At 37.0% G+C, this 576,124-nt stretch overlaps 2 protein-coding genes and 2 long non-coding RNA genes across 9 annotated transcripts; 3 read left to right on the top strand and 1 right to left on the bottom strand.

The window, feature by feature from the left end:
- The first annotated feature begins 109,010 nt into the window (after nucleotides 1-109,010).
- Nucleotides 109,011-171,157, top strand: LOC133089803 (uncharacterized). 2 transcript variants are annotated; one of them, XR_009700745.1, is made up of 3 exons: nucleotides 109,011-109,114; nucleotides 152,241-152,400; nucleotides 171,086-171,157. It is a non-coding gene; the product is annotated as an uncharacterized LOC133089803 (long non-coding RNA). The 2 variants fall into 2 exon arrangements; XR_009700744.1 differs by lacking the exon at nucleotides 171,086-171,157 and adding an exon at nucleotides 153,142-153,274.
- A 10,550-nt stretch (nucleotides 171,158-181,707) lies between these two features.
- Nucleotides 181,708-186,926, bottom strand: LOC133089802 (uncharacterized). The gene is made up of 4 exons (XR_009700743.1): nucleotides 186,837-186,926; nucleotides 185,509-185,634; nucleotides 184,970-185,052; nucleotides 181,708-181,851 (listed from the first exon to the last, which is right to left on the bottom strand). It is a non-coding gene; the product is annotated as an uncharacterized LOC133089802 (long non-coding RNA).
- An 829-nt stretch (nucleotides 186,927-187,755) lies between these two features.
- Nucleotides 187,756-483,834, top strand: SSBP2 (single stranded DNA binding protein 2). 5 transcript variants are annotated; one of them, XM_061187964.1, is made up of 17 exons: nucleotides 187,756-187,897; nucleotides 259,719-259,791; nucleotides 270,074-270,135; nucleotides 281,616-281,700; nucleotides 393,663-393,752; nucleotides 414,589-414,648; nucleotides 435,806-435,872; nucleotides 436,600-436,670; nucleotides 443,652-443,719; nucleotides 448,651-448,699; nucleotides 459,533-459,568; nucleotides 461,359-461,413; nucleotides 465,034-465,104; nucleotides 467,939-468,017; nucleotides 470,349-470,377; nucleotides 475,971-476,069; nucleotides 483,235-483,834. In XM_061187964.1, the coding sequence occupies exons 1-17, from the start codon at nucleotides 187,836-187,838 to the stop codon at nucleotides 483,262-483,264; spliced, it is 1,086 nt and encodes a 361-aa protein (XP_061043947.1). In that variant the 5' UTR covers nucleotides 187,756-187,835; the 3' UTR covers nucleotides 483,265-483,834. The 5 variants fall into 5 exon arrangements, with proteins under 5 accessions (XP_061043947.1, XP_061043946.1, XP_061043950.1 ...); XM_061187963.1 differs by having other exon boundaries at nucleotides 443,628-443,719; XM_061187967.1 differs by lacking the exon at nucleotides 393,663-393,752.
- Nucleotides 483,835-520,034: 36,200 nt separating this feature from the next.
- ACOT12 (acyl-CoA thioesterase 12) lies at nucleotides 520,035-575,787 on the top strand. Its single transcript, XM_061187962.1, has 15 exons — nucleotides 520,035-520,167; nucleotides 525,391-525,460; nucleotides 530,384-530,444; nucleotides 541,036-541,137; nucleotides 545,342-545,477; nucleotides 549,730-549,886; nucleotides 551,413-551,532; nucleotides 552,382-552,532; nucleotides 553,062-553,117; nucleotides 553,403-553,466; nucleotides 554,142-554,225; nucleotides 571,859-571,992; nucleotides 573,748-573,876; nucleotides 575,243-575,369; nucleotides 575,638-575,787. Exons 1-15 carry the CDS (start codon nucleotides 520,035-520,037, stop codon nucleotides 575,785-575,787), a joined length of 1,674 nt encoding a protein of 557 aa, XP_061043945.1.
- Nucleotides 575,788-576,124: the final 337 nt, after the last annotated feature.

Below are 576,124 nucleotides of genomic sequence, written 5' to 3'. Positions count from 1 at the left end.
TGCGTGGGGCGGGGGCCGGAGGGCGTGACCTCCCTGCAGTTTGCTACGGCAGCCGCCGAGGCCCCGCCCCGCACCTCAGCAGCCTAAAGAACCGAACAGCGGCTGTTCCCTCAGCGCATCACAAAGGCGGCGCATTGAGGGAGAGGAGGGGTTGCCAGCGGTTTCGAGAGTCACTGCATACTCTCCTCTAACAAACAGCCAAGTATCTGGAAAATAAAAGGATGACCAATGGTGAAAGGTAGGCCAAGAACGGAGTTGAACCGTTTAGTGCCCCTAGAACGTCTCTCGGGGGTTGGAGAACCGTGCCGGCTCTCATAACGCAAGCTGCAAAATTACTGTGAACACAACAATTAAGCACAAGCACCATCCCCTTTGAAACTTAAGGACCGAGGTAAAAGTTAGGGATTCGGGAATTGGCAATAGTACCATCTGTGTCACAAAGCTCAGGAAAAAAAAAAATCTAGCAGGAGAATTAAATTGGGAAAAGGTGGGATAATGAAAAGACTAGAAAAAGATGTAGGAGTAACAGGGGTGATCCAGCTGAAATACTGAAAATGCAACGGCAGACATCTAAGAGAAAACTAGCATCTGCTTCTTTTAACACGACAGAATTAAATTTGTGTCAGAAGAAAAGAGTAAACACAGGCAAAGAAGTGAAAGGAAAATCTGCCTTCAAACATGCAGGGCATGGTTTTGATCTTGTACGACAGTTATGTAAGATGTCACCACTGGAGAAAGCTAGGTGTTGGGTACTCAGGACTCTATGTACTATTTTTGCAATTTCCTGTGAGCCTATAATTATTTAAAAGTAAAAGGGTCTGAAAAAGGGACAACACTAATCAGTAGTGACCAAGGGAAGGGAATGACTAAAAAGGGGCTTGAGGAAATTTTGAGGGGTAATGGAACTGTTCTATGTTCTATATCTTTGTTTGCCAAAACTCATAAAAGGGATAGATTTTACTGCATGTAAAATAGTTTAAAACTCAATTTTAAAAAAGATTCTGCTAGTAAAGATGAACTGTCCTAACATGTTTGAGCAACTATAGATATAAATTAATCAGATAGCTGCCAATTAAAATTATCCACTTGCTTTTTTAAAAATCACAGGGCAATGAGAATTTCAGTGGGTTTGTGTCTCCAACTTTAAGCAGTTATCTTTAAAACATACAGCTTTATGGGAATTCCCTGGCGGTCCAGTGGTTAGGACTCCGTGCTTTCACTGCCCTGACCCAGGTTCAGGGAAATAAGATCCCGCAAGCTGTGCGGCAGGGCCAAAAAATAAAAATAAGTAAAAACATAAAGCTTTAATACAAAGATAAGAATGTGTTGCTTTACATTGTATTCAGTAATTTACAAACACTTTTCATGCATTAACAACAACACACCATGTTAACAAAATTTTTTTTTGCATTTGAGATGTTTTTAATTTTCATAATTCACCTGCCAAAACCAAAGAAACTAAAAGTAAATCAGGTAACTTCCAGGCAAGGGATAGTACTGGCATTCCGTACACTACAGAGTACTTTAGTGCAGAGTCTGTCATCAGTGCCTACCCAGCCTCAAGCAGGGCTCCTCATTAGTAATGAGTATTAGAATAAAACAATGAGTTAATCACAAAAAGAGAGAAAGGAAGGTATAAAATTTACTGAGCACCTACCACAAACCAGAAGCTTATGTTTAGTTTAATCTTATAATAACCACATGAGATACCCATTTTATCGATATGAAACTGAGACTAAGGGTAATGATCTATGAATCATTAATCATTTTCATTCCTTATTTTATTGGATTTCTCTGTTTCATTTGGACATGTTGATCACTTCTAAAAAAAGTCTTGCTTCCCTTAGCTTCCATAAAACCATAATCCCTTGATTCTCCTTCCAGCTCCCTGACCATTCTTTTTTTCACCCTCACAGGTTTCTGTTTGTCCATTCCACTTTAAATGTCCATGTTTCCCACAGGGCCTCATAGAAGTTGAGACTTCTGGCTTTTCGTTTATTTTATTTTGCTGAGACACTGTAAAGTGGGAGGAAAAAAAAAAGAATCCAAAATAAACTTATACAAACTGTATTATATTTAGTGTTTTCCTTTAATCAATGAATACTTTTATACATATTCTTTCTGCTCATATCCTCTGGGCCATACCAAGATACAAGGAAAGTAGGAAATGCAGTCTCTAGCTAGGTAGCCAAGGGCTCAGTCAAACCTTGACAAAGTGGGATTGTTTTATTAAAATGAAGAAGGGGAAAGTAGGTACAGGGGGAGAATAGCTATCTCTGCTGCAGCCTGTAGTAGGCAGATGTCCTCTTCCACCTTACAGGAGGTCCTCAGGAAAAGGTAAATTACATAAAAGAAAGAGAGGAGCTAATCTGATTGGACGACAGAGATAAGAAATTTATCTTGAAGCTCTGTGTACATAGCACTTACCTTAAAGAATGAGAGGAAAAAAACTGTAGTTGGCAAAACTATAGAGACAGTAAAAAAATTGGTGGTTGCCACAGTTTATCCATTCATCTGGGAAGTCCATTTAGGTTATTTTCAGCTTTTGGCTATTATAAATAAAGCTGGTATGAATAATTATGGAATATTTTAGTGAATTTTGATATTTACTCCATTTTCTAATATTCTTGGTTGGACATTTTTATCTTTTAAACATTTGAGGACATTTGGGAATTATAACGTGTTTTAAATTTGTCAGGGAAATTCAGTGTTCTAAGGGGATCACTCTGGCAGTGATCTGATATTTTCCAGGTTACTTGTCTTATTCCACTGGAATTGGTTGGGATGGCCCTATGGTCTTTCATTTTTGAAGGGGGGTGGTATTAAAAAAACTGTGCACGTCTATAACATATTCTTCTGGGTTATTAGATTCTAGCCTTATTCATTGTCTTTGAGCTATTTTGCTGTTCTTTGTAAGTCATGGGTAATTGATAAGTATGTAACTCCTGTCCTTCCGGTAGTGATTTTATTTGTCCCATCCTACCCATGGAAAAATCAGTGCTATCCCATTTTGCCTGGTTCTCTCATATTATATGAGTAAAATAAATTCTTATACCTGTGCCCTTTTTTATTTTTATTTTATTTTATTTTTTAATCCGTCATCAGTTTTATACACATCAGTGTATACATGTCAATCCCAATCGCCCAATTCAGCACACCACCATCCCCACCCCACTGCGGTTTTCCCCCCTTGGTGTCCATACGTTTGTTCTCTACATCTGTGTCTCAACTTCTGCCCTGCAAACTGGTTCATCTGTACCATTTTTCTAGGTTCTACATACATGCGTTAATATACGATATTTGTTTTTCTCTTTCTGACTTCACTCTGTATGACAGTCTCTAGATCCATCCACGTCTCAACAAATGACTCAGTTTCGTTCCTTTTTATGGCTGAGTAATATTCCATTGTATATATGTACCACATCTTCTTTATCCATTCGTCTGTCGATGGGCATTTAGGTTGCTTCCATGACCTGGCTATTGTAAATAGTGCTGCAATGAACATTGGGGTGCATGTGTCTTTTTGAATTACGGTTTTCTCTGGGTATTTGCCCGGTAGTGGGATTGCTGGATCATATGGTAATTCTATTTTTAGTTTTTTAAGGAACCTCCATATTATTCTCCATAGTGGCTGTATCAATTTACATTCCCACCAACAGTGCAAGAGGGTTCCCTTTCCTCCACACCGTCTCCAGCATTTGTTGTTTGTAAATTTTCTGATGATGCCCAGTCTAACTAGTGTGAGGTGATACCTCATTGTAGTTTTGATTTGCATTTCTCTAATAATTAGTGATGTCGAGCATCTTTTCATGTGCTTCTTGGCCATCTGTATGTCTTCTTTGGAGAAATGTCTATTTAGGTCTTCTGCCCATTTTTGGATTGGGTTGTTTGTTTCTTTAATATTGAGGTGAATGAGCTGTTTATATATTTTGGAGATTAATCCTTTGTCCGTTGATTCATTTGCAAATATTTTCTCCCATTCTGAGGGTTGTCTTTTCGTCTTGTTTATGGTTTCCTTTGCTGTGCAAAAGCTTTGAAGTTTCATTAGGTCCCATTTGTTTATTTTTGTTTTTATTTCCATTACTCTAGGAGGAGGATCAAAAAAGATCTTGCTGTGATTTATGTCAAAGAGTGTTCTTCCTGTTTTCCTCTAAGAGTTTTATAGTCTTACATTTAGGTCTCGAATCCATTTTGAGTTTATTTTTGTGTATGGTGTTAGGGAGTATTCTAATTTCATTCTTTTACATGTAGCTGTCCAGTTTTCCCAGCACCATTTATTGAAGAGACTATCTTTTCTCTATTGTATATCTTTGCCTCCTTTATCGTAGATTAGTTGACCATAGGTGCATGGGTTTATCTCTGGGCTTTCTATCTTGTTCCATTGATCTATGTTTCTGTTTTTGTGCCAGTACCATATTGTCTTGATTACTGTAGCTTTGTAGTATAGTCTGAAGTCAGGGAGTCTGATTCCTCCAGCTCCGTTTTTTTCCCTCAAGACTGCTTTGGCTATTCGGGGTCCTCTGTGTCTCCATACAAATTTTAAGATGATTTGTTCTAGTTCCGTAAAAAATGCCATTGGTAATTTGATAGGGATTGCATTGAATCTGTAGATTGCTTTGGGTAGTATAGTCATTTTCACAATATTGATTCTTCCAATCCAAGAACATGGTATAGCTCTCCATCTGTTGATATCATCTTTAATTTCTTTCATCAGTGTCTTATAGTTTTCTGCATACAGGTCTTTTGTCTCCCTAGGTAGGTTTATTCCTAGGTATTTTATTCTTTTTGTTGCAATGGTAAATGGGAGTGTTTCCATAATTTCTCTTTCAGATTTTTCATCATTAGTGTATAGGAATGCAAGAGATTTCTATGCATTAATTTTGTATCCTGCAACTTTACCAAATTCATTGATTAGCTCTAGTAGTTTTCTGGTGGCATTTTTAGGATTCTCTATGTATAGTATCATGTCATCTGCAAACAGTGACAGTTTTACTTCTTCTTTTCCAATTTGTATTCCTTTTATTTCTTTTTCTTCTCTGATTGCCGTGACTAGGACTTCCAAAGCTATGTTGAATAATAGTGGTGAGAGTGGACATCCTTGTCTCGTTCCTGATCTTAGAGGAAATGCTTTCAGTTTTTCACCGTTGAGAATGATGTTTGCTGTGGGTTTGTCGTATATGGCCTTTATTATGTTGAGGTAGGTTCCCTCTATGCCCACTTTCTGGAGAGTTTTTATCATAAATGGGTGTTGAATTCTGTCAAAAGCTTTTTCTGCATCTATTGAGATGATCATATGGTTTTTATTCTTCAATTTGTTAATATGGTGTATCACATTGATTGATTTGTGTATATTGAAGAATCCTTGCATCCCTGGGATAAATCCCACTTGATCGTGGTGTATGATCCTTTTAATGTGTTGTTGGATTCTGTTTGCTAGTATTTTGTTGAGGATTTTTGCATCTATATTCATCAGTGATATTGGTCTGTAATTTTCTTTTTTTGTAGTATCTTTGTCTGGTTTTGCTATCAGGGTCATGGTGGCCTCATAGAATGAGTTTGGGAGTGTTCCTTCGTCTGCAATTTTTTGGAAGAGTTTGAGAAAGATGGGTGTTATCTCTTCTGTAAATGTTTGATAGAATTCACCTGTGAAGCCATCTGGTCCTGGACTTTTGTTTGTTGGAAGATTTTTAATCACAGTTTCAATTTCATTACTTGTGATTGGTCTTTTCATATTTTCTGTTTCTTCCTGGTTCAGTCTTGGAAGGTTATACCTTTCTAAGAATTTGTCCATTTCTTCCAGGTTGTCCATTTTATTGGCATAGAGTTGCTTGTAGTAGTCTCTTAGGATGCTTTGTATTTCTGCTGTGTCTGTTGTAACTTCTTTTTCATTTCTGATTTTATTGATTTGAGTCCTCTCCCTCTTTTTCTTGATGAGTCTGGCTAATGGCTTATCAATTTTGTTTATCTTCTCAAAGAACCAGCTTTTAGTTTTATTGATCTTTGCTATTGTTTTCTTTGTTTCTATTTCATTTATTTCCGCTCTGATCTTTATGGTTTCTTTCCTTCTGCTAACTTTGGGTTTTGTTTGTTCTTCTTTCTCTAGTTCCTGCTGGTGTAAGGTTAGATTGTTTACTTGAGATTTTTCTTGTTTCTTTAGGTAGGCTTGTATAGCTATAAACTTCCCTCTTAGAACTGCTTTTGCTGCATCCCATAGGTTTTGGATCGTCGTATTTTCATTGTCATTTGTCTCTGGGTATTTTTTGATTTCCTATTTGATTTCTTCAGTGATCTCTTGGTTATTTAGTAATGTATTGTTTAGCCTCCATGTGTTTGTGCTTTTCACGTTTTTTTCCCTGTAGTTCATTTCTAATCTCATAGCGTTGTGGTCAGAAAAGATGCTTGATATGATTTCAATTTTCTTAAATTTACTGAGGCTTGATTTGTGACCCAAGATGTGATCTATCCTGGAGAGTGTTCCGTGTGCACTTGAGAAGAAAGTGTAATCTGCTGTTTTTGGATGGAATGTCCTATAAATATCAATTAAATCTATCTGGTCTATTGTGTCATTTAAAGCTTCTGTTTCCTTATTTATTTTCATTTTGGATGATCTGTCCGTTGGTGTAAGTGAGGTGTTAAAGTCCCCCACTATTATTGTGTTACTGTCAATTTCCTCTTTTATAGATGTTAGCAGTTGCCTTATGTATTGAGGTGCTCCTATGTTGGGTGCATATATATTTATAATTGTTATATCTTCTTCTTGGATTGATCCCTTGAGCATTATGTAGTGTCCTTCCTTGTCCCTTGTAACATTATTTATTTTAAAATCTATTTTATCTGATATGAGTATTGCTACTCCAGCTTTCTTTTGATTCCCATTTGCATGGAATATCTTTTTCCATCCCCTCACTTTTAGTCTGTTTGTGTCCCTAGGTCTGAAATGGGTCTCTTGTAGACAGCATAAATGTGGGTCTCGTTTTTGTATCCATTCAGCAAGCCTGTGTCTTTTGGTTGGAGCATTTAATCCATTCATGTTTAAGGTAATTATCAATATGTATGTTCCTCTGACCATTTTCTTAATTGTTTTGGGTTTGTTTTTGTAGGTCCTTTTCTTCTCTTGTGTTTCCCACTTAGAGAAGACCCTTTAGCATTTGTTGTAGAACTGGTTTGGTGGTGCTGAATTCTCTTAGCTTTTGCTTGTCTGTCAAGCTTTTGCTTTCTCCATCAAATCTAAATGAGATCCTTGCCGGGTAGAGTAATCTTGGCTGTACCTTCTTCCCTTTCATCACTTTAAGTATATCATGCCACTCCCTTCTGGCTTGTAGAGTTTCTGCTGAGAAATCAGCTGTTAACATTATGGGAGTTCCCTTGTATGTTATTTGTCATTTTTCCCTTGCTGCTTTCAATAATTTTTCTTTGTCTTTAATTTTTGCCAATTTGATTACTATGTGTCTCGGCGTGTTTCTCCTTGGGTTTATCCTGTATGGGACTCTCTGCGCTTCCTGGACTTGGGTGGCTATTTCCTTTCCCATGTTAGGGAAGTTTTCGACTATAATCTCTTCAAATATTTTCTTGGGTCCTTTCTCTCTCTCTTCTCCTTCTGGGACGCCTATAATTCGAATGTTGTTGAGTTTAATGTTGTCCCAGAGGTCTCTTAGGCTGTCTTCATTTCTTTTCATTCTTTTTTCTTTATTCTGTTCCGCAGCAGTGAATTCCACCATTCTGTCTTCCAGGTCACTTATCCGTTCTTCTGCCTCAGTTATTCTGCTATTGATTCCTTCTAGTGTAGTTTTCATTTCAGTTATTGTATTGTTCATCTCTGTTTGTTTGTTCTTTAATTCTTCTAGGTCTTTGTTAAACATTTCTTGCATCTTCTCGATCTTTGCCTCCATTTTTATTCCGAGGTCCTGGATCATCTTCACTATCATTATTCTGAATTCTTTTTCTGGAAGGTTGCCTATCTCTACTTCATTTAGTTGTTTTTCTGGGGTTTTATCTTGTTCCTTCATCTGGTATATAGCCCTCTGCCTTTTCATCTTGTCTATCTTTCTGTGAATGTGGTTTTTGTTCCACAGGCTGCAGGACTGTAATTTTTCTAGTTTCTGCTGTCTGCCCTCTGGTGGTTGAGGCTATCTAAGAGGCTTGATAGGAGGCTCTGGTGGTGGGTAGACCCTTTTTTATATCTGTATGAAAGTCATGATTTTATCTTTTTCTGAAAATTATATTTTAATAGGGCCAGGCAATTTGTACCCAAAAACCTCATAGGAATAAGTTCTCACTGTGGAGTTTTAGTCCCAAGTCTCAATGAAGTGTCCAGGACCCTGAAGGGAAAGTCAATCCAGGGTCTTTGGAGGCATAAGAGGACAGCTGCCCCAGGGAAACCAAAATCTTGACCAACACGTAGTGTGAATGCCAAGAAGACATAAATGAGAAAGTAGATCAATAGCAAATTATCTGTGATAAAAGAATGCACAACACCTTTGGACTATGTGGGGAAAAAAGAGTTCAACAGGATATTTGCAGTACTCTGTCTCCAGAATCCATTGATTTGGCAAGCAATGAATAGAGAATAGAGAAGAAGTAACTATAGAAACTCATAAACTCTTCAAAATTTTTGGTTCAACCTCCTTTGCCTTCTAGGCCCCAGGTTAGATTCCTTAGACCTATGTAGCAAGATGCCCTCCCCTGCTAGACATTCTACTTGTCATTTGGTGAAGAAAATAAGGGGGGAAAAGGGTAATGAGACAAGATCAATGTACATACCTAGGGTCTGCTGTTAAGCTTGCAGATTTGAATGTCCTTGTTCAATAATAACCTGTTTTCTTTAATGTTGTATGGCTATGTTCACTGATCAGGAATTAATTCTTATTGTAGGATTCAATTGCATATTGATACTGTTGTGTTATAATGATGCTTTGCATGAAGAAGAATTCAATCTGCAGCCCTAGAAGCCTTTGTGCAGTTTTAATTCGGGAAGCTGCCCTAGATTCAGACCAAATCAGAGGTTGTTCCTGAGGCAATGACTCCCTTTAGGCTGTCTCTTTAAATAAATAACAGTAGGGTGTACTTTTCCAGCCTCTTCATCTGCATTATCTCATTAGAGAGACAGGAGACACACTGTGTGGAAAGGGCACCAATTTGGAGTCAAGAAGTCCTAGAGCAACCTTTATTTCTGCCACTTACTTGGTATGTAAATTTTCAGCAGTCACTTACCCACTCTGAACCTCAGGATCTGTATTTCCATATAAGGGAATTAGTAATAATCCCAGCTTTGCAGGGCTGTGGAGAACAAAAAGATATACATTTTCAAATTTATGAGATTGATACATAGAAGCAATGGAATAATACAATCATTAATATAATCATGTAATCTGTGTTTTCTAAAATGGAAAAATGACCAGGTACAAATCAGTGTGTTAAAGTATGACTTCATTTATGGTCCTAATGAAAAATGGTAAATTATAACCAAAAATTAATAACGGATATCCCTAGGTAAGTGTATTATGGATGACTTTTATTCTTCATACTTTTTTGTTATTTCAGATTTAAGAAAAAATAATGTATTATCGATGTGTTACTTTTTATAATAAAAATAAAGAATGCTATCTCCAATATAAAAAATTAAAATTGATGTCTGTGATTTTAGATGGGAGCAAATTATTTATAATCTTTACTGAATATTTATTTGACACAAAGAAAGGAATGTTATCTGGATATAGATTATATCCTGTTGTTCTTAAAGAGAATAACAGTGGAGGTAAAGAGGTCAACTTCAAAGGGAGGAAAGCTAAAATGTGATGGCCAGCAGAGGATAATAATGGGACATTCCAAATGTGCAATTCCCTACCTTCTGCAACCCAGAGTTGACTGTGTTGAATGTCCCTGCATGGTTCAGTCTTCCTCAAATTAAGGTACTGATAATATAAAGAAGTAGGCATAGATAGTAGAAGGATGTAAGGAGATATCCTTATTCTATATATACTCAAGGCATGCTAATAAAAAGCATATAATGGAACATGAATGATGACAGGAAGAAGGAGGACACCATGAAAGCTGTCCAGTCCCATTGAAGTGATGTGCTGTTAGAATGCTAAATATGGATTGAAACAGGCCAAAGTCGTTGCTACATTTTTTATGTAATATCTGACTGCTTTGTATTATGATGCTTTTAATTCTTTATATTGTTTGATGTGTATGATGAAGGGGAGGTGAAGCTTTTTTTTCTTCAAAACAACTTTTTATTGACGTATAGCTGATTTACAGTGTCGTGTTGGTTTCTGGTGTTCAGCAAAGTGATGCAGTTATATATTCTTTTTCAGATTCTTTTCCATTATAGGTTATTACAAGATATTGAATATAGTTCCCTGTTCCATATAGTAGATCCTTGTTGTTTATCTATTTTAAATATAGTAGTGTGTATCTGTTCATCCCAAACCCCTAATTTATCCCTTTTCCCCTCCTTTCCCCTTTGGTAACCATAAGTTTGTTTTCTATGTCTATGAGTCTATTTCTGTTTTGTTAAGTAAGTTCATTTGTATCATTTTTTTAGATTCCACATATGATTTTATATGTTATTTGTCTTTCTCTGTCTGACTTACGTCACTTAGTATGATAGTCTCTAGGTCCATCCATGTTGCTGCAAATGGCAATATTTCGTTCTTTTTTTTATGGCTGAGGAATATTCCAGTGTATATATACACCACATCTTTATCCATTCATCTGTCGATGGACATTTAGTTTGCTACCATGTCTTGGCTATTGTAAACAGTGCTGCTATGAACATTGGGGTGCATGTATCTTTTCGAATTAGAGTTTTCTCTGGTTATATGCCCAGGAGTGGGATTGCTGGATCATACGGTAACTCTATTTTTAGTTTTCTTTTTTTTTTTTAATATTTTTTTTAAATTTAATTTATTTTATTTTTTTTATTTTTGGCTGTGTTGGGTCTTCGTTTCTGTGCGAGGGCTTTCTCTAGTTGCGGCAAGCGGGGGCCACTCTTCATCGCGGTGCGCAGGCCTCTCACTATCGCGGCCTCTCTTGTTGCCGAGCACAAGCTCCAGACGCGGAGGCTCAGTAGTTGTGGCTCACGGGCCTAGTTGCTCCGCGGCATGTGGGATCTTCCCAGACCAGGGCTCGAACCCGTGTCCCCTGCATTGGCAGGCAGATTCTCAACCGCTTCACCACCAGGGAAGCCCTATTTTTAGTTTTCTAAGGAACCTCCATACTGTTCTCCATAGTGGCTGCACTAATTTACATTCCCACAACAGTGTAGGAGGGTTTCCTTTTCAAGGAGGTGATGCTTATTCCCCTATATGTAGACTTGTCTCTAAAATTGGCTCTTAATACATACAGCTTGTAATAAATGTTCAGTCCAGTCAATGGGGAAATACTGGAATTTCGCTTGGCTGATGGGTCATGATGGCTTCATGAGGATGGTCTTTAAGGTGATATAACAGCCAGTGGGTGAAGCACAGCACTTGAAAGGGCCAGTAAAGAATTGAAATGCCTTCCTTGATGCTTATGAATTCCACTAGTCTTAATAAAGCTGTTCAGCCAGAGGTTACTGGCTTGTGTGATGCTTGGCCTAGAGATTCCACCAATCTGAAGCTGCCTATGGCTCCAGCCAGGCAGACTGGCTTGTGGCAGCTGTGTAGTGCTAAAGGACACCTGCCTGGAATAAGAACATCAACCCAGAAGATAGGAAAGCACTCCACATATGAGTTAAACCCTTGTCACATCACTGTTATCATTTTAATAAATGCCTTTGCTAAGTTGAATGTGAGTTATCTCACTTCTTCAGCTTTTAGAACTCTAACTAAAACAATCTGGATTGGCATATCCAAAAGGTGATATTCAGTAGGTAGTTTGGTGTATAAGTACAGGGCTCATGAAAGAAGTCAGGCTGAAAATATATACAGTGGAGTTATCTCCTACACTTACTTAACATATTAGCTCTACTATACGTGCTTGGCAAAAAGACAAAAACATATTTTTCTTATAACATGGCCCCTTAAATGCAAGCCAACAACTTCATCTGGTGTTCAACTAAAGAAACAACCTTCTGTTCCAATAGCAGAGGAAAACTGGCTGTGTAGGATTTCTTGGTGGGTAGTATATATATTTAAAATCATGTATACAGTATTTTAGGAGATTTTTCAAAGGTAATTTTAACTCTACTCTATTTTTGTCTTTCATGCTGACTTTAAATCCTAATTCCCACTGGAAAAAAATCACTCCCCTGTACTTGGATGTCACTGATATACAGGTGATAGTTGCAGCTATGGTAACAAAAGGCACTATTCAAGGGAGAGTATATACAGTGAGAAGAGATCTGAGGGTGAAATCTTAGAGAACATCAATATTTTAAAAATAGGTAGAAAGGTCCACAAGGATTCTAAAAGAATTAGGAGGGGGACAGGAAAAACCAAGAAGAGAGGTTCCAGAGAGTGGTTAACTGTATCAAAAATAAAGCAAAGAAATCAAGGAAGATAAATACTGAAAAGTGACCGCTGGATTTGGAAATTAAGAAGACACTGATCACTTAGCAAAGCATTTTGGTTGTTATGGTGGTGGTCTAAGTCAGTTTCTGATGAATTACAAAGTAGATGGGTCTTTTAAAACAACAACAGCAAAAGGAAGCAGCAAGGAAGTGGAGACGTCAAGGTTTTCTATGAAGAGCAGGCAAAGATAGGGTGGCAGGCAGCAGAGAATCAGAGCCAAGGGAAGGTACTTTGGTATTTCACTTTTTAAGTGGGTATGACTTGATCCAGTCTATAGGCCAAGAACTAAAAGGAAAAGAGAGAACTGAGGCAACACAGCCCCTGAGGAGAAAGGAAGGGGGTTGAGTCCCAAATAATAATATGCATTAACTAGAAGGAGGGCAAAGGAGAAAGATGTAGTGCTAGGAGTGGAAACAGATGCTTTTGTATCTGGGAGGAAAGAAGTGCTGTGGAGGCCAACTTGAGGAAAGTATTTCTTTTTTTCTTGTTTTTAAAATTAATTAATTTATTATTTATTTTTGGCTGCATTGGGTCTTTGTTGCGATGCACGGGCTTCTCATTACGATGGCTTCTCTTGTTGTGGAGCACGGGCTCTAGGCGCGCAGGCTTCAGTAGTTGTGGCTTGTGGGCTTAGTTGCTCTGCGGCATGTGGGATCTTCCCGGACCAGGGCTCGAATCTGTGTCCCCTGCATTGGCAGGCGGGTTCTTAACCACTGCGCCACCAGAGAAGCCCCGAGGAAAGTATTTCTGATAGCTTCTACTTTCTCTGTGAAATGGGAAGTTAGCAGAGCCAGTTTTCGAAAGTGAGGGAAAGGGCTTAAAAAACAAGTAAAAGTTTGTAATAGTCTTTAAAGGAAAAAAGAGAATCTGAGAAAGGATGTATAGGATTTGAGAGTATAGCTCAGACTAGATTCCTATATTTGTGGAGATACTAGTTCCTACACTACATTTTGTGATTTTTTTTTTTCTCAGTACCACCCATCCTGCTTGGGTGAAGAAGTATAAAACACAGATGAGTGAATGAGTCCAGAATTGCAGGCTTGCCAGGTGCTGAAGAGAATTGAAAGAGCAGAGTTAATTAAAGTTGCTAGTAGGAGAGTGATAAAAGTGAGATTCCCTGGGGTCTGAACTGGGTGGTAAGGAAGTGATGCTGAGAGGGGACCAACAGAGTTGGAAAAGAAGAGGAATCAAGGAACTAAAGATCATCATGGTGTCAATAAGAGAGTAGGTTTACAGAAACAGGAGAGGACTGGCAGAATAGGAGGGTATGTTTGGAGAGGAAGAGATTGGGGTGTGAGAATCCAGGTGTATCAGTTAGTTCCAGGTGAAGACAAGACCAAAAGGTCATTGCAACGTAGGTTGCTGAAGTAGACTGAAGTGAAGCCATTAGCATTGAATACACCACAGAACTATGAGAGTGTAGTAGTTGATGGGTCATTCATGAAGGCCTTGAAATTTTTGCAGTAGTTGGGTTGGAGAGAAAGACAGCCTGGTACCAAAAACCTAGATGAATATGGAGGATTAAGAAAAAAATGATGATGAAGAGGATGGGAAATGGTACAAATGGGGTGGTATAGAACCAACTCGAGAGAAATTTTGCTTGATAGGAAAGTAAAATGATCTGGAATTGGCATTCTGTAGCTAGGAGAATGCAAGCAGTACTTCTAGGCTGTGAGTAAAGGAGCCAGGCTAAAATAAAGTGGGGACCTCAAAGAGACCTGTGTTTCAAACAAGTGGGTATATCAGTCATAGTTCTCCAGAGAAACAACCAATAGAATATATATAGATATGTAGAAAACACATTTATTATGAGGGATTTGTTAGGGGAACCACTGACCGAAACTGCCCACTATGGCCAGGCACGATAGTAACCACTTGCATGAGTTATCATACAACAGGAGGTCCTGGTAAGGAATGCGGAACTAACAAGCTACCACCACCCAGAAGAATTTGGGAAAGGTCAAAAGGAGAGAGGAGACGCCAGTCCATATGTCCTAACAACCTCCCAGAATCCTTCTTGCTGGAATCCATCTTGGCTGAGTGATGCGCGCGCCACTAGGAAGCACCCTGAGTCAGAATGATTGGTCAGAGACAACCCAGAAACTAACCCCATTACCATAAAACCTGAGACTGTGAGCCACGTGGCAGAGCAGTTCTCCTGGGTTCCCTCACCCTGCTGCTCTCCACCTGGGCGCCCCTTCCCAATAAAGTCTCTTGCTTTGTCAGCACGTGTGTCTCCTCGGGCAATTCATTTCCGTGTGTTAGACAAGAGCTCACTCTTGGGCCCTGGAAAGGGTCCCCGTTCCTGCAACAGATTGGCTCACGTGATTTTGGAGGCTGAGAAGTCCCACGATATACTGTCTGCAAGCTGGAGGCTCAGGAAACCTGTGGTGTAGTTCTAGTCCAAATCCGAAGCCTGGGAACCAGGGGAGCCAATGGTGTAAGTCCCAGTAGGAGTCTAAAGGCTGATGCCAAGAAGATGAATGTCCCAGCTCAAGCAAGGAAAACAAATTCAACTTTCCTCCACCTTTTTGTTCTATGCAGGGGCCCTCAAAGGATTGAATGATGCCCACCCACATTGGTGAGGGTGATCTTTACACAGTCTATAGATTTAAATGCTAATCTCTTCCAGAAACACCCTCACAGACACACCCAGAAATAATGCTTTATCAGCAATCTAAGCACCTCTTAATCCAATCAAGTTCACATAAAATTAACCTTCACAAGTAGGTCTACCTCATACTGGCTCTTTCTATGAAAAATGGAAACTGTTAAGCCTATTAACATTCATCCATTCTTTTCACAAATTTATCAAGAATCTATTATATGCCAGGTACTGTGGTAGGTGCTGGAAATACAGTGAAGACAAAGCACTGCCCCTGCCTTAATAGAGTTGAGTCTTTAGTCAGCAAGAGCCTAGACAGATAAGCAGAAAAAAACTTTTCAGCCTAAGCATGTTGTGAGGCTGTGTAGATCTGTTGTTGGAGGAATGTTAAAGGCTAAATCAACCAAGCTTTCGCATGAAAAAAGATATGTACACAGTCTGGCAGGCATTGATATTGATAATGTTGATAAGCCTTCCTGTGTATTTGAGAAAGTCACTGATAGAGCTGTTTACTAAAGAGCAAACACTAGTTTACTGTATCTTTAGGGCTTATTTACATCCCAACAAGGCGTAGAATCAATTGATATGGAAATCAGTTAAGAACGCTCTAGTAGCAAAACAACTGCAGAGCTGTATAATGTTATTCTAAAACATAATACCTAAAATCCACATGAAAGTTAAATTTAAATGTTATATGCATGCAAGATGGAAAATTTCCTAGATGTTTTTAGAAACATTATTGTGGATTGTTACTCTGAGTACCAAATGATAAGAGCAGTGAAAAGGACTACAAATGAATTATAAGTAGATAATATGTGACATGTAAATGACATGTAAGATCATTATTCCCTTGACACTTGGCAAGCTTTACCCAATAATAGTTTTTTCAATTATAATCAGTAAATTTCAGAGATAAACATTCAACCATCTCATTATTTTTTAACATTCAATTTTTTTAGATCCATTTTGAAAAAGTTTTCTTACATCACCAAATCTATAAATACAATCAATATATTAATAATTTTCTATAAAAATAGTATCGGGAAGATAAAATATAAACTAAACATGTCAAGTTATCAGAGGTAAAATTTTCCATTAATAAATGTAATGAAATGATAATATATAATATTAGAAACAAAAAAACCCATCAAAACCTTTAAAAATCAATTGTAACTTGCGCTGTGGGAGAGGAGAGAGACTAAAAAGGAAGAAGAATATTAAGCAACAAAACCTTTCACGATACACCCATATTCCTAGAGTACAAAACTGTTCAAGCCTCAAATCCTGAAGCCAACCATTCCCTTTAGCCTTCTCAGCACATCCTCCCAACCTGAGGCTTGAGCATAAGCTTTTAGGGCTGAGTAAAGCCTGTGGGAGGCTTGCTACCTTGGGTTTCACTGTGGATAAGGCTCAGTGAACAAATACCAGGCTGAAACACAAGCTGACCTTCCCTTAGGAGGAAGGATTTGGCTTAGAATGGGTTCAGGGATTTCAGTCCTGTGTTTGCCTCCCCAACTTCCACAGGATTGTGCCAGAGGCCCCCTACCTTCCTGCTGCACTGCAAATTTGTCATTGGTATCACTTGTCTTATAGAACTTACGTGTTCCAGAAAATGTGTATTAATATTTCATAAAATAAAAGTTCTTCTGTCTTATGTTAGAATCAGAAATATGATCCCACAGAAAACGTACTTGGTCAAGGAGTAAAAAATGACAGCCACTTGGTCATTCAACAACTACTTATTCAGTAAACACAAAGCACTTTGAGGAAAGCAGTATAAAGATGAAGTTCTTGGTCACAAGCAATAGAAACTGACTGGCTAATTTTAGCAGGAAGGGAATTTGTTGGCAGAATACCAAATAGCTCATAGAATCAACAAGAAGACTGAAGAACCAGGTTGAAAAAACAGGCAGGAACCAAGGGCAATCAGACAGTAGGAACCACAACAGGGTTATAGTCAAGTCTGGTTAGGATACTTCTGCTGACCCTGCCAAAGTAAAGATACTGCTAGACACCATGCTGGAACCACTGGCTCCCGGGAACATAACCATCCTTACCCTTCAAATGATTCACTTCAGATTCCAATGCCCAAGTCTGATTGGCCAAAACCAGGTTTCATGCCCTGGTTTTGCTCATGCCCTCACTGTTGGGGTTGGGAAGAGGGGATATCTAGCTAACTGGGCTTTTGGAGAGGGAGTTGGAGCCATAACGCTCACCAAGACTCACACAATGGGGAATTTCTCTCAAATAGGGGGAGCATTTGGGTGCTCAATGGCCAAAGAAATTATAAATGGTGACTTCAGTCTATAACTCCGACCATCCAACATATACTCTTTTCCTCATACTTCCCCAAAGAGATTCTGTGGCCATCACTGTTGCATCTTTTCAGTATGCCATATTTATTAAGGAGGGGTGGGGATGATGTACCACATAATATTCTCATTATTCACTCCCTCTACCCTTATTACCTCAAAACATCAGTTTTGGGGTAATATTAACGTATGCCTTCTATACAACCATCAGTATTGGGAGGAAGGGATTATAATGAGCTCATATTCCTAGCAACGAAAATATCAATTTTTTAAAAATGCATTCTTTTTCCAAGATGATAAAGAATATAACAGCGATCTATAGTGGAAGGCAAGCCTAAATCACGCAATAAAAAGAGTACAAAAGGATACGGGTGCGAGCACTGTGTTAGAATTGTGAAGACAAATAAGATAGAGCCCTTGCCCTCCAAGGGTTTAGAGTATAATAGAGTGACTCATTTGAATAGCCTGTTGGAATATATTGTAAGAAGTACTGTAAGAAATATATACAGAGTTTGGTGGAAGCATGCAGGAATGACCCTGATCTCAAATGTGGGGGGCAGGGTGGAGAATGTGAGGATATGACAATCTGAGCTGTCTTCTAAAGGATGAGTAGGAGTTAGCTTCTGTCTTGTGAGCATATTCTATAATCAAGAGCAATAAATCACTCAGTAGTTATGTTGCATTTTTATTGAGAACAGTTCCAATAGCACCCTGTGCTTCACCTATCATAACACTTATCATGCTGTATTGTAATCACCTGTGCTGTTGTCTATCTTTCCACCAACCTTTAAGCTCTGTGGTGATAGGGACCATGTGAGTCCTGGTCATGGTTGTATTCTCAGCATCTAGCACAGTACCTAGCACAGGGTGACAAATAAATGTTTGCTAAAGGAAAGAACAACGTCAAAACATTTTAAACATGGACATAGAAATAATTGCTGGAGAACCCATCTTTTTTTTTTTTTTTTTGGCCACATGGCATGTAGGATCCCTGACCAGGGATCAAACCTGCGCCCCCTGCAGGGGGAGTGCAGTCTTAACCACTGGACCACCAGGGAAGTCCCTGGAGAACCAATCTTGACAATTAGTTAAGATGCTGTTAAACTTCAGAGGCAGCTTTACTATAGCTTACTTTTAGTCAGTACTTAGGATAGTCAAGTCAGAAAACTAGGGTTATATCTTTGATCTGTTGTAAGAGACCCAAAGACTCACCTACTGCTTACTAAATAGCAACGCAAAAGAGTAGTGGTGTTCATATCTTTTTTTACATTTAAAAAAAAGGATTAACTTCCAAACCTTTTACTTTTCCATTTAATGACAAGACTTCTTTAAAAAAACAAAACAAAACACATGTTTAAAGGGAAGTAGTACTACAATGCTGCAATATAATAGGAAGGAGAAGTTGAAAAGGAATCTAATATCCCTATTTTAGCTGGAGAGGCAGTAAACTTCAGCTTGAGGGTTAATACTTTATGATGCACAGAAACTTGCATGATCGCGTGGAAAACAACATTCGACTATTAAAAAAAAATTGGTGTTTGCAGTAAATTAAATCCTAAATAAGTGATACCAATGGTTCTCAAACATTAGGGTGCATCAGAATTACCCAGATTGTTTAAACACAGATTTCTGGCCTCTACCCCTTCCCCCAAAGTTTCTGATTTAGTAAAATTGGGGTGAGGCCAAGAATCTGTAGCTCTAACAAGTTCCCAAGTTGTGCTGATGCTGCCTTTGGGGGGCTGCACATTGAAAAGAACTGGACTACAGCAATCATTCACCTTTTACCATAGCTTTAGTGATTTCACTTACTATTATATATCCCTCAACTCTTCATTCAGATGTAAACATCTCTCCTCATCTTAAAAAATTCAAGATTTTCTTTTACAAACTGCTCTATTTTGGAATCCCTTAGAAATGCTGAAATACAAATAGCATGGACCATTGCAATAAACATACATTTTTATTGAAATTTCTTAATAAATGGGAAGCTGAAAGGTCAGAAAAATTAGAGTACGATTGTTGGGACTTCCCTGGTGGCGAATTGGTTAAGAATCTGCCTGCCAATGCAGGGGACACAGATTCGATCCCTGGTCTGGGAGGATCCCACATGCCATGGAGAAACTAAGCCCGTGCGCCACAACTACTGAGCCTGTGCTCTAGAGCCCACGAGCCACAACAACTGAAGCCCATGCTCCGCAACAAGAGAAGCCACCGCAATGAGAAGCCCATGCACCGCAACAAAGACCCAATGTAGCCATAAATAAATAAATAAATAAATTTATTTTTAAAAAAATAAAATAAAATAGAGTATGATTGTATTGGTCAGGGTTCTTCACAGAAACAGAACCAATAGGAGATATATATGAGGAGATTTATTGTGATGAGCTGGCTCACAGATTATGGGGGCTGAGAAGTCCCATGATCTGCCATCTACAAGGAAAGTCAGTTGTATAATTCCAGTCTGAGTTTAAAGGCCTAAGAATCAGGGGAGCTGATGGTGTAAATTCTAGTCCAAAGATAAGAGAAGACCAATGTCTCAGCTCAGGAAGCAGGCAGAAAGCAAAAGGGGTAAATTCCTCCCTCCTCCACTTTTTTGTTCTATTCAGGCCTTCAGCAGACTGGATGATGATGTTCACCCACAGTGGGGAGGACAATCTACTGAGTCCACTGGTTCAAATGCTAATCTCACCCAGAAGTATCCTCACAGACAGAAATAAGGTTTAATCTAAGCACCCTGTGGCCCAATCAAGTTGACACATAAAATTAACCAGCACAACGATGAAATGTTAAAATCAAGATTTGGGATTTCCTTTCCTGGAAATATGACAGTTGAAATAAACTGAAAACTCTGCTGCTACTATATAAGAAATACTGGAAAAAATATTACTTTAAATCCATAATTGAGAGGTAGTGTTTTTAATGATTAAAATACAGAACTTGGAGTCACGATGTATGGATTTGAATCCTAGGTCTGCCACTTAATAGCTGTGTGACCTTAAGCAAGTTAATTAACTTATCTGTGGCTCAGTATCCTCATCTGGAAGGTTGGAAAGATATTATTACATATTATATGAAGGGTTATATGAGGACCAAATGTAGAATGCTTAGAAAATATCTGGCCCATTATATATGCTCTATAGAAGTGTTAGCTTTTATTATTGTTGTTATTATTGTTATGTTGTTATCTGCCAAGAAAATATGGGAAATATACAGGTGTTCAAACTAAAGTAGAATAGAAAACCAGCCCAGGCACTGTGCTTTGCTGGTCTTAGCAATCTAAGGACTTGGGTTTTTATGCCTATGAAGAAAGATCTACCTAAAACATTATCCCCTGTAAAAGAGTCAACAGAATTTCCACTTACTGGATAAGAAAGTTTGTTTACTTTGGGCTGAGTTCTGGGTAGAAAAGTCTCCCTCAAAAATTTATAACCATAGGTCTTTGACTCCCACGATTATAGAGTTCAAATTTATACTATTGCCTGCTCCTGGAGCCCTTCAAATTAAGAAATTATAATAAAATTAATCCTAGGCTATTGATATACCTAGGGTACCTCAAAGAGGAAAATACAAAACTTCTCTGAAGAAATACACTTTAACTAGACTGTCCAGGATTATACAGAATAAACCTCTCTGAAAATGAGCTTAAAAATGTAAAATTACAAAACATGGATGAAAATAATCCACCATGAATTAGAGTCAGCAGACACACTAAATAATAAGATATTGTCCTAAGAATTTTATATAACAACATTCTAATAGAGACTATCATATAAAATTATAATCATACTAAAGATATTTTAAAATCCAAATTCTGTTTTAGAAATTGAGAAACTCTAAAAAGAAGAAAAAGTTATTTGAAAAATAAAATTTCAAGAAGTGAAAAATATACTCAATAAAATTTTTAACAATCATGGCTAAAGAGAGTTTATGAACTGGAAGATAGCTCTGAAACAATTACAGAGAATACAATTACAATTACAGATCCTGTTTTGCCTAGGACTTTCTTGGTTTTAGTACTGAAAATCCCACATCCTGGGGAAAGCTTCAGTCCTGAACAAACTGGTTGATTGGTCACCCTAGTTAATAGATATGAAGACTAGAAGAAGAGGGCCAATATAGGAATTCCAAGATAAAAGAATATTACGAACGGGAGAGAAGAAATACTTGAAAAGATACCAATGTGAATTTTCCACAACTGATGGATATGCGTTCTAAGAATAGCAGAATAAGAATTTTAAGATTCAGGAATCATAGATAGTAAGAAAAATAAATAAAAATAAATATACCCAGACACATCATAATGAAACTACAGAGCATCGAAAACAAAGGGTAACTACTCAGAGTTACCATAGAGAACAAACAGATGACTTCAAAGGAATAAAATGTAGACTGGCAGGAGATAGTACAAATATTAGGCAAAAGGCAATATAATAATAATTATAAAGGCCTGAGATGAAATAACTTGCCACCAAGAATTCTGTACTTAGATAAAAATAATTCTCAAGTTAAAGCAACACCCCCACCCCCGCCCTATGAAAGGCTATTTTCACACTAACTGGTATAAAGGAAGGCCACATCCCTGCCTGTGGCCCAGCCTCATGGTGCATCCTGCCACACCCCAGACCAAGTTTGCCTTGTCACCAGATAGCGAGAGACAGGGGACCTATGTACTTGTGATTGCCTTTGTCAGGTACTGTGGCTGGTGTTCACCTTGAGCCTCTTTGTATAACAAAGGGAAATCCACCATAACCAAAGTGGAAAAGAGAGCTGAAACCAGAGTGGTAAGGAAATACCACAGGCTACTCTGAGGGATTTGCCAATAAAAGGAACCTAGAGCCTCATGACTGAAAGCAATGTAGGAGACTGGAGAAGAAACCTTGACCAGGAAGTGGAGAGTTAGAATTGAGGCCTTTACAAACATCAGCCAAGATGCTTAGAAGGGCTACAGTGAGAGGATGAGAGAGAAAAAGCTCTGCTGAGAAAAAGAACCATAAAGAAAAGCTGTCTCTCACAGGTCTTATTATGGGCTGAGGGAGAAAAAAATTTTTACATGATTAATTCAAAAGCACAAACCTGCCCACACTGGGTTTGGTATCTACATTAATTTGTGTGGTCTAGGAAAGTTTGTGCCAAATGCTTCTAGCTCAATAATGCCCCAGGGCATCTGGCAGAAGCAAGGCAAATCCTCACTAGAAAAATGTACCTTCAATTCAGGTTAGCCATGCTCAGTTCTACTATTAAAAACATACATATAAATGTGTGTGTGTATGTGTGAGTGTGTTTTATTGATGTAAGTTAATAGCTCTTCTGATGACTATTACGGAACTTCGTTATCCAAGCAGCTCAATATATCATTAGTGCTAAAATTGAATTCCTTTTAGAATTCAATAGTTGCCAGCCTACTTGCTCAGTGACACCTTCTATCCTCTCTACACGGGATCCAGGCTCTTTAGATGTAGAAATGGGGAGAATGACCTTTCCACAGACATTAGTCTAGGCCCCTGAGTACTGAGTAGGCCTAGATGATCAGATGTCTCCTTGTCCCCTCCATCTCATTGTTGCTTTGGTCCCTGGCCCGAAACATAGAAAGGACTTCTTTACTCCCCACTCATATCACTTGGTAAAGTGATGCATGCATTCCAGTTTAGGCTCAACTGGAATATCTAGCTATAAAACATTTCCTTATTTATTCAAAAAACATCTATGGAGCATCTATTACATGCAGGGTGCTATGTTAGAAGCTGTGACAAATACAATGGAGAGTTAGAGGCAGCTACTCGGGTATGAGATTGACATGTTTCCACCTGAAACCAATGGCCAAGGAGTTCAGTTGTGGTGTATTTATTTATTTATTTATTTATTTTTGGCTGCGTTGGGTTTTCGTTGCTGCACATCGGCTTTCTCTGGTTGCAGCGAGCAGGGGCTACTCTTCGTTGTGGTGCGCAGGCTTCTCATTGCGGTGGCTTCTCTTGTTGTGGAGCACGGGCTCTAGGCATGTGGGCTGCAGTAGTTGTGGCACGCGCTCAGTAGTTGTGGCTCACGGGCTCTAGAGTGCAGGCTCAGTAGTTGTGGCACACAGGCTTAGTTGCCACAGAGCTGTGGCATGTGGGATCTTCCCGGACCAGGGATCGAACCCGTGTCCCTTGCATTGGCAGGCGGACTCTTAACCACTGCACCACCAGGGAAGTGTCAGTATCTTCTTTTAAAGAATCTCACCAATCCTAATATCAACCCCATTACATTTTGAAATTTGACCTTTAAAAATCTGACTTAGGACAATGGGAGGCTAAGCCAAATAAAGAAAAGCCTACATTGCTTCCAAAGGTTAATGAATGATGGTGAGGTTTATTATTCAGAAAGATGAATAAAAATTCAAAGCAGTTTAAATCAAATACATGTCTGTACATGAGGATCCATAATCTCCTGGTGCCTAAGCTACTACCAAGTCAATAGAAACTTTTGGAAGCTGTGTTAATTCTTTCAATAAGTTCCTGCCTCGAGCACTAAATGGCTAGGACTGAAAGAACATGGCTCCCCTAATGAGCATACCTTATCACCTTGTCCTGTGATGGCAGGTGACAAGATAGATGTCCTGTGATGGAAGATGACAAGAGGTCTGCATCACTGTAGACAAACAAATGATTCATATCAGAATGGACACCTGACCAACTGATTGTCAAGAGGAACTTAAGTCATAATGCTGACACCTAAAAGAGAGACACTTACTACCACAGGGAGAAAAAACATGATAGAAGTTTCCTACTGTGTGGAAATGTATACCAGATGGATACATTTAACATGACAAAAAAATGAAATCTTCTACATCCTGGATTTCTCTTCCAGCTCTGAAACTGTGGGATTTATATCCAGATTTGGATACTTTAGACCTGTGCTGTCCAACACAGTAGCCACTAGCCACATGTGGCCACTGAGCACTGGAAATGTGGCTAGTCTGAATTGAGATGTGCTGTAAGTGTAAAATGTGCATCATGTTTCAAAAGCTTATTAGAAATAAACAATGTAAAAGATCTCATCAATATTTTAAAATATTAATCACATGTTGAAATCGAATGTTTTTGATATTCTGGGTTAAATAAAATATGTTTTAAAAAATAAATTTACCTGTTTCTTTTTCATTTTTAAATGTGGCTATTAGAAAATTTTAAATTACATTTACAGCTTGCATTATAATTCTGTTGGATAGCACTGTTTTAGATATAACTGTATTTATTGTATTTAGAGCTAACAACCTGGAGCTGGCCCTTTTTTGTTTAGATAAGATGTCCACTAATACCACCTCCAACAGGGTTATTCTCATAAGCAAATGTCACTGGGCTTAGTGTTCTATGAGGCAAATATGTAGTAACTTGCACCATAGATAAGGCCAACATTTTATCATTGCACTGACTTCAAAACAAGGCTCACCATGAAGAAGCCTACAGTGCAAGGCCACTGAAAAACAGTTTTACAGCCCACTAACAACAGACCTTATCATACAGTGGCTTCAGCTATGAGAGCTAGCATAAACAGCTGAATTAGGTAAAGGCTAGAGCTGATCCCAACAAGATCCTATGGTCACTGAGAACTGATATTTGAAAGAAAAGTCCTGTGGAAATGAATAGAATATATTTGTGAATGCCTAGAGTTGGAAGACTGAATAACAAGGTCAATGGCACTGAAAGCACCTTTGTTATAGACTGAATTATGTCCCCCGCAAATTCATATGTTGAGCCTTCACTCCTAGTGTGACTGTATATGAAGATAGGATCTTTAAGGAGGTAATTAAAGTTAAACGAGGTCAGAAGAAGGGGCCCTAATTGGATAGGACTGGTGTCCTTATAAGAAGAGGATGAGACATCAGACCAGACCTCTCTCTCCACCATGACCCCTCAGTGAGCACAAGGAAAGGCCATGTGAAGATGCAGGAAGAAGGTGGCAATCTTCAAGCCAGGAAGAGAGTCCTCACCAGGAACCGAATTTGCCAGCACCTTGCTCATGGATGAGCTTCCAAAACTGTGATAAAACAAAATGTCTGTTGTTTAAACCTGCTGCTTAATAATACCACAGACTGTATTTTATTGTGGCAGTCCAGGCAGACTAGTCCAACCCTTAAAAGGGATTCTGGAGAAAGAGTTTATAAAACCACTTTAGTGGGTCTTTAACTGCCTTCTGCTGCTGCTGTTGTGACATCACATAATGGAGACTGTATCCTGATGTCTTAGCAGTGACACAGAACTACTAAAGAAGTCAACAACACAGTCAAAGACTCAAGAATTGTAAATCTCTCATTCCTGAGAATATTTTGAAATTTTCAAATTCTGCAAAAAGACTGTTGCAGAATTTCTATCTATACTGTTGTATCTATTCGTTCCATGGGACCTTTCTAAAATTTTTCTTGCTGAGAAAGTACCTCAGAAATTTCAAGAGAAGCAGAAAGTTTTAGCTGTAGATATCATTCTAATGAATACCAAAGAGATTTTTTAATCTTGTTCTTTTATCTTGTATTCAAACTAGCCCTTACTGTAATACATCTTCACCTAAGTAGTTTTCATTAATAAGAATATGCTCCAGGGGCTTCCCTGGTGATGCAGTGGTTAAGAATCCGCCTGCCAATGCAGGGGACACGGATTGGAGCCCTGGTCCGGGAAGATCCCACATGCCGCGGAGCTACTAAGCCCGTGCGCCACAACTACTGAAGCCCGCGCGCCTAGAGCCTGTGCTCCGCAACGAGAAGCCACCGCAATGAGAAACCCGCGCACCATAACAAAGAGTAGCCCCCGCTCGCCACAACTAGAGAAAGCTCGTGTGCAGCAACGAAGACCCAACACAGCCAAAAATAATAAATAAATGAAATAAATAAATTTATTTTTTAAAAAAATAAATTAAAAAAAAAAGAATATGCTCTAAAACAAAGCCATTATCTTACTAAATAAATGCAATGGAGCATTTATTTTAATTCTAGACAGGTTGGTATCAAACTGGTCTGGCATTAAGAATCATGTATGGAGCTTGTTACAAATACAGATTCTAGGTTCCCATACCCTGGGAATTTTGACCTGGGAGGTATCTGGAGTGGGGCTACCCCTTTTATATTTAAAATATACCCCAGGGGATCGTGACTAGGCAGTCCCTAGACCACACTTGGAGGAACATTATTCTAGATTTCAAGCAGATATGAAGAACAATTGATCCTAAATTTAAATGGAAACATACTTAAGGTTGTTCACATGTTACCATGAGTATAATTATACTTTGAGATGAATGTGGGCCCTCCTTTTTTCACTCTCGGTTATATCCTCAACAATGGCATTTTTTTTTTTAAAACATCTTTATTGAAGTATAATTGCTTTACAATGGTGTGTTAGTTTCTGCTTTATAACAAAGTGAATCAGTTATACATATACATATGTTCCCATATCTCTTCCCTCTTGCAGCTCCCTCCCTCCCACCCTCCCTATCCCACCCCTCTAGGTGGTCACAAAGCACCGAGCTGATCTCCCTGTGCTATGCGGCTGCTTCCCACTAGCTATCTATTTTACATTTGGTAGTGTGTATATGTCCATGACACTCTCTCACCCTGTCACATCTCACCCCTCCCGCTCCCCATATCCTCAAGTCCATTCTCTAGTAGGTCTGTGTCTTTATTCCCGTCTTGCCACTAGGTTCTTCATGACCTTTTTTTTTTTTTTTTTCCTTAGATTCCATATATATGTGTTAGCATACTGTATTTGTTTTTCTCTTTCTGACTTACTTCACTCTGTATGACAGACTCTAACTCCATCTACCTCACTACAAATACCTCCATTTCATTTCTTTTTATGGCTGAGTAATATTCCATTGTATATATGTGCCACATCTTCTTTATCCATTCATCCGATGATGGACACTTAGGTTGCTTCCATGTCCTGGCTAAACAATGGCAATTTTAATGAAAAGTTTATATGTGTTAACTTCATTTACTGTTTCACACACAAACTATGTGCTAAAAATCATGTCAACACTCCATCTGAAGGGGCATTTTTTAAAAGGTGTAAAGAACATTTGCATTCCACAATAACTTTTGATCTAAAATGAACAATGAAAGGAAAATAGAAATGCATTCATTCATACAACAAGTCTTTATTAGTGATGACTTTAGTGAAATGTATTCATTTAAGCAACAAACATATGTGCGAGACACTGTGCTGGCACAGCGGGAGAGACAAAGATGCGTTAGGGAGAGAAGTGTCCTCAAGAGGTTTACAATCCAGTAGGAGAGATAAGGCATGGGCACAGACACTAACGCAGAAAATAAGATGTGCTATACCATAGGAAGCACAAATTGAACATGGTAAGAATTGAGGAGAGAGAATATTCAGTATGAGTGTGGCAAAAGCTGAATGGGGGAAACGGCAGAAGATGAATCAACAGAGGTAGGAAAGGGCCAGATCATGAAGAGTCTTGTGTGCTAAACTAGGGTTTGATATTTATCCTGAGAGCTATGGGGAACGTTGGTAGATTTTAAGGCAAGGAGTGGAATGCATTCACTCTCTCCCTAATTACTAAACACTTGCTGTGTATCCAGCACTGAGTAAAACTGCTGACCAGAGTCACCTGCAGAACTTTTAAACCGTCTCTGAGTCCAGGCCCCACCTAGCCCTACCCAATTAGAACCTGTAGAGCTGGTGAACGGTACTGTGTCATTTCAGATCTCTCCCAGCAATTCCGAAGCATAGCCAAGTTAGGCAACCGCCATTGAAGGGTGTACTTAAATGCATATATATGAAAAACTCTTTGCCCTAAGGTGTCTTCAAAGGGAGAGCATTTGAGCAAAGGAACTGAGCTAGTGATAAAATCACTTACATGGTAAATGGTGCTGAAATCAATAGGAAAGAAATAGCAACAGAAAAGCTGGACAGGTGAGGTGGGGGTCAACTGATTGGGTCACTTAATTCTTAAACAAGGAAAAGATACTCTGAAAAATTTATTTTAGGAAATTGTTTTGTCTGTGATGTCCAGAATAGATTAGAAGAAGAAACTGGAGACAGAGACACCAAAAAGAGCTGAACATAGTAATCCAAGCATAGGATTATGGCAGATGGCTGAGGTGACGACTGGAGGGATGGAGAAAAGTGGGTGAAACTGAGTGACAGTGTTGGGAAACTGCCACATGGCTTGTAACATGTGTCACTAGTGAGAAAGGAGAAAAACACAAAGAGTAGAAGGCAACAAGGCAGGAGAGAGAAAGTGGATGAGATAATGATGAAACTTGCATTGTAAGAAGAGATAGTTGTATCTAGAGATGTGAACTGCTGGTTGTTTGTGTGGAGCCTAGAATATAAGGTATTTGAAATCATACTGAAAGTTGCTATTTTGTAGATGGAAATCTTAAATGTAAAATGACAAAATATTCTGAAATGTCAAGTAAAAGTGGCAACTTGTTTTGTGACTCAGACTTGAAGTTCTTTATTGGAATTATTTTTTAAAATACGTAATGTGGGCTTCCCTGGTGGTGCAGTGGTTAAGAATCCGCCTGCCAATGCAGGGGACATGGGTTCGATCCCTGGTCCGGGAGATCCCACATGCTGTGGAGCAACTAAGCCTGTGCACCACAACTACTGAGCCTGCACGCCTAGAGCCCGTGCTCCGCAACAAGAGAAGCCACCGCAATGAGAAGCCCGCGCACCGCAACAAAGAGTAGCCCCCGCTCGCCGCAACTAGAGAAAGCCTGCGCGCAGCAAGGAAGACCCAACGCAGCCATGAATAAATAAATTTATAAAATACATAACGTAACAAATCTGCAGTCTTGTTACTATTTTATTTTTAAATTATCAGTATAAATTTTACTATTTATAGCATTTTTTTTTCCATTAAAAAACTACCTCTCTCATACTAAAACTACCTCTCTGTTCACCTACCCTTTGCTTTGTTGAGGTGTCTCTCCTCATGTCCGTGCTTTGGCTGGAAGTCAATTATGATAACAAGGGTGAAAAGGCAATAAGAAGCTTCTTGCCAGGGCCTCCTGCCAGGGACAGATGCACTTGCTCTCTCGTGCTTCCTGTGCACAAAGGACGTTTAGGCTTTAAACTGAAGGCTTGAAAGAAAACAAGGCTGCATACGTGTGTGCAGGTTGTGTACTGCACAGCGCTGGAGTGCTGTTTACCTCTGTAGTTTGTATATTTAATTTCTGGCAGATGGAAATCAAGTGTTTGATTCAATCACTAAGGCACTGTATAGGCTAGAAACAATGCTGAAGGAAATCCTCTTCCTTCATTGTGTCTCAAATCATGGTCTTGGGACTAACTACTTTTTCACAGTTCCTTTCTGAATTGACTTAAAAATATAGATTTTTGGATCTCACTTCAGACTACTGAGGCAGGCCTTGGAATCTGCATTTTTAAACAAACTCCCACCAGGCAATTCCCACGTTCTAAACACAACTTTTCAATTACTTGGCAGATGACCTCATTTTCCCCCAACCCATCATAATGGCATAAAGAAGTATATATATTTTAAACTATTTTACTATAAAAAAAGAGACAGCACACCAGTTTTATCAATAGAGTAAAAATATGGGAATAAAAATACAGATATAGATGAGGATAAGTGAGGTGACTCAAAATAGTGTAGGAAATGCCGTACTAGGTCATATGTTTGATCTGCCCAAGCCAAAATGTCAGATTTATCCCTCTCTACAACCTCAAAAGTCTACAACAGGAGTATTTTTCACACATCCCTAGTTCGCGCATTATGAATCATTGATCAATGCTTATAAACTCTCATCAAGCATACATATTTATATTATCAGTCTGCACAACCCATGAAATAACACAGTTCTTATTACCTAATGTGTAAATTTTCACCTACCTTTCTGTGTCCTGAAAGGAGCTTTGCTGAGCTTTAAGTGGCCCTCTCAGCGGCTGCATCATGGGATCTGATGGACAAAGTGGTGTTTTCACTAGCCTTCCCATTGCTTCTTGATTTACAGGCTGCAGTCTATGCCCCTTGCAGGATGAAGAGCCTTAATCTTTTCAGTCTGTTCTCATAACAAGAACTGCCATCACCTTTTAGTCTTTTTAGTTGTGCTTGTAAGGATCTTTTTTGTTTTTAATCCATGTTGTCTTTTTTAAGGTTTGGTGACCTGAAATATACACAGTTGTCTGTATATATACATATATACCAGCTTTCTCACAAACATAAGACCTTGTATGTGATGCTTCTAATATCATTTCTCATCATGGTATCACATTCCTGACCTTTTGAGCTATCATTTGAGACCTCAAAAACAATCCCAGATCCTGAAATATCAGATATTGAGATTTGATAAAAGTGGAAAATTACTGAGGTAGAAGAGCCAAGATAAATTGAACACCATTAGCCAGCTGTTTTCCCCTGAGCAGCATCACCTTCCCTCTTACCTAGACTCACCCTCAGCTGCTTGGCTTCCATCCAAGTCCACGGTTTAGCCAGGAATGTCTAAGGCATTAAACTGCACTGCAGGGACCTGGTGAAAGGGAAGCATTTAACAAAGCATCATCTGGACGGTGATGATGCTGCTTCTCCCATATGCCTCATGATTCCTTAAAAGATTCAGATCCTGACCTCCACGAGCATTCATCCTATGGCATGTGGATATTGATAAGTCCTGTTTTTTTGGGGGGGGGGTGGCCTAAAGAACAGCACAAAAAGCCCAATGCCAGGTGTTTGTGACCCTTGCTTTACAAGGAGATGCAGACTTAGGTGTTATTCACATTGAAGGTCACTTTGTGTCTTGTAGTGACTGTACAAGGCAGCTGAGACAGCAGCAGTGGCCTGAAATCCCTCACTAAGGGTGCATGACCCTCCTCCCTCCCACTTTTGCTCACACACTGATCTCATCTGGGACATAGTTTCTTCTGACTGGCTTCTCTTTGGATAAACCCTCTGGTTCTCTACTTGGTTTCCCCTGTTGGTGGACCCCCATCTAGAATGAGTTGGTAGGCCTTCTTATGTGAGCACTGACCCAGGACCCCACTGCCTGTCCAGGCTGCTGCTGCCCAAATCTCAAACAAATCCTCAAGTAGACAAACACACCACCCTTATCTACTTAGCAGGCCCCATTCCTTCTGGGTTTATTTGCTCCAGGATATGACGTTTGGATGCTGTCTCTGAACCAGGAAGTAGTCTCCACCAGAAACCAAATCTGCAGGCATCTTGATCTAGGACTTACCAGCCTCCAGAACTGTGAGAAATAAATGTCTGTTGTTTATAAGCCACCCAGGCTATGGTGCTGTTGTTATAGCAGTCCAAACAGACTAAGACAGGTGCTCAAAGCAAGGAATAGAGAAAATTAACCTAATGTGGGAGAAGGGGTAGAGGAGATCCAATAGGATGTGAAAGCCCTGAGGCAGTGAATTAAGATAGTGGCAGTGGGAACGGCTAGCCACTTTTAAAAGGATGAGTCCCCATGCCACGTAAGAAGTACCTTTCAGGGTTAGACCCCAACTCCCTCACAGCCTGAGTTTTCACTTAGTCTTACATTCTGTGTTCTCATCACTTGTTCCTGATGTCTTCAACACCAATCCCTTGCCTTTGTACACCTATCCCTCTCACTTTGGATTTGACCCCCTGACACTACTGCTCTCATTCTGACCTCTGACTCTCTCCATCACTACCATTCACACCAGTCCCCTTGCCTCACACCCAGTGGAGCATCTTCTCTAGGACCAGCTGAGGCTACTGCAACCAGAATTCTCTCTAGGTCTGTAGTGGTTTCAAAAACAGAACTCAGTTGCCTGACAGTTTGGTGGGGATGAAAGATAAGACATTAGGAGGGAGGATATGATCCTGGGGTTTAGGACCTGGGGTTGAGGATTGGTTGAATGGAGTTTCACTGTATGGAGATAGAAAGGTGGAAAAGCAACTAGTCTGGAAGGTAAGGTGAGGCAATCACTTTTCACACACAAATTAGAGGTGACAATGGGACATCTGAGTGGAAATGTCTGATGTGCAGTCTAACATGTTGGGTAGCAACTAAGGAGAGAGGTCAAGGCCAGAGTCACAGCATATAGACACACAGGCCGTGTACTACATAATTGCAGGGGGTGGCATTCACATGGACTAGGAGGTACTTGACGACCCTGGAGTTGTATAAAGCTGCAATCTTGGTCAGGGCAGGGAATTAGCACATGGAGGAAATAGACGAAGTCAGAACACAGTAAGACTAAAGGGAGAGAGCAAACCAGGGGAACATAGGGCTAGGATTGCACTTAGGGAGAAATGTAAGGGCAGAAGAGAAACTCTACCTCTGTCATTTCAATATATACAAAGTAAGAAATTGATAGTGACCCTCCAGGATGTGTTTTGAATAGAAGTGAGAAAGACAAAAACACGATTATAATGCAAGAAAGAAGTGTGATGGTAAAAAAGAAAAAAGATTGTGAGCATTAAAAGCAAAAGGGTCAAGTAACGATTGTTTCAAATAAAGATAAGACCTGTGTATAGTGTTGCTTGAGGGGAAGGAGCCAATGAAGAAGAAGAGATTGAAAATGCTGGAGACTGAGTGAAGCTGACAGAGCAGGATTCCAGAGAAGAGAAGTTAGCCTTGAAAAGGGAGAGACACCCAAGAGGGTGCAGAGAGACCGACATTTAGAGGCAAGGAGTAGGAAAAATGGAAAAATTCGTGTATGAGCTCCTGGCCATTAGGAAATACAAATTAAAAGAGCAATCACCTCAAAGTAGACACAGGCCCCACTGGAAATATTTATATTTTTGTTATATTACAAAATGTACTCACAATAGAAAATCTGGAAAAATTTTGGAAAAGTAGAAAAAAAAGCACCTAAGTCCTAGGAAACAAAGATAACCACTAGAGTGTATTCCTTTCAGACAATTGGGTGGTTTTTTCCCTCCACATGTTAACATTAGCATTTCTAGTTATTATTTAGCTTTCATAAACCTCACATTTAAATTTCATTTAACATTCTACCAAGTGGATGTGCTATAATATCCTTAACCATTTCCTGCATTTGAGTTGCTCCCAATTTTTTGCTATCTCATAAATAAAGCTGAACTGAGCATCTTCACACATAAAATGTATGCTACATTCAGAATCACTTTCAAAAGATAGAACACTGAAAAGATAACCATTAATTCGATGACAGTATAATTGTGAACATCTTTAAGGCTTTTGACACTTACACCATTTTACCGGTAATGGATAAGGATACAATTTTCCTAAACTCTTGCCAGAATGAATCATTTACAAAAAAAAAAAACCCACAAAACTTTGTTAATTTGACAGATCAAAAAGTAGTAACTTATTATATGACATTTCTTCTACTACTAGTGAGGCCTGAATAATTTTTCATATATTTGTTAATTGTTTTCTTCTACTTTGTAAAGTGTTTATTTTCGTCCTTTATACATTTACTTTTTGGGTACATAGTGTTTTATAGTTTTAGGAGTTATTTATATAATAAAGATATTAATATGTTCCCATTTTAAACTTCTTTACTACATTTTAACTTATTAGTTTTATAAAATGTATTAATCAAAATAACTTTTCTTATTATTATAAAAAGTACTACGTATTCTTAGGCTGGTTCTTTAATCTCCTTTTAATCAAATAAACTCCCCCATCCACTTCCACTCAGTTCCCTTTTGGCTTAAGTTGGTCAGAGTTGCTGTCTGTGGGCTACAACAAAGAACTCTAATAAAACCCGGCAATAGTCAATTAAGGAGTGCAATAAAAAGAAGCTGATATATGTTAGCAACCAGAACCATAAACTATCTAGGAATAAACTTACGAGCAAGCAAGCTAGACCTCCAGGAAGAAAACTATAAATCGTTGCTGAGGATATAGGAAAAAACCTGAATGGAAGAATTTTTCCTGGTGAGAAGAACTGACTGTTATGAAGACATCAATATTCCTCCACATGGTTGTATAAATTCAAAGCCATTCCAATGGGATTATTTGGAGTATGACAATTTGGTGCAAATGCAGAAAAAATAATATGTGAGAGCAGCTGGAATCTTTTTGAAAATTACAGCCTAAGGTAAGGTAGTGATTGATTCAGCACCTTGTTTGTGCTTAGGGCAGAATAGACAAGTAGAGTGGAAGAGTCTGGAGATAAACCTGGGTAAACATGGGGGAAAATTGGATAAAAGTGGCATTTCAGATCAATGAGGAAAGGCATGGGTTGTTCAATAAATCGTATTTTGGAATAGTTGCCTCATGACTTCCAAGACACCTCATCACTCTACTAGATTTCCCCCTACATTGCTGGCTGCTCCTTTTCTGTTTCATTTCTTGGCTTCTATTTCTACATCTAAGTGCACCAAAACTTGAACATGGACTTATTATTTTCTTTTTTAGATCTACATTATCTAGGAATCTGGCTTTAAATACCAGCTCTGTACCAATGAGTCCTAAATTACTCTCTCTAGCCCTTACCTAGCTCCTAAACCCTAGCATCTTACATTAAACTGCGTACTTGATATAAAACTTAAGGAACCCTCTTGCACTGTTGGTGGGAATGTAAATTGATACAGCCACTATGGAGAACAGTATGGAGGTTCCTTAAAAAACTAAAAATAGAACTACCATACGACCCAGCAATCCTACTACTGGGCATATACCCTGAGAAAACCATAATTCAAAAAGAGTCATGTACCATAATGTTCATTGCAGCTCTATTTACAACAGCCAGGACACGGAAGCAAGCTAAGTGTCCATCAACAGATGAATGGATAAAGAAAATGTGGCACATACATACAATGGAATATTACTCAGCCATAAAAAGAAACGAAATTGAGTTATTTGTAGTGAGGTGGAGGGACCTAGAGTCTGTCATACAGAGTGAAGTAAGTCAGAAAGAGAAAAACAAATATCGTATGCTAACGCATATTTATGGAATCTAAAAAAAAATTGTTCTGAAGAACATAGGGACAGGACAGGGATAAAGATGCAGATATAGAGAATGGACTTGAGGACACGGGGAGGGGGAAGGGTAAGCTGGGACAAAGTGAGAGAGTGGCATGGACATATATACACTACCAAATGTAGAATAGATAGCTAGTGGGAAGCAGCCACATAGCACAGGGAGATCAGCTCGGTGCTCTGTGTCCACCTAGAGGGGTGGGATAGGGAGGGTGGGAGGGAGACGCAAGAGGGAGGAGATATGGGGATATATGTATATGTATATGTATAGCTGATTCACTTTGTTATAAAGCAGAAACTAACACACCATTGTAGAGCAATTATACTCCAGTAAAGATGTTTTAAAAACCCACAATATTTCTAAATCAGAACAGGTATTTCTTCTGCTACCACCCTCCCACCACCACCACCAAACATATATACCCATCCCTAGATTATAGCTTCCCTCATATTTCCTATCTTAGTATAAATAACACCACTCTCCACCAAGTGCATAATCCAAAAACCTAAGTCATATCTGATTTCTGCTTTTCCTTCAACCTCCAACATTCACTCTACCAGCACATCCATGGGCTCTGCTCAAGAGAAATTAAAAATGGGTGCTTAAGAGCATAAGCCCTGGAAACAAGCTATCTGGGTTCAGATCCCGGTTCTATCATTGACCAATTATATCACCTTGGGTAACCTACCTAAATTCGATCAAGTTGTCATATGTAAAACAAGGATAATGACATTATCTGATTCATAGGGTAATGGTAGGGATTAATAAATTGTTAAGAAATTAGAACAATAGCTGATGCCCATTATGTGCTCAATAAACATCAGTTATTATTATTGTCTTCGAAATATATCTCAAATCTTCTAACTCTCTCCGTATACATGTGTACCTCCTGACTTCAAGCTGCCATCATCCCTTCTAACTGATCCCCCCACTTTATTGTCCCACTACAATTAGTTCTCCACACAGTAGTAAAGGGACCCTTTAAAAATATAAGAATCAGATGTTCTCCTGTTTAATAATTCTCACTGCCTTCTTGAACGTGGTCTGAAATCCCCTGCATGAATTAGCCCCAACCCAACTCTCTGCCTCATCTGGTAATATTCCTTTTTTTATTGTTTTTTTTTAATTTTTTAATTTAATTTTATTTTTTATACAGCAAATTATCTATTTTATACATATTAGTGTATATACGTCAATCCCAATCTCCCAATTCATACCACCACCACCACACCCCACTTTCCCCCCTTGGTGTCCCTAAGTTTGTTCTCTACATCTGTGTCTCTGTTTCTGCCCTGCAAACTGGTTCATCTGTACCATTTTTCTAGGTTCCACATATATGCATTCATATACGATATTTGTTTTTCTCTTTCTGACTTACTTCACTCTGTATGACAGTCTCTAGATCCATCCATGTCTCTACAAATGACCCAATTTTTTTCCCTTTTATGGCTGAGTAATATTCCATTGTATATATGTACCACATCTTCTTTATCCATTCATCTGTTGATGGGCATTTAGGTTGCTCCCATGACTTGGCTATTGTAAATAGTGCTGCAATGAACATTGGGGTGCATGTGTCTTTTTGAATTATGGTTTTCTCTGGGTATATGCCCTGTAGTGGGATTGCTGGGCCATATGGTAATTCTATTTTTAGTTTTTTTAAGGAACCTCCATACTGTTCTCCATAGTGGCTGTATCAATTTACATTCCCACAAACAGTGCAAGAGGGTTCCCTTTTCTCCACACCCTCTCCAGCATTTGTTGTTTGTAGATTTTCTGATGATGCCCATTCTAACTGGTGTGAGGTGATACCTCATTGTAGTTTTGATTTGCACTTCTCTAATGATTAGTGATGTTGAGCAGCTTTTCATGTGCTTCTTGGCCATCTGTATGTCTTCTTTGGAGAAATGTCTATTTAGGTCTTCTGCCCATTTTTTGATTGGGGTTTTTGTTTTTTTAATATTGAGCTGCATGGGCTGTTTATATGTTTTGGAGATTAATCCTTTGTCCGTTGATTCATTGCCAAATATTTTCTCCCATTCTGAGGGTTGTCTTTTCATGTTGTTTGTAGTTTCCTTCGCTTTGCAAAAGCTTTGAAGTTTCATTAGGTCCCATTTGTTTAGTTTTATTTCCATTACTCAAGGAGATGGATCAAAAAAGATCTTGCTGTGATTTATGTCAAAGAGTGTTCTTCCTATGTTTTCCCCTAAGAGTTTTATAGTGTCTGGTCTTACGTTTAGGTCTCTAATCCATTTTGAGTTTATTTTTGTGTATGGTGTTAGGGAGTGTTCTAGTTTCATTCTTTTACATGTAGCTGTCTAGTTTTCCCAGCACCACTTATTGAAGAGACTATCTTTTCTCCATTGTATATCCTTGCCTCCTTTGTCATAGATTAGTTGACCATAGGTGCGTGGGTTTATCTCTGGGCTTTCTAGCCTGTTCCATTGATCTATATTTCTGTTTTTGTGCCAGTACCATATTATCTTGATTACTATAGCTTTGTAGTATAGTCTGAAGTCAGGGAGTCTGATTCCTCCAGCTCCGTTTTTTTCCCTCAAGACTGCTTTGGCTATTTGCGGTCTTTTGTGTCTCCATACAAATTTTAAGATTTTTTGTTCTAGTTCTATAAAAAATGCCACTGGTAATTTGATAGGGATTGCATTGAATCTGTAGATTGCTTTGGATAGTATAGTCATTTTCACAATATTGATTCATCCAATCAAAGAACATGGTATATCTCTCCATTATCTTTGATTTCTTGTGTCATCTTTGATTTCTTTCAAAAGTGTCTTATAGTTTTCTGAGTACAGGTCTTTTGCCTCCTTAGGTAGGTTTATTCCTAGGTATTTTATTCTTTTTGTTGCAGGGGTGAATGGGATTGTTTCCTTAATTTCTCTTTCTGATCTTTCGTTCTTAGTGTATAGAAATGCAAGAAATTTCTCTGCATTAATTTTGTAACCTGCAACTTTACCAGATTCATTGATTAGCGCTAATAGTTTTCTGGTGGCATCTTTAGGATTCTCTATGTATAGTATGTCATCTGCAAACAGTGAAAGTTTTACTTCTTCTTTTCCAATTTGTATTCCTTTTATTTCTTTTTCTTCTCTGAATGCTGTGGCTAGGACTTCCAAACCTATGTTGAATAATAATGGCAAGAGTGGACATCCTTGTCTTTTTCCTGATCTTACAGGAAATGCTTTCGGTTTTTCACCATTGAGAATCATTTGGTAATATTCTTCATCTCACTCCCTTCAGTCCATCCACAGGGGTTTCATTCTGTTGATTGAATACACGTAGTTTGCTTTGGCCCCAGAGCCTTTGCCTGTGCTTTCCCCACTGACTAGAACATTCTTTTCTTGGCTCTTCCAATGACTAGATCTTCATCATTAAAGTGGTAAATGTACCATCTTAGAGGTGCTTTCCCTGACCATAGTATCTAACAAAGCTCTATTATTCTCCATCATATCATCCTGTTTTATTTCCTTCATAACACTTCTGGCTATCTGAAATTACCTTGTTTACCTGTTTAATTTTTTGTTGAATCTCTTTTCCATGTAAGCTGTATGAGAACACAGACCTTGTTTTTTTTTGTTTGTTTGTTTTTTGTTTTCACAGTTGCTCTTACAATGCTTAGAATGGTAAACACTTCTCAGGTGTTTAATAATTTTATTGAATAAATTTTAATAAATTGGTGAATTACTGAATGAATTTAAAAAAACAGGCCATTGGGACCAGTCCCTCCTATCAGGAAACTTGCACAAGCCTCTTAGATAGCCTCATCCACCAGAGGGCAGACAGCAGAAACAAGAACGACAATCCTGCAGCCTGTGGAACAAAAACCAACTTCACAGAAAGATAGACAAGATGAAAAGGCAGAGGGCTATGTACCAGATGAAGGAACAAGATAAAACCCCAGAAAAACAACTAAATGAAGTGGAGATAGGCAAACTTCCAGAAAAAGAATTCAAAATAATGATAGTGAAGATGATCCAGGACCTTGGAAAAAGAATGGAGGCAAAGATCAAGAAGATGCAAGAAATGTTTAACAAAGACCTAGAAGAATTAAAGAACAAACAAACAGAGATGAACAATACAATAACTGAAATGAAAACTACACTAGAAGGAATCAATAGCAGAATAACTGAGGCAGAAGAACGGATAAGTGACCTGGAAGACAGAATGGTGGAATTCACTGCTATGGAACAGACTAAAGAAAAAAGAATGAAAATAAATGAAGACAGCCTAAGAGACCTCTGGGACAACATTAAACGCAACAACATTCACATTATAGGGGTCCCAGAAGGAGAAGAGAGAGAGAAAGGACCAGAGAAAATATTTGAAGAGATTATAGTGGAAAACTTCCCTAACATGGGAAAGGAAATAGCCACCCAAGTCCACGAAGCACAGCGAGTCCCATACAGGATAAACCCAAGGAGAAACATACCGAGACACATAGTAATCAAATTGGCAAAAATTAAAGACAAAGAAAAATTATTGAAAGCAGCAAGGGAAAAACGACAAATAACATACAAGGGAACGCCCATAAGGTTAACAGCTGATTTCTCAGCAGAAACTCTACAAGCCAGAAGGGAGTGGCATGATATACTTAAAGTGATAAAGGGAAGAACGTACAGCCAAGATTACTCTACCCGGCAAGGACCTCATTCAGATTCGATGGAGAAATCAAAAGCTTTACAGACAAGCAAAAGCTAAGAGAATTCAGCACCACCAAACCAGTTCTACAACAAATGCTAAAGGAACTTCTCTAAGTGGGAAACACAAGAGAAGAAAAGGACCTACAAAAACAAACCCAAAACAATTAAGAAAATGGTCAGAGGAACATACATATCGATAATTACCTTAAACATGAATGGATTAAATGATCCAACCAAAACACACAGGCTTGCTGAATGGATACAAAAACAAGACCCACATTTATGCTGTCTACAAGAGACCCACTTCAGACCTAGGGACACATACAAACTGAAAGTGAGGGGATGGAAAAAGATATTCCATGCAAATGGAAATCAAAAGAAAGCTAGAGTAGCAATACTCATATCAGATAAAATAGACTTTAAAATGAAGAATGTTACAAGGACAAGGAAGGACACTACATAATGATAAAGGGAGCAATCCAAGAAGAAGATATAACAATTATAAATATATATGCACCCAACATAGGAGCACCTCAATACATAAGGCAACTGCTAACAGCTATAAAATAGGAAATCGACAGTAACACAATAATAGTGGGGGACTTTAACACCTCCCTTACACCAATGGACAGATCATCCAAAATGAAAATAAATAAGGAAACACAAGTTTAAATGACAGAATAGACCAGATAGATTTAATTGATATTTATAGGATATTCCATCCAAAAACAGCAGATTACACTTTCTTCTCAAGCGTGCACGGAACATTCTCCAGGATAGATCACATCTTGGGTCACAAATCAAGCCTCAGTAAATTTAAGAAAATTGAAATCATATCAAGCATCTTTTCTGACCACAACGCTATGAGATTAGAAATGAATTACAGGGGAAAAAATGTAAAAAACACAAACACATGGAGGCTAAACAATACATTACTAAATAACCAAGAGATCACTGAAGAAATCAAATAGGAAATCAAAAAATACCCAGAGACAAATGACAATGAAAACACGATGATCCAAAACCTATGCGATGCAGCAAAAGCAGTTCTAAGAGGGAAGTTTATAGCTGTACAAGCCTACCTCCAGAAACAAGAAAAAGCTCAAGTAAACAATCTAACCTTACACCAGCAGGAACTAGAGAAAGAAGAACAACCAAAACCCAAAGTGAGCAGTAAGAAAGAAATCATAAAGATCAGAGCAGAAATAAATGAAATAGAAACAAAGGAAACAATAGCAAAGATCAATAAAACTAAAACCTGGTTCTTTGAGAAGATAAAAAAAATTGATAAACCATTAGCCAGACTCATCAAGAAAAAGAGGGAGAGGACTCAAATCAATAAAATTAGAAATGAAAAAGGAGAAGTTACAACAGACACCGCAGAAATACAAAGCATCCTAAGAGACTACTACAAACAACTCTGTGCCAGTAAAGTGAACAACCTGTAAGAAATGGACAAATTCTTAGAAAGGTATAACCTTCCAAGACTGAACCAGGAAGAAATAGAAAATATGAACAGACCAATCACAAGTAATGAAATTGAAACTGTGATTAAAAATCTTCCAACAAACAAAAGTCCAGAACCAGATGGCTTCACAGGTGAATTCTATCAAACATTTAGAGAAGAGCTAACACCCATCCTTCTCAAACTCTTCCAAAAAATTGCAGAGGAAGAACACTCCTTAACTCATTCTATGAGGCCACCATCACCCTGATACCAAAACCAGAGAGAGATACTACAAAAAAAGAATATTACAGACCAATATCACTGATGAATATAGATGCAAAAATCCTCAACAAAATACTAGCAAACAGAATCCAACAACACATTAAAAGGATCATGCACCATGATCAAGTGGGATTTATCCCAGGGATGCAAGGATTCTTCAATATATGAAATCAATCAATGTGATACACCATATTAACAAATTGAAGAATAAAAACCATAGTATCATCTCAATAGATACAGAAAAAGCTTTTGACAAAATTCAACACCCATTTATGATAAAAACTCTCCAGAAAGTGGGCATTGAGGGAACCTACCTCAACATAATAAAGGTCATATATGACAAACCCAAAGCAAACATCATTCTCAATGGAGAAAAACTGAAAGCATTTCCTCTAAGATCAGGAACAAGACAAGGATGTCCACTCTCACCACTATTATTCAACATAGTTTTGGAAGTCCTAGCTACGGCAATCAGAAAAGAAAAAGAAATAAAAGGAATACAAATTGGAAAAGAAGAAGTAAAAGGGTCACTGTTTGCAGATGACATGATACTATACATAGAGAATCCTAAAGATGCCACCAGAAAACTACTAGAGCTCATCAATGAATTTGGTAAAGTTGCAGGATACAAAATTAATGCACAGAAATCTCTTGCATTCCTATACACTAATGATGAAAAATCTGAAAGAGAAATTAAGGAAACACTTCCATTTACCACTGCAACAAAAAGAATAAAATAACTAAGAATAAACCTACCTAGGGAGACAAAAGACCTGTATGCAGAAAACTATAAGACACTGATGAAAGAAATTAAAGATGATACCAACAGTTGGAGAGCTATACCATGTTCTTGGATTGGAAGAATCAATATTGTGAAAATGACTATACTACCCAAAGCAATCTACAGATTCAATGCAATCCCTATCAAATTACCAATGGCAATTTTACGGAAGTAGAACAAAAAATCTTAAAATTCGTATGGAGACACAAAAGACCCTGAATAGCCAAAGCAGTCTTGAGGGTGAAAAACGGAGCTGGAGGAATCAGACTCCCTGACTTCAGACTATACTACAAAGCTACAGTAATCAAGACAGTATGGTACTGGCACAAAAACAGAAACATAGATCAATGGAACAGGATAGAAAGCCCAGAGATAAACCCACACACCTATGGTCAACTAATCTATGACAAAGGAGGCAAGGATATACAATGGAGAAAAGACAGTCTCTTCAATAAGTGGTGCTGGGAAAACTAGACAGCTACATGTAAAAGAATGAAATTAGAACACTTTCTAACACCATACACAAAAATAAACTCAAAATGGATTAGAGACCTAAATGTAAGACCGGACACCTTAAAACTCTTAGGGGACAACATAGGAAGAACACTCTTTGACATAAATCACAGCAAGATCTTTTTTGATCCACCTCCTTGAGTAATGGAAATAAAACTAAACAAATGGGACCTAATGAAACTTCAAAGCTTTTGCAAAGCGAAGGAAACTACAAACAACATGAAAAGACAACCCTCAGAATGGGAGAAAATATTTGGCAATGAATCAACGGACAAAGGATTAATCTCCAAAACATATAAACAGCCCATGCAGCTCAATATTAAAAAAACAAACAACCCAATCAAAAAATGGGCAGAAGACCTAAATAGACATTTCTCCAAAGAAGACATACAGATGGCCAAGAAGCACATGAAAAGCTGCTCAACATCACTAATCATTAGAGAAGTGCAAATCAAAACTACCATGAGGTATCACCTCACACCAATTAGAATGGGCATCATCAGAAAATCTACAAACAACAAATGCTGGAGAGGGTGTGGAGAAAAGGGAACCCTCTTGCACTGTTTGTGGGAATGTAAATTGATACAGCCACTATGGAGAACAGTATGGAGGTTCCTTAAAAAACTAAAAATAGAATTACCATATGATCCAGCAATCCCACTACAGGGCATATACCCAGAGAAAACCATAATTCAAAAAGACACATGCACCCCAATGTTCATTGCAGCACTATTTACAATAGCCAAGTCATGGGAGCAACCTAAATGCCCATCAACAGATGAATGGATAAAGAAGATGTGGTACATATATACAATGGAATATTACTCAGCCATAAAAGGGAAAAAAATTGGGTCATTTGTAGAGACATGGATGGATCTAGAGACTGTCATACAGAGTGAAGTAAGTCAGAAAGAGAAAAACAAATATCGTATATGAATGCATATATGTAGAACCTAGAAAAATGGTACAGATGAACCGGTTTGCAGGGCAGAAATAGAGACACAGATGTAGAGAACAAACGTATGGACACCAAGGGGGGAAAGTCACAGTGGGGTGGGGATGGTGGTGTGATGAATTGGGCGATTGAGATTGACATGTATACACTGATGTGTATAAAATTGATGACTAATAAGAACCAGCTGTATAAAAAAATAAATAAAATTAAATTAAAAAATTTAAAAAAAAGAATGATTAAAAAAAAAAAACAGGCCATTGGGTCCTCAACTTAAAGCTTATATAAATGTAAACTCCCAATGATTAACACTCTAAACATTAAAAGAAATAAAATAATGACCATATTAAAGAAAAACACAGATAAATAGTTTTATGGTCTTGTAATAGGAATAATCTTTCTCAGCAAGAAAATATACTGTGAAGCCATAGAGGAAAAAATTGACTAGTTTGGTTGCATAAAAGCTGGAAAATTTTGCACAGCTAAAGACACAATGGTCAGTTAAGTGGACAAACAGGCTAAGAGAAAGTATCTAAAATTTAAAAGGCCTTATAAATGTAGATGCAAAAATCTTCAACAAAATATAGCAAACCAAATCCAGCAATATATAAGAAGGATTATACACCATAACCAAATGGAATTTACCCTAGGAATACAAGATTGGTTTAATATGTGAACATCATTCAATGTAACACACTATATTAATAGAATAAATGACAAAAACCATATATTCAACGCAATAGACATAGAAAAGTGTTTGACAAAATCCTACATACATTCATGATTTTTTTTTAAAACCTGTTAACAAACTAGGGATGGAAGAAAATTTCCTCAACCAGACAAAAGAATATCTACAAAAAATTCACAGCAAAATAATTCTTTATGGTGAAAGACTGAACACTTTCCCCCCGTGGTCAGGAACAAGGCAAGGATGCCTGCTTTTACCTCTTCTATTTAACATAGTTCTGGAAGTTCTAGCCAGTGAAGTCAGGCAAGCAAAAGAAATACAAGGCATCCAGACTGAAAAGGAGGAAGTGAAACTATCTTTATTGCAGATGAAATGTTCTTGTATTCAAGAAAATCCTAAGAAATCCACTAAAAGACTAACAAACAAACAAAAAAAGTGCAGCAAAGTTGCAGGATACAAGATCAATATACAAAAATCAATTTTTTGTTTATACATTAGCAATGAACTGTCCAAAACTAAAATTGCCTAGGCAACTACTAATCTACTTTATGTCTCTATGGATTTGCCTACTCTGGACATTTCATATAAATGGACTTATATTGTGTGTGGTTTTTTGTGACTGACTTCTGTGACTTGGCATAATGTTTTCAAGATTCTTCCATCTTGTAGCATGAATCATTTCTTCATTCCTTTTTATTGCTGAATAATACTCCATTGTATGGATATGCCATATTTTGTCTATCAAGTGATAGTTATTTGGGTTCTTTCCCACTTTTGGGCTATTACTAATAATGCTGTTATGAACACTCAGGTACAAGTTTTTGTGTGGACATGTTTTCAACTCTCTTGTATTTATACCTGGAAGTGGAATTTCTGGATCTATGGTAACTTTATATGTAACTTTGTGAAGAACTGTCAACCTGTTTTCCAAAGTGGCTGCACCATTTTACATTTCCACTAGCAGTGTATGAGGGTTAGAATTTTTCTATATCCTCACAACACTTGTTATTATCTCTTTTTTGTTTTTGTTTTTGTTTTTAATGGCCATCCCAGTGAGTGTGAAGTGGTATCTCATTGTGGTTTTGATTCCATTTCCTGATGGTTAATGATGTTGAGCAGCTTTTCATGTGCTTATTGGTCATTTGAATGTCTTCTTTTGAGAAATATCTATTCAGATCCTTTGTCCATTTTTAGGTTGTCTCTTTTTTTTATTGTGAGTTCTTCATATATTCTTATCAGATTTATGACCTGTTAACATTTTCTCCCATTCTGTGGATTGCTTTTTCACTTCCTTGACGGTGTCCTTTGAAGCACAACACTTTTGAAGTTTGATTAAGTCCATTTGATCTATGTTTTCTTTGGTAGATTGTGCTTTTGGTGTCATATCTAAGAAACCATTACCTAATCCAAGGCCTCAAAATTTGCTCCTATGTTTTTTCTAAAACCTGTATAGTTTTTGCTCTTCCATGTAGGTCTATAACCCATTTGGAGTTAATTTTTGTACACAGTGTGAGGTAGGGGTCATTTTTTTTGCATGTGGATATCCAGTTGTCTAAGCACCTTTTGCTGAAAAGACTTTTCTTTCCTCATTGAAGTATCTTGGAACTCCTGTTGAAAAAAACTCTAAAAATATGATATTTTGTTCGAATAAAAAGTGGCAGGATGACATCTTTGGCCTCCTGGTAATTTTTTGACATGCTGTTGAACAGTTGTCACAGGTGTCATCAATATGTGTAGATGGTTTTCATGTAGATAAAATGCTAATCCTGTAACTCATCTAAATGAAATGGGATTTCACATGGGACTCTGTCTCAGTTTCAACCAGGGCTCCAAGGCAATAGGTGCCTTTGTGCAAATTAGCAGAAAAGCAATCCCACTGGGTAGGTGAATTGCAATAAAGTGCCCCTCTGGCACCCTGTGCTGCTAGAAGAGGAATGGCTTTAATTCAGCACTCACTCATCCCTGTAGCATGATATCTTTGTGTGGGGTACACACTGCATAGTCATTTGCGGTAGTTTTGGATTCCTTCTACAGCAACATTCCAAAGTGAGTTTTGAGGCCACCTAAGAAGAACTTCCAAAAGAGTTGGTAAAAACTACCAACTCTACCCTGAAAAAAGAGATTAGAGACGTCAAGAGAGAGGATGTGTTTGGAGAGAGTTGTGCTGAGAATCTAACAGTCTAAAAACTAGGTAGGATGGGAGATACTTCTTCACCTCAAATGTGAGAGGACCTCTTTTGGGACCACCCAGAAAGTATCTTATGTGTTTCCTAGTATTGGGACTGCATGTCTGATACAGCCCTGAAAAAATATAAACTGGCTCAAGCTTTAAGCTACCTTTAGCCACAATGCAGAGGGGAATAACTATAGTATAACTGACATCAGATCAGTGTTTTGTGGACCAGACTAAGCTATGAATGAGCAAAACAGGCCAGAGTTGTCTAAGGTTCTGCCCAGAAGGATCACCTGGAGGGTGAGGAGACCTCAGCATAAAGAGGTACAAGTTTTCTGCTAGATACTCAAGAGCTAATGGAGGCATCAGAAAAAGACCACTTTGAGGAGATACATTTCTACTTTTCAAAGAACATTCCAGGTAAGAGATACCCAATGATGTGGGAGTCTCAAAACAGAAAAAAAATTATAGATGAGCTTATGAGGGAAAAAGTCAGGTGTAAACATTCACCAAGTCTGAAGAGTGTCAACACATCAAGAGTGTACCAGTCAAGGGACTTCCCTGGTGGTGCAGTGGTTAAGAATCTGCCTGCCAGTGCAGGGGACGTAGGTTCGATCCCTGGTCTGGGAAGATCCCACATGCCGCGGAGCAACTAAGCCCGTGCACCACAACTACTGAGCCTGCGCTCTAGAGCCCACATGCCACAACTACTGAGCCCATGAGCCACAACTACTGAAGCCCGCGCGCCTAGAGCCCGTGCTCCGCAACAGGAGAAGCCACTGCAATAAGAAGCCCGCGCACCACACGAAGAGTAGCCCCCACTTGCTGCAACTAGGGAAAGCCTGCGCGCAGCAACGAAGACTCAACACAGCCAAAAATAAATAAATGAATAAATGAATAAATAAGTAACTAAATAAATAAAAAGAGTGTACCAGTCAAGTAAATCTTTGCCTGTTTCCTTACGTCTTTCCCTCACTCACATCCCAACTCTTGTGGGGTCAGAAATCACAGTTAGTGAGTGGCAAGGAAGAGAAGGCAGAGTCAAAAGAGAAGAAGCTAACTTCTCCCTGTTTTCCGCTAAAGGCCCGAAGTAAGAAAAGGTGCTTAACTTCAAATTAATGTCTTAAGCTTTAAGAGTTACACAGAACTAGGCATTAATTAGTAACATTAGTCTCTTTAGATTAAAAGTGTCCAAAGACATTTTGTTAGCTAAGTATGTATATACATCTATCTATCTATCTATCTATCTATCTATCTATCTATCTATCTATCTATTATCTATCTATCTATCTATCTATCCTAATACTGTAGTGCCTTCTACAAGGCAGGGGAAAAACTTGTTGCACAGAGTGGGTTTGAATAGGCAGTATGGGGGGAGGGGAGAGAGTAAAATTGTATTGGTGTGCACTCTAACAGTGCCACTTTTCAATGTATTCATTCCTAAACTATCAAAATCAATAAACTACAATATGAAGAGTAGCCATGTCTTTTTAAATCACAAAGTGTCATTTCAAGAATCTCTGTAAAAATAACTTTGATTCAATTCAAACAGTACTTTAAGTAGATCCCTAAAGAAATAACTGTACTGTAATTTGGGCATTGATAGCTATAACACAATTTAAACACGACTTCACTTTTTTGTCTTAATACAATTCCACCCACTGCATCCTTCTGTGTGTTGTTTTGATGACCCTGTCACTTAGGGTTCTTTGAGCTCAGTTTAAAGGTGTCAATAATGAATGAAATGAACTCAGCATTGGGATACATTTTCAAGAATTCTGGTAGTTTGAAACCATCCTATATAATTCCATCATACTTGATTATAACATGAAATAGAAACAAAAAAGCTAATCATGACATAGAAGCAACTTCATGTCAAATGATGTCCATGAAAGAGCCAATTTAGTAAACTCTGAATTTACTTAGCCTGTTTGAACATCCGTAAAGGGGACTTAGCAAAACAGTCTTTCCATATGCCAGGTGAAACCCTCAGAGGGAATAGACCTCAGTTTAATAATGAAAGAGAAGGGAAGGGGCTGATAATTATTCTGTCTAAACAGTGTTTTTGTGGCCCAACATTGATTGTGTCTTGAAATCTCCTTTGGGAATGGAGCAGGCAGCTTTTCCTTTGCTTTCAGAAACATCATGCAAATTATTTAAACATTTTTGCAATTATTTTCCTGAAACTGAGTTTTGGCACAATGCCTAGAAACACTGAAAAGTGACATCACACCGCACCCAGAGATGCAGTTTCCAAAAAATTCTCTGGGGAGCCTTACAACTGTCTTGTAGGCCGATTTCCATATCGCCATGTAAACATGGGAGTCTATTGGTACTTCTGCCTTTAGAGAGGCTCCAGATAAGGACACTACCAGTAAGCAAAAGTTTAGGCAATTTAATTCTAGTTATCTTCCTGTAACTTGACTGTATGTGCAGTTTCTTTTAAAGTCCTTTCTAACTATCTGTGTGAAAAATATTTCTGTTGGCACTTTCTTAAACCCTTGATGTGTCTATGACCACCCCTTTTTAATGTTAACCACAGAAAGAAGTCTGATCCCCTTTTCTCTATCCCAGACCTTATATCTGGTTATTTGTAAGGATAATTTTATAATTCATGCAGATGACTGGCCTAAAAATGATGACCCTCTTTTGTACTATTACTTCATGCTGAGGACAAAGAGGATACAGGAAAATTACTCCTTGGCCCAGGAAGTTTATTAAAATGCTAAATGAAGGTCTGGCGGCAGCTCAAAGAACTTTAAATAACCTTGTGGTGGAAAACCTCCAAAACCTCTTTTTACCGTCAGCTTAAACTAGGCTGGTTGTGACAAAGAGTAAGAAAATAAGTAGTTTCAAGAGTGCAAAAACACATCTATTTTTAAAAGGTAGGTCCGTCCAATGGTTGCAGGCAAATGTGACACAGCCTTCTGAGGCATGATGACAATAATTTATCATACAGCGGTTTTGCAGGGTTCACAGCCAGTCCTGGGCAGATTCCACATGTCAGGCATGGATGAAGTTGTGCAGAAGGAAGTGTAATTGCATCGTGGTCGATGCAGTGTTCCCTTTTGTTCGTCAGTGCAAAACATGCCACAGACACATCCTGTGAATAACGTTCTTGTGGCTAAAATTCCATGGACTAAAAACACAAAATTATGTGAAATAGAATGGCAATTGCTACTCCAATTAATTCCACTCTAGTGCCATATGGGGCTCTAACTCCATATGTGGTTTTGACTCTGTGTTGCTCTGCTGGATCCTTCAACATTCAACAAGTAGCAGACTCTCTAAGAGGTAGGAGTCTCCAGGGCAAAGTCATTGAGTCATGGTATCTATAAATTATCACTGGGGCATCTGAAACCTGTATTCGAATTTTCAGGAAATCCATAGGAATGGGAACACCACATACAAATTGAACACAAGAAACATTTTAATAGGGTCCCAGGGACAACAAAAGAGGTAGATCTCCACAGCCTCAGAAGAGCCAACAGCAATGGAAAGAAGGCACGTTTTTCCCAGAGCCCTCATCTGGAGTACCTGTGCCCTTTCCTTCCAGCCTGACTTCCTGACACACAGATGCACAACCTCAGTGAATACAGCCTGTCCCCATGGCCTTTTTCCCAGTCCCTGAAGTTGTCCTCCTAGGGGGTCCCTGGGCTCCAAATGCAGCTATTCTGACAATCCCTTCCCTACAACCGAGCTCCCCAGGCCCAACATTATTCAGGAATGACTTAAGGAAATTGAGACACTGGAATTCAGTGTCTGCTTTAGGTCTGACACCTAGGCTTGGAAGACCTGTTCCCACCGTATTCATTGGTCTTGTAACTGCTGCCCTTTTGTGTTTCTTCTCCTTGGTAATTTAACTATTATGGGTTCTTCTAGAACTAAAGCTCACCTTGATCCTATTTTTCAGTCCGCAGGCTGCTCCTGAACCTCAGGCAAAGGGCTGGAACTCTCAATCTCCGACAGCTTCTGGATTCTTCCTTCGGCATCAAGCCCCAAGCTGACAGCCTTCTGGCTAGACAACAACCAGGTCAGATGCAGACTTCCTTTGCTCTTGGGCTGGACTCACTTCCAGCGCCTGCAGCTGGGCCTGTGCCCCCAATGCCTGCCTCACCCTTGTAGGAGAGGCAACTCCTTAACCTGCCTTTTCTAGTCCATCCTGCCTCACTCAGGTTATCTAGGTCACCCCAGACAGTGCCCCAAGATACAAAGGCTGGAGCTCAAGAGGCTGACTTCTTCCTGAAGAGTGCTAACTGAAGCTAGAAAAATAATTCAGATAGCTCTGGATCAAGATGCTTCTTCCTGGGCAAGTCATATGTACCTTGGTAGGAGGAAATGCCAATATATTTTGTTAAAAAAAAAAATCCCTGAGACCAGTCTTCCCTCTCAATCCTGATCTACACATATTTTTTATTTGTTTTAGAACTAGATAGTCCTTTGAAGGGTGGCCTGAGAAAATGGGACTATGTATGTTTAGGGAAATTTAACATCCAAAGCAATGTGGAAATTCTTCTTAGCGCTGATCTTTATGAATGTGTATAAGCGCAGGAATGCTGCTCTTATGATGCTTTGTGGGTTTCTCTTCAGTAGATATCCCAACAGTTTATTACTATGAGTAATAGTCTAAAATACTAGGTTATTGAACCTTTCAGTAATTCATGCACTTGGTTGAGTGGCTATCAGCAAATGTGTGAGTACCACAGAGGAAAATGTATAATAGTGTCCTTCCTTAGAACAAAATCCCAGCTACCAAGAGAAAACAACGAGCAACATTGATAGGAAGCAGTGATAGTCTTGCTTCTTTGTGTAAGAGCGCACGGAGCTTTTCAGTGTCTCAGCCGCACACTAGGAGACTGCCTGCTTTTGACCGTGGGTGAGAGATCAAAGTTACATGGGATAAGAGCCTCCCACCCCTCTATCAACACCACCGAGAAAGCAGTCAAGGGAACTCTGAATCTGAACCAACTGTGATCACTGAGTTGCTGCAACCCTCAGAGTGTGGGGACCCCATTGATCTTGCCAACTGAAGCAGCAAAGTACAGTGAAATGGAAGGAGCATGGCATCTAGTCCAACAGACTTGGTGTTAGAGCCCAGGACAAGCATCCATCAGCCAATTGCATGAGTTACTTGACCTCTCCGGGCCTCAGTTTCACCACAGAATGCAGATAAATAAACGCCTCATGGTGTTAAAGGAAAAAACACATGTAAAACTCCAAGCACAGTTTCTGGCTTATAATGGGTACTCAGTAAATGGAAGTTCTCTTCCATCCATGACCCCTGCCCCCCTTATTTCTCTGGAAAATTCTTTATCTTTATCTTTTAGAAAGACTGACTTCAAATGCAATTTTTGCAAAGATAGTTACTTTCTTCAAATCTCTCAAATCTGGTAAAAGGCTAGAGTCACCTTCTAATTATTTTTTGGAAAGAGATGTCGTGCCCCTGAACCATGAAAAACTGTTGATAAAGGGAAACATTCTCAATTAGCTGAGCGAATGATCTATGTCAATATTGCATGTGAGAAATGGATCATCATTTAACATGTAGGAATCAACATTAAAATTTAGGAAAAAGGTATTAAAGCCCATGAGACTGAATGGTGTAAAAAAGGATTGATATTGCTTGGCGAGTATGCCAAGCTTCAATAGATGATCAACACTTTCTTCTGTTTATTGAATAAGGGAAATACTCCATATTGAGCAAAATGCCTTTGTAAACTGCTTAGGTGTGGCTGATTAGCTTGGACGTTAAGATGCAGCTTCCCATATCCTTCCAAACAGCATTTTTCTTGCCAGTGTGTAAATGGGACTCCAGTCTCTCAGAAGGGGATTCAAGAATAGAAGTGCAGAAAGGAAGGAAACTCAAACTGGAAAAGAAGCTCTGTCAAAAAAAAAAAAAAAAAAAATCAATAGTTTTGCTACTGAGAAATTGCTACCATCCTTATCCAGGAAGAGGTGGAAAGGTCAGAATAACTTGTGTGATAAATGAATTTATAAAGTAGTCGGTATCAGGAGACTAATTTAATTGGCTGTTTTAAGTATGATAATATACCACACTTCCTACACATTTTTTCCTTTATTAAAATCTTCAAATTAAGCTGAGTATAAGGCTCACCATGTCCACCTTAATGGGACAAGCAGCACCAATTGCTTCTGGGGCATAAAAGCACTCGTTATTAATTATTATTACCAATACCTATCCCAAAATATAGTTTTTAAATGGGGTATTTTTTTCTTCATGACATTTTAGACAATTTCAAGTCATAAAAGACAAAGGAAATATTTTTGTCCTACCATCTTCCTCTCCCCCAACCCCTGCCCTGGATACTTGGAACCTCACTAAATACCCAGTGTTGTTGCTTCCAAATTACAAATTAAATAGAGATTTAAATTAAGGACATTTGACTGTATAAATTTATAAACACCTTAGATGTGCATTCTCAAGTTTAAAACTCAGTTTCTTTCATCGCTACTAGTTGTATGTTATCAATGTAGTTCATATTCCACTGGCTGTCACTTTCTCCATTAAGAGAAAAATAAGATATTTGGAAGACAATGTCAATTTTAAACATAATTTTATACAAGTTCCCTACTGCTTTTGTAAGAATAACTGGTAGAAGAAACAGCAGTGGATTAGCAAGACAGTTGAAAATACTATAGAACAATGTAATCCAGACACCATGTGCCTCCTAGAATATATATATTTTTTATTTTATTTAGTTTTGGCTGCGTTGGGTCTTTGTTGCTGCACACGGGCTTTCTCTAGTTGTGGTGAGCGGGGTCCACTCTTCGTTGCGGTGCGCGGGTTTCTCATTCGTGGTGGCTTCTCTTGTTGCGGAGTGCGGGCTCTAGGCACATGGGCTTCAGTAGTTGTGGCACGTGGCCTTCAGTAGTTGTGGCACGTGGGCTTCAGTAGTTGTGGCTTGTGGGCTCTAGAGCACAGGCTCAGTAGTTGTGGTGCACAGGCTTAGTTGCTCCGAGGCATGTGGCATCTTCCTAGACCAGGGCTCGAACCCATGCCCCTGCATTGGCAGGCGGGTTCTTAACCACTGTGTCACCAGAGAAGTCCCTGCCTCCTAGAATATTAAGAGAAGGAATAAAGCCAGTGCAAGAACTGTGTTGGTGCACTCAGTAAATGGTCCTGAGTTTAGAACCTGCAAATCTAACTCTATACATAAGGGAAACAGTGAGAAACGAGAGGAAAAGATACAGTGCAGTATTAGATCTTGTTTTCTGGTGATCATTGATAGAGCTGATAGTAGATGTTATACAAAACAACCACCAAAAAAATTAAAAGTTCAACTAAGGTTAGGAAACTCTGTATTAAACAGGGTGAAACAGGTTTTTTTTTTCCCTTTCCTCCCTCTCTTTGTTTTCTAACTTGAATAATTCCCCATGCCTCTAATAAGCTAAGGTACACCGAAATCTTCAAAAGGGTAACAATAATAATAGATTTCTTCTTGTACAAGAAAAAGCTAAGTTTACATATTAAAACAGGTAGCCTGCTGAATACTTTCCTGAATTTTCCAAGTTCTCTATAGTGAACATGTATTAAATTTTTCATCAGGGAAAAACGAAAAGCTCTCTCCTTTCCTAACCCTTATATTCAGTCCAACTGTAAGTCCTGTCAGTTCTGCTTCCGAAGTATATCCTGAATCCAACTTCTTACCATCTCCTAAGACCACAACCATAGTCGAAGCCCCCATCTTCCTTTTCCTGGATTAATGCAACACCCCCAGTAAGTGGTCACTGCCACCACTCTTGCCAACCTTCAGTCCTTCTGAGTCCTCCACAGAGCAGCCAGCTAGAGGAATCTTCCTGAAGCATAAAACTGGATTATAGAGTTCCCCTGCTTGAAACCCTCCAAAGGCTTCTCCGTGAACCAGAGTAAAATTCAAATTGCTGCCCTTGGTCCTCAAAGCCCTTCCTGACCTGGCACCTGTCTGTCCTCTTGCTCTCACAGGCCACCCCGCTCCCTGACTCCTGTGCTCTGGTCACTGTCTCCACAAAAGCCAAGCTCATTTCACTCTCGGGACCTTTGTTCTTGCCGCGCCTTTTGCTAAGAATGTGCTTGTCTGGGATCCTCACCTGACTTCCTCGTTTTCATCTTTCAGATCTCAATTCACACATCACCTTCCCGGAGAGCTTTTCCCTGACCCCCCCCCCATTTAGCTAGAGCAGCCCCCCACCCATTTAACCCTCATTAACACTTATTGCAGCCTGAAGTGATTATATTTATCTCTCTGCATACTTATCATGCCCTTCTTTACTAGAATATAATCTCCTTGAGAACAAGGACCTTTACCCAGCTACACGTCCACAATGGTTAGAATGAGGCATAGCACATAGTACGTGCTCAATACATCTTTGAAAGAGAAAATTCAGAGAAAAGCACATTTATTGTACCTCATATGACACAGTGCTAAATATCTGATTCTCTGCATAGACTTGTCAGCTGTATGTTATCCTCATTTTTACAGAAAGAGAAACTAAGATTTAGAGAAGTTAAGCAACTTGTCCAATGTCTCACAGCGAGCTCCTGTATGTGACCAATAATAACTGGGGAGAAGATACCTAATTCAAAAATTTTATTTCATAACCCCCAAACCCTCAGCAGTGTAAACTCCCCAACCCCTAATAACTACTACCATAACAAAACCTACAGTTTCTCTCTTTCTTGTTATTGCAAAATATATTGACATTTCATTTATCAGGCACTTGACTGTTCTAAATAAGTGAATTTTTCAGATAATGTAAGCTTACCTGTTACATGTCAAAACTTCATTTATTTACATTATGTTTGGTAAGATATTTCTGTATATTTCTCAGTCTTCTAAAACAGAGTATATTCAGCAAAAATTTTTTTTTCTGAATAACACATGGTAATTTTTAGAAACATCAGTTACTGTTCTGAGCAAAACGAATTTTCTATTCATTATAACAGGAGTGGCTACATAATCTGTAGGGCCCAGTGCAAAATAAAAATACAGAGCCTCTTGTTCAAGACTTGATAAGAATTTTAAGATGATGACAGCAGAACATTAAACCAGGCACAGGGCCCTGTATGACTGCACAGACCGCACGCTCTGAAGCTGACCCTGCATCATATAGCGTCTTATACATAATAGGAATTCATAAGCATTTACTGAATAATGAATAATATCTTTAAGCCTCAGTGAGCAGGGCTCATTTCTCTAAATGAATTCAGATGTGATGAAAATAATAATAATAATAACATTAATTGAGTTATGTATTAAGCACTGTTTTAATTGTTCTACATGCATTATCCTATCTGATTCTCAAAAACCCTTATGAGATTCATTTAGGATTTTATGGCTGCATGTAACAAACTCAGCTGAAGTGGCTTAACCAAACATGGATTCTATTTTCATGTATTTGATAAGGGTCTAGTATCCAGAATATATAAATATATAAAGAACTTTAGCAATTTTTATCCGTCAGAGTTCTTCAGAGAAACAGAAGCAATAGGATGTATATGTATACTGTGTGAGCGTGTTTGCATATTATATATGTGTATACACATATATATACATATATAAATATATAATATTTATTTATAAATATATAATATATATAAGCATATATACATATATATTATATATATTGTATATGTAGTTATACACAAACACACACACAGACACACACATGCATATGAAGAGATTTATTTTAAGGAATTGGCTCGCAATATTATGGGATCTGGCCTAAAGGCTGGACACTCAGGCAGGATTTCTAGTCTTGAGGCAGAATACTTTCTTCTTCAGGAAACCTCAGATTTTGCCCTTAAGGCTGATGGAATTAAGGCCCACCCACATTATCAAGGGTAATCTCTTTTACTTAAAGTCAACTATAAATGGTAATCACATGTACAAAATACTTTCATATCAACACATAGACTAGTGTTTGACTAAACAATTGGGTACCATAGCCTAGCCAAGTTGACACATAAAATTCACCATCACACAACTCAAGAACAAAACAACAGACTACGCAATTTTTAAAAGGACAAATTTCTTGAATACACATTTCTTCAAAGAAGGTATACAAATGTCCAATAAGAACATGAAAAGATGCCCAATATTGTTAGTCATCAAGGAATGCAAATAAAAACACCAATAAGGTGACTGACCTTATGACATTTCGTATCTACGAGGATGGCCATAATAATAATAATTTTTTGAAATAGAAAACAGCAAGTATTGGACAGGATGTGGATAAACTGAAACTCTCATACAATGCTGTTGGGAATGCAAAATGGTGCAGCTGCTATGAAATACAGTTTGGCAATTTCTCAGTAAGTTATACATAAAATCACCATATAACCTAGCAATTCTGCTTCTAGGCACATACCTAAAAGAATTGAAAACAGGTGTTCAAATAAAAATCTGTACACAAATGTTCATAGCAGCTCAATTCACAATAGCAGATAGGTGGAAAAGACCCAAACGTCCATCAAAAGATCTATATATATATATATATATATATATATACACACTACCAAATGTAAAATAGCTAGCTAGTGGGAAGCAGCCACATGGCACAGGGAGATCAGCTTGGTGCTTTGTGTCCACCTAGAGGGGTGGGATAGGGAGGGTGGGAGGGAGACGCAAGAGGGAGGAGATATGGGGATATATGTATATGTATAGCTGATTCACTTTGTTATAAAGCAGAAACTAACACACCATTGTAAAGCAATTATACTCCAATAAAGATGCTAAAAAAAAACAAAAAAAAGATGAATGTATAAACAAATGTGATATATCCATACAATGGAATGTTATTCAGCTATAAAAAAAGATATACTAATACATGGTACAACATGGGTAAACCTTGAAAACATTATGCTATGTGAAATAAACCAGATACAAAAAAGGTCACATATTGTATGATTCCATTTATATGAAATATCCAGAATAAGCAGATTCATAGAGACAAAAAGTAGTAGTTGTCTAGAGCTGAAAGGATGCTGGTATGAGGAGTGACTCTAGTGAGTTTGGGGTTTCTTTTTGGGGTGATGAAAATGCTGTGAAATTACATAGTGGTGATGGTTGCACAACAGTATATATATATACACTAAAACCCACTGAATTGTACATCTAAAAGATTGAATTTCATGACATGTGAATTACTTTTCAGAAAAGCTGTTATAAAAAAGAATCAAGGGCCTAAACATCGTGCATGTCCTTTTAACAAGTTTGGGAGTTTAGGGGCTGGGGCCTTTTTTCTGCTCAATTTCTGGGCATTACACATAGGTCAGTTGATTGATGTAACTGCATAATGGGGCTCCAGGTAAAGGAGCTATTTCAGAATAAAATTGGGAAATTCAGACAGAAGGCACAGAGGAAGAGAACAGTTCCTTTTGCTGGAGTCCTTGTCTCTGCTCCTCTGATTCCTGTAATGCTCTCAGAACTGCCTCTTGACCTTTCCAGGTCCTAGAATTCAGTTTGAGAAGCTCTGGTCAAAGCCATTTGGTAAAGCCAAGATAATGTGTATCAGTGCCTCATATTTAACCTGAAGGACTCTAACAGGTCATCTGAAAGTATTATTAAGGGGCTAGAGTTGACATTCTGGTCAGAGACCTAGCGATGGAGAAAGACATGTTAAAGGAATCAAATTGCCTAGATATGTTAAACTTATTTGTAGGTAAATATCTCGGTCCTATACTTTAAAATAAAACAATCTGCAAAGTCATTCACAAGCTTCAGAGAAGAACTTAAATGAGCTGAAGCCCACTGATATTGCTAGAGACTCATAGCATCTGAGGAAAGAGAAGAGCTTAAAAAAGTGACTTATTCCAGGGAAAAGCTCAGAGAAGATCAACGCTTGTAATGAGCATAAGCTTCTATGCCAAAACAAAGCTCAAGGGGAGAGACCTGCGTCATCAAGAAGAGAGGTGTTGCCTGGAACCACCTTCTTTAGGAGGTTTACTTCTACTGTCCCAGAAAAAGAGAGTTGCTTCTGATACAGGACAATTTGAAATGATGTAGTATAAAATAGTAACATCTTTGTGCACAAAATGGAAAGAATGCAAATTCTGAAACTGCTTCTAAATTTATCAAGAATCTCAATTTCAAAGCTGGTATGTTAGGGATTTTTATAAATTGGGTTTTGCTATTGCTATTGTCACCAGCAAAGCCCACTAGGGTCCTGGGAAAAATAAGATGGAATCTAGATGATAAGATATAAGGTCTAACCACTTCTTTTGTGCTTAGTCTAGTTTCACTTGCCTGTAGGGGGGCCCTGCAGAGGCCTTGCACCTAAGACATGGGATTGGAGTTCCCAGTGCAGAGATGCTGGCACTGAGATATGGTGTGCCTTGCGCAACACACCTGCCCCAACGGGCAAGGACTCTGCCCCTCCCTCCGCAGATGAACCCTATAAACTGGTCCCGCCAACCGCCCGTCTCAGAGAGCGTGTACTCCAGAGCGGGAGCTCCCACCTCTCCATTCTTTGATCAAAGAATAAAACTTTCTTTCGCTTCTGAACCAAAGTCGGTCTCCTTCTATCAGCGTGAACAACACCAGGCAGAAGGACTCTTGTTGGGGACCCACTCTGGAAGGTCAGTAACACTATCATGGTGCCACTTTTAGCTGATAACTAGGAATACCTGTCCTTTTTGGGTCATGATTAGGTTGGAATTAAAGCTTTGAAATACACAAGATCTTTAGAACTTCCTCCTTTATGAAATGCTACTGCCCTGTACCTTGAAGAAGAGACTGATCATGGGAATTCCTCATTCCTTGGATCTCAACAGAATAATGAATGAGGAAGTTCCACAGAGACCCTTTAATCAAATGCAGTCAGGACAGGGAGTTGGTTGGTTAATGGAAGATGTTAAAGAGATGAATCATAAAAATATCATGGATATACACATCAAATTTGTATTTTAAATTAAAATAACTGCATTCTTTTGCCAAGCTTTTGATATAAAGGCTTTTTCATTGAATGTTGGTCAGTTGGTTGGAGTTCTACCTTATCTTTCATGCATAAACTGCACCCGTAGTATATCCAGTACTATTTCCAGTTATAATTTCTTTAAAAGGAAGCAAAAACTTAAAGACACCTGTTGGACAAACTGAATGCAGAGTCCATCTAGATTTTTATAATTGCTTTTCCACTTTAACCAGTGCCCAGCAACTTACTTTTATTGAATCTTTTCAAAATATTCAACCAAGTTTTCATAGAAACAACTTTTCTTTTTGCATTCATATTTCATATATTTATATATTTTATTTATTATTAATAACGACATGTTTAACTGGCATGAAGCAGGCTGAGGAACAAATAACCTGAGTCTTAGTAAGTATAGAATTCAGCTGATGGTAGCAGAGTGCATGGGGGTGCTAGAGAGTGGCCTTCTGGCTGTGAGTGCTCAGGTGCTGAGGGTATGAGTCAGGATATTTCCCTGCAATATCGGTCACACTCTCAGCAACGTGTCTCAGAGCCGATTGGAGCTGCTCTACACCACCAACTCTGCATTGCCCAGCGCCTCCCTTTTCTTTACTGCTGCAAGTTCCTTTGCAAGCCCAGGCCCCGCCTTCCTCAAACAGCTTAGCTATTAGTGGTGGCCAGTCCAGACCTGCTATGCTCAGTGCCTCCTTGGGTCCAAGGCCCACTGGATGTATGAAAGCATGTGCCCACAGACTGGTTGTCATCACAGTGTTGTGGTGTGACTGTTCATGTACATGCCCAGAGGTTATTTTATAATCTGTGGCTGGCTTGGCAACATAGTTCTATAACCTAGAGGAAACTGTTTCTGACATCTGAATTTTAGGTCCAGATGATGCGGCTAGCCCAGAGCAGCTTTTGCCACCACGTAAAGTAATTTGGTTGGAGTCTTAGGATGAAATGGTAGGGGGCACAAAATGCAGTGAAAGCCCCTTTTTGGTGCTCCCTCAGCCTAGCTGACTTTACATCCTGGACAGCTGACCATCACCAGCCTAATGCATTTCCCTTGGTGGAACGAGGGAAGATAGATGCACATTCATTGAATCATGACAAACTTGATACCATCTCATATCTTCGTTGACACCTGTATCGTTTAAATATGAAAGGGCAAAGTCAATTTGCAGAGTGTTATGTGACACAGTGTATGGTCCCAACCATCCGTTAACCCATGCTTGGAGCCACCAATTCCACAGAATACTAGCTTCCCTTCCCTTCCTTTTCTAATCACCTTGCTGGTCAGCTATCCTGGATTTTTTTTTTTCTTTTCTTTTTTTTTTTGCATGTCGGGAAAGGGGGCAGGGGAGTGGGCAGATACAGTTATGAAAGGTTTAATGTGAACATTAAGGGAAAGGGAATTCAAGAGGACCAGAAAATTCTTGAGAACCACCAATATTAAGAATGGAATCAGGTTTCAAAATGTTGTGTATATAATAGAGAAAAAGTTAGAAATAAATAGCAATTACACATTTCAGAATTTCAGAAGAGGAATAACAGACTCAGAGAATGTATAGGAAATATAGTTAAACCAATAAGCCAAGGGCTGCTAGGTTGGAGGTAACCAGGTCAGTGGGTCCTGAGGGCCCCAGGCTATGCTTGCAACAGAAAGAGAACAGCTTCCAGGTCACAGGTCAGTGTTCCAGGTCCTCTTTCCATGTTTTCTCTTTGCTATCTTTATCAAACCCTTTTCCGATTACAGCATGATTTCATTTACATTGATTTTGTACTCATACACGCCTCTCATGTTACCAGAGAATGTTCCTCCCAATTGTTTAAGTATTTGTCCATCTTAACGGCAAAGTTTCTTCCTCTGGATTTTTGTAATACTAACAAACTCCCTAGCCCCAGTGCTCCTGGCAGTAACCCAGTGAAGGTTCTACCTTTGTCACTGTGTGAAATCCCTCCAAGAATGTCTCCTTACATGATGCTTCTCTCCTAGCCCACCTCTAGCTGGACTAGATTACTCGGGCCTCATCACCCCGGAGACCTCTGTTACGTGTTCAAACAAAGTCATCTCCATTCTCTATTCTGGTCTTACGCATCTGCAAATTCTCCATTAATTGTATAACCCACATAGCAGCTGTCAGCTCCTCCCTCACTAGCTTCCAGGAGTCTGGTCTGCACACCTTGTGATATGTGTGGTTTTGTTGGTAACTTATGGAGAAGGGTCACCTCACCCAATGACAGCATCTCAACAGAGACACCCCTTTTAGACACTTCTTCCCAAGCCTCAAGCAGCTCCTCCTGCTGGCAGCTGCCACAAATCCCCTCCTCAGACTCTACCCCTTCCCTCAAGGCCATTTCCAGCTCTATCTCCTGTTTATGCAGAGCGGCTTTCTTCTCCAGGCTCTGAGGCTTCTTTCCACTCTGCAGAGGGATCATCAAAGCACCTTCTCAACAAAGCCTGGTCTCTTCCAACATGGAAATTAAACTGAAAACTTTCTTCATTCAGTTCTTCAGATCAGCTCATATCTCAGATTCCCACTGGTTGGCCAACTTCTGTTTTGCCCACAGTGTCCAGCTCTTTAACTGGTTCCTTCACGTGAGCTTCTGTTGCTCCCTCTGCTGCAGCAACTCCTTTCTGGACTTTGGATTTGGGTCAGCTTTCTGTCTCTACTTTTATAGGTCTACCTCAACCTCAATCTGAACTGTCACATACTTAATACATTTTGTGATAAGATTTGTCAGCAGTAAGAACTGTCACTAAAACAAGACAGCAAAGCCACTCTCTAGGGTGTCGTTTTTGGTAACAAAAGAAACTAGGGATTTCATTTAGTTTGCAATAACTAGCCTTTCCCCTCTACCATCACCCAGGTTATCGCTAATGCTCTACACAAGCTGTCTCCTGGGGTGGTCTGATGGTACAGTTCTGGATGGCATCCTGGTTATCTTGCTAAATTCTTTACTTACCTCAGAGTCAGTACCAAATCCTTGACCATTATACATCCTCTCGGGGAACCCATGATATGATAGTTCTTAACTTTAGGCTGATGAAAATCTCTCAGAGAGTCTGCTTGTAAGGCAGGTTTCCAGGCTTCCATAAACCAGGAATCTGCCTCTTTGTCATGTACACCTAAGTGATTCTGAAGCCAGTATTGGGGGAGCATAGTCTTTCCCAAAGTGGCCATTCATATTGTGGTGGCCCAAGACATTGTAAGAGTTACATGTTTATTTACATTTAAAAAACCCATATAATAGCAAAAATATTATTTCATATATATTACTTAGGATGCTAAATTAAAATAGTGATTTAATTGAAAGGATTATTAAGTAAATCAGAGTGGAGGTAGAACTCGTATGGCAAAAATTGTGAAAGTGGCAGGTACATGGTGAAGTTCGAGAAACAGTGAGTCGATGACTAGGTCTGCTTCTATGAATATCTGACATGATTATTTTTAAGTTCCAGAATATTTTTTTTATGTGTAGCTTTTTAAAAAAATTATAAAATGATACATTTTCACCATAGAAAATTTTTAAATTTCATAAAAATAATAAGAAGAAGATAAAATTTACTGAGAAACCATCATTGAGAGATTAGCACTGACGTCTTGCATACTGCCTTCCTACCTTCTCTCTCGGTGTTCCTCATGCTTGCTTTTTCTCCCTCAGTCTCTCTCTCTCCTTTAATCATCATATTTTTAAAACTGGGAGCATACTGCGTATACATATTTGCCACCATTTTTAATTTTTTAAAACACTTTACCATGCCATTAAGGGGTCTACAAAAAGATTATTGTAATGGTTTAATAACATTTCAGCAAAGAACAGTAGTTAAGAGCACGTGGGCCAGTTTGCCTGGTTTCAAACCCTGGCTCTGCCTTGCATAGTTTAATTGCCCTGTGCTTTCATTTTCCCATAAGTAATATGGGAATAGTGGCACCTAACTCAGAGAATTGGAGTAAATGAGATAGAATACTTAGAATTCTGCCTGCCTGGTCCATAGCAAGAACTTGAAAAGTTCAGACATTATTATCCCATGTGTATTATCATATTTAAAGCCCCTTTTATTTTCTGATGTTTTATGTTCTTTAGAATGTTTGTGATTCCTATAGCACCTGATCCTAGGGTCAGAAAATCCATGTAGGTGAAGCAACAGTTTGTATGTTCCCTAATTCCCATGGCCTGTCTGCTTTAGCTCTTTGGTTTTCACATTTCTCCTAATACTTTTGTTGTTGTTGTTGTTCAAAATGTCTTCCCATTCTAGGCTACTAACATCTGGCTCAAACAAATATGACCTTTTCTACTAGCACCAAAGGAAGTTCTTAGTTTGAAGAAGAGAATTATTAGACACAAACTTGGCCAGTCTTTAAAACAGTCACTCTCACTTATTCTGCTGAAGAGTTGAATGTCTTAATCAACCCTATCGGTGGAAAGTCACCCTTAACCTCTCTGTTACACCTTCCTGCCTGTGTATATATTCTCATCTTGTTGTTTGGATTGTACCTCAGAGTTTCCCTTTCTTATACTTGGATCTTGCTGACAGGACTGTTTTGTGACATGTGCGTAGAAAATGCCCACACCTTTCTTAAAGAGACCAAAGTTTCCACAGTGCTGTTATCTTGCTCCAGTCACAGAGTTACACCTTGTGATTCTGTTGTGCTTGAATTGCAGGGACGACCCTATCGCTTTTGCTCACTGCAATCTCGCTCGGGAACCTTCAGTGGAGCAAGCTCTTCCTCCACTTGGGCCTCCATTTGGACCTGCTTGGTCAGAAAACTTCTGCTGAACTTTTGAGTTTTAACTGGCTTAGGAGAGACTTGTGTCATATGATTGCCATCTACCTTATTTTCTCTGGTAATTCTCATGTCAGCTTTTTGGCCTGTTTATTTTTCCTAACAGTCTCAGTTATGTGTACGTCAAATTAAAGTATTGCATAGGGCATCTTGGTGACTAGGTTAATATTCTATGCAGTTAGTGGGAATTCTAGCAAGCACCCCTGAGGCCCTGTCAGAAGGTTTGCTCTTTGCTATGTCTTCTTCCACTATCAAGTTTCACTAAGATCTGCATATTATCTACTTCAAGATATTGGAGATGCTTTTGCTTTACTGTGCAAGAGGAAATCCTTGGTTCTGTATGCTCTGCTATAAGTGGTGGCTATGGGAGAGAATGCATGTCACAGAGCAAACCTATAAATGGGTGACAGACAGAGGACAATTGTACAATTCGCACTGGATGATCCAACATTGCACTAATCTGTGTAATAGCAAATTAGGAAGAGCAGTACCTAGAGCTGTAGAGATATATTTATTTTTCTCAGCTTTTGTTTTGAAAAATTACAAGCCTACAGAAAGTTTCCAAGTATAATGAACATGCATATAACCTTTATGGAGATTCCCCAATTATTTCGTCACATTTGCTTTCTGTCTCTCTCATATATATGCTTTTATACATCACACATAAACACAACAATTATTATTATTATTGTTTTTCTGACACTTTACCCCTAAGAATAAAGACATTCTCTTACATAACCATAAGACTGGAAAGTTAACATTGATTTGATAACATTATGTATTATACAGGCCATATTCAAATTTCCCCAATTGTCCCTTTAGTCTCTTTTAACCTAAATCATTTCCCAGCCTTTCTCTCTTTCGCCACATCGATTTACATATTTTGTTGTTGATGATACTGTTTTGTTTTACAGAATGTTTCTCAATTTGGATTGGTCTGATTGCCTTCTCATAATTAGATTCAGGCTAAACTGGGACTTGGGGAGTCGGAGCAGGAATACTACACAGATGACTTTGTGTGCAACAAATTAGGGACCTCATGATGCCAGCTTGTACCTCATTGGTGATGCTATGTGTAGTCTCTTGGTGAAGGTAGTATTCACCAGATTTTTCCATTGTTAAAGCTGTATTTTCCCTTTGTAGTAAATGAGAATCTATGAGGCAAGATTGTTTGAACATCCCATTCCCCAATGTTCTTTCACCCAATTGTTTTAGCATCCACTGACAATTTTTGACTAAATAATTGTAATTACTGTGGTGATTGTAAAATGGTAATTTATTATTTCTATTATTTCTTCTACATTTACTAATTGGCTTTTTTTTTTTCTAGAGAAGAGCTTTCCCTTCTTCCCCTCTCTTTTAAATTTATTTCCTAGGCGTATGAATTCATAGATATGTTTAAAATTTAATGTGTTTAATTAATTCCTGTCATTGTTCATTCTGATGCTTGGATTATTCCAAATTTGGCCAGTGGGAACCCCTTCAAGTTGGTCAATATGCTTTTGAAGAAGACTCTACTCAAAGTCCGGATTTTGGACAATTGCATTCAAACTGGAAGAAGATGGCGGGGGAGGGTAAAGCTCATCAGCTCAGTGATGAACACTCTACATGCATTGTTTCACTAATTCTTAGAAAAGCCTACAAAATAATCACTATCTATATTTTAAGGAGTTTAAAAATTCTGTAATTAATATAAAAGCCCTGATATATAGAAATTACAGCACAGATGAACATTCAGGGTAGAACACTTAAGAATACCAACAACATATAAACGGAAGCTCACAATAGGGCCAGAACCAACATTTCCTTTCCCCACACCTAAGAAAAATACCTTTGCTTTAGGTATGTGTATGTCTGTGTGTGTTTAACCATTTCTTTAGTAATGTTTATCTAGAATCACATAGCTAGTCTGGGTAGTTAACAAAAACTAACTGCTTAACTAACTGTATACAGTAGAAACTCTCAACCACTTCCACTTAACTAACTTGCCAGATTCACAGATGTTCTCCATTCCCTCTGTGGACTGAATTTTCTGATATGCACAACAGGCTGAGCACATGAGGGCAGTAACTACTCTCCAATATATCCAAGGATTTCTGCTCCCACTTCTGCTGTGGTTTACTAACCAAGAGTTCATTGTATTTGTTCCCAAGCCTGTTTGGGTTAATTAGAATTGTGATTGTAGTATTTTATTTAATTAAATTAAGCATATTTTAATTAAATATTATGAAAATCGACAAACTAGGATAGCAAAAAAGAGAGTAGTTGTTTTTCTGAAAATTAAGTTGACTGCATTAGAAAGTCTTAATAACCCCAAACCACTAAAAAAATTATTGTTACAATAGAGGTGAGCAAAAAAATGTTTAAAAGACTGTAATAGGAATCATAAAAGTCCCATCAGGTTCTAGATTCAGACTGCCTCGGAAATGTCTGCTTTACTTTAAATAAACTGAAACTAGAAATAGATGCATTGTGGATGTGATTTATGTAAGAAAGTCTTTAAAACACAGATCTGCACTCAGGGGGAAAAAAGACCTTGACTGTACATCAAAATATTGCCAAAGCATGTTTTGTTATTTTTTAAGAGTTGGGACTTTAACCAAATTTTTGGATTAATTGACACAATACTGCTTTTGGTCTTATCAAATAAGAGTTTGTACTGTAAAGTTCTCATCCTACAAGGGTTTCAGCCATTCTTAATTAAGGTTTCTGTGTCTTTTAAAAATCTCGATTAAAGAACCATTTTTAGGTACTGTTAAAAGTCTGTATGTGGAATACAAACCCAACTAACCACTGCAGCCTATCTTCTGGTGCCCAGAGTGGACAAACAGGGCAAACAGCCCCCTGGCAAGATGATGTTTAAACAGGGTTTATAGGTGTTGAACATAACCCAGAGGAAAACACTCTGGAACTTTATATGCTACTACATATCATGTTATATGGTGCACATTATTTTTTTTTTAAGTGAGTTTTTTTTTTTAATTTATTTATTTTTGGCTGCGTTGGGTCTTCTTTGCTGCACATGGGCTTTCTCTAGTTGCGGTGAGTGGGGCTACTCTTCGTTGTGGTGCGCAGGCTTCTCGTTGTGGTGGCTTCTCTTGTTGCAGAGCACAGGCTCTAGGCCCGTGGGCTTCAGTAGTTGTGGCACGCGGGCTCAGTAGTTGTGGCGCACAGGCTTAGTTACTCCACGGCATGTGGGATCTTCCCGGACCAGGGCTCGAACCCGTGTCCCCTGCATTGGCAGGCGGATTCTTAACCACTGCACCACCAGGGGAGCCCTATATGATGCACATTATTAATAGGTTAAAGTTTCTTTTGAATTTCTGTATTTCTGGAATGACTATCACTTCTTTTGTATCTTGCTAAATACCTAACATTATCTTTGCTTCTCCTAAATTAGAATGTAAAAAAATTATCTGAGAAATTATTATGTAATAGTACAGTATTGCAAAGGCAAGGATTCCATAGCCTATCTACTGGGTGCACCAACCTTAGCCTTAGCCCTTTCCTATTCTGAGTTCAAGCTTTTATTTTGCTTCTGGCTAAGACTGCTATTTTACCACCAATCTAGAACGGGCAAAACTGCTGCTGTTCATCTAGTAGGTGAATTTAAAATATATCTTTAAAAATATTTTAATTTTTATTTAATTAATTTATTTTATATTAATTTATTTTAAATTTACACTTAAAAAATATTTGTGGATGATGCTGGTTTTTTCCCTCACTTCTGAAAATGTTCAGGAGCTCAAACGACACTTAAATAGCCAGGTCACAGTCCGCATTCAGCAGCTAGATTATCCCTGGGGGAGTGGGAGGAACTTACCCAAATACCCCCTGCCATGCTCTGCCCTCCAAGTAAATCTGTAGTACAGAACCAATCTGTCCCCCAGGGCTGGAGAACCAGCCTCACCCTTTCAGCAGGCGAATGTGACTGAGTACAGAAGCATGGGCATCAGAGCATAAACAGGGTAGTGTCATGTCACATCATGTCACATCCATCGACTTCGATGGAGCCCCACTGCTGACTGAATCGAGTCCAGACTGCAGGCTGACATCCAAGTCCAGAGACCCCATGACTGCCGCCCACCTTCCAGCTTTAGTCTGGCTACTCCCACATACGTACATCATGCTCCAGCAAAACAGGAAACTCTCCTCTCAAATAAGTTCTGTCTTTCCCTGAATTGTTTTCCCCACTCTGCTCAAACCAACCTCATCTCTGCCTATTGAAATCCTATCCATCCATTAAGGTTCTAGGTCAAATGTTGCTTTTCCTTGTAGACTTCCTTGATTTCTCTAACCCATGGTCTTCTCTCTCTCCTTTGAACCCTTAGGGCACTGAACATATTGTGTCATCTACTATCATTTTTTACTTTACTTCCTATGGTTTTTGGGAGGAAGCACTAGATTTTACTCAGTTTGCATTTCCTGCAGTACGTTGCCCACTCGGCACCTTGAACACAGAAGGTGTTTAACCTCTAAATAAATGTTTGATAGCTTTTAGTTGAATTGTGTAAGTTCTTGACTCCATAACCAAGTAGTGCAATGCTGGTAGAGTTTAGGAAATATTTTTAGGAGGTAAAGGTACATAGATTTGGAATGAAAATATTCTATAAACCATGAAATTCTCTGAGCTGAAAAATGATAACACTTAAAATTCAGATAGAAGAGTTGACTTCCAGAGATGTTCTTTACGTACACTATAAATAGATACAACGTTTATTCCAATTTTTTATTTATTGAACACTAGGAAATATGTTACTTCTCTTTTTTTCTTGACACTTCTCAATTCTTGTCTTCAATATTTTTGACTCGTACTATTAATTTATTATTAAAATATCAATAGTCTTAAAAAAAAGACTTGACTCTTTCTTTTTTTTTTTTTTTTTGGCATTGAGTGGTCAAATACACAATCCTAAAGATTGATACTTCAAATAAATATAGGGAACTACTCCTTATATATAAGACATTTCTATAATTTATTATTGATGCATTCTATAATGATATATCTATTTCCTCCTTGCTTTTCTGCCACAGAGTTGGGTGGCAGGCAGCTGAACAAGCACTAAAGAACTTTCCCTATTAACTTTATTCTGCTGTTCAGGATGAATTGTGACATTGACAGCATTATGGATCACTCAGCATCCTCCCCCCAGCCCCTTGATTTTTTCTAGTGCTTCATTCTCTAGGGGCTGAGGGGCATTTCAAGGTGGGTTCAGTGCATTAAATATGTGTGTGGTCTGACTACAGTTCCAGGATGGTATACACTAATGATATCACTCCAGATTCTGGCTTCATTTTTAACTCCGTGTGTGCAGTGCACTCAGCTAGACCATGATCAGCCAGACACGTTCCCAATTTTACTCATCTTGTTTATTTACTGAAGGGTTTCTACATGTGCCATCCAATCAGTGTCTCTCTTAGGTTTGGGGGAGAGTTCCCTTAAATGTGGTCATCAAGTACAGATTTTGAGCATCTGAAAATGAAATGAAGAGCTTAAAACTACAAAGGAAACAAAGAACTATTCTCTTGGCTTTGGCATGATAACTGGGCTTCACCGCTTAAACGCAAAATTGCTGGTCTTGAGTGATAGCAGGAAACAGTTTAGTTACTTCTGTCTAAAATTCAGGCCCCATAATGATCTATAAAAGAAGATCCTGTCAAACTCAAATACTTTTAGACAAATGAGTAGAAGTTATGAATGATATGTAAGAGGTGATCAGTATTTCTTTGGCTCAGTGCCTCCTTCATACAAATATGGGAATGTAAATCTTAAATCCCTCTCTTTTGTCATCTTAGGGTTTTCAGAGCTCTCATGTAATACAGAGGGCTTTGCGCTATTCCTTCTGCCTAAAATTCTCTTCCTACAGATAGCCACATGGCTTGCTCTCTCTTCCTTCAGGTCTTTGTTCAAATGTTCCCTTCCTTCTCAGTGGGATTTACAATATATAGGGTGATGTGTTCACCCAATTGCAAAGAATGTATCTATCTTCCTTTCCTGCTTTATTTTCTCCACAGCGCTTTTTACCATGTCAGTGATTATATGCATATATTTGTTTATAGACTGCTTCCCTCCTTAAAGCTGCATGGGGGCAAGAATTTTTTATTATTTAGCTCAATGCTATATCTTCAGCCCCTAGAAGATGCTTGGAAGATGGTAAGTACTCAATAAATATATGCTAGGTGAAAACGAGTGTATTTAGTCTTTTCCTCCTTTGCTTATTTTTCCACTCATCTTTCCAAAACATAAATCTGATCATGTTACTCCCATGCTTATAAACTTTCAGTAGCTCCCCATTACCTACAGAATACAATTCAAATGCCTTAGCTTGGCAAACAGAATCCCAACCCACCTCTCCAATCTCTCCGCTTAGCATTCAACCACTCAACAGTGTCCAAACCTGCCCTACTCCTCACATCTCTATGCTTTTGTGCACATTGTTCTTTTCACTTACAGTGTCCTTCCCATCTTTCTACCTGGGCAACTCCTGATCATTTATCAGGACCCATATGAAATTGGGGCTCCTCTGGGAAGCCTTCTTTGTCCATCCTAGGCAGAATCAGCCTGTCCCTTATCTGGGCTCCTACTCTTATTACAGTACCAATGACAGGTGGTTATATTTATTTATGCATTTACATTCTTCTACCAAATTGTGATATAGGCTTTGTCTTTCTTAGTCCTGATGATTAATTAGATGATGTATGTAAAACTTGGCACAGTAGTTAGAACACAGTTGGTACATAATCTCCTTTCCTTCCTTTCTTCCTGACAAACTTCCTTTCTTTTCTCAAAACTGGGTCTGCTCAAGTTATGACATATAAACTCTTCAAAGACTGGAAACATTTTATAACAATCTTTGAATCTTAGTAAGTTCTATAGAGACTCACACTTTGCAAGATTTTTTTAATGGAATGATGGATGGATGGGTAGATGGGTAGATGGATGGACCACCAGAGGATAAAGTTTCAGGTCCTTTCCCAACACCCCCCCTTTTTTTGTTGCAATACTACTTTTGTGCATAACTGCTTAATTACCATTCTTTCTTGTATGTACAATTATCCCCCCCATGTGCCCAGTTAAATGGTTCCATATATTTGGGGGACACAAATGATTAATCACAGACGCAAGTGATTAACATTGGACACCCAAAGTTCGTGTGTAAAAAAGAAAAAAATAAAAGGTTCATCTGAGGCTAGGCTGAAAATCTGGACAAAAAAGTTAAAGACACTGTGTACAAAGCAGCAGCTTACAATTCTTCATCCTCTAAATGTATTATTCAGTCTCCAGGGAATAAACAATGAGCAAAAAAAGTTAGAGTTGAATCCATTGGAAATTGTTTCTTACTTGATTCAGAAAAAGAATTAAAAAGACTTGACTTAGAATAGAGTGATTTTATCAAGGCAGAGGACACTGTGAAAGAAAGGTCATAGAATGTAGCTGAATACACAGGGACAGCAATAAATCATGTTAGCAATCAACACACCCAGTGTTCTATGCCCACCAACAGTGGCCTGGGTTTGAAAGAAAGGTGTAAATCCCTCATTCAGCATAAGTTTTTGCAATCCTATGCTGTAAAAATCATTTCTTTCCAAGCCCTTCCAGGGATCAGAATATGACCTGATAAATAGCCCCATTCTATTTTCGTTATTAAATACATGGGGTGGGAAAAGCAACAGCATTCACAGCAGAGGATCAGGTGACAATAGCCTTCTGTACAGTGGCTTCCACATGTGAGACTTGTAGCCCCAACGTCCCTGCACTTCCTTTACTCTGGGAATCTCATCTATCGCTACTTGACTCACCCAAGCCAGCTCCTGATGACTCCTACTCCAATACCTTGAACACTGAACTCACTCTCTCTAACCACAGAGTTCTCTCCTCTTCTCCCATTCCTTCCCTCCTGCTGAATCCAACTACTTCAGAACCTCTAAGACTTCACCTTGGAGAGACAATAAGATGTTTGTGGCAAAGAATGCCAGTTTTCCTCCAGTATTCCTCCTTTGTCCTCAGAATAATAGAAGCCCATGTTTTATCAGGGTATATAGCTGCTCACATTAAAGGCTACATTTCTTTGCTTTCCTTGCAACAGTCTGTGGGCTTATGACTAAGTTCTGGTTTGTTGGATGGGACATGGAAGTGACACGTGCAATCTCTAGGTTGTTTCCTTAAAAAGAAAGAGTGTGCCATTTTGCTAACTAGGATGTGGACATAGTGCTGAGTTGTTCTGAACCATGTGATTGAGGGCAAAGCAACAAAATAAAGAGACCTTGGGCCTCTAATAACTTCTCAAAGCAGAGATGCCCACTAGCTCAGTCTGTAATATAATAGAGATTATAACTTTTGTTGTGTTTAAGCCACTGTTATTTTGGATTTCTATCACAGCAGCCAAACCTATAGCATAACTTATATAGTCTTTCACAAAGTGACTTGCCCGCCAAACATGTTTTTCCATCATTGTTTTACAACTTCTTCCATAACCATCAATGGTTCTCAACTTTGGTTGGGTATTATAACACCTGGGACTTCTTAAAAAATCTTGATGCCCAGGGCTTACTGAAGACCAATGATATAATAATTTCTGGGAGAGACTCAAGTATTAAAATTTTTTGAGGCTTCCCAGGTGATTCTAAATGTATAATCAAGGTTTAGAAGATGGTTTAGGTGATCTGCTGGTGTCTTGAGAAGTGATAGAGTTCATTCCTAGCTTGAAGTTGGAAGAAGGAAAAGAAATATTAGAAAGTAGATAAAAAAGAATGGTAACTCCTTATATCTCTTGCTTCAGAACCTGATACAACTATCCATTTTCTTGCTTGAATTGAAAACTCTCAGTTTACCGCAGTGGCCATATTTGAATATAACTAGGAAGTACATTCCAAACAATGTTTTGATGACTTTTTTTTTTTCAAATCTTGATTATTTTCATGACTCTGACTTCTTTCATGACAATATAAGGTTGAACCACACAATTAACATCTTGCAGAAAACCACACAGATCAAAAACAGGGGCCACCAGGGAGGACCAGTAACCAAGCATCCCATTGTCAAGGGAAAGTTCATCCTAAGGAGTGACTTTAGGCACTTGGGAGAATTCAATGTTTAAAACACACAGACCACCTCCCAATAAGACAATAGGTTCCCAGGCCTGAGAGATTTGTAAACTGGGAAAGAAAGAGAGAAAGAGACTGAAAGAAAGAAAACGGGGGAGGAGGCAATATTGAGAAAGATGGGGAGGGGAGGGGAGGGAAGGAGAGAGACAGACAGACAGACTGGCAGAGAGGTAGATGGTTATAGCTCTTGAGTGGCCATTAAGTTTCAATTCCCTTGCCACATACCTCTCCCTCCATCACTCAGCTCCTGTAAATGACTTTTCTGATTTATAGGGCAGGGGAGGGGCTGTTCATTTCCTGTGTATTATTCCATTACTTACTAATATCTGAAACCAGAATGAAAGATGGAGTAAGCTGAATGGGAGGAGGGCGGAGAGAAGTTGTAATTGTACGAATTTATTATTTCAGATTTTTTTTTTTTGCCAATGGTTTCATTTCATCTGATATCTGGTATGACAAAAATGCTATTATAATTTATTAAGATTGTAAGGGAGGAAAAAGCAAGCTTTTTTAAGTGCCAAAAGAAATAAACCCTAAGACTGATCACTTTTTAAAATTTAGTAGGGATCCAAAGTCTGAACTAATACACATTGTCATCACCTTTCTAGGCTGTCCTCAGATAGTGTTCCTTCTGAAACTAATGTTCCTTCTCAGAGGATATTCAGTGGAATCATAAGGTGGTGTATCTCTGGCTAGATACAGTGGGAGTTGAAGAGATAGCATTTATAAAAAAGTAATTTGTCACAACTTAGATCTAGCTTTAACAAAACAGGGAATGATGTAAAGTCAGCTATCAGTGAGACATAACATGAAAAGAGGGCAAATTGCACAGCCCTCATTTGAGTTAGCAGGTGGGAGTTGGTTCTTAACTGTTTCTGTTTGTATTATCAAAGCCCAGCCTAGGAAACAAAATTTTAAACAAATTAACAGAAAAGCCTGATGGGTTGAAGAGAGCTCTACACCTTGTAATTAATCACAGAACTCATACTTAGATGGGTAAGAACTTGTTGGCTAAAACACTAAAATAACCATTTCAGAAGATCAGTACTTCACAAGAGAGAAAGCAACCACTGAGTCACAGACTCGACATGCTTCAGGGGGGATAGAGGCAAATGGCTTTTAGCCTGACTTTCTTTGCTATGATATATAATATTTTATTTGCTGCTTTACTGGACTTTCTTTACCAGAACCTTACAACTCAGGCTATGGTTTTTAGAATCTCTCTTAAAAGGCAAGGACAATATTTCTTTTGTATAGGGTCTAGCTCATTAACTAGTTGTAGACACACATTTAAAATATCTCAGATGGATACAATCAGGGAGTTTTCCAACAGTCTTTCTCCACTCTCCTTTACCCTACTTATTAAAACCCTGATTTTGTTTGGTCACAATGTGCCTAGCCCCAAGAAATGAATCATGGTTGGTCTAAGGCCCTTATGGTATGGCCATAAGGTCTTTTGCTGGATATTTGTTTTCTCAGCTTCCCCTACAGTTAGTGGTGGTCACATGAGCCAGTTCTGGCCAATCAGATGTAAGAGTGAATCTCCAGGGGCTTTCTGGGTAATATTTTGATTTCCTTGGAGTGTTCCTATTCTTCCTGTCTGAGATATTGTTGTAAAGGACTGATGCTTGGAAGGGAAACATACATCTTGTGACTGCACATAAGGCAGCAACATGATAGAAGATGAAGATAATGTCAAAGATGCTGACCCAGAGCCCTAACATTGTTGAGCCCTGGGATTGCGTATAACTAGACTCTTGTTAAATAAACAATAAATATCCTTTTGACTTAAACTAGTGTTTGTTAGATCTTCTGTTATTTGCAACCAAAAACATCCCAACCAATACAATTCCTTTCCTTTTAGGACATAAGTTCTTATCGCTTTGTCATGTGATTATGGAAATGATTCTCATTCAATTTGCCCTTTTGAGTTATTAGTCCAGTTTTATATAAAGTTTAAATAATTTGTAACCTTCTCAAGAAAAGAAATAGGATCTTTCTTTCCATGAAATCAAATAGCTATTACTTAAAAATGTTAACCAGCCATATGGTAATATTAACCATGATCAGGGTTTCTGACAGACGTAACAAGCATTCTTCATCTTAAAGGTTGGTACTATGACTACAGCAATATTGTTTCCATGTTGATTAATGGGCATTGTTGTGAATTTGCTATAAAAAAGCAACTTTTTACTGGACTTCAAATTTTACAGACTGCTTTCACATATATTAGTTCAATTCACTGTCACAATAATCTCGCAAGGCAGAAATTATTTTTAGCTCTGTTCTACACATAAGGACACCAAGACTGAGGAAAACTAAGTGACTTGCTCCTGCTAATTCAATTAATAACTTGAAGAACTTGGATTTAGATCAAAGCTTATGTTCTTTCCACAATACAATGCCATGGAGAATAGTCACTAGGACAGCTCTTGAGGCTCTTGCTATCAGCCATCAGCCCAAATATTCCCAGATCTCACGATGTATTATTAGTATATTTTATTGAGTTTTATAGAACTTAAAAATAGGTAATATATATGCCACACCCATAAATAACTGCTAGCCTAATGTAAGTTTTGGTAGAACTGGCTTATAACAAATTTTGCAAGGCCGTAAAAGGGCACCAGGGTGATATTTGAGGCATTCCTTATCCTGGGACTACCATAGTAATTTTTCCGACTGACTATTACTACTTACGTCACATTAGAATTAATATGTAAGCCCATCCAGGGCAAAGACTCTATATTTTTTGTTTTTGTCCAGCTCAGTGCCTGCCACATAGTAGGCACTCCATAATACTTATCAAATCAACAGTGAGTTATTGATCTACTCATTCATAGACACAGAAACACTTTCATCTTTTCTCTCTTAAGCACATTAGTCTATTGTCTCAAAAACTTGCTTTGGAGACCCAAAGCTCTGTGCAGTTTCAGGAAAGAAACATTATAAGTAGCAGCAAGGTGAAGTTTCTTCACACTTTGTCCTTCCTGAACTGGTGGAAATATCCAAAAACGGGAGGAAAGCAATTAGTTTTTTCAGTAGTAATGGTAGTTTCTAGAAATAGCTTATCCATCTTCCATTGGGAACTGTCACCTTTCTAATCACTTTTCTCCTCATGCTGGATTAGTTTAGAAATATTATTGCCGGAGTGTAGTGCATGCCTTTGGTTTTTAATATTGTAACCACATCACCACAGGTAGTGAAGGAAAACAGTTGTATTGAGGAAAGCCATACACCTATCAGAGTGTCAAAAAAAGTGAAATTATAGCTCAGAAAACCTTAATTTTCTGTGAAAGTTAAAAAAATTTTAAGGGAAATCTGTGCTCCTGATATTTTTGAAACGTGCTTCCATTTTCATGGATCTGAATTGCTCTAATAAAGGAAAGAAGCTCATAACTGGAATTCAAAATGCTTGTGAATTATCACTGTGCAAGCTGAGTTTGTTCTAATGGGGAAAACGACCACTTCAAGAAATATTCATGCTTGGATTTTATGTTTTTAATAGTCTATTCAAATTTAATTCCATAATCAAATACATTTTAGGATTAAGGAAGGATGAAATGATCACTGAAAAATTTCAGGCACTAAAATATCAGTTAACTAGAAATCCAGAAAGCCCAGGGAAACTAAAATATAGGCCATTCCATGACCCCAGAAAAACATGGCTACAGTCACCATAATGTTAGAAAGGGAACTCTTACTATTAATCATAACGTGCAAAAAACTTAGGAAAATGTGTGCTGTTATTAATCTGATATCAATCAACGTTTGTATTCCTAGGGAAGAAATTCTTGAGAAGGAATAGAGCTGTGAAAATAAATTTCTTATTACATAGTAGTATGAATCTGATAGGTTTCTAGCCATTTATACATAACATGTCAGACTCCCACCAGGTGAGTGTTGGGTAGTTTGTAGAAACCTAAACTTGCTTTTTTTTTTTTTATTTCACCTTATGGTATCTATTTTATTTCTCTTCATTTTGGAAGAGCTAGGTAGTATACTGGCAAAATCAAGGAGAAGGCTGCTGAATGTGAAGAGAGCAAAAAAGAAGATTTTATCCAGTTTGATCTGCATCTTTATCTGTAGAAACATGTTTGATGCATTTACTTAAAGAACCAATTTAAATTAAAATATATGAAATGCATATAATCTAGAACTTCATACTAATATTGACTATTAGTATTCAATTATCTACAGGGAAAATTTCAATCACCATTTGGAAGAATAAGGTCTGGTTACCAATTTTTTAAAATACATATGTTTTAACACTAGAATCCTTCTCTCTAGTTCAAATTTTTAAGTAGAACCACAGTATGTAAAATCCTCAAAAGTAGTGAGTTCTAGCTGAAGAAGGTGAGAAACAATCAACTCTCTCTTCCAAGGGAGAGACTCCTCAAGCCCCCAGACAGACAGGCTTGAAAATCACTGGGAAAGTAGCTTGACCTCAAAACCAGGCTCTAGATCTGGCTGGATCACCAGAGCTGTACAACTTTGGAAAAGTGATTTTGCCCCTTTGGGCCTCAATTCCCTCACTAACAGACTGAATGATCTCTAAGAGTCCTTCTTGTGCCAATATTTCATCCTGATTTCTAATATAACTATTCACATAACGACTTTGTAAAGAAATCTATTGGGAGTAAAATATGAAGAAAGGCACCCATGGGTTACGTTAGCATTAAAAGCATGTAGTTTTGAAATATGATGTACTTATTTACTCTTGAAAAATATAATAAAAACCCATTCAAACCCTCAGGGTCACATTTCTTCATCTGCGATCATTGTATTCCATCTCCAACTTAAACCATAGCACATCATTACACATCAGAGGGAATATTTATTACCTCACATGTCTGCAGCCCTCAATATTTTAAGACCCTTAAGATTACATATGTAGAACTTCCCTGGTGGCGCAGTGGTTGAGAATCTGCCTGCCAATGTAGGGAACATGGGTTTGAGCCCTGGTCTGGGAAGATCCCAAATGCCACAGGGAAACTAAGCCCGTGCGCCACAACTACTGACCCCATGTGCCACATCTACTGAAGTTCACGCACCTAGAGCCTGTGCTCCACAACAAGAGAAGCCAACGCAGTGAGAAGCCCGCGCACTGCAACGAAGAGTAGCCCCCACTCCCGCAACTAGAGAAAGCCCGCCTGCAGCAACGAAGACCCAATGCAGCCAAAAATTAATTAATTAATTAATTATTTTAAAAAGATTACATATGTAATATTTTCAGTTTCATTGGCAGGTGTCTCATTTTCACCTGGAAAAGTTGCCATTATTACTCTATGTGAATAATTTATGATTTGGTCAGTGGTATTTGCTTGGTTAGGTTACAATATAGTTAAATACATATCTTTATTCTAGAAAGTGTACACTCAAACCTACAGCATTCTTCACAAGCTGGTTTTTTGTTTCCCTGCACAGCTGTTCTATATTATGCAAGTGTGTTGTGCAGTATTTGGCATACAAATAAATATTCAAGTACACCTGGTATAATTAGAATTGCTGTGGGTATTGAGGAAGTTGTAAGTGCAATGCTGAAGTGATTGCCCAGGCTGGGCGGAAGATAAATAGAGTTTTAGGGAACTGGTGGACTAGATGGGGAGGAAGGAAAGTGTTCAGGGATTTTACATCCAGGTGTTGTTCAAGAGCAATGAGAAGGGGGAAAGGGATGGTCAAAGGGGAGAAAACCAGAAGTCTGGATCTCAGAGGCAGAGAAGAGCTGGGCTATGAGTTCCAGGTACAGACACACAGGTGCATTGTTGAAGGAGAGTGAAGGAAATGATGTCTGAAGTCCAGAGAAGGTGAATGCTTACAAGCTGAATATCTGTGTCTCGCCCTCCAATTCATATGTTGACAGTAGAATGTACAACACCAAGAGTGAAACTAATGTAAACTATGGACTTTGGGTGATTATTATGTGTTAGTACAGGTTCATTGATTGTAACAAGTATACCACTCTGTTGGGGGATGTTGATAATGGGGCGGTTATGCATGTGAGGGGGCAGGAGCTATATGGGAACTCTGTACTTTCTGTCTACTTTTGCTGCGAACCTAAAACTTCTGTAAAAAATTGAAGTCTATATTTTAAAGTGAAAAAAAAATGTACATGTTGAAATCCTAATGCCCTATGTGATAGTATTAGGAGGTGCTTAGGTCATGAGGGCAGTGCCTTAGGTATTGAATGAGATTAGTGTCCTCATAAAAGAGACCTGAGAGAGATCCCTTCCCTTCCCCCGTGTGAGAATACAGTGAAGGCTCCAGCTAAGAGCCAGAAAGAGAGCTCTCATCAGGCAATGCCCAAGTTGGCATCTGATCTTGGACTTCCCAGCCTCCAGAACTGTGAGAAATAAATTTCTGTTGTTTATACGCCACCCAGTCTGTGGTATTTTGTTAGAGCAGCCCAAACAGACTAAGATAGTGAAGACATCGTCAATCATCAGGTAGAATATAAAATGGCTGAGGCAGAACTTGAGTCCGCATAGGAAACGTTGCTTCTCGTGATCACTCCCACATCACCTAAAGTGTTCAAGTGCTGTCCGGATGGCCCAATAGGATGGGATTTCCCACATCGTGTGGGAGGTTGATGGGATAATTTCCATAACTCCTTTTTATTCCTAAAATTCTGTTATTTCCACCACGAAAAAATATTACAGTTAATTTGATCTTGCCCAAGTCATAAGCATTTATAATTAGGAGTCACAATGATTCACAGTATATTTGGTAGTGAACTACAGATATGAATGAGCTTTTAAAATGGTAGAATTTTAAAGATCTTAAAGTCCTATTTCTTCAGTACACAAAGGAGACAATTGAGGCCCAGGAAGAGCATGTGATTTGCTTAAGGGTATGAGACAAGTTTGACTACTCTGGACTCTAGATGAATCTCTTTTTTCCACTATATGGGGCTGCTTTTAAGCCATTTGAATTTTGTGCTGATCTGCAAATTGGAGATAATAGATGCCATTAGCTGGCCAGATCTGTGTGAACAAAGAGAATTGCAGATTTGAAACAACTGTGCAGATAATTCTGTTTCCTAAGATGCTAAAAATGTTTCAGTGAAAATATCCAGATAATTGAAACCTGACCATTTTACCTTTAAAGTATTTTTTGAAATAATTACCTTATTCACCATTTCACTTTACTAAATGCTCAATAAATGGATATATTGGTCTCATCTCTATGAGGTTCCCATAATAAATGATTCACTTGAGAAGTGTACAAAAAAAAAAAAGAGAAAAGTGATCAAACTGCACATCACCAAAAATGAAACTACTTTCTCATGCTCTGCACTGAGAAGGAAACATCTCTTATGTAGTATTCTTCTCCCAAATGCTTAACCTGAATCCAACCATAAGGTAACAATCAGATGTACTGTGGGACATTTTACAAAATGATGGGTCTAGATTCTTTAGAAATACCAATGTAACTGAAAGATTTTTAAGAAGTTGAGGGACTGTTTTAGATAAAAGAATACTAAAGAGACATAACAACCAAATGTAATGCATGATTCTTGATAAGATCCAGGTGAGAAAAAAAGCTAAATCAGATTTGGGACAATTAGGGAAATTTGAATATAGACTACGTATTGGATAATTTCATTGTATTAATGCTAAATTTCTTGAGTGTGACAATGATATTGTGGCTGTGTAAGAGAATGTCCTTTTCTTAGGAGATGCATGCTGAAGGATGAAGGGGTAACGTGGTGATGTCTGCAACTTATTTTCAGACTGTTCAGTCGTAAAAAAGTGTGGTGTGTTCGTGTTGGGGAGAGGTAGAAGGGAAGAACGGAGGGAGCATATATGGCAAGATGTTAATGATTGGTGATTCTAGGTGAAAGGTATAATGAGCTTTTCATTGTACTTAAAAATTTTCAAAATAAAAAGCGGGAAAAGTTGAAAGTTCTGTGAGTTGTTTCCCTTCATACAAAATATACAGTTGGAAATGAATAAAACAGGAACTTTTATACCTTGTCCAGTAAATTATTACTTGTCCTGGGCAAGCATCTATTAACAAGGTTATTATGAAGCACTTTATAACACTTGGAAAAAATGCTCAATAAATGACAGATCTAGTTTTATGTGTTTCCTAAGGGAATCTCTCTCCAGTTATTTAGGAGTTTAGTAACCACACATTTCAGAAATGATGTACATCAGATAATCCACGTTCTAGAATTGCAGAACACCAAGCGTCCTTAGTCACAGCTAATCAGAAGCAATGAATGTGGGTTTTTCTTTCCTTTTTCAAAATCCCACCTTACCCAAGTAGATCTATATTTATTGTACAGCACATATTTTCCCCCTAAACTGTAGAGTTCCCCCCATCTAACTAGAGAAAGAGTGATCTAGCAGCTAGCATGCAATGCCGTGTGTGTGTGTGTGTCTGTCCTAAACAAAGGAAGGGTTTCTAGTATACTTGGTGTGTAGCAGGGGTTAGGAGTTGACTAGAGAGGTTTTCCAGAGAACGTGATACCTGCTGAGCTAGTGGAAGGTGGAGAGGGTAAAAGGATTTTGCAAAAAGTGGCAGCAGAATGAACAAAAGCAGCTGCTGGCTAATCAGTTTATCCAACATATAAAACAAGATTTAATGTGCCCAGAATGTCTGGTTTTTTTCCTCCTCTCCTCCCATAATTCCTGTTGTTTTGCCTTTGTTCATTGACAACAATCTAATGACTGTTTGTCTCATATATGAGTCAAATATTTCTGTGCAGATAACTAACTAAATATTTCTGAGTTATTCTTTGACAAGAATTATCATGATTGGCTTAGAATAGACAAATCAAGACTCATCCTTTGGAGCTGGGACAGAGACTGATGCCAGTTTTCCCTCAAGCACATATCTTTACAGAATCACGTGGATACCTGAGCAAAACTGGAATTCTGTTAGCAGGGAAGGAGGCAGGGAGAATGTTTGTTGGGCAGGTGGCCATCAGCATCTGCTGCAAGTGGGGAATCTACTCAGTAAATATTTTAGAAGACCAACAATGTGTTGGGTCAGGTCAGGTGAGTTGAAGGTCAGAAGACAAAAATGGGCTTGCACCTCTGGGAGACTGTGGTATTATAAACGGAGACAGAGAATATAGCAGGGAAAGCAGATTTGGAAGTAAGCTAATAAGTTCTGTTTTTAGTAAGTTGAATTTGAGATGCCCTTGGAACATCAAGGTGTAAATATACAGCAAACATTTGAAGTTCCAGGTAGGACACTGAATTGGGTATATATAGATTTGAGTGTCAACAGCATAGAGTAAGAATGAAAACTGTGGAGTAGTTAGATCACCCAAGGAGAATGTAGCATGAGAAAACCAGTGAACAGAAGAGGAAACTATAAGGGAAATAGAGAAGAGTGGTTTTAGGGGGACCGAGAGAGAGCTGTCTCATCTTGGGACCTAGATAGAGAGATTGAGAAGTGAAGTGATAGACATTGTCAAAAGTAAAAGAGAAGTCTATTTACCTATGGTCTAAAGATGTGTTTTATGGTCATGCTTCTAAGGTCTTAGGAAAGTTTTTGTTTGGCTCACATTGGATCAAATGCCTACTCCTGAATGGATCACTACGGCCAAGAGGATATGGTCATCCACCCAAACCACAGACATGAGAATGGGGAATGAGGATGGTGGTGGTAATCGCCAGAATAAAAGGGGAATGGATGCTGAGCAGGCAACAAAGATGTCCACTGCCAAGGTCATTTGCTGAAGGCAACTCTATTGGGAGTTTTGTAGAAGACTTGTGAAGAATAGAGATTTGGAATATTACTTAAAAATATATGGGAGCTTAAACTTTGCCAAGTAAGAAGATTGACAGAAACATTAAGGATCCACCTGAAGTTGTCTAAATCATCACAGACAAGACTTTATCGAACAGTGCTTGACTACTCAGGAATAAATAAAAACAATAATACTAAGTACCTGTGAGGAATTGTTTTAAAGAGTGCATGTACTGACTCATTTAATCTTCATAACAACTCCATGTGAGTGATGTAGGAATCAAATTGTGTATGAGTAGAGGAGGTTAATCATGGCATTGAGATTTCACTGATGGATGTAATAAAAGTAGAGGGCTATGAGGGGATCAAGCCTCTGTGAAAGCTAAGGATGGAAGTGGGGCTGAAGGGAGGCCAGTGAATAGGCAGAGTAAGAAGTTGAGGTTCTGAGGGTCTCTGTGAGGTTGATTGGGAATGAGACGTGGAAAGACATTGTACTCAGAGAGCAGGATATTGGAGTTTGAGATTTTAGGGGGATTTCAGATTCATTTCTGCTTGACTTTCATTCCTATCTCTAGTATCTAAAAATGCAGTCTTAAAAGTCATCTAGACCAGAGTCTCTGGATGAGTTTGAGCTTTAGATGAGTAATCTCGAGCAAGAAATTTAATTTTTCTGATGCTCCTATTTCTTCAGCTGTAAACTAGAGATGATAAATGCCTACCTCATACATTGTGTAAAAATCAGGTGAATTGATGAACATAAGGCACCTACCTTGTAGTATATCTGGTATACAGTAGATGCTCAATCTACTATACATATTCACTATCACTTTTACATTATTATCATCATTGTCATCATCACTATAATTAGCTTATACATAGTTAAGAGAAGCTCTAAAGAAACCATGAGGGCAATGCTCAGTGTCCCATTCATCATGTATCCTTAAGACTTAGCACAGCATCTGGCACACTGGAGGGACTCAGTGAATGGATGTGGAACCCAAGTTATCTTCTGCCTTCCATTTCAGGGGTCACCTATGTCTAATGTCTTTGGGAAAAAATAGTTTTTTCCCATATCATTGAACAAGTATCTACTGAGACCCACTTTGCAACTGGCACTATTCTAGGAACTAGGGATATAATGGTGCAAAAACATCTCTCATGGAGCTTCTATCCACAGGGGAAGCAGACATGAATGAAATAATCTTACAAATAAATGTAAAATTGTAACTATGATACATGCTACTAAGGAGAGGCAATCAGGAGGAGGCTGACCTAGTCGGGGAAAGTTTCCTTGTGTAAATGATGATGGAGTTGAGGATGAGAAATAGTTAATTTGATAAAAAGGGAATGGAAGAGCTCCCTAATTAAAGGGAACAGCATATGCAGTCTCTGTAAGGAGCACATCAAGAACAAGACCTGTATGGTTGGAGCAGAGAGATACAGAGTGTCTTGTGCTGGATACTGCTGGATAAGAAGGTCATGGAAAGAGGAGCAGGGCCCAGAATCTCCACTTACTCTATCATTCAGGACACCATTTTCTTGACAAGGTGCTGGTCTTAGCCAAAGAGAAATGAAGAAAAGCCTTTACTTCACTTTACTTTATCCCTTAATTCTTCATTCGCCACTAGTCCCAGACTGCTGTGAAGAGTAGAATTTTTATAGGAAGTTTGGGAGTAAGAGAGGGTGAAATGTGGCACAGTTCAGAATAAAGGGACAACTGAAAATTGAATAACAGATGCTATTGGTCTTAAAATGTTTCAAGGTCATCTTTCACTCCAAACTCACCTAGGATGCTAAACTAAGGCCATCTACTTTGTGTTTCTACCCCTAGCAATGCAACTGCACCCATGATTCCTGCTGGTGTTTGTTCTCTTTAACCTGTCCAAGGTCAGGTTCTTTTTTTTTTTTTTAATTTATTTATTTATTTATTTTTGGCTGCATTGGGTCTTCATTGCTGCTTGCGGGCTTTCTCTAGTTGCGGTGAGTGGGGGCTACTCTTCGTTGTGGTGTGCGGGCTTCTCACTGCGGTGGCTTCTCTTGTTGCAGAACATGGGCTCTAGGCATGCGGGCTCGTAGTTGCAGCACGTGGGCTCAGTAGTTGTGGCTCACAGGCTCAGTAGTTGTGGCTTGCGGGCTCTAGAGCACAGGCTCAGTAGTTGTGGTGCATGGGCTTAGTTGCTCCGCGGCATGTGGGATCTTCCCGGACCAGGGCTTGAACCCGTGTCCCCTGCATTGGCAGGCGGATTCTTAACCACTGCACCACCAAGGAAGTCCCCAAGGTCAGGTTCTTAAGCATGACTTCCACCACTACAGATGAGAGCAGAGAGTATGTACATGTATGAAAGCAGGCTCATTTCTTCAAGTTCATTTCCTCCATCACAATGAATGACCAAGAACTCCTAGGTCAGCCCACTGAAAACCATTCAGGTGACTTTGTACAATCAAATGCCCTTTAATTAAAAAAAAAAAGCCTGTACCACTTAAAACTTTTCATTCATTTAACAAGCATTTACATAGCACTTAAAATGTGCCATCAACTGTGATGATGTGCCGACATACACAGAGATGCATAAATCATGGTCCTCGGCCTGGAAGTGTTCACAAGACAAATCATTTCAATGTAATATATTGTGACGGTGCTATAACTGAGGTGTAACTGTGTTTTGTGGAAGCACAGAGGAGAGTAATTCTCTCTGGGGAAGTGGGATGGAGGGACTTCACACAGAAAGTAACATTTGAGATGTGACCATGAAGAACGAATTGGAGCATTCCAGGAAGAGAGAAAAAAAAGGTATATTCCAGCACAGAGAACAACACGTGGGAAGGCATGTTGGAAAGTGTTAGCAAGTCTGTCTGGGGAGATGAACCAGGCAAGGTAGACAGACTTTATGGCCTTAACAAAGCAATGATGTAACCAAATCAATTTCTGAAAGGGTTTTCAAAGCTCTGGAGATGCCATTGTGGCAACATAGCTGCTTTAAGAAATTTTCCTTAGATGTTGTATACATTAGTCAAGAAAAATTCAGTCATCTTGAGTGTTTAGAAATGATTTTTAAATTTCATTAGATTGTCATTAGATAAACCAGCAATATATTTCTAGCCTTGTGGTTTGTTCACCTCCCATTTATTGTGGTCCCCAATTAGAGCACTGGGTGGAGACCAGGAAATGACTTTCTTATACAAGATAAGGATGAAGTAGGTGTGCAGGCCTAATAAAATGTAACCATGAAGCTGATTGAGAAGACCCAGTCAATTACTGGTTATCTCTATGTGGATTATCCACTGTTTGGTTTACTCCATTACTTGGTAATAATAAGAGCAACCATTTATTGAGTGACTATTATGTGTCAGGAGCTTTACTTATGTTAATATCTAACCCTCACACCTTCTTAAAGTAGGTTTTGTCCCTATGGTAGCCACAAGAAAACTACATTTTATAGAGGTTAAGTAGTTGCCCAGGACAGAGTGATTAGGAGCAGGGACTATAATGCCACAAGCTTATGTTTGAAACCTGGCTCTGCCACCCATCTTGACCTTGGGAAAGTTGTCTGACCTCTCGATGGTCAAGTTTCCCCATCTGTAAAGTGGGGCTACTGTATCTAGGCACTTCAGAAAAGTGGGTAGCATAATTTTTTGCTGTTCTGATTATTAATGGCCAGATTAGAACCTCTCAGTAACCCTCTGCTGCCAAGTATTAACCAATAAAAAATTTGTCCTAGATGAAGGCAACTGGGAAGGAAAAATGTGCTGCAAAATGATTACAATGCTTTCAAACACAACAGAGAAGTAAGTGACTTCAGATGATGTCTTTATTTACCTTCATGATTTGGGATCATAGAAGGATGGCAGTATTCTTAAGCTGTATGGCTATAGCTCTCAAAATTCAGCATGTATAAGAATCACTTGTGAAAGTTTTGTTGAAACTTCAGATTCCGGAACACACCCCTCCCCTCCTATGTAGGATGCTGGTTCAGGAGGTCTGGGGTGACTGCTGGGTGTTAGCGTTGCGTATTACTTAGAAAAAAAAATGTCTTTCTGCTTTTGTTTTTTTATTTCTGCTAATTATATGAGCCACCAGCTGCAGCCCCCTGCTATTAACCTGAAGTCCATCTGGATTTCTGCAGACCCAAAGCTTCATTCCCTTTCTTGTTCTCTTGGCTCCAACATAATGCCTGGATTCTCCAGGGTCCAAAATTCTTTAATAAAACCCAGAACTGTTTTGCCTTCTTCCAAGTGTAGGGAAGTGGGACTGACTTACCAGCTTTTAGCCCTTAAGAGATAGCTGCAGTTGTTTAACATAACAAAAATAGGAGTCTACGATAGCAACAGGAGGAGGATTGATCATATTCTTCAATTTTCCTTTTTCTTATATACAGGGTAAGCACTAAATAAGAGAAATGAAAAAGGCTAAGAAAATTTCGCTCTTTTCCTTACCCTTTCAAAAAATCTTCTTGAGATAAATCTGGAGCAAGGAAGTTCTGACATTTTACAGAAGTTTTAAAGCATCAGAACTCACTCTCAGAGGACACTCCAGAGCCCAGACAAAGCTGGACTGGGAATCCTAAGTTGATGAAGGGTTTCTCCCCAGGTGGATATGTGCCTCTGTGCCTTCCCGTGCTGGGTTCAGCACACTGCACCCACCCTGGATCCAATCCCACCTCTACCAGCCCCCTAGGCAGGAGGAAACCCAAAATCTGCTCTACCCTAGGTTGCCGCTGACAACTGGAAACTCTAGGCCAGGAGACAGCCTCCTGGGCAGCCTGGTTTTGCTCTTTCCCAATCTGTTCAACTCAGTTTCCTGCCGGCAGGAGTGTTCTTTTTGTGCCAGCTTTAAACCACTGAGTGCCCTGGGCATGGGCCCGGGCTCTGGAGCTGTGCCCAGTGCTTGGCCCAGTGCTTGGCTCACTGCCCAGGAGTTGTCAAGTGTCTGCACCGGGTATCTGTCCCTTCAGCCGCCTGTCCTCCAATCTTCTCCTTGGAACAGTGGGATGAGAAACATCCATCCCTGTCATTTTTCCAAGCCTACCCAAGCTTTCCAAACTTCTTCATGCTCTTGTTGAGGCAATGGGCCCAGTGTGGTTGCAAGCCCTGGCCAGATGAGGGAGGGCACTGGGACTTTTAAAGGCATTAAGGGATTCCTTCAGAGCCCTCTAGTGATCACAAAACATTTTAAAGGGCCTGTGGGCCATGGGCTATGGATTCTTCAGGAACCAGAGCCTGAATGCAACCTCAGCTTACAGGCCTCTTCTAGAACTTCTCCATCCTTAAGATCCTTTGGTTAAATATAGCCTTTTGGAAGAAGGCAGGAAAACATGGCTAATTTTAGCCTTAAAGAGCTTGTATGTGAGGTTAAATCTGTCAAACTGTACCCCTAGGTTGTTATACAGTCTTTAAGCAGCTGCCTTCTGGGCACTCCAGCCAGACCCAGTGGGGCACACTACAGGGGGATGGCTCAGAGCGAGAGAAGAGTCAAGTGTGTGGGATGGAGACAGAGCCACCGACTTGGAGAAAAGACTGACACAAACCAGAGTCAAGGCTGGAGGATCCTGCTACATCAGAATTCCCATACCAGGTTCTTGAGCACAGAGATTTATGCCATATTTAAATCTCCAAAGTTGAATGGGTTCAGAAAATTGTAGGAAAGTAAACATACTATTTAGCCACTAGGTGGGTGGTCATCACATATGTTACATATCTAAAAATTTAAGTCAGAACAGCTTGAACCTTTCCATATCTAATTCCCAGTAGTAGTTCTGAGCTGGGTTTGTACTGTTTATTAACAAAACCAAGGCTTCTTCTTTCCCCCCAAAAGAAGACAGTTAGCCCTTCAATATAAATCTATATTTTAAAAATTCTTGTTTCCAAAATCATAAGCAAGAGAGCCAGATTTTTTTCTAATTCAGGATTCTTTGTTTCCGTATGTAAACAGAAAGAGATGCCCAGTCTGGTTTTTAGAAAGCAAGTTTAGTTTGCAGAATAGGCAGTTAGAAAAATCTCATTTGTACCTGAATATACAGCAAATTTGGGGAAAAAAGCACTGGTGGACCAAAAAACATATTGCCAACTACATGGCAAATGTAATTGCCATGTTGACTCTGACTATAGCCGCAGTCAAAAAATATTCTAAACTTTAAACCCACAGTTTAGTTGATAGCTTCTTTTTCATGCCTACTCATTACACAACGTCACAGAGTAAATGGTCATTTAGAGCATTATTTATCAAATTCCCACGTTCACAATGAGCTGGAGCTACTTTCCACATTCCACTTTTAAAAATCACTAAAAATTCTTTAGGTCACAGGAGTAAAATTAAATACCCAGCCATGGATAATGGTAAGTGAAATTGCAATCTGTGGTCCTGGCTGTAAAGATTAGCTTCACTCCAAACCATTTCCAAATCAAGTAACTTCAAATGATAAACTTCTAAAAAATATTCCTTATGGACAAAGAAATTCCATAACAACTTCAGGAAAAAAATGCACTTTTATGCAGTATTAAAATGTTAGAAATATTTTTTATCCATAAAACTACAATTATTATCAAGGGCTTACTAACCCATTTAGGATTTTAGAATCTTTACAGTCTAATCTTAGCATACTGTACTAATACTTTTTGGCTAAACACATAAACTCATTACAATATGAACACAGAATTTTTTATAGCAGCAGCAGCACCACTTCTAAACATGTAAAAACATGTCACAGATTATAAAACAGCAACTGATTTCAAGTGCAAAGTAATCTCAGATTAAAACTGGCATCAAGTTCTAATAAGCATTCACCTACCAGCACTAGAGATTGGACTGGTTATTAAAAACAAAGGAAAACAAGGAGGACACCAGAGTATACTCTCGTGTGTGTGTATCTTTAAACACACACATACAGAAAAAAAAAAAAAAAAAAAAAAAAAAAATATATATATATATATATATATATATATATACATTTTTTTAAATAGAAAATCCCAACCAGCCCTATGGGAAGTAGGAACATCTCTCTTTCTCTCTCAGAACTGCTTTCATTTTGACCCAAATTTGCTGGCTTATTCAAAATGATTTTACCTTTCTCATTATAAATTCATTTGAAGTAGAACTGTAGAATCTTGAAATTTAGAGCATCAGAAAGTATTTATCTTAAGGGAATGGATTCTGCCATTAATTAATTTTATATACTGTTTCTCTTCTTTTGTCATTCATTTGGTGTTAAATTTTGCAAATTTTGTCTAATGCTAATCAGTGATCTGGGAAACCTACCTTAGCAGGCAGATGTCCAGATCAAAAAATAGCCTATTTTTATGGAAGAACTATACACAAACATTTACACACCATACAAAATAAGGTTGAAATGGGTGGGGTCACTTGATTGACATCCATTTGTCACTTTCGTTAGAAAATTTCATGGGTAGCTTCCAATATGCTTAGACAAATGTAGATGAATGGAGGCACTGACTAATGATGCCATTATCTATGTACCAAATATAAGTGAAGGCCTAAAAATCCTGAGTCATTCATGTGAGCTACTATAATGACAGAGGAGTGGAACTTAGAAAAGTGAAAACAAAATGTCTTGAGGCGGCAAATTAATAAAAAGAAATAACATTCAGATATGTAAAAAGATAAAATATGCTTAGTTTTGAGGAAGAGATCCAGTAAAGTCCAGTAAACAGGGCCAAGTCTTATGAACTGCAAAAACTGCGTTATGTACAGTCTTTTTAGCAATAGAATTATTTTAACCATCAATAACTAAGGGTTGTAATTTTAGGAGACTGAAGTCAATACATTTGTTTTCCTGAGGCAGGCAGGGGCAGTATTGTGCTATTCATGAACTTCATTAATATTCATTAATTTTTAAAGCAGTTTGGTTAGCTTTGGCCATTATCTATCAGATATTTTTGCCTTTAAATAAAAATAATTACAAGAACTTCATTATTTAAAAATGTAATTAGCATGAAATTTAAAACCTATGTTTTCACTAGCAGACATTATTCATTGGAGGATGTATATTTTTCAGAAGGGTCTGTTTTAATTGAATTCCTAGGGTAAAATTCTAAAAATCATAGTAACTAACATAATCTAAGTGTAACCAAAAGCAAACTGAAAATACTTTTTTTAAATGTTCGAATTACTTTCCACTTTAAAGAGTACCATAGTTGACCCAATTAGCTCTGTAAACGAATTCTGTTGTTTGACATTCTTTAGCATTTCACAGTAGACTATTTTCACCCGTCCACCACCTTAGATCCCCAAAGATCTCAGTGCACATTTAGTGATATTTACCTTATGAAGTAACTAAATCCAGATGAGCATAGAGCTCACATCACTGTAAAAAGAAATTGTTTCCTCATGCTTGCTGCTCCCATTCAGGGACTAGAAACTGAAAACTCTGAAAATTATCCTTGTGCAACTAGGAAATTGTGGACAGAAATGCAAAATAGTTTTATTTGTATATAAGCCCAGCCATAGAAACCATACAAAATCTTGCTCTGCAAAAGCCCTCCAGCCTTTGTAAATCAGGCTTTTTACACCATGACAGATTAACAACCAAGGCAAAAAATTCATGCACGTGGAGTTGGAAATGGAATCCTCCACATGTCCTTCTTGATTCATGTCCACACTGAGCTACAACAATGTTGAGTAGTACTTTGTGGATTATAAGAAAATAAATAAATAGAAATTAAAGTACCATCCAAAGAAAAGAAGTCTGAATAATTCAGGGACATTTTTTGAGGCATGGCCAAAGGGAAAATTCACTGTAGTGAATAGCTAAACTTTCAAGAAAACACACTTCTTTGTGTGTGGCTTTTATTTTTTTTAGGACTGCCTGCTCTGTAACTGTATTTGAATCAGTTTGATTTGTGTTTGTCAAAAGTAACTTCCAGTGCCAGATAAACACCTCAGTGTGTTTTCTTTGGATTTTATTTTTAGCTTTTTGTTTTTGTTTTGTGTTTAAGGTAAGCTAGCCCCTTGGGACTAGAACAATTTTCCTGTTCTAGGAAATTTAGGGTAGTTTGAAAAATAGGAGAAAGCGTCTTGCTTCTTGTTATCAAAGATACATGACTATAGATATAATTTTTCTAAAAACATGATTAATATCAGCCTACCAACAAGAGTAAATGCAGTACCTGGCACCCTAAATGGATTAAATCAGCCTCCCCACAATATCATAGTGGGATAATGGGTAATATTCTCTTCAGAGATATTTATTCACTCTGGCTTATTTTTGAAGAATATAGAAAAATTTTGCTGCATCCACAAGTGGACACATTTCCAATTCAAGGGAGCAGATTTTGGGCTGTCGCTTGAGGGATACTGAACCCTCTCAGCCGCCCATACCTGACTTGACATTACACGGGGGATACCGCAACCCTCTCTCGGATTTCCCGGGTCTGAAGGCAGTATGTGGCCTCCCAAACTAGATATAAAGTTAATATCAGTGTCTGAGGTTTCCAGCTCCTCCACAAAAACCTGTGGCCCCCAAGTGGCACTAATTCATGAGTGCCTAGGGTCACAACTCAGCGAGTCAGGCCTTGTCCTCTGCAGTCTGAGCAGGATTGAACGTACCCGGATAAAAGTACGGAACGGAAAGGGTTAATCAGAATCCTCCTCTTCCTCCTCTCCCCCCTACCCCCGTCACCCCACTCCACCCCCATATGCGCCTGAAGTATCTCAGCAGACGAGCAACTGGAAACCACAGACACCCAAACTGGGGAGCAGCAACTCAAACTAAACCTGGAGACCTGGCTTAGGGAAAGGAGTTTAAGTTTAGACCAAATCGCTTAATGAAGGTATCAGAAGAGAAAAGGTGGTACATCTGTGCCCTCAAATAGCAAGGATTTCTTTTAGGTTGCAGTTGAAGCCTCAAAATACATTTCATGACCCTAATGCCCTTTATTCCGAAAGATCCCGAGAGGTGTTTGCAGAAACGTCCTGCAGGAGCGCAGAACGCAGTGGGAGCGTAGAACTCTCCCACCCCTCGCCGTATACGCCTGGCCACCGCGTCCAGGTCACCTTTGCTGCGGGGTCGGGGCCGCAAAAGCAACAACCTTCTCCCACGTCCGTGCGTCCTCCAAGCCAACCGCAGCCCAGGGGCTGCAGGACCCATTTGCCAACCCCGGTCCCAGCCCCCCGCCCCGCGCCCAGGCCCCAACCTCCCGCACGCCCTGCGCGGTCCCCTCCCTACTCCCCACCCGGGGGCAGTCCCTTATCTCCTCCCGAAACCTACCGGCGCTCGGAGCGCCCACCAGCAAATTCCTAACAGCCCCAGCCTTCCAGAGAAGCAAAAGAAGAAAAAAAAGACCATGACATCACGGGCAGGTTTATTTGGGTTTGTTTGTTTGCTTGTTGGCTCGATTAAATACTCGTGGAAGGTGAACGTACCCCACACAGGAGAAGTTTGATGTTGACAAACTTCTGGTGGCAGCGAGACTGTGTCAGCACAACTTCCGGGATAATGAGAGCTGCTTTGCAGCGAGCGCGGCAGCGGCGGCGGGAGGCGGCCGCAGGACGGAACAGCAAATGCTATTCAGCCCGAGCAGTTTCAAGCCGCCCGAGCTGGGGAATTACTGTAGTCGAGCTACGGCTCTTACCGCCGGCGCTGGATCTGGGCGCGCGTTAGGGGGGGAAGCTGCAGGCACAGGGCGCCGAGAGGGGAGCTTTCAAGTTACTTTGCTCCATCCCTACACCCGGCAGAGGCTGGCAGGCCGCGTCGTAACTGCCAACATCTTGGTCCCTGCTCCTTTGGGCGGCCGCCCTGGAACCAACCAACTTTTCTCTCCCCCAAAACTCCCTCTTTGTTTCAAATAGGACTCTCCAAAATTTATTCTTGGGAAGACTGACAGCCGGGGTCAAGAAACAGCTGTTGAAGTTAATGTTTCTTCCTCCCACTTCGTCTGATGGTTGTGCCCTGCCAAGACAAAGTGAGAGGCACTGCCTGGTGGCTTCTTTAAACAGACAAGCATTTAGCCAAAAAAAAAAAAAGGTTTGGGGGAGGGCGGCTATTTTCCTGCTTAACATACAATCTGATCAGAAATGCAACAGCATGTGCCTTTCAACTTGTGCTGATTACTTGCTGAAAAGATGCTGCAGCTTTTAGTTTTGAACACTTTGAGCATTGAGGGCAGGGATGGCAGGAGAGGTGGTTGACACTTTCCATGTTTTGGTAAAGGGGCAAAAATGTTAAACCTTCCTCTTTCAGACCCACCTCTCCCCCCTCTAAGAATGGTAGAATGGCCTGGGGGAGGGAGAAAAGAGTTGCATTCCTTTGCAAGGTTTAATTCACATTTCAAAATTCATATCATTATTCAGAACAAGGACTTGCCTAGAGCTAGGCAAATTGTTTTCATTTGGAGACCTAGGCCAACCTGGACCTTTCTGCCAGCTCTTTGCAGCTCTTGGTGGCTTTCTCCAGATTAGGCCTGTCCCCTCTCCTCTTACCCAACCCAACACCTTGGCCCAGAGGGCCTACTCTAGGGGAAGCTACCTTGTTTTTTCTGCTTTTTTCGGGGTGAAGGTTGGTTTTAGCACAGCCCTTCCTCTGCTCACTGTGCTGTTCAGTGTGCCCTGTTGTCTGCCTGAGTCTCCATCCCCTGACAGCCCTCCACAGGTGGCCAGTCTCTGCAGTGGGAGTGGGTGATTAGGAACTCTTCCTTCCACATCAGAAAGCTTAACCACTCTTCCACCTGACCCATTCTCCTTTGGGAACACGCTGCTCTCGTGGGCCTCTGTCAGACACAGTCATATGAAGACATAAAAGGCCTTCCTACTCCACCACCAGGTTATCCTGTCACTGCATCGCAATGCAGTGCCATCACAAAGTGATATTGCATCAGACCCAAGGATATTTTAGGAAGCTCTCAAGCTGGGTCCAACCAGCCTTCCGTGCAGGAATCACAGCCATACTGCCAAAATGAGGGCTGCAGAGATGCTGGACAGGTGGCAGTGATGCCCTCTCTATTCTCAGCTCCCTAACCCCTTGCACCCCCCTCTCCACCCCCCACCCCAGCCAGTCAGGTACACTCAGTGGCTTCCCCACCTCTCTCTGCCTAGCTCCTAGATGCCACCACCTTTGTTTTTCCTTGTGTCTCTTTGCAAAGTGTTTCAGTTCACCTTGTGATGTATTTCCTGTTTTTCTGTCTATCGTGGTCACTCACTGAGACCTTAATTAGCATTTGTTCTTATTAACTGAATCGCCTGAATTACACTTGGAGTTGCCCTGGCTGCCGCACACACTGAGCCTCCAACTTGCGTGTCTGTAGTCCTCCTTGGTTTGCTTGACTTGGGTAAACTTTTCTCCTCTCAAACTCTGGATCGCCCAGCTGGACTGGCATGATAACAGCGGCCAAGAATCAGTGGCCCACCCTCTGCAAGTGCCCCCTTTTCTGAGTCCTGCTCATGCAATCCAGCAGCCAATTGACTTAAATTCCTTCCGCTTTATTGTTCTCCATCCTTAGAGAGGCCAGTGCTTAGCATCTAGCAGGGCTGTAAGGCAGACCTCCGCTGATCCTGGAGTTGTAATTCCCTACTGCTGGCTCCTGCAGTTTTATTACGGCCTCCTTTTTTTGTCTGAGATTGACAGACATAAACCTCCAGTGTGGAGGCCTGCAACAGCACCCTTAAAGGCTTCTTTGTGTGGAAATGTAACCTTAGGGCAAAGTCGGGCCAGCTCCAGGAAAGGCACACTATCCTGCCACAGGGAAGTACTGTGCTGGGACAGACCTCAGGATTCCTCCTTCTGGCTGGCTACCTGGCATCCTCCCAGGGACAATGCTTTCTTCCTCTAAGTAGAATTTTTTGTGGGGAGACTTTGGTGGATTGGGAATAGTACTGTAAGAGGATACCTGTAGTGGCTGTCCAGTGAACTCTACATGCAATCAGAGGAATCAGATGTCCTTCAGTGGGTGGGTCTCTAAATGCAACCATTCCTGAAGCCCTAAAGCACCGGCCAGGTCAGGGTGCCCCCTGGTAAGGGAGCTCCTCTTAAAGCTAATGCTACCCTTCCCAGTGCCTTTGTATCACTTAGAGGATCTGATCTACTCATACAGGTGTTGGGTTAGACAAATTACTCCAAAAAGCAAAGGTGAAAAGATACAGAATCTTAATTTATCATGCAGGATTAAAGTCAGATTTAAATCAGGTAGAATTATTAAGGGATTTAGAGCTAGTGTCTCTTTCCAAAGAGAAAAAGGACCTAGGGACTTCCCTGGTGGCACAGTGGTTGGGAATCCGCCTGCCAATGCAGGGGACACAGTGCCGAGCCCTGGTCTGGGAAGATCCCACATGCCGAGGAGTAACTAAGTCCGTGTACCACAACTACTGAGCCTGTGCTCTAGAGCCTGCGAGCCGCAACTAGTGAAGCCCACGCACCTAGAGCCCATGGTCCACAACAAGAAAAGCCACTGCAATGAGGCCCGCGCAGCGCAACGAAGAGTGACCCCCGCTCGCCGCAACTAGAGAAAGCCCGCGCACAGCAATGAAGACCCAATGCAGCCAAAAATAAATAAATAAATAATTTTTTTAAAAAAGGACCTAAAGAATCCTCTTTGTTGAAGGGTAGTGAGGTCGGGAATGTAGCATCTTATGTTTGAAGGGTTTTTTTCTCTCTCTCCCTTTTAAATGTTCACTTATATTTCAATCAGTCAAATAAAACAGTAATAGGAAATTCAGATGTATGTAATTAGGCCTTAACTGTTCCATATAGACAGGTGCAAAAAAGAAGAGATGAAGGTGTGCACTTGTCATGACAGAGGACCCCCTGTAGGAACTGGGACTGTGCCTGGATTAAGAGTCAGGTGAGGGCTTCCCTGGTGGCGCAGTGGTTGAGAATCTGCCTGCCAATGCAGGAGACACGGGTTCGAACCCTGGTCTGGGAAGATCCCACATGCCGCGGAGCGACTAGGCCCGTGAGCCACAACTACTGAGCCTGTGCGTCTGGAGCCTGTGCTCCGCAACAAGAGAGGCCGCGATAGTAAGAGGCCCGCGCACGGCGATGAAGAGTGGCCCCCGCTTGCCACAACTAGAGAAAGCCCTCGCACAGAAACGAAGACCCAACACAGCCATAAAAAAAAAAAAAAAAAAAAAGTCAGGTGAGTTATAGCTGGTTAGAGAAGATGAATTTGAAATCAGGGAGAGGTAAGTAAGACACAAATACAGTTCACATGGAATCTTGTTGAGATGTGGGCATTCAGTCCTATAGACCCAGGAGCTGGAGTTATTAGTACAGAGAGGTTAACACATGCTTTTAGTCAATGTTTCTGAAAATGTATTCTCACAGAGTCAAGAACATGAACAGTGAAGGAAATGGAAACAAGATGTCTTTGCATAGTGTTTGAGATTACAGAATATGGACAGAAATAAAAATACACATGCAATTATTTTCCCCCCTTCCCTTTTCATTCTAAATCTAGGCAAGAGTTTAATTTAGGATTAAAAGTGTCTGTGTTGTCTCTCCTCTAGCTTCTCCTCCAGTTATCCCATCCACACTCCAGTTCTGGTTTTGGGCAGAACTGCAATTGTCCTTTGTAGGGAATTGCAAGAACTCCTGTGCTGGTTTTCTAATGTGGGAAAATGTCAACTGGGGAGGCAAAGACCACCAAACTAGTTTCATTATGACCCAAGTTACACTAAATCCAGCCCTTCAGTGGTGGGCAACTGACCCAGCACACTCTTCCTCTGCAGCACTCATTAAAATGTTATTTATATCTTACAGCATGATCCAAATCCAAAAGTTGGAATTTTATCTTGGCAAATAGAAAAAGAATACTCTTGTGATATATGGGCCTGCAAAGTTTTAACTTCCACTGTGGACCTGCTAGTGATTTGCAAAATAAGTTTGTATCACTTGAGAGTGAGCTCTTCCCATTTCAGTTCAGAGAAGCTGGCAGGGAAGTAAAGAACAGATGAAAAAACCCATGGTCACAAAATCAAACTTATCAGCCAGATAGATTTTAACTTTTACCTTCCTTTTAAAAGTGAATTTATTGTTTGCCAAAAGTACAAAGTCAACAACTCTGAAGAAAGTGTGCTTCATACTTTGGTCCCAAACCCTGCAGCAAAGGTGATGATTCTTCATAACTATGCCCGATCTCCTTCCCTTAGAACTCTCATTCATGTGACCAGAATTATTCCAGATCAAAAACAATATCATAAATCCCAGTCACTTTTAGGTGAACCAAACTGTCTGGATTCTTACCTTAACCAACCAAATTAAATTAACATTTTAATGGTGTGTTTCTGGCATTGTTCATGCTCCATAAAGAGTAACTCACTTTATTTTATTTTTTTTTTTGGCTGCGTTGGGTCTTCGTTGTTGCGCGTGCGCTTTCTCTAGTTGCGGTGAGCTGGGGCTACTCTTCGTTGCGGTGCGCGGGCTTCTCATTGCGGTGGCTTCTCTTGCTGCGGAGCATGGGCTCTAGGCACACGGGCTTCAGTAATTGTGGCACGTGGGCTCTAGAGCACAGGCTCAGTAGTTGTGGCGCACAGGCTTAGTTGCTCCGCAGCATGTGGGATCTTCCCAGACCAGGGCTCAAACCTGTGTCCCCTGCATTGGCAGGCAGATTCTTAACCACTGTGCCACCAGGGAAGTCCAAGTACCTCACTTTATTTGACTCAAGGCAACAAGGCTAAACAAGTGATTCTAAAAAATGGATCACTTCCAGGTCTGAAAATTAAGTTTCCTTAAGTTCTTCTGAGGCAGCAAATATTCTTCAGACTCTGTAGGCCCAACTATATGATGCTACCACCTTCCCAAGATAAACATTAAGAATTGCACCTAGAACCAGTTATGAGAATAATTTTTTGCAAAAGCGGAGGCTATCTCTCAAATGGCAATAGGCCAAACATCTAAGACCTCTGGAGATGCTTGACATCTTGCCATGTGTCATCACAATCAGATCCTGGATAGGGTATTCTCGTCTGAGTTTCTCTGACTACCAGTAAGGGGCATGTGCAGAATAATAAGTGATTCAAGTTTTAGTGTCCCAGTTACAACCTAACATGCCTAATAACATTCCCTGGAAGAGGGTATGGGGACTGTGTATCAAAGATGGCATCTGCTCTTCACCTGTCAACAGCCTGATGATACCTGGCTGGGAGCCACCTTAATTCTGTGGTTTGTAAAATTCTGGGATTATTGTGATTACTATATGGGACTCTCAGCTGAAAACAGTGAACCCTTTCTCAGCTGCAGATGATGAACAACAAGGTCAACCAGAGGATTTTTTTAAAAAAAAAAAAAGCAAAATTTAGGGACTTCCCCACCAGTCCAGTGGTTAAGACTCTGCACTTCCAATGCAGGGGGCGTGGGTTCAATCCCTGGTCGGGGAACTATGATCCCACATGACACATGGTGTGGCCAAAAGAAAAAAATTAAAAAAAACATTAAAATAAAAAAGCAAAATTTAGGGGAAAGCAACCACTTCACTGACCCAAGAGAGCTTTTGTCGCCAAATAGCCATCTCAGACCCCAGCAATTACACAGTACCTATGTTTTCCAAAAGTGTTTGCCCCCAAAAGATCATAGCAATATAATATTACTATGAAGGTGTCTTCCCATTTCTGTTCAAAGAAGTCACATGCCAGTCTGCGGAGAAATACACAGGGAGTCTTCAAATTTAAAAGTACATCAAGAGGCCTTCAATGCCATGCATCTAATTATAATCTAAATATAAATATAATCGTGGAATTATCTAAATATAATCATGCCAGTTAACAAATGCCATCATTTTTCAGCATTGCACTAGCATTTGACTTTCTTTTCAGGAAAAATTTTCACAAAGGAACAAAATTATTGTCTCTTGGCAGGATTTATTGCAGATGTGACAATTAGAGAGAACCATAAGAACTTGCTTAAGATGTGACTACCAGGTGGATGGCTGGGCCCGCTCACTAGTACAGTGCTTTGTTCTGAGACAGTCGTGTTTGGGATTCTGATGCTTCTCTCAGCAAAACTGCAAATTATTTTTTTTCATAGAGCTTTGAGGTTGTCCATAAGTCATTGCCATGTTCAATGCCAAATCCTCACATTTTCAGAGATAAAGAAGGCAAAGAAGGAGAGAAAGAATGTGTAGCTCATTATCCACAAGTTATTTTCCTGTAGTTCAGGATGTCGAGAATACTTTTCAGAAATTTTTCAAGGCGATGACTCCCAGCCATTTTCCATAAAAGGGGTATTTTTGCATTTCATGTACTATCCCAAGAGTGGATGTAAGAAGCAGTTTGTTTTCACTCTGCAACAAGGGAATTGATCTAAACAATTTGTCTTGCATTTCATAATGACCACAGTAGTGAACTGAAACCTTTTTTTCCTATATTTGGTTCTTCTATGATACAATTTTGCAAGTTAATACATATAAACTTTGCCTAAAAGGTCAAATGATTTTTTTCTTTTAACAATGTACACTCTTTAAACTTTTTAGGGTGCTTCCCTGGTGGCGCAGTGGTTGAGAATCTGCCTGCCAATGCAGGGGACACGAGTTCGAGCCCTGGTCTGGGAAGATCCCACATGCCGCAGAGCAGCTAAGCCCGTGAGCCACAACTACTGAGCCTGCGCGTCTGGAGCCTGTGCTCCACAACAAGAGAGGCCGTGATAGTGAGAGGCCCGCGCACCGCGATGAAGAGTGGCCCCCGCTTGCCGCAACTAGAGAAAGCCCTCGCACAGAAACGAAGACCCAACACAGCCAAAAATAAATTAAGTAAATAAATAAATTTAAAGTTTTTAACTCTTTTGAAATGGGTCATAAATCCAAGCTAAACTCTAATTGATAGTTAAGTACTTTCCTTGTATTTCAAAGAGTTCTAAAGAACAAGTTGGTGTAATTAAGTGGTAAATATTATGGCACACTACATTATCACTCTAGGTTATGTTATATAGCACATATAAGGCATTGTCATCCTAGATATTGTAGATGCCATACAAAGTGAGTCTGTAATTCAGATGTCTCAACAACTGTTTAAAAAGTGATTTTTGTTGCAGCTGAATTCAGAACCCAAAGCACTTCTGATTATCCACTGCTTAGGCAGAATACAGGCAGAAGAGAAAGTGTTACTGTATTTATGTGCTTCAACTCTGCCCTAAAGGGATTATTTCCAGGAGTGGGTAGGAAGACCAAGTCTACAGAAATCTTGGCAAACTCTTATTCAGGAAGACTATAGAGATTTCATGGATCTTGCTGTTGTTTGCCAGGAGGTATTACCTTTCTCCAAATTCCATTCATGCAGCTGGTTTCCTCTTTTCCCCTGGGGTAAACTTCACAGTAAATATACACATCAGTTAGTGCCATGCGGAACATTTCTTCCTTCCAGGTGACGATTAGCCTATAATCTGCAATGAGGAAGGAGTCGGTCATAAAAATTGAATGCAGGCTCAACCGTCACAGTGCTGGGTTCAAATCCTGATTCTGTCTTAGCAGCAGTGTAAACTTGAGTCAGTCTTAAGTTCCTCATTCATAAAATAATTGTGCAGAAGATAAAAAAAAATACATACCCATTGTTCACCATCTCGCTTCATTAGTATCCCCATCAAATGCACCCCGAAGCTCTCATAAGATCTGGATGGAGCTCTAACTGGCCTTTGGAACAGTCTGTGAATTTCCTTTCCCATGGCAGCTAAAGGATTGCATTTCTCTCTAAAAGTTAATACCTTACACTCAGTGTAATATCTTATACTCTCATCTAATGTTTGACCCATCAAAACCTAAGCAGAGGCAGACTCAGAAGTCAGACAGCCAGTTTCTCAGCCTTCCCATCACACAGCTGTATGCAGTTGCTTAGACAGTGGTCAGTGATGACCAGGTGTTGTTGCCAACCCCATTCACCGAGCAGCTTCTCATCTTCTCAACTAGACTGTGAGCTTTCTGACTACAGGCTCTAGCAGTCTCATAGGTCCTTGTATCCCTCTGGGCACTAAGTGCAACACAGTACCTTGAAAATAACAGATTCTCCGCAAATGTTTTGTGGTTTGGTTGTTTTGAGAAAGAGTTCTGGTGTGTTTATAACAAAACAGGTTCATATTGAAGAAACAGGTTCAAAACAGGCCTATAAAGGCTCTTTCTAGGAGAATTCTGTTTGGTCACTAATGTAGTAACAGCTCATTTTTCTTTTCCTTTTTTTTTTTTTCACTCTGGCCGTGTCTCAACTATACTAGTTTAAAATACCTTTAATTGGTTTTTATCATATTTGAAAGTGCAATAAATTCTCATTAAAAATAAGGTGAGGTACACCTGAAACTAACACAACATTGTAAATCAACTATACTTCAATAAAAATTTTTTTAAAAAGTTGACATAGATGGGCTTTCCCCATTTTCCACGTACCTATTAGAAAATGATTGCTAATACTTTGGAACAACCTCTTCCAAGTTGTTTTATTTATTTATGTTTTTGATGCACATATTAACATTATTATTTCATAGGAACATGGTTACACTGTTCGTTGTCTTTTGGAACTTGCTTTTTTTCATTTAACAATGCATTGTGAATGTTCCTCCATGTCAACACACATGTCATTCTTTTTTAGAGCTGCATAGTACAAGTTTCTTGTGATCCGACTATTCATTATCATTATCTGAAGCCCTGTAGTTGCTAAGTTGTATAGGGAAGCAGAAATAGGTCATAACAGGAAAATATCCACTAATGAACTGGTCACTTTCTAAATTAGTCCCTACTCAAACAGCCCTCCCGATTTAATACCAGCATTTATCCCCACTCAGCCAATTTTGCTGATTGTAGATGTTATAAACATCCAACAATACAATGTAAATAAAATGCATTTCGGTTGCCATGTAAAATTGCTAATCTTGCAAAAGATGCAGGATTTTATGAAGTCATTGAAAGTGATTCTGGAGAACTGTTCCATAACAAAATGAGTATCCGGCAGTGTTAGACCAGTTAACAATTAAAGATGAGAAAAACAACAAGGATGATAAGAGGATAAGTTCTTCAAAAGGAAAATTATTTGAATATCAAAGGATTAAGAGAGGCTCTCAGGAAAATTGATGAAGCCCTCACATCTTTCTTCAAAATGACCTTTGTATGATTCTGCTATAAAAGTCAGTGTGAAGTAAAGGGTGTCAAAATTTGCTATCAAGTAATTTTGCTAGAAAAATTATCCCCCTCACCAAATCAACACTTGATTTATCCTTTGTTTATTCTAAAAATTAGAGCATAGTTGCAATTAGAGTTGTTATATGTATATCTTCAAAGATAAATCATATTTAAAGATAAGATAATCTTTAATTTTTTCAAAACAAAGTCTCAATCAAACCTTTTTTTTCATTCTTCATTTTACAATACTAAACTCTATTTATTACTTTTGCAGCTTTCATCAGCCATATAATGGCAAACAGAAGAAACAGATGCTGAAAATAAGGCTCCTAATAGACTAATCAGATTCCCTAGTTCTCTCTCCATGAGGCATTTAGAGGCAGGACAGGCCACTTTGCAAGAAGTAAAGCCCCAGGGTGGTTGGATAATTCACGGGAGGGAATAGGCCTTAAGAAAGGAGACAGGCAGTGGACTTCCTCTGGCACTAATCCGGCACATTGATGTTTGGGCCTAATGTAATTTGAAAAAAATAAAAAAGATGTAACCTTATTTGTGTCCAAGCTGGTAAAGCAAGTTATACCAGTTAAATGTGGGTATATCAGGATTTATTTTTAGCAGTTACCTACTGACTGATATTTGGGTTGTTTCCAATTTTTTGCTACTAGAACCCATGTGGCAATGAGCAACTTGGTGCACTTGTATAAGCATCTCTGTAAGAAAAATTCCTAGAAGTGAAATTCCAGGGCTTGGCAAAAGATTTAGCATTAAAAATGTTAATAGGCATTAGCAAATTGTCCTGCCATTTAATGCCACCTACAGTATCGGAGAATGCCTGTTTCTCCACACCCTTCACAAAGGGACTACTATCGCTTTTTTGCCAATCTGATTGCAAAAACATGCTATGTCCATTGTTGTTTTCATTTTCAATAATATAAATTCTTGATCTGCAAGATAAACATTGCTTACTGCCTGCTTAGAATCTTTAGAAAGAGCCTCATTATAGACTCTGGAAAATCTGCATGAGAGATGCAGGGAGAGATCATCTCAGCCCTGGTAATGAATGGGCAGGAGCTAAAAAAATGAGCTTACCATGCATTCATCTGTTTAAAAAATCTCTTTTTGAAACTATTATAGTCATTGCTCACACAAGGTAAAGTGTTTATAGTCAGTAATAGAAGATGGAGATAACTTTTTTTTGCAAATTCCTGATTGCAGGACTGTGAGTTCCTTTACAGATTTTAAGATATGTGAACAGGTAAGGTCAGTAGATCCTGAAACTAGATGCTTGATGTTATCCAAACCCATACTCTTTCCATTAGGATTTTGGCCAAAGAAAGTGGCTGCTTTCTAAGTGAAAATTTCTTAGGTATATGGAGGACCTAAAAAAGAAACAAAAAATATCCACTAGAGTGTGCATTTGTCACAACCCATCAAATGGTAAATTAAGATGTGTGCATTTCACTGTGTGCAAATTTTACATAGGAAAGAAACCATAGAGTCCTCAAAAAATTAAGCATAGAGTTACCTTATGATCCAGCAATTCTACTTCTGGAAATATACCTTAAAAAAATGAAAGCAGGGACTTGAACAGATAACTGTACACTCAGGTTCATAGCAGCATTATTCACAATAGGCAAAAGGTGGAAGCAACCAGGTGTCCACTGATGCATGAAATGATAAACAAAATGTGCTATGTACATACAACAGAATATTATTCACCCTGAAGATGGAAGTTCTGACACATGCTACAATGTGGATGAAACTTGAAGACACTATGCTAAGTGAAATAAGCCAGTCACAAAAAGACAAATATTATATGATTCCATTTATATGGGTACCTTAAATAGTCAAATTCATAGAGACAGAAAGTAGGATGGTGGTTGCCAAGGGCTAGTGGGAAGGGAGAGTGGGGATTTATTGTCTAATGGTGTAGAGTTTCAGTTGGGGAAAATGAAAAGTTCTGGAGATGGATGTGGTGATGATTGCACAACAAGGTGAACGTACTTCATGCTACCAAGCTGTATACTCACATATGGTTCAAATGGTAAATTTTATGTTATGGATATGTTACCACACTAAAAAAATGTTTTTAAAATCCAAAAACAAATATTGAACTCTAATGATATGCACGCTGAAGTGTTTGGGGGTGAAATGTACTGATGTCTGTAACTTATTTTGAAAGGTATCAAGAAATGAAGATGAATTGATAGATTGATAGAGGAATGAATGAATATGTGATACAGTAAATGTAGCAAATGTAAACTGTAAATGTAAATGTATGGGTGTTCACTGTGCCATTCTTCCAAATTTTCTGTATGAAAGTTTTCTTAATAAAATGTTTGGGGGAAATGATTTAGGCTAAAAAAATAACTAGCAAATGAAAGACTCTTTTCGCCACAAATTCACATTTTGCTTTTGTTAATTATGGGGAATAATTTTGCCACGGAGAGAGCTTCAAGCAGATTTAAAGAAATAGTACTGATTTTTTTGTTTGTTTTTAATAACGGTCAGACAGAAACATTTATTAAACAAGTATGGGACAGGTATTGATTCACAAGTGACTCCATGATATTAAAAAAAGAACTCAATATCACCAAAGTTGATAAGCATCTCTGCATATCAAAGGCAAGAGTCATGGTTCAGCTTCTTCTTCCGTTTGTAGGATTTGAGCATGTGCAGAGGGAAAGAATCCCAGCCTACTCAGTCAAATGGAAAAGATGACATAAATAGATTGGCTATGATGACATGCAACTCTACAGTGTTTGAGAGACTGGAGGTCCTCCTGATAAATACTAGCTCATTGCAGAAGTATAGCAGATTATAAATAGCAGCTCTTCATCTCCTCATAGAAACATTTTAGAGAGCTCTACATTCCTTTTCTTCAGTTCATTAAAAAGTAAACAGAGAGAGATGGCCTTCATTTCTGGGATCTCTACATTGCAGCAGAGGCAGTTTTTATGATTAGAGAAGCATGTGATCATCCTATCCAATAACATTCTTATTGCAGTGAAGTAAACATCCAAAGTTTCAGAGGGGCAAACTCAGTGCCTACAGGGGCAGGGAAGTAACACCAATGAGTAACACAGGCCAGTCCAAGGAAGAATTGTTACCTCCTAGAGAACGCTTATCCTGACTAAAAAAGGAGTCCATGACTCAGTGCTAGCCAACTGGCCCAAGATAGCCAGATATATCAGTTTTTTACGAGCAGTCTGAAATCCATATTTTTATGTGAAATCTTCCAAAATTAAATGCAGGCAACAAATTCAAATGTTTTCAACAATACTGTGTGGGTCAAACAAAATGCTTTTTTGACTTCTGTGGTCTATAGGTTGGCTCCCCACATGTGACCTCTAATGTATGTGTACAGGATGGGATAGTCCAATACTCTTTGGTGCTAAAATTCAGTAGAATTCAGATCTAGCAATGTTTCAACTCTTTGGGATTATATGCTCACACCCACTGTCCTCAGTTTCTCCCTTGTAAATGTGGAATATGAGTAGTTCAGGTCTTTACCACTTTACATAGAAAACAAACATTTGACCACTGCAATGTTTGCAAAACTCACACAGTAAAAGTGTCTGGAAAGCGTGCTTTGTGTCATGAACATCTTGTGTCCCACCAAAGAGGTGAATTGACAAAAATATATAATTCATGGAGTCCTCAACTTATTTACATGTAATAATCCCCATTACGTGTTTGAAACTAGAAGAATATTTTCCCATAGGATGATAGCTACCATTGAATGAGTGCTGTCTCTGGATCATTTACTGTCTGAGGCCCCTTATATATTTAGCTTTTTAAATTTTCACATTATTCTCCCAACTTTACAGATGAGGAAAGAATGGGCCCAGAATAGTTGCATGACTTGCCAAGCTGGTAAGTGTCAGAGCCAGGAATCGAAAACACGTGAGCATCACGCTCCAAGCCCTGCTGTTCTTAATTCTTCATCACCATAGTGCCTATGATTGGTGTTCTACCTGGTGCTAAGGCAGTCTGAACAGGCTGCAAAGTACTACTGTATCCATAATGTACTTGTAGAACTATATTCTTAATACTCGACTTCCAGCAGAACCCATCCTCAGGTATGATTATGCTTCTTTTTTATTTACTTCCCTTGCTTTTATGTAGGAAAAATATGTTTAATTACCCAGGTGATGCATAGATACATTCTCAGTGTGAAATATCCAAACAACACAGCAGCCTACAAGGCAGGAAGGAAAATTCCCCTTGGCTTTCTCCTCTAACACTGATCCCTCTCCCTCTCCGATCTCTGGCTCTAACACTGTTAATAGTATGGCTTCTTTCTTCCAGACTTTTCCTATGCATTTACATACATACATGTACATATATAAATATGCATGGAGCTATGTTTCTATGGTAAAGACATTCAGAATTCCACCTTGGGATGTCAGCACACTTTTCTCTTGCAGCCCTGGCAACTTCCCCAGCTCCAAGTCAAGGTTGGGAGGGTCTGGCGTGAGGTGGGGAGGGAGATGCCTGAATTAGTTATCTCCTGCTACATTAACAAACCACCCCACAGTTTATCAGCACAAAACAACGAACGTTTATTATCTCACAGTTTCTGAGGGTCAGGAATCCGGGAGCAGTCTAGCAGGATGGTTCCAGCTCAGGGTCTCTCATGAGGCGGCATTCAAGATGTCAGTTGGGGCTGCAGTCATTTTGAGGGTTCATTGGGGTTGGAAGATTCACTCCCGATTTGGCTCATTCAATGGTTGTTTGCTGGAAGGCCTCAGTTTTTCGTTGGCTGTTGATAGGAATCCACAGTTCCTTGCCATGAGGTCTGCTCCGTAGAGCTGTTTGGGCGTTCTTATGGCATAGCAGCTAGTTTTCCCCAGAGTGAGCAATCTACACTTCACGAGAGACAACAAGGAGGAAGTTGCAATGTCTTTTATGACCTGGTCTTGGAAGTCACAGACCATTGCTTCCACCAAATCCCATTCGTTAGAAGCCAGTCTTTACATCCAGCTGGCGCTCAAGGGTATGGGGGTCAGGCTCCATCTTTTGAAGAAAGGAATGTCAAAGAACTTGTGGACATATTTTCCAACCACCTCAAGGGCCATTTTGTGTGGGCAAAAAAAAAGGACCAAGGCAGAGTCTAAGATCAGGGTAGAATCTTCTGAGTAACAGGGAGGAGGGGAGAGGTGCAGAGATAATGAGGTAGCAGGGTGGTGAGAGGTGGAATAGCATGGCTGGCAATCCTGGCTGCACATTAGAATCACCTGGGGAAATTTCAGAAGTCCTCCTGCGCTGGTCCCCACTACAGATCAATTAAATCCGTATTTCTGAGATTGAGGCCCAGGTATAAATAATGTTTAACAGCTCTTCAAGTGCAGCCTGAGTTGTAAACCATGTAAAGGCAGAGGTGCTGGAGTCCAGCTGAGTCTGGGCTCCAGTCCAAACTATGCCAATTAAGTATCGTGGGATCTTAGGCAAGTTAATTAGCTTTTCTGTGCCTCATCCATAAAATGGGGATATTAATAGTACTTCCTCATGGGGTGGTTGTGAGGATCACCTGGGTTAATAACCCATGTAAATTCCTTGAACAGTTCCCTGCACAGTAAGTGCTGGGTAAATGTTACTATTGTGATTATTAGTAGCATTCGCTGGATTTTTCCTTCCTCCCCCTTTCCAAGTGCCTAAACCCAGAGAGGCGTGTGGCTTCCTGTGCCCCACCCTCCTTTTCCCTTGAGAAGAAGGTACATAGACTCTTCAGCATCCTGCTCAGTCTCTACAAGCCCTGCTGGCCCTCAGGTAAGCTGGGGAGCTGAGCTGTTGCCCCGAAATGGTGGACGTAGACATAGAAGAACCTCCTGCCTGTCGGGAGGTGGCCAGAGAAAGGAGCCCTCAGGGTGGGAGAGGAAGGGAAATTCCCCTCTGCCTCACAGGGAATTGAGAGACAGCATATTATATGTCACATGCCTTGCAGTTCCTTCAAGAAGCCTTTCCTGATCTCTATTTCTCTGAACGCCTATAATATCAACATGGTCCCTAAATTACCTGCTGCCATTTATTTACTTACTGTCTGTGTTTTCTTTCCTTCACACAGTAAGTTCTTTTAGAGACGATAACTATGTCTTCTGGGAGAAGTATCAGTAAATGGAGGGAGGGGAAGATGAGGAAGGAAAAAGGGATGTCTTGTTGGCATTATAGATACCTCTGTAAGCTTTAGAAACTTACATGTGTGTATTTGGAAATGTACTCTGGTTCTTTAACTCTCTCTTCTTTTCCCCTCACACCCCTACAACACCCCTTCCTCTAACCACCATTTTCACGGAAAAATAGCATGAGTCTTCTTTCTTCTGCTTTTACAGCAGAGGTTAATAAATTGTCACGATTACAGGGCATTCCCAGCTGATATTGATGAGGCAGGTACAGAAATCAGCTAATGGGTTATTTCCTATAAAGAAATGTGTTTTCCAAGCATAAAAGCAGTACTCCGTGGTAAAGTAGATTAAGTTTTTTCAAGCCTGCTGAGATAGAAGTTGGGGGGTGGGGGAGGATAAAGAATAAAATAATTAAACTATAAAACTAAACTATAAACAACTATAGGATTGTTGACGGAAGTCCTACACAAATTTTTTCCCTGTTCTCCAACATTAAAATAGTAATAATTTGAATAGAATGTATCTTCATTCACTGCTTTTAAAAACAAAATCCCTCTATTCTGCAAGTTTATAATTTGAATCCTAAAAGTTAAAAATCTTTTAAATGAAATATATTAAGCAAAAACATAGTTAAAGCCCCTGCTGTTTGTTAAGTGTGCTTTTATAGTAAATGTGGATGACAAAGGAGAACATGGTATTAATAGTTAAAACTGTGACAGTAAAGGGCCTAATTTCAGTAGCACTTGGGCTTAGTTTTCTAATATAGACACGAACATGATGGCTAAAAATTCTGGAAGGTGAGACCTGATCTCGTGTACACCCGTGGTATCAATACATGCTATCTTGTTAGCAAGCATCTAGATGCTAGAAAGAGGTCACTCTAGATTCCGATTTCTCCTCAGTTCATTCATTTCTGCCAATGCAGGGAATCCTGGAATTTAAGCCTTATAAGCTAGAAATATAATCAGCCCTAAACCTAAAAATTATTCTACAGAAATATGGCCTGGATGGTTAAGGTTATAATAACTGTTACTTACATAAATAGCTGATTTTATTGGTCTGGTTAAATGATTCCCATGTGTCCTTCTGAAACTTTCTGCAGTCATTCTTCATTGACTGCCATCTCAGCTATTTGAGAAGAAAAAAGTGATGTACTCAAGCCTTCTTCATCAATGAGCTCAGCCAATAACCCAATAGAGGGTTCAGTGGGCACCACTGACCTTCCCAGGAAAGCTACCAGCCTGAAAACGGAGAAAACATGGCACAGAGACACTGCAGTAAAATTCAAGAGACTAAAATAAACTCAGTGAGCCTGCCTGGTCGCTAAACACTGAATACATTTAAGTGCTATTTCGACAAGAGAGCATGGCGGCTTTTTAAGAATTTCATTTTTAAAACTCTAGTACGATTTTGTTCTTCTAACAGCATCATCCTGTGTCTGTGTTTGTTCCCAGTGAGGTCATTATTAAGTGAATTGAATTATTGTTCTGTTCAAATGACCTGTGAATTCAACAACGTGAGCCGAGCCCCAGCAAGAAATGTTTTATGTATTATTGGGAGATGGCCATCTGTGGCACAAACCGGGCCTCCCGACATGCAGAAATGTTGGGAGATAGTTTATGTTCAGTTTTATCTATGATCAGAATTCCATTTATAAGCTTTTTTTCATCCACTTGTCAACACTGTTCACTATAGCAACACTGAAAACGGCCAGAAATGAACAGATTTATCAGAGCAATGTGAGGTCAGACTGTATGTTTCAATTACTGTATATTGGATTTTTATCATACATTTTAAATTTTGTCCATAAAAATAAGAACAATATAGTAATAAAAATGGAAGTAGTTTTCTCTGATCAACTTCCAGTTATTATATGTTACAAAGTGAACAAGCTAGATTGCATGACTTTTATTAGATAATGTCTCACATTATACATGTATATTTTAAACATAACATTGGTTGTCCATGCCAAGAAACATGGATTAATTTTTTCAAGTCTGAAGAACACTGCTCTTCCCTTTCCTGCATGTATAATGAAACAGCATGGCAATATGTAAAGTTAAATTTTAAAATTGCAGATTATATTTAAACCACACCCTCCCAACCTTTTCATATCCTTTTCAAGTAAACTGTTGGTAATACTAGGGGAATGTCAGACCAAATGAATGATTTTACATCACCTAAATATACCCAGATATTCTGTATTACAGAATGAAATGATTTTAGGTATCTCTTCTGGCTGTATTTTGGTAGTTGTTGTTGTACTGATACCTCAGTTAACAATAGGCATCTCTTATAGTGAAGTATACAATATCACAAGTGAAAGAGGACTTTGACAAGCAATTTTCTTCTCTCCTTCTTTCCTTCCTGTCTTTCCTCCCTGCTTGCTTGTTTCCTTCCTCTCTTTCTTTTTTTAAAATAAAGACCTTCTAAATAGTATAAAGTAGTGTTCACTTTACACAAATAGCCGTGCAATTAAAATATATTCTGATTTTAATTTTATTTGTAAGTTGGGAGTGTTTGTTAGAGAAATGACTTGTATCTGCAAACAGGTAAAGAGATAAGCTTTGTTCACAAATGTATCCCGGGAGTCATACTACACTCACTCACCTTCAAAGTGTCATAATGAAAATGAGGATAATGATGATGATGATGATGATGGCGCAATAACTGGCGATCAACGAACATTTTGTGCCTGGAGCTAGGCTAAGTGTTTCACAGGCATTGTCTTATTTGCTCTTCACAATAACCCTATGAAAGCAGGTAATGTCATCTTTAGATGAGGAAACGGAGGCTTCAGAAGTGAAGAAACTTGCCCAAGGTCACTTACTAGGACCCCATCCTAGGTGTGTGTGAGCTCTCAGGGTGTGACCTCTCTTTGAGATATGATGGAAAGTGTAGACAATGTGGGACTATCTCCAATTTCCCCCAGTCAGTAGTGGAAGTCAAGCCAAGCAGAGGCCCGTGACTCTGCTGGGGCTGTGAGAGGCCTCAAACTTCTGATCTGGAAAGTGTCCACCCTGGGCTCGCTGCTTTTTCGGGGGCCTAAGGCCCTTGGCTCTAGTCCAGATCACTTCATCAAATCCTTGCTCTGTGCCTTCTCCATATCCACCTCTCTGGTACACTTTTGATTTTCTGGTGCAAAATATTTTGATTTAGTATTTGCTCGATGTTTCATACTGTGACTCTTCATTCTTGGTGTTCTGGAACACACATCTCCTACAATGGGCATGATGGAGTGTCCACTTCGTCCTAAATTCCCCAGCTTTTGTTATTGTTGTTCAGAGGATACCCTGATGGTACCAGAGATGGTGCCTCACCCACCAGTGGCCGAGAAAAAAGAGCTCTGCACAGTGGAAACAGCAGTGTCACTAGCTGACCTCCTGGGATTTGAACTGACAAGTGGGAGGGTGTTGATCAGAGAGGAGCAAATGGAGAATGGAACAGACACTCTGAGAAGAAGAGTTGACATGGAGAAGAGGCCAGGAGAGAGAGAGAGACCTACAGAGTAGCTGTCCCTGACCTGTCTCCTTTTTTGGTGGCTTTCCAGTTTGTCTCCACATATGTATCCTTGTGAGACCTGAGTGAGGCTCTGTTTCTTGCAGCTACAAGAGCCTGACAGCACATGTGAGCATCCCACCACCAAAACCCTTCCAAGCCTTCTTTCTTCCACCTCTGTCCTTGATGGTTTGATTATAAGAGGGTTACTAGTCACGATTCTTTCCTTTGCAAAAGCGACAGAAACCCAACTAAAATTACTTTAAGCAAGCAAGCCATCAAACAGCAAACAAACAGGGGTGGGATGGAGAAATGGGAGAAGTATGGAAGTTAGAAAGATACTGATAGAGACCACAGGACTGAAGAAATTGTTGCAGAACCCAAATAGCTCTGAGCCCTTAGTGACTAGAGGCAGAGACTTGTTGCTACCATGGTTCTCTTCCGCTCCTTCTTTTTGGCTTTCGTCTTCTTCATTCTCTTGCCTGTTCTACACTGTGGAGGGTATGGCTGATAGCAGCTCTTGGACACATTCTTACAGCTCTGTGACCAGAAATGAATGAGAACTTTCCCCACCAGTAAAATTACAAATTCCCACGGAAGAACTCTGATTGGCTGGGCTCTGGTCATGTGCCAAACGAATATTTGCCAAGGGAAGGGCACACATCCCTGTGGTCGTGGAGCATAATGCTCTGATTCTAAGCCCACCAGAAATATATGCTTGGAAAGGGGGAAGAGCAGTTCTCCAAGGGAACAGGAATGCCTCTCCGTGCAGACAGAACAAGTGCATCTGTGACAAGAGGTGTAGCTGTACAACTTGGCTGTATCATCTTCTGCTACAAAGGAGCAGAAGAGCAAATGGGCTCTTTGTCTAATTTCCCAAGGTCCTCATACAGACCTCTTCCACACTCCCTGCTCCCACCTCAGATCTTTGGCTCATCGCGGGGATGAGAATCATTACCTAGAACATTGACTCACCTCCACTTGGTAGTCATCCTCACCACCAGGCTCAGCAGCTTGAATGAATTTGAAGACCTCAGAAGAGGACAGTGGAGACTCTTTTCTTTATACTATGGGCTCTTAGAGTGGGATCCCTGGACCAGCAACATCAGCATCACCTGGATATCTGTTAGAAATGCATGTTTTCAGGCTTTACCCCAGACATGCTGGATCAGAGACTCTAGGTGTGGGGCCCAGGAATCTGTTTTAACAAACCCTTTAGGTGATTCTGAAGCAGGTTAAAGTTTGAGAATTTCTCCTTTAAGCCATCCTTTCAGTAGCCCCTTGTTTAGGTGATCTCTCCAAAACATTACTGAGGGAAGACTGTTGAGTCCAAGGATGTTGGCCTATCATCCCAACGTGTCTCTCTGTGTCCAATATGTGTGGCCACCATGCACTATGCCACTATGCATCCATCCATGGCCACCCGCATCCCCCAGATAGATCCCAGAGAGAGTCTAAAGGATAAGGGGAGGGCAGATGAAGCCGTTCTTTCATATGGCTTGTTCATGGCAAGGCATTCCTGCACTGAGAATGTGCACTTTCCTATACAGGCACACACACACACACATCTAAAGTGTACTGGGGGCACGGTGTCAGCCACACAGGCTCCTTGTGGCCCCGGAGACTTTAGGGTGGTTCTTGGATGAACCTCATCTTTCCCACATACCCAGTGGGACTTGCTTAAGAAACCTCATGGATTTAAAGAGGAAAACTGAGCCCCAAGTGTTTCCCTGCCCTGTTTTCCTTTTTATATTGTTAGAAATCTGAGATCATGTTTTTCCCCTGCACTGTGCTCGTCGTCATTATAGTATCTCGTAAGGGCTGTGCATACAGTAGGTGTGGAGATGACAAACTCTCATGGCTCCCATAGTTCTTGCTTCAAACCATCAGTTATGGTTTCTGGCCCATTTACTCAGAAATAGATATTTTCTTTGCATATCCCAAAGCTCCTAACATTAAAATATCCCACTTTACTACTAAACAAAATATAGCATTCTGAAGATTTCAAGAAGCTTTATATTTAGAATAAGTCATCGATATGTACAATATAGATCCATGTTTTGGACAAGTTAAATGATTCAAAACTAAAGATCATAAATCTTAAAAACAAACAACTTTTAGTTTTTGTCCTTAGAATCTTCTGGGTGCAAGAACCCTTGTACAATCATCTAATCCACAACTTCACCTTTAAGCTGAAACTGCTTCTGCCAGGAAGGAGTTCTCATCTCAGAGTAAAAGGATTTGCAAGCAAGGATTCATAACAGAAGTGCCATCTCAGCCTTATTGGTGGGATTGCAAAGTGATAATTTAATTTAATTACATGATAATTTAATATCCCTTGTGTTTCTCTGCAAGTACTTTGAGGACAGTGTTTGGAGTGGCAGCTAGGTCTTTGACAGCATAGTTATACTAGTGGAAGGTGAAGTTGTGCCCACAAATACTAGGTAGATTTTTTTTTTAACCTCAATCTCTGAAAACATTTAGCTCATGTGAAAAAACATTTGTTTACATGAAATAACATTCTTTGTCAAGGTCATTCATTTGCATTCTTATAGACAGAGTAGGACTTCCAGAGAATAGTGGAGAATTTATTTGCCCGACCAATGACTCAAGCTTTCTTCTCTGAAGTAGGAAGAAGAGACAGCCACTTCCTCGTTCCTTAGTTATACCACCAGTCCCCAACCCTAGCCCTAGAAACTGCCTAGAAATCTGTTGTCTTGGCTTCTTCAGTAATTCAGGGAGTAAAAGACAGATAGGACCTATGCCAGATTTCACTTTGTAGTGAATTATTTAAAATTGTTTAAAAGGATAAATATGCTGGAAATTAAATGTGACAGACTGTTAAAAATCACCCAAGGCAATTTTTAGAAATCTTCAGATTTCTTTTCTGCTACCTTGGGTAAGGAAAAATGGTGATGCTGATAACAAAGAGAGGAAAGTAAGAAGGAAAATTTAACTTGTTAATAGGAGGCTGAGTTTAGTTCCCACATGGTGACTTTGTAGTGTTACCCAGTATAGTGGGCACTATGGTGTGCCACCCAAATTCCATGGACAGGACCAAGGCACTTACTTCCCCAGCTATCAGGGTGTTACGTGTTTACCACTCACAGCTGAGTCCCTCCCCAGCAATTGCCCATAGCCAAAAGGCACTGTCTTGCCCTAAGTTATGTTTCTTTCACAGGGGTAGCCCACATCCAGTGACTGGTTAATGAGGTGGTACCAAGTCCTGGCTCCCTTGCCTCAGTTTGGTGGCCTGAGGGACCATCCACTTTCAGACTCGCGGTGGGATTGGCTGAAGCCTTGTTCCAGCCGCACCAATAGCTCAACTTGCCCTTCTGCCCATTCTGCTTTCCCTCATAAAATTACACACATATCTTCATCTCTGTCTGTTTCCTGAGGAATCAAAGCTAAGACACTATACAAAGGAACTAAACAAAGATGTTAATATAGAGTAGGGAGGGTAGGAAAGAGATGTAGAAGGAGTTCCTTCTTCACTACAAGTGAATTCACTACAAGTGAATTTATCTTAATAAATTTCCTTTAGGTTTTGTGGTTTGAATCTGTAGTATCCCTCAAGGCTGATTTTATGTATTAATGTAAATAACACCAGTATGAATCAATGAGTCAAGTATTTACTAAGCACCCATAAGATAACTAGTTTCTGACTCAAAATCTCCATTAATACTGCAGTTTGTTTATAACATAACCTATTGGTATTATTCAGATGATTTTGAGTTTTGATGATAACAAGCCCAGTTTTTAAAACTGCATAGAAAATAAGACCATGTAAATTCAAGGACTTAAAAGTGAGTTATTGACCCAGGGTGGACCTCATGTGGCAGTTTCCCATAAGCAACCAGAGTCACATACAACCAGCTCCTCATGAAATCTATTAAAAATGTACTTTTTGTTTTTTAATCACCTAATGAGACAAAGTTCCAGGTCAAAGTCCTCCGTGAAATGACTATATTCTGTGTGATCCAGACAGATAGCTCAGTTTTATAGATAATATCGTGAGAACCACGCAGGCAAGAGCCTGAGTGTAGCATCTCTCATCAAGAGCTGCCCTAATATTCTGCCGTTACCTCCCCTGGTGAGAGCCCGGTACACTGGCCTGGCTGGATGAGGGGGGACCACGGCATCGATGCCCGAAGCACACAACCTGCAGAATGGGTTCCGTGAATCATCTCATTTCTGCAAGCCCAGCTGTTCAGGCTCTGCTCACTTTCCAGTATGTCCTGCAGGCTTGGGTTTGGGAACTCAGAAAAATAGCTAATTATCCCAGTGTTTATTTATTTGGGGGGGGTATTTATTTATTTATCGGAGTATAGTTGATTTACAAATGTTGTGTTAGTTTCAGGTGTACAGCAAAGTGATTCAGTTATACATATACATATATTCATTCTTTTTCAGATTCTTTTCCCATATAGGTTATTACAGAATATTAGGTAGAGCTCCCTGTGCTATACAGTAGGTCCTTGTTGGTTACCTATTTTATATATAGTAGTGTGTATATGTTAATCCCAAGCTCCTAATATCCCAGTGTTTTAAAATGATGAAGAATCACACATTCCCTAAACCTCCTCATTATTTCAACTCTGGGGCCTCCAGAATCCATGGTGTTTGCTGTATGATGCAGCACATCTCAGCCATGACAGACCACGTGTACTAGAATTTTGCAGAGGAAGACAGTGTACAGAAGATGAATTTTAGTAGTTTCTCTCTCTCTTTTTCTGTAATTTGATATTAAAATAGTGATTTAACATTTTAATGTGGCATAGTTGACAATGCAGTTTTGTGCAATGAAAACATAATTGCTATAACATTTTAAAATATTTCATTACGGCATTTTTAATAATAAAAACAGTAAAATGCTTTTGCATTTTAGACTCAGCCTAAACTTTGATAATCATTCTTATTCAAATGACAGGATGCGGAACACTTGAATGTTGTACATATATATCCATGAATGATTTAGGGGAACTATGAAATTATATTAAATTTGAAGAATACAGTTTAGTGTATGAGAGAAAAAACCCTAATGACTTCACAGGAGAAATATTTATTGGAATATCGTGTTACCTTTGTTTGTAGCATAATGGTCTCAGAGGGACCAAGTGAGATTGTTTTGATGGTAAATTTATTACATAGTTTTTAGGGGGCTGGGCCTGAGGGATCTTCTTGGAAAGGGTTTTGTGATCCCAGAAGCTATAAGGAACTTTGGCCTCTCACAGAGAGAGGCTCCACAGAGTGAATCCATGTCCTTGGAGAACCAAAACAGATGCTGCTGGGGGGAGCAAATGTTTCAAGTTGGTGTCAGCTCACCAAGAAAGGGAGCAAATAGCACATATTTCACTTCTGTCAAAAATGCAGTATTTCCTTTCGGATAGCAACTCCAAAGCATTCTTTGTTTCTTCTCATTAAAAGCTCAGACTCGAGCACTGAACTGCTTCAGCTGGATTTCTGGTTCTGCCATTTGCTGGCTGTTTGACCGTAGCAAGTTACTTGACCCTCCTGAGCCCATTTCCCCATCTGCAAAACAATAATAGGACTTACCTCATAGCGGTATAATGGGGACTAAATGAGGTGTGGATATGTGGCCCTCAGGTACAAGTACCGTGCCTTGGCACATGCTAAACTCTCCAGCAATGGTAGCCATTGTTATTACATTTGAGCCTTGAACCACACAAGGGCTGGAACTTAAAGTCGGCCCTCTGAGTACATAGTTTCTCCTGATCAACAATGATTTAATCAACTGCAGATCGTGCAGTAAAGTAGTATTTACTGTTGAAAAAAATCTGCCTATAAGTAGACTGTGCAGTTCAAACCCATGTTGTTCAAGGGTCAACTGTATTATAAGTAACCCTTTTTTTTTTAATTGAAGTATAGTTGATTTACAATGTTGCATTAATTTCTGCTATACAGCAAAGTGATTCAGTTATACATATATATACACATTCTTTTTTTAATATTCTTTTCCCTTATGGTTTCTCATAGGATACTGAATATAGTTCTCTGTGCTATACAGCAGGACCTTATTGTTTATGCATTCTATATATAATTGCTTACATATGCTAACCCCTACCTCCCACCCCATCCCTCCCCCTCCCCCCTCCCCCAGGAACTCTTTTTTAAGGCACTGTTTTGTTGACATATGTGTGGGGAAGGATCCACAAGGGCATGATTTGTGAAACAGAGTCTGTACTTTAATGCCTCCAACTCCAGGTTCACTCCTACAGATAGGGCCAGCGTGAGGCCAGAGGTGCATGATCTCTCTCGTGGTCACTGCACACCCTGGAGGTTTAGGGGAGCCAGTCTATGGCAGAGTCCCCGAGATAGCAGAGGACCTTCCAGGCTCTTCTGTCTCACTACTCACATCTCCAGCACAGGCCCCAGAGAGCCCCGATATGCCTATGCCGGATGGGCTGGGGCACAGTGACCGTGTGGCAGAGGCCACCTAAGGAGAAAATGCCCCTCTCCCAACTGCCCTTGCAAGAATTTGCTGGGCTCCTTTCCTCTGCAGCTCTTTTCCACCTCTTGACCCTCCTCTGTCAGCTTAGCCTCATCCCAGGCCTGTGACCAATCTTGTTCTTATTCAGAGGAAACTGAAGAATAAGAACAACTTTGGTGATTCCACATCAGGACCACCCTGTTCTTTCTTTGGCTTTATTTGTGCCAGTTCTAGTAAGGATAATATGAACAATAATAACTAATATTTTTAACGCCTACTCTGTGCTAGCCCTATTCTAAGCACTTTATGTTTTCCATTTGCTTCTCACAAAAGCCCTATGAGGTAGGCATTGTTATTTTTCTCATATTGCAGATGAGGAGACTGTAGCACAGAGAGGCTAGGTAACTTGACCAAAGTCACACAGGTAGTGAGTGACAGAATGGAGATTTGAGCCCAGGCTGGCTGGCTGTACAGGCCACGTACTTAACTACTTGCCCCCTAATAAGCTTCTCCTTTATTCCTCTGTCTCAGACTGCAGCTTGTTCTCCCATTCTAAATATCATGACTCCAACTTGTTCTGTCTGCCTGAATTCTACGGTGAAGAGCTGCCTGGGGTCTTAGGTCCTCACCATAGTGTCCCCAGGAGCTGGAGTGCTGACCCTGAGTCCTAGGGCAGTAGCCCTGCTCCTTCCACCCAATTTTAGGCCTCTCTGCCCTGGATCCCTACTCAGGATGCTGCCTAATGCCTGTCTCAGAACATTCCAGATACTGCCTTTCTGGCTGGGTTCCCTCCTTCACCCATGGGGACTTTGGTCTCCAAGCCCCTCGCTCACCTACACTGGACATTCCACATCTGGGCTCCAGCAACTCCAGGAATAGTTCCAACTACAATGGCCCAAGCTCCATTCCTGAAGGTGATCTGCTGGGGCTTCTCTCTGCAAGGAGTGCCCTGGCCGTGGAAGAGAGTGACAGAGAAAGTGACCACATCATTTTTACACCCACTAATTCTTTCCCCTCCTTCCACAGCTGAGTCTGGAAGGGGCCTTTATAGGGAGCCAGCATCTGAGCTTTCTCAAGGTACACTGCCTGAGCAGAGACTCCCCCAGAAGTTCCTCTGGACTAGCACGTGTTAGGGTTGCTGGTCTGTTCCACATGTGTAGACAGGCTTCTAACGGTATAGACAAGAAGAGAGAAGATGACTAAGCCCTTCAAAGACCAGTTAAAAGTATTCAGTGTGTCCTTAGACTGCACCATTTTCCTTGGAGTAGGAAAGAGGAACTTAGGCTTACTGTATGAAAATGATCAGCTGGACGCTTTTCTATTTAATGTCCGAGATATCGAAATGTCAAGTGTCCCATGACGTTTTGTTAGGCCAGTGGAAACTAACTGAGTAATAAAATAAGGGACTCCTTAGCCATGAAGGCACATATTTGACGAACAGGTCAGAAAAATTCCCCTGTCTGAAAGGCAGAATGTTAAACATTTTGAGAGGTGGTAGATTCCCAACGTAGAAGGTGACAGGGCCACCACTTAAGATAATTAGCCTCCAGAGCAGGAACACACATGTCCCAGAGTCAAGGATGTCCCTGACATGAGAGGAAGACCTGGGACATCAGAGCTGCCTACAGACTCAAAGTATAGTCTGCAAAGCCCTGGAGACAGGCACAGGAAGTCCTTAAAAGGAAAAACGCAGCCCTGGTTGGTTCAACTGGGGGAGTGTGTAGAAAGTTGGAGAGAGTGAAGGTCAGAGCAGAGTTGTTAAGATCAGCAATCATAAAGGAAGATATTTTCAGATTATATTCACCAAAAAATTAAATTCTCTGTAAAGCTAAGGGCACAATAAACAAAATTAAAAGTTAAACAACAAGCTGGTTATAGGGGTCTCTTTCTTTCTATCTCTGTCTCTCCCTATCTCTTTGCCTAGCCTCTGACTTCCTATTTTTGTTTGCAGAATTCTCCACTGTATGACTCTAGGTGAAACACAGGGTCTACTTTCCAACTCAGGAGATGAAAACTCCCCATATTCACTCTCTCAGCCCCCTGGCAACTAGGATGCAGGCTATGACAGGGGCTCCCCAGTAAGACACTCTGAATCCGGGACAGAGAACAGACCACTCCAGGGCCAGTGCGGGCAAATGTGCCGGAGTGGCTTTCAGCATCTAGTGTCAGTATTGGCAGGGTCCTCACCAGTCATTCCTAAGTTTGGTTTGGGCTGCCCTCTGCCCGGCCTCCCTTAGTGCTGCTCTATTTTCAGAGTCCAGTTTCCTAGCTTTTCAAATGATTCTGTGATCTAGCAAATATCCTTTCAAAACATTCATTTTCTGCTGGAATGAGCAACTTTCTGTTGCATGCACCCAAGAACCCCTGACAATACACTGGGAAACCTACTTACAGCATTTTACAGGCAGAAGCAAAATATCCTGAAAATACAAATGGTTCTAACAAATTCAATAAGGAAAGATGCATATTCCAATAGAAAACAGGGCAAAGGGCATGAACAGACAATTCACCAACAAGGAAATAAACTTAGAAAAAGATATTTTGGTCAATAAACATAGAGAAAGACTTTGCCCTCACATTTCCAAGATGCAAAATTCTCATACATTGTTGAGAAATCATTCTTCCCATATCATACTGACAAAGATTAAGAATGCTGATACTCAGTGTGGTGAGCTTGTGGGGAACTAGTTGTTATTGGGCATCTAAAATGACATACCCTTTCTAGTGGGGGGATCTGATATTGTGTATCAAAATTTAAAGTGTTCCTGTTGGCCCAGAAATTTTGCTTATAGGAGTTTATTTATCCTGAAAAAAGGCTATGACCCATGAATGATGTCATAGAATATAGAGTTCATGCAATGAAAAGTAAATTCACAGTTCAAAGCTGTTTCAAAATAACTCACACCCTTTACTTGTTTGTGTCAAAGATCGTGGAAAGGATGAGCTCCCAGAATTATATATTAGATCCCTTTTCACCCTCTCCCCTAATTCATTGCCCCTGTACTTTGAAGCTGTGATCCTCAAATATTCTGCCCAAAGTACTCCTTCTGCCCAGCCTCAAGCGATTCTCCTCTCTCCTTTTGGACAAGGAAGACCAAGAATGTATGTTCCCTAAGGGCAGAGGGCCCAGGGAGACTGAAATTATAAGGGAGGTAAGGAATGGGAACATTCATAAATTAATAATCCTTCTTTTAATCTTATCTAAAAATAAATAGAGAAGGGTTCTAAGAGATACATCTTAGCCCCTGTTAACCTCCCCCTCACTCCGCTCTAGCCACCCTGATTTCTTGCTGTTCCCCAGGCTTTTGCCCTTGCTGTTGCTCTGGTCATGCTGCAATTCAAAATAAATAAATAGGGCTTTATCTCCCATCCCATTCAAGTCTTTGCTGAGATGTCACCCTCTCAGTGAGATCTTCCCTGGGCATCCTATTTAAAATTGCAACATGCAGCTCCTTAATACCTCCTATCCTCTTCCCGGCTTTATTTTTCTCCATGGCACTTATCATCAATTAACATTCTACACTTATTCCTCATTCGTTCATTGCCCGTGTTCCTCCTCGCCCACTAGATTACAAGCTTCATGCGGGAGGGACTTTTGCCTGTTTTGTTCACTGCTTTATCCCCAGTACTTAGAAGAGCAGCTGACACACAGATGCTCAAAAAATATTTGTTAATGCAAAAATACCTTTGTTATCTTTATAGTAAAGGAAAACAAAGCACCCTGAGTATTCTGTAAATTGTAGATTTGTTAAATTACACCACATTCACATGATGGATTGCTTAGCATACTGTGGTAGGCACAATAATATTTTATTCTGATAATAATACATTCTGATAATACAAAATCAGGTCCTAAATCCCAGACCTGTAAATGGAAACTTATATGGAAAAAGGATCTTACAGGTACAGTTAAATTAAGGAATGTGAGGAGAGATTATCCAAGATTAGTAGGTAGGCCCTAAATGCTATCACACAAAATATCTTTTTTTTTTGCAGTTTATTTTATTTTATTTTTTACTGAAGTATAGGTAATTTACAATGTTGTATTAGCTTCTGGTATACAGCAAAGTGATTCAGGTATAATATATATATATATTCTTTTCATATTCTTTTCCATTATAGTTTATTAAAGATATTGAATATAGTTCCTTGTGCTATACAGTAGGACTTTATTGTTTATCTATTTTATATATAGTAGTTTGTATCTGCTTATCCCAAACTCCTAATTTATCCCTCCTCCCCCTTTTCCCTTAGGTAATCATGTTTGTTTTCTATGTCTGTGAGTCTGTTTCTGTTTTGTAAATAAGTTCATTTGTATCATATTTTAGATTCCACATATAAGTGGTATCATATATTTGTCTTTCTATGTCTGACTTACTTCACTTAGTACGATAACCTCTAAGTTCATCCATGTTACTGCCAATGGCATTATTTCATTCTTTTTTATGGCTGGGTAGTATTCCATTGTATATACGTACCACATCTTCTTTATCCATTCATCTGTCGATGAACATTTAGGTTGTTTCCATGTCTTGGCTATTGTAAATAGTGCTGCTATGAACATTGGGGTGCATGTATCTTTTCGAATTAGAGTTTTCTTTGGATATATGGCTAGGAGTGGGATTGCAGGATCATATGGTAACTCTATCTTACAGTTTTTTAAGGAACCTCCATACTGTTTTCCATAGTGGCTGCACCAATTTGCATTCCCATCAGCAGTGTAGGAGGGTTCCCTTTTCTCCACACCCTCTCCAGCACTTATTATTTGTAGATTTTTTATGATGGCCATTCTGACTGGTGTCAGGTGATACCTCATTGTAGTTTTGATTTGCATTTCTCTGATAATTAGCGATGTTGAGCATCTTTACATGTGCTTGTATTGGCCACCTGTATGTCTTCTTTGGAGAAATGCCTATTTAGGTCTTCTGCACATTTTTTGATTAGGTTGTTTTGTTGTTGTTGTTGTTGAGTTGTATGAGCTGTTTGTATATTTTGGAAATTAAGCCCTTGTCTGTCACATTTGCAAATATTTTCTCCCAGTCCATAGGTTGTCTTTTCATTTTGTTTATAATTCCCTTTGCTGTGCAAAAGCTTATAAGCGTGGTTAGGCCACATTTGTTTATTCTTGTTTTTATTTCTGTTGCCTTGGGAGATTGACCTAAGAAAATATTAGTAAGATTCATGTCAGAGAATGTTTTTCCTATGTTCTCTTCTAGGAGTTTTATGGTATCATGTCTTATATTTAAATCTTTAAGACATTTTGAGTTTATTTTTGTGTGTGGTGTAAGGGAGTGTTCTAACTTCATTGATTTACATGCAGCTGTCCAACTTTCCCAACACCACTTGCCTAAGAGACTGTCTTTTCTCCAATGTATATTCTTGCCTCCTTTGTGGAAGATTAATTGACTATAGGTATGTGGGTCACTCAAAGTATCTTTATAAGAGAGAGGCAGAGTGAGAATTAACATACACGTGGAGGAGAAGATAACATGAAGATGAAGCAGAAAGAGATTTGAAGATTAGAATGATGTGGCCACAAGCCAAGGAGTGCCAGCAGCCACTAGAAGCTGCCGACCCAGTGATAACTGATTTCAAACCTGGCATCCAGAACTGTGAGAGAATAAATTTCTGTTGCTTTGAGTTCCCAAGTTTGTGGTGACTTGTTAGAGCAGCCACAGGAAACATCCACATTCCTTTTAGATTACAATTTTGGATTACCCTATAAATGAAATTTTCTTTCCCAATAGAGATACCTCAAGTGTCAAAAATGACTCGATTCCTTTAATTTTTTTAATTAAACTTTTTGAGAAACGTGTAGCTTCACATGCAGCAGTGAGAAATAATACAGAAATCCCATGTATCTCTTACCCAGGATACAGGGGAACATCCGCCCTGATGAAAGTCCTGGCTCCGTATTTGCCTTCTCTGATCCCACCTGGCAAGAGTTTTGCTTATCACAGCCTCCTGAGGGTGGAAATCTAGGGTTCCGCTTGGCTTTTGCCTGTGTGAGTGTCCCTGGGGCCACAGTTCTTCTCTGGTGTTTCACTGGAGTAGAGCAGTTGCTGTCCACAAGTTTTCTTTCTTTCCTGGCTGCCCCTCTCCTTGCCCTTTTGCTAGAGAGAGCAGACTTTTTTGGAGCTTTCTTCACCTGTGCCCATTGGCGTTTCTGGGTTGCTGGCTTCTTCAGTTCTAAGTGTGGGATAAATGAACCAAAAGGAAACCCAGGGCACTCACCATCGCAACGTTCCTCGGATCCTGTGGTCCCTATTAAGTTCGCCTATTCTCTCAGCCTTTCAGAGTCTTCTTATGTTTGTTTTACATATAATGTCCAGGGTTTTTAATTGTATTTAGTGGGAGGAATAGGGAAAAGTATGTCTGCTCCATCTTCCCAGAGGTGGAAATTTCTCAGTATCTTTAAGTGTGAACAAATTCTGTTTTATTTGGGGTTTTCTACCTATAGGAAGAATGAAGGAATAGACTATTTGGAAAGCTCTAAAAAGCAGAGGAAGCTACTTTTCTTGAAGGTTTCCAGTTCTAAAGTCATGCTGACCCTCTCTTAATCCTTAGATGCCTAGTTTCCTTGTATACATTATACTTTGCACATATTTTTAGCTCTTTCTTTTAAGCTCAGTTCCACTGTGAAGTCTTCGGTAAAGACCACATCTTATACTTTTTTTTCAAACTGGTTAACCACAGAGGAGGTGTCTAATAATTGTTGATTGAATACATAGAAAGAATATCTACCACAGACCAAGCTATATGGGAATCTTAAGAGAAGTGTGCAGGAAAAAAAAATCACGATGTTCTTAGCAGCCTTAAAGTCTAGCATAGAATGAATTACCCTGGCATACCTTTTACGTCAAGTTCACCAACTTGATTTTGTATGACAGAAATGAAAATGTTGCTCACTCTATGGGATACAGAACCTAACTCCTCATTTTAGCATGTGGTATTCTGGACTGTTTCGTAAGTCGGCTGGTGCTGGAAAGCAAGGAAAGCTGGCTGATCCTATAGTTTCATTTGCTCATACATTTCTTTTTAGATTTTTTTTCTAGAAAAGTCTCAAATAGTCTATGATATCTGGAATAGACGACTCTTAAAAGTAAGCTCTTCACCACACAGTAAGGCATGTAGGCTCACCCATATCTTAGTCCCATAGAGTACTTCTGAATAGGCCTGGGGAAGACCAGGCCAGATGAACCTATGTGCAAACCTTGCACCTGTCCCTATCTTATCTTGCAGACTGAATTCTTTCAAGCAGTGACTGACAGCTTCAACAAGCTGTCAGCAGTGGACAGAGATGGTCAATGGCTGTGAAACCACCATTACTCCTGAAATAACATAGCAGCTTCTTTCTGAATACCAATACCCCATGGACGATAATAACTTTCTTTCTCTGATTCATTAAAGCTGAATTGTTTCATCTGCTTAGGCTTTAATGTGAAGGGACAGAGGGACAAAATTATCTTTTCATCTGGAATACAGACAGTGCCAGGACTGGGGCCATTTTGTTCTAATTTGGACTCTCCCTTGACTTTTCTATAAAATGTTTAACCTCTTTGTATCTTCTCATCGGGATGTCATAAAAATTACCTCTTCACTTGAATGTTGTAAATGAGACATATATATCAGTTGAGATTTTTCTGATGTGAGGTACACTCATAAGCAAAAATACTGTCCTTGGGTTTCTAAACTATAAAGTTTAATCTTCACTCCCCAGTGTCAGAACCCTTGGTTGATTAATTCATATAAAATCTTCACACTTTCAACAGTTTTCTCCTTTTCATTCCCAATCCAAATCTCAAGGACAATATACAGAAATTAATTTTTGATTTACAATGGGAAAAGTTGTGTTAAATTCCTTCAGAGAATTCATGTGGAGTTAAATGTAATATTTGTCAGCTCTACAATGCTTTTACTAGTCTTTGTCCTTGTCATTTTTATTTTAATCCTTTATGTCTGCTTTTACAGTAACTATTTTAATTTAGATTTTCAAGTATTTTTCAATAATGTTTAGTAGAGGGGGGAAATGGCCAGTGTACAGAGACAGTTTTCCTAGTTTGGATGAACATTGTTGAGTGGGTTGGATTTTCACCATCACTGTCTGGAATGTGGAGCTTCTACCTGACTGATATTAAGGGACACTTCTTGTGATACTAATACTAAGGGACTGATATTAAGGGACACTTTTCGTGACACTAATTCATAGTCCTAGGAAAAAAATATAGTTAACTCTTCTTTTTAAGAGCAAAATCATCTTTATTTCCTCAGACACTGAAGAGCACATTTAAAGTTGTGATGAATCTGAAAGACAGGTATCCCCCATTTTTCTTTTAAAAGTTCGATTTACGCCACTTCTCTTTTAGGAAAGACCTATTTTAGTACCTGTTTTCACGAACCGAGAGAGGATTTCCACTTTTATTAAAAAAGGTAATTGATTGCTTCTTCGCTTCGTATTGTTCCAGCTTACAAAAGATTTCATAGGAACGCTCTTCTTTCACATAGAAGGGAAACCTGTAGTTAGAAACTTGATATTTTACATCCTCTCTCCCCCAGTTCTGATATTGAGAGCTTTTTGGATGAATTCTGACTTTTTACCACCTCTATTTACCCCCAGGGCATTATGGAGAGAAAAAAGTGAAAGGATGAATGTGAAAGTAATTTGGAAGCTGTAAGGGTAGTTTAATGTTATACTCTTATAATCTCTGAAATCATTGTCATCGCCATCACCACGCCACCTTCCCCAGTGTCATGGTACCTCGACTACTGCAAACTCATTTTCCTTTCTCTCTTTGATCCAGTCAGTTCAAAATCCTCTCTGAGTAATCTTTCTCTCCCATCACTCCCATCTTATTCTTCTCCTTCAAAACTCTCCTCTGTCTTCCAGATTAAGCAACCTCACATCTTCCAAAAGATTCATTTTCTCCTCTAAGGCTTTTTCCTTAACCATCAGCAATCTCAGAAATGTCCAGTGTCAGCGATGACTGATGACAGAAACTAATCTCTCTCCCTGCTGTCTGTTGGCTTCTGCCTTTCATATATTCCATTCTTCTCAGCGTAAATGCCCTCTCTCTGAATCGAGAGTTCCTAAAGACTAGCCTCCCTCATCTAACTGATATCAGTACCATCATTGCAATTTATGGGTGCTAGAGGCACAGTAGACATTAATGCCATGTTCTTGCTCTAGAAAGATGGCATTGGAGACCAACCCTCCTAGGCTGCCCACAGGAGTTGTTTTCTGAGTTAAAGGAGAGTGGTGATGAGCCATCACCCATGATCTCCTACATCCTCTTGTTCATAGGCATACAATTGAGAAACAGGTCTTGTACGTTTCTTCCATCACCCCAGAATAGTGGTTTCCTTTGGCTTCTTTCTACAGCCCTTTCTGTACCTCTCAGCTCCTGGTATGCCTATTACTAAGTACCCCATTTTCAGAAAGTGGCTGGTTCCAACTTTTGATGCCTGAATGACAGTCTAAATGGTAGGTGCTTAAATTAAAAGTTATTTATGGAGTTGAAGCTTGTTTAAATATATCAGTTCAGAGAGTTTCCCCGCAAGTCTTTTTGGTTATCCTTTCTTGTTGTCCAAATTATAACTACTATTCATTTGCATAGTCCCTATGTTCCAGGCTCTATGCAAGTGCTTTATATATAGATATATATACATATATGTCTTTACAATAATCCTGCAATTTATATAATCCCTATTTTATGGTAGAGGAAATTTGGCATCTGAGAGGTTATGAAATTTGCCCTAGGAAGTAATACCAGCAAATGACAAAGCCCAGATTCATATCAAGGCTGCCTTTTCTACCAAACCACTCTGGGGGCCCTTCCCCCCACCCAAATTTAGTGCGCCATACTACAAAAAAACTTTTTTCCTCCTCTCTAATTAATTTTCCTATTCTTTGAGTTTTTGTTGTAAAGAAAAAAGCAAGACAATTGTTTAACTAAATTAATTTATGCTATGATATTGATGACTCTTACCCTTAGAAGAAGAATTTGTCAGGTCAAGATAATCATTAATTTGTGGAACATGTGAGAAAACAATCTTGGCAGGGTGCCTTTCTCTTCTTCCTTAGCTCAAGTCACCAAAAGCACTCCCACCAACACATGCTAATATTCATGCATACAACACACACACACACACACACACACACACACCCTGGAGAATAAGAGGTTAACAATTTGAAGCTTGCTTTGTGCTGACCCCAGATTTAGCCAATTGAGCTAAGTGGTTCAGTAAGTATTGACAAACTGAGACCTGAGCCCTGGCTTATATATGGGATTCAAGGTTCATTTTAATATTAGTCTACACAAAAAGCTACTGGGCTTTCCAATTAGCCAGAGAATATAAGACATTTTATGTTCAATACTTCAAGTTTAGCCACTGGAGAGAAATTATTCGAAAAGAGAATTGCTAAGGGACCTGACAGAGGAGGCACTACATCAATATATATACTCTCTCTCTCAATGTCTTTTTCTTTCTCTGATTCTTACCAGTCCCCTCTGAAGTCACCTATTGAAAATTTTGAATCATTTTTGTTAAGGCTGTATAATTAAATATCTAATCATATCCCTAAGTCTCTTTGAAAAATGTTTTATTTTAGATTATACAAGGAACACATAATTATAGGCTCACTGTAAAAAAAAAAAAAACAAAAAACAAAAAAAACCTAAAACCTACAGAAATATAGAGAGTAAAAAATTAAAAATTCTTTATCATCTTCATTCCTGTTTCATTTCTTTCCCCCAAATAAATCAGTATGTATAGTTTGGTGTATAGCTGCCTGGAATTTTTCTATCATTTACAACCAGGTAATTTATACACAGACGTATTTTAAAAAATTTTTTATGTGACTGAGTTCATACTAAATATAATCTGAAATTTACTTTTTTTTTTGTACCAGGGATGCTTGCAGGTTCTCAGTCAAGTCCTTTAATCACTTAAGCCTCAGTTTCTCATTTCTGCTGTAAGAAACAGAGGTTCTTATTGGACTGGCTCTTGAAAGCCAGTGGTGTACCTGTCTTTCTAACTCTTTGTTCAAATGTCAGGTTGGTAGCTTAAATTGGCCATGGTGTATGTATTTATACCATGGAAATTGGCAAATACTGCAAATCAAGGCTCCCCTAGGCCAGCATGCTAACCCTAACCCCTTGGCCGTCATGGTGTGGCTAACCCTAGCCCCTCCCCTTCCCTTCTGGCACACCCTACATCATTATTCAAATTTAATTTTGGTTCTTCTCTTCCACTGCATCTCTTCCCCCCCTACCCCACCATCCTTCGTGGGAAAGAAGTAATCAGAGTGGGCATTGGTCCACACAGGCAGTAGATTAAACTGGTAAATGGGGCTCAATGTCCCATTCGACAACGTAAGTCACATCCATGGGAACATTTTGAACTAATTCCTCCCCCAGAGTTAAGCATTCACCACCACACAACTGCTTACATTGTAGGTTGTTATGAAGATTTAGTTAAATGAAAGGTGCCTGGCACATAGTAGGTGTTCAACAATATGTTAATTCCTTTCCTTATTTACGTAAGGAAGCTTCAGTTCAGAACTTGCTTAAGGATGAACAGCTGGTTACTGGCAGAGCAGGAGCTGGGACCACAGTCAGAACTCACAGTAAGTCTAGTTCTGTAAAACCAACTGTTCTCAACATGTGGTCCAAGGAGTCCTGGGCAAGTCTTCCCTTTTTCAGCTACATATTTGTATGAGGCTAGGTTTTCTTCATACATTTTAACCAAAACAACATAGCACAACAGGTTAAATGCAGATGCAGATGTGAGAATCCTACCATATTCTATTAAGCCAGGCATTAAGGAGATGTACAAAAATGTAAATGAGTGACACACTTTTCACCAATTATTTTTATTTTGGAAAACAGCTATTTTTTATAAAAATATGTTAGGGTAACATATTTTTTGTTAGCTTATTTTGAATGAAATTCATAAATATATATTTAAATGTCTCACTTTTTATTTCTAATATATATATTTCTCTAAAGCATAGTATCTAGAGATATGACCCACGAAAACAAGACCTCTTTTACATTCTTAATTTTTAAGAGTGTAAAAGCGTTCTGAAACCAAAAAATTTGAGAACAACTGTATGTATATATGAAAACATCCTGCCCTCCAATACTTTACAATGCTTCTGTACATCAAATATGAAGAAGGAATTACAACCATGAACAATCTTTAGACTCTTTAATAACTTAAAATATGCTAGAATAGAGCATTTTGAATCTGGGAATTTTGAAAGTGTGCCTGAGTTGAAAAACAGTTGGATTAAAGTTGGTGTGTTGGGCAAGGCCCACTCTGGCTTTAGCAGTTGTGATGGTTAATTTTATCAACTTGGCTGGGCCATCAGGTGCCCAGATAATTGGTCAAACATTATCCTGGATATTTTTGGGAGGGTGTAAATTTCTGGGTGAAATTTACATTTAAATTGCTGGACTTTGAGTAAAGCAGATTGCCCTCCATAATGTGGGTGGGCCTCATCCAATCAGTTGAAGGACTAAATGGAACAAAAGCCTGACCTCCCCTGAACAAGAAGGAATTCTGCCAGCAGACAGCCTTCATTTGTAACATCAGCTGTCTTCTGGGTCTCCAGCTTGCTGGCCCACTGTACAGATTTTGGACTTGCCAGCTTTCATAAGCGTGTGAGCCAATTGTTTAAAATAAATCTCAATTCAATCTCTCTCTCTCTCTCTCTCTGTGTCTCTCCCTCCTTCTTTGGTTCTGTTTGTTTCTATTTTTCCTCTGGAGAACCCTGACCAACACAGCAGTAAAGTTGGGGACAGACCTGGCGGGGGGCCGGGGTGTGTGGTGGTTGAGGCCTTTTAGTTCTATTAGGTGGGCAAGACTTCAGTCTTTGGAGGGTGGAGGCATCTGACTCTGTCTCAATTGCTTCAGGGCCAGGTCAGAGGGTCTTTAGCTGGGGAGAGCATGCTCTATGGGCAGTCCAGACTGTGGGCTCTGTTCCATTTCCACGCCACTCCTCACCTGCTGTGCCACACTAAGGGGCTAAATTAAGGTTCCTTAGGTCCCTTGATTCTGTTGGAAATTTCCTTAGGGAAAAAAAATGTGTGTGTATATATATATATATATACAATTCCATAGGAACACTTCAGTGAGACTGGGGTTTGTTAGAGTGTCAGTTATTTTACATGCTATCAGAATCTTCTCAGGGTGGTTGAGGGTTGGGTTGTGAAAGGAGCATAAGGACAGCCACATGCTCAGTGAGAAGACTGTCCCTAGGCTCTGAACGAGGGGGCGGGGCAGGCAGGCAGGGGGCTCAGGACCACATATTTCACCACTCTCATTTTTGGTTAGGATTGGTTAGCTCTGCCTGTGTCCATGCAGTTGTGATTCAGTATTTGTCTTTAAATCTAAATATGTTTGAACTAGTTTTCTGGGGGATTCATCAGTTGAGGCATCTTAGACCCTTGGCCATGGGCCATAAAATGCACTTGACCTGAGTATGATATAAACACCTTCCACTCCATTAATGTATTGCTTTGTTTTCATTTTGCTGTCTCTATGTAACATACACATCCATATCCCAGCCTAAGTTCCTGGAGAAACTTAGAGAAATTCTCTGAGCAAGTAAGTGTCCAAAGAGGGAACAACTTCATGTTTATCCAGAACCTAAAATGTGACAGGCAGTTAAATATTAAACTTATCTGATCTTCACCACACTTAACAGATAAAGGAACTGAGTCTTGGATAGGTTCTATATGTAGTGTGGAATGTTATTTTAAACGCATTTTCTGGGCTTCCCTGGTGGCGCAGTGGTTGAGAATCTGCCTGCTAATGCAGGGGACAGGGGTTCGAGCCCTGGTCTGGGAGGATCCCACATGCCGCGGAGCAACTAGGCCCGTGAGCCACAACTACTGAGCCTGCGCGTCTGGAGCCTGTGCTCCGCAACAAGAGAGGCCACGATAGTGAGAGGCCCGCGCACCGTGATGAAGAGTGACCCCCGCTTGCCGCAACTAGAGAAAGCCCTCACAGAAACGAAGACCCAACACAGCCATAAATAAATAAATAAATAAATAAATAAATTTTAAAAATATGGAACTCACCATCTTAAAAAAAAAAAAAAAAAAGCATTTTCTGCTGTCTTTCCCCCTCTTGGTAAGTTAGAGGTTTATTGTTGGTCAGTTTGTCTCCCTGAAGCTCTAATTCCATTGAAGCCAAGATGGAGACTGACCAGCCTAAGGAAGCGGGGAGGGACACAAGTGAGAGAAGAAGGAAGTAAAAGGGGAGGGGAGAATGGACATAAAAACTCCCCAAATAGACGATTGGAAGCTGAAAGATGCTGAGTAGTGTTGAATGTAGAATTTTAACCTTTTTTCCTATTTCTGAGTAGGAATGGGAGATAGAAACTAAGTTATCAGTATTCTTCAAACTTCTTTGATCACTACCCTCAATAAGGAATACATCTGACGTTGCAACCAGTAAACACATGAGTGTGTGTATACACCCCTCCACACACACACATAGACATACACCCCCCCACACACACACACATCACAAACATCTGAAACAAGCTTCATGGAAAATACTTAACCCTTACCATTTGCAAAGAATGCTATTATTTTCTATTCTGTTCTATTTCTTTTTAAAAAATGTTTGTCAAGCCTATAAATTGATTTCATGACCCATTAATGATCACCAATCTTGGAAAAACACAGACCTATAGAAAAGTTATTTTTTGACCCACCTAAGTAATTTGCTCAAGGTCATGTAGTGTAAGTGGTGGATCTGGGTTTTACCCCACACTTATTATGCTGAGCATGAAGGAGCCCCGGGAAGGAGAAGCCCCATCCATCAGTCAGAGTTACCCAAGATACAACCAGTCTTCATCTCACAAACTTTCCCAGTTCATATGGGATATACACTTTCTCCCCCTACTACTGGGATCCCATCTGCTTTCAGCCACAAAATGTTTCTTCCTAGACAAGTTATGGAACTATGGGGCTGCAGGCAAAATCTGAAGAACTTTAATCAGCAATTACCAGACAGAATAAAAGAAAAGGCCATTCTCCCCACTGTAAGGGGAACTTCCTATGCAGGTGTACCTTGTTCAGGAGAAAAATACAACATACACCAAGTTCAGGGAGAAAAGGAGGTAAAAAATTCTCTTCCCTAGGGCCACCTAATCCTACACCCAGCCAGGCCAGACTCCATCAGGATGAGGATGATGGGGAGCACTGAGTCAGGGGCGCAAAGGGCAACTCTCCCTTTGCTGACTTGCTTCTGTACCGCCCCTCGCTCTGCACCTCCTTGGAAGTTTTTTCTCCTCCTTGTTTCTTTCTTTCACATTTTTCCTCTTGTCAGTTTTACTTTGGGGTTATTTAAAAGATCGAAGGAAAAACAAAAAACAAAAAAGCCCTCTCTTTCCACGAGGCAGGTGAGTGATACTTTTCCTTTGGAGAAAGACAGGTGCCCAGGAATCGGACTTCCCAAGCATCTCCTTTGACCGAGCTGAAGTCTTTATCTTTAATACATGCACTCCTTTCCTTTCAGAGTGTTTCTAAAATGTGGTGATTTCTTTGGGGAAGGCCTAGAATAGAAGCGGTCTGAAATTCCCCTCAAGCTTCCACTTGCTTGTCTGCTCTGCTACCTCTCTTAGATTCCTTTCATTCCTCCTGCTGAACCAGGGAAGGGGGTTGGCAGGACAGAGCTGTCAGCTCGTGATCTCCCAGCCCTGAAGGATCTGGTCCCTGCCCCCGTCATTTCCCCATTCAGGCTCTCAGCTCCAGTCACTCTGGTCTTCTTGCTGTTTTGGGAACAAAACGAGTTCTTTCCTGCCTCTGAGCCATTATGTAAACCATTCCTCTTCCTGTACAGCCCTTCCCTTGATTCTTCCCGTAGAAGAAGAATTAAGGGGCTCAGCTTAGAGACCACATTCTTAGGGAGATTTTCTTCAATCATATCCTCTAAAGTAGGTCTCCTTTGTTCTTCTCTGTCTTGGCCCTTGGTTTCTCTCATGATACCAACCACAACTTGTTAATAGTTTACTTAATTGTCTTTGTTTCTGCTTCCTCTACCATAATGAAAGCATCCAAAAGGCAAAATCAATCCTACAAAGTAGACAGTGTACCACCCACCCCCCGCCGCCTTGTACATTAAGAAATCTCATTTGTCTTATGATTAAGATATTGTTGGCAACCTTCAGCAAAGTAAGTTCTTTGCCAGGCTCTTCTTTCTCCCCCACTAAAATTATTCATTCATTCATTCACTCATCCAGTCAACAGATATATATTGAGTGTCCACAGAGTTATCCTGCACCAGACACCGTGCTCCGGTGATGAACAAGGCAGTTCTTGCTCACTTCACTCCGTGTTGCAGCTGGCCAGAAGGATCATTCTCAAGTGCATTTCTCTGCTAAAAATCTTCATCAGTTTCCAGTGCCTTGTGGATGAAATCTGAGCTCTTCAGTATGGAGAGCAGTGCATGCCCCCCCGTGACCTGGCTCCTCCTTGCTCTGCAGCCACATCTTTCGGTGCTTGTCTCCTGCCTTAGGCTCTGCTGGCTAACTAACTACAGACGGTCCCCTGGAGGGCAGGCAGGTAGCAACAACAAAGGTCCCTTGGGTTTGCTTTTTCTGTTCTCTCTCTCTCTCTGTCTCACACACACACACACACACACACACACACAGCCTGGGTCAATCACTTACAACAATGGCTTCTGGGTTCTCATAGACAATCTCAGCAGGTGTATTTCTCTGCTGGTTGGTCAGACAGGTTTTGCCCCTACCTGCTGGGCTGTGGGTTTTTTCTAATTGAGATCTCAGTCCCAGTGCAGCAGGCCAGGGGTTGAGCTGGCCCTATGACTCGAGGGAAAACCTCCATAGAGGAACCCCACTTTGCCAGGTCATATTGTGGCTGGTGGTGTCAACAACGGCATGAACTGTGCTCGCTCAAGGATGCTAAATGTCTGCCAAGTGCTAAAAAAGAGGGTGTCAGGAGCTACAAAGCTAAGAGCTTTTTATCAAGAAGCTTTTCCTTGGTACAAAGGCAGTACCTTGGGTTCATATCTTATTAGAAGGGCCAGAGAAAAAGGAATTTAAGTCTTTGCAATTTGTAAATATTTACTTCTTACTTTCAGGTCCACCTCTCTTCTGGATTGCTGCTATAGACCCCTATAAAATTTTCCCTTTTTCAATTTTTGTGCTACTTGGGGCTTGCTTTTCATTTTTTTTCCTTGGGGGAATACCATGAAGAAAAGGAATTTTTTCAGCTTTTCTGGAAACTTGCAGTGGCTTGTCTTCTAAATGCTTTATGCTTCAGTTTCTTCATCTATAAAATGGAGAATTAGCAAAATTAACGAAGCTTTGTCTTTTATAAAGTGTCTTATAGGCTAGGTGCCATGTGAGTAATATGCTATGGAATGATAGTGTTTTGTTAGTGTTTATAAACATAATATGAATTCTCCATTAACTGGAATTAATCCTGTTTATAAGGAATGATCTTTCCAATTTAATCACTGGTGTGAGACTTTCCGGTGGCTGAAGCCTTCATTTTGCTTTACTTCTAATAAAATGGGCTCCTACTCTACTTTTGGTAAATTCTTAATTTACCAAATTAAGCAGCTTCCTTTGGCCTGTTTCAATGAAGAAGTTTCACCTTGTATGTAGTCTCTCTAAACATTATTATTTGTATTAGAAAATTTTCTTTGATATTATGCCTCTTCTGATGATTGAAAATCACTTTACAGCTGAAGGGTAATAACAGTGTTTATTCAAGGTAAGGCTACTATGTGCTTTAAGATGTTAAAATAAAAACAAACAACCTTTCATTAAACCATTATTTTAGTAGATCATATTTTATTTTTACCCTGGATGCATAATGTTCCTTCTCTTTAAGAATTAAAATTATTTTGAACACTACTCGCCCCAAATGGTAATGAACAACAAAACCATTTGTACTTTTAGGTTTCTCGTCAGTAAATGTCCAACTGGTTGTAACATTGACCTATGTTTTAATGCTATTTCCCCACTTATAAGTCTTTTAACCCTTGTATAATCTTTTTTTTTCTTGAAAAGTAAAAGATTTTTTCAACATTCCTAGATATGCCTTGAATCTAAATCTCAGTTGCTTTCTAAACAGCATTTGTCACTGAAGTCATATATGTGATATTCTATAAATTGGAGTATCAATTTGTCCCTAAGTAGTACCAATACAATTAGCGCCACAGAGGGCAGAGTATGTCCTGACCTCCTGTGACCTGTTTACTAACTTGGTGATTTGGGGATGTTTTGAATTTGAACCCATTTGGTGTTGGTTCTAGACAATTTATTGCAGTTGGAAACACCCAAGTTGATTTCTTCTGACTCAAGAAGACAAAAAAAATTCTAGATTATCCTTCCCCCATCCTAAAACAAGGGGTTCCAAATAATTCAGGGAGAAGTGCTATTCTGTGAAACTCTTCCTGTTCCCCAGATACCATGCTAAATAGATTAAAATCCTGGGGGTGGGTTTCAAGATGATTCTTAAGGTACTTAGTCTATAACTGTCAATTAGGAAGTTCTTAATAAGAAAACCCCTGTTCCTTGAATTTCTGGGACTGGTGCAAACTTGAACTGGGTCCTCCAGGATATCTCTAAATCAATATGGTTGTTTAAACACCCTAAACAAAATCAGTCTTCATGCCTCAAATAATCTGCCTACAAATCTTTATGTCTGGAATGCTGTAGAATCAGGCAATACTCTGAATGGCCCATAATCAGGTAAAGTTCCTTAGCACCATGTCTCCTTGGTGGATACCTTTGGAAATACGTGGCGCTGAGGTTAACTCATATGAAGTGTTTAGCCTGATAGCTGGCTTGTAAATGTTTAACATATTAGTGTCTACTTTCTTCCTTCTCGAGGGCATTTGGAGTATGAGAAAGCTCATGGCCAATAGACTCCAAGTCAGGCCATAGTATTCAGCATCATTTTCCCCTTCGAGAGCAGACGAGTCCTAGCCCCTACATCTCTTGTGCCTAAATGGACTCCAGTATCAAAGCTCTGCTAGCTGCCACCCAGCCATGCTGTATTAGATATGGGAGGAAGAGCAGTACTGATTCTGAAACTGCCCCAGTGCAAAGTCTGGTGATGATGATCAGAGCTCTTCCTAAAAAAAGTCTTAAAAATAAGTTGAAAAGTGGGGAATTTTGAGCACTAAGCCATCTGAGAACTGAAAGAAATTATGTAAATTGTTTCAATTGCCCCCTCACAAAGCTTTCTGTATAGTCCTGACAGTCACCCTGAAGTCACTTATGGTATGAGCTATAATCCATTCAAACCAAAAACATTAGCCAGTCTTGTAAAATTTACTAAAGATTTTGGAAGGGAGATCAAGGAATGTTTTACACCGCACCCTGCATATGATACACTCTCGTAAACCCTCTTTCTACTCAGCAGTGCCTCTCTGCCCACGTCTCTCTGGCATGCCACTTAGACCCACACCACAGCAGACCTTCATTTCTTTTCTGCCCCTCCCCCACAATAATGTATTACTCTAATGTAATACTCAGCCTTCCAAACTCCACCATTTCTCCCCCAATCTCTTAAAACTGCTTTATGCATCACCATTTCTCCAAACTTCTCCACTTTCTCCAAACTTGCCTAGTCACATGCAGGAAAATAACTCTTTCAAAGTAACCCTGAGTTATGTACGCTTGTATGATAGGCTGGGATTGGTTTATCTCCTCAAGATGTGACCGACCAATTGAGCCAGCTGATCCTTGCTGAATCCTGTCTCCCAAGGAAGGAAGATAGATCTACAGACAATATGGGCTACTGGTACCTTCACGTAATAGGCTCTTAGGAGTCTAATTTGTTTAGAAGTCCAAAGAAAGATACAGGAAGATGTATACTTTAAAAAGATATGTAGCCAGCAGATCTTCAGAAGGTGGAAACTCTTAGCGGAGGTGTGGTGCCCCACCATCCTCTCAGGCCCCGCTTCCTCCCTCCGACTCCCCACATTCTCCGCCGCTCCCACCACCCTCCCCTAGAGACTTAGGGCCAAGCAGACCCCCCACCGACACCTGGAGTGGAGCCCAGGTCCCCACGGAGCCCAAACTCCTGGCTTGGTGTCTCTTCTCGCCACCACTGCTGAGCTGCCCTGGAGCCTGAGGGGAGGGCGGTGTGACCCTCAACCTCACCCACAGTCGCACTGCTGCCACACTCGGGCTGGACCCCACCAGCCGAAGCCCAGTTCGCCCTTGGAGCCCCATGCCAGGGCACCTACCAGGCACCGGTGGGGGACCATAGACACCTAGGGGGATGGGAGGAACCCCCAGCGACCAGCTTGCGGGATCTTGGTTCCCAGGCTGGAGGTCAGGCCCAAGCTCCTTTGGTGGGCGCTCCGAGTCCAAATGGCTGGACTAAAGAGAACCTCAGACCCCAGGGACTATCAGTCAGAGTGAGGCCTCCCAGTGGTCCTCATCTCAGCACAAAGACCCAGCTCTATCCAACTTCCTGCAAATTCCAGTGCTGGACATCTCAGGCCAAACAACCAGTAAGACAGGAATACAGCACTACCCATCAAAAAAAAAAAAAAAATGAAACAACAAAAAAATTTGTTAAGGACGAAGGAGCAAGGTAAAAACCTACAACACCAAATAAATGAAGATGAAATGGGCAAGCTACCTGAAAAAGAATTCAGAGTAATGATAGTAAAGATGATCCAAAATCTCAGAAACAGAATGTAGAAAATACAAGAAACTTTTAAGAAGGATCATGAAGAACTAAAGAGCAAACAAACAGTGATGAACAACACAACTACTGAAATTAAAAATACTCTAGAAGGAATCAATAACAGAATAACTGAGCCAGAAGAACGGATAAGTGACCTGGAAGATAAAATGGTGGAAATAACTGCCAGGGAGCAGAATAAAGCAAAAAGAATGAAAAGAATTGAGGACAGTCTCAGAGACCTCTGGAACAACATTAAATGCACTGACATTCGAATTATAGGGGTCCCAGAAGAAGAAGAGAAAAAGAAAAGGTCTGAGAAAATATTTGAAGAGTTTATAGTCAAAAACTTCCCTAACATGGGAAAGGAAATAGTCAATCAAGTCCAGGAAGCACAGAGAGTACCTTACAGGATAAACCCAAAGAGAAACAGGCCAAGACACATATTAATCAAACTATCAAAAATTAAATACAAAGAAAAAATATTAAAAGCAGCAAGGGAAAAGCAACAAATAACATACAAGGGAATCCTCATAAGGTTAACAGCTGATTTTTCAGCAGAAAATCTGCAAGCCAGAAGGGAGTGTCAGGACATATTTAAAGTGATAAAAGGGAAAAACCTACAACCAAGATTACTCTACCCAGCAAGGATCTCATTCAGATTCCATGGAGAAATTAAAACCTTTACAGATAAGCAAAAGTTAAGAGAATTCAGCACCACCAAACCAGCTCAACAACAAATGCTAAAGGAACTTCTCTAGGCAGGAAACACAAGAGAAGGAAAAGACCTACAATAACAAACCCAAAACAATTAAGAAAATGGTAATAGGAACATACATATCAATAACTACCTTAAATGTAAATGGATTAAATGCTCCAACCAAAAGACATAGACTGGCTGAATGGAAACAAAAACAAGACCCATATACACATGCCCTTGTCTCTCTGCAAGAGACCCACTTCAGACCTAGAGACGCATACAGACTGAAAGTGAAGGGATGGAAAAAGATATTCCATGAAAATGGAAATCAAAAGAAAGCTGCAGTAGCAATTCTCATATCAGACAAAATAGACTTTAAAATAAAGACTATTACAAGAGACAAAGAAGGACACTACATAATGATCAAGGGATCAATCCAAGAAGAAGATATAACAATTGTAAATATTTATGCACCCAACATAGGAGCACCTCAGTACATAAGGTAAATGCTAACAGCCATAAAAGGGAAATCAACAGTAACACAATCATAGTAGGGAACTTTAACACCCCACTTTCATCAATGGACAGATCATCCAAAATGAAAATAAATAAGGAAACACAAGCTTTAAATGACACATTAAACAAGATGGACTTAATTGATATTTATAGGACATTCCACCCAAAAACAACAGAATACACTTTCTTCTCGAGTGCTCATGGAACATGCTCCAGGATAGACCATATTTCGGGTCACAAATCAAGGGTTGGTAAATTTAAGAAAATTGAAATTTATCAAGTATCTTTTCCGACCACAATGCTATGAGACTAGATATCAATTACAGGAAAAAAACTGTAAAAAATACAAACACATGGAGGCTAAACAATACACTACTAAATAACCAAGAGATCACTGAAGAAATCAAAGAGGAAATCAAAAAATACCTAGAAACAAATGACAATGACCCAAAACTGATGGGATGCAGCAAAAGCAGTTCTAAGAGGGAAGTTTATAGAAATACAATCCTACCTCAAGAAACAAGAAACATCTCAAATAAACAACCTAGCCTTACACCTAAAGCAATTAGAGAAAGAAGACCAAAAAAACCCCAAAGTTAGTAGAAGGAAAGAAATCATAAAGATCAGATCAGAAATAAATGAAAAAGAAATGAAAGAAACAAAAGCAAAGATCAATAAAACTAAAAGCTTTGAGAAGATAAACAAAATTGATAAACAATTAGCCAGACTCATCAAGAAAAAAGGGGAAAGACTCAAATCAACAGAATTAGAAATGAAAAAGGAGAAGTAACAATTGACACTACAGAAATACAAAGGATCATGAGAGATGACTACAAGCAACTATATGTCAATAAAATGGACAACCTGGAAGAAATGGACAAATTTTTAGAAAAGCACAACCTTCCAACACTGAACCAGGAACAAATAGAAAATATAAACAGACCAATCACCAGCACTGAAATTGAAACTGTGATTAAAAATCTTCCAACACACAAAAGCCCAGGACCAGATGGCTTCACAGCTGAATTCTATCAAACATTTAGAGAAGAGCTAACACCTGTCCTTCTCAAACTCTTCCAAAGTATAGCAGAGGGAGGAACGTTCCCAAACTCATTCTACGAGGCCATTATCACCCTGATACCAAAACCAGACAAAGATGTCACAAAAAAAGAAAACTACAGGCCAATATCACTGATGATGATAGATGCAAAAATACTCAACAAAATACTAGCAAACATAATCCAACAGCACATTAAAAGGATCATACACCCTGATTAAGTGGGTTTATCCCAGGAATGCAAGGATTATTCAATATACACAAATCAATCAATGTGATACACCATATTAACAAACTGAAGGATAAAAACCACATGAAAATCTCAATAGATGCAGAAAAAGATTTTGACAAAATTCAACACCTATTTATGATAAAAACTCTCCAGAAAGTGGGCATAGAGGGAACCTACCTTAACATAATAAAGGCCATATATGACAAACCCACAGCCAACATCGTTCTCAATGGTGGCAAACTGAAACCATTTCCTCTAAGATCAGGAACAAGACAAGGTTACCCACTCCCATCATTGTTATTCAACATAGTTTTGGAAGCTTTAGCCACAGCAATCAGAGAAGAAAAAGGAATCCAAATCGGAAAAGAAGAAGTAAAACCGTCACTGTTTGCAGATGACATGATATTATACACAGAGAATCCTAAAGATGCTACCAGAAAACTACTAGAGCTAATCAATGAATTTGGTAGAGTAGCAGGATACAAAATCAATGCACAGAAATCTCTTGCATTCCTATACACTAATGATGAAAAATCTGAAAGAGAAATTAAGGAAATACTCCCATTTACCATTGCAACAAAAAGAATAAAATGCCTAGGAATAAACCTGCCTAAGGAGACCAAAGACCTGTATGCAGAAAACTATAAGACACTGATGAAAGAAATTAAAGATGATACAAACAGATGGAGAGATATACCATGTTCTTGAATTGGAAGAATACATTGTGAAAATGCCTATACTACCCAAAGCAATCTACAGATTCAATGCAATCCCTATCAAACTAGAAATGGCATTTTTCACAGAACTAGAACAAAAAATTTCACAATTTGTATGAAAACACAAAAGACTCCAAATAGCCAAAGCAATATTGAGAAAGAAAAACGGAGCTGGAGGAATCAGGCTTCCTGACTTCAGACTATACTACAAAGCTACAGTCAAGACAGTATGGTACTGGCACAAAAACAGAAATATAGATCAATGGGACAGGATAGAAAGCCCAGAGATAAGGTGACCATATGTGTGTGGGCTTATCTTTGATAAAGGAGGCAAGAGTATACAATGGAGAAAAGACAGCCTCTTCAATAAGTGGTGCTGGGAAAACTGGACAGCTCCATGTAAAAGAATGAAATTAGAACACTTCCTAACACCATACACAAAAATAAACTCAAAATGGATAAAAGACCTAAATATAAGGCCAGACACTATAAAACTCTTAGAGGAAAACATAGACAGAACACTCTATGAAATAAATCACAGCAAGATCCTTTTTGACCAACCTCCTAGAGAAATGGAAATAAAAACAAAAATAAACTAATGGGATCTAATGAAACTTAAAAGCTTTTGCACAGCGAAGGAAACCATAAACAAGACGAAAAGACAACCCTCAGAATGGGAGAAAATATTTACAAACGAAGCAACTGACAAAGGATTAATCTCCAAAATATAAAAGCAGCTCATGCAGCTCAATATCAAAAAAACAAACCCAATCCAAAAGTGGGCAGAAGACCTAAATAGAGATTTCTCCAAAGATGATATACAGATTGCCAACAAACACATGAAAAGATGCTCAACATCACTAATGATTAGAGAAATGCAAATCAAAACTACAATGAGGTATCACCTCACACCAGTCAGAAAGGCCATCATCAAAAAATCTACAAACAATAAATGCTGGAGGGGGTGTGGAGAAAAGGGAACCCTTTTGCACTGTTGTTGGGAATGTAAATTGATACAGCCACTATGGAGAACAGTATGGAGGTTCCTTAAAAAACTAAAAATAGGGCTTCCCTGGTGGTACAGTGGTTAAGAATCCACCTCCCAATGCAGGGGACATGGGTGTGAGCCCTGGTCCAGGAAGATCCCACATGCCACAGAGCAACTAAGCCCGTGCACCACAACTACTGAGCCTGTGCTCTAGAGCCCGTGTGCCACAACTACTGAGCTCATGAGCTGCAACTACTGAAGCCCATGCACCTAGAGCCTGTGCTCCGTAACAAGAGAAGCCACTGCAATGAGGAGCCCGCGCCCCGCAACAAAGATCCAACGCAGCCATAAATAAATAAATAAATAAATAAATAAAATTATAAAAAACAAAAACAAAAAAAATTGAAACAAAAAAATTTAAAAAAAAACAAACTAAAAATAGAAATACCATACGACCTAGCAATCCCACTACTGGGCATATACCCTGAGAAAACCAGAATTCAAAAAGAGTCATGTACCATAATGCTCATTGCAGCTCTATTTACAATAGCCAGGACATGGAAGCAACCTAAGTGTCCATTGACAGATGAATGGATAAAGAAGATGTGGCACATATATACAATGGAATATTACTCAGCCATAAAAAGAAACGAAATTGAGTCATTTGTAGTGAGGTGGATGGACCTAGAGTCTGTCATACAGAGTGAAGTAAGTCAGAAAGAGAAAAACAAATACCGTATGCTAACACATATATATGGAATCTAAAAGAAAAAAAATGGTTCTGATGAATCTAGGGAGAGGACAGGAATAAAGAAACACATGTAGAGAATGGACTTGAGGACACAGGGAGGGGGAAGGGTAAGCTGGGACAAAGTGAGAGAGTGGCATGTACTTATATATACTATCAAATGTAAAATAGATAGCTAGTGGGAAGCAGCCCCATAGCACAGGGAGATCAGCTCGGTGCTTTGCGACTAGAGGAGTGGGATAGGGAGGGTGGGAGGGAGATGAAAGAGGGAGGGGATATGAGGATATACATATGCATATAGCTGATTCACTTTGTTATACAGCAGAAACTAACACAACACTGTAAAGCGATTATACTCCAATAAAGATGTTAAAAAAAAAAAGATATGTAATAACATGTAGTAACATGTTCTCCTTGTCCTCCTTGAGCTTCCCAAATCACAAGACTTTTTACACAAAAGCATTATCAAAGTAGACTTAATAAATATTTAGTAGGAGGAAAGAGGAAAGAGTTTTAATTGCATACCACACAGGCAACAATTTATAAAGCCCCCATTGTGCATTCTCCCTCAAGTCCCTTTATAGGTGGGCAAACATTTGGAATCTTCTTTTCTTTGACCCCTTCCTCCAAGAAGCCCTTGGCCTTGCACCTGCCTGCTCTCCTTCCTTTATTAGGCAGAGTCTTCTTCATCTGCACAAAGCCTGGACCCCAGCCGAAGCCTTGCTCCTACGCCATACCAGACTTACCAGAGTGTTTATAGCAAAGCAAGCCTCTTCCTACAAAGAAATTCTCACACCAGCAGGCAAGAAGGTAGTGTTTTCTCCATGTGTTAGCTATCCTTTATTATTTGAAAGGTAATACTGTGTTTATTGAATTTCAGCACATAGGTTCAGATTCATCTCTTCAGTAGATAATTACTAAAGGTTTTTTATCTGCCAGGCAATGGGTGAGAAGCTGGGGCTACAGCAGTGAGCAAGACCCAGTACCTGCCCTCAATGAGCTTACAGTCTAGCGGGGAAGAAGGACAAGAAAACACACCTTTTAACTCAGAATCATATTGGAGGATATATTGGTTGTTAGGGGAACACTTTCAAGAGCCACCCCACCCCATCCTGAGGAAGGAAAGTCTAGGAAGGCTTTGCAGAGAAAGTGTTGAGAGGAGGAGGAGGAGGGTGGAGACAGCATTCCAGTTAAGAAACAACTGGTCCAAGACCCCGAGGGGAGAAGGAACACAGCCTGCCCCAGGCTGGGACAGTGCACTGTGGCTGCAGTGTACAAAGGGTGAGGAGGGGAAGTGAGGAAAAGATGAAGCTGGAGAAGGAAGCATGGCTGATCATACATGGCCTGTAATGCCACACTGAGGAGTTTGGGTTTGTTCATTTGTTTGTTTGCCTGAAGTTAGTGGGAGAGATTTTGAGCAGGCAGTCTGCGTATTTAGATTTCAATTCTTCAGGAAAAAAAATCTCATTGGATGAAATATAAGCTAAACCAAACCAAAACAAGACAAAACAAAGTATATGTGTGATCATTGCTGTTTGAATTGTGTACAAAGTGCTTTGAAAGTGCTGTGAGGGGCTGGGTAACTCCCGTGGCTGAGGTGGGCTCAGGAAGTCCTTCTAGAACAGGTGGTCTGGGGAGTGAGGAGACACTTCAGCAGTGCAAATACCCTGCCTCCTAAATGTATTGGTTTTATTCCAATGCACATCCTTTAATTCTTGAGAACTTTGAAGACAGTATTACTCAAATATCTTCTAAGGTCCCAGTCCCATTTATTATTTATCTGAAACTCCTGGTGGCTTTCTTTCTTGTCAGGGATATGAATCTGAAGGAATATTAGAGCCCAGAAGATAACTTCCTTGAATAAATTATTATAACATTTTCAACTTCGAGGAAAATCACCAACTACAATAATAATGTTAGGAGTCTTAATCTAATTTTAGTGTTATTTCCTGACTGATCTACAAAATCCTCAAATCCTACAAAAAGGTTGAAGAATGAGTTTGCGTGATCATTAATTTCTTTTTTCAAAAGAAAATAGCTTCTCTTCTCTAATGAGAGCAATATAATAAAAAACGTGAATCTAGTAAGAGAGATTTGAGCATGTAGAAAAGGAAAATAATTTGATAGAAATAGATGTCAGATTTTAGTTTGTCAACAAAAGAACTGTGAAAAATAATAGGTAAATAATGTTGAACACTTGCTATGTGCCAAATGCAATTTTTGCATTTTGTGATTTAATACTCAAAATAGTCCTATGAACTATATACTAGTAGTACCATCATCCCCATTTCACTAACAAGGAAGCAGAAGTTCAGAAAGACTATGCAACTTGCCTAAAGCCATATAGTTATTAAGCAGGAGAGCTGGGATTTGACCTAAGTCTCTCTCCAGAGGTTATGTTTTATTTCTTGTTACCACAGTCCCTCTTCTTAGAGATCTTGGAGACCTTAGCTCCTCCCTTTGGGCTAGATATTGGATACCCAGCTTGGCAAAAGGCTAGAGAATAAGCATATGTGTAGAAGAAGACTAGTACAGAAGTGATAACTTGTATTTAATAAGCCTATAATTCCATCAGCGATCCAATAATTTAATTTTAATGTTAACTTCCAGAGCCTTCTATTCTCTCAAGATCACCATCATCTTTATCGAAACCTGTGGGGTATGGCCCAAAATTATTTATTTTTCCTAGATTTATGATTCTATCCTATTGAGTTATTTTCCATTCTCATCAACCTGTGGGCCATTATTAATTAAGCAGGACTGAATACTTCTCCCAACATGAATTGCTTTCATTTGTTGGGAAGATAGTTTTCTATAGTGCAAGGAGTATAGGATATGGTGAAAAGCGGCTCTGACTTTGAATTCTAGCTCTATCATTTACTAGCTGTATATGCCTAGATAAATTAAACTTCCCAGAGCTCCAGTTGCTTCATCTGTAAAATGGGGACCATAAGACCTACCTTGCAATGTTCTTAAGGATTTGATTACTTAACATCTGCAGGCACCTGTCAAGAATTTGCCAAGAACAGCTTTACTTATAGTGAAATCTGCTTTCTCTAATGCTACCACAGGTTAAACTATTGCAATAGGTTTCTCGGCTCTGGCAGAGTTTATTCACAAATATTTCTTCTTTCTTACGTAGTATTATATATGAAACCTTTCTGAAAAGGTTTGATTAAAAGAATGACAAGTGATTCTGGTGGTGAGGATTAGAGGGTAGGGTTTACTGGCTCCAACTGCCACCTATAAAATGTGTCTATCAGAATCAGATGCCCACTTGGCTCTGTTTCATGTTCAGAACTAGGTGGTTTTTTAGTAGGATGTCATTTGCTAGAATCCTGGAGGCCTCAGTCAGTTCACTGTTGCTTGAACCTGGGTCACAGACTTAACAGTGATATCTGCCTTTACAGATCAGGAAACTGGTTGGTTTTTAGGCACAATGCCAAGGATCTGAATATAACACACATTTGAACACAGACAAATGACAAGTTTATCCCCTTGTTTGTTGGTTTATGATTTTTACAACACAAGGCTTCTCTCAGGATCAGCCAGACCTCCCTCCCTGGCAATCTGTGGAACTGGTGATTACTCCTGCCCAGGCACAGTGGGACCCAGATGACCTAAAAGACTTGGTGATTCCCTCTTTTTCAGATATAGTTCACATTCCATAAAATTAATCATTTCAAGGGTACAATTTCATGGTTATTAATATATTCTCAAGGTTGTACAACCATCACCACTAGACCTAGTGATTCCAACTTGTCCAAATGCATATACCTGAGGGAAAAACAAAACTTTTCCTTAATATCTATTTACCTTTAAATAAGTTGTTGGTGCAAAAAAATCCAGAATTCTGTGTGCAGTGCTCTACTCTTCAGGTTACTTTAGTTTGCATATTAACGTGAGTTCATTAATATGAATTATAAGCATATTCCTTTCTATTTAGATGTCTTCTCTACTTCCAATGATGAAAGAAATGATTGTGAAATACATAGAGCCTACACATGTTTAATTCTTTCCTTCATGAGTATGTACAGTGTATACCCAGAAAAATATCCTTCCAGAAGGTAACACTCAAGCCCCCCACAATTCCATTACCTTCTAACATTGTCTTTTCTTGTCAGGCAGAGGTAGAAGTGTAGGTACTCATGTTGCTTCCTTGTTTTAGTGATCCCACTCACATTTGGTAAAATCTAATTATTTTTTGCTTCTCTTATTAATCTTTTCACATTTAAAGTGTTTTATTTTCAGTGTAGGCACTATGGCACTATCTTTTTAAAATGTAGATTTTTGAAAAAATAGACAAAATGTGCTATGGTTTTTATATAAAAATAATACTATTGGCCAACCATATCCATGTAGAATTGTTTTCCACTAGTAATGAAGGATGTATATCAATGGTACAATTACAGGTTTAGGGAAACATAAATATCCCAGGCCAGATGAGTACCAGCCAGTTAATGCCATTGCAGACAGCATTATGGTAGCACAAATAGCTCTTCTGTTATTGGATGATAATAAGCTGGTTACTTTTTGAAGGAAGCATCAGGGACGAACAAAAGAGTCTAGAAGGTTTCATATGACAGGCTGCAGTTTCACACTTAATTCCTTCAAATAGTGATAAAAATGGTAATGAAGAATGAAGGCCATGCTAATTGCAGTTCAACAATTCTAGTAGTGCCATTGCTGTATACCAAGGAAACTAGTTTCCATTTCATAACCAATAATGGCTTTCACATTCTGTTTTAAATTGTTCACTCGTTCTAGTGTTTCTTAAGCATCTACTATGTATGAAACTTTGTGTTAGGGTATATTTTGTTCTACTGGATCTTGTGATCAAGTAGAATAGCCCTCGCACTTTCATATGACAAAGTTATAGTTACAAGGTCAAATTCCATTATAACAGAATTGAAGTGACATCCAAATTATTTTATTTCACTAGAATTTTATGGTATTGAATATGCTTGAATAAGTAAGTTGCTGGCTAAGGCTGAGAATTTTTTTTATAATAGTGAAGTTTTCATTATGATGGTATTTATTGTAAGGGGATCTGAACTGTAATATAATACAATTACAATCATAAATATAACTATGAGTGTGTAAGTGCTGAGGGAATACAGTAGAGGAGATTAATTAGAGACAGGTGGTTCTAGGACTCCTCCAAGGGCTTCTGATTGATTTCAGGGGGAGCTCCTGGTGCTCTCTAGACCGCTCTTTGCCCCCAGAGGACTCTCCTACACAGAGGGCTTATGATGGGGAAGGTGAGGCTCTTTGCATCTGCACCCAAATCAGAAGGATCTTTTGGCTCCAGCTCTTAAGAGTCTCACCTTATTACTTTAAAATAACTAACACTACTAGAAAATACTCTATCATCCATTAAATAACTTACGTTGAGACCTCTGATGATGGAAGTTTTCCCCAATTTTGAAAAATAGCTTTTTAAAATGAAGTGACATGTAGATGACCAGGGTCAAACCCCCAAACTCTGCTGAGGAGAGGCATGCTTAATGATGGATATCATAAGTTATGAAACATTAATGGGTCCTGATTTAGCCCTCACTGGGGCACCATGGTCACTCTGGTGGTCATGCATGAGATCTTACTTCCATTAGAGCAGGAGTGTAACCAATCCACATCTCTTTGTCCTCCCATACACCTACACCTTTCACAGTCTTACATATTTGATAAGAGACTTTCCTAACATTGATCAATGGGTACTGCTGGGTATAAGATTTGTTTTGCAGTAAGTTATTTGGATGGATATAAACACTTTTTTTTTTTTTTAATACATTTATTTATTTATTTATTTATGGCTGCATTGGGTCTTCATTGCTGTGCACGGGCTCTCTCTAGTTGCAGTGAGCAGGCGCTATTCTCCATTGTGGTGTGTGGGCTTCTCATTGTGGTGGCTTCTCTTGTTGCGGAGCAGGGGCTCTAGGCGCGAGAGCTTCAGTAGTTGTGGCACGCAGGCTCAGTAGTTGTGGTTCACGGGCTCTAGAGCGCAGGCTCAGTAGTTGTGGCGCACGGGCTTGGTTGCTCCGCGGCATGTGGGATCTTCCCGGATCAGGGCTCAAACCCGTATCCCCTGCATTTGCAGGAGGATTCTTAACCACTGCGCCACCAGGAAAGTCCCGGATATAAACATTTTGACCATCACTGACACTAAAGATAATTAAACAATTAACTCAGGGAAATAAAAATAGCACTAGGTTTTGCTGGCTACTCTTAGGTACTCTAAGCTTCAGGGAACAGCAGTTAGAAGTTCCTGCCTGACCTTATCTAGACTGTCCTTGGTCTTGGGGTTATTTTAATGTATCAACACATGTTTAATTTCCATGAATAAGGAACTGAAACAAAACTAGTCAAAGCCCAAGTTAAACCAGAAAGGAGAATTTTATGGAGCTTTAACTCCCAAAGTACTATAATCAAATATATTGTGTTGACCATCAACTGTCAGGAACTCTGAGTCCCAACTTCAGCTTAGTGATGACTCACTCTGCAATCCCCTGAGTCCCTTAAACCCTCTACTCTTCAGTTTCCCCGCTCGTCTCCCTTTAACATGTATGTAAAGACCATGCAGAAGAAGACTTTTTAAAAATCACCCGTTTTCAAGCATCTGAGTGGGAAATCATTTTATAGGCTCAAAGAAAAGAAATTTTTTTGAAAAGCAAACTTCTAGCCTGGGTTGACTTTACATCAGTACCAAATTACAGTCTGTTGCCATACAGGGTTAGAAAACAGCAGTCAAGCGAAAGTTAAGTTCCAAGAATCTGCATTGTTAAAGTGCCAGCAAGCAAAAGGTAGCTTGTCATGTTTCTAAACCACTGGTAAGATGGGAGCGGGCTGAAGCAGGCAGCTAGGAAAACCATAGGCAGGATGTAACAGAGCCCCAGGGTTAAAAAGAAGAGGTAAGGGGGAAGTGGGATCTATGGCTCAACAAAGTGGTTAACTGCCATCACATGATTAAAATATGTTTATTTCTTAAACCTTCACCCTAGACTGAGGTGGGCAAGGGGCCTCCTTTTTTAGCTATAGATGACTATTAACAACAAATAAGGGGAAAGAAAGAAAAAGAAAAAACTGAATGAAAGAAAAGTATTGTATTTGTATTATCAAGAGTGATCAACAATTGATTCCTTAAAGACTGCCAGAACAACATTTCACCATTATTTTCCAGCTCCAGCTACCAGCAGAAACTCCCTGTCCAAGGAGGCTCATAGCAGCTAACCAGACAACAGAGAAGGAAGCTGCTTGCAGACAACAGAGAAAGAAGCTGCTTGCTGTAGCCAGCACCTTCAGGATGGCAGACAGCCGACAGGGCATCTCACCCTGAAGGTGTATGTGTGATTACACAAAACCTTCACTTGGTCATTTTTTAGGTGTTTTAATAATGCTGATGCAAAATAAGAGTAAAATTACAGGTGCCAGTTCCCAGTGTAGAATGCTGATAAACAACTTACCATTTTGCAGTGGCTGGTCACATCTGGAGCCTTTTGGGATGCAAAAGTACTGGAAGGATTATTGCAAAACTTAAAGACACTTTTGCTGCCATTACTTTGTTTTTAACCTAAATTAGTGAGGGGTTTTAGGGGGGGTTGGAGGAGGAGTGCTCTTTTAGAGAGTAATAATGCTTATATCATAAACTTATTTAAACACTGATCAGATAGCAAAATGGAAAAGGGAGTTAGGTTTAGAGTAGTTGCTTGAAAACTTTTCTAAATTGACTTTAAATAGACAGAGGCTGTTATAAAACTATGGACTAGTGGATAATAATTTATTAATTTTGGTATGCTATCAAATTTCCCAATTTAAATAACCTGTTTAGACTTGATTTGTCATTGGTGATACCTCTCCTTTGGGTGTTGAATTAGCATGTAACGTACACAGTGTAAGAATAATAATATAAATAGAAGTGCTTTGTTCTTATTCTTTATGAAATTATGGTTTCCACAACCACAAAAGAACATTAACATAAGAATAATTAGAGTATTAGAATATAGTTGATATTGTAACTCATTTTTAATAAAGCTCTTCTTTTAGAATATAAATATTTTTCTATATTTTCTATCCACTTTCAGGTTATTTGGGCCTGGCACCAAGACTAGACATAGATGGATGGAGAGAGGCTGGAGAGAGTACCTGTAGAAAAGTATTTGTGATTCTTCCGTGTTTTCTGTCAGGTTGCTTAAGGAATAATTATTCATGTATAAAGCTAGTAGTGTATGGTCCTCCTGCTCTCTTTTTTGTGCACCTCCTTTGAAAACATGCAATTTAAACCTTAGGCTGCAAACTGATCAGAGTCACTGAGGTTTGGTTTCTAGGAGATTATTTCCTGTATCTATCACATAGGGAAATCAGACATTTTAATGAATGCACCTGGTTTTCTATAGCGTTACATGGACTGACAGGCCTGGAGTAATCTAAAAAGATTTGGTTAGACTCATCGCCGTCCTCCAGAAATCATTTCCTGTGATATCACGTACTACATTTCTCATAGAACTTCCTTGTCAAGAATATTCCTCTTTTAAGCTAAATAATAACTTATGGGCTTAATAGATTTTATTACTGAATATTGAAGCAGTGTGCCCGGTATGTGAAGCTTTCTAGCTTTCTTCATGCAAATGAGCAGATATGCTTAACAAATCAAGCTTGAGTTTATGGGATAAACAAAGCCACTCTGTTGGCTGGGCCCTGCTAGTACATGTAGACACACGCACGCACTGGCTTGGACATGTATTGGCATCACATGTTACTGCACCGAAAGAGTAATTTGCTGACCAAAATATGCATATCTGAATTAAATAAAGTCCCTTCTGCCTAAAGTCTGATTTTAAGCCCTATGTATTTCCTCTTTTTGGCAGTAATGTAAGAAACTTTCTGACTGACTAGGCCAAGAAATCAAAAAGAGCTTGTTTTCCTTCTAGTTTCCACACCCTGCTTATTAATTTGGAGTTATATTATGTGGTTTGTTGTAAAAAAAAAAAAAAAGGACTTACATGGTGAGTGAGGGGAAGGAGGAGATGATGAACATTTGCTAAGTATCTGACATGTGCTAAGCTCTTCCCATAAATTATCTCATTTATTCCTTACAACAAACTGAAAGGGAACTGTTGTTACTCTTAATGTATAGATGAGGAAACTGAGGCTGAGAGGTTAAATAACTTGACCAAATTTACAGAGCTCATATTTAGAGGAGCCAGAACTTCCATCTGAGTCTAACTCTAAAATTTATGTTGTTTTTATTATACTGGGGTACCTTCTATGGATTGTGAAGCTTCATAAAGGGAGGACCAGAGGATAGAATTCATTTGGAGGGTAACACCTCATATTGTTTGAATTACATTTTCAAATCTAGTTAGTAAATCTATGTGCTGCAAATTGAACTTGTTCTTGAATCTTCTATGTTGCAGTCTGCATTTTACAGTTGGAAAAACATATCTAGAAAGAGTTCATCTTGGTAGCTACAAAGGACGGTTGGAAATTTTTGCTTTTGGTACAATAAAATCTATGGTGTTCTTGGTAATGACCTTTCAATTGAGGTATTAATGTTTTAGCCAAAGTTCTACTTATTGCCAGGAAGAGAAAGCCACTCAAGGGGAGTCTATTGTGAGGTAAAAACGGGCCATCTTCTGGTCATTCTAGGGGAAAAAAAATCAGTGTTCAGCCCATACACTGGATTAAGAATGAGACCTAGAACCAAGGTACTTCCTCTGTCTCCCCTGTGACCACATGATGTACTATTTTTGCTTCTCTCTACTCCATTCTCCAGCATTCCCTGCCTACTCATCAGTGTGCTCATGGTTGAAAATGGCCACCATAGATCCCAATTTCTCACGATCCCCAGATTGCTCTCTAAGGGCACTCTTGATTCTCTTTAATTTTGAGAGATCTGATTCCTCACTGCCATTTGTGTCCTTGATCACGTGTCCACCAGAGTCACCAGGGAGGGAGGCACAAATGTGATTGTTATGCCTACCTCCTTAGGAAAGGTTAGGAGCATGGACAATTCCTAGAAATAGAGCTCTCAGTGAAGCAGGCATTCCAAATATACCTCCAACCATAAATAAAAAGTATGTGAATATGACTTTATAGTTTGGGGAATATTTTCGTACAGTCTCCTTTGATCTGGAATTATCTATCCCCACCTTACACTTAAGGAAACTATGGCCAACTGGCTGAATGATTTGGGAAGGTCATCTGGCAAAGTAAATGGAGGACCCAAAACTAGATACCAAAGCCCCAATTCTTTCCACCATATTAGTATTTCCACCATACTAGATACCAAAGCCCCAATTCTTTCCACCATATTGTCATCTGGCAAAGTAAATGGAGGACCCAAGACTAGATACCAAAGCCCCAGTTCTTTCCACCATATTAGGCTGCCTCTTTGTCCATGGAAATGGACACAGCTTATGGAAGAAGGTTGCTGTTGTGGCGGTTTTACATCTACAGTTTAATTCACAATTAGCACTCATGAATAAATTTGCTAATTTGAAACCACAGTGGGTTTTAGCTTCCTTTCACAATACCACATTTTTGTGTTGTACCTAATGGTTAGTACTGCACTCCGCTGGAAGCTTGTGAATACATTTTCTTATATTGGTATGGTACAAACTTATAGGAATTATGGATACCATGAAAAGAATAAGTTGGATTGTTTTGGGTTATTGAGTAATTGTAGTTCAATTTTGTACAAGTAATAGAATATGCCTTTGAAATGTCACGTGACAGTTTTGTGGCGCTAGAATTTTGGTTAAGGGAGGCATAGGCTCCCTAAAGGTGGGGATGTCCTTAAAATGCATGGAGAAATGAACCCTTAGTCACGTCTATACCCAGACACATTTGTGCCAGTTTTTTTTAATGACTCCTGAACCTCAAACCAAAAATCAAGAAAAAAAATTGAATAAAAATGCTTGGAGTTATCCTCTTTGCCCAGAGATAATGCAATTTCCCTGTGCTAAATGCTGTTAATTTTTCCAAAATCTAAAGAAGTGATAACATTTTAAAGATGAAAGGAATTTATTCCTGTCCTCAAGAGAAGTCTAGTATAGTGGACAAATTGAAATGCATCAAAATATAAAATACTTCTTTATTTCATCCCTAATGAACATATCTCCTGGCAATGACCACCATGGCAAGAAATGAATGGAAATTTTTCATGCAAGAGCATTACAAATAAATTCCTGTAGTGCTTTAAATGTCTGGAAGAGTCTCTAGAAATGGATCTTAAACAGTTACACAGTTAACATTCAGATATCAAAGAATTCAGCAAAATAGAAACTGCTTAAATATTAAACATCAAGTTTTCCTTCTTTCAAAGGACTAATAACTTAGCAATAAAAATTGTCTGAATCTTGACATCACAAGGTCTCGGTCAGGCAGTGGATTTTAAATAAAAATTTGCAAGCAGTTCCTATTTAAGCAAAATTAACAGCTGCGCAAAGAGGAATGAATTAGTAGCCTGCCCCAAACTCACCTTGAACAGACAACAGTCCACCTCCTTTGCAGTCCAAGCTCCTCCTCTGTGGAGCTGCCTGCAAAGGGAAAGCGCCCAGGATCGATGCTGTCAGGGAAATGCGTCTGCACAGAGGCAAGACACTAATCAAGTTCTCCTGCAGCTGCTGACTTAGCCCGCAACACCAAAAGAAGAAACATGCAGCCATGAAAGAGAAGCAGATGGTGGACAAGGAATTAGAGGATAGGGAAACAATAAAGGAGGAATCCCTGAGCTTGAAAATAATGGGACACACCAACAATAAAAACCCCTTTGTCCACAGTGATGAGGAAATATTTCATTAAGATGTTCTCAAAGAGACTCACCCATGTAGAGTGAGCAGCAAAGGGTAAAATGACTTGCTGAGGCTATTCCTGGGGAGGAACTGGAGCCCGAGTATCAGTTCCCAAATGGTAGCCCTGGTACTGGACCAAAGAAGGAAGGTAGAGCCCAGCCAAAAATAACAGAAGGAGTCATAACCTGGGAGGGGGAGAACTTGACAATACAACATACTTTTTCTGTACTTGTGTTCCCCTGAAAAATATTGATTCTGCTTGGTTCTCAAGAGAACACTTGTAGAGAAGGAACCATGATGTCATAGAATCTTGAAGCTAAAAATAACCTAAGCCTTTCTAGTCCAACCAGAGACAAGGAATGTGAGATTCAGGAAGATCCAAGAGCTTCCCCAAGGTCACATACAAACTAGGGGCAGAGAGCTAGAAAGAACCAAAGTCAGTTTCTCCTAGGTCTCAAGATAGTGCCAAAGTGCCAACACCAAAGTGTTCCAGGAAATTTTCTACATTTCTGAAGCCCTATTAGTTGTGGGCTCGTGTTGGAACACTTCAATAAGTAGGCTAAAATGAAACACTATGGTATGGTTAATAATAAAACTGGTTTTTATAAATAATAACTTCTATAGGAAATATGACTTCTATCAACCTATGAAATACATTTTGCTTTTGCAAATAATGAGGCAGTTGTGCCCCTATTGGATGTCTGGGATAATTTTCCAGATGTTGTCACCAGCTGGGTTAGGTGTTATATAGCATAGATTGACATCTGAACTAGTAGATTTCTACAGCAAAAACAAGGAATTTAGAGACTTTAGGTAGCATTGTAGACAGTGCCATTGCTTCCAAAGCACTCACTTTATTCCCCTCATTTATTTGATTAATGCATACAAAAATTATAGGCATTGTAAGGAATCAGGAGAGGAGTGATTTGGCTGGAGTAGTTTGCATATTGAAAACCTCTCCTCTCGAAGGTCTTTAGGCAAGTGTCTCATGTTTTCATCTCCTAAAGAACGAGTGGATCACTGTAGAAGCAGCCGTCTCTTTTTTTTTTTTTAACACACGTCAAAGATTTCATTTAATTCATTAATTAATAAAGGAACCACTAAGATGTTACAATAGATTCAAAGGAGAATTCACGGTACCACACATCTGTGGTCAAATAATGTATGTGGAAATGAATTTTAAAACAGATGCAAAAACAGGAAAAATGGGCTAATAGCCACAGGTAAATAATTGATTGCATTCTGCCGGATACAATTTGGGCTTTTACCGTCAAGAATTACATTTTTATCAATTTTCTACAAGTTACAGTTTACAGTAGCTCAAAGGCAATGAAAAGTAAGAGATCCCATAGAATCAGATAACCCAGAAGGATGTGTAAGACCACATGCCTTGTTTTCAACTGAAGACACCCAGCAACCTTTTGGTCCATTAAAATTCTTTCACAATTTTACCTGCAATTCACATTTTACAGATGAAGAATCTCAATTTAGAGAGGTAATAGCCTAACCTGGATCCCTTGGTGATGATAGAGCTTAAATGGGAACCAAGGCCTGTTTAATTCCAGGGACATTTCTCTTAAACTAAAGGGCGGTAGTTCTCAACTGGGGGTGATGGTGTGTCTCAAGTGATATTTGGCAATGCCTGGAGACATTTTTGGTAGCCATAATTTGGGGGTGCTTCTAGCTTCTAATGAGTAGAAGCGAGGGATGCTACTGAATATCATACAATACACAGCACAGCCCTCTACAACAAAGAAACCATCTTTTGAACAGTATCTGCTATTAAAAGGTGATATTTCCTTTGGACATATGTAGGTTATAACTGACTAAGAACCTACATGCCAAGGCCACTGTAAAAAGCAAAAACACACTTTTCAGAGGATCATCTACTTAAGAATCTTCCACTAGCATGTAAATCATTAAAAAATTGAAACGGCTAAGAGCAACAGGTAAAATTCAATGAGAACTTGTAGTAATTGGCACAGTACTAATAGCATCGCAGTAGTGTTTATTCAACTTTCCTACAGGCACTGCTTACGGTGTAGAGGCTCGTGCCAGGGAAAATATTTAATTGGCAGCATTATTATGAAACTTACCTGCATTTGGAAATAAAGGTAAATGAGAAGTATATATTTCAGTATTAAGTGCAACATAAGTTAGATTCTGGCATGTACTTAAATTTTCTTTTAATATGTACTGTGTGCTAGATGTAATGCTAGGTGCAAGAGATATATGAAGATAGAAGCTTCTGAGCTAGTGGGGAAGATGAACATGCACATAAAAGATTGTAATGCAGCATGATCATTCCAGGTTCCTAAGGGAAAGCAAGCAAGATTGAAAAGAGTGAGGGAAGGCAACTCAGAGAATGCAGGCTGATCCTGGGAGATTGGACTAGGAGAACAGGAGTAGAGGGAGGGGGAATTCTGGGCAGATGGAATTGTACTTTTTAGTGGCATGAACATGAGAGAGAGTGTTGTGTTTTGAGAGTGTAAGTGAAAGGGTGGGAAGGACAAGGTGATTTATGTAAGACGACAATAGACAGGTAGCTAGGGGTCTGACAAGGAAGAGCCTCCCAACTGCATTGTCTCCAGCTTTTTGGCTATAATGAATAAAGCTGCTATGAACATAGTACAAATCTTTTGTGAACACATTTTTAAAAAATTTTTTTCTTGGACAAACACTTAGGAGTGGAATTGCTGGATCATAGACTAGATATATATTTAACTTTATAAGAAATAACACAAGCTTTTTTTAAAGTGGTTGAACCATTCTATATACTCACCAACAATTATGAGAATTTCTGCTATTCCATACCCTTGCCAGTACTGGATGTTGTCAATCTTTTAGATTTTAGGTCAAATTAGTGGATGCATGGTGGTATATCAGTGATTTTAACTGGCATTTCCCTGATGATCAGTGATGCTGAGCATATTTTAATGTGCTTATTGGCTATTTATAAGTCATTCTTTGCGACATTTCCAAGTCTTTTGCCCACTTTTAAAGTGTGTGTCTTTTTATCATTAAGTTATAGTTGTGCTTTATGTATTTTGGATATAAATGTTTTGCCAAATCTATGTGTTATGAATATTTTCTCCCACTCTACTGGGACTGCCTACTTATTTTCTTAATAGCGTCTTTTGATTAGCAGAGATGTTTTGACTTTGACAAAGTCCAATTTACCAATATTTCCCTTTTATAATTAGGACTTTCTCTGTCCGGTCTAAGAAATCTTCGCCTATTCTTCTTCATGAAGATTTTCCCCTATAGTTCCTCTAAATGCTTTATAGTTTTAGCTTTTGTGTTTAAGTATATGGTACATCTCAAACTAATTTTTTGTGTATGATGTGAAACAGGTCAAGTTTCACTTTTTTTGCACATATTGTTGTCCAGTTGACCCAGAACCATTTACTGAGTAAAACCGTCCTTTCAACTCCACTGAATTTCTTTGTCACCTTTGTTGAAAGTCTTTTCACCCTATAAATGAGGGTCTGCTTCCAGACTTCTCTATTGTGTTCCATTGATTTATCTGCCTATCCTTTTGTCAATACTACTTCATTTTGCTTATTGTAGATTTATAATATGTTTTGAAATCAAGTAGATTAAGGATTAAGTCTTCCAACTTCGTTCTTTTTTTTTTTTTCTAAAATTACTTTTGCTATTCCAGGTTCCTTGTTTTTTCATATGTATTTTTTGCATTAGTTTCTACAAAAACACTTCTTGGGATTTTGATTTGGATAGCATTGAATTTATAGATCACTTTGGAGAGAATTGACATTTTGACAATATTGAGCATATCAGTCCATGGTAATGTTTAGCTCTATTTAGGTGTTGTTTTTCTTTTTTCAAATTTCTCAGTAGTACTGTATATTTTTTCAGCACAGAAATCTTGTAATTCTTTTATTAAATTATGCCTAAATATTAACAAAGTTTTTGAATGTTATTATAAATTTCACTTTTCAATCCTATTTGCTTTATTAAGAAATGAAAAATCCTCACTGTTTTCTCATTTTGGAAAATATATAGAGAAGAAAGTATCAATTATAATACTACCATCTAAAGATAATTATTATTAGCACCCTGGCGAATATCCAATAGTCTTATTTATATGCATACCTGCATACACATTTTTTTTTTAATTTTTTATTTATTTATTTTTGGCTGTGTTGGGTCTTCGTTTCTGTGCGAGGGCTTTCTCTAGTTGCGGCAAGCGGGGGCCACTCTTCATCGCGGTGCGCAGGCCTCTCACTATCGTGGCCTCTCTTGTTGGGAGCACAGGCTCCAGACGCGCAGGCTCAGTAGTTGTGGCTCACGGGCCTAGTTGCTCTGCAGCATGTGGGATCTTCCCAGACCAGGGCTCGAACCCGTGTCCCCTGCATTGGCAGGCAGATTCTCAACCACTGCACCACCAGGGAAGCCCCATACACATATTTTTAAAATACAAATGGGGAGTCTTTTCTTTAAAAATTCAATCTAACTAACACCAGTATAACCCAAGAAGCATTAAAAGGTAGCCTTACATTGAATTGTCTTTCTAAAATCCCTATAAACACTCCTTGTTTGGAAATCAGAACACAGTTTCCCCATAGAGACAATGTTCAAATGACAGGTTATCAATTCAGGCCCACAAAACAAAACCTACTTAGCCCATAATGGCTTTTAGCCCTCTGGCCTGCACCTATTTCTAAACTCCTTTAAGGGAACACAATCCCCACACATTCATTCCCTACATAAGCTTTGGATCTCTTAAAACCCCGTAAGGAGAGAGACACAGGATGGAGCTGGTGCGTGAGGATGGAGAAGGCTTAGAAAGAGCAGGAGGCTGGAGTCCTGCAGGGAGTCTGTACCAGTGTTGACTCTGGGGTTCTTGTGTGTGAGCTTCAGAAGTCAGCTGGGCTCTGGCCATAGGAGGACAGAGTAGTAGCAGCAGTTTACCTGTATTAACATTCATTAACATCTGCATTACATTCTCAAAGAAATTCTACTGAAGCTGAAATTCAGGAGATCCAATCTCAGGGTCACCACGCTATCCAAGAAACATGGCCCAGCAACTAAAAGGTAATCTCAAAATAATTTAAATACTTGCCTCTCTCAGACACAGTGCTGTCAATACATAGTCCACAAAAGTATTTGGTTTAAATCTCCTTTTGCTCTCCTGTTGGCTTCCTCCTATAGCTTTTCTAGAATTTCCTTCTCTAAACCTGTAAAGCTTTCTCCCTAGCCACATCCCATGCACTTTTTTTTTTCTTCTTCTCCCACCCCCTTTCTCCTAATTCTGCATTCCCTAAGCCCAGAGAAGCACCCTGGCAGTGGCAGAACCCTTTCTGAGTAGATGGGGGTTTGAGGGGCTAGGGGGGTGGGGTAAGGGAAATGCTGGGAAGGGCTCCACATACCAACTTCCATCACTTCTCCCTGAGCGTCTGTTTCCTAAGTTAGAAAAACCTGTTTAACTGGAAAGACTTCTGGGAATTCCTGGAGGCTAGGGAAAGATGAGACAGCCATAAGAATGGATTTTAATTCTTACATGTAAAGATAGTAGATACATGAGAAGGTGCTCTAGAAGCAAGTCATTTTCAGGAACTTTTCTTCCTATTTCCTTTGCGCCTCCATTATTAAACTGCCCAAGAAATTGGCTCAGTCCTGTGCTTGAGGGGGACCCAGGTTTGGGATTCCTGGGGAGCCGCAGGTCAGGAGGGTATTGCTGGGCAGTGCAAAACAGGGAAGCTGGCAGGGTGGCTGTCCATGCTGTGTTGATCTTTTGGTCTGATACTTGTTTTTAGTTTCACTTTCTTTTGATTATGGTCTCTCCATATCTGACCTGAACAGCACCATTCTTCTGGTTTGTTAGTTCATTTTAATGATAACACCATATTACCATCAGAGCGCCTTCTCAGGTCACAGTGTATTGCAGAGAGCATATTGTTAATTAAATGGTAATGTTTTCTGAGTTTGGAAGTAATTCCTAAAGTTAATAGTTATTAGCTACCTTGAAATTGTAAAAAAAAAAAAAAAAAAATCATCAGTATATAAAATCAGTGCATAATTAGCAAGCTGCCCTCTAAGAAGCAGAGCACATCGCATTCTGTCCAAAAGGAACAGCTCTGCTGATGAGGCACTGACATAGTTAAGAGAAACCATGAATCATGAGGGACCGGGAAAACGTTGCTGCCCAGCTCACATTCAGAAGCAGCATAATTTATGAAGCACTGAGGACAGTGGGAGGTAGGCTGTCAGAAATGCTAAGTTCTCTGTGGAATTATTACATTCCCTTTGAAAGATTGGATGTCATTGAAACGAGGTAATCTGGGGAAGCTTGGAGGTTCTGTGCAATTGGTAAAAGTGCAAAGATACTTGGAAATGAAGCCAAATTTCTTCAGCCCTTTTCCCACTGGAAATCACGCCCAAGGTCTTATGAAAACAGACTTTCTTTTCAAGCATCAGGAGGAAATACTTCACGAAGGACACCCGTGGCAGGTGGAAACTTCCTGATCCATCGATACTGGAATGGTCAGAACTATGCAGAGATTGCATCGACTCTGCCTTTAAGATCTATGTTTTCTTTATTTACCCTTTGGCACACTCTTTTCAATTATTTAAGATTACATATTGTCTATGGGTCCAAGGGAAGGAGAAAATGTAAAAATTAACAATATATGTTGATGACTTTAGCAAACTTATTATCAGTCATTACTTTTATTATTCCTTTTGATAAATAATAATTTCTAACATTTATCATTGGCTGCTCACTAAAGTGCTAAAGACAGTGTTGAGTGCTTTTCATGGGTTATTTTATTTAATCCTGCCATAAACTAAGCACCACCTTCAATTTAGAGATGGGGAAACTGAGGCTGAGAGAGGCCAAGCAACTTGCCCAAGATCACACAATTTATCAGAGGTGGAGCCTATATTCCAGTCATTTCCTTTAGCTGTTATAAAGGTATCGAGTTTTAATCCAATAGAAACTTTAAAATGACTAAATCTACTTGACATTTTGGAAGGGAATATGATTCACCTTGAAGAAGAGCACTCTGGAATTTGGCATAGCAGACTGGCTATTTCTTCTTGTCAAGTCATTTTTATACAACTCCTATCATCTGGTCCATAATGGCTCTGTGGCATGTATTCTCTGAATATAGATGAAATCACTCCACTGTTAACAGCTCAGTGGAATGTTCCCTCAACAAGTGAGAAAGTTTATTCAACTTCGGAAAGTGGTATCGGCAAACTATTCCAAAACCACCTCATACTACTTTCAGACCCTTTTCAGCTTGTCCATTGGAACTTGAATCATCATAAAGAGATTTCTTTTAATGGGCTGTATTATTTTCTGCCAAGCAGTCATTTATTTCCTTGGAGGTCCATTGTATTCACTATCCATTTCCATGAGGGTAGGTAGTCCGGTTTCTGAGGTATTTATAAGAAATTTTATAACAGTTTCTATGGTGATAGAGAATGAGAACATTACTTCAAGCCATTTAAAATGATAATTCGCCAAAACAAGTGTATACAATTTTGTTTACTACCTGGTCATTGAAAGGTCTAGGGTAACTTGGTTGGCAGTTTGAAGAAACTTTTTTACTCCTCATTCTTTGCATCAGGCAGCTACCTGGTCAGAAAACTGATTTCCAGAAGCATGAATGGCCACAGAGCAATTTTGGCAACAGTTTTAGTTGAACCTTTGCAGTAAACAATGCAATTTCCTGGGTGCCGAGTGATTGGACTTCAAAATGAACCATCAAGCCCACAGGCAAGCTTAGTACAGCAAGCAGGCCTGCTTTCCAGGCTAAGAGTTAAGCTTTTCTCCTCTGATTCAAATATCAGAAATAAGCCTTTCCCATTTATGTGTGATACCAAAATAAACAGAGGTCCTTCACAAGGGAAGCCTTTTGATTTGGCTTAGCTCAACAGATGGTTATGGGGACGTAGTGTGGCATTATAGAAAGAGAGCAGGCTTCAGGCCCACCGGAGGTGGATTCAAGTCCTGGCCTTAGTTGTACAGCCCTGAGAGAATGACTTAGCTGCCTCAAGGCTCTTTCTTCGCCTGGAAATTAAAGACACTAACGTCTCCATTGGCAGGGTGTTTTAAGGACTAGAAATAATATATATGTGTTCTGGGTCCCCATGTTCCTACCTTGGAGAAGAAACAGCAGCTAGGAGCAGTTAGAAGCAAATGATATCCTTTACCTGGATTTCTCAGAGCACGATGAAGGAGGTCCTATTTGTAATCTACAATAGCGCTCCCTAGAATAACCTCTCCCCTAGTCTTCTCCTCAAAGTCTTGTTTTCATAGGGCTATCCTTTCTTTCTCTCCCCCTTCCTCCTCATTAGTTCTGTTTCTCTGGCTCCCAGTCTCTCAGTTCTGTATCACAAATGTCCTGGAATCTGGCAAAAGTCTAATTCCCCTCAGAGGGCAGAGAATAGACGCTGTGGAGCAAAAGCCAGCATTCTCTTCAGAGGACAGCAGAGGTGTAGCTAGGGCTGTGAACACCCACTATGAAAAGGTTTGCTCTGTCTTACACATTGTAACACTCACCTCAGTGCCTGGAACCTAGTAGGTGCTTAATAAAAATGTTCTCGATTAAGGAGTATCTACAATTGCCCAGATACTTATCTTGTGATTGCAGGGTTTAGAGCACAAAAATTAGTAAGATAAGACCCCTGCTTCAAGGACTACACAGTGTAGAAGATATTCTTGAATTTAGGTGACTGGTTTTTAAAATAAATTTATTTATTTATTTTATTTTTGGCTGCGCTGGGTCTTCGTTGCTGCGCACGGGCTTTTCTCTGGTTGCAGCGAGCCAGGGATACTCTTCGTTGCAGTGCGCGGGCTTCTCATTGGGGTGGCTTCTCTTGTTGCAGAGCGTGGGCTCTAGGTGCTCAGGCTTCAGTAATTGCGGCACGTGGGCTCAGCAGTTGTGGCTCGCGGGCTCTAGAGTGCAGGCTCAGTAGTTGTGGCGCATGGGCTTAGTTGCTCCGTGGCATGTGGGATCTTCTCAGACCAGGGCTCGAACCTGTGTCCCCTGCATTGGCAGGCAGATTCTTAACCACTGCACCACCAGGGAAGCCGTAGGTGACTGTTTTAAGCAGCTACATCATCACTGAAACCATGAAGATGCACTTGGTTATATCCATAAAATATCTTAAGCATAGTGAAATATCTCCATGGCGTAAATGACTGATTACTGCATTGGTTGTACTCCAGAGAACTAACTTCAAAATGACCAGGCAACATTTCTTTAAAAAAAACAAAACAAAAACTGAAACAACCCACCAAAAGCAAGTTATTTAAGTTATACCTTTACTAGTTTTATGCTTAACAACAAATGCTATTTGTGGGTTGTATGATAACTGACGTACTATCAATGTACATAGATTGTGTCATTGCTTTTTATCAATTATGTCATTGATTCTTGGGTTAGAATGATAAACACAGATTATTTCATTCATTCATTCCTTGCTTCTATCATCTTCTATAACTGCCATGCTATTCTAGCCCTAATTTTGTTGTGGAGTCTAAAATCAGCTACTTATTAACTACATTTTGCAGCAAATTACTTAACCTCTCAAAGCTTCACTTTTAACGTCTGTTAAGTGGGGTTAAATTTGACAGTATCTACCTCTTGAGGTAGGTTGTAAAGATTCCATGAAATAATGCACCTTTAGCATCTAACACAGAGTCAGGCACATCGTGGCCAACATTTAACAAATGGTTGTTATTATTATTGCTGCTATGATCGTTGTTGTTTATTATTGTTGTCATACCAATATATTATAGGAGCTGGGCTCTATGAGGTACAAACAGGAAATAGTTTTATTTTTAAATTTCATTGCCTTTAAACATGTTCTGTCTTATCTCCCTTTCCTGCCCCTGGATGATACCTCTGACAAATTCTGTGTACTTTCCTGTTACTTTAAGATATTAGACAACAGTCTCATTTTCAAAATTTAAAAAGTCTAGTCCAATCTAAAGCAAAACATCCATTTCCCATCTAGTTTAAATCTTCTCCCCTCCCCCCAGTTCAGGCCCGGCCATGGGGCCCACAGATCGGTGGAGGGAGCAACACAGAGTCTGTTCCTTGGCCCTCTTTGCTTCTGTCACCTGCTTCTGGCTCCTTCAGGCTGGAGGGTGGGGTGGGGGGTAGGGTGAAAGAGGTGGAGGGGACCAGAGGAGGTGGTATCTGCTGCTCCCTGTACTTCTTTCTTGATTCTCTCTTGACAGATTCTCTCAAATGGCCTCAGTCCCAGCAAATGTCCAAAGCTGGCCCTTTCCTTGAAGGAGCATTTTTGCCAGTTCTTTGGGACTCTCATCCCTCCACCTCCCTGCTGTCAAGAATGTCAGACACTGTTCTATTCTCCCAAGAAAGTGATACTTGCGCCCAGCAAGCAGCCCTGGAACCCAGCTACCTCCCATGCTATTTGGCTTATGGGAAATTTACCCACTTTTTCTATCACCTTCTGGAAGCCAGGCTCTCCCATTGCTGTTCTCTCTGTCCCTATCCACCTTCAGGTGAGAGGCAGGCATCAGATTCTCTGGTTCCCAAACTCCAGGGAATATGTGATTTGAGAAGAGACACAGACTGTAGCCCTTTCCACTTGCACCCCAGATTCTTCCCATAATGATTCACTAACTTCCGTTATGTAGGATGGGAGCGTAATTGAATGGACAGTCACAGAACCAATTAGCAAGTGCTAGCTGGATGTGGTTAGCAACTGTCTTTACAATGTGTGGACGCCTACTGCCTATTGTCCTCAGCTGGGGCGCTTTGGCGGAAACTCTGAGACAACAGGAAAAGTCCCATCCAGCATCCTGTTACATTTTTATTATGCCTGAACTTTTACAACGGTCTCGTAATTGGTTTTCCTGCTGCCTATTGCCCACTATTTCATTTCATCCCATACCTAACAGCTAGATTAATCTTTCTCAAAAGACACTGGTCTTGTCATATTTTTCTTTTCAGTCCATCACTGTGGCTTTTGCAGGTTGGCTACCATCCCAACAGCCCTTTCAAAAAGAAAAGAAAAAGCCCAGGGTCCCCAGACTGAATTGAATCCCAGAAGATTAAGCCAGATAGCACAGTAGTAGAGTTTCTGGGAGTCCCCAGAGCTCCTGTGACACTGGTTTGCTTCTGCTTATTATGTCATGTAAACTCCCCAGGCTACAGACATAAACTCTACTTATTCAATGAGGTATTTACACTATGATCAGAGATCCCCGAGGCACTGGAAAGAATGTCTTTAATATACAATTCCAGCTTCATCATTTCATCAAAGTCTTCTAAATTTTGAGGAGTGACCCACTGGCTGCACATCACCCAGATCATTCAGAGCTAATTTCTCCAAGAGCCACACTCTGTCTACACCAAAAAAGTGCCAAGTATGAATTCTAGAGAACTAGAATTTTGGAACCCAGAACATCTAATTCAACTTTTCTGTTTTACACATGACAAAATGGTGACTCAGAGAGGCTGTGGCTTTGCCCAAAGTCACCAGGCCATTTGAAGCACAACCAGAATTAGTAGCCAGGTCTCCTGGTCCCTAGAGTCAGGCTGATTTCACCATCCCAGGTGACAGCATGCCAGCTGGTTTCATTTCTTTGTAAACCACTGTCCACTTAGCCCCTGTACTGCAGAAGGTCATCCACATGTAATGGAAAGGGAATGTTCTTTCTAAAATTGGTATTAAAGCCTTCTCTGATAGCAAGTAGGGAGAAGAAAATTATTACTATTATAAAGAAGTAAAATGAACTGCAGACCCAGAATTTGTCTCTGAAGATGCTGATGCATATTTTTGGTAATGAAAGGGAAGGCCCAGGACATATCCTGGATGGAAAAGGCTGAGACAAAGCAAACTAATTTGCTTTAAATAATAAGTAAGAGGAATTTTCCATTTCCAGTGAGAATTGAGAGGAAGGTGTTTTTACAGGCTAAGAACTTGGAAAAGAGAGAATAATGGGGAAAAAAGATCCGTGTAGATGGACAGAGTGGGCAGACCACAGGGGAAAATGGCTAAAAAGAAACTCCGGGTGGCCAAAAACTTTAGAAGCAAAGATGTCTTATATTTGATTTTAAGTGCTTTTCTATACTGTACTGTGATCACCCTTCATGATTCACAAATCTTCAGTAAAAGTTCATTATACACAACAATGAGGGTCAGAGAGGTACCTGGGACAAAGGGGAGTGGGGAGAGGAACAAAATCATGGAAGTACCTGACTGCTAGGTTGCTGTGGTAAGCAGAATAATAGCCCCCCAAAGATGTCCGTATCCTAATCCCAGGAACCTGTGAATGTGTTAATCAACGTGGCAAAGAGAATTAAGATTACTAATCAATAGATAAGGAGAGTCTCCTGGATTATTCAGGTGGGCCCAATATAATCACAAAGGTCCTTAAAAATGGAAGAAAGAGGCAGAAGAGGAGGTCAGAGAGATGCAATGTGAGAAGGACTCCATCTACCACTAATACTTTTGACGATGGAGGAAAGGGGCCATGAACCAAGGAATGTGAGTGGCCTCTGGAAGCTGGAAAAGACAAGTAGATGGACTCTGCCCTCAAGAGTCTAGGGAGGAATGTGGGAGAGGGCACTCTGATGTTAGCTCACTGTTCGGCATGCCTCTCCTCTCTGTCTCTTCCTTCCATGGCAGCCACTAATGTTTGGGTCTACCCCTCCTTCTCTCAGCCTCACTGCTTCCTATCCTTGGTTTGTTTTAGGGGAGCATCTGCAGTAGCAGAATTTGAGGAAGAAGAGAGAGGAAGACAGAACAAATCCCCAAGTTAGCTGCTCTCTTATCACACTCACCATTCATGTGCCCCCAGCCCTGTCGTCCTGGTCTCGTCTCAGTGTTCCCAGGCATCATTCCCATCCTTTATTGTTCTGTTCCTTATCATTCAATGTCTGACCCTGCTTTGTGTTCCAACATCCATCACCGATTTTAGGCCCAGACTGATTTCACAGGAATGATCACCAGTATCTGTCTTACATTCCGGGTTACCCCCAATCTCAGAGCAGCAGAGATGCTCCTAACATCTCAAATGGCAACTCAACATATTTTCCTACAGCAGCAATTTTCAGAATGTGTTTTGGGGAGCTCTAGTTTTGGGTGTTAATATCTGTTACTCAATAAAAGGGTTTCAAAGGCAAAGAAGGTTGATGAATTCTCAATGGAACAATTTTAAGCAGTTTTCTTTCCTGCAGAACTTCTTAAAGCTTTTAATATGCAAATGTACATTATGAATCTCTGAGTGGGATATATGACATGCAGTGTTTCCCAAACTTATTTGATCTTGGAATTTTTTCCTTGAAGCTTTCTTGAGAGAATATTCTTCTGTGAAACATATTTTGTCTTAAAGTAACATACTTAACTCTTGTGGGTCAGGCATAGGTTCTTGTGAATTGACACAGGGATATAGGCATTATTGTTCTGGTGGGACAATGCTTTCTAACTTCTTCAACTGCATTTTTTGGAACCCAGTAGTTTGTGAAGTGGAAAACTGCATGTAAGACCCTTCCAGCTAAGGACTGGGTAATTGCCCAGAAAGCAGAGGCAGATGACCAAGTAGAAAGCATCTGGGATCACAGGTTAGAAGAGCTGGTATCTAATCTCAATTTTACCACTATTAGCTGGGTACTCCTGAGCAACCTTCAATATTTGTCCTCAGTTTCTTCATCTATAAAATGGAGGGCTTAATGGTAATATTAAAATAAAAGTAAATAATAACTGCTTAAAATATTTCACAGGAATTTCAGGAGTTTCTAATGAGGTGATGACATGAAAGCACTTTTAAAAGAGTGAGGCTTTTCTAATGGTACAGATGAACTGGTTTGCAAGGCAGAAATAGAGACACAGATGTAGAGAACAAACATATGGACACCAAGGGGGAAAAGCGGGGGGTGTGGGGGGTGGTGTGATGAATTGGGAGACTGGGATTGACATGTATACACTAATATGTATAAAATAGATAACTAATAAGAACTTGCTGCATAAAAAATAAATAAATAAAATAAAATTTTAAAAAAAAGAGTAAGGCTTTTCTTGGTAAGTATATGGAAAAAATACTATATTATTTCTTAATTTACTTGGTTTTATACTAGGATCAATGATTCAAGCCCATAGATAACCTCTAAACCTTATAGATAGATTGATTGATTGATTGCAAAACATTTCAATCAAAATTATTTTCCCCAAACTGGTAGTAAAGAATAATTCACAAATTACAATTTTACCTCTTTTCTCTTTCTAGCTCTTCTGTCTGGTGGAGGAACAGTGCAGTGGACAAGACAAAGATGCAATCAAGGGAAAGGAATAGAAGCTGGACATTTAGTAAACTGGATAATCAGGATAAGGCAGGTCATTGTCACATTTGAGCTTCAAGTGGGGTCTGATTGATTTGGAAACAGTGCCTTTGGGGGCAAATTCCATCCTCAGATTTTCAGGTAACTTTGGATCCAGTTATTAGCTGACAGTTAATATTCCCATTGGCAAAACCTGAGAGTCTGACTCTGATTGACAAAGCCTAAAATGTCATCTGTGACACCAGGAATAAGTTTCATTTCACAAAAGAGCAGAAAGTATCAGTTATCACACTTCTCCATTGTCCATCTTATGTGATGGACACGTGAGAACACACCAGTGGGTCATGGGCAACAGCAACAGGGTCTGTTCCTTGGCCCTTTCAGCTCCAGGATTGTCGTTATCTATTAAGTTACATCACAGCATTCTGGGTATTCTTGTGCAATATTCAACCTCTTTGGTTCAGGAACTGACTTAAAAGAGGGAGACTCTAGATAACCTGTTATAAAGTATCATTTATCTGGTAGATCCTGGTATGTTGAGCCTGGATCAGCAATTAAATTTAATTCCTTGCTCTATTTGTTTGAAAATGGAACCTGTAGCAAAAGTAGATGTGTCATACTGACAAGTGTATTTTTAAAGCAATCTCCATTGTTTATTTTTTTAATGGTAGAAGTCAGGGATGATTCTAGGAAGGTGAATTATACAGATAAGGATGAATAAGGAGGGGCACTGCCTTATAGTCATATATGTATTTGGGTTTAGTGGCTCTTGGAGAAGGGGAATTTCTCTGTGGATATCACATATTATCATCTAATTTAGAGACATTTTCTTTAAATCATCTGGTTGCTTTCTCTTACCAGCAACTGTACTTTGAATATTCCTTTCTTTTGTTACTTTTTTCATATTATGTGAAGAGAGTAACATCTTATGAATAAGTATGGCTTACACGGGACTTTTTCCAAATTGTTTTATTTATACATTATTATCTTTATTTGTTATCTTTCATTTTTAACAAAAGATCTCAAAGCATGTTACACAAACAAATTCATTAATTGTATACATGGTGAACCACTTGTTTGCCATTTCATAGGTACAATTACTCTTGGTTTTACCAAAAGTGATTCGGTGTTAAAAAATAACAGAACCTAGTACCCTTTATTTCTCTGCTTTCGGTTCTACTTTGACCATTAGCACATGGCACCCATTCTAGGCATTAGATTGACATTTTCAACAGTGGATTAATTGGCACATGTTCTTTGTTGTGGTTGAGGAAGGGGGTGTTAATAAAACAGAGAAACAACACTGAGAAGAGTTGAGGGGAACAGGTGATTTCATCTTTCAAAAATAAAGTTCTGTGGAAGGAAGCTTCTCAGTGCTCATTAAGAACAAAAGCTTCCATACATGCATGGAAGAATGCGGAGCAAAAAGAATTTCAATGACTTTTTCATGAAATCTGACCCAGAGTTGAACAAAGAGAATTCTAAAGCTTTTGCATATGCCATTTTTAGGAGGTGGGGGGGACATCCATCTTTTCCCCCCTCCTCTGGTATTGCTTGAACAAAAAGAATTATTGAAATTGAACTTGTTCAGGTTTTTATAAATCAAGATGTCAACAAACACAAGCACTAGTCTAGTTACAACAAGAGACTGTAGTTTACAGAATAAAACTAACCCTGTATCTTTTTTTTTTTTTTTAAGTGCTACAAAGAACACATTGTTTATTCTTGTGTAAAAACGTCATGTAAAGAAGCTCTCTGTCAGGTATTCTGTTTTTATTTAGTTGTTTCATAACTCAATTATAATGTTCCCCTCTGTCTAATAATTAGCATATGCATAGTAACAAGGCTTGAAAACCTGTTCTTTTCCCCACTGTGTGTCAGTTAAATTTCCAAATTGTTATGGAGAACGGGCTGTGCCTGTGTAGGTGAGTCTCCCTGCTGCTCTGGCAGCTTGCCCCTGTGCAGTAGTTGAGGGTCAGCTCTTGGAGAAAGGCCCAGCCAGAGAGGCCTGAGCAGGGACTTCCTGCCATCTGGAACGGTCTGGAGCACAAGGAAAGATGTCAGCAAGAAACACTCGCGTCTCCTCTCCAGCTCCCCAGGGGAAGACCAGTATTTCCCCCAGGTCTGTGACTGGGGAAACTTCATAGGCACTCCTAGTCACCTGACGGAGATGTTCTGAGCTCTGTATTTTGTTGCCTTTCACGCTGAGGTTTTTGTGGCCACTTACCACCTTTTGAACACCCTTTCTACCTCTGAGGAATTCCCCACAGCCTGAGTCTTAGCCTCCCATTGTATAAGCCCCAAATGTACTTTCCCATCTTCTCTTATAGCAAGAGCATAAATTTGGGACCTAGGCTCAGCCAGTTCTCCTTGCTTGTACGAGAGATTGTTTTGGAAGACAGCAATGAGAGAGGACGTAGGTGCTTCACAGAATCCATTTTCTGGCAATGGTGGCAGTGGAGGTTTCTGGCTTTGGAGGGGGACAGTGTGGAAGTTCCAGCATGTGGTGTCCAGTCCTAACAGTATTCACTGAGATGAAGGGGTTGGGGCCACAGGGGTCTTCCTGTGGCAGTTGTGATGGATGCAGTGCCTAAGACCAAGATCCTCTTTGCAATAATAAAAAAAAAAATTACAGGCATCTAATGTAATTGTTCATTAGATACATACACTCTGAAAATCAAAGCATCAAAATGTTTAACTTGATTTGTTGAAATTTTTAAAGTTATTAAGATGATTACTTTTTAAAAAATTTTGTTGAAGTATAGTTGATTTACAATGTTGTGTTAATTTCTGCTGTACAGCAAAGTGATTCAGTTATATATATATATATATATATATATATATTCTTTTTCATATTCTTTTCCATTATGGTTTATCACAGGATATTGAATATAGTTCCCTGTGCTATACAGTAGGACCTTGTTGTTTATTCATTCTGTATATACCAGTTTGCATCTGCTAATCCCACACTCCCAGTCCTTCCCTCCCCCGCCCCCCCTCCCCCTTGGCAACCATAAGTCTGTTCTCTATAGTCTGTGAGTCTGTTTCTGTTTCATAGATATGTTCATTTGTGTCATGTTTTAGATTCCACATATAAGTGATAGCATATGGTATTTGTTGTTCTCTGTCTGACTTACTTCACTTGGTATGATAATGTCTATGTCCATCCATGTTGCTGTAAATGGCATTATTTCATCCTTTTTTATGGCTGAGTACTATTTCATTATATATATATATATATATATCACATCTTCTTTATCCATTCATAAGATAACTTTAAAGTGCATTATTTTCCATAGGCAATAATACAGCTTGTGATAAACTCAAAGACCAAAGTGTTTGTGGGAAACTGGTGTGGCAAGGTTGCCCAATGAGTTTTAGCCACAGAGACAAATTCCGAGGGATAAGGAATTTATGAACTCAGTACATAGTACTAAGTTACAGGAATGACAATTAAAGATCTTCACTATTTTCTGTGCCTCATTCTTGCCATGATGTTGAAAAAGACTGATATTCTGAACTTTGATGAGCCATTCTTTCTTTGGTCATTCTGTTGGTTTTTAAAATTGTCTCCCCTTCCATCCTGTACCTTGTGCCATGATTTCTACATGATAGTATTCCTGTTACAAGTACTATTCAATTATCAGTGATTCAGGCCAAGAGAGTTTAAATGTTTTGGTAGAGGTCCCTCAGATGAGGCTATAGCTGACAGGATGGAGGAAGGAAGCCACAGTTTTCTCCTATGTTCCAGAGTGCTCTATGTCGCTTTCTAATATTCCTTCTAGTTCTGTGAAGGCTACATGATTGCCTTGTATGTTGTATTATTTCTGTGGTTTCCACCATACACACGAAAAGGAAAAGAACAATCAATATTTTTTTTCCTGCTTTTCTTCTTTTAATTCCCACTGGTATTTTATTATTTATAAATGCTTTTAAACTCAGTTTTGAATTCTTCTTTTCTCAACAACATTTTGGTATTTCTATAATTCTGAAAATGGCACTTCTAAGGGTAGAAGATATAGTTCTCTGGCTGGAGTGGTGTAGATTTAGTTCTGCTAAGGCCAGGAAGACAGCCTGGCTCTGCCTTTGAGCTCCATTCAAATGTTGGTGTACAGGTATGGGAGACACAGAGACACCCTTTCAGAGGACACGTTACCCAGCCGTGGGGAGTGTCAGCATCTTCAGGGGCTGCCGCAGCTGCTAAGAACAACATCTCCACAGATAATGCCCTCTCTGAGGCAGCGCGCATCTGATGAGTGAGACTGGAGTATAAAAATCAGGCCCTTTTGCAGGACACAGGACATTCTGACGGATAATATTTGCTCCAGAGATCTCTGCCAGATTGGCTGAGGCATAATCAGGCCTACATTGGGCTTGACTTCTTAACAGGAGAGTGATTTTGTCTGTTTGCTAGACCATTTGTGATATTAGCTGTGCAAATAAATGTTTTGAATGTTCCTTTGGGAGAAGAGGATTATTTGATGACTGTCTTGAAGTATATGTAGGCTTATCATGAGGAGAAGGATGACTAATTTTTTTCGCATTGTTATTGCTGATTCAGTGAGGAAAAGTACTTACATTGTATCAGTAGTTAAAGATAAGAAAGAATTTCTTCACTGGAATTAAGGGATACTGTGGGAACTCCCACTTTGCAGACGTGACTAGATGACATCAAAATGCTCATTTTCACCCTTGAATCTGTGAAATTTGAAATGATGTCATCGCAGTGACCAACTGCCACCAATAAAGAGGCTGTTGAATTCGACATTACATTCTTCAGTCACTGCCTTCAGATAAGCGTTAGCGGGTACATGCTATGAATGTAGGACTGTCTTAGGCTCTGCTGAAGAATCACAGCATTCTCCTTGTGCTTATATCTCACTGGGGAGACAAGACACAGGAAAAGTTAAGTTCTAGTAAAAGGCAGCTTTTTCTTATGTGTGATACAGATTACAAGAGCAGAGAGCGGGTTTCAGAGGAGTTAGGGGCCAGAGTAGGGAAGGCCATTCAAGGCAAGGGGAACAGTATGCACAACGCAAAACAGTATTGACAGATGTGTCAGGTAGGTTTGTGTATGGTTTCAGACCATGGAGGGCATAGACCAGCTCTACTGAAGAAAAACACCCGTAAACATTCACTAAACACCAAGCTCTATGCTAACCCCAGTACCTGCGTTTTCTCATTCAGTCCTCATAATAACTCTAACGTGCAGTTAGAAACATTATCTCTGTTTGCAGTTGATAAAATGGAGGCACAGAGTGGTTAAATGACTTGCCTAAGATCACACAGCTAGCAATTGATGGAGCAGGGAATTCAAACTCAGGTTGTCAGACTTTAGCTACTGGAGCTAAAACTTAATTCCAGAAACATTGGTATCACTTCCCAAAGGCAAAGCACAAACTGAAGTAGGAATTGTAGGGTTTGAGAGTAGGAAAATGTCTTCAAAAGTATATTCCCCCATATCAAGCTCAACGTGTAGGTATACTGTAAATGTCTGTGAATGAAAAGGCTATTTTCAAGGAGTATATACTCTGGTAGGGAAGACAGACATGTGTAAATAACTACAATGTACTGAAGGCTATAGGTACTGAAGGATCAGATTGAATAAAATCTGAGGGGAGAGAAAGTTATCCTACAAGCAGTGTGGAGGAATTGAGGTTTTTGAGTAGGAGTGACATGATGAAAGCTTATTACTGAAAACTTAATCTGCTGACTTGTGCTACTTGTTTCCTTATTGTCAGCAACATTAAGCCACTTGGAACTCCAAGTAAGTTAGATCTGTGGTATAGAAAAGAGGAGGAAATATTTCTGTCTCTCTCGTCCTGCTCACCAAAGTTCTGCTAAATTGGCTTAGATGCTGGAATAACAAATTGGAGTAAGAGCTGAAGCCTAAAATCTGAAGACATGCTGATGCTTTCTGTTCAGTCACTATTGTTCCTAAGAATATAAGGAGCCCCCAGGGTGTAGGGGTTGGGTAGAGGCCTGGAAAGATTGTTTGTTGCAAACGTCTAAGAGAATTAGGACATAAGTTCATTCATGTATGATCCTTTTAGAGTTATCCATTCATTCAGTGGGTCTGTCATTCAATGAATATAGTTGACCCTTGAACAACACGGATTTGAACTGTGTGGGTCCACTTATACACAGATATCTTTCAAGAGTAAATATTACAGTACTACACAATCCAAGGTTGGTTGTAGAACCGCAGATATGGAGGAACCATGTATATGGAGGTTATATGCAAATTTTTGACTGCCTGGAGGGCCAGTACCCCTAACCCCCTTGTTGTTCAAGGGTCAACTGTATTTGTTTATTGAGTGCCACTGGGCACTTGGTACTGTTCTAGGTCTTGGGACATAGGGGTCTAGTATGAGAAGAAGTATAATAAGACAGCTGCCCTCATGGAGTATGCAAGCCAATAGGGTTATTCAGACCATAAACATTTCATATAGTGACATATGACTCTGAAGAAAATAAAACAGAGCAACAGGATGAATGAAGAATGACAGGATGGAAGAGTAAGCACTCTTTAAAGAGGACTCTCAGAGAAAACCTCTCTGATGTTCCAGCAGACTTGAGTAATAAGGAAAAGCCAGCCATACAAAGAGCAGAGGAAAGAGCATTCCAGGCAGAGGAAACAGCCAGGACAAAGGCCCTGAGGTTGGAAGTTAGAAGAAGAGGCAGCAAGAACCGGGGGTTTTTGCTATTAGCCACATTCAGAGCTTTGAAAAGCATATCTGAAATACTTCTTCAAATACTGTGTCAGTGAAATATTTTAACACTTAACAATTCAATGATTCGCATTATTAACTTTGTTCTTAATAACCATTTAAAATGTTCCATCTGAAAAAAATAGATATTTAAAAAAATTAATTTGAGTATAAACTGACAAATAACAAAAAAGAAATAAAGATGATAGATAATGAGGAATCCAAACTAGGATGAAGGGTTTCAGAGAATCACCTTGAGTAGGGTGGTAGTGAGGGTTGGAAATGAAAGGCTGAAAATCATGTACTATTTATTAATTTAATAAATCTGTTTTGATGTCAATGTAATCGAATGTTGCCACAAAATAACGGTCTCCTGCTGCTACATAAATGTTGAGGCCAAGCTCCGATGTTTATTTTCAAGACGGGAGACATTGATCCTTCACTAATAGAATATTACAAGTTTATTTCTATTATGCTAAGTAACCAAAGTTGATTTCATTGTTCGATTTGAAGGATGTTGGTGCTGTCAGAGTTCAGAATGGTCTGGGGCTGGGAGGCCAAGAGGATGAGTATTTTTTCTTACCTAATTAGGCATCCTTGGATTTCATTTTAATATACATCAATAAAAGAAAATTTTAGAGATACTTAGTTTCCAGGATCTTTCTTCTGATGCCCCAGAGATTGGGACTATTTGGCACAAGATTGTTCTCCCCTGGGACCAAGAGAGTCTAGAGCCAGACAGTGAGTGAGCTGGATGGGGGCCCCACCCAGTTGGAAAGGCAACAGGAAAAGTGATGAGAGGAAAAGACAGCTACAACAATAGAAGGAGGAAGTGAAGCCAAAAAAACAAGAGAAGAAGGAAAAGTAGCAGTGAACTACAACAATTCACCAGGAAAGGAAAACCACACAGGAAAAAAAAAAAAACAAAGGGAATTGCAATCTGCTGATTTAGATGCAGTGGATGAGTTTTTGACCATTTGCAGAGGTAGGGCACTTATTTACAGTCATCAATGAATGGATGGCGATGGGATCCAGTGATCCAGGTCTCCCTCTTCCTAAGCAGAATGTGAATTAAAAAAACAAAGACCTTGGTTTTGGGGTTTTATCTTCCATAGATCACACAGCCACCTAGATCTGGGAAATGTGATTGACATTTCCCAGAGGAATGAACAAGGCCAAGACTGGAGAGAAGACATGAACTGACCAATTTAGTCAGAGTAAGGAGAATCCTCACCTCTTTTAAAAATCAAAAAAGAAATAGATTCATGCTACATCATTTCTCCTTTTAATAACCTATAGTGAGCCAAGGGATTCACTTTGCAATAGTCAAAATGGGGAGAAATGATGTACTTGATAAAGGACAAGGCTGTAATAAAGCAGGATGTGGCTTGGTGTTTCTGATTTTATTTAATCAGGGGTTTGGCTGTAAGAACAGAATTCATTGCTGCTTACCAGGCTGAAGCAAGATCCCATAAGCCCTGCTCAAATGGTCCCACCTATATTTAATCCAACCTGAATTCATAGAGAAGTTGCCCTTCCAGAATCATGGTACATGAAAGAGTAAATGTTAAGGGGCAGGGGTGGTTGGAAGGATGCATGTATCAGATTCCTTAGAGGGCCTGAAGACATAGGTTGTCTGGGTGAGAAATACACTCTTATTATTCAGTAGTTGTATAAACTAGAAAATTTTGAGAATAATAACACCTACCTCAAATGCTTGTGAAGAGCATTGCGTGAGATACTCTATGTAAAGCACTTAGATAGTACCTGGCACACTGCAAGGGCTTGATAAATATTAGTGTTGTTAATACATAAGAAGACTGTGGCATGCTTTGCAAGAACTGAAATTCTTGTATGGTTGAACCATATACTATTGCCAACAGTCAACCATATTTGACTTGCAAAAATAGCAGTTTCATGTATTTCAATCTAATATTTCCCCCCAAAACTTCCCTATTTCTCTCACCTTTTGTCCTTTTGTCAGGGGCTAAGGGGAAAGTAAAGGAAAGAGGGAAGAGAGAGAGGAAGAACAGGGAAAAGAAGGAATGGGAAGGTAGGAGTTCACATGGTAAAGCCCTTTGAAGAACCTTCCCTGACTGGAAGCTGAGGTGATGAGATGCAGTCCTGTTCCCCTCAACCACTCTCACAACCCTTTAGTGAACTCTCCAGGTCTTTAGAAAATTCCTGAGACATGGATGTGTCTCCTTGTGCCACACATGATAAATGCTCCTTTAAAATAAAGAAAATAAAAAAAAGAATAAATTAATTAATTAAAAAATAAATAAATAAATAAATAAATAAAATAAAATAAAGAAAATACCCAAACCGTAGAATAGAACTGACAGCTCCTAAAAGGACACAGTGCCGAGGCAAAAACAAAGGAAGCAGTACAGGAACGTTGGGGTACAGGGGTAACTCTTCCAGAGGGGTGGGAGAAAGTGCCCAGAGCTGGGTTCTTCCATGACCACCCTTCTCCACAGACTACCCATATCCATCACCAGAGTGAGCTCTTTGTCTGCCACCCTCCTAGAAACTGGACCAGGCTGAAAAGCTAGGGCAAATGGATATAGTGCTCCTGAAGCCTCTAATTTCTGGGCACCTCTGCATCAAACACAGAATCTGATCAGATTTTTCCAGAGGTCAGTATCCTTGGTCAAAACTCTCCTTAAAGAACAGTATGGAGGTTCCTTAAAAAACTAAGAATTACCATGTGACCCAGCAATCCCACTACTGGGCATACACCCAGGGAAAACCATAATTCAAAAAGACACATGCACCCCAATGTTCATTGCAGCACTATTTACAATAGCCAGGTCATGGAAGCAACCTAAATGCCCATCGACAGACAAATGGATAAAGAAGTTGTGGTACATATATACAATGGAATATTACTCAGCGATAAAAAGGAGCAAAATTGGGTCATCTGTAGAGACGTGGATGGATCTAGAGACTGTCATATAGAGTGAAGTAAGTCAGAAAGAGAAAAACAAATATTGTATATTAACGCATATATGTGGAACCTAGAAAAATGGTACAGATGAACTGGTTTGCAGGGCAGAAATAGAGAAAGATGTAGAGAACAAACGTATGGACACCAAGGTCGGGGGGTGGTGGTGGGATGAACTGGGAGATTGGGATTGACATACATACACTAATATGTATAAAATGGATAACTAATAAGAACCTGCTGTATAAAAAAATAAATAAAATAAAATTTAAAACTTAAAAAAAAAAAAACAAAAAAACCCCTCTCCTTAACATAGCAACAATTTTAGCCCTAAGTAGTGTCCACAGGGTTGGACACATTAAGTTTCTCCTCAAAGAATTAAAATCCCATGAGTATTACAGGGTAGGAGGTAAGCTCAGAGTAGCAGACCATAAGTCAAAAATGTATTCTTTCTTAACTTTCTTAGCACTGGCCCCCAATACTACAGACAACTTGTCTTCGAAGCTGAGTGAGGCTAATGGGGATTTGCCTTGTAGTAGTCAATAGCTCAGCAACATGTGGCAGGGAGATCCTTCTCGCCTCTGCCTCAAAAATTTAGGTCCAAGGAAAAAGACCTGAGGAGTCTAGAAAGCTGATGATAATTGGATCATAACATTATTCATCTGATGAGAAATCTGGTTTGTACATGTATAATCTAATGATGATGATGCTAGCAGGTAGTAATTACCACCACAGAGTACTTATATTTATTTATTTTTATTTTTATTTTTGGCTGCGTTGGGTCTTAGCTGCGGTGCGCAGGTTCTTCGTCGTGGTGCGTGGGCTTCTCTCTAGTTGTGGCGTGCCGGTTTTCTCTTCTCTAGTTGTGGCGCACAGGCTCCAGGGCGCATGGGCACTGTAGTTGTGGCACATGGGTTCCAGAACACGTGGGCTCTGTAGTTTGCGGCACGCGGGCTCTAGTTGAGGCACATGAGCTCAGTAGTTGTGGCACACGGGCTTAGTTGCTCCGTGGCATGTGGGATCTTAGTTCCCTAACCAGGGATCAAATCCACGTCCCCTGCATGGTAAGACAGATTCTTTACCACTGGACCACCAGAGAAGTCCCCAGAGTACTTACAAATCTTCAGGAACTTACTGCAATATATAGGATGGAATCCAACTGGGTTCAAAGACTTTTTGAACACCCCAAAATAAAATATTTAAAGTGCCCTCTATATCTTTGGGAAGTATACATGACCCTGATAGGATTGTTTATTCCTTATGGCTGACTATTGGCAATGACAATATTCAGCACTTGTCTTAAACAGATTTTCAATACTGTTCTTAAACTATTTCAAGGTAAATAAAATACAATTGTGATATATTTTATCTTCCTTTTCTGCCACACTTGGTTAGAAGACCCAGTTATGTTGGAAAATTATGAAAAGCAAATGTAGTGCTATTTTTTTCCCTGCATTTCCACTCCCAACAGAAGGAAATGCTACCACCTGGAATGCTGCACAGCCTCCCTCTTGAGACTGGGGCTTTTGTCAACTCCAAGAGTGCAAAGACATCATATTGGCATAACCTTAGCAGGTGAAAAACCATTGTGAAGATTTTGGAATGCACTAAAAATATATAGTAATACTTTTGAATAAAGAACACTCTTTGGCATGCTACCTATTACATAACTTTCAACATTTAATGACAAAAATCCAGCCAGTGAACACTGCAACACTTGGAATTTGTTTTGCAAAATGTGCTAAAGTGTGAGAAATTGCCATACATGGTAGCCCAGTTTTTTTTTTTAAATTTTTATTCGTCTTCAGCTTATGCACAATTCTTTGGATCAGAATTATTCCAAGTTCCTAAATTTCCAATTCTTGATAGTGTTAAAAAAAACTAGGCACTCTAGAGATGGAACTATTTAGAACCAGTAGATTTGCACACTGTCTCTCCTAACCCACTGGTAAGTGTTTATGAACATCTAAATTGGGATTTTAAAAATCCAGGGCAATAGGTTAAGAAAACAGTCATTGCCTCAGATTAACTGATGTTAAACCAATAGCAGTGTGTCAAATAATGTTAATTTGAGGCCCCGTTTCATTTATTATTCTGGTATGAGAGACCATGTTGCATCGTATTATAGTTCTAATGACTCTGTTCATTTCACTACTTTGGTACATGGCATGTGAACATATTTGCGAATATGAGTACGCTGGTCTGTTCTGCTTGGGAGTGAAGTTTCTTTTTTTAAATTTTTTATTTTTATTATTTATTTATGGCTGAGTTGGGTGTTCGTTGCTGCACGCGGGCTTTCTCTAGTTGCAGCGAGCGGGGGCTACTCTTTGTTGCAGTGCGCATGCTTCTCATTGCAGTGGCTTCTCTTGTTGCAGAGCATGGGCTCTAGGCACGCAGGCTTCACTAGTTGTGGCATGTGGGCTCAGGAGTTGTGGCTCGTGGGCTCTAGAGCGCAGGCTCAGTAGTTGTGGTACAAGGGCTTCATTTCTCCACGGCATGTAGGATCTTCCCGACCAGGGCTCGAACCCGTGTCCCCTGCATTGGCAGGCAGATTCTCAACCACTGCTCCACCAGGGAAGTCCCGGGAGTGAAGTTTCATATGGTAGTTTGAGTGACAAACATCTCAGAGCTTGCTCACATTCCTCTGTGGAATAGTCACTTCTAAGAGAAAGAGGTGCGGCTTCGTGGTCTGGGGACTATCAGCCAGGAACACAGAGTTCTCATCTTGGAACTAGTTCTATTTTCTTTATGGATCAGATCATGCTAATGAATTTTTCTAGGACTCAGTTTCCCCAGTTTAAAAAGCTGGTCAGGAAAATCTAATTAACTGGGGTATATTCTGCTAAACGACTTCAAATGAAAAGTGATATGAATGTAAGTAGGGAGACGTTATTTTCTTAAACTAATTAGTTCTATAAAACAAATAAATAATAGTATAACTTTGTCCTTTGGAAAAATTACCCCCAAACAAGAAAATTCATTTTTATGTGTAAATAGTTTATTTTAATTTTTCTAAATAAATATTTTCTACTCTAAATGTTTTTCTTTTTTAAGTTAACATGCTAAGTATTTTATGTGATGCAAATAATTAAATTCATGATTAGCTTCCATTTAAACATAAAGAGGTAGTCTCTTTGTTCTATGTAGCAAAGGGAAATCTTTTCTAATGTTCCATGCACTGTAAGAATACAGACATTATTAACCTTAATGTTTTAGAGAAAAAATTAGAATCAAAGGAATGTATAGTCAATCTAGAGCTTGAGCAGGGTGGTATAATAAACTGCCTGTTTTAAAATGATAAGGACTTCCAAGAATAAGATGCAGGTTCCAGAAAGAGAAAATTGTACATATGTGCCCAAACAAAATGGGAGGGAAAAAAGACCTAATGATTGAGTAATTGTGGTGTTCTATATCTGACAGAATAAAGTTTAAAAAAAATCGACCTCAAGTGCAAATATTCTCAGGTCAGCATTCCCCTACCCCAAAACTAGCTCCCCCAAATTAACCAGCCTCATATGTGAGGTTTAAAAAGCCCCAAAACTTATAAAAATTATATTGTGATTCTTTACACTAGGAAGCTTTAAAGCTCCTATTTCTTCCCCCTTTTAAAAAATGAAAAGAAACAAAACATGGATCTTCAATTCTGTGTCTGGGATCTCAAATTTGGCTCTGAATATGTGTTTCAAATCTCATTAATTACAAAATTGGCCCCATGAGATACAGTTGCTGATGCAAAGAACACTCTTTATACTCAGAATAATTTGAACAAGGGCAAAGAAGCATTTTATTTACATGTGTTAACGTTAAGAGAAAAATAAAACAGAGATGATGGTTCAGGTAGCTGCTTAGATATTTTAATGATAATTGATTTGATTACTTAAGCTGTAAGGTTACCATGTGGAGGAATACCATGTGAAGTCATGTTTTCACTTTGTATATTTGTTGCATGATAACATTCTTGTAAAGGTAACTCTGACATTAACTTGGCAAGTTCTGAACTAAGACCTTTTGGCATTTTATTATTTCCAGATACTAAGACCAAATTGTTTTGAATTCCATACCCCACTGTGCAGATCTATAATTTATTTATTTTTTAAATATCAGAAAATATGCCATTACTCAAGAGTCTTCCATGTAACAAATCTGGGTAAAGACCAATCAAACGAATAACTTACAGCTGTAGACAGCAAACAGCCTTTCTTGTTTTCTTTCTCTTCAGGAAACAGCAAATTAAACCATGGCTATTTGTGGTCTTGTACTATAAGAACACATACATTTTCATTTTATTAACAAATTTGTTGGCTCACTGGGTAGAAAGTAAAGTCCACTGTAAAGATGTCTTAATACCTAACATGGGGAAGGTCATCTGCTTTGTATAGCCACAACATAAATATCTTGCTCTGAGAGATGGTGCCCATTGGCTGTCTTTAAATGGATACTGAAGAGCAGAGTTCAACAGCCCTGGTTACATATAAGAATCACTTGGGGCTCATAAAAAATACAGATGCCTGGGTCCATCTCCAAGGTTTCTGATTTAGCTAGTCTGGGACAAACAAACAAAAACCAACAAAAAAGAAATAAATTCTCCTAAGGCAATTCTAATGTGCCGTGACTGAGAATCAGAGAGAATCCCAACACCAGTGCAAAGATAATATCGAATTTGTTTTTAGATAATAGTATAAAACCCACTCTTGGTTTTAAATGGAAACCTTACCTTATTCCAGGTGTGGGCAGCAGCTGCCAGAGCTCTCTCCTTGACAGCATTCTCGAAGCAGCACCTTACAGGGAACATTCTATGGGAGATAGAGCCTGGAGATGCTAATAATTTTCTGGGTTGAAGCTAATGGAAGTAGATAATTGAACAACAAATTACACAGTGCTAACCTTGAAGGTAGAGTTTGTAAAGAGTGGCAGCCTAATAACATTTGAGCATTTTGAACAAAAGTTCATCAAGAGAGGTTCATCAAGAGAACTCCTTCCAGTTCTTCAGAGCCCATGAATGCCATGTCCCCATCACCAAATCATTGCAGGTCATTGTAAACAGAGAGAATTTTGCGTAAGAAATGGCAAATTACTTCTGTTGAAAATCAATCAATTTAAGCCACTGTGACTTTTATCACGTTATCTTCACTTCTATTGGCTGAATTTTTGTCCTTTTAATAAAAGCACGTTTATTTTTCTTATATCTTTTATATCAGTCAATCCTCTTTTGTTTTCATCATCTTTTGTTATCATACTCTATGGCTACTTCATTTAATCCTGTTTCTGTTATTCTTCTTACCTATCTTTTACACTTCACCTTTTCCAATTTTTTTTCAGTTTCCTTAACACGAGTATGGCAGGTCCTTTCTCTTCATTTTTCCCAGTGTTTGATTTATGTTTGGTTGCCAGCACCTTTTCTGATTCTCTCTTTTTTAATGACTGCCTTTTCTTACCTTCTGTTGTTTTATTCCTATCACTTGCTGTCAATGCCCACACAAGCCCATTTCTTTCCATTCCATCTATTTCCGTTTCTCCATATACATTTTTATGATCCTACTACTAAAAGCTTAAAGCTGTATGTGCAGAATAGAAAGGTACCTTTCTCCATTTGACTCCTTTCCTCTCCCCTCCCATAGCTGTTCCACGTCTTTTCATCCTTTCCTGATGTTTTCCCCCATCCGACCGACCCCCACTTGCACCACTCTTCCCTTCTCACTCCCTATTTGATGCCCATCTCTTCTTTTTAACCCTATTTGCACTTTGTCTGATTTTACATCCAAGGATCTCCACGAGATGAAATTCAACTGGGAACCAGGTTGTGTGTTTTAGAAACTTTTGCGCATTTACTGAAATGGGATTAGGAGCTTGGATCCAGAAATACTCTGGGGCAGCCTTTCAGCTGTGGCACATCTTTGCACATCTTGGAGGGCAGCTGGGGCCTATGCTAATGGACAAGGACAGGGATGTCTTTAAAGGCCTTCTATGGCCCTTTCCACTCCAAAGGTCAGGATGAGTTGGCATTAACGACAAAGCCTGGAAAAGCAGGCCAGGTGGGGATACCTGGAGTCCTTTCCTGCAGCAGATCTGGCAGGGAAGCTGGTGCGTGGTGCGCCGCGGGCCTCCGGTCTTAGGGGGTCGGGGTGGAGGCCACTGAGTCCCCAGGAGTCACCGGGCCATCTTTGGGAGGCAGGCCCTACCAGAGTGCTCCCCCAGATTGCAGGGCGCGGCCCCAGGGGCCAGGCGACGCCATCCCAGCGGCGCCAAGTGCCGGAGGCTCAGTCCTTCCGCGGGAGGGAAGGCGAGTCCCTCCCGGTTGCTGAGCCAGAAGGTCGAGGGAACGGCAAGCGTGTCCCTCGGCAGCCGGCCCTGTGGGAGCAGGGCGGAGGGTGACACCACAGGGAATAGGGCCGAGGGCGGCAGAGATCAATCCTGGGTACCGGCGCGGGGTCACAGACAGGAGAGGAGCGGGAGAAAGGGGCTGGTGGGGGGGACCCCAGGGCGGCTGGGGCCGTAGGTCTGCCTGTGTACTCGGCGGGCGCCCAGAAGTCTGGGGCCGCCACGGCTCCAGCTCCGCCGGCTCCTGCCAGAGACTCCAGGCCGCACTTTCCCCTCCTCCCGGCGCCTTCTCTCCAGTGAGGAGCCGAGCGCGGGCGGCGCGGGGGGAGGGACGGCAACGGAGAGAACAGCCAGTTGTTTAAAATCCTTCTAGAGCAGTTTCTAATTCCCCCCTTGCGCCGGGGTTCGGAGGGGGGAGGGGGGTAGAAGAGCGGGTGGAGGGAGGAGATCGGAGAGGGAAGGAGGGAGGGAACCCGGGAGGGAGGGAAGGAAGGAGGAGACAGCCGCTTAGGCTGTAGCCGCCGCCGCGCGCTTCGGCAGGCTGGAGGGAGGGGGGAGGCCTGTCAGTCTCATGCGTTGCCTGGGCGAAGGGGGCGGAGCTTTGGCGTGGGGCGGCCAATAGTGGGGGTAGCTGCGTGGGTCGCCATGGGGACGGGGCTGTTCCCGGGGAGGCTGTGATGGGTTGACAGGTGCGTGACAGTGGGAGCTGCTCTCGGCACAAGCATGTACGGCAAAGGCAAGAGTAACAGCAGCGCCGTCCCGTCCGACAGCCAGGCCCGGGAGAAGTAAGTGTCTCCGCTTCTCACCCACCTCCGCCTTCACACGCGCGCACACTCTCTCGGAGACACACAGACACTCTCCGCCCGGGGAGAGCCTGGGGTGGGCTGGCAGGGGGAGGGGTACGCGAGGTGGGGCATGCGGTGCGGGGAGCGGCTGTTTCCCAGGAGGGGCTCGCGCGGGGCGGGCGGCCCTGGGGTCTGGCGGCGGGAGGGAGCGAGTGTATCGGGGGGCGGCGGCGGTGCTGGTGGCGGGGATGGAAACTTGTTTGGGTGATTGAGGGAAATAACCCGCGGGTTCACCTCCTCACAAAGTAACTTTAGAGCTGGGGTCCGGGGCTGCGGGGAGCGGAGAGACTACGTGGGTCGCGGGTAGGGGGAGAAAGGGCAGCTGCGTGGAGGAGGGCAAGCGGAGGGAATGTGGGTGTTTGGCGGGGAGGGCAGCGCGAGCGGCCGGCAGCGCGAGGGGCGCCGCGGCGGGGGCTCGGGTGCCCGGACTCGGGGCCGGGTGCGCCGAGCAAGGCGAGGGCCGCGGTGCCGGGCGCGCGGCGGGCGGAAGCCCGGCGCGGAGCGGCCGAGCGGGGCCCCGCCGGGCGCGGAGACGCGCGCGGGGCGCGGAGGGTGTGTGCGGCCGTGGGTCGGGTGGGCGTCGGGGCTTTCTCCGGCCGGCGGAGGGACGCGGCATTCTCATCCCCGCGCGCCTCGCGGAGCCCGGGCAGGGGGCGCCAGGGGCGCCGCTGAAGTTTGGGAGTCTAAGACCGAGTTCCCTGTGAGGAAAAGTGTGCTGGCGAGAAGCGGGATCTGCTGGGGTAGGCTGGCGTTTCTGCCGCTCTCAGGCGACCCAACTCCGCGGCGGCCGCGGCTGGAGAACTTTTTTTGGAGACTTGCAACCTCCCAAACGTCTGGGGGCCTCGGCGGCCCGGGCGGCGGGCGGGTCGGGGGTCGCGGGGCGCGGAGGGGTAGCCGTGGGAGCCGCGGCGGCCGGCGCGAGGAGGGCTGTCTGCGGTGGGGAGGGGGCAGTGGTCCGAACGGGGACTTGCGGGAAGGGTAGAAGCGTGGATGCGGGGAGGAGTTAGTTGTTTGGTCGGGGTGGCGGGGGGATACAGGTGTTAACTTCGGTGGGAGCCCAGAGGAGGCTGGCGAGAAAAGAGCCCCTCCCGGCCTGGGATGCCACCGTCACGGCAAGCTGCGAAGCAGGGTTGTTTGCTGCTATTCTTATGTACTTGTAACTGTGATTTGCTTGTTACTAACAATGAGAGCGAATAGTGACTGTGACCACTGAGGAAGAATCCCTCTTTTCTGTACAGCAGATCTAACAGTGATTCCCAGTAACCACCTCCACTCTGAGGGTGAAGTGTATCCTTGTCATTGGACGCGCTCTGCCTTTCCTAGGGGTTCCGACTGAGAAAAAGTCTGAGAGCATCTCTCAAAAGCTGCTTTAGTTACCTTGCGCGCGGAAATAGCTGCGTAAATAAAAACCGAACGTGCAAACTACAGAGTTTCCCTCCTAGCTGGCAGTTAGTAGTCGTCTCCTGAAAGTTTCTTGTGCCCTAGGGATGGGAACATTTCCTAATCTTCGTGTTGGCAGCAACACACATAATTCCTGTAGGATTTAGGGGAGGCAGGCCTTGATGTGGCAAAACAAAAAAAATTAACGGAGAGGTACTTTTTTTCCCACCCCCCCCCCAGAGGTATTTTCTGAGTTACATTCAGGATCTTGTTGCTGTGACAAGGAGTATGTAAAAGGCTTAGCATTATAGCTTGCTTAAGAAACAGCAAGTTACTGGAATTGAAGTTTTGAAATAGCCTAATCTGTGTGCATTTACTATTTGGTTGCAATATATCTGAGAAAATAGAGACATTTAGGGAAGATGTTTTAATGATTTTTGGATTTAGAGTATTTGGATTTAGAGTATTTGGATTTCACGTTTTTGGGAGTGAAAGAATTGAAATGTGTATTGAGGTATAATCTTATTTATTTGGGGAGTGGTTGAATTTGAGAATTAAAGTAATTTTGTATTTTATTTGAACTTCCAGGAATGGCTGAATTTAATCTATATTCTGATAACTTTGTAAAAAAAATTTTTTAAGTATCTAATACAATAATGAGGAAGTTGAACCTGGTGTGTCTGTAGTCCTTTCTAGCTCTAATTCTGTGATATTGCCATTTTGCTGTCAAATCTACCAAACTGAACACCAAGTAACATCTACTCTTGTAGGCAAAGTGGTGACGGTTCTGCTAGATGGTGCTATTTGATTTAAATATATTTCTTCCATTCATTATAATTGGCAGCAGGAGTCCTGGACTGGTTTGCCTTATGAACTAAATATAGGTGAAGAGGCCACTTTTGGAGAATTGACAATGACTGTTCTGGGTTAATTGTCGTTGCATTAATTTCTAGGTGAATGTTGCTTGAATCTAAGACAAACATTGAGATAGATTCTGTTTTATGGAATAGACTTAGTTTCATTTTGCTGGGAGAGTTGATCTGATCACTCATTTTTTCCCTTTAAGTGTACTTGGGACTTTAATGGCACTATTCTACAACAAACAACCTACTAAGTTCTGAAAATAGGAATCTTGAAGTTGTCTTTAAAATGGATGCCCCCAGATTTAAAAAAAACATTTTTTTTAAGGTGGCAGATTTTAAAAGGTACCTGAGTGAAGACAAATGCTCTGTTAGTAAGCAAATCAGAATTGTACTGGCCTTAAAAGTCACAGAAATGTTTTTTAGTAATGAATATGTAAATATTTATTTTACTCTAATAAAAACATTCTGAAAACTGAGTCATTATTAAAAATAATGGCATGCACATAAAATAAAAATATTGGTTTTATAATCTATCAAGAAATGTATTTTCCAATGAGTTCATAGTAAATAGCAGACAGACCCTTACCTATATTATATTTTTGCTTTCTCTTTTGTTAAGAAGTCATTATATGGAATACTTCAAATTAATTTGTAGGTTTTACAGAGGTTCTATATTTTCACTATACAGTTATGAACATAAAAATGGCTGAAGTCAGGTTAATTACTGATTTTGTTGTTTTAAAAGCCAGACAGATCAAGTCTATACAAAAGTTTGGATTAGGTTTAATTATAGAGAGAGTGATTGAAAACCCTTGGAGGGAGGAAGGATGTTTGTGTAGAAATTTAAATTCTGATCCTATTAGGTCATTTACCCCTTTAGCAGGTTTTCTTTGTAACACTGCACTGCAATCCCAATTGCAATTAAGTAACTGTGGAATTGGTTGTTTAATGTCTATCTTCCTCTAAAATGGAAGTTTCTTGAGGGCAAGGGATAATGCATCTAATTTCTTCTCTGAGGTATCCTTGACATTAAGAATAGTGTCTTCAAATGTCAAAAGCACCAAATAGTGTTGAATAAATGAAGATGTTAGACTCAAGGGCATTTTTTCAGTGTGAAATTTGTTTTTCAATGACCTCCAAAATAAGAACTTTGGAAGTTTGAGTTCCATATTCTCTAGCCTAGGTGTATTTCAAAAATAACCGATAACAACAAAACAGTAATCATTATTTATTTGTCATTCTATGTGTCAGTCACTGTGTTCAGCACTTTATATATATTTTCTCTAATTCTCCCAACAATTCTGCAAGGTAGTGATTTTTTTTTTTTTCCTCCATTAAAGAAATAAGAAAACTCTGACTAGTTAAGTAACTTTGCCCAGGGATATACTACTAGGGATTTCTAACAAAGATATCTCTGCTTAAAACCTGTAGTGGAAGATGAAAGATACATTTTTTTTCACTATCACAGATTGCTTTCTTGATTTAAGGTAGAATGCTACAGATTTAGGGAACAGCATTACATAATCAGGTATAACAGACTGTAAAGATTGATCAGATATGCAGTTTTAACCATTGGTGCACCTTATGCTTATACACTCCATTTTAACAGATTACAGATATGTGTGTGGTGTGGGGAAGACAAACTTCAGGAGGGAAAGTTGGAAGCCTAAAATAATGGAGAAGCCTTGTTTCTTGAGATTTTTCCTTCCGGAAATTTGTTTTATCACTTAAGTTTTGAAATTAGACATTGTAGTTGTGAACAATTTCTGTATGAAATGTTGCTGAACTTTAAGCTACTCTGTATGCCACACTGCCACAGAAAGATTAACTGGCACCTGCAAATAGATGAGTTGTGATACTGCTTTTTCTTAAACTACTTTCATCTTTAAAATTGTGTAATAGCACAGAAAGATGAATCTGCTGTAAAGCAACATTGAACATAAGGTACACATACTAAACAGTGATATTAAGTAAACTTGTCAGAAACTACGGAAATCTAACTGTGCATCTAACCTGGGGCTCTGAAAAATAACTTTGGTTTTTAAACTATGAAAACAACATATACTCATTTTTAAGTGGTTAAAGTCTAAAGATCATTTAAATGCCACTCCATATAGATTATCATGCTTATACATGAAATAGAATTTAGTCAAATAAATTCTGGTCATTTAGGAAAAACAGTAAGTAAATACTACTCCATATAAAAGAGAGTTTGTAGGGATTAGTATCTACCAGCATTTTTATTATTTTATTATTAAGTTGCCCCCCTAAAAATGATAAACTTTTCTTCTTCCTTCCTTCCTTTCTGAAGGAAATAAAGTTAAGACAAGTGAAGTAATACAAATCTCTTCAGAAACTTGATTGCATTAATGCAGTTAATGCAATTCAAGATTTCTAAAACTAATGAAGGAATATCTTTATGGGCATGAAATTTTCTATAAGATATTAAATTGACTCTTCCCTTCCCAATCCCCAGGATATTTCCTCCAAAATACTTGTATCTAATATGTCATCTTAGCTATGGGAACTTTTCTTTTGATTGATCTCTTTTCCATTATTCTAGAAGTATCCAAAAAATGATTTTTTGAAGGAACAAACCTGAAGAAAAAAAGCGTAAGACGTTGAGAGTTAAATTTTAGTATTGTTTATCTACAGGTTTATTACTCTTAGAAATAGTATTAGTGTATTTTGAAATGTATTTTTGAAATGTATTTTTTCAGAGCTATGAAAGAAAAAAAATGGAAAGGTTTATTCCCACACTTTAGAGCCAGTTTGCCATATAAAACCAATTCAGGATGAAAAAAAAGCATCAAGTTTTAGTTGCTTTGCAGTAGTGAAGTAAATGTGTCTTACATCTTCAATTACTACTAGAAAATAGAATTATTTTGTTTTAAAATGGAAACATACCCTGTGGGTGGGGGTTGGAATACCTAGGTTGCCATTTATTAACACTTCACCCCAATAGTTTATAGAGTTAGAAGTAAAATTTGGGGAAAAAACATTTTGAATTTAGAATGTTCTCTCTTCCATAGAGATCACAACTGTTACATTAATATTGGGACATAGGATTGAGGATTAATGTACTGGATTTAAAAGACATGAAACTACTTCTTGGAATGTATAATTTAAAATATGTATTGAAAATAATTATAATTTTATTTTGGAATATGTGGGGATATTCTCTACTATTGTGCGTACATTATTGCTTTGACATTGGTATGGGAATGATATAAAATAGTTTACTAGTGACACTGTTGCTTAGTAGTATGTGAGCCTCTGTAAACATGCTAAAATATTAATTTTATTAATAACATTGTTTCTCAAAGGAGGGCCTTAAAATAGCATTAGAACAATAGAATAAGATATATTTGTTAAAATCTGAAAAGAGTTTGGGATAAAAAGAATAAGTGGTTATATTTAGATTTTAAACTTTGCTTATCAGATTTCATATATATTTTACATATGTAATATCTATTAATGTAAGGTTTTGTTAACATATGTATACGACTAGACTTCACATGACTTACGACTTGCACTGTGAGAGTTATTTGATTGCTGTACCAAAACCCCATGTATACTATAAAGAGTGATCTGAAGGATGGTCTACCAAGATTTATATGCTACTTGTTTTCAGTAGTGTTAGAGAAATAGTAGAGGCTATTCTTCCCCGAACTGTGTATCTTAGTCACTGTGTGAGATGTTGAAAAACAGGTAGAAAATGTTCCATCCAGGGAAGAATAGAGTTTTTCCAGATAACTTTTAATAGCCCTACAAGTTGCTCAAATTTATGGTTGGTCATAATGAGTAACTGGTAATTTTTGTCACAGAAGGTTGATAGTTAAAGATTTTTGAAAAGTGGAACTAATAATGTTTTTGTAATATTAACAGAACCAGAAATTTATCTGGGCTCATAAGAGCCTGGGCATTTCCAATGCAGTGAAGGATTTAATATTTGTTCTTTGTTCATCTTTAAAAGAGACAATTTAGTTGGTGTCACTTCTTTAGTAATGACAAAACTACCCTCATATTTCACTTTAAGAATTTTGATTATTCTATTTCATGTAGGGCCCATACAGTTTTCCGATAGTAATGAGCCATCATAACATTTTAAATCGCAATTCAGCTGGAGTGAGCTTGAACCAATGACCTAGCAATTTCTTATTTTGGATCTTCTGTATTAATTTTGCTTCATGGCATATCAAACAAGTAGTTGAGCACAGAAAAAATTGTAGAAACTGAAGTATAACACTTCATTTTTCTTTCTTTTTTAAAAGAATTTTAAAATAACTATAATATAGTTTTAGTTACTAAAGTATTTTAAATTTTTAATTAGTATAATCTAAGCTATATTAAAATACTGATGAAATATTTGTGAAGGTAAGTAGATGAAAATTTTTATGAGGCTCTGTCCGTGTCTAAGTTAAGGAAGGAGTTGATGCCAAAAACAGGGTCTCACCTGAAATTAATGATTATTTTTCTTCAGTGATCTGATATTTGCCTTGATTCTTCTTTTTACCTACTTCAAACTTGAGAAAAAAACCAAAAGCTTCTTTACTGATGGAAGAAAGCGAGGTAAATGAATTATTTTATTAAAAATGATTTTATTTAAACAGGATTAAAATGAATGTTTTCTGTAAAATAACAAAATCCTAAATACTACATAAAGAGCTTGTGGAGTTTTGTCATAGTAAGTTTAATGTTTAATAGTAAAAATAACGGCAAATACTGTAGTTTGAGTAGTTTGTTTCTGTTTGGCACTTTACTTGCATTGTCTCAAGAATCCACTAGACTGTAGGTACTATTTTCTGTTAATGTTACAGAAGAAACAGAGGCTTAAGAGTTTATTGTGCTTTTGGGGGCAGGTATCAAAACAGGAGATAGAAAATGGCTTAATTGATCAGGGCTTAAAAATCTCACATAACAGGATGTCTGGAAGGAGGTAGTTTCAGAGTTGATTCAGGGAATCAAGAACACCAAGAGATCAGCTTCTCTGCCATTGTCATGGTTTCCCTCTCATGAATGCAGCATCCCTGCATCAGGTTCCCAGTATCACTTCGTCACACAACCAAGTATGAAGGCAGGAAAAAGGGCAAAGTTTTTCCTTTATGTCTCATTAATCAGAGAGAAAACCTTTTCTGGAGGTGCTTAGCAGATATCTTCTTACGCCTTATTGAAGAAAACTGTAAAATTCCCTTCCTAAACCAGTTACTGGCAAAGGTAATGGGATTACCATAATTGGCTTAAATCAGTCATCCTGTGGGCTGGAAACATTTCTCCTTTGTACCTGACTACCTAAACAGAACTGGAGGTCTTTGGCAAGGAAGTTGTATCTTGAGGATATGGAGAGAATAAAGTGGGTCCCTGCCTTATGGAACTTGCTTTCAAGTTTGAAGGAGAAACATATAATAATAAACAAGTAAATAAATATAGTAGGCAATTTCAGGTAGTCATAAGTGCTAAAAAATAATAAAGTAGTGTGGTGTAATATAGAGAGTGACTGGGAGGCTACATTAGATTGGGTGGTCAGGGAAAGGTTCCTGGAGGATACGTTTAAGCAGAAACCTGAGTAATATTGAAAGAATCAGTCATGAGAAGATTTGGGGTTTAGAGCATTTTAGACAGGTCTAAACTGCCATTGAGGTAACCTCTCAGCATCGGCATAATTGCTCAAGGATATGTAAAATATGAGTCAGAATTGGGATGAAGCTGTGCTTTCTAGAGCCTGGTTTTGGTTTTTATTGAGGAATTGGGTGGTGGGTTTAGTTTATCTGGGTTTTCCTAAATAATAAGGTTGCCTATCTCTTGTCTTCTAAACCCTAGGGATATAGTTGTTCCTAATGAGGAGAGTGGAACATATGGCCTTTATAATAATGTTGATGGTAGAAATAGCTAAGATTTCTTAAACACTTAAAGCCTGTTGGGTTGACAAAGGATGGTACAACTGGCTAATTATTTCTCATAAATTTCCCAGATTGGATTAGACCCCCTTACTCTGTGCTTCATAGCAACCTCTACTTTTCCTTTTTCACGTCTGTCACAAATTTATGGATTATTTGTGTGGTGTTTTGTTTAATGTCTCATCTTCTGGTTAGATTGGAAGTTCCCTGACGAGAAGAACCATGGTTGTCTTCACCAGTGTAGTCTCACTGCTTAGCACAGTGCTTGGAGTTCTGATTAGATATTTGTGGAATAAATGGATCAAGGATGTAACCTGTTATAAATATATCACAACAGGGTATCACTATATCTAGCTCATTTTCTCCCCAAATATTTCTGATATTTAGTATCAGGATTAATATGTAATTCCTAAAGAAGAGTTTTCTATAATATAGGCATTTAGTAGTATTGTCTGTGGCTTTCAGGACTACAGGAGAATACCTAGTTGTATTAGTATGAAATATGTGTATATTTTTAGTATGAATTTTTGATAGAATAATCTTTTTTGTGTTTCAGCAAATTTAATAATAAAAATGGAATCATACTTTAGAGTTTCAAGGTATTTTAATATGCTTTATTTAAATCTCTCGATAATTCTGTGAGGTAGGTGATAATTCCCATTGACTGTAGAGATTTGTACATGGAAATTGACTTACCCAACTAGGGTAATACAGATAATATGTGGCAGAGCTTAGTCATATTTAGATTTTTTTGGTTCCAAGGTTAGTGTTTCTTTCATTATACTACAGCTGCCTCTTTTACAATAAGAGATTCATACATATTTTAAGAAGGCTTAGGTATGGATTTGATGCAACAGAGAATCATGGACTAGAAGACAGTTAGAAGTTTATGTCAATACTCGAATGAAGATTTAGGCTAATTTTGGTTGATGAACTCTGTTCTTTTGCCAATTAGCTTCAATTTGGAGAATTGGGGTAGTGGTTTTTTCCTTTTGTGCCTCTCTCCAATAAGGGAGAGAACGTTTTTTGATATGGATTATTGATAGAACATTGGTTTTTTGTTTTTGTTTTTATGGTGGTGAAATATATATAACATAAAATTTACCATTTTAACCATTTTTAGGTGTACATTTCAGTGGCATTAAGCACATTCACATTGTTGTGCAACCATCACCACCATCCCTCTCTAGAACTTTTTCATCTTCCCAAACTGAAACACTGTACCCATTAAATAATAACTCCTTGTTTCCCCTTTCCCCCAGCCCCTCCACCATTCTATTTTCCGTAACAATTAATTTGACTGTTCTAGATACTTTGTATAAGTGTAATTATGCAGTATTTGTTTTTTTTGTGTCTGGCTTTTTTTCTTGCTTAATCACTTCAGCAACTTCATAAAGTTGATATAAGCCCCATTTTACATAGGGGGAAACTGAGTCTCAGTGAGGTTATATACCTTGTCCAAGGCCGTGTAGTAAATTGCATAGTAGGGATTCAAACCCAGGTTTCTGACTCCACTACCCATTTTAAACATCTTGCCTCACTGTGTTTCATTGCTTTGTATGGGAAAAAAATAATGGGAGTTGTGAGGGTGGTGAGAGGGAGGGGACTGCGTGGATAGTTCTCTTTACACATATCCACCATTTTTACTTGGGGTTGGATGCACTCGAAGAGAGAGGTTAAGGAAAAAGGTTAAAGAAAACATTTTACAGTTGCTAAGAAGGTGGGCAGAATTACAGCTACCCAAAGTGTTCCACAAATAGCTCCAAATTCTTTAGCTGGTATCTGAGATTTAGCAACTTGGTTGTAATGCTTGTCAGAGAGGAAGATGCCAGTTAAGAGCTTAGGTTATAATTTCAGGTGGAGCTGTTTCTCCATTCTTTCTGTATCTAGAGTCAAAGTAATCTGGCATAAATTACTTTACTTGGTAAATTTTAGAGGCAGAAATAAATAGAAGAATATGTAATGTGTAGAAAAAATACTCTCTCCTCTAATTATGAGTTTATTCTACTTCTCTCTTGCAACCAGCATATGGCCTATTGGTTTTTTTGTTTGTTTTTGGACTAGGGCATCTGGAAAGTTCCATGTGGTCCAGGAGCAATAGTACAACCATACTGAATCTATTACACAGTCATTTTTGTAGTACTGACTATTAGAAAAAATAGAAACAATTCCTTTGTTTCATTTTTTTACAGTGTGATGCACTGTCATTTATAATTGGATTAAAATTATGATTATACTTTATCAGTGCATTTAAGCAATAGCTATTATTAGGAAGCTATTAAAGGTGTTTCAGTAAGCATTTTTTCCCCTGAATTAACCTGAGAGACTGGATATTATTCTTTCATTTAGAAATATTGTAATGAAAAAAACTTCAGTGAGGTTTTTTTTTTTTACCATAAAATGCATTACATTTACATAAAATACATACATTTACACAATATACATATGTGTATGTATATACTAGGAATAGTTTTCGGGTAGAAGTTCATTTTGGGAAATGACTTACTAATTCATTTTTAATTCAGATTGGTACTGGTCAGTTTTGTAAGTGAGTTGGACTTACAGATTCAGGACCAAAAAGATTAGAGTATAGGCAAGTTTTTACTAAAACATTAAATGATGTTTCCATTTCCAATCTTTGTGATTTTTTTTCCAACCAGCACCTTGGATTTTTACTGACTATGGTAGGCTAAATAATGGTGACTCAAAGATGTCCACATCCTAAGCCTTAGAACCTGTGAATACGTTACCTAGTACAATGAACTTTGCAGACATGACTAAGTTCAGGATCTTGGATGAAGGATCTTGATATGGGTTACTTCCTACCTAGCTTATCTGCATGAGCTCAGTGTAATCATAATTACAGGAGAGAGACAAGAGTTTCAGAGTCAGGCAAAGGCCATGTGGTGACAGAAGCAGAGAAAGAGATGGGAAGATCTGGTTTTGGAAGATGCTGCTGGTTTTGAAGATGAAGGATGGGACCATGAGCCAAGGAATGCTGGCATCCTTACCAAGCTAGAAAAGGCAAACAAATGGATTCTAGAGCCTCCAGAAGAAACAGAGCCCTCCCAACACCTTGATTTTAGTACTTCTGACCTCCAGTGCTATAAGATGATAAATTTATGTTGTTTCAAGCCATTAAATTTGTAGGAATTTGTTACAGTAGCAGTAGGAAACTAATACACAGAATTTTTGCACCTCAGAAGAATCTACTTTGACCATACCAAGCTGGCAATACCAAGCTATGTCCAGGGTGAAGCTCAGACAGTTTTTCTGGTTTTGGATTGAGAAATACTTAATATAAAACTTGGGTTTTTTGTTTTGTTTTCCAGCTTTTGAGATATTATTGACATACAACATATATAAGTTTAAGGTTTTTATTGTGATTATTGGATTTGTGTATATATTACAAAATGATTATCACAATAAAGTTAGTTAACACCAAAAAAATGATGCTTTTCTGTAAGATGGGGATATCATTAACAATAGCCCATGATATAGCAATCACTGGCAAAGATGCTGCTAGTTAGTAAAATGTCTCTGTGTTTGTATTAGATCCCCAGTAGGATAGCTACCTTAAAAGAATAATCAAAGAGAGTTTAATGAGGTATGTGCATGATTAAAACCCACTGGGGACAGAGGAGCAAGAGAAGCTTTTTACCCCTCTTAGGTCTGAGAGGAAAAGAGAGAGAGCAGTTACCAGAATCTGATGAACACCATGGTCATTGTAGAAAAGCTACTCTCCTGGAGCTGTGGTTTTATGATGGGGACCACAGCCATGGTCAGACCCACTGTAAACAGAGGCTGGAGGCCTGGCAGGGAGGGGATCTTCTTTCTTCTCCTGCCCTCTGATCAGCTGATGCCTCCTTTCTGTAGAGCCCAACTGGGAGCCATAGGGTAAGGGACCTGAGGTGATATACTCTGTAGAGATCAGCCTTCCTGGTCACAGCAGGGCAGAAAGGCAGGGCCAATGGAGAATACCCAGGACAGTGTTCAAGTTTTTATGCATTTGAAATCAGTCTTCCAGTTCTTTGTATAGAATGGCCTGAGAAAATAGAGCTTTTTGAAAAGTTGGGTTTGGTCAAAATAGCACTTAAAATTAGTGTTTTTTTAAAATACATCTTTATTGGCGTATAATTGCTTTACAATGTCGCGTTAGTTTCTGCTGTACAACAAAGTGAATCATCTATATGCATACATATATCCCCATATCCCTTCCTTCTTGAGCCTCCCTCCCACCCCCCCATCCCACCCCTCTAGTTCGTCACAAAGCGCCGAGCTGATCTCCCTGTGCTATGCAGCAGCTTCCCACTAGCTATCTGTTGTACATTTGGTAGTGTATATATGTCAGTGCTACTCTCTCACTTCGTCCCAGCCTCCCATCTCCACTGCCCCCGTCCTCAAGTCTGTTCTCAACATCTGCATCTTTATTCCTGCCCTCCCACTAGGTTGATCGGTACCATTTTTCTAGATTCCATATATATGCATTAACATACGGTATTTGTTTTTCTCTTTCTGACTTATTTCACTCTGTATGACAGACTCTAGGTCCATCCACCTCACTACAAATAACTCAATTTCATTCCTCTTTATGGCTGAGTAATATTCCATTGTATACATGTGCCACATCTTCTTTATCCATTCATCTGTCGATGGACATTTAGGTTGTTTCCATGTCCTAGCACTTAAAATTAGTTTTTAAAACCTGTTTAACTACTTTATGGTACTATAAATTTGTATACATTTTATGAGGTGGGGATAATATTCCTTCTGCTTTCTGCTCTCATTTCTTATTCATTTAAGAAATGCTAACTGTCTCTGATATGTCAGCCTCTGTTGAGCCTTCTTCAGTCAGATCTGAATAACACAGTAGTCTCTGCCCACTAGGACTCACTGCCCAGAGGAGGGTCACTACCAGTGATCACCACTCTGGGTAACACACCGTATAATGGGTATGCAGAGGGTGCTGTGGGAATTCTGAAAAAGGGCGTTGAATCCAGCCACTGCCCTGTCAGTAGAGAAGTTTACAAAATATGTTGTTAATTATCATTTGTAAAATACTAATTTCTTATCATTTAGTTATTTAAAAGTATATTTGAATTTAAAAAATTTAAAGTATAAGAATTAGTTCTATATAACATATCATTAATAGCATATTTGCCTTTTACATAAATCTCATGACTGTTTCATTAGAGCTTTGAAATGTAACTGACAGGTTTAAGGTTGTTATTTATTTTTTGTTATATAGTTATAAAAGATACAATAAATTAAGGTTTGTCAATATATATTTAATATAGTTGCAACATCCAACATGAAATGAATTAACTAAAGTTTACCACCATTGCTGTTCTAAGCAAAATTCTTAAGTACTTTCATTTGATCATTAATTTAGCATGCTTATATTCATTTAAAATCAACAGTGAGGAGCATATGTAGGTCAATTTGATTTTTCTCTTGGGAACTTGAATAAAATGGCATTTATTTGAAAAATCTTCCAGTAAGGGCAACTGGCTTAAGAGGGTAGCATATCATCTTTAAATGTTTTCCTTATAAATACTTCTTAAATATAGAAAAATCTTTCTGTTTAATAGATTTATGAGACTTTCTAAGTCCATTTCCTTTGCTGGTTGGTTGTCTATATGGTGTATACTGTGAATTTGTTGATGTTGTGGATATACTTCTCATCTATTTTGTTTGTCCCCTTGGCAAGGCTAGGAACTTTGAAATGTATAAGAATTGTGCATGTGTTATAGTAGCCTGCTGTCATTTAGAGTAAAGTAGAGGGAGGGAGATATTTTCGTCAAATTGCAAATGGAAACCAAGATGAAAAATATCTTATTTTAGGTTTACCAGCCCTTTAAAGTATTAAAGATTGCATAGAGATATTTTGCTTTGTTTTCTGTTTTACCACATTTTTTCTTATTGTTAATATGTAAGTAATACAACAAATTAAACAATGACCTTTTCATCCATATGGTTAAAAAATTATAAAAGGCAAAGAATCAGGTACAGGTTGGTGTTACTTTGCCGCATCACCTACCAATTCATTTAAGTAGCTTTAATTAAAATAAAGGGTCTTAACTCTCTATTCTAATCAGAAAATATCATCCTTTTGTCCATTTACTTTAAATGAATGGGTATTTATGATACAACATGCACATTTCTGATGGTGTCTGTAGTTAAACATTTGCTTTTTTTTTTCAGATAATTGCAAGACTGATGATGTTTAAAATTTTTCGGACTTCCTTTGCAGGGCTCAGAGAACAAGTTTCGCATCTTTTTAAATGCGTAGAAATTCAACTAGTTGAAATAAGTACTACTTAGTATTCAAGGCCCTATTTAGACAAAAATAGCCACTGTGACAGGCTTATGGGAGATCTTTCAGTTTGCTAAATTATATTGCTACAGGTAAATACTGTCTAGTGTATGATGTTTGGTCAGATCAGGGTAAGTTATATAGAAAGAAAAAAGAAACCGTTAAAATCTAGGGTTAATAATTTCTTACATTTCCTAATAGATATGATCTATCAGCAAAGTTGGAGGACAATAAAGGACAATTCTTGAGACTGTTTGATTTTGAGTAATCCAATTTAGGTAGATTATAATAAATTCATATTATGTGAAACATAACACTTAGTGCAAATACTTCAGTTTTAAGTATAAAGAGCTTCCACCTGTGTGGCTATAATGGGGGTTTCTGATCCTTCTCTTTCAGCTGTTGACGTGTGATGAGAATCCCTACAATTGTAATTACTATAACTAAGGGAGACTCATTTTTGTAATGCTTGAAAAGTCGTGGGAGCCCTCTCTATTTCTTCTGTTTGTTTATTACCGTAAGACTAGTTCTCTTCTCTGGCTGACTTCCAAGTTATATTTTCCATTCAGTGGAATCCTGAGATTACTGGGGCCTTCATATTTTTTTCTGTTGATGACTGATAGTATTTGATCTTGCTGATTGACATTAAAATGAGCGTAATAAGACCTTTATAATTGGGGGATTCTGGGCATATTTATTTTGTCTTTGACAAAGAAGGCTACAGTTTTAACAATCAATTAAAATATTTCAGAAATTTAAATCTTTTGAAATTATCCAAGTTGGAGGATCTTAAAATTTAGAATTACTTTCTCAGACCTCTTTCCTTCCAATAATGAGAGGAATTATTCATTTAAAATTTATGAAGGTAGAAGTTGAATGTTTCTTGAATGTGCTGTTTTTCTAATTGTCTAAAAAGTTAAGATATCACGTAATCAGCAATGGATCAGGCTACTAAAATAGCTAAGGAGCGGTGGGGGTGGGTTGTGGAGTGTCTTTTTTATTTTTTTAATGTTTAATAGAAAGAGCATAAGATACTCTATTGTACAATAGTGATAGTTGCATCTGTACAAAACTCAATTTCTCCTGTAGTCAAGATTTCTTTCTTCTGTGTGAACCACTCAAAGTAACCAAACTGCAAAGCTTTATACCACATATAAAAGCAGCATTCAGACTGCTTGTTTTCCTCTTACTTATTTGCATATGTAATTTATTGTATCTGTAAAAAGGGAAGTTCTTATAAAAAGCAACAAAACAGAAAAAACAAGCAAATAGTCATTTCTTCTGGTAGATATGATTCAGAGCTTAGTTTAAAAAATTAAGTTTTAGAGATTCCATTTAATCTTGTTAGAATTTTGATAGGAAGTTGAACATGTAAAAGCAAAACTATTTTATTTAAAACATTTAAAACGTTGTTTACAAGATGTTAAAAGTAAATTTACAGAGTGCATTGGCGTTACTCTTATTGCATGTCTTGCAGTCTAGGCTGTAAATTATTATTACTTTGTTCCATAAAGACCAGTAATTTTTAATATATGTTTACGTTGAAGTATTTATCCACACTATGGGTCATGGATTACCACTTTATTTTGAAAAAAGGGAATGATAGTTTCCATATTTAGAAACTGAAAAAAAAGAATTAAGGAAAAAATTGAAGAACCAGATGCTTTAACATCATATGCCATTCATTTTTGCATACTTAATTTCTGAAGTAAATTTACATTATGGTTCTGATTGAGTAGGTTCTTTTGCTTTTGATGTAGCATTTTTAAGGATTACTATAAAGATTTTCTAATTCACGTAAGTGAACGTTATCAGAGATAACCTTGATTTGACATAAGACATCAAATCAACGCCCATCTTTTGAAGCCAATTTTAAGGCCTTGAAATCTAATGCTCCAATGCATTGCAGTGTTAAAAAGCCAAAAGATTTTGTTCTCCTGACATGATAATTGAAATAAAGATAGAACTTTTCATTTCTCCATTTAAGTTAACTTTATAATACAAGAAAGTTCGATTTTGGGTTTTATCTTACCACCTTCTCAAGTTATACAGAACCAACAGGGAGAAGAGAAGCAAAGTTTTGGGTGTTATCCCTCCCAAGTAATCTATAAATAAATGGTTCATTGTTCTTATGGAAAAGGAAAAGGATTTCTTTTAACTTGGATGATGATCTCTTCTATAGATGTGTTGAAATCTGGAAATTAAAAAAAAAATCATATTAATTGAACTCTATTTGGATAAAGTAGTTGATTTTCTATTTTTTAAGGTTCTTTACTGGAATGGTTACTGGAACACTTGAAATGGATAAGCGTTTTTGCCTGAAGCTTACTTAGGCAGCCAGGAAATCTTTCTCCCTTACTTGGCATAAGTAAAGATACTTTTCCATAGGATATTGCCAAAGATTCATTTGGCTTGGCAGTCACATGGATTTGTGATTACTTCTTGAGGGCAATAATTCTACTCCATGAAAATAGTAGTCAGTTATTCTTTAAATCCATGGTCATCTAAACAAGATAAAGGGTTAATGTATAATTTCTTAATAAACTACTAACATATTTGAATGACCTACAGAACACAGCATATTAAATTAGTGACTTCATTCATTATCTTGCAGTAACAATATGGTGGACGTTATACTCTTTTATAGACAAAGAATCTTGAGACAAAAGTAGTTAGAAACCTAAGGTCATACATTTTTAGTGTTTATAGAATCCATATTTGAACCCATTTTTTTCCAGTGAACATTTGTTTTTAAATGAGTATAGAGTTTCAGTTTTGCCAGATGAAAATTTGTGGAGATCTGTTTACAACAATGTGAATATACTTAAAACTATTGATTAGAGGTCTGTTTACAACAATGTGAATATACTTAACACTATTGACCTGTATGGTTAAAAATGGTTAAGATGGTAAATTTTATGTTATGTGGTTTTTACTACAATAAAAATTCTATGAGAAGTGATTTTTGGGGGGATTTACTTATTAAATAAATTTTTAGTGAAGAATAACCGGAGGTAAGATGTTCATCATTTTGGTTCATTTCTTATCCAAAATGAATCTGCTGAAATTTTACCACTTAGGAGGAACCTCAGTTTCTACTTATATGTGGACTGAGATATAAAAAGTCTAGTTTTTTTTTTATTAGCAGAAGGTTATATTTCTTTAAAAAATCTAGTCAATGATGTAAAGTTAAAAGATAAGATATAAATCAGAGTTATGGTACCAGAGAATAAGTGTATTTCAGTTTGTCACTCTATATGAGAAGTCTACTTTTCAGTAGAGGTAAAACTCAAGTAAGCCTACAGATTTTTAGTTACAGATATGTTTTTCACTATGTAAATTTTCTTTTAAAAATACAATTTCTTTTAAAAATAAAATAGTTTCCTTTAAAATTCTTTTAAAAATAAAATTTATTTTTAAAAGTACAACATCTCTGGGAATTCCCTGGCAGTCCAGTGGTTAGGACTTGGCGCTTTTACTGCTGAGGGCCCAGGTTCAATCCGTGGTTGGGAACTAAGATTCCACAAGCAGCATGGCGTGGCCAGAAAAAAAAAAAAAAAAAACTCAATTAAAAAACAACCAGCCATTGGAAAAAGCCAGTGTTTTTCCTGGGTCTCTCATGTCTGTGAGAAATTTTATTTTATGCACCTATATTTTGTAAAATTGTTACTCTTTATTTTATCTTTTATATTAAAAAGATTGATAACATGGGTCAATTGTTTAGAATTAGGTATTTTAAATTATGAGATTTAGTGTATTTATATATGTAACTATCTATTTGTTTTGACAGTAAGTGTAGAGGGTTGAGTTAATAATACTCCCCAGTTCATGGCGTAGTATCATCTTTGGTCCATGTCAGGCGCCTCTACCGTTTAATTCACATTCATTATTCCTTCACTCATTCATTTATTCCTATCTGCTTCCATTGCCCATTTGTACAACCTCCAGCCATATAGGAAACAATTTAGGTCCATCTATCCTGCTGTGTGTATATATATATCTATACACACACACACACACCACACACACACACACACACACACACACACAAGGATAAATATAACCTAATTCAGTGATTTATAAAAAGTAAGTTTAACATGTTGAAAGCATTGAGAAATCTAAGAGAGTATATTATTTACTCTTTTAACTCACTAACTTTTTAAACTCAATAAATAGTTAAAAGATAAACTTCATTTTCCATTAAGCACCAAATTTAGTTGTTATTTGCAATTGGCTATAGTACTGCATAGGGCCTCAAATGTAGTAGGGATTCAATAAATGTGTTGATTCCATTTGATGCCACACTTACCAGTTTGTAAATTGGCTTGGTCGTTTGCAAAAGTTAATTCATTCTTGGGGACCTTAATATTTCAATATGACTTGGACATCAGCCAAACAACTAGAATTTATTTATTACAAAAGCAGTAAGATATAGTTTTTTTCCTTTTTTAAAATATGTATATATTTTTGGCTGTGTTGGGTCTTTGTTGCTGTGCTTGGGCTTTCTCTAGTTGTGGAGAGCGGGAGCTACTCTTCGTTGCTGTGCGTGGGCTTCTCATTGCAGTGGCTTCTCTTGTTGCAGAGCACGGGCTCTAGGTGCCCGGGCTTCAGTAGTTGCAGCATGCGGGCTCAGTAGTTGCAGCACCCGGGCTCTAGGGCTCGCGGGCTTCAGTAGTTGTGGCTCGCGGGCTCTAGAGTGTGGGCTCAGTAGTTGTGGCACATGGGCTTCGTTGCTCCGCGGCGAGTGGGATCTTCCTGGACCAGGGATTGAACCTGTGTCCCCTGCATTGGCAGGCAGATTCTTAACCACTGCACCACCAGGGAAGTCCAAGATGTAGTTTCTAGTTTACAGTCAAGTTGGTGACAGTGTTCCCCCCTCAATATTATTGCTTTTGATTCACTATTATGTGTGGTAAGCATGTCAGGTTTATCTCCGTATTTTAATGAGACTGAAGACGTTAAGTGGCTTGTACAAGGTTACTTTGCTATGAAGTCATTCTCAGGACAAGGACTGGAATCTTCTGATTCCTAGGCCAGTGTTCTTAATTGTATATCCATGTTTTCAAACTCTTTTCCAGAAGGGACTGAAGGAGGTGACATGGTATGAAATGAGGACCACACTATAGTATGAAATGAGGCCGTCTTAGAGTAGCTCCAATATTAATGTTTTTAGATAGTGGAGAATGTAAAAAAAGAAATGTTTTATTTTTTAAAAAGTGCCATTCCTTTTAACAAAACTTAGAAAATCATTGCTGTGTATCATTGTTGCTGCTTTTGTTTTGGGATGAAAGCTCTAGGTCAAATTAGTCAGTGTTAACTCCACAATAGAATGAGAAAAAAAGTGGAGATCACTTTGGGTGGTATGGACATTTTACCAATATTAATTTATCCAGTCCATGAGCATGGAATATCTTTGCATTTATTTGTGTCTTTAATTTTTTTATCAATGTCTTTCAGTGTAGAGATCTTTTACCTCCTTTGTTAAATTTATTCCTAAATATTTTATTCTTTTGATGCTATTATAAATGGGATTTAAAATTTTTTCTCTAATAGTTCATTGTTAGTATACAGAAATGATTTTTGTATATTGATTTTATATCCTGCAGCTTTACTGAATTGATAACTATTTATTGAATGAGTGAATGTTGAATAAATAATGAGTTATCAAGAGATGATTAATTTACATTCACTGTTCTCTGAGAAAAATCTCAAAGTATATACATTTGATGAATATTTCCATTAAAATGATTTTGTCTTAGTGCATAATAGTATATGGAGTAATGTAGCCATGACTTAAAAGAATGTTGTACCAGCTTTGGTATGTGATTTCTTTAATACCCACAGCAACTTTGAGAAGTTGGTAGTATATCCCCACTTTATAGATGATGAAACAGACAGTTGACACTTGCTCAAAGCTAGTTAAGTGGTGAGATTTGAGCCTAGGTATTTGTGTGGCTGAAGTCAGCATGACTTTACTTTGCTGCTTCCTAAATTAATGCTTAAGTTGTCTGGAAAATTCACTTCTGATAAACACTTACCCTTCCCAATAGATGCTGGATAAACGAGGTGTTACTGTAATAGGTGCTAATTGAGTGGCTCAGAGAGTACGTGCAAAAGAAATTAAAGAAGGAAAAGGTGTGTACTGAAGTCATGAGGGAAGCTTCTTGGAGTATCTGTGGAACCTCATTCAGTTAGTGCTACGAAAGTGTTCAGAACACTGGACCTTGCAGGATATATGGGATATGAGTAAGTATATATCGAGGAGAGGAGAGGTATTTCAGTTTGGAGAAAGTGCTTGGAGGCTTGGAGGTGTTCTGGTGTGTTGAAAGAAGTAAGGACTGTTGTGACTGGAAGAGAGGATTTAGAATGGAAAAAAATAGGATATTTGTTGAAAGAGTGAATGAGGGTGATTGGGGGCAGTATATAGTCTATAAAGAATTTAATTTTTTTCTGTGGTTGTCAAGATCAATGGCACTGTGGGATGAAGTAATATTTTAGGAAGTTGAATCTGGTAGCAGTGTGCAGGTTTTAAGTTAGCATAGTGCAGCATTGGTAGCACAGTGAGTAAGAGTGGCAGTTCTGGCCCTGGGCTTGAATTCCACCTCTTCTGTTTACTGGCTTACGAGCTTGGAATGTTACTTCACTTCTGTCCTTCAGTTTCTCCTCTGTGAAATGGGAATTGAACAGCAGTACCTTTTGCCCAATCCTGGAGATTCTGATTCAATGGGTCCAAGGTGTGGGCCGGGAATACCCCCTCCTCCCAAGTCAGATTTAGTTACCCCCTCCTCCCAAGTCAGATTTAGTTACCCCCTCCTCTGTGATCCTAGAGCACTTTGTATTTGCTTCATGTTTTCTTTCTTGACCTCAGGTGAAAAAAAATTGAATTAAACTCCTCAGATAATGGCACACTGTCAGCTTTGGCAGGTACAAGGCTCCTCTCTTGTTCTATTTTATTTACAGTAATTCTCATTTATCCCCAATTTCGATTCTCATTCCCTGTCTCCAAAGACATCCATGCTAATGTTTTTGAATGTGTGTGTATCTTTTAGAAAAAATATGGTGGTGTTTTATGAACATGTATGTTTTTCATTTATATAAATGATATTCTGCTATAGGTCTGTTTTTTTTTTTTTCACTCAACACTCTAATAATGCCTTTTATGATAGAAAATTTCAAACATACAAACGGGGAGAGAAGAGTATAACACACTCCCATGTATCTGTCGTTCAGCATCAACAATGATAAAATCATAGCTAATCTTGCTTAATAAACATTTGTAACCTCTCCACAATTCCACCTCAGCAAGCTGTATTACTTCAAAGCAAATCTGAGAGTTTTTTTCTGTAAGTATTTCAGTGCTTAATACTTAAAAAAAAACCTATCCATTTGAATCTCTGTATATATATTTCATAACTTGAAACTTTTTCAGGTGTTTGAGTGAGTATGCATCTATGACAACTTACTTGTCTGGTCCTCTGGTGATGGTCACCTAGATTGCCTTGTCACTTCCAGCTACCCCAAACAACTCTGTGATTTCCATTTTCATACGTGTCTTCTTAAGGGCTTTTGGGAGAACTCTGATTTTCTAGGGTAAGATTTCTGGATCAGAGTATACACATTCTTCATTTCACTGAGTATGGCCAGCTGGCTTCCCAGAATGGCTGTACTTCTTTACACTCTATCCAGCAGTGCATGAGAGTTCCCTTTCCCTTCATTTCCACTGATGCTTTGTATTCCCACACATTATATTTTTGCTGGTCTGATATTTGTAAAGTGGTATATCATTACTTGAATTTTCCTTTCTCTGATTATCAGTGAGGTTGGTTATCTTTTCATGTACTTTTTATCCATTATCCTTAGAGTTTTCTGTTCTTGCTGTTTCTTCTGCCTAGAAAACTCTTTCTCCTTATTAGCTTGGCTCACTCACTTCATTCAGATCTCTGCTTAAATATCATACCCTTGACCATCTTATCTAAAGGAGTACTCTTCATCACCTTATGTCTTAGTTCTGTTTTATCTTTCTTCATAGTATTTATCACAACAAAACATAGTATATTAATTTTATTCTGTATTTATTTATTTCTCCTGCTCAAGTTCCTTGAAGCCAGGTGTCTTATCTGTGTTTTGCACACCTGTAACCCTAGCACTTAAAAAAGTGGTACTCATAAATATATGCTGAGTGAATAAATGTGAATTTGCTATTTGTATCGTTGCCCATTTCCCCTACTCAGCAGGAGTTCCTTGAATATTCTAGACATTAATACTTGTTGATTTTAGATATTGTAATATAATCCATTCCATTGTTTGCTTGTTGTCTGAGTTGGAAGAGTTCTCCAGAAGTTAAGAAAAATATTTGGAAATATTTTTAGATCCTGTGATTTTTAAGCCTGATCGAGAAGGATTAAATAGCTGACTTATTTTGTTGCTGTGACTAACCATCCCATCAAGTAGTAGTCTTAATATTTTTTGTGGTATCCATCCAGACTTGATTAGTAGCTGGCAGATTTTAGGTCTTCTACAATTGTGGCTATTTTCTAAAATTTCTGAAAATGGTATTAAGCTGGGTGGTTGATAAATATACTAGAGAATGTGGAACCGAGCCTGTCTGTATATCTGGTTACTTTTTTCCCACTTAGTTTTGTTTTAAAACCACTATTCTACCTAATATTTTGTTTCGTGATGATTATATTAACTAGCAGGCATGCCTGTGATTGTGAAAACAATATAGCAAAAAGAAAACCCCGGGTTACTGATGTTATTTGTGTGTGTTTTATACAGATCTAGTTTTACGCGGAATAATCAGGCAACATGTATAACAGTTCAACAGTGAATGCATCTTACCAGTTAAAAAATCATTGTACAGATTTAAGTTTTTCTATGGCTAAACATCTACTGCACTGAACAATGGTTACAGCCAAATTGTGGATTCTAAGAGTGCATGACTGATGGCATTTTAAAGTAGAACAAAAATTTTGTTCAAAAGCTTAGCATCAGAGGAGAGGGGGAGATGCCTTGATATTTATCTAGTCAGCTTTCTTGCCTTTCTTCTAGACGATGATAAACACTAGTGATGTCTTTGAAATCCTGAGGCATTATTTTTTTTGTTCTTTTGGTTGAAATTTTATGCAAACATCTAAACAGTAGCTAACAGTCTAGCTTGAGAAGCTTAGCGTGTATGCTTTTTTAGCACCTGAAGCTTTAGTGTTCTGAATGATTCTGACAGCAGTAGCGTGCCTTCTTCAGAAGTTGTAACAAAGGCTATGCCATCATTTTGATGGGTTGTGATACGGGTTTCAAACTGTGATGTAAACAACAATCAGTATGAGACTAAGGGAAGATCATTTGGAGTGACTACTCTGATATATTTTCCACCAACGTGTGGTAGTGGTGACACAAGGTGGAGATGGGCTTGGTAGTGCTTCAGGGAGGGCTCTTAGTTTAGGAAAACTCTTTAGCTAAGAACATGCCGTGTTACCAGAGTTTATGAAAAAAGTGCAATCTAGATGAGCTCTGAGCCCAGAAGTACAATCTGGCTGTATTATGTTTTTTATTTTCCGTATTTTGTGATGCTTTGATATCTTGGAGCCTTGCTGACTTGGGACACATAGCCCTCCCAGGGCTAGCTAATTCCTAGAGGTAGCTAGGATTCCTAGAGATAGCACTCCCCTGTGAGTGTGCCTTTCATATAACAAACCAACCAATCCAGAGCCCTTACTCACCACGTTTATTGAGCTCTTACAGGCTGAGCTGCCATCCCTTGGCCCTAATAGCACCCCAGGGTCAGGTAGCAGCCAACTAGGGGCAATCCCTGTGCCCTAGAGGCTGCTGAAATGAATCAAACTTGCCAATCCTGAATGACTTACCCTGTCCTACCATGCCTTTCCTGAGAAAACCATGGTAAAGGCTTGTGCCCATGTTTTCCCCTTGCTCCTTCTGCCTCCTGACCCATCTGGTACTTGCCCATATAGCCCTATGTGGTGCAGCCTGCCCACCTACCCCACCTTGGGAACTGTGAGTAATAAACTCTTCTTTCAAAGGCAGTTGTGTCCATGTCTGTCATCTTACTATACCCAATGAAGACAAATCCTGGGTACATTTTAAAACAAGGGCCCAGCTTTCTTCTGGAGTCCCCTTAGCTAATTCTGGTCGAGCCTCAATTCAAGCTCGTAATCAAGATGGGTAGAAAGATCTTGGGTCCCTGTGGTGTTCCCACTGTTACTGTGAGAAGCCTGTTTTACACCTTTTCTCTCTGTCCCCTTTGTTGTGGATATTGAGAAGTCCATGGAGGGCATCTCTTTTGAGAAGTAACGGGATTGGCTGGATGAGGATGGTAATCTGCCCCCTCCTTTGGGATTGGCTTTAGCTGTTCTTGGAGGATGGGGGGATGTGGTGGAGGAGAGGAGGAGCAGTGGTGGCTGTAAGTCCTGGAGAAGGGGAGCTGGGTAACCTCAGAGGGAAGTCCACCAGTGGCTCTTCACTGCTGCAGAAGGCACAGAGCCAGATCCCCGAGACTGCTGCTGCTTATGGCCTGAACACAGCCTGTGGATTTCTGTAGCAGGAGGTTATTATCATACTCTGTTTTGAAACCTGTGGCGACCTCATCTGGATCCTAATGTATAAACAAGGATGCTTCAGTGGAAACACTGTAGGAGTAAACATAATAAATGTTTACTGAAGAAAAGATGATATTATATAATTCTGGCAAAAATATGTTTTTTATAAAAAATGTAAGTGGAGGAAAAATGGAGAAAAATCACAAATTCAGTGTTTACTAAATATCAGTTGTATTTTAACTGAGAGATTAATGTATGGGGTTTATAGTAATGTCTAGATTAGAAATGGCCTTAGAAGTTTACATTAGAGTTTCTGTGTCCCAAAGTGCTTTTATTTGTTAAGGAGGCTACAGACTTACTTGCGATGGCATTGCTTGTGGCTACATATTAGGGAAGACCCTAGACAGTGCATTTCTTACATATGTTCCCCTAAGGATTCAGTTTCATTGAATATTGACAGATTGACATATTCTCTTTTCATGTGTGGCACTCCTGGGAATATATGAAATGCAAAATTTATATTCTTATCATAGTTGTGTTAATAAATTTAACTAATGTAGAGCCTCAGCTTAGAGCTTGCTCAGTGAAACTGTGCTACCCTCAGCTTCCACCAGCTTCCTGATTTCTTAAGTCTCAGTTGCTTTCCTTTTACTGTGGAGAATATTTTCACTGAGGTTTCACACGAGAGCCTGAGCTCTGCTGATAGTATGAGGCTGATGGTAGTTGCTGGATGACCTAGTGAGAGCTAGACTACTTTTCCTGCTTTCAAAGCTAATCGATGTCTCTGTTTTCTTTTTTTTAAAAAATCAGTTACCTTTTCTTTTTCTCAGTTTTTGTGTGGTTTTTTCTTTGCTAGTCTGCCACTTTAGACCTACTCTTTCCAGTTAGCCTTCTGAACTCTATCTCTGTCTAGGGTACATTATATTATTGCCAAAATGAAAAACCTGGGTAGTTTCTTCCTCTATCTACCCCTTCTTATGTAAATTCCTAAAAAGTATTTCCCTGTTAATAATGTGTCACTTTGAGCTTTCCTTGTCTCCTTTCCCTGCCTTTTTCAGACAGAAGTATAGTTTCTTAGTTATTTGCTTAATGTCTGGGAAGGTATGAAAGTCTATTATCAAAAAGAAAAACTTATAAATAAATGATGGAAAAGCATACTTAGCGTCCATAGGGTGGTTAAAAAAAGTTCTCAGGGGCTTACAAGATTAGAATCCAATCTAGAGTTCTCTAACTCAATTAGAACTCAGAAGAGGTACCAGCATGCTTCAGCTATATACTGAAAACTTTTTGTTTATGTGAAGAGACCACAACTTATGCTCCATTGATGGGTTCTGGTACCTTTTAGGTAGGCTTTGTGAATTGTTTGGATGTGGGTTTTATATCTTATGGTTGGAGAGATAATATACTGGAAAACTCGTCTCTTTTAAGCAATATACAGAGTAAAAGAGAGGAATGAAAACTTAAGTAGAATCATGAAGTTTATTTGGTTGGGGACAAAAGAATTGAAGCAGTAAAATAGTATAAATAAGCAGGCAGAAAATCCTGAAATGTATATAGTAAGTTGAGTTTTGCGAGGAATATGAATTTTCATATATTATGTTTGTTTTAAATGGGTGGTAAAGAAGAAATGGCAGTGTTATTCTATAGTTTCAGTGTCATTCTATAGTTTCAGTGTCATATATTTGGCCCCAGAGGTTGGTGAGTTGCTAAGACGCAGGTTGGTGGGTCTGGGATTTGACTTCACTCTACTTATAAGTCGCCTGTTACTGTTTCATGACTGCTGGTAGAAGACACAAGACTCCTTGCCCCCAAGTCCCATGGAGGTGATACAGTGTGGTACAGAGAGATGCGGTACGTGTAGTGGGTTGCTGCTGAGGAACAACAAGGATGGGGACTCCACCGCTTTTATAGTAACCAAGACTGCTCTTTGTCCTGGAGGGTGATGTTACCTCATCCCTCAAGGTTGCTCACTGCAAACACAATCCTGAGAAATGGCCGTTGTAAAGAGTGGTCAGGATCTTGCATTTCTGGCATACCCAACAAGACATATAGGACTGTGAGAAGTCCATAGAGGAGTGTCTCCAACAGGTTATATTAAGAGTCAATAAGTACATTCTATTTTCTGAAGTTTTAGAACTGTGAATATAGTATTTAAAGAATAATTAACTGAAGGAGATTTTAAAATGGAAAATTCTTTTTTTTTAAATTAATTAACTTACTTATTTTTGGTTGCGTTGGGTCTTTGTTGCTGCACGCGGGCTTTCTCTAGTTGTGGTGAGCGGGGGCTACTCTTCGTTGTGGTGCACGGGCTTCTCATTGTGGTGGCTTCTCTTGTTGTGGAGCATGGGCTCTAGGCGCGTGGGCTTCACTAATTGTGGCACGCAGGCTAGTAGTTGTGGCTCGCGGGCTCTAGAGTGCAGGCTCAGTAGTTGTGGCTCACGGGCATTGTTGCTCTGCGACATGTGGGATCTTCCCAGATCAGGGATCGAACCCGTGTCCCCTGCATTGGCAGGCGGATTCTTAACCACTGCGCCACCAGGGAAGCCCCCTAAAATGGAAAATTCTTCTAGCGAGATTCAAGCCATATATTTCTTTAATGATACAAAAATTAGAAAATTTATACCAAACTTTATATTACCAATGAAGTCATTATGTTAGGCAGTCATGCTGCAAATAGTTTTGGGGGGCTTACTATTTAATGGACTTGGGGAATTCGAAGATTAAACCACATGTCGTACCTCTGTGCACTGAGGATCGAATGGAGGGGCAGACAGGTAAATTATGTTATAGTGTAATAAATGCTGTGATACCCAGGATGCTGTGGAGACACAGAAGAAAGGTGCCCAACTCTGCCTGGGGTGAGGTGGTCAGGAAAAGTCTTCTGGGAGGAGTATGCCTTTAAGTTGAGTCTTAAAAAATAAAACGTTAGCAAAATGGATAAGAGAGGATGAGCATACAGGCAGAGAGACTGGAAAGGACAAAAGCACAAGATAAGGGAGGTTATTGCATTCAGCGACCTGCCAGTAGTATAGTAGTATTGCAGCAGCAGTATTTCACATACGCGGAAAAGGTCATTGAAAAAGTCTAAGCATGGAAGTGATAGGACAAAGGTTTTTTAGTTAAAAAAAAAAAAATCATGTTGGCACTAAGGTTGGAAGACAGGTGAGATTGATGTGGAGGTGTAGAGACTCCTTATTAATAAGCTAGCGTGGTAATTTAGGTAAGATTTGGTAAGGGTCTGAAGTAAAGGCTATGACAGAATTAGTGGTGAAGAGGGGACCAATTCAAGAATGATTTGAGAAGAATTGACAGGGTGCCATAAATGGGAAGATAAACATGAGGAAGAGGTTGTTGGGGAGATAATATCTGACAGACTAGTTCAGGCCTGAATATGTTGAGTTTGAGGTACCTACAGGACATCTAGGTGGAGATCTTGGTTGATTATATGGATTTAGAATTTAGGAGAGTTTTGAACACCAGGATATAGGTTTGGGGGTCATTTATTCATTCAGCAAATGAGTATCTACTGTATGTAAAGCACTATGCTAGGTGCTGAGGAACCAGCATTAAACAAAAGTTGTTCTCATGCGGTTTACATTTTCATGGGACACAGACATTAAACAGGAAAACTGCAAATTCTTTTGTTAAACTGCTGCCTGTCTTAGATTTCAGAGCTCTAGTGTTGCCCAACTGCAGGGGGCATTGTTTACATAGAATAAAATGAGTAACTTGAGGGTCTTGTTCAGGATGAATAGGAGTTAGCCAAGGAAAGATATGTGGAGAGGGGGAGAGAATTGTTTTAGGCAGAGGAAGCAGCATGTGCCAAGGCCTCCAGGCAGGAGAGATCTTGGTTAAATTCAAAGAACAGGAAGACTAGTGTGGTCGGACCATAGGGAGCCAGAGGGAGAGTGGGTGAAATGAAGCTGGAGAAATTGGCAGGGGCCAGATTATTCAGGACCTTGTAGGCAGGAAGGCATTTGGGAGTTTATTCTAAAACAACAGTTAGCTATTGAAAGGTTTTAAGGAGGGTGCTGTGAGATTAGATTTGTGTTTTAAAAAGGTTCTGATTGTTCCGTGGAGAATGCTTTGGAAGGGGGTGGAAATGGAATCTGGGAGATCAGTTAGGGCTCTAGGCTGGTAGTGATGACGGTTTGGACTAGGTAGTAGTAGTGGAGATGGATGGAAGTTGGTAGATTCAAGCTATTTAAAAGGTAGAATTAACAGAACTCTGTGTTTGACATTTATCTTCATATCGTACTGTTAGGGAGTCATCCAGAGTGAGGAGAGGAAATGGAGGATGAAATCCTGCAGGACACCAATGTTTAAGGGGGAGGCTGAGGAGAGGGATTCCACGAAGGAGAGACAGAATGGGCTAGAGAGAAGAAGGGAATCAGGGAAGAAACCACAATTCAAGTGATGGGAGTTTGAGAAAGGAGACCTCTGTTAACCATATATACGCTGAAGAGTAAATAGAAAAATGATTAAATATGTGATGCTGCAGAATAAGGTGGAGTACTCTAGTGTTTTAAAGGAATATTTATGGACATCAAAAATGTTAATGATATAATGGTAATTGAAAAAATTATGTAAATTTTCATATTCTGCATGAACCCTCAATTTTAAAAAAGTCTACACACGTGTGTATGTAGCAAAAATATTCAAAGGAAATACAGCAATATATTAATAACAGTTTTATCTGAATGGCAAAATTACTTTATTCTTAGTCTGTGCAGTTTTCAAATTATATGATCATGTATTCAAATTATGATTAGGAAAATTATTTTTTATTTTGATTTAATTTTATCAGCGATTTATTCAATATATGCATTTTATCAGTGTTTCACGAACACGTTGTTTAAAGAGTGCCAAACAGTTCTGTGAGGCTTGTAATGGGAAACTACATTGTCTACTATCACCCTTATCCCATTTTCTGTTTCTTAAGGATGACCACCTTCAGCAATTTTAGCTGATTCTTTTGCTACTTACTGTCCTGTCTCCAAATAACAAACTTATATTGCTGCTACTTAATTTTTTAGACGCCGTCTATTGACTTCCCACAGTTGAAGATGAGAGTTTTGTTCTCTTGCTCATTCTGTTCCCACATCCATGTATACATTTCTTTCCTTCCCATCCTCCCACTACAGTTATTCTAATCTTGGTTAGAGCAGTATTTAATGTTTACATTATTATAATGATATAAATGCTCTTCATAGCTCTGCCATGTAGTAGTATTCTGTGATTACTTTTTCTTTGTTTTATGCAGTTTTGTTCTTGGAATACATTTATTTGTTAAAAGGTAGCGTAATTTTCTGTGTACTTATCATTAATTTATCCCCAAATTCTACGCTGTTGTGTAAATACCCTCTTAATTATTCTATTAATTTTATTTTCTTAAAGATATATCTCTCAGTCTCTTTCGATCTGTTCTAATCTGTACTAGATATTCTTTTGGTCTTTTTCGTAATTGTTATCCTAGACCCTCCCTTTTCCCTCATCCCCATCATCCTCGGGATTCCTCTTGCTTCTTTTTTTTTTTTTTTTTTGTAGTATTTATTTATTTGGTTGTGCTGGGTCTTAGTTGCGGCAGGCAGTCTCCTTAGTTGTGGCTTGTGGGCTCCTTAGTTGTAGCAGGCAGGCTCCTTAGTTGTGGCATGTGAACTCTTAGTTGTGGCATGCATGTCGGATCTAGTTCCCTTGACCAGGGATCGAACCTGGGCCCCCTGCATTGGGAGCACGGAGTCTTATCCACTACACCACCAGGGAAGTCCCTCCTTTTGCTTCTTTTTTATGTTGGATCCCCTGTTACCTGATTTCCACTTTGTTGGGTCCTCCTGTGGTGGAGCACATTCTCCAGCAGCATCCTAAGTATTTGGTGGCTTCTTTTGACCTAGAAAATCAGGCCCAGTTCTGGGGCAGTTTTATTGAATTAGTTCTTTAATTTCCTTCCCTCAATTCTCTCATTCTCTTGCTTTTTAGAATTCCTATTTTCTTTGGATGTTGTAGGAACTTGGACTGGTCTCCAATTGTTTCAGCTTTTCTCTTCAATTGTTTTTCACATCTTTCTTTTTGGTTTATTTTATTGGGAGATTTCCTCAGTTTTATCTTCCAAATGTCTGTAGATTAAAAAAATTTTCCTCTTACTGGACCTCTACCTCTTTTTTAATACCATCTTTATTCTTGTTTCATGGATGCTTGTATTCTTTTATTTCTTTGAAGGTTATTAATGATAGTTTTAGGAAATTTTCTTCTCTTTACGTATTATCTGTTCCTTCCAAATTACTGTTTTTTATTTGCTTGCTTTGATCTCTGTGTTTCTTGTTTCAGGAGTCCTTAAACATGTGGTGGTCCTTGGCTAATCTATTCACTTAAGCATTCTAAAAAGAGTTCTGAAAAGTTGACCAGTAGTTCTGTGTCTCTGGTTGAAGCTTGTAGATTTACAAATTTCAGTTTTGTAATCTGGCTTTCAGGGTAATTTGGCTGAGCTGTTCAGTTGGGGAATCTCTGATGTCCATATTTTAGATGTTTTATTTTAGGCTGCTTAGATTCCCCAGAGAAGACTCTTTATTACCTGACCTGAGCGTATAAGCCTGTCTTTAGTGTTTTGGAAGCCAAGTTGGGGAAGGAGCACATAAAGTTTCTCTTTATTCCTCTCTTTTTTTTAGTGTGATATGTCTGTTCTAAACTTGCCTTATGTCATCCAGTAATAATAAGACCATTTAAAAAGTCTCCTCCAGAAAATAAACCTCCAGTGTTCTGCAGGGGCTGGAGAGCAGCATTAATCTATCTGAAGTTTTGGAGAGGTAGAGTGGGGAATTAGGAATATAACAGCTTTACAAGCAGATTTTTAACCAATCCTGCTGTTTATAATCCTTCTTTGTCTTTTGGAGATTCTGTCATGCAAACTGAATTTTTTTACTTTCCATTTTTGCCTGCTTCGTATTCAGATTTCTTGGGTCTGAAAAGACATTTACTATAATTTTGTTATTGTTATCTCACCTCGTGGACTCTGTCCTTGTGAATTTAAGTCTAAAAACAAAACAAAACAAAAGCCTTTACTGTCATTTTGGTGGGAGAGTGTGCTTGTCAATATAAGTTCAGTCCACCATCTTTAACCATAAATCTGAAATCTTAATTTTTTAATTGATAGTGCTGTTCCCCCCTTCCCCCCCACCTCCCCTTTTTAGAAGATCTGGTGAATATCCCTCTGTCTATTCACAAGTTCTATTTCAGCTAAAATCTCATATGACTTAGGGCATAACTTTTGATATTTTGCATGAAGAGCTAGTGGTTAATGATAGCTACAATAGGTCCGTGATACCAACAGTGCTAATAAAAATAGCTTAAACAGCTTACACTTTCATACTAAGTGCCAAGCACTGTCTAAGTTCTCCACTTAACACATTTAAACCTCACACCAACTTTTTGGAAAAGGCACTGTTATTACCTCCCTTTTATAGATGAAGAAATTGAGGCACAGAAAGATTGTGTAATTTTGCCATAGTCATCACAGCTGAACTAGGAAGTGGCGGAGTGAAAATATGAATCTAGGTAGTCTGGCTCCGGAACCCACACGCTTAACTATTGTGCGGTACTACCTCTGGATGTTGTTGGGATTATCTCTTTTGTTTGAGAGAAAGATTTAAATTTTCTCCTATCAGGCAGAATAATCAATTTTATTTGTCCACTAGAATTCATGTATCTGTTTAGGCATCATTTATCACAAATAGTCTATAGATATAAAAATGTTTCCCTTTTGATGATTATCTGAAGATAAGTTATTTGTTACTTAGATTTTTCTGTCGTGTCCTAAAAGGCTTTACTTTCTCCCTCCTTATACAAATGGATATATTTCTGATGATCCTCTTTTATTGAATTTTCATTGATTCATACTTTCCAAAGACTGCTTCCTGCTTCATCATACTATTATTTAAACATATGGTGAATTTCTGGTAAAGTGGTGAGCCATAGGAAAATGTCTCCTTTTCAGATTTCACAAATTAATTATGTTACAGGGGAATTATCCATATTTCAGAATATTTGGAACAGATATTTCATTGAGAATTTATTGAGCAGAATCAATCAGTTGGCTGAGTTTAGTTGTTTAAAAACAGACTGGCTTTTTGTTTCATTTGTTTTACTAGGAGTTGGAAGAAAGATGTTCTTAAAGATAAGCACCGAATTATTTAATTCCCTTCCTGCATCAAGTGGTGAATAAATAATTAACTTTGTAGAATTAAACTTGCTCTGTTTTAGGCTTTTGCACCCTCTTAACTATTTCAATTTATGCCTGAAAGAAAGAAGAAAAGTTTTTATTTTATTAAATGAATTTTAAGAGCATTTGATGTAGTCATATTCAAATGTACATTCAAAAGTATATCTCCTTGCCTTTGTTCTTTAGGATTTATTTATTGTGATTTATTAAAGATATTAAAAATTATTATCTATTCATATAAACAAATCCTAGAATCAGATTTAATTTTTTTACTTAACAGATTTTTATTCTTGTTCCTATGACTGTAATGTTCTTTCTTCTCTGAAAATTTTAGCCTCTTATATTAAAACATAGCTCACTCATTTCTTTTTAGAATTCATCTATCACTTATTCCAACCCACTCTGTGAGAGTGATGCTTGGGATTCCCTTAGTGCTTATGTATTCATACTATGTTTGAGGCAATGTTTTGTTTCTATGGAAATGTGCTTTTTTCCTATTGATACTGTTAAGAATGAGAGGTTGTTTTCTAATTCAGGTCTTCTAGTTCTATTTTCATCCTTTAGCCCCTCATATTATACTTTGGCTTCTAGAAGATGATCAATAAATGTTGATACAGCAATTTCATAGAAAAATTTGACTAAATTTCATAATTATATGGGTATTTATTATGTCATTTAAAAGCTCATCGTCATCTGCCCAGTTCTAATTGAGAGTAACACTAGACAGTGCTGGTCTTGATCACACAGGTCCTTGTTTGAGATTCATTTAGAAGGGAAAAGTGATATAAGATGTGAAGGCATATTGAAGTTAGAGTCAAACATCAGAAAGCACTGCCTCTGTGAAGAAGCCACATTTTTCTCCCAAGGTATCTACTAGACAGTCTTCATTCATTCGTCTCCATTACTTAATTTACCTTTTACATCCCATTATAGTTGGGCCACTGGTTACCATTGTGTCATATAACCTTCCCTATTCATGGCAGTTAGGATCAAGGGGAGGTTTTTTGTTTGTTTGTTTGTTTTTTTAACAACAGTGTTCTCAGTTTGAATTTTTGTGGTAGAGTTCATCCTCATGAAATTTTTTCTCTTCTAATTTAATAAAGAATGAGTTAGAATAAATTGCTGAATTTGAGGACACTGTGTAAGAACTGCCTGTTTAGTTGAATATTTGAATTGACAGTGTAAAACGAAAAGCACAAATAAAAAGTATTGGTAAGAATTTATGTCTGCTTATTTTTCTTTTGATGAATTTTTAATTTTTTAAATTAAAATACTGAATTGAGGGAAAACTCTGCATCCCAGACAGACTGAGTCCTAACATATACCAAAGAATAATTCTCTAATTGTTACACATCTGCCTCTGGTGACTTTTTGTATTTCTTTTCATTTTATTATTTTTATAACTTTTTTTTTTTTTTTACTTTCTAAACGAAAGGTGTATAAAGAAACTATCTAATACAAAAATGGATATGTTTAGCACAGGGAGATCAGCTCGGTGCTTTGTGACCACCTAGAGGGGTGGGATAGGGAGGATGGAAGGGAGACGCAAGAGGGAGGAAATATGGGGATATATGTATATGTATAGCTGATTCACTTTGTTATAAAGCAGAAACTAACATACCATTGTAAAGCAATTATACTCCAATGAAGATGTTAAGAAAAAAAATGGATATGTTTTTAAATTTTCAGAAAGGGGAAAAATCTATGTTAAATTCTTACAAATCACAGATCATTTAAAAGTCTCTATTTTTTCTTTCTACAGTTATGATTTAATTCCTTAAACTCTTGGAGATCAAATTAGACAAACATGTCAAGTTTCTAGGGTTTCTTTTTTTCCTTCTTTGTTACATTTTCATATGTCTATATTTTGTATATCGAGCTAGATTAAGATTTGTTGATATATTATGAGTTGTGATTAAGATATTATTAAGGAATTACTGGCAACTGTGCACATAGTGGTGGAGAAAATGAAGGAAACTATTGGAGAGGTATTTGCTTAACTGTATTATAGAAGAGAAAGCAGGAAAGGGGAAGGGGGTAAAACAGAAAACAAAGGTGAAAGAGAATAGGAGAAAAAATATGAAGAGAATTATTTGCATAGCTACAGTTGATTATGTATTTGCTTCTGTTTCAATTTATTTAATTTACTTGTTCTTTGCTCATTGAATTTTAAACTTCCAGAAAATGGGAGCCATTGCTTCTGCTGCCTTTGCAACTCCCAGATCCTAGTAGTGTCAACTCAATTATCCATAGAGAGATTATCTGCTTTGTGTTTTAGCCTTTGCAAATACAGCTTTCAGGTTCTTATTGACATAAGTAAGCAAAGAGGGTGATACAGAGTTTTTGAGTCATTTCACTATTTCATGCTTGCTTTTATACTCGTGTAGTTTGGCTCTTAGGTCAGACCATTCATAGTCAACCTTTAACTTTGATTCAAAATGGATCAGTTGTCTTACTCTTTTTTTCCTTAAAAAAATAAAAGCAATTTACAATAAAAGTGTTTTTCAAGTGAATTTAATTGTCTTTAAATTGACTTTTAGCCCTTGCCTCTCCCAGTTATCCTCCACCTAGGGGTAAAGATCAACCCAGTATACTGTTCTTCTGTATTTAGTTATACGACCATGCCTGGGTCACTGATACTCAGCTGACTCCTAAGGACTTAGAAAATCTTTAGCCATCGAAGACAGCTTTAATTGGGATACACAGGCCAAACATACAAAGTTGATAAGAAAGGATGTATTTTAGTAGGATTTTCAGTAAGGATTGGAACATTCATTTTCTGGTGTTCTCTTATGAAAATAAATATCCAGTTACCTAGAGCTTTAACTATAATTCTCTTTCCCAGCACAAGAGAATGATAAAATACAAATATAGCAAATTAAAAACAAACAAACAAACAAAAACAGTTTTTGTTTAAGGCTGCTCTAAAAAATTCTGAGGGATAAGGTTCTGTATCTCTAACATGAAGCAGTGATTAGCAGAGTTAAGAAAAAGCATTGAAAAACTTTTCAATTAACCCATTAAAGTGTTGCTGTATGTGTTATGTAAAGCATTGTCAATTCCAGAAAATTAAACATTATTCTATTCAAATGTAGGTATGAATGACTATATCTGCTCTATTGTACTATGTGCATTCTTCTGTCATAGTTTATATGAATCTTTGTTTAATCACTATTTCCTTTGCTGTAGAGGGAGCTCCTTGAAGTCAGGACCCACGTCTCTGAGCTCTGTTAACTTTAAGATTTAACCCAGTTCCTGGAAAATAGCAGACATGGAACAAGTTTCGATGAATTAATCATTATATGAGCTATGAATGTTTCTGGGTGGTTTTTGTTTGTTTATTTGTTTTTTAAGGGGGATTGCAGTTTTAAAAATAGATAAGGAAATATTAACCATGGTATACTTTAATTTGCACTGTGATTTAGTTTTTGGTTAACATCTGAAGTCATTAGTCTCTCATTTCTAAGGAAAAAATGTAGGGACCACCTATACCTTTTCTGTACCTTTGCTGCTTTTGTTATCTAAAAGCCAAATGTATTAATTGTAAATGTTGGATGATAACATTTTATATTTAATACTTTGTACTTTTCTAAGAACTTTCATACATGTTATTAAACTTTATCTTCACAACAACCTAAAAGAGGTATAGGTAAGGAAACTGAGGCAGAGATTTATGTCAGAAGTTATCCATTTAAAACCTAGAAATTAAGACTTTTGAATTTCTAGTTTAGTGCTATTTTACATTTACCTTACAGACACCTTTAAAATTATTTCTTGTTGCCTACTGTATTAGTTTGATAGGGCTGCTGAAACAAAGTATCATACAGTGGGTGGCTTAAATAACAGAAATTTCTTGTCTCATAGTTCAGGAGGCTAGAAGTCCAAAATCATATTGTTGGCAGGATTGGTTTCTTCTGAGGGCTGTGAGGAAATAGTCTGTCCAGGCCTCTGTCCATCTTCTCCCTGTGGTTCTTTACATCATCTTCCCTCTAAGTGTGTCTCTCTGTCCAAATTTCTTCTTTTTATGAGGACACCAGTCATATTGGATTAGGGGCCCACCCTACTCCAGTATAACTTCATCCTAACAAATCACATCTACAACAACCATGTTTCCAAATAAGGTCATATTGATGTATTCCCGGCTAGGATTCTAACATCTTTTTTGGGTGGGGACTATTTAACCAATAACACTTAATTAAACCTTTTAGTAAAAGAAGCCTGACTGGAGATCAGGACTTTTTTTTTCTTCTCCAATAGCTTAATAGAAACTCATTTGATCCTCACTGCTCTGTTAACTCTCAAATGAAATTAATGCCAGTGGGAGGCATTTTTGACAGAACCGTCCCTGTTCTGGTTCTTAAGGCTATAGAGTTATCTAATGAGTAGTTTGTGGAAATACGCCTGTATATAATTTTATTTCCCTGGAATTTTCTTAAGTTAGAATACACAAAGTTAACTGAGAACCAAGCACTTCTCTTGGGGCTAATCTCTAAAGTAAATCTATCTGTCACTTCATGCTCCAGCTGTTCTCCTGTGCATGTAAATGGCCCCACTTCCCTGGAGGACTTAGGCAGATGATGGAAGAGTCTCTGAAGGAAAGTTTAGGTTAATCAGACTATCAAGCAGCTAGTTATTTTTTTTTTAAGATTATTCTATAAATAAATGGTGAGAAGACTTCTTGAACAATAAGATTCAGAGGGAGACAAGTAGCTCTTTACTGTTATTTAGATAAAATCCCAATTAACTAAAACTGGTAACTGACTTATTTAGTTTAATTGAGCACCCCCCGGCCCCCATTGTATCATGCTTTAGAAGGAAGAAATAACACAAAGGCTGTTCTGGGCCAGTAGACGTTTTACCAGATCACTTTCATCTTATGTGTATCATCATCATCATTCTTAGGATTGCCAATGATTAATATTGAAAAAAATTGTGATTTTGAAACAGTGCAAAGTTCTTGGTTATACACACAGGTTGGCTTTTTGTACTTATTAAAACTGGAAGGTGAACAAGGGTAGTTTAGCACAATTTATTATTATTTTTAATATGGGTTAAACCAAGGAACAGTAGATTAGATCCACACACTTGGGTTCTTGCCCTGATTCAGTTCCCACCTGACTGAATAACCTTGTGCAAGTTCCTTCACCTTCCTAGGCTTCCTTTTTTATCTGCAAAATGAGAGATTTGCACATTCAGCTGTGAAACTTTATTATTCTGTGAAGTAAGTTGTGTGCTTACTTTATTGAAAGTGTAGTACAGGATTTAAAGAAGGGAAGGAAATGTTCCTTGCCTTCAGAAAGGTTACAGTATAGATACATGGAAAACTATAATACATGAGAAGTTAAGTGGCAGTATAAAGTAACAATCTAAGTTGTAACATAATAGATGCTATGAGTGATATGGACTGTTAAGTACTGGGAGTTCTGAGATGGGTGAGATAGATACCTATAGGGTGGAATCATCGAAAATACCTGCTCAGTATTGGGGATTGATCTAATTTTAGGATGCTGTGTTGACCTTGCATAGATGAAGGGAAAAGCACAGGGGAGTGTCCAGCAAATGTGTAGAGACTGGAGCCATAAGTAATATTTGTTTAAAACAAGTAAGGTTGTTTCTGAAGTACAGCACACACTGATCATGGGTATATTTGGTCCCCAACATGTCCAGTTTGGAATGTCTTACCACTTTTAAGTTTTACTTGATAAAAGTATTTATGGTCAAATAATTTAAAGATTTTTCCTATAGTTTTTCAATATCAAAGTCAGGAATAAAATGAGGCAGCTGAAAGAAGGCTTGACTTAGAAAAAAAAATTCTAAAGTTCACGGCAAAAATTTTAAGTAATTGGTATTGCACAGTGGTTGATTAGTTGAATCTAATTAGGATACATTTAATTGTCTTGATGTGTTTATGGCTTTTAAATCCTGAAGTATATATTTAAGCACATTTTAATTTTTTAGACTTAAAAAATCAGTTGATTATTTTTAGCTTTAGTTGCTCCTGGAAAATTATGTAATATAAACATAATTTAAACTATATTTGTGATATTTAGTATTTTAAAGCACTTTTATGAAGTAAATATTTCCTTCGTTTACCACTTGTAATTTCTTTACCACTTATAATTTCTTCAGTTATGTTTTCTGTTAATAGATTCTTCAAGAATTTTAACATATTAAGTGGCTTTTAAAAACTCCAGTATTTTGTATGGAGATTAATAAGAGAATAGTAGAAAATGTGTTAAGCATATTTCCAGATTTCTTTATCTCCCATAGCACCAAGCACAAGAATGTTCACATATATAGACACTCTATATGTACGTTATCTGTTGGATGGCTGGTGGAATGGGTGTGTAAATGGATGAGTGGGTAAATTAATATATTCAGATTTGTTTTATATACATATTTATATAAATATAAATATTTTGCATATAGATATATAAATTTTTGTTTATATATATACATATTTGTTTTATATATAGATATTTTATATCTACATTTAAAATGTTCTGTTTTGAATAATTTGGATGAGAGTTTTCCAAGATGTATACCATTGAAAATGTTCTATAAAAAAAAGGTCTCTCTAGCCAAATAGATTTGGAAATGTGGCATATTATGTTTATGTCAAGAAATTAATAGAGGTTAGCACATTAAAGGTTCTGAATGGTCCAGCAATAAAGAAACTTATTTAAATTTAGCCCAGCATTTCCAAAATTGTGTGTGTATGTGTATGTATATGTGTGTATATATGTACATGCAAAATTTGGAAAACAGTGGGTTTTTATGTAATGTAAGTGATAGAACTGAACAGATGGTGGTATGGCAGGGAAATGGGAGGTGGTGATGGTATTTCATAAGACTTGTAGGTAACTGAGAAAGCATATGTAAGCTTACAGTTTTTACAGGAGGTAATGAACTAGAGATAGTGAAAGCCTGCCACACCCTTCACAATCATGCTGTCATTAATTATATACCACAATGGAAGGACTGAGAAAGGAGAACAAAAGTGTACCAGGTGACTAAGGAGGAGAATCACCAACCCTCCACCTCATTGCTTAGGTAACACAAATGCCAGTGCTGCTTTGTGACAGCAGTGATCATGTGACCATTTCACATGGCTCAGATTGCCTGGCTTTTTGCCTGGCTTGGGTATTCACTCAGTGCATCAGCTCCCAGTTTTCTGTTCACATGTGGAAGAAACTAAAGCAGCAGGGAAGATCCATAGCCAGGTACTCTTGGCATTTATTCATTTTAGGTAGCAAATGTTTTCAGCTTTAGCTCAGTATATTTATTAGACATGAAAATATAATAAATATAATAAGGAAACAAAATGTAGAATTTGTCTATGGGTGCAAGGAGAAACTTGGCACCAAATTCTGGATCTGTGGATTAAAAAAAAAGTATTTAAAATAAACTGAAAGATAATCTGAAATAAGCTGACTTTATTAAGCTCTTTTTTGGTTTTTCTCTTTTAAGAGAAGACATTAATAAGCATAATAAATCCAGTGTTTTCTATTACTAGGAAAATAAACACAAAGACTTAGACTCAATGCTTAACAATTAAGTGAAAGAGGAATTGAATTTAAATGAGTTTTTTTGGTAATTCTTTTTAAAATTTTTTATTTTTATGAATTTTTCTGACATTGGTGTTTATTAAGAGGTTTATATAAAACTCTTCTTCTCTTTCCCCACTATTTTTTTTTAATAAATTTATTTATTTATTTACTTTTGGCTGCGTTGGGTCTTCATTGCTGGTCGTGGGCTTTCTCTAGTTGCGCGAGCGGGGGCTACTCTTCATTTTTTGCGGTGCGCAGGCTTCTTATTGCAGTGCCTTCTCTTGTTGGGGAGCGCGGGCTCTAGGCGCGTGGGCTTCAGTAGTTGTGGCTTGCAGGCTCTAGAGGGCAGGCGCAGTAGTTGTGACGCAGGGGCTTAGGTGCTCCATGGCATGTGGGATCTTCCCGGACCAGGGATCGAACCCGTGTCCCCTGTATTGGCAAGAGGATTCTTAACCACTGAGCCACCAGGGAAGTCCCCCCACTATTTTTTTTAAACAATTGAATTTTAAAGTAATTATTTTGACTTTTTTTTCCCTGGAAATATGTGTTGTGTTTCCCTCTGGGCCTCCTCAGATAATCTGATGTGCTTCTCTTGTCCCATGGAATCACTGTATTAATGCCAAATTTTGTGTGTCCATCTGACAGACAGTGCAGATAATGGCTGAGGATGCCTGTGTTTTGGGGGTCCTCCTGGGTTGCTAGCACTACACGTGTCTTCTATCATGACTGATGCATGTGTTTTGTCATGGCTTAATATCTTCAAAATAATTTGTGTGTTCTTAAAGCTCACTTTTAAATCTAATTTTTAAACTTGTATTAAGTTATTTAAATTTTAAAAAGCTTTGTAAACACTGAAGGTTTTTATAATTTAATGGGCAAACTGCTTTATCATTTAATCCTTAATTAAATATTGAACCACTTAAAGTAGCCATCACATGAAGAATACTGAATAAGACATGTGGGAAAAAAGGGGGGAGAAAAAGACAACGATCCCTCATTAAAATGACCAGTTTGTCTTTTGTAGTAAACAGTGGAGACTGTGTGTACATATCTGTTCTTATTCCTAGTTATTGGTGCTTGAGTATGTTAAGGTTTAGCTGTAGCCTGAGAGATCACAGTTCTTTTACTGTCCAGTAGTTCAATCTGAGACATTAATGGCAGTGTGGAGTGGGTCACAGATCTCTTAGATGGCTAAAGGCTATGAAGATATTATGTAACTGTTTAAGGGGACATAATGGCAAGAGGCAAAAAAAAAAAAAAATAGTTCCAATCTACCTTCCTATAATAAAACAATAAAAAATTGTAGTGATCCAGTTTGAATTGGCATTTGGGTCGCGTGACATAAGGATTATCTCTACTGGGGTTGAGCACTAGCAGAGAGCTCGTGCTCAGATGTCTAGATGGAAGTGTAAATTGATAAGCTTGGTTAAAAAAAATAGCATTCCTGCATTTGTTCAGAACTTACTGGCATTGTGTTTCATATACTTTGTATTTTCAGAATCCCATTTTGGAGCTTCTGTTCCTTTCCTTCCATTGCTTTGCATGAAAGCCCTGTGTATAAGTAACATTGAGTAGTAGGAAGAATCTATAGCTTTTGTCCTTTTCTAAATACTACAAAATCTTTTTTTACTATGAAAAAATTAATGATGTTGATTTCTTTCAAAGCATGCCTTATTAGTCTCATATATCTTTGTTTCTAATCATCTCTATTAATGATACAGTTAAACTTAAGTTTTAATCCTCTGTGAAAACATTAATTACTATGTAAATTGGCATTCTAGGATAAAAGGGTTCAGAGGTCAGATGGGTTTATGGAATGGTACATACTATATATCTTTTTAGAGATTCACAAGGTACATCATGTCAAAGGCTCTGATAGTTGCTAAGGTAAATAATTATTTTAGTCCAGAGTTTCTTTGGAGGCCAGTGATAGAATAAAGTGACAAGGATGTGTGTTGCCTTAGTACTATTGTATTTTGCTGGGCTTGTTTTGATATTACTAAAATAAAAGGCCTTATGAGATTAACCTAGTCAAAAAGTTCTTTTTCATTTGAGAGATCTTTAGTGGAATTATTTAGCATAGTGTTTGACACATAGATGCTTAATAAAGAAAGGAATTTGTTCAGATTGATCAAGAATGGACAGTGAAATAAAGACTTGAGAATTAGATTGGCCTCTTGTAGTGTTTAGTATTTCTGTAGAGTCCTCCTTCCTTGATTGCTCTAGGAAATATTTTCCTACATTATCCCTCTGGCTTTTTTCTGGCTTCAGAGTTGGGGTTGGGAGGTGGAGGGTGTAGAGACTCAAGAGCTGGGAGACCCAGGACACAAGCCTTAGGAATCCTGGATTCCTGAACCAAGACAACCTGGGCACTGTAATAGAGCTTCATTTAGGGCTGATGTTTCCTTCCATTTATACTCATAGTTGTCTGTGCCCTTACAGGGCCGCAGCTGAAGTTGCTGCTGGATTGGAAATAAACAGGCCAATTGAATTTACCACCATATTATTCTTCTGTTTTACTTTAGAAATCTTGAAGTCTTTCACAACTTGGAGGGTTACATTTCTGGCTCTTTGAGTCCTACTTGAAGGAAAAGGAACTATAGTTACTTTCATAATGTGGTCAAGTTTATCTGTTTATCAATATATTCGAAGTGTTTGCCACAATAATAATAGTTACTGTTTTAATCATAATGTGCTAGGCTTTTTAGGTAGCTGATCTGTAATTGTCATAACCACCCCAAGTGGTAATTTACTGGGTAGTTCAATTTTGCAGGGAAGGTAGGGTCTCAGAGAGATCTATATTTGTTTTGTTGTAGTTCTTCTCAAAAAATAGTCTGTAATTCATTTTTTAAAACTTGTTTTTAAAGCCTCTAGTTAGGATTCAGTATATTAGAGAGTAACAATAGGGTAAAAACCCACTTATTTCTCTTCTTTGAAAACTCACCCTTATTTTTACTCATATACATATTTTCATTTTTTACTCACCCATTGGATTAATCATTTTTTTGGCTTCCTCTTTTGTATCTTGCTTAGAAATAACCCAGTGGAACAGAAAGATGCTTGCTGAGACCAAGGAATTAATCTGCTTCCTTCATTTCCACTTTTCCCCCAGCAATGCTTTTCATTGCTGTGGGTTAGGCATAGACAGGGCTGTGGCACTTGTTACAGAGATCAGGATTTTTGAGGGAGTGTAAAGGCTGTGATGGTAGGATAATCATTTTAACTCCCTGTTCTGCTGCCATCTTGGGCAAAACTAGTGGCACCAGAGAGATGCCTAGAAGTTCTTAATGATTTTTTCAATGGATTTTTTTTCATGATGTGGGAATTGAAGAATGGCTATCCAGAGTAGATGCATTGAGCGTTCAGTAACCACGACCAACACTCCACCTTACATTACACTTAGCAATTATTTATTTAGACTGTTGCAATATTTTTCCTGTTTTGATTTTGAATCTTGAATCTTTTGATCTTGATCTTGAATCTTGAATCTTTCTCAGTCTCAGATTAACACTTTACAATGTGTGATGAATTAGGACTTTGAAACTAACAAAATGTTATATTGGTTTAGTTAGTTAAAAACTAATGGATGCCAATGTCATTCAAAGTACATGTTAAATCAGAATTCTTTTGCCAGATCCTAGAAGCTTAAATTATGTGCCAGTGCTTTTGCTTTATTATTCCTTAAACTTATTCCTGGCAGACTAAAATTGTAAAGATTTGTTGGACTCTACTCTCAACCATTGGCTATTTCATTTTTTTTTTACAAGTTGCACTATGGAGTTTGGTGTTTATTATTTTATCAGAAATTGGCAAAAGCATGCACAGTTTAAATAAATGCCTTTTCTCTTTCTACTCCTCTTGTTATCCATCAACCCTTCCTTATTGCTGAAAATGAGTTATTTGTTCAAAATAGGATAACTTTTGGTGTTCACTGTCTTACCTTTTTATTTTGAGCTAATTTGTGCCCTTAAAAAAAAAAATTGTATAAATTAAGAAATGTGGAAATAGGTGGAACATCCAGACAAAAAGTATTTATTAAATACCTGTAGTGTAGATAGCATTACATAGTACATTAGGCCACCCATTTTACTGTTTACATATAAAGTGGAATAATTAAGCTTAATATACTAAAAACTCTTAAAATTAATTTTGACTATAATCTTATTTTTATGGTTGGTATTTTATATTTAAAATCTTTTACTTTCTGTATATTTTCTTTGTAGTTCATTCATATTCTATGTTAATCATAGTCTGAGTATTTTAAGTAGTCACATAAATTTCTCAGTATCATTTTTAACCTTTGAGGAGATACAGTGTCTTGAGAAAGAAATTTACTATAAAAATTAATTAGGATATAAAACACTGTGTAAAGAACTTATTTTTCAAAAGGATATATAGATGAGATTTTTGATAAATAATTTTACTTGAGGGGCAAATAATTATGGTTATATTTTTATAATGTCAATATTTGTTCATTTGATACATTTAATCATCTTAATGTATCATTTGGGTATATGAGTAATTATTATTGGATTTAAGGGATTTATACTTGTAACAATGTAATATTATAATTCAGTGTTTTACCTAGCTTATTTTGAGAACTTTATTTCTTTTTTAAGGAATTTTAGTGGTCTCCAGAACAACAAACAGCAGAAATGGAACCTCAGATCCTGCTTCACTTTATTCTTCAAAATCTTCTACTAAGTAGTTCAACAAACAATAAGATTAAAAATATTAAAGCTAGTAATCATAGTTAACTACTGTATTTCCCTTTTTGTGCTTTATTTCCTGAAACAATTGTTTCATTTCAAATTACGTAAATCTAATTAAAATAGAAGATCAGGCAAGTGATATTAATGAAGCATTCTATGTAAATAAACACCAGGTTGTAAATTCCAGCAGAAGCTGTCATCGACTGTTGTAATAAAAACATACCTAAGAGTATAACTATTTTAGTGAATGAAAGAAGAAGTTGAAGCAAAACCAACCAATCTGGATAATTCAGTCTGAAAGAGTTTTCTACTGTAGCTAGTCTTCTTTCCCCTGCTTCTCAGCTTTATATAGAAAAATGTTCTCAGTCCTCCATTTAATTTTTCGGGCTGGTTAAAATTGAAAGCATTTATAATGTTATCTTGCAGTGTTACCAGTGAAAGATGACTTAACATCTCATCTTTCAGCTGGACAGACCTAATTTTTGACAGCCTGTCCTGGATAGGTAAGATTTTGGCCATGAATAAGTTAAGATTATTTAAAAAGGAATCGCCACTTAGTCTTAGGTAACCTGAAGGATAAAGAAAACTCCTTTCTTCTCGATCTCTGAAATGCCCTGTACTCTTCCTTAGCTAATCATGGACACAAGTTCATCATGGAAGAGGACTCTTGGGGATGTTGGGCTTCTCCCTGTCCCCAACCTCCACCCACCTTCTTTTTCCAGATACTTGTTGAGTGATTAAAGTGTGTCAAATGCTGGATACAGGATAAAATGCTGAACAAGACACTCAAGGCTCCTGCTCTTCAGCAGCTTACAGTTTCATCTCCCCATACTTTTTATTTCATAGTATGGGAAAATATGAAAGAATAACTCTACATGCTGTACCTAGTGTTTAGGTAGGTTGTCTTTCAAAAGGTGGTTTATAAATTGGCTTGTTTGATACAGGGACCATATCACCAAAGAAAATATTATAAATTGTAATTATGTTCCCAAATGGTACCCATAATATAGCTGAATTCCAGAACTAACGATATTATGGTTTCCCATTGTCTTTGGGGATGTGAATTTCAACTGCAAATTTAAAATTTAGAGACTCTATTTCGCTTTACAACAATTTCAATAACTGAAGAATGTTCCTTCCCCCCCCCCACTACCCCAATTTCCATACGCCTTAAACAACTGGGAGTATTTCAATTTTTTTCCCCACCCATTGGCAGTGAGAGATTTCTTCACCAACTGTGGTAGTGATGGTGGCAAGAGGAGAATGAGTGTCCTTGCAGCTGTGACAGGAAGGAGATACGGGCTTTGGGCAGTTAGGGGGATGGGTGAAGTAGTCATACAGGGGGACTGATCTATGAAAGATCATTCAGGAGATGGAGAACCTTTTGCACCTAGAAAAGGAAGAACGGGAGTTGAGGGTAGATGGGGTAGTATAGGGATGGGGTCAAGATGGCATTAAAGGAGTGCGGTAGCATAAGTTGGATGTGGTAGAACAGGAAACTGGAGGGGAATGTTTAACAGTAGCTGCACAAAAGGGAACTGGAATCTTGGCAGTCAGCCCGCCCAAGGGCTTGAATTTCTCAGATGCGGCAAATTTACGGGATTGACATTTGCAAGTCAGGTTCTGCCTGTACACTGTTTCTTTTTATTGATGCTTCCTTTTTATCTTTAATATCATTAGGAAATATTTAAATGTCCACATATCACATGGATTAAAAATGTTACTTTTATGCATTTGAAAGTCTTTGTTAAAATCTCCTTTAAGTTACATAATCTTTGTGATCTTTTCAAAGATAAATGTTAATATCATTTAGCAGAAACTAAAAACAGTGTAAAATAAAATCCGTTAAAAGGAGAAAGCACTATTAAAATAAGTCAAACGTCATTTAGTCAAAGTAAAGGAAGTTTCTAGCAATAATAATCTGGTTAGCTTACATTAACCATCTGTTTTTGCATGTTGTCTACTTTTTACATTAAAGCCATCAGCATATTAATCATAGTTTAAAAAATTCTTGGTCTGATAATTCCAACATTCTTGCCATATCGGACTCTGGTTTCGATGCTTGTTCAGTCTCTTCAAACTGTGTTTTTGTCCTTCTGTATACCTTGTAACTTTTTGTTGAAAGGTGGACATGATGTGCTGGGTAAAAGGAACTGCAGTAAAGAGGCCTTTAGTAATACAGTGGAAAGATGGGACCGTATATTCCATAGTCCTAGGATTAGGTCTCAGTCTTTTGGTGAGCTTGTGTTTCTGGACTGTGAACTTTGCCAGTGCTTCTCAGTTTTTGTGTTTTTTTTTTTTTTTTTTTTTTAAACTTTCTAGGTGGGAGAGGATGCCTAGAGGAGGCTGGGGTTGTGTATGTCACTTACTCCAAGTAGGTTAGGCTCTGATGAAACCCCAGCAGTTTAGGCTCTAAACTGGTTTCTCTTGAGGGCGGGCCTTTTTAAGAATAGAATGCTCTAGCATATTTCAGAATGGTTGCTTCCCCCCACCCCCTGCTAGAAGCATGAGGGGATTTTTCTCTGAATTTCACTGTATGAACCAGGTTGGGTTCCTGGAGATAAAACTCATGATGATATGGAGGGCCTCCATGACTGGTTGCCCTTTTTTTTTTTTTAAATCTCTCAGACTTGTACATACTGAGTCTCTAGCACTTTGTCAATTACAGCACAGGTTTTCCTACCCAGGCACTTGTTTCTGGGTAGGTTCCTTTTGAGGGGTTTCCTTTCTGTTTGGTTGTATTTCTCTATATCTGCCTGTGTGTCTCTCCAGTTTTGGGGGCAGTAGTTTGCGACCTCACCTCTCTTACAGATCTAAGGTTTGTTGATTTTTCAGTTTGTTCAGCTTTTTACTGTAGAAAGAAGCCATAGCTAAATCTGGGCAGGCTGCATTTGCCATGTTTAGGTATCCGGCCTTTATCGTATAGGTATGCGGGTCCACTGATGACCAAGGAAGCAACTTTAAGAGATCGATGCTTTGTAATGATCTTTTGACCTCACAGTGGAGAGGAGTGAGGATAGGGGAAAGGAAGACCAGTTCAAATACTATTACAGTAATCTGGGAAAGTGACAGTGAGGACATTGCCAGAGAAGATAGATATGAGCCATAGACTATAAGCTCTAGAATACTTAGTGACCGATTGCATATCAGGCAAGAGTAAGGAATTGAAGATTACCCCCAGGTTTTTGGTTTGGACAGCTAAATGAATATGTATCATTAACTAAGAGGTAGAACAGAGAGCAATGTGGCATATAAGTTGCCCAGGGGATAGTCAGATGGACGTACTCAGAAAACATTTGAATAAATTGACCTGGAGCTTTTAGCAAATTCTGAGTTGGAGATAGAGGTTTGGTGGTATCAACATTGACTGTTTTCTATTGACTGGCATAGTAGGACTGAGGAAGACATGTAGAATTGAGAAGAGGACCATGAAGTAATCTTAGGGAATGCCAACATTTTAGGGGTAGGTGGAGGAAGAAAAGCTTGTAGAAAAAACAAAGCAGAGGTCCTGAACCAAGATGGTGGAGTAGAAGGAAGTGCTGTCACTCCCTCTTGTGAGAACACCAGAATCACAACTAGCTGCTGGACAGTCATCGACAGGAAGACACTGGAACTCACCAAAAAAGATACCCCACATCCAAAGACAAAGGAGAAACCACAATGAGACAGTAGGAGAGGCGCAATCACAGTAAAATCAAGTCCCATAACTGCTGGGCGGGTGACTCACAGACTGGAGAACACTTATACCACAGAAGTCCACCCACTGGAGTGAAGGTTCTGAGCCCCACGTCAGGCTTCCCAACCTGGGAGTCCGGCAGCGGGAGGAGGAATTCCTAGAGAATCAGACTTTGAAGGCTAGTGGGATTTGATTGCAGGACTTTGACAGGACTGGGGGAAACAGAGACTCCACTCTTGGAGGGCACACACAAAGTAGTGTGTGCATCGGGACCCAGGGGAAGGAGCAGTGACCCCAGGGGAGACTGAACCAGACCTACCTGCTACTGTCAGAGGGTCACCTGCAGAGGCAGGGGGTGGCTGTGGCTCACCGTGAGGACAAGGATACTGGCAGCAGAAGTTCTGGGAAGTACTCTTTGGTATGAGCCCTCCCAGAGTCCGCCTTAGCCCCACCAAAGAGCCCAAGTAGGCTCCAGTGTTGGGTTGCCTCAGGCCAAACAACCAACAGGGAGGGAACCCAGCCCCACCCATCAGCAGTCAAGCAGATTAAAGTTTTACTGAGCTCTGCCCACCAGAGAAACAGCTCTACCCACCACCAGTCCCTCCCATCAAGAAACTTGCACAAGCCTCTTAGATAGCCTCATCCACCAGAGGGCAGACAGCAGAAGCAAGAAGAACTACAGTCCTGCAGCGTGTGGAACAAAAACCACATTCACAGAAAGATAGACAAGATGAAAAGGCAGAGGGCTATGTACCAGATGAAGGAACAAGATAAAACCCCAGAAAAACAACTAAATGAAATGGAGATAGGCAAACTTCCAGAAAAAGAATTCAGAATAATGATAGTGAAGATGATTCAGGACCTCGGAAAAAGAATGGAGGCAAAGATTGAGAAGATGCAAGAAATGTTTAACAAATACCTAGAAGAATTAAAGAACACACAAACAGAGATGAACAATACAATAACTGAAATGAAAACTGCACTAGAAGGAATCAATAGCAGAATAACTGAGACAGAAGAACGGATAAGTGACCTGGAAGACAGAATGGTGGAATTCACTGCTGTGGAAAAGACTAAAGAAAAAAGAATGAAAAGAAATGAAGACAGCCTAAGAGACCTGTGGGACAACATTAAACGCAACAACATTCGCATTATAGGGCTCCCAGAAGGAGAAAAGAGAGAGGAAGGACCCAAGAAAATATTTGAAGAGGTTATAGTCGAAAACTTCCCTAACATGGGAAAGGAAATAGCCATCCAAGTCCAGAAAGAGCAGAGAGTCCCATACAGGATAAACCCAAGGAGAAACTCGCAGAGACACATAGTAATCAAATTGGCAAAAATTAAAGATAAAGAAAAATTACTGAAAGCAGCAAGGGAAAAACGACAAATAACATACAAGGGAACTCCCATAAGGTTAACAGCTGATTTCTTAGCAGAAACTTTACAAGCCAGAAGGGAGTGGCATGATATACTTAAAGTGATGAAAGGGAAGAACGTACAGCCAAGATTACTCTACCCAACAAGGATCTCATTCAGATTCGATGGAGAAATCAAAAGCTTTACAGACAAGCAAAAGCTAAGAGAATTCAGCACCACCAAACCAGCTCTACAACAAATGCTAAAGGATCTTCTCTAAGTGGGAAACACAAGAGAAGAAAAGGACCTACAAAAACAAACCCAAAACAATTAAGAAAATGGTCATAGGAACGTACATATCGATAATTACCTTCAATGTGAATGGATTAAATGCTCCAACCAAAAGACACAGGCTCGCTGAATGGATACAAAAACAAGACCCATATATATGCTGTCTACCAGAGACCCACTTCAGACCTAGGGATACATACAGACTGAAAGTGAGGGGATGGAAAAAGATACTCCATGCAAATGGAAATCAAAAGAAAGCTAGAGTAGCAATACTCGTATCAGATAAAATAGACTTTAAAATAAAGAATGTTACAAGAGACAAGGAAGGACACTACATAATGCTCAAGGGATCAATCCAAGAAGAAGATATAACAATTATAAATATATATGCACCCAACATAGGAGCACCTCAATACATAAGGCAACTGCTAACAGCTATAAAAGAGGAAATCGAAAGTAACACAGTAATAGTGGGGGACTTTAACACCTCACTTACACCAATGGACAGATCATCCAAAATGAAAATAAATTAGGAAACACAAGCTTTAAATGACACAATAGACCAGGTAGACTTAATTGATATTTATAGGACATTCCATCCCAAAACAGTAGATTACACTTTCTTCTCAAGTGCACACGGAACGTTCTCCAGGATAGATCGCATCTTGGATCACAAATCAAGCCTCAGTAAATTTAAGAAAATTGAAGTCATATCAAGCATCTTTTCTGACCACCATGCTATGAGATTAGAAATCAATTACAGGGAAAAAAACGTAAAAAACACAAACACATGAAGGCTAAACAATACGTTACTAAATAACCAAGAGATCACTGAAGAAATCAAAGAGGAAATCAAAAAATACCTAGAGACAAATGACAATGAAAACACGACGATCCAAAACCTATGGGATGCAGTAAAGCAGTTCTAAGAGGGAAGTTTATAGCTATACAAGCCTACCTCAAGAAACAAGAAAAATCTCAAATAAACAATCTAACCTTACACCTAAGGGAACTAGAGAAAGAAGAACAAACAAAACCCAAAGTTAGCAGAAGGAAAGAAATCATAAAGATCAGAGCAGAAATAAATGAAATAGAAACAAAGAAAACAATAGCAAAGATCAATAAAACTAAAAGCTGGTTCTTTTGAGAAGATAAACAAAATTGATAAACCATTAGCCAGACTCATCAAGAAAAAGAGGGAGAGGACCCAAATCAATAAAATTAGAAGTGAAAAAGGAGAGGTTACAACAGACACCGCAGAAATAACAAAGCAGCCTAAGAGACTACTACAAGCAAGTCTATACCAATAAAGTGGACAACCTGGAAGAAATGGACAAATTCTTAGAAGGTATAACCTTCCAAGACTGAACCAGGAAGAAATAGAAATATGAACAGACCAATCACAAGTAATGAAATTGAAACTGTGATTAAAAATCTTCCAACAAACAAAAGTCCAGGACCAGATAGCTTCACAGGTGAATTCTGTCAAACATTTAGAGAAGAGCTAACACCTATTCTTCTCAAACTCTTCCGAAAAATTGCAGAGGATGAACACTCCCGAACTCATTCTGTGAGGCCACCATCACCCTGATACCAAAACCAGAGAGAGATACTACAAAAAAAGAAAATTACAGACCAGTATCACTGATGAATATAGATGCAAAAATCCTCAACAAAATACTAGCAAACAGAATCCAACAACACATTAAAAGGATCATACACCACGATCAAGTGGGATTTATCCCAGGGATGCAAGGATTCTTCAATATACGCAAATCAATCAATGTGATACACCATATTAACAAACTGAAGAATGAAAACCATACAATCATCTCAATAGATGCAGAAAAAGCTTTTGACAGAATTCAACACCCGTTTATGATAAAAACTCTCCAGAAAGTGGGCATAGAGGGGACCTACCTCAACATAATAAAGGCCATATACGACAAACCCACAGCAAACATCATTCTCAATGGAGAAAAACTGAAAGTATTTCCTCTAAGATCAGGAACAAGACAAGGATGTCCACTCTCACCACTATTATTCAACATAGTTTTGGACGTCCTAGCCACGGCAATCAGAGAAGAAAAAGGAATACAAATTGGAAAAGAAGAAGTAAAAGGGTCACTGCAGATGACATGATACTATACATAGAGAATCCTAAAGATGCCACCAGAAAACTACTAGGGCTAATCAATGAATTTGGTAAAGTTGCAGGATACAAAATTAATGCACAGAAATCTCTTGCATTCCTATACACTAATGATGAAAAATCTGAAAGAGAAATTAAGGAAACACTCCCATTTACCACTGCAACAAAAAGAATAAAATACCTAAGAATAAACCTACCTAGGGAGACAAAAGACCTGTATGCAGAAAACTGTAAGACACTGATGAAAGAAATTAAAGATGATACCAACAGATGGAGAGCTATACCATGTTCTTGGATTGGAAGAATCAATATTGTGAAAATGACTATACTACCCAAAGCAATCTACAGATTCAATGCAATCCCTATCAAATTACCAATGGCATTTTTTACAGAACTAGAACAAAAAATCTTAAATTTTGTATGGAGACACAAAACACCCCAAATAGCCAAAGCAGTCTTGAGGGAAAAACACGGAGCTGGAGGAATCAGACTCCCTGACTTTAGACTGTACTACAAAGCTACAATAATCAAGACAATATGGTACTGGCACAAAAACAGAATCATAGATCAATGGAACAAGATAGAAAGCCCAGAGATAAACCCACGCACCTATGGTCAACTAATCTATGACAAAGGAGGCAAGGATATACAATGGAGAAAAGACAATCTCTTCAATAAGTGGTGCTGGGATACCTGGACAGCTACATATAAAAGAATGAAATTAGAACAATTCCTGACACCATACACAAAAATAAACTCAATGGATTCGAGACCTAAATGTAAGACGGGACACTATAAAACTTTTAGGGGAAAACATAGGAAGAACACTCTTTGACATAAATCACAGCAAGATCTTTTTTGATCCACCTCCTAGAGTAATGGAAATAAAAACAAAAAGAAACAAGTGGGACCTAATGAAACTTCAAAGCTTTTGCACAGCAAAGGAAACCATAAACAAGACGAAAAGACAACCCTCAGAATGGGAGAAAATATTTGCAAACGAATCAACGGACAAAGGATTAATCTCCAAAATATATAAACAGCTCATACAGCTCAATATTAAAAAAACAAACAGCGCAATCCAAAAATGGGCAGAAGACCTAAATAGAGATTTCTCCAAAGAAGACATACAGATGGCCAAGAAGCATATGAAAAGCTGCTCAACATCAATTATTAGAGAAATGCAAATCAAAAGTACAATGAGGTATCACCTCACACCAGTCAGAATGGGCATCATCAGAAAATGTACAAACAACAAATGCTGGAGAGGGTGTGGAGAAAAGGGAACCCTCTTGCACTGTTGGTGGAAATGTAAATTGATACAGCCACTATGGAGAACAGTATGGAGTTTCCTTAAATCCCACTACTGGGCATATACCCAGAGAAAACCATAATTCAAAAAGACACATGTACCCCAATGTTCATTGCAGCACTATTTACAATAGCCAGGTCATGGAAGCAACCTAAATGCCCATCAACAGATGAATGGATAAAGAAAATGTGGTACATATATACAATGGAATATCACTCAGCCATAAAAAGGGATGAAATTGGGTCATTTGTTGAGACGTGGATGGATCTAGAGACTGTCATAGAGAGTGAAGTAAGTCAGAAGGAGTAAAACAAATATCGTATATTAATGCATGCATGTGGAACCTAGAAAAATGGTACAGATGAACCGGTTTGCAGGGCAGAAATTGAGACACAGATGTAGAAAACAAATGTATGGACACCAAGGGGGGAAAGCTGCGGGGGTGTGGGGGTGGTGGTGTGATGAAGTGGGCGATTGGGATTGACATGTATACGCTGATGTGTATAAATTGATGACTAATAAGAACCTGCTGTATATATATAAAAAAGAGCCAAAACAGCCAGGACAGTTGTGAAGAGAAAGAAGAAGATGTGGTAGTGATAAGGTGTGGAGACTTATTTATGCAATAACAAGACTTTAAAAATAAAACTAGTGTAATATTGGCATGGGAGTGGGCAAGTACTGTATGTCAATGTAACAGTTCAGAGTGCTCAAGAAATGACCCACATATAAGGAGAACTTGGCGTTATTATAAATTGGCATTATATTGATTAATCAATATATTGTGCTGGATAATTTTGTATGAAAAAAATCAACTTAATTCTATATCTAGGACTCTTCTTGGAGTTTCAGACTCATACTCAAGCAGTGTATCCCAAACTGAACTGATTGTAACTTGTCAAGCTATTCCTTTTGTATTCTGTGTATCACTAGCAAAGAAATTTGAGAGCCAGTATTTATTCTTCTGCCTCCTAAATTTATTCCGCACATCCAAGCAATAAAATATTTTGTAGAGTTTACAAAAAGAAAAAGAAAAAACAAAGCAATGTTTTAAGATATGGAGGAGAATGAGTAAAGAGTGATTTGAGGTCTTAAGTCTGAGGGAGTTATCACCAGAGTCAAACACACTAAAGGAGTAAACTAAGACAAGGATTGCATGGTGACCACTTTTGACAATGCAGCAAGAGCGGTTCAGGTAGAGTTGTGTGGAAGTCATATTATGGGAAGACTGGAGAGTAAGCCTGACTTAGCAGCACATGTACTAGTTAGGAGTTGATTAGGTTGCACATAATTGGAAACCCTAAATAAGATTAAAAGTTATTTCCTCTTAAATAAAAGAAATCTGAAGGTTGAGAATCCAGGGCTGAAATGGCAGTTCCATGAAGTTGTCAGGAATCTATACCCCTTCTACCTTTTTATTCTAGTGTTTTAGTCAGCTTGGGCTGCTATAATAAAGTACCATATTCAGCGTGGCTTATGAAGAACAGAAATTTATTTTTCACAGTTCTGGAGGATGGAAGTCCAAGATCAGAGTGCCAGCACAGTGTGTTTCCAGGGAGGATGCTCTTCCAGGTTGTAGACTGCTGACTTCTTGTTGTGTCCTTACATGGTGGAAAGAAAGCTAGCTAGCTCTGTGGTCTCTTCCAGTCAGGGCACTAATGCCATTATGAAGACTCTACCCTCATGACCTAATTACCTCCCAAAGGCCCCACCTCTAAATACCATCACATTGGGATTAGGGTTTTAACAAATTAATTTTGGGGGAACACAAACATTCAGTCCATTGCATCTGGAATTCCTAGAGTGGTCTCATTCTCATGGTCCAAGATGGAGGCTGAAACATCACACCAACCTTATAGGCTGAATGCGGGATAAGGGAATGTGGAACAATACCCCTTAGTGTAAGTCTTCCAACTTAAATCTCTATCTCCTTGGCCAAACTTCAGGCAAGTGAACACACCCAGCTTCAAGGGAAATAGGGGAACATTATCTTTTAGCTGAGGAGTAATATGTCCAGCTAATAATTTTGTTTCTCACTACTCAGAGGAGAGACCTTCCAGGCAACTAAGAGTCTGTACTGTAGAAGAGGTTAGAAGTGTGTGTGTGTGTGTGTGTGTGTGTGTGTGTGTAACTGAGGGGGGAGAACAGAAGCTTATTAAAGCTCTGTAAATTCAGTTAATCTGTTTTGGAGCTTCCATGGTATTTCTCCTGGACATTACTGTGGTTCATCATAAGGAAACTGTTAAAAATAGAGGAATAGATTGTGCACCTGACAGTGTTGATCTGCAAACTATTCTGCTTTTAAACACATTTAATTTTGCAGACATTTAGGGAAGTCAATTAAGGAAGGCAGACCTTTGCTAAAATATTTTACTTACGTTCTATAAATTATATTTTGGCATGCCAAGGAAACACTGAAATGGCATAGTAATCTGATTTAGTACCATGAACCTATTATAACACATTTTATATTTAACTGGCTTTGTAATTGTCAATATTAGTGTAATTTATGCCCTTCAACTGTTTTGGAATAAAAAGTATGGTTTCTAATTATAGGGTAGATTAGGTTAAAAAGCTTAAACTAATATAGGATGTAACAATTCTCTGCTAACATCTGGGAGGATTTGGAAAGAGTAAATGTGTTTAGAAATTGCTTATTCTTTTAGATAGAGTTTTATTGTAATATGCCTCTTTCCATTTACTGATTGGAACTCTGCTTTTTACCCATCATACCAACTTGTATGGAGTCAGTTGACTAATCTTTCACTGGTATGGTCAGGTTTTTCCCATAGGTATAGATAGCATGCTTTTAACTTCCATTTTTGGTTTGGAAACCTTGGAACATTGGTCCACATGATCTATAGGAACCACACAGACTTATATCATGGAGAAACAGTTTATCTTCTTAATGTTTGAGTAGAGGAGCAGGGTGGTGGGAGTGGTGGTTGTACTAACAGTTGCTTTAGGTTGACTTTGACAGGTAAGCTTGCCACTTCTCCATCTATCACTTGGTCACAGAGTGATATTTCCTGGGAATATAACTTCTTCATGGAAGATGTTGAATCATGTTGTTTTGCAGTATTTTTCGAGATACAGCAGACTAAGCTCTGAGTCATATATCCTAATCTCAACTCTTTTACCAAATAGTTCTGTTGATCTGGAAGTCACTCAATTGCTCTGGGCCACATTTTAGTAATAATAGGATTATGTAATCTTGTATTTGAGAGGTATTTTCAAGTTCATCTGATCCAAACTTCTGTTTAATGAATAAAGCCCCTGCAGTATCCCCAGCTTCAACCTGTACTGTTCCTTTACTCTTTCAGAGATTGGACACTCACATTTCCCAACCCCAAAATGGTTCTTTTCTCAGCCTATAAGAGTTTTGGATAGCTCTAATGGTTACAAAAAGGGTCTTTGAGGTGTTGAGTTACAATTTGCCTTCTTAGCACTTTAACCCATTGGTTTTAGTTCCACCCTCTTTAGCCATGTAAAATAAGACCAATCCCTCTAATAGCTGACAACCTATTAAGTGTTTGAGCCTTTACTTTCTGCAGGTTATGCATCACTGATACTTCCAACCATTGCTCACAACTTGTCTTTTTTTTTCCCCCTCATCTTTCTAGGACTTATTATCTCTCCTTTTTTAGTTCTGTGTTAATGCATTTAAGGTAAAATTAGCTCTTGGCAGGGTGGTCTAATATACTATTAATTCATATTAAACTTGCCATCAGCTAAAACCTCTCTTTTTATATGGGCTATTGTTATATTTGTCTATCCTGTACAAGATTTTTGATTCAAGCACAGTATTGTACATTTATTTTTGTCAAGTTAATCTTATTAGATTTAGTGCAGTGTTTCAGAGTGCCTGTTCTTTTGGGATACTGATTCAAGAATCTAAATATATTAGTTATCTCCTTTTATTTTCAAATTTGATGATTATGCTGTGATTGTATATCTAAAATCAAGGAGTTTGATTATTTGTATCGGGACTTAAGGATGTCAAGATCTCTTAGGTCACTCTTTTCATTGATTTAGGCATGCATGGATGCCAAATGCTTCTTAGTGCAATTGACTGGAAATTGAGTATCTGGAGATTAATTTAGTAGAGGTTCATGTTGTATTTAATCCTATTTTCTCCCCTTGTCTGTTTTTCTTTTTTATCTATTGATTATTTTAGCTTCCTATATAGAGATACACTTCAAACATTTATTTTTAGATACAAATATAACTGAAGAATCAGAATAACTTTATCTAAATTTATAGATATATAGATCCCACTTTCTGATATTTAAAAAAATGTGGGTTTTTACTTATGTTTTGGGGTACAAAATAAATTTCTGTATTCTAAAGCTTTACCTGGTAACCTAAATTTTAATTAGGAAATGCCATAGGGAATGCCTTCTAGATGAACATTTTTCTCAATTACAAATGTACATAAAAAGGCTTATTTTTTAAAAATCTGAAAATATAAAAGAGAACTATGTGGAGAAATTCTTAATAAAATAACATTGCTATAAACTGCTACTAAATAATTAAATGTTTACTTTCATATGTGAATGCATTTTATAAGCTATAAAATAGTATAAATACAATTTCCTATTATTACTCTATCATATTCTATATAATAGAGTAAAATCTGTGTATTGCATAGTGATACTAGAAGTCTGTCTCAATAATGGAATATTTTGTGAAACATTTTATTACTTTCAGGTACATAGAGAATTTTATTTTGGCCACAGTGTTGTATATAATTTAGATAATTCTTTCATGCTATTATCCTTTACTTAAACGTCCTCTTTTCTTCCTGCTTATCCCATTTCCCTTAATACCTAGCTTAAGTACAATTTCCTCTGTCAGTTAAAGCCCTTTTGTCAAGAGTCTCTTACAGTGGTCTCTTCCTGTTCTGAATGCTTGATGTTTTGTTGCCTGTACACCAATCATATACCACTTTGTGTTACTGATCTTATTTTTAATTATATTTTTCTTCCGATTAACAAGTCTGAAAATTACTTGAGGGCAAAATTTGTGTCTTCTTTTTTTTTTTTTTTTTGGTTCAAGACCTAGAACAATGGTAGGAGCTTACTAATTGTTGATGGTGATGAGCATTAAGTGTTTATTTGTAGAGTTTCTCAGGATGTTTGAAAGTAGTTTTTCTTTCTAACATTAGATATTTAGACTTATCTTTATGATGCTAATTTGTTAAACTCTCTTGTTAGTGTAAAGATGCATTCTTTGACCATATTGCCACAAATTCTGCCTTAGTGGGTCCTAAATTAATGATGTTTCATTGGTTCTCAATACTTTACACAAACTAGATGCTTAAGAGTTGTCTAATAAAGAGATAAATAAATGTCCTGAAAGAGCAAATGCTGTAAATGTCTAAATATTTCAAACTAATGCTAGGAAATGGATTAAGCCCTAGACAAAACCCCTGTGGTTCTAATTATTTTATATGGAGCTTTTTAAAAATAGCTTCAAATAGGGATTAAAAATATACATTTATACCCTCTGAAAATCAGAGAATTATTATCCTGTGTCTTTCCTGAGTTGGGTTTTTCCCTCAAACACCTGCCCACTTCCTTCTGTGGTATTAAGAGTTCTGGGACCTGTGTCTATGGGTGTATTCTTGTGAAGCATTTCTTCCCTGTTCTGCATGTGCCCTAAGGAGTACAGATCAGAGACATTGCTGGAATTTGTTAGAGAAAAACTCTTCCAGAATTCCTCTAGGGAAAGTGGAAAATGAATTACAAGCACTAGCCTCAATGAATGGTGCATATTAATGTGGATACTTTAAACATGGCAATAATGAAGTAGGTCCAACTAAAGACATCACCAAATATGTTATAGCTAGATGATCATACAGATTTGGCTGGGGTTAAGGAAGTTAGAACAAGGTGAAACATTTAAAAAGAAGGTGCAAGAAGTAGTAGGGAATGTAAAGTGAGTGCTAAAGGAAAGCAGATATAAAGCAGAATAGATCTAAATGCCAAAATAGCATGTGCAAAGATTAGAAAAGAGAATTAACAGGAAGAATTAAGAAAAATAAGAATGTCAGATCAAGTTCTTCTCATTTCTATTCATGGACTCCTTAGAAGTCCCCATCACATGGAAACCTGAGGGTACAGAAGTAAGCTATAGTGACTTCAGTCCACATCAGGGAGCCTCAGACTTTCAGTGAGGAGACTATTAATGTTCATGAAGCAGGGAATAGAAGGATACTGGAGGATTTACAGTTCCCTAAACATGTGGGGGATACAGGTTACTAAAACCCGGTCAGAATGAAGTGTTCACGTCTGTGATCCCAAGTTTGAAGAGCCTCAGAAAGGAAGGTAGATCCTGAACTGCTGATCTTAGACTTGGTTCTGTGGCGTCGGTTGCAACCACCTGGCATGTGACCTGCTGGGCACCAGAGAAATGATGACTTATGGTGAGGAGGTGCTGCCTATACATTATAGCTTCTGCTATGTGCACTCTTTAAAAGACAGAAATAAGGAGAGAGAGTTTTTTTTTTTAATTTATTTTTTATTTTACATTGGAGTGTAGTTGATTTACAATGTTGTGTTAGTTTCAGATGTTCAGCAAAGTGATTCAGTTAAACATATACATATATCCATTCTTTTTCACATTCTTTTCCCATATAGGCTATTACAGAGTACTGAGCAGAGTTCTCTGTGCTCTACAGTAGGTCCTTGTTGATTATCTATTTTGTATATAGTAGTGTGTATATGTTAATACCAAACTCCTAATTTATTCCTCCCCACCACGTTTCCCCTTTTGGTAACCATAAGTTTGCTTTCAAAGTCTGTGAGTCTGTTTCTGTTTTGTAAATAAGTAGAAGAGAGAGATTTTAAATGATGCAATTTATTTTCAGTTCTACAATAAACTTCTGCATGAGGTGAAAAAAGAAAAAAAAATCGTAAAGCCTGGAAGAAATTCTGAGTAAGTTATTTTCAGTGCTTAGTAGCAAGAGGAAAAACATTAGACTGCTTTTACATGTTTTCCACTCATCTTAATTTCTTGGGATATGTAATTTATATTATTTATAAAGAAGATATTTTCTTGGTTATTAACTTATTAAACTGTTACTGTTCATTTGTACTTGAGGAAAATGTTACACATAGATAATAATTTAAAATTAGCTTGGAGAAGGAGATATGAACTGATGACTAAGTTTTAAAATAATTTTTTCTTGATTATAGAAATTTGCAAAACACAGAACAGTAGAGAGAGGGAAGTAAGAAGCCCCATTACCCAGTGTAAATGCTTTGAAAAATACTTTTTTTAGAAAGAGCAGTTTTAGGTTCATAGCAGAATTGAGCAGAAGGTACAGCGATTTCCCATATTCCCCTTGCCCCCAGTGGCCATGTCATTCACCAACCTGAAAGTTATTTTAATATCTCTGACTTGATACTTGGTATCACTTTTTAAAAAATATTTATCTTTACTTAAAGCTACTTTCTAGCCAAATTAATCTGGCTACACTGCATGTTGTTAAAAGCTTATTTGGGTTGTTAAAATTACACACTATGGTTAGGGTAAGTCTACTTTTACTTTAGGACTAGTTCAGTGCTACCTCTGAAGTGTGGCCCGTGGGTCTCTACCGAATGCTGTTGGTGTTTGTTGTGAGTAGTGTTCTTGAAGTTTCTCCTGTGAGTAGTTAGTGGTTTCCCAGCCCTCTGTGAGCAACAGTTCTTTGCCTGGCTTGGTGGAGTTCCACCCTATACATGGGCAAAGGGATTCCTATGCAGATTGTTGGAGTTGTTTTGCTGTGTAGCCCCCTCCTGTCTGATACTCTGCCCACAAATTCCAGCTGCCTCAATCCTCCCCAGTTTAATCCCTTGATCTCTCCAACTTGAGACCACTGTGCAGTATTTGGATTTGTTCCCTCCTTGCACTTTGTTCTGGAATGTGCCTTGAGGCAGAAAACTAGGGTTATGATAGGACTCAAATCTTGTATGTTCCTCTTTTCGCAAGTTTTACAGGCCTGCACTGCCTGTTGTCCAGTATCTAAAACCAGTTGTTTCATATATCCAGTTTTCTAGTTGTCTGCAGCAAGAGGGCAAGTTCAGTCCCACTTACTCCTCCATGGCATAAGTGGAAGTCTGGTGTCTGGTGTTAATTTTGATGTTAATACATTGAAATTGAGTATGGGATGACTCCCAAGGTTAGTCAGGAAGTGTTAGGAAGCTACTAGTATTCTGGGTGGATATAAAAGAAAATCTACTCTGTATAAGGATGACACAAACAGAACTATGTATATCAGACAATACATATCAAGATTCCATGGGTAGGTGGGAGCATGGGTATAATGTATAACCTTCAAGCTGGATTGAAATGGACTAAGTGCTATTATCAAGTATACCCAGTACTGTATTTCCAATGTATATAGCTTAGCTCTGAGAGTGGATGGAGTACTTCCCTGGTAGTGCAGTAGTTAAGAATACGCCTGCCAATGCAGGGGACACAGGTTTGACCCCTGGTCTGGGAAGATCCCACATGCCCTGGAGCAACTAAGTCCGTGCGCCACAACTGCTGAAGTCCGCGCGCCTAGAGCCCGTGCTCTGCAACAAGAGAAGCCACCACAATGAGAAGCCCATGCACCACAACGAAGAGTAGCCCCTGCTCGCCGCAACTAGAGAAAGCCCACGTGCAGCAACGAAGACCCAACGCAGCCAAAATTAAATACGTATAAATAAATAAATTTATGAAAAAAAATCAAATGGGAGATTATAGCCAGAACAATTATTTTAAAAAATGGATGGAAATTTTTACTAAATTTTACAAATAACCATATTTCTATATTACAAATAACCATATTTCTATAAACTCTTGATTAGTTTTAAATTAATTCTTATTTTTATATCTTAGCCTTTTTATTTTCTCTATTGATAGTCATTTTAATCATGAATTTGCCTGTCTGCACAAGGCAAGTGTTTTTATTTCTAAGCACACCAAATCATTTAATTCCAAATCCATACTCCCAACATTACTTGTCTATCATTTATGACATCAGTGACACATCGGCAAAGTAATATTTTTTATGCCAAGCTATCCATTTAATAATTGTTAAATCTTTCTCCTTTCCCTGTCAGTCTTAACTGATGCAGTTATCCCTGCACCAGAGCATTTAATTCTGTTTAGTATCTTCAATATCTTTATGTATATCTGGTATATCTATTCTCTAAAACTGATATTGAGAGTATAAAAAATAGACTAAGTGAATTTGAAACAAAGGCTGGATATTAATATTATTAGGTGGTTGCATAGACACAGTTTTTGACATGCTAAATCTGTTTTTTAGCTTCACTGTTAATGATGAAGAACTTTAAAAAGACAATGTTAGAAACAGATTTCTAATTTTTCACACCTCCTTAGCACCAGGTTGTAAGCTCTGTTGAAAATTTGATCAGGCTGATCTAGTTTCATTGCTAAACTACTTACAATCCCATGAGCAGTCTCTCGGTGGCTGCCAAATGCTCCTTGCTACTTGTTAGCTAGCTGTGATCCGGCTAACTCTTGGCATTTTATCACTTAGGAGACACATGTGGATACTGATACGTGTCATTAGTCAACAGTGGAATTATAGAATGGATCAGGAATAAGAGAGTTCTTTTTTCTAAATCCAACATGACTTTTTTTAAACTTTTTATTTTATATTGGAGTATAGTAGATTAACAATGTTGTGTTAGTTTCAGGTGTACAACAACGTGACTCACTTATTCATATACATGTGTTTATTCTTTTTCAAATTCTTTTCCTGATTAGGTTGTTACATAATATTGAGCAGAGTTTCCTGTGCTATACAGTAGGTCCTTGTTGGTTATCCATTTTAAATATAGCAGTGGGTAGGAATCTAGATCCCACATGACTTTTTACTGTCCGTTAGAACTTAATCTGTTCGAAGTTCTCTATGCGGCTTCTCGAGTTAATGACATTGGGATTTAAGGACAAAAGATGGGGAGTGGATTTTGGATGTAGCATTTTGCAGCACATACTACTCACCAGTGTTAAATGTAACAGCTAGACCATTCTTTATAAAATAGCCCTCTTCTAGCCCTCTACAATCTTTTTATTGTTTATTTCCTAACCTTGATTTATTTCCTTTAAGGATGTAGGCGAGAGGGAGGTTATTGTCTTTTGAGGATTTGTTTTATTAAAAATAACAAAACAACAGATATCTACCACCCACAACTAAATGGATTAATTTATTTATTTAAAAAAATTACCCTTTGTATATAGAGATAGGAATCAGTGTGAAGGAATTGTTTTAGTGACATTCATGTTGTTAAACGATAGTATTTTATTGAGAGGCTGAAGCTTAAGGATACTACAAGGAGGTCAATGCTAAAGTAGATCTCTAAGGAGATTCCTTATGCTTCCCCTTTGAATGCCTTGACTAGAGGAAACCAAAGGATTCTGTAAGTGCCTCATGCCTGGTTTAAGAGAGTCATTCCTTCATTAAAAAATATTTATTGGGTACTCACTAGTTTAGGTGCTGGAGATACAGAGATAAACAAGACAAAATGTGTTATAGTAGTTTAATTTCAAGAGAAATTAGGAACAGCTGTTTTTTGAAGTTAATTCTCCTACTGTGTCTTCCCTCTACCTTTGCACATATAGTGAATCAACCAAAAGAATTTTAAAACTACAGGTGGGGATTCGTTAATTTGAAGGCTTTATGTTTGAATCTTTTTTTTCCCTTTTTCCTTGCTAAATGTAAGAAGATGGCGAAATCAGTTTTCATCACTGAAGTTTGGGATGGATGTATGTTTTCTCATATTAAATGGCTACTTTCTCTTGCTTTTCAGTTTCAACACTGCATCTTTTTGAAATATTAAAAGAATGGCATGCAAAAGACAGGTTATTTAATAGGTAAATGTGTGAAAAGTAGATATAGGATATCATGGCCAGGCTGACAGACATAGCTGTTTATTGGTAGTTGGACTTTTCATTGTATGAGTACTTACCTAATGATGTTTATACATAGTTCGTAACTCTGCCTCATAGGAATATATTGTGAGGCATGATTAAATGTTATCCACAAGTGGCACACATTCCTGAAAAGTTTTATGAACATTGAATTGTGTTATTATAACTAGCATGTATAATATAAAGAAAACTTTTGATGAATCCTGTTCACAAGATTAAAAAAATTGTTTCTATAATTTAAACAGTCATATCCATTTTAACTGTTCTATAAATTCAGATTAAACACATTAGGTCATTTTTATTGACTGACTTTTGTGAAATAATGATTTGTTTTATACAGATGTATTATACACACATGCATAGATATTGACATATGTACATATATGTGTATGTAGAGAGAGAGTTAGGAATTAGCTCTGAACTATAGGTAGTATTCACCTTTTATTTATGTATAGCTTGGAGAACTTTTTTGCAAATTAACAATGCTGTTTTTAAAACCTTTTTTATATGTTATCCATAGTTCCTTATTTTCTACCATTTCCTTCAGAGCAAGAGATTTAATCTCAAATTAGATAGCTAGATTATAGAGTGAAGTAAATTCTTTACCCCTTTTCCAGACTGTGAAGTCCTTATTTACAAGTGTAGTTGAGAATTTGCTGTAATTAGACTCCAAATGACATTATGTGTTGTAGATGTGCTGTTAAATACTTAACTGTCTTAGTACTGTTAGATGATACCTCTTGGCAAGCATGTAACAGATTTTGTTCATGTGAATGGTAAAAATTTGTTTCCTTGTTAGATTTTGTAATTTTCACAAGGTAAATTTGAAATAATTTTATTTGGTGGTATGGTTATGACATTTTCTCACATTTTAAAGTTCAAGAATTAAGCAGAGGGAAGTCTCTTAGGTGCTTGTTGACTGAATATATCTAAATTCTGAGTTATATTTTCAAACATGAAATTAATGCAAAATATTTTACTATAAATCCAGCCATTTTTCTTTTTATTTCTATTTTGATTGTTCTACATGTTCTTTGGTTAAAAATTTTTGGGCATTAAGCTTTTCTACATTTAGGATAATTTGTTTAGGCTAGACTCCCAGTAATGGAATTATTGGGTCAAAGTGTGTGAACTTTTTTTAGCAAGCTTTTGACGTATACTTATTGCCAAATTGGTTTTGAAAAGATATCTTAGATTTTTGTATAGTATGAGTGGCACAAAGTTTAATCTTTTACTGGAGACACAAAGCTACCATTATGATTGTTAATTAGAGGACAGTGCTATAACAAGAGTTGTCCTCAGGCCTTCTGAAGGAGGCATGGGGATGTTAGCTCTTACTCTGATTAGACCATACTGGTTTTATGCTTTATTTAGTTTTTCTGCTACATCCAGACTAGTTGGACTTCATCTGTTGCTTCTTCTATTATTAATATTTCTACCAGTAGCTATAACTCATATTTTCTTCTACTCTTTTTCTCAATGCAGTATGTATATTTCTGTGTATATATGCTCACACTTTTAACAATGAATTATGAACATTTCTTCATTAAACATCTTCAAAAATATATTTTCCCATCACCTGCATATATCACAATCCAACTATTCCCCTTTTATCAGATATTTAGGTTGCCAGTTTTTCACTGCTGTAATTTTACCACGAGCTTCATTATAAATTGTTTGGATTTCTGATTAATTCTTTAAAATAGTATTTTAGAATAGAAATTACTGGGTCAAAGGTCACAAAAGGTTTATTATTTTTTTCCTATTTACTTGTTTATTTCTTTTTAAATACGTAATAGAAGAAGTACGGGGAAATAATCAAACAGAAGAAAGTTTATGCAGTAAAAAAGTCTGCCTCTTATCCTAGGCTCCCACTCCCTAGGAAAAAAACCCCTGCAATAAAAGATACTGTTTGGATACATATGTTTCCACTAGAGGGGGAAGCCTGGGGAGTTAAGCTTGTTGTTCCTGTGCCTGTATGTATATGAATTACCTCTGGAAGAATATATGTGTCATATACATGGGTGCGTACTATACAAGCTCTTCTACACTTGTGTTTTTTACTCATTCACTTACCTTTTCACTTCGCCATGTTATTTTCTTGAAAAGCTGTACCATTTACACGTCCATATATTACCCTTTAGGCACCGAATGCTTTAATGTTTTTAGAGTCTTTGGTACATTTATTGGTGAAATTTAAAAATATTGTTTATGGCTGGGAGGTTGAATATTTTTCCTTAGGATTATTTACTGGCCATAGGTAGCCATTCTTATTTGACCTTTAACGTCCATCCTTGCTCATTATTTAAAAATTAAGGTCTTCTTATTCTGGCAGGACATATTATATGAGCTGTTTATATATTAAGCATATTAGCCTTTTGTTGTCCTATTGATTGTATATCCTATTTTCTCAGTTCATTATTGCTTTTTAATTTTATTTGGGGTTTTTTGGTGGGGGGTAGTCAGAGGTTTAACATCTTTCTGTGTTCTTTTCATTTTTGTATATCTTTAATTCCCTTCTAATTATATATTTTGTAATTAACAAAAAAATCCACTTTTGTTAGAATCATGTGCAAAATAAAGTGAGTGGGATTTCCCCCTTTCCTTTTGTAAATAGGTTAAAAAGTTAAACTGTAGACTGGTCAACATCCAAATTTATTAGAGATTTTGAATCCATGAAGTCTAGTTGAAATATCAATAGATTTGACCCTATCAGAATTGGAGATTGATAGAATTTGAATTGTGAAGTTTTATCAGTGGTGGTTGACTTTTCCGTTCTGCCTTCGATGGCACCCATGAGTGTATATGTGTGTAACTGAGGGACAGTGAGTTGAGTGTGCATCACATGTGTAGGTGATATGTAATTACTGTTTTGAGGGCAGTGCCAGGTGGGCTCAGGCTTTGGCTATTCTCAGTTCTCTTCCCATTTTAACCTCTACCTTTGCTCTTACTTTTAAAGCTTAAGAGCCTGCAGTAACCAGGGAGTACAGAAGGTCTTGAGCTGTTTCAGATATATTTTGCATTCTGGCTTTGCATTCCTCTTTAGAATTCCTGGTCATGATTTTGTTAACTCAGTCATTGGTATCTATTTGAAATTTAGAATGAAATGAAGATAATTTAAAGGCATATGATCCATGAATCATTGATATGTTTTTTCATTAATCAATGTTTAAAAAAAAAGTCTGTGTCTACTTTCTGCAAACAAACTCTTACTGCATGATTATTAATTTTTTTCTGTGTAATTGGATAACATTATAAGCCACTAGATTAAATAGCCACTCTGTACTTTATCAAAAGTAGTTAAATTTCTTAAAGATCCTAAAAAGGAAAATGAAAATGTTAATATGAGAGTGTACACATTTTAAATATTTGTATATTCAATATTTATTTTTAAATTTTCACTGTCCAGTAGAAACTGAATCAGAATAAAATGTTTGATGATCTCCTGTCACTAGGTAAGGGACCATGCTATGATTCATCTGCACGGATGGACAAGTGTCACTCCTCACTCCCCTGGAATCATTTGTATTCATACACAAATAATTTATTGCAGGGCTTTTCCCCCAGAACCTCCTGGAGATTCGTACTTCTGGTGGCCCTAATGCCTCTATTGTAGGCAGCTAATGGGAAATACACAGTATCTGTATCTGAAGGTAGAACAAATACTATTGCTGTGGCTCCTAGTGGTTCTTCAGGAGCAGGAGGGAGGATAGAAAGGAATGGCAAATGTGAGAGATGCTGTGGCGTGGAATGCAGTATGTGACTTGGTAATATAATATGTAACAGAATTAGCTGAAACTGTTGCAGTCATTGTTACTATTTACTGTGCTCTCTGATCCTTTCAACAATACTACAAGGAAAGTATCTTTCCCATTTTACAAATGAGGAAACTGAGACTCAGAAATTGTGTTTCATTGAAAGTGAGCACAGGTACTGTAAACAGAGGGAGAAGGTGAATTTAACTCTGGACATGGTCAAGTTAAGAGAGAGCTATCTTGCTAGAAATTTCAAACAGTAATTTGGAGAAGCAGGTTTGGAGCTTGGTAGAGAGGATAGGGCTAAAGACGTAGGTTTGGAAAATCCTATGCACAGAGGTAGTAGTTAAAATGTTGGAGATTTGCTAGTGATGTATTCTGGAGTCATCAAGGCAGTAGAGTCGATTAACTGGTCACGCATATGATGCTCCCTGCCACTCTTTCTGGAGTATAGGTCCTGACTGTCGGGGAAGCGTTCATTTTGTTCAAGGGAGTTACAGAACATGGATATATGAGGCGGTGTTATAGATAGATTTTCTCAGCCCTGTCACATTTTATCATCCTGTTGTTAACAATATGATGTCCTGCTACAGCTCAGATTCTACGGGTAGGAGGACAAGCATACCCCTAGGAAGATGCTTCAAAATCTTTAGTTCTGCGGTTTGAAACCCCTTCCCCCCATTGATTCTGTGCCTCCGCCAATAGGTCTTTTAGAATCACTGTCCTGAGCCCATTGAGAGAGAGGAGATTGTTGCTTTATTCTACTTATAAAGAGATATACTTTTTGCTACCTAATTAATTGGGGGAAAACATAGAAGAAATATATTATCTCCTTTAATATTACAAAGAAGAGGTTACAAGGAAGTGGCTTGCTTAACTTTAAGGAGTGGTGTTTATTGCAAGGACACAGCAACAGTTGTGCTCTGGCCTTGACTGTTCTGGGGTCTGTTCTCTTATCGCACCCCCCCCCTCCCAGGTCCACCACGGTGCCTCTGCTTCACTGAGTGCCTCTCACTTCCAACTTCTCCAAGCTTGGTGGAACATCCTTACTGCTGAGCCTTTGACTTAGGCCTGGCTTTCTTGTCCAGACTGCACCACTGGTATGGCTCTAGGCCCAAGATTTTACAACCCACAAGGAATAACCCGAGGCTGTAGGGCTGAGGGCTGTAGGCAGTAGGGCCACACTGCCACTGGCAGGCAATTTTGAGGCTTCTGTCTCTCCAGGAGAAATTCACAAATATTTTTTTTTTTCAAGGTGAAATCTGCCATCATGGTCAGGAATCATGTGATGGGTTCGGAAACAGTTAGTGGAGAGACAGAGTATGTGGGATATGTGTGTTTGAAGAATGTGTGATAAGAATCACCAGTTGGGTTTGTTTGTTTGAAACTACAGGAACATTTCAATTCCCATATCCCATATGACATACTTTGGGGTATGAACCTTCCTCAGGGAGCATCACACAGGGATGTGACATACTACCTGTGTTAGGGTAGAAAAAGAGTTGAGAAGCACTGATCCAGAAGTGGCATTCAACTTGAAGAGAATAGGAGATGTTTCTAAATTATATTCATATTCTCACTGTCAACAACATACTTTTCATCTATGAGCAACTTTAACAGATGTCTGCTCATGGTGCTTAGTAACTACAGAATAATTCTCATCTTAAGAGTTTGGCAGTTTTGGAATGGAGAAAGAATTAAATGGACAGAGCAAGTGATTATATATAGGCTTTCCCTTTTCATGACAAATACATGTTATGTTTTCATGAAAGTGGGGAAAATATTCATTTTTGAAAATGCCATCAGTCTTTAACAATCATAAATTCACTTGGCAAGAGAAATGGAGTAGCTCTACAGAACTGTGGTTATTGTTACATTGTTTTGTTTACTGTAAACCTGGCTCAATATTGGTAAATACAGTGTAGCAGAAACTGAACTGTTGTGAGCTATCTGGGCATCAGTCCAAGATATCATTAAAAATACTGCCTCAGACTAATTTGGGTTTATGAATAATATTTTGTTAACAGCTTAACTAAAATTGAGCCACATGGTGTAGCTTAAAATTCTGAATCCACAAGATAATGAGAGTAGTATAAATGTATAGTGCATACTTAATATTCTATATTTGAGTGATAAATTTATATGTACTTCCATGTTAAGCTTTAAACTGTAAGCACCCAAATGCTTAATATAATCTGGTATCTTTAAAGTTTACTTAATGCTGTGATTTGCTGTTAATTTGAATTTCTTTTAAACTAAAATATTATTGGTTTAGCAATCTAAACTAAAGAATAAGGAGAGAGTGCCTGAACAAATATATTAAAATGGACATTCAACACCCATTTTGGTATACGGATATGTAAACAGCTGGAGTTTATGTTAACATTCACCAGAAAGATGGAAGGATATAGTGTTGTTGTAAAGGTCCAATAACTTAATTCATTTGTTTTACTAATAATTAGACCTTCAAGTAGGTTATGGGAATTATTAATGTTTGGTTTTAAGTTAGTAATTCATACTAGGTATAATAAAGGGAATTGAGGGCTTGATAAGTTAGATGATCCAAGACAAAAACCCATATTTAGGTGTTTCGTGCCAAGAAACACCTAAAGGTGTCTTATTCTTTTGCGTCCTATAAAGTTCTTTCTGAACATGTGTATAAACTCCCATTGAAGAGATGTTGGAAGAGTTGATTTTCTGTCACTGTTAGTGTGAAAAATATTTCTGTAATGAAAAGGTGTGTGCATTATTTAAAGAATGAATTTTAAATATACCTCTTCTCAATAAATATTTTATTCATTTTACAGGTTAGCACTCTACGTATATGAATATCTGCTCCATGTAGGAGCTCAGAAATCGGCCCAGACATTTTTATCAGAGGTATGTTTTGTATATTTTCTGCATTGTATTTTGATATCCTATATAAGTGAATGAAAAATAATACTGTAACAATTATTTGAAAAAAAACCATTATGTATTATATAATGAATGCTCAGTTATCAGAATGCATAATATACTCTTTGTAGATTGTTTGTAAGCATTTTTAGTATCCCAAAATTCCATGTCCATGCAAATAACTTCCTACTCAACTTTCCAGCCATTTTTTCCCTGTAGAAATAGAACCTTTAAACACCATCATATCTCTAGTTTTAGCAATATCTTATTTTGGCATTATTCACAATTTTGGAAAATATGGCTTTTGTTTTTGTTTTGTGTGGATAATAGTGGATTGATGACTGAAACTTCAGTTAGAAAACATTTTGATCATCTTGCTTCAAGTTCTTGTTTCTCTTTCTATTTTTCTCCTTCACAATATTTTAAACTTCGAGCTCTCATACAATGTTACTTTTTCCTTCTCTAATTTATATAATGATGAGGATGAGGAGGATTTTATTGAGTTATATATATGCCAGGCATACTATCTATAATTATAATAAATATTATATTATCTATAGTTCTTATAAGAAATTTGCAAGGCATATGGTATTATTCCTGATTTACTGATAAGAACTACAGGGCTCAGGGAGTTTATATTACTAGCTATGGTCACATAGCTTAGTAAGTTGTGGAACTAGAATTCAAACCTTAGGTCCATGTTAATTCCAAAGCCCCTGGTTTCCCCTCTATATCTGTGCTGTCCAGTATGGTAGCCACTGGCCAGATATGACTTTTTGAGTACTTGAAATATGACTAACGCAATTGAGAAGTGCTGTAAGTATGAAGTTACACACTGGATTTTGAACACTTGGTGTGAACAAAAGAATATAAAATATCAATAATTTAAAATTTTTGATCACATTGAAATGATAATATTTTGGATATATTAGACAAAGTTACTAACATTATTTTTCTTTTTTCTTTTTTTAATGTAATTACTAGAAAATTTTAAATTACATCTGTGGCTCTCATTTGTGGCATATGTTTATGTTTCTGTGGGACAGTGCTGATCAAAATTACATTGTCTCTAGTGATCTCACTAGTTTGCCCCTTCCAGATCAGGGATATGACGGGCAACCTCTTGACCAAAGTGCCCTGCCTGAGGTACAGCCTTCTTGAGATTCACTATCCTCCAACAAGCACACAAGTAAACAAACACACGTAGCCCCCCAATCTTTTATCTAATTAATTATTATATGTGAACTGTTAGGGCCTGTTTGCAAGTAAGAAAATTGAGAGGTATGCTCAGAACTTAAGAAGTCAGTTGTTTTACTATAGAAGGAATATATGCAATGTAATAAAAATGTGATTTCAAAGTTTATTTAAATCAAAACAGAAGTTTAATATATCCATATCTCATTAAATAATTAATTAGAAGACTTTGGTCTATAACCTTTCTGAGTCACATTCACTGATATTATAAAGTGACTGAGATTGCAAAGAGAATGCTTTTAATAATTATATTCTTAATCACTGCCAACTTATATTTAAAAGAAACTAAAGCTACTTATGGAGATTTTCAAGTTTTATTTTAATGCATTTGAAAACTTGATGAAACTTTATAAAAGAATTTACTGGTCACTTTCCTTATATAAAGGACCATTTTGGATTGGCTCAATTTTCTGAGTCCTCGGGGGTTCCCAAGACTATTTTTTCTTAGCAACACTAATAATCACTTCATCAAAAAAGAAAAATGTTGCTAACGTATTTAAGGAAGTTCAGGTATTAGGACTCAAATAAGTTATGTGGATTGAACAGATAACTAGATACTGTACTGATATGCTTCTGACTCAATGGACAATGGATATACAACTTTTCTAGAGCTACTTGGTAAAAATAAAGTTATAATTCCAGAAGAGATTTACACATTTTTAAACAAGTATTTACCATGATTTTATTTTCTCCGACTGCATTTGGAATACAAAATTGAGGATATCTCTGAATTATTAATCTGGTTCAATTTCACAGGAGGAATCAGTTAAGCTGAAAATAAACTATTGTCACCAGGAAGACACAATATTACTGGACTTTAGAGAGGGGTATGTGTGATTCCCAGAATAGTTACATGGAAATCGTTGAACATAAAGCAATCGTATATATTTTTGTGGGTACATACTTATGAATGTGAAGTATAGTAAAGGTCTGAAAGAATATACATTCCAGACTAGTTGTTGGTGGGAGTGGGGATGTTAAAGGAATCAAAGGGGAATTTTATCCTTACTTGTAGAATGTTTTAAAACAAGAAATATATATGTATATATATTTGTATAGTTATTTAAAAATAAAAATAATAGAAGATAAAATACAAAATTACCTTGATTTTAAAATGGAAGTCTGGAGGCAGATTTGTAATAGGCCATTGCTGAGTATACCGTAGAGTTCTAGATACAGTCGTCCCTCCGTATCCACTGGGTATTGGTTCCAGGACCTCCCCACCCCTACCCCACTGCTGTGGATGCCAGAATCCACAGAGATCAGGTCCCTTATGTAAAATAGCACAGTGTTTGCACATTGCCTACACTTATCTTCCCATGTATTTTAAATCGTCTCTAGGTTACTTCTAATACTTAACAGTGCAAATGCTATGTAATAGATGTAAGTACAATGTAAATGATATGTAAATAGTTGCCCGTAGGAAGCAATTTCAAGTTTGGCTTTTTGGAACTTTCTGGAATTTTTTTTCCAAGTATTTTCTCTCCGTGGTTGGTTGAATCTGTGGATGTGGAACCTACAGATAGAGAGGGTTGACTTTAATTTCAATTGGTTAAATTTCAATAGCTTGCTATATTGTCCTCCCTCATATTTTAAGTTTCCATAATACCAGCTGCTTGTGTTTGCCTATACATACCAGAAGCCTTCTCTCATCTGGGCATTACTCGGTGCTATTCACTGCCTAAAATCTCCTCCCCTTCTCTCCTTGACTAGCTTAGAAGTAGCTTTTTCTAGGAAAGCTTTCTCAGGGCTCCACCTCTCTGTGCTGATAGTGCATTCTTACCTGAAAGCCTTTGCATATTCTGCCAAGAAGCTTGGACTTATCTTCTCAGCAAAAGAGAACTTTTATTCTTTTAAGTAAAAGAATAGCATCGTTAGGTTTGTACTGCAGTGTCTATGTGAATGGCAGTACCCATCCTCTTTAACTATGGACAACAAAGAAAGGAGAATGTAATCTTTTAGAGCTTTGTACCCTATTTAGCATTGCTTTCTCTCTTCCTTTCACTTGGATCATCTGGAAAATTTAAGGCTGCTTATTGTAGAATGACTTCTTAAGTCATTTGAGTAGTGAAGGACCATCTTATCTAAATTCTTACTCTATACCCAGATTTTTACCTAATTCAGAACTGTTATACAAGGAACTTAAAAATCAGGGGGACCTATTTATTTGGGTTGGGTATTTGTGATAAAAAGGAAATGACTGAAGTGGCACCAATTACTCAAGTATTCGATGTTCTCACACTGGTTCAAGGCGAAGTAGAATGCTTCTTCCAATTTCGGCATCCTCCCTCAGGATGAATGAGGATATAGATGACTATGATGTTAATGAGCCCTTGTGAGCCAGGATTTACTGTGCTGGGCCACCTCATTCATTTATATGGGTTTGCTTTCTGGATGAAGTTGTGAGAAGGTCAAGTTGGAACTCCAGGCATCATCTGAACAAGTAAGATGTGTATCTCAGCAGCCTAATCTCTCACTTGGGCTTAGCCTTTCTTATACTGCCCTTGGCCTAGGCTGACAGAAATTGGACTGCTTCTGATAGCTTTTGTTATCAGTCAGAATAGTAGGGCACTATTAGCCCAGCTATTTTTTTTCTTAGTTAAAAGAGATAACATTGGGATAACAGTAGAAATTAAAACATTCCTCTAGCCAGGCTGTATTAAAGCTCATTGTTATCTCTGATTCATCATAGATCCTAAACCACTACCTGAATCCTAAATGTAGTTTGTATGACTTTTCATTTTCTTACCACCAAGAGGACAAAATGGAATATTCTTTAGAAATATTCTCAATACAGAGCCCCTCCTCTGCTTTATATTTTATTATCCCTCAGTATTCAATAATTATAAACAGAATGCTAAGAAATCTTCTTTACAATTCTATATCAATTTTTGTTATTTTGGGTTCTTTAAAAACGATTCTTTTCCTGCGTTATATTATTTCATTATGCAAAGATAATTCCTGCTTGTTTCTGAAATTTTGTATGGTATTCATGCCTCAGAATGAGGCTTGGTGTCTGTAGCAAATAAAATTAAGAATTAGAGTGTTGCAGAGATCTAGGTTTTTTTTCTCTTCTTAAAAATTTTACATTGTTTATACTATATTACTAGCCCTTATTTGCCATAAATTAGCCAATAAGTTAGCCAGAAATGGAAGCTTAAAAATATCTAATGGATTGTTTCTTCAGATTTTATTAGGAATGGTAAATTATTGAACTCCATAGACTCCAAAATTCTGTTCTGTTTATTTTTTCACCTATATGAAGAGAGAAAATAATAATTTCCTTACCTTACCTGTTTCTTGAACTTTAATTTGGAGGCAACATAGTGTAGTGGGTAAGAGCAATCACTTAAGGGCCACACTGCTGGGTTTGAATTGTGTTCTACATTATATTTACTTATTCAGTTTTCTTAATTATAAAAAGAAGATAATCATAATAATACTTTAAAGTGGTGCTGAGGTTTAAATGAGTTACTACATGTAAAGTGATTTGAAGGGCCTGGCATGTGGTAAGTGCTCAAAGGTGTTATTTTAATACTTGACTGATTCTTTTCTTTTCTTTTTTTTTTGCTATGGGATCTTAGTTCCCTGACCAGGGATTGGACCTAGGCCCTGGCAGTGGCAGTCCTGAGTCCTGAGTCCTAACCACTGGACTGCCAAGGAATTCCCCTCTTTTCTATCTTGTGTAGTTTATTTCTTTAGAGTACAAGTATAAATATATATCCTACGTGCACGTGTGTGCTCCAAGTATCTGTCACCTGGATGTCCCACAATCCTCCTACCTCCTGGGGTTACCTTTTCTAGCAAAATGGCTCCAGCTCTAATCCCTAATATAATAGGTTGTCTCAAGTCCTCTCTAACATCTCTGGGGCTTACTAGGGGGAGGGAGGACAGTATGGTTCTCTTGCTGTAATTTCTTGCTCTCACTAAGTATTACAGCCCTGCTGCTTCTCCTCCTTATGGCTGATACCTTTTCTTTGCCTTAACTTTCCTGTTTCCTTCATATGCATCAAGGAGTTTTCCCAATAAAGGGTATTCCTTTTTAAGAGGACTTCTACCTTCCTTCTAAAGCAGAGCAGGACTATTCAATAAAACTTCCCATGATTATGGAAATGATCTCTAATCTCTGCTGTATAGTAAGTTCTTCACTAGTCACATGTGACTACTGAGCCCTTGAAAAGTGGCTAGAGCAATTGAGGAATATTCAATTAATTTTAAATGTAAAGAGCCACATGTGGTTAATGAGTACCACATTGAACAGCACAGTTTTGGATTATATCTGCTTCAAAGTACAGTCAGATTTTTCTTCCTGTTATACATCTATCAGCTTTAATTTTTTAAATTAGAATGGAAAAATTTTAACTTTTTTTTACATTTAGTTTAGTTGTATGGATTCACCGATACTTCTATACGTGTAAGGTTTTAGAAAATTAGTAGGAACAGTGGATTATATCTAAATTAGAAGTCTCAGGATTTTGTCTAGCAACAAATGTGTACATAGGTATGCATTCTTTTCTTAACACAGGAACTAGCTTTATCCTTTCAGGGTATTAATTTTTTTAATATTGGTTTTCAAAAAGTATGAAAGGTTTTAGGAATACTCTGTAAAGTTTGTATCCCATGAGCTTCACATGAACTGCCGTGCTGTTGGAGATGCTGTTGACCGTCTAAAGTGGTCCCACATTGACGAGGCTGGAACCCCCCAAAAAAGGTGCTGTCGACATCCAGAATTGCCCCACCTCGGCTTTGTTGCTCCTGCTGCAACCAGCAACTACTCCTTTGGAGCCAGGGGCAGGAAGCTTCTCTTCTTCCTCCTGCCTTTTGATCTCCTACTAGTGTCTCCTGATAGCAGAACTTAACAGGAAACTGGCTGGCAAGGAGCCTAGGAAATGTAATTTTCACAATCCAAGCACCAAGTGTAGAATGGAGTATAGGAGGGGTGGGTTTGGGGCTGAGAGATAATAGGTAACTGACCAGTATACCTTGCTGGAAGCAAATGATGATGAGATGATAAGTAAATGTGTGTGTGTGTGTGTGTGTGTATGTATATATGTTTATATGTGTGTGTATCACAAATGTTTTTTTATTATACACTCTGTTCTGTGCTTTGATTTTTGTTTCACTTGTTCGACTTCAGTTGTTTTATATTGGTTCATTAAATTTATATTCTCTATTTGTGGTTGTAGGGTATTTCGTTCTATGAAATGTGCCATAATTTCACCAGCCCCCTACTGATGGACATTTAGATTGTTTCCAGTCTTTTGCAATTACAAATGATGCTTCAATGAAAATTGTTTCAGATATAATTTTGCACATGTGACCATATTTATAGAATAAATTCCTAGAAGAAGAATTGCTATCAGATAGTGATAGTTTGTAATTTATAATTTTCAGTTATAAACCATATGGCATGTCTTACTCTTGCCAATATACCTTTCATTCATGATTCAATATTTGGCTGTGCATTTACATAGAAATGCTGAAAACACTAGATCATATGATAGAGACACTGCATAATCACAGACAAGGCCCTCAGATGCAGAGTATGGCAGTGGGAATTGGCCTTCGGATTTACAAGGTTACAGGAGAATACGGCCTTTAGCTGGACTAATGTCGGAAGGAAAGGAGGTGCATGATTAAACAGCAAAAAGCCTAAGGACTAGGGACTACACATTGGGCCTGGAATAATGCAAGAAGGAAAAATAGAATAAAGAGAGAGAGATTGTTTGCACAGATGCCGCTTAAACACCTAAACAAGCCTGAAGCCCATGAAACTCAGTACAACAGAAAATGCCTCTTCATAAATAGCAGAAGAATTGTTCCTAAAATGACTGTTGACATTTAGAAGTATTTTCTGGCTATTCCTCAACCCCATCCATCATTAATACACGTTTGCTAAAAAAATTAAACTACATATGTGGATGTGAATATGATTTTAAAATGAAAGTCTTCCTTTAGCTTTTTCCAGAGATAATAGTTGTAAGTTTGGTGTCATTTTTAATATGCATACACCCAAATGCACACGTACATATTCATACACTTTTTTTTAAACAGGAAAGGTTTTATACTATATGTATTTGTTCTCCAACCTTTTGTAATCTCCAGTTTGAAAAACCAATATAGCATGGCTATTTTTCCATGTTGATATATCTTATTCATTTTAGTGATTACACACTGTTCTGTGGTATTTAAGCACCAAAATTTATTTTACATTCACTATTGGTGAATGTTTTTCAGGTTGTTTCTAATTTTCATTGTTTCCAAAAATGCTGCAGTAAATGTGCCAAAGTTTTCTATAGATCAGGTTCTGTATTCTTGAGCATCATCTCATGCTTTCTCTAAACAAGTAATATCTAGAGTAGTAATTAGTTTGGAGGCAAAAAATACCATTCACTATGGAAACATATTCCTATGTATAACGACCTCTTCTTTGCAAATACCTAAAACGTTAGTTGTTGTTCATTGAATAACTGTGAGTTTTGTGTTAACTTCAGTATGATGGACCAAAGTTTTAGCTGTTTTTGCCACAGACTTGCAATTTAAAGTGAGAAAGATGAACTTTACTCACGATATAGTAAAGAATGTTTGAGTATGAAAAAGATGATGTATGTGAAACATTTTGAGTTTCTCTTAGGAATAATAAAATGTAATACTGTTTAAAATACAGATGCATTACCTTCAGACTTCCTCTTGTGAAAGACCATATCAAATATAAACCATATAGTTATTTTCCTAGAGTACCTTATCTCCTGAAATAGCTGATGATTGGTTGTGGAAGTTTTGAAGGTACAGGAAGGAGACTGCTTAGTAGCTGATGTGGTGCAGTGGGACTCATGTTAGACTGTGAGTCTAATCCTACCTCCAGCACAGTCTGGCACTGAGAGCTAGTCATGCTGCTTTGACTCTTCATAAGTCATCTCACATTCTCCTTTTAATTATTTCACAGTTGTATTATGTAAAGTCAAGATGAACTGAGATGAAACATAAGGACACTACTTTAAAAAACTTACTGTTTATATGCTTAGGATGATTCCGGGGGTTAGGAATATTAGTGTGTCTGGGGCACATCTGTGAGGTCCATTATTATGCCCTTTCAAGAAGACTAGTGAAAAAATGGTAAGAGAAAGGATTGAGAGAAAGATGAGACACAGGTTTCTGACTAAATTATAACTTTAGCAGGACATCAGAGTTTTATTTCTCATAAGATTCATTAAGTACCATTCCTTATTTTTTCATGAACCAAAAAGATAGAATATTGATCAACTGAAATTATCAGATAAAAGGTAGTATACATTAAAAAAATTTTTTTTGAGTGTTACTGCTTAGGAGAATTCAAGCTAGGATCTGGCTTACATTTATATAACATGTTCTGGTTCATAGATCACATTTAGACTTTATAAATTCAAGTTCATTAATTGCTAGAGTTTCACCTTTTAGCTCTTTTTTAAAATGGTTATCACATATATACTTTTCTAATCTTTAGAAAGTTTGTTTGTTTTTTGAGAGCAAATTACTTGTCTATGTCAAGGTTCCCAGTGGTTTATATTTTGTGTACATAAGAACTCTAAAAATGTAATCAGTTTCAGTTATTTTAATTGCACTTAAGTTTTGCATCTCTTCCTTAGAGAGGTTTTGATTTTTTTCCTTTTTTTACATTTAGGGCCACTTCTTAAGTTTTTATTTTTAAATGTTTTTGTTTTTTATCCTTTTGGGATAACTTCTTCCATAGTAGGTGATAGAAAGGATTCCTTGAATTTTTTGAAATCTATAATTATAGTTGTTTACTTCCTAGTAGTGTTAAGGGCCTGTGGGCACATTTTATTGATTGGAGTATTGTTAAATATTTTTAATTATTTAAAAAACTACAGGATATACTTACACATAAGGATTGTTTGTTTTCAAAGCTGGATCACCTTAGTTAAAATTATAACTTACATTTACCTTTTCTCTTTATCCTCCTTCACTGTTTTGTTTTCCTCCACAGCATTTGTCACCTTCTGTTTCTAATGTAAATACAATTTCCTTTTTTTGTTTGTTTGCTTGTTTATGGTCTATCTTCCTTACTAAAATATTATCTCCCTGAATGCAAAGATTTTTATCCTTTCTGTTGACTGTGATCCAATGCTTAAAAAAGGCACTGTATGAACCCCCACACAGCTTTCCAATTTTTAAATTTAATTTGTAAAAAGCATTTAGTCAGAACTTGTAATTTTGAGAATATTGACCTTGTTTTAAATGTTTATTATAGTGAACTCCAACTCATCTGAAATATAAATAATTGGAAAGTTTATGTCACCATCTTTTTTTTTCTTTTTTTTTTGCGAGGGCTTTCTCTAGTTGTGGCAAGTGGGGGCCACTCTTCATCACGGTGCGCGGGCCTCTCACCATCGCGGCCTCTCTTGTTGCGGAGCACAGGCTCCAGACGCGCAGGCTCAGTAGTTGTGGCTCACGGGCCTAGTTGCTCCGCGGCATGTGGGATCTTCCCAGACCAGGGCTCGAACCCGTGTCCCCTGCATTGGCAGACAGATTCTCAACCACTGCGCCACCAGGGAAGCCCTATGTCACCATCTTTTAAAAATTCTTATGGAAGTCATATGCCTTCTTACTCCCATCCCCTCAAATAAGGAACTTATTAAAAAATTCAATCCTTAGAGTATAATTTAGAGTCTACATATTAAGCCCAATCTCTTGCAAATTTCTGGGTTAGTGGTGATAACTGATTTTCATATTGGTGTTAATAATGGTGATTTTCATGTGCCTTAAGATCCTGAAATATCTTCTGAAATTATGGCACAGTGGGAAGCAAATTCAGGAAAATAATGGTGGCATCTTCTCTCAAACTATCCAGTCAGCAAATCACAATATAAAATGAGTATTTTTAAAACTTGAGTAAAGAATAACATGAAAATCTTATATATTATCATAATATTTTAAATGGAAAAATATTGCTTTATAATATGTGTAAAAAAAGTATTATTAGGAAAGTATTTAATATCTCTTTTATTCATTTTAGATAAGATGGGAAAAAAACATCACATTGGGGGAACCACCAGGATTCTTACATTCTTGGTGGTGGTAAGTATCTTTAATTCCATTTTCACTAGATTGATGATGCATTTCAGTAGGCCTGCACTGTACCTGTTTATGATTTCATGCCTCTCATTTATACTTTTTCATTTTCTACAATTATTTTCTGAAAGGTAGCACTTAGAAGAATAAAAAACAAATAAACTCAAAACCAGCATTAATGTTATTTAACTTAAAGATATTTCTATTAAATCAAGCTGGAATTGTGACCAGTGTGTGGAATCTCCAGCTATAAGTATGATATTGTATTAGTCAGCTTTGGCTACCATAATAAAATACCATAGACTGGGTGGCTTAAACAACCGAAATTTATTTTCACACAGTTCTGGAGGCTAGAAATCCAAGATCAAGCTGCTGAGCATGGTCTGTTTCTGGTGAGAACTCTCTTCCTGGCTTGTAGATGGCTGCCTTCTTACTGTGTCCTCACATGGCAGAGAGAGAGAGAGGGAAAGAGAGAGCGAGCACATAACAGAGAATGAGAGAGAGAGACCAAGCACGTGCTAGCTAACAAACTAGCTTTCTGGTGTCTCTTTTTATAAGGGCACTAATTGCACATGAGGGCCCCACCCATGTGACCTCATCTAAACCCGAGGTTACTGAAGTTAGTGGTGGTGATGGTGGTAAATTTTTAGGAGAGAGAATAGTCCAAAAAAGTTTGAAATAATTCTTTATAGACTCAGAGCTAGAACTGACTAGGAATGTACACAAAGATGGTCAGTCAGTATTAAAGGCCCAGTTGATATCAGAACTTATAAATTTTATTGTGGTACATGTATGCCCAGGTATGTGACTTTTCTGCAGCAGTAATTGTTAGTCTAGGTATTCAAATGGGCAAGCTAGGCTTTTCTTTTTCTTTTATTTTTAAAAAATTTCTTCAGTTAGGAGCATTTCCTGTTCAGTACTTTATACATTCATCTCTCAACATCTTATTCAAAAGAAAAAACAAAAGCTCTCTTGTAGTGCCGTGCACATGGTTTCCTTGGTCCGTTACTTCATGCCATCATCTTTTTAATCTCTCTCCTGAAAACGTGCTTTACTAGAAGTTCCATGGTGAATAGAACCACACTTGGTCAGTTGTGGTTGTGGGTTTCCCTTGTTTGTCTCACATACGTATGGCAGGAACAGGTGCAGTCCTTTGGTTCAGAGTTGTTCCTTTATTTGGAACAACGGTTCACTGCAGTTAAGCACTGTCATTGTGCTGTTTTCCTGGGGTTTAAGACTGACCTCTTGTAACATATAGTGTTATAAAAGTCAGTTTTTCATTTTACATAGTCTGTATTTATGATATCTAGATCTAGACTAGAAATGCTTAATTATTTGCTGAATGTAGTTGAGTTTCCCACTTGTTGACACCCTTATATTTTGTATGTTTCCTATTAGGTCTGCAAAGTGGCACAAGAAACCACTTTAGAAGTCTGTCCCTATTGGATTAGTGGGTTAACAAAATGAGGATTTTAAGTTTTTCATTATAGAATTAATTCTATTTCTTGCACCTATTTCTGTTTTACTCCCTTCCTCATGAATTTAACCTATCCTCGTACTGTAAATGGTTGATAAAAACTCACTGAATACTTTGGCTTTTTGCTTCCATCAGACTTGAGTTTTTTTGGTCTTTGCTATCAGAAGGTATAGCTCTTAAATCTGCTATTGCCCTTCCTTTTTCTATGGCTCTTAGATTTCAGGGGAGCTCTTCCTCTGTGGTTTTGGTATTTTAAGAAATTTTTACTTAGTTAGAGATATCAAAGAAATTGTAAATAATGAGCATAAATATTTTTAGACCATATTTATTTTAATTTAAATCTAGCACATGCAAAAGGTACATTATTTTCAGTGTTTTTAATGTTCTTCCCTAAAACTATCAATACTAACGTACTTTTTGAGGTGCCTACTTTGTTGATATAAATCAGTGATTCTTAATGATTTTGAAGTCATGGGGTCCTCTGAGAACTGATGAAAGGCTGTGGATCCCCTCTTCCAGGAAACTGCCCAGATCCTAAGCTTTCCTGATCATTGTGTGTAGCCAGCCATGACTGTGGGCCTTAAATCCAGCAGAGGCCTGACTTTTTTTTTTCAGCTGTTTCAGAGGTCCCTTTTATTTTATTTTTTTAAATTAAGACTTTATTTATCTTTTAGAGTAGTGTTCAGTAGGTTCACAACAAAATTGAGGGGAAGGTGGAGACTTTGCTTATACCTCCTGCTTCCACACATAGCCTTCCCATTATCAACATTCCCCACCAGAGTGGTACATTGTTGTAATTGATGAACCTACATTAACACACTAAAGTACTCAAAGTCCATAATTTGCATTACAGTTCATTTTTGGTGTTGTACATTCTATGGGTTTGAACAAATGTATAATGACATGTATCCACAATTATAGTAATATACAGAGTATTTTCACTGTCCTATAAATCTATGCTCTGCCTCTTCATCCCTCCCCACCCACCCTCCACCCCTGGTACTCAGTGATCCTTTTATTGTCTCCATAGTTTTGCCTTTTCCAGAATGTCATTTAGTTGAAATCATACAGTATGTGGCCTTTTCAGATTGGATTTTTTCACTAAGTTATATGCATTTAAAGTTTCTCCATGCCTTTCCATGGCTTGATAGCTCTTTTCTTTTAGTGCTGAATAATATTCCATTGTCTGGATGTACCATGGTTTAATGATTCATTCACCTACTGAAGGACATCTTGGTTGCTTCCAAGATTGGCAATTATAAAAAAAGCTGTTATAAACATCCATGTGTAGGTTTTTATGTAGTCATACATTTTTAGTTCCTTTGGGTATATACCAAAGAGTGTAATTGCTGGATCATATGCTAAGAATATGTTTAGTTTTGTAAGAAGCTGCCAGACCGTCTTCTAGACTGGTTGTACCATTTTTCATTCCCACCGGCAACAAATGAGAGTTTTTGTTGCTCCACATCCTGGCTAGCATTTGTTGCTATCAGTGTTCCAGATTTTGGCAATTCTAATAGGTGTGTAGTGGTATCTCATTGTATTAATTTGCATTTCCCTGATGACATACGACGACGTGGAGCATCTTTTCATATGCTTATTTGTCATCTGTGTATCTTTTTTGGTGAGGTATCTGTTAAGGTCTTTGGCCCATTTTTTAATTGAGTTGTTTTTTTTCTTATTGTTGAGTTTTAAAAGTTCTTTATGTATTTTGAATAACAGTCTTTTATCAGATGTGTGTTTTGCATATATTTTCTCCCAGTCTGTGGCTCGTCTTCTCATTATCTTGACATTGCCCTTTGCAGAACAGAAGTTTTTAATTTTAACAAAATCTAGTTTATCAATTATTTCTTTTATGTATTGTGCCTTTAATGTTATACCTAAAAAGTCATTGCCATACTCAAGGTTATCTTGGTTTTCTTGTAAGTTAACTTCTAGGAGTTTTATTGTTTTATACCTTACATCTAGGTCTGTGATCCATTTTTGTGAAGGATTTCTAGTGTCTAGATTCTTTTTTTTTTTTTTTTTGCATGGGGTGTTGTCTAGTTGTTGCAGTATCATTTGTTGAAATGACTATCTTTGCTCCATTGTATTGCCTTTGTTCCTTTGTCAGAGATCAGTTGACTATATTTATATGGGACTATTTGTGGGCTCTCTTTTCTGTCCCATTGATGTATTATCTGTTCTTTACCAATACCACACTGTCTTGATTACTGTAGCTTTATAATAAGTCTTAAAGTTGGGTAGTATCAGTCTTCCATTTCTGTTCTTCTTTATTATTGTGTTGGCTATTCTGGGTCTTTTTCCTTTATAAACTTTAGAATCAGTTTGTCAATATCCATGAAATAACTTGTTGGGATTTTGATTGGGATTGCATTGAATCTATAGATCAAGTTTGGAAGAACTGACATCTTGACAATATTGAGATGCCTGACCTTTTTATCCTTAACTCTTTAGAGCTGGGCTTCATAATCTGTGCCCTAGGTTAGGGATTCAGAACTGCCTTTTTTCAGGTTGTCTTCTTTTTTTTTTTTTTCTGACTGGGAAAGCTGTTGCTGCTATTGAGGTCCAGATGATTAGGATAACGTGTATTCTTTGAGAACTTACTGCTTGCTCATTTGGTTACGCTAAAAGTCCCTGTTGGATGGACCAGTTGCATTTTTATGACTTCTTCTCACTTCTGTCTTTTATAGAATATTTGTAAGTGGAGTTTTCCTGTTGTTTAAGCCTTTTCACCAAATATTTACTGTGCAAAATTATGCTGCCTTCAAGGAAATAAGTAGTAGGGGAGATAAACAATTAATAGTATTATAACTGAGGTATGTACTGGTTATAATAGCAATACAGGAGGAATACTTACATCAGCTTGGGAGAGGTAGGAAAGGCTACACAGAGAAAGTGAATCTGAGCTGATTTGAAAGTTGAGTGAGAAAAGGGTATTTTGGGCAAGGAATAGTTAGCATGAAATCTTAAAAGTGATCCTCATGCATTCAAGGAAAGGCAGGTCTCTTGGATCAGTTGAATTGTAGATGCAGTACTATGAAGTGATAGAATATAAGGCTAGAAACAAAGGCAGGGGTCAGACTATGAAGTCCTGGAGTGCATCAAGGACTTTGGACTAGAACTCAAAGATTTTAAACAAGGTATATGACATGATTAGCTTTGTGCTTTTAGATACTTGGCATTACCATAGACATGGATTGAAGAGGATTGAGAGCAGAGGCAGAGTCTAGTTTACAGGGCAGTTGTTATTGTCCAGTTGAAAGGTTATTAGGTGATGGACCCCAGATAGTGAACACTGAGTGGAATAGATTGGAGGTGAATGAAGAAGTTGCCAAGTTTTAGATTTGGATGGTGGGATGAACACTGATGCCATTGATTGAGTGAGGGAGTATAGAGAGAGCAACACGCTTTGGGAAAAAGACCATGATTTAGCTCGGACAGATTAAATTTTGAGATGCCTGTGTCACATTCAGAGAGAGATGCCCTATACAGTCAGAGATCTGGATCTGTAGGTCTGAGACAGGCCCATAATGGTTTGGGAATTATCAGCATAGACTATACTGTAGTGAAGAGTGTTCATGGGTGAAACTGCCAGTATAACAGGTAAGAGCAGGACCTGGGGTTGGGACTCTGGGGAAAGTCAACCTTTAAGTGTAGGTGGATAAAGAGGAGCCTCAAAAGAAAATACTTAGAGAGGAAGGAGGGTAATCAGGAAAGAATAATGTATGGGAACCAGGAAAGGCATTCAAAGGAGAGATTAAATCTGCAGCTGGTAAAAGTAAAAAACAACAACAACAACAACAAGTATTTTCCTGAATCGGGCAATAAAGTGAACTTTGGTGGTCTTGGGGAGAACGGTTTCAGTGGAGTAGTGAAAGTGAAATTTAGAAGGCTGTTATATTTCATTTTTCCAGCTCCAGGTTTATGGAGAGTAGTTGAAGTGTGTGGTGATGTGCGTAGTAGTTTCAGGATTAACAATGGAACAGGACCTAACATTTTTATTTTAAAAATTGAATAGATTTGAGCATGTATATAGATTGAGGTGAAAAGAGTAGGAGAGGTTGAAGATGCATGAAAGAGCAATAAACATGCACAAAAACGCAGAATAAGCTACAGGAGAGATGAGGGGCAAAGGCCTTAGAGAGAGAGGAGGAGGGGAATTTCTCCTTTTAGTATGGGATAGAGGAAAGTGTGTGATTTTACTTTCTGGAACTGTTTTTCTTGTTTTTGATATGATTTCCCTTATCATTTCTTTTCTTCTTTCCCAGTTTGCACCATGCCCCAGTGCTGTCATATTTCTTAGGCCTCCCTCCTGTGTTCATTGCGTTTACCTTGATCAAATCCCTCTTGAAAGCGTATTTCGTCTTAGTATGCTTTAATAAAAGTTCCCAACTCTCTTCCATGAATTTCAGAAATACAAATGGCAAGAAACTTCTTTCCTCTGAAATTAATGTCCGTTTAGATTTGTGTAATTCAAAAATACACACTTTTTGAAACTTCCTATTTAAAGTTTTAATGGCAGAAACTGTGACTCATTTTTATTTAATATTGTATGTAAAACACCTTTTGAAGTAACTTTGGGCTCATGTATTTATATCCTGTAATTAAATATGTATAACATTGCAGAGAAAATAAACTAATAACTAAGATTATCATGAGAATCCAGTTTCTGTCACTTGGCAGTGGAAAGTCAAATCTTGCAGCACGCTAGCACTCTAATGATTTTAGAATCTAACGATGACATCAGGTATAGCTAAGAATAACCAAATACTTATGTGAAAATAATAGCATTGGAATTAGTCAACAGGCTTACTAGAATGGTATATTTGTAATTGGCAGACTAGTTCTTACTCATTAGTTCTTGCCTGTAATAGGCATTGTGTAGCTAATTATTTACTTGAATTAAGTTAAACTAAACATCAATATAAGGCAATGTAGGCAACAACTAGGATAGAAGAAGAGTATAATCACAGTGATAAGGGAATAAATAGTATTAGCAAGAGAGAAAGCAAAGAACACAGGTGGTCAGGCTATAGGGGAGAAGCGAAATGTGTCTGGGAGAGTAGGAAAAGAATGTGGAATACAGAGGCAGATTTGGTGGGGAGAAGACATTGTAAAAAAAAAACTGATGGAATCTTCCATTAAATGCAAAGGATTAGAAAGGAAATTGAGGCAAATTTTACTAAATAAGAAAACTTTCTTTCTGGCCATAATAACTCTATGAGACTTTTCTAGAATACTTTTAATACCTTTATACTTATTTTAAAAGTACTTTAGTGTAAATCATCTTTGTATCTGCACAAAAGTCTGTAAAATACATAACAGATATTTTCTCTTTACATAAAAAAACTAAGGAACAAAAGTATTTCCTCAAGATCAAACTCGGAATTAAAGTTTTCTGAATTGTAACCAGTACTCATCTCAGTAACAGTTATTATTTCTTAAATAGGGAGCAGAATTTAGTGGCCCACTATTAATAAGACACTAATTACAGCCCCCTTTTGAGCATCATGAGTGGCTAATCCCAGACAGTAGCTATAAATGACTCAGAAAAGTTGTCTTTTCTGAGTCCAGTCTGTCTTGAGGCATCCATGGATCACTGGCGGCTTGTGTAGGGCGAGGAGGTGGTTGCCCTAGGTTACTCAGGAAATGAGTTGGAGTCCAAGGGTAGAGGGTAGGATAACAAAGTGTTTGCTGTCTTATCCAGGACAGGTCTCTATCTACCACACTCTTGGAACAGCTGATGGTGCTCACACTGCCAGAGCTGTATAAACCTGCCCATCATCAGAATATAAAGCATCTTTGAAATAAAAATTTTTAATACCACACTCACGTTAGAGGCAAATAATGTAAGATAAAAAGTTCGAGCCCAGCTCTGCCATTTGTGTGGCACTTGTGTGGCCACTTGTGTGCCACTTGTGTGGCCCTTAGGTAAATTATTTAACCTTTCGAAGCCTCAGTTCCCTTATCTATAAAATGGGAAAATAATAGGAGGATTAAATGATGAAAAATGTTTAGTATATGATGCTTGAATTTAGCACATACTTATTAAATGTAAGCTATTTTGATGATACTTTAAAATATGAATTTGTTACTAATCCAGGATTATGTGAGAATTTTATGATAGTGGGGCAAAATTTAATGCTTACATTTTAGAAAGTATTAAGCAGTGCTAAGGAATGATACAAGTACATGTATGTGGAAGTTCTAAGGTGATGAGCAGGTGCATGTACATTTCACTACCCTCCGTAGTGTTACGAATGGACAGTTTTCTTCAATATAGGTTAAGAGTAACTAACATTAATTGATAATGTATTTTTGGGACAGTCAACAAGAAATAACTTTCTTAGTTATTTTAAGACTTGGACTTATAATAACATGACTTGCTCCTCAGAAAAAAATGTCTTCCTCAGGGTTTTTTTTTTTTTGCTGCTTCTTTTAATTTTTATTTTCATAGAATTCTAGATATTGCCAGTGGCATGAAGGTTATATAATTACATTAGCATCCCATCTTCTGGGACACATCTGGCATGTTTACCCACCCCTGTAGACTTCTCTGACAACCATTTTGCTTTCTATGTTCCCTAGAGATATTGAAAGCTAGCTAGTCACTTTGACTCACATCCTCAGGATAGAAGGAAAAAGTATTTGGATGAGATCCTCAACCTGGGAATCCTGTGTTTTCTTTTAACTTAGGTGGGGAAATTTTTAATAATAATAAATGATACAAGAACAAAGATTTCAATACTGTGCAAGTTTTGCTTCTCTGTATTTAGTCTCTATCTTCTTCATTTGTAAAATAGAGATTTTTCACTTGTTTCTGCTTAGGAATAAAGAGACTGTAAATCTAAAGCATTATTCATGAATATCAATCCACCACATTTCGAGGATAGTATTTTGGTTTCAAGCTTTGGATTAGAGAAATTGAAAAGCTCCTGGGCCTCCAGCATGTCAGGTTGTAGAGAGAGGAAGTCTGTATTTGTTGATTACTATAACTTTATAGTATAGTTTGAAATTGGGAAGTCTCCAGCTTTATTATTCTTTCTCAAGATTGCTTCAGCTATTCAGGGTCTTTTGTGGCTCCATACAAATTTTAAGGTTATTTTTCCTGTGAAAAATGCCATTGGAATTTTGATAGGGATTGAATTGAATCTGTAGATTGCTTTGGGTAGTGTGGACATTTTAACAATATTAATTCTTCCAATCCGTGGCATGGAATATCTTTCTATTTTTTTAATTTCTTCTTCAATTTCTTTCATCAATGTCTTATAGTTTTCAGTGTATCGCTCTTTCACCTCCATGGCTAAATATATTCCTAGGTATTTTTTTCTTTTGGATGTATTTGTAAATGGGATTGTTTCTTAATTTCTATATCTAATAGTTCATTGTTAGTGTAGATTCACAAAAACAAACATCACAAATTACAACAGACTTTTGTATATTGATTTTTTTTATCCTGCAACTTTACTGAATTCATTTATTAGTTCTAACAGTTTTTTGTGGAATCTTTAATAATTAGAGTCTTCTTTCTTTTTTCTTAGTCTGTTAGCTAATGATTTGTCAAGTTCGTTGATCTTTTCAAAGAACCAACTTTTGGTTTAATAATTTTCTTTTTTTTAATTCTTTATTTCATTTATCTCTGCTTTAATCTTTATTATTTCCTTCTGCTAGCTTCTTTCCTTCTGATTTCTTCTTTGACCCATGGGAGTGTGTTGTTTAATTTCCACAAATTTGTGAATTTTTCCATTTTCCTTCTGTTATTGATTTCTAACTTTATGCCATTGTGGTCAGAGAACATACCTTGTATGATATCTATCTTTTTAAGTCTATTGAGACTTAATTTGTGCCCTAACATGTGATCTATCCTGGAAAACGTCCCATGTGAACTTTAGAAGAACGTGTATGCTTTTTGTTGGTTAGAGTGTTCGGTGTATGTCTATTAGATGTAGTTGGTTTATTGTGCCATTTAAGCCCTTTATTTCCTTGCTTGTGTTCTGTCTGCTTGTTCTGTCCGTTATTGAGAGTAGAGTATTGATGTCTCTATTATTGTAGAACTGTGTATTTCTCCCTTGGATAAATGAGTTTAAAAGGATATATTTCTTTACCTTTATTCAAGGAAAAAATGTATAGGTAATGTAGGATTGTTAGAAATACCATATATAAAGTTATCTGCTTTAGTAATTTGGTTTATTATCCTTAATCTGGCTCTTGGAAATTTTTGACCTCCTATTAAATCCATAAAGATAAACATTGTCATAATATTGCATATAATATTCTGTGATTAAACTAAATACAATTTAAAGACAACCATTATAAAATTTTGGTTTTAAGAGCTTTGAAGTTCCTTAAGAACATGAAAATGAGAATAATTGCAATATACTGTAATTCATAACACACCTGATCCAGGTGGAAAACTTTAAGGTGTATCCTTGTCTGTGTATAATTCTTATACTTTTTATCCCAAAAGGGATAGAGGGAGGTCAGGTACAACTTTTAATTGCTTTCACTCTCCTAAAGGAATTGAAGTTTATTTAAATTAATTTGGTCTTTATTGTTTGCTTTGTATTTCTTGCTTATTGTAGAAATTTAAAAGGAAATAAATGCCAGTACTTAATCTTTCATATTTTTCACCTCTATGGGTAATCTTATTTTACTGAATTAATTGTGTTATAAGGCATACAGAATGTTTTATCCTAACTGAGGAGAGAGACCCAGGTTAAATGAGACTTCAAGGGTCAAAACAAAGAGACCAGTTTGATTTACCAAGTTTTATTGTACCATTGTTAACTGTTCCCTCAGCCCAATGACCTGCCTTAACAATATGTATGCATTTTAAGCTTTTGTGCAAGCTAATTATAGTGTTGATATTATTAATAATACGCTTACTATAAGACCCTGTGTTTATTTTGTATAATTTAATTTTCTCAGCAACCCCATTGTATAGAGGAGGAAATTCCTATCTGTTTAAACAAATTGAGCTAGTAGTGGGAGGGGGTCTCAAGAGGGAGGGGATTATGGGGATATATGTATACATATAGCTGATTCACTTTGTTGTACAGCAGAAAGTAACACAACATTGTGAAGCAATTATACTCCAATAAAGATTAAAAAAAAAAAGAGCTAGTAAACGGCAGGGCCAGCTTTTGTCTCAAATATGTCCTATTCCAAAACTTGTGCTGCTAACCACTTGGCTTAGCCTACTTTCCAATTCTATAGAGTGGGAAATGTATAATACTTGTTGATCAGCAAAATTACCTTTGTTTATTGCCAGTACTTTCAGCCATTTGCTTTCCTGATTTTTAATCCCATGCTCAAGTTCATTGTTAATTTTATAAATGGGAGGATGACTGGGGCCATATGTTTTGTAAGCAGTATAATTATTTTTTCTCAACCAGTTCCGTCTTGCTTTTTCCCATTGTTCTTGAGTAGGAAGAAAAAAAGAAAGTTAGTGTGAATTTTTTAATTTTCAAAATTACTAACCTGTCTTTGTAATTACAAGGGAAAACCAGAGGATATTTTAAGAAAATATATTTATTTGACAGGTGTGACTTAACGGTCAGGATAGGGTATCGGCCTGGGGATTGGACAACAAAATTATCTTGAAAAAATTAATTCCACTTTTATAAATAAAGTTACTTTAATTCCTTAATGATTAAATTGGTATTTTTAAAACCATTTCATTCTTCATGGGGAAGTTGTGAAAAGTATTATAATTATTTCAATCATGTGTTTAAGTCATGTAAATAGACAGTTAAGAATGACAGTCTAAATTTTTTTAAATTAAATTTTCATTTTGGAAAAATCTTAGCATTTCTGAACAATGGCTAGGTTATACCCTATTATTACATGACGAGCCTTGTCTGTATTTAAATCTTTCAAATAAATATTTGTCCTGAAGAAGAAAACACATTTTGTGTAAAGAACATTTGTCTTCTAATTTTTGGAATTGTGATCTCTCATTTGACATTATATGATTTTCTTAATGTTACCATAATTACTTTTTTAGTGTATTTTGGGATCTCTACTGTGCAGCTCCAGAAAGACGGGAAACATGTGAACATTCAAGTGAAGCAAAAGCCTTCCATGATTATGTAAGTTACTATATAATTTTACTAAGTTATATTGTCAGTTTTCTTCTTAACCACTGTTCTTGAAAAATGCATTGGACCATCCACGTTTTCCCTTTGGTACTTAAGAAATTATTCTTTTTGTCTTGGGAAGTAGGCTCATCACTTTAAAAGTGAAATACAAACGGGTTTGTGAGTCTTGTTGAAGAAACTTAGGATAAGAGAGTAGTCCTAACTCCAGGATGTTAAAGGTGTTTCTTATCTTTAAGTGTGCCTGATTTGTGAAGTTGCAGATTTATAAAAATTAAGTAGTAATTATTCCACAAAATTCATCATAAGAATTCTATAAGTGAGAAGTTCCTCTTCTGCATATAGCATTTTAAAAATATAAAGAAATATTACATTATTCTCTTTTGCAACTTTTAGTTACACATCATAAGGCTAAATATCCTCTTCACTGAATTCAGTTCCATAAATAAATTTATTGTAAATTAAAGGAAATACGAGATAAGAGAGCAAAAGAGTCTGGGCAAAAATGAAAATGCGAATTTTTTTTTAATTCTTAAGAACAGTGGCCTATCCTTGGCTAGGTGATGTATATTGAGTGTTTTTTTAGAAGAACTGTAAATGTGATTTTAGAGATTTGATGGCATCAGGAAGTAGAATTGTAAAAAAAAAAAAAAAGTGGGGGGGAGTAGGTTTTCTTTAGGGAAAAATAGCATTTAAGAATGAGGAGACTGTGTTTTGAAGGGGCTGGGAAAACACTGTGTTTGCAGAACTGACCATAAAAGACATGCAGATTGAGTTTGGAGTAGAGGAAAACCAGTTTCCTTGGTGTGGAGCAAGTGGAATTGGGCCTGGAGCCTGAGGAAATATCGATTTTAAGTACCTAAAACTTTACCAGAGGGATACATGTTTAGTTGGTAGAAGGGAGGCATCATTCTGTGTAAACAGCCTTTAAAACCAGAACCGGGGCTCAAAAGGGAAAAAGAACTTGTTCTTCCAAAGGAAATACCTCAGCCTTAGTCTGAAGAGTGGAACTAGCCAGAAGAATTATAACCCCAAACACAGCACAAGGAAGAGTATGCAGACTTAAGAGAAGTGAAAATCTTGGGCATCTTGCAGGGACTGTGTAATACTTTAAACGTATACTAAACTGATTAAAGTGAGACTGCTTGTGATTACTTCATCAGATATTGATTGTACTCATAAAGCTTGCTATGTGCTAAACACTAGCCCTTGGGGACAAGGTGAGTGAAAGGGATGCTATTGCATATAAAGAAAAAGTACAGAAAAGGCAGATAAGGCAGGGCCCAGGACACGGCATTTATTTGAACAATCTCCTTCTCCTTTTTCACCTTTGGGTAATGGCTGTAAAGTAAAGCAGAGACCCAACCACGAAGAGTGTAAGGATTCTGGCTAGAGTGAGATACTCATCTCATCCGTCTCTTACATCAAGAAAGACGTGCCTAGGTTTGGCCTGCCAGTAGTGGGAAAAGTTTTTAAAATAACCACTAATTTTGACAACTGGATGGCATTAGATAGTATCAGTGTTCTGCTGTAAAGGACGTACAATGTTTGTGGATCTACATCTTAAGAAATTAATTATATAAGTACTTTTTCAAAATTCCATTGTATCGAAAGATGCAGCCTTCTGTTCAGCATGGAGATCTTATAGGGAACACTGAAATAATTTAGTATCTCCTTCTTAGAAGCATAGATAAATCATCATTGTTGTCATAGCCATCATCATCATCGTAATCGTAATCATTTTGCATCCATAAGGTGCTTTCGGTATTTCAGAGAGTACTCACACTTAATTAGCTTTAGAAACCCTCTTAAATATTTCAAGGTTTTTGAAAATGAGCATTGACCAGAGGTAGGAGTGAAATTAGATTTTATAGGAAGAATAACCCCTTACCATGTAATTTGGTCCTAAGAAAATGTAGTTTAGAAGAAAGTCAGTATTTGGATTTTACAATTTGTTATGAATTAGCACATGTTTTATCAGATGTTTCATAATTCTATCTTAAATATTAGTTTTAAGAGATTTGATTTCTTAGGTGGCATTTTTATTATACCTTTAAGTCAATTTATTTTTAATGGTAATATATCTCTAAATTTTTTCAAATGGAGGTTGCTGAAAAGATAGAGTTTGACTTACAGAATCTTATATTGCAATTGGATTTTTAGAAATGCATTTGTTTTCTGTAGCAAACTTTTATGGTAATTTTCATGGGTAGGATTTCCTGAATTCTTAATAGTAGACAATTTCTAAAAATGATCAACATAATTCATGTTTAATGTGTAGATATAGAAGTTTGAAAGATTCAGGGAAGAAAATAGGAAACAGGAACAAACAATAAGAGTTTGGTAAAATTCTGTCACGTAATATTGCTATATTAGAGTCCATTGGGAACCATTTCTAAGATAGTGATTAGTATGTATACCTACTGAATTTCAAGGTAGTTCTCAAGGAAGCATTCTGAAAAATATTTTCCTTATTAGCTGCATCTTCAGAGTAAAAAAATACTTGCATGCATAAATTCTGATATGTTTAAAAAGTAGTCTCATTATTTTCTAGTCTTCACTTATCTATGAGATTGAATGGATAATGAAAGATAAACTACTTTTTTTCTTTTTTCTTTTATTTTTTAAAATTTATTTTATTGAAGTATAGTTGATGTACAATGTGTTAATTTCTGCTATAGAGCAAAGTGATTCAGTTATACATATATATATATACATTTTTAAACACCTTTATTGGAGTATAATTGCTTTACAGTGGTGTGTTAGTTTCTGCTGTATAACAAAGTGAATCAGCTGTACATATACATATATCCCCATATCTCCTCCCTCTTACATCTCCCTCCCACCCTCCCTATCCCACCCCTCTAGGTGGTCACAGAGCACCGAGCTGATCTCCCTGTGCTATACGGCTGCTTCCCACTAGCTATCTGTTTTACATTTCGTAGTGTATATATGTCCATGCCACTCTCTCACTTTGTCCCAGCTTACCCTTCCCCCTCCCCGTGTCCTCAAGTCTATTCTCTACGTCTGCGTCTTTATTCCTGTCCTGCCCCTAGGTTCTTCAGAACCATTTTTTTTAAAAAGAAATAGTGGAGGCATAATGAGGTAAATTATGAATAATCCTTTTAATTAAAAAATAGGCTAAAGTGTTAAAAGTAATTATCTTTTGATACTGGGATTATGCATGATTTTATTTTTATCTATATAGTTCTGTATTTTCCAAATATCTGTAGTTAATTTTATATACAGGAAAGTTACTTTAAAGCAGATTAAATTTCACCTTACAGTGAGCTCTAATCTTTCTTCTAAAATTAGAAAATAAAAATCTTAGTAAAATAAAATTTAAATTTTAGGTGGTCATATGTTTTCATGTAACCATGTTATATTCATAAGCATATTTAGCACTGCTCATGAAAGACTTTTTTGGTAAATGCACATACTAAAAGAGAGATATATAAACTGAATAGATGTAATTTTGAGTCATTCTATAATTTCTAATAACTTTTTTGGTAATAATTATCCCAGAAACATTTTTGGCTTTTGGTTTTTAATTTTTTTTGGTTTGTTTTCTAATCATTGCCTTTTTAGAATATGGATTTTTGTCACCATATTATTTTATTTGCCAAATAATTATAGATGCAGTGTTAATATCTTTTTCCTCAAAAAATCACCCTGTTCATATTTATTGTGAGAAAAAGAAAAAAAGAGAGGAAACATTTAAGATGATTTTGATCTTTGCATTTATATTTTAAAATATATTAACTATTTAGCATCCGTATGGAGTACCAAATGTAAAATAATTATACCTTTAGAAATCAGCAATTAATAGTATGTAGGGATGCACTTTTGGATGACAAAGCTATAAAAAATCACAAGGAAATGATTACATGTCAGGATAATGGTTCCTTATGAGAGATAGGAAGAGGTTATGATTGGGATGGGGCTCATGGCCGTGGCTTCTGAGATGGCTGGCAAAGTTCTTTTTTTCCTGACCACGGTGATGGTTACTTTACAATAATGATATGTTTGCTTTATAAAATTTCATAATGCCACAAATTTATTTTGTATGGCTTTCTGTATTTTTTTATTTTAAAATAAGATTTTAAAACAGTTACAGTAATTAACTTTAGAAAAAGAATATGCACAGTCAGTTCTAATGTGTTTCCAGGCATTGTTATGGTTCATCCTTAAGAACCGATGGCAGAAAATCTAGGGATGGTCTCCAAACAAATCTGTGTTTGTTTCTTCTCTGCTATGACAGACTCTATGAAGTATGTCTACCTGTTGATTTTCTAGAGGGGAGTAGAGAATAAGATCAGGAATGACGGAGGAAAATTTAGTAATTAAGAATTTATTTTATAAGAGAAGAGAGAGATTTTACTATAAGATAATTATTTTGCCATATGGCTGGGAGATACCTAGCTTGGCCCTGTTATTTTTATCCTGAGTGAAAACCAGGTTCATCTAATTATAAAATTATTATTATATATTACAATATTATCATTAAAAAGTAAACCATCATTTCAAGTGATTAGAAATAATACCTGCTAGCTTGTAAAGTTTGTTGGACTAGCTTTCATTCTCTCCCTATTACTGTTGTTTTTATTTTACTCTGAAATCACAGGCAATGCTTTTACATGGAGCTAGTTAATGTTTACTGGATTTTTTTCCTGTTACAGCTTAACATGAGTTGTTTTATTTAATAATTTATTTCTGATTTCATTTATTTCCAAAATATTTAGCAAAAATATCAACATATACTACTAAACTTTTAATGAAAAACATATACAGTGATTATAATTTTAGTTCTCTGGTATGAAGAGAAGATTCCTTAATTGTCCTAAAGCAAAGATAGAGTCAAAATATATTATTGCTTTAGCAGTGTGATGGTAATGAAATAACATTATTACAGTGAGCTCTTGAGAGCAGGGAAGATCAGACCTGTTCTTCCCCAGAGTCTGTCAAATAATAGATGTTAAATAAATGTTAACAGAATGAAGTAGTCTGTTAGTTGGGAAGCTGGAAATGTTTCACATCATTCAGATGTTCAGGTAGAGTGATAGGCTTGAGTCATAATTGTTGATAACATGTGGCTGGTTTTTGTATTCTTGCCTAAAACGGTGTTTGTAACATTTGGAAAGGATTATGTTACAGGTTTGTAGTGATGGGATGCTTTTTAAAAAATTATATAAACACACATATATTATGTAAATAAAATAATATGAGAAGAATGTTTTCATTCATATGTTGTGAAGATTTTTTTTACAGATAATTACATATTATTTAGGAAAATATCAATACTTGTGTAGAAACTACTGCAGAGTTAGGTGCGTTCTTTGCCATTATCCTGTAACATCCTCTGTGTATATCCTGAATATCCCTATGTATTAGATTTTTGTAATAGAATGTTTTCACTAATAATTTGTGAGCTTCTTCAAGGAATAGACTTTGTCTTATTTATCTTTTTCATGCTCTTTACCTGGCAGGGTGCCTGACATGAGATGTTCAAATTATGTTTGGTGTTTACATAAATGAATGATTAAATAAAATATTACCTAATAGGTGTTTATCATTTCTTATTTTAATATAACTGAATATGTAGTTGCAGGAAGGTAATTTAATACTACTTTTATTCACTTTGTATTTTAAAACAAATTTAGATAAAACAGCAACTTGTAAAGACATAAGTGAATCAAAGCAGGTAGCAGAGGCTTTCTATCTTGGGAGGCCTGGCTCTAGGGAATGTAGTGGTGAACAAAACAGATATAGTCCCTATGCTTATGGGCTTATCATCTAGCAAAAGAGATCTTTCCTCAAGAAGTCTGAAATATCAAATAGTAAAGTACATGTAGAGATAGCATTATATTGCTAGACCAGTCAAAATTTATAGATATGTAAGAATATGGAAAGAGATAGGTAAGAATATGGAGAGTAAGTACACATAACTTTTGATATATATTCAATTTTTGGCATATAGAGACATAATTAGTAAATGCTCAAATGAATGAATAGTTTCACATTGGGCCATAATTCTCCTAAACAGTCTATGTAAACTAGAGTTCTTAATAGGCTAGGAACAAATAAAGTTATATTTAAAATTCATTAAGATGATAAAAACTATCGTAGGTATATATTAACATTTGTCAGTCAGTACTGTATAGGCTGTTGTTCAGCTCAACAGGTAGGGACATACAGTTGGCTCTGTACAGATCTGTGGATACAGAGAGCTAACTGTACTATGCCATTTTATGTGAGGGACTTGAGCATCTGCGGATTTTGCTATCTGCGGGGATCCTGGAACCGCTCCCCTGTGGATACCTAGGGACCACTGTAATGAGATTCATTTTTCGCCTTATTTTTATCTGCCATATTATTTCTACCCTTGTTTTCATTTCCTGTAGGATCCAATTTAATTTCTTTTGCCATATACAAAGTGTAAACCACCTTATATTCCTTATAGCGTAAGGTAAGTTGTTTATTTTGTTTTGTTTTTGTGCAAGCTGTGTTGATTTGAAGAAGTACATTCACCACTTTACCTGTGAGATGTGTGTCTTATCAACTTGTCCTTCGGCCTAGGATGGCTTCTGGGTGGCATCTAAGTACTGCTAATAACTCTTAGCTATTTTCCCTATTTCTTTTGATCCTGAGATTTCTTGTAGGGAATATGTTATTTCAGTCATTCGATGCGAAACATGAATAAAGGGAGACGATCAAGGAAACTACAAAGCATTGTGAAAGAATTCTACTCTACTTAAAAATCTTTTACAGTAATTTACTGCATTATATAGACATTATGAAATTCATAAATAAATGAAGAAGCTAATATGGAAAAGAGATAAAGAAACAGAACAGGTCTGACCTTATTTATATTTCTAAGTATGTATTTTCATGGAACTTCATCTTAAGCCCCTTTCCGCCCACTGATGTATTCATTTTTATTAAAGTCTAATTTCTGGTGAATGTGGAAAGATGAAGATGGAAAGGCCTTAATTTACTATTTTTGATGCAGATGTTGCACTGCCTGTGATTATGTTGTCAATAGCATCATAACATAAACAACAGAAATATACTTTCAAAAATAACATGCATTTCTAACTTTCTATTAGAGATATGAAATTCATGAATTTACTTTGGAGATTTTTCAAAACTGGCTGATGTTGGAACAATGTAGACTATGTTTAAGGAATGGTAAGAAGAGCTGTTTGACCAGAGTAGAAAAATCAAACACGGGATCAATGCTTAGCTACAGATGGTAGCATTTTAAAACTGTAAGGAAACTGTGAAATCATCCTTTTCAGTGGTTTCATGCTGAGTTCCCTGGAATCTTGAGGTGCAGTGGAAGGCCCATATGGTGCCTAGGAGTGAGAGGGAGAGAATCCTACCAGAAGGCCCTTGGCCTCCTTCTGTTTTTAACCAGAGCAGCTCAGTTTTTACTCTTCCCCAGTTCCTTCTATTTTCTTTCTTATTAAATGGAAATTCGATTTAACTAGTTACCTCTGCCATAAATGAATCCTCTTTTAATCTCCCTTGTTATCGCCAAGTGGTCATCAAAACCAGTCAATTCCATTGCCTAAACATTTCTTACACATGTCTTCTCCTCTCTGATTACAGTGCAGGTACCTCAGTTCACATCTTCATCATGTTCCAACAGCATTACAACAGCTATTTCTGCATCTGTCTCCCTTGTACCCCTGCAGGGTTCAAGAACTCTCTCCCAAGGTTCTTGGTAAAACTCTTGAATAAGCAACCTTCTTTTTTTAAAAAAAATCTCTTTTATATATTCACAGTGTCAGAATCCAAAACAATCCAAAAACTTTAAAAAAGTTTGAAAACTGCTTCTTTGGGCTGACCTAGTTATTTTACTAGATAAGAAACTTGGTACTCAGAGACATAAAGGATATGATATGCCATTGTTTAAAAACTGAGTGAGGTTTAGCCTGGAAAACTCAGGCTTTCCAAATTTTCATTGAGTACTTTTTCAACTATACTGGATGAAAGCTTTGTTCTGTCTGCACTCGAGAGTCATTTTTTCAAGCATATTCAAAAAATAGTGAATTCTGTTTTAGGACAATTAATCTGAGGGCATTGTGTAAGAGGAGCTGAAGAAGGAAAAAGGGCTAAAGATGAAGACTGTGAGGAGGCTATCCTAATAGTCTTGATGTGAGCTGAGAAGCCCTTGAATTAGCATGGTGGCAAATGAAATGGAAAATTAAGAATGAAAATGAAGAATTAAAAAGATGAGATTGTCTAGTTGTAAGCACTGAGGAAGAGAGAAATTTTTAAAATAATTTGTAGTTAACATGACTAATGAACTGAGACTTGTGATACTTTTAGCAGAAATCTGGAATTTGGAAGGAGGAAAGACAGTTCAGCTATAAAAGTGAGTTTAATTAATGAGGGAATAGGGGTAAAATAAGAACAGAGGCCTGGGGATAGAAATTTGGAAAGAAAGACATTTAGGAGTGATAGAAAGGAAGGGACTAGCATTAAGATAGGGAAAAATATGATACAATGAGAAGTAAATACTTATCACACTAGCTAGTCTGGCTTAGATGGCATGAGTGGTGTGTTCCATATCCCAGTAAATTTACCAAATCTGTTCACTATTTCTGGATGCGTCCAATGTGAACTCTGTATCCTAGGGCAACTAATAAAATGTGTTTGGTGTTAAGGTACTATCTTGAGTTCCTAAGATATTCAAAAGCTGTTTATGGTTTTTGAAGCAAGACTTGAGACTCCAGCTATGTCAATGCCTGAATGATTTTTATAGGCCACAATTTTATTTTAGAAAGCAGTCATGAATTGGATTGGGGGGAGAGTAGATTCAAATTTGGAGGAAAGCTAAGTGGACTTAAATGATCCATGGCTTCTTCCAGAAGTTTTTGAAACTTAGATTAATAGGTAGGGAAATCTCAATATATTAGCCTTCCTTCTTTGTTGAAACTTTGTTTTAGCAAGCATGTATTGACTTGCCTGTTAAATAAAGAGCAGTGTAAAAATTCACATACCTAAAGGAGGTGAGCATACATGAAGACTATAAAAATCCATCATGTTCAACTTGGTAGTCTAGCGGCTTGTACTTAATTGGTACTCAATATTTGATGAAAGAATGTACATTCTTCAGGCATGCGGTTTCTAAACTACGTGCCCCCACTTCCATGGGAACATTATATGTGATCCAGTCAATATTTCTTCTTGCTTTCCTTTGTTTATTACCTTATCCTGTTTATCACCTTATCTTATCCCTCTTCCTGATCATCATCCTTTCTTTGTTAACCTTTAGAGAGATATGAAAAGAGAAAATGAAGAAAAATATTTCAGAGCTGAAGTTATAATTTTTTATTATGGTATGGACAAAAGCCCAAATACAGAAAGGAAATGGAATGTTTTTAGCTATCACAAAATTACTTCTGTATTGCTTACAATAGTATATCTTAATTTAATGTGTATTAGAAATTATGAGCATAATTTCTATATGCATTTTCATCAACACGTAACCACATAACCAGACTAACTTCTTTTTTGCTCTAACCTGGAGTATCCTCGTGAAAGAACATTGGGAGCTTTCTGTAAGTTAAATCTGGAGACCTGTTCCATCACAGGCCACCTACCTGCATACCCTTCTATCTTTTCCAAACCATGACTATAACCTTTGACTTTTTCTTCCCATTTTCCTTTGTCAATTTTTTTTCTCCCACAGTGCCTAGTCCTTTCTTTATGTCTAGAATTTTCATTTCATTCGCTACAGAGACATACAGGAAGTAACTAAACAAACACTGGGAGTTTGCAGAGACTTAGGAATCTCCACAAGTTTTTGTTTGAAATATAAATGGAACTTCCCTGGTTTTACCTCCATGTCCACATTCCTGATTATTTATTTATTTATTTATTTTAATTTTTTTTTTTTTTTTTCCAAGGGGTTGTTGGGAGAGTGAAGTGCGTAGGGGTATTTTAAGTTTCTTATTTGGGAATTATTCTCCTCTCTTGACTGGATGAGAGCTCACGCTTCTTCAAGTTCAAACCAAGAAAGGATTGAGCTGGCACCACTGCCCAGTTCTTTAGAACTCGTGGTATCCTTGGAAGCCTCTCACTTTCCAAGTGGTCTCTCTGAGAGGGCAAAATAAATAAGGAGGGCACTTTCCTAGCTGACACTCAAAGGTTCTCCTCCTGGCTCTTCCACTACCTTTTAATGCTTAGTTTTCCATCACCTGTCCACTTGCTGGGACTTTCAGGCTAATTCTACCTTTGAGAGTAACTAAGCTTTTGTGTTCTTAATGAATGTTTGGGCTTAGTTTCTTCAGCGCTAATGAGGTTTAACATCAGGTGTTACTGTGAGGGAAGCTTTCTGCCTTTTATTACTAGCTCCCTTCAGTTGCCTTTAGCTGGCTCCTATATTTTCTTATGTCAAAGTTGTGCATCCAGTTGGAATATCTACTGAGTTCCTCTGTCTTATCTGAGAGATGTTCATTTGTAGAACAAAAATGATTGGTGCCTTTGCTCAGGGACCTACTTGCTCAGATCAGTTTTCCAGATACTATCTGAATAAATTCTCAGTCTCCTTTTCCAAATTTAAATTTTATTAAATAGTAATCAACTTTAACAGTTTCCATCAGTGGGAAAAGGTAGGCCTTCGTCTTACCCTTGCTTCTGCCTTTGCAAGCTCTCCTGTCATTCAGGATACAAGTCAAATTCTGCCTCATTAGCGAGGACCTTCCTAACTACTCCAGTGTTAGTAAATTGTTCACTTTATGGATTTAAAATACGAGATTGCCTTATTTTTTAGATTCCACATATGTGATATCATGCAGTATTTGTCTTTCTCTGTCTGACTTATTTCATTTAACATAATACCCTCCAAGTCCATCCACGTTGTTGCAGATGGCAAAATTTCATTCTTTTTTATGGCCAAGTTGTACACCCATAACTTATATAATATGGTACATCAACTCTGTAAAAAGATAAAATAAAATATGAGATTGCCTGTCAGTGCTCTACCTGATTTGCTTCTCACTTAGATTATTTGATTAAAATACTTTCCCTTTCTTCTTCTTTTTAAAAAAATTTTCATGGAGTTGAAGTAATAAGATTGAAACAGAAAAAAATTATCTCAGTAATTTTCTTTGAAATAAAAAAGAGCCACAAGGATTTTTTCCCCTTATTTTAGGAATTTTAAGAAGTGCTAATTATATATAGTTTTCTGTAATTGTGTGTGTAGATCTCATGGGCTGTTAGTACCTGTCAGGAACAAACAGCACCCAATGCTTTCCTTACTCATATCAGAAGACTACACTAGCAATAAAGGGAGGTGCTTAGGGAACTAGGGTTGATTAATTTAGATTAAAAAAAGAAATTTAGGGTTTTTTTTTTTCAGTTCAACTGTGATTTCTGTAAAACCTTATTTTTACTAATAATGGAAGTTAGAAATCTAAAGAGTGAATAATAGATCTTGTCATTAAATATTTGTAGAGAAAAAATTGTGCATGTTTTTTCCTTTAGTAAATATAAGTAGGTAGATACTTATTTTACTACAGTGGTGCTGTCAAGAATAAGAACATAAGAACCGTCTTTCTGTTGGGGAGAGTCAATGAATTTAATCAGAGTTAAAACAAATTCAGGAGGGTAAACAGTAATTCAGTTTAGGGTTTTTATTTCTGTAATTTTTATTTAAAAAGGAGGAGTTTTTTTTTTTTAATGAATCATCCTGAGGATCAGCTTATAAAATAAAGAATAAGAATATAAATTCTACTTAATAAAATAAAATTTTAAAAGTTTAGTTCTATGTAATGAACCAGAGAGAAAGAGAGTAAGAATCAGAAGCAAGACCTTCATATTTAGGAAAGTTCTGAAAGTCAGAGATTAATTTATATATTAGACTAGTGATCTAATGAAAAAAAATAACTGTTCAATTTAAATATATAGGTAAACATTAATCAGATTTATTAAAAATAATTTATTATCTCATGAGTTCTTGATATCTCTTTACTTCATTTTAAGTGGAAGAAAAAATGCTGTTTAATTAAACTGGTGCAGAATATTAAAAGTAAATTTTTATCATATTGAAAACTTCGAATAGTTGCTATTAGATTTCTCAGGTAATATTTTAATTTTCAATGGAAAATACAGTGTGTCTTATAACACATTACATGATCAATGATGTCATTAAAAAGATCTGATCATCAGTGCCTATCTGTATGAAATATTTAAATTTTAAAGCAGTTAAGATTTATTTTGTTTTGTATTATAATCAAAACATTTAATTTTTAATTAAATGGCCTTTGTTGCCATTTTACCTGGAATTGAACTCATGGTAGCCTTGTGGCCAAATTGAGCTTATCCTGCTTAAAAAAAATATAAGCAAGATTATGCAAGCTAATGTACCATGTTTATTTCTATAGACATTTAGCTAATAGAGTTTAATTTTAGCTGTTTGGATCTTCACAACTGAGGTCCAGATATCATGGAGTCAGAAGAGACAGCCATTTGTGCTATTCACTGTCCAAAGTCCTGAACTACAGAACGCACGAGCAAAATAAAAGGGTTATTATTTTTTCGGCTACTTTCGGCTAAGTTTGGTTTGTTATACAGCGATAGATAATCAGAACATAATTTGCTATCTGGAAGTGGGGTGCTGCTGTAACATAAACTAAATGTACATGGGACTAGCCGGTGGGTGGAGAAGACTATTCATGAAACCTGGAAGGGATTCATGGTGATGGCTGGTGAGGGCTTGAAAGAAAGTGATGACAATATTATTTGAAGCTGGAAATAAGAAGACCTTTATTATCTAGTGGCAGAAAGTTTAGCAAAACTGTCACTCAGGGTAGCATGGAAACGAGAAAATATACTTAACTGATAGATCTGGCAATGGAGATTTCCAGGCAGAATGTCTAAAGTGTTGTCAGCCATTTCTTTTAGATATATCTCATGAGATATGGATGGAGAGAGATGAGCTAAAAAAGGAATTCTTGTTTTAAGCAGAATTTGGAGGAAATATAAAGGGTCCAGGACAGTTTTTCCAGCCTGCAAAGGATTCTCAAAGTAAGAAAGGGCCTCAGAACAAAGATCAGTCCAGAATAAAGTTAGGAAAATGTGGTCTCCAGGCAAAAATGAAACTAAGGTGCAACTATAAAATCTTTTTTAAGATCTCAGAAAGATTTGAGGTGGCCCTCATGGACTCTTTCAGACACACAGAAAGCTCTCCAACTATCTTAAGGACGTGCCTTCTAGTTCCTCTCTGTTAAACAAAAGGGCTTCTAAGAATCGAAGGGCTTTGTCCCACAGCAGCCTCATAGATTGCCCAGGGTTGAGAAGGACTTATTTTAAAGAGATCTGTGGGCATGGCTTTTGCCTGAATGAGTGGGTTCATAAATTGATACAAAAGAAACCTGTAAAATTTTAAAAACAATTATATCAGCCTGGACTTGGAGTGAAACAACACAAAATGAAGAGACCTTTGGATCTCTGTAGGCAGGAAAAAAGCTGAGAAAAGTTTTCAGTTACAAAGACGGGCTTCTTTTTTATGGAAGAGGAAACATGATTGAGATGGTGGAACCAAGAGGGCAGAACCCAGAACACAGAGAAATACTCCCACTGAGTAGGACTGGGGCCTGATCAAGTTACTGGTTACATGTGCCCTGCTGGATATTAGAATTATTATAGACCCGTGACATTTATATGCCTCCTAGACCCTACCCCCACCTGCACCTTTTTGGATGGAAGTATCTGTTGTGATTATTGTATCCTGGAAAACTAAGTATTTTGGATGTGTGGGTGGTAGATAACTTGTCTCTTCAGTTCACAGGTCTTTGTATTGAGAAGAATTGTATTCAAGATGCAGTACCCAAGAACATCATTTGCATCTTGACCTGACTTAGATGATTAGATCCTGGACTTTGAACTAATGCTGTAATTATGAAGAGACTCCGGGGATTAAGGGGGAGGGAGTGAGTATATCTCGTGTTGGGATGTGAAGTGTTGTGAAAATTGGGTGGATTGTGCCAGATTGAGTTTTTTAAATTAAACTCTTTATTTTGAGATAATTATAGATTCACATGCAGTTGTAAGGAATAATACAGAGAGATCCCATGTACCCTTTATTTAGTTTCCCCTGAGGGTAACATCTTGCAAAACGCTAGTACAATAACTAGGTTTGATATCCAGCAGAACACCTGTAACCAGTACCTTGATCAGGGCCTAGTCCCTCACTGGGAGTACTTCTCTGTGTTCTGGGTGCTGTCCTCTAGCCTCTTGGTTCCAACATCTTGACAGAATCCACCAATCTAATTCAGATTTCCCCAGTTTTACTTGTACTCATTTGTATGTGTGTGTTTCTAGTTTTGTGTGACATTTATCATTTGTAGGTCATGTATCCACCACCACAGTCAAGGTACACAACCAGAAGGATTCCTCCTATTGCTCTTTTCTGGCCACACCTGCCTCCCCACTCTGTTTCTAATTCTGCCAGATTGATTTCTGTTACAGCATTAGCTCACATTATAAATGCAGATACCATTTGAAAAAATGAATATATATTATATATAGGATCATTTTATTAAATTGGGTCTATGGAAATTACCAACAGAGGCCTCAATATATATAGAAATATATAATGGTTGATTTTTCCAAGTTCAGGATTTATCTGTTAGTGAAATAAGCGACTAATATATCCATAAAGACTACTTTAATTTAGCGTACTATTTTTCACTGCTATCCAGAGATGGTTTAAAACACTGACATAAGTGTTTCATTTGCATGTGGTCAGTTGTACAGATAGATTGGGCAATAGGATAATGCCTTTGCTTTTGTACTTAAAAAATGTATACCCTAAATAGTGATATTTTTATTCTTTAATATTTATAGCATATTCAGTCAAAGGTAACCAGATATGAAGAGTTATAAGGAAAGCATTTCTAAAGGAAAGAATTGCCTTTCTGTGCTACTTTAATATCTATTCTACTGTACTGTTTTGTTGCTATAGTAAGAAAAAGAGGCAAAGTAATTTGTAAGGAATTTAGTTTTTCCTTTAAAAATTTTTGATTACCAAATTATTTGTTTTCTCCCTCCTTTTTCCTGTTTCTCTCATGTACTCAACTGATCCTTACAGTCTTTTCCTGTGATTCTGAATTATTTATAACAATGCCAGAAGTATTATGAAACGTTGGTGTGAATTTTATTTTTTAATTAAGATATGTGCAGGATCTTTAACTTTGTAGATCTTTATAGTGTATGATATGCATTATTTGTGATTCACAGATAGAAATATCTAAAATTATTACTATGTGTGATTTATTTCTAGTATCTAATCTACATCTTTTATTTTTAAAAAGGCAGTTAGACCATCTCAAACCACTCTTTTTTTATTTTGTTCCTTCTTTAATTAAAAATATATTTATTGACCTTGCCAAACAAAAGTCTAGGTCTTGAAGGGATAGAAATAAAACAGAGTCCCAGCCCTTACAGAGCTTCTGTCTAATAGAAGAGATAGGTCAACAGATGATTATAATAAAATGATCTCTGACAGAAAAATAAACCCAGAATACTGTGGAAACATTCAGGCTGTGGGCTTTAAACTTAGCCTTCACAAGTGAGAGAAGGCTTCCAGGTGGAGGAGGAGATTGGAATTTGTTAGGCTTCTTCATGAGTGCAGAAAAATTGAGGCCATAACCCCCTCTGTATCCCCACTACCTATTATAATGCCAGAGTAGAGTGGGCCCATCATGTATTTGATGACTGTTGAAAAGCAGAGATGTCTAGCTGAATTTTGACAGAGAGTTTTGGAATGAGTTGAGTGAAAAATTAATTGAAAGAAGGTTGTTCCAGACAGAGGGAGCAGCATGTGCAAAGGCTTTTGTCCTTGGTAAAAATCCGCTCCTGAGGCAGACATTCTCAGACTTGACTTCCCCACTCTGTCTCCTCCTCCCTCCCTCCCTACCCCTTTCTCTCTCTCCCTCTGCCTCACTCTCCCTCTCCTCCCCTACCTCCTTCTCTTCCTCTCTTTCCCCTTAGTATCAACAGACTGTGACTACTGCCTGTTGTTTCTAAGCACAAAGCTGTGAGGATCTCTGACTTCTTCCAGAAGTTAGACAATAAAACACATAATATTTTCAAAATCCCTGCGCAAAGGCCCTTTGGTTTAGAAAGTGTGCTTGTTCTTGTCAAAGAGTTTTTCCATTGAAGAATAGAGGAAAAAATAGAAACTTGCCCCTTTCAGTCCTGAAGTAAGTAAAAATGATGTGATGAGATTCACCATTGAACCTTTAACTAGTGATGTAAGGGGCTTGTGATTGGCTAACATCATTAGCCTACAATTTCGGGCCTGGGAAAAAAGAGATGCCTCCCTCCTGAGAATGGTCCCACTGGCAGAGGCTAAACTTCAGGTATCAGGCATTAAGTACTCTCTTTGTTATACATTCCCAAATGCCAACCCTGCTGTGGGGTTCTGGACTTTCTAAGACTGTTACTCTCCTCAGAAGAATAAGAGCAGTGCTGGTAATATCAGGTTATTGCTTGGCATCACATATGTCTGGAGAATAAAGGCAGAGTCAGATTTCTTTGTATTTTTGGTGGGACAGGAGTTACAATTTTAGTTATTAAGAATCATAGGGGCTTCCCTGGTGGCACAGTGGTTGAGAATCTGCCTGCCAATGCAGGGGACACGGGTTCGAGCCCTGGTCTGGGAGGATCCCACATGCCGCGGAGCAACTGGGCCCGTGAGCCACAACTACTGAGCCTGCGCGTCTGGAGCCTGTGCTCCGCAACAAGGGAGGCCGCGATAGTGAAAGGCCCGCGCACCGCGATGAAGAGTGGCCCCTGCTTGCCGCAACTAGAGAAAGCCCTCGCACAGAAACGAAGACCCAACACAGTCAAAAGTAAATAAATAAATAAATACAAATTAAAAAAAAAAAGAATCATAGTAGGGTTTGGCTCAGAGGGAAACCTCTCTAATTTTGATGAATCATAAGCCAATACAGGTGTAAGACTAAGTATGTATATTTAAGAGATTTCTTGTAGCTTGATATGGCTAGAACAAAAGGTATGAGGGGGAATGCTGAGAGGTGAGACTGGATCAGTAGGCAGGGACCAGGTCAGAGAGGATTTTGAAGACCCAGTTAAGAAGTTTTGATTTTCTCTGAGGGCAAATTGAAGCTGATGGGAATTTTTACTTTACAGAGGGAAAAGCATGATCAGATTTGTGTTTCTAAAAGTCCACTCAGGTATCAATATAGGGGAAACAAAAGTAGAAGTAAGGATGTGTAGACCACTGTTAACTAAATTACCCCTCAAAAGTAATGGTGTAAAGCAATCATTTATTATACTTAAGGGTTCCTTGGTTGAGGAATTTGGACAGGGTGAAGTAGTCATGGCTTGTCTTTGCTCCATGATGTTTGATACCTCTGTCAAAATTATCACTCCATTGTCTTCTGTATGGTAAATTATGATAAGTTTGTTGTAATTCCTGTCATTGTTCCTCTGTATGTAATATGTCTTTTTATTTCTGGATGACTTCAAGATTTTCTCTTTATTTTGGGATTTGATTATGATGTGTCTAGGTAGGATTTTTTTCCTGCTTGGTATTTTCTGGGCAGGTTGGATCTGTGTTTTGTTGTCTTTTATTGATTTTGAAAAATTCTCAGCTATTATAATTTCAAATATTTTTTCTGTCCTCTTTTTTTTCTCTTTTCCTTGCAGATATGTTAGACGGTTTGATATTGTCCCATGGCTCTTAAATGATCTGTCCTCTCTTTTTTTATTTTTATTTTTATTTTTGACCACGCGTGGCATGCGGGTTCTTAGTTTCCTGACCAGGGGTTGAACCCGTGCCCCCTGCAGTGGAAGCGTGGAGTCTTAACCACTGGACTGCCAGGCAACGCCCCTGTTCTCTTTTTTTCTTTCTTTTTTTCTTTGTGTTTCAGTTTGAGTACTTTTTATTGACTTATTTTCAGGTTTACTGATGCTTTCTTCACTGTGTTGAGTTTACTGATGAGTTTGTCAAAGGCAGTCCTCATCTTTGTTACTAGGTTTTTTATTTCTAGCGTTTTAATTTGATTGTCTTACATAATTTCCATCTTTCTACTGAAATCTCCCATTTGTTCATGCTTGTGGCCCATCTTTTCCACTAGAGCCGCTAGCATATTAATCCTAGATATTTAAAAATTTCTGATAATTCCAATAACATCGTCATATCAATATGTATTTTTATTTCTTTGTTGGTTGACAGTGTGTCTTTTTTTCATTCTTTTTTTGTGTGTCTTGTATTTTTTTGGTTGAAAGCTAAACATCTTGTATAGGACAATAGAGGCTAAGGTAAATTTTATTTATGCCTGGAGAGTGACAGATCTCTTCTAGGCCTTTAATGTGTGGGCAGAGCAGTTAAATTAATCTAGTCAGGGATTGAGCTGGGTTTGGATTTTGTTGTTGCTTTGGTATCAACATGCCAAGGCTTCAAATTTCTCTAGCATTACTTTGTGTTCAGGATGGAGGCCAGTTTGCTCAAGAGTTTTACTCAGTATCTAGTCTGCCTTTAGCTCCAAGTCCTCTTTTTGTTTCCGAGCCTTAAAGAGGGTTTCTTTTTTCTATCTGGCACCTCCCCTAGAAGTTGACTGGTTGGCTTGTTGCTTGACGCTTACTACTTACCAGTAGTATTGGGCAGGAAATGGCATTCTCTGTTGGTCTGATTCAGCCTCAGTGTTAGGCAGGGGTTGTTTCCCTGAGTCTCAAGAGTGTCACATTCTGAATAATCCTGTCCTATCCCAGTGGTAGGGGATCACTAATAGTCTTGGTTCAGTACTTTTTTCTGCCCTTCCTTCTCCAGGGATGGAGAGTTTTTTCCCCCTGTTCTTTACAGGTCTTCGCCTGTGCCCTGAGGTCTATAGGTTTTTGTTGTTTCTTGGGGGAGAGGGGACTAGATGGAGCTTTGTGCTTCCCCTGCCCTGCAGTAGCTGCTTTTCCTCTCCTCCAGGCCTGCTACAGGAGGGAGTCTCTCTCCAGTCTCTTGCTTTCTCCCAGTTTTTCTTGTGAGCATCTTGTGAGGTTGTGTGGAGAAGAGTCTGTGACTACTAGATGAGCATTCCCCTGACGTTTCTGGCTCTCAGGGATTCTGCATTCTCATGCTAGTTCACACTCAGCCTTTAGGAATTTGTTGGAAATTCTAGCTGGTTCTTACCAGCTTGCATTCCATCTGGCCTCTGCTTCAGATTATCAGGTGTCCACATCATGTTTCTCCTTGGAGTTGTCTGTCTGTATTTAGATGAGCTCTCTGATGGGTTCAAGGAAATTTGCAGTTTTGTAAATTAACTGCCTTTTTTGTTGTAAGGTTGGAATGATACTATTTCCAGCTTTCTACATCTTATGTAGAAAACATATGAGCAGGTCCCTCAATATATAATCACATTGTTCATCTATGTTGTTTATGATACTTATTGGGTTACACATTTTATTTGAAAGGTCCACAGTTCCGACTTTGATTTGCTTTCTGATAAATTCTTTTAAAATTTCTGGCTAGAGCCTGATAGTTCTTTTCAACCTTTTCCTCCTCACCGCAAACATATCTCTAAGGCAACTTCTGAGAGACACATTTTGAAATACATTGGTGGGGAAAGGAAATCCCATTTTTAAGAATTAGAAAAATATGGGTCCTGGTGTCATCTCTTCTTTTATTAGTTAATTCATCTAGAATCAATCACTCATCTAGCTGGACATCTTTTTTCACTTTTAAAAGAGGATTTTAAGACCTTTGTTCCTCTTATAGAGTTGCTGTAAGACTCAACTGAGATACTGTGTATAAATGATCTCTGAAAAATGTCAAACTCTATACAAATTGTGATTTTATTATTACCTTTCCCAATATACTTTTCACCCATGAATGCATTTATTTTTACTAAGATTAAGTGGACCAGCTATAATCTTGCTTCCTGTTTTTGATTTATTTAAAGAACTTTTTATGATTGGTTTAAAGACTCTTGGTAAGGGCTTGAATTGTTTTTTGATTTATCTAACTTCTAATTTGAACCTCTCATGCTCTAATTCCCCGTTTTGTTTTGTGGTCAGAATTTTCTTATCTCAAAATATGTCTTTTTACCTTTAAAGACCTTTTTTTACTTTATTAGTTGCCCATGTAAGAGTTTATTTGCTACTATTTGATATTTTTAAAGTTCTGATTTTTTGATATGTATCCTTCATTTCTTTTTTGTTCCTAATAAGTTGTTGTAAAGTTCCCAGGCATCTTGTCAGTGAGTGTTTTTTAAAAACTTTTTTCTGAAAAGAATATCTCATTTATTCATAATTTCTTGAAAACTTGGTGACTCCATAACTGTTTTACGAGAAAGTTGAGCTTGATCAACAAGTATTTACTAAGTACTCATCCACATGTACTTCAGATGTCAATTATTGCTCTTCACTGGGTTTAGCAACCCAGATGTTCTGCACCAATATGGTGGCAAGGACAGAATGACTGGACTCAATGTCTCCATCTACCACCTTCTTCCTTCTTCATAGAAATGTTATGTTCCAGGTTTCCTTCCTTTCCTCCCTTTACTCTGGACCCCTTTCCCAAGTCACATCTCAGTTTATTCTGTTTCAAGCAGTATTTTTCCCCTCATATGTACATATTGACATCTTATTTAACTTTTCTACTTTTCTAATATGGTTTAGTTATTATTAATCTTCCTCTTTTGCTCATTTGTTTATATACAGAGAACCTCAAACAACCCTAATCAGAAATGACAAGACTCAGAATACTGTTACTAGTTTATTTGTACTAAGGAGGAAATATTCATACATTTAATGGAAATGAGATGAAAACATAACAGCCGATGTATACTTAGTATACATATATAGTGGTCTGGTATACTAAGACCACTTGAAAATTCAGTGATTTGCTAGAAGGATTCACTGAGCCCAGCATATAGGCATGCTCACTGCTGTGATTTATTATAGCAAAAGCTTAAAAAGCAAAAAAAATGTTGGGGCAGGGGAAGGCTGGAGGGAAAGGATGAAGGTTCAAGGGCAGGCAGGATGGGCTGGAGGAAACCAGATGCAAACTTCCAAGAGTCCCCTCCCGGTAGAGTTATGCAAGATGCACTAAATTCCTCCAACAACTACTTGTGATAACAAATGTTAAAAATAGAACTACCATATGATCCAGCAATTTTACCTACCTGAAGAAAACAAAAACACTAATTCCAAAATATGCACCCCTATGTTCCTTGCAGCATTATTTACAATAGCCAAGATATGGAAACAACCTAAGTGTCCATCAACAGATGAATGGATAAAGAAGATGTGGTATATATATACAATGGACTATTAATCAGCCATAAAAAAGAATTAAATCTTGCCATTTGCAACATTATTGGACCTAGAGGGTATCATGCTAAGTGAAATAAGTAAGACAGAGAAAGACAAATACTGTATGATTTCACTTGTATGTGGAATCTAAAAACCAAAACAAATGAACAAACATAACAAAACAGAAACAGAGTTATAGATACAGAGAACAAACAGGTGGTTGCTGGAGGGGAGGGGAGTGGGGGAGGAAAGAAAGAGGTGAGAGAGATGAAGAGATACAAACTTCCAGTTACAAAACAAATGAGTCACAGGTATGAAATGTGCAGTGTGGGGAATATAGTCAGTAACTGTAATATCTTTGAATGGTGACTATTGTAACTAGACTTGTGGTGATCATTTTGAAATGTATGGAAGTATCGAATCACTGTGCTGTGTAACAGGAACTAACATAGTGTTATAGGTCAATTATACTTCAAAAACAAACAAACAAACAAACTCATAGAAAAAGAGATCAGCTGTGTGGTTACCAGAGGTAGGGGGTAGGGAGAGGGGGAATTGGATGTAGGTGGTCAGAAGGTTCAAACTTCCAGTTATAAGATAAAGAAGTACTAGGGATGTAATGTACAACATGATAAATATAATTAACACTGTTGTATGTTATAAATGAAAGTTGTTAAGAGAGTAAATCCTAAAAGTTTTCATCACAGGAAAATATTTTTTTCTATTTCTTCAATTTTGTTTCTGTATGACATGATGGATGTTCACTAAACTTATTGTGATAATCATTTCATGATGTATGTAAGTCAGTTCATTATGCTGTACACCTTAAACTTATACAGTGCTCTCTATCAATTGTGTCTCAATAAAACTGGAAGAAAAAAATGTGAAACCTCCACCAGGGAAGCTTATGTGAGACTCAGTGCCTAAGGTTTTTACTGGGGGCTGATCATGTAGGTACACTCTCCTAGAAGGAAAACAAATGTTAACTATAGACCATGTTGTTTGTGCAAACAGTTTAGGTATAGTGAGCTATCATTTTGTGAATGGTGAGAACCCTCCCCAAATCAGAGGTCCCAGAAGACATCCAAAACCAGCCTTGCACACAGATCTTTCTAAGGATAGCAGCCTCAAGCCTGTGATGTTAACTGTTTTTTGCACACTGCTATTAGACTTTGAAGGTCCTTCCAAAAAGCATCCAAAAGCTCCATTCAGGTCAATACAGCACTCTGGCTTTGTTTCCTCATGTTCTGCTAATTGAACAAACACTAACATTTGTTAAAGCTATTATAATGTTATCAAACAATTTTCTGTTACTTTTCACCTCAAATAGTATATCTGCTATGAAGTTAAAAGGCTTTTATGAGACACCCAGAAATTTTATAGCAAGTTTTCTTACATAAAACTGCATTCCAAATTTCAAACAACTGATTTGCAAATGAAATTTTAGAATAAGATCTAGATATAGGATTTTCTTTTTTTTATTATTATTTTTTTTATACAGCAGGTTCTTATTAGTCATCAGTTCTATACACATCAATGTATACATGTCAATCCCAATCGCCCAATTCATCACACCACCATCCCCCCCCCCTCAGGGTTTTCCCCCCTTGGTGTCCATACGTTTGTTCTCTACATCTGTGTCTCAACTTCTGCCCTGCAAACCGGTTCATCTGTACCATTTTTCTAGGTTCCACATACATGCGTTAATATACGATATTTATTTTTCTCTTTCTGACTTACTTCACTCTGTATGACAGTCTCTAGATCCATCCACGTCTCTACAAATGACTCAGTTTCATTCCTTTTTATGGCTGAGTAATATTCCATTGTATATATGTACCACATCTTCTTTATCCATTCGTCTGTCGATGGGCATTTAGGTTGCTTCCATGACCTGGCTATTGTAAATAGTGCTGCAATGAACATTGGGGTGCATGTGTCTTTTTGAATTATGGTTTTCTCTGGGTATATGCCCAGTAGTGGGATTGCTGGATCATATGGTAATAACATTTTTAGTTTTTTAAAGAACCTCCATACTGTTCTCCATAGTGGCTCTATCAATTTACATTCCCACCAACAGTGCAAGAGGGTTCCCTTTTCTCCACACCCTCTCCAGCATTTGTTGTTTGTACATTTTCTGATGATGCCCATTCTAACTGGTGTGAGGTGATACCTCATTGTAGTTTTGATTTGCATTTCTCTAATTATTAGTGATGTTGAGCAGCTTTTCATGTGCTTCTTGGCCATCTGTATGTCTTCTTTGGAGAAATGTCTATTTAGGTCTTCTGCCCACTTTTGGATTGGGTTGTTTGTTTCTTTAATATTGAGCTGCATGAGCTGTTTATATATTTTGGAGATTAATCCTTTGTCCATTGATTCGTAGATACAGGATTTTCTTATATGCGGTATGTGGAGAAGAAAGAAATTAAAGTAGATTAGATTCCTTGGGGAAGCTTTTGAGGAGGAAACTGGAATTGAAGTGAAGATAGGGAGTATAAGGAGAGGAGGAAAAAAAGGACAAAGGATATGCCAGGGAAATAGAAGAGCATGACTAAGGGAAAACAAGATGGGGTGGGTTGGAGGGTAAAGATAATTGTATATTTTTTCTCTGAAGCAAATATAAACTCACAGTCACTTTTTGCATCAGTGTTGTTGAGACACTGATGCCTGATCCATATATTTTCTGCTTTTGTGGATTTTAAAACTTTCTAGGAAGACTTACTTTTCTTATTTAATAGTTTATATAAGGTGTAATATAAGTATTATATATTTCTCTTTTGTTGTTTCCTAACTGGAAACTACTTAACTCATAGGGTTGTTTTGAAGATTAAGTATGATGATGTATGTGAAAAAGCTGTGTGAAAGTATTTATGGCCATCATTTAAAAATTATAACTTTCTCATCCTAATGAGTTACATTAGGTATACTTAGCATATAATATTTATTATGTATGGAATTTCTCCACAACAATGTTATGTATCTTCCTCAGTTTGCTCTTACCTAGTCCCCTCCCACCTTACTGAATGTTTTTACCAGAAGGTTCTCTTGCTGCTAAACATTATAGTTCTCCTGTTTTATAGTGTAGGCTCCTAGCATTTATATATGTACTGGTTTGGGTTTTCCTGATTCTTCATATAATATAGGTTCCTTATTTGGCCTTTGTTTCCTGTGTTTTTCCTCTGGCATACTACTCAACTATTTGGAAAGCAACTTTTGTAAGAATAAATCTTCTGTACTTTGTTCCCTTGCAGTATTTTTTAAGGTTAAAATAGAATTTAAAAGGGTTGTCTAGTCCAGGATAGCAAAGCTATATAATAAAATTTCTTTGTACTAATAAGAGGTGGTAAATATTTCATGAGTGCCTAATGCCTAGCCTAAAGCTGCCTTGCACATTATAATTATGTATAAATATTTGTCTCAATATGAAAAGTTAACTTTCAAATATAAGATATATTGCAAGAACTATTAGAAATTCAGCTAACTAATTAATCATTGTCTCCTAATACAATAAAACTCTTGGTAAACATCTAAATGAAACTTTAAAAATTTTAGACCAAATATTTGAATATATCACCCATCACTAAAAGAACCACCTAGCTATTAATGAATAGCTCAATAATTGGCTGATTTATTCTCTTTTCTCCAGATTTATGATGTGTGTAGAAACATTTTTAATGTTTATTAAATAACACATATCAGTGTTACATTGACTAACTATAATTCTCCTGTTTCAAACTAGTTTTTGAGCATGGAGACTACTGTAATATAGTTATTATATTAAAAAATTCAAGAATAGCAAATGTTATGTTTAGCATCTGGTGTATTAACACTAGTTAGATGGAAAACTGCATTTGTTGAAGGTGGATTTGAAATAAGAGCTAGAAAATAACTGGGTGGAAATTTCTGGAATGACATAGGTATTTGATAGGTAAATATGAACAAAAATGCCATGTTCTTTTTAAAAGCCAAGAAGCTGTTCTTTATTAATAGTTTTTATATGTATCACCAGTAATCTAATATATTCTAAAACTAGTTGGACAGTGATGGGAAACCACATTTCTGATTGGAAATGTATCAGAATGTCTATTTTTTAAAATGAAGGAGAGGGCTTCCCTGGTGGTGCAGTGGTTGAGAATCTGCCTGCCAATGCAGGGGACGCAGGTTCGAGCCCTGGTTTGGGAAGATCCCACATGCCGCGGGGCAACTAGGCCCGTGAGCCACAACTACTGAGCCTGCGCGTCTGGAGCCTGTGCTCTGCAACAAGAGAGGCCGCGATAGTGAGAGGCACGCGCACCGCGATGAAGAGTGGCCCCCGCTTGCCGCAACTAGAGAAAGCCCTCACACAGAAACGAAGACCCAACACAGCCAAAAATAAAAATAAATAAATAAATGAAGCAGAAACATACGTATGGTAGCACCAGTTACGTGTTTGATGTAGTTTTCAGAATAGTTCCTTGTTGGTTACTTATGTTTTAGAATATCTATATGTTAAAAGATAGTAGTCTGTATGATAATATGTGTTTATTATCAAATTTCAGTAATCATTATAAAATTTTTCTTCACATTTGTGTCATTTATATTCTGTAAATGAGAAATACATGTTATAAAGGAAATCATACTGTGTAATAGTTTAATATAAAAATTGACTACATATACACTAGGTTCAATATAAACTGTTTTCAGAAGAATGTTTTCTTTTTGTGAATTTATGAGAATACATATTGAACTATATAGGTTTTTTTAATGATTAAAATGGAAAAAGTCTTATCTTTTGTACCATAAATTTTTTAAAGTGTAATTTCCTCAAAATAAAGAAAACTTAATTTTGTTAACTATTTTATTTTCAGTATTTTTTAAAAGTTTATTAAGAGAAAAATAATAGCAGCTCATAGACCCCAACCCCTAACAAAGAGGGATACTTTTGTATTGAGAAGATGGATTTTCTTAGACAAAACAACCAGAGCATTAACGTAATACTTAAACAAACTGAACTTATTTTCCAAGGGATAAGCTATTTACTTTGATACTCAGTTTAGAAGCCCTTTGAAAAACTGGGGATGATCAAATGGCCTTAGCTGAGATAGAACTTGCTTGCTGCTGATAACGACATTTCTGTATTTTTAACCTAGTAAGCTTTAAATCTAAATTTCTGAATTAAAAAGTTTTAGTTAGAATTCATAGCTAATATAAAGTTTTAAAAAGGTATTTGTTTTTGGAGCAATTATATGACCTTCTCCTGTTTTAGACTGCATTTTTTTAATGTATCCTTGCTTAAAAGGAGCCAGTCAAATGGAAAATATTGAGGCAACAGGGCACGTAGACTCCATTATGAGAACAAGACTATTCTTCTTAGCTTTTTCTACAAAATATAAAATACAGTTTATCTCCTGTACTTATATACTTCAAAAAATCATTGTCATATGGTCAATTTTAGGCAACAAGTAGCTATAAGTGATAGATTCTCCCAGCAGAATCATTTTCCTCTGTCTTCTATGGGGAAAATTCATCATTTTTCTCTCTACTATTTTTAAAAGGCTGAAATTGAATTTTTCAGCTCAGTAGAGTTACCCTTATTCTTACTGGATTTTCCTTCTTGGCTCTGGAGGTTCCTGTTAACATGGTACTGCCTCTGCAGAGATTATAAGGTATAAAGTAACAGATTTTTAGAGCTAAAAGTGACTTTTCGGATCACCTAGTCATACACTTTCATTTTACATTTAACCCCAGTGTCAGCACAAGCCTCCTATCCGTCCTGTGGCCTCTTTAGTATTGCTGCATATCCTCAGGGATTATATGCTCATGGTTACTTCCAGCTTCAAATTTCTGACCCATGGGTACCTTGATCTCACTTGCAGCACACCTCACCACTAATCCTTTTCTCTCTGTTTCTTACAGACCTAGGCAATAAATGCTGTGATTGAATTGCAATCAGTGGTTGCCTATCAGGTACCAGACCATTAATATGCCTACTAAACCAGAGTGATGGACTGTATATTTGACTTACAAAATCTGTGCTTTTACTTAACTTTCTCATGGGTTACTTGGTGCTCCAGATAGAAAAGCAGAATATTTTGTACTTGGTGTATATTTTTTTCTTTCATTTTTAGATCTGAGATCTTAAGTGGTCTAAAGACCTTTATTATGAACATAACTATATTGAATATTATCTTTAATCATTTATGCTTTAAAAAATAGGGTACTGGGATAATGGAGGAACCAGAAGCTGAGCACAATAAAATCAGCATTTGGTGTTAACATATGGTGTCATTGTGTGTCCTTGCCTTCTATTCACAGAACATATTTTTCCTCACATGCACGTGAGACTTTTTTTTTCCTCACCTACACATGAGATTTTTTTTTTTAGGAGAATCCTAGTTAAAATGTTTTGCCTCATAAATACCTTGACATTGAGCAGGTATATACTTGATGTAGTGTACTAGAACTGAGACTGTACTAAGATATCTTATTATTATTATCTGTAATAAGATATCAGTCTGTTCCATCCAGGACCAATTTACCAGGGTTACACAATAATTCTAATATCAGGCAGACACGACAATAAAATGTGGAGATACGAACACAGGACTGGGAGACTCGATACAGTGATGTTCTTTTCCCAAACAAAAATTAAGATTTATAGTCTGAATTTGGAACTAACACAGAAAACCAGTACGGATTTTGATTTTGCATTGGCTGTCTTTTGGTTGAGTTGTCACCTTATTTGTCTTTCTTCCCTGCAGGCCTTGCTCAGTGGGTACTCAGTAAATGTTCATGAGCTTGAGTAGGATTTGGAGTTAACATGGCTGATGGTCTTCACCGCCCATCTGAGCAATTCCAAGAGTGTGACCTAATACAGGTTCTTCACTCTTGAGGATATATCACTGTGACTCCGTTCCTCCGCCTACTAGCGCAACCTCTTTTTCCTCAAAGCAGTAAATCCTAATTGCTGTACAGTTGGGCAGATTTCTGTGAAAAAGATTTTTTAACAGTAGTAAATCATTTCTATAGTTCTGCTTTAATATCATGCATCATAGAGACCATAAATTTTTTTTTAACATCTTTATTGGAGTATAATTGCTTTACAATGGTGTGTTAGTTTCTGCTTTATAACAAAGTGAATCAGCTATACATATACATGTATCCCCATATCTCCTCCCTCTTGCGTCTCCCTCCCACCCTCCCTATCCCACCCCTCTAGGTGGTCACAAAGCACTGAGCTGATCTCCCTGTGCTATACGGCTGCTTTCCACTAGCTATACATTTTACATTTGGTATTATATATAAGTCCATGCCACTCTCTCACTTTGTCCCAGCTTACCCTTCCCCCTCCCCGTGTCTTCAAGTCCATTCTCTACATCTGCGTCTTTATTCCTGTCCTGCCCCTACATTTTTTTTGTTCTTTTAGACTCCATATATATGTGTTAGCATACGGTATTTATTTATCTGTTTCTGACTTACTTCACTCTGTATGACAGTCTCTAGGTCCATCCACCTCACTACAAATAACTCAATTTTGTTTCTTTTTATGGCTGAGTAATATTCCATTGTGTATATGTGCCACATCTTCTTTATCCATTCATCGACACTTAGGTTGCTTCCATGTCCTGGCTATTGTAAATAGAGCTGCAGTGAACATTGTGGTACATGACTCTTTTTGAATTATGGTTTTCTCAGGGTATATGCCCAGTAGTGGGATTGGTGGGTCGTATGGTAGTTCTATTTTTAGTTCTTTAAAGAACCTCCATACTGTTCTCCATAGTGGCTGTATCAATTTACATTCCCACCAACAGTGCAAGAGGGTTCCCTTTTCTCCACACCTTCTCCAGCATTTATTGTTTGTAGATTTTTTGATGATGGCCATTCTGACCAGTGTGAGGTGATACCTCATTGCAGTTTTGATTTGCACTTCTCTAATGATTAGTGTTGTTGAGCATCCTTTCATGTGTTTCTTGGCAATCTGTATATCTTCTTTGGAGAAATGTCTATTTAGGTCTTCTGCCCACTTTTGGATTGGGTTGTTTGTTTTTTTGATATTGAGCTGCATGAGCTGCTTGTAAATTTTGGAGAGTAATCCTTTGTCAGTTGCTTCATTTGCAAATATTTTCTCCCATTCTGAGGGTTGTCTTTTGGTCTTGTTTATGGTTTCCTTTGCTGTGCAAAAGTTTTTAAGTTTCATTAGATCCCATTTGTTTATTTTTGTTTTTATTTCCATCTCTTCAGGACGTGGGTCAAAAAGGATCTTGCTGTGATTTATGTCATAGAGTGTTCTGCCTATGTTTTCCTCTAAGAGTCTTATAGTGTCTGGCCTTACATTTAGGTCTTTAATCCATTTTGAGTTTATTTTTGTGTATGGTGTTAGGGAGTGTTCTAATTTCATTCTTTTACCTGTAGCTGTCCAGTTTTCCCAGCACCACTTATTTAAGAAGCTGTCTTTTCTCCATTGTATATTCTTTCCTCCTTTATCAAAAATAAAGTGATCAGGGCTTCCCTGGTGGCGCAGTGGTTGAGAGTCTGCCTGCCAATGCAGGGGACACGGGTTCGAGCCCTGGCCTGGGAGGATCCCACGTGCCACGGAGCAACTAGGCCCGTGAGCCACAGCTGCTGAGCCTGCGCGTCTGGAGCCTGTGCTCCGCAACGGGAGAGGCCGCGATAGTGAGAGGCCCGCGCACCGCGATGAAGAGTGGCCCCCGCTCTCCGCGACTGGAGAGAGCCCTCGCACAGAAACAGAGACCAAACACAGCCATAAATAAATAAATAAATAAATAAATAAATAAAAATTAAAAACTCCTCACCGCATCTCAGTGTTCACAGGATAAAATCCAAACACTTAGAATAACATTCAAAACAATTAAAAAAAAAATAAAAAATAAAAAATAAAAAAAATAAAGTGATCATATGTGCCTGGGTTTATCTCTTGGCTTTCTGTCCTGTTCCATTGATCTATATTTCTGTTTTTGTGCCAGTACCATACTGTCTTGATTACTGTAGCTTTGCAGTATAGTCTGAGATCTGGGAACCTGATTCCTCCAGCTCCATTTTTTGTTCTAAAGATTGCTTTGGCTATTTGGGGTCTTTTGTGTTGCCATACAAATTGTGAAATTTTTTGTTCTAGTTCTGTGAAAAATGCCATTGGTAGTTTGATAGGGATTGCATTGAATCTGTAGATTGCTTTGGGTAGTGTAGTCATTTTCACAGTGTTGATTCTTCCAATCCAGGAACGTGGTATATCTCTCCATCTGTTTTTATCATCTTTAATTTCTTTCATCAGTGTCTTATACTTTTCTGCATACAGGTCTTTTGTCTCCCTAGGTAGGTTTATTCCTAGGTATTTTATTCTTTTTGTTCCAATGGTAAATGGGAGTGTTTCCTTAATTTCTCTTTCAGATTTTTCATCATTAGTGTATAGGAATGCAAGAGATTTCTGTGCATTAATTTTGTATCCTGCTACTTTACCACATTCATTGATTAGCTTTACTGGTTTTCTGATAGCATCTTTAGGATTCTCTATGTATAGTAAGTATCATGTCATCTGTGAACAGTGACAGCTTTACTTCTTCTTTTCCGATTTGGATTCCTTTTATTTCTTTTTCTTCTCTGATTGCTGTGGCTAAAACTTCCAAAACTATGTTGAATAATAGTGGTGAGAGTGGACAGCATTGTGGTCGGAAAGACACTTGATACGATTTCAGTTTTCTTAAATTTACCAAGGCTTGATTTGTGACCCAAGATATGATCTATCCTGGAGAATGTTCCATGAGCACTTGAGAAGAAAGTGTATTCTGTTGTTTTTGTATGGAATGTCCTATAAATATCAATTAAGTCCATCTTGTTTAATGTATCATTTAAAGCTTGTATTTACTTATTTATTTTCATTTTGGATGATCTGTCCATTGGTGAAAGTGGGGTGTTAAAGTCCCCTACTATGATTGTGTTACTGTCGATTTCCCCTTTTATGGCTGTTAGCATTTGCCTTATGTATTGAGGTGCTCCTATGTTGGGTGCATAAATATTTACAATCGTTATACCTTCTTCTTGGATTGATCCCTTGATCATTATATAGTGTCCTTCTTTGTCTGTTGTCATAGTCTTTATTTTAAAGTCTATTTTATCTGATAAGAGAATTGCTACTCCAGCTTTCTTTTGATTTCCATTTGCATGGAATATCTTTTTCCATCCCCTCACTTTCAGTCTGTATGTGTCCCTGGGTCTGAAGTGGGTCTCTTATAGACAGCATATATATGGGTCTTTTTTTGTATTCATTCAGCCAGTCTGTGTCTTTTGGTTGGAGCATTTAATCCATTTACATTTAAGGTAATTATCAATATGTATATTCCTATTACCATTTTCTTAATTGTTTTGGGTTTGTTATTGTAGGTCTTTTCCTTCTCTTGTGTTTCCTGCCTAGAGAAGTTCCTCTAGCATTTGTTGTAAAGCTGGTTTGGTGGTGGTGCTGAATTTTCTTAGCTTTTGCTTGTCTGTAAAGGTTTTAATTTCTCTGTCGAATCTAAATGAGATTCTTGCTGGGTAGAGTAATCTTGGTTGTATGTTTTTTCCTTCATCACTTTAAATATGTCTTGCCACTCCCTCTGGCCTGCAGAGTTTCTGCTGACAGATCACCTGTTAACTTTATGGGGATTCCCTTGTATGTTATTTGTTGTTTTTCCCTTGCTGCTTTTAATATTTTTTCTTTGTGTTTGATTAATATATGTCTTGGCATGTTTCTCCTTGGATTTATCCTGTATGGGACTCTCTGTGCTTCCTGGACTTGATTGACTATTTCCTTTATATTAGGGAAATTTTCAACTATAATCTCTTCAAATATTTCCTCAGTCCCTTTCTTTTTCTCTTCCTCTTCTGAGACCCCTATAATTCGAATGTTGGTACATTTAATGCTGTCCCAGAGGTCTCTAAGACTGTCCTCAATTCTTTTCCTTTCTTCTTTACTCTGCTCTGCGGTAGTTATTTCCACTATTTTATCTTCCAGGTCACTTATCCGTTCTTCTGCCTCAGTTATTCTGCTATTGATTCCTTCTAGAGAATTTTTAATTTCATTTATTGCGTTGTTCATCATTGTTTGTTTGCTCTTTAGTTTTTCTAGGTCCTTGTTAAATGTTTCTTGTATTTTGTCCATTCTATTTCAAAGATTTTGGATCATCTTTACTGTCATTACTCTGAATTCTTTTTCAGGTAGACTGTCTATTTCCTCTTCGTTTGGTCTGGTGGGTTTTTACCTTGCTCCTTCATCTGCTGTGTGTTTCTCTGTCTTCTCATTTTGCTTAACTTACTGTGTTTGGGGTCTCCTTTTCGCAGGCTACAGGTTCTTAGTTCCCATTGTTTTTAGTGTCTGCCCCCAGTAGCTAAGGTTGGTTCAGTGGGTTGTGTAGGCTTCCTGGTGGAGGGGACTAGTGCCTGTGTTCTGGTGGATGAGGCTGGATCTTGTCTTTCTGGTGGGCAGGACCACATCCAGTGGTGTGTTTTGAGGTGTATGTGACCTTATTATGATTTTAGGGAGCCTCTCTGCTAATGAGTGGTGTTGTGTTCCTGCCTTCTAGTTTTTTGGCATAGGGTGTCCAGCACTGTAGCTTGCTGGTTGTTGAGTGGAGCTGGGTCTTAGCATTGAGATGGAGATCTCTGGGAGAGCTTTTGCTGTTTGATATTACGTGGAGCCAGGAGTTCTCTGGTGGACCAATGTCCTGAACTCAGCTCTTCCACCTCAGAGGCACAGGCCTGACACCCAGCCAGAACACCAAGACCCTGTCAGCCACATGGCTCAGAAGAAAAGGGAGAAAAAAATAAATAAAGAAAAAAATAATAAAAAGAAATAAAGTTATTAAAGTAAAAAAAATTTATTAAAAATTAAAAAGTAATTAAAAATAAAGAAAAAAGAAAGAAAGAAAGGAGTAACCAAACCAAAAAACAAATCCACCAATGATAACAAGCACTAAAAACTATACAAAAAAACCAAAAACAGACAGACAAATGGTAAAAGCAAAGGTATACAGACAAAATCACACAAAGAAGCATACACATACACACGGTCACAAAAAGAAAAAGGAAAAAATATATATATATATCTATGTATTAAAAAAAAAAAGGAAGAGAGCAACCAAATCAATAAACAAATCTACCAATGGTAATAAACTCTAAATACTAAACTAAGATAAACATAAAACCGGAAACCAGTCAGTCGCATACAGCAAAACCCAAGTCTACAGTTGCTTCCAAAGTCCACCACCTCAATTTTGGGATGATTCATTGTCTATTCAGGTATTCCAGAGATACAGGGTACATCAAGTTGATTCTGGAGATTTAATCCGCTGCTCCTGAGGCTGCTGGGAGAAATTTCCCTTTCTTTTCTTTGTTCACACAGCTCCTGGGGTTCAGCTTTGGATTTGGCCCTGTCTCTGTGTGTAGGTCTCCTGAGGGCGTCTGTTCTTCGCTCAGACAGGACGGGGTTAAAGGAGCAGCTGATTAGGGGTCTCTGGCTCACTCAGGCCTGGGGGGAAGGAGGGGTACGGAATGTGGGGCGAGCCTGCGGCGGCAGAGACCAGTGTGACATTGTAACAGCCTGAGGCGCGCCGTGTGTTCTCCCAGGGAAGATGTGCCTGGATCACAGGACCCTGGCGGTGGCGGGCTGCACAGGCTCCTGCGAGGGGAGATGTGGATAGTGACCTGTGCTTGCACACAGGCTTCTTGGTGGCTGCAGCAGTAGCTTTAGCATCTCATGCCCGTCTCTGGGGTCTGCGCTGACAGCTGTGGCTCACGCCTGTCTCTGGAGCTCATTTAGGCGGTGCTCCGAATCCCGTCTCCTTGCATACCCCGAAACAATGGTCTCTTGCCTCTTAGTCAGGTCCAGACTTTTTCCCGGACTCCTTCCCGGCTAGCTGTGGCGCATTAGCCCCCTTCAGGCTGTGTTCATGCAGTCAACCCCAGTCCTCTCCCTGGGATGTGACCTCCAAAACCCAAGCCTCAGCTCCCAGCCCCTGCCCGCTCTGGTGGGGGAGCAGACGAGCCTCTCAGGCTGGTGAGTGCTGGTCGGCACCAATCCTCTGTGCGGGAATCTCTCCGCTTTGCCCTCTGCACCCCTGTTGCTGTGCTCTCCTCTGTGGCTCTGAAGCTTCCCCCCCGCCACCCACCCCCGTCCCCACCAGTGAAGGGGCTTCCTAGTGTGTGGAGACATTTCCCTCCTTCACAGCTCCCTCCCCAAGGTGAAGGTCCTGTCCCTATTCTTTTGTCTCTGTTTTTTCTTTTTTCTTTTGCGCTACCCATGTACGTGGGGAGTTTCTTGCCTTTTGGGAAGTCTGAGGTCTTCTGCCAGCGTTCAGTAGGTGTTCTGTAGGAGTTGTTCCCCATGTAGATGTATTTCTGATGTATTTGTGGGGAGGAAGGTGATCTCCACTTCTTATTCCTCCACCATCTTGAAGGTCTCCCCAGTGTCTGCTTTATAACAAAGTGAATCAGCCATACATATACATATATCCCCATATCTCCTCCCTCTTGCGTCTCCCTCCCACCTTCCCTCTCCCATCCCTGTAGGTGGTCACAGAGCACCATGCTAATCTCCCTGTGCTGTGTGGCTACTTCCCAGTAGCTATCAGTTTTACATTTGGTAGTGTATATATGTCCATGCCACTCTCTCCCTTCGTCCCAGCTTACCTTTCCCTCCTCCCCGCATCCTCTAGTCCATTCTCTACATCTGCGTCTTTATTCCTGTCCTGCCACTAGGTTCTTCAGAACCATTTGTTTTTTAGATTTCATATATATGTGTTAGCATACAGTATTTGTTTTTCTCTTTCTGACTTACTTCAGTCTGTATGACAGACTCTAGGTCCATCCACCTCACTACAAATAACTCAATTTTGTTTCTTTTTATGGCTGAGTAATATTCCATTGTATATATGTGCCACATCTTCTTTATCCATTCATCTGTCGATGGACACTTAGGTTGCTTCCATGTCCTGGCTATTGTAAATAGTGCTGCAATGAACATTGTGGTACATGACTCTTTTTGAATTATGGTTTTCTCAGGGTATATGCCCAGTAGTGGGATTGCTGGGTCGTATGGTAGTTCTGTTTTTAGTTATTTAAGGAACCTGCATACTGGTCTCCATAGTGGCTGTATCAGTTTACATTCCCACCAACAGTGCAAGAGGGTTCCCTTTTCTCCACACCCTCTCCAGCATTTATTGTTTGTAGATTTTTTGATGATGGCCATTCTGACCAGTGTGAGGTGATACCTCATTGTAGTTCTGATTTGCATTTCTCTAATGATTAGTGATGTTGAGCATCCTTTCATGTGTTTGTTGGCGATCTGTATATCTTCTTTGGAGAAATGTCTATTTAGGTCTTCTGCCCATTTTTGGATTGCATAGTTTGTTTTTTTGATATTGAGCTGCATGAGCTGCTTGTAAATTTTGGAGATTAATCCTTTGTCAGTTGCTTCGTTTGCAAATATTTTCTCCCATTCTGAGGGTTGTCTTTTCGTCTTGTTTATGGTTTCCTTTGCTGTGCAAAAGCTTTTAAGTTTCATTAGGTCCCATTTGTTTATTTTTGTTTTTATTTCCATTCCTCTAGGAGGTGAGTCAAAAAGGACCTTGCTGTGATTTATGTTATAGAGCATTCTGCCTATGTTTTCCTCTAAGAGTTTTATAGTGAGAGACCATAATTTAATAGAAATACTGTTTTTATTCTATAGAAAAGCCTCTTTGCCCAACCTCGTACCACCCTCTCCCTACAATTCCAATTTTCAAAATGGACAACAAGAGGTACTAATTTTTGTTTGTTTTACAAAACATTTTTGCATGGCCTATTTAAATAGGAAGCTTTTTTAATTCATTAAATATTATTTATAGAACATTAGCTGCTTAACTGAGGGGCCAGTGGGCAGATAAACTGAAAATTGAGTTGAGTCACTGCCAAATTAAGATCAGAAATTAAGATAAAGCATCTCTTAAATTTAAAAATGATATTTTCTCCAACTTCTTATGAATACATCTATGGTGCAAAAGATGTCTATTTGTAATGCATTTTTGTATATTTAATGACCATATGTTTTAATTAAGTTGAAAACTGTTGCTGGCAGTTGGTCAGGGCAGGAACTGGCAAAACTGTTCACCAGGTAGTATCTAGGGGCTTTTTGACAGCTTCCTTTCCTATTTTGAAAGCCTTATCTGATTACATAATGGGTGTGTGTGTGTGTTTGTGCATGTGTGCTGAGGGGCCAGGTGCTGGTTTTTACTGTCAACTGCTTGCAACTATATGGTAGAAACCATGTCATTTAAAACCAGAATATTTCCACTCCTATTTCTACAGTGGATGATGACAGAAGCAGCTAAGATTAAAATTTTAAACATAATGAAGTAACAATTTTTTAAACCATCCTTAACGAGGTCTACACATTTAAATGTAATGTAATGTGCTCTCTCTCTTTTTTCCTGTCGGTTCCCTTTTTAGACCTTAACACTCAGAAGTGCTACTATGCCAGTTTTTCTCTTTTGTCCTTATAATTCATTTCATCATCCGTATTAGCGTGACTCCCCAATCCCTCTCAATTTTTAGTCTTACTTCTCCAGTTGGTCCATTGGACATTTGTACTTAGGCATCATTCTCCCACTTTAAATAAAATGTTTTTAAAATAATTAAATCCACTCCACCCTGGTTAAACCTAAACAAACAAAAAACTTTATGAGAAAACAATTAGAGACTTGTTATCCCCTTCTAGCTTTCATAATTCTAGTTCTGATATCATTTTTCTTCTTTTCTTTCATGATTTGGAACTTTGACCCTTCCCTCTCTTTTTCTGCCAACATCCTTCAAAAATTATCTTTTGCTTTTTGCCACCTTCCCTCCTACCAGACTGATACATAGTTACTTGCTTTTCTCAAGTAATTACTCTATTCAAAAATGTTTAATAATTTCTTAGTACTTTCAGGAAGAAATCCAGATTTCTTTACCTGGCATTGAGTTTCATGATTATCTGCTTCTATTCTCTGTATTCATTTTTAAGTGTCTACTCCCAACCATTTCAGCCAAGTCTGTCTGCTTACTGTCCTGTGAATATGTATTAAAGCTATGCTCAAACCCATCACTTTTTAAACCAATCCAGCCCTTTCTCAGTCACATGGCTTTGGAAATGTTTCCGTGAGGTTTTCTAATGGTCAAACTCTCTCTTCACCTATTAGATGTAATCCACCCTTTGAGAGCCTACTCTAGATATGATTTTCTTCATAAATCCTTTCTTGACCTCTTCAGTGGATGTACTTTTTACCCTTTACTTCCTCATATATAGCAGTGGCTATTAACAAAAATAAATCTTATTATTGGTATAAGTTGTTAACACTACGTAATTGTAAGCTTCCAGTGTCCAGCACAATGCTTAGTGCATTTCATATAAACATTAATAAATATGGAATGACTAATCATTTTGCTGTACTTATTTTGAAGGGAGGACAGTGTAGTATAACCACCAAGAGCAAGCAGTGTCTTTGGAGTCAGAAGGATAGATCTAGGTTTATATCCATGTTCGCCATTTAAATGCCATGTGTTCATGTACCATAAGCAGTATGTTAATGACCCTCTCCGAGGCTCATTTCCTGATCTTTAAAATAAAAAGTAAACTTTAATTCGAGTATAACATATACACATACATGTGTATAAACATGTATAAATATTTTAAATTCATTCAGCCTGACTCTTATTCACTTTGCACTGATACACTGGTTTTTTTGAAGATAATTTTTACATCTTAGGATTGGGAACAAATTTATTATAGCAAAGTTGATTGATTGGCCCCATTTTCCATTGAGATACATGCTTAGGGGAGTATGATATGACAGAGAGGCAATATCAGAGAAGGTTGTCATTGCTTTGGGGTCTATCCCTTGCCAAAAAGTGGTGGCAAGAAGTTCATCCCAGATCATAGTGTTATTCCTTCACTGCCTCTTTGTATTTGCTTCCTCCTGCCTAGACTGGGTGAGTAGAACATACATGGGAAAAGTATAAGTTAGTTGCTTTCTAAGATTTACTGTAATAGGTAGTTGTAAATTAATTTTTTTCTGACACATTTTAGAGTCTATTCCTGGAATGTTCTCGAGTATCAGTGCCTTTAATGACTAGAGTTCATTTTATTTTGTTTTGTTTAGTTTTTTAACATAGGAATCTATTGACAAGTTACATAGCTGGTTATTTAAATAGATTCTACTTTCATTATGTAGTATGTCTTTTGGTATATTAAAATTTCCCCTCAATTTTTCAAAGCTGAGGTGTTGCATTTTATATCTGTTTGTTTCCAGTTAGGGTCCTTGAGCATATTTTCAAACCACTGAGAAGTTAATTTATAAATATATCCAGTGTGAATCAGTGGATTTGTGAATATACTTATAAAGGCAGATTTTGTTTATAATCAAAATTTCATCTGCATTAGAAGCATTTTTCTTAAGTTTGTTCGTAAGTAATAAATTCCAGATTTAGGATAAATGGAATTATTTCTATAAATGAGTGTTAGCCTGGAAAAGGAACAGACAGGAAAGGATCACTCCTTTTGATTTTCGTTTCATTATAACAAATATCTTATTGGCAGGTTGGAAAGAGCTTCTAACTTTGCCTATTATAAGTAATATATTAACCTTTGAAAGGAAATATGCTTTCTAACGTCATATTGCAGAAGAGCAATGTAAAGTGATTAATAGTATATTAAGAAAACACATTTATTATAAAATAAGCATAAACTAAAATACTTTTTAGTATTTCATAAGACCATTTAGGCTCTTGAATTTTAGTTTATGTACTTCAAAAAGAAAAAACAAATGTTTAAAGGCAAGAGACTGTGAGTAAGGGATTAGGGTGTCTCCTTAGTATTTTCCTGACCTACGTACGAAATAGCAAGCACTGTGTCTGAATAGCTACCAAAGAAGAGAAGTCTAGAAAAAAGAGTAATAAAGAGATCTATACTTAGTGGATGATTGCAAGAAAGGAATGGTCATAGACACAGATTTCTCTCATTTTTCATTTCTCATTTTTGCTATCAGTCTACTTTTTATGATTTATCTTTACTTGTGTAACTTACTTTTGTAGATTTGTAATTTATTTTAGTAATTTACTTTTCATAATCTTTCTCATTCTTAAATACTCTCCTTTTCTCTTTATCCATTTTCTTCTCTTTTCCCTTTTTGCATTCCTTCTTACTAGTCTTTCTTTCCCTCTCATTGCTTTCCATTCTTTCAGTACTTTTTATTTTTGGTCCTTTCCTTTGTTCTCATTAAATTGTATACATTTTTTTAAATCTAGAAATAATTTAAACTCAATCATGTAGCAGCTCTTTTTAAGTAAAATTTATCTTCTAATTAGTATAATAAGCCAATGTTGTTTTTGTAATGCCACTTTGATCCTTACCAAGCTCTAAAATTCTTTGGGATTTTGGAGTGGCAAGAGAAAACACTGAGAAGAGAGAACTTCCTAGAATTGTGTCAGTGTGCGACTCTTGAGGCTCTGTAACTCAAGCATCCTCTGATTCTTATTTGCAAGTAGTCACCAATGTGATATCTTCGAGCTGTTATTTAGTCTATACGTGTGTAATTGCTAATTAAAGGAAGACTTGAATCTAAGTGAGTGCTTATAGAATTATGACATGCTCTTAATATATTTTTGAAAAGTTTGGAAGTGTGCTGTTGGTATACCTACCTGGGTTTAAGTCCCATTTGAACCATTTATAGGCTGTCTCATCTTAGGCAAGTTACTTAATTCCTCTAAAAAAAAAAAAAAAAATATATATATATATATATATATATATATAAAATATATATTTGCTCCAGTTAAATGGGGCTAATAATATGTGTCTCATAGAGGTATAAGTAGGATTGAATATGGTAATTCATTTAACTTTATACAGTGGTACATAGTAAGCACTTAATAATGATAGTTGCTCTTCTGCTTTTGCTATAACATACTTGTACTACCATTTTTCAGTAAGTATATTGCATTTAAAATGTTAATCTCAACGTGAAGCAAAAGAGGTAGAAAAAAGGGTGTGATAATTATATAGGGTTACTGTTAAATTTTTTGGCTTACTAAGTTATGTGGAAGTTGAAATTTTTATATGGGAAAAATACAAATGTGTTTCATTGGTTTAAAGACAAATGATTTTGATTTCCTTCTAATTTTGTTCTTATGCTTTTCTTATTCTCTTTGTAAGCTACTACATAGGATATTTTAAATTTATTCTTCTCAATTCTTATTTTATCTGTAAGCTAGTCAGTGATGGCCACTGTTTGAGTGTGATTTCAGAGCAACTTAAAAGTGAATATAATAGTGTTTTTGTTACACAAGATTATTTTTCTTTTGAAGAAATTATATTTTATTTCCTCCACAAATAATTTATAACTTTTAAATAATCTTCAAATGTTGGGAAAATTTTCACTTGGAGGCATATGAATATATCATAATTGATTTGATAAATATATATAAAAATCAAAGATATATGGTAAAAAAGAAAAATAGTTTTCTTAAGGCCAGTGAGTCAATGAAAATATTCAACCTTAAGCAATACAAAAAGGGAGCTTGGATTAGTTTAGCATAATAGTCTAACATTGGGAAACTGAATACCCTGCTAATTAATGTAGCGCCAATAGACAAGGGATGTTTATCCTTACTCAGCAGAGATAAGTGTTTCTCTTGCACAAATGCCAAGAGTCAGAGGTAGACGAAGGATGAGAGAACCTCCAGACTTACAGCAAAAGCAGACAGAAGTAATACATTACAAAGGGGATTCATACAAATGGAAAAGAGTTCCTAAAGTCATGTGCATCTAGACATCTAGACTCGGGTGGATCCCATACTGCATGGCTCAAGAAGAGAATTACACAAGACCAGGTCTAGGACTTTGCCTCTGTGCCTTACAGTTTCTTTTTCAAATCTAGTATCTAGAGTTCTGTGACTGGTGGTTAATGGCAAATAATTCTATATACACACCACCCACAGAGTTGTTTTGGTTCCTCTCAGTTAATTCTGTAAAGAATTAAATCTTATTTTAAAAACCTTATTCAGGTGTTCATTAGAAGCACATGAATCAGTGTGGACCCAGATACTCATTTTTAATGCAATTTAATTTAGAACCCTGGTTAGTATCCTGCATTAATTACCCACAGCACATCAAGTTTGTCATCAAATGCCAACCAAACTAAAAGCAGTAAAGAATTTCAGGATACTTTTACAAAGTATAGCTATCTGATCAATAAAATTATTGCATTTAGGAAAGTATTTGAGAGAAGTTTATAGTTTAAGCTGCCCTGGACTGGTTTGTAAGAAAACAAGGGAATCTATATCAGTACAAAAACAGAGAAACAAGCAAAACCTCCTTTAATTAAGTTCCAAGGAAGCAAGCAAAGTTACTAATTAAATGTTTAGTCAGATTATAGCTGGCTTGTTAATTTTAGGTCACATTTATGATACACCATATATAATTGAGATATATGTATTTTTATATTTATGTGCAGAGGTTATATAAGCCTGTATAATCAATGTGCATAGCATATTTGCATGTCTTTTTATTGTAACATATCATGATTTTATATTGTAAGGGAGTTTAATGATATTTTATTTTGTCCTTTTATTGTATTGTTGACAACATTTATCTTAAAGTTAAGGCTAAGGATAAGAACATATTCCCTAATTACAGCTTTTTGTGTGGAAACACAAATTACTTCGTGATTGACTTCCTAGTTCTAAATTACTTAGGATTCATGGCCAGTGGCTGAAGTTAAGAGCTCCCCAATAAGTTAGAAGTATATTTTTCACTCATATAAATATCTGGGCTGGTATGATGGCCCCGCAAATATCAGAGAATTAGGCTTCTCTTTTCTTGTTGCTGTGCCAGCTTCAACACACAGTTTACATCTAGTGGTCCAGTTTTACTCAAATCCAGTCAGCTAAAAAGGGAAAAGAAGGGAAAGAAGAGAGCATTCCCCTTCCTTTGAAAGGAATGACCTGGAAGTTGTACATAGCACTTATGCTCAGATCTCACTGGTCAGAACTTAGTCATATGCCATATGTAGCCACAAAGCCTGGGAAATGTGGTCTTTAGCTACATCAATATGTGTTCAATTGAAAATTTCTACAGCTTTGTAAGAAAAGAAATGTGGGAGGGAAACTAAAAAATCACTGTTAGAAATTGCCAAAAACAGGAATTACTTTTTTAATGGAAAATACAAGTGCCTTTATAATGATTGTACAGAAAAATATGCCTGTATTTTATTAATAGGCTTTCTTCCTGTACTCTTACAGTAATATTAGTTGACTTACATTGTTCAGAAATCAGGAAACTTATAATTAAACTGTCTGGAGAGGCCTAGTGTTCATGTAAGTTTTCTACGGTTAAGGATATAATTACATAATAAAGCTTTGCTATTGAAAATCAGGTTTTTAAAAATTAAAAAGGATTTTAGGTAATATTTTGTAAAATTTTTCATTTCTGTGTACTAGGAAGAACATGTAGAAATATGAAATGTCTTGCCAAGGTTAGACATCTAGTTTGTGGTAGAGTCTACGTTAATCCCAGAGGCTTCTCTTAGTTGGTAAAGAGCACAGACTCTGGAGCCTAGATTCCAATACTAGCCTCTCTCTTTATTATCTATGTAATCTTGATACTTAAACTCTCTGTGCTTCAGTTTCTATGTTGATAAAAAAGGGATAATGATGGTACTTATCTCAAATTCTGGTTACGATGATTGAATGAGTTAACATGCATAAGATACTTAGAACACTGCCTAACATATAGTTAATGCTATATGTGAGTTATATACTGTACTTGTTGATATTTTAGAAGTTAACCTCAAATATTTCACTTGAGTATAAAATTAGCTCAGAATAAATAATGTATTTGAATTTTTAAGTTTTGAGGAGACAAAGACCATGCAACTTGGCATTGGAGAGTCTGAATGCTAATATGACTAAACTCTCCACAAATTATCTGTGTAACCTGAAACTGGGCATACTATAATTTCTCTAGAGAGATTTTAAAAGAAATCTCAGTTCCTTCTTCTTTTACATATAGGGAATTCAACTAGAGCATCTCTAGCATCTCAGGTCTGAGGTTAAGGTGTGTGGTATGTGCGTTGAATTGACAAGAATGCAAAGAAATAGAATTCTTGTACAAATTCCCCTTTTACTGATGACTACTCTCTCATCACTTTAGAACACTTTCCCAGAGTCCGGCAACTATATATTTTTTTATTTTGTTAAGCAGCTTTTTTGATAATGTCTCCTGTATTTTTTTTAATTGAAGTATAGTTCATTTATAATGTCATGTTAGTTTCAGGTGTACAACACAGTGATTCAGTTATACATATATATATGAGACACAGTTTTACATGTATATTCTTTTTCAGATTCTTTTCCCTTATAGGTTATTACAAAACATTGAGTATAGTTCCCTGTGCTGTACAGTAGGTCCTTGTTGGTTATCTATTTTATGTATAGTAATGTGTACATGTTAATCAGTGATTATATTTTGCCTCAAAGTATACTTTGTCTGCTATTACATCAGCTTTCTTTTGACTGATAGCTGCCATTATATCTTTTTTAAATTTCAAATTTCAAATTTAAATTTTCTACATCCTTATATTTAAGGCTTGTGGCCTGTTATTAGCATATAGGTGGATTTTTTAAAAAAAAATCTAGTCTGACAATATACATTTTTTAATCACAGCATTTATTCTGTTTACATTTAATATAATTACTGATACATTTGAGTTTAAATCTATCATTTTATTATTTTATTTTCATTCTTTCCATTTTGTTACTTTTTTTGGTTTTATTTTTGTTTGATTACTTTTTCTTATGGCATCTCTCTTCCTCTCATCATTAGCTTGTGATTTTTAAGTCTTTATTGTTGTTTTCATGGTTACCCAAGAGGCTGCACTATCCATCTTTGATTTATTAAGGTATGATGTAACGTAGTACTATTACCACTTCTTGGACTGTAAAAGAACCTTCTACTTTAATACATTTAATAACCCCCTCCCCCAACTTAAGTGCTATTGTTGTGTGTTTTAATTTTATATGTATTATTTATGAGGGATTTTTATTGGCACTGTTTTTATAGAAGACATTCCTTACTGCATCTCTGAGCTTTGTTTTCAAAGCATTCTTTCTGCCTGGAGAACATACTTTAGTTAGTATATAATACTTTGTGTGGATCTGCTCATGATAATTCTCTCAGTTTTTGTATATCTGCAAAATATCTTTATTTTACCTTTTTTTTGAAGGATATTTTTGCTGGATATAGAATTCTAGGTTGACAGTTTCCTTTCAGTATATTAATAAAGATGTGGTGTTATCTGGCTTCCATTGTTTCTCTTGAGATTTCACCTGTCTATCAGTGTTCTTGCATCTTTTTTTTGTTTTGTTTCTGACTACTTTTAAGGTATTTTTTGCCTTTGGTTTTCATCAGTTTTTACTATTATGTGACTAGATATTGTTTTCTTTGTACTTGTCTTGGTTGGAGTTTGTAGTGCTTTTTAAATCTGGAGCTTAATGTCTTTAATCAGTTTTGGAGAATTGTCAGCCATTATATCTTCAAATATTGCTTCTCTTTTATTAAGTCCTTTCATTCTGGGATTCCAGTTACCTGTCTGCTAGATATCTTACCATATCCTATATATCATTTATGTTCTTTTCTGTATTTTTCATCTTTTCTTCCATATTTTAGTTTGCATATTTTCTTCTCACTTATCTTCTGTTCACTAATTTGCTATTCAACCCATCCACTAGTTCTTAATTTCACTGATTGCATTTTAGTCCTAAAATTTCCATTTAAGTGTTTTTATTCTACCATTTTCTGACGATCTCAATATTTCTGCTTAATTTGTCAGTCATGTTAAGCATAATGGTTTTTAAGCCTACCTCTGATTGTCCCATTATCTGAATCCACAGTGGGTCTGATATCTGTATTCTTTTGTTTCTCTTGGTCTCCAGATGTTTGGTTTTGTTGTCTTCTCATATATCTGGGTATCTTTCATTGTGTCCAAGTGTGGTATATGAAAAATAATGTAGATAATTTGAAAATCTCAGTGATATTCCAAAGAGGATTTTTTTTTTTGGCCTCTGGCAGGCAGCAAGTCTAGGAGCACTAGTAATTCCAGATCACTGTAAACCAACCAAGAGAATGAGGTGATTTAAAACAGGATTTATCTTCTGTGAGTAAGGGTCTGTTTCTAGAGTCATACTTACTCCAAACCCTTTGAGATCCCAACTCATACCAGGCTTTATATTCTCCTTACTAGGCTCTGAATGCTAATTTTTATGCCCCGGCACTGTAAGTTTATTAAAACCTCTGTTCCCCTTCTCAGCCTCTCAGCTATGCTTTTGACATTGACAAAAGCTTTGAGCACAAAATTGCCCTCATATGCCAGGCTCACCTCTCTGAGCCGACTTCCTTTTCTAGTCATGACTCCAGAGTTCTTTATTACCTCAGTAGAATCTGATGCCTTAAAAATTATGAAAAAAAATTCTGTTCATTTCATTTCAACATTTTAAGACAGACATACAGTAGGATTGGTCTCAAGCACCTAGTTTGTTTTCCTGGAAGTGGAACTTTGTAACGAGTATATTTTAATAATGACGATAAACTAGTATTTTACTGAGCACTTATGTTCCACGTATAGTTTTCATGCATTATTTCATTTAATCTTTACAGTACACACTATAAAGTAAGTACTATTATTGTTCCCATTACTACAGATTAGGAAACTGAGATTTAAAGAGCCAGGGTGCACAGTTATGATAAAATTAAAATTTGAACCTAAGGCTGTTGAACTCTAGAAAAAATAGTCTTAGCCAGTCAGTGCTGTATATAATAAAGTACATATGACAACTAATAAATACATGATAATACTGAGTCTATGATTTATAATTTTGGGTGTATCTGTGTTTTTGACTAGGGATTCTAGTCTTTTTTATTTTATTATTGAGATTTTATATAACCTTTAAGTCATTCAGTGTATATGTATCTCACTTCTACATTAGCACAGAGTTTCTCAAACTGTCTCAGTTCACAGAGCCCTTAGTATCTTAGTATTTTTCATGGGGCCCCTTGGCACAAACAAGCAAAACCTTAAGAGTGCTGCTTATTAAGTGAATAAGTATCTGTGATTTAACAATTTAATAGCTATTTTAAAATACACATAAATGGAAAGAAAAAAGATATTTTCATTTTAAAATAATCACAGTTACTTATAGGGTGTGAGCACCTGTTGGGCACTGCACAACTTCTCAAATCCTGGAATCACATTGGACACCACCAGCCTCATTTTCCTTTTCACATTAACTTTCATGTCATCTAATGTCAAAACTGTGAACTAGTGTGAGCTAGTATTTCACACGATATTCCACATATGTTGAGTACTCCTGTGTTTCCCTTAAATATTTAAGATGTCCCGTGGTGCAAGTTTGTGGATTGTGGCATTAGCATGTTTATCTTTAGAGGTTGTAAGTTTGAAAGAACCCTGTAGCCCCCAGATTCTTTGGTCTCTCAGGCAGTGTGCCTTCACATTCCAGATGAGAATCCAAGCATTACAGGTATTGCTAAAGTGTTTGATCTAAATAGGATTTTGTAAAGGCAGTGAAATGTTAAAACATCTAAAAGAATACTTTTGCAAAGGATCCTTTGGTAATCTTAGTAATCACCTCCAATACATTTGTTTACATCTATCTGGGGATGATGAGCAAAGGAGTCTGTTTGGCTACTCAGACAACCAGTTGCATGTACGTCAGGTAGGAGTCCATGAAGTACAAAATGTACTTTTCCTCTTCCTCAAACTTTAAAAATTAAATGATTGACCTTTTGTGGCACCACGAATTTGTTGAGAAATAGTGGAAAGAGGTTGTCACTGTAGCTGTTTTTCTCATTCCCTATGCCCGGGGACATAGGTTCGGGCTACCAAGTCATAGAGGTGACAGGGATGATGGCAGTGTATATGTTGCATTCTTATCCTGAAAACCGATTATGTAATATAGTCTATGGGGATGACATTGTCTTGTTAATATGGTGTTTGGACTTGCTAGAGATCAGGCAAGTTAAAAAAGGAAAAATGCAAAAGTCAAATTTCCAGTTACGGCTATACTTTGGACAAGTCACTCTATCTCTATAAAATGAAGGTTTTCTTAGATGCCTCTTATATGATCTCTAAAGTTCCTCTTCAGTGCCAAAACACATTGATTCTCTTGTTTACCTAAAGCCTTTGCTATATTCTTTACACCGATAGGCCATTCCTTTACTGATAGAATTTATTTGAAAATTTGTAAATCTAATGTAAATAAGCTCCCTTCTTAATGACCATTTAAATCTTCCCTCAGGATTTATCCATGGAGCCATAATGTTTACTGACATGCCTTCCTGGATGTGGTCTTTAATTGGGAAGCACATCTTATAAGAGAATTATAGCCTCCAAATGGGATAATTCCTGTGGTTTAAAAGTTGCCACAAAGGAATTCACTGGCATTAGAAACTAAAACAGATTTATTCCTCAATACTTGTCCCCGAGGCTCTAAAATGTTACTGTAAACTCGGAACATTCCTAGAGTTACCCAGATTTATTTTTAGGGTAATTGGTTATTCAGTATTTTCCTGGAAATCCATGAATTCATATCCTTTGGAAAGTACATATGTACTGGGCCCTCAAGTTGATGTGAGAAGTAGAATGCCCTTTTCATTAAATATCTGGTGTGATACTATGCACAGACTTGTAGCTGATTTTTCCAAATTGATGATTTGCTATTTCTTGGAACCTTTTAAATTAAAAACATTTACTAACTTTTTAAAATTTAATGTAATCAATTTCATTGAGGTAGAAGAGTTAGGAAGGGCAGAAAAGGATAAAAGTTTATTTTTAATTAGGTGGATTGCCATGACTACTTTAAAACTGAGCTCTCACATATTTTTCTAAGGCATTTTTCACGTGTAATATCATTAGAATTTAGGTCTCTTTTGGTTTGTTAGAACTCTAATAGGAAAAGACAACCAGAAGAATTAAGAAACATTCTGCCTATAGGACTTCCTGAAAAATAATATTATTAAATATTTTAGGTTATTTTATTTACTCTTGGAATCTTTATTCTAATAATTAAAAAAGAAACCAAGTCTTTCATGTACATAATTGAACTTATATAGTTAAATTTTTACAATTATACATTTTACAATATATAATCCAATGTTAGCTAGTTACACAAATAAAACCAAGTTTATATTTAAGTTAAAAAATAAAAATAAAATGTACAAATCTAGAAATGTGACTAGAAAGCAGCTCCTTAGGGAAAATATATCTGAGAGTTTTTGATGAGTTAAGTATAATACTCCAGTAGGTAAGAAGAAATAGTTCCACACTTATTTGTTTTTGTTTGTTTTGACTTCCTCCTGCACACGACCCTTTGAGAAGAATGTTGACTAGCCTAGATGCTATTAGAGGGCTGCAAAATGTGTTTTTGCCTCCTGTACTCCCACCCCCAAAGCCTCACTAAAGCCATCCCCCCAAAAAAATTAAAGGAAGAAAAAAAGAAAATCAGCAAAGTTTGTTAAAACCTACAAGTCAATATGTCAAAGCTTGATTTGTGGCAGAAACTAAGTAAATACTATCAACTCTCTTTGGCATAATTGGACAGTTATTAGGGAGACAAAAGTAGTATCATATAAAAGCTAAGTAGAAACTCTGTGTCTGCCCTGCGGAAGAAACTTAAAGACAAGTCCCCCAGCCTGTTCTGTATAGGAACTCTGGAGTAGCCACTTTCTAGAATCATATCATATGATAATGAATTAAAGGAACTAAAGTTATTTGCAGTGAAGAAAAGGGGGAAAAGACAAATGTGATAGCGGTCTTCAAAAATCCTTTAGGGAGGCTTCCCTGGTGGCGCCGTGGTTAAGAATCCGCCTGTCAATGCAGGGGACACAGGTTTGATCCCTGGTCCGGGAAGATCCCACATGCCGCGGAGCAACTAAGCCCGTGCACCACAACTACTGAGCTTGCGCTCCAGAGCCCGCAAGCCACAGCTCCTGAAGCCCAGGCCCCTAGAGCCCATGCTCTGCAACAAGAGAAGCCACCACGATGAGAAGCCCGCGCACCGCAACGAAGAGTAGCCCCCGCTCACCGCAGCTGGAGAAAGCCAGCGTGCAGCAACAAAGACCCAATGCAGCCAAAAATAAATTAAGTAAATAAATAAATTTTTTATAAAATTCTTTAGGGCTATCATGTGTAAGAGCAGTAATTGCAAAGGGCAGAAGTTTCAGAGAGGTACAATTTGGCTTATCACAAAGAACTACCTAATGGTCATGTATGTCCATGGGAGTAGTCAAATATAGGTTAGAATGGTGTATGATGTATTTCATCTGGAGGAAGTGGAGAGGCAATGACCTAAGATTAATTCTGACTTTAAGATTCTATCTGAGATCTCCCTCCAGTAATACTACATGAGCTGCTTTAAGGATTGGCAAAGTAATATTTTTCAAAATTTTTCTATAGTATTTTACCCTTACATTTTCTGTGGGTTACCCTGCAGGGACGTGGCATAACTAATGAAGTGGGTTCAGTTCCAGGCTTCTCTGCTTCCTCAGCTAGATGCCCCTGAACAGTGAGCAATATGCATACCCTGAACCACCATACACAGCATCTCTGATTATTTGGTGGTCAGTGTTCTGAGGACATTTCTCTATAGACTGATTTCAGATGTATTGTGATCTTTTTACATGTCTGTGATTGGTTGTCTAATTGTTGGTGTAATTAAAAAAATAAACATAAGTACTGTTGCTCGAAGACTTGTTTCCTCTGAATGAAGTTAGAGTTTCTTTTAACAAAAATTCTATAATTTGCTTGATTTCAGATAACTGGAAGATTTAATTTTCAAGAACTCTGATACTATTCAGTTACTAATCAGCCAGAAAATATTAATTGATCCACCATGTTTGATTATAATATTTCTAATACCAATTATAGTATTAATATTAGAGGGGACTTTCCTCCCTTTCATATATATATGTGTGGGGGGGTTATGAGTGTATGAATATATATATTTTTTGAGATCTACAGCTTCACTGAGTAAAATTGATGTAAAACTGCTCATACTTACTATATACAATTTGATGAGTTTGGGCATATGCATACATCTGTAATACCATCACCAAAATCAAGGTGTTAAACATATCCATCACCTTCAAAAGTTTGTTTGTGTTCCTTTGTTAGTAAGAACACTTAACGTGAGACCTACTTACTCTCAACAAATTAAAGCATAATACTATATCAATTTTAGGCGCTGTGTTGTACAGCAGATCTCTAGAACTTACTCATCTTGTATGCCAGTAACTTTATAGAACAACTCCCCATTTCCTTTCCCCCATCACCTGGCAACCATTATTCTATTTTCTACTTCTATAAGCTTGGCTATTTTAGATTTCTCATATAGTTGGAATTATGCAGTATTTGTGCTTCTGTGACTTAGCATAATGTCCTCCAGCTCCATCCATTTTGTCGCAGATAGTAGGTTTTACTTCTCTTTAAGGGCGATTAGGGAATTCCCTGGTGGTCCAGTGCTTAGGACTCAGTACTTTCACTGCTGGGGCCCAGGTTCAATCCCTGGTCAGGGAACTAAGATCCTGCGTGGTGATGAGGCCAAAAAAAAATAAACAAAAATAAAGGCTGATTAATAGTCCATTGTACATATATACCACATCTTCTTTATCTCTTCATCTGTCAGTGGACCTGTGGGTTGGAGTTGTTGAGTTTCATGTTGGCTGTTTTGAATAATGCTTCAGTGAATGTGGGACAGCAGATATTTCTTTGATATCCTAATTTCAGTTCTTTTGGATATATACCCAGAAGTTGGATTGCTGCATGTTATGTTAGTTCTATTTTAATCTTTTAAAGGAACTGCCATATTGTTTTACACAGCAGCTGTACCATTTTACATTCCCACCAACAGTGTAAGAGGGTTCCAATTTCTCTGTAATGTTGACAGCATTTATTATCTTTTGATTTTTTTCAATAATAGCCATCCTAAAAGGCGCCAGATATTTCATTGTAGTTTCGATTTGTATTTCCTTGATGATTAGTGATTGCTGAGCACCTTTTCATACACCTATTGACTATTTGTATGTCTTCTTTGGAGAAATGTCTATTCAAGTCCTTTGTCCATTTTTTAATCGGCTTATTTAGGTGTTTTTGTTTGGTTGGTTGGTTGTTGGTTTTGTTTTTGTTTGGGTTTTTTTTTGCTGTTAAGTTGTGGGAGTTTTCTTATTTATTTTGGAAGTTAACCCCTTATCGGATATATGGCTTACATATACTTTCTCCCATTCTGTAGGTTGCCTTTTCACTCTATTGTTTGTTTCTTTTGCTGTGCAGAAGCTTTTTAATTTAATATAGTCCCACTTCCCTATTTTTGCTTTTGTTGCCTGTGCTTTTGATGTCATATCCATGAAATCACTGCCGAGACCACTATCATGAAGCTTTTCCCCTATGTTTTCTTCTAGGAGTTTTATAGTTTCAGGTCTTATGTCTAAGTCTTTAATCCATTTTGAATTGATTTTTGTGTACAGTATAAGATAGGAGTTCAATTTAATTCTTTTGCATGTGGATATTTAGTTTTCCCAATACCATTTGTTTTTTGTTTTAATATTTATTTGTTTTACTTATTTATTTTCTTTATTTTTTGGCTGTGTCAGGTCTTAGTTGTGGTATGCAGGATCTTCGTTGAGGCATGTGGGATCTTTTGTTGCGGCGCGCGGTCTCTTCATTTTGGCGCTTGGGCTTCTCTCTAGTTGTGGTACGTGGGCTTCAGGGTGCATGGGCTCTGTAGTTGTGGCCCATGGGCTCTGTAGTTTGCAGCACGTGGGCTCTCTCATTGAGGCACGCGAGCTCAATAGTTGTGGCATGCGGGCTTAGTTGCCCCACGGCATGTGGGATCTTAGTTCCCCAACCAGGGATCAAACCTGTGTCCCCTGTACTGGAAGGCAGATTCTTTACCACTGGACCACCAGGGAAGTCCCCCCTACACCATTTGCTGAGGAAACTATTCTTTCCCAATTGTGTATTCTTAGCACCCTTGTTGAAGATCAATTGACATTATATAGGTTAGTTTATTTCTGGGCTCTCTGTTCTGTTCCATTGGTCTGTATTTCTGCCTTTATGTTAGTACTGTACTGTTTTAATTACTCTATTTTTGTAATATATTTTGAAATCAGGACATGTGATGCATCCAGCTTTGTTTTTTTTTCTTAAGATTGCTTTGTTTATTTGGGGTCTCTGGTTTTAATTAGTATTAGTTTTTCTATTTCTGTAAGAAGTGCCATTGGGATTTTTATGGGAATAACATTGAATCTGTAGATCACTTCAGGTAGTTATGTACATTTTAACAATATTAAGTCTTTGGGATATGTTTCCATTTATTTGTGTCTTTAATTTCTTTCAGCAATGTATTGTAGTTTTAATGTACAAGCCTTTCACCTCCTTGGTTAAGCTTATTTCTAAATATTTTATTCTTTATGAAGCTAAATGGAATGGTTATCTTAATTTCCTTTTCAATTAATACATTGTTAGTGTATAGAAATGTAACTGACTTTTATATCTTGATTTTGTATCCTGCAACTTTACTGAATTCATATATTCTAACAGGATTTTTTGTGGAATCCTTAGGGCTTGCTATATATAAAATCATGTCATCTGCAAACAGATTACTAGTTCTTTTCCAATTTGTATGACTTTTATTTCTTTTTCTTGCCTAATTGCTCTGGCTAAGACTTCCAGTACCATGTTGAATAAAAGTGGTGGGAGTGGGTGTCTTTATTTTGTTCCTAACCATAGAGGAACAAAAAACTAAGTTTTTCACTAATGAGTATAATTAGCTGTGGGCTTGTCATATATGGCCTTTATTATACTGAAGTACATTTCCTCTTTGTCTAGTTTATTGAGTGTTTTTATCATGAAAGAGTGTTGAGTTTTATTAAATGCTTTTCTGCATCTATTGAGATGATCATGTGATTTTTATTCTTCATTCTGTTAATGTGGTGTATCACATTTCTTGATTTGTATATGTTGAACCATCCTTGTATCCCATGGAATAATCCCACTTTATCATGGTGTATGATATTTTTTAGTGTGCTGTTGAATTTGATTTGCTAGTACTTTGTTGAGAATTGTTGCTTCTATTTTTATCCAGGGATATTGTTCTGTAGTTTTCTTGTGATGTCTTTGTGGCTTTGAACAAGGTAATATTGACGTTGTAAAATGAGTTTGGAAGTGTTCCCTCCTCTTCAATTTTTTTTAGAAGAAGTTGAGAAGGATTAGCATTAATTCTTCTTTAAATGTTTGATAGAATTCACCAATGAAGGCATCTGGTCCTGGACTTTTCTTTGTTGAGAAGGTTTTAATTACTGAGATTCAGTCTCCTTACTCACTATTGGTCTGTTCAGATTTTTTATTTCTTCATGATTCAGCCTTGGTAGGTTGTATGTTTCTAGGAATTTCTTCTAGATTATCACATTTATTGGCATATACTTGTTCATAGTAGTCTCTTATGATCCTTTTATTTCTGTGTTATCAGCTATAATGTCTCCTCTTTCATTTCTAATTTTATTTGTTTGAATCTTCTCTTTTTTAGTTTAGGTTTAGTAAGGTTTATCAATTTTATCTTTTCAGAAAATACTTAGTTTCATTGATCTCTTTTATTGTTTTTGTAATGTTTATTTCATTTATTTCTGCTCTAATCTTTATTATTTCCTTTTTTCCTGCTAATTTTGGGCTTAAGTTGTTTTTCTTTTTGTGTTTCCTTGAGGTGTAATGCTATGTTATTTGAGATCTTTCTTTTTTTTTAATGTAGGCATTTATTGCTATAAAATTCCCTCTTACAACTGCTTTTGCTGTATCCAATAGGTTTTGATATGTTTTATTTTTATTTTCATTTGTCTTAAGATACTTTTTTGATTTCCCTTTTTGAATTCTTGTTTGGTTGTTCAGGAGTGTGTTGTTTAATTTCCACATATTTGTGAATTTTCCAGTTTTCCTCCTGTTATTGATTTCTAGTTTCATACCATTGTGGATAGAAACAATACTTGATATGATTTAAATCTTTTTAAAATTAGTTAAGGCCTCTTTTGTGGCCCAGCATGTGATGTCTCTTGGAGAATGTTCCATGTGCATTTGAGAAGAATGCATATTCTGATGCTGTTGGATGGAATGTTGTATATATGTCTGTTAGGTCTAGTTGATCTATAGTGTTATTCATGTCTCCTCTTTATTGCTTTTCTTACTGAATGATCTATCCATTGATGAAAGTGAGGTCTTGAAGTCCCTTTTTATTATTGTGCTGTTGTCTATTTCTCTCTTCAGCTCTCTTAATATTTGCTTTATATATGTTTGCTCCAATGTTGAATGCATATATGTTTACAATTGTGTATCCTATTGTTGAATTGACCCATTTATCCCTGTTTAGTGACCTTCTTTGTTTCCTGTGACTGATTTTAACTGAAAGTCTATTTTGTCTGGTATAAGTATTGCCACCTCTGCTCTATTTTGGTTACCATTAGCAAAATATCGTTTTCCATCACTTTGATTTCAGCACATGTGTGTTCTTAAAGTGAGTCTCTTGTAGGTAGCATATTGTTAGCTTTTGTTTGTTTTATCCACTCCACCACTCTGTGTCTTTTAATTGAAGTGTTTAATGCATTTATATTTAAAGTAATTATTGATAAAGACTTACTGTTGCTGTTTTTTTAATGGTTTTCTAGCTCTTTTGTCATTCCTTTCTTCCTCTCTGTCTGTCTTCCTTTGTCATTTGTTGATATTTTGTAGTGGTATGCTTTGATTTCTTTGTCTTTATTTTTGTGTGTCTATAGAAGTTTCTTCCTTATGGATTTTTCAGTTCAGTTATTCTACACTTCAGCTTCAGAATTGTGGGTTTTTTTTTTAATGGTTTCTCTCTTTGTTTATATTCTCATTTTGTTCATGTATCATTTTCCTGATTTCATCTATTTATCTGTGTTTTCTTGTACCTCACTGAGCTTCTTTAAGATGATTATTTTTATTTTTTTTGTCAGGCCATTCATAGATCTCCATTTCTTTAGAGTATGTTATTGAAGATTTATTTTGTTCCTTTGGCAGTGTCATATTTCCCTGATTCTGTGTATTTCTTATAAGCTTTGCATTTGGTGTCTATACATTTGAAGAAACAGCCACTTCTTCCAGTCTTTATGGATTGGCATTGGCTGAGAAAGACTTTCACTAATCAGCCCAACTAGAAATCTTCTGGGAGTCTCTAAAATCTTTTTATGGATGTGCATGTTCCACTCTTTTCCCTCCCTCCTAGGGGAGAATTCTCAGGATTCTATACCTTCTCCCAATCCCTCAGAGCTATTCTCAGTACTGAGAGCCACCCACCCCTTTTCCCTAGGGCAGTGCACTGAGATGCCAGGATGTTAGGTGCAAGCTCCACTTCTCTCCCCATTCCTTCCCTCCTAAAGAAGTCTCAGGATTGTGTGCCTTCTTCCAATCCCGCAGAGCCAAGTCACCTGCTAATATCCATGCCAGCTGCTGAGAACCCTACCAGCTGCTGAGAGCCCCATGGACTGCTGAGATCCTTCCTGGCTGCTGCAGTCTACACCAGTTGCAGGGGCCCATGCCAGCTGCTGCCATCCATGCCGGCAGCTGCAGTCCACACAGGCCACTGCTGAGAGCCACCTACCCCTCTTCCTTGTTCTTAGCTGTCTTGAGGCATTCAAACTATGGTGGATCTCTCAGTACTCTGGGTGGGGTGAAACAGGAGCAGTTCTCTTGGGCAGCACCCTGAAGGTCTAGAGATGTTGGATTCACCCTTGGCCCTCTCCCACGTGATAGAAATTACATACTAAAGTGATTTTTTTCTGCACCGACCTGTGCTGATTTGGGGATCGGGGGAGATACAAGTACAGTGTAACTGCCCTTCTTAACTATTTCAGTGTAGTTTGTTCTTATTTTGTACTCTTATAGGGTACTGCATCTCTTAACTGCATTCTGGGGCTCTCATCAAGGTATTCTGGTCTGCATATAGTTGTTAAATCAGTATTTCTGTGTGGGGACGAGGACTGGGACTTCCTATTCCTCCATACTGCTGGCGTCACTCTGCATATTATTTTTTAACTGTTGGAAACTTGAGAAAACTATAAAGTTAGGTACCTAGCCTCTGAAGAGATATTTACCTCATCCTGTTCCTCTGCTAGACAAGTAATGTATCATTTAAATGGAAGGGTTTATTATTAATGTATTGCCCGTTTATGGGATGTCTTTTTTTTTTTTATCAAAGTTTTAAACATTTTTAAGTCATTATAGTTTTATCTTAAAGTAAGATTTGAAACTAGCAGACTCAACAGTGATATAATTGAAATTATATCTGAAGTCTCAGACTTTAGGTTTTTCTAAACCACTTTACACTGCCATGATTATTACCATAACAAGCTTTAATTTGGTGTCACTTTGAATTTAGGCCGTGATGTCAAACTGTGCTAAAAGAAATTCTCTAGTGACTAGAACTATTCAGTAACAGCTGTTGCTCTACCTGTGAGAGGATTAAAAAAAACCTGTCTGCAAAAAGCAGTCTGATATGCCTTTTAAATTATTACTGTATTAGTTGCTGCTTATATGTGTAGAGGTTGACTTTAGTTGTGGATATTTTGTAAGGATACTGCTGATTTAATTCTGTGGAACAAAGTAGATTTGGCATGACTGTACCAGCAGTGGAGGTTCTCAGCATTGGAGAGCAATCAGATGTTTAAAGAAAATCATCAGTCTAATTGTGTACTTTATTTTGTTTTGTAACATCGTGGAGTCATGGAGGATTACTTCTAGGATATAAATGTATCTCCCATGTAAATAATTTTTAAGAGTTTAACTAAAAGTAGTTATTCCCCCACTCCCCAGTCACCTTTGTTAAGCTGTTTCACTAAACAAAAGATAGCTAAATTTAATGGTTAGACTAAGACAGGATACAAAGAGACAGCACAAGGGAATTTGGGGGTGATAAAGCTGTCTATATCTTGATTGTGGTGGTGGTTACACTGTGCTTTTGTCAGAACTCACAGAAATTTACACCAGAAAAGAGTGAATTTTACTGTGTGTAATTTTAAAAGAAAAATTAAAAATACAGAAATCCTTTCTTTCCTCGGAAAATTTATTTGAAATTATTAAAGATACTTGGTGTATCTTGGTGCTCTTCTGCCTTTCTTTTATTCTAAGACCTAGATTAGTAACACCTGGCTGGAATTCTCAGACATACTCTCTGATTCAGAAGAGCCTCAGAAGACTTTGATATTTGGGCAAGACTTTGGAAGATCTCGCCTCTCTCCCTCCCTTTTTTCTTTCCTTCTTTCTTTCCTTCCTTCTTTCACTCCTTCCTTCCTCCCATATTTTTCTGTATACCTTTGTTTATGGTATTTTCACACATATGTTTATATTTCTAACATAGACTCATCTACAAGCTAGATTTCTTAAGACCATTTATGGAGGAGAAATACCCAACTTCAAATATTGGCTTGTTATTTATAGAGAAAAATTTGTTTGTCATGTATGCACAAAGGGAAATTTTTAAATGTTGTATTTTTTTTAAATATAAAAATATATGCATCCTAATGACTCTGTTTTTAAAACTTGCTTTATATTATTTTGATAATGCTAGTGATGTTTGTATGTAGACAACTGCATTGTTTCCTCTCTTCTTCCTTTGGAATAATAGCACACATTTTCAGAATAAACTATGGGACAGAGTAAAATTACCTTACTCTCATAAGGATTCAGTTTATAATCTGAGCCTTATATGCATACTGCATTAACAGTATAAAAAGCTATTTAGCACAGTTATTTATCAGAGTCTAAATAGATTAGTAAATTGAATGAAGATATATTACTCACAGCCTGTCTTTAACAAATAAATAGTCCCAGATTTTATCTTTGTATAATTTTTTTTCAGTTGCTGTACACATGTATTCAGAAATCAAGAATTTTCATTTTTGTTACGGTTCTCCTTGAGCCTGATATTTTCTCCTTTGAGTTCTTACTACTAAATGATTGATGAAATGAAAGTATTATTCTGAGTTGAGTATTTTTTAAGAATGAAGGTTAAGAAATACGAACATACAACCTTCCTTTTTAGCCAGATTAAGAAATAAATTGAGTATATTGGCTGGAAACATTTCTTTTTCTGAATGTGTGAGATACTCCAAATTTAAGGGTTACTAGCCTAAATTTACGTAATCACTTTACTAAGATTTCCCATGAAATGGATATTTCAGTCATCAAATCCTTTTAATGTGTCTCCTGTGAGGTAAGCACTGTTATAGGTGCTGAAGACTCCAAAGTGAAGTATATGGTTGGTTCTTTCTCAATGAGTTTATGTGATGTGAGGAAATGAGTTTTTACAGCTTTGAAAAATTTACTGTGTTCTACATATGTAAAAAAATTTTTTTTAAATAGTTGCTATCACAGGATGATAATCAACAGACATTAACTTGTGGTAAAGTGACTTTGTCTAGGTTTTTTTAAGATAGGCTAATTTCAGATACTGTGCTCCATTATAGGACTGTTTGAAAAAAACAGTCCCAACTTTTTAATTTAGAAATATATTCCTAAAAGAAACTGAAGATGGTAATAAACTGCTCTTATTATATGGTAAAGAATCATTAAGCATTGCAAATGGAAAGGGATATTGAGAGGAACAGATACACAAGAATACTGTACATAATACTTTATCATCTTGCAAAGTTCACTTTTTTGATTGGAGTAGGGGTGGGAATCATAGGAATTGGTTCTTTTCAGGTGCCATGGTATTGCTTTTGAAATTTCAAGTAGACAGGGAACACAAAAGTGTAAGTATATAAAGTTTTGCTTCTTTGGCAGCAACTAGCAAGATGTTTCTAGAACTAATTTCCACGATAGGGATATGTGTGTGGAGAGAGAGTGGGAGAGGGACTCTAAATTAAGAGCGGAACTATTTTCAAGCACCAAAGCATCCCTTTGAATACAGTTAATGAATCAAATTGAAATATTATTTCATCACTTCTAAGATACACTTTTTTTTTTTTAACATTTTAACATCCCTGTAATTAGAATACATCTTACAGTTGATAGTTGTGCAACCAATGTTGGCCAAACAGCAGTCATCACAATTGTCCTTGTAAGAATTTTGTAAGGTGATGTTTGTCATTAGAAGGAGCAGGAAGCCAGGAGAGAGCTTTTGAATATCAAAGCTTGTAAATGACTGGCTCATTCTTTAGTCCAGCTTTCTCTTGATTTCTCATAATTCATAGCCTTATTTTACATGAGACTTTGACATTCTAAGATGCTGATTACAACCCTAACTCTGCCTGTCTTTTGCTAGAGAATCAATCACTGTCTGTATGAGTATGAGTAACTTGGTCTTGAGAGAATCCGTTTGGGGTAGGCTGCGTTGGGTCAGATATTTCCTTTGAGCCAGTAAGCTGTATATAGTCCTTAGAGATGACAATCCCAGGAAAAAATTTTTCTGAAAGTGGTTAAGGGTAGAATAAGCAATGAAAAATGTTTACTATACCATTTTAAGAAAAAGGAGTTTTATTATAAGGACTCATAAAGTGGATAAAGAACTGAAACTAGACAACTGTTAGGTAGCAAGGCAGTTCTAGGTTCTAGCTTCTTTCTCTCTCATCACCCAGCCATTTCATACAGGCACTCTCCTGGAAAGTGTGTTCTCTACACACACATCCCCCGTTCTTTTGCATGCACACAATCATTCACACTCTACTTGTCTCTGTGTATTGGCTCTTCCTTTTGCTGCTGATTAGCCAGTTTTCTCTTGTTTATATCTGAGAATATTCAGTCTGACTGGCTAAACAAATTACCATTACTTTTTCTAAGCAGAGCTCTTCAAGCCTGCCTGCCTCACAGATCACTGATTAGCCTAGAGATTGGCCACCCCTGAGACACTAACTACTCATTGATAATAATAGATCAATGGTGCATCCCCAATTGAGAGTGGTGGCAATATAAATGAGAGGGAAGCTGGCGGGACTAATTCATGTGGATTTTCTTAATAAGAACACTATTCTTTTAAAAAGCGGTTACCTTACATTCTCAGATCGACCACTTTTGGAAAAACTTGGGCCTTTAGAAAAGAAGAGAGGGAGGGGAGGGAAGGAGCAAGGGAATATTTCATGGAAGATTTAGAAGCCAGCAAGGAGCGAGGTGTTTTTCTGTTACTTCTTGTGTAATCAACTAAGGTAATTTAAGTGACATTCTTAATTTAAGTAAGCAGCATAAATAAGACTTGAAGTTAAGCCTGTTTATCTGTCTGGCCCCAAAGCCCATGATTTTTTTCCCCAAACACACCATAGTGTCATTACTTTGATTATACATTGGTGATATTTCTTGCCTTGTGTTCTTTAAGTAGATACGTGTTCAATACATGAAATGAGATGGTCTTGAGAATAGAGGGCATGCATGACCTACTTTTGCATATTATCTGTGTATACAATAGTTTCCCAGTTTTTTATTTTATTATTTTAAATGTTATTTTTACCTACTAAATGATAGAATATTGCCTTATAGTAGTAAAATCTTGAACAGTATCCAGGACTAGCTGAAATTTGGGAAGATTATGTTTTTCAACCTATGTTCATAATCAAATAACTCAGTATTGAATATTTCTCATTGTCTGATTATGTTTTTCCCCCACTCTTTATATTAATGCATAGCTTAGATACAATAAAATTCTCCCTTTTTGGTGTATAGTCCTGTGAGTTTTGATGAACACAAAGCCATGCAGCCACCACTGCAGTGGAGATATAGAATAATTCCATCACCTAAGAAATTACCCCCTAGCCATTCATAGTTAGCACCTCCCCCCCATTCCCAGCCACTGGTGACCACTAATCTGTTTTCTGTCCCTGTAGTTTTGCCTGTGTAGAATGTCATATAAATGGAATCATACAACATGTAGCCTTTTGAGTCTGGCTTCAATCACTTAGCGTAATATATTTGAGATTAATCCATCATGTTGCATGAATCAGTAGTTTGTCCTTCATATTGTTGAGTAGTATTCCATTGTATGAATATACCACAATTTGTTTATTCATTCCTTACTTGAGAGACATTTGAGTTGTTCCAGTTTGGGGCAGTTATGAATTAGCCAATATAAACATAGGATTGTGGTGTTTTTTTCTTTCCTCATTTGGGTACATACCTAGGAATGGGATTGTTGTGTTGTATGATGCTATGTTTGACTTTACAAGAAACTACCAAACTGTTTTCCAAAGCATCTGTACCATTTTACATTCCCACCACCAATGTATGAGAGTTCTAGTTGCTCTGTGTTTTCACCAGCACTTGTTATTGTCAGGTTTTGTGGGGATTTTTGTTTCTGTTTTTAGCCATTCTAATAAGTATGTACTGTTTCCTGATTGTGGTTTTGTTAGCATTTTACTTTTGAATAACGATGCTGAATACCTTTTCACGTGCTTATTTGTCATCCCTATATCTTTGGTGAGGTGTCTATTAAGATCTTTTACTGATTTTTAAAACTGGGTTGTTTTCTTAAGTTTTGAGAGTTCTTTATATTCAGGATACAAAAATTTTATCAGAAATGTGATTTGCATATATTTTCTCCCTGCTGTGGCTTGTTCTTAATAGTATCCTTCCAAGAGCAGAAGTTCTTACTTTTGATGAAGTCCAATTTATTAATTTTTACTTTTGGTGATATATTAAGGAATCTTTGTTTAGACCAAGATTCCACAGATAGACTCGTCTTTCTCCATTGAACTGCATTTGCATCTTGGTTAAAATCACAGTATGCGTGGATCCTCTATTCTTTCTCCATGGCCTTGTTATCTTCTTTGCTGTGCTTTATCTAAGTCTTGAAATCAGGTAGTGTGAGACTACCAATTTTGTTCTTCATTTTCAAAATTGTTTTGGCTATCCTAATTCTTTTTCATTTTTATATAAATTTTGGAATCAGCTTTTGATTTCTACAAAGCAATCCTGTTGGGATATTGATTGGAACTGTGTTGAGTTTATAGATAGTTTGAGGAGACCTGAAATGGTAACAATATTGAGTCTTCCCATTCTTGAACACTACACATTTCTCCATTTAAGTCTTCTTTAATTTCTTTTATTAGTGGTTTGTAGCTTTCAGCACACATATTTTTGGATTTATAGCAGAATATTTTTATGATTTTTGTGGTATAATAAATGGCACTTCTAAAATTTCAGTATCTAAATGTTCATATCCTATATATAGTGTATTGATTTTCTACCTTGTTAAGATACTAAATTTTAGTTTTAGTACCTGTTTTATGGTTTCTTTTGGAGTTTGTATATGAGCAATGATATCTATTTAGGATTTCCAAAAAAGGTGTATTTTGTTTTGTTTAATTCATGAGATCCTTAGGACATGGGATGGTTGTTCTTACATACATGCCATATGATTAGATGATTTTAATGGTATATTTTTCTTTTTTCACCTTGGTTGTTTTTAGTGTCAATTATTTAGTACAGGGAACCAATTTAATCAATTATCTCTTATAAAATGCCATATTCTTGTATAGTTATGATATACGTTTACATGAAAAATGACATGTAGGAAAGTGAATGTTTCTTATAGTCCTCTCTATTAATGGGATTTGAAAGAATGTGTATATTACCTGCTATAGACAACTAAGATAAATAACAAAAATGGAAAATACCTTCTTGCTAGAATTGTACTTCTTTTTGTACTGTTTAGTCATCATTGTTATATAAGTAAAAAAGGTCTAAGCATTTTAATCATGTTCAAGACTGCCTTCATATTTCATGTGATTTTAAAAAAAGGAGTTGTGACACTGCTTTAGTGAGTTCGCAAGACCTTAAAAATGAATCTTTAATTTGAGCAGATTATGATGAATGAGAGGCATTTACAGTGTACAATTGCTATCTAGATGCAATTCTACTCTGTAGTGCTTTATTGATTTCTTTCCTTCTGCACTGCTACAACTCAGGATTTCTTCTCAGTAATATAAGGTCATTGAAAACAAAATGCAGTTGATTTTAGATAGTTTTTCTCCCCTCAATCTAAAAATTTTCTTACATTTAGTATTTAATAGAAGAGTTTTATCTAATAATTTGGCTTGCCTATTTATTTATTTATTTATTTGACAATGTTTGTTTCTGGACTTATTTCCTAAGGCTACTGGTTTGGACTAGAAGTTATTAAGTAGAATTTTTTTTTTTCAGTATTAACAAGTGGAAAAGCACTGACTATTTTTTTTTCAGATACTGCATTGCCATCATTTACTGCTATGAATAAGAAGACAAGATTTTTAAAGATACTTACAGCCACGTTTTAGAGATAATACTCATTGTTTTCTAGGTTTTAAGAGACTATTAGCAATACTTTGCTTCCTTTTTCTATTCTCAGTTTCTTCAACTTTTATTTTCCAGTGTCATAAGATGTTCCCATAATAAAGCAGAAAAGAAACATTCTTGGGGAAAGATTTATCAGGGGATTATACTTATTTGGTGTGATATTTTACTCTAGCACGTTTAGACATTTATTAAAGTAAGTGAGAAAACTAATTTCTGAAAACATTAATTGTAGAAAAGACTTCTGGGAAAGGAGAAATTCTTTTGATCAAAAGACAGTGGTGAAGTCTGGGGAGTGGGACAACAGTCTTTTTTTTTTTTTTAAATCCTACAGCAATTTGTAATGGTTCTTAAAAATTCTATAATTTCTTAAACACATTCTTCTACTCTAAAGAGTGTTTCCCATTGTAATACTTAATGAAAACAGAACTTATTTATAAAACATAATTTTATAGTCATTATGTTAAAATGTATCTCTATAAAATCTAAGAATGCTGCTTCTCTCCTGATGGTGTTTGAAAAGAGTAAGGAGTAAGGGAGGCCAGGGGTGAAAAAATAAGTACTGTGGTAGCTTTCTATTCATATCTCGCTAGAATAATACTTATGCTATTATGCCATAATGCCTGCTTTCCTTACAAGTCGATTCTGAAGTTCTTCCAAAGGATTAATTTCCTTTGTTTTGGTAGGATAAGCTTAAGTTCTGGCTATGTTTTTAAATTTTCTGCAACCCTTTAACAGTAAAGAGTGTATAGTCACATCTATGTTCCTATCTAAACAGAGAGCAGGACAGTGAAATATAAAGGTTCTCTGGCTGTTAATCTAGGGGCTTGATATTTTAAATCCCAAGAAAATTACTCATATTCTTAAAATTTAAACACAACCTTTTTAAAAAAATTGGAAATGACATAATCTAGTAGGAGCATTACTCTTTTTTTCTAACTAAATAGGAAGTATTATACAATTAACCATGGCACATAGTAAAAGGCTCACTTGATATACCATTGTATTCTGTTATTTAATATAGTTTATTACAGTTTTATTTTTTAGGAGAAGCAGTCTTTTTTCAGTCACTAATTGTGGGAATTGTATATCTGGAAACCACAGAATAATCGAAAGAAATCGAATATTTATTCAAGATAATTTTGTTTTGTTTAATAAGCAAATCAAAAGCTTATTTAATGAATTTTCAATCAGTTACGGACAAATGAAACTAGACTTCTGATACCTTCTACAGTACTCTATCAGAATAAATTGTTTATTTTTTTGTGAAGACAAGTGTTTTTACAGTCTTTTAAGGAAACCTTAAGATTTTGACAGTTGCTTTATATAAAGACATTTTTATTGATATACAGACTTGGATATACAAAAGGTTTAATTATTACTAAAGTGATATATATTAAAATAAAGGGTCCATTTTAGAAATATAGTTAAGTGATATTTTGATAAAAAGAGAAATTATAAGGTTTAGTAACTCAGATTTTAATGCAGAAATCATTACTAGTTTGCAGTTAATTTCCAATTTTTATAACATTATAAATGTGTTTTAAAACATCTTTCTAAGCAGGCTGAGTTTCTTAGATGTTGCTCTGATAATTCTAAGTATCACTACACTGCTTAAGAGACCAGATGTCCAGTTCTGACAAGTCACAGAAAATATAGATAATACTGCTACATTGCAGAATAAATCTTCTGCTTTGACTATTAGTTTAGTCTGGAGCCTAATGTGAAAGAGATAGAAAGGGAAATAAAAGTTATCTTGAAAGAGATGGAAAGTAAAATACAAGTTGACTTCCCTGGTGGCACAGTGGTTAAGAATCCGCCTGCCAGTGCAGGGGACACGCATTCGAGCCCTGGTCCAGGAAGATCCCACATGCCACGGAGCAACTAAGCCCATGCGCCACAACTACTGAGCCTGCGCTCTAGAGCCCGTGAGCCACAATTCGCCGCAACTAGAGAAAGCCCACGCACAGCAACGAAGACCCAATGCAGCCAAAAATAAATAAATAAACAAATTTATATTAAAAAAAAATACAAGTTGAGCCAAGGTTTCATATTCAAATATGTAGGTGGTTATGATTTCCCTAAGAATAAAAGTATACCAGTATGTTTAAAAAATCATGCAAGTTAGAAAAAGTTCAGTCTTAAACCATGGGTTTATAAAAATTTCGTTTAAACATGTAAAATTTTGTATTTTGTCACCGTACACCTATGAATGTTCTTATTTATTCGGCTAGTATCTGCTGTGCCAGGACTGTGCCAGGTGTTAGGAATACAAAATATGCATTGCTTAAGTATGAACTTAATATAGCAACAGTATGGAGAAAGAACTACATAATGAGAAGACAACCACAATAGCAATTTCAATGAAGTATAAGAGGTGCTTTATATAGGGAAAGTACAGGGTGCTATAGAAATATATGGCAGAAAGAGCGCAAAACCTCATAATTCACAGGCCATTGGGTATCCTACTCAGAAGACCCTTGCTACAGTAGTGGAGAATAATTATTCCTAGACTATAGGCTACTCCAGTCCCACCTATGATATCTTAAAAACAAGAACCAAAAGGATCAAACTGTGTCCAAGTAACTGTATCTCAAAACAAAACTCAAGAATATTTATAGGGATGTAGAAATATCCAGCACCCAACCAAGTATAATGTCTGCTTTCGATCAAATATGACTAGGCAATGCAAAGAAGTGGGAAAATCTGACCCATAATAAGGAAAAGCAATCAAAACTAATCCAGAACTGACATGGATGTTAGAATTGGCAGACAAGGACATTAAAACAGTTGTTATAATTTTCAGTATCTTCAAAAAGTTAGAGGGAAGCTTGAACATATTAGGTAAAAACATGGAATATGTAAAAACAACCAAAATTCTAAAGATGCAAAATACACTGGATGCAATTAATGGTAGATTAGACATTGCAGAAGCAAAGATTAATAAACTTGAAGACATAGCAATAGAAATTATTCAAAATGAAACACAGAGAGAGGAAAAAATATGAAAAAAAAAAGTTAAGTAGAGCAGCAGTGAGCTATGGGCCAACCTCAAGTGATCTAATATGCTTGGAACTGGAGTCACCAAAGGAGAGGAGAGAGATAGAAAGAAGAGATAGACCAAAGGAGAGGAAAGACAGAAAAAATCTTTACAGAAATCATCAACAAAGGTTATCCAAATTTATGAAAACTATAAACTTAGAATTTCAAGAGTTTCAAAGAACCCAAGCACGCACACACAAAGAAAAATGCACCAATGCACCTGATAATTAAATTGTTCAAAGCCAGTAACAAAGAGAAAATCTTAAGGATTCTAGAAATTTTCTTGTCAAAAGCAGTGCAAGTGAGAAGACCGTGGAACATCTTTAATGTATTGGGGGGAATCAATGTAGAATTCTATATTCAGTGAAAATATCCTTCAAAAACAAAGACAAAATAGAGGCTTTTTGAGACATACAAAAGCTGAAAGAATTCATCACTAACAGAATTGTCTAAAAGAAATGTTAATGGAAGTCCTGAGGCAGAAGGAAAATGACACCAAAAGGAATATGGAGCTACACAAAGGAATGAAGAAAATCAGAAATTGTAAATATGTGAATAAATATGTAAGATGTTTTTATTATAATTCACATCTCACTTAAAGATAAATGACTTCAAACAAAAAAATGTACCATGTGGTGCATAGCATATACACATGTACAGTGTACAACAATGACACAAAGAGTGGGAGGAGAGAGATGAAGTATAGTGTTACAAGGTTCTTTATGCTATACATGAAGTGGTAGCATATATTATAAGTATGTATGCTACATAAATATGGATATATAAACCCTAGGGCAACCTTAAAAATAAGAAAAAGAGTTATAGGTAATAACTCATCAAAAGAGATAAAAAAGGAATCATTAAAAATATTCAATTAATTGAAAAGAGGGTAGAAAAGAGGAAAAAGGGAGTAAAGAATGGATGTGATAAATAGAAGACAGATAGCAAGATGGTAGATTTAAACTTAACCATATCAAGAATCACATTAAGTATAAATAATCAAAACATCCCATTTTAAAAGCAGAGATTGCAAGATGGGATGAAAAAGCAAGATCCAACTATATGCTGCCTACAAGAAACCCACATTAAGTATAAAGAAACAGATACATTGAATACTAATCAAAAGCAAAGCTGAAGTGGCTATATTATTGTTAGAAGAAGATTTCAGAACAAAGAAATATAACCAGGGATATAGAAGGTCATTTCATGTAATAAAGGGGTCAAAGAAATTGTGGGATGTACTCCTACACAGTGGAACATTAACCATCCTTTGAAAAGGAGATCCACCATTTGCAACAACATGGATGAACCTGGAGAACATTACGGTAAGTGAAGTAATCCAGACACAGAAAGAAAAAAAAAACTGCATGATTCAATTACATGTGGAATCTAAAAAAGTCATATAAATGAAAAAAAAAAAGGGTAGAACAGTGGTTACTAGAGGTGGGAAGATGGTGGTCAGGGGTACAGATTTGCAGTTATGTAAGGTGAATAAGTCTGGAGATCTAATGTACAGCATGATGACCATAGCTAATAATGACATATTGAATACTGGAAATTTGCTAAGAGAGTAGACTTTAGCTACTCTCATCACACATGCACAGAAAGGTAACTGTGTGAAGAGATGATATGTTAATTAGCTTGATTGTAGTAATTATTTCACCATGTGTATGTATATCAAATCATGTTGTATATATAAAAATATATACAATTCTTATTTTTTAAAACTTTTTAAATAATAAAGGGGTCGACTCATCAAGAGGATATAGTAATCAAACGTTTATGTGCCTGTTAACAGAGCTTCAAAATTCAGGAAGTAAAAACTAATAGAACTATAAAAAGAAATAGTGAAATCCTCATACCAGTCAGAATGGCGATCATCAAAAAGTCTACAAACAATAAATGCTGGAGAGGGTGTGGAGACAAGGGAACCCTCCTACACTGTTGGTGGGAATGTAAATTGTACAGCCACTATGAAGAACATTATGGAGGTTCCTTAAAAAACTAAAAATGGAGCTACCATATGATCCTGCAGTCCCACTCCTGGGCATATATCCAGAGAAAACCATACTTAGAAAAGATGTATGCACCCCAATGTTCATTGCAGCACTTTTTACAATAGCCAAGACATGGAAGCAACCTAAACGTCCATTGACAGATGAATGGCTAAAGAAAATGTGGTACGTATATACAATGGAATATTACTCAGCCATAATAAAGGAATGAAACAATGCCATTTGCAGCAACATGGATGAACCTGGAGATTATCATACTAAGTGAAGTAAGTCACACAGAGAAAGACAAATACATATACACATTACTATATGTAAAACAGATAATCAACAAGGACCTACTGTATAGCATGGGGAACTCTGCTCAATACTCTTTCTTTTCTCTATGGGAAAAGAATCTGAAAAAGAACAGATATATGTATATGTATAAGTAAATCACTTTGCTGTACACTTGAAACTAACACAACATTGTAAATCAACTATACTGCAACTATACTCCAATATAAAACAAAAATTTTAAATTAAATTTAAGAAAAAGAAATAGAGAAATCCACAACTGTTTTTAGAGATACCCTTCTATCAATAATTGATAAAAAAAAGTGGATAGAAAATCAGTAAGGATATAGAATATAGGAACAACACTGTTAACTAACTTGGCCTAATGGATATTTATAGAACACTCTACCCATAACAGCAGAATATACATTCTTTTCAAATGCATGTTAAATATTTACCAAGTTAAGCAGTATTCTTGGCCATAAAACTTAAATCTCAATAAATTTGAAAGGATTCTAGTCATACAAACTATGCTTTCTAACCAAATGGAATTAATTTAGAAACCAATAACAGAAAAATATTTGGAAAATTCCCAAATACTTAGAAGTTTTTAACTATATGAAAATGAAAAGTGACACATAAAAATTTGTGGATTGCTACTAAACCAATACTTAAAGGAAAATCACCTGTATTAGAAAGAAAGAAAGGTCTCGAATTAGTGACCTTGGCTTCAACCTCAAGCAAGTAGGGAAAAGAAGGCAAATAAAACCAAAGACAGAAAGAAAATAGAAATAATAAAGATCAGAGTGGAAATTAATGAAATAAAAAACAAAAAACTATAGAGAAAACCTATAAAACCAAAAGTTGATTTCTTGAGAAGATCAGTGAATTGGATAAATCTGTAGCTAACTGGTCAGAAAAAAAAAGACACAAAATCCAGTGAGATGAGAGATAAGAGAGATGGCATCACTACATATTCTATATATATTAAAAAGATAATAACTTTGTACCAATAAATTCTGCAATTTAGATGAAATGGACAAATTCCTTGAAAGGCGCAAATTACCAAAGCCCACTCAAGAAGAAATTGACAATCTGAATAGCTATTAGTTAAAGAAATTGAATTTGTATGTAAATACATTCCCACAAAACAAAATCCACACCCTAATAGATTTACTCTGAAATCTATCAAACATTTTCAGGAAGAAATAATACCGATTCTACATGAACTCTTCCAGAAAATTGAAGAAGAGAGAATACTTCCCAACTCATTCTGTGAGGTCAGCTTTATCCTGCCACCAAAATGAGACAAAGACATTCCAATAAAGATAACTAAGGACTGGTATCCCACATGAATATAGATGCAAAAAAATTCTTGACAAAAGTTAAGCAAACAGAATCCAACAATATATAAAGAGGATGTATATACTGTGAGCAAGTAGAGTTTGTCCCAGGAATATAAGGTTGGTTTAACGTTTGAAAATCAGTCAAGGCAACGTGTCATCTAGTAAATACAGAAAAAGCATTTGACAAAATCCAACGTTCATCTTTTATAACCCACAGCAAACTGGGAATAAAAAAGGAACTTCCTCAATTTGATAAAATCCTACCACTAACATACTGTTTCATGGTAAAATATTGAATGTTTTCCCCCTACCATCAACAAGATGGTAGGGGGGAAAAGTGGACAGATAAAGCAAGGTGTCCACTTTTACTACTTACATTCAACACCATACTGGAGGTTCTAGCCAGGGCACTTAGGCAAGAAAAAGGAAAAAAGGGCAAACAGAAAGGAAGAGGTAAAATTGTCTTTATTTGCAGATGACATGATCATCTATGCAAGAAAACCTGTGGTGGGGAAAGGGGGATATGACACAAAGCTCAAGAGGTAAATAAGCCATGAATGCTTTTAAAATCTACATTAAAGAGTGCCAGAGTTTCATAAGGGCAATGCATAGCCACTAAACTTTTTTTTGCATTGATCAGATTTGCAATTAGAGAGTATGTTTTGATTGCATTGTGTAACATATATTGAAGAGGGCCTTAAGACTCAAGGCAGAGACTTCAGGTAAAAGTCTATAGAAATAATAGAGATCAAAGTTGATAGTTGCCTAGTCTGCAGTAGGGAAGGAGAGATGTGAACAGATTTGATACCTATTAAGAGATGGAATTGACAGGACCTTTACTGAATGTGGAAGATAGGGTAGGAGTTGGGAAGATGGAGTGAGTTTTAAACATGTGGAGCTTGGGATGCTTTTGAGATAGCCAAGTGATGATGTACTAGAGCCAGTCTATACAGGTGTCTGGATAAGAAGAAAAGTTTTGATGGGCGATAATAGACTGGAAGACACTGAATGGTAATTGAAGCCATGGAAATGAAAGAGATTGCCTAGGAAGAAGATGTCATGTGAGTAGAAAGGTGACCTTAGGAGAGAAACCAGCTTATAAAGAAGAGGAACATGAAAGTGAGATTAGGAAGGATGAATCAAAGAGGTAAGAAAAAAACCTAGAGAATGTGTTATGGAAAGAGATGTTTTCAGAAAGGAGAGAGAGGTTCATAGTGTCAAATGCTGCTGAGAGGTCAGTAATAACTAACATTTATATAGAGGTTACTGTGGACTAAACACTCTTGTAAACAGTTTTGCATATTCCATTAATTTAATTTTCATCACAATTCTTTGAGCTAGGTATTAACATATCCCAGTTTTCCAGATGAGGTAAGTGAGGTACAGAGCGGCTAAGTGACTTGCCCAAGAAAATGCTTGGCTAATAGACAATCAAGATTTGAACTCAGATTATTCAACTATGTAATTTGTACTTTTGACCAGCAAGATAAGTGATCAGAGTGACAGACAGATTTAACAAGGGTTTCACTGATAACTTTAGTCAGTTTTTGTGGATCAAATGGGAGCAAAAACCTGATTGCAGGAGATTGAGGAATATATGAGAAAAACGAGAAAAGGAAAGTGCAGACAGTTCTGTCTTGAAACTAGAGTGTGAAAAGGGAGAACAGGGGCATAGGCGAGTACTATTTGAGATTGAGGAAGGGCCTTCTAAGATAAGCAAATATTAGATAAGTTTAAATGCTGATGAGAGAACACACATAAAGAGAGGGAGGGGTTAGAGAGACAAGAGAAGGAAGGAAGGGGAAGAGAGAGAGACAGAATAAAAAGAGAGTTTTTGGACCATGGTGACAAAGCAGTAGGGAATAGGATCCATAGCAAATATAAATAAATAGAGGGACCTTAGGAGGAGAAAGCCCTCTTTTATTGTCACAGTGGGGAAGGAGGAAAGCATGGATTTGGATGCATGTAAACTTGTAGGTTTCCTGCTATTCCAACTCCTTCAATCTCAATTTCTCTCTCTTTCATAGATTTGAAACAGGGATGAAAATTCTCTGTGTCAGCAAGTTACTACCCATTTAACTTGGACTTCTGTTGGCTAAAGGGGAGAGGGAAGAGCATCCTTCTACTTTGCTATTGAAATACAGGTTTCTAAGACACAGACTGAGCTGGGGAAGTCTTTCTGGTACCGTTCCGGCATGGATGATTTTCAACCACTTTTGAAGAATCACATTTGCAATTACCAAAGGAAATGAACATACTCCTTGGTGATGTGTGCTGGGGTAAATCTGTATTGATAGAAGAGGTCGAGTATAAAGATAATCTGTAAAATATTCAGCTGTAGGTGATAGTGATCATGATATGCAATATTTCTTTTTAAGCAGTTGTCTAGAATATGGGGTCAGCAAACTACAGCCCTCTGCCTGCTTTTTAAAATAAAGTTTTATTGGGAACTTTATTGAGATATCCATTCTTGATGTGTGTCTGTGATTGCTTTTGCACTACCACACCAGGGTTAAATGGTTGTAGCAGAGACTATATGGCCTACAAAGCCTAAAATGTTTACTGTTTAGCCCTTTTCATAACAAGTTTGCTGACCTCTTGTCTAGAATAATAATGCAGTAAGGACTCAGAAAATTCTTTTGTGAAAAAGAGAAATTGAGATACTAAAAATGTGAAGGGAATTAGAAAAGTAGAAGCTATTTAGGATGTATTGCTAAATGGAAATATCACTTTACAAACCTATGCAGATTATACCTTAATCTCATTTTTATTTTTAAAAATTTATATTAAAATGTTAATTGTAGTTTCTGAATGGTAAGATTACAGTTGATTTTTATTTTCTTACTGGTTGTCATATGTTTTCTGATTTTTCTACAATGAACATGTGTTACTGTATTATTAATAAAATCACCTAGTAGTAGAATAGGTTGAGACATAGAAGCCAAAATGAATTAGATTGGGAAGAATAGTTTGTCACGGTTAGGCAAAGATGAGACTCCTGGAAGATGCATAAAGAAAATGCTTCTTGTTGGTTACCAAAAAAGTTGGAGAAATTTTTTGATGATGCCACTAATAAACACTTTCAAGTCCTTCAGTTCCTTATATTTAACCAGCATCTGATATGAGCACTGCCCAAGAGTATAGTTTCCCTCAAAAAAAGAGAAAATAGAGGTGTATAAGTTATAAATTACATTTAGGCTTTGTCTCTCATTTCCAAAGATTCAGATTTTTCAGTTTGGTTTATGGAGATGTTTTTAATTTTTGTGACTTGTAGATAATGCTTTATATTAGTGATTTATATTTAATTTGAAAAACTAAATTCAGTTATTTAGCTATGAATAAAACCTATACTTTATTATAGAAGTTGAGGGCTTTGTTTTGTAAGAAGTCACAATTGTGCCTTAAAAAAAAAAGGTGAACAGCTTTTATTTGGACAAAACTAAGTCAAATTACAAAAAGTAATGTTTTCAATGAAATACTGTTATTAACCAGGTGATACTTGAAGTAGTTTTATTGTGGTATTCTATTCAACATCTGCACTGTAGCACTACCCAGATGCTCACTATAAAGTTCAATGGATCTTGGTAAACATTAAGTTGACTTCAGTGGCTGTACTATGTTAGGAGTCATCGAAATAGAAGAGAAACCAATTCTTACCAAATCTCATCTCTTAAGTCATATATTTTTATTTAAATTATCACTATGAATGTTATTTATTATCTCTATAATGACCAAATCATTTGTTGAGAGCAATCTCAAGATTGAAGCTTGGGCTACAAACTACCGACTTGTGGATAAATTGTCATGCAAAACAAACAGAAAACCAAAGCAAAAAATAACTCCCAAAACCTTTGTTCTCTTTGTCCTTTAAATATTAGTCAAATAGGCTGATGATTCATTACCTATAATTAAAATATAACTTGTAAGAGGAATTTTTATGTAACCTTGTTAAAAAAAAAGAATAGAGAGCCTCAGAACAAGAATATATGTGGATACAAATGGCATTTTTATGTAAAATATAAAATTTGAGCCCATGTGTCAATTAAATATGTAAATAATTACATAAAATTAAGTAAATTCAATAATATTGTATATTTATAATTAAACACACATACACATATGTATATGTATATACATATGTATGTATACGTGTTTATGTGTATAAATTGTATCCATCTATTCTACTGACTATTATGACAGTGAATAATGGGAAGGATTTTGAATGAAGAATTTCAGTAATAATTATATTTAAAAGAAATTTGCTGTTACTGCAATCCATTATGTTATGGGATTATCTTAAAGGGAAATGGTAGAAGTCCCAATAACAAAATAACTGTTTGTTATTTAACAATGCACTGAAGAAATCCACACAATTGTTGGGAGCAAACTTCATTGGCCATAGATGTGCAAGGTGTCCTAATAGATCTTATCCATATCTGACATTTATTATTCAAGTTGATTTTAATCATAATGTAGACCAGAATCTGTTTTCGTTGCTTTTGTAAGCACCCTCCTTTTTTTTTTTTTTTTAAATTAATGTGCTTCTCATTTATTCAGAAAGTCTCTAATAGCATTTGGGGAGGGGAAACTTATTAGCTTCCTTCCTGAGTAATGCAGTTTTTATTACTTGTCGAAATTGTGGTCTCAGCCAAAAACCAATGATGGATGGAAGGAAGGAATAAGGAAAGAGGGATGAGAGAGAGGGAGGGAAGGATGAAAGGAGGAAGGAATAGCAAGAAAAGAAGAAAAAACAAAAAAGGAAAACAAGAAAGTTAACTATACATGTAGTTCATTTGTATAAAAATAAATAAGAAATTGTAAAATGTTCTTCCAGAACAAGATCCTGTGATTGTCTCATTTCTACTCCCTGCTGCCCTGATGATATCATTTTATTCATATATAAATAAATGAAACAATATGTATATTTTTGGTGATGTTGTTGTTACTGAATTTCTAAGTAATTGAAACATAAAGGAGAGTTGTTCTGGTCATACTGTTTTTAAAAAAAATTTATATTACTACTGGAAAATAGCTGGCCATCTCATATAGCTTTCTAAGTTTACTTCAGTAATGATATGTATTAATGTTATAAGTAAAAAATTTATCCTGCCCAAATCTGGGATTTGGCTAGTAGGGTAGTAAATGGAAAAGTTCAGGGCAGTGCATAAAAATCTTGTTCGGGAAAGAGAGTTTAGGCAGTTGAAAATACATATTTAATATAACTATTTTTATATTAAAAGCTATAGAAGGTAAAATTTAACAAAGTTTTAGCTGATAGGTATATACAAAAGGTGGAGTGAAAAGGTCCGTTAGAGAAATGGATTTTAAAGGCTGGCGAACCCTGTTCTGAGGTATTAAAGTGACACTTTCTAAATCATTCTTAGAGTTTTGAATGGTAACTATTTGAGTAGTCTTTCCAAACTAGTATAATGCTACAAATATTAGGTTGCATGACACTCTTCATTTGTCAAAGATCAAGTGTCTAGTTCATTTTCACGACTTTGCTTCCAAGTTTTGTTCCACATGAAGTGAGGAAAATGTAAAACCAATATTTTGGAGGGCTTTCTTTCCCTTCTAAAATAAATCCTCTTCCTGAAAGATTCTCATATTTTTAGAATTAATCTCTCAGCTTTTGTGACATATGTAAATCTGGAAGTTGTCTTAGAGAAAATACAACATAAAAGGTATTTAGGAAGACGAGGGCCATGAGTAAAGGAATATGTATTACATGTTCATTTCATCATGGCTCTATTGGCCCTTATAATACATTTGTGAGGAAAGTCAACTCAGAATTGCTGTTAATCAAATCACTGAGAGTTTAAGTGACTCACCCAAGACCATATAGAAAATGGCGATAGGGCTGGATGACGATAGGGCTAGAGTGAGAATTCAAACTTTCTCAGCAGAACTGAGAATCAGCAGTAATGCGGTCTCATTATTACCATCATCGCTTGAACTCCTGCTGTGCTTGTAGCCCTCATCCTGGCAGTTTGTATCCTGTGACCTATTTTTAATGCTGCCTTTTCAAGGGAAGAGATAGTATTGCATGCTGTGTTTCATACATTGCTGTGAAAAATGGATGGAGAAAAATTTATAAATTCTGAGTCTACTTTGCATATTCATGCTGTTTATAATTACTAAAAGTCTATCACCATTCAAGTCATAAGTTAACTAAAAAATCAAACTCTTCCAAACTGTAATTTGTTCTACCACCTCCTCCCCCACAGGCACACCTTAACATTATTTTCTATAAATCTTGTTTTACTTGTTTTGACTGTGTAAATTTTTGGTTTTTTCATATCATTTCTGATTATAATTAAATATGTGGTTTGTACTGCTTCTTAAATATGGATATTTGTTTTAAATAGATACTGTGTGAAACCAACTTAGTCATATGAATGTGACTAGTGCTAAGCATACTTTATAGACTGTTTGCTTATGTATCACTCAGTACAAGAATTAACACAAATGTTCACACATTCAAGGACTTACCCAGTTAATGTTATTAGCTTCATGCTATAAAACAAAATAAATCTGTAAACAATGTTTTTCTAATTCTAAGTGAGTGTAACTGGAAAAGGAATGTGAGAGCGATCACAAATATTTATGGTTTATATTTGTTTCAAAAAAATATTTATGGTAGGTGGTTAGTGAAATATGAGTTGACATACATACCTTTTCATGTTCAATTAATTGTTTTCTTAAAATAGCCTGCTCCAAGTTCTTTGAAATTTCCTGAAACTTATAACTACAATGTAAAGTATAATTACTTTAGAAATATTTCTCAACATTTTAAAAGAATAGTTTTACAGGTATTTTTTTAAAGTACATGTGACATAAAAAGGACAATGACATAAAAACAAGCATAAATTCTAATTATTCTAAATTTGATAAAGTATACATTTTTAAATTCTAGAAAACTTAATTTTATACTGTTTTCAGTACTGAAATATAATTACTGAATCCTTTAATTGACAGGTGACTGTCAAAAAATTCAAGCAAGATTTAAGTTGAGAGCTTTACTGGAAGAAATTCTGTTACATTCCTTTATGAAAAAGGATACTTTTAATAAATAGTAGAGAATAAGTAGAAAATTGTCCTTAGAGAGCCATTTGTTGTTCGGGCTTTCCCGCTGAGACTGATTCTGGACTTCCAGAACTTTATAGGTTCACTCTGTATAAAACTTGCATTTGCATTTCTAAAAGTTTTAAAATTATAAGCATAGTAAAACTCCAAAAATGGATACGTAAGATGCTTCACTTGAAATACCATTAATTAGAAAACCTGGTGCTTATGCATGTGTTAAATATCTCCTGAATATAGAATCAAATTTATTGTTATGAAGCAGATACATATACTTAAGAAAAATAAGGTCTTGTTTTTCTAATTCCTGAAACCAAATGTATTGTATAATGTAATGAGATAACATAGAACAGAAAAATCTTAGAGGCTATTTAGTTAGCTGTTTTTATAGTAAAAAGAAATTGATTCCTAGTTAATCATAATAATAACATGAGCTTTCTTTTTTCTATGATTACTATACTTACAGTAAAATATGATGCCTGTGTTTTGGGAGCTCAGAACTAGCTTATTAATAAGTTCTTATCCATGATCCCATGGAATATAAATAAGATGCCAAATCCTGAAATTATATCTACATGTTTAAGTCAAGTAAAGATTTGTTGATTATGTTAGACATATGTAAAAATCAAATTGCCCTATTCAGCTCAGTTAAAATCAACTAAGGGTTAAACCATTTGTGCAAATTCAAAATAAAGTTTAATTAATGGATCAGTGTGATTTTTTTTATCCCCTTTTTAAAATCTTTAAACTGTTGTTTTCCATTTTCTCATTAATAAAATTACTTTAGTAAAACAAATTGGGGTAACTTAATACGATGTTTTAATAACACTGTTTTTTGAACACCTTGCTATTAAGTCTAAGGTGCTGAATGAGGTTTCATTAGGTAATAAGAGAGTGTAAGACATTATTGTGGTCTCCAAGGAATTTGCAGTATATTCAATAGATAGAGTCAAGACCCAAACACATGAAAAGTTAAGCAAAAAAAATTTAATGTTAGACAACTTCAGAGATTAAAATAGTATCAGAATCATAGTTATGCTTTCCAAATGTTAGAAAGTAGATTTGGAGTATAAAATATAGTTAAGTACCAATTAATGTTCAAGTATAGCAACATAGGCTAAAATTCATTTACACAGAAATTTAGTCAGTCCATCAGCAAGCAGGAGTAATTATATCATAGATATTCTTTTATTTCTTTGAGCTGTGAATCTGGATATGTATCTCTAAGATGGGGGATTGGGAGGAAGGGTATGGGGAAGTATAACATAAAAAAGAAGGGGATATGGTATCCTCTCAAGAGAAGATTGCTGTCTAGGAAAAGAGGGCACTTTAAGAAGAGGATGAATATACCAGAACCTATTGACCTTAAGATTATGACTTCTTACAGTACTTAAAAAAATCAGAATGCCCTATTAACAGGTAGTCAATCAATAAATATTCAGTAAAATCACTATCGTAATAACAACACTTTAATTGAAATAATTTTTGTACAAATCATTTACTTATTCTTTCAATAGATACTGTGATCCCCATTTGTATGGAGGATATTGAGGTAGGCACTGTTCTTCTTTCCAAGGGGCTTACAGTTTTAGCTTGGTGGAGCAGATGCATATACAAAACAATAACAGGATGTGGGATATATGTAGGAAGGTAGTAGAAATAGGCCTGGAAACCCACTTCAGATTCAGAACATGGAGGGCCATATTATAGCTTAAAAAATACAGAATTAATTTAGATAAATGGGACTCGTGGAAGATACTTGGATATGTCAATGACATGGTTAGAGCAGAGATATTTGATATTTGGCAGTGTGATCTGACATTGTCAGAGCAAATGAGGGATTGATTGATGAAGAGAGATAAAGACAGAAAGATAGATCAAATGCTATTTTATTTCAGTGGTTCAGTTAAGGTATAGTAATGACCAAACAAAATTATAGATTAAAAGGAGAAAGATGATTTTGAAAAGTTTGGAAATTTAAAATCTTTAAAGCCAGATACATCTTTAAATCTTGAAGCCAGATAGTAGCTCTGCAGTTAGAAGTTTACTTTGATAATTTAAAAAAATAAGATATGTCTTGCTTATTAAGCATCTAGGCTACTCTTTCTCAGATAAAAATGAATTAATATAATGCTAATTAAGTGTGTATAAAATTTCAGTTTATAAACGATAAAACTACCTTCCTAATATTATACATTTTAAAACATTTCACGGCTTGCATTAGCAAATCCAGTGGAGGAAGAGAAAGGAAGGACATTTTTCACTCATTTCCCTTTAATTCCTACAGATGTCATGAAGAGCACTATTTGGGCAGAAGTAATGTACATTAGATCCATAGTTAAAACATTTTCTAAGAACTGTAAGCCTGATATAGTGCTATCTGAACATGTATTTCTTGATAGGCTTCATTTCTATTTTTTGGTTAAGATTTGCCCCTTACTAAAAGCCCAAAGTATGAGTGATGATTGGTAGGAGTTTTCAGCTAGACTAATCATTATTCCAGTAAATTCTAAGATAATTCTTTCTGAATGATTTTTGAGAAAATGTATATATTCAGACTCTATAGAGTGTATTGTGACATTTTAAATTTTATGTTTATAAGATTGGCATGGTGTTAGAAGGCAAATTTCTTTTGAAAAGTCATTTTTGGTAAAAAATAGTTGATCAGTACATCTGCTGATTTTTCTACTCTTCAGTAGCCTGCCCAATAGTTACCATAGATTCATAATATTTTACTAAATTCAGTGAAGAGGAGAAATGGAAATGATACTTGTTCTGAGAAAATTAAGGCCTTTTTAACAAAGACCAGCAGTTTTATCTTTGAACGTGTATGAAGAATTCTGCTAATAAAAAATTTTATCCCTTAGACTTCAAAGACCTGTTACTATAAATGTAACGTAAGCCTAAAAAGGACTAAAGCTCTAGAAAGTTAAGGTTCAAGACACTGAGAAAGTGTTCATACATCTTGTGGTAGTAGAATAAGGTTTCTTTTTCCAGTTAGTGCTTATATGGAGAAAAAGACATTTTCAAATTTCACCTGAAAATTGACTTCTATATCAGTATAATAACTCAAACTGTATAACATGGACTAAAGACTTGATTGGATTGAGGTATAGAATAACCAGTCTGAAAAACATCATTATACAGGGTAGCTTAGTGATGAAGAATACAACCTTTGAAATCAGAACTGAATTTAAAATTGTGATTTTAGTACATAGTAACATGTGATTTGGATAAGCTGGATAGCGTATTTGTGCCATAGCTTCCTTATCTGTAAAGTGGGAAAGATAATGCTGTTCATAGCTACTATAATGATTAAATGAGATCATATGATTAAATGAGATCACATAAAACACTTGGTACATACAAGGCCTAACACCCGGTAGGTACTCAATAAATGGTAGCCATGGTAGCCATCGTGCTTGTTTTTAATAAGATCAACTAGGTTTATACTTAAACATTCCCTTTAAAAACTATTAAAGGCAAAAGGAAAGTAAGTGAATTTCATTTGTCCACTGAGAATGGAATGGCCTTTAGATTCCAGGAGCATAGATTCATGACAAAGAAATTAAAAATAAAATACTCTCTCTGCCCTCTTACAAATCATTTTTCTCTTCCTGCCTCTTCTGCAATACCTTTTGTGGTGTCAGAATTAAAGATTTTGCATTAACACCATTTTCCCTCCTAATTTGGTGTGCACTGCTTTTTGCATTATACAAGGGTTATTTTAACATTTGTATCAGCTGCCCTGCTGTGCTCCTGAAGGCACAAAATGTGTCTTATTCATTGTTATATATCCCAGAGTACATCATAACGAATACATACTCAACAAGTATTATAAATGAATTCCCTGAATCTCAGTTATCTCATATACTGTGCCTGAGAGTTAGAGGTACTTGGTTCTTTATCACCTTAACCACAATAAACTATGCAGTGATGTTTTCAGACTTCATTCAGAAACCTAATTCTTTTTATGACTATTATTGGTATTATTACTACAAATTATTTCTATTACTATTCCTTTAAAATATTTTTATGTCTTATATTAGTCAAGGTAGGCAAATGGTTATGAAACAATTATAAATCTCAGTGCCTTAATGCAATAAAAGTTTGTTTCTTGCTTAGGATGGTCTAGTGTGGGTAGGATTGTAAGATAAAATACAGGATGCCCGGGGGAGTGACATTAGCATAACGGTAGCGTAAGACAACCCTCATTTTTGCCCCCCCCAACTTCAAAAACAAAAATTTGGCATCCATCCATTAACAGAAATACCTTTGTGGGAGTTGTGGGATCCAGCAGCCTCACCAACCAGTGCATGGGGTAATAGGTAATAGACAGATTTAAGTACCAGCTGTCGAACCTACAGGAGTCTGTGAATCAATTCTGGACCCTGTTGGCTGCAGTCTGGGAGCACCTGCAGAACAGAGACGAGAGAGCCTTTGTGTAAGTCCAGATTTCCAGAGAAGTTCCAAAACTCTATTAGAGAAGGAAAAAAACAAAACAAACAAAAAAAACGAGTTTGGCTGCATTGTAGTTGGTAAGAGTAATAGCTCCTCTTTGCCAGCATCATCCCTCCTCCAAAGCAGCACAGTTTAAGGCTAAGTTAGACGGCTGGTGATTTCTTCTGGGTAGGGAAGGCAGGGCCTGGCTTCCTCAGCTGTGTGAAACACTGCCAGAGAGACTCATTACTGTCTCACAGCATCCAGAGCATTAAAGAGGGAGCTTCATGATTAGGGGAGGAAACAGATTGGGAGAGCAGCATATAGGGCTCCCAAAGGGCATTAAAAAGATAAGGTTCCTGCTGACTGTGTTCTGGACTCCATTAGGAAGCTCACCCGCCAGCCAAAGAGAAACCTTCACCCATGGATCCCTCCAACTGTCCCATGGGCACCTGCAGTGCCATGCCAAACCCACGCCTCCCCCTACTCTGTAGCTGGCTCCCTGGGTGGCTCCGAGGGCTGCTGTGAGAGCAAGCTCTGGTAGGCAAGCAACTCACTCAGAAAGCAGGCCAGGGTCTATGGGCAAGAGTGAAACCATAAACTTGAGCTGTAGTGCCACCTTCAGAAAAATAAAAGACAGGCTGTTAGCAGCTGGCCTGCTACATGGTAGGATCAAGAGAAGACAAGCTTAAGAATTCAGCCACAAGAGGGAGGAAGGAGCATGGAGCAGTTGTGTCCATACAAGGTCAAAGAACACCTCAGAATCTATATCAGGACTGACATAAGGTATTTTTACACCTCAGAATCTATATCAGGACTGACATAAGGTATTTTACTGACATAAGGTATTTTGGGGTATTTTTACCCAAAAGGGAGTTAATAGAAATTGGAGAAGTTGACTGCTACTTTAAATGCAAAAACAACAATGCAAAACTTCAAGGAATGTGAAAAAACAAAATTGTAACATCACCAAAAGATCACAATAATCTTCTAGTAATCAAATCCAAAGACATGGAGATCTACAATTCACCTGATAAAGAATTCAAAATAGCTGTTTCATGGAAACTCAGTGAGCTATAAGAAGACACAGACAATTCAGCAAAATCGGGAAAACAATATGAGATCAAAATGAGAAATGTAACAAAGAGATAGAAATCATAAAAAAGAACCAAATAGAAATTGTGGAGCTGAAGAATTCAGTGAATGAAATGAGAAAAATGCAGTATAGAGCATATCAAAATAGACCAAATATAAGAAAGAATTAGTGAGATAGAGGATAGGAACTTTGAAATAACCCAGTCTGAAAAGAAAAAAAGAATAAAAAAGTATGAAGAAAGCCTAGATAGTCTATGGGACACTGTCAAAAAAAACTAATGTCCAAAACATTGGAGTTCCGGAAGGAGAAGAGAGGGAGAAGGGGGCAGATAGCTTATCTAAAGAAGTAATGGCTGAGAACTTCCCAAACATGGGGAAAGTTTTAGACATCCAAGTTCATGAAGCTTATAGATTGCCCCATTATTTCATTCCAAACCAGCATTCTCCAAGACATAATAAAACTGTCTAAAATCAAAGACAAAAAGAATACTAAAGATAACAAGAAAGAAGGATATTATGACCTACAAAAGAACCCCCATTAGGTTATCAGCAGATGTCTCAGTAGAAACCTTAAAGGCCAGGAGAGAGTGGAATGATATATTAAAAGTGCTGAAAGAAAATATTGCCAACCAAGAATATCCAGTAAAGTTATCCCTAAGTAATGAGGGAGAAACAAAAACTTTCCCAGACAAATAAAAGCTGAGGGAATTCATTCCCACTGGACCTTACAAGAAATGCTGAAAGGAATTTTTCAACCTGAAATGAAAGGATGTTGTCATTTGAAAATATGTAACATGAGGAAAGGTATACCATGTTTTGGGATTGGAAGAATCAATATCATCAAAATGACTGTACTGCCCAAGGCAATCTACAGATTCAGTGAGATCCCAATCAAATTACCAATGGCATTTTTTGCAGAACTAGAACAAAAAATTTGTATGAAAATACAAAACACCCCAAATAGTCAAAGCAATCTTGAGAAAGAAAAACAGAGCTGGAGGAATCAGGCTGCCTGACGTCAGACTATACTACAAAGCTACAGTAATTAAAACAGTATGGTACTGGCACAAAAACAGAACTATAGATCAATGGAACAGGATAGAAAGATGAGAAATAAACCCACACACCTATGGCTAATTAATCTATGACAAAATAGGCAAGAATATACAATGGAGAAAAACAGTCTCTTCAGTAAATGGTGCTGGGAAAACTGGAAAGCTACACGTAAAAGAATAAAATTAGAACATTCTCTAACACCATACACAAAAATAAACTCAAAGTGGATTAAAGACCTAAATGTAAGACCAGATACTATAAAACTCCTAGAGGAAAACATAGGCAGGACACTCTTTGACATAAATCACAGCAATATCTCTTTGGATCCACCTCCCAGAGTAATGAAAATAAAAACAAAAATAATCAAATGGGGCCTAATTAAACTTAAAAGCTTTTGCAGAGCAAAGGAAACCATAAACAAAACAAAAAGACAACCCACAGAATGGGAGAAAATATCTGTGAATGAAGCAACCAACAGGGATTAATCTCCAGAGTATACAAATAGGTCATGCAGCTCTATATCAAAATAAACAAACAACCCAATCAAAAAAATGGGCAGAAGATCTAAATAGACATTTCTCCAAAGAAGACATACAGATGGCCAAAAAGCACATAATGAAAAGATGCTCAGCATCACTAATTAATAGAGAAATGCAAATCAAAACTACAATGAGGTATTACCTCACACCAGTCAGAATGGCTGTCATCAAAAAGTCTACCAACAATAAATGCTGGAGAGGGTGTGGAGAAAAAGGAACCTTCCTATACTATTGGTGGGAATGTAAATTGGTACAGCCACTATGGAGAACAGTATGGAGGTTCCTTAAAAACTAAAAATAGAGCTATCATATGATTCTGTAATCCCACTCCTGGGCATATATCCATAGGAAACCATACTTTGAAAAGATACGTGCACCTCAGTGTTCATTGTAGCACTACTTACAATAGCCAAGACACGGAAGCAACCTAAATGTCCATTGACAGATGAATGGATAGAGAAGATGTGCTTTATATATATGATGAAATATTACTCAGCCATAAAATGAATGAAATAATGTCATTTGCAGCAACATGAATGGACCTAGAGAAAGGTAAATATCATATGTATCGCTTATATGTGGAATCTGAAAAAAAACAAAAAATACAAATGAACTTATTTCCAAAACAGAAATAGACTCACAGACATAGAAAACAAACTTATGGTTACCAAAGGGGAAGAGGGGTGGGGGTGCGGGTACTATACTCAATATTTTATAATAACCTATAAGGGAAGAGAATCTGAAGAATATATATATAATATATCTGAATCGCTGTTCTGTACCCCTGAGAATAACATGATATTGTAAATCAACTATACTTCAATTAAGAAAAAAGAAAATATGTAACATAAAAAGTATGAAAATAGACAACAGACTGATAAAGGGATATAGATATAGAGAGGCAAATTCAGAAAATTCTAATACTGTAATTGACATGTTAAGCATTTGACTCTGGTATAAAGGTTGAAGTACAAGAGTATAAAAATAATCATAGCTACTATAATTTGTTAATGAATACACAGTATAAAAAGAAGCAAATTGTGACATTAAAAACAGAAAAGGGGGGAATAAAAGGGTAGAGTTTTGAATCAGCATAAATAGATTGTTATATGTATAAGATGTTTCATATAAGTCAGTTGTAACCACAAAGCAAAAAACTATAGTAGACTCACAAAAAATAAAGACAAGGGAATCAGAGCATACCACCATGGAAAATCACCAACTCACAAAAGAGTACAGCAAGAGAGTCAAAAAGGAACAAGGAAACTACAAAACAGCCAGAAAAGAATTCATATGATGGCAGTAGTAAGTCCTTACATATCAATAATTACTCTAAATGTAAATGGATGAATTCTCTAATCAAAAGGCAGGGCGGCTGGATGGATAAAAAAAAAAACAAGACCCAACTATATGCTGCCTACAAGAGACTCACTTCAGCTTCAAGAACACACACAAGCTCAAAGTGAAGGGATGGAAAAAGATAATCCATGTAAGTGGAAACCAAAAGAGTACAGAGGTAGCTCTACTTATATCAGAGAAAATAGACTTTAAACCAAAAATGTAACAAGAGATAAAGGAGGTCATTATATACTCACAAAAGGCTCAACTCATCAAGAAGACATAACAATCATAAACATATGCACACCCAATATTGGAGCACCTAAATATATCAAATACTAATAGTAGAGGATTTCAGTATTCCACTTCCAGCAACAGATAGATGCAGTTGAAAAATAAGGAAATGTTTACGTTAACCATACTTTAGGCCAGACGAACCTGAGGTGTATATATAGGACATTCCAACCAACAAAAGGAAAAAATACATTCTTCTCAGGTACACATCATCTGTTCTCAAGGATAGATCATATGATAGGCCACAAAATATGTTCATTTATTCTTCCATCCACCGAATAGTTATTGAATGCCTATTATTTTTACAATAAAGCATGTATAATTGAAGAGAACAAACACATATAACCCTTGACATTGAAAGGACTCACACTCAGTGCCCTGCTTTTTGAGTCATATAAGTAGTGATGATGATTTTTTATTATTGAAGTATAGTTGATATACAATGTTCTGTTAGTTTCAGGTGTACAGCAAAGTGATTCAGTTATACATATAACATACATATTATATATATGTATATATTCTTTTTCAAATTCTTTTCCATTATAGGTTATTACAATATCCCGAATATAGTTCCCCGTGCTATACAGTAGGTCCTTGTTGTTTAACTGTTTTATATATAGTAGTGTCTATCTGTTAATCCCAAACTCCTAATTTATCCCTAAATTTTAATCCCTAAATAGGCTGCCTCCTGATTCTCATGGTGGTCACTGACATTTCAGAATATCTGCCTAGAGTTAATGATGTCATTTATAGCCTAGTTTCAGGAAACGTAGATCTCATCAGCATTGTTCTTTATCCAGCCTTCAGTGAAAAGAGAAATAAATACATTGATAGTTACGAATATTTTTAGGTAAATAACTTGTAGGTGTTGATCTTAAAAATTTCATAATACAACTTTGGTTTATTTATTAACAAATAAAGTCAGAAAAACCCAGTGAGACTGGAACATGTTCAAGATATTAATTTCAACCCATCATTTCTTTAGAGAAAGTTGACAATTGAAAATTTTCAATTTTTAAAAATTCCTTTCAGAAAATGAATCTAATCTTTTCTAGAACAGATATCAGTGCTACAATAATACCACAATTTTTGAAAATAAGATAGTTTTTCCTGTCCTGTGTTAGAATTAAACACATAGGTAAAGCTTTAAAAATTAAGACAGTTCATACTTAGTCATAAAAATGAATGAAATTCTGCCATTTGCAGCAATGTGGATGGACCTAGAGAATATTATGGTTAGTGAAATAAGTCAGACAGAGAAAGACAAATACGTATGATAGCACTTATATGGAGAATCTAAAAAACAATAAAAATGAATATATATATGCAGAACAGAAAGAGACTCACAGATATACAAAACAAACTTGTAGTTACCAAAGGGGAGAGGGAAGGGAGAAGGGACAAATTAGTGAAATGGGATTAAGAAATAAACCTATGTGTAAAATAGATAAGCAACAAGGATATATTGTATAGCACAGGGAATTATAGCCATTATATTGTAATAACTAATAATGGAGTATATTAATTAATGCAGTATATTATTAGTTATTAATAACTATAACTAATAATGACTATAATCTGCAAAAATGCTGAATCACTGTACTATACATCTGAAAATAATATAATACTGTAAATTAATTATACTTCAATAAAAAAATAACAGTGGCAAAGAACCCCAACAACACACACACAAAAAAATTAAGACAATTTTCTAAATCTTACAAAGAAACAAAATTTCATGTTTGCCTTAATTTTTATTTCATGTAAAAGTGTCATCCTAGAATCATTTTTCTAGGCAATTTTTGTATTTTCCCACCTACTTTCCACTTAAAGAGACAAATTTATTGAATAGATGAACATTTAATATGTGCCAGGCCCAATAGTCCAAGCACTTTTCATGTAGTAAATCATTTACTTTTCATTAAAACTAGCATAACTGAGATAGATACTCTTAGTTATTCCTACCTTTTTTAAAAATTTATTTATTTATTTATTTATGGCTGTGTTGGGTCTTCGTTTCTGCACGAGGGCTTTCTCTAGTTGCCGCAAGCGGGGGCCACTCTTCATCGCAGTGCGCGGGCCTCTCACTGTCGCGGAGCACAGGCTCCAGACGCGCAGGCTCAGTAGTTGTGGTGCACGGGCTTAGTTGCTCTGCGGCATGTGGGATCTTCCCAGACCAGGGCTCGAACCTGTGTCCCCTGCACTGGCAGGCAGATTCTCAACCACTGCACCACCAGGGAAGCCCTATTCCTACTTTTTAAATGAAGAAACTGAGGCAAAGAGAGTTTAAGATTAATTACTCAAAACTTGTTGAAGACTGTCCTTCCCCTATTGAGTTACTTTGGCATCTTTGTCAGAAATCAAATTACCATTCAACTTTGAAGCTATTTCTGGCCTCTGTTTTGTCCAGTTGATCTAAATACTTGTTCTTACACAATACCACATCATCTTGATTACTGTAGCTATATAGGGAGTCTTGAAATCACTTAGTGTGAGTCTTCCAACTTTGTTCTCCCCCCCACCCCCAATTTCTTTGACTATTCTGATTTTTTTACATTTCCATATAAACTTTAGAATTAACCCATCAATTTTACATAAAAAACTTGCTGTGGTTTTGATTTGGGATTGCATCTATAGGTCAATTTGGGGTAAATTGATATCTTGAAAATATAGATTCTTCTATTCCACGAACATGTCATATCTCTTTAAGTCTTCAATTTCTCTGAGCAATATTTTGTAGTTTTCAGTGTACAGATCTTAAACCTATTTTGTTCAGTTTATCCTAAGTACTTATTTTTTTGATGTGATTGTTGATGTTTTTTAAATTTTATTTTGTAATTATCAGTTCATAGCATATTGAAATTTAATAAGCTTTTGTATATTGACCTTGTATCCTTTTATCATACTAAATTTATTTATTATTTCTAGGTACTTTTTGGAAGCCTCCTATGTACTTGATCTTGTTGTTTGTGAATAAAGACAGTTTTACTTCTTTCTTTCTGATTTCTATGCCTTTTATTTCTTTTTCTTGCCTTATTTCACTGGCTAGTTTATTTTCCCTCCAATAAAATGTCAAATAGAAATGATGATGGTGGACATCTTTGCTTTGTTCCTGATGTTAAGGGGAAAGCATTTGGTCTGTCATCATTAAATGTGACTCTAGCTATAGGTTTCTCAGATTTAGGAAGTTTCGGTTTTTATTTTGCTGCAATTTTTTAAAAATCATGGATAGGTCTTGAATTTTGTCAAATGCAAATGGTTTTTCTATACATATTGAATTGATCCTGTGGTCTTATACCTTTACTCTCTTAATATTCATTTTTAAATATTAAACCAACTTTGCATTTCTGAAAAAAAAAAAACAATCTCACTTGGTCATGATGTATTAACCTTTTATATGTTGTTGTGTCCTAATTTTCCCAATATTTTGTTAGAGATATTTGTGTGTACATTTATGAGTGATATTGGTCTTTGTTTTCTTTCCTGGTATTTTCTTTGTCTGGTTTTGGTGTCAGAGTAATTCTGGCCTCATGGAATGACCTGCAAATTTTTATGCAGGTCTAGAATTTTGTTGGTGGAAATGTTTTTATTAAGAATTCAATTTATGTATTAGATGTAGAGATATTTAGGTTTTCTTTTTTTTTTTTAAGGTCAGTTGTGGTCATTTTTTTCTCTCAAGGTATTTGTTCATTTCTTCTATGTTATCAAATTTATTGGCATACAGTTATTCATAGTATTCCCTTTTCATGTCAGTAAGATAACTATTGCTATACTTTGGTAAGGATGACTTATGTCTTCTCTACTTTTTTGAGTCTGGTTTATCAATTTTATTGAATTTTCAAAGAACCTGCTTTTGGTTATATTTTCTTTTTAAAAATATTCTACTTTATTGATTTCTGCTTTTATCTTCACTGTTTCCTTCCTTCTGCATACTTTGGCATTAATTTGCCCTTATTTTTCTAGCTTTTTAGCATGGAAGTTTTGGTCATTGATTTTAAATCTTCTTTTCTTATTTAATATTTAATGAATACATTAACTCTGTAGCACTGCTTTAGCTACATCCACAAATTTGGATATATTCTATTTTTGTTATCAATCAGTATAAAGTATTTTCTAATCTCTCATGTAATTTCTTCTTTTACCCTTATATTATTTAGAAGAATATTAATTTCTAAATGTATGGAGTTTTTAAAAAATATCTTTTTGTTTGTAATTACTAATTCAATTTCAGTGTTGTCAGACAACATATGTTGTATGTTATCTTTTAAAATTTATTGAGACTTGTTTTATGGCCCAGCATATGGTCTATTTTGGTGAATGCTTCAAGAGTACACATTGAAAAGAATGTGTATTCTACTATTGTTGAGTGTAGTATTTTATATTCAATTAAATTTAGTAGACTTACAGATTTATTCTATTCCTTTATATCCCTACTGATTTTCTCTGTACCTATTCTATCAAACATAGAGAAATGTTAAAATTTCTACCTATAACTGTGAACTTGTCTATTTCTCTTTTCAGTTCTGACAATCTTTGTTTCTTGCATTTTGAAGCTCATTAGCTAGGTGCTTGTACATTGAGGATTGTTTTGTCTTTTTGGTCCATTTACTCTTATTATTATAAAACTGTTCCTCTTTATCTCTGATATTCCTTGTGCTGAAGTCTAATCTATCTGATATTTATATAGATACTCCAGCTTTCTTACAATATTTGAAGGTAAGTCCTTTTCTATGCCTTTACTTTTAACTTATACGTATCTTTATATATAAAGTGTGCTTCTTGGAATAGCATGTTCTGTATCTTGTTTTATTACCCACTCTGAAATCTATGTCTTTTCATTGCAGTGTTTAGACCACTTAAATTTAGTGTAATGATCTGTATTTTGGGGTTGTCTACTATCTTGTTTTCTATTTGTCCCATTTAATCTTTGTCCTTCTTTTCCTTTATATTTGACTTTTTCTTTGATTTTTTAGTATTTAGTTTTTGATATTCCATTTTACCTCCGCTGTTAGGTATACTTCTTTATTTTACTTTTTTAGTGATGCTCTAGAGGTTACAATATCTGAAATATACTTTTCTTTAAGGAAAAAAAAGCTCAAACTTAGAAAATTATTGCTGATTTGGACTGTGCACATCATTGATTAATCAATTACCAGAATTTTGAACTAAGAAGGTTGTAGTTTGAAGATGGTCATTTTAAAGCAAAAATTAATGAGTACTACTTTATAGAGTTCCCTATTAATTTTTCAGATTTGTCTTTGATTGTATTATCACTTCTTCCCTTGTATTAAGGAACATTCTTTTTTTTTTTTTTTTTTAAGAGAATTTAGTGTATTAGAGAAACTGACAGATTAGTCTTGTGTGGTTTTTTTTTTCTTTTTTTTTAAATTTTTTTTTAATCCTCGTTCTTTATTATTTATTTATTTATTCATTTATGGCTGTGTTGGGTCTTCGTTTCTGTGTGAGGGCTTTCTCTAGTTGCGGCTAGTGGGGGCCACTCTTCATCGTGATGCGCGGCCTCTCTAGTTGCGGAGCACAGGCTCCAGACACGCAGGCTCAGTAATTGTGGCTCATGGGCCTAGTTGCTCCGCGGCATGTGGGATCTTCCCAGACCAGGGCTTGAACCCGTGTCCCCTGCATTGGCAGGCAGACTCTCAACCACTGCGCCACCAGGGAAGCCCAGGAACATTCTTTTTATCAAACAGACTTTGTCCTTTCAGGTGTACATTCCCAACATAATCTTGGCCCTGTATACTCCTGGGAATACTACTTTTCACTCATTAGTTGACAGCTTACTTTTTATAGCAACTGTTTCAAATAGCTCCTTTCCAAATGTGCTCAATTTCAGCTCCTCTCAATAATAGCCCATAACTTCATATCCTTTTTGACAGAGAAGACCAAGATGGACCAAGACCATCTGGAATGAACGTCATGATATACTGCTTTCACCTCAACTAATTTCTACTTTCTTTACCAGTAGATGATGATAATCTTGTCCTTCCTTGCTGTCTCAGAAGAGAGGTCCTTCTTCCCTTTCTAAACTATGCTCTGAATTTCATTTCTTTGTCTCTTAGAGGTTCTTCTCTCCTGATTTATCATTTTCTTGCACACTTTCCCCATCTAAATAAAACCTCCAGTTCAGTGTCTTGTTCCTTTTAACTATCTTATGATTTCTGAACTATCTTTCTTAGCTAAGATTTTTAAATGAGTAGTCTGTAGCTACTACCTGTATTTCCTAGCAACGTCCTTCCTTCTTCACACCTTGTACTATAGCTTTCATACTACATACAACCTCACTGTAATTATATTTCTTTGCCTTGTTAATTCTTACTTACTTCAACACTAAGCTCCAGAATAATAATTTCCAAGAAGACTTCTCTAAACTCCCCAGATGGACTCTTTGTGAATTTCTCTTTCTTATTAGTGTGTCTAGTTCCCACTTTACACTATATTTATTCCTTTAGAGCTGTAATCATGTCTTAGTTATATTTGCAGTGTTTGATATATAAGTTCATAATTAGTTGTCTTAATTGAAGTGAAAGTCAGTATCTTTTCCTTTCCTAAAACTTTTGATCAATGTGTCATTCAACATTTTTAATATTCCACTTGAAATTGTCTCCTCTCTTGCCTTCTAAACCTTTCTGGTTTATTCCCTCAAAATTCTTTTTTGAGAGCCTATATTTGCCAATATTTGCTTAGCACCATAAAATTACCATTATATATATTTATGTAGCTTTTAGTGAACATATCTTTAACACTTTCTGTGCACCTAGGCACAGGAGATTTAGTGATTGATAAGGCAAAGCTCCTTTAACTGAGAACTTTATTGACTCAAATGAGAGAAAAACACTCAAATGATTATAGTAACTTATACATTACACTATGCCAAGTAATCGGCTTTCTCCTATAGGACATGAGGTACCTTTTTTTTTTTTTTTTAAGGTTTTCATATGAAGAATTGATAGGAGCACATCTGTGCTTATAAAAAGGTAATTATTGGCAGCCTTAAATGTGGACCTGAGGGAAAGGAACAGGAGAGAAACGGGGCTATTGTAACAGTCTTTTATAAAAGATGAGGGAAGACTTAATTTTGACAATGGCAACGGAATGAGGATGGGAAAAATACCAAAGATGTTTAACCAGCTTTGTTCTTTCATCCATGTTTCAGTGTGTGTTTTCCCACTGGACTCTCAAACACCTCTATTTGTATATCAACTCAAACTAGAAATAAATAATGAGAGAAACAATAGCTAATATTTACTGATCCCTTACTTTGTGCCAGGTATCATTTTAACTGCTTTATATGAATTAACTCATTATTCCTCCAACAACTCTATATGATAGGTACTATTATTATGCACATTTTCTGAAGTAGGAACCATTGCTCTGAGAGTTTCAGTAACTGACCAGTGTCACACAGGATCCATGTTCTTCTGTTTTGTTTTTTTAACCACAGTACTATATTGTCTGAAACCTGAATTGATTGTTTCTCTCCTGCCTTCTCTTCTAACTGTGTTCATTCCTTTGTATCACCATTTCTGCCATCCACTTTTCCAACTGAAAACCTGGATAATTTTATTTATTTATTTATTTTATAAATTTATTTATTTATTTATTTATTTATTTATTGTCTGTGTTGGGTCTTCGTTGCTGTGCTCAGGCTTTCTCTAGTTGCGGCGAGCGGGGGCTTCTCTTGTTGTGGAGCATGGGCTCTAGGTGCTCGGGCTTCAGTAGTTGTGGCTCGCGGGTTCTAGAGCGCAGGCTCAGTAGTTGTGGCACACGGGCTTAGTTGCTCCGCAGCATGTGGCATTTTCCCAGACCAGGGCTCAAAACCATGTCCCCTGCATTAGCAGGCAGATTCTTAATCACTGCACCACCAGGGAAGTCCCAAAACCTGGATTATTTTAAATACTGGTGTCTCTGCTTTCAGTTTTAACTCATTCTTCTTTCCTCTTTTTACTGCCAAAGAAATATCACTATCATCATGTTACTGAGTTGCTTCATATCTTTGAGACATATAATAACTCTCTGTTACTCATTAAATCAAATATATCTTGATATATTTCCCAGCATTCTTGATATATTTCCCAGAATTCCCAGCAACTGGTCCTAGCTCATATATACAACTCCTTTTTCCCCTGATTACCAGGGAGGGACTAATTTCCTATTTTCTATAGTTTCTCTGTAGGTCATTGCTTCCTTTGTGCATTTTTCCATGTTCTTATTCTGGGCTGAATTTTTATTTATTTACTTTTATTCCTTTCTATCAATTAACTTTCCTTCAAGATTCAGCTTAACCATGATTATCTTCCGTGAAGTTAATCCCAATGGTTTGTTGTTTTCCTCTTAATGTGAGTTCCTATAGCACTTATAATAAGCTGTGTTCTGAATTACCTGTGCCTTTGGTGAGGCACTGGTCTCCTGGATATTGCAAAAAGGACTGAGACTTCTCTGGGGATCACCTTATTGGAGCTGCATCAGGGAGTTAGTGTGTGGGGGATAGGTGGTGGTGCCTCAACTTAGGCATGAATACCCATGTTTCTCACAAACATATAAAGAATATGTAATATTTTTGCCAAGGCAATGAAATACAATACAGTTTATGAAAACTTCTTCCCCAACCTGAATGGTGTTTGTTTCCTTATATCTCTCTTTACTTTCCACTTCAATGCAGTTTTGGGGGTTAGAATGCACACAATATAGTTGGTTTTACCCCATAGCTATGTTTTTACCATTACATATTATACTTGCTTATATGCATTACCTTACACTATTAAATAATTATTTCTTACTTTTTCTTTTCTACAATAAGCTTAAGAATAGAATCTTACATTCCACTTTACTCAACTACATCTTTCAAGTACCAAGTCTAAAATAGAAACATAATAAATATGTTTGTAAATTTCAAATGGAGCAAAAATAAGTTCCCTATATTTATTACTATGCAGTGATAAATCTAAAACATCTAATGTTTCTATACCCTTTCCCATCACCTAATATATATATTTAAGCTATGAACTTTCTCTAAGTACTGCTTTAACTATACCTTACAAGTTTTGATATGGAGGGCTTTTGTAGTTCAAATCTAAACAATTTTCCATTGTGATTTTATATATTTAGAAGTATGTATTTTCAGTTTCTAAAAGTATACAGTTTTAAATAATAAGTTTTATTTCAAATTTTATTGCATTGTGTTCAAAGAATATAATCCATATCATATATATTCTTGGCTTTTTTATGCCTCTTTGTGGCCTAGTTTATGATCAATTTTTTATGAATATTCTAAGAGTGTTTGGAAATATATATATATTTTCTATCTGTGGGTGCTCAGTCTTATAAGTGTCCATTAAATCAAGCTTGTTAATTATGGTCAAATCTAAGTTTTAGTTTGTTTAAATATATCAGTTTCTGAGAAGTCTCTTAATCTCTCACTGTGATGATGGATTTGTAATTTTGTAATCCTGTCTGTTTTGCTATATGTATTTTAAAAATATACTGCTAGATGCATTAAGTATCATTATAACTTGCTTGTAAATCATTCCTTTTATTCTTAAGACCCTCTTTTTATCTACTGATGCTTTTTATTTTTAGACAAAACATCTAGTCTTATCTAGTTGAGTAATCACCAATAGTGATTTCACAATGAAATAAATGGTTATTTTATGGATCCATTTTCAAAATGGTGTTTAAAATGAAGTTAACTTAATGGTGATATGTGATTGGCAACCATATATTAGAACTTGATCTTGAAAATGAATTATGTGGTCATCTTACAGTAGTCAAATTACTATTCAGATGAAATGATGCTAAAAATAAGTTGACATTTCCCATGTAATAGCACCATTGATTCATGTTCATCACCTACAGTGAATGCTAACATGAAGATTGTATAATTTGTTTCACTTCAGTGTCCTTTAAAACTGTCCAAGCCTATTTAGAAAATAGCAAAGCAAGTACCAGCTACATTGACTTCTGTCAACTTGTCTTCCAGGAACTTGATATGCTTGCTTGACATAAAAGAACATGGGCTAGTTTAGATTTAAGATATTTATTAATTCTGTAAATGACATGACACTTACTTTACCCAGAACAAAGCATGTCATCATAATAGCATGGATTCAGTTCAGCCATTTTTTTACTGACCACACTCCAGGCACAGCTCGGCGCTGAGTATACAAAAGAGGAAAACAGGTCTGACCCTTTAGGGCTAAGTATTTTCAGACTGAACAGAGAAAATCTCAATGTAATATGGTTGGTACTACAAGAGAATTTATGCAAGAGTTACAGAAACCATAAATTCTTATTCATCATTTGCTAATGAAAGTATATATTGCTATAAGTACATGCCTAAGGTAGTGGTCAGTTGTTTTCTCTGTGATGTAAGAAAAATGGAAAAGAAGGACTTAAATGAAAAGAAGTGGGTTTAAAATTCAAGGTCAATAAGATTGTTAAAGTAGTTAGGGGGTGTGGATTTTCCTTTTTGGAAGTACTCCCTAAGGGCCCAGTTGTTAGTAAATAAATGTTCTTGCTGAATGTCTTACACGTTCTAAATTGAACTGATGCTTCTCCCCTCCCCTTCTTGCACTCTTCCCTCCAAACCTGATGCACATCCAATGCTACCTATCTCATTGCATCCTAGCAATGCTTATGCCAGAAATCTGGGTCATCCATGACATGTCCTTCTTCCTTACTCCCGTTTTGTTGGCCTTCATCAATCCTGGCAGTTTTTTACTTTAAAACATATTTTGAATCCATTCACATTTCTCCTCCACTGCTGCCCAAACACCTTAACATATCACTATGCTACTTCAGAAGGAATCTTCTCTTGCCCCCTCTATTTCATTTTCTCAACGGAGCTATCAGAATTACCTATTTAAAACAATAGATCTGATGATCATGTGCTTCTTTCTCAAAACACTTTGTTGACTTTGTATTGGTCCTATGATAAAGTTAAATTCTTCTCTCATACCACACATTGGAATCACTGATTCAGCCACACTGACCTTCCTTAATATTTCTTATACTCTGTCACTATCCTGCCCACCCTAAGGTCTTTACTTTTTAATTCTTTTAGTTTGTAATAATTTAATTCTGCTGCCTCACTTTTTTTTTAACATCTTTATTGGAGTATAATTGCTTTACAATGGTGTGTTAGTTTCTGCTTTATACAAAGTGAATCAGCTATACATAGACATATATCCCCATATCCCCTCCCTCTTGCATCTCTCTCCCACCCTCCCTATCCCACCCCTCTAGGTGGTCACAAAGCACCGAGCTGATCTCCCTGTGCTATGCGGCTGCTTCCCACTAGCTATGTATTTTACATTTGGTAGTATATATAAGTCCATGCCACTCTCTCACTTCGTTCTCTTTTTTGCTCCTTGATCACCAACACTTTCTTCAGCTCTCTGCTTAAATTTTACTTCTAGGAAATGTTCTATAATCCTCTAAAGTACATCTCCTCCTTTCTTTTTCTAGTATTTATCACTCTGGTAAATAAATATGTGTGTAATTGTCTGTTTCCCCCTCTAAGATCATAAGCTCCTAGGAACAAGAATAAGGTCTACTTGGTGTAGTATCAGACATGTAGTGGGCACAAATATTTGTTGGATAAAAAATGCACTAATGAGTGAAAATTATGAGGTCAAAAAATTGATTTAAAAAATATAAATAAACCTAAAATGTCTCAATCATGTCATCACTTTAAACACTTTAAATTTTTGCAGTTGAATTCAAAGCCATTTTATGTGGAAAGGCTGTCTTATTAAAAATTTTTAATTCAAATTTTTTTTATCCTTATTAAGCACTATTGACAAAACACTATACCAAATGAATTTTGCCTGCTTCCAAAAAGCAAATTTTATTTTGTTTAAGGATAAAAATTTCTTATCTTGAGAATATCCAAAAGAATGTGGTACAGTGTCTGAAGGCAGATAGTTCCCTAAAAGGAATTCCAGATGTTTTGAGGAGTGTTGGCATACTCTAGAGCCTACTACCACTTTGTAATGTAAGATTTTGTATATTTATTTTAAAAAGAAGTCACACTAGCTCTTTATGTTGAAACTGTACTTAACCATCCATTTCTGATAACTAAATATCTTACATATTTTATATCAGTGAACATCAGTGATTACTGTAGAGCATTGCAGTTGAAGGTTAGAAAAAAATGGTAGATCAAGTTTGGCCAAATGTATCTTAACCACTGTCCCATGAGATTTACTTTTTAAATTAAAGCAAATCTTTAGCATGATTTTCTTTACCTTTGTTTCCCTGTTTTAGTAGAGAGTACCAGTTATTTGCTGAATTTCTCATTTTTTAGTCTAATTAACTGTATCTTTATAGGTACTATTTTTAGAATCTTTGATAGGCATTTTTTAGATTATCTCCCTACCAAAACATTACACAGATATAAAAGCACCCTTTGCAGGTATTCCTTAATCTTATGTTTATACGTGCTAACATACAATAATGTTTTGTTTTGTTTTGCCTGTGACCTCAAATACCTCCAAACCCAGTGGCAGAATTAAGCCAAGTTATACTTTATATTAATAAAGATTTAGAAAACTGGTTCAGTGGCTTAGCCCCTGTTTCTAGTTTGGAGGCAATATAAACAAATATTTTCATTTATTATCTTATTATTATTTTTATTTTGTGACTTTTATAATCCACCTGTTATGCCACTTTCAAGAAAACAGTAACACCTTTTAAAACTAAACAATATTTCTGTTCAAGTTACTTTCAAGTTCTCTTTTTATTCATAGTAACAACTTTTGAGGATATGAGATAAATGTTGAAGCTTTAAAAATTAATCTTTGTAAGGAAATCATTCTAAAATATTGTGATGTAGTGAAATCATTTAAATTTCCTTTTTTTACACCTATTAAAATTTCTCCTTAAGCGTATTTGAACTATTCATTCTAGGTAAAATTTAAGAACATTTAGAAATTTGTTGTATTAGGTATATATTGTTTCAGGTCCATGCTAATAATGCTGTTAAAGGAAAAAACTCAGAATTACTGACTTTAAATTTCTTCCTATAGAAGCTGTAAATTACAAAAGAGAAAAAGATATTTCAGAGAAGGTGTGCCTTTTTGCGTAAACTTTTTAACTGACTCATAAGGGATGTGACTTTTTAAAAGATGAGTATATAATGGTTATCTTCTCCCTGGAAAAATTAAATACACAAACAAAAATTACAATGATTCTTGCTATTGATACAGAGCTATACTTCCGTGACTGTAATTTGTTCTATGACAAAGTTTTAAAAAAGAACTTCTTAAATAGAGTTTCTTTGGTCATGCAATCAGAATAAGCGTGACTTGGATTCTAAGACAAAGCCATTGTAAGATGACAGAGGAAACAATTGAGAGAGGGTGTACAGCAGACCATTGAGAGGAAGTCAAGACCGGTTAGTAGATGTGCCTTGGAGATCTTAGAGACTGATAGTAGGTAACAGGCAGAGGTATGTGCAAGTGGTCATCATTAGGATACTAGAGAATGAGTAATGGGAATATTCTGCAGGTGCAAAAAGCTATGCATGGGGGTAGGGGAGGGGGCATGGCAAGAAATAACGAGTAGAGATCTAGACAGATGAACTGTTGGTGTCAAGGGAATCCAACTGCAAATACTGATGACTCGACTGTGGAAATGGAAGTCCAGTGGCAGAACGTACTCCCTCAGAATTAATGTGAGGAAAGAACTCAATAGAATGTTTTCCTCTTGTCTCTAAGGCAATGAGATGCTAATTAGGTGGGAACTGGGGCTGAAAGTCCAGCAAATGGAAGTAAGAAATGGACCTTTTTCTGGTACAAGGATTGAAGCTGGATCCTAGTTTCTTTGGATCAGTGTACTGGGTCCGGGACCATTAGCAAAGTTGACATGATGGTGAATCCTAAACTATGGTTTCAGTTGTCTTTGTATTCTCCCTATCCTAGGAGCTAGCTTGGCTGGAATCTAGATGGGATTGGTGGAGCCTTCATTTAATAGTTAAGGAGTTATTCCTTCGTGGATAAGAAGAAGGCAGAGTTAGAGTCCTGGCAGGCAATTATAGCTGAAGAAAAGATGCTTCGTGTGCCATTCTTCTCACTATGCTTCCCTACTCTTAACTGTGGAAGGGAAAAAACTGAGGGGCATGATTCACAGCCACTAAAAGATTTGTGAGACCAAGAATACCACAAAAGTAAGCTTTGTTAAACCTGGGAGATACTTTTGTTTATTTTTAATCAGAAGGACAGTTGATTTAATCAAAATCATAGTATTTGCAAACAAGCACTGCGCAACAGGGCAAGTACAGTAACCTGTAAGGACCCATAGAGTTCCCTAGTTTCTAGATGCCCCATGGAAAATGTTCTTCAAAATGAAATAGTAATTTTGGGAGAGGGGTGTATTAGTTTTCTATTGCTAACTTAACAAACTGCCACAAATTTAGCAGCTTAAAAGTTTATTATCTCACAGTTCTGTAGGTCAGAAGTCTGGGTTGACTAAGCTGTTTTCTCTCCTCTAGGTCTCACCAGGCTGAAATCAAGGTCTGGGCCTGCTGGGTTCTTACTAGGAGGCTCTGAGAAGAATCCACTTTCAGACTTATGTAGGTTGCTGGTAGAATTCAGTTCCTTGTGGTTGTAGGAGTCAGCCAGAGGCTGCTCTCAGATTCTAGAGACCACCACGTTCACAGGCTCCAGGGATTAGGGCATGGATATCTTTGGGGGGCTATTCTGGCTACCACAGAGGAAAACAATTTTTTGCCAAGGGATGACTCTGATTATCCAGTTTCTCTTACCAATAAGAATAGTTAAAATACCTAGACCCCAAACAACTAGAAGCTTAGGGATTTTTATACTGAATCAATCGTGTAGAAAAGAGACAAAGTCTTCCATCTTTGAGGTCAAAAAGGAAAAAGTAGGGCAATGACCAGAATCTATAACTGTTAAAAACTTGTGAAAGAGGGTAACAACATTAGTATTTCTAACAACTTTTCCTTGTTTTTCCTTTAAACTATGGTATTATGAAATACTGTTTAAGGTTATTTTATTAAATGTTTGACTAAAATGTTAGTTTGTGGATTGGGTGGGGGGAGAGGGTGTTTAATGGAAAAGCTCACAGATAGGCCTATAGTTTGACTATGTGGCCATAACGCAGGCTTAATGCTGTAATAACAATTTGCCCAACCTCTGAAATTCGTATGAAGACAGTAAGTGCTTCTTGAGCACTGAACTTATATGAATGCTAAAAATGGTGTCTTAAATATCCCCATTTTGTTTCATTTTTAAACAGAAAATTTTATATGCTATTTATATGAGTTTCCTTAGTAACTCATAATTTTGAGGAGTAATTGCACTAGGTTCAAAATTCTTTGTGATCAGAATGAATCTGTGCATCTTAGAACAGCCCCAGGTACATAGTAGGTACCTAATATTTGGGATGCATGTACAGAAGTGAAGATATCACCTAGAACTTAATTGTCCCAAAGCAAATTCTTTATGTCAGCCCTTTTTCTTTCTTTCTTTCTTTTTTCTTTTTAAATTTAATTTATTGAAAATACAGAGGTGGAGAAGAGTTCATGTGGTAGTGCAGAGTCCCTAAATTCATCTTGGGAAGTACAGTCTTACCACTTGTTTAAGCTGAATTTTTCTCTACATTACTGAAGATTGGAGCCTAATTTCATTAGCTTATTTCAATTATATTTTTTTCTACATGTTATTTTGAAAATTTTCAAACCTATAGGAGAGTTTAAAAATAGTACAATGAACACCAAATACCCCTCACCTAACTAAATCTACCAATTTGTTAGCCCTTTTTCTTATAATCTACCTTTTCTGATTAAAGCTGAATAGAGAATTCAGGGAACCTGATTTCTGAACCATGAAACATGGCTGCTGTTTTGAAAATTAACAACTAAATCAAAGGCTGCCTGCTAAAGTATTCTTTAGGAATGAAATAATCACTGTGTTTATCAGGGTCTTTTTGCATTTCTCTTGCACTTAAAACATTTTTTAGCACCCGTAGCTGCTTCGCTTCTGTTGCCTGTCATATTTCCCACGCTTCTTGGCTTTCATATGAAAAAGTTAACATTTTGTAGAAATTACCAGCCAGTCAAAGCACTCTTTTCCTTCTGCATGGCAAACATCAAGCTGTAATATTTAGATCAACTCTTTTACACTTTATGTTTCTAGGCGCTCAGGGGCTACTTTTAATTTTGTTTTTAATGCTCTTTCTGGATCTGTCCCTCTTTTGGAAGCCTAAAGGGTTGAATACTATACTCTGGATAATTGTTTTTGTGAAAGCACATATAAAATATTTCTAAAACAAGCCTAAAAAGTACACAATAGTCAGTGATGCTGGTTCTCTGGACTCTAAGAGGGTGACTGAGTGGAGTGGGCTAGGGTAGAAGCATGTGGCACTAAAAATGAACTTGTGAAGACAATGCTAACAAATGCCCAGGAATAATGAAAATGATTTTTAGATTACTTCTAGGATCTAACTTTCCAAAACAGAAAAACTGGTTCTTCATGGTCTGAAAATTAAAATGTTTCATGTCTTATTGAAATAAGAGTTCTTTTTTTAAGTTAGAAATACTTGCATTTTATTTAACCTTAAATTTTAGGGATTAGGTTTGTCTTAGGTTAGCATTTGGTCTTGTTTTATAGCTGTTGACAAAACTGGCAGTGTGTATTTTTAATCTATAATAATTTTTATTTTTATTAGAAATATGAAACTTTAGAAAGTGTGTGAATGTTTTATTAAAAAATCAATCAGTTATATCATTCTAACAGTTAATTTTATGTATCCACCCACCATCTTTGGTAGATTATTTTTGACTATTTCTGTAATTATAATCATACACCCAATTCTATATGTGGCATGTTTTACATAGCACTATATCATAAATAAACTCCTATGTTTCCCAAATAATTCCACTTGTAACTACGACTTTTAATAGTTGAAACATGTTCTATCATGTTTAGACACATATATGTCTTATATGTGCTACAATTTATAGAAATATATATTATTGCTGAATTTGGGGGTTACCTCTAATATTTCTTACTATAACTATATGACAGTGAACATATTTTATGCATACTGTTTTTCTCATAGTTCAGAATTTATATTTGGATAGTGTCTGAACAGAAGGATTACTTAGTTAAAATTTATTAATTTTTTTATAGCACATGATATATACATGAAATGTGCTTTCTACAGTGTACCAACCAGGTTCCCATGCCACTAATAACCTATTAAAATCCTGTCCTGTCAAGATTCCTAAGCATATTTCCCGAGTTATCAATAATATCATAACTATTTACTTAGTTGCTAAAAACATTTGCAAAGAATGACCCTTTAAGGTTTGCCAGATCTTTCCTTTACATCTATTAACTGAAAAGATTTCCCCCCAACTTTCTAGCATTAGAAAAAAGTAACCTACGTATGATCATTGAAAAGGTTCACCTCACTCTAGGCAAGAAATTTAGAGATCAGTACCTAGAAATGGAATGGAAACATTTGGGAATTATAAATATCAAGAAAACATTCTTCAAATTTTTAGAAGAGAAAAACGGATTACACCCCAAGGAACAAAAATCAGGATGGCATCAGACTTCTCTGCAACACTAAATACCAGACAATGGTGGTGTCTACAGTTTTGATGAGAGTCAAAAAAAGACATTTGCACATATAAGGATTTGGAAAATGATATTCATACGTCATCTAGCCAACTAAGAAATATATAAAAATTAAAACTCACGAGTAGCACGGTTATGTTATTGTTTTAAACTGATAGGGAAAAAAAACTAGACAAAATTGGAGTTGTTTTTGATACTGAAAGTATAATTATAAAACTGAATGTAGAGGTCAAAAATTATTACTGAAAGCAGAGATGATGAAAACAAAAAGTTTATGCCTAAAACTCCAGATGTTTATAATAAGGGTTAGGAAATGGAAGAGGGAGATGTAGAATAGGAAGAGAAAGCTAACTTCATTTTTCATAAAGAAACATAAACGATATTGTTTGTCTTAACGTTGGTACCTTTAAAGCTTAAGATAAAGAAAAGTTTCTTTTTTCTAATTTTAAAGGACATCTCATTAGATGCATATTAGAGTGCTTTCCTGCTAACAAGTGAAACAGGTAGATAAAATACAGCATAAAGTTTACAAATAAATGGACGGGAGATGATTTGATATATGAACACACAAAAAAGCTGAGTTTGCAATGTCAATTTTGGGCAAAATAGATTCAAGGCAGTGATTATTAAACATGAAAAAGAAAGGAGAAATGGACAAACAACAATAATAAGGTATTATATATATTTGAAAGAGCAAGGGGACAAAAATTAGAGATGATATAAAGATATTAGGCAAATGGATAAAAATGTAGAGCAGGAACATGGATATTTTATTAAATATCCCTGGGAAATTATGAAAATTGGTCATTGATTAGACCACAAAAAATTATTCAACAAATTCCTAAATACAGAAGTTGTATAGTATGTCTTACCTGGACACAATTGGGAAAGCTAGAAATTAAAAAGGAAAATAAAACCTCCAACCATTTGTAGATTAAAGTATATCTTTGGTTAAATCTACAAGGTTTGATATTGGTGTTCTCGTTTTTTCCTAAATCATCTAATCAGTATAATTTTGGTTTCCAGTTGTATCCAGTAACTCTTTGGGAAATCGAAATTATACTTATTGGATGATTTAGGAAAAAAATCATGAACACCACCATCAAACCTTGCAAATGCAATCAAAGGTAAATTCAGAGCGAAATTTACAGTTTTGTATTCTTTATATTTAAAAAAAGAAAATAAATTAGTTACTAATCTATTAAGAATTTTGAAAATAAATGAAACCTTTTTTACAAAAAAGGAAAATAGAGATAATTTTTTAAAGAAGAAAACATATTAATTAAACAGAAAAAGAAAGTGAACTAATAGAACAATTCCTGGCAAAGATAATGATGAGAACACTAATTCAATTTAGGAAAGAGAAAACAAGTCATCATCTGTCTAGTGCCAGCAGTTCAGTAAGGCAGTCCAGGGCAGGTGGGAAGGCTGTGCTCCACAAAGTCATCCAGAGACTAAGGCTAGTGGGTGCTCTGCCATTGTTCAGGACATTGGTTTTGTAGGCATGACAGAAATTAGATCTCCAGTTAAAAAGTAGGAGGCAGTCTAGAAGTGGTGCATACCTCTTCTGCTCACATTAGTAAGAGCCTAATTCTTGGTGAGAGCAAGGGAGACTGAGCAATGTAGTGTAGCTGGGCTGCCAGGTCCCTGGCTACAGTTCTATTACCATAGAAGAAGAGGGAAACAGATGTTTGTGGTCTACTGGCAGTCTCTCACAGCTGTTACAGAGGACCTTTTTAAGCATGTGAAAGTGGTGTGTATATGAATAAAACTAAAAATCTCAATGAAATGAAGTTTTCTGGGAAAAATATAAGTGAACAGAATTGAAGTAAATAGAAGTAGAAAATATAAAAAGAATAGTGGCCATAATTACTTCCAAAATTGCCTTTGTATTCAGGCAGTTTTACCCACTGCATATTTTTTAACTTTACAAAGTAGATAAACACCATATTATGTAAATTTCTTGAGAGCATTATAAAAGAGTTTGCAATCCAGTCCATTTTTGAGAAGGTAGAATAATCCTAATGCTTAAATTTGAATGTAATCCAGCAAGGAATTTTCTAAACCTGTCTTATTTAGAATATAGATGTAAAGATCCTAAATAAAATATTAGCTAATATAATTCATTAGCCTATTAAAAGGATCATCCATGATGATCAAGCATGACTTATCTCATAAATACAATGATAGTTTAAAAAAACTATCAATATATAATTACTTATATCCCAAAAGAAAAACCAAATGATACCAATCAAATATGAAAAGGCAAAGTGTCTTTGCCAAAAGAAAACCAAATAATACCCATCAAATATGAAAAGGCAAAGTCTCTTATTATTCCTGATCTTTGAAAATTGTTTTTAAAATACTAGGCATAGAAATATTTCTTAATATGATAAAGAACATGTCTTCAACCAACAGCTAAAATATTTAACTGTGCTCTGCATTAAAATTGTGAAGACAGGAAACCTACTACAGGGCCCTGATTAACCGCGGTTTTGATTTCTGCAGTTTTAGTTACTCACAGTCAACCAAGTTCTGAAAAAAATTAAATGGAAGATTCCAGAAATAAACACTTCATAAGTTTTAAAATGTGGACCGTTCTGAGTAGCATGATGAAGTCTCACCATGTCCTGCTATATTCTGCCTGGGACATGAATCATCCCTTTGTCCAGCTTGACCCACCCATTAGTCACTTAGCAGCCGTCTGGGTTATCAGATACAGTGTAGTGGTATCACAGTGCTTGTGTTCAAGTCACCCTTCTTTTACTTAACAATGGCCCCAAAGTGCAACAGTAGTGATGCAGGCAATTTAGATATGGCAAAGAGAAGCTGAAAAGGGCTTCCTTTAAGTGAAAAGGTGAAAGTTCTCAACTTAATAAGGAAATAAAAGCAATCGTATGCTGAGGTTGCTAAGATCTATGGTAAGAAGGAGTCTTCTATCCATGAAATTGTGACAAAGGAAAAAGAAATCTGTGCTAGTTTTCACGCCTCAGACTGCAAAAGTCATGCCCACAGTGCATGATAAGCACTAGTTAAGGTAGGAAAGGCATAAAATTTGTGGGTGGGAGACATGAACAGAAAATGTGTTCTGATTGACAGCATTGTGTTGGGCCAGAAAGCATATCGAGCCTCTACAAAGACTTCAACAAGAGATCCTCTGAAACAAGTGACACCAAGCCATTTACTGCTAGTAAGGGATGGTTACACAGATGCAGGAATAGGTGTAGATCAGAAAATATAAAAATTACTAGAAAGGCTGCTGAAGAAGCTGCTGCCGCATTTCTGGCAGAGGTGAGGAAGTTGATTAAGGAGAGAGACCACATTCACATAACTTTTATCACAGTATATTGTTATAATCGTTCTATTTTATTATTAGTTATTGTTGTTAATCTCTTACTGTGCCTAATTTATAAATTAAACTTTATCATAGTTATGTATGTATAGGAAGAAACATAATATATATAGAGTTCAGTACTATCGCAGTTCAGGCATCCATTAGAGGTCTTGGAATCTGTCTCCACAGATAAGGGAGTCTACTGTATGACCATTTTAAATGTTTCTCAAACAATACTTATATCTGACTTAAAAATAGTATAAGTGTGTTAATAGTAAAGACAAATAATTCTCTGCCTGGTCTCTTCCTACCTACTCTTACCTTTAATCCTCCTTCCAATTTCTAATAAGTATATCACTATTTTAGTTCCTCTGTTATTACCTTCACAATTTTACATACGCTTAAAGTATTTTTTCCTTTTCCACCAAATGTAGACTTTATATCTTGATTCCCCAGTGTATAGTTAGGCAGCTGGTTCTGTACCATCCTTAGTAACTACAACTGTTAGTTATTTAATGTGTAGAATCTTGATAAATGCTAATTACGTTATAATCAGTTGCATCTTAATTTTATTTTTAAGCAAAATTTTATTTTATGCCTATTGTTTTGAAACCTCCTTACAGAAGTATATACAACTTTCTTTTTCTACCAGAGGCCACTAGTGATAATAACTAAGGTCAAAATAAGAACTCTTCTAGCTTTTATTTCAGATTTTTATTTAAGAAGGGAAAATATAAAATAACATTATACATCCCTGTTCTTTAAATTCAGAAATAGGGAATTAGAGACTAAAAATTATTATTAAAATTCAATTATATAATAGCATTTAAGAGAAGGGGCAAAATGGGAAATGGTGCTGGACATATATACAAGGGAAAATAAATAACACAGAGAGGAAGGGGCACAGATTGACTTGTGCCTTCTTATAGGTAGAAAGATATAAAAACAGAAAGTCCAAGAGAGGAGACTTAAAGATAAATATATAGCAACATGAAGAAAGATTTCGTGGTGACTCTTTAAAGTTCATTTTAATATATCCCTGGAAAAGCAAATAATTGTTCCATAATTTAGTTCATTTGAAAACACCAAATTTAATATATTGTATTTATAAAAAGCAGGTAAAAATTATATTAGTGATTTGGGAAAATATTTTAAAAATTAAAAGTAAAGTTTTCACTTCCAAAAAACCTTGAAATTCAAGTCACATGACAAAGTAAATGATTTAAGAGCAGTTAGAAAATACATATGTGAAAGTATATGTTAAAAGCATACAAAATAAACTAGTAAAAAGGAAAAATACTTTTAATGATAATTAATATTTTTACATTGCTCCAAAGTCTTATGTATTCAGTTTAGTTAGAAGAAGTATTTTACAGCCATATTATTTATATGTCTTTCTTTTTTACAAGAGAGAGAATATAAAAAGTCAACCCTAAATAATTGTGGATATATTATATATAAAGGATTTTCCATGGTATTCTAATGGGAATTCACACAAATCCAGCGAAACTAATGCTTTGTAGTAGTTCTTAGTATAATTAAATTATTTGCTCTCCTTTTTTAATTCAGTCACAAACCCCCAGAATAATATTATACATACTTTATGAGTTAGAGACAACAACAACTTTCTGTGGATCCTCAAGTCATGAGATAAATTTGTCTCATGAGTTGGAAGTAAACTTGAGACAAGTCTCAGAAATTCCAGCAATGAAACCCAAGAAATGTGGTACTTCTCCCGTCTACATTAAGCTCTAATCCCCAAAACTTGATTCTTATTTAGCTTACAGTTTCAAAGCATGTATTATTTATTATTGCTACCGTATATAAATGAGCAAGTTAGGCAGTTTGAGAAATATACTCTTTTACAAAACTTAGAGTATCATTTAGTGTAGCTCTTCAGTGTTTATTATCAGACTAGTATTTGTTACTGATCAACATGGTGTACCAAATGGTACTCTAAGCTTCAGTCCACACAGTACAATAAAGGAGGGAATTATCCCTTGTCAGTAAATCGCAGAAGAATGGATGGATACTTTAGCTCAAAAATGTGATCCACAAAGTGAAGTTTGGACTGCAGTGCTCTATACCAGTGCTTTGTATTGGGTAAATAAATTGGTTAATTACTAGTATTCTGTTCACTTCAATTTGTGTCCTTAGGCCAAGCCTAGAAATTGCTATTACACCAGAAAACTAAAGCATCGTGCTCTATACTAGAAATTATGTAGCTACAAAACTCTTTATTTTCAAGACACCTGTATTGTTATGGCCAAAGTATGATTATTATGCAAGAAAAAATTTCTATAAAATTCTTGTGCCACTGTGAGGGAATAGGTGCAAACTATAAAAATGTGAGACATCTTTGAAATGTAGAAGGCAATCTCAACAACAGAGTAAGAAACATATTTAGATCAGTCACCATAACCTGATCCATTCATTTGTTTGGTTGATTCATTCCTTCCTGACTATTCTATTTAAAATTATAATTCCTACCCACTTTACTGGGAACTCTATTTCCTGCTCTTTCTTTTTCTCCATAGCACTTATTGGGCTTTCTTTCCCCCCCTCACTAGAACGCTAACTTCAAAAGGGCAAGGATTTTTTTTTCTGTTGTGTTAACTGCTGTGTTGTAGAGCTTGTAAAAGAATCCTTGGCAAGATATATTTTGATTTTGATATATTGAATTTATTAAATAATTTTGAAGTCATAAAATGAAAATTAGAAGGCATCTCAAAGATTTAACTTGCTTAAATCTTCATCTGTATCATTTATTTTGTTTCACTTTTAAATAACAGCTGAAAAAAAAATCCTTAGGAAACATACACAATGAAGAACTTAGAAGGAAAAAAGCTAGTGTATTATATACCTTTAAACAATGTAGTCCCCCCAAAAAGAGAAAAAATAAAGGAGCCAATGATGAGCCAACACCTTTACTTGTTAAACTTTAGTTTAGATACAAACGAACATTTTTTTCCCTTTAGGTAGGCAAAAGCTTTTTTAATATACTTGCCAGGCAACAAGAATTGCAGGAGAAATAGCATCTTTGAACAACACTAAGGAGGTGCAGCAATTCACTGAATTCTGTTTTGTTTTTGTAAACCTGCGCAACATTGTAGCATACATTTCTATAAAAGCATAGGTGAGTGTGTTTTACAAACTTGTCTCTCTTTTTATGTAAGTCTTTTTTATTGCAAAAACAAGTTTCTATTCTGCAATTAATTAGAACAATAGTGACATCCTATGTCTAGCTTTCAGTACTAAGAGCAACTTCCCCATTAAAATAATTGACTGTCAAAGGATGTAGATCAAATCTTTCTTCCTAGATCTGCCTGTAACCATATATATTTAAACTAAAAGAAGATAAATGTTTGGTGGTAAGTTTTTCTCTTACTCTAACATTGTGTATTAAAATTTTATGCAAGTTTAATTAAAATGAAAAACAATTTGCCTTTCATTTTTTAAAAACGTGAGTGTTGATATTATAACGCAAAATAGAACTATCTGACAAATGGTAGGTATTCAATTAATGTACACTGAATGAAATTGCATGTTTTTGCTTCAAATGGGATGGTAGATTGATGTTTCATCTTAATATCTAAGAAATATTATTTCTTCTTTTATACTTCTATGCTTTATCAGAAGTTTAGAATGTTGGCATTCATAGGTAACCAACATTTTAGATAACCACATTTAAATCTAGGTTTCTTCAGGAAATACTAAAATCATTGGCTTTCAGTGATAATAACTTCCAGTACTATAGAATAAATATGTTTTAGTATTTTTATCAATTTATATGTTGGGAAATATATGCTACAAATATACTGAGATATTACATCTTCTAATGGAATATTAATTCATGAATGAATAAACTGATCTACAAGTGAGAAAAGTACAACAAATACACTAGATCCAGGATTTGTTTTGAGTTCTTTTCATAACAGAACTGTTGAATTCATACTGATCTGTCTTCAGCATATTTCTGCTCCCTTCTTGGCTGTTCTTAGTATTTGTAATGTGTCTAACGAGATTGAGGGATGAAATCCATGGTTGTAAAATAGTTGTATGTATTACTGCTCTATGTAAGAGTTAAATCTAAAACCTTGACTTGATTACAAAGAGCCTATCCCAAAGTTTTTCATATTCCTATTTCATGAAGCCCTAGGATTCCATGAAATAATTTGCAAGTAAAGTAGACTTTGAATTTTTCAATCTGATTTTTTCATAATCTGTTTATCTGAGACTAATCTCTCCAAATCTAATTCCTTTCTCTTATTCAATCTCCTAATTACTTTTTCATCCTCACCACCCTGTTTTTTGCTATCAATTATATTTTGGCTACCAATTATAATATATCAGAAAGTGAATAATGTGCGTGTTGCCACCTATAGACAGAGAAGTAATTATACTTATTTATGACAGAGAAAAGCATAATCTAAACAGAGTTCTTTTTTCCAGCTCCTACAACCACCATTTTCAAACTTGTTACTTAAATATTTATCTATTTGTTGTTGATGTTGCCATTTCAGAAGCCTGTGCCTTAAAATAAAGCATTTACTTAAACTTCTATCACTTTATCATTTTATTTGCCTTTTATATTTTACTCATATATACTATCTTATTAAAGTTCTGTGATTTCAAAAAGTTTAAAGAGACCTGTTTAAACCAAATAACTTAGTCATATCCTAAACTAACTGCTACATCTTAGTTTACCTCTGGAGTGGGGGAAATATTTGTTCCCAGGAATGAAAAGCTTCCCTCCCTACAGCCTGTTATCATCAGTCTTCTGTTCTGTGCCTGCTCTGTAATGATATAGGTTTGTTTCTCCTTTATTCTTTGCAGAGTGCTGCAGCAGCTCCCAGTCCAGTGCTAGGAAACATTCCCCCAGGAGATGGCATGCCAGTAGGTCCTGTACCACCAGGGTTCTTTCAGGTACTCAGAGAAACTCTGACTAGGAATGTTAAGGCATAGGAACTCCTGTTCGATTTTATTGAAATATATGAAGGAGAATGAGGCTATTTTAATCCTTAAGGTAAACATAATGCTGTGCAGCCAACTCTTGATTATTCCGAGACCGGTTATCTTGTATGTAGATTAGCCCTTCCTTCCAATGTTTTCTTTATTGTCAAATTTTTATTCGTACATTTTACCATTTCACTGTGCAAGTAAGAAAGAAAGGTAGCTGAAATGCAAATTAGCTAAGCTAACTGTGGTGAAGATTTGGTGGGAGAAAAGGCTAATGGATGAGGTTTTGGAATGATATATGGATTTTAACTATCCAAGCCATCCATATCTCCACAGACTAAAGATAATCAAGATTTGGCTGTACTTTCACATTATGGCTAAGTCATAACCTATTCATTTATCAAAATTATAGGCTATAACAAAATAATTTTGAGAATCATCTTTGTGGCTTTTAAACTGGAATTTTTATCAATATCATTATATAACATTTATAAAATCAGATTTTAAAATACATATGTTAGTATTTTAAATTTGCAACAAGCGCATTTATTTTAGCAAAAGATGATAATGATTTTAGAATTACATCACTTTTCAATTTTATGGCATCCACATTTAAATCTGACAGTTTTTTAACCCAAAGCTACATAGATTCTGAAGTTTACTTTTTTTTAACTCCATAGTTAATTTTATAACACCCTTTGAGAAAATTAGGAAGAATTTAGGAGTTAAGAACTGCAGTTGGAAGGCATTACAGGAATTAATGTTATATGCTATATTGTTAATGAATTACATCAGGTACTTATAAACTAATTTGTCACTTTAGTGTTTTATATTTTCAAAGTCCTTGATAATCATTTGTTAATTAATGCATACCATCATTTCAGTGTAGATCAATGTACTTTATAAATGTGAAAATGGAGAAATAAAATTATAAGTAATTTTCCACAGTACAGCAATTGAATAAAAAAGTCATAATTAGAACCTAGTACTAAGTCTGAACTGTAAAGTCCTTTAGGATATGCTATTTGTCAGGCTACTCTATATTAATATTCAAAAGTCTTAGAGCTCACATTCTGTCTTGAGGCCCCTTTCTTAAAATCTAGGAACATATTATAACTCTTGGTTATTAATTAAACAATCACTGTTTAAGATAATAATAATAATAGCTAACACTTAGTAACTGCTTACTGTATGCCATGCTTTGTTCTAAATATTTCATGTGTATAAACTCTTAATCCTCACAGTAACCTAGGGGTAAAGTAAATATTATCATCATTACCATTGCACAGATGAAAAAACCAAAGCATGATAAGCAGTTTGCACAAAGTCAGAAAGTCACAGGACTGGGATTCAAGGCAAGGCTTTCTGAACTTCTGCCATTGACTTTACCTTTTAAAGTTCATAGTTGATCGTTACTCATAAAATATTTCTAGCTCATTTTATATTTTTTCCTCATGCTCTTATTTCTCTTACTAAGGATAGATTGGAGTTAGGGAGTAAATCAGAAGAGTTTATCTACTTACAAGAGCTAGTAGAAGCTCTCTAAGTGGCACTTTAAAAAAGAGGCAGTGGGCTGGGAAGGAAGCCAAATTCTTCCTAGGGTTAAGCAAAGATGTATAAACCTATACATTTTCATTTTTACATTTTGTAGAATGAACCATTCTCCCCTTACCTGCCTTCTGCCTGAGTCTTGGTAAGAGTAGTTGAAACAGAATTAACTTCTGTTTTAATCCAATTAGATAAACACTTGACTACTACTAGATGCCAGGCACTGTGGTAGGCATCTAAAAATGAGTGTGTATAATATGTACCTTCCTGAAGCTCACTGTCTAGCCAGCAAGTCATTATTAAAAATAAATAACTGTAATACAGCAAGATTTGTGCTGTAACAGAGTAAAGTTCTGTGTTGACCTAGAAGAGAGAGCTATTAAGTCTGCCTGAACTGGAGCTAAGAGTGGTTTGGAAAAAGTTTTCCAAGAAAACAAGCAGAGGAATGATATTCCAGAAAGTGGGAAAAGTATAAGCAAAAGTGTGGAAGCATCAGAATGACCTGTGCAGAGGTGTTCAGGGTAATATGAATGGAAAGTAGAGGGGAGGGCAGGCAGGAATTCCTGGAAATGAAATTGGAAGATAAGCTGTAGCATCTTGAGAAGGGCCTTATATGCCATGTTAAGAACTTGAGTCTTTATTCAGTAGGCATGTAGGAACTGTCAGACATCTTTAAGAAGGGCAGTGACCTGAATTCAAACTATAGAGTAGATTTAGGCTTTGTTAGGCACCTATGATATAGTTGTATACAGAATCCCTGCCGTTAAAAAACTTACACTGTGGTGAATGAGAGAGAGAGAGAAGGCAGTTAGAATTTAGAAAGAAAATGGCTATATTAAATGAGTAGTGTGTGTTTTTAGAGCACATCAGAAGGCCACCAAACCCAATCTTGGGAGAGTCATTGTCAGAAAAATATTGTCAAAACAGTAAACAGAGCTTCCCTGGTGGCGCAGTGGTTAAGAATCTGCCTGCCAGTGCAGGGGACACAGGTTCGATCCCTGGTCCGGGAAGAACCCACGTGCCATGGAGCAACGAAGCCCGTGCACCACAACTACTGAGCCTATGCTCCAGAGCCCACGAGCCACAACTACTGAGCCCACGTGCCACAACTGCTGAGCCTGCGCACCTAGAGCCTGTGCTCCTCAACAAGAGAAGCCACCACGATGAGAATCCCGCGCAATGCAAGGAAGAGTAGCCCTGGCTCGCTGCAAATAGAGAAGGCCCGTGCACAGCAGCGAAGATCCAATGCAGCCAAAAATAAATAAATAAAATAAATTTTTAAAAAAATAAAAAGAGAAAATAACAGGCATGAATTCCAATTGAGACTATGCTAATAACGAGAAAGTTGGGGGGGAAAAAAAACAGTAAATAAAATCCAAATTGACATCTAAAGATGAATTAGGCAAAGGAAGCAGAGAGATATGGAAAGAATATTCCAGGAAGAGGGGAAAAAATTTATGAAGACCCAGACAAGAAAGGAGAGAGACCAAATAATTCCAAAAAAAACAGAGCTTAATTAGCTAAAGGGAGAATGGCTGGTGATGAGGCTCCAGAGTAACCTTGAGGAGCCTTGTAGGTTAGTTGAGTTTGAACTTGATCTTAAGGGCAGTAATAAGCTATTGAAGGACTTTAAGCAGGAAAGAGGCATGTTCATATTTGCATTTATAGAAAAATCACTCCAGTTATAGGGTGTAGCGTGGATTGCAGAGGGACAGGTTTGAAAGTAGGGAGGCTATTTAGGAGGCTATTACAGTAATCCAGGTGAGATTTGATGATAGGGACCACAAAATGAGGAGTAGGTTTGAGGTAGGACAGATGAAGAGATTCCTGTGGGACCTCCAATTAGAGGTATCCCTTAGGCTGATGAACATACAGGTTTGAAGCCTAAGACAGTGATCTAGGCTAGAGATAAAAATTGCAGGATTGTCATCATATCAAGGACCTGAATCCACAGGCATAGAACGATTGTCCAGGGAGAAAGTACAGAACGAGAGAGTAAAGGGGTACACACCTGGACTCCAAAAACACTGACCCTTGAAAGAAGAGCAAAAACAACAGAACCCATTAAAGAGACTGGTGCAGACTGTCAGCTGGTTGGCTGTGACAGTAGCTCAAGAAAGAGACTCTGTGGACCTACTTAAGAACAGTGGCAGCAGGACTGGGGAGGAAGAAGCTATGCATAGTATGTTTGATAGGCCTTAGTTGATTAACCAAGTTAGGGGTAGAAGGGAAAGAGTTGGAGGAATCAAGGATGACTCTGAGGTTCCTACTTAAGGCCCCTGGAAAATTTTCATGTCTTAATCTAAGTTAGGAAAGATAGCGGGTAGAACAAGTTTTAGATATGTTTGAGCATGATAAATGTCATTCCTTTTTATCCAGGGAGACCATTCCAGCTAATCTTTTAAATACTCGTTTCCCCTATTCAGTAGGCTTAACTATGGCCGGTCTCCCTAGAAATGCCTCTCTGAAATATTGGAAAGCTCAAGTCATCAAACTTTTGAAAAAGAAATAGTATGTTACCTTTGATACCTATCATGATGGGATCAGGGTACTCAAATGTTTCCTAAATATCACTATCGGTTTCCTATCCTTCAGCATGATTCTGACCACAATGCTTGTTGTTAATGAAGAGCAGCTACCTTCTATAAGTAGAAATAGCACCATGACAATCATAATTCAAGTCCAAACACCAGTTTCTAATCCAGTTCCATAGAGATAGTGATGTCCAAGAATTATCCAGAGTATGAAAATAGTTTTGAATCCCCGTTCTTAGTGAGGAAATGCAAAGCTTATTTGGGGATGGCTGGATGGGACTAGACCAGGAAAAGATTGAGCCTATTAGAATTTAATGAATAAAGGAAAGTAAAGCAAGAAGAATTTTAATTAACACATAAAGCTTCACCAGCTTCAACAGTTCTGAGCTCTACTCACTGTGTGATCCTACCATAAGAAGTACATTGAAAACATTCTCCTAAATAGACAAACATTCTCGTTTTATCCCTGTTTACACTGCAGAACAAGCCCCCTCTTTTCCATTATAAGTATAGACCTAAATATATTACCAAGTGGAATTATTACAAACTCCAAATTTGTGAATTCATAACAACTGCATTTGAATAATAGCAATTAACTCAAACTCCAAAATAAATAGTTACGATTAATACCCCATACATTTAATAAGTCCATCCTGGAAGACGGTCTCTAGATTAGCATCTATCAACCATGTTGATATCTGTCACATCTATTTGTGACAGATATCAACATGGTTCAGACTTAAACCTTGACCTTTTTTAATTGAAATGGGAGTGCTTCTATTGTTGAGTAGGAGATCAAATTAAGTAAAATCAAGGGGAATAGTTGGACATGCAAAAGGAGGTGTCAGTTTAGTAAAATAAAGCCATTTGAAGTAAGGCACATTTATTTACTTGGAGTCTTTTATCAAAGGAGTAATTTGTATAAGAAACCCTCTAAATTCTCAAAGTGACCTACCATGGAACTGGTGAATGACTTTAGAGCAACTTTCTTAAATTGAGGAGTGTTGCTACTGGGGTCAGTGGGAAGATAGTAGAAGTGGCCTTTGATCTAACTAGAGTTTGGCAGTTTTGGTGGAAGAAAATACAGTACTGTGGTGTGGTGTGAATACACCTAATAGGTCCTCAGAACTAAGTCTGTACTCTGACTCTCCTGTCCCTATGCTAGGGTATTATTCAAAAGTTTCATTGTATGCTAAGAAATTCGAATTATGCATTAAAAGCATCAACCTGCTGTATATTCATTCTCATAGCATTCTTACTAAAAGTCAGGCAAAATTTGATTCCTGTAGTTTTATCGAATACGCAGCATTAATCCTTGAACCAGTTAGATTTTCTTCACACTTATGTATAATAATCAAAATAGTTTAGTAAAATGTACTTACAAAACAAAGTTCTCATTCGTTTTTTTTTTAAAAATAGACTATTAACTCTGTTGCTTTATAATTTTCTAGATTTGAGTAGTAAGAAATCTTGTGAATTTAATATAACTTAAACTACATTAAAGAAATGGGCAATTCTTATTTCAACCAAAAAAAATCTGAGGGGAGTGAAAAAAATACTTTATTTTTTCCTTCTTTCTGCTCTTTACCACAAGAAAACTTTTAAGAAAACCATATCTTGTTTTTATCACTCTAATCAAACACATCTATAACTTATATAAAAACACAATGTAATCTTTTTAATAGGTCTAATGTAGATATCTTTGCGTATATAACTAATGTGGGATATACTTGTAAATATTTAATTTTGAATTCTGTATAGCCTTTTGTTCATTTTTACCATGTATTGTGTTTTGATTTTTATCTTAATACATTTGCTGTATTCTTAGTCACTGGATCTGTCTTCTTTACTATGAACTGTTGAAAACTAATAATACATTGATGATGGATTGTAAATGTAAGGCTTTGACATGAATAAGATTATATAAATACTTGTTGAAGATAAAGTATACCAAGTAATTTAGTTTCAGACTACAGTGGTCATCCATATTTTAAAATCCGAATTGATCAAAACTCTGATATGGTGGAAAATATGTTGCAGCCGGTTCCTATGTCACATTCTTTCTACAGGCAGAATGTTAGCAATGGTAAAGCGGCTTTGCCATCTAGTGGTGGTTTGCCGATGTCTCTACTTGTTTGGGTATATTTTCCAAAGGTTCTATTTTTAGCAAGACTGCACTGTAGCAAGCTGACCTAATGCTTTGACATAGTAATAATGTAATAAGAACAACAACAACAAAAATACAAAGAAGTCTCCCCTTTTCTCCATGGGACACTTATTGACTAGAAAAACTCAATATAAATGACATTCATAAAGCACCAAAGACAAAAACAAAGCTCAGGGTAATATAATATTCTTGATATTTTTAAAAAAAGAGAATCAAAAAGGAGAAAAACAATTATTTAATCTAACACTTGAAACTGAAAAGGAAAAAGACAAGAAGAAATGTTTTTACAAGCCCTGGTTAAATGTTTCTGGAGGTAGATATTTATTTGATTTATTTTTGGACATAAGTCCTACATTTTGAAGATACCTTCATAACTAAGCATACTCTTCTTCCTATTCAGACTTTCACAAAACAACCTTTTATTATCAGTAGCACCTGTTTTACCCTATTATTTATACATATAATAGTTAAATAGTCTCCACTCCTTCTGAGTTTCCTTCTGTTATTAATCTTTAAATTGTCTTCTCTCCCAATGGTTTGCCTTTCCTCTTATCCCTCCTGATCATGGCTGTTTCAGAAGTTAGTCTTAGGAAATACTCTAAACCAGGAGAAACTCCTTTTCCTTCTCCCCAGAAGTTGTAGATATCATCTTTGACCTCAGATAACAAACCAAAAGATAAGTAAGTACATCATTTCTTAATTTGAATAAGTGGAATACTGAATAGCTCAAGTTGAATTGACTTACTGAACTATAACATTTAACATTATCAATATATATAGTTTAAAATTCACACATTAAAAATAGTATTTCTCAGAATTAAATACACCAGGATTTGGAGAGTAGAGGTGGGGAAGGTTGCTTATTTGTCAAAGTTCAAAAAATAAAGCTGAAGTTTAATTTTCTTAAAAATGTAATTTTGAATCTTTAAAGAACAAAGATTCTGAATATTGAGAACAGAACAAGTCTTTCTCTAGTATAAAGATAAAAGCAGCCTAAAAAAATCAAGGTGCCTGACAGCTGCTGGCTTTGATAATGCTTTCCTGCAGTTGTGGTAATAGTTTTTCTGGCCTCAACTATTAGAACAAATTAAAACTGCTCAGCTTGAGTAACTAAGTTTTTTTGTTAAATCGCAGTTTCAAGCAACAGAAGACCCTATAGTGGTGACTAGATGGACAACAAACAAGGAAGGGGGTGTCAGGGGTTTAGACTCTTTACGTGGGGTTTTCAGTTAGAATGGAATGTAATAGTTTCCTGTTAGAAACCTTACTTTTGATGTTTATTTATCAAAATGGGTATTTATGAAAAAGTTAACTTGGCCATCCTAGACCAATATCTTATTTTTGAAAATTCTTCCCAGAACGACTCTATTTTTATTATAGGTCCTTGGGAAACAAAAAAATGTATAGCAAATATCCAAAGGCAGTTTATAACACAATCTTAGTTTTTTGTTTAACGTTGGTTACAGAAACAAAAATGGGCACCATTCTTTGGGGAATTAAAGGTAAGGAATGGATTATTAAATATAAATCAAATATTAAATATATTGCAAATTCCCTATATAGGTCGGATAGATTTGTCTTAAGTATACATAAGGATACCTTCAGCTTTTTGAAAAATAGCTTATCAGACTTCCTTGGTGGTCCAGTGGTTAAGCACGGGTTCAATCCCTGGTAGGGGATGAACATGCCACGCCGTGCAGCCAAAAAAGGAAAGAAAACACCATTAAAAAAAAATATATATATATATATATAAAATAAAAAATAGCTTATCACTAGGTGGTGTTCTGGAATAATTTATCTTCTATCTATATCAGAGGTCAACAAACTTTTTCTGTAAAAAGACAGATAGTAAATATTTTAGGATTTGAAGGCTTTGAGGTCACGCTACTCAACTCTGTTGTTGTAGTATAAAGACAGCCATAGACACTGTGTACACTAAAGAGCATGGCTATTCCAGTAAAACATTATTTACAAAAACAAGTGGTGGACCACATTTAGCCGTGAGCCATAATTTACCCACTCCTATTCTTTATGAATATGGTCACCACTAGATGGCCTGTAAGAAATCCAAAGGGTAAAGACCAAGAACAGTGTTTCTCCAAGTGTATTCTTATACTATTGTCAAGAGTCCTGGGGTCACCTGCCTCCTAGTATATCAGGATTCTTGGTGGTGGGGCAATGGCACTGGAAATCCTTTGGTTTTTGTTGTTTGTTTTTTATTTTTAACAGATGAGTCTTACAAGCTAAAATTTGAGAACCACTGGCTCAGATTGCTGATGACATTCAGCAACAAATATTTATGGCCCCCTCCCACCACCCCGTGCTAGAGTTACTGCAGTAAACAAGCTAAACAGAAATCCTTACCCACATCCAACGTAGAATCCACTATGGGAGACAGTCAGTAAACAAAATAAATAATTATTTTTAAATATATGATATGTTAGATTGTGATAAGGACTAGAGAGAAAAATGAAGCAGAAAAGGAAAATAGGCAGTGTTGAGGAAGTTCTGGATGGGGTGGCCACAGAAGGACTCATCAAGAAGATGCCATTTAAGTAAAGACTTGAAGGAAGTGAGGGAACAAGCATCTGGTGTCTGAAGGAAGTGTTCTAGGCTGAGGGACAAGCAAGTATAAAGCCCTTGAGTTCAGTGCATGACCAGCTTTTTCCAGGGACAAAGGGAATGCCTGAGTAACTATAGTGGAGTGTCGGCTGGGGAGAGCAATTAGATATGAAGTCGTAGGCAGTAGAAAGCCACATCAAGTAGAATTTTGTAGGTCACTGTAGGGATTTGGGGTTTTGTTCTGAGTGGAGGGTTTTAGCAGGGTCTTTCTGGCTCTTATGTTGAGATTCATCTATAGGAGGGAAAGGTGGAAGCAGGGAGACCAATTTGGATGTCACTGCAAAACTTTACAAGAGAATATGATGGCTCAAACAAGGCTGGTAACAGTGGTGAGAAGTGACTGGATTCTAGATATATTTTGAAGTTAGAGCCAACAGATTCTGGCGATGGTTTGGATATGTGTTGTGAGAGGAAAAGACAAATCAAGGGTGACTGCAAGTCTTTTGGTCTGTTCAGCTGAAAGAACGGAGCTGACATTTACCCGTGTTATATAGGTAAAACTGCAAGAAGAGGTATGAGGGGACAATCAGAAGCTTAAGTTTAAATTTGTTAAGATTAAGATGGCTATTAGATATTCAAGAGATGTCGAGTAGGGAGCACGGTATCAGATCTGGAGTTTTATGCTTGAGGCTTGGGCTAGAGGCATTTGGGAGTTATTAGCATATGGCTAATATTGAAAGCTTTGAGCCTGGATGACATCACCCAGGTAATGAGTAGAGGGAGAGACGAGAAGCTCAAGGATCCCAGGGTTCTGTTTTTAAGAAGGCAGGAAGATGAGGAGGAACCAGCAAGAAGAATGGGAAGGAGGAGCATATGAATTAGGAAGAAAACCAGGCAATGTGGGAGCCTGGAAGCCAAGAAGAAAAATTCAGGAAAGTGAGGAATGATAGGTGTGTCAAATGCTGCTGATAGTTCAAATTAGTTGAGGACTGACAACTGACCATTGGACCTAACGAGGTGGTCACTGGTGACTTTGATAAGGCCTGTTTCAGTGGAGTGATGGGGGTGACAGCCGCATAAAAGTAAATTCAAGATAAAGTAGGAAGAGAGAAATTGCAGACGAGTGTGTCCAACTCTTTCAAAGAGTTTTGCTGTAAAGGGAAAGTGAAGATGAGGCAGTAGCTGGAGAGAGAAGCTGGGGAGGTCAAAGAAATGCTGCTGGGAGTGAAGTGTTGGCTATTATAAACTGTTCATTCCTGCCGAGGGACAAAGAAAACTGCTCTGCTGGCACCTGTGGACAGAGAGTATAGGCAATTGCCAGGTGCCATCTATTATACCCAACAATCAGGTATAATCTTGAGTTTAAGACATAATGCCAAGGAATAGAGTAATTGGATATTCTTTGTACACAGTAGGATGCTTATCAAGAAAGGGTAAAATAGAGTTACTTACTAAGGATGCCTGCAAATGTGACTACTACCTGTTTTCTGTCATTTTTATATTCTATAAATAATCTGACATTACAAATACCTTTGACATCAGTAATATTTTCTCCACTCAAATTTGTCTTAGTTTTATTCTGTACATTTATTCTGTACCTATTTAAGACACGTGGTTCAAAATGCATCTTAATTGGAGATGGAGAAATAACTTCACTTTGTGCAATTTGAATTCTCTCATCTTGCTTATTTTTATACTTTTTAGCATTAGTCAAATTAGTAAGCTCTAGTTTCAAAACAGACTTTCTGGGGCATTAATAATTTCTGTTAAAATCTGTTCAGTAGAAAAGATTACTCTATACAGTTCAGACATGAGTTGAGTAACTTTAGACTTCATTTTTGCAGGTAAGTAACCAAGTGAATATGAAGTGTAACATTTCATTTTAAAGAAAGTAAAAATATATACAATCTGCCACTTGTATCAGAGACCGAGCCCATAGGCAGGTTTCTTTAACAAATGTTATCGCTGCTTGTGAATTTGAAAAGACTACTGCTTTATCAGTAGAAACTTACCTAGCATATCAAGATACCAGAAGGGTACCAGAACAAAGTAGCTTTTTTTTTTTTTTTTTAACCTAGTGGTACATTTAGGCAAATTAAAGTGCTTGTCTCCCACCCTCTCATCTAGAACAAGTTTATGTGGAAGCAAGAATATAAAATAGGGAAAAGGTTGGGGAAGAGGGGAATGTTTTTGCATTCTTCAATGAAAAATTGAGTCGTTTTAAAAAATTATTGTTTTTGCTTCTTTTTTTGAGTTAGCCCAATACTTTTCCTCAGTTATAAACCTCACATATTGATTTTCATACCCATAGTGGTTTTTTTTTAATATACTTATAATGTGGGTTGATCTGTCCTTGTGACTTTAGTCAGGGATGGGAGGCAGCACAGAGTGAGATTCAACTTACGCAGGACTCCAGCTACGTGTCCCACAGACACCAAAAAAAAATAAAAGGGTCTGTGTGTATTTGTGAATATAAATTGATCTAAAACAAATCATTAAAGTTTTTTATAGAATGTTATTCAAACTTCTGTAGTTGATTAGACCAGCATAGTTCCCCTTCACAATCCACAAGTCCATTGCCACAAGCCAGTATCTGATATATGGTAATGAAGGCTTGAGAAATAGTCTCATCTTTTTGAAAAGGCCCATAATAGAAATGAGCAATTTTAATGCTTAGACTAAATCCATATCAGAAGATTCAACCTGCTTATAACTCTGTGCTGAATTGGATTAGCCTTGCCAAAACAACATCTAGGAAACCTGATCTGTTCATACTTTACAGGTATTTGCTATGCGTTATTTTAATTAAGTGTTGTTGATGATAGAATATCTAAGATGTATGGAAGATAAACTACATATTTATGCTTATCAGCAGAATTGCCAGCACAAGTATGTCATTTTGTGAGCTAAATTAGTTTAATACTAGTTGGAATTAAAATGTGTTAATCAAGAGTGTCTTATCCACTGGGGTGTCAGTAATGTCTGATGGAGATTTTCCTGAAAAACAGAAAAGAAACTGAACAAATTAAGATATATGAATTGTAAAGTAACTTTAACGAAATTCATTTGATGTATAATTTATGCTTCATTACTTTTCTACAGAAAAGTTATGAAGCATCTCATGGAATTATAAAAATAAAAAAATGTGAACAGTCTTACTATATGAACGATGGCAGAAGTGAATGTACAACTCACAACACTTTTTGTGATGCTTTTTTCAAAATAATATTCTCAATATTATTTATAATTGACAGCCATATGACTTCAACTCTTATCACAATTAAGGAAAAAAAGATTTACTTCTAAGTGAGATTTTGAATAGCAAAATAGAGAATAGAAATCTATATAGGAGAATCATGTAAAGAGAATTGGACTAACTAAAAAAATGGACCCAGAATGAATAAAAAGTAATGTTTAATTTTTAAAAGAATGTTTATGCTTGGGGTAAAATCTCATAGTGAACATATTTTTATTACCTTTACAGTAATTATAATCTTCCATATTTATCATTTAAAAAAATTATGTTCAAGAGAAGTTTTTCCCTTGAAAGATTCTGTAATAATTTTTATGACACAGAATTGTGTATTATTCCCTGTGTCTGCCTAAAACAGTATGTGAAAAATATCAGAAGAAAGATTATATCTGTCTAAAGTCATATCTGCACAGGATCAAGAAAGGTAGATATTTGATCTTTATGTAATTAATATAATTACTAAAGATAACTCATAGTTTTCCTAGCTGTGTATCACTTTGTGTCTTGTGTTTTTGCCTAAATGTTGATGGAAGCAAATTACTTTTTAGCAAATAACCATTTTTTCTTACAGATTTTTAGACTAAAGATGGTTATGTGGTAAAGACAATATGATGTTACTCAAATGCTGAGCCTCTTATTAATGGAAAGAAAATATGTAAGCTAAAACATGTTTCGGAGACCTGAGGATTATAGCTCTTTGAATGTATTTAAATCTAAGAAGACCAGGGTCTCATGTGTACACCTGGCACTATATTAGACAAACAATTGAAATGCCCTGCTATATGGAATTAGTGGCAGTTCTCATGGCTGGCCTCTGCTTTAGAAAAAAATTAGGAAGTTATCATACTTTTTTATCCTCCAAATCATACATAAATTAACCTGACATCCTTCTATACCAAAAAGTGGTTATTAAATACTGTTACTTTGTAAAACTGCCTAAGAATCACCATTTTCAACCCTGACGCCCCAGAAATAGAGAAACCTGAAAGCAGTAGGAGAGAGTACAAGACCTTCTTAGTCATCTAAATCATAAATTCTCTTATATGTTGTTGATGTAGATATTGTAATTATTACTCAGTATCATCTTGGGATCTCCAACACTTTGTTCTTTACCTACTTTTATTAGGTCCTCTAGAACAGGGGTCCCCAACCCCCAGGGAACCGGGCCGTACAGCAGGAGGTGAGCAGCAGGTGAGCGCAGCTTCATCTGTATTTACAGCCGCTCCCCATCGCTCTCATTACCACCTGAGCTCCACCCCCTGTCAGATCAGCAGTGGCATTAGATTCTCATAGGAGTGTGAACCCTACTGTGAACTGCGCATGCAAGGGATCTAGGCTGCGCGCTCCTTATGAGAATCTAATGCCTGATGATCTGAGGTGGAGCTGAGGCGGTGATGCTAGTGCAGGGGAGTGGCTGCAAATACAGATTATCATTAGCAGAGAGGTTTGACTGCACGGAGACCATAATAAATCAATTGCTTGCAGACTCATATCAAAACCCCATCAGTGAGTGGCAAGTGAAAACAAGCTCAGGGCTCCCACTGATTCTGCATTATGGTGAGTTGTATAATTATTTCATTATATATTACAATGTAATAATAATAGAAATAAAGTGCACGATAAATGTAATGCACTTGAATCATCCCGAAACCATCCCTCTACCCCCCCAACTCCCCCCAGCCCCCAGTCTGTGGAAAAATTGTCTTCCACGAAACTGGTCCCTGGTGCCAAAAAGGTTGGAGACCGCTGCTCTAGAAGACATAATTTATCCTATATAAGCAAGCTGAATTTTCCCCTCTATACATATAAGCATTTTCTCATTTAGACAACCAAATACACTATGCCAGTACTGTGCCTTACCCTTTGCAATATCAATAGATACTACCTATTTTTAACAAGACACATAAATTGGCCAGGTGAGATTTTATACAAGAGAACCAAACTTTATTATACCTTTTGCTGGTTTTTAGAGTCTTCCATCAATGTTGTTCACTCACTCAATCAATGACCCAGCTATGGAAACAGCCAAGAATTTATTGAATGCGACTCTGTACATTCTCTCTTAGGATGTGCTAACTGCTTCCTTCCCTTCCTCCTGAACCTCATTACAAGTTGTCACATTATCATGAACAGCTTGATTACAATGATAATACTCTTCTAATAATACCACATCCATGTAGCACCATTCCTAACCCATCTTCTATTCCCTTCCAGTATTTGACTTAAAAACAAAAATAAATGAACTAAAGACAACATATATTATCAAAACTCTACCAAAAATATTCAGGAAGAGAGAGATAGAGCTTACTAAATTTATTTTATATTTCAGTTGTTGAATTTCTTTTCATCTGGTGAATAAGAGCACATGCTAATTAGTGCTTTATGTGCAAATTAACTTGATTACCTGAAATACCACTGTCTTTTCAGCTTTTCATGGTTGAGTGGTAACAAAGGTAAAGAATTCTACATTAAGTGAATGGTTGCAAGGTTGCTGGGGGTGCCTAGGAGGAAATGCCAAGTCAGGCAATTTATTATGGTCAGTTAGTCATAAGAATGAAGTATGTGTACCTGACTTTATTCTTTAAAGGTATTACTATAGTCGGATGTTACATAGCTCTAAGAAAACTAAAGTGGCAGTTAAGGAATTTGGTCTTTGGTTTTCTTTTACATAAAATAAGGAGGTTGACGTAGTTAACTCTAAAAACTTTTTGCTGTAAAATGTGTCAAAAAGATATATTGGAATAAAATTCTGTAAGTCAGATTTTATTATAATTGTACAATACAGAACTTGTAAAACTTCACTTGAGTAGTTTTGTGAAGTCATTTTTTAAGTGTGTATTTGTTTTTTAGATTGTAAGTTCATGTTTTCTCAAACTTGGTAATTGTGTATTTCCATGTCATTTAAAAACTACTAGTTTTTCAAAAATAGAAGCAAATTTCACATGAATAGTTTTGTAGTCGAAAAAGTTCAGTTACTTTAAATTGTAGAACATATCTCAGACTTCTAAATTTTCAGAATTGTAAACTGTCCTACTAAATGTTACATTTGTTCATTCTAAAGAACTTAGTATTATCCTTTTCATCATTGATTTGTTCTCAATTGTGCTCATAAAATAAAATGTAGTATATAGAAAATGCTTAAGTATAAAATTGGCATTTTAAAGAAGATTTTACTTTTTAGTGATTTTAAATTTTCTTTATTATCAACCTGCTCTTAAAGAACAAGATTTAAAGAGTTTCTAAAGCCATGTTGAAATATTTAAAATAAGATATAGGGTGATTTATACACTGCTGCCATCAATTTTAAGGATTCTTAGAAATATCAGTTTTATTTTATGGACTGATTACCGTGGCATTAAGGTACTTGCTCTGATCTGGTTTCATGTCCTTTCCTCTGAAGTGGGTTCCCTTCATATCAAGGCACACATTACACTGCAATGTGCTGAATCCTCTGTGAGAATAGTGTGAACAAAGTGCTCAGGAAATGGAGGGAAAGGAGCCTATAGAGATTCCTTAAAGAGGAAGTGACATTCCAGCCTCTGGAGGATTAGTAGACGTTTACTTGACATAGAAAGGAGAATACTGAGTTATCTCAAGAAAAATTGTGGTATTGATAAATCATATTTATGCTTTCTGGAAACTAATTAAAATGTTAGAAAATATTAGTAAAGTTAACATTTGAGCAATGTGTCATTTAAGATGTACAGTTTGATCATATATATATGTGAAAAGAAGTTAGGGCTTTAAATGGTTCTTATCACCTGTAATTTCAGAATGGGTAAATTATTTATAAAATAATTCCATTGGTGGGGTCTGGGATCTTCGGAGAAGGAAAGATGAGAAAGAACTTGTTCTTTCTAAATCTTAGAGAATTGAGATAAAGCACTAACAGTTTATGAAGATGAAATAAGAAGAGGCAGACTACTACTTTCCACTAGCAGAAATGGCAAAGAATAAAGGAAAATCTCTTTTAGGAAAGCAGAAGTTTAATATTTCATGAATAATTCTTGATATAATGGAAAATAATAATCCTTTAAGACTGAATGATGTTCATTCTGAAATAAATTATGATTCTAAGTGGGTGTGATTTTTTCTCTAAAAGACTACTTGGAGGAAATGGGCTGGACATTTAGTTTATATTTCTATTAGAGTTTTTTTCCTTTCATTTAGTCATCAAATATTTATTGATTTTCTGGCTTTGTATACATTTTTATTGCTTGCACTTTGGTTTATCCCATTCATTCTAAGTAGATAACTGAAACATGTAGAAATGAGAATTTATGCCTATAAATGTATTTCCATATGTCAGGGTACTAACTGTGCTACTCAGTTTATCTTGTGTATTATAAAGAACCTTTGTCCACGAGTTTTGCCTAATTTGGAAAACTTTTTTAAAAGCCTAGCCTTGATTTTTAGCCATTCATAGCACTACATGTTCTGTCAAGTAGGGATGATGTAATATGACTTCTGAGGGAAGGCACCAGATTGAAATATTATTTTCTTTGGGTTTTCATTGATATTTGCCATTTGGTGAAGAGAACGTTTTATTTCTTCCAGATTAGTGGACTGTAGAAAATAGTTTTTGCAGAACATTTTTTCTCCTATTAATTACAAGACTGTGAACCTTGAAAAATCCTAAGCAGAGGGCAGTGATCTTCATCTGCTTTGTTCACTGATATGTCCCACCATCTAGAACAGTGCCTTTGTGTGTGTTTAATAAATATTTGTTGAATGAACAAATCTCTAGCATACCTTTTAATCAATAAGTGCAGCTTTTTTATTCTCTCTGTTGGCCTTTGATCTGAACAAAGGGCATCATTGTTTGTTGGAGTATTTTTTTTCTTTACCTAGGTTTTTCTTTTTCTCTGGAAAGCATGGGAATAAGCTTCTCTAGCTCCTTGATAAAGATAGCTTGTGCCTTAGGAGCATAGACTGATATCACCCACACACACTTCAAATATTTATAGCTATTTACAGTATGCTAATCTTTATACTTAAGGGTAATGCTGGAAATAATTAACATGGAATCATGGGTTTTTTTTTTGTTTTTTTTTAAAGAATCAAGTATTATTCTTTATTATACCAACTGACCACTATGTGGATGCAGATTCAAAATTAGGAAATAATACAAATTAGTATAAACTATATTTTAAAAGGCCTTTTATGAAATATTAAAAATTAAGAAGTAAAAATATTCCAAGTAACTGGAAATTGTATATCTTGATTTGAAGAGTTAAACTACCTATTCTACTAGCATTAAATTTTTTTTGTTTTTGTTTTTTTATTTTTTATTTTTTTTCACACACACACACTGTATTTTATTTTTACAAGAGATAAATAAACTGACACCAAGCATTGTAAATGGATGACCACAGCAAAAGCGACAATGATTGCAATTACCAAACTTGAAACACACTCATACTATGTCATAATATTGACATTCAGTATCATGGGGATTTTAAATTATTATTTCCCAAGAGACTTCTGAGATCATCTTGTCCAACTCTCTCATTTTAAGGTTGGGAAAACTAAAGCCCTGAAAGGTTTTTAATTTAGGGTTCTTCTGCTAATTAGTGGTGGTGCAAAAACTAGAATCCAGGCCTTTGACTCCCAGTCAAATGTTTTCCATACACATTATAAATAACTTTTTAGCCCATTTTTCAAGGGGAAGGCTTTTTCCATTTAAAATATTGATTCATCATTCTGACAACCTCAAGCACATATTTTGATGCCCAAACTATTAAAAAAATTTTCCCCAAATATTAAGAGTAAGCATACTTTCATAGCTAAGGGCTCTTTTGAGAAACCTGTTCTTCCCAGGTTATCAATGCAGAGAGTACTGAAGGTCTGTCGATAGATGTACTTTATAATATCAGTAGGTATACTTTATAATATCAGTAGGTAATCTCTTAGATTAGCATTTTACCATAAAAGAATTTAAACTTGTTTTAATACCTTAAATTATATTTGAAAGCAAATTGACTTCTGAATAGTGAAATACAGAATATTAGTAGAATATTCTCAGTTGCTAACATGAAAACTCTTTTGGGTTCTGTTGCTGTGTCTGTACCTCAACAAGTAGGCAGTTGAGGACCTAGGTGGTTAACCAGATATCTTAAGAATCAATCTGAATATTAAGAGCTTATAACAGTACTAATTTGATATTAAAATGCTTTAACCATAATAATGTTTATATTTTAGGGGAAAGTAGTAGTTTTTTATCTAAACTAACTAGATTTTTGTTATTTTTTGCTTTAATTGTATAGCTATAGATTGAAAAATGGACGTGGTTTTCTTTCTTTCTTTTTTTTTTTTTTTTGGCTAAAAAAAATTTGAACTTCTGGAGGAGGGCATACAAGAGGAAATAAATTAAAAAGAGACTCTTTTCTCTCTCGCAATCTTATTCCGTAGGGGACTACAGGTTCACAACTACCACATGCACTGCCTCTCCCTCTTAGTAATCCCTTGATGGGGCCTCATGGTCAGATAGGAGAGTACAACAGTCCTGTTAAAATACATTTATTCACAACGCCATTGATTAGAGAAAAATTTTCGCTTTTCAAATAGTCCATTTATATTAATACTATAACATTATTTTACATTCAGAGGAACATACAAATCTCAAATGCCCTGTTTCAAATAAGGTACATTTCAAGGTTATCAGTATTTAGTAGTGTTTTAACAATTTCTACCTTGTATTCCATTTTGAAGTGATTTTATTATAGACAGGAATTATTAGTAACCTATTTTTATTTCTCCATGTCTCAAATCTTAAATTGATATTGTACTTGGGCTTAGTGACTATGTCATAAAACATCACTTTGTGAAAGAAAGGCAACCATTCCAAAATCAATGACATGATATTTAATTATTAAATTTTTTAAGTGAGTCCAGAATTTATAAGACAGTTTCATAAATGAAATTAGGTGGTTAGAAAAGTAGCAGAGGGAGTGTGAATATTGGGATGAGCTTCCAGTTGACAGTATAGTTAACTAATTAATCCAATTTGGAGTAGAGCTTCAGAAATGATGAGAGTCAACTTTAATCAAATGTGTGAAAACTAAACATTTTTTAAATGTTTAAACTGGAAAATCCACTTAAGTTTTATCAGCTGGAGGTGACACTATTACCTGAATAATCTACTGTTTCTGTCCATTTAAAATGATCTCCTAGGAATATGTTAACATATAAGAACACAGTAAGTAAAAACTCAAATTGCTTAATTCTAAAGTTCTTCTTGTTGGTTTGTCAGACCCTCCAAAAGATATTATAGAAAAGTCTATACCACATAAATTTGCTAGAATTTTATTTTTCAGCTGCTGCTTTTAAAATAGCCCTAGAACTGCAGGCCTAATTTCTAAAAATATTTTTAGAAAATTCATTATAAATGTGGAATTTAATTATGTAAAGTACTATAGATTTGGCTTGCCCAAGCCTTTGGTAAATTGATTCTTAATTTATATTAATTCATTCTTAATATTTTACTTAATATTCAACCCTTATAGAGTTGATAATTTGCTTATATTACATGTAATTATGTATTATAATTAAACAAAATTATATTTTTCTATAAAAATGGAATTTTGAATAATTTTAGGAATAAACTTAAAAAAAAAATTGTGCCCAAATCTGAGTGATCAAAAATATTCTCCTTCTACCCATCATTGGACAATCACTGAAATGATACTTCTAGCATATTTTTCAGACAGTTCCGGAACTGACAGAATCAGCACATCTTAGCAGCCTCTGATTGATCTAACAAGATAAATTGACTTGAGTTTTAATATAAGGCCATTTTTTTCTTCTGTTAAAAGTACACACCTCATAACATATACATACTACTATATATAAAATAGATAAACAACCAGGACTTGCTGTATAGCACAGGGAACTATATTTAATATCTTGTAATAACCTATCATGGAAAATAATATGGAAAAGAATATATATATGTGTCTATATTTATATGTATATATATGTCTGTGTATATATGTATATATATAATGGAATCACTTTGCTGTACACCTAAAACTAATGCAACATTGTTAATTAACTATATACTTCAATAAAAAATGGTTATTAAAAAAAGTACACACCTCATAGTCCGCTAGGCTCAAAATATGCAAAGAAATTTCAATTTTAAAATTTATAATCGATTTTGAATTATAACAAACCCTTAATGAAAGAAAGCCAAAGCTCTCCTAACCACAAATGTCCCTTGGAAAAGAAATTTCTTTACCATTTTAAATGGAGCTACAAAAGAAAAGATGAAGAAATTTGGCAACTTTAAAATTATTAGAGGAAAATTATAACCAAAGTGGGTAATTCAGTCAAAATTATTAGAGGAAAATTATAACCGAATTGGGTAATTCAGAATCCAGTTTGTGTAAAAATGTAGCCAGTGATCCTCTTCCTGAAGTCTTTACTAAGATTCAATTGCCTAAATTTCTTAGTCTTACTTTTTGCCAATTAGATAGCATTTAAAATTTTTTTTGCTACAGTTACTTTAGTCATCTTCGATTTTTTTATGATTTCTTTGGAAATTTTTCCAGATATTCTACAAAATAAAAAATAGGATGGTAATTTTTCTTAAAAGCATTTATTTTACTGAAATCAGCCACATAAGTAAATTTGATTTATGTTTTGTATAATTTGAAAATTCTTTAAAGCAGTTTATTTTCAGATCTGTATTTTACATTGTTTTTTTGTTTTGTTTATTTGTTTGTTTTACTTCAATAGCCTTTTATGTCACCTCGGTACCCTGGAGGTCCAAGGCCCCCACTGAGGATACCTAACCAGGTAAGATTTGTGTGTGCTATTTAAGTTTGGTGGTTTTTTGTTGTGTTTTTTTTTAAGAGTCAATAAAGATCTTGAAAATGTCACATATATTTCTTTCCTATAAAAATATTAAATTATTCTTCATCCCATTTTATGTTACTTCTAGTGATGTATAACCTACATTAAGGGTTGGCAAACTATAGCCCATAGTTTGGCTGACTTTTTGTAAATAAAATTTTATTGGAACACTGCCACATTCATTCATTTATGTATTGTCTATGGCTTCTTTTACACTGCAGTAGCAGATCTGAGTGATCATGAAGGAGACCATAGGTGGCCTGCAACCCTAAAATATTTACTGTCTAGATCTTAACAGAAAAAAGTTTGCTGACCCTTGGAGTCTACCATATACTTTGAACCTACCTTTCAAAATATATATAATTTTGGTAAATGCAGATTATACTGTAAAGGATGGCAATAAAATTTTCTACGAACATACTTAAGCTTATTTTTATATTATATAGTTACAATAACATGGCTGTAACATACCAGTTTTGCCCAATTATAGTGGCATATCAAGCATATAATTAGCTGCTTCTAGAAGGGTTAGATCTGTTAATAGTTAACAATAGATCATCCAACTATCTTTACCTACAAGAGCTCTGTGATTTCATAGACTTTCGTCCTCAGATAATTTATCAATAACATAAATATTTATTTGCTAAAGAGAATAAAGCACACTTTTTACTTGCAGGTAGCTTATAGTTTAGGTTTAGAATAGAGACAATGTGCATGTGTGTGTGTGTATATATATATATATATATATATATATATATATATATATGTAACACAAGAAGAAATTAAATGCTTAACCATATGGAATATTAATGTCAAGATGATTGTTTTGTCACTTTCTTTGTTTTTGTATACATCATCTTCCCAGATTTAAAGTAAACCCTGGTTTATTATTATTTTTATCACAATAAAATCTTTTTCATTTTTTAAAAATTTCCACTTCCTTCCTGACCAAAAAATGGAACAAGAAAGCTGTGCTTACTTTGATAGCACATTTGATAGAAATGGAGTTTTCCTTCTCCTCTCCTAACTCTTACTGAAATTATGCAGTGTCCTTGAAGTGTCCCAATTGCTGGTATTCTCTGCTTCTAATGCACAGCCAAGAGTGCCAGCACCCACATTCACCCCCAGGGGAGAACTCTAAGCAGGCAGCAGTGCTGGGTCATCTCATGGTTACAGGGCTAGAAGTCCTCACATTAGCAGCTGGAGGAGTTTTCTCCTTCACACTGAAAATGCATTCAGTACATAGGGCCAGGGAAACATGGCATGAAATAGGAAAAAGAAGTGCACGGATGTCAAGTGTTTCAACATATGGGAGTTTTATTTTCTCTGTGGGTGAACCTATATGTATTGACAGTCAGATCTACTTATAGGTGCCTGAGTCTTTTCAATTTCCTTTTCTAAGGACAGAAAGTTGTATCTTTCATTGCAGTCTTCATGGTGTTTCAGACATCCCATTCATAGCTTTATGTATTTCGTAGATATAAGAGGTTTGTGAAAATCTCCATTAGGGAAATGTGAATTTCTTGTACAAGCATGTGAGAATTTTTCTGATTCCATTTATTGCATATGAATAATGAAAATCTCATGGAGTTATTGGAATTGCATCCATTTGACATTGTTGAAATACCTGCTATGTATAAGATACTAAGTTCCACACCTAAAGAAACTGACAAAATGAAAGACACTTTTAGGAAGAATGGGTTAGTGGTAGAAATGTGGAGTTGTAAATCTAGGTTGTTTGAAATTTTTTTTAAGAACAACAACCTTTGGATTTTTAAAAGAGGCAATTAAAAAGTTAAAGGTAATAAAGAGTTATGATACAAGTTCTTTTTCCTCAAGACTTTTAAACAGTCTTTACCTAAGTATATTTTAAAACAATTGTACTCTTCTATGAGTGGCCCTTTTTTGCCCCCCTCCCCATATATAGTTAAGCTTCATTAATCCAAACATCTGTCTTTCAAATTTATAATAATTTACATTTATACTATTTTTTAAAGAATTTTGAGCAAACTGTTAAACATTTCCTAAAACAATGTTTACACTATTAACTATTTAGTAGCATGACCTTTTCTAACACAAAACATTTCTTCAGTTTCATTATGTAGTCATTAAAGTAGAATTGGCAAAACTATTTTTGTGATTAATTGGAATGATGTATATAAAAACAAATGTTAAATTTTTTATTTAGTCTATTTAAAATGATCATAAACTAATAAAATTTTCTTTTATTGGTATATTGTATCTAAGAAAATAAAAAGTACGCTATTAACTTCTTCAGTGGTGTTGACTAGTCATTTTGAATATGTAAAAGACAATCTTTTAATAAACAGCTTCTCCAGAATTTATAATTACTAATGATTAGACTATAATTTTTAAGTACTTCTGAGATGGTTTTCATGGGTCTGAACTAAATCCACAGTGGCTTACTTATACTGTTTATATATTTATGGACTGGGTATTTGGAACATGGTATCAAATCACTATGTCCAAAAAATGCAAGAAAAGGTAATAGTATCTAAAATTATGAAAGCAAAGTAAAATTACAAAAATCTGCAATGTTGCAAAGAATAAATATCTATGAGAGAACACATGAAACATAGAAATTACACCGGAATTGGTTCAACTGTCAGAATAGGTTGGTGGTGTTGAAGTATCCATGACCTGGAGGTCTTTATCCTTCGCATAGATAAAATGTTTAATCTGAAAAATTCACAGTGTTCATTCAACACTATGCTAAGAAAACCAAGACAGCCGGAAATATAGAGACTGTTAATGAGTGACACCAAGAATAAACTATTGATTTGTTGACCCTATAGAATTGGAATTTCTCACCATTCCTGAAACTCTATAAACAGGTGTGTGAATTGAGGTAACATAGTGAATGCTGTTGACCATTTTATATTCTAAAGCTGATTTTGACTTTCTAAAAGCACACTGCATCTGACGATTCTACTGAAAGTCTCAAAGATATTTGTCCAATAATAGATGAATGAGTGGTTAAATAAATTATAGTATATCCAAATGGTGAAATAGTATGCAGCTATTAAAAGGTATGTTATAGGATTAAATTTATTGATATGACAGAATGTTTATGATCTATTACCAAATGTAAAAAAGGCACAAACCTGTGTGGTATGTCACCTTTACCATATATCACTGTACAAACTCAGTTCCTCCACTCCACACCCCCCCAACATGCGTGCATGCGCACACACGCTCACACACACCCCAAAAAGACTGTAACGGACTTATCCTTTATTTCTGGGTGATAGGATTATGAGTGATTTCTTTTCTTATTTCTGTATTTTTAAAGTTTGCATTGAACAGGAATTTTATTTGTGACTGGATAAAGATATTATTAGTTAATTATATATGTAAATGAAAGTACAGATATTTTATTCTTCTGGTTATTCAGTATATGAGATTATTCTTTGTTAATACTGAATGTATAGTTCTTACTATACATGATAAAATGAAAAACATAATGGATGTTAAAGATAGGCAAATCTTGAGAAGACTATCCTTCACTTTTCAGATAGGGAAAAATCAGCAAGCATTTGAGCAGAAAAAAAAAAAAAAACAGGTTGTTGGGACATTTACTCATATACTGAAAATAAATGTACTGTATCCCTCATATAACCAAGGTACCTATATTTTAAACATACTACACTTACTCTTCCTTACATGTTCTGTTCTTCAGAATAAATGCTATTTAACATGTCCTTTCCCAGTAATTTTGTCCTTGTAAAATATTTCATATGTAGAATTTGACTTTTATTTAATGATATCAATGTGAAAACATAAGAGAAGGACTTCAGCTGCATAAAGAGAATTAAGTTCTACATTGAGTAAATGATAGGAGTCTTATAGCTGAAATCGTAAAGAAGAAGACTGTAGTAAATCTCTATTGTGTTAATTACTCTGTTAAAGTATTTAAATTATTATTTGAAATCCAGTGAAACACAATGAAAAATATATTTTCTTTTGACTTTGAATTATGATCATGTCCTGGGATATATGTCTTTTCCAATTATTTTCTACCTTTGTAGGACAAAGGAAATTAACAAATTCAAAATCTGGCAAAGAAGAAATTCATTCTCCTTCCCAAACCAAGAAAAGTTTACATAGTGAACCCTGTGCTATCTTACTCAATTTAAGTTAGCAGTATATCGGGCTTTTTGGTACAATGTTTACTTCTTTTGCCAAACTGCATCTCATTATTTTACAGCCATTTTGTCACAGATATTCCCTTTTTGGACATAAGCCAATACCAGAAAAATGCGTTGCCCTATATATGATTGGCAAGTTCATAGGGCTGTACAAAAATCACTCTCAGAAATAGTCATTCAACAAAAATTTGTTGAGGTTTACTATGTGCGAGGCACCATTCTCCATGGGGGATACATCAGAAAACAAACTAATGAGAATCCCTCTCTCATGGAACTGGCGTTCTAATGCAGCAGTGCCCAACAACTTTCTGGGAAGAGAGAAATGTTCCATATCTGCACTGTCATATGCAGTAGCTCTCGTACTTTGAGCACCTTTGAGCACTTGAAATGTGGCTAGTGTGACTGAGGAATCGAATTTTTAACTTTATTCATTTTAATTTAAATAACCACATGTGGCAAAGGGCTACTATATTGGACAGTGCAGTTACAGTGGTTGAGATACAGAAAAAAGAAAAATAAGTAAATATATATGTCAAATGGTGAGTTGTAATTTGGAGACAAATATCTTTCCACACTGAATGTCACATTTTTGAATTTTAATATCTTTTCTACTGATATTGCCTTTTTACAGGAAAAAAAAAATGACAGTGCTATTGTTAGCAGGACCTCAATGTGTCAAGCATCTTAGATCCAAATGCCAGCAAAGCCCAGCAATGTATGACTTTGAGCAAGTCACTTAACCTTTCTGGGCCTTGCTTTTCTTACAGGTAAAATGAGAGTGGACTCCTGTATTTCTAAAATCCCTTCTAGTTCCAAAATTTCATAATTATTTCGTTCTACTTCATTTCATGTAATTGAGGGGGCCCATTAAAAAAATTTGGTAGGTCAAAATTGTTAACTGAATTATATCATAAAGGCATAGATAAATTCACTATTTTTTAATCATCATTGAGTGTTTAGTCTCTGTGAGTAGATTATATACATATAATGGTATTCAAGGAAATACATACCAGAATCTTAAGATCCTAGAGGGGCTCACCATTGGAATCATATGATGAATCTTCTGTAAACTAAATGATTTTTTGTGCAGCAAGAAATTCCTTTGTTGAATTATTAATTAGTTTAAAATACTTAATAACATTTTATGTTATTTCATTTATTTTAAATCCTAGGATTTAAGGCTTATCTTTTAGAACTTTTGGAATATGTTGATCTGATTTGAAGTCCTGGCTCTACTACTTACAGATAGTATAACCATGGACAAATTAACAAACTTACTTCTGTATTAAATCTCAGTTTCTCATCATCAGAAAGGATTTATAATAACAACCTCATGGGATTGTTGTAAGCATTGAGGGAAATAAATATAAAATGCTTAGCACAATTCCTGGCACAGATGTACTGGCTCACAAGTATATATTTTTGTTGATATTATGTTTGTTATTATTAAGCATTCTCATCATTAGTGTCAATTTCCCTGTCAGAATGAAGATCTTTTATAGAACAAAAAATGTGTGCCAAAATTTGTGACTAGTTAAACAATTCTCAATGGAATACACTTAACATGTTGACAAATATGAGAATATATATTGACCCACAAGATGTATAAATCTGTTTATTTTTCCTGATATTAAAGGTTTAAAGAATCTAGTGATCGTGCTCTTTTGATGCACAAAACCATCATCTGGTCATCCTGGGACTGATCAAAATGTTTTAAAAGTTAGAGATTTGACTTACCAAAAAACAAACACTGGCAATGAAAGAGTTAAATTTGGGTAAAGACACTCATTTTGAAAGACAACTTGACATTGATCAAGATTTCTATAGGATTATGCTATATTTTTAAGTGATAGTAGCAGAAAGACTTGTCAATTGTTCTGATGTTCCAAGATAAACAAGAAAAAGTAAAATTTTGAAGAAAATGGTTTCCAGTGATAAAACATGGTGTCACCAATGAGATTTAGAAATTCACAATCAGAGTATAAAACTTGAACCACTTAGAGACTTTAAAAAAAAGGAAGAACTTCAAACTCACAATTGAAGATAATGTTTAGTCATACATTTTCACTCCTCCTCCTAATTCACTTCTTTATAACTTTTGACACTGTTGACCATTTCTTTCTTCTGGAAACTCCCCCTCATGCATTCTGAAATGTTGGTCCTGGTCCCCTGGCTAATATCATACCTATTCAGTTTGTTTCCTTTCCTACCTCTTTTTGGTATTTTAAGAAAATTCTATCTTTGATTCTTTGACCTTTTTTCTTCTCACTTCTAGAAATCTAGTCCATTCTTAAGATTTTGTCACTGATGATTCCTAAAATTGTCCAATGAAAACTCTTTGTTTTACTCCTTCGATAAATATTTGTTACTCTGAGCCAAAAAGGCACAGGTAGGTTTCACTGTCTGAACTTACAGTCTGTTGGGTATACAGACAAGAAAGCAAGCCATGATCATATATAAGTTCTATAAAAGTGAGGTATAAGAATCTAGCACCAACATTCGAATTATACGGGTCCCAGAAGAAGAGAAAAAGAAAGGGACTGAGAAAATATTTGAAGAGATTATAGTTGAAAACTTCCCTAATATGGGACGGAAATAGTTAATCAAGTCCAGGAAGTACAGAGAGTCCCATACAGGATAAATCCAAGGAGAAACACGCCAAGACACATATTAATCAAACTATCAAAAATTAAGTACAAACAAAAAATATTAAAAGCAGCAAGGGAAAAACAACAAATAACACACAAGGGAATCCCCATAAGGTTAACAGCTGATCTTTCAGCAGAAACTCTGCAAGCCAGAAGGGAGTGGCAGGACATATTTAAAGTGATGAAGGAGAAAAACCTACAACTAAGATTACTCTACCCAGCAAGGATCTCATTCAGATTTGATGGAGAAATTAAAACCTTTACAGACAAGCAAAAGCTAAGAGAATTCAGCACCACCAAACCCACTTTACAACAAATGCTTAAAGGAACTTCTCTAGGCAGGAAACACAAGAGAAGGAAAAGACCTACAATAACAACCCCAAAACAATTAAGAAAATGGTAATAGGAACATACATATCAATAATTGCCTTAAATGTAAATGGATTAAAGGCTCCAACCAAAGACATAGACTGGCTGAATGGATACAAAAACAAGACCTGTATATATGCTGTCTACAAGAGACCCACTTCAGACCTAGGGACACATACAGACTGAAAGTGAGGGGATGGAAAAAGATATTCCATACACATGGAAATCAAAAGAAAGCTGGGCTAGCAATTCTCATATCAGACAAAATAGACTTTAAAACAAAGACTATTACAGGAGACAAGGACACTACGTAATGATCAAGGGATGGATCCAAGAAGAAGATATAACAATTGTAAGTATTTATGCACCCAACATAGGAGCACCTCAATACATAAGGCAAATGCTAACAGCCATAAAAGGGGAAATTGACAGTAACACAATCATAGTAGGGGACTTTAACACCCCACTTTCACCAATGGACAGATCATCCAAAATGAAAGTAAATAAGGAAACACAAGCTTTAAATGATACATTAAACAAGATGGACTTAATTGATATTTATAGGACATTCCATCCAAAAACAACAGAATACACATTCTTCTCAAGTGTTCATGGAACATTCTCCAGGATAGATCATATCTTGGGTCACAAATCAAGCCTTGGTAAATTTAAGAAAATTGAAATCATATCAAGTATCTTTTCTGACCACAGTGCTATGATACTGGATATCAAATCTGTAAAAAATACAAACACATGGAGACTAAACAATACACTAAATAACCAAGAGATCACTGAAGAAATCAAAGAGGAAATCAAAAACTACCTAGAAACAAATGACAATTAGAACACGATGACCCAAAACCTATGGGATGCAGCAAAAGCAGTTCTAAGAGGGAAGTTTATAGCAATACAAGCCTACCTTAAGAAACAAGAAACATCTCAAATAAACAACGTAACTTTACACCTAAAGCAATCAGAGAAAGAAGAACAAAAAACCCCAAAGTTAGCAGAAGGAAAGAAATCATAAAGATCAGATCAGAAATAAATGAAAAAGAAATGAAGGAAACGATAGCAAAGATCAATAAAACTAAAAGCTGGTTCTTTGAGAAGATAAACAAAATTGATAAACCATTAGCCAGACTCATCAGGAAAAAAAGGGAGAAGACTCAAATCAATAGAATTAGAAATGAAAAAGGAGAAGTAACAACTGACACTGCAGAAATACAAAGGATCATGAGAGATTACTACAAGCAACTATATGCCAATAAAATGGACAACCTGGAAGAAATGGACAAATTCTTAGAAATGCACAACCTTCTGAGACTGAACCAGAAAGAAATGGAAAGTATGAACAGACCAATCCCAAGCACTGAAATTGAAACTGTGATTAAAAATCTTCCAACAAACAAAAGCCCAGGACCAGATGGCTTCACAGGCGAATTCTAACAAACATTTAGAGAAGAGCTAACACCTATCCTGCTCAAACTCTTCCAAAATATAGCAGAGGGAGGAACACTCCCAAACTCATTCTACGAGGCCATCATCACCCTGATACCAAAACCAGAGAAAGATGTCACAAAGAAAGAAAACTACAGGCCAATATCACTGATGAACATAGATGCAAAAATCCTCAACAAAATACTAGCAAACAGAATCCAACAGCACATTAAAAGGATCATACACCATGATCAAGTGGGGTTTATCCCAGGAATGCAAGGATTCTTCAATATATGCCAATCAATCAATGTGATACACCATATTAACAAATTGAAGGAGAAAAACCATATGATCATCTCAATAGATGCAGAGAAAGCTTTTGACAAAATTCAACACCAATTTATGATAAAAACCCTCCAAAAAGTAGGCATAGAGGGAACTTTCCTCAACATAATAAAGGCCATATGTGACAAACCCACAGCCAACATTGTCCTCAGTGGTGAAAAACTGAAACCATTTCCACTAAGATCAGGAACAAGACAAGGTTGCCCACTCTCACCACTATTATTCAACATAGTTTTGGAAGTTTTAGCCACAGCAGTAAGAGAAGAAAAAGAAATTAAAGGAATCCAAATAGGAAAAGAAGAAGTAAAGCTGACACTGTTTGCAGATGGCATGATATTATATATAGAGAATCCTAAGGATGCTACCAGAAAACTACTAGAGCAAATCAGTGAATTTGGTAAGGTAGCAGGATACAAAATGCACAGAAATCTCTTGCATTCCTATCCACTAATAATGAAAAATCTCAAAGTGAAATTAAGAAAACACTCCCATTTACCATTGCAACAAAAAGAATAAAATATCTAGGAATAAACCTACCTAAGGAGACAAAAGACCTGTATGCAGAAAATTATAAGACACTGATGAAAGAGATTAAAGATGATACAAATAGATGGAGGGATATACCATGTTCTTGGATTGGTAGAATCAACATTGTGAAAGTGACTGTACTACCCAAAGCACACTACAGATTCAATGCAATCCCTATCAAACTACCACTGGCATTTTTCACAGACCTAGAACAAAAAATTTCACAATTTGTATGGAAACACAAAAGACCCCGAATAGCCAAAGCAATCTTGAGAAAGAAAAACGGAGCTGGAGGAATCAGGCTGCCTGACTTCAGACTATACTACAAAGCTACAGTAATCAAGACAGTGTGGTACTGGCACAAAAACAGAAATATAGATCAATGGAACAGGATAGCAAGCCCAGAGATAAACCCATGCACATATGGTCACCTTATCTTTGATAAAGGAGGCAAGAATATACAGTGGGGAGAAGACAGCCTCTTCAATAAGTGGTGCTGGGAAAACTAGACAGCTACATGTAGAAGAATGAAATTAGAACGCTCCCTAACACCATAACCAAAAATAAACTCAAAATGGATTAAAGACCTAAATGTAAGGCCAGACACTATAAAACTCTTAGAGGAAAACATAGGCAGAACACGCTATGACATAAATCACGGCAAGATCCTTTTTGACCCACCTCCTAGAGAAATGGAAATAAAAACAAAAATAAACAAATGGGACCTAATGAAACTTAAAAGCTTTTGCACAGCGAAGGAAACCATAAACAAGACGAAAAGACAACCCTCAGAATGGGAGAAAATATTTGCAAATGAAGCAGCTGACAAAGGATTAATCTCCAAAATTTACAAGCAGCTCATACAGCTCAATATCAAAATACAAACAACCCAATCCAAAAATGGGCAGAAGACCTAAATAGACATTTCTCCAAAGAAGATATACAGATTGCCAACAAACACATGAAAGAATGCTCAACATCATTAATCATTAGAGAAATGCAAATCAAAACTACAATGAGATATCATCTCACACCGGTCCGAATGGCCATCATCAAAAAATCTACAAACAATAAATGCTGGAGAGGGTGTGGAGAAAAGGGAACCCTCTTGCAGTGTTGGTGAGAATGTAAATTGATACAGCCACTATGGAGAACAGTACGGAGGTTCCTTAAAAAACTAAAAATAGAACTACCATACCACCCAGCAATCCCATTACTGGGCATATACCCTGAGAAAACCATAATTCAAAAAGAGTCATGTACCACAATGTTCATTGCAGCTCTATTTACAATAGCCAGGACATGGAAGCAACCTAAGTGTCCATCAACAGATGAATGGATAAAGATGGGGCACATATATACTATGGAATATTATTCAGCCATGAAAAGAAACGAAATTGAGTTATTTGTAGTGAGGTGGATGGACCTAGAGTCTGTCATACAGAGTGGAGTAAGTCAGAAAGAGAAAAACCAATACCGTATGCTAACACATATATATGAAATCTAAAAAAAAAAAAAGGTCATGAAGAACCTAGGGGCATGACGGGAATAAAGACACAGACCTACTAGAGAATGGAATTGAGGATATGGGGAGGGGGAAGGGTAAGCTGGGACAAAGTGAGAGAGTGGCATGGACATATATACACTACCAAACGTAAAATAGATAGCTAGTGGGAAGCAGCCGCATAGCACAGGGAGATCAGCTCGGTGCTTTGTGACCACCTAGAGGGGTGGGGTAGGGAGGGTGGGAGGGAGGGAGACGCAAGAGGGAAGAGATATGGGGACATATTTATATGTATAACTGATTCACTTTGTTATAAAGCAGAAACTAACACACCATTGTAAAGCAACTATACTCCAATAAAGATGTTTAAAAAAAAATCTATAAAAGCACATAAGAAGCCCTTACCTCCCCTGCATGCCAAGATATTCAGGGAGGCAGGGTGGAGTCATACGGTAGTGCCACATATGGTATTAAAGATAATTAAAGATAAAGATAATTTAATTAAAGATAATGAAAGCCAGGTTTCTCACTGTTGGAGAAAATACTTACAAACAGAAGAAGGAAGAAGACTGAAAATAATCCTGAGGTTTTGGATTGGAATTGGACGTGTTCGATTGGTGTTAGAGAGTATGGATTTATGGTATGTGTATGTACCATACACACACACACACACACACACACAGATAGATATAAAATTAGTCATAAATTTATGTGTGCACATATACACATAGATTTTCAAGTGCAGCATTTACTGAGAGAGCCAAAAGGCAATGTACTCAACTAAGAAGGAGCACTTTGAGAACCCAGATCTTGGTGCCTAAATGCTGTCCTCCACTGGAAGGAATCGGGGCCCTTTGGAGAAAGGTCTGATTCCAGAGCTAGGCCAGGAAAACTATGAAACGAACCAGGAACATCTCATACCAGTAAGGAAATGCTCAAAATATGATGGAAATGTTTCAAAAGGACAATAGAGCCAGCTTGAAGAGCCTCCCACTGGCCAGATCTTGCATAATTTAAATACTAAAATGAATGATGACAGTAAATAGTTTATAACCCTTTGATTAGAATAGGAATCCGTAAGTGTCAATGTATCAATCAGTAAGAAGGGAAAACTGTTCCTTACAATGCAATGCCAACTAATAAGCATAGAAAGAATGATACACATGCAGTGTTTCCATTTGGCAACTGTCATAGTGCTTAGGAGGTGTCAGTGGATGCTAAGGCTGATAAAGGATTGATGAGGAATGGGATATTGACAGTCTTGGAATAGCTCTAATATTGAATGTAACCAATTACAAAGGGGAAAAATAATGATCTAGTGTTGTAGGACCTGGCAGACACCAACAGAATGAGATGATAAGGTTAACATCAACAGTAGTGGGATGAGTCAACATCATGTACCCTCTGATGTGATACATTGAGAAGAGTATAGCATCAGTTCTGCAGTATTCCTAAGAAAATAAGACCTGAGTCTGGGTCATGAAGAGACATCAGAGGATCATCTTGTAGAATTTAAGACTCATTCTCCAAAACTGTTCAGGCTGTGATAGAAAAAGCCTAAGGAAAGACCTGGGAGAGCATGAAGAGACATGACAACTAAATGCAACATGTGTTCTATGAGATCCTGGTCCCAGAAAGCAAAAAGAAACATTGTTGAGACAGGTGGCAAAATTTAAATGATGTCTGTGTGTTTTGGATGGTAGTGTTGTATCAATGGATTTCCTGACTTGAAAAGTTGTGTTGTGGTTATGTAGGAGAATATCCTTGCTTAGGGAACTAAACTCTGTGGTACTTAGAAGTGAAGAGGCATAATGTCTGCAGCTTGCTCTCAAGTGGCAGATATGGTGAAATGTTAACTGTTGGGCAGTCAGTGTCAGGGTATATGGGAATCCTTTGTACTGTCTGTGCAATTTTTCTGTAAGTTTGAAATTTTAAAAAATATATTTATATTTTAAAGCATATAGAAGGAGAATTTATGCCAAACTGGGATTATATGGAAGAATTTTGTTAGGAAATGATCCCTAAACCGAGATCTAAAATATGTCAGAATAAGCACTTAAGGGTCTGTGACCTCCTAGAGAGGCAAGAAAGTTTAGTTTTAGTTTGTGTTTAGTTTTGTTTTATTTTGCTTTTAATGGTTGGCATTTAGATATTGTTGACTGAGTACATGAATTGAAAAAACTGAAAGGAGTTTGGTATAACTGGAAGTTGGAATGTCAGCTTGGCAGTAGCAAGAAATTAGGCTGGAAGGGTAGCAGGAAATAGGTCATTTAGTAGGAGATCAATAAATTGGCATTGAGTGTGCTTGTAAACAAACAAAAAAAATCAAAGGATTACAAAAATGGCTTGAAAAATGGCAGCTCTCTACTGCATCCCAATGATAACAATTACCGAAACAGTTCTGGTCTGGATAAATAAATTATTTAATATCAAATTTCCTTTGAAATATTTGAAATTTTAAACTAATTAAATGAGATATTCCTGCTTTTAAGTTAAATTAGTGAACCTTTATAGAAATTCTTGCCAGTTGTCAGGATTATGTGTATATATGTATACATACATGCTTCATAAGATCAGTATGTTTAAATCATTTATAGTTTGGTCCAGCTCTAAGTGCTTCTCAGATGACTATTAGAAACTTACAATTCAGTATGTATCCACTATTGCACCCCTGCATAAAATATACCCTATCTGTTAATCGGCACCTTTTTCAGTTCTAGTTCTCTTTTTCCATTCAGCCAAATTGTTTGAACTTAATTGGAGTATTATTTTTCTAAATAGTTTCTTAGGGAAAATATGACTACCCAAAACAATATTCATTGGCCCCTTGGCATTTTAGTTCTGCTCCTATTATAATCCCCAATGAGTAAAATAATCTATAGAAATCGCTTACATTTAAGAAGCAAAATTAATTTACCCTTAGTAAATTAATTTCGGGGAAAGGCATTATATATACTTCTCAGGAAGAAATAGGACAATTTTTGCCTAGATTTTGTTCCCAACAATACCAATTTTCTTTGCCTGAAAACTGGGCAAAGTAGGATCATTTTAAAACAAAGAAATTATACTGGGTGTACAGACTTATAAAATTCATAAATGAGTGTGAAATATAAGAAATCTTGTGTGGACACTGGTGGCAGAAGTACTAGGTACTCATTGACATGAACTGTCCTGGAGGCCGCCATTTTGATGCCAAAACTGGGCCCGACCCAACAGCCTGAAGGCTCCAGTGCTGGGACGCCTCACGCCAAACAACCAACAGGGCAGGAACACAGCCCCACCCATCAGCACACAGACTGCCTAAAGTCGTCTTGAGCCAACAGCCACCTCTAAACACACCCCTTGACATGACCCTGCCCACCAGAAGGACAAGACCCAGCTGCACCCACCAGTGGGCAGGCAACAGTCTCTCCCACCAGGAAGCCTGCACTAGCCTCTTAGACCAGCCTCGTCCACCAGGGGACAGACACCAGAGGGAAGAGGAACTATAATTCTGCAGCCTGTGGGATTGCAAACACAGAAAGTTAGACAAAATGAGATGGCAGAGGAATATGTCCCTGATGAAGGAACAAGATAAAACTACAGAACAACTAAGTGGAGTGGATATAGGAAATCTACCCCAAAATGAATTCAGAGTAATGATGATAAAGATGATCCAAAATCTCAGAAAAAGAATGGAAGCACAGATCAAGAAGATACAAGAAATGTTAACAAAGAGCTAGAAAATGTAAAGAACAAACAGAGATGAACAATACAATAAGTGAAATGAAAAATACACTAGAAGGAATTAATAGCAGAATGAGGCAGAGGAACATATGAGTGAGCTGGAGGACAGAATGGTGGAAATCACTGCTGCAGAACAGAATAAAGAAAAAAGAATGAAAAGAAATGAAGGCGGGGAGGGATCGATTGGGAGTTTGGGATTGACACACTGCTGTATTTAAAATAAAATGCCTTGCCATAAATTAAAAAAAAAAAATGACAGTCTAAGAGACAGCTAGGACAATATTGAACACACCAACATTCACATTATAGGAGTCCCAGAAGGAGAAGAGAGAGAGAAAGGGCCTGAGGAGATATTTGAAGAGATAATAGCTGAAAACTTCCCTAACATGGGAAAGGAAATAGTCACCCAACTCCAGGAAGTGCAGAGTCCCATAGAGGATAAACCCAAGGAGGAACATGCTGAGACACATATTAATCAAATTGACAAAAATTAAAGACAGAGAAAATATTAAAAGCAACAAGGGAAAAGCAACAGATAACATACAAGGAATCCCCATAAGGTTGTCAGCTGATTTTTCAGCAGAAACTCTGCAGGCCAGAAGGGAATAGCACAATGTATTTAAAGTGATGAAAGGGAAAAACCTAAAACCAAGAATACTCTACCCTGCAAGGCTCTCCATCACATTTGACAGAGAACTCAAAAGCTTTACAGACAAGCAAAAGGTAAGAGAATTCAGCACCACCAAATACTACAATGTACAAATACTAAAGGAAATTCTCTAGGTGAAAAAGAAAAGCCCACAACTAGAAACAAGAAAATTATGAATGGGAAAGTTTATCAGTAAAGGCAAACATACAGTAAAGGTAGGAAATCATCCACACACAAATATGATATCAAAACCAGCAATCACGAGAAGAGTACAAATGCAGGATATTGGAAATGCATTTGAAATTAAGAGATCGTGAACTTAAAACAATCTTGTATATGTATAGACTTCTATATCAAAACCTCATGGTAACCTCAAACCAAAAATCTGCAACAGATATACACACAAAAAAGAAAAAGGAATCCAAACACAACATTAAAGATAGTCATCAGATCACAAGAGAAGAGAACAAAAGTGGAAGGGAATAAAAAGACCTACAAAAACAAATCCAAAACAATTAACAAAATGGCAATAAGAACATACATATCAGTAATTACCGTAAATATAAATGGATTAATGCTCCAACCAAAACACATTGACTAGCTGAATGGATACAGAAACAAGATCTGTATATATGCTGTCTACAGGACACCCACTTCAGATCTAGGGACACATACAGAATGAAAGTGAGGGGATGGAAAAGGTATTCCATGCAAATGGAAATAAAAAGAAAGCTGGAGTAGCAATACTAATATCAGACAAAACAGACTTTAAAATAAAGACTATTACAAGAGACAAAGAAGGACACTACGTAATGATCAAGGGATCAATCCAAGAAGAAGATGTAACAATTGTAAATATACATACACCCAACATAGGAGCACCTCAATATATAAGGCAAACACTAACAGCCATAAAAGGAGAAATTGACAGTAACACAATAATAGTGGGGGACTTTAACACCCCACTTTCATCAATGGACAGATCATCCAGACGGAAAATCAGTAAGGAAATCCAGGCTTTAAATGACACATTAGACCAGATGGACTTAATTGATATTTACGCATTCCATCTGAAAGCAGCAGAATATACATTCTTCTCAAGTGCACATGGAATATTCTCCAGGATAGATCACATGCTTGTCCATAAAGCAAGCCTTGGTAAATTTAAGAAAATTGAACTCATATCAAGCATCTTTTCCAACCACAATGCTATGATGTTAGGAGTCAGCAGCAAGAAAAAAACTAAAAAACAAAACACGTGGAGGCTAAACAATGTGCTGTCAAACAACCAATGGATCACAGAAGAAATCAAAGAGGAAATTTAGAAGTTCCAAGAGGCAAATGAAAACAATACAACGATCCAAAACCTATGCGACACAGCAAAAGCAATTCTAAGAGGGAAGTTTATAGCAATACAGTCTTAACCTCAGGAAACAAGAAAAACCTCAAATAAACAACCTAAGCTTACAAACAAAATCCAAAGTTCCTAGAAGGAAAGAAATATAAAGATCAGAGGGACTTCCCTGGTGGTGCAGTGGTTAGGAATCCGCCTGCCAATGCAGGGGACACAGGTTCAATCCCTGGCCTGGGAAGATCCCACATGCCACAGAGCAGCTAAGACTGTGCACCACAACTACTGAGCCTGTGCTCTAGAGCCCGTGAGCCACAACTACTGAGCCCGCATGCCACAGTTACTGAAGCCCGTGCGCCTAGAGCCCATGCTCTGCAACAAGAGAAGCCACCACAATGAGAAGCCCGTGCACCGCAACAAACAGTAGCCCCTGCTCACCGCAACTAGAGAAAGCCCGTGCACAGCAATGAAGACCCAACACAGCCAAAAATAAATAAAATTAATTGAAAAAAAAAGATCAGAGCAGAAATAAATGAAATAGAGACAAAGAAAACAATAGAAAAGATCAATGAAACTAAAAGCTGTTTCTTTGAAAAGATAAACAAAATTGATACACCTTTAGCCAGACTCATCAAGAAAAAAAGGGAGAGGGCTCAAATCAATAAAATAAGAAATGAAAAAGGAGAAGTTACCACAGACACCACAGAAATACAACGGATCATAAGAGACTACTGCAAGCAACTATATGACACTAAAATGCCTAGAAGATTTGGACGAATTCTTAGAAAGGTACAATCTCCCAAAACTGAACCAGGAAGAAACAGAAAATATGAACAGACCAATCACAAGCACTGAAATTGAAACTGTGATTTAAAAATTCCCAACAAACAAAAGTCCAGGACCAGAAGGCTTCACAGGCAAATCCTATCAAACATTTAGAGAAGAGTTAACACCTATCCTTCTGAAACTATTGCAAAAAATTGCAGAGGAAGGAACACTTCCAAACTCATTCAGTGAGGCCACCATCACCCTGATACTAAAACCAGACTAAGATACCACAAAAAAAGAAAATGACAGGCCAATATCACTGATGACCATAGGTGCAAAAAATCCTCAACAGAATACTAGCAAACTGAATCCAACAATACATGAAAAAGATCATACACCATGATCAAATGGGATTTATCCCGGGGATGCAAGGAGTTTTCAATATCTGCAAATCAATCAGTGTGATGACCACATCAACAAATTGAAGAATAAAAACCACATGATCGGACTTCTCTAGTGGTGCAGTGGTTAAGAATCCACCTGCCAATGCAGGGAACACGGGTTCAAGCCCTGGTCTGGGAAGATCCCACGTGCCGCGGAGCAACTAAGCCCATGCACCACAACTGCTGAACCTGCGCTCTAGAGCCCACAAGCCACAACTACTGAGCCCATGTGCCACAACTACTGAAGCCCACGTGCCTAGAGACCATGCTCTGCAACAAGAGAAGCCACCGCAATGAGAAGCCTGCGTACCGCAATGAAGAGTAGCCCCCACTCGCCACAACTAGAGAAAAGCCCACGTGCAGCAGTGAAGACCCAATGCAGCCAAAAATAATTAATTAATTAATTAATTAATTTAAAAAAGAAACATATGATCATCTCAATTGATGCAGAAAAAGCTTTTGACAAAATTCAACACCGTTTATGATAAAAACTCTCCAGAAAGTGGACATAGAGAAAATATACCACAACATAGTAAAGGCCATATATGACAAACCCACAGGTAACATCATACTCAATAGTGAAAAGCTGAAAGCATTTCCTCTAAGATCAGGAACAAGACAAGGATGTCCACTCGTGACACTTTTATTCAACATAGTTTTGGAAGTCCTAGCCACTGCAATCAGAGAAGAAGAATAAACAAAAGGAATCCAAGTTGGAAAAGAAGTAAAACTGTCACTGTTTGTAGATGACATGATACTATACATAGAAAATCCTAAAGATGCTACCAGAAAACTACTAGAGCTCATCAATGAATTCACTAAAGTTGCAGGATATAAAATTAATACACAGAAATCTGTTGCATTTCTATACACTAAAAACAAAAGATCATAAAGAGAAATTAAGGAAATAATCCCATTTACCATTAAATCAAAAAGAATAAAATACCTAGGAATAAACCTACCTAAGGAAGCAAAACACCTGTACTGTGAAAACTATAAGACGGAACAAACAGATGGAAAGGTATATATGCCATGTTCTTGGATTGGAAGAATCAATGTTGTCAAAATGACTGCACTACCCAAGGCAACCTACTGATTAGGTGCAATTCCTATCAAATTACCAAGGGCATTTTTTGCAGATTTAGAACAAAAAATCTTAAAATTTGTATGGAAACCCAAAAGAACCTGAATAGCCAAAGCAACCTTGAGAAAGAAAAGTAGAGCTGGAGGAATCAGGTTCCCTGACTTCAGACTATACTACAAAGCTACAGTAATCAAGACAGTATGGTACTGACACAAAGACAGAAAAATAGATCAATGGAACAGGATAGAAAACACAGTCTCTTCAATAAGAGGTGCTGGGAAAACTGGACAGCTACATGTAAAAGAATAAAATTAGAACATTCTCTAACACCATGCACAAAAATAAACTCAAAATGGATTAAAGACCTAGATGTAAGATGGGATACTATAAAATTCTTAAAGGAAAACATAAGCAGAACACTCTTTGACATAAATTGCAGCAAAATCTTTTTGCATCCAACTCCTAGAGTAATGAAAATAAAAACAAAAAGAAACAAATGCGACCTAGTTAAACTTAAAAGCTTTTGCAGGGCTTCCCTGGTGGCACAGTGGGCTTCCCTGGTGGCGCAGCGGTTGAGAATCTGCCTGCCAATGCAGGGGACACGGGTTCGAGCCCTGGTCTGGGAAGATCCCACATGCCGCGGAGCAACTAGGCCCGTGAGCCACAACTACTGAGCCTGCCCGTCTGGAGCCTGTGCTCCGCAACGAGAGGCCGCGATAGTGAGAGGCCCGTGCACCGCGATGAAGAGTGGCCCTTGCTTGCCGCAACTAGAGAAAGCCCTCGCACAGAAACGAAGACCCAACACAACCAAAAATAAATTAATTAATTAACTAAAAAAACCATTATGGTGACCCATCTTTAAAAAAAAAAAAAAAAAAAAGCTTTTGCACAGCAAAGGAAACCATAAACAAAACGAAAAGACAACCCACAGAAAGGGAGAAAATATTTGCAAATGATGTGACCAGCAAGGGATTAATCTCCAAAATATAGAAACAGCTCATGCAGCTCAATATCAAAACAAACAACCAATTAAAAAATGGACAGATCTAAATAGACATTTCTCCAAAGAAGACATACAGATGGCCAAGAGGCACATGAAAACATGCTAAACATTGCTAATTATTAGAGAAATGCAAATCAAAACTACAATGAGGTATCAACTCACATCAGTCAGAATGGCCATCATCAAAAAGTCTACAAACAATAAATGCTGGAGAGGGTGTGGAGAAAAGGGAACTCTCCTACACTATTGGTGGGAATGTAAATTGGTACAGCCACTATGGAGAACACTGTGGAGGTTCCTCATAAAACTAAAAATAGAGCTACCATATGATCCTGCAATCCCACTCCTGAGCATATATCTGGAAAAAACCATACTTAGAAAAGATACATGCACCCCAGTGTTCATTGCAGCACTATTTACAGTAGCCAAGACATGGAAGCAACCTAAACATCGATCAACAGATGAATGGATAAAGAAAATGTAGTACATATATATAGTGGACTCTTACTCAGCCATAAAAAATGAATGAAATAATGCCATTTGCAGCAACATGGATAGACCTAGAGATTCTCATTCTAAGTGAAGTAAGTCAGAGAAAGACAAATATCATATGATATCACTTATATGTGGTATCTTAAAAAATGATACAAATTAACTTATTTACAAACAGGAACAGACTCACGGACTTAGAAAACAAACTTATGGTTACCAAAGGGGAAAGCTGTGGGGGAGGGATAAATTAGTAGGTTGGGGTTAACATATACACACTACTATATATAAAATGATAATCAGCAAGGACCTACTGTATAGCACAGGGAACTCTACTCAATATTCTGTAACCACCTATATGGGAAAAGAATTTGAAAAAGAATAGATACATGTATACTTATAACTAAATCACTTTGCTGCACACCTGAAACTAACACAACATTGTAAATCAAATATATTCCAATAGAAAAAAAATACATCTTGAAAAAAAACATCTTGTGAAATACTCAGATGCACTCTGTAATTGTTACAGCACTTATTTTATAGTTACAATATTGCTTTTTATTTTGTTTTACTAAATATGCTAGGCTCTTGGAGGTGTCCCAGGAAGTCAGCCATTACTTCCCAGTGGAATGGACCCAACTCGACAACAAGGTGACTACTTTAAAGTAAAAGTGAAATTGATGTGCAAAATCTCAAAGGAAATCCTGTATTTTTTAAGGAAGGTTTTATTTGTACAGATATTCCATAATTATATCAGTTGCATTTTTACAGGTAACGTGGCCAAGTAATTATCTTTTTAGCTAACTCTTAATTATGTGTGATAGTGAGGGCAGTGATAACATAAGGAACAGAATAATTAAATATCTGGAATCTGTATTTTAACTAGTAACTTCTAAAACCTCTTATATAACTTCAAACAAGTGAGACTCAAAGTGATTATATCACTTGTGATTTTCTCTGCCTTTTTCAGATAGAGAGGTTAGTCCACCAGAAAGATAAGCAGGAGGAAAGAGGATGCTATGCAATAAGTAACTTACTTGGTAGTTTAACAAACCCAATAATCAGAGCTGTTTAGGTACCACAAATATGTATGGCTCTATTATACTATTCCAAGAGAAAAAAAAAGGAGCAAATGGTGTGAGAGATGTAATTCAACACAGAATAGGAAGAACATTTCAATTTCAAGACATTAATGGAGAGTGTGGGTAGGTAGTGATAAGAGGTAGAAAACTGGCCGTGGAAGCCAAGATGAGGCGATGTCAATAACACAGTCCTTAGTAAATAAGATGTGACACCAGGCAGAGAGGAGGCTATAGCCTCCAGTTTAGCACTCATGCTCATTACATTGCTAATATCGTCATACTTTTTTTCCTTTTAGGACATCCAAATATGGGTGGGCCAATGCAGAGAATGACGCCTCCAAGAGGAATGGTGCCCTTAGGACCACAGGTAAATAAATAATCAGTGCAGGAAGCTAGAGGCTGAGTTTTTTGCCTTCATCTTATACAAACAAACTATATTATTTGCTGGCTTCTAGTATGTACATTAAAGGCTTAATAACATGGTTGTTAGTCTCCTGAGGACATATCTATGACATGTCCAAATTGATGTAACAACAAACCATATTTTAACAGGTGCTACACATATGCCTTTGGTACATTGGAGAAAAAACATTGTGTAGAAATACATTATAGTAATTATTATTAAAAATAACTATTACCCTTTTGTTAGTTATATTGAGGAAATATGAAAAATTATAGTAATTATTATAAAAGATAACTAAGATAAGTTAAATAAAACCTAGTTGACTGAATTAAATAGAATAAGCAGCATAAAATATATTTCTAAATCTTTTAAAGAATGCCATTGACTATTATATACTACCATATTTCTTTACAGAATATGAAAGCAATAGAGAACCATTTAGAAATAAACATTAAAATGGGTCTTACTGAACACGCATAATACTATCAGTATACATTAGATGTTAGCCTACTTCCGTATCACAATTTCCCAGAAGTACACACCAAGATTGAACCTATTCAGCTATTGATGACGTTTTTAAGTATGCTGCTCCAGGATATCACTTATTTTAGCTAAAACATCCCTCTGTCTCTCTTGGGAAAACTGCATGGGGTAGAAACTAATTTTGTAATGTTATATTTCAAAGAAACTAATCCAGAATTCAGAATTTTAAATTTCTTCCTCAAAGGTCAGAGGTTAGTGTATCATAACATTGGTTAAAAGAATGAATTGATTTACTTCCTTTATTCTTTCCAAGAACAGTCTTTATAAGTGACAGTTTTAGGAGCTTGTTTCATGTATCTGCTTTAAAAATGTTAAGTATTTTGTTGTGTACCCAAAGGAGTCAGAGAATTAAGAATCCAACACCCATTGGTCTTAAGCTTTTTTCAGCTTAAGACCAATGTAGTGAAGAGGGATAGTAATTATCTATTGGAATAATTGAATTCCTAGAAGAAATATATATAATTTGATTCTCAGGTAAATGTGACTTAGACCAAGGAGTTTCTACCAACATGTAATAATATACAGTTGACCCTTGAATAACATGGGAGTTAGGGGCACCAAACCACTGCGTAGTCGAAAATCCATGTGTATAACTTTTGACTCCCTAAAACTTAACTAATAGCCTACTGTTAACTGGAAGCCTTACCGATAACATACGTAGTCAATTAATACATGTTTTATATATTGTATGTATTATATACTGTATTCTTACAATAAGGTAAGCTAGAGAAAAGAAAATGTTATTATGGAAATCATAAGAAAATACATTTACAGTACTGCACTATATTTTTCGATACCATGAGTTTATATCATCTGTTTATAAGGTGAATCATCTGTCAGTATCTTCATCAATGTTGTCTTAAATGATACAAAACACTGTAGATATTACATATATTTCTAACACAAGACATCAAAAATGAAAAGATAATGTGAAAAAAATTCCTATTTATTTACAGGTATAACAATTCATGCATTGATAACAAAGAAGCAGCAATATGATAGCTTTATGGTAAACTAGCGTAATAATCAATGATTGCTTCATCGTAGCCTATCCTATACACTAATGGATGAATCATTATAACATTTTTATGGCATACAGTATTACAGTCATATTCACAATACAGTACTGTAAACATTGTTACATTTTTTTAAACCACTTACATGTGATGATAGGCTGATACATAGTTTCTCCAGTTGGGGTTGCGGGGTGGGAGGAGAGAGAGAGAGAAAGAGGGAGAGAGAGAGAGAGGCACATACTGTATAGTAATGTAGCTCTTTGAAAGCAAAATCATAAAACAGTAAGAAAACACATTATTAATTTTATATTACATACCACTCCCCTTATACTTATATAAGGATAGACTTATGTCTACATGTATTTTATGCGTTCATGACATACCTAACTTTTTGTTAATATTTTAGATATTTCTAGGCTATGCGGTTCATCTGCAAGTTTTTTCGAATTGTCACAAATCTACAAAAAATTTTCCAATAATATATTTATTGAAAAAAATCCACGTATAAGTGGACTGGAACAGTTCAAACCCATGTTGTTCAAGGGTCAACTGTATATATAAACTGTATTGGGACATGAAGCACAAATTTTTCAGGGATACCATATTACATGATAAGAAAAAGTGTTATGTAAATGTGGGATCCTCAAAGTCAGAAAAAACCCATTTCTTTTATTTAGGCTCAGTTATTTTCTATGTATTTTCTTAAGATCTTATAAAACCCTAATTTAGATATTTAAATTATTTTTTCCTATTTCTACTCATGTTAGGGATGATGATTTTTATGACCAACCATCATTAATCTATTAATAGCAATTAGAATGTATAAGATCTGTAGGATATTTCACTGACTGAATATACTTTTAGTCTTTAATGAGCTAAGCCAACCAGTTTAGCTATATACAACTTGAAGGATTTTTTTTCTCAAAAGATTTTCATAACAGATGCATTTTAAATATGCATCAAAAGTTGATGCCTATAATTTATTCTTCATTCAGTTCTCTTACTTTTCAGCTAGCTGCTCTTTGAGTTTTTGTTATTCCAGACCAGTATTTTCAATACTTTTAAAAATTAGAGTCTGATTTGAGTCAGTTTTGCAGTGTTTGAAAGATGAACCAATGCTCACCTAAGCTGTATGAATACTTAGATCTCATTTGAAAATACAGAAGTAAAAAGCATATTGGTCTTTATATTTTATAAATACCTAGCCAAATATGTATGTGTTTTGTGTTATAAGTAAATTACGACAGAAAGTAAGAAAACATTTCTGGGGAGTAATCGCTTATTGAAGAGTTTAATTAAGTTTATCATATAAGTATGAATTCTTTTCATTTTCACACCCAAAGAGAGTAGTTTATTTCTTCCATTTGGATTAATATCATTGCTATCTATTTCTTTATAATTTGGAGGAAGTAAAGTGTTTTGGTATGAATTTACCTCAGAAACCAGAAATACCTACAAAAACTTTTTAAAATCACAGTATATAAGTATAAAAGGTTAAAGGAAATTATTTATAAATATCATGTACTTAAATGAAAATAGGAATCATATTCATATGAATGGTACAATAGGTAAAAAGTGAAGTAAAATTATTTGAATTAAGGGATTCTTGTAAGGTATTTACTCATAACACCTGGTATATGTAACATGGATTATAAACTGTGAGCTTTATAATAAAAGTTAGCTGTGTTTCTTAAAAGTTAATAGAAAAACAACTCTCATGACAGATATTTAATCCTATGGATGCTACTCAAGAACAGAATGTGTCTGCTTTTTTTGTATCCGAATTATAGAAACAGTCTCTGGAATATTGTTTCTAGCTTTATGCAAAACAAAATACACATCTCCTTTGTATCATAGACATTATTTCCACAATTTTTTCAGCTTAAGACCAATGTGGTGAAGAGGGACAGTAGTTATCTATTGGAATAATTGAATTCCTAGAAGAAATATATATAATTTGATTCTCAGACAATGCTGATGTAGGCAAAGTGCACACCTAGAACATAGTAAATATGTGATTAAAACCTACTGCATGGATGAAGAAATAAAACTTTGCTCCAAATTCTGGCATATTTTTTCCACCCCTTAATCTATTTTAAATCTATGTTCAGTAGTAATACATGATTTTTAGATTGATAACAGTATCCTTTCAATAGAAAAGCAGAATTATCTGCTTAATCAAGAAAAATGTCTTCCCTAATGCCATATTTGAAGTAATTTTTCTACTTGGCTTTTATAATAAGATATACTTAGCTTGTCTGTGTTCTTAGGCTCAGCAGGTACCATATGATTAACAGAAAAATTCAACAAGACTGTCCAACTATTTCTAATTCCTCTAGAAATCTGAAGGGTAAATGAGTTATATACAAGTAGGAACATATCATGATTTCCAAATCAAATACTTGGGGTGGAGAAATAGTGAGATGGAAATATATGATAGGCTCTCATGTAAAGAGAGAGTAAACTAATTCTGTATTTTCAAATCTAAGATGGGAAGTGGAATTTAGCTCAGTATAGGGAAGAACTTTCTAGACATGAAACTGCCCAATCATGGAAAAACTCTTTATAAACTTTCCAAGCAGAGTCTGAACAGCCCTTTTGTCAGGAGCGTTGCATTGGGAGAGAGATTAAAGCAGATGGAATTGTATAGTTGCCATCAGCTTTAAAATTCAGTGATTCTAAATTAGCTCTTCACATTCTGCCTTTGTTACCAGTTAGAAAGCTAGTTGTTATTCTTTCTTATCTTCCTGTTCTCTATATGCTTCAGATTCTTCACAAAATGAAAATATTTTGTAAGTCTATCAAAATATGTGTTGGATAATTTCTTACTCATTTCCTATGACACTTGTGCACTGTCATACTTGAGCACTGGATGCACAAAGATGAGTAAAACAGACTCTACCTTCAGGTACTTATTGTTTAGCAGGAGATGCAGATACATAAAGAAAAACTATTAGGCAGTAGGAAAAAAGTCAAGAAAAGAAATACGTGTACTCTGTCAGGGAGTCACTATTGCACAAGCATGTTAGGGTTGAGGGCTCAAGGGAAAACGAGAAGACTCATTTAAGTCAGTCCCTTATTAACAGTGATAAGACTTAGCAGCTACAGTTTTTGAGCACCAGGTATCATGCTTTTAAGGCACCAAGCACTTTAATATGCATTTTGTATGATTTCATTTTTCCTCCAACAAGCTTATAAGAGAGGTGATATTTTCACTTTACAGATAAGGAAATTAAGGTTGAGCAGATCATTGGGAGAATCATTGGCCCACAGTCACACATATACAAAGAGGAGCCGAGGAAATAGGGCAGGGGCAAGAGAGATTCAAACCAGTATCTTTCCACGTCAAGAGCTAGAAGGAAAACTAATGTTTTCCTTGATAAAACACAGAACACCTAAGATCAAAAATGAGGCGCAACCTTTTGTGTGAAGAATTTCTATTATACTCTACCATTCAGATTTTGTTCCCAGTGACTAACTTTCTTCTCAGAGACTCCTTGGTAATACTGCTGCTGCGACCCCCATGCTTGTTCCAGAGGTTAAGAGAAATAGCTATCTCTTCAACCAGTGCCTCAAGTGTGGATAGACACCATTCTCTTATCCCATAGCACACACAATTGAGATGTTTAAATAAGATTTCTTGAAAGTAAAAGTAAATAAACAATGAGAAGAGCATGTAATTAGGTAATTTATTTACAAACTGTGGCTTATTCTCTGGAGTTAACAGACCTTCTCTCATTGAATATTTCCTTGTCATCTTAGCACCTACTACACAGAAGGCCATAGCAGATGAGTTATCATGAGTGTAAAAGCGTACTGCATGTTTCTGAATCACAAGAAATTCAGCAGTCTGGAGGGTATAGTTGGGAGTAGGGGAAGAAGGTAAATATTATAGGAAATGGGTACAGGAATATAGGCTAGGGCTGATCTGTGAATAACACCATAGACCCATGCTGAAGTACAGACTTTATTTGATAGGCAGTGTGGGTCATCATGGCTTTTAAGTGACATAAATAGGACTGAGTTTAAGAAGCACAGTTCTGGAGGCAGTATGGAGAATAGATGGGGAGGGGGAGAGGCTAAGTCAGAGAGACCAACTAAGACAGTACAGTAGTCTCAGTAAATGACAGAGATGAGTGATACGAAGGAGAGCAGTATTTCAAGAGCTATTTCACAGGTAGAATCAATAGACTTTGGTAACTGACTGTATATGGAAATTGAAGTAAAAGGAAGAAACATCAAGGAGCTCTCAGAGGTTCATAGAAGGTGACGCCACAGAACTGACTGAGGAAGGCAATATAAAGAACACAGCTGTGAGAAGATAAAATTGAGGTTACTTTTAGGTATGTTGAGTGTGAAATGGTATCCAGATAGAAACAGCTGATATGAAGTTCAACATATGAGTTATCTAAGAGCTTAGGAGAGACATCATGACGAAATAGATTTGAGATTCCTAACATATAAATAATTGTTGAACTAATGGTAGCAGGTAAGATTACCCATAAATGTGTATTTATTTAAAAGAATGCTGTGGCTAGAACTTGGGGAAAAGCAACATTTTTAAGAGCTCGCAAAACAAAAGGAGCCAGTAAAGGAGATTGAAGAAGAGTGGTCAGAAATGTTGGAGGAATAGGTGGTGTCAGAAAACCAAGCATGAAAGTAGTTGATGATGTCAAAATATATTAATATGATAATGTTAAAAGTAGTCTTTTGGCCCTTGTGGAAACTAAACTAAGCTAAGCTGATATGCATGTTAAAACATTAAAATGTTTTTATCCTTTGAATGCACATAATAGATATTGACAGAAGCCTGTTGAGTCATATAATTCACGCATACATATTTGAAGTATACTTTGGTGTTCATATATTTTTGTGTATCTGTATATTTGTACATTTCTCTCTTGGATATATTATTTTGTGAACAGAAGTTTGTATTCCACTTTCTTATGCTGGATTCACCTATTTGTTTTCAGACTTTATGTAATTTTTCTGAGTCAGACAATTTCAAACATGTTGACTAAGTCCTTTCTTTAAAAACAGAGTTTTGGATTTATGAAATGTTTTGTTTGAAAAAGTTCACTGTTGTACAGATATCAGGAAATTAATAAAGATATGTTGAATATTATAATTGCAACTATACCTTAATCACTTAACATGCTCCAATGATTGTACATATTCACGTAGTTTTTAAAAGACACAAACCAAAGTAATTGTTAAAATAGAAGCAAAAGTACAAGAGTGGACCCCTCTGAGAATGAATTGCACAGGCCTTATCCCATCAGGAGTTACGTAGGGAAATCATTAACCTGCTCTCCTTTCTTTCCCCCCTCCTCTTTGGTTTTGTTTTTTTGTTTTGTGGTAGTCTGACCCTTGGTTATCATTACAGAACTATGGAGGTGCAATGAGACCCCCACTGAATGCTTTAGGTGGCCCTGGAATGCCTGGAATGAACATGTAAGCAAAATGCTATATTATCCTGTAAAGTGTTCTCTTTTCTGTCTTCTAAAGTCACACCAATTTGTAGCACAATTTAAGCTCAATTTCTGTGTAGTATAAAGTGAAACTGTAGTATAAATGAATTAAGCATGAGCTGTAGCATTTGCTTCATTTTCACAACATATTCTCCATGTTTTTCTTCCTTCCCTTGCAACCCTTAATTTTTTTCCATTTTCAAATGCCACAAATGCCAACTTTTAGTCTGATTTTCATGTTTATCATAAAAATGAGTCTTTTATAAATAAGCACATAATATTTATGTAGTCCATACAAAAGTATGAAGAGATGATGACGCCAGGACCATGACTTGACTTTACAGAAGTAGACAATGGAATATCGTTCATTTTAACACATATAGCGTGATTCCTATGAGTTTTTAATTCTTATAAATATATATATGTCTTTACTTTTGCTTTGTTGGGACCATTGTTAACCCAGGAAGAAGTCTCTCTGGTAGTTTCTTCTTTATTAAAGAACTTTCCATAGTATACTTTCTTTTGAAAATTCAAAATATACTTAGGGAGTAAACTAACAGTTTTTTTTGTTTTTTAACTGAAAGGGCCTTTCAAGCCCAAAGAGAGTAGTTGCTTCTATCAGCCAATATAACGCAATTTGTTAAGGGATTTTTATTTATTTTTCATTATCTTACTTGCCCTCAAAGTTCCATATACACCCAGAACTTGTGAATGACTTTCATTAATTAATTAGAGGATCCAATTCCATGATGTAGCCTAAAGAAAATTCATCAGAAATAATGAAAGAGCTCTATATAGGGTTCTGGGTAGTCTCCTCTAATATATTTCCCATTAGTCCATGTTTTGGTTACTTACCTATCAAATTAAACAACTCTGCCATCATTTAATAGCATTGAATATATACTGAGGTGAGCTCTTTTGATGTACATAGGGATTTGTTTAAGTTTCTGGAACCATTTTCATGGAAAGCAGTTTGCCTAAAATAGAAAATAGGTTAATAGGTGGATACCAGCCAGGCTCAAAACTAACAGAACAAGGGGAAAAAGTAGGTCAAATTTTCCTATCATGTCTTCTTACTTTTAAAGTAAAAATGGATAGACATGAAGTCTGACTTTTCTTAAATCCCTCAAAGGTTTAGGCTTATTAATGGTTTCTACAAAAAGGAGTGATATCTTGTGCTTATATCAAAAGCTGAAACTCTTAACAATAGGATTTAGATACATATAAAATTTACCTACCTAAGATTCTGACTTTAAAATGGAATGCCTTTTAAAGAATAATTTTGAATACTATGTATAGATGTAAGGAGTATACATTTTGAATGCTATGATCAACCCAAAATTCTCTTTAAATGTTAAGGATGTATCTAATATCATTTTGTAGTGATGTGGTCGACTTTAGATCAACGCAGTTTTGCTAGTATAGAGGAAAGTTATTCTCATGTGACTATTGAGAGATTCAAATAGCTGCTTAAAATTGTCTCATTCCTTTCTCACATACATTTAAACAGATACATAAGGGTACATTTAATTCCCTAGACTATGGAGACTAAAAGTATGGCTGAAAATTTCAAATGATTATTTTTGTTCATATTTGGGTTTCTCATTTAAATATACCCAGATATTTTAAAATATTTTTATTACGTAATATTTTACTATTTATATAATATCTGGTTTTTAAAGAGCCTTTAAGCTTTACAGCCTCAAATATCCATTATTTGTTACTGTTGACTGTTATTTGGAGTTTTATACCATTTTCAGTTTTCTATAAATTAGGATTCAAGGACAATGAAATCACAAATATTTCCCTCTAACAGGGAAAGTTCTGAAGTATGGAAGGTCCAACCAGAGAGACTCACTCTCTTATTGATATTGGCCCCAAGAAAGCAAAAGTGAATTTAATAATAAAACATATTATTGTCTCCATTGTACTCAATAGAGTAAATTTTATTGAAATTCACTTCATAATTTATTATTGTTAAACTAAATCTTACTGTATTATGGCAAGTAAGTATTTCTAACTGGAATTATGGCTTCCTTCATGTCACTGTTTTACATGTTGGCTAACTTAAAAATTAAAGGAAAAGGCATTAGAATAGTGTTACCTTAGGCTATGTTTTTAAGAGTCTAAGATATTTGTGTGTTGGGATCAGGAGGGATCTACTGGAGGATCATATCTGGATGAGGTTTCTTTAGCTTGTCACTTTTTATTATTTGACACCAAAGTATAATGACAGTAAAGAATACCAAACCCCGGTCATTAAAGTAACTAAATACCATAGTCTAACTGCAGCTTTCTCTCTTATATTGACACCAAACCATTTGGAACAAAATTCTGATAATTTTGTTGTTAAAAAAATATTGGTGACCTCTAAAGAAAATAGTTATTCTGATATGATTTTTACATTTCCATGCTCCAAACTCAGGATAAATCATATGTAGTGTCACCTAAAATTAAAATAAGAGTATACTTTTAATGTTTATATAACTAGTATTATATATTTAGAAAAAAATTTTAATATCAGTTTCAGTAGTTTAAAGTAGAATTTACAAACAACAGCCACAATGTAAATGTTTTCAAATGCATTATAGATTAGTTTTTAAAGAAAACTATATTTCTAAATAAACTACATTTTTACAAATTTCAAAAGAATGTAGGATTCAGTATTAAAATATTTCTAATTCAACTTTGTATACCTTGCTATTTTATAGAAACTAAGAGGACAAATAATTTCAAAGGATCTCGACTTTCTTGTTCTAAATAATATCCTATAGAATTATAAAGTTTGTATAGTTATTATCTCAAAATGACTGAATTACAGAAGAAAAGAGAATTTTTCTCTTTGGTAGTCATGGTTGCCTTGATTTAATCATATCCATACACCCTTACCAAAAATTAAAGACTTCTTTTAAATTTCATTTTTCTCTTTATTTTTAAATGAGGCTAACCTGATTCTGCTTCAAACTATACTTATGTAGAAATGTACATTCAAAATAATGCCTGTGTTATAGTTTGTAGATTACTCTCTTGATAATACTGATGGCCCTCAAAAGGAGTAGGAATTAACGCACTTAAGAAGTTGTTCTAATAGAACTACTCACTACTATAACCCCCACTTTATTTAGCGGTATTTGCAAAACTGAAAATGTTTTCAAACACAATGGTAATGGTGGGGGAAATTTAGCTTATTCAAATGAATTAACATTTAATCCATTACATTAAAATGTAATTTAATATGAAATACATGGTGAGCTGAGATTAGATTAGTATTTGTCAAACAGTTGAAATGCATAAAAGGTATTCTATGGTTCTTAGAATAAATTTAACATTTAACTTTTATCTTATTTAATTTGTATTTATTTACTTAAGTAAAATGTTTAGTTATTTTAACATTTAGTTTAGCACATTAATTTAACATTAAACAAATTTTTAACTAACAAAATTATTTTATATTCAATATCTTTTATTCATACAGTCCTTGTTTAAACATAATATTTCAAAATATGAGATTGTCTGATGTTGTTGCATACAAATTTTTGCCATGATTTGGATATATAGTATATTTTTATGTTGTTTTAAGATAAATATTTTCCAATTTCTTTACTGTGTTTTATTTAACGTCAAACAAGTCAAGTGCTTTACTTGATCAACATATATCCTATGCTTTACCTCAGTTTCTGTCCATTAGGACATTGAATCCTCTATGTAAAATCACCTTTCCAAAGTGTTCCAGTAACTAATTGTAAAGTCATCATCATTATCCTAGAGAGGAACTATTTCCAGAGCCAATACACGTGCCCCTCACCTTCTCCCTATGCATAATACTTTGACCAAGTCTATTCTGGTCAAAAGGGGACTTGCACTTGGGCATCCTAATAGAGCCTAAGGACACAATTTTTCATGCCCTTCCCTGCTGTTTACATTCCTGGGGAATCCCAAAATAATACCCAGAACAGTTCTAAATATTCCAAGCAAACATGGGTAATATAGCTAACTTGGAGAGCCTCTAGCTAACATTTAGAACTTTAGGTTTAAGTTCCCTAGAATAAGAATCAGGGGACTTTTTTTTTAATTAAAAAATGTCACAGTGTTTTCATTGAGATTAGAGGGAAAAGGGGAATTTCGAGTGACTCTAATTACAGAAGACCTGCTGACAGTAGTCTGCTTTTTATCAGGCAGTATATATTCAGGTACACTTAATACTAAAAAGCAAATGGACAAGAGATGTTTTTAATTTAATTAGGCATTAATTTTGTTTTAAAAGCTTTATGTCCTTTTAAGCTATAGAATAGGGAACATTCTCCCTCACCCTAACATGAAGTAATATATTGACATACATTGACATAGATTACCTCCTATTTTTCCCCAAGATTTACTCTGGCCACTATCTTGAACTACAATTATGAAAACAAGAAATGTGTTTCCCTTGTTTAATAGTAACTAAATCATCAGTAGCACTGAAAGATAGATTGATATATAGATGTATAAAGTAACATGATATTCTATGCAATTTTTTGAAGAGGAGGCAAATTTAGATACCTACTATGTACATTTATTCATTTGTAGCTTAAGAACAATCATTTTATGTATAATGATATTTTACAAATAATTTCATTTTCATTTTGAATGATACATGCAGCACTTATTATTGTCACAATTATCTTTTATATTTATCTCATAATTAGTGATAAAGCTGTTTAAAACAGCTGTAAAACACTGAAAGCTGTTTGGGGGAATGATAAAATTTTTGGATTTTAGAGATAAAAAAGCTGTGAAAATATAAAGAGTAATTTGAGTGCTGAACTAGAACTGCATGGTAACTGAATTATAAATGTTTGTATTTTATGATGTTGTTGCTTATTGTGAAACATTCAGAGCGTCAGTTAAAATTTCATTTGTTATTTTGTCTTACAGGGGGCCTGGTGGTGGTAGACCTTGGCCAAACCCAACAAATGCCAACTCAGTGAGTATATGTATTTTTTCATTTTCTTTGCACTTTGTAGCATTTAACAACAAAAATCTGTTGCTTTTGAAAGCCCTGCAATTGGTTATATTAACCTTTGTTTTAAGAAATCATTCAAAAAATATATTTTTATATGTTTTTAGAAAAATATGTATAACTTTTGAAATTATGTGATTTTTTTCACTTCAGGGTCTAATGTAAACATGCATTCTATGTAGATTACCAGGCCCTCAAAAATAGAGTAGTAGTGTGATTTAAGGATACTCTATGGTAGCCTACATTTATCATAAAATTTATCATATAATGAATTCATCTTCTAAAATATAGTAATTACTAAGTTGCCAAATAAAATCAATCTCAGTTATTATGATTATATTTGCTGTTCTGGTTACACCTAGGTTTGCTCTCTCGCTGCCCCAAGAAGGAAGTACACATTTACCTTGTGCCTGTGGGCTAAACTGCCATCCTTACACTTGTATCTATGTATCTGACATCATGGGAATTTTCCTTACAAGTTTTGTGGCCATGATTTGACTGTGTAAATATTTTTGTCTCTTATTAATGTCACAAATATAGGCACAGGTTAAAAATTAAGCTTTCAATCTTAAAATTAATATTGATATGATTTTAAATTTAATGAACCTGGAGATTTTTTTCTTGACTTTTGAAACCTTGAGTTCTTCAATCTGTGAGAGAGCTCTGCTCTGTACATTTGTGTAGTATGTGCACTGCACAAAGATGCCTGAGTCTAGGGAGTCAGAAGGAGGCTGAAATATAGCTGTTTTCCACTTGTGAAGCCTATGGATTATCTGCCCAGAAGGGACGCCTTTTGCTAATATGCAGAGGTACCTTCACTGACTAGCAGTGGCCTTAATGCTAAATAAACATGAAACTGGTTCAATGTTTAACGTTAATTTAAACTTAAAGAAAATTTTAAGTGAGGTGTGGGTGATATAGAAAGAATCATCCTAAATCCATTGCTATTCTAAAGCAGAAATCACTTTCTTCTCAATTAAGTAACTGTCATATTTTTAGAGAAAACATTTACTTTATATTATCTGCCTATCTCTTAGTTTCAATAGCTATGACAGTTACTAATTAAATAATATTGTTTGGGGTGGAGAGAGTGATGTTGCTGCTTCCGTTTGGGTCTTCAGTTCACTATTTAAGTTCAACAAATCTTCTAAGATACTGTTTTACCTGATTATGTTGTAATATGACTACCTTTACTCCTCCAAATTTCTTTTAGTCTGCTTATATGCTTTTGACTAGTTCACATTTCTATTTGCCTCTTGTTATATATACCTTTCAAATTTCAAGATTTCACTTTAAAAAGGCATCTAACTAGCAGCTCAAGATAACTTTCTTTGAACTCCCCATTAAAATACCCATAAAGGTGCAGAAAAACAATTTTTTAATAACAGTGAAAACTCTGCAAATCTTCCTATTGTCAGAATCTGCAAAGAATTTCTATTATCTACATGTCTGATGAAACTGGGTTAAAAAGCACAGTCGATGACCCACATTAACTAGTAACCCTTCCTACCTAGAAGCAAGAGGACCCTCTCTCCTTCCTCAGTGCCAGCTCAGCCAGCCATCCCCTCCACTGCCCACTGCAGGCAGCCAGAGTGCAGTTCGCACCACCACTGCCCACCTCCTGCAGGACCTCCTTTTGTACGCTTATCTGGAGATACTATCCTCCAAAAGCCATCAAGGAAGGTGGGCAGGATATGATACTGAAGGTGGTGCATTGTACCTAGCGGGTATGTTATCCAAGTGAAGAGTATTAGATGGAGGCAGAGATGAGGAGAGAGTTATGCTTTCTGATCATTTTTAGTTTTTAGATACCTAAACAACTCTTGGGGATTTCACAGAGCCGAGCACGTGGATAGGAGAATGTACTGTATCAGGGCAGCAGCTCTGCATTATTTTAGACCCTGAGAAACACTAGGCGTTAGGGAAGGAGCTGTGCATATCAAACTACTGAACAACCACTGTGAAATGGGCATTAGGCCAGCACACATGTAGGCACGTAATCAAGTTGAAAGCAGTCCCTTCTGTTAATATATACCACATATGGGTACACTTCCCCCCAAAGAATTTGAATAGGGAAAAGTTGTGAAGGAACACCTATACTTTTCTCTTTGGAAAAAGAAAGGAGTCATCATCCTGAGCACAGAAAGGAAAAACATTCCTCTGAATATGATAGATTATGATAGATTATGAGAAGAAAAAAACCAAAGACAACTGATGACTTTCTAGCAAAAACATAAGGCTTACATGAAACAAAGCAAAAGTATTAAAGAGAGATTTTTTTCCCCAAATACCATTGATTATGTTGTAGTGAAAACTTATCTGTATTATTTTGAATTCCAAGTTCTTTGGACTTTTTGTCCATATTTAAAATTACAAATACTTTTCATTTGGTATCAATACAGTAAGCCTCTGGCTCCTCAGGGCAGCACATTAAAGTGGTTGGTTGTTTCGTTTTTGCTGTTTCCAGATATGTTTTATATTTTTTTTTCTTTTAAATACTTTGTGTTTCCTAAAAACAAAGACATTATCTTTCATAACCATAGTATAAGGATCAAAATTTTAAAATTAATATTGATGTAATCCATTTTCTAAGCTGTACACCTTATTTTGATTTCACCAGTTGCCCCAACAATATCCTTTGTAACAAAAGAAAATCCCAGTTCACTTGCTGCACTCATCTGTCATGTCTCTTTGTCTCCTTTAACCTGGAACAGTTCCCTTAACTTTTGTCTTTCATAAACTTGGAGTTTTGTTGACTGCAAGCCAGTTATTTTGTAGAATGTCCCATAAGTTGGTCTTGGCTGATGCTTCCTCATGATTAGATTCATGTTATATATATTTGGCAGGAATCCACAGAATTAATTTTGTGTTTTGCTCAGTGCGTCATTTCAGGGGGCATATGATGGTGATTTATCTATTACTTGTGATGTTAACTTTGATCACTTAGTTAGATGATGCTTGTTAGGTTTCTCCTAGCTTGTTAAATTACTATTTTTCCCTTTGTAATTATCAACCTGTGAACACATACTTTGACACTATCAGAAAGGTCGTACTTTAATCTGCTACTTTTAGTATCCATTGATGAATCTCGCCTGAATCGTTTTTTTGCTATGTTGGTTGCCAAATGTCTATTTTCTAATTCTGTCTTTCCTTCTCCACTTATTAGTTGACTTTCTACTATAAGAGATTTTCTTTCTTCTCCAATCATTCATGTAATCCGATGTACTCGTGGATTCTTACCTTGTCCAGTAGGTTTTTTTAATACTAAAATCATTTCAGATTTGTCCAGTTAAAACCCTTCAGGTTGGATCATTTGTCCTTTTGCCATGTCCCCATTATTCTTTGAGCATTTTGAAGCTCATATTTTCCCAGCCTTCGCCTTGGAAACAGCCATTTTTTAAGGGTCCCTAGTTCCTTTTAGTGGAGAGTGGTATTTAGAACCCATTGGAGTGATCTAGCTTCTAACCCTCTCAACTAACAGAACTAGGAGACAGATGTATGTATATACACACACCCACACACATCTATATCTTTCTGTATCTCTACATATTAAAACCATGAGTGCACACTGCAGCACTATTTATAATAGCCAAGACATGGAAGCAACCTAAATGTCCATCAACAGATGAATGGATAAAAGAAGATGTGGTACATATATACAGTGGAATATTACTCAGCCATAAAAAAGAATGAAATAATGCCATTTGCCGCAACATGGATGGACCTAGAGATTATCATACTAAGTGAAGTAAGTCAGACAGAGAAAGACAAATATCATGTGATATAACTCATATGTGGAATCTGATTTTTAAAAAATAATACAAATGAACTTATTTACAAACAGAAACAGACTCACAGATATTGAAAACAAACTTATGGTTACCAAAGGGGAAACGTGGAGGGGAGGGATAAATCAGGAGCTTGGGATTAAAATATACACACTACTATATATAAAATGGATAATCAAAAAGGATCTACTGTATAGCACAGGGAACTCTACTCAATATTCTGTGATAACCTATATCAGAAAAGAATCTGAAAAAGAATGAATCTATGTATATGTATAACTGAATCACTTTGCTGTACACCTGAAACTAACACAACATTGTAAATCAACTGTAATCCAATAAAATTTTTTAAAAACCCATGAGTGCACACTGGTGCTTCAACTTCAATTCAATACAACAGAGTTCATTCTAGACTTTCTGCTTTCCATGTTTATACCTCACTTCTCTGAAAGTGAGAAATCTACCAACCATTATCCACAATACATTTATTTATCTGCTTAATCTTTATCTTTACAAATTTTTGTCATATACAAGTGTTTTGATCAAAAATGGTTTTGGCACTCTTTTGCATGGCAGCCGGAGAAACATTTTTAAGGACAAATTTATGTTTTTAATTCAAAATAAGAGTATGATTTTTTACTTTTAACTTCCTTCACTCTGAGCATTACAGTATTGGCCTCAGATTCTTATTTGGAAGCTTATTTACAAGTCTGCCAACCATTTTTTTCTTTTTTATGTTTTTCACAAAGAACTGTGCATTTGGGTTGAACTATAAAGCAAGTTCTAATCATTAAGTAGCAAGCACCTTAATCAAAAATATCTTAATCAAAAATATCTTAATTAGATTCGTCTGCAGACACTTTTGATTACAAGGTATAGAAAACTAACCAAACTAGGCTCATATTGAAAGAGAATATTACTGGATCATGTATCTGAAAAGTCCAGATATAAATTTGCTTTGGGGTACATTTGGTTCCAAGTATTCAAATAACATCATCAGACACAGCCTCTATTCATTGTTTACCTTTGTTCCACTCATCTGGCAAGAAGGCCCTGTGAAGCTCCAGATTTATGTCCTCACAGCTCCCTCTTGAGTACAAAAGAGCACAACTCTATCAGTTAAGCACAGGTATTGGGAATAACTAACTGAACTAGATTCACTTAGCTTGGGTACATAGACTCATTCATGAACCAGTTATGTACAATGCTCTATCGGCCAGGCCTAGGTCACACACCCACTTCCTGAGCCCCGCCCGAGCCACATGGAAAAATAAGGGAGGTATGGTTCAAAGAGAATTCAAGGAATTGTTGGCAAAAGAGGGGATAGGCAGAAACAACAAACGTTCAGTATAGCATTGTATTCATCAACTCACTAGCTGGAGAGATAGAAGAGAAAACCCCTTTAAGGAAAAATGAGGATCTACAATGATTAAGCCTAAGAGAAATACAAATATTTTACTCCAAATAGGCTCTGCCCTGTACAAATAGATGCTCATTTTTTAAAAAGAGCATTAAAAAATAATAGAATATTTTCAACTTTACACTGACACAGATAATGTTCCCCTTGCGATTTCTAGTGAACTGAATTTCAGTGCTTTTAAGGTAGTTTTGAAATTCACAGTTGACAAAAGCTACTTAGCTAAAATGTAAAGCTACTTAGCTAATCATTTTTTTGATGAAGCCAAAAAACTTCTAGTTATTCTGCTGTTCCCCCTACCACGGCACCAGTCATGGATATTAGGAGTCAGAATATTTGGATTGTTGTCACAGCTCTTGAATTTTCTGTCCAGCTTAACCAGACAATACATATGGCCCTTAATTTTATCATCTGTCAAATAAAAGATTCTTGTTCTATGATTCTGATCTTCTACCTCTCTGGTCTTGCTTATCTTCTACATCTGCATTTTCATCTTTCATTTCATATTAATGGTTATTTTGTATAGCATATAGGAGAGGGGTGGAGGGAGGAGATTAATTACATTGGGAAGAATCTGGTCACTAGAGGTGGAGAAAGGACTGGACAAAAGTAAACAGAAAGGGAAATGCAGGCAATGTGTGAGAAAAAATTATTAGATTCTTAGTGTCTGGGAACATAGATTTGGAAGGCAAAGCTGGAAAAAGAAAAATGGGACCATGATGTGTTCAGGGCTCTGAATGCTGAGAAATCTGGAATTATCATCTATGTAGAACAGAGCTGTGTTTTAGGAAGATAGTATATAAAATGGATACATAGGGAAACAATATTAGGAGAGTATAAATAACAGACCTTATAAAATGTTGTCAGAGCCTAAGGTAAAAGCAGTGGAGAAAGGATGGCAGAGGTAAATGTCACACATAGAATCAAAAATACCTGGTGACTTGTTGGATTTGAGGATAAAGAAAGTGAAGAAGCTGAAGGTGTTTTCAAGTCTTTGAACATTATAACATAATGTGTTATAATTTAAATCTATAACCTTCAACCTCTGCTGAGTCCTCACTGATGTGTGACCAGCAATTTTTTTTAACTCTTCTTTAGTCGCCTGCCTTTCCTGCACTTCTTATCTTTGGCCCCTTCTCTATTAGCTAAACTTGTCTCATATTTTATAGAGGAAAAAAAACAAAACACCATTAGACTCAAATTTCTTCAAATTCTACCCTTACCTCCAATATTATAAGACCTTTCATCGTTTTTCTTTCCTCTTGTCTCAGAAATGTTCTTCTCAATGCTAACTGTTTTATCTGTTCTCTTTATTCCATGTCTTGATGTCTCTACATATCTTGCTCATTCATTTTCTAAAGGAGTTTTCATCAATCCCTTTCCATTGGCTGGAACTTTCCCTAACACTGTGCCAATGAACAAAATCCCAAGACAACCTTAAAACCCCCAGTCTTTCACTCCTCTAGAGTTGGGAGGGGGCAACTGATAGAAAACTTCTCTCAACCCTTCCTCAGTCTCAAACCACCATCCAGTGTCTCTCACACATTGAATCCCTCACCACCATTCTCCTGGGCAGTGAATTCCTTGATCCTCTTTTCCATTTCATTACTATGTGGTAGTGCAGTGCCTGAAATATAACAGGTGATGGACGAAGATTGATTGAATTGACTTCTCAACCATTTCAATTCCCATGAAAAGTACTATTCTGAAGGTTACTAGTGACCTTCTACTTACCAACCAAAAATAATGACTTATTTTCTGTCCTCATCATACCTGACCTTTGAAATATTTGACACCTTGGTTTTGTTTAAATGTCTCTTCATTTCTTTTCTTCATTTAAATAATGTTTATTTTTTTTCCATATTTGTACTAGCATATTCCTTTTTATTATTTATTCTTAGGTGTGTCACAGAAAGGTTGAAAGACTTGAGCCTGACAGAGCTCACAAATAAGCCCAGTTTAGGCATTTCCTAGCCAAGCTGCCCCCACTCCTTGCTTCTTGAAAGTCTAACTTGCTTGACTTTTTATAAGATATTTTCTCCTGAGTTTCCTCCAGTCATATTATCCGCCCTTTCTTAACTGGTAATGTTCTTTAATTCCAATCTTGGGCTTTTTTTTTTTTTTTCATTTTAGCATTTTCAACTATCACTAAATCTAACCAAATCCTAGATTAAAGTCTCATGCCCAGCACAAAATGGAAATTTATTCAGTTGAAGCTTTATCTCTAGTCCTGATCTCGAATGAGTTCTAGACCTCTGTTTCCAAATATCTGTTGATCAGATCTAACTCAGTGTCTATTAGTGCTTTCCAATTCAACATGTCAGGTATTCCCCAAACTTGTCCCCCACTTCCTAAATTCCCTATATATAAATTAGTAGCACCATCACCCACCCAGTCAGCAAGTTGGAAACCTCAGAATCACCTTAACTTCTCCCTTCCCTTGTCCACCACACCCAGTTTGTCATCAAGCCCTGCGGAGTACATCTGTGAAAAGTCTGTCAAATTCTCTTACTCCTACTTATCTTAATCAGCCCTGCCTAGAACACTTTTTACCATCTCTTGCCTAGACTTTTTGCAATGGTCTCCTAAATTGTATTCACGTTCCATAATGCCTCTAGAGTTACCTTACTAAAACATAAATTTGAACATGTCTCTCTAAAACCTGTGACTCCCTATTTCCAACAGCATAAATTCACTCTGACCATATAGCCTCATCATTTACCACAATCCCCTATACATCCCACACTGCAGCAACTGTGTAAAATTACATGTACCATTTCCCTAATAAACTGTGTACTTTCATATTTCTTTTCTAAATGCTGATCTTTCTCTTTGTCTTTCTAATGGACCCCCACCCTCTCTAAGTCCTAGCTGCCCAGCTCAAATACGTCTTCTATACCCACACAGTACTTCTACCTACATTGTCATATTTTGTTTCTCAGGCTAGGCTGGCAGATGCTGATGTAATTTACAAGAGTGCAGGTTCCATAAAGTGCTAGGGGTAGGAGCCCAAATTAAGAAATTAATTTAGAAATTAAGAGCCCATTTCTCTTAATGAGGGCAACAAAGACTATGAGGTAGAAACAGTGAGTGTAAGCCAAAATTAAAGAGTTTGACAGGGCAAAAATAGAAAGAAATTGAACTAGAGGTGGTAACAAACTTTTAAAAGTATTTTTAAATGTTTGTTATATTTAATAGTGTTTGAAGGAACCATGAAGAGGGAGAAGTTAAAAGTATAAAAGGAGCAAGGACTTAGGAGAATGGTATGGTCAAGAGGGGCTAGCTTTGGAAACACAGATTTTTTTTTCCTACCTGAGATGAATGGATGAAATTTTAAATCTATAAATAATGAAGTGTTTAGTTGAAGATGAAGGCATAGCAAGAATTTGATGGCTCTAATGTATAACAAAAGGGCAAAGTACCAACTCAGGATGGTATAACCACCAAGGAGAGACAGATCACAAAAGTCCATTGTTAAAAATTCAGGAGTTTTGTGAGCTGATTGTTAAATCATTGGTAGCTTGAAATCTGCCTTAGAGAAATATTTACACTGCATAAATAGGCAAATGCTACAGATTGGGAGTTTTTCCCCCTGAGTTTACTGGCACACCTCTAGAATGCTTTGGGGCTTCCATAAAGGCCGAGCCAAAATGCTTCCAAGTGTTAGTGAAAACTAGGTTGAAGTTGGAGAACATGATTATGTTTTGGACCTTGTCAACCCTATTTTGTATTTCTTACCAGGAACTCTCTACCATAAAACAGAAAAGTTGGCTAGAGGGTGATCAAAGAGTTGGAAATTAACAAAGTAGACTTCAGGATAATGAATTTAACATACTGGAGAGAGAAAGAAAATACTGGCAGTGGCATGGGGGAGGGGCACAGGCAATTTAGTGGGAAACTAATAGGGAAATAATGGACTTAGTAAACATGGAGGAATTGTGATGGGATAAGATTCTGATTGGAATATAGAATGTTATTTGTGAGTGCCATGAGGAACAAGAAAAATGTCAGGAAAGTTGTTTAGATCTCTGTGCAAAAACTTTTAGGATGTATTCATGCTCATTAATGGAAAAGGGGGGTATATTGGAAAGGAAAGGAAGTGAGTGTAAATTCCAAAGATCTAAAGAATGGTTAGATCATATCTTGAAGTTGCTTAAGGATGACGGTAGGCAATAGAGGCAGAAGAACATGAGCCAGGTGCTAAAGTTGTAAGGAGATGAAAACTGGAGCCAACAGATAAGTTGGTGATTTGGAGAGGGCAGGTGCACATGTTTAAAATAATAAGCAGAGGATGGATAGTATATCATGAACTGCAGAGGACCCTAGAGAGCAAAGCTATATTCATTCACCAAGTCGAGTAAATTTCTACTGCCATAGGGATCCCCATACTCATAGAAGTGATCGTCATCACTAGTGATACTGGACACTCCGGTAACGGCCACCTGCAGTGCTGAGTTACCCATAGGTGGACCAACCAGAGGCTCAGACACCTGTGGTCTGTGCTTAAGGCAAAGCAAGGACACCAAACAATGAGGAGAGAGCTTTCAAATAACTCAGTATTAAAATCAAAGGAAAACCATAACTTTGTTGTATTTCTTTCTGCTTACTTTATTATTTCATATTATTTTTAAGTTTAATTATCAGGAAGGAGTTGGGGTGGAGGGAACATTTAGGTACAGGCACTATAATCTTTTCACCACTCTTAAGGTCCTATTTTGGCCCTGGCTGTCCTACTCTAAGAAGACAGTAATTTACTGGCTTTTTTCAGAATAAGGCAAAAATATCTCTTCTGGATGTGCAGAAGGATGTAAGCTAGTGAGTTTGTGTGAAGAAAGAATATTTGGATTTAACTTATCTATTAATATCCACAGTTAAGGGGTTATTTTTAAATATATGTTTTCCAGTTTTCATTTCTTAAATTATCATAGCAATGTCGTATTAATACCTTCTAATCTCTAGAAAAGAGCTTAGTTAGGAGCTTGATTTGAAGGGAAAGAGGGAATATGTTACCCATACCTGATCCCCACAAATTAGTAGTCTTCGGAGACTTACATTAACAAAATCTTTTGCATTCATTATATTGTTTTCTAGAAGCTAATTAGAAAGGAAAGGGGGGAAAAGTGAGGTTTATATATCAAGTATTGACTACTGCATGAATATAGTAGCCTGAAACCTGTCTTTAAAAAAAATAATGTATCCCAGAATGCACATAAATTAGAAATTGCATCTGTAAAGGCTACTAATTTGAAAAATTCTGGTTTCCGGTTTTTAGCTGCACAAATATATATCTTTTTAATTACAAAATAAGTGTCATTAGTATCAAGCAGTGAGTACAACTGCCCTGAAATCAATACAACTTGAAGCTGTAATTCTATCTAAATTCCTCTTGACTAAAATCCTCTCTTTTTTGTAAATCAAGATAATTCTGCATTTTATTCAGTTTTCTAGCACTCAGACATATATAAATGCCTTTATCCTTTGTGATAAATTTTAAACCTTGACAAAAGTTAGAAAGTAGATTCATTTTAGGTCAGTCTCCATACTGCCACATGAATCAAAATATGTATATTTTTTATCCTGTTCATGTTCCAGATACCATACTCCTCAGCATCTCCTGGGAATTATGTAGTAAGTACATTTGGGTTTGTTTGCTCATAAGAATTGATGTTATGTTCTATTTGGGCAATGAAATAGTTGTCCAGATGTTAAGAAGAGCCCCTGTGTGTTGGCCAAGAAGTGAACATCTGATTTGTATTGAGTTGTTTCGTCTGCCAACCTCAGTACATATGTTGATGTTCATTAGTGAAACAGTTATCAATCTGGCCAAAATTGCCCTGAGTACTGTGTTTTACTTCAGCATATGTTTCTGTAAACCACGCAATACACTGTCCAATCATGAAGACAGCCATCCCAGTTACACAATGATATGCTTGAATTTGCAGTTCTTCAGAATAATCTGCACCCCCTCCCCACCCCACTTGCCATACACAGAGTCTAAGAAGACATTACACTTTCTCCCAATCACAAAGAGAATTAGATAGCAGAATAATGACTAGTAATTTGGGGGAGGAGGGCTAGTTTTCATTCTTAGAAACCGAGACCACTTATTCTTCTTCTTATCACTTAGTACATGTTAAAAATTTCCAATTTGTCAAATTAGCAGGTTTTACATGACCTCTTGAACTTGCAAATGACCTTTTAACCATCATCACATTATAATCCTTGCTGTATCTCAAGGCCATCATAAAAGATAATTTGTTTATAATATTTAGAGGGAAATGCCTAACAGAGTAGCAAGGATAAAACGGTAAAAAGAAAAATCCTTCCTAAAGAACTTTTCAGAGGTGGTGGTCAACCAGAGTAGGAAAAAAGGAGTACTTAGGAAGAAGATCAACGCGCATTTTACCCTCCATGGAAACAGTGTTCTGTGAGCATAGCGAAAAGCACACGCTGTTTTGGACCTGTGAACTTAGTGCTCGGTATTCCTTTAAGATATACAAGCTAAGCAAGTCTAACTTTTTGCACAATCTCTATGAAAGTAAAAAAGTTTGAGTAAGACCTATTTTTTCTTAAAGTCAATTAAAAATAAGCTTGATATACATAGTTTTATGGAATTATAGACTTATTTGAAAGTAAATTTAAGCTGTTTAAATAAACAGCAATACATACATTATTTGAAATAATTAGTGGGTTATGTCTGTGCACTCAGAATGAAGCAGAAATTTAGCCACTTAATAGTTAATTTGACTACTGTAAGTCTGAACATGGTAAAACTCATTGCCTGAATTATCCATTTTGGTTGCACGAAATAACTGAATTAACTTGAGTCACCTAACATCCATTTCAGATTGATTGTGTACCTACAGCCTTAGAAACCCTCACATCAGTCAGCATTACCTCTCATTTCTAATTGATGTGATAGCTGAAGGTACAGTGCATCAGAAGTGTTGCAGTTGATGCTGGCAGAAGAAACAGCATCAATGTATTTTTTTAAACATATGAATATCTTTTGATTTTCAGTTGCCTATAAAAACCAGTGATACAAAATGTAAGAAAATTACAGTAAACTAAATCACAAATACACATGAATGATTTCTATTGTATGGGATTTGTAAAGGCCTTATTAAATGGTTTCTCCTTAACCTCCTTATACCTGATGTCATTAAACCATGAATCATAAATCAGCGTTACAGGCTCATTGTTTTTGGAAACTTGTCAAAACAATCTCAACATATTTAAACTAAATTATATTTTGCATAACATTGAAATGATTGTGCATTCAAAGAAAATAAATTATGGAGAAAATGTATTTCCTCTGCTGTTTTCAAACTGGATTATTATAAAGTCTAACTTCTGTTTTTCCTTATATTGTTTAATGCAATGCCTTATTTTTACTGAAATTTTGTGTAATTATTTAGGGTCCTCCAGGAGGTGGAGGGCCACCAGGAACACCCATCATGCCTAGTCCAGCAGGTATTGTAATCGAACTAGCCACGTGGGCATTTGATTCTTAGAGTAAAATCACAAAATACAGAAATTGTTATGAAAGAAAGTTAGTAGTATTCTTTACCTCATTGGTGGTTTCACAAGTTGAGTAGAGGTAGCAAATAGGAAGAAATAGTGTTCTTAAGTAACTACTGTCCAATTACTTTAAGCATTTAGAAAACTCCTGTTGTGTAGGTAATAGATTTAATCAGAATGAAAACGGTGTTGATCTGTATGAATTGCCCAATAATTTATCTGACTAAAAGTTTGCTTGAGACTGTGGAAAAGATCCAAACCTCACAACTTAAGAAAAATTCTGCATAAGTAACACATGAAATACATGAATCCATTAGGTTTAATACAGCAAATCAGACCCACCATATCTAGCATCTAAGATAGATGTGGACGTGCTTACAATATCATTTGTCCTACACGTCTATAGGTATTTATTAGTTAGCTAACCCACTATGTAGTGGGGAAAGTTTTTTAACGTTTTAAACCAAAATACTTTAATATTCCTGGAATCATGTAGTTATTTTAAATATCTCTTTCCTTTGAGACTTTAATACAAACTATTAAATGTGTTGTGTCTTGAGTCCTCTGATGGTAGCACAGCCCTCCTAGAAAGCTCCTGGCAACATGTCGCAAGAGCCGTGAAAAAGCTCATACCACTTGACACTATAATCCTACTACTAGAAATGATTGGAGGTACAATCCAAGAATCATGTAGAATGATGCTCATTTGTTATAGCCAATAGTAAAATAATAGAAACAACCTTCATGCCTAATCCGATTTTAGTGATATTTTTAAATTAATGTTTTATGGACTAAAGTGTAGCCATTAAAATTATTATCAAAGAAATTTTAATGACACAGAGAAATAAATGTTCATGATTTAATACAATATGATCACAGTGTTATTTTAAAATATATTACACTGAAATCTGGGACTTCCCTGCTGGTCCAGTGGTTAAGACTCCGTGCTTCCACTGTAGAGAGCATGGGTTTGATCCCTGGTTAGGGAACTGAGATCCCGGAAGCCGCACGGTGTGGCCAAAAAAAACTAAAATATATTACCCTGAAATCTAAAAAGTAGATAACAAAGAAATAGACTAAGACTTTGTCAGTTTTAACTTCTGGGTAATGAAATATATGGGAAATTTTTATAATTAGAAAATATTTTTTTATTATGTTGCACTGTTAAATTCGTATGTTCTTACGAATTTGTTGGAATCTAAGATACACAGAAGTTTGAAATTAAATATCATTAATCATACCAATAAATATTTTTAAGTTTTGAATCTTTAATTTATAAAAAGCATAAATTTGGTGATTAATTCAAAATTTTACTTTGCCTCACTAACTCTTTGGAATATATCATAAATATTTCATGGATCTCTGTCCTCAGAACATCTTCAGTGAAGTGAAACAAAATTCATTGAAGATAGAAGTATATGAATTGAACATCTTGCCCACATTTGCCATCCTTTTGGTGAAGTTAAGGTTTAATTTATGAAGGTAGCATGTGATTAATAAATACTTCACTACATACTCAAAGAAAGTTTTTGGAGTAACACTAAACTTTTCAGGTGATAAGTAATCGGATCACTTCTTCCTTTCAAGCCAGAAATTGCCACCAGTATATCTTGCTAGCTTTTCTGCCTATTCTTTCATGTACTCATCCTTTATCACAGTCAGTCCTCTAATATGAAGCCAATATCCCCCACTCTCCAAAAAATAGGTGCCAGAATATCTATTGTAAAGTTTTTTTGTATATAAAAATAAATCAGACATTTTCTAAAACATACCAACCTTATTCACTCAATGTTTTTTCATTTTCAGATCCAATTATATTTGATTGGTCTTAAAAGCAGTAAAGGTTTCTTTCTGCATATTTTAAAATATACAGCCCATTTTCCTTTCAAATTAATTGCTAAAATTAGTAAGTAAAATTAGTAAGGCTAATAAAGGTGAAGAACCATTTGAAGGTTTCCTATGTTTAAAAAACAATTCCAGCTTTTCTGAAAGATACATTTTTATGGGATAGAGTTTATGCCATGAATTGAATCTAAGTTAGTAGATATTTATTGTTTATAGTACACAACATGAGTAAGACATGGTCCCTTTCCTCCTCTCAAAGAAATTATAACCTAGTTTGAAGCAGGAGGGAAGAATAAGACAAAATATTAACTATAATGCAAAGCAGAATTCAGTGGTAGAGGAGCACTCACATACTTTTAAGTATCAGAAAACTTCATGGAAGAGGTAGCGTTGGCAATGGGCCTTGAATAGTGAGAGTATAATTTCAGTAAGCGGAGATTGTGTAGAGAAGATGCTCAGAGGAAGAAGGAACAAAAATAAGGTGATGGAAAAGGATGATCATATGCAAGAAAGAACAAGTAGCCTGGGTTGACAGGAGTATAGTGTACATAAGGATGTAAAAATAGTTAAGGCCACAAAAGTAGATTAGGAGCTTACTTAGTATAAACAAACAGAGGTCAACCAGAGGTGGGCATTTCAACTTTCTCAACAATATGATGTATTAATCTAGAAGTAAAAAATAATATTTAGGTTTATGGATCACTGTTTACAAACAAAGTATAAATGGCATCTAACCTACTCTAAAATAATAAATTAACATCTAATAATCACAAAACAAGAGGAAAAGTAATTGCCCATTTCTCACTCTATGGTTATTGCCATGAGAAAGCAAATAATTTTTATCTTCTGCCTTGAATCAGTACAAAACATTTGAAAAACATCTTTTTCAAAATAGAGGTCTGCAACATTATATTTAAGAGAACTATATAATTGTGGAAAAATAGAAAAACATTTTATAATTGATAGTTCCTAATAAAATATTAAGCCTTTCACTCTAGGCTATACATTATAAACACATATACTCAGAGACTTAATTAGGACTAGCTAATAGACATGAAATGTAAAATGTTACATATATTTATGTGGATATACACTACAGTTATTTTTATTATAATGAATCAAAAATAAAATGAATGAAAAGATTTTTATCAAAAGTTGTACTAGTGGAAGCTGGCTTTTACTTCAAGCAAGAGTGTTTTCATTCCAGTTGTATAGTCTCGTTCTAATATCTTTCTGTGGGAACTAAGCCAGGATATGCCACCAGATTTTATTAATTATTAGCTAAATAAACTATTTTTTTAAATTGGTCTATAAGAAGCCTAAGGAAATAATAAGTAAAAAGCTACTAAATCTGAATTTTAAGAGATTTCTGTTATATGTATACATACAAATTGCTTAGAGAAATCAAAATATATCATGTTTTTTAAAGAAGAAAAAATTTACAGTAACTCTTTAGACTTTTAAAGTAATATTCCTTTTGATCTGAATTATTCAAGTGATTAGTCCTAATATATTAGGTAGATATTCCTAATTTACAACCTCAGAATGATAATTTTTGGGTCAGAAAATGACTTACAGATATTTGTTTCTGAACATTAGTAATGACTATTTCAAGTGCTGTAGCTATAAATATGCATAAGTGTCCAGATCATCTTTGATTATTACTTTGTGATGACTTGGGTGTAGATTATAATGAAAGATATTAATTCAGTAATATTTTGTTTCAGACTCAACCAACTCTGGAGACAACATGTATACTTTAATGAATGCAGTACCTCCTGGACCTAACAGGCCTAATGTAACTATGCATTTTTTAAAATTTTTGGAATGTATTTGAAGACTCAAACTCTAAGTACATTCCTTTTCCTTGATACTGTTTAAGCTTTATATTTTATTATCCAGGATCTTACTGGATATCAAAAAATCAAATTCTATGTTCTGGGTTGGAAAAAAACGTAATATATAACTTACGTAACAAGAGATTTCATATCAATATAATGTAAATGTAAAAGAGAACTTAATTATAAAATGTTGATATGTAGCCTTATTTTATCTCAAATACCTAATAATTAATATTGACTATTTGAAAGTGACAGTTAATGTGTAATCATATGTTCACCTCATTTTACACATCACTAATTTCTTCAGGTGGTTGTTTTTTTTTTCCTGATAAACTTGAAACTAAATTAGGAAGTTGAATATGCCTGTTTTTCTTTAAATTTTTGAAATCTGGAGTTTAAATATAGAACTGAAGCAGTTCTACAGAAAGAATTTGAGTGTACTTAATAAAGCATATGGTCATGATTTTTCCATGAACACTTACAGAAAAATGATATCTATAAGACCTACATATTAACAAAATATATAAGAAAATACAGTTAATACATAGGTATATATATATGAATAAAAGGTAGCTCAAATTAAAGAAAAATCAAAATACATATAAAGAATTTCCAAAAGTATACCAAAAACTGGGGATGAAATATTATAATTGAGCTTCCTAGCAGTGAGGACAGCAAAGGGAAACCTTAAATTGTCCAGTATGTTATGGTACTTGAAATAGGGCTAGTCCAAACTGAGATGTGCTGCAGGTATGAAACACACCCTGGATTTTGAGGACTTAATATGAAAAAATATATAAAATATCTCATTAAAATTTTATACTGACTGTATTTTGATTGATAATTTTGATTATATAAGTAAATAAAATTATTAAAATTAACTTCACCTGTTTCTTTTTACTTCTTAAAGATGGCTGCTAATAAATCTAAATTTTTTTACGTAGTTCACATTTGAACCTTACATATTATTTCTGTTAAGCAGCACTGCCTTCAGTTACCAGTATTCCCTTTGTATAATCAAATAAATTCTTTTTCAGGAAAAAGAAACAATTTTCTGTCAGTAATGTCTAAAAGGTGTTTTCACAGAGATTTTAAAGAACACTGAATATGATCATGAACAATGTTCATTTTAGAAATGCAGCACAAATGTAGAAAAGCTCTTCATACTGCAATTTCAGATCTTAAAACTTGATATTTGAAAGGGAGGGAATACGGGAGGAAACCAGGAGCATATGGTACTGAAGACATTTCTGCAGACAGCTAAACTGATATCATCCAAGTGTGTTCCATTCTGCTTCTCTCACTTGTTACAAAGATAAGAGATTCAAGAGAAGCAGAAGCTGAACATGTCACTCTTCCAAATGTCATTCATTTCAGCCAGAGGTAGTCAAAGCAAATGCCTGCTGAGGGCTAGGACTGCAGTATTATGTGCTTCAAGTATAATACCTACAGTCTTAGTGTTGTTTAACGCGCAGTGGGGGCCGGATAAAAGGACCAAACCAAGGAGGTTCACCGGCTGTTGGCCTCACCGGCACCAGTTTCTCAGCCCAGATCTAAACTATGCTTTTGAAAAAACCTGAAAAACAACAGTAAGTTCAAAGTTAATTTCTTTGACCTGTCATTAGAGGCATGCGTATTCCAAGTTGTTTACTGGAAAAAACAAAAACAAAAAACACAATCCATCCATGTGTTTTAGGCAACAAAATTTTAGGCAACAGAATTGGCATTATCCTGTGAAAATGTATAAGCATGTGGTTTGTGTGAGCACGGTGATGGAAAGCTATCTTCTTTCCACACAGAGTCAGTGGTATACAGGGTGTCCACTCAGGGCAATCTTCCCCCGAAGCCTGTATGATTAGTAACCACCACAATCCCATCTATACACATACATACACGCAGCACATTCAGTATTCTGCACCATACAACGTGGAAGAAATGATTTGGGCATGGGAAATTTTAAGAACAAGTGTTTTCAGTAATCTATCTTAACTGTAAACATAAGGTAATTATAGATAGCCTGTCTTCAAACTGAGGTCTGAGTTTCCTTAGAAGTATTCCAGGGAGTTGAGGGAGAGACTAAGCGGGCAGGTCATGGGCTCTCCACCACCAACTCTACCACAGCACATCTCTTCACATCTGTGTTGCACTAGGCTTCTAATGTAACGTTTCACTTGAAAATGAAATATCACTACTTTAAAAAATGTTAAATATAACTGCTATTGAATGCCTAATTGTGATTGAACTGACATAGTTGAGACTGCCAAGAAGACTTAGCTATATTCAGCTATCCCCAAGGAGCTAAATGTATTTAACCTGCAAGATGAAATTATTTATCATGTCCATTTGAACAAAGATAGATTGTCTGCTAAAAAAATGTTAATGTTGGCGTATAATGTTCAGTTATTCTTATTAATAAGCCAATACCTTTAGCAGCTTCTTAAGAATTACCTCTGGTTTATAATAGCAAAATTTGTCAATAGCATAAAATACTTATCTTCTCATTTGCACTGGAATATATGTGCTTTCTGGTTAATGATATCTGAAGAAAAATTTGGATATGAATGAGGATTAGCCTGAAGATCTAGAACATAGAGAAGATGGAATGAGGGAAGTAGCAGTCCAGTTAGAGAATCTAGAAGGCTGGAAAAAAATCTAGGAAAATAATCTCCATAATTTGGAAATGAAAATAAGTTATAGAAGTGTCTTACAGTGTTAAAGATAGGTATTGTGACATTGAGATAAACAATTGTTTTCAATGTGATCACAGTCATTTTCTCCATTTTTTAAATAGTTTCCAATGGGCCCTGGGTCAGATGGTCCCATGGGTGCATTAGGAGGAATGGAGTCACATCACATGAATGGCTCTTTAGGTAAGGATATTAAATCTGATGTTCAGGAATGAATTCAAAACAAAACCTTAATTCTACATAGTGAATATCATGACTTGCGAAGTTCTTCTTTGTATAGGAACTCATTTTGAAATGCTTCAGCTTTTATCTACAACTGATAGTTTAATCCATAGGATATTCGCTATGATGGCTAGAGATTATTTGGAAAATCAGATATGTGAGAATTGTTCTAACCTAGCTCATATTCACAGGTATTTACTTTAACTTACCAAAATCTGAGTGTTTATGATAAAAGGAGACACTGCTGCTTTGGGCACCTAGAGGACCATGGTATCCTCACAGTGGGTTTCTTTGTCTCCAAAGGTCTGTAGACACAGTCTCAGAGGAACTTCAGTCCTCTGCAAGAATTTCTTGATTTTGTTTTCACATTTTAATGTTTGTCTCTTTTTAAAAAGTAAAATTGGTAATCATATTCTGGATAATCTGAATGATTCTCTTAAGAGAGAACACTGCCCACATTGTCTGTGTTCGTGATAAAGCTGATTTCAAGTAGTGCAAATAATGGTTGTAAACATACTTCATAAATGATGTTTTCTTACCAAATGAAGCCAAATATCTGCAAGGTGAACAAAAAGTTTCACAACAGTGAGAAACAGAGACAAGTGGTACAAAATTGACCTGGTCACACAGCATACTGTATATGTAGGCAGGCCAAATGCAAAACCAAAACAAGGGGGAAAAGACATTTATTTTATGTTTGTATGTTTATCATCATCATATATCATAAACTATTTTAAAAGTTGACAGTGGGGTTGGAGGTTTGTGATAATTTTTTTCTTTTGAAAAAGAACCATCTTTTACTTAAGTTGGAGAAACTATGCAATGAGTAACTCAGGTTATACACGGATTTCACAACGCCACCCTAGGTCAGGAAATGCCATCCTCTGATACTTCGAAAAGCTATGTAACTTCAATAATCAAGAAATTATTTACAACACTTTGATAGATTTTTTTTTTGATAGACTTTTGTGCTTTTAAGGATCCATGCTTGTTTTGCCTAGTTTTCAAAATGTTAATTTGCACTGTCCAGTTATGGTAGTTACTAGTCATGTGTGACTATTTAATTCTAAATCAAATTAAATGTAAAATTTAGTTCTTCAGTTGCACTGCCACATATCAAGTGCACATAGTCACATGAGCTAATGGCTATCGTAACAGACAGCACAAGGAAACATGTCCAGCATCACACAAAGTTCTACTGGGGATAGCACCATTCTAGAATTTTACTTTCTAATTTATTGCAAAATAATTTACTTTCCAATCTTTTAATTTGTAAAATCATTCACAAAAAGATGGCATTTGGTCATAGTGAGAAGATTCTCAGTTATATTACTCACTAGAACAGAATTTGGAGAATAGTTTCACATATACTTGTCATCTATAATGAATATTGTTGTATATATTTATAGATACATAATTGCATATATACATTCAGTACTTAACATTATGCCTATTTATAAACTAATGTTAATAAGCCTTTACTTCATTTGTGACTGTCTGCTGAATGCTGTACTATTAAAATATTATAATACTTTTATGCCAGGAAAATTATTTAAATAGTTAAAAATAAAGCTAAAATTGTGGCAAGGATCTGATTATTTTTCTTTGTTACCTAAGTTATGATTCCATTTCTTAAGTAAGAAGTTAGTATTGATTGTCCATTTCTCCTAAGAATTAAAATAAAACCACAATGTTACATTTTGAAAACATTTTTACTTTTGATGGATTGCCATGAATATTTGTTGCTGCCAAAATTTTCTTAAAAATATTATACTTTGATTTTGATTATTATAGTAAAACATAGTTCAGAATATTGTCAGGTATTGTTGCAAATGCCTGTTTTGTACTTTATCAGATGTACAGAAGCATCATTTCAGAAAATAGAGATCTCTCTCTCTCTCTTGCTCTCTATTTACATATCTATAAATATATATATACACATGTGTATTAGTGTACAAATTTTAAAGTTTTGAATTGAGTAGGATATATATGTCTACTGTTTCACTTTCAGGAATTTATGATAGCAATAGTTTTTTATTCTGCCATTACCAAAAAAAGTAGATGATTGGGAAGGAAAGGTACAACTCATCCTTGCATTTGCCATCAGATGATACTTACTTACCACACAGTATAAGAGAAAAGTAATTTTTTGAGATTCAAAAATCCAAGAGATATACACTGCAAAATACATACAGTGTACTGCATTACTACATTTGTTTATTTTAAAGGAGTATTTAATTTACAGATAGAATCATTACCTAATAAAGGCTTTCTTTCCATATTTTGTTTTAGGCTCAGGAGATATGGACAGTATTTCCAAGGTGAGTATTATGTATTGTGTGTTGTTTTTTATCTGTGTTTTATTCCACACAGAACTCTTATTAAGATTGAGAATAACGTTATGAATTTTGTTCTTAAAGAGTTTGAAAGTAGAAGGCCAGATATAATTAAGTAGAAGTTTAAAATATTAATGCATATAATCTGTGGGAAAGGGTAAAATTAGTCTTTTAAGAATATTTCAGAGCATGCTAGGATTCATTTACAGGATATGCTATACATGATTAATTGATACCCAAGCAAATAATAATCAGTTTAATCACATTATGATGTTACGCATTTGGAAAGCAAACTGACATACTATAGATAATCTTTTGAAAATGTAAAGAAGTCTAGAGCAACACGAAAAGAGGTAAATTTGAAAAAGTGGTTATTATATGTTGTAAGGGCATTGCATTTATACATCTCATTTGTCTTCCAAACTCTTATCAGGCAATGCTGATGTCCTCAATCATTATTATAGTTCCACAAAATAGAGTAAGAAAGTAATTAGAGGAAAATTATATTAATAGAAGTAGGAAAGTGACCCTTCCAATAGCACATGTCTCTGTTTTTCCTCTGTCAGTCGTCTGAGTATCTAAAATTAATCCTTTGCTAAGATGCCGTATATTTTTTGAAGAATACCTAAATACTTTTTAGGTCATGATGAATTTTAAAATACTTCTCTGTGGGTCAAATGTATATTTAGAATGGCTGATAAGAACTAATTATTAACTACCACTAGAATGACTCTCTCAGAAGCCTGCTTTATATCAATAAATACAGAAATTCCTTAAAGGATGACTTCATTTTTAATTCCACTTTGAATTTATATTCATGTATAATAAAGCAAAATTCCTGATGCCAAGAAAAATAAAATGAAGTTGAGCTATAGAAACTTATAAATTAAGACTTCAAGCTAAAAAAAAAAAAAGAGAGCGTTTAATTGGCATTCTGACGTTTTGTATCTGCATCGCTTGGCTGCTTGGCCTAGGAACTTCATCATGCACTTTGGATGTCTGTTTAGAAACAATCAGGAAGATCTTTTTCTTTTCTAAAAATAGATATATACAATCGGCACCATCTTAGCTCTGTGAGAAATAGTATTAGGTAAGCCTTCAAAAACCTTGTTTTCAAAATAAGATTCATTGTATAATACCGTTAGAGCCTTCTTTCTGGGAAGCACCTTTACAAACCAGATGACCATGACTGTATTGGCTGTCTTAGGTATCTAACAATTGATGTTGGCTGAATTGTGCTTTGTGGTCACAGTAAAATGTCTGAAGTTATATTTGAGAAACATATTCTAATGTCTAAAGAGAATTGTTTATTACACAAAGGCGGGAACATCCAGATTGCTTAAGGCCGTCTTCGTAACGTTTCCACTGACATAACCTTGTACACTACATAGATGTAAATGAAATTCTATATGGGAATGTACTTTGTAATTTATAAAGCACTTTAAAAAATTTTAAGGGCCATAATGACAAATGAAATACCATCTTCTAATCTGCCCTCATATCAGATCTATTGCTATTCCTTCTATGCTTATTTTCCCATTCCTATAACCAGAAGCAAGTTTTTCCACCACACTGTGCCTGCTGCTGATAACATTCTCTTGCCTAGTGATTACTGTTTATTCTTTAAGCATTAATTGACCACCCATTGTGTACTTTTATGTACTGAGTATTGCCTTGTGCACTATGGGGAAATACAAAAGACTTCTTTAAATACAAACATAATCTTTGCCCTCAAATGGTTTGTACTTCGGCAGGAATTCCTTCATTCAGTAAACATTAATGTGCCAAGGCATTATTCTGGGCTATGAAATTCCAAAGACAAACAAGATATGGTCTCTGCCCTCAAGAAGCTCAGTATAACTAAGGAGACCAAACAAATACAATAGGGAAAAACTTTACAAAGGAAAGTTCAAGTACGTTTCAATTGACATAAGAATTATGCCCAAGGGAATTCCCTGGCGGTCCAGTGGTTAAGACTCTGCGCTTCTACTGCAAGGGGTATGGGTTCGATCCCTAGTCAGGGAAATAAGATCCTCCTGCATGCCGCGCGTCGCAGCCAAAATAAATAAGTAAAAATAAAGAAAAAAATTTAAAAAAAAAAAAGAATTATGCCCAAGTAATAAACTTGCCACTTAACAATGTACTAGAAATGACTGGTTGCATCCACCTTCAAATGGGCTCCTAAGCGTCTCATTTCAGCCCTGCCCCCACTCCTCGTTCCTTGGCTCCAGGCTCTAACCAGGCTGTCTGAGTGATGGTACCACTATTGTCTGTCCCATCTCCACTTGTCTGTCACTTTATCTGTAATCAGCAGCATCAAACATATTGTACAATTACTTTTCCCTACGTCTTTCGACTCACAGCTGAATTTTTCAGCCTTTTACTCCAAGCTATGCAAGTTGTCACTAACTTCGTTTTCCCCACCTTCTTCCTTTTCCACCTCATGTCCGGCCATCTCAAGAAGCTCTCTTCTCCCTTTTCTCTTATTTCCTGAGCTCATTCCTTTTCATCCTATTCTTTTTCTAGTCATTCTTATTTGTGAATCAGAAGATGATCTTAACCACTTCTGCTTAGCAGTTGTGTTCAAAATTGCTCTTGGGTCTCTAGCTGCGTCTTCCTAATTCTCCAGTTAAACCTGTATTTTGTCAAGCATCAGTATTACATTTTTTAAATTTCTTAACTCCATTTTAAGAAGTTGTTTGACCAACCTACGCCCTTTTTGTGCATTATATTCTTGCCTTGTTGATGAAATCTACTGGAGACACTGCACACAAACATAGCTACAGTTAAATGCAGCATACACACAGTTCATTGCCACCCACCGTCATAACCTGCTCTGGGCTGGTGTTTGGAACCACTGTCTTAGCTGTTCCTCAGATACCAATACCGAGTATATCTTTAGCTATATCTTCTTCATTTCACCCAGTGACCATGGACAGCACAATTTCTTTAAGACTCCTCATTGAGCAACTTTTGTTGTTTTCACAACATTTTGCAGAGATTACCTCAGATTTTTTAAAGATGTTCTATCATTTCATGATTTTCAAATATACCCAGTGAGCTAGATAGGAACAGGTTTCAGAGATCTGATACTAGCTCAGTTTTGTGTGTTGAATGTGTCCTTTTAATCTGCCTCTCAATGTTCTCATATACACCACCACCAGTCCCCCCTAAAAAAGTTTAATGCTGAGCCACCATGCTATAAAAGATTGCATGGAAAACAGAAACAACACCATGAAGTGTTTTATAAGTATTTAAATATTACTGTAATGTTACTTTCAAACTTCAAATATTTTTAAATCGACACTTTGAGTCAGGAATCAGTTTGAAGGTAGCCAAACTTTCAGAATTGCAAATCAAGAAATGATATCACTTTGATGTGGAGTTTTAAAAAAGGATACAAATGAACTTATCTACAAAACAAAAATAGTTACAGATGTGGAAAACAAACTTATAGTTACCTGTGGTAAGGGGCGGGGGATAAATTGGGAGATGGGGATTGACATATACACACTACTATATATAAAAGAGACAGCTAATAAGGACCTACTGTACCACACAGGGAACTCTACTCAATACTCTGTAATGGCCCATATGGGAAAAGAATCTAAAAAAGAGTAGATATATGTATATGTATAACTGATACACTTTGCCATACACCTGAAACTAACACAACATTGTAAATCAACTATACTCCAATAAAACTTTTTTAAAAAAATAAAAAAAGAAATGAGACATGGCAAAAGTGCAGCAGAGTCTGGGAGCACCCCAGTTTAGTCAGAGATATGCTGCTCCTTTCAGGGCACCTCATGTACTTAAGGCTAAGAGTGTGACTATTACGCAAGGATGGAGAGGGCTCGTTTCATATATCTGTTTGAATATGTAAAAGTATGCAGCTTCCAAATACATGCTCAAATACCCCTGTATAGGTATGTTAGATTATTTTTTATTCCAAGATTGCCAGTTTCTCCATTATGTATGAAATGACAAATCTGCCTTCACCAAAGACTTCTAGATTTTGGGTAAATCTTATAGTGTTTTTATAAATTTGCCCTTTTTTGAGCTAAGTAAGCATTATCATTCCTGCTTTCAAGACACAGTTGATTAATAACTTTATTCATGAGTTGTAGCTTAGTTACCTATAGCTTAGTTAATTGCACTTCAATTTTACTTAATTTTTTTTTTCAGGAAATCAGGTTATCCATGTTCATTTCAAAGTCCAGTTACTTTATACTTGGGAAACTAACATTTTCAGAGAAAAAAAATTTTTCCAAAAAAAAAAAAAAAAAATAGAATCCTCTTTATGCCATTAAGCTGTGGTTCCCCAGCCCTTGGGGTTCGCTGGCAAATGGAGCTCCTACGGACTTCAGAGGATCCCTGTTCTCAGATCCTCCCTGTGGGGTGCACAGCAGGACAAGATACAAGCTCTATTTCTACCAGCTCATCTACCTGTCTCTGCTTTACAGTTTAACCATATTTTTAAAAAGCACATATTCTTCTGGGGACAACCCATTCATGACATTTTCGTTTTTATTGCCTAACTTGGTTTTAGTTAAGTCAAAATCCTCAGAGCAATTTTGTTTAAAAAATCTAAAAACTTATTCAAAAACAGAATATAAAATGGCAACGGCTCAGGAAAAAACTCTAAAACCTGGCTTACATTTGAAATAACAAGTAAAAGTTTTTAACCTTGAAGTTTATTTTTACAAGAATCCCTTAGTCACAGTTGCAATCCTGTGTGAGCATGCTTTATACGCCGCTGCCATTCTGTATTCCCTGTCGACATGGAGTATCAGATGACCTCACGTGGCTAAAATCGCACAGCAAAAACGACTAGCGAATTTAAATAGAATATAAAGCAGTATACTGTTAACTTTGTGTTTGATTAGATTGCTAATATCAGTCATTTTATGTTAAAAGTTTCAAATAAATCTGCTCAAACAAATGATAAGAAAGGGTTCTAAATCACTCCACCTCTGAGCCTCCTTTTCCTGTACAAGTACATACTGAATTCTCAAGTCCTGAGGTATTTATTTCTCTTGTTCTTAACTATCGTTAACCATTTTCCTTTTTTCCTTATGGTTCATATAAAAATAATGGTTAAAGTCGTGTTACTATGTAAACCACATGTAGAATTAAAGGGAAATATTTATCAAAACAGTGACCTTTCGAGTTTGATTAGTAAAATCACCCAGGGAAGTTATTGTTCCATCCCGCCTGATCAGTGTGTAGACTGCACTCTTCATCATGCCCCTCCTGGGAATGTTTCTTAAACTCTCCAGAAGTCTAGGAACTCTATGAACTGAGAGTGGGAAATGGAATAAATGATTCTGAGACTAAGACGAAGAGTTACAGTGAATTATTTGGGGTTTTCTGTTTTTTAATTTTCATTTGGGAAAGCATTAGTACTTGTCAAGGTGCAAAGAATGAACAGAATCCATGGTAGAAGTCTGAGATTGGAATTATAAGTCTGCTTTGTCCTTAGAGATGATGGTATAGATTCCATGTTTGAAACAGTACCATGTAAAAGGGAAATTAAAATCTTCAAAATGCTTTGTTTTCTAAATCTTGTTTACAGAATTCTCCCAATAATATGAGCCTGAGTAATCAGCCGGGCACTCCTAGGGATGATGGCGAAATGGGGGGAAATTTCTTAAATCCTTTTCAGAGTGAGAGTGTAAGTATTCCCTTGACTACATTACTATATCCAGATTTTATTTCTGAAGCTCTTCTTTAGAATAAATGCATAAAGCCATTATTATGACTGTTTATCTAGAGTTCAATAGGTTGATCTTTTAAAAGTTAGAAAACTAAGTGGAATTTGTTTGAAAGTATTAAAAAATAAACTTTCTACTCCGATTCTATGTACATAGTTACAAAGACAAAAACTTTAATACTAATTTTCCTTTAGAAAACATCCACCATAAAGGAATGTAATAGAAACAGGTTGCATATGTGATCGTTTTTATAAATTTTTCACATTACTAAAATGTCTTTGATCACTGCAAAACCAGGTTTATTCTCAGTGCTGTCCTGAAAGCTCTGAAAATTGTCTCTAAGATGTCTTTACATTATGCACTAGACTTTCCTGTCTTGTATGTTAACGAGTTATTTACATTTAACCCGAACTGGATATCCACGTCGTTTTCTGTGTGACTATAGTGTTAAGCAAAGGCAGTATCATTTCATGTCTCCATAGAAGTACATAGGAGCAAATGGAGAAGCGATCAAATTCATTCCTTCATTTAACAGTCACTGAGCACTGACTACAGGCCACAGCAATGTGCTAGGCACTGGAAGGACCAAAAGGACAACATGGTATCTTTTCTCAAGGACTTACTGCATTATACAGTAATTTATTAACTAAGATTTCACATAAGAAGCATCTGTAGAATTTTTAAAAATACAGTTTCCCAGAACCCTCCCTGGACCCAGCGAATCAGAATTTCCAAGAGTGGGGCCAGGCATCCTCCCATATGAAAAAGCTTCGTCAGTGATGCTGATGCACATTCTCTGCTAAGAACTCCTGAACTGGAATAAAGGAGTTCAGAACCCAAACTAGTTTCATGTTCATAGAATCAGTGCCTCCAATACATGTACCGCCATCATTAAAATAATGGAGGATCTACCAAACTATAAACAGAATCAGAAGAGAAAAAAAATTACCTTCATTTTGCCCAGACCTTTATCAGAGGTGATGCCATCAGAATTTGAAGCGGTGACTAGTAACATACCTACTTTTGCGCAGAATGGCTGCTTCCCAAAATGGAACCCAAGATTGAGTGTTCTGCGGTTTCCTTTACTTCTTGGTGTTGACCTAGCACCTCGGCATGGGACAAGACTTCCCTTGTTTTTAGACTTTAATTTCTGTTAAAACTAGAAATAATATGATGATCTTTAGTTTGTCTGTTTCATTTGCAGGATATTTATGATTAGTGAGAACCAAGAAGGTAAACATAAAAACTCATATTTAAAGAAATCAAAAGATTAGCCTGTCAATGATGAGGAAATAGGAAAATGTGAGGAACTATATAGTTTTTCATAATGCTTAGGATTATGGGATTTCTTAGAGCCTGGTTCTTTCACTAGTTTGCTTCAAGACTATAGACAAATTAGTTAATTTTAATTAATTAATGTTCACTTTATCTAATTAGAGACATTAATTTCATTTTATGCTAATTCTTCCAGTAATGGTATAATTCAGTGAGGTATATTATAATTAATTCAGTTCAATTCAACATGTATTGAGCCTGCACTATGCAAAGCACTAGGTTAAGGACAAAATATTCTGAAACAAACATAACACATCCCTAACCTCAAAGAATTCAATCTGATGGGAAGAACATGTTTACACAGCTAATTAAACCATACGTCAGATTAATAAGTGCTACAATAGATATAAACCAGGTGTTTTAAGAGCACCAAGGAAAGTATTAATTTTGTATTGGAAAAGAAAACTTCTTTAAAAAGGTTCCACGTGACTTTAACTTTAGGGGCAGCGACGACAGGAACTCTCCCCTCCTTCCTTCCCAGATTTGTTGTGGGCGACTGCCGCCTTGTTTGCCAGAGAGGGGAGCTGCTTCAGAGTTGGCATCAGAAAGCTCTTCACGGGGATCAGAGAATCAGATAGAACAGGACTTAAAAAACGACTTTGTGCAGAATAAAGACCAGCCTCATCCTTTAACCCCAAGTGGATTATGCACATGCTGGATAGCAGATCCCTCTGGGAATATGTGCGTAGCATATAGAGCCACTGGAGTAGGGCTTCCCCCACCCCTGACTCCTGGCCCAGCCTCGCTACCCTTGAAGCCAAGAAGCAGGTAAAACGCCAGACTGCTGTGCAGAGTTAGCAGAAAACAGAAGCTGCCTCCTGTCTCCCCCCTCCCTCTCTCCTGTCCCCGCTAGAAAAGTCCCCAAAAGAGAAATACTTGGATGGTGGTTGAGAACCTGCACCACCGCCTGGAGGGTAGTGCAGCCTTGGAAGCGGGTCCACACTGGCTGCGCTGTTCTGTCTGCCGGGTGAGGGGTCTACATGCTATGAGTGACACCCTGGTTATCTGTGGCTTCCTCGATCACATCCACACATTTTTGTTTGCACCTTTTTAAAAGATCAAGAAAAGAGAGCAGAGAGGAAGAAGACAAAAGAGATTCATTGCTGACAAATGTAGTAAGGCCTTAAAGAAGTAAATAGACTAGGTATCTCCACTAAGTTAGCTTTACTATCATCAAGGAAAAGCAGGAGGTCCAAGAGGGAGGGGATATATGTATACATATAGTTGATTCACTTCACTGTACAGCAGAAACTAACACAACATTGTAAAGCAATTATATGCCAATTAAAAATAAATAAATAATTTTTAAAAAGAAAACATTTCCAGTGACTAAACATGCAAACTGAATTCTAGTGGTTTTTAATGCACGTAAGTCTGAAAAGCACAGATTTTTGAACATTCTGCCTTTTGAGGGTTTGTCGGTCTTTATCTTGAAGTTTAACCACATAAGAGGCCTGGGAAGAGAGCAAATATCTATTGACTGATTATCATGTACAGACACTATCCCAGTCACCTCACACATGCTATTTAATGTAATCAATATAGAAACAGAAATGTCCAACCCAAAGGCAGAAACCTTGCAGTGCCAACACACTTTACGCAAGAAAATAGGAATCAAAAAATGTTTCAACATTCAGACTCTTTTGGGGGGGATCAAAAAAAAAACCTTTATTTCAAGAAACAAAGATGCCCCCTAGTGTTCAAACTCTATAAAATGTTTGGCTTTAAAAACATAATACAAAAAGGCTTAATTCAAAGAAATAGTGCTTCATGCCTCTCAAGTAAAGAAAGCAGTTAGTTTTATTTCTTGAATTAATTTAGCAGAATATTTTCACCATAGCATTGAACTATAATCAACTGAGCAAACATGCTATTAAAATCACGGTGTCAAATAGAAATTATAAACAAGGTGGTAGATCATTTCCTATTACCCTTACTGCCTTTTTTCATTTTCTTCTATTGTAAAGAAATCACATATGCCCCAATTTTTTTTTTTGAATAGTCACATACACACTAGATTTATTTCACTTTAGTTCAGCTCAGGTACCTGTAGTATTATCTCTCATTAAGAAAATAAAATATTATATAGATGCTTAGAAATATAAATGTAAGATCTGAAGTGTTCTTGAAGTGTATGAACAGAAATGTATGCACATTGTTCAAAGATTTAATGGATATTTCTGATGGAGTCCATGGTACATGAACTGGGTATAATAAATTCTCTAGCTCATGTTTTACATGCTAAACCAAACACTGATGCAGTCAACAGCATTGTAAGGCCATTTTATCATTTGATCGAGGAGAACCAGACTCACAGACTAGTTTTGAATGCTGTGATATCAGGGCAACCTGATATCACAGCATTCTGACACAAACACTAGAATATGTCATGGCATATTGATGCAGCAGTACAACAGAAACATTGCAGTGTGGTCTCAGGACAATACACCATGAATATTTTATGTCTCTAAATATGATACCCCATTTAACACTTGCTCTTCTACTTCTAGAAAACGGTAAGCCACTTCTACTTGAATAGTAATCAATAGCAAAATTCCTTTTTGCTGGCACATTCTGTGAGTTTCCCTAGAAAGTTTGCAATTTCCCTCAATCTTACTTAGTTGAAGCAGTTTCAATAAAGGCAGCAGCAGATGAGCAGTTTACAGCCTTAGCAGTGCAAATAGCCCATCGCTTATAAAGACAGTCACACACAAATACAATCTATTTTACTGTACCAAATACACTTAGGGCATCATTTTACAGTTACTTGTACTATTCAAAATTTAAATTTCATTAGATGCTTGCTAATTTTTGAGCTGTATTGCTTGGAGATGGTGCTTCCAGCCTTTCTGACTGAATCTGGCCCTGACTTTCTTGTTGTACCCTATTTTCCACTCAGTTTCCTCCCTGAATAAGCCTAACTCTCTTAACTTCCCAATGAATCTGTAACAAATTCTCATTTTACTGTAAGATTTGCTTAAGACATTTGAAATAACACAGGTTAAAAATCCTAACGATTGCCAGTGTTAAGAAATGGGAGCAACCAATAACCATACTTGGTAGCATGGAGAATGTGAGAGAATGTGCATATATACTTGTCTCTATATACGCATACTTTTAATGGTATATAATTAGAATGAAGGCTATAATATATTCTTAACTATATTCCCTAATGTTACATTACATTTGAATGAACTGGAACAATCCTTGTGAAAAAAGGATTCAGGGATTTTTAAAATCTGATTATTCAGGATGTGCATTAAATGAGATGGTCTCTAGAATTAATTATGACTTACCCAGAAAATTTTTTTCCGACATATCCTTTGAAGTCCTTTTTAAAAAAGGAGACTTTAGAAAAGCTTTAAAGTCTTTCACTGTTTTTAGATTGGCACAATATACCCATTAAAATCTTTGTCTTTAAAATAATGATTGATGATCTAGCTGTGCTATTTAAAATTAAATACAGTTAAATTTTTAGTTCCTAAATTACACTAGCTACGTTTTAAGAACTCAGCAGCCACGTGTGGGCGCTGTGCCGGACAGCACGGAATAGCACATATCCATCATCACAGAAGGTTCTACTGGGCAGTACTGATTGGCTCACCCATCCTTACTGTAAATAACAGTAGCCAAAGAAAGCATAGATTAAATTTCTTATGCCCATTTTGCCATACTTATGTTTTCTACTTTCAATAAAACCTTAGTATCCATTTATCTTCTTGTTTAGTCTTGCCGCTAAAAGTCAAATGCCAAAATATGATTATTTTGTCAAAGGTTGTGGATAGGTCATGGCAGTGTGCTGTCATTATTTGTAGTGGAGATTTGCATGGTGTCTCCTGATGAGATGGGGGTAGATCCCCTCCCAGCTCAGGGACGGGGTGGGCTCCACTTCACTGATCCTTCTCAATGATTGTTTGGGGGTTTTGGGTTTTGTTTAGCTTTGCTTTTTTGTTGCCACTATCAAGCATAAAGGGGGAGTTTTTCTATCAAACTGAATCCCCTTTTGCTTCTCTGGCGGTCTCCCCTTTATATCACCCTACTCACTGTAATCCAATGTGGAAGGTCAGGAACATATATAAATAAGCTTTCCTATACTGAGGAAATTTGAGGCTATTAAGGGATTAACAAGTAGATTTTTCCTTGATTTGACCTGTGTTTAAAGGATTAACAATCCTCCCTCTAAGGTCCAGTGACCCGTTTTCAGGCCTAGTCATCTGCTTTTACTCAGGATCAATGTGGGTTTTTGGTTTGAGCACTAGATCAAACTCTAATGACTTGCAGTCCAGACTTCTGCCAGCTGAGCCACTGTCAGTCACCCTGCGCTCTTCCCTGGGAAATCCTGCTTTCTCCATATTAACAAATCCATCCCTATCTAGTACACACCTTATACCTCGTTTCTGGTTCCTTCACGACCTCCGCTCATTTGGAATTCACTTCTTTCTGTTCTGTCTGTTCCTTTTTTAGGAGGTTCATGCTCCCCTTCCCAGGACCATCACTGTTCCTGGTTAAGCCCCTGCAGCCTGGGACCAAACCCTCTCACTTTATCTGCCTCTTTCCATGAGGCGCAATCATTATGAGCGCATTAAAAGGAATTCCCTTTTGCCCTGGTCCTCATAGGTTCTTATAAACCATTTAAAATATTTAAGAGGTCATATTAAATATGGAAACCGTTACCACTTGGAGGTAGGTGCTCCTCCTCCCCATCACAGGTGATCTAGAATGTGCTGTCCAAGATGGTGGCCACCAGCTACATGGGGATATTTAAATAAGTTAAAGTTAAATAACATTAAAATTTTAGTTCCTCAGTGGCACTGGCCACATTTCATGGGCTCAAGTTGCCACATGTGGCTAGTGGCTTTCGTACTGGACACCACAGGTTGTGGAACGTGTCCATCGTTGAAGTAAGTTCTTTTGGGCAGAGATGCTCTAGAACTTTTCTGTCACAGTCTATTTCTCAAGCATATGAGGGTAGATTGGCATCATTATCTAAATAATTGCTGTTTGTCATTTGTTAAGACCACTTTTCCAAATTTCTGAAAGTCTCGCCTTTTACCAATGGTCAGCCTCAAACTGACAAGTAACATGTAACAAGAATGCCCCTACTCCCAGCCAGAAATGCTTGTGGATTGAGATAGGAGTCACAGCTTCAGGGAAGAAGTTTATATGCTAAAGTATAAATCAGACTCTTAAGTATTTTCTAAATGCTTTAATAAGGATTTCTTATGGCCAGCTGGGAGTTATACTATTACTCCAGCATTTACTGAGCACTTTCCGTGTATTCAATAAATACATTGTTTTAAGGGTTTTATACTCAATCCTCCCAAAACCCCTTTAAGATTGATACTATCATTAAGCTGATTTTACAGGTGCGGAAACAAGCACAGAGAGGTTAGTAACCTCCCAAGTTTACACAGCTAACAAAGACTATCCTATCCCTCACACGTATTTGATTATTATGAATCACCCTTGGACTAGATTTACCCAAATTGTTCCAAGGGCCTATGAAACATGAATCTGGCTAGAAGGAGAAAGCTGAGGGACTAGGTACTTATCAAACCCGGAAGCTCAGAGAGAGAATGAGACTGCTTGCTTTCCAGAGGAAATATTTAACAGTTTAGGACAGTCAATTCTATATAATTTTACTCTTTTTATGCTTTCTTATTTTTATGCTGTATTTAAAGCTTGTGCATAAAAGACATTAAAATTCACAGTTACTATTGTTTACCAAGGGGAATGTTAGTGGCCTGTAGAAGAATTGTTGTTAAAATATGGATTCTTCTCTCCTTCTAGTACTCCCCTAGCATGACAATGAGTGTGTGATCCATTACCAAGTCTCCTCATGGAAACCACAGTGAGTCAGCCCTTCACAGAACTACTACGGAAGAAAATTATTCATCACGTGTACAGTTAAACAAAGGAATCTCAGTCACACCAAACCAACCTTTTTATTTCCTGCTCTCTCCCCTATTTTGTGAAGAAAGCGGGTCCAAACGTGATTCGAACAACTGTACAGAGCGGCATATTAGAATTGCCCTCAACGGAACTGCAAATGATTATCTGTGTATGTATATGTGTGGGAAAGAGAATGTATTGTATGTGTGTATGTTATATGGACACATGCACATACATACATTGACCCACAGGACATTGTAAAATACTATCACATGACATCTTAAGTAGAAATAAGTAGGGACTTTTATTCCATCCTTTTTTTCACGTTTACATTTTAATTATTAAAAGTTGCTCCTGCCCCTCCCTGATCTATTTTGTGCTGTGTATATCACTGCTTTATATAAGTTATTTTTTAAGGTGAACTCAGATGTTATGGTTTTGTAAATGTCTGCAATCATGGATAGGAATAAAATCGCTTATTTGAGAGCTTTCATTAAATTGCGTGTGATGCAAGTTATCCTGTGAATCACAAAGTGTACTGTCTCAGAAAAGAAGTGTGTCTTCATCTTTATGTCAAATCAAACAACTTCTCAGTAACCTTCAGTGAGTATTTTTGTACTTTTTATGTAGGAAAAATATTACTTCAAATCAACAAAAGCTTAACTGGGGCCTAACACAGTATATTTCTGCAATAACTGCTCTAGATGGAATTCTTGATTTGTCTTAGATGATATGGAAAATCATTAATTAGCTGCGATTGCTTAGACCATAGCAATAAAGTGACAGGGGTCGTCATATTTTTGGCAACATATTTCCTGTTTAATATGATAAAGCCCAGAAGTGATAACACAGCCATTTGCTTGAATATGTCACTTGTCACCAGGAATGCTAGAGCTAAATTTTTAATAACGTGAAATGTACCTCATTTTTATTCAGACTTGTGAACATCTCCACATAGACACTGCAAAGGAGATACATTCAAATGATTGAGACTTTCAGCACAAGGGGGAGGGAGTTTTTAATCATACGCCAGGGGCTCTGGAGTGCTGCTTCTCTACCCAGGTATCTTAGTAGCAGCAAAACTGACTGTCCCTTCTTGCTGCCAGCAGAGCACCTGCTCTGTTCCCAGGGTATAGGACTTATAGTAGAGTGAAATTATCGATAGTAACTATATTTCATCTAGCCATTGACTTCAGTAGGCTACATCTGCTTCATATAACTGTTCATAAAACATTAGAAAAATTTAAACAAAACACTTCCCTTATGAAAGCACATTGCTCTATGGCCCTTTCCAGATCTTTTGGGTTTTCTGTGTTTAATCAGGCATACGAACACCAAAGTCATAATAGAAAAGTCTGAAGACTGATTTTACATTCTAAAAGCTAAGTTGGTGATCCTTTCTTTGAAAATTGTGATAAAAATAACCATTGATCAACAACTATATATCCAAACTCCAGAGACTTTGAAAAGCATTGTTTAATCTCAGGTAAGGGGCATCCATCTTTCTTTAGGCGTATGGTCTCTAAAGTGAAAATTTGGCACTATATTTACTAGTCCCTCATCCCAGATGACTTATTTCTCTCAAATCCATAAGGATTTATTCCTTCTGAAAATAAAGATTTTTGCCTGTGCATGACAGGGATGTCAGGCAGAACTGTTAAGAGGGGAAAAGGAAGCTGAATTAAAATTTATGTTCCAGATTTAAACTAATCAAACTAGTTGCCATTAATCACACAGTGTGCAGAGGCTAGGACTGCACACTGGACAATGACTTCAAGGTTTCAAGCCACAGAGAGGCTTTCATGAAAAATTCAAACGACAAGGTCTTTAACTCAAGCCAAGGTAACCTGAAGATGACACCTTGTACAGATACATGAATTTACCAAGAATAATTTTAACTTTCACTTTTTATGACAACTGTGTGAACACTGAGAGTCTTGTGATTATTAAGCTTAATTTTATAATGCTAGAATTTTGAAACCTTTTGTTGACTCTTTTCTCTATTGTTACTGATCTTGAATTTCTTTCATTTGCCTTCTAAGAAGGTATTGTTTCTTATAATCAAAGAATCCTGAGCATGATTTTACTTGCTCTTATTTTGGAAGTAATATTGGAATATGAAGGCAATAGGGTCCCATTATTTCTAGCCTATTGGGTCAAAATAGTAAAATTGACTTTTTCCAAGGTATAGCAATCAATTCAGCCTATTTCTCTTTCTCTTGGAACCCAGATTAAAAATAGCTAGTTTTTTAAATTCCTGAAATCATTGAAAATTTGAAGAAGTTGTATTCAAGAAAACCAGAAAATAAAGATATTTAATTCCAATATCAAATAATTTTCTCATGTACCGAATGGAGGATAGTATATCTGTATATTAATTTTGTTTAGGTTTTGAATCATTTAAACCTTATCCTTTTCTCTTTTCACCCATGTTTTCCATGCATTTGTGGTGGTTTTTATATATACTACCTGTTCCTGAGTTACTTTTAACATTTCACCTCTCAGTAACATTAGCAATTCTTGCCTACATTGAACATATAAAATATACATGTGAAATATAAAAATAAATAGGTGAAAACATTAACTCTTATTACTCTGCTTTGCGTTCTGCCTAACTCACTACAGTTGAAAATATTTTCAAAGTCTTTCTAAGGTATGTATGTCCTTAACCAGCTGCCTTTCTTATAGCAAAGCTGCACACAGGAACAGAGGCTGTGAGGTGCCACTGATCTGGTAACAACCCACACATTTGATGGGTGAATGTTTGTGCTCCTTTCCAAGTGTTGCAGTTTGGATGTTCAGTCGCTGATGAACAGGAATTACATAGCTGAGAATCTGAGGTTAAGATTTCTCTATTGCCGGAAAATTAACAAATCTGCTCCCTGAGCCATGGAAAGTGCCCAAAACAACCCTTTCCCTCCAGGAATAAAATAGAGAAAAGTTCCATTTCTATGTTTATGATTCTCTAAGCTATCTGAACTCTGTTGCATTTCATAGGATCATTCAGTTAACACTCTTCTTGTAGTTTAAAAGAGCAAATGAAAATATATGAGTTCAGTTTGGACATGAGGAAGCCCTACGTCTGTCCATACCTTTTCTCTATCATTTCATCCTGAGAATGTGTAGCAAAGCATTTAGAACTGTGCCCTTGGCAAAGAGTTTTCCACAGTCCTTAATACCATGAAGTCTTGATTGGGCTTTTTCTCCATGCCTCCTTCCCAATCCCTGCATCCTCCAGTAGAAATAAGATACAAACTGAACATTTTTACCTTCTTAGCCCTTACAGTTTTCTTCTTCATATAGTATATAGTTTTCCTAGGGGACGTAATCACAATTTCCACTTTCTGACTGCCACTGGTAATTGGGTCAGTGAAGCATACCTTGAGAAATACTGGAAAAGTGAACCACTATTAATACACTTCCATTTGGCATATTAAACTTGCACGTGTGTGTGTGTATGTGTGTGTTGGGGGTGGCAGTGTGAAGTTTGCTCACAAAACACTTCCATTATGACTTACGTTATGTTATTGCACAACTGGTAACTATTAATCCCTTCCTTTGATTGTATTTTATTTCAATGGTAAAATAGCTGATTAAAGGGATTCGGATGGAAAGAGTGATACAAAACATAAGCAGATGGACTCGCCGGCTTTCCCATCCTCTGCTAGCTTGTCCACATTAGGCTTTCTTAAGAAGGCACTGCATCTAAAGGTAAGATCATAAATGACCACCTAATCCTTGGTCACTTCACTGCCACGAATTGTGCAGTTATTACAGTCTTTTGATGTAGACATTTGTTTAGAAGAAATTGAGTTGATGTTATTTCACCAAAAATGTCAACTTTACCCATGAACTGTAATTCACATTGAAAGGAGTGACCTACAGATGAAAACACCTGAGACCTCTTTAATTACTTTCCTGAACTATATTCTAAAGAGAAATTATCAGTTGAGTAGGTCTCCTAAGGAGGATTTCCTCTAAGTTTCCCGTGTTAACTTAGTACAAATGGTCTTCCTGAGTAGAAGAAAAATAATTTCTGTAAGCACTGATAGTTTAATGTGAATATTTTTGCTGTCTACATCCTTAAGTATGTAGACAAATATATAGATACTGTAAAATTTAAAGTGGGACTAAGTGTTTTCATGTATAGTTTGTCTTTTCCCCCTTTGCGGATTTACTGTCCTCAGGATAAATTGGACTCACTTTGATTATCCCAGTTATTGAAATGTAATGATATGTCCCTAGAAATATTTAGCATTTCCATTTTTTAAGTGAGATGTGCAATTAACATGACAAAAGCAAGTATTAATATTCCTATTAAAAAGTATTCCCAGAATTTTTTCCCAGTTAACATTAAAACTTTATCCCACTTTTCTCTTTTGTGCCAAATGACCTCGGTACATTGCCCAGAAAATGAAATTTGGATTCTTCAGTGTTCTCAGAACACAAGACAACATGTTATTAGCTAAATTACCATCATGTCCTGACAGAATTGCTCAGGAAAACGCAATTAATCATCTACTTATTAGAAAACAACTCAAATAACCTTTCCAGTTTACGTAATTTGAAAATAAATCTAATTTTAGCCACACCTTAGAAATGTTTTTAATATAAACAGATTAAACTGTGTATGTGGCTTTCTATTAGATTATATTTCAAAATGTTTACTTTCCATGCATTACAACAATTAAAAACTTAACAGAAACTATATGTTAGAATGAATAAAGGACATGGTGTTGTTTCAAACATGAATGGACAAGTCTTTATAAAGAGGGTTCTTTATAGACATCAGCTTATTGTACTGTTTATCTAATTGTGATTTTAAGAATTTAAGACGTTTTCTTACTACATGTGTTAAAATGTTACTTATAATATCTTCCTGGAAAAACAATTATTTGTCAGGCTTTTATGAACGCACAATTAATGTATAACTGTAATTGGAGTCTGGGATGCCTCTTCATAATCTCCTGTCCTTCATTCTGCTATGGCCACCAGCTACCCAATACATTTTGTAAATTTAGCGTCTGCCTGTGTGTGTGCACACATGCATGCACACATATGCATTATTACATTTTCAATTGGATTTATCACTCCCCATTTTTGTACAGATATTTGAGCTAGTCATGCAATGGAAAAGGTTGCCATAAAGATGTACGTAAATATCCCTTAATTTCGCACATTTTCACATTTAATTCTAAAAATACAGATTTTCATCTACCGTTTCTACCATTTCTAGCCTCTAACTTTATTACTTATTGAAAAAGTAAAGGAAATTGTTCATCTGAAGCTAGCATAAATGCTGTCTGAATGATAAAATTGTAATTAATGTGGACATCTGTGTCTATAATTGAATTAGACATTATGCTTTATGTAAAAACCAGGTGTCTCTAATATCAAAGAATTTCTTTATATGCATTTAAATAGGTTATGATGAGTGGCTAGCTCTATGTGGTCAGATAACTAAACTTTGAATACCAAAAATATAACTAACATTATTAGCAAATCTGTTAATGGGTAAAAGTTCAGTATTTTATTCCAAGTAGGATTGCACATAATGTGGAAATCTGAAGCAATTATGCAGGTAATTCTTGTAAAACTATCCTTTCCTCAAGTACATTCATCTTTCTGATGAATTATACAGATGGTCGCCTCAGCTCACCATGAGCATTTGCCCAAATACAAATTCTGAAGTAGGTTCTGCACACTACTGCATAGATATTTAAGAATATAGGAGGAGGGAGGTCTATAACGGAGATTAAGAATTCATCCTAGATAAAATGGAAACATATAAATTATTTTTTCAATAAATTCTTAAATGCTGTTTCTGTAGTATTCAAGAGAATTTAAGTGTTAATTATTTTTAGCATTATGGCTTTGATCCACATGGTGTCTTCTAGCTCACTGCTGCCACACATTTGTACGTAGTCTTTAGAAAGGGTAATGCTGTAAATCCCACTGGGCAGACACCTTACTGAGTTGAAGGTTACCTCAAGTAACTTATGAGGCAGTCTTAGCAAGGTGTCTGGATTTCTGGGAGATGGAATGTAGGTAGCAAGGCAACTGAAGAGTCCCTGAATTGAAACAGGTAGAGTCCTATAACTAAGAACTTCTCTGGAAGTTGTTACTTAAGCTATTTCTAATGGTGCAAAAGTGGCTATTAGTGGTAGTAACATCATGTAGATTCAGGACAAGAGTAACATACATTAAAAAAAAAAAGTAGAATTAGCTTAATGCCTCCTCAGCTCCTTTTGGTAAGTGAGATAACAGTAAAAGTACAAAATGAAGGGTAAGGGGCTGGAGTCTGCACACCCAGCCCCACACAGTGAGACTCATCAAGTGTTTGTTCCCATAGCTCAGTGTATCTCTAAAGGTAAAAGAAACCCTTTTATATCTAGAGAGTCATAAAAATTAAATAAAAGAAATTCCAGAAGTTTTATTCCCTACAAAATTGTCTGATGAGGAATATGGTATTGCTGTTTAGAAAGCTCTAGAGCCAATAGACATTATACATATCAATGTTTATCTGTCTTATTCAGTTTGCAAAGTTTCCCTTGAAGTCTGAAGGGCTCTGCTTGGCTGCAGGTGCATTTCTCAGTGTACAATGATATCAAATTTTCCTCACGTGACTGTATCTTTGCATCTTATAGCACGTAATTCTTGACGATAATAGGAAACTCTTGATATCTACTCATGTCACATGAAAAATTTTGCTTTTAAATGTGCTCACAATATAATCTCAGTTATGACATATAATAAAAACATAAAAATTAGAATACATTGTATAAAAGAATTCAGTGTTTATTATTTTTGTAAATATTGTTTCAGAGAAAGAAATAGTTCAAGAATTGAAAAGTCAAAAGTATTTTCTTAACAGTCTTAATGGTGCTCACTGTCTTGTCATGAAGTTAATCATTATTCACTTATGACTGAAGGGAGAGTACACATATTTAATGGTCTCAAAACTGTTTTAACAGAACACATGTATAAATAATTGAAAGTAGTAATTAATTTTAATTTTGAGAACTCGGCATGCTATTACAACAAGCAGTTACTAGCCAAATTTCATATATTTACTTCATCTTTGAGAAGTACTTACATAGGTACAATTTTTAATTCGATTGGAAAACCTCCAGAGACCTGAACTTATACCCACTGAAAAAGAGAATACAGTGAACACTTTCAAACATATAAGCAATATATGAAAGTGTTTTATGAAAATAGATCACTAGCAATTGCACGAGATCATCTCACCATAAAAGTTCTTAAACTAATACACAATTCCAAATTGAAATGCTCAGTATAAGAGTTACTAATAAGAAATTTATTGAATCCAATAACCAAATCAAAACCAACATAGGAGCCATATCTAATTTGTACCAAAAGTGCATTAATAAGACCACTACCAGTATTTCTAAGATAATTACCTCCACAAAAATCACAACATAACCAAATTCTCAATATTGAGACAGAGTTTAAAATTCAATCCATTTAGCAAAAATTCCTTTTGAAATAGGCAGCATAATCTTCTCAGGCCCTTCTCAAAAAATAGTAATCTTGCTGAAAGATTTCTGGTCATAAAACTACATGGTCCAGTGAAGCTCAGTTTAGAATGTAAAACATTCAAGGTCCAAATCTCGGTAGAACATACATGCTGCGAGTATATCTAAGATGAGCCTTTTAAATCATCTCCGAGGGGAGGTGGTCTGGGGTGAGTAGAAGTCTGGCAAGCTCTCGCTGGTTACTTCACTTCCCAGATGACTCAAAACCTTGTTTAATAAGGTATTTACTACTGTATTTAAGTTGTAGAAAGCCTTTGTATAGTGTTTCTGTGTAAGAGAGTTACTGAACTGTGTATCTGCAAAAATGAGTAAGCAATATCAACATCTTTTCCGTCAAGTAACCAGAAATATTATGTTGTTCTGCTCTGGCAGGCAGCACTTCAGGAAACACGAAATGTAGATTGGAAAAGTATCTGTTCCAGATAACATTGATCTTCATTTGAAATCTGTTAAATAAAATATCTTTCTGGTTCACTTGGCAGTATTATTTCTCATCAAGTTTGCCATGACACGAGCTCTTGCTTTGGGCCTCAAAAATTGGGGTCCACACTTGTGCATTAAAGAGGCACTGAGGGGCTTCCCTGGTGGCACAGTGGTTAAGAATCCATCTGCCAATGCAGGGGACATGGGTTCAAGCCCTGGTCCAGGAAGATCCCACATGCTGTGGAGCAGCTAAGACCGTGCGCCACAACTACTGAGCCTGTGCTGTAGAGCCCATGAGCCACAACTACTGAGCCTGCATGCCACAACTACTGAAGCCCATGCACCTAGAGCCCGTGCTCCACAACAAGAGAAGCCACGACAATGAGACGCCCACGCACCGCAACAAAGACCCAACACAGCCAAAAATAAAACCAAATAATTAAAAATTTAAAAAAAGAGGCACTGGAAATGTAAAAGCTTATCCAGCTGAAGAGGAGTTTTGGAGCAGACAAATAATTAAATCACATATCTTTTCCATTTGAGTTGCACAAATAGATGTTCTTACTCCTAATAAGTAGGAAATTGGCATTTACCAAGGTTAGTGATTAATCACTAAACTGCCACATAAACTTCAGAAGTAAATGTGTACAGTTAATCCCTAACCTATTGTGGATTTCTTCCCACTAAAAAAAATTTATGCTATAGGCTGTATATTATGGATCGCTTTGTGTTGGATCTTGATTCTGCTTGCCAAAAATAAGCTACATCATTCCAACTATTTTCAGATATAAATGCCAGCAATTAAAACACTTCAAATCTATTTTTGACATAAAAACTTATATACAAAAGAGGGGATTCAAACAAAAGAATTGTGAAAAATAACTAGGTAATTTGGGACTTAGAGGAGAGCGTATGTATGTGCTAACAGTGATCTATTAACATTTCAACTTTCAAACTCTTTAGAATAAATGCTTATTTCACAAATTGAATTTATATTTTCCCATTTGATTAAAAGTTGAAAATCAACATAAATATTCAGAATGTTCTTAGAGTTCAAGACATTTCTTGGTTACTTGGCTATGAATTTTTATTTTCAGTGATTATGTTAAAAGAATACATTGAAAAATGTCAGACTTAATTATAAGAAATCAGAGATCTAAGAGTTTGAGATCAAGATGGCGGAGTAAGAGGATGTGAAGCTCACCTCGCCTGATGAACACATCAAAAATACATCTACATGTGGAACAACTGTCACTGAAAACTGGAAACTGGCAGAAGGACTCCTGTACAACCAAAGCTCTAAGAAAGATACACAGGTAATCAGGTGGGAAGGGAAGAAAAGCAATAGGATTGGAACCTGTGCCACTGGGAGGGGACTCAGAGGAAAAGGAGATTACACGGGGGGACACCCACCCTGGGGAGTGGATGGTTGGAACCACAGATTGGGCACCCCAGTCCTGGGGTCCTACTTGGAGGAGAAAAGGCCCCTTGGCTGGTTGGAGGACTGCTAGGAGTAACGGAAGGGCTGGGGGAGCCTGGATTCTCCTTGTGAGGAGCGCACGTTCACTGCCTTGTCCCTGAGGCAGGACAGAGAGATGTCTGCTCTAATGGCTGCCGGGTTTCCTGCAGTCACTTTGCCACACATTCCAGCCTGAGCCAAGCCAACACTCTGGCCCCACTCACGTCACACCACAGTGCAGCACAGGATCTGGAGCAGCCATGACCGGGGAAAGGCGTGACCATGGGACACAGAGGCAGCCTGGTCCTGGGGTGGAGCCTGGGTGGGATGGCAGTGCCCACTGTTAGTGATTACACAAGCAGCACATCAGAAGCTGCTGAGATCTCTGACAGTGGCCACGCTACCACATTTCACCCCCCAATACACACCAAGAGTCTGCATGGGGCCTGCCTGCCCTGTGGAGCAATTCTACACAGGGCAGGGGCAGCGGAGGCTGTGGGCAGTGATTGGCTGTGAGGGACAAAGGGGACTTACACCTGAGGCTGCGTCTAAACAGAGCAAAGGAAACAATTGTGGGTGCCTGCAAAGGCAGCACATCGGACACAGCTCAGATCTCTGTCAGCAGAGGACATGTTCTGAGAGCCTGCACAGGCCCCACTTGCTTCAGCATGCCCCCACTCTGGGGCAAGGGTCGCAATGAGGGGAAAGGGAAAAAACATACACTTAAAGGGAAGAGAGCCAGCTCAGACCCAACTCTCAGGCTTCTGACAGCCCTCAGGGCCTCAGGGTAGTGACAGCCACTGAGCAAAGGGGAAGTCCCACACCCGGAACCAGCTCTAGTGACTCCATCTCCAGTGACTCCATCACCAGCCCCACCACCTACCAAGGTGATAGCTGCCAGCACACCCTGAAGAAAGATGTGACTTACATCCATGTCAAATCCAGCTCACCCACCAAAGGCATTGGGCACACTCAGACACAGGGATGCAGACATAGGGATGCTCCCACATAAGAACACCCCTTCAAGACCACAATAGGTAACTGTTTCACATAAACTCATAGAGGCCGAGGAAGTTAAGCAAAAAGGCAGAGGAACTACTCTCAATTGAAAAAGAGCAAGAGAAACCCCCTGAAAAAATAATGAAATAGAAATATACCATTTACCAGATAAAGAACACAAAACATTAGTAATAAAAATATTAACTGAATTAGGGGAAAGAATTGATGTACACAGTGAACATTTTAACAAGGAACTAGAAAATAAATACCTGATCATAAATGAAGAATTCAATAGCTGAAATAAAAAACACACTAGAAGGAATGAATAGCAGACTGACACAGAAGAATGCATAAGTGATCTGGAAAATAGAATAATGGATATCACCCGATTATTAGAATATCTAAAGAAAAACAAAAATTTTTTAATGAAAACAATTTAAGAGATCTCTGGTATAACATTAAGCATACCAACATTCACATTATAAGGATCCCAGAGGAGAAGAGAGTGAAAAGGGGATCAAAAATGTATTTGAGGAAATTACGACTAAAAACTTCCCAAACATCAAGAAGGAAATAGATATCCATGTACAAGAATCACACAGGGTCCCAAAAAAGATGAACCCAAACAGACCCACATCAAGACATATCAGAATCAAAATGACAAAAAGAGAATTCTAAAGGCAGCAAGAGAAAAACAAGGAGTCATATACAAGGGAATCCCCATAAGGCTATCAGCTGATTTCTCTGCAGAAACTTTGCAGGCCAGAAGGGAGTGGCACGATAAATTCAAAGCTCTGAAAAGGAAAAATATGCAACCTAGGATACTATACCCAGCAAGATTATCATTTACAATAGAATGAGAGATGAAGAACTTCTCAGATAAGCAAAGACTAAAAGAGTTCATCAATACTAAACCTACCCTAAAGAAATGTTAAAAGGGTCTTCTCTAAGTGGAAAACAAGTAAGTATCTATGGCAAAAGGAAAATCCCACTAGGACAGGCAAATATATTGTAAAGACTGAGGATCAACCACTTAACCCAGTCTGAAGATTAAAAGACAAAAACTATAAAATCAACTATAACTATAATAAACAGTTAAGAGATAAGCATGAAGATATAAAATATGACATAAAAAATGCAAAAAGTGGGGTAGGGGAATAAAAATTTAGATATTTTAGAATGTGTTTGAACTTAAATGACTACAAGTTTGAAACAAGTAGCTATACCTATAGGACAACATATATGAACTCCATAGTAACCACAAATCAAAAACCTACATAGATTCATACAAACTAAAAAGGAAGGAACACAAGCATACTACTGAAGAAAATCAAACCACAAGGGAAAAAGCAAAAAGAAGAAATGAAAAAGCAAAAAGAAGAAATGAACAGAGAGGAACTAAAAAAGAAAGAAAAATGGAAAACAAGTAATAAAATGGCAGTAAGTACATAAATGCTCCAAACAAAAGACACAGGATGGCTGATTGGATAAAAAAAAATGACCCTTGTATATGCTGCCTACAAGAGACTCACTTCAGAGCTAAAGACACACACAGACAAAGTGAGAGGATGGGAAAAGATTTTATACAAACAGAAACAAGAAAGCAGGGGTAGCAATACTCATACCAGACAAATTAGACTTTAAAACAAAGCTATAACAAAAGACAAAGAGGGGCATTATATAATGATAAAGGGATCAATACAAAAAGAGGATAGTACACTCATCAACCTATATGCACCCAACACTGGAGCACCTAAATATAGAAAGCAAATATTAACAGACATAAAGGGAGAAATTGACAATAACACCATAATAGTAGGAGACTTTAACACCCCATTTACATCAGTGGACAGATCATCCAGATAGAAAATCAAAAAGGAAACAGTGGTTTTAAATGACACCTTAGACAAGTTGGATTTAATATCTACAGGATAGTCCATCCCAAAACAGAAGAATACACATTCTTTTCAAGCACATGGAATGTTCTCCACAATAGGTCACATGCTAGCCCACAAAAAAGTCTTAACAAATTTAAGAGGATAGAAGTTATTTCAAGCATTTTTCCAACCACGCAGCATGAAACTAGAAGTACAGAAAGAAAAATGGGAAAAGAACAAGCACTTGGAGACTAAACAACATGCTACTAAAAATAAAATGGGTCAGTGCAGAAATCAAACAGGAAATCAGAAAATACCTCAAGATAAATGAAAATGGAAACACAATACTCCAAAATCTACAGGATGCAGCAAAAGCAGTTCTGAGGGAAGTTTATAGTGATACCAACCTTCCTCAAGAAACAGTAAAAATCTCAAATAGACAACCTAAACTACCACCTATAGGAATTTTAAAAAGAACAAACACAGCCCAAAGTCAGCAGAAGGAAGGGAATAAAAAAGATCAGAGAGGAAATAATTAAAACAGAGATTTAAAAGATAGAAAAGATCAATGAAAGCAAGAACAGTTTTTTTTTTTTTTGAAAAGATTAAAAAAATGATAAAACTTTAGCCAGGCTCACCAAGAAGAGAAGAGAGAGGACCCAAATAAAACAACATAAAAATTGAAAGAGAAGAACAGATAACAACAGATACCATTTAGTTACAAAAAAATCATAATACTGTGAACAGTTATATGCCAATAAATTGGACAATCTAGAAGAAATGGACAGGTTTCTAGCAACATGCACTTGCCAAGACTGAATCAAGAAGAAGCAGATAACTTGAACAGACCAGTCACTAGTAGTGAAAACAAAAATAGTAATTAAAAAAAAACTACCAACAAACCAAGTCCAGGACCAGATGGCTTCACAGGCAAATTCTACAAACATTTACAGAAGAGTTAACACCTATCCTTCTCAAACTATTCCAAAAAATTGCAGAGGAAGGAATGCTTCCAAACTCATTCCATGAGGCCAACATTACCCTGATACCAAAACCAAACAAAGATATCACACAAAAAAGAAAATTACAGGCCAATATCACTGATAAACATAGATTTAAAAATCTTCCATAAAATATTAGCAAACAAAAATTCCACACTACCTCAAAAGAATCATACACTATGATCAAGTGAGATTTATCCCAGGGATGCAAGGATTTTTCAATATCCATAAAATCAATCAAAGTAATACACCACATTACCAAATTGAATAAAAACCATATGATCATCTCAATAGATGCAGAAAAAGCTTTTGACAAAATTCAACATCCCTTATGATAAAAACTCTCCAGAAAGAGGGCATAGAGGGAACATACCTCAATATAATAAAGGCCATATATAACAAACCCACAGCTAACATCATACTCAATGGTGAAAAGCTTAAAGCATTTCTTCTAAGATCAAGAACAAGACAAGGATGTCCACTCTCGCCACTTTTGTTCAATACAGTTTTGGAGGTCCAAGCCACAGCAGTCAGGAGAAAGAGAAATAAAAGGAATCCAATAAATTGGAAAGGCAGAAATAAAACTGTCATTGTTTGCAGATGACATGATACTACACATACAAAATCCTAAAGACACCACCATAAAACAGAACTCAATGAATTCGGTTAACTTGCAGGATACAATATTAATATACAGAAATCTGTTGCATTTCTATACACTGACAGTGAAATGTCAGAAAGAGAAATTAAGAACACAACCCCATTTACAATCCCATCCGAAAGAATAAAATACCCAGGAATAAACCTACCTAAGGAGGTAAAAGACCTGTACTCAGAAATCTATGACACTGATGAAAGTAACTGAAGACAAAAAACAAACAGATGGAAAGATATACCCTGTTCATGGATTAGAAGAATTAATATTGTTAAAATAACCATACTACCCAAGGCCATCTACATATTCAATGCAATCCCTATCAAAATACCAATGGCATTTTTTCACAGAAATAGAACAAATAAGATTTGTATGGAAGACCCCAAATAGTCCAAGTGTTCTTGAGAAAGAACAGAGCTGGAGGAATCACACTGACTTTAGACTATACTACAAAGCTACAGTAATCAAAACAGTATGGTACTGGCACAAAAACAGATAAATAGATCAATAGAACAAAATGGAAAGTCCAGAATAAACCCAGGTATTTATGGTCAGTTAACCTACAAAGGAGGTAAGACTATACAATGGAGAAAAGACAGTCTCTTCAATAAATGGTGCTGGGAAAACTGGACAGCTATATGTGAAAGAACGAAATTAGAACGTTTTCTCACAAATAAACTCAAAATGGATTAAAGACCTAAATGTGAGACCTGAAACCATAAAACTCCTAGTAGAAAACATTGGCAGAACACTTTGACATAAATTGTAGCAATATTTTTTTCAATCTGTCTGCTAAGGCAAAGGAAACAAAAGCAAAAAGAAACAAATGGGACCTAATTAAACTTAAAAACTTACACACAGCAAAGGAAACCATCAACAAAACTAAAAGTCAACATACTGATTGGGAGAAATTATTTACAAATGATGTGACTGACAAGGGGTAAATATCCAAAATATATGAACGGCTCATACAACTCAACATCAAAATAAACAACCCAATTTTAAAAATGGGCAGAAGACCTGAATAGACATTTTTCCAAAGAAGACATAGAGATAGCCAACAGGCACATGAAAAGATGCTCAACGTCGCTAATCAGAGGAGTGTAAACAAATCAAAAGCACCATGAGATATCACCTCACACCTGTCAGAATACTTACCTTCAAAAAATCTACAAATAACAAATGTTGACGAGGATGTGGAGGAAAGGAAACACTCATACATTGTTGGTGGGAATGTAGATAGCGCAGTCACTATGGGAAACTGTATGGAGGTTTCTCAAAAAACTAAATATATAATAGAACTACCATATGATCCAACAGTTCTACTCCTGGGTATATATCCAGAAAAAGATGAAAACACTAATTTGAAAAGATACATGCACCCCAGTGTTCATAGCAGCACTACTTCCAATAGCCATGATATGGAACCAACCCAAGTGCCCATGAAGAGACAAATGGATAATAAAGATGTGGAATATATATATACATATATACAATATTATATTACTCAGACATAAAAATGAAATTCTGCCATTTGTCGCAACATAGATGGACCTAGAAAATATTATGCTTAGTGAAATAAGTCAGACAGAGAAAGACAAATACTATATGATATCACTTATATGTGGAATCTAAAAAATAATACTGATGAATGTATATAGCAAAACAGAAACAGTCTCACAGATATAGAAAATAAACTACTGGTTACCAGTGGGGTGGGGAAGGGGAAAGGAGCATGTTAGGGGTGTATGATTAAGAGATACAAACTAGTATGTATAAAATAGATAAGCAACAAGGATATATTGTACAGCACAGGGAATTATAGCCATTATCCTGTAATAACTTTTAATGGAGTATAATCTGTAAAAATACTGAATCACTATGCAATACCTCTGAAACTAATACTGTAAATCAAGTATATTTCCGTACAAAGAAAAAAGAAATCAGACATCTTAAAGAACTGGTTTTTGAAGATGTTTGTATATAGAACTGTTTCAACTGGAAAACATAATCTGAACATTTCTGGAATGCAAACAGAATTATAAGATTACTTTTCCATTAGGTAAACTTTGTCCTCCTAAGACATTTAGCCAGTATACGGAGATGAGAAGCTAGCTGTGTGAAGTTTACTTTGACCTTTACATTCTAGAAGAGATGAGACCAGAGGAGTCGTGCTGCAAAGAACCAAGAAATTTATGTGCAGGGTTGGTTCCTCTGTCTTCCTTTGAAATAATTCCATTTATATATCCAACTTGAGCACAATACTCCTTTTCCTGCAGTTAGTTTGACAGCTTCTGTCTGCATCACAAAACCTCTTATTTCTCAAGCCACGTTTAAAACAAAGAGGGTGAATTAAGATGGAGGGATAAGAATGGAAACTTCAAGAAGGAGGCTTTAAAATAAACAAACCCTATTTTCAGCTTTAGAAAAAAAACCTATTTTCCTTTCACAATAGAAGAGTACATAGAAAAAACTCTTACAGGTCAATGAAAAAATTAGTTACCCAATCATGCATTATCTTGATCAAGTGAAATCTAACTTGTCTAATAAGAAATTCATATAATTTTTGTAAGTAGAATTACATTAAATCCTCTCTATATATCTTTCTCTCTCATTCGGGAGTCCTGTTATCTCTAGTACCTACAATTAGTCTTTGTAGTTAAGGTACCATGTAGAATTATTGAAAAGTTAATGCACCTTCATAAATAGTTATTAGTTTAAAAGGATTAATGTGGCTCTTGAAACAACTACTTTATTCCTCAAGGAGTAACTTTGACACTGGTAAGAACAGTGTCCAATCTTTTATGGAACCTTATTAAGACAAAAAAAAAAAAAAAAATGACTCCAGGAAAACCCAGTTAAATAAAGCCAAGTTGATACAAATCTTAAACTACCGTGGCAAGTGGTAATGGCATCTCACAATTACTATAATCTTTCCTGTAATGAAAGATTACAATTTGATAAAAGAATTCCATTTCTCCATTAAGCAATCTTTCAAGATGTTTTGCTTTGGGGCTAACTACACTCTTCACCTCTACCACAAGACCCATTATTTACGTTCAAGCCAGTTAAAGGTAACCTTTCTCAATCTCTCCCTACTTGTACCCCTCCCCATTGGTCCCTGGAGTCCTGTTTGAATCTGCAGCAGGTGGTTTATAGCACGCATTAGCAGCTACTCAGAATGAAGCCTCACTGCTTCCCTCCCTGGTACCGGTCCCCCAGTCTCTGTCAGTCCCCATGGAGACCCACGAAACTTTTAGCTATTCTAAGTTTTACCTCCAACTTCTATAGTTTGCATTGTGTCAGTTTGGTTTTTGTTTTTCAAGGTTTTTTGTTTTTGTTTTTTTCCTTTTACTTGTCTATCTGGGTGTTAGCAGTTGTTAAGGAAAGAAAGTGTTCAGTGACTGATAGAACATGATAGCTCAACAACGAACTGATTATATTTTTATTAAACATGATTACTGGTTTCTACTGATAACTGTTAAGCATGTCCTATTAGGTAGGCACATGATTCTTGAAGACCCTGAGTTCACCCTGGTTTTTTGGCTCCACATATTGTAACACTGAGACAAACATCTATTAATATCTTACAAATTAACTTTGATGGAATATTATAAATGTGTAGTTTTCTTCCCAATGTTTTGAAGCAATGGGGGAGAGGAGGGGAGGGCGAGAGCATGCCCCTTCCTCTTTCATTATTGATCCTTTACATGGATGAAGTGTGAGCTGATTGTTTTATAACAAGCCGCCTCCACCTCTTCCATCAACAGTTCCTCAATGTGGTTTATAGGAAACATACCTAGGCTTCAAAGACTTTTAAAAATCTATAAATAAGTAATTTAAATATTTTAGATGCATGCTCATTACATCTATGAATTTCTTCTGTGAACCTAATTCATTAAAACATGCCAATGCAGTATTTTTTCATCTAAACACGTTCAATTATCTCAGTATCTGATGTGAGGGAAAGGGGAGACTCTTGGTGGTAAGGCAGTCATATCCAGCAAAAACACATTAGCTATATGGCTTTCAAAAATTAAAATAGGAAGCATTTCTTAAGGAAAATAATTAAATCATAGCCCAACATACTTCTGAAACCTGAGTATTTGATGATTGCTTATAATAATTAACTGGTTACTTCCCTGAGATGAGACTTCCTCCTTCATAGGAAACAAGTAAAATTAACAAGTGAGTATGCTGATTAAAATGCTGTGATTTCACTCTGTGTCCCAAGTGACTCACATGTCTACTCAAAGGCTAAGATTAAAGGGGGGGGTGTAGGTGGGATGGAGGAGTGCAAGAAGCTCCTCTGGCCAGCTTGGCAGACACGGCTGCTGTGTAGCTGAATGAGTACATGCCCCTCTCCGGGGTAATCTCCCTCTCCCTGAGCCTGAATGGTACATGAAAGCCTAGCGGTCTCCAGAAATCACAGTGCCAGTATGTTCCCAGTGGGTGAATAGCATCAAAGAGCAGCAAAATTCTTAATCTTTAAAGTCCATATGTTTTGTTTGTTTTAAATCATTTTATTGAGGTATGATTGACATGTAAAGAGCTGTACATATTTTATATATACATATTGCTAAGTTTGGGGATAAGTATACACCCATGAAACCATCAGGAACACACACATATCCATCACCTCCCAAAGTTTCCTCTCACGCAATTTGTTACGTACGTGTGTGTGTGTTAAGAATACAGTACTGTTAGCTATTGGCACTATGCTGAATAACAGGTCTCCAGAAATTATCTTACATAATTCAAACTTTCTACCCTTTGAACATTATCTTCCCATTTCCTACTTCCCCCAACTCCTGGCAAACACCATTCTACTGTTTCTATGGGTTTGATGATTTTTAGATTCCACATACAATATTCATCTTTGTGCCTGGCTTCTTTCAGTTAGCATAATGTCCTCCAGGTCCATCCATGTTATTGGAAATGGCAGGATTTCCTTCTTGTTTAAGGCTGAATAACATTCCATTGTACATATATACTGCATTTTCTTTATTCATCCATAAGTGAACATTTAGGTTGTTTCCATGTCTTGAATATTGTGAATAACGCTGCAATGAACACGGGAAGGCAGGTATCTCTTCAAGATCCTAATTTCAATTCCTTTGGATCAATACCCATAAGTGGATAGCTGGACTATATGGTGTTCTATTTTTAAGTTTTTGAGGAACCTGAATACTCTTATCCACAGTGGCTGCACCACTTTACATTGCCACCAACAGTGTACAAGGGTTCCCTTTTCTCTACACTTCTCAACACATTATTTTTTTAATAAGCAATATCCTAACAGGTATGAGATAATATTTCATTGTAATTTTGATTTGCATTTCCCTAATAATTAGTGATGTTGAACACCTTTTCAGATCCTGTTGGTCATTTCTAAGTATTCTTTGGAAACATGTTTATTCAGGTCCTTTGCCCATTTTTTGATATTGAGTTCCTTATATTTTGGATGTTAAGCCATTAATAGACATATGGTTTGAAAATACTTTCTCCATTCCATAGGTTGCTTTTTCATTCTGCTGAATATTTCCTTTGCTGTGCAGAAGCTTTTTAGTTTGATATCACCTCACTTATTTATTTTGCTTTTGCTGTCATATCCAGAAAGTCATTGCCAAACATCAATGTCTAGGAACTCCTCTATGTTTTCTAAGAGTGTTAACAGTTTCAGGTTTTATGTTTAAGTGAAAGAAAACATAAAAATTTGACTCACCCCAAACAAGAAGATGGAGACATATTCCTAATAAGGAATACGTGTAAACTATAGCCAAAAAAAAAAAAAACCTCAGATATTAACTTTTAAAGTTTTGTTACTTTTGCTTATTAAAATATTTTGGTTATTTTTAAAATTAAGAAATTAAAGACCTCTGATTAGAAGCAGTATAGTGTCACAGTGACCATAGTATTAGCAGACAGAAAGAAGTGGGCGTTATAACCTTGCTGTCATGATATGACTCAACAGGTTATGTTTTTATCTGAGCCTCAGTTTGTTCAGCTCTAAAATAAGATCATGGATTTGAAAAATCTCTAAGCATCATAAACTTCAAGAAAGTAACAATGATAAAATATCTCTTCTTAAAGCTATTGCATTTTGATAATACTACTAATAATACTATATCTAACACTGTTAATGTCAAGATAAGATCTTATAAATAGCTAGAAAATTGTATTGAGGTAGAGAAACAGTCTGATAATAAAAGCAGATTTGGAGGCCTGATTTTTCTGAAAGTTTACCACCATTTTTGAGTTCACTTTCCTATGTTAACAACCAATTTTCCTATGTTGTTATTGAAAATGCCAGAGAAATTGTCTAATAATATCAATCAATCTTTTCAGAGTTTAGGTTCCTAAAGAAAGAGGCAGCTAAGAAGTGATGAGAGTCAGAAGTGACATGATTAAATGCGTCCCCTGCCCAATGCATTAGCCCTTTCACATATTTAACAAAATTTTTAAATGTACCCACATCTCTATAGGACTAACTTTTGTTCCCTTGACTACATTCTGAGATTTTACTACATCTAAGTTCTAAAACTCTGACCTGGGGAGTTACTTACTAATAATATTTCAAGAGTATTAAAGAATAAAGAAGTATATTTATGAAGTTATCTTGTTCTTGTGGCGTTGTCTGCTCTTCTTTTTCATTCATTTGAAGAGAACTCTAAATGTCCACTTGAACGAAGGAAGCTACTGTAATTATACAATCATGCAGTAATGAGATTTTGGTACCTGAAATATTTAGAATTTAGAAGACATACTGATGAAGAAAGATGTCACAGGAAAGCAAATTTAATGAAAAGGTCTCAATCAAAATGCCCAAAATCTAATAAGCCATGCAGTGGTTAACATCAGATGTGACAGAACCTGATTTATTTTAGAGGTAAGGAAAGAGGTAGAGGTGGCAGTTGCCAGATCATACAGGAGATTTTGGAAATAAATCATTTACTCATTTTATGAAATCTTTGTTCATTAGTCTATGACTTGTTGTGGACTTGGTTATGCAATCTGTTTGGAATTAGACTACAATTAATTTGAAGCACTCTGCACAGATTCAAATGTACATATATCTTGTTTTTGTACTTGAATTCACAGTTTACATAGTTTTGTGTTTTACTTTGACTATTTTTTAGAATTATGCTAGAGTTAATATATGTAATTTGTTTTGAAACAAATCTTTATATTGGGTTTTTATTGATAAAGACTTCTTAAAGGCTAAAATTCTGTTTCACCATTCTCTGTACGTATACATTTACCTGTTTCAATGGTACTTGTGTCTTGCAGTTTGGGATATGTTTTAGAATAAAGTTTCATATTATAAAAAATTATATAATATTATATAAAATAATTATATAATTATATTAAAAATTAAATAAAGAGTTATAATTATATTTTAAAAATTCAATATACTGAATTTCTGGAGAAACTCCTAAGAATTAAGCAAATTTCATTTGAATGTAATCATGCCAATATTATAAAGAATAAAACAGTATAAAATATCTAGAAGCTTGTCATAATCGCAAGCATTAAGCTGACTCTGAAGTCAGGCTGCTCAGGTTCAATTTCTGGTTCCACAATTTCCCACTGTGTGTGACTTTGGACAAGGTGCCTAACTTGTGCTTATTTCCTCAAATATAAAATAGGAATTCTTAGTATTACCTTATACTAACCCATGCAAGGTTTTGTGACAATTACATGAAATGATGCATGTAAATCACTTTGTATGCTGTCTGGCACAAGCAACAATAAAGTACTAAAAATAAATAAAGTACTAAATAAGTCTAATGATTCTCTTTTATAATTAGAAATTATTGAATGAAAATTATTTTAGGTTGATTCTATTACGTGAAAAAAATATTTAGGGTTTACAAAAAAATCCCAGGGACTTCCCTGGTGGTGCAGTAGTTAAGAATCCACCTGCCAATGCAGGGGACACTTGAACCAGGGTTCAAGCCCTGGTCCGGGAAGATCCCACATGCCGCGGAGCAGCTAAGCCCACGAGCCACAACTACTGAGCCGGCGTGCCACAACTACTGCAGCCCACGTGCCTAGAGCCTGTGCTCTGCAACAAAGAGAAGCTACCGCAATGAGAAGCCCACACGCCTCAACAAAGAGTAGCCCCCGCTTGCCGCAACTAGAGAAAGCCCACGCACAGCAACAAAGACCCAACGCAGCCAAAAAATAAATAAATTTATATTTTAAAAAAATCCCAAATTATACATGCATATTTCTTTTAAAATCAACTGGTAAATTTCCTTTTTTCAAATTAAAAAAAATTAAGGTTTTGCTCTGTTTCGGTCTATGAGGTGCATTGGTTGACTAAGAACTTAGAACTTTGAGTATTCTTTAATTAAAAATCTCATGTAGAGGACTAAATTTTTATTCTATATAGATTTAGCTTTTTAAAAACTTACCTAGTGAAATCAAGTCTTTCATATTAAGATCAGTTCTAGAAAAACATTAGAAATCACAAAGACAATTTTTATTATTTTGCTATTTGAGAAAGAACAGCAAGGTAGCTGATATAAAAATTCTATTAAGTGATGTGTTTTATAGGGTATATTCTGAATTCAGGTCAGATTTGGTCTGATCACAATTTTACATTTATATTCGGTGCATTAATTATCAAGGTATGGTAGAAAGTCCAGAATTATGAAAAATTTTATATTTGTTGCACTACAGATGATAGCAAGACAGTGGGCCTAAGTACTTAAGATGTTCATCAAGTGCTGAAGTTTAAAAAGTGGTTCTTCTTAACCCTCTAATATCAGGAAATCCAGTTAGCTAATGTGTTCAATGTTTGCATTACTGCCTCCTACTCTTATTGTGGATCTTGGCCAAAAAGTCACCTCCCCAGAGAGCTCTTCCCCGACCCCTGTAGCTAAAGTTGTCCACCCCTGCCCCTGCCCCATTTCATGCTTTATTTTCTTCATAGCACTTATTTCTATGATAAATTATCTTACTTATAGTTTATGTGTTTATCTTTGGTCTTCTCCCACTAACATGTGAGTTCTATGAGAGCAGGAACTCTGACTGCTTTGCTCACTGTTATGCCTAGAACAGCATCTGACACATGAATGAATGGAAACAATGAACATGATCACTAAACAGTAGGTCTGCAGCCTCATCATTGTTCTGTTGTTGAGGGTGTCGGGGGGGGGTGGTTAAAAGTGGATTAAACCCCACATAGAGTCCTGTCATTGTCTCCTAGACTTCTGTCCATAGGGATGGACATAGGGATGTCACGGAACAATGAGGTGACAATGCCCTTACATTAAAAGGGCCCCCTGCCCTGGTCCTGCACTTTAAAGGGCTCCATGTAACACAGGCACGCCCACCCAAATTTTTATTAAACTATACATGCGATACTCTGGGGGTCTGGCACTCACTGACGTGGCACCATCCTTAACCCTAAATATCCACTCTAATGAGTAACACTGGCCAGGTCTCAGGGAAATGCCTCTCCACCCTGCTTGCCCTACACCCTCAAAAGGTGTCTGAATTAATAAAGGTTTGTGATTTTTCCTTATATCTGGAAGAAATTACAATCACCCTCATCAGTTAATTCAGCCCCATATTAATTCTTGTTCTGCTTGAATCTAGTTTTGGAAATTCCTACCCAGTTCAGTTTTATGATCTTAAAGTTATCGGAAAACTCTCACTTGTCAAAGTTATTCTATTTGGACATATCAGATTTCCAGGAATTTTACATCATTTCTAGACACAACATAATACTTATTTGACAATGCTTCCCATGTAATTTAACATATATATATAGTTGTAAGAGGCAACCCTCTTAGGTAATCAAAGACCTGACATGAGAGGAAAAAAATGACACCACATAAAATCTTTGTTTTCTAGGCAGATCACTGAAAAGGCAAATAAAATCCCCTGCTTACAATTTCTCATCAAGAAGAGACCAACAATCTGAAAACTCATGTGAGCCAATAGAGAATTCTGTACTACATTATAAAGAGAGTCAAATATTTTTATCAAAGTTTTCTAACCCAAACAGGTTCTCTGATGATTGATCACACTAGCACAGGAAACAGACACACAATACAGCAGGAAAAGATACACCTTGACCCTGGATTTTTCTCTTAGAATAATTCCTCCACTCCTCTTACCTTCTTTTACCAAAAACATACATGCTACTTTTCATATATAGTCATTTTCTTTCATTCTTATTATTCCTAGTAGTTTTGTACAAACCAATTTTTGGCTACAGCAGTCTGTATTTTTAAAAGCCTCTTTTACTCCCTTTTATTCTCATTACTTTCCCACACATTCTATCTCTTAGCTTAATCAGGTTTTGTCATCACCTGAATCTTAATCTGTGGCATCTAATGTCCTCCTAGCTTTGCAAAATGTGAGGCTAAGGTCTCTAACTTATTATCCTGTTTTTCCATCTTGTCTTCCCCAAGCTAGCAGAGTAGTGGACAACCATTTGTCCTTCTACCTTTTAATTCATCCTCATAGTAAGTAAGTTTTTTCAATGTGGCATGAACTTGTTCAATACATCCAAATATCCCCAGTTCCTCTGCAAAAAGGAACAAAACTCTAATGGTGTAAATTACCTGTAAGGAAATGTGTATTTGTTTCCTATTGCTCCTGTAAAAAAAACTAACACAAATAGTAGCTTAACACAGCACAATTTATCCTTTAATAGTTCTAGAGATCAAAGTCCAAAATCAGTCATCAGGGCCACCTTTCTTCTGGAGCTCTTGAAGAGAATCTGCTTTCCTGACTTTCTCATCTTCTGGAGGCCACCTACATTCCTTGGGTTGTGGTCCCTTCCTCCATCTTCAAAACCAGCAGCGAAGCATCTTCTCTCTTCTCTGACCTCCTGATTCTCTCTTAGAAGGACCCTTGTGATGACATTTGGTCCACCAAGGATAATCTGTCCATCTCCAGATCTTCAACTTAATCATGTCTGCAAATTTCCTTTTGCTGTGTAAGGCAACACATTCATGAGTGCTGGGGAGAAGGATGTAGACATCTCTGGGAAGCCATTCATTATTCTGTCTACCACAGAAGGGAAGGGAGCAGACTGGGCAGAGGGAGAAGTTGAACTATGATATAGGTACATTAGAGACCTCAGCCAATCCCACAGAGATTCTAAACCAGGCGTGTTCTTCAGAGGTGTCCCAGACTGAAGCAAGAGGCCAGGCCCTTATACTCCCCAAATTAGCCAGTCAGTGAATACAACTTCCCTATGGGAAGGGAACATAAATAAAAACCCAGCAGTTCCCTTCCACTAAGGGCAAATCCTGGGGAGGTGCCCAGGTGTCATCCAAGAATAGGGACACTCTTGGTAACCGGGAGAATGACTGTTTGGGTCCTGAAGGGGGTATTGTGTGCAGTGCACCACAAAATCCACTGAAGTCCACTCCTTGCCTGCTCAGATCCACTTGCTTTGTACAGTAAGTCAGACAACTTTGGAACCAGCCACTCCAAAATTCTAGCTGATCTCTTTTCCTGGAGAAAACTTACAAGAGGAAACTTAGTGGGACAAACTGTATCCCCCATGCTGCAGCTGGTTTCAGAAATGTGATGATGCTAATAATCACCCTCCTCAGTTGCCCATTCTAGATTCCCCTTGGCTACACCTCTACTGGCTTAGGCGGTTTACCAGGTGAGTTAACTACATCCTCATCCCTGAGGGATCTTGTTTACCCTTGTCATCATGCCCTTCACAGGATATGGCTGCTGCACAGGTCTATCTATCACCAAAATTGGGCAAGTGAGAAGAGATGCTCCGAAAATTACTGCATGCCGAATGTATTTTTGCCTTCCTCAAAAATCTAACCTACTCCTGGAGTTTTAGGTCAGTGGCCCTTGTGGGAACGGTGACACCTTTCCTTCCTGCTGGTCTCTTGGCACAAGGAGCCTGGAGTGACCGGGACTCTTGCTGGACCCCCAGCAGAAGTGTCCCCCTTTGGGAATCAGGAGATCTACACCCACAAAGCCCTGAGTTGCGAGTTGCAAGGACTGGAATCACACATTTTCCAAGCAGCATAAGCGACAGTGATTGGGTTCATCCCTACTTCCATCCCCTGCGTCCCAGGCCCTTGGGATCTATTACATATACATACACTGACCTGCAACGGTCTCCTAATTCCCCTTCTTGCACCTTTGCCCCCAGCAATCTATTCTCAACAGAGCAGCTGGACTTACCCTTTTGAAATGTGATGCAAATCTTACCTTTCCTCTGCTCAAATCTCCCCAACTCCCCATTTCATTCAGACTAAAAGCCAAAATATTTACAGTGACTTAGAAGGCCCTGCACAACTTCTCTCTCCCTTCATTACCTTTCTGGTATCATCTCAGGACCCTTCGGCCCAATCTGCTCCACACAGCCTCTGCACTGTTCCTCCAACATGCCAGGTACACCCCTAGCTAAGGGCCTCTGCCCTGCTGCTCCCGCATCCAGAACACTGCGACATTAGTCGGAATAACCTAGGCAATGTTGCAATAACAAACCACCTCCAAATCTCAGGGTTACAGCAACAGAGTCTCTGGGTTAGCTGTAGGCCCTGGCCCATGCTGTTGTGATCGAGATGCCTCCTGAGGGGGCCTCTTCTATGCGGACTCCACTGGCTGAAGAGAAGAGAACACGACAAATCATGCCCTGACCCTTAAAGTCCTTCACCCACCGCTGCTTACGTCTCATTGGTCAAATCAATTCATACTCGGGGAGATACGAGATGTAGTCCTACCATGTGGCCAGATGAAGAAGGACAGGAACATTAGCGAACAGTCCTAAAGACAACCTTCTCCCCTAGAGAGGCCTCATGGCTCATCTGTCACTTCCTTCTGACCTTTGCTCAAATATCAGGGTCTCAGGGAAGCTTTCCTGACTATTCTGTGTAAAATTGCAGCCATGCCTACCTCCCTCCATCCCTCTCCTGCTTCATTTTTCTCCAAGCATCTCACACACACACACACACACACACACACACACACACACACACACGTTTATTTTGTTCAGCTTCTGTCTCCCCTCAGCAGAATGTAAGCTCCATGAGAGCAGGGTAAGCTCTCAACATTTGCTGAGGGAATATTCGGGACCCTCTTGGCTTCCTACTCCCGTTCGTATTAGGATTTTGAAAGATTAATTATTGTCGTCGTTTGCCTCCAAACTTCTTCTGACCAAATTCTGACAAGAATAAGAGCAAAACAGTAAGGAAATTTTAATGTTCCTTTGATATCCCAGGCTTCATGTGTGATTCTATCGAGGAGAGAATGCGCAAGACAGTCGTAATTCCAACAGGTAGGAAATATATTTTTTCTAAGATTTATTAAAATCTTTATTAGTTCCAATTGTCTTTATTAGTTCTAATCTGTAAACCAACATTTTTTTGACCTATGAATTACTGTCATCTAATGTAAAGTTAATTTCAATTTTCTCCTCTTTGATTTTCTCTGCATGTGATAAAATTAAGAGAAAAAAAATCCTTAATGAAAAATCCAAGATGTCAATATCTACATTATAGAACATTGTTTTCTTTTCAAATGCTATAAGATGATTATTAGGATATTGTTTAAAACATTCATATTATTTTAGCTAAATAACATGGCAAATGGCAAGGGTAGTTTGTGCCTTGGATGTGTGACTCAAGAAGCAGAGTTACTTAGGAATTCAGATTTGATTACTGATTAGGTGGACAATGCAGGGTAAATACCTGGACCTTAGTTTTCTCATTGAAAAATTGGAGTAATTATAGTGGCTGCCCCCATGCAGAGTGTCTTGTGAATTAATTAACGGTTCTAAAGCCCCTCAGGATAAAACAGCATTATATAAAGTTGGGTTACTTTTCTAGTCTCCCATAGGGACAGGAACTGACCTGGATCTCTTTGATGCTGCTTTGCGTGCCCCACAGCACCCAGGCAGGGCTCATGCCGGCGAGACCTTGTGGGGACCGAGCGGTTGCCTGATTTAAAGACACACTGATGACTGTGGAGGTTTCACATCTCTAGCCCAGTCAGCTGCACAGCTGAAAAACTGATTTCAAAATTGCTGTAAGAAAAAACTATTTCCGGGCTTCCCTGGTGGCGCAGCGGTTGAGAATCTGCCTGTCAATGCAGGGAACATGGGTTCGAGCCCTGGTCTGGGAGGATCCCACATGCCGCGAAGCAACTAGGCCCGTGAGCCACAACTACTGAGCCTGCGCGTCTGGAGCCTGTGCTCCGCAACAAGAGAGGCCGCGATAGTGTGAGGCCCGCGCACCGCGATGAGGAGTGGCCCCCGCTTGCCGCAACTATAGAAAGCCCTCGCACAGAAACGAAGACCCAACACAGCCAAAAATTAAATAAACAAACAAATCCTTAAAAAAAAAAAAAAAGGAATATCAGTATCAACATAAAATAGTTCTATAAAAAAAAAAGAAAAAACTATTTCCAATGTGTGTTGCCTTTGTTTTATTAGGATGCTGTAAAGTGTGTAATCAAACATCATTATAAAAGTATACCACCTATTTGAGAAAAATGACTTAAAATAAAAATGTTATATTATGGAGCTGGATCACTCACCTGATATGAGCTAAAAATGAGAAGCACTGATGTCACTCAGAGACTGGAAAAATAAATAGAAATGAATATTTTCATAGCAAATAAAAGAAAAATAAAGAACTGCCAGCAATTGTGTAAGAACATTGTGCAGAGTATCAGTTACAAATCTTTTGGTTACACATGACAGATAACCAGACTCAAACGGGCTTAAACAAACAAACAAACAAAAAATGGGGGCAGGAAGGGCCATAGAAAAGACTTATCTGTTCATGTAATTGGAAAGTTCCAAAGCATGTTGGTTTCAGGTGAGGCTTGATCCAGCAGCTGAAGAACATTATCAAGGACTTGCCTTTCCCCATTGTCTTCCCCATGCCTGAATGCCTTTGTACAAGTCACTGCTAATTTTTAAAAAATTGTCTAGCTTCCCTTCTCCATTCCTAATCAGAGATCAATTTCCTTTGGGGGAATAACTTCTCCCACAGTGGGTTTAATCTTAGTGAGAAAGTAATTCCAGGCACCTGTCTCATCTCTACTGAAACCAAGAGAAACAGGTTTTGCCCTTCCTGTACCCTTCCCTTCTCCAGTCCTAGGACCATGAGAAGACATATGAGTTAAGCTTGAGCAGATAGATGCTCTCTCCTGGGACTTTAGATCTTAACCAAGGTCCACAAGGAAGGAAGGAGCAGAGGCAAGGCCATACCAGAATCTTCTTCTTCTTTTTTTTTTAAATAGGGTCTCTCTTTTTTTTAATTAATTTATTTAATTTATTTATTTTTGGCTGTGTTGGGTGTTCATTGCTGCGTGCGGGCTTTCTCCAGTTGCCACGAGCAGGGGCTACTCTTCATTGCGGTGCATGGGCTTCTCATTACGGTGGCTTCTCTTGTTGCGGAGCATGGGCTCTAGGCACGTGGGCTTCTGTAGTTGTGGCACGTGGGCTCAGTAGTTGTGGTGCATGGGCTTAGTTGCTCCGCGGCATGTGGGATCTTCCCGGACTAGGGCTCGAACCCATGTCCCCTGCATTGGCAGGCAGATTCTTAACCACTGCACCACCAGGGAAGCCCCAGAATCTTCTTAACAAACATTTGCTGCACTTCTAAGCCCTGCAGCACAGCATTTGCACCTGCCCACTGTCAAGACTGGTTCTCCATATCTAGTCAGTTCTGGGAGCCCCCAAAGCATTCCCCTTTGCTTAGGATGCTTAGGTCCTGCTGCTTGACTGACAAAGTGATGAACATTTTCTGGGGATGGCCATGCAGAGGAGAGCCTCCCCTCTCCATGTCCCCATGGCACTGTGTACAGTATCTTATGATATGCCCTTTTCACATCACACTAATGATGTAAATACCAGACTGAGAGCTCCCTGAGCTCTGAGAACGGGGGCCTTACCTACGCTTAGCCCAGTGTCTGGTCAATATTACATATTTAAAATAACATGTTCAATGAAATAGTTGATGAATGAATCTCTTTAGAGAGAAAAGACATGCTGGTATTAAACAATTTTAAAATTTAAGCAGTATATTATCAAGCACAAATCATAAAGCCTCTTTACAAAGTGTGGAACTGACAGAAAGAATATTTTTAGGCTGTTTTATGAGGAGTTATTGCACATTCTTTGAGGATCTACATACCTGTCAGGACTAATCTTGTTTCATCCTTGAAATTTAATCTGAAGGCTTCTTCACAGCAGATTGATGCCTATATAATAGGGGAGAAATATCCAATTTGCCACCAAGAAATGCCTCTGATGTTTAGGTACAGGCCTCTTCCTAAATGAAATAAAGTATCGAAACCTCCAGGTTGGTTTTAGCCTTCCAGCATCACTCCGGTCACCAAGTCCTGGCTGATGACTCCTCGTGGGAAAAGATGTACTTGGTCCTGCAGGGTGAGGGCGTCTCAGTGGGTGCCGGCCCCTGGCCCGTCCCACCCGCTGCAGGGTTACAGCCACATCCAGCCCCGCTGGGGTGGGCTCACGCGGATCCCAGGGGGAGCGGGGCTTGCGCTGGGCTGCAGGGCGTTCAGGAAGCAGGGGCAGCGCCGGCACGCCCAGTCAGGGCCCGCCTCTTCCTCTCCCCTTCCCCTTCCTTCCTCTTGCTTTCCTCAGCCACACAGCCTAAAGCCATCACGTGAGGCGAGCAGGTGTGGGTATGTGCAGGTTGCCTGAGCGGGAGGCTGTGCCTGCCCAGTGGGGAGGTGGCCCCAGGACAGGCCCCGGCTGGGCGTTGGAGCCTGAGCAGGTGAGGAGGGCGCCCCTCAAGGGCAATAATGACCTGGAGGTGGTAGATTGGATACACACGGGGAACTGACCAAATAAGGCAATCTGCCAAGTGGGATGTAAGCCAGGCTTCTCATTGTCAGAAAATGGAGTTAGAGATATGCGGAAAGAGAAATAAAATGAACCCTGCATTGGTGGATGGGAACTGATGTATCCATCTGAATTTGGGGGGACTTCCCTGGCAGTCCAGTCCGTGCTTCCAATGCAGGGGGCGCAGGTTCGATCCCTGGTCAGGGAACCAAGGTCCTGCATGCAGAGCGGCCAAAAAAAAAAATCTGAATTTGGGGTTTTATAGATAGTGTATTAGTTTCCCAGGGCAACGAGTTACCACAACCTGGGTGGTTTAAAACAACAGACATTGCTTCTCTCGGGGTTCTGGAGGCTGGAAGTCAGAAGTCAAGGTGAAGGCACAGATACACTCCATCTGTACCCACCTCTTCCAGCTTCTGGTGGCTCTGTGTGTTCCTTAGCTCGTGACCACATCACTCCACCCTCTGTCTCCTCCTCTCCTCTGTGTGACTTGTCCTCTGGGTGTCTATCTTATACAGATACATGTGATTGCATTTAGGGCCCGTCTAGATTATCCACGATAAGCTTCTCCTCTCAGATCGTTAATCACATTTTTTTTTTGTTTGCCACATAAGCTAATATTCATATGTTCTGGTGAGTAAGACATGGACATATCTTTGGGGAGGACCATCATTCAATCCACTATAGACAGATATACACACACACTTACACTTCGTAGCTGTGTCCACAGTGAGGGCCTGGGAGCAGTGACACTCCAACAGCAACAAGCACATTTTGTATGGTACTTCCACTTTTCTGTAAGTTTGTGACTGTCTAAAAACACACACACAAATCAGGAGTGACCTTCAGTCTAGTAAATGGTCAACTGCCGGATATAATTTGAGGAGCTGCCCAGAGCCATCAGCTAGTTTCCATACATGTTTATCACTGCTTCATCCTTATTAGAATGATTTACATTTTTGTAGCACATTTGATTAAACCATGAACTCTATAAAGTCAGGGACTAAATCTATTTCACTCATCATTTCATTTATCCAGTGCCTTGAACAGTCCCTGGGACACAGGAGGCACTCAATAAATATGCACTGATTGAATGAATGAATGAATGAATGAGTGAAGGTAGCTTGACTAAGAGAGGCATGGCCTTTGAAGTTAGATCTGGGTAAACTCCCATCTCTCTCATTTCCTAATTGTGTGGTCCTGACCCCACTGGTCACCTTCTCAGCCTAGCTGAGACTCCAGCCAGATTATCGGGTTTGAATCCTGTCTTTACTATTTCCTAGTTGTGTGGTCTTGGGCAAGTTGCTTCAGTTTCCTCATCTATAAAATGGGAATTATAATAATACCCACACTTCATAGGGCTGTGTAGCATGTTATGAGTAGCTCAGATGGTTTCACTGGAGAATTCTAACAAATGTTTAAAGAACAATTTCTTCTAGAATATAGAGGGAACACTTCCCAATTCATTTTATGAACCTGACACCAAAACCAAAGACAGTAAAGAAAAAAAAGAAAAAGAGAAGAGAGACCAATATGTCTCAAAAATGTAGATGTAAAAATCCTTAATAGAATATCAGCAAAGAGACTTCAGCAACATGTAGAATGAATTATACCCCATGACCAAGTGGGGTTATTCCAGAGATGCAAGGCTGGCTCCATATTTGAAAGCAATCCCCGGAGTCCAAGCAATGGGGGTGGCAGCCAGGGGGTTCCACTGAGCCATTCCTGGAATGAAGGTAGGGCCAAGCAAACCCTGGGAAGAGAAAAAATTGGACTCTATACACATGGCTTTTGTTCAAAAAAATAAAGTGCTGCACTCCGCATGCATTAGGTGACACCTGGCTTGTACACCTAATGCTTGTCTGAGAGCTGGGGCCACGGAAGGCACAGGAACAAACAGGAGAAAGTTTTGCTTGAGGCTCCAGGCGCTAAATGGACAGTTCAATTTCCCAAGGTCAGCGTGACCCCAAGAATAGGGTCCAGGAGCAAAAAAGACCCTCCAGGCAAGAAGTTGGCACCCGAAATATATGGAAACACACTCTGAATTTTTTGTTTAGGAACTCTGTATTTAAACTTTGAACCATATCCGTATAAATTTGAATTTGAAAACATTGACCTGGTGCCTTTCATAACCTCTACCAAAGGTGGAGATAGAGACTGCTAGCTAATAAAGTTCATCTCGGTGTGAAACACTTTAAATGACCAAACCCTCTGCCTGGGATTCGTCTCATAAAATGAAAAGGCTCCCAGCTGCCCCTGATGTTCAGAACAGTAAGTATCATGGCTCTTGGTGCCTTGCCACCATCCCCTCAGCACTCGCCATTCCAGCTTCCAGTACAAGCTGACAGCATCCTCCCTTCCCAAGGAGGCAAAGCTCTGCCTGAGAGCCCGCTCTTGCCCTGCAGTCAGTGTAAGTGCTGAGGGATTCATGCTGGGAAGCAGCCCTCAGCCAATGAAAGGTGGGGACTGGAGGGTAGAAACCTCCAACCTCCTCCATGTCTCTGGCGGGAATAACTCAGGCTGTTCTTCACAAACTTGAATGTGCTTGTGACTCCCCTGGGAATCTTAATAAAATGCAGATTCTGATTTAGCAAGTCTGGGGTGGGGCCTGAGATTCTGCAGTTCTAACAAGCTCCCAGGTGGTGCTGATGCTGGTCTGGGGACCACACTTTTGACTCTCCTACAGGTGCTTTCTGCAGGTTTCTCCCAAATAAACTGCTTGCTCTCAAATTCCTATTGGAGGGTCCGCTTCTGGGGGAAGCACTTTTTTCTGTCTCTTTTCTTATATTTCATGCTCCTTGTTCTCAGTTTTCTCAAAGCCTGACCATTATGTTTGCAATGTGACCCAGGGTCAACACCTCATTTTCTCATCTCCAGAATGACAGGGTTCAACTGTCTAGTTTCCCTCCTACACCAACATTCTAAAGATGTTCTTATTATTCTAGTGATTATCATACCTTCCATACTCTTCCTGATCAGCTTTCCTGCTCTTGCGCATGACCTTCTAAAATCAAGCTGGCTTCACAGCCTGCTCATCTTCAACAGATGTCTCTAAACAGAAATGGAAAATGGAAGCCTTTTTTTCAAACATAATAGCAAAAATCCTTGACAGATAAAGGATATAGCAAATGTTCACACATGCAGATGTTATTCAGAAAAACATAAGAACAGTAGTTTCAGGCAGAGGCTATGAAAATGAAAATCAGTGCAAAATCAACAAAAGCTATGAAACCATAATCAAGACATCTTATTAGGAGATAATATATATAACAAAACAATAGTGACTTTGTGTACTGTGTCTGCTTCTTTGATCAAACATTCCTAGACATACATATACAGACACATGCTATCCCTTTCCAGATAATCACTTCAGAAAGCCACCAAGTATATGTATAAAGCAAGTACACAAGTACTTACATATTATTATCACTTTAGTCACTGTTTTTTACCCAAAACAATACAACCCAACCTAAACACTTACTTTATTTCCAATAACTTAATAAAATTTCTAAAATATGAATAAATGAAATTCATGTATGTAATCATTATTTATTGCTGTGTAACAATCCCCCAATCACAGTGACATGCAACAGTAAATAGTTATGTCTCATTCAGAAGTCTGCATGTCTGCTGTGTGGCTCAGCTTCAGGCTGCAAGTCTGCAGGTCGGCTGGAATGGCTCTGCAATATGTGAATTCAGCCCGGCACCCAGATGCCGATGGGGCAGCAGCTCAGGCTAGCATCTTCTCACTGCAGAGGTCAGATGTTCCTGAGAACAGGAGCATGTGGTACCTCCAAGGTCTAGGTTCAAATTGGTACACTGGTACCTCCTCACGTTCCGTTCCAAAGCAAGTCATGTGGCCAAGCCCAACACCAATAAATGCCTCGCAGGGAGTTATTAGTAGACACAGTGAATATTTGCTGAACAATGATCTAATCTGCCAAGATGTTATTTAAGAACTCTAGAGGCACTTTCCAATGAGGAATGCCAAAAGTGATATGAGTAATAACACTGTCATTGAAATCAGCGTATAACCACGTGAGGGGACCATCCTGGAAGCACACATTTTAATTTGCTTGTTTAAAAAAGTCATTTTCATGCTTTTTATAAAAGTCAAACTTCATACTTGCCTAACTGCATGCATCTAATTCTTATTTATGCTTATATGGGACAAAAACCTACTCACAGAGGATCCTGAAAAGTTATCAAGTCCATGTTCCCTTCATTCCTCTCTTACATTAAAAAAAAAAAAATCTTTAAAAGGAGAAGCAAAATTACCAGAATCACCATTCTGATGCTCCAGGCTGGGGCTTGGCAGGCCATCTGCACAAGAATAAAAAAGCAGCACTGATTTGTTGGGGTCAGTTAGACTTTGTGGTAAGTCAGGAGCCCTGAGTTCAAGTCAGGTGCTCTGCTATCTTAACTGCTCCTTTTACATCAGCTGCCTGCCTGACACATGGTTTTCTCTCTAGGTGTCCATTCCCTCACCCATCCCAGATGCAGCCAGCCCTTGCAATATGACATCTGTGGCTCTATAACATGCTGGAGGTTTTCTGGTGTCACTGTTTCCATAATGGGAACTGCTTTGTAGAGTCACTGATTTCAGCTCTAGAAAGTGTAACGGCTTATATGTGCTAAAGTTTGACAATGAGAACTCTTATTTAATGTTCTAGATTCTGTCTCTCATAAAGAAGAAATTCTCTTGGGATTTGTTGGGCTCATTTGTAATGAGTTGACAGGTTTTTTTGTTTTGTTTAATTAATTAATTAATTAATTTATTTATTTATGGCTGAATTGGGTCTTCGTTGCTGCGCAGAGGCTTTTCTCTAGTTGCGTCGAGCGGGGCTACTCTTCGTTGCGGTGCACAGGCTTCTCATTGCAGTGGCTTCTCTTGTTGCAGAGCATGGGCTCTAGGCACGTGGGCTTCAGTAGTTGCAGCACACGGGCTCGGTAGTTGTGGCTCGCAGGCTCTAGAGCACAGGCTCAGTAGTTGTGGCACATGGGCTTAGTTGCTCCGTGGCATGTGGAATCTTCCCAGACCAGGGCTCGAACCCGCGTCCCCTGCATTGGCAGGCGGATTCTTAACCACTGCGCCACCAGGGAAGTCCAAGTTGACAGGTTTTAACTGTAAATTCTCTATATTAAAACCAAAAGTTTGCCTTCCCTTATTGGGTGACTTCTGATGTGCCAGCAAAGATCAGCCCTTTTTTAATTTTTCTCCGTTTGTTTGGCAGTGGAGGTAATTTCATAACAAAAAGATGAATAACAGGGTTTTTTTTGGAGCCATTATATTATCCTAAGACTCAGAAGGTGGACTTTGAACTAGGGATGGGAGGAGTGAGTGCCCACCCTACCTGGCAGTCTACAGCCAGAAAAAAAGAAAAGAAGAAGTCAAATACTTTAAAATCAACTTCTAAAGCAAAAGGTCTACATTTCTCTGGACAGCATTTAACTAATTAATTATTAACTCCCCATCACCTGTCAAGTTCTTCAGACGGATAATAACCTCACTATTTACTTGGCAAACACCTATGTCACCTTAGCCAGGCACACGCTATGACTTTTGTACTTTATCTCTTTTAATTCTCTGCACAGTCCTCTTGAGGTAAGTACTGCTATCCCCCCTTAATAGGTGAGAAACCCGGTCTGGTTCCAGCTTTGCCAACCTCGGCCGCCCGAGTCAGCGTCTTCGGAGACAGAAGAGAGTTCCCTTTCGCCCTCCTCGCGGTATTCCTGGCCCCTTAAATCTCACCTCCTGGTGCACCAGGCGGCCCAGTGGCCAGCAGGGAGCGGGATGTGGGGGGGGGCCGTGGGGGGCAGCGGCTCGGTGCCCTTTGGAGCGGGGGCGGGCCCAGCTGGTGGCCGGGCGGCGGCCAGGCCCGGTTGCTTCGCACTCTTGACCAGCCATGGAGCTGGAGCGGTCGGCGCCCGGCGAGGTGTGCATGAGCCAGGCCATCCAGCCCACGCACGCCAACCTCCGCGGAGAGCTGAGCGCCGCTCAGCTGCTCAAGTGGATCGATGCTACCGCCTGCCTGGCGGGTAGGGGTGCTGGAAGGGGAGGGTAGGATGGGGGAGACCCAGGGTGCCAGGGGTCTGGAATGGAGGAGCCCTGAGTCGGGGGGGGGGGGGGCGACGGTGTGTGTTGCAGAAGGGTGTGTCTGGGATGGCAGGGAGTGTCTGGGAACTGGGAAGCGGGCTGGGATATGGGGATGCGGGGTGGCGGGGGTCCGGACGGCAGAGGTCGGGATGCTGCCACACCAGGACCCCTGATCGGTGAGGAGGGAGAAGGAAGGAGAGGAGAGTATTGACAGAGCTTTAAGCCCTGTGCAGCTGGGAAGTAATGATTGAGATTGTTCATCCAACACTGGGAATGACCTAGACCAGTGGTTCTCAAGCCTTTTAGTCTTAGGACTCCTTTACCCCATTAAATAAACGAGGACCCCCCCAGAGAGCTTTCGTGTTGGTTCTTTTATCCATATTTACCATATGCGAAATTTTAAAAAATAATTCATTTGAAAAGAACAAAAACTCATTACATATTTTTATTGTAAAATAACTATTTTCAACAAGAACAAAAATGTACTTAGAGAAGTGGTATTGGTTTACATTTCTGCAAATCTCTTTAATGTCTAGTTTAATACATCACTCACCTCTTATACCTGCTTCTGAATTCATTTTGTTGCCTTCCACACCGTCATGTAGTCTCTGCGAAGGACCTTTGCACCTGCTGTTCTTTTTGCCTTTACACTCTTCTCTTGTCCCTTTCCATGCATTCCGTCTCCACTAAATATCATTTATGCAGAGCAGTCTTTCCTAACTACCTGCTTTACATTTGCACTCTTTCATCACAACACCCTTTCCAAATTCCTCCACACCACTTAGCACAATCCGTAATTACTTTGTGTACTAATATGTTCACCTTTTATTTCCTGCCTGGCCAATTAGCACGTAAACTGAAGCTTAGTAAGCACTTAATAAGTAAGCACTAAATAAAAACTTCCTGATTATATGGATGGGTAATTGGATGGATGGGTCCAGAACTTGGAATCTCATTTCTAAAAGGAAGCCAGGCTTTGCGTAAGGCACTTAATAGACTCAGCAAATGTACATTTTAAGTAAAATATGTTAGGATAAAATATTAGAGCTGGAAGGAGCTTAAGATCGTGTATCCCAGGACTCTTATTTTATAGAGGACAAAAGTAAAGCTCAGCTGATTACAAATCCCTGTTTTCCTCAATGAGTGTGCATAGAGTTTCTAATCCCCTGTGTGCTAACCACCCACAAAATTCAGTCATATATCTGATGCCAATCTGTTTATTTTCTGTTTGTTGATAGGTCTGTTTGGTTTCTGTCTTAACAGTTTTTATCAGGATTTGAGGTCTGTTATAATAACAATAATGGAGACATGAATATAAAAGTAATTCACATGTAGGAGAAACAAGTATAGAAATTATTCACTTGCCATGCCTATTGCCATGGCAACTGAATTCATTATGTGAATATTGATGTGACTTTTAAAGTTACCTCAGTGCTTCTGTCCTATAATGGAGAAACAATTGCCCTCCTGCAATTTTCATAAAAATTTCTATGGTTTTACACCTTTGGAAACTCAGATCACAGCAGGAGTCAACTGATAACCAATTACTGTGGACCTTAATAGTTATATTACTAATAATGCAATATTGAAGAAACCTTTATGATAAAGTTGCTTTGGAAACATGGTTAATGTTAATCCTTGTAGGAAAACAAGGATTAGAATTAGCCACTGACCTTGTTAGAATTAGCCACCGGCCTCATCTGGAGACCAGAAGATACTGAAACAATATCTTTAATACTAAATATTATAAAAATTGTCAACCAAGAGTTTCAAGGCCCTGTGCATGGTTTATCCTCAGCCTTCCCCTCAGCCTTATCTTACCTACTCTCCTTCTTGCTTTTTGCATTTATTTATTTATTTATTTATTTATTTATCTATCTATCTATCTATCTATCTATTTATTTATTTATTTGTTTGTTTATTTATTTATTTATGGCTGTGTTGGGTCTTCATTTCTGCGCGAGGGCTTTCTCTAGTTGCGGCAAGCGGGGGCCACTCTTCGTCGCGGTGCGCGGGCTTCTCACTATCGCGGCCTCTCTTGTTGCGGAGCACAGGCTCCAGACGCGCAGGCTCAGTAATTGTGGCTCACGGGCCCAGCTGCTCCGCGGCATGTGGGATCTTCCCAGACCAGGGCTCGAACCCGTGTCCCCTGCATTGGCAGGCAGATTCTCAACCACTGCGCCACCAGGGAAGCCCTGCTTTTTGCATTTTCACCACAAAAACCTTCTCAGGACCTTTGTAGTCACTGTTCCTTCTGCCCAGCAAGCCCTTCCTCCCCTGCTCTCCTCCACAACACACATCTGTTTTACTCCTTCTCATCTTTCAGATCTCACTTCAAGCATCCTCTCCACAGGGAAACCTTCCCTGACATGCCACCTAGGTGTGGTTCCTCAGTTACAGACCCTCATAAAATCCATGTTTTCTTCAGATCACCTAACTCATTTTGTTATTATGTATTCGTTTAATGAATGTCTGGCTCCTCACTAGATTCCATGAGAATAGGGATAGTAGCTGTTTTATATTTCCAGCACCTTACAGAGAGGCTGGCATAGCACGGGTGTTCAATCAATATTAGTTAAAAGAAAGAATGAATGAAGCCACCGTCATTTTTATCAATCATCATACCTGCATTACATCCACTTAGCTGTTCCTCAGCTTCTCTCAGTTTCCCCAGGAAATCAGAAATAGCTTTAGGGTTTCTCCACTTTTACTGGCATACTGCATGAAGGACAATCAAAACCAAGAACCAGAACAGACTGGTCCTGTTGAATTCATATCTGTCACGCTTGTAAAAAGAAAATAATCACATGTAAAAATTGTGGCCCTGTGTTGGTTCCCCATATTTTAATTTTTCATTTTTAATTTAATGGCCCTTGAAAGTCTATAATGTAAACCATGGCAATTGAGCTACTGAAGCCCATATTCAGCCAAGTACTTCTCTAGGGAGCATTCCTTGGCTGGTCTTTTCTTTTCTCAGTGTTCCTGTTGCTTCTGTAGTAAAAATAACTATTTAGAACAATGTATTTGATCTTTGTAAGCCAAAATTGCCTCTTTTGTAAAATAGAACTAATAACAGTATCAACCTCATGTAATTGATATGCATAAATACTAAGCTCAGTGCCAGGCCAATAATAAATCATAATTATTATGATTATGTTTCTTTGTGATCCCTAATGCAATCTGGTATAGTGCTATATATACATAGAAGACACCCAATATATACAATAAAAATTTAGTCTTTTATTGGTTTTTGCACTTTAGTTATCATTTAAATCATTCAAAATTTGGTAACTCATGTTGGTGTACATGGTAACACTTTATCTAAAAGAATAGTTTAATAAACTCAACATATCATTCCCTCATGTCAGGTGACCAGAATGAATGTCTATTACATACCCTTTAGTCAACACTTTACTGACTATGGCTAGATCTCTGTCACTGAGTAGACTCATTAAAAGATAGGACTGATAACAGCTCAGTGTCTGGAAATCAATGGGAATTTAACAAATGTTTGATACACTGAATTAAATTGAACCCAACTTTCTAGAGTCTAATACTTTTATGTTTCCTTCCTCTAATTGAACTTTAGAGCTGGGAAACCCATTTCCCCCCCCTCCATCACTCACACACAGAGTTCTGCTATGGTTAGTTTTCTGGTAACTCAGTTTATGTTATCTGCATATTTGGAAGAATAGTTATTTCCAACTAGTAAAACCAGAATGTCCAGTTTTCTACAGAATTAGATCATAGAGAGGAATGTTTTAAATACTTGCTCTCGGGAGTATTTTCTCATATCACTTTACCTGGGACTATCAATATATATTGCAATTAAAGTAATCCACTACACACAAAGAATGCAAATTCAGTATAATTCACTGTCTCTTTCTTTTTCATAATATGACAGCAAGAGTGAAGTCTCCAAAATTAAAATGGAGTTAAAATTTCTTTAAAAAGCTAATGCAGTCTGTTTGGGTTTTAATTGACTGTTCCTCAAAATGAAATTCTGGAAAAACCACATGTAAAGATTTTTCCCAAAGAGGAAAAATTCTGATACTTTTACATAAAGTAAAACCAACAATCAAAAAAAAAAAAATCTCAACAAATTAAATGCAGACAGAGGGACTTCCCTGGTGGCGCAGTGGTTAAGAATCCGTCTGCCAATGCAGGGAACACGGGTTCAAGCCCTGGTCCAGGAAGATCCGACATGCCGCGGAGCAACTAAGCCCATGCACCACAACTACTGAGCCTGCGCTCTAGAGCCTGCAAGCCACAACTACTGAGCCCATGTGCCACAACTACTGAAGCCCATGCACCTAGAGCCTGTGCTCCTCAACAAGAGAAGCCACCGCAATGAGAAGCCCGTGCACCGCAACAAAGAGTAGCCCCCGCTTGCTGCAACTAGAGAAAGCCCAAGGGCAGCAATGAAGACCCAACACAGCCAAAAATAAATAAATAAATAAACAAACAAATAAATAAATATTATAAATAAATAAATAAATGCAGGCAGGGAACATGGAAATAACTGGAGCGCGTCCCTAATCTCTCTCACCCAACTCAATACTTTTCTCCTCCAACATAATTAATGCATAGTGAATTTCATATGAATTTGGTAGTAATAAATAATAAATATTGATTAAATACTTACTATGTGCCCATCTCTATTTCTCTGATGCCCAGACAAGTTTCTCTCTGATTTGGGGTATGAACTTGAGGTCTTCCACACTGTTCAGTGCTTGCACTGGTTAAGTGGTTTAAATATATTCAGCTACTGGTTATGTGGGATAATAGATACAGCTTTGATGCATTGTTTTTTTAAACAAAAGAAGGGTAGTACCTGACAAAATATTTAAATTTGACACCAACTTACTAAAGTTACTATTTGAATAGCTAGATATGCTGGGTATTGGTGCTGAATTTCAAACCAAAGATAGTATAAGTTAAAACTTAGGAGAAAGTACAGTAATTTCCATGCAGTAGGAAAATAACTTATTGAGCAAAGGAACTGTTATCAATCCAGTTCATCCAGAAGTGTGGGCACAGTGGTCCTATACTGCATAAGAGGATGAGTTACTAGAATAAATCCACTTGTTTTATTCCTTTTCCTGCATGCTGAAATATTTAAACATAACTATTAATGCAGCCCATTTTTAACCTATTTTTTGAAGCTGAAAAACATGCTGGGGTTTCCTGTGTTACAGCCTCAGTGGATGACATACAATTTGAGGAGACAGCTAGGTAAGTGGCATTGCTCTATCATGCCTTTCTCCTGGGTTTATTGGTTCATTTACAACATGTATTTGTGGCACCTAAGCTTACTCATTTGGAGTCAGGGATCCAATTTGTTAATAAGTAACATTTGAACCAATGTAAATCAGTAAAAAATAATAATAATAATAATTTCAGGACCTACTATTAAGTGTACATTTACAGCCCTGATTTTGTTGAGAAATAGCTCTCAGCATTAAATGCATTCTGGTATAAGGCATTGCAGGATTTCTAAAAGCTGATTCTGAATGGCTCCTTCCTTTACTAGTAGAATAATTAATGATAATAAGTATCTCTATGATGGTGAATTTCATCATTAGGTTGTTGGGTAAACATTAATTCATCTGAGTAGAGGTGTTAAATTATGAAAAACATTTTATGTGTGGGAGTGTGTATATGTGTTACCATCTCTTATTATAGAAAATTTCAAGATACACAAATCTTTCAACCATATACAAAAGTAGAGAGAATACTACCATGTATCCCTAAGGACCCAACACCTAACTACGACAATAATCAACTCATGAATGCTGTTGTTTTATCAATACCCTTCCATACTCCCCCACATACCTGGATTATTTTGAAGCAAATCCCAGACATCATCTCTGAATATTTCAGTATGTAGTTCTAAAAGATCAGGGCTCGTTTAGAAAACATAATAACATAACTGCAATACCATTAAGAAAAACTATCATTCCCAATGGTCTCAAAAAAAAATTTTTTTTTAATTTAAACAATTGGTCTATGGATTGAATCAGGATCCAATATGGCTGATACGACCTTTAACATAAAAATTTCCCTTTCTTCTTTTCTCTTGCAATTTGTTTTTTAAAGAAACCTGGTCATTTGTCCTATAGCGTTTACCACATTTTGTATCTGCTCATTGTATCCCTGTTTAACATGCTCACTGATGCAGGATTGGTCATTATTCCTATGCCTTTTCGGTGGGTAGAATTAGGAATTATTTTTTCTTAAAGAGGTTACATTAATAACTGTAATAAACTAGGGTTATATGGTTTTACTTAATTTATTTGATTTTATGTTTGTATCTCTTTTTTTTCTTTCTGAATATCTTGATCCTAAAAGAACCATCCCAGACTAGAAACAGATGATCTTCTCTCTTCCTTTTTCTAAACATAAGAAAAAGGAAGAGAGAAGATCATCTGTTTCTAGTCTGGGATGGTTCTCAAGGACCATGGGGTAGCTGCCACAAGTTTTCAAACCCTAAGTAGTCTGTCCAGTGAGATGCCCAGTTCATCTCTCCAACCTCCAGCTTACATTTATCTATTTGGCACTTATTCATTTATATACAAACAAAATTAAGTTAAATAAAACCACATGCATAAAGAAGTTATATCTCCAAAGCTAACCCAAAAGAAATTTTTGGTAGGCATTAGAATCATAGATATGGAGAGACCTTTAGAACTCAACCCAATCATCTCTTTGTAGTGATAAGAAACTGAAGCCTAAGGCCCAGAGCCAGCCAAAGGACAGAGGACACTTAGAGCCTGGATCTTCTTATGCTCTATCCAGTGCTTTCTCCAACCCACTTCTTCTATCTTTGTGATCAGCAACCTTTATTGAACATCTCCTGATGCTTGTTCTCATAGGCAGCTGCAGTGTCAGTGAAAGAGCCCTTGACATTCTAGAGACTTGTAGATACAGATAAAGGTCTACTGGGTCTATTGACTAAGCACAGATATCAGCTATGTGATTGTCCCTGAAGTAGAAAAAGTTGACATGTGTTTGTATCTCAACACAATTACAGATTACTGAAAATCCAAACTTATTTGGGAATAGATTAAAGCACCATTACTAAACTTAGGAATGCCAACAGTATATTGCAATAAAACATCTATTATGTACTTTCCAATCCTAAATTCTGTAACTTAGACTTAACTAGTAACATCATCATTAAAGTGTGGTTTGCCATTTGAACCATTTTGTGTTTGTGTTATCAGAAAGGATTTGTGGCCACTAAAATATATGGGACCTGCACTATTAAAAAAAGAAAATTGAAAGCTACATATAGAAAGCCATACAATTTGTTTAAATGCCATATTAGATATTTTTTTTACTATATTGATTTTTTAAAATATTTATTTACTTATTTATTTGGTTGCATTGGGTCTTAGTTGTGGCAGGCGGGCTCCTTAGTTGTGGCATGCAAACTCTTGGTTGCAGCATGCACGTGGGATCTAGTTTCCGGACCAGGGATCAAACCCGGGCCCCCTGCATTGGGAGCGTGGAGTCTTAACCACTGTGCCACCAGGGAAGTCCCATATTAGATATTTTTTTAATTCACAAATATATATTGAATATACCAAAAGTACTGCTCTAGGCTCAATAGAATATGTGAATGTTTATGACACAATACTGAAGTGTGGCAGTCACTCAGTCTGGTAAGAAAGTCAGACAAATACATAGTCATCAGAATAGAAAGTATGATAGGATGCATGCCTAGGGTGAGATATAAATTCTGTGGGGTAGATAAAAGGTACATTTTGACTGGAGAACCAATGAGAGTTTCATGATGGAGGTAGTATTTAATGTGGGACTTAAATGAGGTATAGATTTTCATCTGGTGAATAGGAAAAGGACTTCACAAGATGAGGTACATGTAAGAGCCTAAGCATTGAGGCGGGAAGAAGTGGGGGGTGCTTAGGAAAAGCCTGGCGTGCAGAGATGATGCCCCAGCAGCAGTGTGGGACTGGGTAACAGAAGACCTTGAATGCCATGCTATGAAACTGATTTTACTTGGGATTTTAGCAGAACGAAAAGCAGAATGTCTCCTGCTTTTAAAGGAAGGGCAGAGTTCACAGAAGAGACAAAAACGTGGCAAGATGGACTTCCCTGGTGGTCCAGTGGTTGAGACTCAGCGCTTCCACTGCAGGGGGTGCAGGTTCAAGCCCTGGTCAGGGAAGTTACACATGCCGCATGGTGTGGCCGAAAAAAAAAGTGTCAAGATGCTTCCCCTCCTCAGAATCTGACAGGCAGAGGCAGAAGATTTTGGTAGTATATGAGTACAAAGTACTACAGTAGCTTTGAAGAGGGACTCTCTGCCTCGTGTTATCACTGTAAATCTCTGCTAGAAACTTTACCAAACAGAGCTAGGAAATCTAGGAGGAACAAATTTAAGGAAAAGAGAAAATTGGTTTGGGTTTGCATGTGCTAAATATGGGGATTAAGTTAAATTAGGTAATGTGTGTGCAAGCAGCTATCACTCAGCCTAGTAGGGCCTCCATAACTATTAGCTGAATCTGCTGAGAGAAGTTTGAAAATATGGCTCTGTGTTTCAAGAATGAGGTTCGGGCTAAAGATTTAGATTTGAGAATCATCTCTATAAAGATGATAGGATTGTGGAAGAGAACAAGGTCTTCAGGAAGAGGCTGAAATGAGAAAAAAACAAAGAACATAAATTTGGTGGATGGCTACCCTTAAGGGATGGATTAAGAAAGGGAAATCAGTGAAGAAAACTGAGAATGAAGAGAGAACAGTATTTTGGAAGCCAAGGGAAGAGAAGGTTTCCTGAAGAAAGAGGTTGATTGATGCTGTTAAATGAGAGGAGACCTTGGATTTAGCTGTTAGGAAGTGACTTCGGAGAGATCAGGAGTAAGATGTGGAAGCAACAGCTAGATTTGAGTGGCTGAGAAGTGAATGCGAGATGAAACCCCCAAACTTCTGAACCTGACAAAATCCTAATCCTTCAAGACCCATCTCAGATGTTACCTCTTCTATGGCTCCTTCCCTGACTTTTCAAATTAGTCACTTCTGGGTGCTTTTGCAATACTTGATTCTTTCTTCCTTTTGAAAAATTTCATAGCTTTGCACCTCATCTGTCTGCATCCTGGTGTCCCAAGTGAAGACTGGTCTCCTTGATGTCATCAACCTTGTCTTGTTAATCACTGTATCCTGAGGTCTTAGCTTAGTGCCAGGACTAGTTGTAACTCAGTAAACATCTGTTAAATGTATGAGCTGGAAAAAGAAAAAGATTATTTTAGGAAGTTTGAATATGGAGAAATATAGAGAAGAGAAAAAAATGTTGTGATAGAATAAACTTGAGAGAAAGATTTTTAGCAAGGAAAAGCCTTGAACATTTTCACAGACTGATAAGGAGTCAAGGAAGAGGCAGAGATTGAGGGTACAAAAGAGGAAAGACCTGCCTAAGCCAGGCCATGGTACAGGAGGAAATGTAAGAGCAGGATGGGATCAAGGGCATGGGTAAAGAAAGAGGTCTGGAAGAGATCTAGTTTTCTTCCCCTGAAACAGAAGATTGAGAAGAATAGTGAGAATGTAGTTCAACTTTGAAGTCAGGGAGAAAAATTGAGGAGGCTTATATTGGGTAGACCCTTAGGTGACTGAAGGGCCAGAACACAAAAGCTTTGAAACAACTTAGGGTTACATGACCAGAGTCCCAGTAATAATGTGGAGTGAATGGATCATCTGGCAACATTGAGGGCTCCTGTAAACCTAGTGAAGGTATTCAGTTTGTTTGCTTGCTTGCTTGCTTGTATGTTTCCCATTTATTTGTTAACCAACATTTAAAAATATCAATTGTATAGGTTTGCATGTGTGTTCGTTTTCTCTTAACCAAACAGCTGTGGTACAGTCAAGTATCTGTTGTAGATTTGGAAATCATTTTGCACACCATCTTTGCAAAGGCCGTTTTCTGTTAAAAAGAGGTAGTCAGCTAACTCTTGTGTGGTTTACAATAATCAGTATCTATTTTTAGTGCTGTCTTGTTATGTTATCATTAATTTGAGTTTCTCATGCATGAACGTTATCGGCATGATAAGGTGGAACTGTTCTATGGCACACACATTTAAGTGAATCTTCAAGTCTGAAATGAGATGTGCTAGAATTAGTTTTTTTTGTTTTGTTTTTTTTAACTAGAGTTGGACAAGTTATAACCATCAAAGCAAAAGTTACTAGAGCGTTCAGCACAAGCATGGAGGTAAGAGGCTCCCTTTTCTTCCTTCTGCCTGTTGGTGCTCATTTCTTCATTGTTTACAGAGGAGAGAGGAGGAGGCCTGGAATAACTTGGAGTTCATGTGATTCTGAATTTCAGAAGGCCCTTGAATCTGTAGTCAGGCTCACAGGTAAATAATAAGCCTGTGTTTCCCTGCTACTAAAATTAAATGTGATGCAATGAACTATTTTTACATAAAAGGATATACACAAAGTAAACACACAAGGGAGGGCACTCTCTTGGTTCTTTGCCAGGTATAGGTTTTATTTCTTAATTATTCTGACTCTATTACTATTCTAATTCTACTTGTTCTCTATCTCCTCACCTATAATGAAAACTAGCCCCACGATTAACTAGTTTTTGAAAGGCAGAGTAATTGGAGCAAGAAGGGAAGCGTAGATTTTTCTTCTTCGTCTACCTGGTTTTCTTTTCTTTATTATAGCTATGAATACAAAATTCTTGGGAGCTTTTGAAGTCTCTATCCAGGTTAAAATAGCAGGAAAGGAGTTCCTGGATCCCATATTGCAACTTGTAGTTTGCTCAGTAGCAGTCCCTTTGATCTCTGGGCACAAAAGACATGTAGGGACTTACATTTGTTTCTTAGGGATTCTATGACAAAGTTTCACACATCAGGTGCCTTAAACAACAGAAATTTATTGTCTCACTGTTCTGGAGGCTAGCAGTCCTAAATCAAGGTGTCAGTAGCGTTGGTTCCTTCCAAGGCCTATGGGAGAGAATCTGCCCCCATCCTCCCTCCTAACCTCTGTTGGTTTGCCAGTGGTTTGCTTCACCCCGATCTCAGCCTTCATCTGCACATGGTGTTCTCCCTGTGTGTGTATGTGTCCAAATTTTCCCTTTTTATTAAAAAAAATTTTTTAACATCTTTATTGGAGTATAATTGCTTTACTACGGTGTGTTTCTGCTTTATTAAAAAGTCAATCAGCTATACATATACATACATCCCCATATGTCCTCCCTCTTGCATCTCCCTCCCACCATCCCTATCCCACCCCTCTAGGTGGACACAAAGCACTGAGCTGATCTCCCTGTGCTATGTGGTTACTTCGCACTAGCTATCTATTTTACTTTTGGTAGTGTATATATGTCGAAGCCACTCTCTCACTGCGTCCCAGCTTACCCTACCCACTACTCGTGTGCTCAAGTCCTTTCTCTATGTCTGCGTCTTTATTCCTGTCCAGCCCCTAGGTTCTTCAGACCCTTTTTTTTTTTTAGATTCCATATATATGTGTTAGCATACAGTATTTGTTTTTCTCCTTCGGACGTACTTCACTCTGTATGACAGTCTCTAGGTCCATCCACCTCACTACAAATAACTCAATTTCGTTTCTTTTTATGGCTGAGTAATATTCCATTGTATATATGTGCCACATCTTCTTTATCTGTTCATCTTTCAATGGACACTTAGGTTGCTTCCATGTCCTGGCTATTGTAAATAGAGCTGCAAGGAACATTGGGGTACATGACTCTTTTTGAATTATGGTTTTCTCGGGGTATATGTCCAGTAGTGGGCTTGCTGGGTCGTATGGTAGTTCTATTTTTAGTTTTTTAAGGACCCTCCATACTGTTCTCCATCGTGGCTGTATCAATATACATTCCTACCAACAGTGCAAGAGGGTTCCCTTTTCTCCACACCCTCTCCAGCATTTATTGTTTGTAGATTTTTTGATGATGGCCATTCTAACAGGTGTGAGGTGATAACTCATTGTAGTTTTGATTTGCGTTTCTCTAATGATTAGTGATGTTGAGCATCCTTTCATGTGTTCGTTGGCAATCTGTATATCTTCTTTGGAGAAATGTCTGTTTAGGTCTTCTGCCCATTCTTGGATTGGGTTGTTTGGTTTTTTGATATTGAGCTTCATGAACTGCTTGTATATTTTGGAGATTAATCCTTTCTCAGTTCCTTCATTTGCAAATATTTTCTCCCATTCTGAGGGTTGTCTTTTCATCTTGTTTATGGTTTCCCTTGCTGTGCAAAAGCTTTTAAGTTTCATTAGGTCCCATTTGTTTATTGTTTTTATTTCCATTTCTCTAGGAGGTGCGTCAAAAAGGATCTTGCTGTGATTTATGTCATAGAGTGTTCTGCCTATGTTTTCCTCTAAGAGTTTTATAGTGTCTGGTCTTACATATAGGTCTCTAATCCATTTTGAGTTTATTTTTGTGTATGGTGTTAGGAACTGTTCTAATTTCATTCTTTTACATGTAGCTGTCCAGTTTTCCCAGCACCACTTACTGAAGAGGCTGTCTTTTCTCCATTGTATATTCTTGCCTCCTTTATCAAAGATAAGGTGACCATATGTTCATGGGTTTATCTCTGGGCTTTTTATCCTGTTCTATTGATCTATATTTCTGTTTCTGTGCCAGTACCATACTGTCTTAATTACTGTAGCTTTGTAGTATACTCTGGAGTCAGGGAGCCTGATTCCTGCAGCTCCATTTTTCTTTCTCAAGATTGCTTTGGCTATTTGGGGTCTTTTGTGTTTCCATACAAATTGTGAAATATTTTGTTCTAGTTCGGTGAAAAATGCCTTTGGTAGTTTGATAGGGATTGCACTGAATCTGTAGATTGCTTTGGATAGTACAGTCATTTTCACAATGTTGATTCTTCCAATCTAAGAACATGGTTTATCTCTCCATCTGTTTGTATCACCTTTAATTTCTTTCATCAGTGTCTTATAGTTTTCTGCATACAGGTCTTCTGTCTCCCTAGGTAGGTTTATTCCTAGATATTTTATTCTTTTTGTTGCAATGGTAAATGGGAGTGTTTCCTTAATTTCTCTTTCAGATTTTTCATCATTAGTGTATAGCAATGCAAGAGATTTCTGTGCATTGATTTTGTATCCTGCTACTATACCAAATTCATTGATTAGCTCTAGTAGTTCTCTGGTAGCATCTTTAGGATTCTCTATGTATAGTATCATGTCATCTGCAAACAGTGATAGTTTTACTTCTTTTTTTCCAATTTGTATTCCTTTTATTTCTTTTTCTTCTCTGATTGCTGTGGCTAAAACTTCCAAAACTATGTTGAATAATAGTGGTGAGAGTGGGCACCCTTGTCTTGCTCATGATCTTAGTGGAAATGGTTTCAGTTTTTCACCATTGACAACGATGTTGGCTGTGGGTTTGTCATATATGGCCTTTATTATGTTGAAGTAAGTTCCCTCTATGCCTACTTTCTTGAGGGTTTTTATCATAAATGGGTGTTGAATATTGTTGAAAGCTTTTTCTGCATCTATTGAGATGATCATATGGTTTTTATCCTTCAATTTGTTAATATGGTTTATCACATTGATTGATTGGCATATATTGAAGAATCCTTGCATTCCTGGGATAAACCCCACTTGATCATGGTGTGTGATGCTTTTAATGTGATGTTGGATTCTGTTTGCTAGTATTTTGTTGAGGATTTTTGCATCTATGTTCATCAGTGACATTGGCCTGTAGTTTTCTTTCTTTGTGACATCTTTGTCTGGTTTTGGTATCAGGGTGATGGTGGCCTCGTAGAATGAGTTTGGGAGTCTTCCTCCCTCTGCTATATTTTGGAGGAGTTTGAGAAGGATTGGTATTAGCTCTTCTCTAAATGTTTGACAGAATTCGCCTGTGATGCCATCTGGTCCTGGGCTTTTGTTTGTTGGAAGATTTTTAATCACAGTCTCACTTTCAGTGCTTGTGATTGGTCTGTTTGTATTTTCTATTTCTTCCTGGTTCAGTCTCAGAAGGTTGTGCTTTTCTAAGAATTTGTCCGTTTCTTCCAGGTTGTCCATTTTATTGGCATATAGTTGCTTGTAGTAATCTCTCATGATCCTTTGTATTTCTGCAGTGTCAGTTGTTACTTCTCCTTTTTCATTTTTATTCTACTCATTTGAGTCTTCTCCCTTTTTTTCTTGATGAGTTTGGCTAATGGTTTATCAATTTTGTTTATCTTCTCAAATAAACCGCTTTTAGTTTTATTGATCTTTGCCTATCGTTTCCTTCATTTCTTTTTCATTTATTTCTCATCTGATCTTTATGATTTCTTTCCTTCTGCTAACTTTGGGGTTTTTTTGTTCTTCTTTCTCTAATTGCTTTAGGTGTAAGGCTCGGTTGTTTATTTGAGATGTTTCTTGTTTCTTGAGGTAGCATTGTATTGCTATAAACTTCTTAGAACTGCTTTTGCTACATCCCATAGGTTTTGGGTCTTCGTGTTTTCATTGTCATTTGCTCCTAGGTATTTTTTGATTTCCTCTTTGATTTCTTCAGTGATCTCTTGCTTATTTAGTAGCATATTGTTTAGCCTCCATGTGTTTGTATTTTTTACAGATTTTTTTCCTGTAATTGATATCTAGTCTCATAGTGTTGTGATCAAAAAAGTTACTTGATACAATTTCAATTTTCTTAAATTTACCAAGGCTTGACTAGTGACCCAAGATATGGTCTATCCTGGAGAATGTTCCAAGAGCACTTGAGGAGAATGTGTATTCTGTTGTTTTTGGATGGAATGTCCTATAAATATCAATTAAGTCCATCTTGTTTAATGTATCATTTAAAGCTTGTGTTTCCTTATTTATTTTCATTTTGGATGATCTGTCCATTGGTGAAAGTGGGGTGTTAAAGTCCCTTACTATTATTGTGTTACTGTAGATTTCCCCTTTTATGGCTGTTAGCTTTTGCCTTATGTATTGAGGTGCTCCTTTGTTGGGTGCATAAATATTTACGATTGTTATATCTTCTTCTTGGATTTATCCCTGGATCATCATGTAGTGTCCTTCTTTGTCTCTCGTAATAGTCTTTATTTTAAAGTCTATTTTGTCTGATATGAGAATTGCTACTCCAGCTTTCTTTTGATTTCCATTTGCATGGAATATCTTTTTCCATCCCTTCACTTTCAGTCTGTATGTGTCCCTAGGTCTGAGGTGGGTCTCTTGTAGACAGCATATATACGGGTTTTGTTTTTGTATCCATTCAGCCAGTCTGTGTCTTTTGGTTGGAGCATTTAATCCTTTTACATTTAAGGTAATTATCAATACGTATGTTCCTATTACCATTTTCTTAATTGTTTTGGGTTTGTTATTGTAAGTCTTTTCTTTCTCTTGTGTTTCCTGCCTAGAGAAGTTCCTTTAGCATTTATTGTAGAGCTGGTTTGGTGGTGCTGTATTCTCTTAGCTTTTGCTTGTCTATGAAGGTTTTAATTTCTCTGTTGAATCTGAATGAGATCCTTGCTGGGTAGAGTAATCTCAGTTGTAGGTTTTTCCCTTTCATCACTTTAAATATGTCCTGCCACTCCCTTCTGGCTTACACTTTCTGCTGAAAAATCAGTTGTTAACCTTATGGGGATTCTCTTGTATGTTAATTGTTGCTTTTCCCTTGCTGCTTTTAATATTTTTTCTTTGTATTTAATTTTTGATAGTTTGATTAATATGTGTCTTGGCGTGTTTCTCCTTGGATTTATCCTGTATGGGACTATCTGCATTTCCTGGACTTGATTGATTATTTCCTTACCCATAGTAGGAAAATTTTCAACTATAATTTCTTCAAATATTTTCTCAGTCCCTTGTTTTTCCTCTTCTTCTTCTGGGAAACATATCATTCGAATGTTGGTGTGTTTAATGTTGTCCCAGAGGTCTCTGAGATTGTCCTCAATTCTTTTCATTTTTTTTGCTTTATTCTGCTCTGTAGTAGTTATTTCCACTATTTTATCTCCCAGGTCACTTATCCGTTCTTCTGTCTGTTATACTGCTGTTGATTCCTTCTAGAGAATTTTTAATTTCATTTATTGTGCTGTTCATCGTTTGTTTGCTCTTTAGTTCTTCTAGATCCTTGTTAAACGTTTCTTATATTTTCTCCATTCTATTTCCAAGATTTTGGATCATCTTTACTATCATTACTCTGAATTCTTTTTCAGGTAGACTGCCTATTTCCTCTCCATTTGTTTGGTCTGGTGGGTTTTTACCTTGCTGCTTCATCTGCTGTGTATTTCTCTGTCTTCTCATTTTGCTTAACTTACTGTGTTTGGGGTCTCCGTTTCGCAGGCTGCACGTTCGTAGTTCCCATTGTTTTTAGTGTCTGCTCCCAGTGGGTAAGGATGGTTCAGTGGGTTGTGTAGGCTTCCTGGTAGAGGGGACTGGTGCCTGCGTTCTGGTGGATGAGGCTGGATCTTGTTTTTCTGGTGGGCAGGACCACGTCTGGTGGTGTGTTTTGGGGTGTCTGTGAACTTATTATGATTTTAGGCAGCCTCTCTGCTAATGGGTGTGTTTCTGTTCCTGTCTTTCTAGTTGTTTGGCATAGGGTGTCCACCACTGTAGCTTGTTGGTCGTTGAGTGGAGCTGGGTCTTAGCGTTGAGATGGAGATCTCTGGGAGAGTTTTTGTCATTTGATATTATGTGGGGCTGGGAGGTGTCTGGTGGACCAATGTGCTGAACTCGGCTGTCCCACCTCAGAGGCTCAGGCCTGACACCCGGCCAGAGCACCAAGACCCTGTCAGCCACACATCTCAGAAAAAAAGGGAGAAAGAAAGGAAGGAAGGAAGGAAGAGATGGAGTGAGGGAAGGAGGAAGAGAGAAAAAAAGAATAAAATAAAATAAGTTATTAAAAATAAAAAAATTAAAAAGTAATTAAAATAGAGAGAAAGAAGAGAGTAACCAAACCAAAAAAGAAATCCACCAAGGATAACAAGCGCTAAACACTATAGTTAAAAACAAACAAACAAAATGGACAGTCAGAACCCTAGGACAAATGGCAAAAGCAAAGCTATACAGACAAATCACACAAAGAAGCATACACATACACGCTCACAAAAAGAGAAAAAGGAAAAAAAAATATATATATATATATATAAATTTAAAAAGGAAGAGAGCAACCAAATCAATAAATAAATCTACCAATGATAATAAGCTCTAAATACTAAACTAAGATAAACATAAAACCGGAACAAATTAGATGCAGAAAGCAAACCCCAAGTCTACAGCTGCTCCCAAAGTCCATCGCCTCAATTTTGGGATGATTCATTGTCTATTCAGGTATTCCACAGATGCAGGGTACATCAAGTTGATTGTGGAGGTTTAATCCGCTGCTCCTGAGGCTGCTGGGAGAAATTTCCCTTTCTCTTCTTTGTTCGCACAGCTCCTGGGGTTCAGCTTTGGATTTGGCCCTGCCTCTGCTTGTAAGTTTCCTGAGGGCGTCTGTTACCCACCCAGACAGGACAGGGTTAAAGGAGCGGCTGATTAGGGGGCTCTGGCTAACTCATGCTGGGGGGAGGGGGGTATGGAAGGCGGGGCGAGCCTGCGGCGGCAGAGGCCAGTGTGACGTTGCAACAGCCTGAGGTATGCCGTGTGTTATCCCGGGGAAGTTGTCCCTGGATCACGGGACCCTGGCAGTGGCGGGCTGCACAGGCTCTAGGGAGGGGAGGTATGGATAGTGACCTGTGCTTGCACACAGGCTTCTAGGTGGCTGCAGCAGCAGCCTTAGCATTTCGTGCCCATTTCTGGTGTCCGCGCTGAGAGCCACGGCTCACGCCCAACTCTGGAGCTCCTTTAGGCGGTGCTCTGAATTCCCTCTCCTCACACACCCTGAAACAATGGTCTCTTGCCTCTTAGGCAGGTCCAGACTTTTTCTTGGACTCCCTCCCGGCTAGCTGTGGCTCACTAGCCCCCTCCAGGCTGTGTCCATGCAGCCAACCCCAGTCCTCTCCCTGGGATGTGACCTCCAAAGCCCAAGCCTCAGCTCCCAGCCCCCGCCCGCCCTGGCCGGTGAGCAGACAAGCCTCTCAGGCTGGTGAGTGCTGGTCAGCACCGATCCTCTGTGCGGGAATCTCTCCACTTTGCCCTCTGCACCCCTGTTGCTGAGCTCTCCTCCATGGCTCCAAAGCTTCCCCACCACCACCACCCCCATCCCTGCCAGTGAAGGGGCTTCCTAGTGTGTGGAAATTTTTCCTCCTTCACAGCTCCCTCGCCAAAGTGCAGGTCCCATCCCTATTCTTTTGTCTGTTTTTCCTTTTTTCTTTTGCCCTACCCAGGTACCTGGGGAGTTTCTTGCCTTTTGGGAAGTCTGAGGTCTTCTGCCAGCGTTCAGTAGGTGTTCTGTAGGAGTTGTTCCACATGTAGATGTAGTTTTGATGTATTTGTGGGGAGGAAGGTGATCTCCACGTCTTACTCCTCTGCCATCTTGAAGGCGCCCCCCCCAAATTTTCCCTTTTTATAAGGACATCAGTCATATAGGATTAGGGGTCCATCCTACTCCAGGGGGATCTCATCTCAACTAATTACACCCTATTTTCAAATAAGGTCACATTCTGAGGTACCAGATTTGGTGAGGGACACAAATCAACCCATAAAAGAACTATTTTGGCAATAACCACATCTATGGTGATGGCTTTACCCTGATTTAGTCACTTTTCCCCAGTATGTTTATAAACAGAATAGAAAAAAACTTGAAGAAATCAGAAAGGTAATAAAAACTTGTGGATAAAATGAGCTCTGTCAGAGACAGTTTATGATGGTGCCTTTGGATCCTGATTTCTCAGCTATGGGGCTCTTGAGCTTTGCCTCACAGTAGCCTCTGGGCCTGGCCTTTCTCCTGAGAGACAGCACTCTCCTTTATATTCAGCCCATACACAGATGAAAGTTCCCTTTCTTTTCTCCTTTCTTCCTATTCCCTGATAGCAGCTAGAATTTCCAGAGGAAGTTTGACTAAAAGCTAAGAAAAGAACCCGGTGAGTTTGAAAGCACAGATTTCTGATCTTAAGAAAAATAAATGCTAGCCCCATCTAGGGCTAATTTAATCCCTCTACTAAGTTGTGGTCTTCTATGGCCTCTATGAATGTGTTGTGTATTCACTGAGGTCTGGCTGGAGGAAACACCAGATTCCTAGTGCTGTATGAGCTCTTGGAACTGTATACCTTACAATAACTGTTTCTTCCTCAGAAGCTGTTCTTTTCTGGCTTTGTCAGATTTCACCCTACACATGCTCAGACTGGTATCAACCCAAACACTCAACAGGAACAATATGCACATACCTGGAATTCTTTCCTTTTGTAGCTCCCTCCTTTCTGGGACAATCTCAGCTGCCTTGATCTCCTTGATTTCTGGTTCTTCAATTCAGCAAGTTTCCATTTCCTCTCCTTGATCATAGTCTGGGAATTAGCTGCAGGCTGAGAACCCAGGAAATGCAAGTGCTCCCTTCATTTATCTCCCTTTCCTTGGAGATCACAGGTCTGTGTTGCCTGTTGTCCTATGTGTGAAAATAGTTACTTCCTATACTTGGTCCAATTTTCCAGTTGTTTTCATAGGATGTAATTCCAATCTGACCCACTCTGTAATGACACAAAGTGAAATTCTCCCTGGCATATGTTTTTGAGACATTTGGCCATCGTACATAACTAAATTAACTGTTCTAATAGAAGACAATGTTTGGAACTTGTTTTAACTCTCCAGAATTGTTGCTTTGTTTTTACTATTAGTTGTCTATTCTATTTTTCATTTGCCTATTTTTCTGAAAGTAGAAAGCTATGTGGGGTTGAGAGTTGTTAGGGGTTGAAAATGGATGGTTTAAATTTGGTTAATCACCATCTAGTTAACTTACGTTTACCATGCAAATACTAATTTGGTTTCATAAGTTAAGTGAATCACCGATTGATGATTATTTTTGTGCATGATGTACTTGGCGAAGATGTAGAAATAGATATTATCATTGATAACACAGTGCTGAACTAAGATGCCCGAGGTTGCCCACTATTTCAAGAAGGTAGTATTATTTCTCTGGGCTATGTTCCCGAGTTTACCTACACTTCTGCAGTGTGTGATCATAAGGACCAGAGCTTCAGAGTTCTTCACATGGGGAAATCCAGTCCACTGTGGAGTCACCATAAAATGTCTCAACTACTTTCTTGCTATTCCTGAAAAAGAAAACTCCTGAAAGAGGAAACAAAGCTGCAAATAACATGACTGCAAATAACATTCTGTCCATGTCAACTTGGTTATAAAACTGAGACTAAAGATTAAAAAAAAAGTTATGGTGCATCTCTCTGATGGGCTATAAGGAATTCATTAATATCTTGTTTTCAAAAGCACATTTAGTAATAGTGGGATTAGAAAACGCTTATCATATAAATGCCAAAAAATTTCATTATAATATAAAATTGTAAATACAGTATGATAATCTTTTATGTGTGTGTATACACACATACAGACACAACCAGATACATATAGATACATTTCATACATATGTATATATATAAAACTGGAAGAAATTTTATATAAAGGTTAGTTACTATTAATCTGAGTGATGGAATTACTGATAACATTTACTCTTGATTGTCAGATTCCATCTTTATCATTTATCTATTTTTACACTTACCAAATTTTCCATGGTAAATATATATTTTTCTATAATCAGAAAAAAATTTTTTTTCCAATTTTATAGAAAATCATTGAGAGGACAGTATTGGTTAAAAGTAAATTGAAATGCTGGCTTTATTCAAAAAACAAAACAATGGTGAAGTGCATAAATGAATTTTGAATGCTGCAGTCTCATCTGTTGTCTAGACGGCTGAAAAGTTTTGAATTTATTTTTCTTTCCTTTTTAGATCAGCATCAAGGTCACAGTACAGGACATGTTCACTGGCATTGAGAAACTTGTTAGTGTGGCTTTTTCTACGTTTGTAGCCAAACCAGTTGGAAAAGAAAAGGTAAATTTCTTTGTGAAGAGTATCTAGCATGTAATTCAGGGACATATCAACAGAAGTGTCAGCATCAGAATTATTATGGAATAAGGGACATTTCTTTTTACTGTGAGATATACTTTCCCAAGATTTGTTACCAATACTTATCATAATTTTCACCAATATTTATGTGGTAATATCATAGTATTAACTGCCTTAGAGAAAATGAGAGATGTAGCCAGTTTGTGAAAGAGAAAAAAAACATTGTGTTTTAAATGATCTGAAGGTCATGTCAGTTTCCCCACAATATTGCTTGCTGGTTTAGTTCTTTTCTTTTGTGGTTATATAACTCAAAATTGAGTTAAAATATTTTTTTAAAGCAAGAGCATTTTAGCTAGCAGTTGTGTCTTATGGTCCAATCACTTTTTCATACCTAAAGGAATAATGTCAAAGTTGCTGAGTTATTGAAGTTTAAACATAAGCTGCAGGGCATATAGGGTAAAAACACCCTTAAAAGAAATATGTTGGCCTGATGTGGGTGCCCAGTGGGCTTGCCTGGCTTTGGCCCAGAGCAGCGTGTCCCTTGTCTGCTACGGACTTACTCATAATTTCTTGGCTTTTCTTTTTAGGGTCAGAGTGCCTAGGGGAGGATCCACATTTAGTCTAAGCATTATTTTTTTTAACATTTTATTTATTTAGTTAGTTTATAGAGCAAGTTCTTATTAGTTATCTATTTTATACATATTAGTGTATATAGGTCAATCTCAATCTCCCAATTCATCCCACTGCCACCCCCCCACCCACTCTTTCCCCCCTTGGTGTCCATAAGTTTCTTCTCTATGTCTGTGTCTCTATTTCTGCCTTGCAAACCGTTTTATCTGTACAATTTTTCTAGATTCCACATATATGCTTTAATATACGATATTTGTTTTTCTCATTCTGACTTACTTCACTCCGTATGACAGTCTCTAGGTCCACCCATGTCTCTACAAATGACCCAATTTCATTCCTTTTTATGGCTGAGTAATATTCCATTGTATATATGTACCACATCTTCTTTATCCATTCGTCTGTTGATGGGTATTTAGGTTGCTTCCATGACCTGGCTATTGTAAATAGTGCTGTAATGAACATTGGGGTGCATGTGTCTTTTTGAATTATGGTTTTCTCTGAGTATATGCCCAGTAGTGGGATTGCTGGGTCATATGGTAATTCTATTTTTAGTTTTTTAAGCTCCATACTGTTCTCCGTAGTGGCTGTATCAGTTTACATGCCCATCAACAGTGCAAGAGGGTTCCCTTTTCTCCACACCCTCTCCAGCATTTGTTGTTCGTAGATTTTCTGATGATGCCCATTCTAACTGGTGTGAGATGATACCTCATTGTAGTTTTGATTTGCAATTCCTCTAAGAATTAGTAATGTTGAGCAGCTTTACATGTGCTTCCTGGCCATCTGTATGTCTTCTTTGGAGAAAAGTCTATTTAGGTGTTCTGCTCATTTTTGGATTGGGCTGTTTGTTTTTTGAATATTGAGCTGCATGAGCTATTTATATATTTTGGAGATTTATCCTTTGTCTGTTGATACGTTTGCAAATATTTTCTCCCATTCTGAGGGTTGTCTTTTTGTCTTGTTTGTAGTTTCCTTTGCTGTGCAAAAGTGTTTAAGTTTCATTAGGTCCCATTTGTTTATTTTTGTTTTTATTTCCATTACTCTAGGAGGTGGGTCAAAAAAGATGTTGCTGTGATTTATGTCAAAGAGTCTTCTTCCTATGTTTTCCTCTAAGAATTTTATAGTGTCCGGTCTTACATTTAGGTCTTTAATCCATTTTGAGTTTATTTTTGAGTATGGTGTTAGGGAGTGTTCTAATTTCATTCTTTTACATGTAGCTGTTCAGTTTTCCAAGCACCACTTATTGAAGAGACTGTTTTTTCTCCACTGTATATCCTTGCTACCTTTGTCATAGATTAGTTGACAACAGGTGTGTGGGTTTATCTCTGGGATTTCTATCCTGTTCCATTGAACTATATTTCTGTTTTTGTGCCAGTACCATATTGTCTTGATTACTGTAGCTTTGTAGTATAGTCTGAAGTCAGGGAGTCTGATTCATCCAGTTCTGTGTTTTTCCCTAAAGATTGCTTTGGCTATTCGGGATCTTTTGTGTCTCCATACAAATTTTAAAATTTTTTGTTCTAGTTCTGTAAAAAATGCCACTGGTAATTTGATAGGGATTGCATTGAATCTCTGGATTGCTTTGGGTAGTATAGTCATTTTCACAATATTGATTCTTCCAATCCAAGAACATGGTATATCTCTCCATCTGTTTGTGACATTTTTGATTTCTTTCATCAGTGTCTTATAGTTTTCTGAATACAGGTCTTTTACCTCCTTAGGTAGGTTTATTCCTAGGTATTTTATTCTTTTTGTTGCAATGGTGAATAGGATTGTTTCCTTAACTTCTCTTTCTGAACTTTCATTGTTAGTGTATAGGAATGCAAGAGATTTCTGTGCATTAATTTTGTATCCTGAAACTTTACCAAAATCATTGATTAGCTGTAGTTGTTTTCTGGTGTCATCTTTAGGATTATCTATGTATAGTATCATGTCATCTGCAAACAGTAACAGTTTTACTTCTTCTTTTCCAATTTGTATTCCTTTCCTTTGTTTTTCCTCTCTGATTGCTGTGGCTAGGACTTCCAAAACTATGTTGAATAATAGTGGTGAGAGTGTACATACTTGTCCTGTTCCTGATCTTAGATGAAATGCTTTCAGTTTTTCACCATTGAGAATGATGTTTGCTGTGGGTTTGTCATATATGGGCTTTATTATGTTGAGGTAGGTTCCCTCTATGCCCACTTTGTGGAGAGTTTTTATAATAAAATGGGTGTTGAATTTTGTCAAAAGCTTTTGCTGCATCTATTGAGATTATCATATGGTTTTTATCCTTCAATTTGTTAATATGGTGTATCACATTGAATGGTTTATGTATATTGGAGAATCCTTACATTCCTAGGATAAACCCCACTTAATCATGGTGTATGATCTGTTTAATGTGTTGTTGGATTCTGTTTGCTAGTATTTTGTTGAGGATTTCTGCATCTAAATTCATCAGTGATATTGGTCTGTAATTTTCTTTTTTTGTAGTATCTTTGTCTGCTTTTGGTATCAGGGTGATGGTGGCCTCATAGAATGAGTTTGGGAGTGTTCCTTCCTCTGCAATTGTTTGGAAGAGTTTGAGAAGGATGGGTGTTAGTTCTTCTCTAAATGTTTGATAGAATTCACCTGTGAAGCCATCTGGTCCTGGACTTTTGTTTGTTGGAAGATTTTTAATCACAGTTTCAATTTCATTACTTGTGATCAGTCTGTTCATATTTTCTATTTCTTCCTGGTTCAGTCTTGGAAGGTTATACGTTTCTAAGAATTTGTCCATTTCTTCCAGGTTATCCATTTCATTGGCATAGTGTTGCTGGTAGTAGTCTCTTAGGATGCTTTGTATTTCTGTGGTGTCCGTTGTAACTTCTCCTTTTTCATTTCTAATTTTATTGATTTGAGTCCTCTCCCTCTTTTTCTTGATGAGTCTGGGTAAAGGTTTATCAATTTTGTTTATCTTCTCAAAGAACCAGCTTTTAGTTTTATTGATCATTGCTATTGTTTTCTTTATTTCTATTTCATTCTGTTGCATCACATTTCCAGGTTTCTGGAGGTCAGGTAGAGCTTTATTCTGACTTATTGATTTTTTCAGTTTGCTTATTAGACAATGTTTTCACCATGTGTTGAAATTTCCAAATTGGGAATATCTCTTGGTACATGATAGCTTTCTCTAGAACATCTTTATTCTCTCCCTTTGACAGATTATTTTTGCAAAAGGTAGAAAGCATTTCTTGATAAGAATTTAGTGGAGTGAAAATCCCTCTCCTCACTCATTAATCTGAAGAATTTTTAATTTTGTAGTTCTGTTGAAAAATTTTTAAATCAGGGAAAATTAATATTTGGAAAATTTTTTAAGGCACATATTATATGAACAAATAATTAAGTCTATGTTGATTTTTTTTAGTTTAAAAAATATTTTAAGAAAAAAATTAAGTCAAAATAAAATGTGTATATAAACACCCATAAATGCTCTATTTACTTTGAGTTAGAAAACAATGTAGCATATCATTTGTTTTTGCAAAATTCATGTTGTGCTTTTATAATTTAACAGGGCAATGAAAGACAAATGTTTTTCTTTCTCTAGATTCATTTAAAACCAGTCACACTTCTAACTGAACAAGATCATGTGGAACATAATCTGGCTTCTGAGAGAAGGAAAGTTCGATTACAACATGAAGATACTTTTAAAAACTTGATGAAGGAAAGTGGCAAGTTTGATGGTCAGTAAATCTACTTACAGGAACTTTAATTATATGACTGTGGCCTAGCATGTGATCTATCCTGGAGAATGTTCCATGTGCACTTGAGAAGAATGTGTATTCTGCTGCTGTGTTGATCCTTTCCAGTAATGAGAAAGAAAACCAGAGATAGAATAACCTCAATTCAGGTCAGAGTTCCTGACTAGAAAATGTGGGATAAATGTAAAATTGTCCAAGCAGAATGACACAATACTTAATGAACATCCAAAGTACAAGAATTGAAATTGACCTCCAGATGAGTATGCCCCTATTTGGAAGCCTGTAGAAAGGGTGACATTTGTTTATTGTACTTAACATGGGTACACAGCCAGAGCTGTGAGCCTAGACTGGACTCTAAACCTGGAAGAGCCCTATTTCCCCATTGATTGGCAATTACCTCCAAATAGGCATACTTCTGCACCAAGGTCCCCTATACTCAATATATTTCTGCGTAGATGTCATAGCTGATGCTTATACACATAAGACCTGCCCTAGTACGCTCCTCTATGTGTCCCAGTGTAGGCCATGTATGTCTTCATAGGAATCAAGTAGCTTTTTCTTTAGTTATCCCCCAGAAAAGGAGTTGCCTTATATTTGAGTCTTTACAATGTCTCTCACAGTATAAGGTCCTCTCTTAATTTTTTATTTTATCCTGGTAACACAATATTCAAACAAGTATGCACCTTTCTTTTTTCATTTAACAATATAGTTTACAGATAATTTATATTAATTTATTTTGAAACAAAAAAGTACCATTTGAGTAAGAGAAATTAACCTTTAAAAATCTCAATCAATACTAGTTTTGGATGTTTATAGAAAATTATCTAACAAAATCAGTACTTTAAAAAGAAGTTGGAAGGGATTTAAAACTTCATATGCTTTTTAAGGATCACTTTAGGAAGCAATCCAATTCTGATTACAGCACTATGGTGGACTTGGAGTCTGAAAAAAACTAAAATTTCTGGATGAAATATTTACAAACATCTTTGCAAACACATCTCAGCAGGCAAAAAAATAAGAGAAAGCCTTGAAGTCCACAAATGATTAGAAACACAAATTCAGCAGTGTAAGGAGATACAAGAGTTGGCATTTACTCAGGAGGAACCTGTATGTGCCAGACCTAGAGCTGTGTTTTAATGGGCCTGCCAGGGCTCAGGAGACACAGTCAGGTGGAAGGTTGGATCAAGGAACCATACCTGGAGCTGCAACACCCCCAAAATGATACCCTCAGTGGGTCAACTGGAAAAATCCCACCCCTCAGAGAGCTCTGGTAGGGATGCTTTCCACTTAGCCCTAGGTGGAATGGGAAAAAAATGTTTCTCTTTGAGGATTCAATCACAACTACATTCTCAAGCAGATTTGGTGTCAGAATTCACATAATTTGTTTGGCCCAAAACAGACCAAGTGATACTTAGTGTGAAGTGGTACTGTGCTACCTACCCACGGGTGATCTGCAGCCACAAATGCAAATCCTCTGTGAAGAAATGACTTTAAGCCCAGCCCTTAAGAACTGTCACAGATAAAGATCCAAGGAATGTGAGTTCCTAGTCAAAAATCATAAAAGACAAAAATAAGTCACCTAAATCCAGAAAAGCACCAGACCATAGAATGAGGCCCACAAAGACTACAGATACTGAATTTACCATATAAAGAATTTGCAGTAAGAACATTAATATATTTTAAGAAAAGAGTATCAAAGGTATTATATAGGAACAAGAAAATGACCTAGACTACTTGACAAAGAAGCAAAAGGAATTTCTATAAAAAAGAATATATAATAATTAAAATTTGAAACTCAATGAATGGGACTTCCCTGGTGGCACAGTGCTTAAGAAGCTGCCTGCCAGTGCAAGGGACACGGGTTCGATCCCTGGTCTGGGAAGTTCCCACATGCCATGGAGCAACTAAGCCTGTGTGCCACAACTACTGAGCCTGCGAGCCACAACTACTGAGTCCACACGCCGCAACTACTGAAGCCCGCACACCTAGAGCCCATGTTCCTCAACAAGAGAAGCCACCGCAATGAGAAGCCCGTGCACCACAATGAAGAGTAGCCCCGGCTCGCCACAACTAGAGAAAGCCCGCGCGCAGCAATGAAGACCCAATGCAGACAAAAAAAATAAATAAATAATTTTTTTAAAAACTCAATGAATGAATTAAACAGTATCTAAGACAGTAAACTGGAAAAGTAAATCTGAAGAAGTTACCTAGAATGCAGATGGATAGACAAAGAAATGGGAAATATATAAGAGAGATTAGGAGACACAGAGAATGGAGTAAGAAGTCTAACAAACATCTAATCAAAGTTCCAGGAAGAGAGGAGAAAAAGAAAGGGAGAGAAGTAACACTTGAAGCAAACAACATTGACATTTCATTAAAGGGTAACATGAAAGTTTCATATACATATGAAAAGATGTTGGACCTCATTATTAATCAGGAAAATGCAAATTATAACCTCCATGAGACACTATTTCACACCCACGAAAGTGGAAAAATTGAAGTATCCACAATAGTATTTAAGTGAAAATGGGGAGCAGTAGGAACTGTAATAAACAACAGACAGAAGTATAAATCAGTACAATCATTTTGTTACCTAAAAATATTCTGTTGTAAGGACTGTGAACGTGGAATAAATCAGCAAAGTTAAGTTTATTCATCCATTCATTCATTCAATAAATATTGACTGAGCACCCACATTCTGGAATTTTATTAGAATTTAAAAAAATTAGTCCCTGCCCAAAGGACCTTAGGATATAGGGGGTCAGATAGTCAAAGATCACACAAATAAACATAAAATTATAACCGTGAAAGAAAGGTACAAGTGGGAGCTCATAATAGTGGGGTTGCTGTGGTCAGAGAAGGCTTTTCTGAGGAAGTAGTGACTGAGATGGGCCAAGAGAGAATAGGAGGTAAGTGGAAGAAAGTGTGGGTGGCCAGTGAAACTGTCGCTGACAGAGGCAGCACCATGTACAAATGCCCTGATGTTGAGGGCAACATTTAGTTACAGCACCTGAAAAAGGGCTATTGTGGCTGGAACAAAGGGAGAGAGAGCTTGAGAGAGGAAGGGGTGGTAGGAGCAAATCAGACTAGCTGGGGCTGGAGAGATAGGCATAGGCCAGCCAGGAAAGGAAGGGCTTGGGGCCATAGGAATGATTTAGGTTCTTCTAATAGGCCAAGGGGAAGTCACTGCATGTTTTTAAGCAGGGGACTGAAATGATCAGTGGAATGAAGGGGAAAAAACATAAAAGAAAAATACCATCAATTAATGAAAAATATAATAATTAGATCAGGAAATGGAGTTAAATCTCTGTAACCACTCTTCTCTGCTCACTTATATGTGACTGTGATAAGAAAGGCTCCATTCCCGGGCATGTCTGTGCTCTCACACTGAAAGCTCAGCTGTGCCTCTGACGGTACAACCAGGATGGTGCCCTGCTCTGTAATTCTTTCTCCCACCTCCTCAACAATAGCACGTGAGATTTAAGCCTAGCTGGTGATTCCCTTGATGATGCAGGCAATATATCTGAATACGTTTTACTGCTTTGCCGCCAAAGTAAATGATTTCTCCATTGTTGAGAGTCAAAACCAATCGGTCAGTAAATGAAGCAGATATGATTCAAAAGAAGCAGAAAGACACTAAGAAGTACAATGTATTGTGTCTTTTCTGTTTGTGACTGCATTCATTACAAAACAGTAACTATGGGAGGCTATATTCCCATTCTGAAGTTTATCATACAGCAAACTATTCCAGATTTTCAGTGTCTGTGGCCCTTTAAAGCTCAAATCGCTTTCTTTTTAATAACTTTATTAACATACCATAAATGGCCCATACTTAAAGTGTACAACTTGATAGGTCTTGAGACATGTATACCCCCATGAAACCATCACCACAATCAAGATAATAACATATCCATCAATCCCCAAATTTCTTTCTGCCCTGACCTGCTCTGATCTGCCCCTCTTCCACCTGAAGCAACTCAAATTTAAACTTAAACATTCTTTTAATCAAAATTCTGGTTGACTTGTAAAACAGGTTGGAATACAATCTCTAAAATGCCCTTTCTGATCTGTGGTCTTATTCAATTCACTGTAAATAAAGCCTATTCATTTCTTCAGGAGTTTTAAGTCTTTGGTAATAATTTAATTTTTCTAAAAATCCCATGAGTTGAAGGAAAGGCTGTAGCCTCAGGTTCTGCATTTAACTCCACCATCTTTGTTCACATCCACCTTTCAGATCCCACTTGTGATGAAGAAGAAGGAACGGTTTCCACGATGGGCACCTCTGTGCAGAGCATTGAACTTGTCCTCCCACCCCATGCAAACCATCATGGAAATACATTTGGTGGCCAGATCATGGCTTGGATGGAGACGGTGGCTACTATTTCTGCAAGGTTCTTGGTTTGGACCTTTGGCTTGTGATCTTGAGACCAGTGGGGAGAGGACAGAAGGGTCTGAGGCTCAGCTATTGGGCAGTCAAGGAAACGAGTAGAGAACAATGTTGCCTTTTATCAAAATGAGAAAATGATAAGTCATTTTCCTGTTTACCTTAGAATTATTCTGTCCTTTTTTGAAGGTGAATGTTTAAATTCTTGGTTCAAAAATAAAAATGAAATGACAGTTCTTATACTTGATTCTGAATTATGACTGTTGATCTTATGACACTGCAACTCCTTGTCACATTACTTATGACAAAGTAGATGCAGGATAGAAATAGAAGATAGCCTTTACACTTAAAAATGGTCAAGATACAAACTTTTTTAAAGGCGGTTTACAATTAGGTCTGATCTCTGAAGGTGCTGGTTAGAATCATCATGGCCAAAGGATTAACTGAAAAATAAGATGAGAAAGAGGAAAGAACTTAGAAAAGTACTTTTAAATGCTCCTCAGTTTCAAAAAGGGTTCCTTTATTCTTAACGGAGCCATGTAGGTAATTGAGCAGCTTTAAAGAACACTGTGTTCTCTGAAAATGCATTTGAACAGGATCTGCCCTTCCAACAATTTTTGTAACCACTGAAAATTGTTAAGGTTTTATTTTCCCCAAATTAAAGGAATTTTATTATTAATATGTCTACAGTTATGACTATAATTAGAAACCTGTGGTTATCCTTCCTATAAATTGTGCACAAATATAAGAGCTTGTTTTTAAAATGACATTGTCACTCTTAATGACAATAAAGCATTTGAACCTGTTCTATTGTAAAGGCTTACAATATAATTAACTATGGCAGAGTCTGTTCACTTATTGTTGGCACAATTCTTTAGAGTAACTGGATGACTACAGTGGGAATCTAAAATGTAGAAAATTATGGAAGTAACTTTCTGAGATTAAATTTTCTTTATAGATTTCCAAAACTCCGCACACCACAAAAATCGTAAAATGTATTCTTTGTAGCCTTTCAGGCTTTGTGCAGCAATCCAGGTAATTTTTCTTTGGGGAAAAAAATTAGTCTTTGACATGCGGGTGAACTCAGGTAACAGTGAAGCCAAAGAATGCATGTGAATGGCACCAGCTGACAGTTCTCTTCACTGTGCCCCACTCCAACCTGGGAGTCACAGCTTTCTGCGATTGTAGTCATGAACTGTCAGGAGGAAAAAAAATCCCTCAAGTTAGAACAAACGACAGTGGTTTGTTTTTTGGAGATACTTCCATAGGGCACAAAACAAGAGCAGGACGGTCACCACAAGAGCAGGAGCGCCAGCATCTTGGTAAAGACCCCATGGCCTGGGGACGTGTGGCATTTCCTACAATATTTGCAGGTAATGTACAGGGCCACTCTCAACACACACAATCCAGTTATTCATTTCCCTCTGAGCCTGAACACTGGTCTATTGCATCCATTAAGCAAAGCAACAGTTCCTGAAAATATTTTGGAGAATGATCACTTTCTTCTCTCTCTCCTTCCCTTTGTTTCATCAGCCGCCTGTGTCGAGCGCATCCCCTTCTGAAGTCCGTGGACATGTTTAAGTTCCGGGGACCATCTACAGTTGGAGATCGTCTTGTCTTCAATGCCATTGTCAACAATACATTTCAGACCTGGTAAAGCATGTCTGGTGCTCTTAGGCTGCTATAAATGAATTCAAACTTGCACATAAGCAATATTTTTTGTTTTATTTCAATCTGGAGGTAAGTATAGTGACTACTTTAAAGAAATCAAGTTCCTTCTAATTTTTTTAAAACTTCACTTAATCTTCGAAATCCATGGACACACATTTTAACTCTCTGTTCCACTTCAGGCCTCCTTACACTGTTATGATAAGTTGGTTTTTGTCTCATAATAAGTGTGACTGTATGTCCTACTTGATCCAGGATGGTCTTGGTTTGCACCTGTCATAATTATTAATTCTTCCTTTCACTCTCAAAAGAGTCATGTGGTCAACCACTTCATAATGGACCTGTCATTTATCACCATGAAGTCCAAACCACTTCCCAGTTATTTTTATTATTCTTGATACACAAAGAAAAGATTTAATTTAGTATTTTTTTCTTTTTAAATGTAAAAAAGAACATCTGTGTTTCCTATCCAGTTTCAGTGTTCGATGCTTTTAAATTATAGGACTATTGTTTTTAGGAGAGAAAACTTGATTTTGGCACAATTTAACCACCCCCTCCCCCATTACCAAAATATGTTCATGAAGGTATATAAAGTTCCACTGGCCTTTTTACCACTTGAAAGTGGGAAAGTAAAGCAGAAATGCTCCCAGGAGCTTGTACATCAGATCAATCGACCTGATGAAATGGATGTTAACAGTTGCATAGATTAGCAGATGACAATGAAACCCAGGGTCCTCATTCTCTTCCTTGCCTGGAGGAGGTGGTGGGGCAGTGGGCAGAGTAGGCCTGGCATGCTCAGGTTCTCTGCCCACTGCCCTTGTCGCCCGTCTGCAGTGTCGAAGTGGGAGTACGCGTGGAGGCCTTTGACTGCCAGGAGTGGTCTGGGGGCCAGGGCCGTCATATCAACAGTGCTTTTCTCATTTATAATGCTGTCAATGATAAGGAAGAACTGATCACATTTCCCAGAATCAAACCGATGTCAAAGGTCAGTTATTAGCACGTGTGGTTCAGTAATCAGACCACTTATTCTGGGGAAGCTGTGGGTACAGAGCTCCACCCAGAATCTTTCCCTGCACTGGCAACAACCTCCATGTCTATTCCCCTTTGGTTTTCTTTCTTTTCTGCATCACAAAGTAAAGCAGTCTTTTTCTTCTTTTTCCAAATCACTCTAGTCATTTATTTAAATGGTGATGTCCTTGAAGACCTCACATCTACTCAGCCACATGCTGCTGTTGGAAGCAGCCACATGCTGCTGTTGGAAGCATATCGTCTTCCGTGTCTCATTTCTGACTCTCTTCTCCCACTTTACACCCAGTTCTCTATGCTGCTCTACACTCATCGGAATTAAGTCTTTCGGAATAAGCTGCCTTACTGCCAACTCTGACCTGAAGATAGTTCATGTAGAGACTCCTTGTCCCAATTAGCCTTTTCAACTGACTTAGGAGAGAGAAACTTAAGGATTGTAGTACTAAAATATTAGAAATTTATTGATTTTACTTTGTTTTTTATTTAAGGATGATTTTAGACGGTATCGTGGAGCTCTTGCACGCAAGAGAATTCGCCTAGGCAGGTAAGGGACTTAGGTGTAAGGATTTTATGGAATCTTCTGTCATCTGACAAATTACATAGCAAATAGCCCTCTCTGTGTCTCTATTCCCACATAATGTAAAAAGAGAAGGTCTGATGTTTTTTGACTGTGGAGACTACTGTGATGGAAATTGTTCTTTCTGATTGTTCCACCAGTAAAGGCAGCTTTTTAAAACTGCTGATTTCAGTTCAAGAAACTGTCATAGTTATTGCTGTGTGCTAAATACAGGGAAGAAAACTGTTATTTAATATTTTAATTTTTTTCCAGAAAATACATTATTTCCCACAAAGGAGAGGTTCCACTTTGCATACACTGGGATACTGGCAACCAGGTGACAGTTTTATGATCTGAAGTTCTTCATGTAAAATCACTTCATTACAAAAATGGAAATCCCCTCATTTAACTGACTCACGTTGTACCTACACAGGTTAGATGAAAAGGTGAATTATAGCAACCAGTCATCTCAAAATGAAACAAAACCAAGCTATCAGTAACTAGTTATCAGCCAGCTGCTTCACTGCCTTGTTTGAATTATATGTACAGTTCCTGAGTTACAGACTCTGGATGCTCTGCCATCAAATGCATTCAAGCAACATAGGACATTGAGATCTGGTGTTTCATCATAGCATGTGTTGAATGACATGCCCACTGGCTTGCATTTTTATAACACAATAGCAAAGTATTAGTCATTTTAATGTTTTTGACCATAAAATGTAAAGGGAAATCCAAGTTTACTTATTACCCGTTGATTACAAGTCATACTGAAGGGTGTTCTTGTCTTTGCTTAGGATACTAATTAAAATGATACTAATCTGATAAGTATATATGACTCACATTACCTGTCTGAATTCTGCATTAAGAGTTTGAGACAGAAATTATGCTCCTGTAACTTAGTTCTAACCTCAACATCATCACTTTGGCTCTAACAGTGCCCACTTTCTAAGCAGAAAATATTTGATCACATATCTGCACTGAACTCACAGCATTTCAAATATTTGTGTTTTAGGTATCCTTGAGTAATGGCAATGTGGAGGCTCTCAAAAGCCTGGCGGCCAAAAGTGGTTGGGAGGTTACCAGTGCTGTGGAAAAGGTAGGAGGCATCCAGGTATACACATAACCCATTGCCCATCACAAATGAAAGTTGTCATGGTAGTGGTTGTTCTGCTACTTCTGATGCTGCTTTTAAGAAGGAAAAAATGGAGATCAAGATGGCAGAGTACAAGGACACTGAGCTCACCTCCCACTACGAACACATCAAAAATACATCTACATGTGGAGCAATTCACACTGAAAACAAACTGGAGAGTGGCAGAAAGACTCATACAACAAACAAGGTTGTAGAGAAAGATCCACATGGAGTCAGGTAGGAGGGGAAGAGACGCAATCAGGTCAGGACCTGCATCCCTAGGAGAGGACACCTCAGCCCTGGGGTCTGATACCGGGAGAAGGAGTCCCCTTAGCTTGTTTAAAAACCAGTGGGACTAACAGGAAGGCTATAAGAAACCTAGACCCTGCTCTTAAAGAGCATACACATGCTTCCTTACTCCTGGGAACCAGGCAAAGGAAGCAGATTGAAACTTCCCAGGGCTCCGGCTGGTTTCCTGCAACCACCCCAGTGCACACCCTGGCCCATGCCACGCATCCACTCCAGCCCCTCTAGCTCCACTGCAGCTCCCCACTAGGGTGAAGGTTGCCACTGCTGAGGAGGTTGCACAGCTGGCGGAAATGGAGCCAGCCCAGACCAGGCACTGCATCTGAACAGGGCGAGGGCGGCCATTACTGGTGCTCGTGAAGGTGGTGGATCACGAGCAGTCTGGAGCTCTGACTGGTGTGCCAAGACTGCCTAGCACGTATCCCAGCCTACACCGGGTACCCACTCTGGGCCTTCTTGCTCCAGCACTTCTCCCCTCTGTGGTGATGGTGCCACTGCTGGAACAGGGGAGAGCGCACACTTAGATGGAACAGAACTAGCTTGGACCCAACCCTCAGGGCTTCTGTGCCAGCACCTTGGGACCCCCTCACTGCCCCCAATAGGGCAGTAATGGCCACTAAGCATAGGAGAAGCCCTAGCTCACAGCTAGCTCTGGCTTTAGCCCCTCCATAGCCAGCCCCCACTCCCACCAAGGTGATAGCTGCCAGCACACCCTGGGGGAAGATGTGACTCATGCTCACGTCAGATCCAGCTCTCCCACCAAAGCCACTGGGCAGATATGGACTGCATATGGACGTTCCCACACAAAGATACCCTTCAAGACCAGGATAAGTAACTGTTTCACCTAATTTCATAGAGACAGAGAAAGTTAGGCAAAATGAGAAAACAGAGGAATTTGTTTTAAATGAAAGAACAAAAAAAACTGACAAAACAACTAATGAAACAGAGATAAATAATTTACCAGATAAAGAGCTCAAAGCATTAGTAATAAGAAATGCTAACTGAACTAGGGAAAAGAATAGATGAACACAGTGAGAATTTTAACAAGGAACTAGAAAATATTAAGAAAAGAACAAGTCAGGGATAAATTAGGAGTTAGGGATTAACATATACACACTACTATATATAAAAGAGATAATAAACAAGGACCTACTGTATAGCACAGGGAACTCTAATCAGTATTCTGAAATAACCTATATGGGAAAAGAATCTGAAAAAGAATGGATATATGTATGTATATAACTGAATCACTTTACTGTATACCTGAAACTAACACAACATTGTAAATCAACTATACTCCAATTAAAAAAAAAAAAAAGAACCAGTCAGAGCTGAAGAATACAATAACAGAAATGAAAAACACACTAGAAGGATTTAAAAGCAGACTAGGTAATAAAGAACACATAAGTAACATGGAAGATAGAATAATGGAAATCACCCAATCAGAACAGCAAAAAGAAAAATAAATTAAAAAAAATAAAACCAGTTTAAGGGACCTCTGGGACAACATCAAGCACACTAACATTCACATTATAGGGGTCCCAGAAGGAGAAGAGAGAAAGTGGTCAAAAATGTATTTGGAAAAATTATGATTGAAAACTTCCCAAACCTGAAAGAGGAAACAGATATTCAAGTACAGGAAGCACAGAGACCCAAACACGATGAACCCAGAGACCCACATCAAGACATATCATAATTAAAATGGCAAAAGTTAAAGAAAAAGAGAGAATTCTAAAGACAGCAAGAGAAAAAACAGAGACACATACAAGGAAACCCCCCACTCCCCAATAGGCTATCAGCTGATTTTTCTGCAGAAACTTTACAAGCAAGAAGGGAGTGGCATAATATATTTAAAGTGCTGAAAGGGAAAAACCTACAACCTAGGATACTCTACCCAGCAAGATTATCATCTAGAATTGAAGGAAAGATAAAGGACTTCTCAAACAAGCAAAAAATAAAGGAGTTCATCAGTACTAAACCAACCTTAAAATAAATGTTAAAGAGTCTTCCCTAAGTGGAAAAGAAAAGGCTATAACAAGAAGTAAGAAGTCATAGGAAAGGAAAAACCCCACTAGTAAAGGCTGTGGATCAACCACTTAAATAAGCTAGTATAAATATTAAAAGACAAAAACTATAAATAAAATAAAATATAACTACAATAAACAGTTAAGGGATAAACATCAAAAACATAAAATGTGAGGGAGGAGAGAAAAAAATGTAGATCTTTTAGAATATGTTTGAACTTAAAGGACTATCAGTTTGAAACAAGCAGATAGTTACATGACAACATATATGAACACCATGGTAACCCCAAATCAGAAACTTAAATAGATGCAAAAAAACAAAAAGAAACGGACTCAAGCATACTACTAAAGAAAATAATCAAACCACAAGGGAAGAAACAAACAAACAAAAAGAAATAAACAGAGAAGAACTACCCAAAAAACTGGAAAACAAGTAATAAGATGGCAATAATATCAATAATTACTTTAAACGTCAATGGGCTAAATGCTCCAATCAAAAGACACAGGGTGGTTGACTGGATAAAAAACAAGACCCTTCTATATGCTGCCTACAAGAGACTGACTTCAGAGCTAAACACATACACAGACCAAAAATGAGGGAATGGAAAAAGATTTTATACAAACAGAAACAGCAAGAAGGCAGGGGTAGCAATAATCATATCAGACAAAATAGACTTTAAAACAAAGTCTATAACAAAAGACAAAGAAGGGCATTATATAATGATAAAGGGGAGGAAGACAAGATAGTGGAGTAGAAGGACTTGAGCTCACCTCCTCTCATGAAAACACCAAAATAACAACTAACTGCTGAACAATCATCGACAAAAAAGACTGGAACCTACCAAAAAAAAAATTCTACATCCAAAGACAAAGTAGCCACAATGAGACAGTAGTAGGGGTGCATTTGCAATACAATCAAATTCCATGCTCACCAGGTAGGCGATCCACAAACTGGAAAATAATTATATCGCAGAGGTTCTGCCACAGGAGTGAGAGTTCTGAGCCCCATGTCAGGCTCCCCAGTCTGGGGGTCTGGCATCAGGAGGAGGAGCCCCCAGAGCATTTAGCTTTGAAGGCCAGAGGGCTTGACCGCAAGAATGCCACAGGACTGGGGGAAACAGAAACTCCACTCTTGGAGGGCACACACAGGGTCTCATGTGCACTGGGACATAGGGAAAAAGCAGTGACTTCATAGAAGCCTGGGCCAGACCTACCTGCTGGACTTCGAGGGACTCCTGGGGAGGCAGGAGGTGGCTGTGGCTTACTGTGGGGACAAAGACACTGGTGGCAGAGGTACCAGGAAATATTCATAGGAGTGAGTTCTCCTGGAGGACTCCATTTTGACACCAAGACCTAGCCCCACCCAATAGCCTGTAGGCTGCCAAGTCTTCCTGAGCCCACAGCCACCTCTAAACACACCCCTTGACATGGTCCTGCCCACCAGAGGGACAAGACCCAGCTCCAACCACCACTGGGCAGGAACCAGTCCCTCCCACCAGAAAGCCTGCACAAACCTCTTAGACCAACCTCACCCACCAGGGGGCAGAAACCAGAAGCAAGAGGAGCTACAATCCTGAAACCTGCAGAACAGAGACTGCAAACACAGAAAGTTAAACAAAATGAGATGGCAGGGGAATATGTTCCAGACAAAGGAACAAGGTAAAAACTCCAAAAGAACAATTAAGTGAACTGGAGATAGGCAATCCACCTTAAAAAGAATTCAGAGTAATGATAGTAAAGATGATCCATGATCTCAGAAAAAGAATGGAGGCATAGGGCTTCCCTGGTGGCGCAGTGGTTGAGAATCTGCCTGCCAATGCAGGGAACACGGGTTTGAGCCCTGGTCTGGGAAGATCCCACATGCCGCGGAGCAACTAAGCCCATGAGCCACAACTACTGAACCTGAGCGTCTGGAGCCTGTGCTCCACAACGGGAGAGGCCGCAACAGTGAGAGGCCCGCGCACCGTGATGAAGAGTGGCCCCCGCTCGCCTCAACTGGAGAAAGCCCTCGCACAGAAACGAAGACCCAACACAGCCAAAAATAAATAAATAACTAAATAAATTTATAGAAAAAAGAATGGAGGCATAGACTGAGAAGATATAAGAAACGTTTAACAAAGAGCTAGAAGACATAAAGAACAAACAGACTTGAACAATACAATAACTGAAATGAAAAATACACTAGAAGGAATCAATAGCAGAATAAATAAGGCAGAAGAATGGATAAGTGAGCTGGAAGATAGAATGGTAGAAATCACTGCTGTGAATAAAGAATAAAAAATGAAAAGGAAGGAGCACAGTCTAATAGACTTCTGGGACAACATTAAATGCACCAACATTTGCGTTATAGGGGTCCCAGAAGCAGAAGAGAGAGAGAAAGGGCCTAAGGAAATATTTGAAGAGATAATAGCTGAAAACTTCTCTAACAAGGGAAAGGAAACAGTCACCCAAGTCCAGGAAGCACAGAGAGCCCCATACAGGATAAACCCAAGGAGGAACATGCTGAGACACATTAATCAAATTGACAAAAATTAAAGGCAAAGAGAAAATATTAAAAGCAACAAATAACATACAAGAGAATCCCCATAAGGTTATCAGCTATTTTTCAGCAGAAAGTCTGCAGGCCAGAAGGGAGTGGCATGATATATTTAAAGTGATGAAAGGGAAAAACCTACAACCAAGAATACTCTACTCTGCAAGGCTCTCCTTCAGATTCGACAGAGAAATCAAAAGCTTTACAGACAAGCAAAAGGTAAGAGAATTCAGCACCACCAAACCAGCTGTACAACAAAAGCTAAAGGAACTTCTCTAGACAGAAAAGAAAAGGCCACAACTAGAAAATTACAAATGGGAAAGCTCACCAGTAAAGGCAAACATACAGTAAAGGTAGGAAATCATCCACACACAAATATGATATCAAAACCAGCAATCATAAGAAGAGGACAGTATAAATGCAGGATACTGGAAATGCATTTGAAATTAAGAGACTATGAACTTAAAACAATCTTGTATATATATATAGACTGCTATATCAAAACCTCACAGTAACTGCAAACCAAAAATCTACAACAGATATACACACAAAAAAGAAAAAAGAATCCAAACACAACACTGAAGATAAGTCCTCAAATCACCAGAGAAGAAAACAAAAGAGGAAAGGAAGAAAAAAGACCTACAAAAACAAATCCAAAACAAGTAACAAAATGGCAATAAGAACATACATATCGGTAATTACCATAAATGTAAATGGATTAAATGCTCAAACCAAAAGACGGAGACTGGCTGAATGCATACAAAAACAACACTGGTATATATGCTGTCTATAAGAGAGCCACTTCAGATCTAGGGACACATACAGAATGAAAGTGAGGGGATGGAAAAAGGTATTCCATGCAAATGGAAATCAAAAGAAAGCTGGAATAGCAATACTCATATCAGTAATCATGAGAAGAGGACAGCAATCAGACAAAATAGACTTTAAAATAAAGACTGTTACAAGACACAAAGAAGAACACTACATGATGATCAAGGGATTGATCCAAGAAGAAGATATAACAATTGTAAATATATATGCACCCAACATAGGAGCACCTCAACATGGCAAATGCTAACAGCCATAAAAGGAGAAACTGACACTAACACAATAATGGTGAGGGGGTTTAACACCCCACTTTCATCAATGGACAGATCATCCAGACAAAAAAATCAATAAGGAAATACAGGCTTAAATGACACATTAGACCAGATGAACTTAACAGATATTTATAGAGCATTCTTTCCACAAAAAACGAAAATGACAGGCCAATATTGCTGATGAACACAGACGCAAAAATTCTCAATAAAACACTAGCAAACCAAATCCAACAATACATTAAAAGGATCATACACCATGATCAAGTGGGATTTATCCCAGGGATGCAAGGATTTTTCAATATCCACAAATCAATCAGTGTGATACACCACATCAACAAATTGAAGAATAAAAACCATATGATCATATCAATAGATGCAGAAAAAGCTTTTGACAAAATTCAACACCCATTTATGATAAAAACTCTCCAGAAAGTGGGCATAGAGGGAACCTACCTCAACATACTAAAGGCCATATATGACAAACCTACAGCTAACATCATACTCAACAGTGAAAAGCTGAAAGCATTTCCTCTCAAGACAAGGATGTCCACTCGTGCCACTTTTATTCAACATAGTTTTCGAAGTCCTAGCCATGGCAATCAGAGAAGAAAAAGAAATAAAAGGAATCCAAATTGGAAAAGAAGAAATATAACTGTCACTCTTTACAGAAGACATGATACTATACATAGAAAATCCTAAAGATGTTACCAGAAAACTACTAGAGCTCATCAATGAATTCGGTAAAGTTGCAGGATAAAAAATTAATACACAGAAATCTGTTGCATTTCTATACACAGACAACAAAAGATCAGAAAGATAAATTAAGGAAATAATCCCATTTATCATCACATCAAAAGGAATAAAATGCCTAGGAATAAACCTACCTAAGGAGGCAAAAGACCTGTACTCTGAAATCTATAATATACTGATGAAAGAAATTGAAGATGACACAAACAGATAGAAAGATATACCATGTTCTTGGATTGGAAGAATCAATATTGTCCAATGACTATACTACCCAAGGCAGCCTACAGATTCAATGCAATCCCTGTCAAATTACCAATGGCATTTTTAATGGAACTAGAACAAAAAATCTTAAAATTTGTATGGAAACACCAAAGACCCTGAATAGCCAAAGCAACCTTGAGAAAGAAAAGTGGAGTTGGAGTAATCAGGCTCCCTGACTTCAGACTATACTATAAAGCTACAGTAATCAAAACAGTATGATACTGGCACAAAAACAGAAATATAGATCATTGGAACAGGATACAAAGCCCAGAAATAAACCCACGCACCTATGGTCAATTAATCTATGACAAAGGAGGCAAGAATATATTGGGTTGGCCAAAAAGTTCGTTCAGGTTTTTCTGTAAGATGTTACAGAAAAACCCAAATGAACTTTTTGGCCAATCCAATACAATGGAGAAGAGACAGTCTCTTCAACAACTGTTGCTGGGAAACTGGACAGCTACATGTAAAAGAATGAAATTAGAACATTCTCTAACACCATGCACAAAAATAAACTCATATGGATTAAAGACCTAAATGTAAGACCAGATACTATAAAACTCTTAGAGGAAAACATAGGCAGAACACTCTTTGACATAAATCGCAGCAATATCTTTTTGGATCTACCTCCTAGAGTAATGAAAAGAAAAAGAAAAAGAAAATGAAAATGAAAAAGAAAAAAATGGGACCTAATTAAACTTAAAAGCTTTTGCACAGCAAAGGAAACCATAAACAAAATGAAAAGAAAATACACAGAATGAGAGAAAACATTTGCAAATGATGCGACCGACAAGGGATTAATCTACAAAATATACAAACAGCTCATGCAGTTCAATATCAAGAAAAACAAACAACCCAATCAAAAAATGGGCAGAAGACCTAAACAGACATTTCTCTAGAAAAGACATACAAATGGCCAAAAATAACATGAAAAGATTCTCAACATTGCTAATTATTAGAGAAAGGCAAATCAAAAAAACAATGAGGTATCACCTCACACCAGTCAGAATGTCCATCATCAAAAAGTCTACAAACAATAAATGCTGGCGAGGGTGTGGACAAAAGGGAACCCTGCTACACTGTTGGTGGGAATGTAAACTGGTACAGCCACTATGGAGAACAGTACAGAGGTTCCTTAAAAAACTAAAAATAGAGCTACCATATGACCCAGCAATCCCACTCCTGGGCAGGTATCTGGCAAAAACCATACTTCAAAAAGATCCATGCACCCCAACGTTTGCTGCAGCACTATTTACAGTAGCCAAGACATGGAAGCAACCTAAATGTCCATCAACAGAGGAATGGATAAAGAAAACGTGGTACATATATACAATGGAATATTACTCAGCTGTAAAAAAGAACGAAATAATGCCATTTGCAGCAACATGGATGGACCTAGATATTGTCATACTGAGTGAAGTAAGTCAGAAAGAGAAAGACAAATACCATATGATATCACTTATATATATTAAAAAATGATACAAATGAACTTATTTACAAACAGATACAGACTCAGAGACTTAGAAAACAAACTTATGGTTACCAGGGAATAAGCGGGGGAGGGATAAATTGGGAGATTGGGATTGACGTATACACACTACTATATAAAATAGATAGCTAATAAGGACCTACTGTATAGCATAGGGAACTCTACTCAATACTCCATAATAACCTATATGGGAAAAAAATCTGAAAAAGAATAGATATATGTATATATATATATATATATATATATATATATGTATAACTGAATCACTTTGCTGTAAATCTGAAGCTAACACAACATTTAAATTAACTATACTCCAATATAAAATAAAAATTTTTAAGTGATAAAAGCATAAATACAAGAGGATATTACACACATTAACATATGCACCCAATACTGAAGCACCTAAATATATAAAGCAAATACTAACAGACATAAAAGGAGAAATAGACATTAAAACAATAATAGAAGGGGACTTTAACACCACACTTACATCAATGGACAGAACATCCAGACAGAAAATCAATAAGGGAACGGTGCTCTTAAATGATACAATAGACCACTTGGACTTAATAGAAATCTAGAGGACACTCCATCCCAAAACAGCAGAATACACATTCTTTTCAAGTGCACATGGAACATTCTTCAGGATAGATCATGTGCTAGGCCACAAAACAAGTCTCAACAAATTTAAGAGGCTAAAAATCATATCAAGCATTTTTTTCAGACCACGACACCATGAAACTAGAAATCAATTACAGGAAGAGAAAAGGGAAAAACACAAACACGTGGAGACTAAACAACATGTTACTAATGAACCAAGGGTCAATGAAGAAATCCAAGAGGAAATCAGAAAATACCTCAAGACAAATGAAAATGTAAACACAACCTTCCAAAATCTGTGGGATGCAGCAAAAGCAGTTCTACAAGAGTAGTTCATAGTGATACAAGCTTACCTCAAGCAAAATCTCAAATAAACAACCTATCCTACCATCTGAAGGATTTAGAAAAAGAACAAAGCTTGAAGTCAGCAGAAAGAAGGAAATAATAAAGAAGGAAAATAAATAAATAATAATAAAGAAAATAAAATACAGACTAAAAAAACAATAGAAAATATCAATGAAACCAAGAGCTGGTTTTTTGAAAAGATAAACAAAATTGAAAAGCCTTTAGTCAGGCTCATCAAGAAAAAAAGAAGGAGGACTCAAATAATCAAAATAAGAAATTAAAGAGAAGAAGGGACTTCCCTGGTGGAGCAGTGGATAAGACTCTGTGCTCCCTATGCAGGGGGCCCAGGTTCGATCCCTGGTCTGGGAACTAGATCCCCCATGCGTGCTGCAACTAAGAGTTTGCATGCCACGATGAAGGAGCCCACATGCCACAACTAAGACCAGGCGCAACCAAATAAATAAGTAAATACTTTTAAAAACAAGAAATTAAAGAGGAGAAATTACAACAGATATCACAGAGACACACAAAAAAATCATAAGAAAATACCATGGACAGTTATATGCCAACAAATTGGACAGCCTAGAAGAAATGCATAAATTTCTAGAAACACACAATCATCCAAGACTGAATCAGGAAGAAATAGACCTTCTGAACAAACAGTGAAATTGAATTAGTAATCCAAAAAATTCCAGCAAACAAAAGTCCAGGACTGGACTGCTTCACAGGGGAATTCTACAAAACATATAATGAAGAGATAATACCTAGCATTCTCAAATTATTCCAAAAAATTGAAGAGGAAGGAACCCTCCCAAATTCATTCTATGAGGCCACCATTACCCTGATACCAAAACCAACAAAGACACTACAAAAAAGAAAATTACAGGCCAATATTTCTGATCAATATGGATGCAAAAATCCTCAACAAAATATTAGCAAGCTGAATCCAACAATATATAAAAAGGCTCATACACCATGATCAAGTGGGATTTATTCCAGGGATGCAAGAATAGTTTAGTATTTGCAAATCAGTCAATGTGATATACCACATTAACAAAAGGAAGGATAAAAATTATATGATCATCTCAATAAATGCAGAAAAAGCATTTGACAAAATTCAACATCCATTCATGATAATAACTCTCATCCAAATTGGCATAGAGGGAACATATCTCAATATAGTAAAGATCATATATGATAAAATCACAGCTAATATCATACTCAATAGTGAAAAGCTGAATGCTTTTCCTCTAAAATGAGGAATAAGATACCCTTTCTATTTAACATAGTATTGGAAGTTCTAGCCACAGAAATCAGACAAGAAAAAGAAATAAAAGACATCCAAATTGGAGGGGAAGAAGTAAAAGTGTTACTATTTTCAGACAACATGATACTATATAAAGAAAACCCTAATAAAGTCTCCAACAGAAAAACTATTAGAACTAATAAATGAATTCAGGAAAAGTTGCAGGATACAAGACTAATATACAGAAATCTGTTGCTTTTCTGTACATTAATAATGAACTATCAGAAAGAAAAAACAAGAAAACAATCCATTAAAGTCACATAAAAAAGAATAAAATACCTAGGAATAAACTTAACCAAGCAGGTGGAAAAATACATTCTCTGAAAACTATAAAACACTGATGAAGGAAATTGAAAATGACAGAAAGAAATGGAAAGATATTCCATGTTCATGGATTGGAAGAATTAACATTGTTAAAATGACCATACTACCAAAGCAATCTACAGATTTAATACAAACTCTACCAAAGTACTCATGACATTTTTCACAGAACTAGAACAAATAATCCTAAAATGTATGTGGAACCACAAAAAACCCCAAATAGCCAAATCAATCTTGAGAAAAAAAGAGCAAAGCTGAAGGTATCACACTCCCTGGCTTCAGAGTATATTACAAAGCTACAGTAATAAAAACAGTATGGTACTGGCACAAAAACAGACACATACAACAATGAAACAAAATAGAGAGCCCCCAAATAAACCCACGTACTTATGGTCAATTAATTTATGACAAGAGGGCAAGAATACACAATTGGGAAAGTCTCTTCAATAAGTGATGCTGGGAAAACTGGGCAGCTACATGTAAAAGAATGAGATTAGAACATTTTCTCACACCATATACAAAAATAAACTCAAAATAGATTAAAGACTTAAGACTGGAAACCATAAAAATCTCTGTTTCTTCTAGCAGAAAACAGATGAAAAACTCTTTGACATAAATCATAGCAATATTTTTTTGGATCTGTCTCCTAAGGCAAAGGAAACAGAAGCAAAAAAAAAAAAAAAATCCAAATGGGACCTAATTAAATTTAAAAGCTTTTGCACAGCAAGGGAAACCATTAACAAAATGAAGAAACAACCTGCTGAATGGAAGAAACTATTTGCAAATGATATGACCAATAAGGGGTCATATAAACAGCTCATACAACTCATACATATAAACAGCTCATACAACTCAATATCAAAAAAAAAAACCTGATTAAAAAATGGGCAGAAGACCTGAATAGATATTTTTCCAAAGACATACAGATGGCTTACAGGCACATGAAAAGATGCTCAACAGTCCTAATCATCAGAGAAATACAAATCAAAACCACAATGAGTTATCACCTTACACCTGTCAGAATGGCTATCATCAAAAAGACCACAAATAACAAATATTGGTGAAGAAGTGGAGAAAAGGGAACCCTAGTACACTGTTTGTGGGAATGTAGACTGGTACAGCCACTTGGAAAACAGTATGGAGGTACCTCAAAAAACTAAAAATAGAACAACCATATGATCCAGCAATTCTACTACTGGGTATATATCTAATATATAAATATAGATATGTACATATATATAGATTCATATACAGTCACATATATATTCATATATATAGGAGTATAAGCTATAAAAATATTAAATCACTATGTTATACACCTGAAACTAATAGAATATTGTAAATAAACTGTATTTCAATTTTTTAAAAGGTAAAAAGATCTTTGGGGGAAATTTTTTTAAGAGTCAAGTATCTTTCCAGCCCTGTCTCTACTCCTCCACACTGGCTGATCTAGGGTCCTTCAAATCGCCCTACACATTCCTACCTCTGAACTTAGTTCTCATGTTCCACCTCTCTCTCCTCCTCCTCTCTATCTACCCCAGTCTTACCTGGTCTTCATGACCCAGGACAAGCGCTTTTCCATAAAGCCAATCACCCCTGACTGAAGGAACTTATCCCTCTAGGAACTCCTTTAACAATTACCTCTTTATGATTAACTTGTCAATTAATTATGCATTATCTCATGACATTTCTCCCACAGCTACGTTGAGTTAGTATTTGTCTTACATAGTAATTTAACTTTTTACACATGGTCTTTTCCCCTAACTAGATTATAAACATCTTAAGAAAGAAGCCTTGTCTTGACATCTTTCTTCTCAGCACCTTTTACAATGTTTTGCATGTCATCAAATTTAAATTAATGTATATCATTTGGATTTTAATTTTATCTAATTTCAAAGGTATATCAGGAGACCCTTTGAGGCTGATGCCCACACTAAACAGATTATAAGCTCTTTAAGGACCATTTTGTTCATGACTATAGTCCCAGAACACAGCACTGCCTAGCATTCAGGAGATGCTCAATAATGCTGATATTTTGTCTATGCTCACATTTCAGTGTGTACTGTTTTTCATCATCAATGAAACAGTAGCCTCTAAAATATGATTACCATATGTTCTGGTTTTCCTGGGACAGTCCTGGTTTTCCCATCATAATTATTAACAGTGCCTAAGTGTTCCACTTTGGATAATAAGTTATATGGTCACTTACCCTGAAATCAAAGCAAATTCAGATACTTCATTTATTGTTTTCAGCTCTGACTTTGACCTCCTCTGCGTGTTTTGGCTTTGGTTGTTTGCTTTTATTATGTCTTGGTGCTCACTTCTGAATCCTTTCAGGGTCTTCCTTACCTTCTTTGGATCCAGTTAAGTTTCCATCTGTGTTTGGTTCAGTGATGCAGAAATACAGGTTTAACATAACTAAGTTACTTGCTTCTCTTTATCCCTCATAAAAGCTGCTTCAAGACTGTTTTCTTTTACTAATATGAAATCTGTTTCTTGCATCATTGCTGGCATCCGAGCATTCATGAGCAGCGTAGCAAAGGACAAACTCATGTCTGGAATGAAGGACGAGAACATATTTAGTGAAGTCATTAAAATTTCAATTCTTAAAGAGTTTGGTGCCAGAAACCAATCTAAACAAATAAACGTATATTTGCTAGTGTCTAAGGAGAGCCATCAATAATTAATTCTTAAGTTTTGTACAGATACTTATTAGAGAACACTGTATAATTAAACATTCTTATGTTATCTCTGTTGAATTTGAAGCCCTCCTTTTTTTTTAGATTGTATTTATAATAAAAATCTAATTTTTTCTTTCTGAGTTATCCCCCTCTTCTCTCCCACTTTTTAAAGCTTTTATGTGGTTTTTTTAACCACCTTCACCATTATATGCTTTTAATTTAAAAATACAGCTCACATTTTTTTCTGTCACCTTTTAGCTGAATAAATTCTTACAACAAAACAGTCTGTTAAGAATTATACTTATTTCGGGTTTTAAAAATCTATACTTGGGCTTCCCTGGTGGCGCAGTGGTTGAGAGTCTGCCTGCCAATGCACGGGACACGGGTTCGAGCCCTGGTCTGGGAAGATCCCACATGCTGCAGAGCAGCTGGGCCCGTGAGCCACAGTTACTGAGCCTGCGCGTCTGGAGCCTGTGGTCTGCAACAAGTGAAGCTGCGGTGGTGAGAGGCCCGCGCGCCGCGATGAAGAGTGGCCCCCGCTTGCCACAACTGGAGAAAGCCCTCACACAGAAACGAGGACCCAACACAGCCATAAATAAATAAATAAAATAAATTAAAAATTAAAAAAAAAAAAAAAATCTATACTTATTTTGATATAAATTTTGATAGATGGCAAAATTCTAAAATTTCTAGTATTTGTAACGAAATTGGGCAGTACTTACTGTTTTAACCCATATTTCATTTTCAATGTATAGTGTTGGAATTAATAATACCAGTAATACAAGGAGCAAAAGATGAGCCCCCATCTTAAAGGAGCTTATAGTCTATTTTGAAAGCATCACATATATACATATCATAGCTGAAGGATAATTTTAAGGTAGTTTATAAACAAGTGAGAGATTGTAGTATTTAAACTGCAAAGGTCAGCTCTTAGGCAATTCAAAGTCAGGGAAGACAGTTGTTTAGAGACAGCTTTGGAGAGGAGTTGATCCTTTCCTCCTTGAAGATAGTGTAAGGGTAAATTGCTGTAGGGGTAAAGAGTGCTTTCTAGGCAGTGAGTAGCTTTGAGCCAAACCTTCCTGGTTGGAACTGGCATGGGTAAGAGATTGGCCTGACAGGAGTAGCTTTTTATTTAGGGAGTAGCTGAGAGTGTACTGGAAGCCAGAATGGCAAGGCTCATGTGAAAACCTTCACACAGGGCAAAACCCACAGGAAACAGACCAAAGAAGAGCTATTCTCATTGAAGCTGGGGAGGGGCTGGTCCCAGAGCTCCACCTGATCATGTCTCCTCCCCTTAGCCCGGGGGGTAACCTACCTCCAAGGACGCTACCCCTCTCCCCATGACTCTGTAAAAACCAGTTTTGTCCTCCTTTCCGCAATAGAGTCTCAATAATATATTTGTCAACAGATAGTATAAAATTCTAAAACTTTGAGTTATTTCCTCTTGCGCTATTTGTATAAGATCCAAACCCATTAAACAGAATCTTATTAGAATGAAAAAATATATCATTAGTAAAATGTTAACAAGCTCCAGCAGATTTTGAGCCTACTATAAGCTTCATTTCATAGACTAAAATTCTCCAGGCACCAAATGATAAAACATTTGAGATGATAAATGGAATTTAACCTGTATTCTTCCAAGCATGAAAGGGAACTCGTTTTCTTGGAGAGTTGGTCTTGGAGAATTTTTGCACTAAGCCAAAGTTGGCTTTCCTAAAATAGTACGGTTTAAAGAGAACAAACATCAACCACTGCCTTTCCTTGTCTGCTTTGTCTGCATCAATGTCATTAACTCTGATTATCTGCTACTTTTAACTTTGGGGAAAGGATCAAAATATCATCCACTCATCCAATACTGTACTTGGCACTGGGTAAGTCAAGTGAGTTTTATAAGGACAGAATTTAATGATGGCTACTTAGCGTGCAGTTTGTTTTGGCTCCAGGATAGGAAGTAGCAGCATGTATCTGCAACCTTGGGAGCAGCTTCCTGGAAAAGTGCTGTGATAGTTTCCTAAGGCTGCCATAAGAGTACCACAAACTGGGTGCCTTGCAGTTTTGGAAGCTGGAAGTCTGAGATCAAGGTGTTGGCAGTGTTGGTTCCTTCTGAGGGAGTGAGCGAGAATCTATTCCAGGTCTTTCCCCTAACTTCCGGTGCTTTGCTGGCAATCTTTGGCATTCCTTGGATTGTAGATGCACCACCTGACCTCTGCCTTCACCTTCATATGGGGTTCTCCCAGTGTGTGTGCGTGTGTGTGTATGTTTATGTGTCCACATTGCTCCTTTTTATAAGGACACCAGTCATATTGGGTTAGGGGCCCATTCTACTGCAGTATAACCTCATCTTAACTTATTACACCTGCAATGACCCTATTTCCAAATAAGGTCACATTCTGAGCTACTGGGGGTTAGGACTTAAATATATGAATTGGGGGAGGGGGGGACACAATTCAACCCTTACAAAATGCTCAGTCCAGTGTTACATCCCACTCCACCCTGGTTCCACGAAGGTTGCCCATGGTTGCCCCATGGCCAGAATCTGACTGAGGTGGTGGGATTCACTCAGGCCCCCTGCCCTTGCCTCCTCTGAGACTGCAGAGCCCCAACAGGCTGGCTAAAAGCCACATGGACACCAGGCTTTGATAAGGTGACTTCCCTCTGGATTTACACCAATGAACCTGCTTTGACTTCTGCTGTACGGGGGGCAAAGGTAGGCATGTCTATGCTAGGGTGAGTCTCAGCCACCAACTACAGCTGCATTCATGGTTTTCCTTCTCTTTGATAAGTGCCCACAGCCTACCTCATGTCCTCCTTTGCAGGCTCAATTTAAAGACAGGCTTGGCACTGAGGTCAATTAGAGAGGTAAAATAGCATAAGCAAATAGTCACTTCTTACCTTTCTAAGCTGCTTTTAGTCAGTTTCTCATTTCTTCATTCTCTTCCTAAAGATATTTATGTTTAAATAAAGGTTTTCTCCCTCACAGCCTGATTTTTCCATCTGCTTGATTCCTGCAGTGAAGTCTTAACCCTATGTTTGTTTGTCTTCTCACAGCTTGTTGCCATGGGAATGATTATAAGATGGCAAATTTCAACACTGTCTTCAAAGCACCCTGAAAGAGATGGAGAAAATGGGCAGGATAGAAATGTGCTCTTAGCTGAACACATATCTCTGATTACTGGCCAAAGCACAGTAGAAGGGAAGTTCAGAGTAACAAGGGATACATTAATGTTTAAGTATACATCAAATGGATCCCCACGACAAGCCTCCTCTTATCTAAGGAATAATAAGCACTAGAAACCCAGGAATTGGTCGCCTTGAAAGATGAGCTCTTGTGATTCACAAATGAAAGAATGCTTTGTGCTGAAGAAACGCTTTAGCAGCCCTGTTGAGAGGTTGAGTTGGTTCTAGAGGCATTGACTTACTTCCTGGGTTCCCTCAGCCCACATGAAGACATGCCTGACATCCTGAGAAAGTATGTTAGGCTGCAGCCTTGGCTCCAAGGTCTTAGGGGGAAATGAAGCACTGACTTGCCCAGCAGTCTGGTTATAATTTCTGCTGTTCCTGGATAGAGGCAGGGAAATACCACAAAGAGATAAAGAAAGAAAGCCTTATGTTCTTAATTTTTCATGAGAAAAACTATTGCACAATAATAACCCACCCTCAAGTCACATATTGTTTAGATGACACAGGGGCATAGCATCCTGGTCTGAGCTCTAGACATCCAAGTATTTAAAGTGAACTTGCCGTCATTTGGCTTCATTATTATCCAGGTGCCAAGATGCCTTAGCTAGTGCAATCAGCCTATGGCTATGTATATATGCTTATGGTTTTTAATGTAAAAACACCTATTTTTCTTCTGTAATTTTTTTCTTGTTATTTTATTTTAGATAAAAATATATACTCTGGAAGAGCACAGTATTTTATCTGTTTGTGTTGAAAAGCATGTGGAAAGACCAGCACACTTGGCTTATCATCTCTTGTCCGACTTTACCAAGCGACCTTTGTGGGACCCCCATTACATGTAAGAATAAATTTTAAATATTTTCTTATTCAACCCTGACATCATGTAAAAGATGACCTCTACACTGCAGTCTATCTCCATTGCCCAATGTATGACCTATTGTTTTATTAAACAGTATTTGCTAAAGCTTGCTCTGCATGGAAAACTGTATCAGGTGCTACTGAGAGACACAAAAATTATTATAATCATCTATTTTTCATCTAAATTGAGTTGACATGCTTTACCCACATCTACTGTACTCCTATCAATAACTCTTCAAAGTTGATATTATTCCTATTTAACAAGAGAGAGATCCCAAGACTTGCCAACATTACACAGGCAGTAAAGCAATGGAACCTGAATTGGAACCCAGGTCTGTCAGGCTCTGAATTCCACACTCTTGTACTTTAATACACAGTCTCATTGCTCTTGAGGAAGTGATTATCAAATAGTCCCTCCAACTTCCCACTCTTGATCTTTATTTGGCAGTCCCCTCTTTTTCTGTGAAGCAGCACTCCCTGGTGAGAAGCTGGGAGAAGCAGCTGTGTGCGTACATTCCTTCCTGCTCTCCATGTCTGATCAGGGCCCACTCCTGTCAGCCTACATCTCTTCTGTTACTCCTTGTCTCCCACATCCCTAATCCAATCTTCTCCACTCTCTCTCCTTTCCTGGAATGCAGAGCTGGGCATCTTGTCAACTGTACTGTCAGGGTAACACCCCCTTCTCCAAGGAGTCCAAGCTCCTGAGCTGCAGGGCTCAGGCCTCATGGACACCTTGCTTGAAGGAAAGGATTGGTAAGATTATACCTATTATATTCAGCATTACCATTTACTTCCTAATTTGGACGAAGTAGAGTTTCATCTTTTAAATGTCCAAATCTCACTGTGATTAACAGCATGTAACAGACAATTTAACACCACTAAAGTGAAACATCTCTGGGCTCATGTGTTACATTTGCATAGATGCCAGAATGATACATCCTGGTTAATGTTACCATAATAAACATTCGGAGAGAAAAGGAAACACTTGACGATTTTCTTGCATTGATCTTTGTAGATACTCTATAAGTACAAAGATTTTAGCAAGAATAATGCCTAAACTTGCTGCTCTTTTCAAATGTTTCTCCCATTACTTTCTATATCACCTGACATTCTAGCCTAATTGAACTTGAATGAATGAATGAATGAATTCTAATTCCACTTACCTTTTTTTTGCATCTATCATGATTCAGGTACTGTGCCAGGTGTTTTCATTTGATCCTCACAATAACCCCATAGGTACTATTATCTACATTTTATAGATGAAAAAAAAGTGACTTGCCTAACATAACATAGTTACTAAGTGGCAATCTGAGACTCAAAGGCAAGTTGCTTGATTCCAAGCTTAGTGCTCTTTCCCAATATACCATATTCCTTTACCTCAGAGTCGTTGGATTGTCCATATAATTCACTAGTCTTCAAAATATTATTACTTGATCCTAGAGAAAAATAATTTTGTGGAAAAAAGAAAAGCGCCTTTCTCTGCAGTGTTGAAGGCAGTGACCTTAGAGTCAGATGGCCAGCATTCTTTTCATCACATGCAGAATTATTCCTTCTGGCCAAACAACTCTAAAAACGGACTTTAAGAAATGATGCTGGCTTTGGGGGGATGGTTATGTGAGCAGAAGGGTGAATATGGACACCAATAATGAAGTTATGCAAACAAACAAAAGAAAGGAATGCCTTATTCTACCAGGTAGAAAAATGTAGACTTTCTGTCACTGTTCTATTTACATAGGTCCTGTGAAGTCATAGACTGGGTAAGTGAAGATGATCAGATATATTATATCACTTGTCCTGTGGTGAATGATGACAAACCCAAAGACTTGGTAGTACTTGTTTCACGAAGAAGGCCTCTCAAAGATGGGTGAGTATATGTGATTCAAGTGTTTTAGCAATGTCTTATAGTATAGAGTAGAAAGAAAAAGTTGATATGAAAATAAGGAAGTCAATGGAATAAGCATTTCTGGTCTTGAATGATGTTCATGTGAATTTTTTCTAGATGAGGCTTTAGTTATCATTAAAAAACAAACAAAGAACCAAAAAGAAACAATTATCTATTAAGTGCCAGCCATGTAAGACTCGTAAAGCAGTTCCCTTTCCTTTTGCTCTATGCAGATGTAAAACGGATATTTACCAAACCTTCAAAATATTCCATTATTGTAAAAATGCAATGAAAGCCAAATAAAACACCAGGAATTGGTTTTGGTTCAGAATTTACAAAGACTCAACTGTGCTAGACACCCAAAATGGCTGGCTGTCAATTAGAGTGTCTGTTCATGGCTTCTCCGTGGGCACTGGACTTCTCAGAGAATAGTGTCTAGGTTCTAAGGGGAAGGGTCCCAAGAGCAGGTGTGCAAAGGGACAAGAAGTGGAAGTTGCCAGGGCAGTTATGGTCTCCCCCTGGAACTAGCCAGCATTATTTCTGATGTCAAAGCTGGCCTATAGAAATAATCCCTCCCGTGTGGGATTAATGCACATGGATGTTCAGTGTAGTATCATTTACTATGGCAAAAGATATTAGAAATAAACTGAAGCTCCATCTTATTAATTATGGTAGAACCATACTACAGAGTACTATACCAGCATTAAAAAGGATGAAGTAGTCACAGAGGCACAGATACAGAAACACCTCCAAAGTTTTACCATTAGGTGAAAAATCAAATTATAGACCGATATTTGTAAAATGATTATATTTATGTAAAAATCTACATACGTCCATTTGCTTACATAAATGTTATATATTTATAAAAATATCTGGAGGATCACAATATAACGTGGTCATCTCTAGGATAAGTATGTATTGTGCTTATGGTGGACTGAAGGATGACTTCTGTTTTCTAATGTATAGGGTTCTCTATTGTTTGAAGGTTCTTTAAAACAATGGTATTATTTTTTCATTAAAAAAAGAAGAAACTGAAGTTACAACCCATTAGGGCACCCAAAAAAAAAAAAAAAAAAAACAGTTTGGAGGTTGACTGCAGCTTTGCAGAGTTATACAAAGTATATGTAATTCTTAGGCAGAAAACACCTATGGCCCTTATTATTATTTGCTATACTTGAATGTATCCATAGAGAATGTTTTCCTATGTATACCACTCATCTAAAAGATCTGGGTGTCTATAGTTTTACTTCTACTATATAAACAAGTTGCATTAACTGTTGGAATTTATTTTCTAACAACTATTCTTTGTTTCTCTCAAGAACTTTGAAAATGTCCTTTTATCTTTCAGTCACACTTACACGGTGGCAGTGAGGTCAATTATTCTGCCATCAGTCCCACCTTCTCCACAGTACGTCAGAAGTGAGATCATAAGTGCCGGATTTCTCATCCGTGCTATTGACAGCAGTTCATGTACCGTAAGTTTGATGAAACATCTGCAGATTAATTTGTTCCTACAGATACAGAGGAACCTTTTACCTGGATTTACTAATTAACTGTAATTCTGCAGTGTGTGTCCACCCACACCCACCAGGGAATCCTAAGGTCATCCTTTCAGATCCATTCCCAAAAGATTAGGGTCATAGCCTCCCCTACACCGACAAGATTGAGATCCCTGCTTGAAAAAGCTCTAAGTCAATAAGAAATTAAAATATTGTTTTGTTTTGCTTTGTTTTTTTGAAACAGGTATCTTACTTTAACCAGATTTCTGCTAGCACCCTTCCTTACTTTGCTGGAAATCTTGGTGGCTGGTCAAAATCCATTGAAGAGACAGCAGCCTCCTGTATACAATTCATAGAGAACACTACTGATGATGGGTTGATAAGCATATTTTAAATGATAAACTTTAAATTATCTGTCATTTTATTTTCCACTTTCAATTTCAAGCACCCTTAGCTCTGACACTTGACTAGCTTCTGGGCCACAAATAATTTAATATCATTCTAAGCAAAATGCAGTTATGAAGAGGTTAAAAAACAAAATGCATCCCAAGTCCAATACCAGTGATTTGGGTTAACATTAAAAGAGCTTTAAAACTCTGTTTTAGATCACCTGTGGCTTTGCTCCCTTCCAGGGGCACAGGCAATGGAAAATTTCCCACATGCAATATTGTGTGTTCTGTAAAATGGTGGAAGTAAGGTTAAAATAATCAAAACATTTTTAGGCTACATGT

Source organism: Eubalaena glacialis, chromosome 4 (assembly GCF_028564815.1).
Source record: "Eubalaena glacialis isolate mEubGla1 chromosome 4, mEubGla1.1.hap2.+ XY, whole genome shotgun sequence".
NCBI lineage: Eukaryota > Metazoa > Chordata > Mammalia > Artiodactyla > Balaenidae > Eubalaena > Eubalaena glacialis.
Note: the sequence above shows the minus strand (reverse complement) of the source record. Positions and strands in the feature narration are given on the sequence as shown.

Bases quoted from the DNA above. Each gene is read 5' to 3' on its own strand.
- SSBP2 (XM_061187963.1), top strand. From the start codon at position 187,836: ATGTACGGCAAAGGCAAGAGTAACAGCAGCGCCGTCCCGTCCGACAGC. The intron at 414,649-435,805 runs GTAAGATTTGTG...TAAATATGCTAG, and splicing joins CACTGAGGATACCTAACCAG to GCTCTTGGAGGTGTCCCAGG. The intron at 476,070-483,234 runs GTAAGTATTCCC...CTCTCCTTCTAG, and splicing joins ATCCTTTTCAGAGTGAGAGT to TACTCCCCTAGCATGACAAT.
- ACOT12 (XM_061187962.1), top strand. From the start codon at position 520,035: ATGGAGCTGGAGCGGTCGGCGCCCGGCGAGGTGTGCATGAGCCAGGCC. The intron at 549,887-551,412 runs GTTCTTGGTTTG...TTGTTTCATCAG, and splicing joins GTGGCTACTATTTCTGCAAG to CCGCCTGTGTCGAGCGCATC. The intron at 554,226-571,858 runs GTAGGAGGCATC...ATTTTATTTTAG, and splicing joins TTACCAGTGCTGTGGAAAAG to ATAAAAATATATACTCTGGA.